General features: G+C 41.7%; 55 protein-coding genes, 1 long non-coding RNA gene, 18 other non-coding genes and 1 pseudogene across 109 annotated transcripts in view; 37 read left to right on the top strand and 38 right to left on the bottom strand.

Moving 5' to 3' along the window:
* The window catches only part of LOC108140559 (homeobox protein prospero), a 50,892-nt gene extending 10,701 nt beyond the window's left edge, over positions 1 to 40,191 (bottom strand). Inside the window, exons 1-4 of one of the 3 annotated variants that reach the window (XM_041709613.1) lie at positions 40,070 to 40,191; positions 36,002 to 36,050; positions 3,489 to 3,533; positions 1 to 2,495 (exon numbers count right to left, since the gene is read on the bottom strand). The exon at positions 1 to 2,495 is cut by the window's left edge and continues 3,700 nt beyond it. In XM_041709613.1, the coding sequence (XP_041565547.1) occupies positions 1 to 1,541 (1,541 nt within the window). In that variant the 5' untranslated portion in view covers positions 1,542 to 2,495; positions 3,489 to 3,533; positions 36,002 to 36,050; positions 40,070 to 40,191. The remainder of the gene's footprint in view (positions 2,496 to 3,488; positions 3,534 to 36,001; positions 36,051 to 40,069) is intronic. The other 2 variants (XM_017263421.2, XM_041709614.1) reach the window with 2 other exon arrangements.
* Positions 22,006 to 26,901, top strand: LOC108140560 (MAP/microtubule affinity-regulating kinase 4-like). Of its 2 annotated transcripts, none has more exons than XM_041709616.1 (2): positions 22,006 to 22,209; positions 24,255 to 26,901. In XM_041709616.1, the coding sequence occupies exon 2, from the start codon at positions 24,787 to 24,789 to the stop codon at positions 26,899 to 26,901; it is 2,115 nt and encodes a 704-aa protein (XP_041565550.1). In that variant the 5' UTR covers positions 22,006 to 22,209; positions 24,255 to 24,786. The 2 variants fall into 2 exon arrangements, with proteins under 2 accessions (XP_041565550.1, XP_041565549.1); XM_041709615.1 differs by having other exon boundaries at positions 22,006 to 22,213.
* LOC108140562 (MAP/microtubule affinity-regulating kinase 3-like) lies at positions 27,077 to 29,117 on the top strand. The gene has a single exon (XM_041709617.1). It carries the CDS (start codon positions 27,077 to 27,079, stop codon positions 28,838 to 28,840), a length of 1,764 nt encoding a protein of 587 aa, XP_041565551.1. The 3' UTR covers positions 28,841 to 29,117.
* A 31,363-nt stretch (positions 40,192 to 71,554) lies between the features above and the next one.
* LOC121467600 lies at positions 71,555 to 109,018 on the top strand. 2 transcript variants are annotated; one of them, XR_005977661.1, is made up of 4 exons: positions 71,560 to 71,617; positions 82,031 to 82,054; positions 91,510 to 91,823; positions 108,687 to 109,018. It is a non-coding gene; the product is annotated as an uncharacterized LOC121467600 (long non-coding RNA). The 2 variants fall into 2 exon arrangements; XR_005977660.1 differs by lacking the exon at positions 82,031 to 82,054 and having other exon boundaries at positions 71,555 to 71,617.
* Positions 109,019 to 127,737: 18,719 nt separating this feature from the next.
* Positions 127,738 to 129,755, top strand: LOC108140363 (annotated as a pseudogene).
* Positions 129,756 to 135,242: 5,487 nt separating this feature from the next.
* Positions 135,243 to 138,053, bottom strand: LOC108140778 (dihydrolipoyllysine-residue succinyltransferase component of 2-oxoglutarate dehydrogenase complex, mitochondrial). Its single transcript, XM_017263765.2, has 7 exons — positions 137,816 to 138,053; positions 137,449 to 137,552; positions 137,293 to 137,394; positions 136,677 to 137,219; positions 136,222 to 136,366; positions 135,715 to 136,020; positions 135,243 to 135,652 (listed from the first exon to the last, which is right to left on the bottom strand). The coding sequence occupies exons 1-7, from the start codon at positions 137,888 to 137,890 to the stop codon at positions 135,518 to 135,520; spliced, it is 1,410 nt and encodes a 469-aa protein (XP_017119254.1). The 5' UTR covers positions 137,891 to 138,053; the 3' UTR covers positions 135,243 to 135,517.
* A 467-nt stretch (positions 138,054 to 138,520) lies between these two features.
* On the top strand, positions 138,521 to 140,495 carry LOC108140722 (HIG1 domain family member 1A, mitochondrial). The gene is made up of 3 exons (XM_017263689.2): positions 138,521 to 138,686; positions 139,607 to 139,796; positions 140,137 to 140,495. The coding sequence occupies exons 1-3, from the start codon at positions 138,593 to 138,595 to the stop codon at positions 140,156 to 140,158; spliced, it is 306 nt and encodes a 101-aa protein (XP_017119178.1). The 5' UTR covers positions 138,521 to 138,592; the 3' UTR covers positions 140,159 to 140,495.
* A 90-nt stretch (positions 140,496 to 140,585) lies between these two features.
* LOC108140720 (antigen 5 like allergen Cul n 1) lies at positions 140,586 to 141,614 on the bottom strand. Its single transcript, XM_017263687.2, has 2 exons — positions 141,459 to 141,614; positions 140,586 to 141,359 (listed from the first exon to the last, which is right to left on the bottom strand). The coding sequence occupies exons 1-2, from the start codon at positions 141,576 to 141,578 to the stop codon at positions 140,685 to 140,687; spliced, it is 795 nt and encodes a 264-aa protein (XP_017119176.1). The 5' UTR covers positions 141,579 to 141,614; the 3' UTR covers positions 140,586 to 140,684.
* A 181-nt stretch (positions 141,615 to 141,795) lies between these two features.
* On the top strand, positions 141,796 to 142,776 carry LOC108140721 (antigen 5 like allergen Cul n 1-like). Its single transcript, XM_017263688.2, has 2 exons — positions 141,796 to 141,933; positions 141,988 to 142,776. The coding sequence occupies exons 1-2, from the start codon at positions 141,820 to 141,822 to the stop codon at positions 142,660 to 142,662; spliced, it is 789 nt and encodes a 262-aa protein (XP_017119177.1). The 5' UTR covers positions 141,796 to 141,819; the 3' UTR covers positions 142,663 to 142,776.
* LOC108140719 (zinc finger protein 354A) lies at positions 142,694 to 144,916 on the bottom strand. 5 transcript variants are annotated; one of them, XM_017263683.2, is made up of 5 exons: positions 144,720 to 144,916; positions 144,091 to 144,656; positions 143,350 to 143,757; positions 143,168 to 143,284; positions 142,694 to 142,917 (listed from the first exon to the last, which is right to left on the bottom strand). In XM_017263683.2, the coding sequence occupies exons 1-5, from the start codon at positions 144,834 to 144,836 to the stop codon at positions 142,809 to 142,811; spliced, it is 1,317 nt and encodes a 438-aa protein (XP_017119172.1). In that variant the 5' UTR covers positions 144,837 to 144,916; the 3' UTR covers positions 142,694 to 142,808. The 5 variants fall into 5 exon arrangements, 4 of the variants coding, with proteins under 4 accessions (XP_017119172.1, XP_017119175.1, XP_017119173.1 ...); XM_017263686.2 differs by lacking the exon at positions 144,720 to 144,916 and adding an exon at positions 143,811 to 143,922 and having other exon boundaries at positions 144,091 to 144,180; XR_001774195.2 differs by lacking the exons at positions 142,694 to 142,917; positions 143,168 to 143,284 and adding an exon at positions 143,811 to 143,881 and having other exon boundaries at positions 143,667 to 143,757.
* A 118-nt stretch (positions 144,917 to 145,034) lies between these two features.
* On the bottom strand, positions 145,035 to 146,553 carry LOC108140423 (transcription factor Ouib). Of its 3 annotated transcripts, none has more exons than XM_017263145.2 (3): positions 146,371 to 146,553; positions 145,508 to 146,298; positions 145,035 to 145,297 (listed from the first exon to the last, which is right to left on the bottom strand). In XM_017263145.2, the coding sequence occupies exons 1-3, from the start codon at positions 146,494 to 146,496 to the stop codon at positions 145,189 to 145,191; spliced, it is 1,026 nt and encodes a 341-aa protein (XP_017118634.1). In that variant the 5' UTR covers positions 146,497 to 146,553; the 3' UTR covers positions 145,035 to 145,188. The 3 variants fall into 3 exon arrangements, with proteins under 3 accessions (XP_017118634.1, XP_017118635.1, XP_017118637.1); XM_017263146.2 differs by having other exon boundaries at positions 145,508 to 146,244; XM_017263148.1 differs by having other exon boundaries at positions 145,508 to 146,294; positions 146,371 to 146,466.
* A 238-nt stretch (positions 146,554 to 146,791) lies between these two features.
* Positions 146,792 to 148,501, top strand: LOC108140405 (zinc finger protein 2). The gene is made up of 4 exons (XM_017263120.2): positions 146,792 to 147,007; positions 147,063 to 147,757; positions 147,821 to 147,940; positions 148,010 to 148,501. Exons 1-4 carry the CDS (start codon positions 146,891 to 146,893, stop codon positions 148,329 to 148,331), a joined length of 1,254 nt encoding a protein of 417 aa, XP_017118609.1. The 5' UTR covers positions 146,792 to 146,890; the 3' UTR covers positions 148,332 to 148,501.
* Positions 148,502 to 148,771: 270 nt separating this feature from the next.
* On the top strand, positions 148,772 to 150,462 carry LOC108140364 (zinc finger protein 675). Its single transcript, XM_017263058.2, has 3 exons — positions 148,772 to 148,946; positions 149,002 to 150,296; positions 150,348 to 150,462. The coding sequence occupies exons 1-3, from the start codon at positions 148,839 to 148,841 to the stop codon at positions 150,460 to 150,462; spliced, it is 1,518 nt and encodes a 505-aa protein (XP_017118547.2). The 5' UTR covers positions 148,772 to 148,838.
* A 1,414-nt stretch (positions 150,463 to 151,876) lies between these two features.
* LOC108140734 (transcription factor Ouib-like) lies at positions 151,877 to 153,564 on the top strand. Its single transcript, XM_017263710.2, has 3 exons — positions 151,877 to 152,090; positions 152,152 to 153,155; positions 153,208 to 153,564. The coding sequence occupies exons 1-3, from the start codon at positions 151,980 to 151,982 to the stop codon at positions 153,362 to 153,364; spliced, it is 1,272 nt and encodes a 423-aa protein (XP_017119199.1). The 5' UTR covers positions 151,877 to 151,979; the 3' UTR covers positions 153,365 to 153,564.
* A 90-nt stretch (positions 153,565 to 153,654) lies between these two features.
* LOC108140735 (zinc finger protein 620-like) lies at positions 153,655 to 155,784 on the top strand. Of its 2 annotated transcripts, XM_017263711.2 has the most exons (3): positions 153,655 to 153,946; positions 154,013 to 155,454; positions 155,516 to 155,784. In XM_017263711.2, exons 1-3 carry the CDS (start codon positions 153,836 to 153,838, stop codon positions 155,649 to 155,651), a joined length of 1,689 nt encoding a protein of 562 aa, XP_017119200.2. In that variant the 5' UTR covers positions 153,655 to 153,835; the 3' UTR covers positions 155,652 to 155,784. The 2 variants fall into 2 exon arrangements, with proteins under 2 accessions (XP_017119200.2, XP_041565330.1); XM_041709396.1 differs by having other exon boundaries at positions 153,655 to 155,454.
* Positions 155,785 to 156,144: 360 nt separating this feature from the next.
* Positions 156,145 to 158,931, top strand: LOC108140733 (zinc finger protein 679). The gene is made up of 5 exons (XM_017263709.2): positions 156,145 to 156,423; positions 156,512 to 156,853; positions 157,130 to 157,992; positions 158,057 to 158,374; positions 158,435 to 158,931. The coding sequence occupies exons 1-5, from the start codon at positions 156,388 to 156,390 to the stop codon at positions 158,580 to 158,582; spliced, it is 1,707 nt and encodes a 568-aa protein (XP_017119198.1). The 5' UTR covers positions 156,145 to 156,387; the 3' UTR covers positions 158,583 to 158,931.
* An 812-nt stretch (positions 158,932 to 159,743) lies between these two features.
* Positions 159,744 to 161,720, top strand: LOC108140763 (inhibitor of growth protein 2). The gene is made up of 3 exons (XM_017263750.2): positions 159,744 to 160,097; positions 160,174 to 161,141; positions 161,202 to 161,720. The coding sequence occupies exons 1-3, from the start codon at positions 159,956 to 159,958 to the stop codon at positions 161,406 to 161,408; spliced, it is 1,317 nt and encodes a 438-aa protein (XP_017119239.1). The 5' UTR covers positions 159,744 to 159,955; the 3' UTR covers positions 161,409 to 161,720.
* Positions 161,721 to 161,768: 48 nt separating this feature from the next.
* Positions 161,769 to 163,163, bottom strand: LOC108140765. Its single transcript, XM_017263751.1, has 5 exons — positions 163,074 to 163,163; positions 162,575 to 162,853; positions 162,412 to 162,511; positions 162,298 to 162,348; positions 161,769 to 162,083 (listed from the first exon to the last, which is right to left on the bottom strand). The coding sequence occupies exons 2-5, from the start codon at positions 162,847 to 162,849 to the stop codon at positions 162,000 to 162,002; spliced, it is 510 nt and encodes a 169-aa protein (XP_017119240.1). The 5' UTR covers positions 162,850 to 162,853; positions 163,074 to 163,163; the 3' UTR covers positions 161,769 to 161,999.
* Positions 163,164 to 163,920: 757 nt separating this feature from the next.
* Positions 163,921 to 190,740, top strand: LOC108140603 (rho guanine nucleotide exchange factor 17). Of its 3 annotated transcripts, XM_017263512.2 has the most exons (18): positions 163,921 to 164,180; positions 173,980 to 174,244; positions 174,668 to 174,837; positions 174,891 to 176,608; positions 178,221 to 180,442; positions 180,551 to 181,136; positions 185,188 to 185,448; positions 185,572 to 185,762; positions 185,828 to 186,273; positions 186,334 to 186,556; positions 186,811 to 186,902; positions 186,967 to 187,616; positions 187,677 to 187,828; positions 187,905 to 187,972; positions 188,034 to 188,176; positions 188,241 to 188,362; positions 188,426 to 188,773; positions 188,835 to 190,740. In XM_017263512.2, exons 2-18 carry the CDS (start codon positions 174,129 to 174,131, stop codon positions 188,992 to 188,994), a joined length of 7,668 nt encoding a protein of 2,555 aa, XP_017119001.1. In that variant the 5' UTR covers positions 163,921 to 164,180; positions 173,980 to 174,128; the 3' UTR covers positions 188,995 to 190,740. The 3 variants fall into 3 exon arrangements, with proteins under 3 accessions (XP_017119001.1, XP_017119002.1, XP_017119003.1); XM_017263513.2 differs by lacking the exon at positions 173,980 to 174,244; XM_017263514.2 differs by lacking the exons at positions 163,921 to 164,180; positions 173,980 to 174,244; positions 174,668 to 174,837; ... (1 more) ...; positions 178,221 to 180,442; positions 180,551 to 181,136 and adding an exon at positions 184,314 to 185,095.
* A 5,499-nt stretch (positions 190,741 to 196,239) lies between these two features.
* LOC108140731 (5-hydroxytryptamine receptor 1A-alpha) lies at positions 196,240 to 209,012 on the top strand. Of its 2 annotated transcripts, none has more exons than XM_017263705.2 (6): positions 196,240 to 196,702; positions 200,792 to 201,459; positions 203,733 to 203,835; positions 203,923 to 204,048; positions 204,817 to 205,000; positions 206,038 to 209,012. In XM_017263705.2, exons 2-6 carry the CDS (start codon positions 200,946 to 200,948, stop codon positions 207,022 to 207,024), a joined length of 1,914 nt encoding a protein of 637 aa, XP_017119194.1. In that variant the 5' UTR covers positions 196,240 to 196,702; positions 200,792 to 200,945; the 3' UTR covers positions 207,025 to 209,012. The 2 variants fall into 2 exon arrangements, with proteins under 2 accessions (XP_017119194.1, XP_017119195.1); XM_017263706.2 differs by lacking the exon at positions 196,240 to 196,702 and adding an exon at positions 199,554 to 199,904.
* Positions 209,013 to 211,554: 2,542 nt separating this feature from the next.
* Positions 211,555 to 222,610, bottom strand: LOC108140753 (probable G-protein coupled receptor No18). Of its 2 annotated transcripts, XM_017263732.2 has the most exons (6): positions 222,518 to 222,610; positions 219,025 to 219,488; positions 218,135 to 218,237; positions 217,427 to 217,552; positions 214,985 to 215,162; positions 211,555 to 214,168 (listed from the first exon to the last, which is right to left on the bottom strand). In XM_017263732.2, the coding sequence occupies exons 2-6, from the start codon at positions 219,416 to 219,418 to the stop codon at positions 213,257 to 213,259; spliced, it is 1,713 nt and encodes a 570-aa protein (XP_017119221.1). In that variant the 5' UTR covers positions 219,419 to 219,488; positions 222,518 to 222,610; the 3' UTR covers positions 211,555 to 213,256. The 2 variants fall into 2 exon arrangements, with proteins under 2 accessions (XP_017119221.1, XP_017119222.1); XM_017263733.2 differs by lacking the exon at positions 222,518 to 222,610 and having other exon boundaries at positions 219,025 to 221,167.
* A 2,100-nt stretch (positions 222,611 to 224,710) lies between these two features.
* LOC108140451 lies at positions 224,711 to 225,342 on the bottom strand. Its single transcript, XM_017263183.2, has 2 exons — positions 225,162 to 225,342; positions 224,711 to 225,102 (listed from the first exon to the last, which is right to left on the bottom strand). The coding sequence occupies exons 1-2, from the start codon at positions 225,315 to 225,317 to the stop codon at positions 224,893 to 224,895; spliced, it is 366 nt and encodes a 121-aa protein (XP_017118672.1). The 5' UTR covers positions 225,318 to 225,342; the 3' UTR covers positions 224,711 to 224,892.
* Positions 225,343 to 225,641: 299 nt separating this feature from the next.
* LOC108140780 (lutropin-choriogonadotropic hormone receptor) lies at positions 225,642 to 233,280 on the bottom strand. Its single transcript, XM_017263769.2, has 17 exons — positions 233,090 to 233,280; positions 230,347 to 230,810; positions 229,698 to 229,852; positions 229,562 to 229,636; positions 229,401 to 229,478; positions 228,804 to 228,878; positions 228,657 to 228,722; positions 228,534 to 228,602; positions 228,398 to 228,472; positions 228,218 to 228,335; positions 227,798 to 228,156; positions 227,582 to 227,734; positions 227,238 to 227,383; positions 226,949 to 227,177; positions 226,695 to 226,890; positions 226,226 to 226,422; positions 225,642 to 226,164 (listed from the first exon to the last, which is right to left on the bottom strand). Exons 2-17 carry the CDS (start codon positions 230,674 to 230,676, stop codon positions 225,987 to 225,989), a joined length of 2,499 nt encoding a protein of 832 aa, XP_017119258.1. The 5' UTR covers positions 230,677 to 230,810; positions 233,090 to 233,280; the 3' UTR covers positions 225,642 to 225,986.
* Positions 233,281 to 233,726: 446 nt separating this feature from the next.
* On the top strand, positions 233,727 to 234,241 carry LOC108140429 (gamma-aminobutyric acid receptor-associated protein). The gene has a single exon (XM_017263154.2). The coding sequence runs from the start codon at positions 233,879 to 233,881 to the stop codon at positions 234,239 to 234,241; it is 363 nt and encodes a 120-aa protein (XP_017118643.1). The 5' UTR covers positions 233,727 to 233,878.
* A 1,435-nt stretch (positions 234,242 to 235,676) lies between these two features.
* Positions 235,677 to 239,177, bottom strand: LOC108140805 (chorion peroxidase). The gene is made up of 8 exons (XM_017263804.2): positions 238,970 to 239,177; positions 237,848 to 238,635; positions 237,211 to 237,637; positions 236,823 to 237,150; positions 236,591 to 236,765; positions 236,372 to 236,530; positions 235,953 to 236,272; positions 235,677 to 235,892 (listed from the first exon to the last, which is right to left on the bottom strand). Exons 1-8 carry the CDS (start codon positions 239,133 to 239,135, stop codon positions 235,826 to 235,828), a joined length of 2,430 nt encoding a protein of 809 aa, XP_017119293.1. The 5' UTR covers positions 239,136 to 239,177; the 3' UTR covers positions 235,677 to 235,825.
* A 525-nt stretch (positions 239,178 to 239,702) lies between these two features.
* On the top strand, positions 239,703 to 270,310 carry LOC108140542 (trithorax group protein osa). Of its 12 annotated transcripts, none has more exons than XM_041709474.1 (16): positions 239,703 to 240,062; positions 241,015 to 242,064; positions 249,289 to 249,600; positions 249,666 to 249,884; positions 257,712 to 257,868; positions 257,940 to 258,332; positions 258,583 to 259,323; positions 259,390 to 259,574; positions 259,642 to 259,890; positions 260,935 to 261,150; positions 261,383 to 261,611; positions 262,350 to 262,826; positions 263,414 to 263,573; positions 263,784 to 263,982; positions 264,460 to 264,541; positions 264,618 to 270,310. In XM_041709474.1, exons 2-16 carry the CDS (start codon positions 241,156 to 241,158, stop codon positions 268,301 to 268,303), a joined length of 8,214 nt encoding a protein of 2,737 aa, XP_041565408.1. In that variant the 5' UTR covers positions 239,703 to 240,062; positions 241,015 to 241,155; the 3' UTR covers positions 268,304 to 270,310. The 12 variants fall into 12 exon arrangements, with proteins under 12 accessions (XP_041565408.1, XP_041565406.1, XP_041565407.1 ...); XM_041709472.1 differs by having other exon boundaries at positions 259,642 to 259,899; XM_041709473.1 differs by having other exon boundaries at positions 259,639 to 259,890.
* A 324-nt stretch (positions 270,311 to 270,634) lies between these two features.
* On the top strand, positions 270,635 to 271,673 carry LOC121467604 (accessory gland protein Acp29AB-like). Its single transcript, XM_041709479.1, has one exon. It carries the CDS (start codon positions 270,707 to 270,709, stop codon positions 271,412 to 271,414), a length of 708 nt encoding a protein of 235 aa, XP_041565413.1. The 5' UTR covers positions 270,635 to 270,706; the 3' UTR covers positions 271,415 to 271,673.
* A 168-nt stretch (positions 271,674 to 271,841) lies between these two features.
* LOC108140806 (RNA transcription, translation and transport factor protein) lies at positions 271,842 to 273,553 on the top strand. Its single transcript, XM_017263805.2, has 3 exons — positions 271,842 to 272,011; positions 272,074 to 272,400; positions 272,724 to 273,553. The coding sequence occupies exons 1-3, from the start codon at positions 271,951 to 271,953 to the stop codon at positions 273,077 to 273,079; spliced, it is 744 nt and encodes a 247-aa protein (XP_017119294.1). The 5' UTR covers positions 271,842 to 271,950; the 3' UTR covers positions 273,080 to 273,553.
* On the bottom strand, positions 273,430 to 273,990 carry LOC108140807. Its single transcript, XM_017263806.2, has 2 exons — positions 273,740 to 273,990; positions 273,430 to 273,680 (listed from the first exon to the last, which is right to left on the bottom strand). Exons 1-2 carry the CDS (start codon positions 273,912 to 273,914, stop codon positions 273,550 to 273,552), a joined length of 306 nt encoding a protein of 101 aa, XP_017119295.1. The 5' UTR covers positions 273,915 to 273,990; the 3' UTR covers positions 273,430 to 273,549.
* A 284-nt stretch (positions 273,991 to 274,274) lies between these two features.
* On the top strand, positions 274,275 to 275,556 carry LOC108140586 (nudC domain-containing protein 3). Its single transcript, XM_017263472.2, has 3 exons — positions 274,275 to 274,425; positions 274,489 to 275,027; positions 275,090 to 275,556. The coding sequence occupies exons 1-3, from the start codon at positions 274,325 to 274,327 to the stop codon at positions 275,374 to 275,376; spliced, it is 927 nt and encodes a 308-aa protein (XP_017118961.1). The 5' UTR covers positions 274,275 to 274,324; the 3' UTR covers positions 275,377 to 275,556.
* A 16-nt stretch (positions 275,557 to 275,572) lies between these two features.
* LOC108140587 (nurim homolog) lies at positions 275,573 to 276,584 on the bottom strand. The gene is made up of 2 exons (XM_017263473.2): positions 276,156 to 276,584; positions 275,573 to 276,096 (listed from the first exon to the last, which is right to left on the bottom strand). Exons 1-2 carry the CDS (start codon positions 276,489 to 276,491, stop codon positions 275,662 to 275,664), a joined length of 771 nt encoding a protein of 256 aa, XP_017118962.1. The 5' UTR covers positions 276,492 to 276,584; the 3' UTR covers positions 275,573 to 275,661.
* Positions 276,585 to 276,682: 98 nt separating this feature from the next.
* Positions 276,683 to 286,325, top strand: LOC108140584 (putative uncharacterized protein DDB_G0271606). 4 transcript variants are annotated; one of them, XM_017263466.2, is made up of 7 exons: positions 276,683 to 276,760; positions 281,331 to 282,663; positions 282,915 to 283,577; positions 284,148 to 284,255; positions 284,351 to 284,809; positions 284,921 to 285,043; positions 285,237 to 286,325. In XM_017263466.2, the coding sequence occupies exons 2-7, from the start codon at positions 281,389 to 281,391 to the stop codon at positions 285,243 to 285,245; spliced, it is 2,637 nt and encodes an 878-aa protein (XP_017118955.1). In that variant the 5' UTR covers positions 276,683 to 276,760; positions 281,331 to 281,388; the 3' UTR covers positions 285,246 to 286,325. The 4 variants fall into 4 exon arrangements, with proteins under 4 accessions (XP_017118955.1, XP_017118959.1, XP_017118956.1 ...); XM_017263467.2 differs by lacking the exon at positions 276,683 to 276,760 and adding an exon at positions 276,774 to 276,791; XM_041709742.1 differs by lacking the exon at positions 276,683 to 276,760 and adding an exon at positions 280,160 to 280,252.
* LOC108140585 (probable serine/threonine-protein kinase mps1) lies at positions 286,261 to 289,174 on the bottom strand. Its single transcript, XM_017263471.2, has 4 exons — positions 288,877 to 289,174; positions 287,423 to 288,394; positions 286,731 to 287,286; positions 286,261 to 286,505 (listed from the first exon to the last, which is right to left on the bottom strand). The coding sequence occupies exons 1-4, from the start codon at positions 289,086 to 289,088 to the stop codon at positions 286,374 to 286,376; spliced, it is 1,872 nt and encodes a 623-aa protein (XP_017118960.1). The 5' UTR covers positions 289,089 to 289,174; the 3' UTR covers positions 286,261 to 286,373.
* Positions 289,175 to 289,488: 314 nt separating this feature from the next.
* On the top strand, positions 289,489 to 291,375 carry LOC108140630 (transmembrane protein 192). Its single transcript, XM_017263549.2, has 4 exons — positions 289,489 to 289,714; positions 289,848 to 289,980; positions 290,036 to 290,312; positions 290,876 to 291,375. Exons 1-4 carry the CDS (start codon positions 289,572 to 289,574, stop codon positions 291,103 to 291,105), a joined length of 783 nt encoding a protein of 260 aa, XP_017119038.1. The 5' UTR covers positions 289,489 to 289,571; the 3' UTR covers positions 291,106 to 291,375.
* LOC108140629 lies at positions 291,136 to 313,871 on the bottom strand. Of its 3 annotated transcripts, XM_017263546.2 has the most exons (8): positions 313,443 to 313,871; positions 309,883 to 309,942; positions 300,383 to 300,404; positions 296,310 to 300,326; positions 296,129 to 296,248; positions 291,772 to 292,029; positions 291,518 to 291,709; positions 291,136 to 291,458 (listed from the first exon to the last, which is right to left on the bottom strand). In XM_017263546.2, the coding sequence occupies exons 1-8, from the start codon at positions 313,580 to 313,582 to the stop codon at positions 291,387 to 291,389; spliced, it is 4,881 nt and encodes a 1,626-aa protein (XP_017119035.1). In that variant the 5' UTR covers positions 313,583 to 313,871; the 3' UTR covers positions 291,136 to 291,386. The 3 variants fall into 3 exon arrangements, with proteins under 3 accessions (XP_017119035.1, XP_017119036.1, XP_017119037.1); XM_017263547.2 differs by lacking the exon at positions 309,883 to 309,942; XM_017263548.2 differs by lacking the exons at positions 309,883 to 309,942; positions 313,443 to 313,871 and adding an exon at positions 306,757 to 307,037.
* On the bottom strand, positions 292,311 to 292,383 carry Trnaa-agc. The gene has a single exon. It is a non-coding gene; the product is annotated as a tRNA-Ala (tRNA).
* LOC121467557 lies at positions 292,896 to 293,119 on the bottom strand. Its single transcript, XM_041709166.1, has one exon. The coding sequence runs from the start codon at positions 293,088 to 293,090 to the stop codon at positions 292,962 to 292,964; it is 129 nt and encodes a 42-aa protein (XP_041565100.1). The 5' UTR covers positions 293,091 to 293,119; the 3' UTR covers positions 292,896 to 292,961.
* Positions 302,731 to 302,803, top strand: Trnaa-agc. The gene has a single exon. It is a non-coding gene; the product is annotated as a tRNA-Ala (tRNA).
* On the bottom strand, positions 303,955 to 304,027 carry Trnaa-agc. The gene has a single exon. It is a non-coding gene; the product is annotated as a tRNA-Ala (tRNA).
* Positions 313,872 to 314,851: 980 nt separating the features above from the next.
* Positions 314,852 to 314,924, top strand: Trnaa-agc. Its single transcript has one exon. It is a non-coding gene; the product is annotated as a tRNA-Ala (tRNA).
* Positions 314,925 to 315,276: 352 nt separating this feature from the next.
* Trnaa-agc lies at positions 315,277 to 315,349 on the bottom strand. The gene has a single exon. It is a non-coding gene; the product is annotated as a tRNA-Ala (tRNA).
* Positions 315,350 to 315,843: 494 nt separating this feature from the next.
* On the bottom strand, positions 315,844 to 315,915 carry Trnap-ugg. Its single transcript has one exon. It is a non-coding gene; the product is annotated as a tRNA-Pro (tRNA).
* A 242-nt stretch (positions 315,916 to 316,157) lies between these two features.
* On the top strand, positions 316,158 to 316,230 carry Trnaa-agc. Its single transcript has one exon. It is a non-coding gene; the product is annotated as a tRNA-Ala (tRNA).
* Positions 316,231 to 317,521: 1,291 nt separating this feature from the next.
* LOC108140452 lies at positions 317,522 to 318,086 on the bottom strand. Its single transcript, XM_017263184.2, has 3 exons — positions 317,855 to 318,086; positions 317,662 to 317,790; positions 317,522 to 317,602 (listed from the first exon to the last, which is right to left on the bottom strand). Exons 1-3 carry the CDS (start codon positions 318,053 to 318,055, stop codon positions 317,570 to 317,572), a joined length of 363 nt encoding a protein of 120 aa, XP_017118673.1. The 5' UTR covers positions 318,056 to 318,086; the 3' UTR covers positions 317,522 to 317,569.
* A 13,050-nt stretch (positions 318,087 to 331,136) lies between these two features.
* Trnap-ugg lies at positions 331,137 to 331,208 on the bottom strand. Its single transcript has one exon. It is a non-coding gene; the product is annotated as a tRNA-Pro (tRNA).
* A 641-nt stretch (positions 331,209 to 331,849) lies between these two features.
* Positions 331,850 to 331,922, top strand: Trnaa-agc. Its single transcript has one exon. It is a non-coding gene; the product is annotated as a tRNA-Ala (tRNA).
* A 2,019-nt stretch (positions 331,923 to 333,941) lies between these two features.
* On the top strand, positions 333,942 to 334,014 carry Trnav-aac. The gene has a single exon. It is a non-coding gene; the product is annotated as a tRNA-Val (tRNA).
* A 111-nt stretch (positions 334,015 to 334,125) lies between these two features.
* Positions 334,126 to 336,313, bottom strand: LOC108140454. Its single transcript, XM_017263186.2, has 6 exons — positions 336,091 to 336,313; positions 335,428 to 335,781; positions 334,995 to 335,172; positions 334,734 to 334,930; positions 334,415 to 334,665; positions 334,126 to 334,362 (listed from the first exon to the last, which is right to left on the bottom strand). The coding sequence occupies exons 1-6, from the start codon at positions 336,296 to 336,298 to the stop codon at positions 334,168 to 334,170; spliced, it is 1,383 nt and encodes a 460-aa protein (XP_017118675.1). The 5' UTR covers positions 336,299 to 336,313; the 3' UTR covers positions 334,126 to 334,167.
* Positions 336,314 to 337,589: 1,276 nt separating this feature from the next.
* Positions 337,590 to 338,347, bottom strand: LOC108140446 (attacin-A). The gene is made up of 2 exons (XM_017263177.2): positions 338,146 to 338,347; positions 337,590 to 338,040 (listed from the first exon to the last, which is right to left on the bottom strand). The coding sequence occupies exons 1-2, from the start codon at positions 338,304 to 338,306 to the stop codon at positions 337,656 to 337,658; spliced, it is 546 nt and encodes a 181-aa protein (XP_017118666.1). The 5' UTR covers positions 338,307 to 338,347; the 3' UTR covers positions 337,590 to 337,655.
* Positions 338,348 to 338,951: 604 nt separating this feature from the next.
* Trnat-agu lies at positions 338,952 to 339,025 on the top strand. Its single transcript has one exon. It is a non-coding gene; the product is annotated as a tRNA-Thr (tRNA).
* Positions 339,026 to 339,224: 199 nt separating this feature from the next.
* Positions 339,225 to 339,298, top strand: Trnat-agu. Its single transcript has one exon. It is a non-coding gene; the product is annotated as a tRNA-Thr (tRNA).
* Positions 339,299 to 341,388: 2,090 nt separating this feature from the next.
* Trnaa-agc lies at positions 341,389 to 341,461 on the bottom strand. Its single transcript has one exon. It is a non-coding gene; the product is annotated as a tRNA-Ala (tRNA).
* Positions 341,462 to 341,943: 482 nt separating this feature from the next.
* On the top strand, positions 341,944 to 342,787 carry LOC108140462. The gene has a single exon (XM_017263195.1). It carries the CDS (start codon positions 341,999 to 342,001, stop codon positions 342,587 to 342,589), a length of 591 nt encoding a protein of 196 aa, XP_017118684.1. The 5' UTR covers positions 341,944 to 341,998; the 3' UTR covers positions 342,590 to 342,787.
* A 1,083-nt stretch (positions 342,788 to 343,870) lies between these two features.
* On the top strand, positions 343,871 to 343,943 carry Trnaa-agc. Its single transcript has one exon. It is a non-coding gene; the product is annotated as a tRNA-Ala (tRNA).
* A 109-nt stretch (positions 343,944 to 344,052) lies between these two features.
* Trnap-ugg lies at positions 344,053 to 344,124 on the bottom strand. The gene has a single exon. It is a non-coding gene; the product is annotated as a tRNA-Pro (tRNA).
* A 168-nt stretch (positions 344,125 to 344,292) lies between these two features.
* On the bottom strand, positions 344,293 to 344,365 carry Trnaa-agc. The gene has a single exon. It is a non-coding gene; the product is annotated as a tRNA-Ala (tRNA).
* Positions 344,366 to 344,406: 41 nt separating this feature from the next.
* Positions 344,407 to 345,064, bottom strand: LOC108140818 (acanthoscurrin-1). The gene is made up of 2 exons (XM_017263824.2): positions 344,976 to 345,064; positions 344,407 to 344,909 (listed from the first exon to the last, which is right to left on the bottom strand). Exons 1-2 carry the CDS (start codon positions 344,994 to 344,996, stop codon positions 344,517 to 344,519), a joined length of 414 nt encoding a protein of 137 aa, XP_017119313.1. The 5' UTR covers positions 344,997 to 345,064; the 3' UTR covers positions 344,407 to 344,516.
* Positions 345,065 to 345,313: 249 nt separating this feature from the next.
* Positions 345,314 to 345,858, top strand: LOC108140817 (prismalin-14). Its single transcript, XM_017263823.2, has 2 exons — positions 345,314 to 345,363; positions 345,421 to 345,858. Exons 1-2 carry the CDS (start codon positions 345,349 to 345,351, stop codon positions 345,808 to 345,810), a joined length of 405 nt encoding a protein of 134 aa, XP_017119312.1. The 5' UTR covers positions 345,314 to 345,348; the 3' UTR covers positions 345,811 to 345,858.
* A 126-nt stretch (positions 345,859 to 345,984) lies between these two features.
* Positions 345,985 to 346,056, top strand: Trnap-ugg. The gene has a single exon. It is a non-coding gene; the product is annotated as a tRNA-Pro (tRNA).
* Positions 346,057 to 346,183: 127 nt separating this feature from the next.
* On the bottom strand, positions 346,184 to 347,669 carry LOC108140816 (glycine-rich cell wall structural protein). Its single transcript, XM_017263822.2, has 2 exons — positions 347,469 to 347,669; positions 346,184 to 347,099 (listed from the first exon to the last, which is right to left on the bottom strand). The coding sequence occupies exons 1-2, from the start codon at positions 347,478 to 347,480 to the stop codon at positions 346,650 to 346,652; spliced, it is 462 nt and encodes a 153-aa protein (XP_017119311.1). The 5' UTR covers positions 347,481 to 347,669; the 3' UTR covers positions 346,184 to 346,649.
* On the bottom strand, positions 346,187 to 346,259 carry Trnav-cac. Its single transcript has one exon. It is a non-coding gene; the product is annotated as a tRNA-Val (tRNA).
* A 403-nt stretch (positions 347,670 to 348,072) lies between the features above and the next one.
* On the bottom strand, positions 348,073 to 348,591 carry LOC108140460 (keratin-associated protein 19-2). Its single transcript, XM_017263192.1, has 2 exons — positions 348,572 to 348,591; positions 348,073 to 348,504 (listed from the first exon to the last, which is right to left on the bottom strand). Exons 1-2 carry the CDS (start codon positions 348,575 to 348,577, stop codon positions 348,184 to 348,186), a joined length of 327 nt encoding a protein of 108 aa, XP_017118681.1. The 5' UTR covers positions 348,578 to 348,591; the 3' UTR covers positions 348,073 to 348,183.
* Positions 348,592 to 350,025: 1,434 nt separating this feature from the next.
* Positions 350,026 to 350,725, top strand: LOC108140458 (pupal cuticle protein Edg-91). The gene is made up of 2 exons (XM_017263190.2): positions 350,026 to 350,117; positions 350,181 to 350,725. The coding sequence occupies exons 1-2, from the start codon at positions 350,094 to 350,096 to the stop codon at positions 350,634 to 350,636; spliced, it is 480 nt and encodes a 159-aa protein (XP_017118679.1). The 5' UTR covers positions 350,026 to 350,093; the 3' UTR covers positions 350,637 to 350,725.
* A 468-nt stretch (positions 350,726 to 351,193) lies between these two features.
* Positions 351,194 to 353,185, bottom strand: LOC108140718. The gene is made up of 2 exons (XM_017263680.2): positions 351,685 to 353,185; positions 351,194 to 351,449 (listed from the first exon to the last, which is right to left on the bottom strand). The coding sequence occupies exons 1-2, from the start codon at positions 352,585 to 352,587 to the stop codon at positions 351,294 to 351,296; spliced, it is 1,059 nt and encodes a 352-aa protein (XP_017119169.1). The 5' UTR covers positions 352,588 to 353,185; the 3' UTR covers positions 351,194 to 351,293.
* Positions 351,385 to 355,853, bottom strand: LOC108140717 (adenosine 3'-phospho 5'-phosphosulfate transporter 1). 2 transcript variants are annotated; one of them, XM_017263679.2, is made up of 5 exons: positions 355,392 to 355,853; positions 354,275 to 355,328; positions 353,912 to 354,037; positions 353,674 to 353,848; positions 351,385 to 351,449 (listed from the first exon to the last, which is right to left on the bottom strand). In XM_017263679.2, exons 1-4 carry the CDS (start codon positions 355,433 to 355,435, stop codon positions 353,678 to 353,680), a joined length of 1,395 nt encoding a protein of 464 aa, XP_017119168.1. In that variant the 5' UTR covers positions 355,436 to 355,853; the 3' UTR covers positions 351,385 to 351,449; positions 353,674 to 353,677. The 2 variants fall into 2 exon arrangements, with proteins under 2 accessions (XP_017119168.1, XP_017119167.1); XM_017263678.2 differs by lacking the exon at positions 351,385 to 351,449 and having other exon boundaries at positions 353,430 to 353,848.
* A 10,930-nt stretch (positions 355,854 to 366,783) lies between these two features.
* Positions 366,784 to 367,204, bottom strand: LOC108140365 (chorion class high-cysteine HCB protein 13). The gene is made up of 2 exons (XM_041709289.1): positions 366,945 to 367,204; positions 366,784 to 366,888 (listed from the first exon to the last, which is right to left on the bottom strand). Exon 1 carries the CDS (start codon positions 367,153 to 367,155, stop codon positions 366,958 to 366,960), a length of 198 nt encoding a protein of 65 aa, XP_041565223.1. The 5' UTR covers positions 367,156 to 367,204; the 3' UTR covers positions 366,784 to 366,888; positions 366,945 to 366,957.
* A 732-nt stretch (positions 367,205 to 367,936) lies between these two features.
* Positions 367,937 to 368,835, bottom strand: LOC108140366 (salivary glue protein Sgs-5-like). The gene is made up of 3 exons (XM_017263060.2): positions 368,366 to 368,835; positions 368,123 to 368,311; positions 367,937 to 368,058 (listed from the first exon to the last, which is right to left on the bottom strand). Exons 1-3 carry the CDS (start codon positions 368,820 to 368,822, stop codon positions 368,024 to 368,026), a joined length of 681 nt encoding a protein of 226 aa, XP_017118549.2. The 5' UTR covers positions 368,823 to 368,835; the 3' UTR covers positions 367,937 to 368,023.
* Positions 368,836 to 387,633: 18,798 nt separating this feature from the next.
* On the bottom strand, positions 387,634 to 388,576 carry LOC108140813. The gene has a single exon (XM_017263818.2). The coding sequence runs from the start codon at positions 388,574 to 388,576 to the stop codon at positions 388,256 to 388,258; it is 321 nt and encodes a 106-aa protein (XP_017119307.1). The 3' UTR covers positions 387,634 to 388,255.
* Positions 388,577 to 388,600: 24 nt separating this feature from the next.
* On the bottom strand, positions 388,601 to 397,829 carry LOC108140812 (homeobox protein Hmx). Its single transcript, XM_017263817.2, has 3 exons — positions 396,573 to 397,829; positions 390,882 to 390,991; positions 388,601 to 389,427 (listed from the first exon to the last, which is right to left on the bottom strand). The coding sequence occupies exons 1-3, from the start codon at positions 397,418 to 397,420 to the stop codon at positions 388,601 to 388,603; spliced, it is 1,785 nt and encodes a 594-aa protein (XP_017119306.1). The 5' UTR covers positions 397,421 to 397,829.
* A 12,985-nt stretch (positions 397,830 to 410,814) lies between these two features.
* Positions 410,815 to 412,456, top strand: LOC108140404 (peroxiredoxin-2). The gene is made up of 4 exons (XM_017263119.2): positions 410,815 to 410,965; positions 411,076 to 411,142; positions 411,707 to 411,848; positions 411,910 to 412,456. Exons 1-4 carry the CDS (start codon positions 410,933 to 410,935, stop codon positions 412,370 to 412,372), a joined length of 705 nt encoding a protein of 234 aa, XP_017118608.1. The 5' UTR covers positions 410,815 to 410,932; the 3' UTR covers positions 412,373 to 412,456.
* Positions 412,457 to 412,749: 293 nt separating this feature from the next.
* LOC108140703 (splicing factor 1) lies at positions 412,750 to 417,595 on the bottom strand. 2 transcript variants are annotated; one of them, XM_017263657.2, is made up of 6 exons: positions 417,266 to 417,595; positions 416,450 to 417,090; positions 416,259 to 416,393; positions 415,550 to 415,625; positions 414,237 to 414,389; positions 412,750 to 414,173 (listed from the first exon to the last, which is right to left on the bottom strand). In XM_017263657.2, the coding sequence occupies exons 1-6, from the start codon at positions 417,439 to 417,441 to the stop codon at positions 412,964 to 412,966; spliced, it is 2,391 nt and encodes a 796-aa protein (XP_017119146.1). In that variant the 5' UTR covers positions 417,442 to 417,595; the 3' UTR covers positions 412,750 to 412,963. The 2 variants fall into 2 exon arrangements, with proteins under 2 accessions (XP_017119146.1, XP_017119147.1); XM_017263658.2 differs by lacking the exons at positions 412,750 to 414,173; positions 415,550 to 415,625 and having other exon boundaries at positions 414,243 to 414,389.
* A 318-nt stretch (positions 417,596 to 417,913) lies between these two features.
* Positions 417,914 to 420,785, top strand: LOC108140679 (nucleolar protein 14 homolog). The gene is made up of 3 exons (XM_017263625.2): positions 417,914 to 418,518; positions 418,577 to 420,515; positions 420,576 to 420,785. The coding sequence occupies exons 1-3, from the start codon at positions 418,008 to 418,010 to the stop codon at positions 420,679 to 420,681; spliced, it is 2,556 nt and encodes an 851-aa protein (XP_017119114.1). The 5' UTR covers positions 417,914 to 418,007; the 3' UTR covers positions 420,682 to 420,785.
* Positions 420,786 to 421,067: 282 nt separating this feature from the next.
* On the bottom strand, positions 421,068 to 422,331 carry LOC108140680 (pyrroline-5-carboxylate reductase 3). The gene is made up of 3 exons (XM_017263626.2): positions 422,167 to 422,331; positions 421,323 to 421,988; positions 421,068 to 421,250 (listed from the first exon to the last, which is right to left on the bottom strand). The coding sequence occupies exons 1-3, from the start codon at positions 422,243 to 422,245 to the stop codon at positions 421,174 to 421,176; spliced, it is 822 nt and encodes a 273-aa protein (XP_017119115.1). The 5' UTR covers positions 422,246 to 422,331; the 3' UTR covers positions 421,068 to 421,173.
* A 986-nt stretch (positions 422,332 to 423,317) lies between these two features.
* LOC108140788 (ubiquitin-conjugating enzyme E2 J2) lies at positions 423,318 to 426,213 on the top strand. Its single transcript, XM_017263780.2, has 4 exons — positions 423,318 to 423,781; positions 423,846 to 424,278; positions 425,206 to 425,276; positions 425,336 to 426,213. The coding sequence occupies exons 2-4, from the start codon at positions 423,978 to 423,980 to the stop codon at positions 425,822 to 425,824; spliced, it is 861 nt and encodes a 286-aa protein (XP_017119269.1). The 5' UTR covers positions 423,318 to 423,781; positions 423,846 to 423,977; the 3' UTR covers positions 425,825 to 426,213.
* Positions 426,214 to 445,272: 19,059 nt separating this feature from the next.
* LOC108140681 (Down syndrome cell adhesion molecule-like protein Dscam2) lies at positions 445,273 to 478,924 on the top strand. 3 transcript variants are annotated; one of them, XM_017263628.2, is made up of 35 exons: positions 445,273 to 445,345; positions 446,947 to 447,090; positions 452,604 to 452,864; positions 453,553 to 453,772; positions 457,169 to 457,311; positions 459,138 to 459,299; positions 459,547 to 459,696; positions 459,930 to 460,050; positions 461,400 to 461,517; positions 461,905 to 462,128; positions 463,788 to 463,915; positions 464,006 to 464,106; positions 464,520 to 464,724; positions 466,752 to 466,883; positions 466,957 to 467,106; positions 467,205 to 467,350; positions 467,662 to 467,797; positions 468,113 to 468,232; positions 468,473 to 468,625; positions 468,681 to 469,203; positions 469,542 to 469,752; positions 470,169 to 470,424; positions 470,506 to 470,649; positions 471,444 to 471,752; positions 471,828 to 471,983; positions 472,306 to 472,485; positions 472,731 to 473,105; positions 473,453 to 473,578; positions 474,342 to 474,657; positions 475,191 to 475,354; positions 475,686 to 475,934; positions 476,312 to 476,503; positions 476,854 to 477,154; positions 477,467 to 477,724; positions 477,877 to 478,924. In XM_017263628.2, exons 3-35 carry the CDS (start codon positions 452,825 to 452,827, stop codon positions 477,926 to 477,928), a joined length of 6,261 nt encoding a protein of 2,086 aa, XP_017119117.1. In that variant the 5' UTR covers positions 445,273 to 445,345; positions 446,947 to 447,090; positions 452,604 to 452,824; the 3' UTR covers positions 477,929 to 478,924. The 3 variants fall into 3 exon arrangements, with proteins under 3 accessions (XP_017119117.1, XP_017119116.1, XP_017119118.1); XM_017263627.2 differs by having other exon boundaries at positions 476,276 to 476,503; XM_017263629.2 differs by having other exon boundaries at positions 476,276 to 476,503; positions 477,800 to 478,924.
* Positions 478,925 to 491,069: the final 12,145 nt, after the last annotated feature.

The raw sequence follows: 491,069 nt of genomic DNA, 5'->3' as shown, positions 1-491,069 counted from the left end.
CGTGGCGGCGAGCCACCGGCAACATCTGCTGCTGCCGCCTCCAAGGAGCGATCACTGCAGGCCGACACCCGGCGACTGCCCTTCGGCGAAACGCCCTGGTGTGAGTGACTTGAGCTGTGGGCCGATCCCGGCGAGATCGAGGCGTTCGTGCCATTGCTCAGCGGCGTGTTGTTTGCAGGCGCAATGCTGTTGTTGTTCACATGCTGCTGCTGCTGCTGTTGCTGCTGTTGCTGCTGTTGCTGCTGTTGCTGCTGCTGCTGCAGCAACTTGGACGTGGAATTGAGGCTGCCGATCAGCAGCTCGGCACTGGTGGCCGTCTCCATGGCGGCGGCCAGCATGGCGTTGTCCAAACTCTGGGGCAGGCCACTCGTTGCGTCCTGGGCCTGCTTCATCTGGCGGCCGAAGAGCTCGTTCAGCATCTTGGCCGAGGAGCCACCGAACAGGTTGCCAAAGGCGGCCGTCAACAAGGACGAGGCCGAGCTGGCGCCCGAAACCGGTGAGTTGCTCGTGGGCGAGTGGCTAGATACGACTGTAGCCGGTGTGTTTGTGCTCGAACTATTATTGTTGTTATTAATATTATTATTACTGGCCGTGCTGTTGACCGATTGTGGTTGGAACAGGGCTCCTCCACCAGCGGCACCCGCAGCAGCCGCGGCAGCGCTACTCATGAAGCCAGCAGCGGTTGCCGTTGCTCCGCCGTTGCTGCTATTGCTGTTGCTGTTGCTGTTGCTAATACTATGACTGATCGATTGCTGATTGCTTATGTCTTTGCTCAAGGATCTTTGACGCGAACGACGATTCACTTTACTATTCGCGTTTCCGTTTCCGTTTCCCGTACCGCTACCGTTTGAATTCACGTTCAAATTCTTGGCTGTTGGCGTGGGCGCTAATGTTGCTGTTGGTTTTTTAGCCGCGCACGTTGTTGTCTTGCCGACGGCCGTTGACTGACTGATTTGCCGACTACTGCGGGCGCTGCGATGACTGCGACTGCCGACACTGCGATTACAATGGTTCGCCGTCGTCGTCGTCGTAGTTGCCGTTGTCGTTGTCGTTGCCGTTGCCGCCGCCTTGTGGTTGTTGCTGCTAGCGTTGCTGCTGTTGCTGTTGCTGCTGCTGCTGGCGTTGCCTTCGCAGCCTTCGAGCACGACAACGACGTCGTCGTCGGAATCGTCGGACTCGGCCTCGTCGTCGTTTGTTTTCTCCTTCGCCTTCTCTCTCTCTTGCTCCTTGTCTGCGTCTGTATTGGTGTTGCTGTTGTCGCTGTTGCCGCTGTTGCCGCTGTTGCTGCTTGTATTGGTATTAGTCTTGGTACTCTCGCCGCAATTCGCCGCGTTGGCGTCGCCGTTGATTTGTAAGGGTATTGGTGACGTGTGACCGTTGCTGCTCGGCGGTGGTTGCTGATGTTGCTGCTGTTGATGTTGCTGATGATGTTGCTGCTTGGTGGCCGCTGTTGTCTCCGGCTCGGTTGCCTTCAGCAGCACGTTGTTCTCATCGCTGTACAAACCAAAACAGTCCGCCTCGTACTCCTCTGATGACATCATAAGATGATGCCCACCAGCAGCAGCAGCAGCACTCTCGCCTGCTTTACCTGCTTTCTCCGCTTTCTCCGCTTTCCCCTCAGCAACCCCTCGGGCAATCTCTACGCTTCTTCGGATTGGCTGGCTTTTCCCCTGCGCGGCGGCAAAGAGAGAGAGCGAGATTTCGCCGCGGCGTATGCGTGATTTCAAGTTTAAGTCCTGGTCGCGGTCCTTTGGTCCTTTGGCCGCTTTCTAAGCCAAAGTGTTTGTTTGGTATCCTTCTGTCCGTTCTTTTTTGTTTTTTTTTTTGAGTCCTAGTCCGAGTCCGTGTGAGACGAAGGGGCTGTGGCTATCGATGTGTGTTGCTGCTGCGCTTTCAAAACCGCTTGCTCCTGCAATCCTGGCTGCCTGGCCGGGATGTCCTTGCTGCTGTTGCTGCTGCTGTGTTGTAGTGCGCCAAACGTTGAAATTTTGCTGTCTCCCAACTTTTTGGTCGAAATGTTCCAGTTCAAAATTCTTCCCGCTGTTGACAGTTGGTTGCTGTTGTTGCTGCTGTTGCTGCTGTTGCTGTTGGCACTCTTGATTTTGTGTCTGCGTTTTCTACGTTTTTTCCTGCGTTTTCTAATTGTGAATTTTGTTTTGAATTTTCTTTCCACCACCACACACATGCGAATGTCCTTTGCATTTAATTTTATTTAGATTTGATTTGTATTTCCCTTCGTTTGACTCCCGTTCTCGTTCTCCAAGTAATGCTGGTGCTACTCCTTTCCAGTTTGTTTACGTTTTCGCTTTGATTTGATTCTCAAAAGTGTGCTTTCGATGCTTTGCCCGAAAACTTGCGAATGGATTCTTGAGATTTCTTTTTCGTTTTTCGTTTTTGTCGATTTTTTGTCGATTTTTGTCGTTTTGGTTTTTAGTTGGTTTGGTTTGGCTTGGTTTTTCGTTTTAATAATCCTTGCTTGCGCTCAAAAATTCTTTCTGCAAAATTAATGGGAGGCGTAAGTTGGAATATCTGCTGTGGAAACATTGGGACTGAGAATGGGCGAGTGTTTAAATGGAAAGTAAAAGTGGCTGGCCCGAATCTTTTGGTTTGGTTTGGGTGGCCACTTGATTGGTGCTCGGTTTTGGGGCTGTCCAGGGGATGGCTGTTAGATCCTGAGAGGGTGAGCTGGTGGATGGGCATTCAGGGTGCTGTCCTTAATTCAGCACAACCCAACAACCCTTCCACCCTCCCACATCAGACTGGTTTTTATCTAATTTCTCCACTTGAGCTTATTCTCTGCCCTCTGCCTGTCTCTGTGCGAGTGGGGGAGTGAGTCGGTGTGTGTAGCCGCCCCTTTCTGTACCCCTTTGTACAAAATAAAGATAAGTCACTTGGTTTTCGCTGATAAACAAGTTTGACTTACTTTCCTCTGCCACAGATACAGATACAGATACAGAGACAGATACAGACACAGACACGTAGATACTTTGCATATGGCCACGGGTCGAATGCGTAAGCACTCGAAATAATCAATACGGGGACTTTGGAGCTCGCCAAATGCGTCAAAGCATCGAATATCGATCACACTTGGTGTATATATACTATGTACTACATAGTTGAATCGTTACAGTGTCTAGGGGCCATATGCATTTCCCAAGAATCCTCCCCTTTCGGGCCCTTCGATTTCAATTGCGAGTGCAATGGAATGCAGGCCGTAGGCCCAAGTCAATGTCAACGGAAGCCACCCCTCCGTTGCTCGAACCTTTTTTGGGCAACTGTACCTCCTCGGGCCTGCAGCTTGCAAGGACAACCCAGAGGGAAAGAGGGTGAGGAGGCAACGGGCCAAGGGACAGAAGCAGGAGCAGGAGCAGGAACAGAAACTGAAACAGCCACCCCTATGCAGGACTTATTAAGTTGAGGTCGGTTTAGAGGAGAGCCAGGGCATTCCTGTGCACAGCAGATCGGGATATTGGAATTGTCAAAATTACCACAAACAAAGCGTTATTTTTCTCTGTCGTCCATCATAGATCCTCCTGCAATGGAAAAAGAATTTCAAGTTCGTTAGTTGCTTAAAGAAAGAAAATACTAAGAAGCACTTAGGTACGTAGGTAATGTATCAAATAACATCTTATTGTTCTAAAGCTTACAATTAAATGTTACATATTTTATAGAAAATGCAAGAGACCAATTTCCTAATATGAATAGTTGAACTTTCAATATTGTTTTAAGTTTTATTCTTAACTGAAATTTCAATTGATTTTACCAATGAATTTTTATTAATGGCTTTTGATAAATCTTTTAATGATTTTAGAGAACGTTGTTGTTTAAGACTGCCATTAAAGAGCATTTTTTTCCTAGTTCCTTACAAATTTCTTACTGCAAGTATAGGACTCTATTATGTTTCAGAAATCTGATAGGTAGATGAGACCCACGTGCCCCTATACTTAAATCGAAGAAAACTACTTAATTGTCCAGTTGTGTGTGCAACCTTTTTTTGAGGAACGCTTTCCTTAGACACTCTTGTACTGCTGCGATAGACAGTTGGCAATCCCAAGTTCAATGCACCTTCGGGACGAGGGTTTGGGCTGGCCTGGTCTAGGAGCGCTATCAATGGGCCTAGGCCCTTCTGACTTCAACCCCGCGAGGAGCGCATAGAGGGCAACATCAACATATGGCGCTGGCCAAGGAAAAGAAAGGAGAACAAGGAGCAAAGAAAGTTGCCAGCTGAGGCGAACTTCCACCTACTCACGGCAGCGCAGATAATTACGACCTTAACACATTTTCCGTTCATGTTGCGATGAAAAACGCTGGCTTCGGATACTTTGCATGCGCTGGAAATGAGGGAGGCGCCTGCTTTTCGGAGGGGGAGGGGGTAGGGGGTTCAGTGTATCTCAAAGTGTGCTTTGGAATGTGCCTTCACAGATCGCGGCACACGGTAATGTATTCGTCGCACAAACGACCGAAGTGTGGCACGGCCATGTGCTCTGTTCTGTATGCTCAGTATGTTCTGTACGTTGTGTACATCCCTCTGCTTCTCGTGGTCGGGTGTCATCATTAAAATATGCTTTGGCTCATAAAAAGAGCTCACGGGGGGAGGTGGAATTGAGTTACGGTCAAGTGACTCTAAAATCCGTTAAAACAAAAAACTGTCCCAAAACCGAACTAGTGGCAATTAGGCCTTATGACTCCGCTTCAAAGATCCATTTGCCAGATTAAACAGCAATCTGGCGAGCTGAGATTCGCTGCAAATGGGAAATGCGCAAATGGTGGGGGAAATCTCGAAGAGCAATGCGAAACCGGGACGGAATCTGCAGCCCCTATGCCAATACGGATGCGGAAGGAAACGATCGCCGCAGCCAACAGCTGATGATCGCAAACGATTGCTTGGAAGCAAGGGGAGTTCTGATACACTGAGGATTATAATCGAATTTTTATTTTTAAAAATACCAAATTTAAGAAGGATGCAATTCTGTCTTTTTTTTTTTAGCCGTTAAAACTTATAAATGTTTTAAAACACCTTTATACGTTTTTATAAACTTTATTTAAATTTATTGATAATATTTTGTAATAAAAGAATTTTTTATTTTACATAATTCATTTCAGAATAAAAGATAATTTATCTAATCATAATTTTTACAATATATACATTTTTAACAAGAAAACTAAATGATTTCAAATTTGATAACAATGAGATCCCTATTTGCGACTTAACATGGTTTTGCCCTTCTATGAACCTAGTCCCAATACAAATTTCTAAACAAGGTAAGCTTGCTGGGTTTTGTCTTTTTCTTCGAGTGTTCAGGTTATGGTTATGGCACGTACTTGGCAGCCACGAGCGAAGAACGATGATCGGAGCACACCTGGACTCGCTGTCTATGCCTCAATGCGCGTGCGCACAAGCTGGCGATCGCCGGAGGAAGGAGGTGGAGATCGGGGGTGGGGGATGAGGGTGAGGATACGAGCGTATGAGGATGAGGAGCAGGGGCAGAAGGAGTCGAGGAGGCAAAGAAGCGAAGAGGCAAAGCCAGGCAGACGGAACCAAAGGGAAAGGGGCGTGCTTGGTGGTGGCAGTTGACATTTATGGAGTCGGGAACCGATTTTTACCTGATCCCAGTGCTATTTGCCTAACGGGTGGTGCGGAAGTCGTCCGAAGTCGACAACATCAATAAAGTTCCGAAACACCTTTCAACTCGCTTTGGCTTTGGCATTCATTGCCAATGCAGTTGCAGTTGCCAGCTCTAATCCTGGTACAAGCACATTAAAATTATGTTGCCGCAAAGTTTGCTGGCAGTCGTTTCCACCAGAATTGGCAGCAACTTTGTGAAGTGAATTGTGCTAAAAGAAAATGTCCTTCTCAGCCTTCTCTGCCTTCTCCAGCTCCGGCTGTCTCAAACCGGCATTTTATGCGAAAAGTTTGCTCTGAACTTGCCAAAAGGTCTCTGTGGCGGGATTGCAATGCAGTAAACTCGAATTATTATGATGTCAGCCCAGCCTCAGTTATTGTTATGGCCACTGTTGGGTTTCGGGGGCGCCTTTGGTTGGTTTTCGGAGGATGAGGTGCACGCTCCTTGGCTAAGCCCCCGACTGCCAGATAAGATACTCGCACAGATACTCGTACATGGAAACACTCTCACAGATATCGCCGTTCGGTCGCCATATGGCGGCCCATAGATACGACATCCGTGCGATACTTTCGAGTGGAGCCGGGCAAGGTTTTCCCGCTGCACTTAGCCAGCGAGAAGTAGGTTGCCTGGCATCCTCTGTGAATTTCTAAAAGGGGTATTTGCAGTGCAGAGGAGGGTGCGGCCAGACAGAAGTTATTCAAAATATTGGATGTGAAAATAATATTGCTACAATTGTTGCACAAGCCAAAAAAGTTTCAATTTAGAGTGTACTATAAGAAATATTTGGCTAACTAAATAATAAATATTAAAATACCCAGATGGTTAAAAACAAAACTTTTTAAAGAGTATTAATGAAATTAAATTCTGTGATCTTAAGAGCAAGTTGTACAAATAATTTGAGATTTTATGAGTGTTTTTTCTGCATTATTCAGTTTAGCCTTTCCTTCGACCGAATGTGGTTTCAAATTGACAGATTCAGAATTGCTAATCTTAAATTAGCGGAAGCTTAAATCTTTTATTCCAGGGTATCCGTTTGACTTCAACGCAATTTGATGGTCTTGTCCTGCTGTTGTGTTCAGACATAAGCACATTTTGTGGTCGCTGTTTGTCGTGGCTGCGTTGTTGGCTTTTATTGTCTTTCAGCGCTTGATTAGATAGCACACACACATACACACACACAGCCTGGGATACTACGGACACCCATACACGGGCAGGAGCACGGCGAGATACAGATACGGATACGTATACGGGCCAGGCACGCAATGGCAGCCAGAAAATGGCCATGTGTGGCCAAGTCGGCTCCCACTGCTCATTTTTCCGACTTTTGTTTGGACAGTGGTCGCCGGTCGCCGGTCGCCGTTCGCCGTTCGCGTTCGACTTTGAGGCTTTTCCACCTCCTTCTGCCCTCCGTTGGGCTTTTGTCCGTCCTGTAAGCCTGCACCTGCACCTGCACCTAATACCCCACCTTCGTGTCTAGTGCTTATCGCGCTTTTGATATCGAAACAAAAAAAAATAATAAAAAAAAATAAAGAAAGAAAGGGGGGCAAAATGCATGCCTAACGTGTGTCCTTTTGCTTCGCCTATCTATGCAGATATCTTTCTCTGTCTCTGTATGTGTGTGGGTGTGCAAGGTGGGTGGTGAGGGTGGCAAGAGGGGAGCTGGCAGCTCGGGCATTAAAAACATTTTCATTGTAATCAAGCGTACTTTCTTTTATTATTATTATTTTGCCTCTCTTTCCGGCACTAACGACGCAAATTACTCAAATGTATCTGGCAGATACTTTTTGTTTTCCGCCTCGATGTCGTTCGTGTATCTATCTGTCGCTACCCGTCTCTGTCTAGAGCAGCTCGTATATTATTTATTGATCGCGATAAGCGTCACGAAGCCAATTTCAAGCGTTAGTCAAATGATACTTGCCTCCCCCCAATCCCATCCCAACTCTTAATCGTAAGTGCTTTTTGCACTCGCTTCCAACTAGCCAACTAATTTGAGTACAGTCCCGTCAGGCTATGGACGTTCCAGAACTTCCAGAATTTCAGTATGAAGTCCCACTGATTTCCCCCTAACATCCGCTTTGGTGCGTGGCAGTAACCCTCTTTCGGTGCATTGTTAACGTTGCAATCCGAGGTGCAGCTGGCAGCATAAGTCACCCCCTCTAAGCGTCTTGAAGACGCTCTGGGAAACCAACTGTCGTCGATCGTCGGCCGTTACATTTTCCTAGGGTGTGGGCCATGGGTCTTGGGCTGTGTCCTGCAGTCTGGCGTGTGCTGCTCGGGCACGGAGCGTAAACGGAGTCTCGAAGTCACCCAGTGGAACTTTAAGGCACTCCATAGCTCACTAAATCTACACCCAAAAAAACAAATTGCCATAGGAACTCAACTATTGTTAAATTAATTTTAAAGTGTTGGGTATGAAAAATGTCTTAATAAGATGAGAAAGTATAAAAATAAAACATATTTTACATAAATTTTAATCTATTGGGTATTATAAATTTCTCATAAAGATGAGTATTAAATTATTACCACGAAAGTATCAAACTTATGTGGTTTAAAAATAAGGCTAAAGAGTATAAGGGTATTAGTATAAGTACACTTTATTACTGTCTGTAGTTTATTTTCAAGACACTTTTATTAGAACAATACTTTTATTTTTTTTTGTTTTATGTGTACGGTTTTCCACATTTTAGGCCGGCTGTCTTTGTCCATTGTAACGTATTTCTTAGCCTTATTTTCAAGTTGAAGGAGTGGGAGTGGAAGTTTCAGCGAGCTGAGGAGGTGGAGGAAAACTTTGACACGCAACTTTGGCCGTTTGGTGGCTCCAAATGCTTAATAAATTCAATTTTTCGTGTGTCCAGTGCGTAATGTGTCCATTTAGCCGGGGTCATTACGAGACGCACATGAGCAGGCATAAACACTTCTTTCCTTTTCCACTGTCCACCCACCTGAAGGGGGCATAGTAAGTTCCTTAACAAAACGCCTCCTCCTCGGAGACCAGCTGCGACTTTTTGTCGTAGGCGGGTGGGCGGTGACGGTGGTTGACTTATTTTTATGACAAATGCGAGATATGTTAATGCGATAGGCTGGCGGTTATTAAGGAAATTACCCACACATGGCGGGCTCCTGCCACCGAGTCCTTGAGCCGCGTACAAATATTTGAAGTTTCAATTTCAGCGTGAGCGCCGCCATTAATGGGGGGCGCACGGAGAAATGACTTCATGTCATGGCTTGAGATAATTAGAGGTTGTGCATGGGACAGCTACCTTTGCTTTTAGCCTATCTTGTGCTCCTCATTTACTTGCTTCACTTGTTTTTTTGCCATAGGTGGCTCTGATTGCATGTCCAGAGCCTTGGCCGGCACTTGGGTGTCGTTTGCCCCGCCGGAGTGACTAACCTGGGACCCGGGTCCCTGGGCTCTGGACAGCAATGCGGCTGAGTCATGTTTTGCCGCACACACGGGCTAAATTTGTTTAAATTCATCTGCGTATCAACAAATTGATTGTATTTAATTCAATTGAACCCAGGCAAAGAATGGGGCAAAGTTTTCGAGGCATCTCCGAGGCAAATTGACTTGAATAATGAAATTTGCTGCTAATAAAGGCGGACTGCGATTCGTTTTCATTGGGGAGCTGGCAATTGAACTGAGGCGTCGAGTCAGAAAGTCGCAATAAAATCTTGTAAAGCATAAAATTCAATTGCCATTGTTCACGTTGGCTCCTCCTCCTCCTCCTCGTTGTGTTTGGATTAAATGGAAAAGATTTTCTTGGTCAAACAATGGCCGTGTCTGCAGCGGCAGAGACAATAGTTGATTTATGCATCGGAGATGAAATTCTTGGAAAACTTTTGAAGCGATTTGTGGCTGTGCTGCATTTAATTCCTTTCGTAATTGCAATGAAAACTACTTCAGCTGAGGTTTCTTGTGCCTGTCCGCCCTCTCGGCTTGTACTGTGCTTTCCCCTCGACAAGTGACATTTTCAATTAAAAAATGGTTAGGAGCAGAGTCATCGCTTAACCCGCCTCGGACCGAGTTGAGTTGCCAGTGGGGCAAACAAAACTCAAGTAGTTGCGAGATTCATTATGATAATTTAGTTGCTGGAGAATCCTGCGCTGCCTCCGCTTGACATTTGAAGAACTTTGAAGGGTCGCTGGAGGAGCGCAGTCAGTGAAAGGAGAGCCAAAGGATGAGCTAACGACGCTGCTGCTGCTCCTGCTGCTGCTGCTGCTGCGACATAAATGGAATTAAATTTGTGGAAAATGGTTTTCGCAGGGAAGTTAAGTAGTAGCAGCAGCCCCTACCCATCAGAGTGGCCCCTGGTCAGATGGAGAAGCAGAAGCAGTTGCAGATGCAGATGCAGATCAAAGGGTAAGAGCTGGGAGGGGAGCACGTGCTGCCCGCCGATTTCCGAACCGAGCCGTGAATCAGACTTAACAACCACTTGCCGTCCAGTGGGCAGTAACCCCATTCCAGTCGAACCAACCAATCCAAGCAATCCAAGCAATCCAAGCAATCCAACCTCCTCGTTGGATGACTGCGACTATGACTCTTCTGACAGCTCGTCAGCTGGCATCATAACTCAGCCCAGCTCTGTTCGCATTTGTGTCCAGTTATTCGGTTCCTCGGGTGCGCAAGTCAAAGGCTGCAGCACTTAATGAGTGCATCCGGTGGATGCACTACCCCCTGGCCTTGCATTGCTTCATTGCACTTTACATTAAAGTCGCGACATTACACAATACGAACATTAATGTTCATTAGTGTCGTCCACTGGCCAGCCTTCCATCCGTCCATCTTAGGGGGTTGCCCCTGTCCAGACCCTGTCCAGCCCCTGTCCAGCCGCTATATCCATTTCGATGTCAATACTGATGCAATACTGATGGCGCTGTCGAAGTCCGTGTCCGTGTCATAAAGGTGTCAAAGTATTGCAGCGCTTCACGCTCAATTAAGGGAGGTCACTCACACATCTCTCACAGCGAAGTGAAATCTTGGGTCGCAGTAATTGAAACCCAGCGTCGTCTTTTCCTTACATTTGTTGTTAGCCTTCTGTTCTGTGCCGTTCTGTTTCTTGCCAGGAAGTGCAGGCAACCGCCGTGACGTCTTCTCTTTTTTGTGTGGGGCCCACCTTTGTTTGCCTTTGGGTTTTGGGCTTGAAGGTCCAAGTCCAAGGCCTTTGTTTTCGCTGATGATGGTCTTGTCTTCGACCTTTTGTCCGGCTGCGGTTCATTAAGGCAACTCGAAACCCTTTATTTGTTATCGTCTTCCTCCTGAGAGGCCTGAGAACTTTTTGAGTCGAGCTCAGAGATTTGTTTTTGGGGAGCAGGGGGAATCTATATAGCTATTTGTTTGAGCAGAACTCAAGCCGAACCGAAGCGACTCCAGAATTAGTTGATTTATGAATTATGACAATGTGGACCAGGGCAGACAGCCTGTCTGCGGCGGCCTAAGCTGCCGGATATTCTAATAAAGCGGCCTCCAGCTGCAATTGCAGCGAGTGCAGATTTAACACTTCTTGTCAGAAGTTGATTGAAGCAACCCCCAGCAGACCAGTTGAGGTCTCAACTTGGAAGGAAGGCAATTGTGCCATGCGGAACTATGAAACTAGTCCGCCATGGGAACTATTTGGTCTTCAACTGCTGCTGCTGCAGCAGTCAAATTAGTGCAATCAAGTTATCTTGTGCGTATCTGTACTGTTCTACAGCCACTTGCTGGCAATTGGATCTTTGCATCTAACACTTCAATTGTCCACTGCTGCTGCTGCTGCTGCTGCGGTGGGAATTTGTTTGCCAAAGGAAAAACTATTTAAACAAAGGAAATTATTAAAAATTATGGCCGACCCTTGGGTCTTTTGCTCTGCGCGAACGAGAAACAGAAACCGTGTGAAAAGCGCACCCTCGCCGTTTTCTCCGGGTTCCGTGATCTGCGATCTGAGATCCGGGATCACGGGCATGCAAATGGAAGTGGAAATTGGTTCTGCTTCAAGGCGCTTTTCTTTCCGGCATAGCTCTACATGATTCGGCAGGTTCTGGTTCCCAGCTGGCCCGCTTTTCCTCCCCCTCGCAAGGTCCTTATACCCTTCTACCCTTCCGGCCTGCTGGCCTCCTGGCAAGCAAAGCGTGAAGTTCTCCTCGCCCAAGTCCGGTTTATTTCGGTTCGGGGTAGTCCTTTTCGCCGGCGAGTCTTGCAAGTAATTTTCGGAATACTTTGCCTTGACATGTCAACGCCCTAACATTGCGGTGGGAGGGGGCGGTGGGGCGAATGCAGGCAAGTTCATTGTCGCCACCCTCGGGCCGAATTCATTACGCGAGTGTATCTCTCAGATGCAACCCCAAAAGCCGCCCCGAAATGTGGCCAAGGCGGAAGGCGGGCGAAAAGTCTTGAAAGGCATTGCACAAGAACAAGGAGACGGAATCCGAATCCGAATCGGAGTCGGAGGGAGACGTGGGTGGGATGCTCGCAGATCTCGAGCAGCAACTTGTGGCAATGCAACCAGAAGACAACCCACACCGCCGCCTTTGAGAGCCCAGAAGGGTGGTTCTGCCAAGGACATTTGAGTCCTGACTGCAGCAGCATTACCCAGTCCTAAGAGTTCTTCATTAAATACCCTTTATGGTAAGGGGTATTGCTAAGCAGCTGTCGAATAAGTGAGTGAGAAACACCCTTTAGTCCTCAGAGTTACTAATAGTTATATTTCATTATAGTTAATATATAATTAACAAAATTAATAAATTCAATAAGGGAAAAATTATTTGTTTAAAAGTTATACATTTAAACTAATGGATACAATTTTCGTATTTGCTTTTAAAGCTAAAATATCAACTTATAATGATCACACATGTTTTTAATCTAATTGGTTCTTTTTTAATTCATTCTATGTGTGAGTTACTAATAGTTTTTCTATTCGATATTTGAAAACCTGATTAATATATATAATATATAATATTTGTGAACACTTGATTAACTCTATTTTAAAACTTTAATCAGATATAAGCCATTTTGGTTAATATTATAATATATATAGTTTTTATTGCAATATTATAATTTGGTCAAATTTCAATTTTATACTTGGAAAGCGAAAAGCGAAAAGAGTATTTTCGATTCGACAAAATGGAAGGCATTCCCCTTCTATTTTACTGGCAAGGCAAAACGCATTTCATTTTGGGCTGTCGGTCTGGAGAGTCTCAAGCCCCGAGAAAGCAGACAAAAAAATTAAAAAGTGCATAATATGAATCTATAATACATAATAATAAAGCTTAAAAGCAGCAAGGCATCGCGGGGTGAGCCATCGGCATCCTTGGCAGGCTGGCAAATAAAAAAGGGTTGGTCCTGCCAACGTCCTGGGCGAACAACAAGAAGTGCAAACAGAAAATAAAATTTTCGTTGAAAAGAAATTAAAAATCTGCAAGATTTGCATTTCGACTCAGACCCCCGGCCAGATGTAATATATGTATAATATTTTGCTAGCTAGCCCCCCCTTGGAAAATCTGCCCCCTCATTCGTGGCGCAAAAACTTTTGAGTGTTCACCTCAAAGTGCAGTGGCGTGGACAGTGAGAGAACTCTGGGCAGGAGGATTAAGGATTAAGGATTGGGGATTGTGGATCGGGGATTGAGGATTCAGCTGGTTAAGCTGGCCAGGCTCTAATGATGCTGCTGGCGCTTTGACGGCTGAGCTTTCTCAGGCTCAGTTCTTGCCTCCGTTTGGTTCAATTTTAATTAATGAGCACACAATTCGCCGCATAATTTGCATTTCATATCTGCTAGCGAGTCTTCGTCCCCCTTCCACCCCCCCCAGTGGCCCCTTTTCAGCTCGGCCTTGCCATTATCTAGGCATAATGCCAACGGACTGCGACTTGGACCCGCTTAATTAAGGGCTGCCTCCTCGTCCGCCTGCGACTTCCACCTGGCTTCGAGCTCTTTATCTCCGCGGGCATAGAATAAACACAATATGCAAAGTTTTTCCACTGCCATTGAGGCGCGGCCCATTGAAACGCGGCGCCAGAAGAAGAAAATTCCAGCAAAGGAAAAGTGCAATTCATTTATTTGCGTTTCCTTCTCCAGTTCTCCAGCTCACCAGCTCACCAGTTCTTCACTCCGGGCTCTTTGGACCGGTTTCAGTCCATCTTTCTTTATTTTTTTGGCCAGTTCATGGCAAGGAGTACATCGTCCTGCCTTCATTCATATTTATGCGCTTTGTGGAAGGCAGCTCCTGCTCCTGCGACTTTCTCTGCTTGTCTCAGTCCCCTACCCAATCCTCGTCCTTCGTCCTGTTCCTGATTCCTGATTCCTGACTCCCGACTACTTCCCCCTTGCTCCTGTGTGCAATGCACTTGTCAAAGCTTAATTGAAGGCAAGATTGCAGTCTGACTCGCTGACTCTGGGCCACTGTTCCTCTGAGAGTGTGTGCGAGCGGGCCTGCGTGTGTGTGAATGCGGCATATTTTCCCAGCGACTTGGCAAAAGTCGCTGCAACGTTGCTCAAACAAAGTGAAAGCCAAAGAAAAGAAATTACGTCTGCCCTGTGCCAGGTGCTGCCAGAGGGGCATATAAGACCTTCGAGCACCGAAAAAAGTTGTCAAAGTTTGCTTAATTTTTTTAGCTGTCTGTATTTAGGCGATAGTGGCTAGGTTTTAGGTTAAACTTATATGATATATTCATAAATAAATGTAAGTACTTTAAAAATAAAAATATACATATTTTTATATGATTTTTATATCATATATATATAAGTCTGTTCTATACCTTGTTTACTTGATTTTGTAATGTAAAATAAAGTAAATAAAAGAAAGCATTGGAAACATTTAGAAACTTACAAAATGTTTTAATAGAAAATCAATCAAATAAAAGCTAAAATAACAATCTAAAATGGAGTACAAATTATTCGATCAATTAGGTGTTGGCTTGATTCCTGGAAGTGCCTGCCAGCTGCCCTCCACTCACCTTTCCGCCCCTTTCTGCTCCCTCCCTGATGCCCGCTTAGGCCGCAATTTGCAACAAAAAGAAACCAAAATTAGACAAAGACGTGCCAATGGGAATGGGAATGAGTCTGGATTCGAGACGGGTTGCCCTACTCCGAGGAACACACACACACACCACACACACACACACACGGGGGCAAATAAGGAAAGCCAACGATGACGACGACGACGACGACGACGACGACGACGGAGACGTCAAAAGAATGCAGTTAAGCACACAATTGACATTTGAAACGTCAACTTGGGAAACCACTCGAGCTGAAGAAGTTGCATAAAAAAGTGCCTCCGTTAGGGGTTTCCTCTGCGGCTCCCTCTCAGTCCCTCCACCTCCACCTCTGTGCTCTCTACTTTCCTTAGGGATGAAGTGGGGCCAAGAATTGTGGGCCAGCTTCAGACTTCTTGCACACGGGAGGCTGCAGTTTATTTGCTCGGCAAATAAATTTCCATGCAATGGGGAAAGTGCACGGTTGTGCGGCCAACGGGGCGTATGGGTTATCTTTCTTGCCGTGCTCTCCATTCTAAGATAATCAACAAACGGCGGCTGATGCTGAAGACTAACGATGTGCGCATATCTGATTGCAGTTTACTGTTGCATGCATCATTAAAATGTGTCTGCAGCGGCAACGGTCCTCTGCGATTTCCCCCCTTTTTTTTTTTTTTTTTTGGCCCTGCAGCAGCGTTTTTGCTGCATTTTCTTTTTATCCTACTTTGCTCAAGGTGGAGGGCTGTCTATTTGCATGGGGCGGTGGGGATGCAAAAGTCAGAGATTGAAAGACGTGCCCGCACTCCTTTTGAGGCCTTTGAACGTGTCGCTGAACTGTCGCCCAAACTGTCGGATTCTTTCAGCTCGACCTTAAAGCTCACACCGAAAAAAATACCATATATTGATTGGGCTGCCATAATCGATTTAAATTGATTTCGATTTCTTAGAGATAAAACATTCAATGGCAAAAGGATGTGAACCACTTTTTGCTAAAGAATTCGCTGCTTAAAAAAGTCACAAAATGTTTATAAATGAATGTGGAATTTTGGGGCACTCCTTTGTGTGAAATTTACTTCATTTTTTTTACCGTGCAAAAACGAATGCAGTCTATTGCCCGGCCATGTGAGCGGGCTGTTGCCTATTAAGTAACCCGTGGAGACCACTTTGCTGCCAACTGCACCCACTCGCACCCATGCGGATATTTCATTAAGAGCCATGGCAAACCGGTGAAGAAATAACTTTTGCAACATTTTCCAGCGCCCAAAAAAAAAATATGTAAAAATACTGAGGAGGCCTGCTGAATGAGAGCTGTAAGGGTTTTCCAACCCCACTCACCTTGCCAAGCAAAGTTTTTCAACTGCGGCAACTACCTCAGAAATACACACTCACACACACACACACACAGATACACACGCACACAAGCTCACACATCGCAGTTATGCCTGAAAAGAGGTGACTGCATATCCAGCCTGGCAACTCCTCGCTTTTCCTCGCATTTCCTCGCTTTTCCTTGCACATTTCCCCAGAATTTCCCCCCTGAGTACTAACAAAAATTCATCCAGCGGCAGCTAAGAGCGCAAAAATTATGTTGCATACACATTACGGCGTGCACACAAAAACAAAAGAAACTGCAGCAGCAACTTTCTGCAGCAGCGATTTTCTTCAACCCACCGCCGCCCACTTGAAGCCGCTTTTCCCTCACTGCAGTTCCCTGCTACTTCTGAGTAAATTAACTGCATTTCTTCACTGCCACACTGCCACACGGCGGCTATGCCGTTTCGCTGCATATTTTGAGGCGCCACAGCCAGGTGGCATGAGATGTTGGCTGCCAGTGGGTGGCATTGGGTGGTAATGGGTGGCTAAGGGTGGTTGGGTGGCTGGGTGGAGCCTGCGCCCAAAAGGGTTGCCAGCGAGAGTTGCAAAACAAGTTTTCCTTGTAGAAATTGTACTTTGCATTCGCATTAATTAATTAAAAATAAAATATATAGAGTGGGGCTGGCAGTTGGAGTTTTTCGGTGCTGGTGGGTTTGGTGGCAAAGTCCTCGTAGGGTGGCTCCTTCGCCGTCTGCCAGCCACTGCAGCGGATGCGGAGTGGAGTGGACTAGAGAGTGGAGCCCGGCAAGATGGACGGATGCAACGGATGCGAAGACATGCCAAAGAAGCATGGGCAGCCGGAAGCCAGCCAGCGGAGGAATGGGGGATGAGGGATGGGTGCTCCAGCCCGGAGGGGGAGGCCAAAACTTGATGACTGCAAAACTGGACTTTGAGGGGGCGTGTGCACAAAAGCAGCAGCCAGAACAAAGCCAACAAAAACTCGCGAGCAGCAGCAGTGGCAAACAACAAAAAAAAAATTGAAAAAAATAAAGAAAAAGGGAGAAAAGTAGCAGAGACGAAAGGGGGTCGGACCGGCGATTTCATTTTGTTTGATTGTTTGATTTCTGCTCCGCCTCGTGACCAGCGTCCAGTGCATTTTGGCGCAGTCGGTTGAAGGGTCTCCGGCGTAGCCTCAAGACTTTCAGTGCGCCACGACCTAAACGGAAATCTGATTTCGAGGAATGGGCACTGGACTGGAGTGGATTGGGGGGGACGTCCTGGTTGATGATGAAAAACGCACTCGAATTAAAAGGTTTCGCTGGAAACGGGGACCGGACATCAACCTGATCAGGGGCGGGGCTGCAGCGCTTTGGGGGGTTGAACTACGAGTGGTTGCAAATGAATCAAATTAAAATATTTATGGGGATAATCTGTCACTTGAACAAGTGAATTTTTGCCAGGACCACAAGGAAAAATTGTATTTGAAAAAAAATCAATTGCATTGTAGGCTGTTGTTTCAAGAAAAATGTCTGGAAAAATATTAAATAAAAACGTTATTAAAAAAAAAGGGCAAAACAAATAACAATATTCTTGTGTATATAATTATTTCATAACTTTAAGAAAAGAAATTTTTTCTAACAACTTTAATTATTTCAATAAAAACGCAAGTCTTAAAAATATTATCATAAAAAACAAATAATATTATTCAGCCAGCTTATCCCTTTAATATCAAGATATTAAATAAAACAAAACAAATCACCAAAAAGAAATAAATAATTTGTCAGGCCAAACCTCAAATAAAGAACAAAAAGGAAAATATATTAGCTATTTGCCAAAACAAAATGTTCAAAACGTTTTAAATTAAAAATAAAAAGGCATGCACTGTCATTTAAAGATGGGAATTAGCCAAGGCAAAGCTTTTAGAAATTAACCCCAAAATAGGAATGTCCTGGAATAAACCGATTGCACTTCCACTGCAGTCTAACTGCAATTATCCTGCGGGTGTGGAGGGGGCGTTGGATGAGGGGGGAGGGGTCTCCGAAGGACCAGGACGAGACGAGTTGGGCCAGGCAGCCAGCATATTGCAATTTTGCAAATCAAACAAAAGGCAGCCGCAGAAAAAAACGCTACTCCGTGGGCAGGGGCAAAGGCGCTCGACCAAAAGGACAATGCACAGGCCGAGGATGGCACAGGATTCAGGGATTCAGGGATTCGGCAGGACTCAGAACTCAGAACACAACTCGGCTAATATGCATTGCACATGCAGCGAGTCTTACGCGGAGCAGGAGAAGCCAGAGTTTGGGGGCTTTCAACTTTTTTCATGACTCTTGTTTCGGCAGTTTGTTTGCCCAGCAAATGCATCCAATGCAATTTTTCGGGCCGCAATGTAGACGCAAGTCCTTGCTGCAATCAACTTTGCCAGCAAGCCGGAAAACACACCATTCCGCCCGCTGGTGTGAGCTATGTGGAGCAGCAGCGATGGTTAAGCGGACGCTTCGCAAGTCAATCAGTCACAAAAAAAAAAACACACACACACAAAAATATAAACAACTGAAAAACAAAAAAAAAGTGCCAAGCCGGCTAAAGTCCTTATTATCCTTGCATGTGGCCGGAGAAAAAAAATGCAATATCGAATGCATTTGGAGCTGCAGCCACGCCCCTTGCCCGCCCCCCCTCTATCAACTAAACGCACTGCAGCCGCAAAGAAATTGTGAAAATGGAAACAACAAAAAAAAAAAGAAGGGAAATTGGGAAATGGGAAGCGCGAGAGAGAGATTTTCAATTAAAAGGAATTGCTGCTCTATGTGGATTTTTGTGCTTATTAGCCAGCCTCCCCCCTTCCCTTCGCCCTGGCCTAAAACCACTCGAAAGCCGTGCACATTTGGTAATCAATTTCTGTTGTTGCTGCTGTTGTTGTTTGGCGGCTGACTGACAATCTTTGCTAATAAGCAGCCCCCCAGGCGCCTCCTCTACATCTGCACCAGCTATAATTGCACTTGGCTAAAAACTAGGCGGAAAACTATTTGTCACTAACAAAATAAAATTCAGAGCTTTAAAACTATAAGCAAATAAATAAGTTTATATATAAAATATTACAAAAATGTGTTCAGAAATGTAACCCTTTTTTAGAAGGGTGAAAAACTTTATATTTTACTTGAAAATTGTATTGAAAAGCAAATAAGTTTAAAGTAAACATTTGTTATTGAAATATGCTAATAAAGAAATTGCTAGAATATAGAATTATTTTTGCCTCTCAAAATAATACAATAGCTCAATCCCAAGTGTGTCATAATACTTCTATTTACTTTTCAAATTCAAAAGGTATTTCTCTGCGTGCATCTGCACAGGGCACAGATGAGATGATGCACTTGCATTATGCAGATTTCAGATTTCTGAATTGCGACGCCGAAATGCATTTTTCTGAGCCTGTCCCTCTCGTTGCCGCCGCTTTTCAATTAGGCCAATCCAAGCCAAACCAAGCCAAGCCAAGCCATCGCGATTCTGGTGAGAGGCAAAGGATTAGTGCCGTCATTATCTATTCCGTTTGCAGTATGTGGTATGTGGGCAGAAGTGTCGCATTTGGAGGATACGCAGGGCAAACTGCCGCATGGGCAAAATATTATTGACTATTCTTCTGGGCCGAGGTCGCAACAATGGAGTGCGGAATGCAAATCCTTCAGTCAGCTAATATTGTTTATCCCTAAGCAGTGTTCTGCGCGTTTTCGGTTCCCGGTAAGGAACAAAGCCGAAAACTATGCAAAAATATAACAAAAAGCGAGGAGACCAAATCGAAAGGAAAACTCTTTTTTGACAATGGCAGGTAGTGAGGGTATAGAGGGCATGGGGATGAATGAATGGACGATGCGATGCAAACTAAGTGCAAAGGATTTGCCGCGACCAAAGGGCTGAAGTGGCCGACAAATGATTGACGAAAATGCCTCGGGAAAACTGTGAGAAAATCAGCCGTTTTCTTGATGAAAATCGGAGATTTTACCCCCTCCTTTGACAGCTGAAAATTGTGATTCTTCTTTTATTGTCTCGCATATATATATAGGAATATATATATGCATTCCATTTTCCCTCATTTGGCTGACCATTGTTTGGTCCTTGATCGGAGGCCGAATTTGACACTTTCCAAGAAGGCATTGTTTGAACGGGTTAATTTGTGTATTTAGCATAGAGCCAGCCAGCTGTTATTGAATATCGACGGTGAGACGTAAACCCAATTAAAGACCTAAGTCGCCGCACACATTTTGCGGCACGTTCGTCCTTCATTTTGCACCTTTCGCGATGCGGCAAGAAGGACGCAAAAATGCAGATCACGGCCCAAGAAGTCGAAATCGATATGCACCCGCATTTTGTGTGTCTGTCTGTCTGTCTGTCTGTGAAGATGCTGCCTTCCAAAGGCCATGGATCTGATCTGGAGTCCATAACTCATCGGGGCAATGTGCAAAAGTGGCCGTATCGCATATCCTGTGGCTGCTTTGTTTGCCGGAGGCTCCTTTGTCCCCGGCGAAGTCAGCTGCAGTTGCAATCTGTTTTTTCCGCATTCAGCACGATCAAATATTGCCGAAGAAAGAGCTCTAACTCTCCCCTCTCCCCTCCCCCCGTACATATTGCATCCCGATCAGGTGGCGCGTGTCCGCTGGTGGCCAACTGTGATTTGTCGGTCTGAGCCATAATGAGATTCTCCTCTTTTTGGAGCGTCAGCTGGTGTGTGTGCCACGTGTATCTGGCAGATACTTTTGCCAGAGCCAGCCGCCTTATCGACTGCATTCTGAATTACCCGCTTAGCCGCTCATTAACATGTCACTTTGGCCTACTTGTCTTGGCTTCTTTGGTTCGTCGAAATGCAAATTGCTCTACCAAAACTCCCACCACTTTCAATTCCGAGCCTCAAAGTCAAGCTCAAAAAATAAAGTATTAAAAGAACACTATAAAAAACAGTTCTATAAAGAAAGTTACTTGCTCTATCGTAAATTGCAATTACTTATATTTAAACCATAAACATTAGGAAAGTCATCGAAAGTTGTCTTACCTAAAATACAGTTATTTCTAAAATTAATTTTTCCTTGGCTTCAAAAGGAATGAAATTAGACTGGGAAATTCGCAGAAGGGTAAATGTTTTTCCAAGTGAATGGCCAAAAGCTTTTTAATTAAGCCCCTGCCTTCAAGGAGGGGACCTCGAATCGGGAATCGAGGCAAAATCACAGAAAACGAAAACTGTTATTATAATCATCGTCTACGTCTGCAAGCGGCCCCACCCACTCCAACCCCTTCTTGTCGCCTACTTTGTCATTATAATTTTTCCTTTCAGCCGGCCAAAGCGATGGCCAAATGAAAGAAATATTTGCGGGCCAAAAGAAATGCATTTTATTATTATTATTTGTTGTGGTGACTTTTTAATCATTTCCCTACCAAACAAAGCGCCTGAAGGGGCGGGAGGGGGGATAGGGTTGTTGCTGTTCAAGAAGTGGAACCACTGGCCGATTCTTATTGGTGCACCAATACCACTGGGACCACTCAGACAGACATGGCCATTCGGCTACTCCCACTCCCACACCGATGACGACACAGGCGAATGGGAAGTCTCAAAAGTAAGAAAACCACCACTGTAAGAAAACCCACACCAATAACAAAACTTGGCCGAAGACCACTACAATGCAAAAAAACAAATTCGCCGCAAAGACGAGCCAAGCACGAGCACGAACACTGGAAAGCCGAAGAACGAAGAAGACGAAGTGCCTCCCCTTCGCAGCCGTGACGTCACAGCTCAAGAAAACGCTCAAGGAAACGAAACGACCTTCAAAGTAGCCCTCAGCGAATGAGTGAGAAAGGGGCGAAGTTGCGAAGTGAGCAAAGGAAGAGCAGGTAATGAAGGAAGAGCAGTGAGCGTAAGAAGACGCTCTCCGCTCTTTTAGGCTCTCTGCTGAGAGCAAGGCAGCCCGTCTCAGACGTTCAAGACCTGTCTTTCGCTTAGCATTCACTACGCTCTCTCTCTCATTCTCTCTTAGGAAAACGACGATTTCTTTATGTTAAGAGAGGAGAAATTGTAAAACCTGATCTAAGGCTTATTTTCAGACGTTTTTCGTTTTTAAGATTATTTCAGCGTTCGCGTCGGTTGTAGTTGGTCGTTCTTACTCGCAAATTGTATGGACTCAAACAAATGCTATATACAATTTGTATAAGCTACTCGAATCTCAAATATGCAACGCCTTGTATCTAAAAGTTCGCTCTCGCTCAACGGATACGGATACATCTGCGGCGGACTGGACTGGGATTAACGCTAATTCGATTTTGATTGCCGCCAGGGGGCATCGATGCGTAAGTAAGTGTGTAATTAACCAAGCACGCGGTCGTGGACTCCTCTTTCTGCTCGTAACCAAATCCATGGTTCGATAAGCCAGATCAGTTCCATGGGGACCAATGCTTTATCTTGTGCATGTGTCTTTAGGGGGGCGTTCTTTGTTTTCTCAATAAAAGAGGCGTTTAATTAAGGTCAGCTAATGGATCAACTGTATGTATATCATCGCTTTGTGCGGTAAGTGTGTTAAAGAATGAAAGAGTGGCAGACATGGGGCGCCTGAAGTTCCCCAAAGTCGCCAAGGCGATGACTCAGTGGGCAAGACGGATAAACAACGGGTGAAGACAAAAAAAAGACAAAAAGAAAACGGCCTGAGAGAACCAGAATCAAAATAGAAGAACCAGAAGGAGAGGCATTCGGAAAAAAACAAGCTGAAGATCCCATGGGCAGTGAGAAAAACAAAGGGGAAAACGAGATGGCAGACCCGCACATGTGTTTGTATCTTGGGAAATTCGAGAGGGGTGGCGGTGAAAAGTGGTGGGGTAACCCTAGGTGGGGTGCATTGAACTTGGTGGCAAAAGGGGAGCGATTAAGAAACCCACCAAGAGATCACAGATCACCAGTTCCCAGAATTAAAACCAAGCCAAGCCAAATACTTGTTGTTGTTATGGTAAATTTCCACATCTCGGTTGTTGTTATTGCGAAAAAGAGGAAAGAAGAAGATAGAGGGGAAACAAAATAAGAAGAGCAGGCAAAAATAATAAATACAGAGACCCGAAAGTGGCAGCTGCAACTCAAATATTTCACAAAAACTCAAAAACACAGAGAGAAAATGGGACACACATACGTACATACATACATATGTACACTCAGGCAAGCAAAGGAGCAGAAAAAGGAAGCGAAGAGCTAGAGCAAAAGGAGTCCAGACAAAAGGCATTGCAGGGATGACGATTAAAGGTTGCAGGCAAAACAAGTCAGCAGGATCAAGGACGCACAGGCACACACACACATACTCAAAAAGGAGCAGGCAGAGAAAACCTGAAATCGTCACACAAGCCCAAAGCCAAAGAGAGAAATGCAAGCGAACGAGCAAGGGAAAAGAAAAGGCAGATTAAGGACCCGTTCCTTTGTAATGGTTTTTTTGCTACAATACATCCATAGGTAGGTAAAACCCATTAGGGTAGTTCCCTCATAGGTAACAGAGTGTGTGTGTATAGGTAGAGATCGCCAGGACATGCAAAAAATAGAAAGAACTGAGCACTGAAGAAAATGCTGTATCACAATGGGAAAGATTAGTTTTTTCGGGTCGATTGAAAATCCATTGTTAGGGGACAGAGTAAATTACTTATTGCACAGTGGTTCAAGGTCTACGAAAATAAACATGATTAATCGTTATTTGATCGTTTGTGGAATACAGAGAATGCACAAAATAGTTAATGATAGCACCACTAGAAACTTTCTTACTAATGAAATATTTTTTTTAACGCGGAATAATAGAAGATTTTGAAAAAAGATTGCACATGTAAGCGAAAAATGTTGTAAAATATTTAAATAAATTCTAAAAAATTTAATGATTTGAAATGCGCAGACTCGTTTTTATAGTTCTCAAACTTGAGTGTAATATTAGGAGAAAAGTAACTAAAATAATGCAAACATATATGGATCAAATAGTCAACTGTGAAAATGTCATATATATATCCGGACATTTTTTATTTAATTTAAATTATATAAAATATCAGTGGATTGCTAGATTACTTTTATAAACACTCTTCTTTAATAAGTAAATTGCTTTGATTTCTTAATAAAAATTGAATTAATAAATTAATTAAATAATATATATATTACAAAATATTGTCACGAAGGATAAGTCTTTAACATATACTTTTAAACTAATTTCCAGATGGTATTCAATAGAAATGATCAATAAGAGTTATAAATATTTAACCGTATGCCTTTTTTCCTAATCGAATTGACTTGGTGAAAGTATCGTTTCTACTATGACCCCACCATTAAGTTCCCTATTCCAATAACAACATCTCATCATATTTTGATTTCTATCCAACAGAAGGCAGCTGCTACTCCTCTCCGACGAAGGAAACCGAATACCACCAGCTGTGTCGTATCCTCGCCAGTCGCAAACAAGAACAACAGGGGCACACGATCGCATCGGAGGATCACAAAAGGCTCGTGCCATATGAACCAGGGGGTTGGTGATAGCGCCTCCTGAAAGAAGTACCGACTCATGCTCATACCCGTGCGGTCGGGCGTCGAGACAAAGTGATCCTGCCGCAAGGAGCAGGACGAGCCGCTTATCAGCCATGCATGGAAATCGGGGTGGCTGAGGGTTGCAAACACGCGTTCTTATCTTAAAGCTCGGGCTGTCGGCTCGAGAGGGTGACGAAATAGAGCAGATGTGCAAACAACGGCCCCGATGACTGATGACTGACGAAACCCAGCAATTACACCTTGACGGGAGGCGATAGTTTCCAACGAACGACGCGTGCTCGGCACACTTGGGGAACCTGGACAGGAGCCACTCTCGCCAGGCCACTCAGATTCCGGCTCCGACTCAAAGGTTCCAAATTCCCAGTATTACAATGTCGGTGGACAACAGCTTAGGAATCCTCGACTTCAGTTTGGCTAAGGAGAGTGAGAAAACAGCAATGACAGCAGCAAGCGTATACAAAACGTCAGACAAGGAAAATGACCCGGATCCCCACCTAACGGGCATAGTCACCACCGGAGCCATGGCCCAGCCAGCCACGCCCACTTCCGCGATTGCAGCGGCACTGCCGCCGACGCCCACTCCAGCAGCAGGTCAGGATGTGGCCGACGGCGGGAGCACGGACCTCAAGTTCCAGTCGTACGTGAATGGCAATGGCAATGGGGTGTACAAGATCATCAAGACCCTGGGCAAGGGTAACTTCGCCAAGGTCAAGCTGGCGATCCACGTGCCCACCGGTCGGGAGGTGGCCATCAAGGTGATCGACAAGACTCAACTGAACACCAGTGCCCGGCAGAAGCTGTACCGCGAGGTGAAGATCATGAAGCTGCTGAACCACCCCAATATCGTGCGCCTCTTCCAAGTGATTGAGTCGGAAAGGACGCTCTACCTGGTAATGGAGTACGCCAGTCGGGGCGAGCTGTTCGATCACCTGGTGAAGAACGGAAGGATGCGGGAGCGAGATGCCCGGGTCATTTTCCGGCAGTTGGTGTCCGCCATCCAGTACTGCCACAGCAAGTTTGTGGTCCACCGCGATCTGAAGGCGGAGAACCTGCTGCTGGACCAGCACATGAACATTAAAATCGCTGACTTTGGTTTCGGCAACACCTTCGATCCCAATGCTCAGCTAGAGACCTTCTGCGGAAGTCCACCGTACGCAGCCCCCGAACTGTTCATGGGCCGAAAGTACGCCGGACCAGAGGTGGATGCCTGGTCGCTGGGAGTGGTGCTGTACACCCTGGTTAGTGGATCTCTCCCCTTCGATGGTGGCACCCTGAAGGAGCTGCGTGAACGCGTCCTTCGCGGAAAGTATCGTGTGCCCTACTACATCTCCATGGACTGCGAGAACCTGATGAGGAAGTTCCTGGTCCTGAATCCCGCCAAGCGCACTTCCTTATCGGCTGTCATGTCGGACAAGTGGATAAACTTGGGCCACGACGAGGGCGACAAACTGCGGCCGTTTCGGGAGAAGCCCATGGAGCTGCAGGATGCCCCTCGCTTCGACTTGCTGGTGAGCATGGGCCACAAGCGCCGGGATGTGGAACAGTCGGTGAAGGGGCAGCAGTTCGACGACATCTACTGCACCTACATGCTGCTGGGCGTGGCCAAGCCGCGCTCCTCGAACCGCAGCGCCAAATTGGAGGCAGTGGCATCAGCAGGGGACATAGCTACTCCACCAGTCAGCATCCCGCTCACGAATATCACCACACCCACTGTTACCATAGCTCAAGTGACGCTCGCTCTGGACAAGAATCCGACCACCCACTCTGCGTCCGTTTCGAGTCGCCCCGTAGCTCCTCGTTTGGCAAGTGTCCCCATTACGCCCACTTCGACACCGCCCTCGGGACCGCCAGCCAAGCCCACCCGCCGCACTCCGGCCAGGACACCAGCCCGCAAGGCCACCAACCAAGGACGACCCGAGCCATCGAGCCTGCCTCACACGCCGCAGTCCAAGAGGGCCAGTGCCAACATGGACGTGAAGCCGACCCTGCTGAGTGCCCAGCGACAGTTGGCCCAGACCCAGAAGCTGGCCAGCACGCCGCCCCGGCTTCAATACCCCGGTGCTGCTACTCCAAATCCAGCTCAGGGATCCTCGAGAAGGCCCACGACGCTCTACGAGAAGGCAGAGCCGGCGGTCACGCCCCTTTTGGTGCCCAAGTCGCCGGCCATGGGAGGACGGCTGATGGAACGGATTCCAGCAGCGGCTGCGGTGGAACGGGCTTCTGAAAAACCCTTCACTCGACACAACGTGGCGCGGGCCACCTTTCACTTCGGCCAGGCACGGAGTGGGAAACGGGGTGGAGGAGGGTCAGGAGGTGGTGCTGGCGGCGAGGAGGACAGCTACCAGACGCCACCCCTGTCCGCCGATGACACCAAGCCCGCCTCGCGCGTGGGATTCTTCTCCAAGCTGACCGCTCGCTTCGGCAGACGGGTGATCCACCTGAACGAGAAGGATGTCACCGAGCAGCGCAAGAACCTCACCAAATAGCCAGGTGTCCGGCGGTTTGGGGCATCAAGCAGCAAGAAGCCGAAGGTACAGTGATACAGCAAGTGATATAGCAGTCCTTGTCCGAACATTCTATCGACCTTGTGTGTGGATAGTAGTTCTAGAACTCAGTTTGCCTAACGCTTCGCTGCTATTTGAGAAAATAGATCGACCCGAAATGACAGCATCAAACACATCCAAAAATTCCGACGGGGAGAAAAATCCGGATCCCCAACAGTCGGGTTATACTGTCACCACCGAAACCACGGACCAGTCAGTCAGGTCCACTGCCGCCATGCCCACTTACGCAGCTGGCCAGGATGTGGGACACGTTGGCAGCAGTCGCAGCAAACCCGATCTCAAGTTCCAGTCCTATGTGAATGGCAACGGCAATGGGGTGTACAAGATCATCAAGACCCTGGGCAAGGGCAACTTCGCCAAGGTCAAGCTGGCGATCCATGTGCCCACCGGTCGGGAGGTGGCCATCAAGGTGATCGACAAAACTCAACTGAACACAGGCAACATGGAGAGGCTCTATCGAGAGGTGGAGATCATGAAGCTGCTGAACCACCCCAATATCGTGCGCCTCTTCCACGTAATTGAGTCGGAACGGACCCTCTATCTGGTGATGGAGTACGCCAGTCGGGGCGAGCTGTTCGATCACCTGGTCAAGAAGGGAAGGTTGCAGGAGGCGGATGCCCGGGTGCTATTCCGCCAGTTGGTGTCCGCCATCCAGTACTGCCACAGCAAGCGTATTGTCCACCGCGACCTGAAGGCGGAGAACCTGCTGCTGGACCAGGACATGAACATAAAGATCGCCGACTTTGGCTTCAGCAACCGCTTCGAGCCGAATGCCCAGCTAGAGACGTTCTGCGGAAGTCCACCCTATGCAGCCCCCGAACTCTTCAAGGGCAGAAAGTACTGCGGTCCGGAGGTGGACTCGTGGTCACTGGGAGTGGTGCTGTACGCCCTGGTCAGTGGCACCTTACCCTTCGATGGCGCTACTCTGAACGAGCTGCGGGTTCGCGTTCTGCGTGGCAAGTATCGTGTGCCCTACTACATTTCGCTGGACTGCGAGAACCTGATTAAGAAGTTCTTGGTTTCGACTCCATCCAAGCGTACCACCCTATCGGCAGTCATGTCGGACAAGTGGATTAATCTGGATCACAAGGAGTGCGACAGACTGCGGCCGTTTGAGGAGAAACCCATGGAGCTGCAGGATGCCGCCCGTTTCGACTTGTTGGTAGCTATGGGCCACCAGCTTCGGGATGTGGAGCAGTCGCTGAAGGGGCAGCAGTTCGATGACATATACTGCACCTACATGCTCTTAGGCGTGCCCAAACCGCGATCTTCTGACCGCAGCCCGAAATCAGTGGCTTCCACGACCTATACCCCAGTCAGCAGTCGGATTACTACTCCCACAGTTACCATAGCTCAAGCAAAGCTCCCTCTGGACAGGAATCCCATAGCTGCCCGTTTGACAAATGCCCTCATCTCGCCCATGTACATGCCTCCTTCGGGTCAGTCGGACAAGTTCATCCGCCAGTCCCATAACCCTTCAAACCCAACAGCTCAAGGACGTTCCGAAGCTCCGAGTCGGCAAACAGCGCGACCCAAAAGAGAAGCTAGTGCCTTTGTGGAAGTGAAGCCCACGCTACTGAGTGCCCAGCGACGTTTGGCCCAAGTCCAGAAAATGGCCAGCTCCCAACAACGCATTCAAGACACCGGAACACATACTGCCGTCAAGCAATCGCACACCACCGGAGGACCCTCGATCCTATTCGAGAAGGCAGCATCTCCTGCTATGGGGCTCAAGCCCCCAACGACCCCAACTAAATCTGCTGAAGTCAAAAAACCGGGATTCTTCTCCAAATTGTCCGAACGCTTTGGTCGACGGGTGTCGTACGCTGTCACTGAGCAGAGCAAGAACTTCATCAAATAGCGAAAACAATGCAAGTGATGTAGCTGAATCTGCCCGAACAAACTATTGACCTACTAGTAGTTGGTATTTTAAATGAAAACGACTCAAATTTAGTATGACAAATAAATGTTGATTTAATTAATATGTGTTACGAGCTGAGGTGATCGTTCTGAACTGATCTTGAAACTTGACTGTCAAAAACCATTAAAATAAATAAGACGATCGCTTTATCCCATTACGAAATACCTATTATAATATATTAGAATAAAATATGTCAATAAATTGTGATTAGAATGAATGCGCTACCGACTTTCAATGGCCGACAAGCTGTAAAGTGTGGGAACGATCACTTAAAACTAAAGGAACAAGTAACATTTACCAATTGGCTGGAACACAAAAAGGGTGCACACAAAACAGCGGCAGCAACAATTTTAGTTTGCGTGTCGCTCGGACATTAAATGGAGCGGTGCGAGCGATTTGGAGGGGGTTGGGAGTGAACACGAAACCGCAATCATTTTGCACTTTTCGAGGCAACAACAGCCGTGCTTGGGGTGGGGGGGTGGCAATGCGAAGGCGTCGAGCGGCGGAAGGAAAAGGCGTTCACAGCCGAACATAACAATATCCGGAAAGAAACCAATAAACGTGAAATTCCGCAGAAGGGCCGCCGACTACTCTATATCTGTTTGGTGGGAACCGAGTTGGGAAAAGGATAGCAGAAGGGGTGGGTTACCTGGTGGAATAAGGCATAAGTGTAAGGGTGTTTCGGGACTGATTGGACCCATTGGGAGCGGAAGCAGAGCGTTTAATACGTTAACCGGCGGAAGAAGGTGACTGCGAGCAAGTAACAGGTCGCACATAAATTAGACGCCTGGCTAGTGCATTAATGTGCATGCCCACTCCTGGAAAATTTCTCCCACAATGACACCACCCCGGCAATTAGCCCCTTTCCACCTATCCTGCCGCCTGATAAGATTGGGCCCAAACCGAAATGCAAACAAAAGTAGTCGCGGTCTATTTGCATGGGACTAGAACGGAGCAGAGCTTCGATTGTTTGCTTTAAGGGTAAACCGCACTCGCATTTATAGATACGGATAGAGATATATGCATATAGATGGTGCTGATAAATCGAAATAGTACTTGAAGCAAATAAAAGTGCCTGTGCAAACAGGTCGAGTCAATAATTTAACTAAAAGCGCGCGCCATTCGATTAGATAGTTGGATAGTCGGCGTCGGTCGGTGCTTATCGCGGACTGGATCCGATAAGATAGCCACTCCGCAGACAGTCCGCACCATCCTTCCGCCTTAACTCCCATCAGAACGCCCTGAAAGTATGCTGCAAAAGTTTGGCCCGGAAGTGCCAATAAGAAAGCCATCTAGGACTAATCAGCAGTGTCTTGCAGAACAAAGGACCTGGCTAATTTGCGGCAACAACTCGTAACGAGCATGTAAATGAAAGTTGAACTGTAACTGCAAGTTAAGCCCATTTATCCAGTGGGCTGGGCTGCTAAATTGGCCAAGTGAAAGCCAAGGCTCTTGACATCTAATTGAGGGTGGATTCGCTTTCGTCTTCGTTTCTTGGGGGGGCCACAGTACCGCCTTTAAGTGTCTGCCTGCAACGCCTTGAGTGTGACTTGGGTCCTGAGCCCCAGAGTCCTGAGTCCTGAGTCCTGGGCCACTGCCACCCACAATTATGTCAATAGCCAAGTTTTCAGGGCCGAGCCGAGATTTGGTAGTGACAAAAGGTTCGACCCCCCAAAGTGGCTTGTGTATTGTTTACGCTGGGTAAATATTTTGCCGCCCAAGAAGTGCCGCAAGAAACTGTAAGCGAGTCCTGCGCTAAGGTGCTTAACCTGCTGAAATGTCAAGTGGGGCCGTCGCTTCTTTTGATTTTTCACATTTTTTCGTTTCGCCCGCCCTTTGCGGTCGCTTAAGAAACATTTTCCACGCTTTTCATCTTTTCCTGCTCGGTTTTTTCTTTGGCATTGTTCTGTTCGCGCTTGCCAATTAGTCCAATGCCATTTCGAATGTCCTTTTTGGTGAAGCAGCTGCCCTCCCCCACTCCAAGGATTGGTTTTTTCTTATGCCGCAACCCTTAATTAATGGCTCGCATATTCCTTGGCTTTGGTCTCAGTCTGAACTCAGTTTGCCAACTATTTTGTCTCATTTTCTGCCTGACTTAAGCGCTTAATAGTTTTCAGTTTTTATGGGCTATAGTTTTGTAGCCCCTGCTCCGATCCTTATTGGAGTATCTTCTTTGGCTTGCACTTTTCTTGCTCAAGTCGAAACTTTTTCTTATTGGAAAGGGTTCGGAACTCTGCTTGTGCGAGCTCTGGTTTTTTGTGGTCGCCCGGCAGTTAATCAATTTTTTGTCCTTTTTCCCATGGATTGTGTAAAAAGTTTGGTCTGCAAGTATGTTCCCAAAGGAGGGGGACGGTTTCGACAAGTCTTTTTGTGGTCGGGTGTAAGGGAAAACTTTTAATTAAGAAAACCTTGAAGTGATTTATTGATTAGAACTCGGCCTGGTCAAACTTTCTGTGGTCGCAGACATACCTCTCAACTTTCTGACTTTTCCTTAGCTGGAGGAGGTGCTTCTTTCTCATTTTTAGATCCACACAGCCAATGAAGCTCTATCTATGTTTTTTATAAGAGACAATTGAGCCGGTGTAGGGGCACAATTCCCCAACTAAATCAAAGAGACTGAGTCAAGTCAACAAATGCGAAGCGCGGCGAAATCAATTCTCTGTCTCCCTCTTCCGCTGGCGACTATATATGTAGTAGAAAAATACCGATTCGCTGCTTACGGAAGCGCAAAGAAATACACCCACTTCCCCGGCCCCTTGCCAAACAATATCCAACCATACCAATCCAAACTTATATTCAGTCTGCTCAACTGGCAGAACGAAACTTTGGACCCAGCCCTTGGAAACTTTGGACATTATTATTACTGGCCAATACGCAGTAAGAAATAAAGTCGAGGAAACAACAAACAAAATGGTGAGCACTTCCGCCCGGCCCGAAAGTAATTACCCAAAGTCGGGAGTTGGCAATCGGGAGCCCAGTGAGGCTTCAACTTGGTCTGTGCCGCTCATTTTACGCCTCCACTCCTCCACCTCCACCTCCACCTCCACCGCCACCCTTTAAAAACCGTCATTGTTTTAATTGTACACAATATGAAGATAATCAGAGGGCCGAAATCAGTGCGTGGATGGGGAGAAACTGCAGTTCTTGGTGACACATGCCCACCTCCACCAACTCTCTCTTTCCACACAGAGTAAACAAGCAAAGCCCGCCAGCGGAAGTGTCGCCGTGACTGCGGGCACAACAAAAAAGCGGAACTACTCTTGAAAGATTTGCGTTGGACAGGCAGGTAAAGGTGCCTTCACCTCGCCTGCTGCCTTTGCTGCCTTTGCTGCCTTTGCTGTTGCTCTGGCTCTGTCTGCGGCTTTTCATCGCACCCGGCAACTTTCGCGGCTGAGGCTGTCATGAGCTGCTGGCCTGGCCCTCGCATATTATTAACGTTTTAATACGTATTTGTGCTGGCTCTCCCCTGCTTTCGGCCACTTTGGTGCGTGCTGCATGGCGGGGGGAAATGGTAGTTGGAAATGGCAGTGGAAATGGTCATGGGATGGGGGTGGAAGTTTGGGACAGAGGGTGTGTCTCGACCACTTGTTGTGGACCGGAGCACGTGGGAAAGTGGAAAGCGGCTATCGATGCGAGTGGGACCATTGAGCTTCCGCCTGGGCCCACACTTGCCAAATTGTTATTAATTCGAAACAAAGAAAGTGGAAATGTTAAACCAATTAAATTAAGATAAAGGAAATATTTGAAAGAGATAGTAAATTACACTTGTCACAAAAAAAGTGAAATATTATAGCGAAAATAGGATGTTACAATTGAATTAATACAAAGGAAATATAATAATATACCAATTATAATTTATGGCAATTCAAATATGATAAAGCAAATATTTAAAAGTGTTAGTTAATAGAGGATGGAATATAATAAAATGTAATATATTAAAAAAAAAATATAATACAATAACAAGTCTTGTTGCAAATTATATATTAATTAGCAATGCCAGTAATTCATTTTTTGAATTTCTTTAATTTGTTTATTTTTAACAGATCATTAAAAAATGATATTAGCATTTTAATTAATTGAAGTATCATATAATGTCGAGGTAACACAATAAATATTTGAAGAACAAATTATAAAACTAAAACTATTGAATAAAAAATCAATAATTGAGTGGTATTTTTAAAGCGCCTCAATAGCAGGGAAGTTATCAGTTTAATTTGTGGACAATTCAATATTTTTAGTGTAGTTTGAGCCTTGGCATGACCAGTGCAGTGCAGTCGAGCGATCGAGATAGCGCCGAATAAAGCTAGATCCGACTAGAACACAGACACAGTGCAGCCAGATGGGATGCTTGAATGATTCCGCCATATGAGACACCCAGATCGACTCAGATCGCCTCACGCCAAGTGCTCGTGCATCCGGTCTAGTTTTGGGGGTTGGGCTGAGGCTTGATTCGCCTGCTTGTTTATGTAAGTCCATCGCAAATGGGTGTCTCCTCGTGTGTGTGTGTGTGTGTGTGAGTGTGTGAGTGTGTGAGTGTTGTGTGCTTCTCTCTAGATACCAAACACCAGATACTCGTTCTAGCGACTAGATGGCATCGCACAGATGCTCGTAGTCGCACTTGTCGTGGTGAACTCGTACTCATGCATGGCGCGCACCAAATACGAAATAAATTACACTTGATTATCTTGTTGCTCGCCTGGCTGCTGCTCGACCGCTGATCTATTGCAATAGTTTGTCCATGTCCGAAATAGGCTAACAAAAAACAAGAAAGATCGAGTGTCGTCAGCACTGCGATGTTTGGATGCCCTCCCCTTGGTTTGTCCTCCCCTCCACAAGATTTTAAGTTCAGTGTTAAATTAATAATTCGTTTTTATAAAAGTGGATTTTCTATCAAAATAACCTAATTGTCAAGTGGTGCTAAGTGTCAATCATATATATATTTCGAATGTTTTGAATTAAAAATGCAACTAAATGATTGAAATAAAATCTGAGTTAATTAAATATTGGAAATGATATTATATTGCAATTGGCAGTATATTAAGTTCGTTGATAAATGCTAATTGCTTTTATCACTTGTCTTATTTTTTGAATAGTTCCAAATGTAGGAGTTGTTTTTTATGGTCTTTATTATTAGGGTCTAGCGCTTTTGTTTGTTAGCTTTGGTAAATTAGATGTACCCCTTATTAGTATAGGGTATCGCAGACTAAACCCTGGACATGTGTTGATATTCTACAAGTCATTTGCTGACTTAATTTCCAGCGCTCGAAACGGAATAGAACGGAACCGAGCAGACTGTTGTAGTTTCCAGTGGGTGGAGGGTGGTCCCTGGGCGACTGGGTGGGTTGAAAAGTGGCTGGGGGAGGTGGATGGGGATGGGGATGGGGAAGGGCAACTAGAGCCGCGACATTTGCTCAGCGAGGCGTGCAACTTTGGCCGGCGCTCAAGTGAGCTCTGCCATTGGCCGGCGCAAGTTAGATATTTTGCTCGGACTCGGAATAGGAATCGGAATCGGAATCGGGCTATACTATATGCGACGAGTGTGGGCTTTATTTAATTCCAGATAATCATTGCGACTTGTTGCCGCGTTGGCTCTGTCTCTGCCTCTGTCTCTGTCTCTTTCTGCTTCTGTGGCGCGTTTTAGGGTAATTTTCTTTTCGCAATTGAATGAATTTGCGTTTCGGTCTGCCTCTGGCACTGGCTCTACACTAGTCAGCCAGCCAGCCCCCTTGTTCGACCGCCCCCCCACCACCACACTACACTTTTTATATTGTTCGGTCTCAATAAGAGATTATTCGAGGGCCGTGTATAGATGTATATTTAGATGGTTGCGCTCAGCTGCATGGTAGAAATTTTCACTTCCGTTCTTAAAACGATTTCCGGCCGACCATCAGAGCAGTTGGCCGTGCATGGCGAAAGGGCCGAAACTTTCTACATGACATTTCCACCTGGATGCTGGCCAAAGTTGCAAAGTTTCGTACAATGTGCTAAACATTTCGTGTGGGGGTCGCAGAGCAACTTTCTTGCCAGCGAACGAAACAAAACAGGCAACTTGGCCGGGACTTGGGCAGGAAACTTGGCCAAAAGAGCGGAGAATGGGCATGGGCATTGTGCGCCTGAAAGTCAACTTTAATTTAGCATTTTTCATAAGTAGCCTTAGGTGCACTTACTTATGCACTGAAAAGAAATTGTGGAGGGTTGGGGTGGCCACCAACACATGAGCAACGCAACTCAAGCCGCAGGGCCAATGTTCCTACGACAAGTGGGCTTAAACGAGAAAAACAAAACGTAACGAAACGAAACAGACCAGACCAGGCAGCTCTGAAGTTGGCAATAACAAGTGGAAAGAGCAGCCAACTCAGCCAAACACACGGCATCGAGCTGCAAAATAACGAGGCTGGGAAATGGGAAATGCTTAAGACTTGCTTCCTTCTATTTTGTCGCTTAAGCTGAAAATAATTGCAGCCTGCTTGTAAATCCAACAACGCAGCAACTAGCGGCGTCTGCTGTCAGCAAAAGGATAACACGGCGCCTCATTACACACACACACACACACAGACACAGGGTTACATGGCACACACATGCAACTTCAGCAATTTCCGTTTCCGCTGTTGCACTGCACTCCCTACACTAGCCTTCTTCTAGCCCAGACGCGTCTGTTTGTTTTCCCTTTTTATTTTCTCCCCGAGCTGGCGGGTTGGCGGGTTGGCGGGTTGGCGGGCGGTAAGTCAAAGAAAATGTCTGCGTGTTGAGCTGAGTTGGTAGGAGAAATTGAAACGGACACGGGGCAGTCTCCCTTCACTGCACTCCTGCTTAGCCAACAACCATCTCTGTCAGTTTTCTTTGCCATTTCATCTTAAGTAGCACACAAATAAACAAAGGCAAACAAGCGAGGATTGCAGAGTCCTGCAGCTCACAAAGGCGCCTCTCCATATGGCAGCACTTTTCGATTAAGGATACTCTGCCCCTCTATGTGTGTGTGTGTGTGGGTGTGTGTGTTGACTTTCTAATTAAAAAATGAAGTCCACTCGAGCACAAAGGCGTTTCATTAGACCAAGACTGGGCGTGGACTTAAAGTTGGAGGATAAACTGAAGTAGACTTACCAAAATTTAAGCGGCTTTCTCATTGGATAACTTCTCGATATGGTGTAACCTGCAAGTAAAAAGCAGACGATGGCACAGGGCGCAACGCAAAATGTGAGATTAGTAATCTGGTCAATTTGTTCAGATGGTAAGCTGAAATGTTTGTGGAAAATGCAAAGGGGAAGTTCACAAGCCCTGTTTCTTAAAGTTTCTACCCTTCAACGAAACGTAATGCTAACTTTACTACATTTTTTGTAAGTGCGAGCTATTTGTCGTATTTATAGGGTTAATATTTATAGTTGGTATAAGGGTTTGCAAGTCACAAGCTGCAAGCAATAATAAAATTTAAACAACAACGTTTTCTTGAATTGATAAAATAAATAAAAATTTCTATACAACAAAAAGGGGTTTTTGGCCCCGATATTTGAATTATTTTAAATACTATATGTTTTTATCAGGTTTACACTTTAAATATCATTTCCATAATTGTACTCCCATTGCCAATAAATGTATTTCATTATTTTTATACAAACATAAATTAAGAAAATTCATCAAAATTATATCTTTCTGTGTAGTTACTGAAACCAATAAATTTTAAAAACCAAAAACAACTTGCAGCCTCTCCATATTTTATCTTAGCTCTTAATTTCCTAAACTCAATTTTGGAATTATTCTACACAAAATATGAACTGATTTTTTGTTTGGGGTAAAATGTTCTATATATTGTTTGTGGTTTGTTTTCAGGTTTTTCATTGTTTTGTTCTTTTTTTTTTGCACCAATACCATTTGCGATATTTTACCCTTAATTTAAGTTACAGTGCCAGTGGCGAGTGCGAATCGAGCCGCTTCAGAGGATCGGACCGCTTCATGGCGGCCGTGTGTTCAGCGTGGGCAGCTGCCAGCAGGAGCGGCGGCAGCGACAGTCGCTCCCGAGGAGCGGGACTGTACCGCTGCCGGGAGCGGGCGGGAAGGGTCCGCGGACCGCTCCGGTCCCTGGTGTTGCGGATCGGAATTCGGATGAGGACGGCTCATTTCTCTGGCCGAGTCGTTGTGCACGGATTTTATCGGGGGGGTCGCTTTCGCTTGGGACTTGGGATGGCGAACACAATTCACTCTAGCGCTGCGGTCAACGGGGGCCGGGACTGGGGTCATCAGGGGTCACTAACTGCACATATTCTTTTTTCGTATATTTTTCATAAGCGGATGGGAAAATGATTTATTTATTTAAGGCACCGCCGCACGGCTTACTACTTTTCTTGTCACTTAGTTGCGAGGCACACCGAAAATTATGCCACACTTTTCACTGTTTCAGATCATTTCCGGTTACTTGGACTTAGTTGACTTTATTTAGATTAGTTATTTTATACGGTTTCATTCGGAAAGAGTTTCCAGAAGTTTGTTGCCGCAGCGCTTTTGATTTTACAAGTTTAATTTAGAATTTCGAGCATTTTCGCTTTGTTATATATTTTGTCAGACTTTATTTCATGTGGCATTCATTTGTTTCTATTTTGGCTAAATTTGAAAATTGTATTCATGAAAAAAGTTATTATTTTATATGACTGCTATAAGTTAACAATCAAAAGTTCAAAATAAAACTTTCAAAGTAATAATCACAACACAAACAAATTATTATTATTATTATTTTTAGCTAGCTCTATCGAAAGATTAAATTATGAATTTATATTTTTGCTCCGTTAAAATACAAAGTGTTAGTTGTTTATTTAAAACAACCCAAAAATGTTTTACTTTACAAAAACAAAATCTGAAGCTCAAATTGTGGAAAAGTAAAAGGCTAAATAAAGATAGAAAACAAATTTTTAAAAAATATTTCTTTTATTTTTTTTTTTTTTTGATATTTTTAACACTGATTATTCACAACATTTATTAACTGAGTTGATGAATTTTTGTTATTTTTCACAGTTGTGTTTTATTCTCACTTTGTCACAGTTTTGGGGAATTATTATTTAGTTCATTTACATTAACAGTATATTGAACATTTTTGAGATGCTCTAATCATCCCCCACCCTGGCACGTACCATCATCGAAGTGTGGACTTATGGGACTAACGGGCAACTGATTACTGATTACTGCTGACTGGCTGCGCTGTTGTTGTTCCCTAGCTGAGTGACCAACTGACTAAGGATTGAACCCTCTAACTGGCCGCTGCTGCGGCGCTGCTGTCGCTGCAAGCCAAGACGATCAAATGTCTCCCAAGAAACGAAGCCCCTCAGCTTTTATATTCGGCTCCCAGTGTGCCAGGGTCTGTGTGAGAGTATTTATATAAAATTAGACACGACCCGCTGTATCTCAACTATATAAGTATGGCCTGCTGCTGGTGTTTGTGTGCAAGTGTGTGTGTGTGTGTGTGTGAATGTGTTGCTGACAAAGTTGAGCGGGGCTGCGGCGAATCTGAGGCTCTAGCTGCCTTGAGCGCTTTAGATAATTTCCTGCCAAGTTTTTCCCCATCAAAGACAAGACGCGGCGCCTGCCAATGCGCAGGCAGGATAATTGCGGGCTAACATGTCGTATGCGCAATGTGGCCACCAATGCCGCATCAACAGCAGCAAGTGGCGCTCGATTGCGTGTGTGTGGGTGTGTTCAATGGTTTCCTTGTGTTAGTATTTTTTTTATTCTTTCATTTTGTTGGCGTGTGTGTTTGTGGCCCTTTGGTTGGCTAATCGCGAAAGAAGGCAAGCGAATAAAGGCGCCGCAAGTTGCACGTACCACAAGACAGCGACACTTGAACTAATTGAGGAGGATCTGTGACTGGGTTCGATTGGCGAGACGATTGAGCTGGCTGAACTAGGCTTTAGTTGGTTATTTCTAATTTATTTGATATTAAAATTTATTTATTATTCCGTTTATTTAAATTTATTTTATTAAAAAGAATTTGTTTAATTTATTTGATTGATTCAACTCAGACACACAGCTTATGCACGCTATACAATTTAGTTGTTTGTTTTTTTTTTTTTGTGGGTTAATATTTTATTATTATTATTTTATTTTAATAATTTATTTGGAGTGATTTGAATTTTTACACAAGTGGAGGCGGCGTTCGTCGGCGTCGTCGAAAGAAGACATACGCAAGCAAAACTTCTGCCAGCGCGCGTGACTGGAAACGTACTGAATTTTGTACTCTAGCCTGCGAAAGTAAAGTGCCAGAAGACCAAGGCGCTGCCTCAGTCGAAGTCGAAGTCGAGGATTCGGTCTCCGTTTCCGTTTCCGTCTCAGCTGCCGCTGCTACTACTGCTGCTGCTGCTGCTTCAGTCAGCCCCTGCCCACATAAGTGTGCTACACTTTCTTGCAAGCAGGCGGTCCTTCCCACACGCCGCACGCCCTGGCATCCCTTATCCCGGCATCTGCGATAACGAGCTGCCTTTTCTATATACACGACGTCGTCGTCGCTTTTAAATATATGTATATCCCATATAATAATATATATTATTTATATATGTATTAGGCGACGCCGGCCGCGGCAGAGGCAGCAGATAATTTCCTACACGCAGTAAGTGCAAGTAAGTGTGCGCCTGCTCTCACACACAACCGCACGCATACCTGCACGAAGAAGGCGCTCCAAGGAGGAGCCGATTGCCGACTGCCAAAACGAGCGGCCACGAGCGATGGTCGAGCGGGCGGGGTGGGCGGTAGGTCGGGCGGTACGACCGTACGCGCGCGTAGCTTAAGAAGAACTAGAAGAGAAGAAGCAGGCAGGCAGCGGCCGCAGCAAGCTGAGCTCCTTGCCGAGTCGTCATCGGAGCGGATTCGGAAGTCGGAAGCCGAAGCTGCTGCGTAGGTGTAGTTGTAGGTGTAGTCGCAGCCTCAGGATAATGTAATGCACTCACACACACACACACGCACACAGACGCCGACAGAGAGAGGACGCAATTAGAAAGCAGCAGGACACGAAGCAGCCGAAATTCAGGCACGAAGGCACGAAGACCCGAAGCCTGCGGCTGGCAGTCTTCGTATTGCCGGTTCAGACACTTCTCAAAACGGAGCCCTCTCTCTCAGACTCACTCTCTCCCCCAATAGCCCTTCTCTGTCCCTCTGTCAGCGTCTTCTTCTCAAGAGAACACAATATTTGCTTACCCGTCGGAGGATTCGGAGCATCACATGAGCAATTCTGCGTATCAAAATTGAGTTTTGGACTCTGTAGTTCCGAGTTCGTATAAAAAATATATACAAATCATAATAATACGTATATATACTTATAAAAATGTTGCCAACAATCTTTTTGCTTTGTACTTTTGATTTTACATTTGAATTTTGTAACTTGTGTCTTTGTTCATTTCGTGTCTTTTATTCAATTTGTTCGCGACTTTTACGTAATTTTCTTGTTCTTTTTTTGTCTTTAAATATAGTTCGTTACTTTTTTGGTATTACGTTAACAAACAAAATGGACTGATGAGTTTTTGTGTTGTGGGAGGGCAAACAAGTTCAAACAAATAACAAACTGAGAATCGTCGAGAGTTCCTGCCGGTTGAGAGTTTAGTCGAGACTTTTGGAGAGACGGCGAAAAAACACTTGAGAATCGTTCTTTGGAAGCCGGTAAAAGTGGTTCGATTCCTTTTGGTCTGAATGAGTTACTTTTTGATTCGATGCTTGGACACACGATCTATCAACTGTTTTCTGGGTAAGAATTTCCTTATGATTTTGTTCGAGTTTTAGTTGCTGATTTTGGTTGCTTTTTGTTTCCTTTTTGGTTTTTTGTTTTTTAGTTTTGTTTTGTTTTTGAGTGCACGCAAACTTAATACTTAAAAATAAATGAAAACGTAATTGAAAAATCCGAAAATAAAAATTTGTTTGTACGACGACGTTGATGTGAAGCTTTGTACTAAAAATGCGAAAAATTATTTCGCCGCGAATAGGCCGAGGACGACCGCTGACGGTGTCGTTGTCGTTGCGTTGTCGTTGTCGTTGCCGCGACTCTCTGCCCCAGCCAATCTGTGCATGTGTGAGTGTGCATTGGGGCTGGTATGTGTATTGGCAGCAAAAAATGTTTGCCCGCCGCAGCCGCGAAAAAATACGCGAATGTCCGGGGGGAGGACACGGTATAATTCCAGGGAGGTATTGCAAAGCCAAAGGCAACGGCAAACACACAGTGGGGCTTTGCAAATAAAATCAGCGGCAGCGCAGCCAGGACATCCTGCCCACCCACCCGACACAGGATACTCTCCCACTCACGCACACACACTGCCACATCGGAGGGGAGCTCACACAGACACATAAGCTCTTTGAGCTAGAGCTAGTGCGCATTTCAAATACTTTTCGTACATGGAGGGGCAAGCGTCGGCGTTGGCAGCGCTGTCGACGTCGACGTCGCTGCCAGTTGGGGCAGCCCAACAAAATGGAGAATGAGTATGCATGTATGTGTGTGTGTGTGTGTCTGGTTAGGCAAGTGTTACTGTTAGTGAGGGGGAGAACTGCAGGAAGAGCATCCTGCGAAGGTGGGCAAGACTTTCTCGGGACATTCTCCTCTTCTCAAGATTCCCCAATGTTCGACATACATTCCACAAGATACTCGAAAATCTGAGCCCTGCTTTGAGATTGCTGACAAGGACCCACTCAGAGTTGCCGTCGGCACTTGCGTTGGGGAAATAACTTTATTGTGCCCTGCGAATTGCTAAGGATTTTCTCAATTTTTTCATTTTTTTTGGGGGAGCAAACACGTGCTATCGTTTGCGAGGTACTCAAATGAAGCTAACAAGTAGTTATAGAAATGAAAGCTTGTAGAAATAAAAATACAAAATACAAAAAAATACGGGCATACAGACAAAATTCATCTTGAAAGAAAAAAAGAAAATATTCTTAAATGAATTTAAAATTATATAAAAAAATTGTATTATTTTTTACTTTAAAAGCCTTACCAACCAATTATTTGTCCATTTATAAATATAATAAAATAATTTAAGTGGGGAAAAAAAATATTTAAAGGTTCTAAGGGTCATCCTACCTATGTTGCTTGTAATACTTGAGTAAGTTATTTAACATATGATACCTTTGTGTTACTACCTATTTCGTAATTCAAAAATATATTAAATATAGAAAACTTCCCAAAGACTTAATATAATGACGGGCGAGTGCATTTTGGGGGTCTTAACATGGAGCATATTCGACATTGGTTCGATCACGTACAGGACAATTTACTGATGTTATTTATCCATGGCGATGTTCAGTTTCTCTCTCGTGTGCACGGCTACGGCCTGGGCGATCCCAGGGATCCTTATCCTGGTGGCTCTTGTGAGGCAGTTCGTGGGCCACTCTGGCATATTTGTCTGCGTCGCCGTCGCCGGGAACGCGGAGCGGTGCGAGCGGTCCAGCTGGATGAGCTGAGCCAGCCGCTCCAGAGGATCGCGATGCAGCTCTGGCGGCTTTTCAATCGGTTGCAGTGCCTGGCAAAATCTGTCGGATTGCACCAGAGCCAGAGTGTGTGCAAACATGAGAGGTCAGTCAGTGGCCTTTTGTGGATTTCCCGTTTAATATTTATAGCTTAATGGCATCTTGCTTACGGGAGAAATTAGTTTTCTCAGGGCTGGCCATCTTGGGGTATTCCAAATTCTAAATTGCAAATTCCAAAGTATACGACAGCAGACGACGACGCAGACGAGTGGACGCCGTTGACTGGTCTGTTTTGATCGAGGGCCGGATCTTCGGGTTCAAGATGTCAGGAATTCGTTTTGGTTTAATCGAGCGTTTTAAATGTTGGTCTTCACGGGGGCAGCGTTGGAGTGTTTAGTAATCAATTGGAAGTGTCAAAAAAATCAGTTGATTGCATTCGAATTTCGTTGTTTGCCTTCAATCGAAGTTGTTATTGTAACACACACCCGCCGACGCACACACACACACACGCACACGAAAGGACAATCGCGGCCGAATACATATATTTAGATATATATATTTGTATATATTTTATTTCATTTATTGTATATAAATAGTATTTGACGGCACTCGAACTGCAACTGAAGCCTCAGCCCCTAAGCGGTATGGGGGGCGTGGGCGGTTGACTTTGGGGTTGGCAAACGCGCGCGCACTTTGCACCCATTTATATATATATATATATATATCTATATTCTATACCGTATATATATATGCAATATATATATTTTATATATAATAATGCGGCCCACTCCACTCCACTTCACTCCACTGCACGGCGTGTGTGTGTGCTGGATGCTGGTTGCTGGATTTTTTAGAAAATAAGCAAGTCCGAAACTGAACCGAACCGTCGACGACTTGGACCAACTCTGCGGCTCCTCGCTGGAGCGGCAGCTATCGTTACGTGGCGTTGGCGTTGGCGTTTGCGTTACTTCTTTTGCTCGGTGCGGTGCGTCGAGCCGAGAATATAAAAAAGCAATGTTCTACTCAAAAGACGTCCAAAAGCCGTATGCCAACTGCGGTGCCCGGCCGATGCCTTCCGATGCCGATAGATGCGTTGCGTTGCGTTGCGTTGCGATGCCGTGCATTGCGTTCCGTTCAGTTCGTTCGGCGTTCCGTCATCGCGACACGGACACGGACTTTGGCAAACGACGACGCGTACATGGCCACCACCAGCAATCCCCCCTCCCATAGATGGCCGCCAAAAAAAGCTACAGACGCGCAAAATGCAGCGAGCCCAGACCAACTACCCTCCCCCCCCAACCCCAATTCGTATGTAAAAGCATCTCTGTTTAAGTTTTTTTCCTTTGGCACAAAGTTCGCGCGCGCAAAAAGCGCACACACACATGGGTCGGGTGTCTATGTACTTTGACCACTCGATGTGCGAATGAAGCGCGGCCTGAAAAACGGGTGATGGGGTGATGGGCTGCCCACCAAGAAATAGAAAAAACTTGGCTCCAGCTCTACGCAATGTCTACGCGCCCACACTTAGCCCATCCACCCATCCATTCGATCAGACCCCATGCTATGCCATGCCATGCCATGCCATGCCATGATATGCCATTCCATCCCGCCGACCCTTTTTCGAGCCGACCAACCACGCACGGCGATGCTGGCAAAGAAATGCAGCTGCACCACCGCCACCTCTGCCCCGTTTTTGGGCGCCAGATCATTATGAGTTTCATCATCGTCCTGCTGGCAAACGCACAAATCACGCAGTCAGGTGGGTGGTTGGGTGGTTGGGTGGTTGGGTGGTTGGGTGGCTGGGTGGCTGAAGGGCAGTTGCTTGCTGCACGTGCTGGGGCTCCAGGAACAGCTGCTGTTGCTACTGCTACTGCTACTGCTACTGCTTCTGCTACTGGTACTGCAACCCCCTCTTCGGCTGCCATGTAAATTTCCGAGGCCTGGTCAAGTAAATAAACTGCAGCCTAGGGGGCGGATGGGGGATGGGGGATGGGGAGATGGGGGGTGCTGGAAAGGTCTTCTAAAAATAAGCCGAAAAGAGACAACAAAACCAAAAAAGAAGCAACCGCCTCAGTCTAATTGTGTGTGTGTGTGAGAGTCCTGGAGTGCAATTGCCTTGCAGCGTTGCATCCTTTCGGCTGCACTCGCAGCTCTCGTTGCGCAGCCTTCTCTCTCTCTCTCTCTCTCTCTTTCTTTCCCCACTCTCTCTCTTTCTCTGTCCTTCTCTCTCTCTTTCTCTGTCTCTCCGTCTCTCTGTCTCTTTGGAGTTTTCCTTTTTTCCCATCTAAACTGTGGCAAGTTGACGTCGACTGCGATGCTGACGCCGGCTTCGCTGCCATCTGCTATTTACTAGTGCAGCTGGTGGTAAATGAAGCAGCCCCCAAACCACTTAGCACCCAGAGTCACCCCACCACCCACAACCCACTGCCCCTTTAGCTGGTGGCGCTGCTATCTTCTAGTTGGCAATTGCATTGCCTGCAATGCACTTCTCCGGTTTCGGGAAGCGGGGAATGCTATGAGGATGCACTGCGCATGCCCTTGTTTACATTATGTGCATGGCTCCAAAACTTCGCCTGCCTGCCTGCCAGCCTGCCTGTCTGTGTGAGGATGTAGAAAAGCAAAAAGTCTACAACTACAACTAAACCTGCTGCTGCTGCTGCTGCTGGGGAGAGTGGCACGCACACCAGCAACACGATGCTGTTGCTGTTGCATGTTGCTACTGCAGCTGAACGCCGCCACCCGACGACAGGACACGAAGTCCTTGGGAACAGGAGCCGAGCTCAAGCTGGGCTAAAGCCTTCTGCGATCTTCAGACCCACTGAACTAAGGAACTCAAGGAAGCCTTTTTCTCAGAAACTAATTTGAGTTAATAATGGGAAAATTGTGTATGAATTATATTGGAAATTTAAATTTTTTTCAATTTACAAACTGAAGTTATTTTATATTAAATATACAATTTATTGGTTTTGCTACAAAATGTAATTCAAAATTGATCTGAGCACCCAAAAATCTAAATAAAACCTTAAGACAATTTTATAAGTATTAAAAGCAAATTTATGAAACCTTTAAATTTAAGGAAAACAAAAGTTTGATTAGGGAAAAAGCTTAAAAGCATTCTTAGAAAACTTGTTAAATTGCATTTTAACAAGAGTTTGCTTTCTATTATTCTTATAGATTTTAAAATGGATAAGGATATATATTTATGATAATTTTTTTTATCAGTGAGTTTATATATTTCGAAAAAATATATAAGTCGACAGAAATTAATATTCATAAAATACTATAGAATACTAATTTTTGGTGTACTCTTTTTGAAATGGGAAAATATTAGCAAATACTTTTGAACTGAGAAATCTGAAAGCATAAAGAAACAGCAAATAATAGGTAAATAAAATCCTAGTAAATAAAATAACATGATTAAAAAAGCAGTGAGAATCTATATAGGATTGGTGGACTTTAAACTTATTGTAATTTTATACAATCTTCAGATAAACGGTAGCCTTGGATAATACATTATCTCAACAATTTAAATTTAATAGACTTAATAAAAAAACCCCTTGGGCTTTTGCCAGAATGAGGTTAAATTAAATTGTTGAGTCGCCGAGGACATCAAGGTGTTTGATATAATAATAAAAGACTGTTTGTTTTTTCAAAGTTAAGAGCTAAAATATTTAAAAAACTTCTAAACTTACCCTCAAATAAAAGTACATCGAAAAAATATCACATCACAACAATTTTTGATATTCCGTTTGCATTTAATGTTCTCTCTAAATTTTGATTAATTTTCACTATAGTTCCGTTTTTTTCTTTGTATGCTTTAGAGTCGTCTCTTTTTTATTATTTTTTAAAATTTATTTATTTTTTTTTGATAAATTATTATAAGAAAATTTTGCACTTGTAAAATTTAGAGTGTTTAATTTCTGTTGCATTCATAGACTTTTTGGTTGTTTAAAAATTTTCAGGTAATTTCGTAGTTTTTCGATTTCGAGTGTTGACTTCTGCTCTTCTTCTCTTGCTTTTTTACTTCCCTTGGATGTGTTCCAAATAGTTATTGCCGAAATGCACAATACAAAAGGTGAATTAACTAAGGATCTACGTCTGAATTTGTAGAAACTGAGAGTGTGTCGGGACGATGACGAACCTGTGGCCGAGACTTGAAGACGGAACGGGCCAGACGATATCGAAATCAAATTCAGACGCTTTAATTTTGGCTCAAATCGGAATCGGTGCGGAACTGAAACTGGAGTTACTCAATCTTATTACTTATTTTTCGTGTTTCTGCTGACTTTACGGACTGACTGGTACTGCCTGCTTATTTGGTTGCTTCTTGGCTTTGACTTGCTTTGTTCTGCTGTTGGCTAGTTGTTGTTGGTTGCTTGCTTGTTGTTGCTTACGAACGAAATGCTGCGTTTGACTGGCGCTGATTATCAAGTGATTAATATTATCGATATTGGTAAAAATGTAACTTTGTCTATTTTGTTATTTGTTGTTGGCTGGCTGGTTTTGTTAGTTAGTTTTGGGAAATGAGGAAAAAACTGCGCTACATTCTAGGGCCGGCGTTTACATTGTCTTTGGCGTAAGCCGGTTTGTTTTTTTTTGGTTTTTTTGGCGGGTTACGATTCACTCAAGATGGCATGGCCAGCGATGGCTGCTCGAGCCCCAGCCCGAGTCTTAGTTCGAAGGGCTGGCGGGCCAACGGGGCGTATGAGTGCCTGGGCCGCATTACGTATACGTAAGGGGGGGCCGGGCTGGTTAATGGAGGTGGTATGTAGGTGTCTAGTCTTGCACTTCAAGTCATTTTGTACACACTTTCACTTTTCACATTCACTTGGCACTTTTTTCCATGTCTCTTCTCTGTTTCTTTTCTATTTGTTTGTTTTTCTATTTTGCTTGTAGAGTTTTTTCTTGGGGTGGAAAACTGCTTCTGCTTCTGCTTCTGCTACTGCTACTGCCTCTGGGTTTGATTTATGCAGATGCGAAGAAGTCTGCGAGAAGTGGCGACCTGCCTGCCGACTGCCTGCCTGCCTGCCTTGCACTGCCTACTGATGTGCCTGTACCTTGCCTGCTGCCTGCTGCCTGATCCCGTCAGCACGGCTCAGTTCGGTTTGGTTTGGTTCAGTTCAGCTCAGTTCGATTCAGGACAGGCCAGGACAGGGAGACGTGAACCCGAGGAGCAGAAAAAAGCGCCGCAACTTGTTTCGCGTTTAGCAGTTTTCTGTTGCAATGTCCTGGCAAAATTCACTAACGATGACGGGCCCCAGAGTCACAGAGCCGCTGTCGATGTCGATGGCGATGGCGTCGTCGCTGCAGCGCGTTGATTATGAGGGACGCGCCAGCCCCTCGGTCGCCTGATGGAGTAGGATGATGCAGATGTGGATGTGGATACTGATGAAAGTGGCCGCTGGCTGGGCGCGAAACGCGCAAAAAAATTCCGCGGCTACGTCGCAGGCAGCGGCAGCAGCGCCAACCGAATTGTCCTCGTCCTTTTTGGTTTGGCTTTGGCGCAAAAAATTGCTGCGACTGCGACGTCAGCGTTGCTTCTGCTAATGTACATATACATGCAACACCACCACACAAACACACACACACACACACTCGAACAGTGGGCGCACATATGCAATGCTGGACAAATCCAAAAACACAGAGAGAAACAGACAGCAACGTGCGCTCAGTCGCGAAAAATCAAAACAAAGCGCGACGACAGCGGCACGGCCAGAGAAGGACATGGACAATGCACATACCACTAACAAACACACACTCACACATGGCTAACACCCTCCCTCCCCTCTTGCCCTCCTCCCACACACACACACACACACACACACACACACTCCAATCAAGAGCAAAACGCATTTTGCTGCGCCTAAAAATCAAACAACGCCAAAAAGTATGCAACACCCAAGCCCCCGAGTGGCTGATGAGGTGGTTTTGGGACTGGGGATTGGAGTGGTTCAGTGGTTGGGGCGCTGGTCGACTGGGCAGCGAAAAACTGCAGCTATCGAGCCTAAGTGTACCTAAAACCGAGCCCCTTCCCGGCCAGATTGACCATACCATGCCGCAGATACAGATACAGATACATCTACAGCGAGGGAGTGTGGCAGCTGTGGGAGCTGTTGCTCCTGGCTCGGCATTGTTGCTGCGGCGCCCCCAAACCCATCAAGCCACCAACACTCCACCACCACCCAAAGCCCACAGGACCCGCCATGTGGCCATGTTTTGTTTTGATTTCGTGCTTCTCACACACATCACATATGCGAGGGAAAATGCAATTTTTTCGTTTTCATTTGCAGTGGCAAAGAAACAGAAAACAAATCGAAAAAAAGGAAAGCTGAAAGCAACAAATAAAACAAAAACCTAAGCGAAACGTAAAAGTTTTCTATGTTGCCCCTGCGCGTATGCAACACTTTTTTGTATTTTTATTTCGCCGCCATTTATGGGTGTTGGTTATTGGCACTGGTATTGGTAAATCGTCGGAGTTGGCATTAAAATATCCAGCAAAGAAAATTTGCTGCTGGAAAAAATATAGAGCGACATCCGTACTCAAACCCAGCAAAAGGGTTCGCGGAGCAACAAGAGCAACAACAATGGAGCCAGCATAAATTCCCACTAACTCATGCACATCCTGTGAAAGGAGAGGAGGCCGAGGGGTGGTGGTCCTGGAGGAAAAGCGCATCAAAAAAGCGGAGAAAAATTGGTAGGCGAATGCAGCGGCAGCCACTGCAATTCTCTATGTATGTGCTCAAAGATAAATGTGTGCATATTCATACATAGGGATATATAGACGGGGAGAGACAGATCGAAACTAGGCAGAGCCTGCATTTAATCCTACGCATCGCGCTCGTTACTCATACGCCGCGTATTCCCGGAAACGGCCTGAACGAGAGGATGAGGCTCGCGCATTTTAGGCCGGATAGAAACAGCACCCACAATCCCCACCCAGTACATGAAGTTTATGGCTTTATCGATGGCATTGGCTATTGACTTTGCCGCTGTGCCCGTTCTGCTTTTACTTCGGGCTCGGTATGGTTTTGGTTTGGCTTGGTTTGGTTGAGTTTGGCTTGTCCTGGTCCGATACGGGAAAGCTGATCATAAAGAGATGGCCAGAGAGCTTATGGATTCATAAGTTGTTATGCACAAATGCAAAGGTTATGGAGAGCCACCTGCTGCGGTCTGCCACCCGCGACCCTTTGTGAACCCCTTTTGTCCCGACCAGGCATCATTAATTAATGAGCTCGCGGGCCGCAACAAGCAGCGGCTCATCCGTTGCATGACCATACCGGGAAATCGCATTAAATATCGAACAGACCCGAGAATGCAAGCCGCACAAAATTATCTACCTTACTTCTGGGTTTTACTTAAAATACATATTTCAAATAAGTAAAATCCACGTTAAAAAGGTACGCCTAAAACATTTTGGTATGCTCCACTCCGTATCATTTTAGCAAAAAAATTACCATATACACACAATTTTTAAAATAACTTGAAACGAAAGTCGGTGCTTTACAAATAATTTTTACTTTGTGGGACCATCTAAAACTATCAGGCAATCTGTTCATGAAATGAAGAAAAAAAAACTATAACAAATATTTTAAAATTGTAATAATAATAATAATGCTAATCAAGAAGAATATTGTAATAAAAATAAAAATTAATATTTTTTCTAGTACCGATGATGGTAGCTTTTTGGGTCAGAAAGTGAAAATCACTGCTAAAATTTTAAATTTAGACAAAATACCGTTATGTTTGAATGGAATTAGAAACAAAATAATTATTCGATCAAAATGCTTATTATCTCTCCCTTCGCCCTTCTAAACCAACAGCGATCTTCATTAAACTCGCATTATGCTGCTGTTCAATTAGTTGAGAGCAATTCGATAGCAAATTAATGGCCGTACAAAGCTGGTTGCATCCCGAAAAGCATCAATTATGCGCTTGCAGGGGATAGGAAGGGAGGCTATCCCCACCCAAAGGGATGCCCACATAAAGCATTTCTAGTTTGAGCCTTTTGTTGCTGCAGCTGCAGTTGCTGCTGATGGCTGATTTGCATATTCCCCAAAGCGATGCTGCAGTTGCAGTTGCATTTGCATGCGCTGACCGTTGTCTAAAAGCGTGGTCCGTGTCCAGAGCTTTATATAACGAAAATATCGCCTGGCAGGCAGCAGGCAGGCAGCAGGCACCCAGGATGGAAAAAACCCCCGAAAATGACAAAAGCAGCGCGGAAAATTGCGCGAAAAACTAAACAAGCAGGGAGCTGCGACAGTGAGAGCGGGATACAAGGTGGCCATGCATCGCGACAGCTGCATTTTGGCCGACAACAAAAGTCCATTCGAATGCCAGGACATTGCAGCAGTGCAGCAGTGCAGCAGTTGCAACACCAGCGGCCCCTTTCCTCTCGGGAAGCAAGGCAAACAAAACAAAACGAAAAATGTTGCAGCAAATGCAATCAGCGATGTCGCTGAAAGGAAGGAGCGGACTGCAGCAGAATGAGCAGGAGCGGGGTGGCCGTTTAGGCCTTTGTTGGCCTGCCCGAGAAGGTCCTGCCAAGTGTCAAGCGGTACAGTTGCCTCATTCTCATGTCCGCGAATCGAGTGACCAGCTTTGCTACCCATAAGGACCTGCATAATTCATACCCACGCGTTCACTTTTTTACCCACCGGTCAGGCCAGGCCTGCATCCGGTTATCCCCCAAGGAACTGTTGCTGGCCATAAACATATTTTGCTTTTAATTAATCAAGCGGATCCGAGGGCCAGCTCAAAGGACATGCAAACGGATGCCCTACAACCGAACTTTGAACTTTCGATGTGTAATATTTTTAACAGCGATTCCACACACACAGAAATGCATCATCCGTGGAGGGAGGGGGTTTCGGGGCAAAAACAAAATACTAAGCCCGGATAAAACTGATTCACAAGCTCTCTCTCTCTCTCTCTCTCTCTCTCTCTCACTCTCACTCTCGCCTCGCAGGCCTTCTCGCTCTTACCTGCACTGTGTGCGTTGTTGTAGCTGTTGTTGCATTAAAAATGCGCGCTTGCGTTTGAAAAACAAAGTGCAAAAAATACAAAAATGCCCCGCCTACTACTGGTTGGGGGGGGATGGTGACGCTGACGTCTGTCAGCCATCGTTGCAATGGCAAAAATTCAATGCAACTGCGACAGTCGCCGAAGCGGCTCTGTTTCCTTTACGACCCTCCAATTCACCCTCTCCTATAAACCCTCAACACCCCTAGAAAAACCCATGCTCACCACCCTCCAATGCGTTGCTCATACGCCCCGTTCGACATTCAACAAAATGCACTTTTCGCGACAACAGCGGCAGCCTCGTAGGAAATGGGTTGTGCAAAGGGCTGGGAAAGGGGGGACTTTAACGGACAGGCAACATGACTGGGTTTTTACGCTGCAGCTGCTTTGTCAATCCGCGGACTTGTCCATATATATCAATTTGTTGTCCGATGCCATTGTTGCTGTTGTTGTCGTCTATGCGACAGCGGCAGTTGCTTTTAGCCGCAATTTGCAAGCGAACTTCGTTTCCGTTGGCCCAACCCCCCAACTCCCCCGCTGATTGACAAATAATTGCCATTGCCTCCGCTCTACTAAACTGGTTCAAGGCGGTTTCTTCTTTTCTCTTTCGCGACAAGGCGACTCGATAAAGACATTAGCGGAACAGGACTTCATTTCAATTAAGCTGGCCAGCCGCCTTCTCCCGCTGTAATTATCTACAAGGTCCTGGCAGGACACACTCCGACCAACGACGTCACCTTCGAGGGCTCTAAACTAGGCACAAACCGCAGCGACGACAACGAAGGACAAACATGCAAATAGTTAAGTTGCTCAACCGCCGTTAAGGATAAGCACACAGGAGTGCCACTCACACCAGCCCACCAGGCACACACACGCATAATGAAATATCTCAAGAGACAATGAAGCAACCGAAATAGCAACAGCCGCTAGAACAACAAATACCCTGTATAAAGTCAAGAAAAAGATTTCAAGAATTTAAAAAAATTTAATTCTTTGAGTCCCCACTTCTGTTTGCATACAGATTAATAGAAACTTAAAAATTGTGACTTAACTGTCTTAAAATCTATATTTCCAACATGGCTTGTAATTTCTGATCGATTTTTTGATATTTCGATGATGTAACCCCTTTCTTAATTTCCACAAAATGGCTTTGCTGAAAAGTGACCAAAACCCTTCAGTTCTTAACCCATAACTTTTCTTTCAGAAGTCCGATTGTGAAGTGGTATATTTTAAAAGTCTTGTGGCTTAAGTCTCTAAAAACCTGCGTTTAAAATTGGTTTATAAGGTAGGGTCGCTGTTTTTGTTATATTTATATGGAAGGAAAGTATTTATATTTGCAGGAAAGTAACCACAAAACTGCACTTTTATGTTCTGAACTTGTCTTACAGAAATACGATTTTAAAGTTGTATATCGTTAAAGTCTTGTGACTTTAGTTTTTAAAAATTGGTTTGTAAAATTGTTCAAGTCCCAAGCACGACTTCAGTACGCCCAGAAAATACCTCGCATCGAAGGCGGTTCTTTATAATTAAAGTTGAACCGAGCAGGACTTAAAGGACATTACTCGACAGAAAGGCGACGTCCTAACGTCCCAGCCCACACACATGCATCCATTCATCGCCTTCGGGTCGCCACTGGAGCCGTAATATCTTTTGCCGCTATTGCCCTTTTGTGTGGTGCGAAAAAATTCCGCTTGTCATGTGATAAGGATAATGAAATCCTTGCGACTGAAAATATTTACTTTGCATGGAGGCACACACACGGAGCAAGAGAACGAGCTCGAGCACGAGCACGAGCACTATTTACCGACTGGCCACATGTGGGTAAGCAAAGGTGCGACCAAAGTTGTCGTCGCCGTCTTCGAAGCCTTTGGGACCGGTCCTTGGGGGCGGAGTGGGGTGGTTGGTGGAGGTTTTAGTGTCAATTTGGTTACAAGTGTCGCCGCTCCGAGCACACAGACACACAGCCAAGTCATCTGGGCGCACCCTTCGCGGAATGGCTTGCTTTTGGGGTCAAGAAGTGGCGTCATGACTGCGCGACTCGCCCAACTGGCGCCCGCCCACCTTCCGCCAAAACAAATTCCCAACTCTTTCGCATTACTTTAATCTTAAAGGCAATTTCGGAATGCAATTTACGAAAACTTTTCGCCCAAATAACGCAGCCCGAAACAAAGTTGCACGAAATTGCACACATGTCGGCAGAAGAAAGCGGTGCATTGCATTGCCATTGCTGGAGTTTTGTTTGGGCATTGGGTAATTGCGTTCCGCTTGCCGTGCGTCCGAGGGCAGGATAATAGTACTAGACAAGTTGCAGGCCGGCTAACAACCCCTTGGGCCGAAAACGATGCAAAGTGCATATTATGCAGGCCGAAACTGCAGTTTGCTTGCCGCCCAAACGGAGCTGAATCGAAGGCAAAGGCGAAGTCGTTGGCCGGGGTTGTGAAGCAAATTAAAAACTTCCATTGATGGCAAACAAACAATGCCGGGTGATTCTTGGTTGTAATTTTCCTGATTTCACTGGTGTGGGAGTGTCTGATGGGGGCTAACTACCCTATTAAAAGTTGATTTCTGCAATTCACTCCTTTTGGCCACGTGCCGAAGACTTCAATTCTGACATGAGTTCAGGGTAAAATATTTTATATTTAAGTTGTCATATTGTGAAAAATAAGCTTAAGTTTTCCTTAGTTAATGCTGTTCTAATTCTACAAATTCAGTTCCGATTTTATTATTTATAATTGATAATATCAATAAAACGATATTTACTTCAGCTTAAAAGTTCAGTTTTATATAAATTTTAAATTTAATAATATTCCCATGCAAGTCCAGTTGTAACTTTTACCCTTCGAAGGACTGAACTTTAAACAAAAGAAAACTAGCGAAAAACTTCACGTTTATTCTACTGGGTCATATGCATATATGTATAATGAGCATGGCTGGTATCATATTGCAATTTAAATATTTCCACGTGATTTTTACAGGCCGGTACAAGCTGCACAACAAACATCCTTTCGATTCGAGCATGCAACACATGGTTGGGTTTCCTCTTTCCCATGAGGTGTTTAAGCTGATTTTGCGAGGAAAGTCGCCTTACACCTGATTTTACGCCAGTGCACTGGTGAGAAGGACAATAAAAGCTCAGCGGGAATTATGGGAGACCAGAAAGGAATGCCAAAACTTAATGGACACATATGAATAGGCATACATCTCCGGTTAAATTCCAGCTATTTCTGTTCAGTAAACTGAGGAAATTTCTATAGTACTTTAGTGTCAGATCTAGTCACCACCCAGGCTCCAATTTGCACACCCACCTTTACGGCCACCACATTGGGCTTTTTATATTTTCGACACTTTGCCATGCTTTTTTTTTCCTTCGGCCATTTGGACCGTTCTCTGCTGACGTTGCAACACCGCAGCAACAGTTTTACTGTTCATTGGCCGCCACACCGCCAAAAATGCGCTGTGGGAGCCAGGACATCCATGTGGGCTCGTCCTGCTCCTGCTTCTGCTCCTACTCCTGTTATTGCTCTTGCTCCGTCCGCTGACCGGCGTTGTTTGGCCTGCTTTTTGTTGTGCTCCCTTTTTCGGCTGCCTTTTTTTGTTTATTTTTTTCATTTCGTCCTCGTTGATTTCTGCTGTGTGCTGCATGTTCGCGCTCTTTTTCATAATTTTTTTGTTGCGCTTTTTATGCGAATAAAAAATAAATTAAAAAACGATCAAAAATAAATTGTAGCCAGCAACGATGCTGTGGGCGAAGAGAGGGTGTGGTGAGGGGATGGTCTGTTAATGTGAAAATCAGGCTGTTTGCCACGCCCCCACCGCCCAAACAGGCGCTGGCCTTTATCTGTTTTTATGCCATTGATTTTTAATTATGTTGCATACTTTCGGGCACGCGATTTTTTCCCTCCTTGTTTTTGGCTTTTTATTTTTTGGGCAATAATTTACACAATGAGTGGGCGCCGGGGGAGGGGGCGGTGAATTGCATTAAATGCAAATTAAAGAAAACGAGTGACAAAAACGAATGCGAAGCATGGACGCGGTTGGCCAAAAAAAAGGCGTAAAAGGCCAAAAAAAGAGGAGCGAAACCGAAACCGGGAAAAAACGAAATGCGAAACAAATAATTTTCATTATCAACGATTATGGTTTGACCTTCAGCGGCCTTGGGTGTTACAGCTGTTTGTTGGTGTTGCACGGAGCTGCTTGTTGTTATTATGACATGCAGTAATGAATTGCAATGGTGTGAGAGAGCGGAAAAACGAAATAAAAATGCCGGCACAGGTCCTTGACGCAGTCCGATGACCTGTGGGGAGGTTGGTGGAAAAGTGGGTGGTGAAGTGGGCGGCGTAGTGGACCGAAGGACATACTTATATGCGTAAACGCACGTGTGTGAGTATGCGAATGCCGGTTAATGAACACGCACCCCTTTGGAATGGGGTCACGGGCAGAGGTTGTCGGCCCGCCATTCCGCCCTCCCCTCCCCTTCCCAGCTCACCCCACCCCTTCCCTTCTCGTCCCCATCCCCAACGACCTCGACAACAATGTCCTGCCTCGTCCTCCCCGTACATATACGTATACGTACATATTTATGCGCCTGTACGAGTAGTTCGCGGATTTTATTTTATTTTATTTTATTTTGTTTTCGGTTAATTTTAATTGATTACCCAATATGCGAAAATAATTCATTTTTCCACACCGCTTTTTTCGCCTTTTTTCGTTATTGTTATTATTTTTCCACACGCTTTCACTTTTGTTGGGGGCTCTCCTCGTTCTTTCTTTTTCGGGAATCACTTTTACGCCATTTCATTCATGATTTCGCCATTAACGAAAAATCGTTGTAAGGTCAGTTCATTGACTGGCTGCAGCGCAGAATAACTGGTGCCACTTTGGCCATAACTCAGCAAGAAATCGGTGCGATGTTAATCTTGAAGACACAATGAGTCTCGGAAACAAAAGGCCCCAAAATGGGAAACCCCTTTTCCTCTATTTGCCATCACGTAGCGCAAATTAAGAAACGGCTGAGAAGGATAAACGACCTTCGTCCTTTTGTTTCGTGGACATCCCCATACGGGGTGGGTCATTACAACTAGCCAAAGTGTTTATGAATTTAGTGCCGTAATACAGTCATCTATGCATAAGATAACCCACCAATCGGCAGCAAAAAACTTTAGCGAGTATCGATATTAAAAGTAAAGTTGTGCTGCACTTATTTACGGAAATAGGACTGTACTACATATTAATACTTTTTCTAAAATCAATTTACAGTATTTATATCAAATATTACAGTATTTATATTTTGAAGGAATCTCACATATGCATGCATTAAACTATTTTGTTTATGACACATTACAATATATAATATATGATATTATTATTTGCTTTTTATTTTAGACAAACTGTAATATTGCTTGCTTTTAAATGCCTTAAAAGTCCCACTGTAGTTGCGTGTCCTTTGGGTTATGTGAACGTAATGAGCAGCCGAGGAAAACGCATATTAGGCTTATCGCCTCTCCTGCATCTCGCAACCCCTGAAAGGCATTCAAAGGACTTCGATAAGCAACCGGTTTGGAAAGGTGTACCGTACATGTAGTTATTCCCATCGGTTTTTGGGATTTTAAGTCAACTTTTGTCTCACTTAACGCGAAGACAATGGCGGGGTATTGGGGGACATGAAAAGCAACGATAGTTTCCGGGGATCTTGAGGGGACCAGTGCCCGAAAACTTTTGCATTGTCATCGTTAAGATTGAGATCTTTATGAAGGTCGCCGGTTTCGCCCGTTTGAGTTATCGAAACTTTGTGGCCATAAACTGCGGCGGTAAGGGCACATCCAGGGCATACATAAGCTAGTAAATACGTGAGATCCCGAGTTTGGCCAAGCCCCAGTTCTTCGACCCACTTGCGAGTCGTAAGCCTCGGGTTTTATTTCGGGCTTCCGCCCGACTTTTCTTGTCGCTCTTGCGGGCTGAATTTATGACACAAGTAATTTGCGTACGGTCAAGCAGGCAAGCGGTTAGAGTCAGTCAGCCACAGATACAGACACAGATACAAATACAGGATACGAAAGCAGTTACAGATACCAGAGTGTGGCTCCACAACCGCACATGTGTGTCTAATGTCCTGGCATGTGTCTAATTAGTTGTGCGTCTTCTGCTCGTCAGAAACGGGGTCAGATCGTATGGGAAGGACGTTTCATGGAATTGAAATTGTCTTGTGCTGGCCATCGCTTAAGGTGCGTCCCGGGTTAATTGAAATGCCCGTAGCAGGGTCTCAATGAGGAATTAATCCGGGCGTGGTCGAGCTCCCTTGGCTGACCCATTGTCAGAGTCAACTAATTGAAACTAATATGCAAAATCTTCCTCTGAAGTCACTGACCAAGAGGCATAACGAATTTCCTGAGAAATGTAATAGCTTTTTATTTAAGCTTTAGTTTAACCAGTTGGTTATTGCTTTGACATAGAAACCAGCATTCTTAGCGCAACCCAGGTATCGAAACAGAGAAAGAACACCCATCTATATCGACTTTTATGATCTGAGCACTTAACCTTTGTTAAACTTAACAAGTCCCAGGTTGAAAAACTCTTAGGCGGGCAAAGGGATTTAGCATGGGGCCGCCTTGTTGACAGAAATTATGCAAATTTAAGGCAATTAAAACACTTGCTAATTGACTTGCAGGCCGCCCAGTCCACGGAGTCGCATTGACAAACATTCGAAAGGATTCGCACACATTGGCAGGACGACAAGGAGCCGCGTCGATAGGGGCGGGCAATGGAAATGGAACTCGAATCGGGACTGGGACTGGTACTGCTTCTGGTAGCGGCACACACATGAGGCGTCTGGCGTGTTGATGGGCCCAGAAGGACGAAGGACGAAGGCGACTAATTAAATTAAACAGCGACTGGAGCGTCCATCGAGGTGGACTGGCACGGAGCAGGCGTCGAGTATTAACTTATTTTTCGTGCAATTAACTTTTTAGTGATGATGACGGACGGACCCGGCGCAAACAGCCGAACCGAACAAAAAATCAAACCAAAGAATTCCCATTTCCACACGCGGACAAGAGGCAGTCGCACAAAGAGCGCAAAGTAGCTGGGCCCACGCCGCCCCCCTTCGGACACCCTTTGACCTCCACCACCCAATTAACGCCCACCCCCCGTGGCATTCAGCCAGCATTATGCTCGGCCAGAGTACGCAAGTGCTTGTGGGCAAAAGTTCCTTTCTGGCGAGCGGTCTTTTTGTTCCGCTCAGCTATTTACACTGACTTTGCATGCAAATGCATATGCATATGCAAATGGATGTGTGGATATAAATATGAATTCATCCTGCTTAGGCAGCCATCAATCATTAGCATCGTCCTGCCCTCGGATGCAACAGAACTTTTGAGCGCGCCTGAATGCAAGGCTGTCAAGACTTGATTTACCCTTTATTTCGTTATAATGTTCATGAAAAATATCGATATAAAAGTATTTTAAAAAACATATCAACTTATTTGAATGCAGACTGGCGTTTTACCATGCGATATATGTAAACCATCAATATAAAACAGGTAAACAGGAATCCCTTAAATTACTTATTTATTTTATTACGATTAAACATTAATCTTATCGTTTTATAATATACAATAATGATTTCCTAAAATGTTGTATATAAGAAATAACTGTGTTTAAATTTATAGTATTAATAACCTTTCCTACATTTTTATATGTTACTATATAACTTAAAAATCGGGCTTTACTAGAATAACAGAGAACTAAAAAGTAAATATATAATAAGCTTCACATGATAAATGGATATTTAACAGTATTTGTTTCTGTGTGTCTGGCTTCCAGACTTTCACATCGCCAATGCAGCTCACATCTTCGGTCCTGCCCCCGGGTCAAAGGTTGAATGGGCTGGCCAGCCGGTCAGCTAGCCCTAATTAAGATTTTCATTTGCCGCCACTTGGCTGGACTGAACGACTCCTCGTCGTTCTTACAATCCAGCAATAATTTGAAATTAACACATTTTAAAGTCCCTCGGCGAACGCGGTGGATGAATGGACGTCGAACGCGGAATGGGTTGGCGTTGGCTCGATAATCAAGGAAAAGTCAGCGGAAATGCAGGGGTGGCCGCTGGTCAAGTCGAAGTTTTGAAGTTCAGTTGGTCATTGCCGGCGTTCCGTTTGTTTCCGCCGTAAGACAGAGCACAAAGGATGCTCTGGTGCCCGGATGCCGGAGTCTCAAGCTGCTGGAATCAACTCGTCTCGTCTCCAGCGCACATGTAATCAAAGAAATTAGCGTCACATTGGTGGATGTTTAGATGGACAACTGGATGGCTGGATGGATGGATGGATGGATGGATGGATGGCTGGACATCGGGCAAGGGTTGCGATGCTACATTCGCAGCCAGCGCAGCCAGCGCAGCATGAGCCTACCCTTGTCAATCTCCGGCTCAAAGTGTGTTTGTATATTGTCTTAAACAGTTTGACTTTCAATTTGCAGCCAAGTTTAATAACAAAGCCCGAAGCAGGGCCAGTTTTTAATTACGCAACGAGTGGGTATCTTGCGGATGCCTAAGCCCAAGCGGATCTCGGCGGGCGGCTTAAAGGATCTCCATCTCCTACACGTACTCCATCTCCTGCAATTAACCCCACGCGTCGAAGTGTAAAATATTTATTAATAAATAAGCACACACGCCGACTAATTGTCACAAAGGTGACGACGGGCGAGATGGAGTTGCTCCCGCTGCGAGATGGCAGACAGGATCTGGCCGAGGTCCTGCGGCCTAAGTTCAAAGTGAGGGCCGTCCACATGCGTGGGCCTCGCTTCGCTACTCTTAACCTTTTCCCCCGTTTTTTCCTCCTTTTTTTGCGCTTTGCTTGCCTCGAAGTGTTAATGGAAAATCAATAATTACGCATCTTGGAATTATTAATAGGAGGCCAGGCCAGGCCGGTCGGCATATCGGCATAGAAGGTACTCGTCCGGCAATGTGTGTGTAATGGCAATTGCCGGCAAGGAGGTCCTGCCCCCCAACCCCCTTGCCCTGCTCGCTCAAAGGTAGTCCGGCCACGAGTTTCCGCTTTCATTGGACCCTGTGTGTGTGTGTTGTCTGTAATTGGCAACATAAAAAGCATTTCGCGCAATTGTTTCTGTTTTGAGCCTTTTGATTTTTTTTTTCATTTGGCATCTTTTGTGCTCCTCTCTTTTTGAGCGCTGCACAGCAAAATAATTGCATTGAAACATATTGCCACACAGAAAGAAATCATTTTTTTCTAACTTAAAGATTTAAGGAAAATACCTGATATAATGCAATCACTTATTTAAAGTAAATTTATAAAAATATTTATGGAAATAGCATACATGTGCCATAAATTGTTTGCTGCTTTAAATTGTTATTTCAACTTAAACTGAAAGAATAGTAGATTGCTTTCTTGTAGAACGTGTCCTTTTCCAACTCTGTATAACATAGCATTCGCTCGAAAGTAAATGTCAAATCATTTTTTGCTGTGCAGCAGATACTTTTGTGCGTGGTTCGGCTTTGGTTAGTGCCGCCTGAATGCATCGCTGCATTTGGCATCCAGTCTGCAGCCTGGCTAATTGACAATTGGCCACCGCCGCACGCACTTAACGCGGCAAAGACTCTCTGCCAAAATCGCGGACCAAGAGCTAAGTTCCGAGTGGTCGTCGCGGCCAAAGGCAAATAATTTTAATTAAATGAAAAAGAAATGCGGCGAGGAAAGGCCGGATGCAGTGGCACTTAAGCGCACTGGTTTAATCCCACATGCCACTTGGTCGTCAGCGAACCAAGGGACGCACAAAAATGCAATGGCAGTTAGCCCCCAAGCCCCCACTGACCCTTCTATTCACCCCCTTTTCACCCCCTTTTCAACCCGCCACCCATGGCAATGCAGTCGAGTGTGAGTGCATGTGCATGTGTATGGGACCGTGTCCTTTGTAAGAATTCATTTGCACAGCGAAACTTTTTTCTCCCAATTTCTAACGCCACACACTCAAAGTCGCCCAAAAGGGGTGGGCAGTAGGCGGTGGGTGGTTAGCTGGACAGTCTGGCGGGGCGGCGAGGGGCGTGGCAGGGGGCAAAGCAAATACACAGAACTGCCAAAGAGGTAAACTGCACTTTTAGCTGCAGCTGACCGAAAATGCATTCAGCACCCCAAGGCGGGAAATTTCGAGGGGCGGCAGTGAGAGAGGAGGGGGAGGGGGGCGTGGCAGGGGCAGCGACGTTTATAGGCAAAAAGATAAAGAGCCAAGTGCCATACGCACTCACACAACCGCACACTGTTTGTTTTATGCGCTCATGTGCGCCGCGAGAGTTTGGCGAGTTAACCAAAATGCTGCCGAGTGCAATCCCCTGAAGTTTGCAGCTCGCCAGTTGTCGTTGTTGTTGTTGCTGTTGTTGTTGTTGTTGCTGTTTTTGCCGTCAAGAGCCTGAGCGATTTTGATTGAAAACGCGCTCACACCAACGACATCAGGGCCATCAGGCTCCGACTCTTTTCGAAAAGGATGCGTTGCGTTGCCACCGCCAACTGCGAATGCGACTGGCACACGGGCTCTGCACTTTTTAGACGACTGCACTTGAGGCAAATAAAATAAAAAAAAATGCTGCTAAATCAACTTGCAATTTGTGCGTTTCGTTGTTGATGCTGCAGCAATCTCTACACACCGCCAACGTCTCGTATGAGCGATGCATGGATTAAAACCCAACACCAGTGCTGCCATTTTGAACATTATTCCAGATTCGTTTCTTTTGTAACAGGTCTAGGGCCAGAAAAACTGTTAACATACCATTCATTTCGCACAAAAACATTACAAAACATAGCCAAAATTACAAATTCATTCTAAAACACTAATTTGTCTAAATTAAAGAGCAAAACAAGAATTTCCTGCCACATTCTTTTTTTTTAGCCATAAGAATGCGAATAACAGACCAAATATAATAGTTTATTCAAAGTTGACGAAAAAATGATTACTTAAATCAGACTATAAATGCGAATCAAAAGCTTTGGTTCTTAAATGTATTCCGTTTAGGTCTGGATCCCATTTTGGCCAAATTAGAGAACAAAAAAATTGGAAAACCATGGTAAAAATATTAATATTAATATTAATAACAATACGTATTTAACCAGTATGTATTATGAATGTTAAGAACAACAAATAAACAATAATCATTTCTAATATGCGACTTAAGAACAACAAATCTAGAGATCATTACAGATTATCTGATAATTGGTAAATGTCCTATCTTTCTTCCCTAACTGTCATTGCTATTTTCCTACACTCCAAGTATTTTTTACTGCTAATCATCAACTTATGTTTCCCACCGCCTTGCATCTGCTGAAAAATAAACTCAAAGTCGCCGGATCAGCGGCAATTTTCATAGATTCATGGCCAGCAGTTAAATGGCAGTCACGCCAAACCAATAAAACGCCAAACACATTCGTCATTGTGTGGAAACTTGCAAGAAAACACAACGTGAAACAAATATGAAAAAAGTTTAATTGGGTAATTTACCATCATCTTTGTCGTAAAAAGAGAAACGGCCGAAAATTGTCATCGCCTCCGCACGAATTAATGTAAGTGTCAACTGCTGTGCGCGAGATTTAAGATTGCTGCTTGTAAGATCGAAAGATGAGCAAATCGACCATCAAAAAGAGGCAATTAACTGGGTCCGCGGATGAGCCATAAATCTGAGTTGTTAAAAAAACATAAGTATGCCAGGAGGTGGGTGGGGGTGGAAACGAGCCAAGCACATGCCGCAAAGTTTTTTTTTTGTTTTGGTGGTTGTTTTCCGCTGCAGGACAAAGGAGCCGGGGTCGATCCTTGGGCATCGTTGAGCAGGTCAGTAGCAGCCGAAAAGTGGCCACTCAAAACATAAAAATGTGCCAAAATGCAGCCATGAAAAAAAGCTATAATTCCGTTTCTTTTTCGGCCTTTCCGCCCACCTAAAATCAATTAATGCCGGCAATTTGCGCAGCCGAACGTAACCTCAATTATGTGCGCCAAAGTGGCTTCCATAGTCGTGGATTAATCGCATAAAACAACAGCAAATTGACTAGCAAAAGCAAGAGGACAAAAAAGCCCATCGCCAGGTGAACTGCGATTGTCCAAAACTCCGGCTCGACATTATACAAAGCAGACAGACAACTGGGATGCGAATTATAACAAAAAGCAAACATATTGCCGGAGGTTGAGGGGCTAATCGAAAAAAATGTCGAAAGTCAAACACAAAAACAAACACAGTGACAAGGTAAATAGCAAAACAGAGCAAAAAATAACACAAAAAGAACAGAGAAAATTACAAAATATTGCCAATGCAAATCAATTGACCTGCCAAAGGAAAGGGTAACTGCTTTGGCTGCATTGATCAATAAAATGGAATCATGATTATATGTAAAAACTTTAAACTTTTAATTTGTTAAAATAGCTTAGCTTGTTGTCATATATATTTATAATAAATGGCTGCTAGTCCTCGCTGAAGCTTTAGTTTGTAAATTTGTACAATTTGTAAATAAATAAAAAATATTTTTGTATTTATAATAACATACCAGTGTACAACAATAATCTCGTTCAACCAAATTTCAATCGATTTTTTATTTTCTTCAATTTTTAGCAATTTAATGCTAATCAATCGAACATAGTCTACATATTTATTTATTTATTTATTCCTATATCTAACTATATCTATTTATAACTTGCATTCTTGGGTAAATTTAATATAAATGCACACAAAAACTGCCTCTTCCTTAAATCAAATGTTATATTGCTTTTTTCTTTTGTTTTAAATCATATCATCAAAACTTTATTTTATTTATCTTAATAGCAAATATTTAATAATGTTCCATTTAATCACCTTTACAGAAGGAATTTATAATTAATTTCCCCCGAAGATAATTTCCCAAAAACTATTAGCTTCCCCTTCGCTGAGCATTTGAAAAACCAACCCCATACATTTCACGGACTTCATCTAAGCATAATTTACCCTAAGTCCTTAGAAAGGCGCCCCCTGTTGCTGGGTGGCTAGAAGCTAGGACTTGAAGCTAAGAGAAATAGGAAGCGGATAAACGAAGAGAAGCTAGTCATGTCTTTGGACTTAAGAGCTGCCCACCCGAAAGAGGCTGCCAACTCAGCCCGAAGTGGTGGGCCGATGGGGTGGAAATGCCATTTCAGGGCGAAATTCAGGCAGGCGTGGGCAGCTGCGTTGCGACTGAACGCCATGGCTGACGCGGGTTAAATGGAAACCATGGCCCCGGATGGCCGAAGCTTTGTTAGATACATAGATACATAGATGCACGCCGACGAACTGCGCATGTCCAGGCCATGGAATCGCCAGCAAAATGAAGCTGCAGCTGCCGACGGCACAGCAACTCCTAGCCATAATCATAAATTGCTAAACTTTGGGTAATGGGCAGCAGGATGCACTGGATGGACGGCAGACAAAAGCTGCACCCACAGACGCAATCGATCAGTAATTAATCATTTTTGTGGATTATTTATGCATTTGCCTGACTTGCACTAATTACCATATCAGCCATATTCACCGAAAGTTCAATCACCCCGAGAAGAAAAAAAGGAATCTAGCCACACGCCAAACATCCTCAAATGGGACTTAATAGAGTCCCGAGCTGGAAGCGTGTCGAAGGCAATGAAAACCTCAACAAAGCGGAAAAGCAAGCAGGAAAATGTCTGAGCAAAGGCGCAAAAAAACCAGACCAAAACCGGACTAGACTTAGGCCAGACGCAACCCTTCATCTTCTTGTCTTCTCCTTTGCACTATTTTTTGTTTACTGGCCTGTTTTTGATCCATCCAGCCCCAGTGTTTGTCTGGTTTGGCTGGCTTTGCTCCTTTCCCTCTTGTCGGCGCTTCCTTCGCCCTCCGCTTTTCCTTTCTTGAGTTCACTCGACCGTCTGAGGTAATATTTGCGGTGCACACATTAGCCCGAGAAAAGGGTTAATCCACGCACTCTAGAGCGGGTTGAAGCCGAAGTAGAAGCAAATTTTCCCAGAAACTCGAAGTTTTAAGTCTCAGTTTGCACAAGATCATCAGGCAGAGGAGTGGTCACTGAACTGAGAGAACACTCAAGGAATATATGGGTTCTTGAAATCTGTCAAACGGATTAAATTAAAGTTCGATTTAAAGCTCTAGCCTTAAACAAAAATCTATCAATAATATAGTCCTAATTAAACGTTAACAAAGCTTTTAGTCATTCGACATCCTTGGTGTCGCATCCCACCGTATAAATATTTTATTGCCTGTTCCTTAACAATTTCTAAGTGCACTATAGTTAATACATTTTAGAAAACAATTTCAGTTGTCCAGAGATATTTTAGATTAAAGGAACTTAGCCTAACCATATTGTAACTCTCAGAAGGTTTATTACGAAACTGTTTTGTAAACTGATGCGATCTTTAATTAGAAATAAATATTTAAACTTTACCAGACGGGGTGCCTCTTTCCCACAATTTTAATAACTCATTCCCAGGGCGGAGGTTTGGCCAAGACACACGAAACCCTTGACTAATTCAATAACTCATTTCCCCAACCCCATTGAGATCCAGGCAAATATTTGTAACTAGCAGTAAAATGCAAATTGAATTCAGCCGCCCGTTCTTTATCCTCCTGCTCCGATGGAAAACTCCAATCTAATATGGCGTCTTTGGTGTGGCCAAAAAGTCGCAATTTCCTCGGGGATGAGAAGGGATTGGGATTGGGTGAAATGGGCGCAGGACCAAGGACGTAGGATGTGAGGAGGCGGGCCCGCATGCCGACTTGGGATAGTTGTGACTTCCGTCTGCGCAGCCATCCCAGAAAGGACCAATGTGGGCTTGGCTTCTGCCAGGGGGTGGTAATAAAACTTACTTCCCCGGGTCCTTGGGCAAATTGAATTCGTCGCCTGGGCCCAGGAAATTGAATAGTTTCAGATGCCAGTTGGCAAATAATTCGCAGTCAACTTTTCAATTTTCTCGCTTATGTTGATTTGTCGGGCCATTGTTTGCATCGCTCAAACTTCGAGCTGCTTTTGTCCGTCAAAGTAATTAGGAAAGCGGTCCGGAGTACTTGCCCATTTGCGAATGAGTACTGAGAACTGAGAACTCCGGTTCCAACTTGTGTGTGTTCATTATGTGAACATGCAGCTTATTTGATTTCTGCATGCAAATTAGTCGACTAAGGACATTTGCTGAATAAATTTAAGGCAGGGCGTTGAGTTTAGCAGAGAAGAAGCCGAAAAACGGAAAGCTATTTACAAAACCCGGGAAAACAAAGTACCACAGCGTTAAGAGCTGGGCCGATGGCGCCCTCGAGTCCTCCAAGCAAAGCGTGTAAAACGAGCGCATGTCCTTAAATAAACGCAACACGGCGAAGGAGCAGGGCGGAGGAGCTCCGGAGCAGGATGGCGCCGTGGCGCAGATTATAATTTCAAAAGCGACGAGCGGACAGGACAGAACAGAACAGAAACGGTTGAGTTGAGCTCAGTTCGCTTGGGGGGAACGGCAGCGGAGGGCAGCTGTGGAGCGGGACGTGGTCGAGCGCAGGACGAAGGACAGCAACCTTCATTATGAAAGTTGCTGTTTTCATTATTTTCCTCGACAAGGTGGAGAGGATGTCAGGATGCGAGGATGTCAGGAGGCCAGCACCCACCACAACAACAACTAATCTACATTTAAAACGCGGCTGCGGGCTTCAAAAAGGGGATTGGGGTTGCACAGACAAAAAAACAAATAAATAAATATATACAAAATGTGGCATATTTAAACAATCTTTTCTATGTATAAATATTTAAAGCCTTTAGTTTCCAAATGCACATTTTTCCTTACATATTCAACAATAGTTTATATTTTTATTTAATTTTTTCATTATGAAACTTACCAGATACACTATCAGATCTTTATACAGTCCAGATATTTAAGACAAACTCAATCAAACTATGTAATATGCTGTACTTACACTAATTTCATTGCAAATGGGTAAACACTTTTATTTGCTTAAGAAAATTGGTAAAGTCTTCAAAAAAAGTATTTTCCAAACTAATTTGGCTTTTAGCGTTTCAACTAAAAACTCTTTCTTTTTGTAAAAATATTTTTAATGTTACCTAGAATTAGCTTGTTTTTTCTCAGTGCCAAAATTGGGAGGACAGAGTGTATTTAGAGTGGGCGAGGGGCTTACGGTTGGCATGTTTTATTTTTGCACCCTGAAGGCATTTGCCGAAAGGATTCATCTTACGACATTAGTGACCTCGGCAACTGCGCACAAACATGCGGCAGCGGAAGGATAATCAGCCGGAGGAAGGAGGAAGGAGTGGGTGGTCCTGGGCGTTGGGGGAGGGGTCATGTGCTTTGTTGTGCTCTCCTAGTGCAAATATAAGTTTACCCATAATGGCTGCCAACGGCAGCAGCAAAGTAATGTAGCGAGGTGGGGGCAGCACTTGCCTTATACCTTGGGGTACAATCTGCCACAAATACTAGCTGGCAACCACCCGGGCTTTGCCCCTTTTCCCCCGCTTTTCTCCGCTCTTCTCCGCTTTTCCCCGCTTACCCATTTCCCATTTTCGTCCGCCTTTGTGGGGTGTCAAAGTTGCGGGCATCTTCTGCTGACTGCGTCACGTAGCTGGGCTTCCGATGCCGTAGTCTCCTCATTTATTTTACTTAATTGTCAAGTCGGAATTTTGAAAGGGTTGTCAGCACACTTGCCACCCCCGGATTCCCCATTCAACCTTACTTGAGTTGAAATTTTCGTTACGCTTTTGCTTCACTGCCTTTTGTCGGGATTTGGTTGGTATGAGAAACAAAAAGCAGGAAGTACGGGAATAAGTACTTTAAATGCTGCCATACACGAACTGGGAGTTCCATTAGAAACTTTAATTTCTTTATCAATTTGGGCATCCTTTGTGGCACATTCCATGCCATTTCATTTCATTTCATTTTCAAAAACCACTCTGCGAAAGTTCGCCAACCAAAATCAGTGCACTCGCCCACTTCTGGTAGCTAGAAGCAACTGTGCTGTATGTTTTGGCCCAAAAACTGATGGCGCCCAAACCAGCAATCCACAGTTACCGCGAACTACCATGCGAAACACTATCTGAATGGAGCCAAAGCCAAAGCCAACACCAACCTGAACAGCCAGCATAGGGAGATAGACAAAGTTTTGGAACAGCTGCCCGATGTACAATATAAATGTGGTTTTCATATTTTTGTGGCTCACTTCAGTGGGAGCTGGTCCGAACTGGCTCCTACTGCGTCCATAATGAAAGCCATTCATAAAACTTTGGCTAAATACGAACATTCATTATAAAATAATTTCGACGAAATACGTGGGCGTGGGGCAGCCCACACAGGGGCAACGTTGGCAGAACTCTGGTCTGTGGCATAAAATTTACATGCAGAGTGAAAAAGTTATGCACTGAACTAAAAGATAATAACCAATCCATGGTCTGTGTGCCGTGCTGCTTCATTAAACTTCTGTATGTATTGCGAGCGGTTTCGCTGCCAAAAAAAAGGACACCACCATATCCTTATTTCACCCGACATTTTGGGTGTCCAGATTGAATTTCGAGTAAAATTAGGTTATTTCTCCTACTGTTTCTAAAATAAATTCCATTTATAAAAAATAACAAAATACTATAACAAAATAAATTAACTAAACTAAAATGAAATTAATGTAAATATTTACAAGGCATTAAGAATGTCTTGAAATTTTTTGAGACTTTCAAATAGTCCGCCAAACCGAGTCTATAAAATAGTAAACTATATAAACCTCGTAAATTTCTGTATTTTTGAAAGTAAACGATAATAGCATAAGTTTTATATCGCCCGAAAAATGTAGGAAACTGGAGATTTCAGGACGACGTCTAAGTATTTAATTTTAAGAACAGCCTTGACTAGAATTTGTATGGACTGAGTGCCACATTTGCATAACATTATTTCAAGAAAGCATCTCCATAAATCTTTAGCCCCCAGAGAGAGAGAAAGAGTGATGGGCTTGGCCAGATCCTGGAGTGATTTCGCACTCACCCTGACCTTAGAAGCACTACGTGACTGGCCGTAATGAACAGCTTCCTTTCGCCGGCACTAATCCATTACTAAATTAAACATAACACTAAATATAAATAAATAGCTAGACAGCGTGACAGCAAACAGACCGAGAGGAAGTAAAAGTGCTCAGGACTCGAGGGGGATGTGGCAGCTGGTGGTGGTGCTGGTGCTTTGAAAAGGAGACTCGACTCCCCAGCTGCTGGAGACAGCGGCTACGGCTAAGAACCCTTTCTAATTTGCCTAAAACACAAACAGGCTGGAGCCGGACCTCAAACTTGTGCCTGTCAAACAATAAATCATCAGGACCTCTGGCCCCGGCTTCGGTCTCTGATGGAGACCTTTAATTATATGCCCTGCGTAGGCTCAAGTGTGTTTTGAAACTAAATCTGCCACCCGGGCCAACCTCATTGGCGCCCAAAACAATTAAACCCTTTTCCGTAACGTTCCGTTTTCCTTTGTTCACCTCCCCCCCAACGTCCCGCTTCATTTGGTGGCGATTCCTTGATGGCCTGCCATTTTTATGCGGCCAGGGTCAGGGCATTTGCATTCCAAGTAAGCTTAAAAAATTAATGACATTAAGAAGTTGGGTCCTTGGGGGTCTGAAATGGGCTCGCCTGAGCCGGGCTGCCATTTCATTGCCGGATCAAATTGCTAAACCAACTAAAAGGACGAGGGCGAAGCGCCTTTCTTATTAATGTTCTTTGTTTGACTTGGCTTGTGTTAACCCCTTGACAACGCCCGGATCGATGTCGTACGGAAATTTACCCGAATGATTCAAAAATTTAAAATTTAAAACATGACCAGGGTGCTGGAGTGCAGCCGCATCCGCAGCTAAAATCTCTGTTCGTACAACATTTCAAATTGCACTAATTGCAAACAAATTTTCTAGTAAATTACCTCCTGCAAAATGGCAGCCAAAGAGCCGAAAAGGATGTGGAAGCCAGACCAGAAATTATATATTTTTAGAATTTTAATAACACGGGAACCAAGCTGGAGGGCATGGATGAAAGTGGAGTCGCTCGGGAAACACAATCTTTTCCGAGTGGCAGGGATTCTGGGAGGGAAAGTTGGCAGGGAGGACGAACGCTGCTGATATTAGTCCAGAAACATTTTCATAATTATTATTTTTGAAAGCGTAATCTAAAACTTTCCTCCTGCTGTAAGTTGAGCTCCTCACGAGCACCCCATCCTGCGGATAAAGTTTCACCTCGTGAGTAAGGCAAAGCAATTTGGGAAAATATTTCGCAAGGGATTGCAGTTTATATTGTGTACGCTAAATGTTTATAAACAAACCAACAAATGCATAGGAGAGCATATATAATAAAGTTTGAAATGCACCGTTCTTCGGGGATCAAGCCAAAGACCAATTCTTTTATTAAATGTGAATACAAATTTTTAAAATGTTTATTAATTAATAAAAGGTTCTTTAAAAAATATTGCATTAACAAGTTTAAATGATATGTTAAGGCTAAAGTATATATTTATTTATTTTCAGTTTCTTTATTTGGATTTAAGGTATAAAATATTTTCATAAAATTCTTATCTGTTACAAGAAAGCATTTAACCCTACTCTAAGTGCGGGTCCCATTTTGGAATGTCCAGGTCGAAAAGCGCACGCGTGCTGGTCACACTTAAGGGATGATGCCTGTCCCGGATGCAGATAACCCATCCCATTTCGGGGTGGAGATCAATTAACCCTTGACTCCTGACTCCTGACTCTTGAGGCCGTGTCCCGCATCGGAATGAGACACCCCAATTAGCGAGGTTGCCAAATAATCTCCAAGAGTTGTCTGTTTTGCATAGCTTTGAGGATCTGTAGATATTTTCCGTTGTCCTTGGTGTCTGGACTAATGCTTCTCATAGGCTAGCAAACCCGTTTGACAGGCTTTTTAGTTCCCAGGCAAATGACAACCTCTCCCTTTCCGAGGCACCCTTGTCAAGGTTATTAACCGAAATTGTTTTGGGAAAAGTCTGAAAGGGTGAACCGGGTGAGAAAGGTGAGGCGCTGCTTGATGGTCAGAAACTAGTTTGAAGACAACGCGAAGATCTTCCGTCATCAATTGTTGTCCGAACAAAAGAAAATCTCTGGCTGAAAAATGAATATTTTCACCCAAATCCGCAGATTGAAACTGGTTCTGAAATAAGGATCTCCGTTGGGTCCGAGCTTTTTGGCCAACCTCCGGGCAGATCAGTTGGAATTTAGCTGCGAACGCGATGTGATCGAAGCGGAACTGAACGCGAGATTTCCTCAACTGCTGCTTGATCCTGGTAAGTCTCGGCCGGAAGTGGGGAATGCCCCGTGAAAAAACAGAAACTATCAAATTTAATGGGAAACTGCGGGCGGATGTCGCTTAAAGGACACACTTTCGTCAGACCGCAGGAGAAAGGAGAATGGTGAGAGCGAGAAAAGGGTTACAAGGTTACTCAAACGACCTTCGCCTTCGCCTAAAAAAAAACCCAAGCTAGACCAGAACAGAGCAAAACAAAACACGAAACGCAGCAGCATAGAAAAAATTGTTGCCGCTTTCCTTTTCCTTCCTGGCGCGTCCACATATCACATATTTTTTGCCGCTTCTACTTTTCAGCACCCGCTTTTCTCCTCTCTCCGCTTTCCTCTTCCCGTGTCGTAAATTTCGCAAAAAATATATTTTCTAACAACCCAAACAAACAAATGGCAGCATGCAAAAAATACAAATCCCGACCCCCGCACAAAAGTCGCGCGAAAAAATCAGCAAAAGCCACCAGAACATGTGTATGTGTGTGTTTCAGTGTGGGCGAGAGGATATAGAAAAAATATATTATAAATGTGAATAAGCTGAGCGACTCATCTGTGGGCGCTTTTTTTTAATATTCTTTTTTTAGAACTCATTGTAGGTCTGAGTCTAGGTTGGTCGCTTTATATTTGTTTGATTAGAATCCAGGGGTCGATTACCGGCAGGAGTTTTAATTCGTTATTAATTGGTGCCGATCCGATTTGTTTCCAATGCGGTTGTCTCCATTTACCCTTGATTTTTTTTTAATTCTAGTCAGCGGGCAAAAAAAAAAGTGTAGAAGGAGGCTGGGGACAAAAGTTCACTGATCTGATAGGATTAGACCTCGTCTTTATATTTATTTAGAGAGGAAGACCCTTTGCAAAGGACTTTAAAATATTTCATTCTTAAGAAATGTGACGAATTTCTAAAGCAACGGGGTAAAAATCCAAGTATTTATTAAAACAAAATCAAACAAAAAATGCTCTATTTTTAATTGGTTGAAACTTTTGCTTTTTTGATTTCATTGTCAAAATATAAGATTCACCGAGTGAAAATCACTATATCTATATAAAAAATCTGAAAAATGGGACTAGATTAAAGCACTTAACACGAAATGTGAAATCTATTCAACTTTGGTATTGATAATCTTTACTATATTGTAATTATCTAGGATTATATGATTTGCATCTTATATGTCAACTGCGAGCTTATAATAGAATCTAAAAATAAGTTGAATATCATAGGTTCACAAGCATCTAATCTAATTAAAGTCTTTAGATCCTTATGATCTCTACGAAACTACAGCTTTAAATGCAAAGACTCAAATTGCAATCTGTATCAAGTCAACGCTCTTATTTAGGGCTTATAAGATAAAATGTCTTAACGACAGATTCAATTACTCCAAAATGCTTTCACATCATCGTTTGCTGATTGAAGATTGAGGCTTCCAAATATTTTTGGCTTGGGAAAAGTTAAAGAGCGCAAAACTAAGGACCAATTGGGCCGGTGCGTCTATTGCCTGAGCTCGAGGTCCCGAAAAGGGGCTTGAGTTGGCGTCCCGATCCAAGGGGGTTCCAAGGTGGGGGGTGTGAGAAAAAGTAAGCAGCACAAAACTGCAGCAGGCACCCGATTGGCTTTGGCCACGCACACAAAATGTGCATATAGAGTGCAACTTTTAGCACCAACCGAATGCAGTTCCACACACACGCACACGCACAGGCACAGACACACACACACCGGCAAGTCCATGTATGCATGCATGTATATATACATAGAGAAAAAAGAGTGGCAAGTGAATATTTGTTGTACATGGCCAGCCGAGGCGAAGGGAAATCAAAAACAGAAACAGGGACGATAATAAAAAAAACCAAATAAAAACACAGCAAAAATGCCCAAAACTGTCGTAGAAAAATGCACTTTTTCTGGGTGTGGCAAACTGGAAAAATAGCAGCGACGTCGACGCGGGCAGAGGTGCATTAGAGTCGAGGAGTTTTGAGCTGCTGCAGCTACATGATGGCTGCCTAAAATGGCAGCATGCAGTTTTACACCCACCCACCCATTCACACCCACCCCACCCGCTTCTCGACACTTTTTTTGCCTTGCGCATTTTTAGTTGGTGCAGGCGGAATGCACTTTTACTCCCTTTTTGCAACGGTATATAAAGGTCCTGCGTCTGTGTCGGTGCGTATCCCTATTTGGTATCCTAAAAAAGTACACAAAATTTTGCTGCGCCGGCATCGCAGTCGACAGCGGCGTCGGCCGCACAAACACGCCCATGTTTTATGTACAAGACGAGGGGGTAGGAGAGGGATATCCCTTTACATGCGCAGCCCTGTTGTGTGTGCGTGTATGTGTGAGCCGTGCAAAAAGGAAGGAAAAAAGCGAGAGGCAAAACACTAAAACTAATGCGCGAGAAAGAGAAACAGTCATTAGAAAAACGCGCTGCGCATTGGTGTTGGTGAGCTGTCATCGTTGCGCAGCGAGAGAGCGAGAGAGCCAGCGTACGAGCGAGAGATATTGGCTGCAGCAGGACGAAGGACGAAGGACGAAATGGGTGGCTGAAGGCTTTTTAGAGGAAGTGGGCGGCTTATGCTACTTGTAATCGATTTGAAAAATGGATTTGCAATAGATCGCTGGACTAAAACTTAATACGACTAATTTTCTTGATTATCGTTTTAGAGACAATTTTTAGCGTGTCTTAGAAATATTTCTATATTCTGTTCGAAAATCTTTTTGGTCTTCTTCAACTGCATCCTTTTTTTCTATATACCCAGCCAAACAAAACCCGAGCTGCAATCGGATTCGGACTCGAGTCCTCGACATTAGCCGCACACACAAAAATGCCAGAAAACGCTCTCCTTTTTCACTCGCATTTTTCCACATGCATGTGTGTGGGTGTGTGTTTGTATTAGCATATGTACAATCACACAAACGCAGGGATAAAATTTAAACGGCTTTTCTCTCCTTTTTCACTTGCCCGGATGCGTGTGTTTGGTCTTGGTTTTATGTTGGGCATCCTTAGAAGTTAATGGTGCGTATGCGTGATTGAGTTGGGAGTGTAACACGATAAGACTAAGGAACAGGGAAATAGCTGGAATGGAAATTCTGGGGTTCATATTGCAAAGCTACTGTACTGATCGTTTTTAATCTTCTGAAGGATATTAAATTTATCTGAATCAGCAATGCTAAATAAATTACACAGATATAATTTCATCTTTCAATAAATATTTCAGAACTAACAGAAGATATTTAGTTTAAAAAAAGACACCTAGGGATATATTTGCAGCACCAGAAAAAGATATAAATTTTAAGAATTTACATATGTTTTCAAGCTACATAATCTATTATTTCTATATAATAAATATAGAAACTTTAATTACAACCGATAGTCCCACACAAAAGTAGCCATTTTAAATAACTTGAAAATTCCATGGCTTGCGGCTGTTTCATCCCGCCATGATCTATAGGCCTAGCTGAATGGGGAGCACAAGAGCGGGCAATTTAATTTCAAATAAATTAAAGACTATTCACATGGCCAGATTAAAACACACACAAAACACCAACACGGCCAGGGCAAAATGACCGGCATTGTTTTTGCCTCGGGAACTCAACCCCGGCTCCATAATAAACGTAACTATAATACAAAATAAACACATAACCGAAACAATCTAAATATGGCGAGAATTTATGTATTGATTTTCATTAATAATTTTCGTCCGATGCTGCTGCTGTTGCCGGGGCTCAGTATCCTCTATCGCTGCTTTAGTCCTGGCCGTGGCATTTTTCCAATTTGGGCTCCGCTGGACGCCGGCAAATTGAAAATTTTCCAAAAACAAAACAAAACAAAGCAGCTGGCGGAGTAAGAAAGGTGGCGGCGGGGGGGTTGGCGGTGTCAGTCGGGCAAGTGCATCATTTTTCATCAAAAATTTTTGGGGACGCAATGGGCAAACAAACGAAAATCATTTCGACCATGGCCAGGGGCCAGCATCGGCTGCAGCTGCAATGGCAGTAGTAGTAGCTCTGGGTGATGCATCATAACTATATGTGGCAGGGGCTCGACTAGGCTGCATAAATCTATGGATTGCAGCAGGAGCAGCTTTATGGACACCCACCCCCTGCTGATTCCGATCCTGCTCCTGATGCACCTTTGATATGCAATTTATGCATGTCATCTGCGCTGTGTCTGCGTCCATTGTCCTCCGAGTGGCAGGAGGGATGGGACGGGATCCTAAGCACAACACCCACGCACCCAAATCCTTTTTTGCAGCCAATTTATAGGCCTCCACCCAGTGCAATGTTATTTCTGGAGCCTTCGTGTATGTGTGTGCATTGCGTTTTTCCGGCTTTCCTATTTGCATTGTCGACCAGGCTATGGCGATGGCAATGGGAAAGGCTGCAATGTTTGCCCTTTGGTTTTGCCCTGGCGTACAGTCCTCCCACTCTGCTGGCGGGCCAGAAATCATGTTTTTGCCAAAATGCATTTTCATACGCCACGTAAGCCCGGGCACATTCCATGTACGGCATGCATGCATGCTGGTCCTGCACATAGAAGCCTCCTTCACCCTACTTCACTCCAAGCCACCCACACTTCGAACCCATCCACTATGTACTAGGAGCAATGCACTCCTATCTAATCAAAGTTTGGGCAACAACGCAGGTTTGGGTTGAACACTGCACACTGCACATTGCACGTTGCTGATGCGGCAGCTTTAAATTTAATTGATGCATTTTCCGGACCAATCACCCACCCAAAGCACACTCATTATGATGGCCATGTTATTGTCCAAATCCTGCTGCAGACTGTCAAGTTTTGTAATTTATCTAAGCGTTGTCCGACGGCAGATTGATTGCCATTGATCCTGGCAGGAGGTGTCCGGAGCAACTTGGCAGCCGTGTTGGAATGATTACCCCAAAGATATCATTTCACAATACTGACATAATCATGTTAATAATCTTAAGCGTACAGAGACATATCAAAAACCATTCTGAATTTCGAATTCATTTAGTCAAATTTAAAAATATGATAAAATTTATCAACCTTAGTATTCGAAATTATGACGTTCAAATTTATGTTAAAACTTTAAATATTGTTTATCAGATAGTGGAAAAGAAATGGATTACAAATATCTGTTTTCCCAAGCAAATCAATCATCAAATCTAAAACTTTTTTAAGCATACTAAATGGGCTTAAATACAAAATTTGTATATGTTTTACCAAAGCATAGCGTAAATTAAAAAGACCAAATCGTACCCGAAATTCTGAATGGCCTTTGAGCAGGCACAAATCCGGGCCATGGCATGTGCTGCTAACGAACTGCGAGCAGGATCGGTATCACATTTTTTCACAAAGCTTTCGTGGATGCAGTTTTTGTCCTCCAGCCAGAAACTAATAAAGTCGAATGCCATGCCTGCGGGGGTGGCTCTGATGGATGAGGGGGTGGGCTTTGGTTGGAGGTGCGCTCAGCTGGGAGCAGTCTTCTTCAATTTATCGATTGCAGGCGACTTTCCCTTCCCCTTTCCCCTCGAAAAAAGAGCAGGAAAAGAATTCGCACAGCTAGCTGCAGATGCAGATGCAGTTATCCACCCGGCACCACCCATCCCCTACAGTCCACCCCCCATATGTACAACTGCATTCCTTGCCGGTGCCCATCCCCACCCTTTTGTTGCACCGGCAGCTGAAAGCAAAACAGGACAAAAACAGAGCAAAACCCAAAGAGCAAACAGCGATGGCAGCCATGGCAACAAAACTGAAACATAAGCAATGCAAAGAAAAACCCAAAAATGCATGGCCTGGCCACCATTTTGAATAACAAGTGCGCAGGGGTAGCCCCCACTCCCTGTGCACCCCTTCTGGAAAATAAAGAAAAGAAAGCCACAGAGAAATGCATTGGGCGAGTGCAGTTGGCAAGAAAAAAATGCATTTGCAGGATGGGAAAGGATGTGGGCAGGATGTGCAGTGCGGGCCAGCGAAAAGCGACAAAATCAAATGCCGAGAAATAAAATTCCGTGCACAACAAAAGCGAAACGAGACAAGTTGAAGGTTTTTGCTGAAGGCCCCCCCGCACATCCGCCATGGAGAGTTTTTTCCTTGCCAAAGTCCTGCGAAAAGAACGGGAGGAGATGTCCTGCTCTCTCTGTCTGCAGCATAGGAAAAGCCTATTTCAAAAAATTGAAAATGCAAAATTTCATTTGTGCAACGTGTTGCACTTCTTTTTGCCATGGATTCGCCCCTGGCCAAAGGCAAATGCACTGGTCCTGGTCCACCCACTCCAGTACTTCACTGCTCCAACTCCTGATCCTGCTCCTGCTCCAGCTCCTTCTCCAACTCCAACTCCAGCTTTTGCTGTTGTTTTGTATGAGGACCGACGACGTTGCCGGGCCGACAAAGCAATTCTTCAGAAATGAAATGTCCTGGCCCAGCCACCCTCCGCCACTCCCCCTTTTGGATCACCCACTCCCGCCTGCAATGCATTTCAAAATGGCAACGCGGCTGCAGGGGAGCTGGGCTGGGATCCTGTGGACCAGCAGCAATGGCGACAACTGTCAGCATCATAAGACTGCACATGAGCCTAGCAGGCGGCAAAATCTGGGGGACGAGGACGAGGAAGAGTTCGGGTATGGGACAAAACGTAAACAACAAGTTTGCTTTTTGGCACTGCAGTTGGGCCCCAAAGTGTTCCACACACACACACACACACACACACAAAAGAGAGACACGGAGCCGCAGGGTGAAAATCTGCAGGGGAGGGGGTTGCAGCGGCATGGGGTAGACAAAGCAAATGCAATCAGCAATGTGTTTTGCTTTTGCTGCCTCTGAGCCGCTGTACTGGGGCTAAAATCAGGACCTGTTCGACTGGACTAAGCCTGGCAGTGCACTAGGAATGCTACTCTCTAAAACGGAAAACGGGATCCCTCATAGGAACCAACAGGGGGTTGAACTTTCATAACTTGGACTCCCATTCCCCCAGATCGCAAGCAAATAAAGTTTCAGGAGCATAACAAATATATAGCATGAAATAATTGAATAACTTATATTTATATATGAAACTTTGCATTTAAAGTAAAGACTCTGAAAATGATTTAAATAAAAAATTATATTTTTTTAAATCCAATTACCTCATATTTGAGTAGTCTGAAAAACCGTTTTAAGGTTTTTAAAAATCTTTACACCACATTGAGTCCTTTACTTTTTGTTTCAAAAATGTTTAAAAGGAGTTATAACTCTTAAGTTCTAAGAGATACCAAGATCCACAGTCTTTTATCACTCAGTGTAGTCTCCACGGTACACAATAATGCGAAAAACTTTGCAGCTGCAAAATAGAAAGACGCGAGCAAAAAATGTTGCTATTTGCCTACTGCTGCAGAACAGCATCGAAAAAAAGTATGCAACGTGCACGAGAGTGTTGCATGACGCCAAAGGGGCGGACAAGTACCACCCATTCCCCGTCCACCGACCCAATCGAAGCTCAGTGCAGCTCAGTCCAAGGAAAAAGCAGGGCCGGAGTTGGGTGGCCGAAAAAGTGAAATCAAAAACTGCATGGGACAATGGGTGGGTATCTCTACTTCAGTTCAAGTGAAGGCAGCAAGAAAAAATGCAAGCCAAAGGCTGCAGTAAAAATGGCACAAAACAAGCAGCGCGCTGCGACTCACTCCCAAAACCCAAGCCCAAACCCAAACCTGAACCCAAACCCAAACCCAAACAAAGCAAACCGAATAAGGAGAACAACGACGAACCAGTGGTAGCAGTCCAAGGACCCAGCCCCCTCCCAGTCGGATGCACATTGTTAGGCCCAGCCAGTGGAATTGGATTGGACACGGGATATGGCCACGGTGCTGCACGATGCACGATGCCAAATCAACGGACTCGTCGTCGAGACGCCTCAGCTGCCCCGGATGAGGGGGTTTGAGGTGCCATTGGGTGCACAGAGAGCAAATATCACCGCAATTGCATTTTTCTTGTCAAAATGAGCCCTCTTTTTCGGGCACCTTGCTTCTGTTTCTGTTTGGAAACTTGCCTAAATCGATTCTGAAGAACTTGAATTAAATTATTACCTATAATACATGTATTTAATTCACCTACTTAAGGATAATTTTTTCAATTACGTAAATGTCTTTCAACTTATTGTAAACTTTTCATAACATTAATTTTACAGAGAACACTAGACATTTTTGGTCAGACTACATAACTAAGACTTCCAAAACATTGCATTAAAGCGAAATGTTGGTAATATTATATATCCTACTTTGCGACCACATAAAAGTGATTTTAAAACTCTCAAAATCTACTGATTCTGCTTTTGGATAACTTAATTAACTTATTATATTATCAAAAATCATAAAGATAATATACTATCAAAAAGTATATAGATAAAACATTTCAAGGAATAACACAGATAGGCTTTGTGATTGCATTTATGCAATTTTGGCTTTCTGAGAGTAAGAAATTTATCTAAAAACACAGCACTGTACTTTTGTCTCAGTGTGATATTTGGTGCTGGCTGTAAGGGTTGGCAATGCAATTCATATAGTGCAAAAAATGCGTGGGGGTAAATGGGTGAGTGGGCGCCTTGAAGATGTGCCTGGGCTGGCATTTCTGCATTTTGTATTTATTGCTCGGGGGGATTGGGGCTGAGGATTCTGGCTGGGCTTTATGCAAAAGGAAAGCTGCATTTGCCGACTGTGGGCTAGTTCAGGACATTGGGACAAGGCGACTTCGGCACGTACGCGACTCCACTCGGTTGGAAGGGGGGAAAATGGGGAAAAATGGAAAATCCAGAAACGCGGACTGTTAAGCTTGGCCATTTTTTGAAGCGTCTGGCGGGGAAGTGGGCGGCCAGGGAGGGGGCGTGGCACAGGCCTTAATACTGTGGCATTTGTCTTGGAGCTGAAACAACAGACGTTACCAATGCAGACGCTGAAAAAATGCATAAAACGTTGCAACAAAAGTAGGACCCATAAGGGGTTTGGGGGCAGGTGCAAGGGGGTGGGAAAAGGGAGGAGGTGGGGGGTTTGGAGACTGCGAGACGCAGCTGCTGCAACGTTGATTTGATGAACATTTCGCTGGGGCAGCTAACGTGACGATGTCTAGTGCGTAATATGCAAAAAGTGCACACTCAGACGTCTGCCTTGAGGGATTTGAGACTTGAGCCCCATCTCCACCACTTTCGGTGTCTATCTTTCTGACTCTGCCACCAGGCAATGCAATTTTTCTTCATTGTAATTTGGCCAGGACTTTGGCCACCAATGTTGCGACTGCCTTGCCACTGCACTGATTCGCAGAGTGTTACATTCACAAAGAAGGAGAGAACTGTGGATATCACTGTGAAAAATTCCCGAAATTAAATAAGTGTACATTCACAGCACACACAAGAAAAGTTTTAATTTTGGCTATAGCCTGTTGAAGAAACACTAATTAATTAGGATGTTTTCGATTTTTTGGTTGTGAAAAGTATTTGTAATCTTAAAATAAAAAAAATTCAGTCAGGAAATATTTTTATTTGACTTTTTATACAATGCAATCACATAAAACGACATGTAGAGCTTTTTAAAAGTTTTATGTTTTCTCAAAAATCGAAGAAAATCTTCTGGTTTCGTATATTTTTATTAGCTTATACCGATTCAATAAAAATAAAAGTTGAGCGACGGATTCTTTTGGACTCAAAACCTATTAGATTACCCCCTTTTTGCTTGGATCTGCAACCATTTACTCTGCATTATTGTAACATACTCTTGGCCCTATAGCTTTTTCTCAGTGTAAGGTTCCGCGGGGGCAAGGTCCGCGGAATGGGCGGCAGTTATGCGGCTCGCGCATACAAATTATGCGGAAGAGGAGCGGCAGGAAAGGGCAACAGATGAAATGAACGAATCCATGGACTCCCGACCGGGGCCATTTCCCGTGCCCGGGTCCATTGTAAATTTGCAATTTTTGCCGAGTGCTGCCCCATGCTTTGTTTTGTGATTGGTTTTGCCAAAAGGGATGGGAAGTCTCGTCGCGGAACCGTTTTTAGCCAAAATGCATTTTGATGTAGTCGGTGGCGGCGTCGGGTAAAAGAAAAGAAATTTGAAAAAATCGCCGCGTGCTTTTTGGCACTGCTCCATAGATTCTAGTGAAGGCAATTGCTCGATGGGGGGCGCAGATTCATGGAATATCTTTTTTCCGTGGAAAGGGCTACCTAATCTGACTGAATGCACTCTCCGTGGAGACAGCTGGGGGGGAGGGAAGGGTGGCTGGGGAAATGGCAGGAACTCGCATGGCAAATTTTCCATTATGCTCACTCAATCAAAACTGCAACAAAACAAAAGTTATGACTAACTTTTTCTCCACCCACTCTCTGTGAGGATTTACTTAAGCCATATTTTATCACTCTTCTCGTGTGGCAGCTGCAACTTATTCAATTATTTTAATGGAAAATTTTGCCATTGTTTGCAGATATAACGGAGCCTTCATCATTGGGTAAGTTTGGCTCTTAATTGGAATGCAAATTGAAATAGTTCGGAGTGCTTGGATGGAAGAAAGTACCAGCCACCATTAACTCTTTCCCGCGATCAATATCGATTTGCATTGATTGACCGGCCTTAAACGCTCTTCAAACTGAATTCGTGACTGGGTGTGGTTAATCGAACTAACGCCAAGGTAAACATGTCGAAATCACCTCTTCCCAGCCGAAATTCAGTGTCATTAGACAGTGCATTTGGTCTGACGATTCGCTTTGGCCAAATGCAAAATTGTCAAATATTTACTCAGGCAATTTAGCATGCGGCAGGCGGGCAAATAATTACAAAAACGTTCGGAAAACAAATAACTAATAGAAATGGATGGATGTGCGGGTTCTGGAAACAGTCCTCTGGCCACTTTCCTCTCAAAACAAACAGCCAGCGAAAAGGAAGTGAAAACATAAAAGGGAAAACAGAGAGCGAATCGCGGAAATGGGGATACCCCGCCATAACAAAACAATTGAAACACGCAATCGAAATAAACTTTCAAAAAAAACAGTATAAAACCTAGAAATATATACCGAAAATTTTGCAATTGCAGCGACTTGCTTGTAATAAATTAATTAAATTCCTGTCTGCAAAGTTGATGATTAAAGGTTGCTCTGATCAATTTTTTGTTTACAATTTTAAAAGATGAAAATTAATGTGGGTTATCTTTAGAGACTAGACATTTTGAAACAATTATGTTAATGTACAGAAGCTTTTTAGACACCGACACCCAAAGATATTAAAGGCAACAAATTCTGGTAAATCTAAAATCAAAGGTGCATCACTGGGACTTATTGTTGCCTGAACAAATATTTTTTTATAATTTCAAAGTACACATTGATTCTTTGCAATCAGAAACTCTTAAACGAAACTGTGGAATACTATAATCAAAAATGTATCCATGAAATACAAGCACTTTTTTGTGGCAGGATCCAATAGATCGGCTTAAGACCACTGCTCAGTTTGATGTCGCAAACCACTAACAATTCTTTTAGGAGAAATCTGAGCAAAGTCATTAGCATGCCAGTTTGTTTCGGGAGCTGCCCCCTCTCTAATGTATTCCTTCATTTTTGGGAGTGTTTCTCCGACCTGCGTACGGATACAAAAGCAACAAACACGACTCCCGAGATGCATTTGCATCAGAATGGGCGAAATGGACATAAAGCAGGGGATTCTTTTCGAGGAGGGACTTCCTCGCTCTGCTCCAGCAGCCATGCGTGTCACTCACACAACCAGGAGCCATCCTGGGCCATCTATCGTCACAGCATCCTGAACCTGAACCAAAGCGAACCTACCCCCGGTGCACCCTCCCCGCCTCCGCCCCGACCCACCATGTCACCCATCTATTCATCTGAAATGCAATTTCAAAATTTTTTCAACAACTCCTTCTGCAATTCCCATCTCTCTTGGCCCCTTGGCCCGGCACCCGTTGCATGCCAAAACTGCATTTTAGGCTCCGGCTGTGGCTCCGACTCCGGGTTATGTGGCTCCGGATCTGTCTACCAGGACTCGGGCTCGACAAATGCATTGGTTCGTCCTGCTGATGGAGCCCAGGATTCGGGGCCAGCACAAAAACACACACACAAGCAAGCTAGGGTGGACCTTGGTCATGTGCAATACAATTTACAATATTTGCAATATTACAAACTGCAAATACTTTACATCATACAAAAATTTTTAAGTTAATAAAATATCAAATGTGTGTAGCTGCAATGTTGCAAAGCTGCAAAGTTTATGAATTTTTTATAAAAAAGTTTTTTGCACCAATTTTTGGCTACGATAAAATTATCGCAAATTTGTAAATTGTTAAGTTATTGTTTAGCTTTACAGTTAATTTATGTTTATTTTATCTCAAACAATTTTAAAACCTGTTGAAAAAAGTTAAAATTTGACAAAAATGAACTACAGATTTCCAAATTTCAACCACTGGCGATTCACTCTAAAACACAGGACTCGCACGTTTGATGTACAATATTTGTAGTGCTCCGTATGGTTTCGGGATAGGGGTTTCGGGCTTTTTGCAGTTTCAATTGGGCTGCAAAAAATTGCAATCTAGGCAAAAATGCAACAAAGGCAAAGAGCTGGGCGTGCATATTCACATGTGCCCCTCATTGCCCCCTCAAACGCCCCAACTCCTTTAATGTGTGTGTGTGTGTGTGAATTTTTTCTGAGTGCATCTATGTGCATGCATGTGCATTCATTTGGGCCAGCTCGCTTGGGCAAAAATGCAAATTTTTTAGCCAACGCCATCTGAAAATAGGATAGCAAAAATTTCTGCATTTTGCAATTTCAAAGCCTGGAAATTTCGTTTTGGGAAAATGCATTCGGGACCGTTGGCCAGCGTGCAGACCGCCCATTTTCCTGGCTGATGGATTGGCATGGATTACAAAGGGGGCAGTGGCTGGCTCTGACGGATTCTAACTCGCAACTTTAAGCGCTTTAAACGGCCACCAGTAATATCCACAATTAATTGACCGGAACAATTTCATAAAACTAAAAATTCGCAAATCCCCAAACGATAAATTACGCCGAAAGGACAGTGATGTCACGTTTCCAGCTGGAACCCAAGCCTAAACCCTTTAAAACGTCAAAAAGGGTCGTCGTTGAATTAGAAGTTATGGCAGGATTGGGGGCGGCGGATTGCCCAGGGGCCACGTAAATTTCCAAGAGAAATTAATGACGTTTAAGAAAAGAAACGGGAGAGTGAGGAGGAGAAGTGCCGAACAACCCTTTGGCAAAATCTTTCTAATTAAGAAATATCCCAAGCGAACGGCCTCAGCAGCCATTTGCCAAAAGTCTGATCCCGGCAACAGAGAGGCAGCTGCCTTTGCTATTGCCTTTGCCTTTGACTTTGCCTTTGCCTCATGCCAGGCCAGGCCACATCTTGTGGTCCTTGGACGTCGTCCTTACTGGCCTTCTGCCATTGTGTGCTTTGAAATAAAATAATAGTAAAAAGTTAAAATTCTATTCAAATTGTTTGCCAGCTGAAAACAATGTAATTTCATTTTATTTGAATATAAAAGCACCCTCCTGCTGCACCGACCACTGCCATGTTCTCCATCTTATGCCGTCGCAACTGGGCAAAGTCGTCTTTTGTCTGCCGGCCAGAAAGAGACGGGCAAGGACAGAGGGACAGAGAAAGAAGCTATGTGCCACAGTGGTCATCTAACCAGAGCAAGGTTTGTATGATTACGTTAGCAACTTTACCGCAGTTCCTCAACAGAACCCAAACTCAGTTCAGATAGTTTGCAAACGCTGCAGGTTGACTGACCACCCACACTACCTCGTCCACTTCCCCTCTCAAACCATGTTACGACTGCGGTCACTGTGGGTGTTGTGTATTGGCCATGGCCAGAACTGGGGGCTGGCCACCCGACTAAGCCCGACTCGGTGCTTGGATTTTATTGAAACTTTTCTTTGCCGCAAACGTAGCAAGGAATATTTGAAATTTCTCTCAAAGTCCCCCTTGCTTTCCCCTTCCAAACTTGAGTCTGCAGATCTGGGGTTTCTCTTTGCCAACTGGCATAATGCATAGGGGCCAGGGGTCAGGGCGGGAAGGAAACACACTTATATGCCACATATACACATGAGCTGGTGAAATTAAATAATTGATGGCTTCAAGATTGAAAACGATGTTCCATTCTGGCATGTACATGTATGTATGAATTTCGTATTTGTGAAACAAAATTCGTTTTAATCTTGTAATTTCATTTGGGTAATGGTTTAAATGACGTACGCGTATCGAATGTTATGTGCCTGTTATAATATGTATTGCAAATAATTGTTCAATGTTACAATTGGTTAAAACTAGCATTGGGAGTTTTGTTTAATTTTGAAGTGTATCAAACTGCTATTTCGCAGACTTGCCTAAATGAATCCAAAGTATTTTAAGCAATTGACCTAGCATTACGAATAAATTCAATAACTAATCCATTCGGGCATTACTTAAACTTAACAGATGGACAAGTTTTTGAAATCCTTTCATTATTATAGCCCTCAAAAATCAAAACAATGTATTTAATAAAAAATTTCTTGCTTTTTTAGAAAATTATTATACCCTTGCAGAGGGTATTATAATTTCAGTCAGAAGTTTGCAACGCAGTGAAGGAGACATCTCCGACCCTATAAAGTATATATATTCTTGATCAGCATCACTAGGCGAGTCGATCTAGCCATGTCCGTCTGTCCGTCTGTCCGTCTGTCCGTCCGTTTATATGCAAACTAGTCTCTCAGTTTTAAAGCTATCTGCATGAAACTTTCCCAAAAGCTGTCTTTCTATTGCAGGTAGTATATAAGTCGGAACGAGCCGGATCGGACGACTATAGCATATAGCTCCCATAGGAACAATCGGAAAAATAAATGAAAAAAAATTATAACTTTGCTGTTTTTTAATTTTTTGTTTAGTTCTTCGACATTTAGTAATGGTTAAATATTTCCGATTTACGGTTTAAATTTCATCAAAATCGGACGACTATAGCATATAGCTCCCATAGGAACAATCGGAAAAATAAATGAAAAAAAATTATAACTTTGCTGTTTTTTAATTTTTCGTTTAGTTCTTCGACATATGGCAATGTTTAATTATTTCAGAATTATGGTTTAAATTTTATCAAAATCGGACGTCTATATCATATAGCTCCCATAGAACTAATAAAAATATATAAAATAACTATCTAATAATTGAGCTGCAAATCATCATAGCTTCACTGTTTTTCAGTATATACTCAAGTAAATCATAATTTAAATGTTTTCAAAAGTATTTAATTCATGCAATAGCTGCAAGGGTATATGAACTTCGGCTTGCCGAAGTTTGCTTTCTTTCTTGTTATAATTGAAATTGATTTCTGTTAGATAAAAGTCAGTCCACTTAGTTAATTTTGCTTTATGAAGATTACAAAAAAAAACCAAAATCGAAAAAGTGTTTCCTTGTACTAGACTATTTATCGGGTACCATGTTCATTTTGTTACCATTCAATTCCGCATCACCTGCATTTTCTTTCGGGCTTTAACGAAAGACAGTGGCTGGCATCGCTGAGAAATCAACCCTTTTGGATGATCCGCCCTTTCTATGACCTATCCCCGCACCTCATTCAAAGAGTGCGCCAACGTGCCGCAGCGAACGCAAATTGCACTCCAAACATTTTACGTTTAATGGACGAGAAGGCATCCACAGCATGCATGTTATTATGCAAGGGACAGAGTCACAGACATATACTCACACAGACACACCCACACTCACACTGACTCACATACGCACACGCAGACCAACGCACAAGTGCACAAAGGAAGTGCACGTCCCTTGCAGAAAGGACGAAATGCCATTGGAAGTGGGCAGGAAGTATGAAGTCGTTTGAATTTGAATTCAAAATTTTCTAATAACATTTCAGCTGAAACAATCTAATAACACAGACACAAACACACACACACACACACACAAGCGAGCAAGAAGCAATGTCCAAAAAGGACGAAAACGAAAGGAGCCACCCACAGGAGAGACGAGACAACGTCCGTGGTTGCAACTCCCATTTCCACCCCCTCCTCTCGAAATAATGCAAAAGCAAAAGTGTTGTTGGTGCTAGACGTTGCCCCTGCCTCCTCAGCCCTTTGGTCCTTCTAGTCCTTCTAGTCCTGCAGTGACACAAAGGGGGAACGGGGATGGGGATGTGAGAGGTTTGAGTGGACTGAAGTCGACGCAGAGTCCCCGCTCGTATCTTGGCAATAAAATAATGACTCAACTGAACTGAAAACTAGAAATGTGAAATGTAAATGGCGCACAGGACACCATTACACACTCACACAGAGTTACAAGGACATTTTGCTGCTTGTTCCTTGCACGTAGCACGGCTTCCTACGTGCCCTGCCACGCCCCTTTCTCGCCTCGCCCACACCGTCTTTTGTCTGCGTTTTAAATTGTGCAATTTTATATTTGCAAGTTTCTACGTGTCCACCCCCTTCCGATTACCATTGCCCATCACCCCACCAACCCATCCCCGTTCTCAGCCACAACCCTTGGCTTTGTAATTGCTGCATGCCTGCGACTGGCCTTGTCCGGCCACCCCCTTCCGCCCTTTTTCGATCTCCTTTCTCCAGTCCGCTTTTCCCCAGCACAAACCTTCTCCATCAGCCCTCTAACTCTGCGTAAGTTTCTCCACCGCTTTAGTTTTAACTGCCCCAGCGGTGGATTCCATTTACTTAGTGATACATGCATATAAGTAAAACACATTCTGGGTTTCCATTTCCATCACAAATTAAAGAAACCACTAATTAGGCAATACCGTGTATATATTCATTTGAATTTAACAAATAAATTTAATTTCAACTTAAATGTTTGATTTCAAATAAATAGTTAATTATTAACAAATTTAAATCGATTAAAAACTTGAAACAATATTAAATAAAAAATAATAATAATAAGTAATAATAAATTTAACAAATAAACCATTTTAATTTAACAAAAATAAATGTAGTTCCAGTCAATTTATTATATTTGAAGAGCTTTTGAAATATACTACAAATGTATTTGTATATATTTTACGTTATGCTTATATTTCTTTGGAGGCCTAAGTATTTTCTCGGGAAATTTTATTTAAGAACTGCTCCGTTTTTGTGCTCGACATTTGGAACTGCAGCTACCGCAAGTACAACAGTTCCGACTATAAAATGATATATAGTGCGACTTGTTTGGAGGTGGAAAGGGAACCGAGGGAAAGTCCTTCTTGTCAGCAAAAGGAAAGGCTGTCATATGCATTTATTATGGCTCTTGGCATAAGTTCTCAGTTTTCAGTTGGCTTGGCTTCCACTTCGCTTAAATTTGGACAAGAGCTTAACGGACAGATCGGTGTGGCAATCCTGGCAGGAGTGGACTATATATAGAGAAAGAAACATTGTATAGTATAGAGCGGCACCCACACCTGCCTTTCGGCTCTTAATAAGCAAATTAATGAATGCGTGGAAGTGCAAATTTGTTTGTGAAAAGGATGAAAAGTACTCGTAGTCGGCGGCACAAAGCCAGCCAAAAACTGGGGATGAGTTGAGGCAAAGGCGACATCAATGGTCGCAAGGGATGGGAGAAAACCGGGGACTCTGGAGTGGCGCACCGGGTAAATTGCTTGTAAAATGTAAGCAGCGTCTAAATTAACTTTTGTTTGCCTTCCATAAATGCCAAAATGCTGCCAGCGTGAGTGGGGTGCAAAATAATTACGTAGCTCTGTCTTGTTTTAATAATTTTCAACCACGCACTGTCCAAGAGATTCTCCAACAAAAAATCTCACCAACAAAAAACCGCGCCGAGTCCTTCTAATAAATATGCAAATGGCGCATTTAAATACGCAACGAGCGGAGGGATCGAGGGGGGTTGTGAAGAGATTTGGGTCTTGCCCGGGGGCAATGCTCGCTTTTTAATGTCATTTCTTAATAGCTTCGAATACATAAAATCTGAGGGAGTCCTTCCCGAGAAGATGTCGTCCTGCTGATAACGCGCATACGCCGCGTAAGCCACTCCAAGCAGCGCTGGACACGCCGCCTGGGAGCTGGTCACGTAGTCATTAAAACACACAAAAAGGACTCCTGCCACGCCCCCTTGGCCCAGCTTCCGTTTTACGGCCAGTGGCGCCAGGAGGCCAAAACCCGAATTAGATGTAGGTGCACCGAGAAAAACCTTAACAGAATTGTCTTAAAATTTTCCATCTATGAGTTTATATTGCAAAATCTCTATTAGTTGAATGAAATATATGTCTAGTGATTCTTATTAAGAAGCATTTCGTGTAAAAGTGTGCCTGAAACTCGAAATAAAATACAACAAATTTGATTTAATCTGCTGTTTTATAACTTATTCCCTTATTTAATATTGGAAAAAAAAAAATTGTTCATTTTGGTTGATAACTTTATTTAGTGCTTTATAAACACTCTAGAGGTTCTAATAATAATGGCTTAATCCAAGCATTTTTACAGAATATAAAATTTGCACCAATTTCTTTCAAACGACTTTAATGAATAAATTAGTTACGCCTTAAAAAGTATTGAATATTTGAAAACAGTGGTTAATAAATGCAGCTAGGAGTTTCTTAGGAACAGTAGGCACCGAATAAAAGATATTTTCTTACCGTGTTACTTCCTGCCGTAAAATGCCCCGCACAAGGTGCAAATCCTTGAGATCCTTGTCTGCCCCTCCGAAATTCCCTGCCCCTCCCCCACCACTCCCCTCTCATTTGCGGCGCGTGTGCGTCCGTGTTGGCCCTCGGTAAATATGAAAATAAATAAATCCTAAGCGTAAGCCAAAGTTTTGATGTATGCCCCAAGCAGTTAAAACGAGGGAGGGATGGTTTTGTGGGGAGGGGGCGTGGCATACTAAATCCTAGCAGAAGTACGTGTGGGTTTCTATCTGTGTGTGTGTGGGTGGGAGGTCAGTCAAAGTTATTTTAGGGCCACATTTTAAGCTCTTTGCCACCGTGTCCTGCGCATCCTGGCCAAGCCAACGGGCTCCAGCTACGCCTTATCTGCCGCTCCTCCGGTCACTCAGGAAAGCCCCCACCGGGGCGTGGGCTTACAGGGGGTGTTTTAATATTTTAGGTGCTCTAAAGTTACATAACGCGGGGATGGACAGCACAGCTCTAACTCCTTTCTATGACCTGCCTTATATGTGTGGCGCATTATTTATCAGCAAACAGGAAATTAGCAAGCTGCTGGCTAAAGCGAAAGGTGGTCGACTATGAGTTACTTATTGAAGTGATTGTTGTTTTGTTGGTATGAAATGCTGGGGGGATTAATTTTAATTTAAACTAAAAGATAAAATATTTGATTGCCTTATTGATCGAACCACAATTAAGGTCCAGCATGTGAAACGTTATTGAGAAAACAAAAAAGCCAACCAGCCCTGTTCATCCCAAGGAAACTGAAACTTTTTGCTTATCTTGCTGCTTAGACAGAATAGAAAGCTGGACGATGCGATGTCCGCGCAAAAGCGAATTTAATTAATTAGACAGACGCTGGCCAGCAGATCCGAGCAGGAGCCATGGGTTGGCCATATACCCCATTATCCATCCCCAACCTCAATCCCAAGCCCAAAACAACCACCCACATACGAGGCCACCTCCTTTGTTGCTGCGGTCGTTTCCTAAAAAGTTCTACATGTGTTGTGTGCTGAGTAGAGGTCCCTTATCAAATCCACCGCAGCGGCAAAGTTAAAAACTATTAACTAAAATTTTCTATTAAAACTTTTCGCTGAAGCGAAAACTTTGCCATGTTGCCAATGTTGTTGCCGTTGCTTTAGTGCCCACAAGCAAGTTTAATTTGTTGTAAACTCCTGCGTTGGGGCGCATTGAAAGGAAGGCGGAGATGTCCATTCCGGGTCGTCTCCTGTGGCTTTTTTGTCTCCAGAAACAAAATGTACAACTTGTTTAATGTCTCTCCTTCTTTCTATCTTTGCAGATTGCTCCAAGGACCTGGCCACAAAATTGCATTCAGCTCCAGCTTAACTAGAGGCCCACTAACCGAACTAGTTGATAAGAAATGCTTAGTAACGCTAGATGTTATTTTATATTTGTATGTAGTTTGGCTTTTAGTTAATCTATGATATGCTCGTGCTTATTAATATTATAATCGTAATTTGAATAAAAAATGCTTTGATTTTATTGCCAATTTTGATTTACGCTTTTTAATATTTGCGCTTATTAAACACTCATGAGGCGGATCAGCAGAAGACGCCGAAAACTGGATCGATTTATGGAACTTCTCCAAAGCAGGTTGGCTATACTCTTTACATAAGTCATTATCATAATCCTAAGTTCGTCCTTAACATGCCAACTTACTAGAGGCGCCATCTATAGTTGTGTGCTTGTATCTCCAGCGAAATCCCAGCTCATCAAAAGGGGTTGCAAGTGGAATGCTTTCTAAAATTTCAAATCAGAAAGCTTTGGTGCTGAGCTTTCACTCGCACAACTTGAATATGCAAATTAGAATATGACTTAAGGGGAGGGTATCTTTTTGAGGAATGTAAACGGGTTGTTCCAAGTTTGAATATCGCTCTAAAATATGCTCAACAATATTTATTTTAATAATAATTTTTTATTGTGATTTTGCCACTACGATGATTTATTTTGTAATAAGCTTTATAACTGGCCTATATAAATTAGCATTTTAGCTGGATCACTTTTTTTATTTAAAGCTACCTCCAAAAACCAATTTTGATAATTCGCCAAATAAAAAACAAGGAATAATTTTCCAAAAACTGATGTCAGACACCATTGTTTCTGTATGTGTATACTTTGTAAAAATAAGAAGCTGAAAACTCTGCGATCATTCCAATTTACAGGCTGTAAAAAAGGGTTTAAAGCCAATAAAAGGTAGAAACAAGTAGACTAATTTATACGGATTTTCTTAAAGCTTAGCCGAATATTTAATTAAAAATCTTTTAGGCCTTAAATTTCTCCACTTTGGCCTTAACAGGATACCAAGCACTTACGCTTGAGTGAATCCAAGCGAGCATGTCCTGCCCATCCCACAACCTTGCAGCCTCCTTTTGCATAAACAGTAACCATTACCAGCCATACTCGCCAAATGGCTGGCTTAAAAAAATCGGTAGACAAGCATTTTTGGACCTTATCAACGACAATGCCAGGTCGTTAGGCTTGCATTCAGAATCTGCTGCAGACGAGGTCGTGGAAGGTGGGATCGCACTGGGATGGAGTGGGTGACTGGACAGGTGAAGTACAAGAAGTCCTGCGGCCGGGGAATAGAGGGCTGCTTTCAAAGGCAATCTGGCAGGAACAGAAACGGGAACGGATCCAGGACCACCAGTCCGCACCCTAAGAGTCGGCGTTGGTTTTAATTTTATGACTCGCCAGGGTTAAAAACTTGTGCACATAAAATGGGGAGACATGCAAATAAAATGAAACGGCACAACAATTTTCGCATACTCCAAGCAGCCTACACAACAAGAAATTTATTCTTAGAAAACACAATATCATTTGGATGAACATGTATTTAAAATAATTTGTATCAATGTCTTAACTATGGAATGCCAGTCCATTTAGAAACCAATATACTTGACGCTGCATTTTGTATATAAAAAAGAAATACTACGAATCTGCAGAAGTAAATTATTTTTAGATTTTTCAAGGTTTTTTTTTAATTACAACTTAAATTTAAATTTGTTTTTGATTTATGCATTACCTTGTTTTTATTCGTGTTTTTTATATTTGCTTCAGATTAAAATTAAAATTTAGATCATACGTTTGTGGGTTAATTTATTGTTCGAATTTAAGAAGATAAGAATGACAATAATGAAAAAACTACTTAGGCTTTTAGGTTTGATTATTCTATGTTACTTGACCGCAAGAGATCTGTGTAAAATTCCTGAATTAGCAGTGAAAAAGGTTCTTATAAAAACTATGAATTGGCTTAAAATTCTTTTTAATATTTTTTTCTGTGTTAAAATCAGAGTCAGAGTCCCAGGTCTTCGATGCCTTTAGGCCAAGGCACAGACCATGATTTGTTACAGATTTCCTCTGTCGACTGGACTTGGCAATTGAACACGGCTTACGGCTCAATTCTCGCAGGTAGCCGAGCTGTCAGAACAAGTTCCTATGGCACCGTCTCAAACAATGCCTGAAAAATAGACAAAAAATCGGGAACAAAGACTGCCTGCACCTGAGGCACACATTTGCGAAAGAATATTAATGGATCTGTGCCATAAAGACGACAGCTGGCAGACACGCAACGAGAACAAAACAATGACAGTCGCCCCGCATTAAGTCGAGCAGAATAAAATATGTGCAGTCCATGTGAGATGGGGTGCAGAGGGTTATGGGGTTACGGAAATTTGTTGCCAAAAGTATGCGACAACAAAGGCAAAAGTTCATCATGACAGTTGAAAAACAATAGAAAACTTTTTGGCTTGCAACAAAAGGAAAAGGAAACATGGCAGCCATTGTGGAAAACCGAACATAAAGGCAAAAAATAAAACCGCCCCGAAGAAGGGTTGTTTGCCTTGCGAGGGTTGGTTGTCTCCATGGTCCTTGCATACTTTTAGGCTTGCGCCTTGAATATTCGTGGAAACCAACCTTTCTCCCCGCTTGGCCTTTGAAATGAATTTTAATTTCTTGTCTGCGGTGCCCGGGCACACAGCCATTCACAGCCACATCCACACTCCCCCAAAACGAAAAGAACCCCACATGCAAACAGAAGGATCAAAACAAAAAGGAAGAAAGCAAAATCAAGTTGAATTAATTTCGAAAATCATGGCCGCCATGTTCGAGCTGCTCCTGATGCTCCTGCTGCCACTGACAGCAAGGACATTCCCCCTTTTCGGTACGTGAGCGTTAATCTGGTCGCAGACGTTCCACGCGATGCGTGTATCCTGCTTGAGGATGGATGGAAAGGATGCGGGGAGACCAGGAGGTCCTGACTGGACAGGACTCATCATCATCGCCAGGCGACAACCGCAAAAGGGGGCCAGGACTCGTGTCACGTAGACGAAAGTAAATCCACTTTCACCCTTGCTTTTCCCGGCTTTTCCTCCATTTCTCCTTCTTCACAACCGAAATGGCTTCCATAATTCCTCACTTTCACTCCTGCCAAATGCTCTTTTTCATTTCCCATTTTGGACAGGATACGCCGGAAGCTTTTCACAATTTATAAAATTACATCTAGGCTCATTAATTTTACTTATTGCAGCGCTATTTTGTTTTTCCCGAATTTGTTTTGCCTCCAAAATGGTTTCTAGCGTGTTTTCCACATCTCCGGCTGATAAATGACCGGGGTCAGATAATGACTGACAAATGGCAGAAAGCTGATGCGATGTCGGTAGGGTTAACGCTTATTAATTACCCCAGAACCAGGAACATCTCCTGGCTGCCGGCTAAGAAGTTGGGCCTGTTTAATTATCGGCATTTACAAATAGTCCAATATAACATAAGCAACCCACAGAGGTTGCTTTACTGAGTCTCGCACATAAATCACAATTAATGGATATTGAAAAGGTTCATACATTATTAATGCGTTTTCCATGAAGTTCTTATACAAACACAACGATTGTTTGGAAAGAAGTTTAAATGCACACGGATTTAAGACTTTAACATCAAAAATTCTTTTATGAAAAGACCTGGAAATGAAACGAACACGCAACCACAACGAAATTTTAATTATAAATATTTTATTTGTCTAATTGTCCACAAAATAAGTAAACTCTCTCAATTTGTTACATCACAGACAATCAATTTATCTTTTCAATTTTGCTGATCCAATAAGACGACTTGGCCCCAAGACACAATTGTCTTGCAAGAAATGAAATCCCAGCACTCTAAAGCTTATTGTATTTAATTAACTCAGCTCAGCTCCATGAAAATTTTCTTTTAATTTGTGAAAACACAATTTAAAATTCTGTGCAGCGGCATGAGAAAAGATATCAGCTCTCAACCAATATTAAATTTATCTAACTGACCCTGCTGGACATTGGGAAAATAATGTAATGCTGGCCACTTATTAAATGGACAGTTTTTGGGAACCGCAGCCATAATCCCCCACCCCAGCCCCTTGGAAAACGGCAAACGAATTGGTGTGCGACGGCGGCCACTCGCACTAATTAAACAAATATTTAATTATAAAATATTTAACTGCAAAATGCAAGCAGACGCATAAAATTTATAGCTAAACTATTATGCGACACACACTCCCAAACTCATTTGCCTGCCCCGATTCCCCGAGTGCCACCCAAAAAAATGCGCATGCACAATATTTTCCAACTAAAAGCGCGCAAAAGTTTTTAAATTTAATTAAATTAGAAGCAATTAGCGGGAAAGCTAATAAAAGTTGGCCGAAAACTGCGACAGCCAGGGAATCGGGCGGAAATTTCGCAAACTTTCAGATTACATTTGCATGGGGAGGTGGATAAGGGTAGCGGAGCACTCACGACCAGGAAAACGGAAGAGGCCTCGTTAAGTAATTGAGCAAGGAGCCGCAGTGATAATTGAGTATCACTAAGTGTCATTAAGTGCTCCACTCGATGTTCTTCGGTGCGTGCAAGAGGCCTTGCCTTAGTTTGCCCCTCATCCTTTTACGGCCTTTCCGTTTGTCGGATCGCCGCTTGGCAAATAACTAAATGTGTTTACTAAACCACTTACTAAACACTCAACAACTACCGACCAGAAGAGCCAGGGCCGCATTGTTGCTGCCAGGATGCGAGTGCAACGTGACCAAGCGACTAAAGTTGGGCTATTGCAAAAGGAATAGGATCCCAAACATACAGAGAGAAAATATTTGTTTTTCATGATTTTGAATTCAAGTGTAACTAGATATAAGAAACTTTAATAATTATATTTACTAGAACGGGGGACATAGTCAACAAAATAACATAAGATATGATTAAATTTAACATTTAATTATTTGCCTTGATTTTGGTTTCAGTGATTACAATTCTTATCACTAGTTTAATTTTCGTTCAAATTAAATTATGTTTACATTTTAAAAGTTTAAGCTTTTTTAAACGATTTTTATTATGATTGCTACAACAAAATGGAAAACAAAGCCCAAAAATATCTAATGAATTTTAAGCTACAAACATGATTTTCGAAATGAACCCAATGGTTTTTTAGGAATTTTAAAGAACTTTCCTTAGGAAAACCGAATGATGACACTTATAGTAACATCTTTAAATCATTTTTTCCTTCGGTGCATCACAGGGTTTGGGGAAAAATTGAGGAGACGCACCACAGACGCGTCTAGTCGGATGAGGAAAAAGCGCTGCAAAGGGAAATCGTTTTCATTTTTCATAATGCTGTTAACTATAGTATATGTGCATGTGTGTGTATGTGTATGTCCCGCCCACCCCCTTTCCTGGTCTCCTTTGAAGCCTGTTCATAAAACACGCACGCCAAATATAAATGTTAAAAATAAAATGTGAAAAAGCAAACAACACAGAATCAAAGGCGGCAGGCAGGTGTGTGTGTGTGTGTGTGCTTGGGGTTTTTGTGTGTGCCGAGTTAGCCTTTTTTCCCCCTTTTAGCCAGTTTTGGTTGCTGCTGCTGCTGCAGCTGCGGCTGCTGCCTGCCGCTTTTCCGCTTTTCGCAGTCGGTGGAAGCAGCAGCCAATGGCAGGCCAGCAAGTAGGTGGAGCTTAAAAAAAGACAAAAAATTTCCCCAGCGAAAAAAGCAAAAACTGGGGGCGGCAGGTGGGTGGCCTGGACTTTTTGCTACGTTTTTCTATATGAAGCCGAGCCTTTTGTGACTGAGCGTGTGTGTGTGTGTGGGAAGGAAACTTCCGGTGGGAGGCTTTCAGGGTGGTGAAATGTGGAGGTTGTGGGGCCAGAATGGCGAGAAAGCCTTGCTTTTCTTGCTCCATGCATATTATTTGATTTTATTTTATTCAAACTTTTCTGCTTCTTCAGTCCCTCTGCCAGAGAGAAATCCTTCGGCTGACTCTCTCTCACAGGATTCTCTCTTTTTCGTTCGTTTTGGTTTTTATGGGCGGTGGGGTGAGGAAAGTGCAATGGCAGATTGCGTAAATTGTTTGCATCCTGGCCACAAGGAAGGCAAAGATGCAGAGACATCTCGAAAAGAGAAGAAAAACACAAAGAGAATGGAAAAAATAGAGATGAAAAACGAGAGACTCAAAATGGGAAAGAGCAACAAATTCTGTTGGAATCAATTAAAACTAAATACAGCTTATATTTATTAATTTAAATACCAATTTTTAAAAATCAAACAAAAATTATAAAAATATTTTAATCTTTAGAAATTTTAATCCATAACATTAAATATAACTATAATTTATATATATAAGAAAAGTCTTAAGTAAAAACAAATATGTTAGTAAAAACATGGTAGAGAAATGAAGGCACAGTAAATATTTTAAATATAAAGCGATATGCTTCTCCGTTAGCTTTACAAGGCAATAAATTCTATTATATCGAATATTAGATTTGTATATATTGCTATTGCGATTGTTGAGTTTTATAAGAATGCAATTTATTTTATATAAATGGCAAATGCCATATAAAAACAACCAGGAAGTGATATATGATTTCAATAATTATTTATAACAACAATAAGCTAATATTTTCAAAATAAATTTTTAAGTGAACATTTACCAACACCATTTTTTGATAAATTTAAATTTATATAATTTGAAAATTAATACTCACAAATTAATAAGCACAAAAAAAAAATAATGCGTTTTATTTCGAAATGCAACTAGCTCATTACTTTATTTAAAATGTTTTACGCCACAGCATTTTGTTTGTAAGACTTTAATAACTTGGCTCAAGGCTTAAAAAGGTCCAACAACCAGCTTAAAATAGGCTTAAGTAGACTAACAATTTAACCTTGGCACACTCCTTGCAAGGACCTGCATTTTCTCAAACCAAGTTACATTGCGGCGGAGAGATACCTCCGCAAACCACCTCAAAATGCGTAAACTCGCAGCAAACGCAAAGTAAATATCGCTTTTTGTCGCAACTGTACTGTTTTATCCTTTTTTGTTGTGCACGCAGCTTTTTCTCTTTTTTCGTTAATTTTGTGTACACATTTCGCATCCTTTTCGCCGAACGGCAGCGACAGCGCCTAGGGAAATGGCAAGGAGAATGGCGGCCAACTCCAAGTCATCCTTAAATGTTAATTTTGAATTACGAAATTTTTCCATGTCAGGCCCCGCTCTCGAAAAAAGTACCCCCATATGAAGCCGGAAAGGGGAAAATGGAGGCTGGGCAGCGTGAATAATTTAGGGTCTTTGAGCGTTTTCCCAAAAAAACAAAACACAAAAACAGATAAACAAGGAGCAGGCAGCAAAAAACCCTTTCGCAAAGGACCCAAGCGAAAACCCTTAATGCCCAAATAGAGCTTAAGGTCTGACAGGGGGTGGTGTCAGTGGGTGGGTGTGGGTGGGTGTGGGTGGTCCGTTTCGGTGGGGGACTGCAAAATAAATGAGCCAAGGGGAGCATCACATTTTCTGTATGCAGCAATTTCGATTTTTGTTGTTGCTGCCACTGCCTTTGTATGTTGCGGCATTTTATTTTCTATATGCGAGTGAAACGGGCGAAAATGAGAAAATAAGTGGAAAAAACAAAATGGCGGCACTTTTTCCTCTTTTTATGCGTACTAAAAAGCGCCCCAGAGTCCGTCGTCGAAAGAAAAATGCGAAAAACAAAATGCAGCAAGCGAAAGAGCGAGTGAGCAACAGAAACACACTGAGAGAAAATCGAGTGGGGCGGACAAGGGGACGAGTGACGGCGGGCGGGAAACAAAAGCATGAAAAATGCCGTGGAGGAAAAGCTCATGATTTATGATTTAAATTTCGAACGCGTGGTGTGAAGACCAAGCATCCAAGCCAGCCACTCACCCACATCCCGTGCTGCCTGCTCAGCACTTTTCACGTCAAATCCAGCCTTTTTTCGTATTTATTTTGACTTTCACACAGTTCTACGCAAAGATTTTCTAGTCTCAGGATACTGAAAAAACTTCTGGACAGAACAGACAAAGCATTGATATTGAACCGATAAACTAAACAATTTACAAACCTTAAGTGCTTATATCATTAAATATAAGATTTTATATGAAATATGTTTTAACATGCTTATAAATAAATCGAATTCGGTAACACTGAAGATTTTTGTAATCAAAAAATTTACTTGAACTTCTATTCCGTTGTGAAATTAATCTGAGGTATAATCAACCTAATATTTTATTCAAAACTTAATTTTACAAAAATCATTTGTTTTTGGTCGTGTTTTCATCATGATTTTTGAGGTGAAGAGTTTTAACGTTTTTTTTATTCTCTTTTTATATTTGTGAATAATTTTTAAAATTTAATTATGGTTTATCATTATTTATATTTAATTATTTTAAAATTGTCATTATAAGCATCAAAACTATTATTTAAGAATCAACATTTTACTTAAAGTAATTATATTAACTTCTTTTAAATGCGATGTTAAAAACAAAAATCGTCGAATACTTTGCCAAATATTTAGTTTTTTATTGGTTAAAAAATAATTGTTCTTTTTCGAAGACCTGGCAACACTGCCCACATCCCTAGCTTAAAGAGATAGCTGTGTGTGCTGCCGCTGCTTTTGATGTGTGTCGCCTGCAGACGCGGTACAAGGGCAGTCACATACTCCTTTAATTGCCGACCGCCCAACGCCCACTGCCACAGCCACGCCCCCACCGCCATCCGGGCTGTCGTGTCTCAATTGAAGCTGTTTGTTTTAATTAATTACATTAATAAGTTTTCCTTGTTTGTGCCGGCTCACATTGTCATCATTATCGCGCTTGCTTCATCAGGTAATCGGCTCTACCTTGAGAGATAACAGCAGACACAAATAGTCATGGAATTGATATGTGGAAATCCTATTAACAGCGATTCCGAAAACGTTGGGACGAAAAAAAAAACTAATTTCGAACAATTTTAAATTAACATTTAATTTATTATTTTGATTATTATTATTATGATCTTTGATTAGTAGCAGATTAATTCTGAAGAGATATACACTGTAATTAATTTTGTTCGTGCCGAAAGAAAGGCAAAGATTGTTGCTTTTGTATCTGTATCTAACGGATACTCAGCGGCTGCGAAAAGCGCAGCCAATGTGCTTCCTTTTTCCCCAATTTAATCGGTTGCATCTGCACAGAGTCCCTGTACCGGTTTTTGCGAAATAAAATTGAATTGGATTTAAAGTGAAAACTGAGGTTTAACCTTTTTGCAACTTTGTGCTGTGCGCTGTTGTGCTGTGAATCCAAAATGGCCGACCGGACAACTTACCCTCTTTTTGGTTAGCTTAAGGGTTTGTTTAGCCTGCGCCGACCATTCCACCCCTTTTGTTAAGAAAGCGAGGGTTGGGTTTATTTGACTAAAAAGCAGCTGCGAGTTGCAAATATTTCGCGTTAAATAATAGAAAGCGCCGATCCTCGAAAGCAGCTGCCGATCATCGGTGGGGACTTGAGGCTAAAAATAAATAATAATAATTGATTAAGGCTTTGCTCTCCCTCCACCAGATACTTAAATACAAAAGTTGGTGTTTTGGCATACGCACGGATTACCCATCTCTTTGCACATATATCAAAGTGTGTGGCAATACGTATATATTTTCATTTTAAATGCAGGCTGCGTACGCCAACGTCAAATTACGGACGACATTACATAAAATGCCCGCAAAACCCTTACACACACACCCATCAGAATGCAGAGTCCTGTCAGTGTCCGTCTCTCCAGCTTCATCTCCATCTGCAGCTGTGTGCGTGCGTCGTTAATTTAAAATTTTACCATTTTTAGTTTAAGCCGACAGGCAAAAAGTTGGGGGAAAACTTCAAGCTGACAGCCAAAACGAATCCGGAAAGTCCTTTACGAAGCTGAACCAAGCTTACAGCTCGTGTACTACGCTTTTGTAATTATAAAATGGGGGTTGCTCCAATTAAACAGTCTTTATTTACAATAATTACATTTCTACTTTCACACATTTAAACTTACTAAGCCAGAGACTGCAAATAACAGCTACAACTTTGGAAAAATCAGATAGTCTTTCATTTTCTGATTTTTTTTAGTTATTAAATAACTCTTGTGATTAAACATAAAGCATTTACACGCTCTCTATGTAAACTCATGTTCATCAAATTAATGCCGATTATTTCCCGAACATATTGAAAAATAAACCCTTATTTTAAACCAAAAAATGCTCGGTACAACTAATTTAAAAATTGCTATGAGAAAAACGAAATTTTGAAAAGAAAATCAATTTCTCAAAATTATAAAATTCCGAAAGAGTAAAGAAAATCAGTTTATCAATTATCAATTTTTTGTTTTTATTTAAACTTGTTTGTAAATGGACTTTTTTAATTTTAGCAAACCCCAATAAAAGAAACTAATTAACTATTTTCTATTACCGCATCAAACCAAAAACATTCTATCAAAAAACTTTATAAACTTTTTGTTGGGCATTGACCAGAATTAATACAGTTAGTAAATTTATTAGCAAAGAAGTATTGCTTTTAGTAATAAAATCAATAATTTAAGAATCAACAATTAGCCAATTGAATAATATTAATACAATAAATATTGTAATGAATATCAGAGCACGGAAATGTATGTCTTTGTACAACCAAAAGGCACTAACTTTAAAGTGTAGAGTACGGCTGGTCCCAATAGATATCCTGAAAAATGCCCCAAACGCACACGCACACGCACACACACCAGCACTTGCTGGCAAATAGCCAGGATGATAAAGGTTAGAGGAAGGTACTTCAGCTGCGGAGTGGGCCTGGCCCCGATCATGATCCTGGAATGGCGCTGGCACTGGCACTGGGACTGGGACAGATACAGATGGCCGCAGTGGAAAAAAGGCGACAACCCAAAAACCAGTTGAGTAAATTATGTACACCAACAACAACAGGAACGGCCAAAGCGGTAATGTAAGCCCTCCACGCAGAAACACACTCTCACAGGAACACATTTTCCGACATGCCAGCTTATATATGGGGAATAAAGGTCTATGTACAGTAAATTATATTATATGCGGCGTTGTGTGCACTAAATAAGGTAATTTGCGTGTGCGGTCGCCCAGCGGCGACCTGAAACAACAGCAACAACGACCGCCAATAACGTCAACAACACCAGTGCGACAACAACACAAATTCATTAAAATGAAAAATGAAATTCAACATTTTTGAAGTGTGATGGAAATTTGTTGTTTTTGTTTGAGGGGCCACACAACCCCGGGAGGCCTTGTCCCTCCAGCTGGTTAAAGTTTTCAGATTTTCACTGAAACGTTAAATTCTGTTTTTGCATCAGTTTCTAATGACATATCATTCTGCTTGGCAGACTTTTAATTTCGCCGATAGCCAACAGTGTTGATTTGTCAGAATCACTCAGGAATATGTCAACTTTTAATTACATTTAAAAAAAAAATATTTCATTAAACTAAAGGGCGTCACAAAAATCTTTTGTAAATATAACTCCATTTAAAAGATGAAACAAATTATTGGTAAATTCCTTAAAAAGTTCACAAAGGGCATTTTAAAGACAAATTATATCCCTTGTGTTTATAAGTTTACGATAAATTTACGATAAACTTAAATTTTAAGCTATATGGCTAGATAGTTTTAAAAATTGTTCATTTTATTGTGAGAATAATCAAAGAGCTTTTCTTTTAAAACTTGAAAATCTATAGAAGTTGGTTTGACTTCATTATTTTACTCTTGCCTTAAACAATGCAATGGTTTAATCCATCTAAGTTTCTTTTTATTGGTTTATTTATCTTTCGCATCATTCGATGACAATCTGATACATTACCCGAAAATGAATTGACGGCCCCCAAAATGTAGCTGCTGAAATGTATGCAGTAATCATCGATTAAACGTCAATTAAACTGCAGACAACAGCTGATTTTCGACCTCCCTTCGAACCAAAGAGGACAAAACGAAAACATTGGGACACACCACACATACACACATGTCCCGCCCGTGACGTCATAATGTAAACATCATAAAAGTGTTAAAAAAAAAATGGGGAAAAAGGCTTAAAATTCGACTCTGTAAAAGTGGCACGCGCCAACAAAAAAAAACAAATTGCAATTAAATAAAATAAAATAAAAATGAAAATATAAATGCGCTGCAAAGAGCTCAAAAATAAAAATTAAAAAACAAACGAAAAAATGGGAAAAGAGCAAATGAGGAAAAAACGACGACTACTCAAATGGCAACAATGACATTGACAATGTCAATGAACGGCCAAAAAGAGGATAAAAAATCCAGCACATATGTGAAAAACAAACAGCCGAAAAAAAAAAAAAACCAAAGGGGGTGGGAAGGGTGGCTGGGGTCAGACACGTGCCAGAAAACGCAGTGCAACCGGCAATTATCATAAGCAGCAGATGCAACAGCCTCCCAAATGTATACGTATACTGTACTTGTTCATCTGTGTGTGTGCCAGCCGAAAAAAGGATAAACTAAAAGTGTCCTGGAGAAGAGAAACGAATGCCAGACTGCGGCTGGTCATTCATTTTTTTCACACCAGACGGAAAATTGGGGGGCGGTCTGGGGCAGGCGTTTAATTTAATGCCAATTACGTGTATGAGCCGCATTAACCAACAACCCACACACAAACAGCGCACTCACACACATACTTTCGCCGGAGCGAATTGACAAAAAAAGAACAGCAAGAGCTACAAAAAATTCGTCGCATCCGAAAAGTATGCAGCGGAAATTCGCAGAGAATTGTCAACAGTAAGGACTTGTATATTGATAGTCCTTATTTGTTTTGCCTTAATATTAATAATTTAATTTTCTCAATTATTTTGTTTATTCAGAATTTCTTTCTTTAATATTTACTTTCTGTTTATACAGCCTAAAGAATTTATTTTGTTGTCTGTACTCCTTGTGTATTTCTTGACTGTTTAATTTTTTTACATTGACTTTTAGTTTTACCTTGTTAAATTGATTCAAGTCAACAAAAATGATTAAAAAAAGTAATTTTTGAATTTAATTTTTAGTTTCTGCTATTAATTCTTTAATTCTAACCATAGTTAACCAAAACCACTTCTTTTTTCTGTGAAACATTTACATAATTAGATTAAAAAGACATTTAAAAATTTGAATACATATACCTCAAAGACAAGAAAAAGTTTAAATAAAAAGCAAGAGCAACTTGATAATGAAATGAAGTGGAAAGTTGAGTTCCCAACTACTGATTTAATAAATACCCCACCAATTATTAAGCGATTTTCGCCAAACAATTGCAGTGCCAATTGGGTCCTTCGGCGTGGGAGTTAATTTCTGTTTTCCCTTGCACAGTTTATTGCACTTAATGAGTGAGGCGAGGAACGGAGAGGGGGGATGGCGGAATGGTGTCTGCCGCTCGTCTGCCAGCTGTGATGATGCATGCGGAAACGCCGGACTCCGGCTACCCCGGCTACCACCACAATCCACTATCCCACCCATCGCTTAACATACAATGGGAATGAGGAAAGGCGAGAAAAATGAGAGAGCATCGCACATACGCCCCGTCGGGCGAGGAGGAGGAGAATGCACCCGCCGGCTGGCCAGTGTCCTCGTCCTTCACCCAGAATTATTTTTGTACACTTTTTTGCTGCTGCCCCACCGGCAACAATAACAATAACAACACGAGAAACAGCAACAGCAATGCCACAACATGAGCAACGGCAGACGCCGCTCTTTACATAATATGCAATTTTTATTTGGGTTTCTCCCAAAAAAAAAAAAAAAAAAAAAAAAGAAATCAGGACGAAAAACAAAAAATCTGAAAAAAGTGCCCCCGCTTGCATTACGCATGTGTCCGTGAGTGTGGGTCAGCTGGACTGGTGTGCGTATTCCATCAATGCACGCATTAATAAGCCGGACTGTCCCGGATCCTCGCATCCTGCCCCGGCTCACGCATTCGAAACTGAAAGTGAGGGCTGCCGAAAAGAAATAAAACCAAAAAATGCAGAGGAAGCCGGCTGAAATGAGAGAAAGGTTGGGGAACCCGAAAAATAAATATAATTGCAGGTCGCAAAAAAATGCAGGCACGAGAGAGAAGGGGAGAAAAAGGCGAAATCGAATGCGAGAAGAGCCGTCGACATTAATCGACTCGAAATTGGTTTAATTCATATTTAAATGGAGCGAACAGTGGAGAATCACGGGGGTCAGAAGCAACAGTTGCGTGCCTCCCGCTCGTTTGTGTTTTCCGTTCAATAATTCAATTAAGCTTTATTTATGGCAAATCAAAATTGACCGTTCAACTGTTGCCCTCGCCACGCGACTAATTCCCACCACCCTGTTTTCTGTTTTCCGTGTTCACCCTGACCCACTGCGACTGCGGCTACCATCAAGTGTCCTGCCTGGAAATTATTGTTCGCAATTGGCCAAATAATTGACCAGACAGGGTCAGCCCTTCAGCTCCCCTTCACTCCGCTTCATTTATGATTTACGCTTTTAATACTACACTAATTGTTGCACCATTGTCGAGTTGAAATGTTTTCTCTCTAACATATTTTCGGTTTCTATTTCGTTTCAGGCCAATGATGTATTTATTTGGATTTATTTACGTAATTACCTTTGACACAGTTCAACAGAACGAATTAGAAAATACAGGAAATTTTTCGCTTTCCGTTAACTTATGTGCTGAACTGACAGAGCAGTCTTAGATATTTACTATTCACATAAAATAAATATTATAACATTATTACCTAGAATAACATAATATAATTAAAATATATAAATAAACCAACTTCATAATCCTTATATTTTTGAGCTTAATCAATAAGATTAATTTATTTATACACTTTTAAAAACTTCGATTCTAAACTTTGCAAATTTATATTTATAAGCACAGATGAAAGCCTTGACCGAAAATTATTCCTAATTTAATAGCACATATCCCAAATCGTTTTCTTTTATGTCAATTAAATAAATCCGACATTGATTATATACCTAGTAAAATACCCATGAATATCTTTAAGCTTGAATAAATAGCAGAATTTTCTTTGCATTTCATTTTAACTTTTTCGCATATTATTTCATTAAGAGCTGTCCTTGTTTTACTTTGCCTTCTCCGCTCCTCTGTTCGCTTGCTGCGCAATTTTAATCAGCAAAAGGCATTCATCTTGTTCGCCAAACTAATTTTTTATCTTGCCAGCCAGGCAGTCTGGCAGGAGCCAGTGAGTGGGAGCGAGAGGGCAACGAAACGAGTCCTGGCCATGGTCCTGGCACGTCTTTCAGCCAGCGAGACAAGGCAATGCTCTCCGTCCGGTTCCCCAAAGAAATGCAGGCAAAACAAAAAAAAAACAAACAAGAACTGGCAGGACGAACAGGATGCGGCACAAGTAAATGGTGGAAACTTTTAACGCCCTCGTCCTGGGCCCTGAATGCTGAATGCCGAATGCTGGACTCTGGATCCTGGGTCCTGCGGTGCCAGCTGCTGCTGCTGCTGCTTCGCATTCGCATTTATTTAACTAACAGTAAAAAATTACTTTTGCCCAGGACGTTTCTCTCCCAGGAACTGTCCGACCAACTATGTTGGCCAAAAGTGGCAGTGGGAGTGGCAGTGCTAGTGGCAGTGGTCCCTGCCCAGGACATTCGTTATGCTTAAGCAGAAGAATACGAAACTGTACTTGACACCGCCCACATCCACATTCACATCCACATACCACAACCAACCCTGCAGCTCTTGCTAAACTAATAGCAAAAGGGATCCCTTGGGCTTCTACTATATATACACGGAGAAATATAAAAATAAATGAAAAAGCTGCAAAAAGTAATGGCCACACGGCGCACGGAGACCTTCGTCTTGGGGGTAGAGCAGGGATGTGTCCGCCTGTGTCTGTCTGTGTGTATCCTGCAAGTCCTGGTCCTTGCTCGTTGGTCCTCAGCTCGGGGTTGTTTGCTGAATGCTCTCGGGGCGAAAGGAAAATGGCGTCGCCTTAATTTATTTTAAGTGGTTGATGGTTTTAACTTCGAGCCAAGGATGCTGGACAAAGGAGCAGAGCCCTTAAAGCCACTCGTTTCCTGTTTTAGAACGAACGGGATATAGACCACAACAAAACCGAGAAAGAAAAATCAACCCAAGCTGGATGCCATTGTGCCGTGTCCTTTGTGCGGAGTACGAGAACGAGTCGAACCCGAGTTGGCTGAGCCCAATCCCGATCCCAAGCCCGGGCTTTGTCTTTTCTATAAACCATTATGCAAATAGCCTCGGTGGGTGCCCCATAAAGCCCCAAACTGCAAGAACAAGTCAAATTTATGGGCGACTTAACAATTTGCCGGACCCAAGCAAAAGTCCGCAGAGGACGAAGACCCCAAGCAGCAGGGGAAAATCACGAAAAATTGCAAAAACGATTTAATATAGGCAGGCAACAACATCCTGCAAGCCCTGCAAACGAAAGCAAACGAATGCAAATTAAAATCTTCCCCTTAAGTCGACTGCTTCAGGACCCCCATGCCCCCATTCTCGTCCTTGTCTGTCCTCGATGGCGTCATAAAAAGTATGTGCTCGTTCACACAGGCGTTCCACTTGCCAGGACTTCCTCATCCTCATCCTTATCCTTCTCCTGCAACCCGAATCCTGCTGCATTGGGCATTTTATGCATAGGGGAGTCATTATATTGAATTGAACGTTAAAGCGCTGATAAAATGTGCAACAAAAGGACCAAAGACCGACCAGCGGTCCGAGGCAAGTAACGTGAACGATTTGGAGTCCATTGACTCACCGGCTTCGTTGCCTAGCCCAGCCATCGGCCACCGGCCATCAGACATCCTTTCCACAGTCCTTCGCCATCATTGTCGTCATCATCGCCATCGTTTCTCTGGGCAGTCGAAAAGCCAGTAAAGCAATTGAGGCCTCAGACACTTAAAATGTAAGCCAAAGGCCGACCGTCTGCCACTGTGTCGGTGTGTTTACACCGAAAAAAAAAGCTTTACGCATTTACATTTCGGTATACAACTTTATTTTCTATTTTAAATAATATTGATTGATTTCTCCTCTTTCATTTCATTATATTATATTTCATTATATTAATAGAAAACTATTATAGTAAATCTAACACTCCTGTTTTTATTTTTAAGATAAGTATTGAAACAAAACTAAACTTATATTATAAAATTAAAAGCTCATTTCATGTCTATTTTCAGTGTATTTGTGGTTGCTATCCGACGGTGTTCGTAGCTGTCAGCCATAAGATATTTCCATAGACACGCAGGCAGCCAAGGAGCAGGAGAAGAAGGAGAAGCAAGAGGACCAGGATACCCGTATAGCAGCAGCCACGATTGAGTTGCAAGGCTTGCCAGACACCAGTCCAGACTTTGAGGGAAACAAGGAGAGTAAATGCCACTGGCTCAGGAAACTCGAAAGTAGGCTGTGTTTTCACAAGGGTGTCTCGAGAAAAACCCAACTGAAATCACACAAAAATGTATAAATAGCCAAAGGAATTTTTTAATTGTTTTTTTAGAAAACAAAAATGAATTTTCTTATCTCAGAAACACATTCTTTTTCATTTTTTATTTAAATATTAATAGAAAAGTATTTATTTGTATCTACTGTAACATATAACTTTAATCTTTTAAAATAATTATTAAACAAAATATTTATGTTTTATATTTAACTTGCTTTACACAATTATATTTTATAGTAGGATCTACCTATATTAAAGCCTTATTATATTCAGGAGCTAATAATAATTTTAAGGAAAAACGCCTGTCTTATTAAATAACTTCAAACAGAATGATTTGCAATGCTTTATTTTTTGAATTTAATTCGTTATTTGATGTGCTATTACTAGTTTTTGTCTATATTAACCAGCATGAGCGCCCATCCAATTGGAGATTTCTCCTTACCCCTCGAATGGTTTACACCCCGCTCCAGTCGTATCGAAGTAACTGCCTACTTCCTCGATGTCCTCGAATGCCTTCCAGCGGCCCAAATAACTTCCCCGCCCCGGCGTCCTTTGCTTCATATCCTGTCAGGAGCTGACTTTTTCCTGTTGCCTCTGCTTCCTTCCTTTCTTCCTTTCTTCTGGCTCTTATCTTCGTTTAACTTTCTACCATGTTATGGCCCGTTATCTGTATGACCGTGTACGTGTACGTGAACGTGTCCTTCGTGTCTGTGTTTCAGCGAGTGTGTGTGCTTGTGTGTGTGTGAGTGTGCTCCTCGTCTCTGTTTGCATTTTTGAGCAAATCAAGTGAAATTACATTTTTCTATGCGATGCTCTTAATGTTATTTGCATACGTATCCTGCAGGCTACAATATTTACAAATGAATGCAGTCCGGAGTCGGGCGTTGGGTCCTTGGTCCTCGGGGGCTTGGTCTGGTTCTTTGGAGAATCAGAGTAGCGGCTGTTAAACAACCCCAGCTGCCAAACTGCCCAACCGAACTAACTACGTTTGCGAAAATTCTTTCATATCCTTTTCAACCGTCGTTACGTGCCCTCAAAGTGCCATTTTGTCACTGGGTCCTTTTTCTGCTCCTTCCCTGTCTTCTCCCCCAGCTGTCATTTGCATTTGCCTTCCACCGCCATAGCCATCTCCGACTACGTCTCCCCTTAACTGGCATTAATATTTGTTTTCGTTTGATAATTTTCTTTTGCTGCCTTTTATACTTTTAAGTGCACGTCCTGCCATTTCCAGGACCCCTCCCTCCGATTTTCCCAGTTAGTTTCTATCTTCGTCTCTGTCGCTCGCCTCCTTGCCTTCGCCTCGTCTTATTGGACTGCAGAGTAAGTGGCAGCAGCCAAGTGAAAAAAGGACGACAAGGACGAAGAGGAATGCACGAAAAAAAGCCACATTTAAATGTGATCCGCCCCTTTTCTATTTTAAAAATGCAAATCATTTACTCCTTGCTCCTTGTCCAGGTCCTTTTCTCCTACTCTTCCTGGCTTCGTCCTGCTGCTGGCTCTTCGTGGAGTTGGAGTTGGCTTACGTGAGAGACGGAGAAAATGGTTAGGTCAGATTGCCACCGGCTATTAATTAATTGTTACTAAAAAACCAAATTGTTTCATGCTTAGAACTTTGATTCAATTAAGTTAAGGAAATTCAAAAGATTATTTTATTAATTAACAATACACATATTCAAATCTATTTTAACACATATTTTCATAACCTTACATTATGAAAATAAATAATACAATTAACTTTAGTTTTGTTAAATTAAGAAAAAATAAATTACACTTTGATTTGAATTCGGATAATATTCACAATAAGTATGATATGCAATAAGTTCATAAATTATAGACCGAGTTGTTCAAAAATAATTTAAATTTTACTTAGGAAATGTTTAAAAAATTAAACCAAATTTCCCCACAAAAATAATTTACCAAACAAAAAGGAAGTTTTATTTCTTTCTCGCTCTCTTAAATGCTCTCCATTCAGAACATTTTATTTATCCGAAGAGAGCGCCACCTGGTGGTTAGAAGCCACAACTTTAAGGGTTTTATCCGAGGTGCACATTTGTTGGACTTTGTTTGGGAAACCAAACAACAGAGCGCGCTATTATTTTTGTACGAATAATTGCAATAACATGAATTAGTGCGTAAGAAAACACGATTTTAAAGCATTTTATTTTTACAATAAGTACTGCGTGTTTTCTATTTTTTTTCTCAATAATTTCTTAAGAACTTATACAATTAATTTAAACAAAGATATCAGACACACAAAAAATGTATATGGATTTGGATTACACACTGTTTATTTAATGAAAAACTTTGTTTAAAAATCTTAAATTGTTGAAATACAAATCTTGTTTAAATCTAGTATTTTTACTAACAAGATATACATGTTGTTGCGTGAATTAAAAATAAAGACACCTCTGACAGAACGGACCTTGAAACCACCCTTAGATGCCCGCCGTCGACAATCCTTTGACCAGTTTCAGAGGAAGAAAATCATGGGAAAATCTCAGGAATCTGTGCAGCATCTTCGGACGTTTTCACCCTTTTTTTGGACACCGAACTGGCGGTTGGGCCAAAGGTTACTGACCATCGAGACCAGGCAGGACCTGTTTCGCAGCCGCTTCCAACCAGTTGCAAGATGCAGAGCGACGAACCGAAATGCTGGGCCTGGGAAACTTCCCGGTTGAGGACTGGGATGCTGATCCGAGGTCTCGACAGGAACAACTCGTAGACCAATTAAATGGAATGCCAACAAAGAATGCTTTTTCCCTTTTTACTTGATTTACTTTGCGCTATAAATAAATGCATGCATTGCCTGCTCACTAGTCCCATTCAATTGCTTTCTATCTTTTTTGTCCTTTTCGATGCCATCTCTCTAGCTGCGCAAAGTTTTTGGGCAGGCAGGCAACTTCTGCAGAAAATATTCTAATGAGCTACAAAGTTCCTTCCTTCCTGCCTTCCAAATAACGTTGGGGAACGAGCAGAGACATGGCTGAGTTTCCTGCCGGGACTGATACAGCTTCCGCTGCAAAATCAAATGAAATTTTAAGTGGGTTTAGTATTTGGACTGAAACGAAGTATTTTGAAAAAATTAACCAATTTTTGTGTAGAAAGATTTTAAGACTTTATTAAGGTTTTAAAAAATAAAGATGCATAACTTTGATATTCGTTAGATAACCGATGCACGTACAGCACTCTTTTCAAAACTAGTCTGTTAAGAGGGTTTTCGCGAACACTAAAAAGCCCCAAGCTATGTAAAGGCCTAAAGACTTACAAATTTAAAATAATGCCAAATAAAAGCCGTACTTTTAGCAATGTTGAGGACATCTACGGTTGAGCCAAAGACAAGTTGGCTGCAATTAGTCATTAATATTAAAATGAGTTTCACGACTTCAGCCAGTCCCAAACCAGCATCATCAGTTCACGTGTCTTCGCTGGAGGACCTCTTCGCTTTGGCCGTTACAGGACACCATGCGATGGGACTTGGGCGACGCGGCTAATTAGTTTTGGGGCTCCGCTCCGAATCGACCCACTCCATCTCTACCCGGCTCCAGTCAAAGTTTGTTATGCAAAATACGGCGCGTATCTGGGCAAGCAAATGAAGCTCATTCAGCCACGCTTTGGATATCCTGGAAGGATGTGGCCAAGGCTGCGCTGGAGATGATGGCCAATTGCCAGCCAGGAATATTTGATCAGTTGCAGCAGCAGCAGCCGACGAACCAGGTCCAGTGCATAAAGTATCATATTTAATATTTATGGCCGTCCCTCCTCACGACCTCCACGTCCTCTTCGTCCTGCTCGTCCTTCCGCAGGAAGGCGTTTGCCTAACTGCAAAATTTGTTGAGAGCCCTGACCACTAATATCGAACTCGGCGCCAGCCAAGCCAATAAATCGAGCTGGCAAACCCCAAACGAACCTCCAACCTGGACCGACTTTACACTGAGAAACCATTTTAGTTGAAAATGCATTGAAAAAGCATTTTCAAACACAATGTATAATTATTTTAAAAATTATATTGTTAAGCGGATGTCCCAACAAATTAATTAATTCCTATCAAGTTACTTAATTCAAAGATAATACAGATACAAGTAAATAAATCAAATCAGAAATTAAATGTAGAAGACCCTGTGTTTTTAATTGTCACCATTATTACATGAACTCGAGCAGGCTTACAAAAAATTATTAGCAAGTGAAAAGATTGCTTAAAAATCATCATTAGATTAAAATGTTTACACTGAATTTTTATAACTTGTAAACAAAGTAAAGAAAGCAAAATGGATAGTAAATTTTAATCTTAGTGTACCATCCTGAAAATGCTCGACTAGCCGTTGTTGGTAATTATAATTCGCCCAACTCGTGAGCAAAATAAATTAAGAAAAGCAAAGTTCTGCATCAGAGTTTGGCCAGGACTCTGTTTTGCTTTGCCGCGCTCGAGGCGAGCGGCATGCTCCACTTTTATGCAATTTGCTGGGGGGTAAAATTCTTGCCTTAGGTGCAGCAACACCAAGGAGGCTGAATACGGAAAAGTCATGTCCTGGAAATTGCATTTTCGCCAGCCAGCCAGCAAATAAAATTGCAACAAGGACGAGAGCGTCGAAACTTTTATTGAACTTGCGAGTTGAAAATTCGAGCTGCTCCTGCAAGTCCTTCTAATTCTCCCCAACCCTTGGCCTGCTACTCCATGGCAGCGTAGTTCTGCTCAAATGTTACCAAGGCACAACATTTTTCCATGCTGGTAAAAGTTAACTATGAAAACCAAAGGAAGTTAACTGTTAAAATTAGTAAAAATGCAGAAAAGTTGATACATTTTCTGGGGGACAAGGACCGGATTTTTCAAACAGCAGACATTTAAAGTAAGAGAACTTTAATAGAAGAAAGAAATTTGTAGCTTTTTATATCAGTGAAACTTTTTCGATTATAACGATCTACAAACCATAGAAACTGCATTTTAAATAATGTCCAACTTTGGACAACAAAACTTCTACTTTCTTAAACAACAATTATTTATTTAGATTCATGTTTTTTTTTTTTAAATAGCTCCGGACCTGAACTGGCCACAAAATGCAGCCAGGCTTGGATGGTTGGGCTTGAATTTGGAGCTATGGAGAAGCTGGCCAAGGCAGGCACCCCATTGACATTTTGCCCAAGTTGATGTTGATGTTGAAAATTTTCATCAAGTTGCATAAAAATAACAACGAAAAACAAAATGTTCTTTCTTGGTGTTTTTTTGTTCGTGTGTGTGTGTGGGTATGTGTGTGGGTTGTTGCAAACAAACTGTGAGGAAAACTCATCTAAAATGCATAAAATTTGAGTTGATGAACTGGCAGAAGAGTGGAGGAGCTGTGGAGGCGGTGGAGCAATCAACAGCAAGCTGCTACCAACGGAAAGAAGGAGGCAGCTTCCGATGACTTATGGCCAGGACATACAGGATGTGGGCGGCGGCGGGCAGCGGGAAGTGGGCCAAGTTATTGGCTAATGCGAGGCTGCCAATTGAAGCGAAACGAAGGGCTGGTACAAATTTGTGAATAATTCAGAAATCAATTTCAAATGGGCCCCAGACAAAAGATGAACAAGAATCGCAGACACTGGCTAACAAAAGCGTAAGGACAAGACGGAGATGGGGCTCCAAAATGGAACTTGAGCACTGGCCATGTCCGGACAATGGCCAAGAATGGCAAACAATTGAACCGAACATGGCAGCTACATGGCAGGCCAACAAGAAGCAGTTAGAGATGCAGACCAGCTCCGAGCTGGCTTGGCTTTATAAATAAATAAGAGCGCTGGAAATAAATGCAAAAGGATCTGGCTGACAGGCAGAAGGACATGTGCATATATTTGAACAATGCAGCCGTAGCAGCGGCAGCAGCCATGAAATGAAGAAACAAGAAATCAAGAGCAAGAAACGAGGATGCACAAGGACCGATTTCGAAGCGTGCGAAGGACAACATCCAACAGACACACAGCTCAGAGGAGTGATGCTGTCTGGCCATAAGTAAATACACTCTCGCACACCGAGCTGAATTTCTTGTTTTATTTCAGTATTTTATTGTCGGCAAATTCCTCGCCTCAGCCAGCCTCAGATCCTTCGCTCCTTTGCACAAGATGTAGCCAAGGGCAATGACAACGTCAACGACAACGGCAGCGACAAAATAAACCTAAACCTCAACCAAGATGCAGAATCCAGAGTCCAGACTCCAGACTCCAGTTTCCCCTGCAGTCCAGCAGCCCAGCAGCCCAACAGCTTTTCCATGCGAACTTCGTTGTGTTGCCAAATTAAAGTTTTCAATTAAAATTTGGCCATTGTTGTCATTTGGTTGCCTGCCCTCCTCAATCTTCCCAGCTTCTTGTTCTCATAGGATGGATCCGAAAGCAGCCAAGGGGCGTGAACTGGGCAGGAGGACTGGCTAGCTATGTATTTCTGCCTGCGCCTGCGAAGGCAATCAAGAACAAGTTAAAAACTTCCGAAATCTGATTTGATTACTGACACTTCACTTAGCAAAAATTGTTATTTGATATATAAAACAAGCTACATTTTCAATCATAATAAATTTGTATGTTTTTTTAATCATAAAATAAAGATTAATTAAAAAATTGTTCATTTCAGTCGCACATAGTATAGTAAGATTATACTTCTATAATTGAATTAAAATAATATGATATTTCATTTTATCGTTGAAGGAAACATTTGAATTTTACAAGCAATAAAAATAAAGTAATTTAAATATTTTAATTACTTGTAATATATATTGCTTTCAAAAATGTACAAACTTTATATTGCTCCTTAACAAAATTTCCTATTTTGCTACCTTCACTAAGCAATTCAATGGTACGTTTAGCAAGAAATTAATGTTAATTTCGGTATAGGAAACTAAACAGAGTTTAGTGTCTAAAACCAAATTTTGCTCCCAGTTATGTAGCAGGCGGTAGTCGTCTAACTCGACTGATTAGTCAGCGAAAAGCCCACGCACAAAAGCCCGTCATTAATATCCATAAATGCCGGGACGACTTCTCCCCAGATGGATGTCAGTAAATCAGAGGGACAATGGCTGCATTAGCTTCGTTTGACGGGTCGGCGTTTCGTTAATTAGCGGCTCATTCATCAATTTTAATAAAATTTCAAATTTCCAACGGGTGGCAACCGCGACAGGCTATGGAAATGGGGGCCGAAAAAGATGCCGCATACGCACGGGGATATTAAGCGTAGTTCTTTACAGTTGAACAAGCTGGCCACTGGTCACTGGCCACTGGCCACTGGTCACTGGTACGTGGATAGGATAGGCCTTTGGAGGTGGGGCTTTTGGGGAGCAGTGGGAGTTATGATAACATTCATTTGCCTGTAAATTTCCCAAAAGGCATGTAACAAACTTTGGGGCGCTGCTCGAACTATCCTCAAAGAGGGAGGTTTGGGCTAAAAACACGCATGGGCAAACATAAGATGTGTGTGTGAAGGGGAGAGGGGACAAGGGGGCGAGGGGGCGAGGATTCGAGGGTCGGGTGTATTTCTGTACAAAGGATTATTTCGTCTCGACCAAACATGCAATTAATTATAAGCTTAAGGCCTTGGGTCCCGTCCCTTTACGGCTCGCTAGCTGTTGTTGTTGCTCCTGTTGTGGCACTTCCACATGGGGCTTGAAAACTTGAAAGATAATAACCTTAGCTTACAGCCAGACTGAAACAAGGACATCGGGCCTGCGGGGTGAAACCGAGTAATAGAAAGAGATGGAGATGGAGAGAAGAGGGAGAAAGGACGGCGGGAACTACAACTATTATTTATTCCCAAAAGTTTAAGGCAACATCATTATCTTTTATGCACAACAGCATATCCTCCTGACAATGTCCAGCAAGGATGTGCCCTTCCAACCCCTTATTTCGGCCTGGGCTCCTTCAAGAAAACCTTTCAGGGGAGGCTGTGTGTGTTTGTGTAAAGTGTACACTCTTTCATTAAAACCCACTCGCATACACCCGCACAAAAGTTGCTGCGGCCATATTCCTGGCCAACAACCCCCGAACTATATATCCTTTCTGGGGGGATTCTGTGTTTAGTTTCACAAAAACTTTTCAACACCATCAGCTCAAGACATAAAAACTTATCGCCTGCCAGCCTACCCACCCTTTAAGCCTTTTTCTCCCACACTCCACTGGAGTTTGCGTAGAATCCAACCCCCAATTTTCTAAATTTACGAAATGAAAAGCTCTTGGAGCTGGGCATTGTGGTTGTTGCTTGAATTTTGTATAAGGTAACCGAATAACAAACTTACTCTGGTATTGAGAAACGAAACAAAGAACCCTAAGATATCTTGATAGAGGTATCTTCGCTTTGGGGCTCGAGGAATCCGATTACAACAATATTTAAACAAAGGAAAATTCAATAAATAGCTGAAAATAAACCTTTTTTCCATTTGCTCTGAAATTCCTAAACAAACATTAAAACATTACAAAATGTTCTTTATTAATTTTAATTTCAACATACTTGATATTATTTGAAATTAAAATTTTTATTAATTTCCTTCAGTTAAGAAGTTATTAAGTCATGTTCCGCCAAATTCTAAAAAAAATCAATTTTCAATAGTTGACAAGTATATCTGTTGCTCTTTAGCTGTAGACAACAATTAAAATTTTAAAAATATTTAAAATCAAAAATCTGAATTTCTATAAAAAACTTTAAATTAAAAGTCACAAATGATTCGGAATTAAATATGTTTCCAAAACACAGAATCTAACCTGGGATCGAGAAACTTCCAGCAAGATACCCCGGGTTAGACAGCATCTTCGTCTTTGCTTTCAACCCCTTCTGAGATCTTCTCTGCTGGCCGGTCAGAGGTCAATCTGGCCAAGATTTTCTCACACAGTTTTGGGCAACTTTTCAACTCTTTTCGCCGGCAACCGGACAGGCTGGTTTTCGTCTGTGGGAACGGATGCTGTCCAGTTGTGGAATCACCTTCGTGTGGGAAAGAGCATCTTCGAGTAGAGCTGCCGTTTTATTACATAGTGGTGTGGAGCGCTCCAAGACAAGCTGTGAGTAATGGCGGGGTCAAACCTTATCTAATAGTCTGGGCCAAAACGGATTGCAGTGGCAAAAAGGGGGCGTCCGCCCACACTTTTGCAGTTGCAGAAGAACTATTCAAACTTTCGGTCATGGCATAATACCTCCAACAGTTGGACAATCCAGCAATCCAGCAATCCAACAATCCGGCAGTTGCCAGGACGAGGCACGTAGCAGGATTTAATGTCCCGCAGTGGTACTTGAGAAAAAGTAGTTGGCACATTTGGTAAATGGCCATGGGGATGGGCGGAAATTGGGGTGGCGGTGCAGCTAAGAACTTTTACTTTGCAGCTGAAAAGTAATGGGAGATCCTGAATGGGTCCTCTCCGTCTCGCTCTATTCGCAAGAAACTTTTGCCAAAGCAAAAAGTTTACTCAGCAAAAAGAACCTATATATACCTATATACATATTTATATATATAGATGTGTACATACGAATCGTATATAATGTAATGCAATAAAACGAAAACAGTTTCTGGCCTCTCGCACCCAAACCAAAACCAAAAACTCAAACGGAGGGCCTTTGCAAGAAAACTTTCTCGTGCAGAGGGAGGCAAAATTTAATAGAAAATGTTCTTGTTGGAATTTTCATTTATAAATATTTCAGGGGGTAGAGGAAGGGGAACGGCAGGACGAGATTCCAACTATTTGCAGCAGCAAATTCCAAGAAGTTTTAGCCTAGCTCCGGTGGCAGAAGTGGACGGAATGGGAATGAATGGGGGTAAAGGACCGAAGTCGCATTGAGCATGGCTTCTAAATACATTCATGTACATAACATTTTGTCGACTGCTTTTTTGTGACTCTTTGCTTATGATTTATCGCAACCATCAAGAAGATGCCCCCAGCCTCAATTACGCCTAAGTTGAAGGCTAAAACGGGAGGACACTGAGAAAAACGTGCCACCCGATTCAATCGTAATTGGGATTTTAAAGACTAATGGAACTGACATAAGAGAAACATTATGAATATTACATTATTATGAATTATAAATAGTTATTAGTGTCAGTGGAAATAAAAAATTGATTAACTAGATACCTTGTCCTAAAGGATAAAGTCATAAAAGTACATATTAGCCATATATTATTTACAGATTCTTGTTTATCACCAAGAAAGAAGAGCCAAATTTAACTGAGGTTCAACATTACAAAGGTGGCTTTTATTTTTGAACACTTTGTTGTATTCGTTATTTATGATAGACTTATTTTACTTCTTCCGATTGTTTTAAAAGGAAGACACCTTTAAAATGCCTTTTTTCATAAAATACCTAAAAACTAAAAGTATAAGCTTTGTTATACTTTAAATTATTTTTTTAACACGGCGCAATCAAGCTGATATTTTAGTAGCCATTGTTTCCAGTGTTTAGTGGGGCGATTCGGTGGGACACACGCAATTTGCATGCTGCTTGGGGGAATGGATGGGTGGTTATGGGCGCACATACTCCACGGCCGAGTGCTTTTCATGTTCCACTTTTGATGTTCGACCGCACGCATTACGGATCTGCCTTGGACGGAGCAACTATTTCAGCAGCTCTCCGCCGCCTTGTCCGGAAACTTTCCCCTCGTCAAAGTCAGCTTAATTAATGAACCAGCCTCCCACCACCCGAAAAGTGGGGCGGTGGGAGTGGTGGAAAATCAATATTCAAACGCCTGGATGCGAAATACTTTCTGTACCCTTTGTGGCGACATCAATTAGAGCACGTCATCTTGGCCGCCTTCCGAAACTTTCGTCCAAACAACGATGGTACAGTACACACCCATGCTGAAACACAAGAAAAGGCGTGGCATGAGAGTCTGAGAACTGGTTTTAGGTTGTGGGTTTGCGATGCGAGAACTCACCCCCGGAACAAAGGAAGATGCTGCCGGCTGAAACCCTCCGCCCCTTCGCTAATAATTCTAATAAGAAAGCGGCGCCATTTTGAATTTGAGAACAACCCCTGGTTTTGTAGGAGGAGAATAACCGAATCCGTAAGTACGGACCGAGTAAGCGTGCTTCTTATTTATGACATTTTTATGCTAATGGAATTCGTCGGCGTGTGTGTGTGTGTGTATATGTCAGACCCGCAGGGATTAAGGCCTCTGATAAGAAAATACAGCGAATCCTTAATATACTCGTACGGCTGTATGCATGTGTTGACTGTTGCAGATGTCGGCAAAATAAGGGACATTTTATGGCGGGTATTAAAAGATTCATTATGGAATATGGAGCAGTAGGGAAACACAATCAAGAAAATAATTATATAAATTATCCATGAGAGCTCTACTAAGAGGAAACCATTTCAGAGTGAATTTTCTTGTCCAGCAAAATATGGCAATCGTTTCTTCCCCAGAAAGTACCATATAAAGTTTCTGGTGTAATTATCGGGTACATATCTACTTTCCTTATACGTTTTGCAATTTAAAACATATTTTTAGCAAGAAAATTTAAAAAAGCTAAAACAAAGCTTTACCATTATTAGAATACTTAGAAATGTAAATTTATATATATTTTATACAGCAGGCTTCGCAGGCTTAAAGGAGAAGCCCACATTAATCCTTAAATTTGTTTTTTTTTCCTCCGTCCTTCATTAATATTTTTATTAGTTGGAAGGGTAAATTTAAGCTCTCAAAGCAAAACAAACTCCAACCCACAGCGTCGAGGGGACAAAACCATTAGGCACTTGTGTCTTTATGGCGCTGATAAACTCTTTTGTAGGAGAAATACTTGCAGCTGACATAATTATAAAAGGAAACAAATGTGGCACAAACGAACACACTCACGCAAAAAATACACCTACACTTGCCAAAGGGACTCTCACAGGACCCACAGAAACACCAACAGAAACAGCAACAGAAAGAGAAGCAGAAGCAGAAGCAGAGACACATATCTGAAGGGTTCAAGCTGAAACAAAAGGATTCTTCTTTGGCATACAAAATCGTTAATGATAAAAATACAAAAATGGGTAACACACATGTTTAATGCCAAATGTGGCAGCCACACAAACTCCTGAACATTCCGCTTAGCCAGAGGACGAAAAAGGACACAAACACAGACAAATACGGCAGGGACGAAAAAAGTCAAAACTAGAGGACCAGCCACAAGTTAAGGATGTTAACTAGAATCATTTTTGAACTCGCTATATATATATTTTATATATATATATATATATTTTATTTGGTCGAAAAAACCAAAATAACTAATAGGATAAGATAAGTAATAAGTAGGTATTAAATTAAATTGAATTCGTCACTTGATGAGTTATGAAAATGTAAATGCCAATGGGCTGCTAATATTTATAATTCAAAGTTTCGGATGCCAGATAATCATCTTTGCATTCGGTTACAAGTTTTTACTCTCATCCTGCTGAAATGATTGCATCCATAAATTCCAACCACAACCTAGCAACGCCTCCATTTAAAGGCGACTCGATCTCCAGGCCAGACACAACCGGATGCCATTTCCTTCGTCAGACTAAATCAGCCAAAAACTCCCAATTAATTTGCACATAAATTTTCAGGCGTAAATAGAAACTGACTGCCCCTCAAGGCCCCCTTACCAACTGAAATTGCCTTGCGAAGCATCAATAATGGCATAAAAATTGATTACATTTGCTGGGGACAGCAGCCAGAAGCCCAGTAGTAATAGTTGAGATGCAAAACTGTTGGCTGGTCAGGAAATGGTCTAGAAGAAGGTCGGGCTTAGCCCATTCCAGCCGATTGGACCCAAGCTTTCCTTCCCCTATTTTCTTGCACTAACCCCAACTATTAAGGGGGAGGAAATATCCTTGAGGCCGATGCCTGTCCAAGTATTTGTGTATCTATGGGTGAAAATGGGTCTCACTCATATATACTGAGAAAAAAGTATACAAGAAAAATAGTTCTTGATTTGAGGAACTTATGATATGGAAATATTTGATTTTGTATATTTTCTTTAATAACAATAAAGCAAGTTCTTTGGTAATTTAAAGTTTGGTAATTTATTTAAAGAAAAAAAATGTTTGAATGCTTTCATGGAATCCATATTTTTTCTTTCTAACATAAATTTATTAACATTTATCTATAAAAGCATATTTCTGATATCAATCCTTCATAAAATCGTTATTTCTTTGTCTGTAAAGCCACTCTGGAGATAGTTGCCATAGAAGAGGCAACATCATTTAAACTTGCACTGATGAGGGTGAATACAAAATTCAAAATACAAAGTAAAAAAATGATTCCGTTTCTTGTTGTCCTGTTTTGATGACTCTCTCTCTGTCTGCCTGTGGGTGTATAAGTGCTTTGTGTGTTGGTGTGTGTGAGTGTGTGTCTGGGCCAACTAATAAATATGAACGAAATGAAACTGCCCAAAAATTTCCACACAATCACACATTATGCACACCCCCGCACACTCACATGCCCACACTCACATTAGCTATATAGTTTTGCCTGTTGGCTTTCAAGTTGACTGCGAAATCCGCAAAAGAACGCCACACGCATACACCCACATAAATGCCCCCCTTCAAGGATATCTGTGTGAGTGTGTATGTGTGTGTGCGCATGCCAACTTTCGCTTCATAAGTGGTTGCCTCACATGTCCCTGCTGGTGTGTGTGCGTGTGTGTGTGGGTGCTGAAAAATGAACCCATCATGGCCGAAAAACTACAGCCGGAAATTCGGTTAGCAAGTGTTGGCTCCCTGTTTCCAGTGTGGGTCCCCTGCATGTGTGTGTTTAATGAGTGTCCTTGTTCTCATACCCTGCTGATAGAAGACTCTATTCCGATCAATGCCATCCAATGCATCAATGCAAAACTTACATTTTTAATTCCCTGACTAATATTGACATTTTACCGCTTAACAAATTCTCTTATTTTAAGTTAAATACAAAACGGCAATGCAACAGTCCAATAAATGTAATAAGCCTTTAAAAATTATTAAAAAAAAGGAATAAAAATTAAAATAAAATAAAATACCTTTTTCTTAATAGTTTTTATAAAATGTAATAAAAATTTAATGCTTTTGCTTTTATTTTATAAAACTAGTAATTTATATCGATGATTTATCATGAGCCTTAAATCTATTAAAGTATTTTATACCATAATAAAATGTAATTTTATTTAGAAACTTTAACTTGTCCTCTTGATAATCTGAAATTAGGTTTTTAACTGGCGAAGTTAATTAAAATAAAAGCCAAAAAGTTGTTGATCTTAAAATACAAATATAGATCAATTATTATTACTTTATTATTTCGCCTTCATTGGTTAATAATTGAAAGCTGTTGGAAAATGCTGAAATTGTATTTAAAATTGGTAATTGCCCATCAAAGATTTTCTGCCAAAGCTAGCTAACTCACAAAGAACACGGCTGATTGGCAAAGAGAGTATTCCATATATCCTTGTCCGCAGTTTAACTTGTTTCACTCTGTGTTATTTTTTTCTTGAAGTCAAATTATGGTAACATAAATGTGGGCGGCAGGCGCGACAACAGCATGGAAAAGGATAAGGATGAACAAAAAAAATGGTTGGCCAACCAAAAATGAGGGTCGTCGGAGCTGGGGCAGAGATAGGAACTTGTGCGAGTATTTTTAGGCGCCTTTTTGAGCCAAACAATGCCAGCCGACTCCCCCAGTCTAACCCCCTTCTTCTTGAAGGCCAGCATTTTCTCTGGAAAAGCCGTTTGTTGAATTTATTTTACCCATATATGTACATGTGGGTTGCGGAGTGGAGCGTAGCGGAATGTGTTTGTGTGCTTCTGCTTGTGTTTGTGTGTATCTTCTGCTGACTTTTCAGGCACTCAGACACTCGGCCTGGATACACACGGTCAGGAAACTTTCACAGGATAAACTGGCACGCACAATCCTTCTTGGCAAGGGCCTCCTTTGTGTAGGCCCTGTCTGTGTGAAAGTGTGTGTGAGATTGTGATGGCGAGTGTGTGTGTGTGTGTGGTTGTTGTCCTTCTTGTGCCCGTTGTCCTTAGCAGGCTGCCCATCCTTGGTCGCATCCCCAAATCCATTTTCCCTCTTTCGGTTTTTACTTGTATTTTATATGAAAACTTTACAACACACAAATTTGCATGTATAGAAGTCCCCTCGTCCCTGTATAGTGTGTGTGTGTGTGTGAGATTGTGTCAGTGTGTGTGTGAGCGAGGAAAATGTATGCAAATTTCAAGTGTTTCCTCTTCGTTATGAACCCAACTTCAATGCAAAATTAACAGAAATATGTAAATTTTCTTTCGTCCAGGCCCCCCCTTTTCCACACATTTTAGATTGCCGAAGGACCCGAGCCTAACGGCAGGCTCCATCTAAAGTTTGGGCATTTTGTACACAACTGTACCACCAAGTTTTGGGCAAGAAAATATTTGGAATTAAACTCTTGGGGCTTTGAAATTGTTATAAATTGGCAAGGAGATTCCAAGCAAATTGCGAACATTGTTTGTGGCTTCTGAACGGGAATAAATCGGAATTACAAATATTTTATTTTTGTAAAAACGAGGCACAGACATGTTTTTAAGCCGGCACTCAATTTTAATTTATTAAACTTGAAGTAAATCGATAAGAAATTAGGTCAAAATGTTCCACCGTTTAATAGCTACTATTTAGAGATTTTAATTCTTTTGAAAACAATTTGCAACTCTTTTTTAATTCACCCTAAAAAAGTGCAGTCCGCATCAAGCAAATTATAGCAACGCTTAGGCATTTTTCGTGTATCTGGAAAACTATGCGTTCTTAAACATAATCTATAACTTTCAAAGTCTTTAAATAGATTAACAATTTTAATAACTTGAAGAATTTTCCAACTGCACATCATGTAAATGTATATCTGGATAACTAATCATTCTCAAACATAATCTAGGCACTATTATTATTGGTTTGAAGTATCTTCATATAAATTAATATTTGTATATTTATTAAACGAAAATCCTATTTTTGGAGAACATGATTTATGTTAAGGAAGTTGGACTGTATTTCCTGAATTCAATTTGCACACGGGGCGTATCATTAACGACAGCCAAACGGCTCATTCACAATGGACGAGCTCTCCGGTGCCGTGCGCCTAATGTCCCATTTCGGAATGCTCTCTCACACTCACGGCCATGCATGGATGTCGTGACCCCACCTCTAACCCAATGACCGGGACCAACCCAGGCCAAACAAGGGTTAACAGCAATTTAAATAATAAAAGTGTTCGGCTCTGGGATTCGGGGAAACGGAAAATGCTAAAAAAAAAGAAAAAAAAACCGGCGCAACCCTTAACTTGTTGCTATGCTCGAAAGATGGCAACCAAAATGAAACTAGCAAAGATGCGAAAAAAAATAACGGACGAAAAGGAGCAAGGATTCACCGCCGGCTGGCGGCCAAGGAAAAGGTTGACCCACAAGCGGAAAACTGCGTCTGATGTGGGTGATGGATTGCGGATGGATGGGGGGCTGGGGCGACGTCCCTCTCAAATGGATTACATGGGGAAACATGGCAATCTGGGTTAGAAGAGCCAGCCTTTAGCTTAAGCCTCCATCGACCTGTGCTGACCATAAATTTAAAGCTGACAAATTTCGCTTGCTCAAGAAACATGTTTCCGCGGGTAAAGCGAGACGCAACGGAGCGGAGTGTGGAAAAACAAGTTCAAATGGGGAATTTTTCCCATCATCAGGGCCAGACAATTGCAGTTCAAATGGTCAAGGATACGCGAGGATGTAGCTAACAAACCCTCGGACCCTTGGACCCTCAAAACCAGTTTGGTCCAGCGGCTGCTGCAGCTTTTTCAGCTCGCCAGGTGTGCCCACTGCTGCTGATGCTGCGTTCCATAGATCCCGCTCCCGATCCCGATCCTTATACCTACTCCTATAACCACCCCGCGATCCCAGACCCACCACCAAGGGAAACGCGAGCGTTTTCCGATCTTTTGAGCGTCGCTTTTTCTATAATAAACTTGCCCAACGGGTTTTCATTGTTGCCAACGGCGTCCTTTGTCCACATCCTGCCAGACAATGGACAAAGCTCTAGCATCCTGATTGCGATCGGATCGCTTGGCGTCGCTTCGCCCGATCTGGCGGGTATATAAACTGCGGCTGCTGCGCAGAATCAATCAGTTTCATTTCAATCTTCAAACGCTGAGGATCAACAGCAGCAGCAGCAGAAGCAGGAGCAGGAGCCGCACAGGAGCAACAGAAGCAACAGAAGCACCAGGATCGAGGACTCCTTGGAGCGCCATGACCAGGCGACGCTAAGGAGGCTGTTGCAGCATCTAAACACCGAACGACCGTCACAAAAATCAACCAAATCCACCGCAGCAAGCACAACAAAATTCAGTCGAAAAGTTGCAAAAATTCAACCGCCGAATGTCAGATTAATTAGTATAAAACCCCAGTACCAAACATTTAATCTCCAAACGAACAATTTGCGAAAATAGTTACTGTTAAGTTCACATTTAACACATTTTCGTGAGATGGTTAAAGTATAACAAAAAAAAAACAATACAAAAAAAACCAAAAGCCTAAATTAAAGCAAAAGTTAAAACAAATTCAAAAACACTTCAAAAAAAAAACAGTTATGGAAATAACTCAGCAAAATACCTTATTCAAACAAAGAAAAATTCTGGAATACAAACCATAATATATTTCCAAAAAAAAACTAAATTCAAAAGAAAAAACTAAAATTAAGGAAAGCTGAAAAAAAATCGTAACCAAACGGAACCAATTGGAAAGTTCTCATCACATCTGGCCAAACAGCACGAGATGAAGCATCTTTAGAAAAGAGAGATAATAATATCGTTTTTATATCTTACAGGTAAATATCTTTTTTATATTTGAAACTATTAATTAATACTTCCAGTTTTGCCTACAAAAACCTAATACATTTCTTAAATATTTATAATACTTATTTTAAAAAAGGAACCCAAAGAAGCTGAAGAAAGGAAAGCTATTATGGATCGAGCAGTTATCACACATCTTGCATCTGGATCAGGCTCACATCCCCACCAACGAAATTGTTATGAAACTCAAGAAAATTCTTAAGTGTTTACTGCTCATAATTCTCTACTGCAATGACAATCTCGCCAAGAACGAAATTCAAAATCCCAACTGCTATCAAAATCGAACCAAAATTGACAACCAGCCAAACTGCCCAGGTCTTAAGCAACTGCCACGCCCCACCGCCACCGCCGCCCACCGAAAAGTCCGGTGTCCCAAGCAACAAATCCGGCCAGCAAATCACACCGAAACCCGACAGAAACTGCAAGGAAGGAAACCGAAATTCAAGTCCAGGCAAAATCCAAAAATCCAAGTACACTTTTGCTGGGGCCCAAGTCCAAAGCCGATGATGATGAACTCGATTGCGTTGAGGAGGAGGATCGAGCATTTGACGGCGAAAGGAGCAGAAGGACGAAGAGGAGGAGCAGCGACGCCAGCGCAGGCAGAAGCAGCAGATAACAAGAAAGGAGAAAGCTGCCCCGCCGTAGATACCCTGCTGAATATCTTAGCAGGGGCAGTGACTTACCCCAAGCAGCGAAAGCCACCCATCGACACAGGAAGCACACACACACACACACACACACATACAGCCCACATCCTGCGGCGAATTCACACACAAGCACAAACCGAGACACAGAGAGAGAGAGAGAGAGAGAGAGCCGAAGCAGCAGCAGAGAGCGAGAGAAGAGCGCCCACCTTATGCTCTCCGAATTTCGCAAGTATGTTTTGACTTCTGTTTAGAACCTAATTTCCAAAACAGTTTACAAAACCCCTTTTGAAACCTCATTAGAAAAAATTCAAAAAAATAACAAAGTTCTAATTAAAGACAAAGAAATAACCAAATTCAAAACCCAAAATCGAGCCAAAGGTGAGCCTCCTTCCACTCTCCATAGCAGCCCAAAAACCAAATTTCAAAATCCCGCCGTTACAACTCAAAATCCCAAAACGAACTCTTCTTCTACGGCATCGCAGAAGGCTTCATTTCCAGAAAGCAAAACCAAGAATCCATGATTTTTTTTTTTTTTTCATCAATCATAGAGTTAGCCCCTGCCTCTCCAAATTCCACACACACAATGCAATAGTTTATCATTTTGTGTCCCAAAACGCAAATCGAAAGAAATTCCAAATTCGCGTTTCGTCCTTAAGAATCTTTAGTTTAACCACAATCTTAATGCAAAAATGCAAATGCTAAAAGACCGTTTCGCATGCCCTAGAGCTTTAGGCGCAAATCAACCACCCAGCCACACTCACACTCACACACACACACACACAACACACACACACACACTTTAGAAAACACACACATACACGCAGGGGTACGCTCACCAACACACCCAAACACTCACACCCCTTTGGCAATAAAATGGCTGCAAAGGAAGCTGCTTCTACGATTCCCAAGAAGAAAAGAAATAGATAGCCCGACCCCAAAAGTTCGATAGAAAAATAAAAGAAAAGCGAGTTATAGGCAAACTAAAAACGTAAAAAAAAACTATAGCCAAGCCGAACTCAAGTTTATTTCAAGCATTTCTCAGCGCTTTCAATATTTCGTTGACATTTTCATCAAGGATAGCAAAGGCGTTGCGGCAATTTTTAATCACACGTTTTTGAAAATTTCAAAGAAATATTTAATGCGCAAGAAATGTTGATGGAAATTTGTACAGCAAACAAATCAGTACAAATCTCCCAGGAAGTCATCAATTCCACCCTCAACCCTTAAGAATACGAAAATGTCCCTTGGTCATTGACTCAGCAACAAATTTGACCGACAAAACTACGATTCATACAGAGAAATCATTGCGATTAAATCAGCCAAATTAGAAACAAGAAAATGCCATGCAAATTCAAAAGACTTAAAATAAAATCTTAATTCAGTTTAGGTCGGAACAATTTAAGCCGCAAAATTGCCATCCAAATTCAATATTTTAAAAATACATTTTTATATTTAATTGAAAGTTATTCTGCTCAAAACTTCATGAAATTCGGCCAACAATTACAACTCGGAGACCAAAATCATTACCTTTAGATCTGCGAAATTAAGATACAAGGCACGAAACTTTTAATACATTTTTTAAATTCTTCAGAAAAAAAATAAATAAAAAAATGGGCTGTCCAAAATTAAGAGTCTAAAAATACATTTTAAATATTAAGTATCTTTAACAAATTAGGAGTACGAAAAACTTCAATTTAGGCAGCTAAATTACATTAATTTGATGACCAAAAATGCAATTCAAAAAATCGCCACCAAAATTCAAATCACAAAAAGCCATATTAAATTTTATAAATAATTTCTGCCTACACCCAAATTTAAAAATTTTTAAATTCAGAAATCTACAAACAAAACTTAAAAAATCGAGCAAAATTTAAAAATATTTTATGCCAGAGATCCTAAAGTCAATAGTCCATTCGAATTCAAAAGATTAAATACAAAATTAAAATTTTTGTTCCAAATAAAATAACATATTTTTCCGATTTTACTTATAAATGCAAGACCCATTAATTCCAAATCCGATTTCAAAGAAGTTAAGTTTTAAATTGTTTAAACAAAAAAAATACATTTTACTACCAAAACTCCAAAAACTGAAAGGCACTCGTTCAAATTCAAAACACAACAAAAAAAGACACAATCCAAATTATAAAAATAAAAAACTTTTTTAAAGCTTTTAAATAGAATTCAAATTCACAAAAAAAAAATAGATCAGTACCACATTTAAAATCTCATAAGTTGTAATTTGTTAACAATATTGAATATCAGAATCTAAATTAAAAGTGGGGAGCTAAGTTTTTATACCATCCAAAAGCTTCATACTTATTTCACGCAACAAAATTAATAAAAATGAAAGAACAGTATTTAAACATACAAAATCACAACGTTATACAAAATTATTCAAAACTTCAAATGCTTAAACTTAAATATCAATATATAAACCCAAAGCATTAAGAATACTTTTCCCAAATTCAAAATCCCAAAAAAGCGTGCATACATACAAAATTGTTCAAAAAATCAAATGCTCAAAATTAAATATCAATATTTAAACTCAAAGCATAAAAAATACTTTACCTAAATTCAAAATTCAAAAAAAAAAACAAACACCGTAATAGACACAAAATTCAAAATTTCAAATTACTACAAAATTCATAACTACGAATGCACTAAAGAAGCCAAATTTATTTTTAAGATCAAAGTTTGATTTTATTTCATAAATTTTCGTTTATCAAAAACGTAAGCCTGAAAAATTTACTTTATTATTCAAAAACACATCAAACAAAAAAAAAACCAAATTCTAAAAGCACCTTTCAAAGATAACATACTTGAAATTAAACTAATTAAAAAAATATATGCGATACATTTTAAATTTTTTAAAGAGCTTACGATTTATAACTACAAAATTATTAACTAACAAACACTGTCATTCCTAAAAAATATTTCATCATCTACATAAATAATCAAAATTTACACACTATTACAAAAAGAGAACATTATTCAGGTGACTCAAATCATCCAAGCCGAACAAAAATATTAAAATCAAAAAAATTATATATGAATTTATTTTTACGCAAGAAATTTTTTTCACTCACGAAAATCTTTTTTTAGAAATCAATATTAACCGAAAACACAAATGCGTTCAAAAACCAAATCCGAATCCAAATTCAATCTAAAATTTTAATTTTAAAATATTATTTCATATTCAATCAAATTCAATTTTAAATCTTCTGACAAAACAATCTGCTAAAATATGAAATTATTTCTGACGAAGCAATCTGATAAAATTTAAAAATACAATTAGCAATTTTATATAATTTGAAAATCAAAAATACTAGTCCGGAAAAAATTGGTTTTAAAAACTTTTCAACTTCTGATAAAACAAATTTATAAACAAAAAATTCAACTGGAAAACTTCAACTTGTAATTTAAGGTCCAAATCAACCATTCCCTTAAAAAATTTTGGGACATTTCTGATTCATTCTAAATCTAACTTCATTAAAATTCTCGTTCACAAATTAACAAATTATTATTTGAAAGGCAATGAAAATATCAATATTCTTCAATAATTAGATTTAAAGTTTGGTAACTTCCTGCACAGAATTTAAACGGATAAATGAGATTTAAGTTCGAACTTCAAATAGTCAAAATTAGTGTCCAGCTCATAAATATACCCACATTGTAATACAACGATATGAAAATCATTTTTATAAAGGCCATCAACAAATTTAAACACATGTACACACCCACTAAAATCATTTCAAGTTGTTTAAAAAATTTTTAGCTAAATTCATTAAAATTTGTAAAATGATTTCCAAATTTTGAATTTTTTCTTAAGCTTTTATTCCAATTCAACCATAAAGACATATTAGTATCAAATACAGGTCTGGAATACCAAAATTAACCGATTCGTATCTCAAAAATAATCTTAATGGCTTACCATAAATTCACATTAGTACATATATTCAACAAAAGCAATCCAACTAAATATATAAGGAATATTTTAGAATGTTCAAAAATGCAAATTCTATACATATATAAAATTTTATACAGCTAAAAGGTCTCCCTATTTAATACCAAAAATAATATTTCTTTATCTAAATTATTTTATTTTAGAACCAGCCAAAATCCAAAATTCCAATTTCAACTTTCGACTCTTCTGGCAATCATCAAAATTTTAAACTGAAACCAAAATTATAAGCAAAATTCAACCACTGACCGGCCACAAAATTCCAAAACCATTCTAAAATTTAAATTTTAAGCATTTTAAGCAGCCAGGTAAACCTAATTCTAATCAAAATCCAAAATCTGCAAAAGAAAAACCCAAATAATGATCTAAATGACAATAAGGAAAATACAAAAATCGAACCAAAGCCCTGCCAAATTAAATAATCGAGAAATAAAACAAATTAAGCTAAGAAGTCGCAGCATTCGAGGAACCTTCGGTGCATAATTATTACCACATTAAGATGATTAAGTATTCGCAGCTCACCCATTAAGTTCAGAAACAAAGCAAAGCCAAAATTCAAAAATAAGTGAAAAAACTGCAGCTAAATTTCAAAAAGGCAGTATTATAAATTACAAGAAACTGCGGAAGTTTTAATGCGACAAATGTCAGGAGCAAAAACGGAGCCCGCCGAAAAGCAAAAAAGCACCAAAGCACCAAAGCACCCAAAATTCCGAGCTGGAGCTGGCGAAGAAGACGCGACAGGAACAGGAACATGGTTAGGGAAACTCCTGGCAACTTTCTGGCCAAAATCTTACAAATGGCGGCCGAGGGCGAGTCGGTCGGCAGGCGGCAGATAAATCACAGCGAAACAAAACAATTCCCAGCTCTCGTGAAATTCCAAATCCACAAGAACAAAAACTGAAGCTGAAGCTGAAACTGAATATGAAACTGAAACCGAAACAGAAACACAAGCAGAATCTCCAACTGAAACAAAGGCACGCGATTTCAAAGAACACTCACCCATAGAAGAGGGGTTGAAAAACCAGAAAGCAAAAGCAGTTGAGCCCGCAAAATCATTCCCAGGCAGCATCATCCATCCTCAAAAGATTCTTCGGCGATGACCACTTTGATCCGCCCCAGGAGAGGCCTAAAGCCCATTACTTTCGCCCCAAGGCCGCCGCACAAAAAAATGCAAAAGTCGAAGACACAACACTACTACAACTTAACCCAAATCCAATTCGAAATCAAAATTATAATCAAAATCAAAATCTCAAACAAAATGAAGGCATGTGAAGCGCCAGCAGAACCGCAACTTTAAGTAATATTCGAGACGAGTGTCACAAGCACAGGCGAAAAACAAAAACTCCAACTCAAACTCAAGCCCAGACGCCCTTTCAAATTGTGGTCAGAGTCGGTTTCTTTGGCAGAAGTTCGAACCATCATCATCTAGCGTCATGCAGCTGAAAGCACATCAAACAAAACTCCAAATTTATATAAACTACTGGCAATAGCCGAGGTCGAGGCATAATTGCCATCAATAAATAAAATATGGCTGGCATGAGGAGCCCAAGCAGCACAGACCCTCTGCCAAGACGAGTCACCCAATCCGACAAGCCCTTCCCACCCAGCCTATCCAGTCAATGGCCACTAGACAGACAGCCGAACGTTTTGATTTATAAATTCATGGTAAAAGTTGCCCGGCCAAGTGGCAGCCGACTCCACGATGACGACACAGGACACAGCACACACAACACACAGCACACAGCACACACAACACAGAACACAGAACACCACCCAGAGAGACTTGGCAAACAAGAAAATGCAAAAACCGTCTTATGAAATTACACATTTCCGACTTGTACTAGCAAAACGAACCGTAAAAACACACCCAAGCCGAAGCCCAAAAAAAGCCCAAATTCAAGCCACTCAGACCCCCGAATTTAGTTATGAATTTTATTTAAACACAACCCATCTTCAGAGAGCAGCATCCTAAACCTTTGGCTACTAGGACAAAATCAAAAATGTAAGAAGAACCAAGGAATATTCGGGCAATTTGGAAATTTGCAAAATCATTGAGACAGACGCGAGAAGAACCCACGAAGAGTAGCAAATGGAATCTTGTACAATAGTTCTATTGAAAGCCATTTAAAAAAAAAAAATAAGAAAGAAAGAAAAAGCATATCCTTCCCGACCAAGATCTACGCAAAGAGAGAGACAGATAGAGATAGATAGAGAGAGAGACACAAGTCACCCGAAAGGATTGAGAATATATAGATATTCTATAGCCAGAACAGGAGAAAAAGGAAAAAAGAGTTAAGAAAACATTTCGGACACAAGGTTGGGGATACCTAGTGTAATTGCTTAGACTTAAGAGCGTTGCACTTTGCCAAGTGCAGTGCCGACTGACCCCGCCCACAACGCCCTAGACCCCTGACCCCTGACCCCTGACCCCCAACCCCACCCCTATATAATGGAAATTCCCCATCGGGCAGATCAAAACGATATACGATTAGCTTCACCTTAGGCCTCTTTAGACCCAAAAACGCAGCATCATCAGGAACTACGAATAAGCGCGAATTGTACCACGTAACTACACTCTGTATCCCCTTAGTTAAGCTAAAAATTAATACGAGAAAAAACACAAAATGCAAAAGAAAAGAAAACTAATGTAGATAATGCCAATCCTTTTGCCTAAAATGTCAATTCTTCGAAATTTCGCAGTCGAATTGCGAAATGTTTTAGACGAAACGATTGTCGCATTTTTTATGTGATTTTATACACTCATTTATACACATATATATTTTATTTCGATATTCTCCCTTCTATCATTATCGTCGTCAGATTCAGTTCTTATTTATTTCGACACATGTGATAAGCAAAAATGTTAAGAAAAGCACTCAGGTAAACATAAATTCAGGAAAGTTACAAAACTAAATCAAAACTGTGTTAATCAATCTTTGATAGATCTACGAAAAAAAAACATTTTAAATAATTATTTTTAAAAACAAAATTCGTGTAACCAAAAACATAATTTGGCACAAAGTTCTAAAATCACATTTAATCCATTGTAAGAAGATATATTTTAAATTGTTAATTAAGCCACACAACCTCGAAATATTGTAAACACTATAAATAGTGTGAGTATTATTATCAAACAAAAATCAATAAAATTGTACAAGCCAATTTGCTCTAATAACAAAACAATAAAAACCGAGTTTTATTTACGTATACCAATTGGTCAACATTGAAAAATGTTGTATTTATAAATATTCCATTTTGTTTAATATTCTTTTTTTCAGTTGTAATCGGGATCCAAAATCGTGTTAAGCAATCATTTTTGTCTGAGCGATTTTATGGAACCTTGTAAGTGTCCTTCTGAAATCGATTGTTAATAAATTTTCTAAAATCCCTATGCTCTGTTATCCAAGGCTACTCTTAAAAAAAGAAAATAATTCAAATTCGTCTTCGCAAATTGTATTAAAAGGTTTAAAAACTAAAGGATTATTATTAAATTAATTAAATCAACAAAATTATAACTTCGCTGGTTCCAAATTTTTGTTGTAACTTTTGTTTTATAAATAAGAATTACTGTTTTAATTTTATTAAAATTTTAAATTTTAATTTAGCAATAGCTGCTGTTTCTTTTTTTAAATAAGCTTTCACAAAATGGCTTACGATAAGAAAGAATAAGCCCCTCGATCCAATTAAGACATCTCACATGATAAACCAAATGATAAGACTGTTTACAGTACGTTTTAGATATGCAAATTATTAAAGATAAGGTAAACAATTAGAGGCGCTCCGCTCTTCACTTCCTTAACTGGCGCCATTACACAATTTGCGTCTATACAAATAGCACATTAATCACATATTTAGATAGTGCAGGTAGCTTAAGTTGCAACGCTCAAAATCGCATGCATTGGGGTTGGTCAATAATCGTCATTGTTTATTGTGACATTGCATCGCAGCGTCTTTAAATAACATTAACATTCAGTGCACAGTTTATGTTTAGGAAAAGATCCACGTGATATTTATTAAGACTACTTCCGCTGTTTCGAGTATAGTAAAGTTTGTTTGCTCTTTTTCTTTTTTTTCGTGACGCTCGCAATATAAAATAAATATTGAAAAATTAAGTTCAAATTAAGGAGGCTAATATCAACTGAAGGCCGTGGACGCATTTTAAGACAATTCACTCTACAAGCCGGCTACAATAATCGCTGGGTTCTCCACGGCAGCCTTGACTTTGCGCAGAAACAGGACCGCCTCGCGTCCATCGATGATTCGGTGATCGTAGGTCAGGGCGACATACATCATGGGGCGAACCTTGACCTGGTTTTGCAATACAATCATTAATAGAGCTCGCAATTATGATTATACGTTGGGTAACCCACCTCTCCCTTGACAGCAATTGGCCGCTCAAAGATACCGTGCATGCCGAGAATGGCACTCTGTGGCGGATTGATGATGGGCGTGCCCATCAAGGAACCGAACACTCCGCCATTGCTGATGGTGAAGGTGCCGCCGTCCATGTCCTCCACGGTGATGGCATCCCGCTTCGCCTTGTCGGCCAGACCGGCCAGGGCGATCTCGATGTCGGCGTAGTTCATGCCCTCCACGTTACGGATGACGGGCACCACCAGGCCACGGGGCGTGGCCACGGCCACCGAGATATCCACATAGTCGCGGTACACGATGTCCTGCAAAATCGAAGCAATGAGCGCTTGGCAACACAGCAAATTCAACATTCGTCATATCGCCAGGGGAAATTGCATAAACAAAAGCGACATAAAAAGCTTACTTGTAGCCCGATAAGAGCACTTTAAACAATATGTCTTATCAAGCTACGTCACGGGCGATAAGCAAGTGATAAGCGGAGGGCGGGGCAGGGGCCTGTTTACCGTGCCATCGATGACGGCGTTCACCACGGGCTGGTCCTGCAGCGCGTAGGCACTGGCCTTCGAGAAGATGGACATGAAGCCGAACTTGATGCCGTACTTCTTGACGAATGCCTCCAGATTCTGCTTGCGGAAGTCCATGGCGTAGCTGAAAAAGAAGAATGGTTTAGCCATTGTATGCTGATTAAATGGAAATAATAAAACTCTATAAAACATAAATTAAATATTTATAACAATAAAATTTGATTAAACATCAAAATAAAATATGTATAAAAACCTATTAAACCTTTACAATGATTTTAATCATGACATACGAGTTTGATTTGTAAAGCATCTTTTATGATAACCAACAAGATTAAAATTACGAAATTCTCCACAATTTTAAAATTTGAAATTTTTATATTAATATGAAAATAATGAAACAGGTATTATTTTCGAATGTCAAGTAGATAACTCACCTCATATCGATCTCGTTGAAAGTGGTGAGCATAGCACATGTGTTCTGAGCATCCTTCAAGCGAGCGGCGATCTTCTGACGCATGCGGTTCATCTTGACGCGCTGCTCGGACCGCGTGCCCAGGATCTGGCGCGATCCGTCTGCTGGCGGCACCTTCACTTGGGCGACGGCCGGCTTGAGGGCGGCCACTGGAGCGGCAGGTGGCGGACGAGCCGCTGCCTTTGGTGGCGGTGGTGGCGGCTTGGCAGCGGCGGGGGCAGCTGGAGCGGGAGCCGCCTTAGGAGCGGCGGCAGCGGGAGCTGGGGCAGCCTTCGGAGCGGCAGGAGCGGGCGCAGCCGCCGCTGGAGCAGCTGCCTTGGCGGGCGCCGCACCTGGTTTTATCTTGAACAGAGCCTGACCGGGCTTGACGGTGTCGCCATCCTTGACCAGGATGTCGGTCAGGGAGCCGGCGAAGGGAGCTGGCACAGCCACCGTTGTCTTGTCGGTCTCGATTTCCATGACGGCCTCGTCGGCGGCGAACGAGTCACCCACCTTGCAGGTGAACCTGTTTGGGGGGGAATGGTCATTAATGAGTTAGGAACCTGTTGCTTGACGCCATTTATTTAGCCAGCTCTTACTTGATATCACCCTCGGCGATGGAGTCCGCGAAAGGGGGCACGTTCACGGTCTGCTCCGACCACATGCTCGACGTGGTGTGGATGCCCTGCCAGGTGAGCAGCCTAGAGACAGATAATCCTGAATTAAGAGTCATAAGCGGACAGGGCAGAACTCACCTGGTGGCCTCCTGGCAGCGATTAGAGACATCTTGGCGGAGCAGTTGCTGCTGCTGGGCGGCACAGACGACTAGCCTGGAATACTGACGGATGCAGCGCTTCAACTGGTGGATGGATGTTAAAATTAGTGATTGCACAATCAGGAACGGATGGCGGCTGTCGGATCACGTGCGCTGGGCGTCCAAAACAATAGTTTTTCCCCATTTTTCAGCCCCGCACGCACACACACCCATACAATTACATAATCGCAGAGTGCCAGGCGGGCAGCGAAAGTGAATGAATGGATATAAAAATATCGTTGGATAATGTATCCACACCTGGGCCGTCCCCCCCACCCGGGAATCCCCCCGTGCGTCCAGAAATTTACCTCATTACTCCGCAGGGCTCGCATTCCCAAAGTTTGGGGCAGCCGCCTCGTTACGATAGAAATTATTCCCGTCATTGCTGCGACTCTGTTTCGCGAATTTCGGGTCGACGGTTCTTTCACTTGTCAATTTATTCCAAAACACACAAATTTAAAACAGAGTTAGCGACCAAAGCAAAGCTACGTCGATTTCTGTTGTCCGCCCCGTTCCCTTTAAAAATACCAATTTCTTATGTCATGACAGGAATTGCGAAAGCGTCATCTGGCGGAAAAGCGCCGAAAGCGCCACGAACAGCTGATTGTGGTATTTGGTATTTTTTGGGGAGTGTGACCGAGGCAACGAAACTATCGTATTTAACTTGCCGCTATCGCTGGTACATGAAAGTATTAATAAGAATAAAATGCCTACTAAAAAAAAAATGATTAACTAACTGGTTTTATCATCATTTTCGTAAGACTATTTGTTCCATAAATAAACAAGCTTAATGTTTGGGAGCAAATATTCTAAGGCATAAAGTCGTCCGTTGTTTTCCAATAGTTTGCAATAGTGACAGTGAGCATTGCAGGTGTTTTTAATTGCAATTAAATAATTTTTTTAGGATTATCAGCAAGTTAAAATTCTTGGGAAGCCACCAACTAATTACACCAACGATAGTGCCATCGCTAGTTCTTTTGCTTGCTGGAATCAGATATTTTTTGAATCCGGCCACACTGATCTTTGCTAAAAGTTTCGCGAACGTTGCAAAACGAGAAATCCAAGCTAATCCACCCGCGTTCAAAATGAGCTCCAAGTCCTTATTCGACAGCGAGGAAGATGCCGCCCAGGCCAACAAATTGTCCAGGAAAGCCAAGGAATCACCCTTCATGCTAGTGGGTAAGTTTTTGCAAGTTTCCAAACAGCGGAAGTTTGCCCGCCGTGACGTCACATGGAAACTTTTGGCTGCATACTGTTTAAATATATATATAATGCGTGTGCGCGAAAGTCGGCTAATCTTGACCTTGGCCATGGCAATCAATTGATGAGGTTAACGGCAATTCGGGGACATTTAAAAACTGGGTGACATAACGGTAATGCTGCGTAATCTACAATTTTTCTGGAAGGCGCATGATATAACGGAACTATTTCGCAATTCCACAAGTTGTTCGTGAGAAATGCAACGGGGAATTAGGATTATCACATCCGTGACGTCACGTTGCCATCTGATCTTGGCGCGTGTTCGAATGTTCAACTATCTCGCTTTTCTGCGTGTGTGACAATTAACAGCTGACGCTAAAATGTGATGCTAATTTAACTCGATTTTTCGATTTAGCTATTATTGAATTTATTTGGTGAGCTGCAATTCGCAATGTTAAAAAAAAATCGTTTTGCCTAATATCTTAAAGAATTTAAACGCCTCAGCATTTGAAAACTGTTTTTTTTAGAATTTCCGTACAAGTTCTGTAAACTTTATGTTATATCATTTTTGTTTGACTTTGTAAAATACAAATCTTAAAATAATCCTAATCTTATAATACAAATGCAAAATGCTGTATAAGTTAAAGTTTATTAGAACAACCAAATAAATTGTGCCAAACTATTAAAATAAGTTAACGAAATAACTACATTATAGCCTATATTGTGCTTGTTAGTGGGCAGCACTATTCCCATACGGTCTTGAATTTTCTATTTTATTTTTTTGCCTTCGTCTGGATTTTATCAGCTGTTGCACATGAGCAGTTAGCAACAACAAACCTGCGACCATAACAACCAATTCAATAGTCAGACTAATCAGTGATTTTTACTTTTACTTATAGGTATTGGCGGATTCTTAGCAGCTGGACTGATTGGTGCGTACAAGTACCGGACCCGTGGAACGATGAGCACCAGTGTGTTTCTGATGCAGTTGCGTGTGGCCGCCCAGGGAACCGTAGTCGGATGTCTGACTATCGGATTGGCCTACAGCATGGCCAAGGAGTACCTATTCGACAAGGCGCCCAAGGAAAAGTAATACCCAGTTCCTACATAGTTAATGCTAGCTGTACTTATAGTTGTTGTCTCTCGTACACAAGAAACCTCGAATCCCAATCATAATCCCTTGAATAATTGTTAATTGTATTTCCGATATCAAGACTATCTTGTCTATTTTGTAACTTATTAAGTTTTGTTGAAGACCTTTTAGATATCAACTTTCACAAACTTGGTAACCTAATTAATTTTATGATTTCAAAATCATATCCTTACCGAATTATTTTCAATTTATTTTGAGCCTAAAAAGATTTTTTATTATATAACCCATATTGGCTTATTTTACTTATTTCTCCTTTTAATTTCTTCATCATTTTAGTGCAAAATCACTGACTAACTGAAGATCATCTGGTTGCATTGCCTCCCTCTCTGAAAATCATCCACCAACACAAATCGGGATTATATCGGCTAGCCCACTTACATCTAAGCAATTATAACTCTATTTATTGCATTATCAAAGATTCATACCGATCAAGAGGGTAAACAACCCAGGAGGGCTGGACTCGAAGGGTCCTAGGAATTAGATAAAAGTTTTGTATACCTGCGTAAGATTGTGATATTGTGTTTGTTTAATTGTACAAGTTGGACATCCAAAAAAAGCTGTTAAAAAGCGGACGACAAGATAATGAATACCTCTCGCATGATATGATATATATAAATAAAACAATTTAGACTAAAGCGAAATCAAAACAATCGATAATTTGCGGAGTGGGTTGGAAGGTTTCTAAGCCAAATCCTTTTTCTCTAGAAATGATTACAGGGTACAAGTGAAATTGTTAGCTCTTTTAGCTATTTATTTGCATGCTTGATTAATAATAGTGATAAAGTGCGCCTTCGAAGGTGATCGTACGAATGCAAAAAGCGGATTTAGAACGTCCTGGCGTTTTCAATGATCTTCTCGTTGTCGTAGATCTCCTTGGCGTAGCACAAACTGGGGTAGTCGTAGGCGGCACCATATCGGTTCCTGCATCCAGTGGCGGCCTTCTCTCCCGGAGTATAGACGGGCTGACCCACGATATTCGAGGTGGCGAAGTTGCAGGTCAGCACGAAGTGGTTGTAAAAGTCCCGGGAGAAGCGCACGGCGGCACATCCCACGTGGGTGTTCTTCTCCGCAACGGCAACGGTGAACTTGGCCACAGCCCTGTTGGGCAGCTCCTCCGGGAAGCTGGCCAGGATCTCGGGAGAGGCATTCAGGCGCTCGGCGAACCAGTTCTCGATCTGCTCCTTCAGAATCTCCGCATCGGTGTACTCCGACTCGGCCCCACTGTAGCTAAAGATTGCGTTGTTCTGTCCGGCGTAGGCGAATCTCTCCGTGCTGCGGCACTTGTCCGGCAGGGATTCACAGGTGTGCACGTTGAGCAGTGCCAGGTGGGCAAGCTCCTCGCACCAGGACATCTTGGCCATGCGCACGGCCTTGGGCAGGCCTTCCACTTTTCCTCCAGCCACGTTGTTGCGGAGTTCGTTGAAGAGGGTCAGGATCAGTTTGTGATGCGGTTCGATCTTCACTTCACGCACATCCTTGGGGCAGTTTTCGCTGAAGTTCTGGGTAAGATTAGAGCAATATACATCAGAAGATATTTTTTAAAGACTTTCCTATGATTTAATGTGGTTACTATATACATGTATAGATTATATTCTTACTCCCTTGTTGTTGCAGGCTATATGCTTATCCAGACAGGTGGGTAGAGCACAGTAGTCCACGGCATAGGACATCCCTACCACAGCTAAGAGGACCACTTGGATTGCAATGATGGAAGTCATGTTGTTGGTTCTTGGCTACTGGATTGCAACTGAGGAACCTTGGTAGAGTGGTCTGCTTTTATACGGCATCAGATGAACTAAATTCCATAACTCCAGCCAGACATTCGTTGAAACCCAGCTGGAAAAATACAGCGGCACAGTCACCAACTGCGTTTGGATTACTACGAAAAACCGACTCTGAGTTGTCCTATAAAAAGAGACTTCTAGCAGTCCAAGCTTCAGTGCAAAAACAGCAGCTGAAATGGCCATTAAGTCTCTGATTCTGCTTAGTGCCTTGGTGGGATTCACCCTGGCGGTGGACTACTGTGCCCTGCCCACTTGTCTGGACAAGCACATCGCCTGCAACAACAAAGGGGTAAGATCGCCTACAAGGCTGAAATAATCCTCACTTACCATATCTCCGAAATAGAACTTCAGCGAAAACTGCCCCAAGGATGTGCGTGAAGTGAAGATTGAACCGCACCACAAACTGATCCTGACCCTCTTCAACGAACTCCGCAACAACGTGGCTGGAGGAAGAGTGGAAGGCCTACCGAAGGCTGTTCGCATGGCCAAGATGTCCTGGTGCGAGGAGCTTGCCCACCTGGCACTGCTCAACGTGCACACCTGTGAATCCCTGCCGGACAAGTGCCGCAGCACGGAGAGATTCGCCTACGCCGGACAGAACAACGCAATCTTTAGCTACAGTGGGGCCGAGTCGGAGTACACCGATGCGGAGATTCTGAAGGAGCAGATCGAGAACTGGTTCGCCGAGCGCCTGAATGCCTCTCCCGAGATCCTGGCCAGCTTCCCGGAGGAGCTGCCCAACAGGGCTGTGGCCAAGTTCACCGTTGCCGTTGCGGAGAAGAACACCCACGTGGGATGTGCCGCCGTGCGCTTCTCCCGGGACTTTTACAACCACTTCGTGCTGACCTGCAACTTCGCCACCTCGAATATCGTGGGTCAGCCCGTCTATACTCCGGGAGAGAAGGCCGCCACTGGATGCAGGAACCGATATGGTGCCGCCTACGACTACCCCAGTTTGTGCTACGCCAAGGAGATCTACGACAACGAGAAGATCATTGAAAACGCCAGAGTTTTCTAGGTTGACCAAGAAATAGGAATATCCACATGACTACGGAACGGAAGCTTTATTAATATCATAGATTACATATGTACTTAAATGCGGCTGACAATAATGATTTCAATTCGATTTCAATTTAGATACTATTAATGATGGGTTGGGGGGATTCAACGCTTGGTGGCTGTGGCACGAGCCTCGAGGGTCTTGTGTGCATTTGATTTTAGATGGGATTTGTAGTGCTTGACAGTCTTGAAGCTTATCCGACAAGTGTCGCAACTGGAAATGTAAGGGGAGGGAAATTGTCTTCATCAGTTGACATACATTATAATAATAACATTTGCATATAAATTTCATTTTATTTTTTCATACATATTATTAAGTTTATGCTAATTTTGTAAGAGTAAGGATTCTTTAAATTAAAGATGACGCAAGTAAAGCAATAATAACAACAATCTGTTTTTAATGCTTTTTCTTGGTAATCCATTTTTGATTTCAATCCACCTTTATTTGTAATAGTTTTACTTACCTGTGATCCCTGGTCAAGTTGTGATATTTCTGGTGGGTCCTGCAGTCGCTCGCGGTGACATAGGACTTGGGGCAGTATTCGCATTGGTAGATACGTTTGCTGGCGTCCATGTGAATTCTTTGGTGTACAATAGTTCAAGTGAGTATGGGTTAACAAATGAGAAGGCTTTGGATTAGTTCTACCTTTCATGCATGCTGCGGGCGCTGCAAAAGCGGAAGGTTTTCCCGCAGTCGTAGCGACAGGCGTAGGGACGCTCCGAGGTGTGGGTTTTCCGGTGCGAACTAAGTTCTGCGGCGGTGGAGAAGGAGGCATCGCACTGGTGACATTTGTGGGGTCGAGTGCCTGCATGGCGCACCAGATGGTTCTTCAGGTTGAAGGCTGTGGTCAGCCGCTTGCCGCAAATGTGGCACACATGTAGGGCCTCTGATGGCTTCTGGCATCGCTCCTCGTGGGTCTCCAGCAGTATCTGGTTGTGAAATTTCAAACTGCACTTGGTGCATGCGTGCGTCGCTGGAAAATCAAGCATATTGCAGTGCCTCGTGAGTGCGGCTGCTGATCGGAAGCCCTCGCTGCAATGGTCACAAACGAATCTGAAGAACAAATGGCATTACTTGGTGTTCTTGAATAGACTGCATCTCCATACTGTGATTTGGATAGGGTTTGAGGAGTTCTAGTAATCTGGTGTATACAAAAATCCATCTCTAAAGGAAACGTCTTTGATTTCCGAGAATTAAAAAACAATTAAAGAATTCGTTCTAAAATAAAAATTAAAACAGAAATAATATTAATAATATAATACAATCTTTAAAACAAGGAGAATCTTTAAAATAAAGATTTTTATCAAATAACTTTCATTGCTAGCATTAAATTTTGAATAGCCCAAGTGGATGGGAGTTTGTGTATATATGGAAGATGATGATTACTTGGAATTCAGAGGTACGTCGTGCAGATGGTATTTGTGTGTCCTAAGTTCGTCCAGATCGTCAAAATCAAGGCCACATTTGCTGCACGTGTGACTGGAGGAGTCCGGATCGTCAATGGCTTCACTCTCTGGAAGTTCAGCCTCTGGCGAGAGCAAAAGGTCGAAGTTCTCTTCGGACAACTGGCTATCCGCAGAGAATTCTGGAAGCACATGCGGACTATCCTCAGGCAGGAATTTTTCCTTGCAGACTGTTGTATTCAGAAGCTCCATTGAGGCAATAGACATTGTTTCTAGTGCATCTTCATCCTGTGTTACGTGCCCGATGAGGGTCTTATCTTCTTCCTTGTCTTGCGGGTCCGACCGTAAGTCGGGGAACTCCTCCGGGCAGTCATCCAGCCATTGCTCCGCCAGACTCTCAAGGGCCTCCTCCTCCTTTTCCACCTGCTTCAGCTGCAGCTCGAGGAGCTCCTGGGCCTCGATGCAAACTCTGCGGAAGTCGATGGCGATTTGCAGATCACGCTGGCACTCCTGACACATAAACCTGGGCAACTTGTCGTCCTTTTTTAGCTGAAAAGTAATTATAGAAAACTTAGTTTGCCTTGGCCAGCTTTCGAAAGCCCCCACACTCACCTGCAAATTTGTCAGTGTCTCAATTTGCTGCAAAACGGAAGCACTCGATGGCTCAAAAATGTTCTTGGCTGCCGCAGGATCGGCCATTCGCGAACAGGTTCTGCAAATGTACCTCATTGTTTAAAAATAAATCCACACAGATCGATTGGAAGTATTTGATGTAGTTATTGTTTTCAAGGAAGAACAAGAAGTGTCATTCAGAGTATGCAACCCCCGGAATAATGTCATTCTCTGTCCGTTACCCCCAAAATAGGCATTCGCCCCGCAACGCCGACTCTTCACTAAAATTCAAAAATATGTTTATCCTTTGTTTTTAGTCAGTCGTTCCACCGTTAAATTAAGTTTATTCTCTTTTTAACCAAGCAATGCAACTCAATGCATTTTCTTATGTTAGACAGTCAATGCAAATTAAAATTATGCTTAAATATATTTTTTTAATACGTCGAAGCTCCTTAAAGTTATGTATATCTTATTTTGGGATAGTCGAAGCACTTTCAACTCTTCGCTGATGCAGTATTGTTTTTTGGTGTAAGGTCAAGTGGGCAAGGCGCAGGAACCATTGGTCACAGGTCTCGCAGCTGCAAAAGAAATAAATTTCAAGTTATTTGAGATAGGAACATACGATTATCCTTTGAAACAAATATTTTATTAACATCTTTTGGAATTTTCTATTCGAAATGCTACAGACATTTCTGCCAATTAAATTAGTTTGAACTTGGATTGAAAGCGATACTTACTAGAAGGGTATTGTGCCCAAGATACGGTTTATAATGGTAATGCCTACTTACTGGTATTTCCGCTGGTTGGTGTGCAGCATCTCGTGCCTTTGGCGCGTGGACGTCGAAGTGAAGGCTTTGTCGCAATGCTGGCACTGGAAGGGCCGCTCGTTCGTGTGAGTCCGCTCGTGGACGACCTTGCTGCTGCATCCCCGGAAGGTTTTGCCGCAAAAGCGACATGCGTACGGCCTGGCATCCGAGTGCAGGATCCTGTGGCGGCGCATCTCGTTCTCTGTGTAGTACTTCGCCTGACAGATGTCGCATTCGAAGGGCTTGTGGCCAGTGTGGCGCTGCATGTGCAGCTTCAGGTAGGTGGAGCACTTGAACACTCCTCCGCACTGGTCACAGATCCACGTCTTGGCATTGCGTCTCTCCCGCCTCGACCTGTTGGCTGTAGTTCTCTTGCGGATCCTGGGAATCTGGTTGAAATTCACCAAGTCCTCCTCCTCCTCTTGAACCTGTTCTTCCAGATTCTCCTCCTTTTGTTGCTCCGTCACCTTTTGTATATTTTCCTCCTGATATTCCTCTTCCTGCGCTGCATCCTCCTGATCCTCCAGGAGATCCTCCTCTTCTACATAGTTTTCCAGATACTCTAGATGGTTTTCTTTTTCCTTAAGCTCCCTCAGCAGAGTTCCCTCTTGCAATTCCTCAACAGTTACTGCTTTTCGTTGTAAAAACTTCTTTTTGATGGCCAAAAAGGATTGATGGACCTCCAAGCACCTGCTGCGAAATGTTGAAATCCTGTCCAGCTGAAGTTTGCACGAATTACAAATGAGAACCGGCATGTAACTATCAAGCTCTAACTAGTCAAAAGTTAAAACAATTAATAAATTAATGTAACAAGTTATCAAAATAGATTTATTTTAGAGGCTTACAAACATGTCAGTAATGTTTTCCACCAAACTAATTAAATGATAGTTGGATTTTTGGAAGAGTTTGGTGGCCACCGAACTCTCAACATTTTTACCACAAGTTCTACAGACTGATCGCAGTTCTGACATTTTAAATGAACGGAACAAAATCAAATTTTGTATAAATATGTAACATTACTGCACTGTATTTTCAAGTGAATGTCGGAGAAAGAAGAAGAACCAATACAGCTGATTTTTGTTGTTGCTGTGCCATTTGAAATGTGTAGAAAACCAAGGAATTTTAAAAAGAAAATAGTTCTAGCAAAAAGAATAAATACAACCTTTTTATTTTCCTGTCCTTTTGTTTATTAAAGGCAAAAACTTAAACAAATCTAATTCGATTTATCAAAACAGTTCCTTCCCGCCAATGGGTATTTTGGCTGCAGTAAGCAACGGTCACACTTGAATCAAAACCTTTCTGCCGGCGCATAAAAAGTTGGCTACCGATTTTAATAAAATTAATTATAAACATTTTTCTGCAAGCATGGCTAGCGAGTGCCGCATCTGTGGCGAGCGAATCTTCACGCCGCACCCGAAAAACATCTTCGAAAAGCGTAACCATCGCATCCGGACTGCCATTGAGCAAATCACAGGCTTGGAGGTGGCGTCCCTTTCGATTGGTGCCTCGATCTATTCATAAACTTATCCTTTCCCAGATTGTTTTGGAGAAGCTGTTGCCGCAGCACATCTGCTCCTGCTGCCTCCTGGACCTGAGCCATGCAATTGCTTTCCGGCAGCGGTGCCTGCAAACGCACGAGAACCTGCACCAGAGGACATCGTCATCCCCCACCAATAAGGGTGTCTCAAAGGGGAGCGTGGTGGCCCTGGAGTCGGACGGCGATCCGCTGTTGAAACGGGAGGCCCAGGATGATATGAGCGACATGGAGGACATTAAGGAGTCCATGGATGTGAAACCCGTTATAAAGTCGCCACCGGCCAAGAAACTAATACGGGCGGTTCCAAAGCTGCCCAATAGTCAATCTCCACGCGTGATGGTAAAGCGCCTTCGTGTGCCGGAGGTGGGTAGAGCTGCTACGCCACCAACGTCACCGCCTCAGAAGCCAATCCGCAAGCCCAGAAAGCGGCGTCCCCGCCCAAAGGTCGATCGTTCAATAAAGCGATACGTGTGCGACCAATGCGGCTGGTCCTTCAATGACCATAGCAACATGAAAGACCACAAGCTGCGCCATTTCGAGGAGCAGTACTCGTGCGACGAGTGCGGTCGCAAGTTTTACACCAAGTCGCTGCTCCGACTGCACGACCGGGTTCACCACAAGGGCGAAAAACCGTATGTCTGCAAATTCTGCGGCATGGGATTTGCCAATAGTCCCAGCCGATGTCGGCATGAGCGGTAAGTTATGGTCCTTCTTCTAAATAGTCCTCATATCACATCAAAATCTCTGTCTTTTCACAGCCAAATGCATCCAAACGAGCTGTCCTTTCCCTGCGGCGTCTGCGGAAAACGTTTCAATAGCGACAAGGGTCGAAACAAACATCAAGAGGGTCACAAAAACAACCAGCCGGATATCCACATGTAAGAAATCTTTTGAAACTAGTTGAAAGTTATTTCAATAACCACTTTTATATTTGTTTCGGTTTGAAGATGCCTTACCTGCAACAAGGAGTTTAAGGAGGCACAATTTTTGAATCGGCACTATTCCACCAAGTATCATCGTAAGCGGATGAACTTGCTGGCAGAGGATCCAAAAGAGGAATTCCAGTCAGATGCCGAAAACGAGGAGAGTCCTGGTTACATGGAAGAAGGTCAGGCGGATATGGAGGAGAGTCAGGCCGAAATGGATGCTCTTTTGGAGGATATAGACGAAGATCACTATGAGGACCACGAAGAGCTTATGGACGAGGAAGAGCCGTTTGAGGATTTCGAGTATGACGAGACCATCATGGAGGAGGAACTGTACACTTAACTTCTAACTCAAATCATAAGACGCAATTGGCGCCAAACATTCACAAATGCCAGGGATGCAGGCTGTCGAAAATCGAAGTTTATTCGGGTCGGTGGTTCAAGGAAAGTTTTTTGAACCATCAACCGTGTTCCAAGCATTATTTAAGAAAAATAGAATTTGTTATGAAAATATGCAAAATACAATTTTTTAATAAAAGTATATTAATTTTAAAACCAACAAGATTTGGTTCATTTGGTAATTTATATAAGAACGCACTAAAAAACAAACTGGTTCTATTTGTATCCCTGGTTTCTTAGCTAAAAAGAACAGTTATTCGAATGATATTGATCTGGCAACGCCAAGGCAAAACTTTGCCGCCGTGCGCTTCCAAGTGGTTTTAATTCAATTTTCGGGATCAAATTTACACTAATCAGATCTTCTCACACAATAAAAACCTGGAGTTATACACATTGGCTATGTGGGCATAAGGATTATATTCGCGCGATTGATCAAAGTCTTTACATCGAAATGGCTGTTCAATGTCGGCTGTGCTGTCATTATTTCCGCCAAGAGAATCCTATGATCATCTTCAACCGGGATGTTCTCGCCAAGGTCAAAGATCTCACTGGACTATCGGTGCGTTGGTGCTTCCCATTTCTCAATGAAAATGCACTAACTACTCCATTTACAGTTACGAGAAGAGAAGCACCTACCGCGTCACATTTGCCCATCTTGTCTGAAAGACTTGAATACGTCAATAAAGTTAAGGGATCGCATTGGGCGGAACCACATGAAACTGATGTCAAGAAAGGGAACCGAAAGTGACTCTGATCTGGAAACTCAGGTGACAAATGAAGATTTGGATGGGGCTTTCCCCTGTGAACTGGACATGTCAGAAATTATAGAAAATATTTCAAAAGCAAGTGAAAGTGATGTCGAATCACAGGAGTTCTATACTAAACTAAATATGGACAATCAAAACAGTTCACAGGATATCATAGAATTTAGTTCAGATATCTCTGAGTCTCCTGATCTTGACTATCTTCACAAACTGAAAAATCAAGAAAAAGAGAGTGATCAAGAGGACGACGACGATCGTCGTGAAACATACGAGCTCCAGTCTATTTTAGACATTGACAATCAAGCATGGAAACCAGAATCTCCCAACCTTTATCGTTTCCGTAAATATCAGGCAAATGAAAGTGATCAAGTATCGGAGGATAACGAAGCATGGTTTAATGAGAATAGTCCAAATTACCAAATTCTCTTTGAAGATTCTTACTGTAAGGAAGCTGAAGAATGCGAAAGTCGTCTATCTCTAGACCAAAATCTTATGATCCAGGCAATAGATAGTGATCAAGAATCCGACGCTAATGCAGATTCTCCATATTTTAAAAGACTTAAAGAACCTCAACAGGGATATCGAAACGAAGTATTGCTTTCGGCAAAAGAATCTAAAATATCAAAATACCAATATCAAAAAACCAAGGCGTTTGAAATTGATACATTTGAGGACTTTAAAAATTTTGAACTTTCTAATTTAGCTAAACATGGCAATCAAATTCCAAAAAATGGTAAAATACCTCAGGTTAAGACTTTGATAGCAGCAGGAAATGCAATTTCAAATGCTGAAATAAGAGCCCCCAAAGAAAATATCCATAAAACAGAAAAGGTCATTAAGAAGGTAACGTTTTCAGAGGAAAATGAGAACATTCCGCCTGACAGAAAAATGAAGACGCGGAAAACTCGATCTCGAGAGTGCACCGAATGTGGGAAGGTCTTGAAGAGCCTCAACAACCTAAAGTTGCATATGTTGCGCCACACTGGTAAAAAGGATTTCATCTGCAACTTGTGCGACAGACGGTTTGTCTCCATACACCTGCTAAACCTGCACAAGAGAGTTCGCCATTTGGGCGAACAGCCGTTTAAGTGCAGGTTTTGCCAGAAATCGTTTTCTACCAGCACGGCCAAGAGCCGACACGAGGTGTAAGTCATATCTCTAATAGTTGATTTATTATTACTGTTTAATTACCGCAGAATGAAACACGTCAGAGATGGGAGCTACATGTGCGATGAGTGCGGCAGGCAATTTCATACACAGACCTGTTTAAACAACCACAAGGTCCTGCACGCCGGCAATAAACCTTTTTAGTAAGTAATCTCATCCATATGTTTATATTTAAATCAATGTGAATCGACTGTATCCTCTTCAAGCTGTGACATATGTCATATTTACTTTTCACGGAGGAAAAGTATGAAAAGGCATTTCCAATCGCAGGCACACCAGAAAAAAGCAACCACAATCCTGGACATTGAACTGGGCTTAGACCTTGACGAAGCACAAATCGCCGTAAGCTCAATCTTACCAGATGAGCAAGAGTTTTTCAATTAAGATTGGATTAACCAATTTTTAAATCAGAAATAATTTGTTTTGTTTAAACTTAATATGTATAGGGCTTAAGAAAAATGTTTATAGTCTTTAAATGTTTTTTGTTTTGGCACTGGATTGCCTTTCGTTAAGTTTAAAAACTTTTTACTTATATTGGACTTGAGAAACCTGCAAATTAATTCTCATAACTTGTCCAAATTATTTAGTTATAATTTTCTGTGAATTACCATTTATAACTCTAATTTTCATCGTAACCGACCAATTCCCTTTTCTTTAAAACAAAAACCCTTAGCATATAAGTTATAGTCTACGAGTTGGTCAAATTTCTTAGGAATAAGTGAATTTGTTATACGAAACTAATCTTTTCATCGATAACGGCCTATATATGTATCTTCTAAAAATAAGTTCAGTAGTGATCCGAGAGGATTTCAAATTCTGCCGCCAACAATTATTCGCCTATAAACAGAACATAAAGAAAACGATTAACAAATTGACATTCGAACAATGTTCTGCAAAGCCGAAAGGCCCACTTTACCTTTAAACTACAAAAAAAGAAATCAAAGATAGAAAAAAAAAGAAAGAAGCTGAAATCCAGCCCTTATTTCAATAAAGTATTATTAATTTGTCGCTTAGTGTGGAATTTGTCATTCACCCAGCGTTTGTCAATCGCCGCGAAGCTCTTCACCACCATTGTAAACAAACTAACAACTCTGTATAAGTATATTTGCAACATCAATTCAAACTAGTTTCAAAATTAATGACAGGAAAGGGAAAAAAGAGAGCTCGCCTAATGTTGCACATGCGGTTTGGTTTCGGAGCATGGCAGAAAACTTTTCGAAGAGGACGGCGCGGTCTTTCCTTAACCTGGTAGGTTTTGCAGTCTTTTCGATAAAATTCATTCATTATTCTTGGTCCTGTTCCATTCCAGTTAACCAACAAACCCGGAGTGCCCACTAAGATGTGTTTGTACTGAAAATAAACAGTTCTCTGTTATTAAATTTAAGGCTTTTCCCTAATATATATTTAAAAAATATTGTTGATAAAATAAACCCAAGGCAAAACAAATATATAATTAATTTTATGCTTCTAGATACTGAATTAAAACTAAACATAAATAAAGAACTGCGCTGTTGTTGCGCAGTGTTAATTTGTCATTCACAAGGCATACACAAGTAATATATTTTGCTATTCAGTCGGAAGCGGTCACCTCTTGGTAAAACGAAACCGATTCTATTTAAGACAACTAAGTTTAAATTCCAAAGAGAGGGGAGACCAGCAAAATGACCACGCTGTGTCGCACGTGTGGTCAGGAGGCGGAGCATGGCAGGTCCCTCTTCGACAAGGAAGGCAGCGACGTCCAGCACAACATTCTCAGGCTGACGGGGATTCTGGTAGTGCATCATAACAACAGGTGTAAATTCCTAATAATAACAGTGCGATGATCAATTTCAGCTAAGTGACGAGCCCGGCGTGCCGACGATGATCTGTTTGTCCTGCCTGCTGGACCTGAATGAAGCCATTGCCTTTCGGGAGCGCTGCATCAAAACCAACAACTCTTGGTTCAAGGTTCAGGACCAAGAGGAGGATTTGCATGTTTTAACTGAGGAAGTCGTTGGCCCAGAAGAACCTTTCCCAGTGCTGGGGAAAATTCCACCAAAACGCAGTAGAACACCGGACGAGATTCAATATAAAGCCACTGATGCCCCTACGACATCTCGGGACGTGCCTTCTGCAGGTTTCGTGGATCCCCTGAACTGCGACTACATTATCCATGTGAAGAACGAACCCCTGATTTCAGATGAGGAACCTGAGAAATCAGGAAACCAAGAAGTCATAGAAGAGTTATCCGGAAACCAAGATGTCGTGGAAGAGAAATCCAGAAACCACGAAAGCTTGGAGGAACAACCATCTCCCGAAAGAAAAAAACGAGGACGAACACCCAAGACACGTCAGGCAAAGTCCAAAGAGTGCTCAAAAGATAAGCCTAACGAGAAAAATGTCGATTATCCCCCCGTTAAAAGAAAAAAGACCAAAGAAGAGAAATATGCCACGCGAAATAAATGGGCGGCGGAGAAAAGAGCTATCGCAAAGGAAAAGAAACTCTACTTCTGCGATCAATGCGGAAAAACCTTCAGCGAAAAGGGCAACTTCAATGTCCATCTCACGCGGCACAAGGGCACCAAGGAGTTCCAGTGCAAGGAATGCGACCGCAGGGAGTTCACACAACATTTGCTCAATTTGCACGTGCGGGTCAAGCACCGTGGAGAACTGCCCTATGTGTGCAAGTTCTGTGGCCAGCGATTCGACAACTGCCTCAAGCGGTTGTTCCACGAGCGGAAACACGAGGAGGACCCCAACCACAGACCGTACGTGTGTTCCATCTGCAACAAGGGCTTCAAAAAGAAGGAGGTTCTCAAGAACCACAGCGTGACTCACACAGGCGAACAGCCATTCCAGTGAGTTAAGATCATACTGTCTGGATCCCATCTAATTTTCTTCCCCTTTCAGCTGCGAGCTCTGCCAGGCTCACTTCAATCGCAGGAACAGCCTGGCAACCCATTTTAAGTCTAAGCAGCACCAAAAGAAAGTCCTGGAGCAGTCCAAGGTACAGGGTGGCGGGGACAAAACTGAGCTGAAGGAAGAGTATAGCATGGTTTCCATTTAAAGTTAAGTAAGATTCGATAAAAGTCAAAAATGTTTGTAAAACGAAAATGGACTTCCAAACAACTCTACTTTAGAAAACACTTTCCTTAATTTAGAACCTATATTTCCTTTTTAAGCGTGATTTGGGGAAATTAATGTACATACATACATTCGGTGATATAACAGGTTAGCTTTATAATAATAAAAGTAATATTTAAGTAACAACAAGCTAGTTATGTCAGTTATATGATAACAGATATCTCTTTAAATACTATTATTATTTTCTATTTATTACCTTCACTGTCGATTTACAATCTGAAAGTACAACTTATTTGCAGCGCAGTGTTAAAATTGACACTCACAACGCGTCGCCTGCAATATTTTAGCCATTTACTGAGAAGCGTTATTCTTTTCTGGTAAACAGAAGTGCTCTCTTCAAATAATAACAAATATTAAATTTAAGGAAAGAAAGAAAGGACCTTGGAAAAGAAAAATGAGCGCGCTGTGCCGCACTTGTTGCCAGGAGGCGGAGCATGCCAAGATGCTATTCCACAAGGAACGCAGCTACGTCCTGCATAACATACTGAAGCTAACTGGGATTTGGGTGAACTATTTTACCAAGCTTTTTGAAATCTTAATGATCACAGGGCCATATTCCACTCCTTTCCAGTTAAGTGAGAAGCCCGGAGTGCCCTCAAGGATTTGTTTGACCTGTCTTCTAGACCTTCACAAAGCCATGGCCTTTCGGGAGCGCTGCATTAAGGCAAATGAATCCTGGTCCGAGCAGAAGGACACACAAGCGGATTTAGAACCTCAATTGAAGGACGACATTGATCAAGTAGGGATTCGAGTGCAACTAGTGCCGTTGAACTCCTTGCATAAACCAAAAATGGCTGTGCTCCGGAAGATTTCACCACAACGCAGCAGGAATCCGGATGAAACTCCGTCAGACCCCATAGAAAGGCCTTTAAATTTTTGTTCTGGTTCTAAACTCTCTTTTGTTAGTCTCGTGGATCCCCTACATTGCGAGGCCAGTATCCAGGTGAAGAAACCCTTAACGGCTGTGCTAGAAAAGAAAGCGCAAGAGCTCACAAGAGAACTGGGTGAGGCTTTGCCAAAGACCCAAGGCAATCTTGTACATTTTTTTTCCGACCCTGAAGTCCCTTCTGTTAAAGTCGTGGAGCCCCTAGGGCGCGAGGACATTATCCAGTTGACGAAACAAAAAATCAGTGTAAGGAAGATTTCATCAAAACGCACAAAGAGCATTGGGAACCTTTCAAATGGCTTTTCTGGCACTGAAGTTCCTTCTATTGATATCCAGGTGAAGATCGAACCATCCAGTACTTCACAAGAACAAAAAGAGATTATGTCAGCGAGGATTCCACAACCAAGCAACAGCAAACTGTATAAGACTCGGTTTAAGATTACAGACAACTGCATTTATCATTGGGCTAGCCCTGTGTCCCCTTCTGTTGAACTGGATCCTTTAAGATGCGAAGACAACATTCAAGTGATGAACGAGCCCCTTCTTTCGGATGATGAGCCTGTGGAATCAGTAAACCAAGAAATCATGAAAGAGGAACCCGGAATCCAACACGACGTAGAAGTAAAATCCACAAACGAGCAAATCATAGATGTACGACCGTCTTCCAATAACAAAACCAAAAGAACAATTAGAAAAAAGAGCAAAGAAGAAAAATATGCCGCACGAAAAAGGTGGGCGGCGGTGCAAAGAGCTCTTGCAAAGGAGCAGAGACCCTATTTTTGCGATCAATGCGGAAAAACCTTCAGCGAACAGGGCAATTTCAATCTGCACCTCAAGCGGCACAAGGGCGTCAGGGAGTTCCAGTGCAAGGAGTGCGACCGCAGGTTTTTCAGCCAGCATCTCCTCAGTCTGCATGTGCGGATCAAGCATCGCGGTGAAAAGCCCTATAAGTGCAAGTACTGTGGCCAGCGCTTCCACAACTGCCTTAGGCGGTTGGACCACGAGCGGAACCACAAGGAGTGCCCCGACCATAGACCGTACGTGTGCCCCATCTGCAACAAGGCATTCAAGAAAAACAGGATGCTAAAGTTCCACGGCGTGGTGCACACGGGCGAACAGCCCTACCAGTTAGTAGTGGAATACCTTCCTATTCTGTTTTGATGCTTACTAAATATGTTTTCACTTCAGGTGCGAGATCTGCAAGACACACTTCAATCGGATGAGCAGCCTGAGAACCCACTTCAAATCCAAGCAGCATCGATTGAGAGTCGAAAAGCAGGAGAAAACGAAAACACTGGATGATGGAGATGAAACTTTGCCATAGGATGAGTGAAGCATTTGTTTCCAGTTCAAGATTGTTATAAAGTTCTACTTGGCCTACAAAGATGTATTTGTTTTATGTTAAATTTTTTATGCTTTAATATACAGATTATTTAATACACATTTTGTTTCAAAAAGCACCGCTTTTCCTATATTTGAATTGAAAAACACACATTTATAATTCGTAAGCTAATTAATATATTTTTTTTACTAGTTAACGAAATACAACATGCGCTTAAAAAAATCAAAGGGTCAAATTGGATATTCAAATGTTCGCGCCATGTGAACAAACTGGTTCTTTCAGAACAACAGAGGGCGTACCAAACGAAAAATCGTAATTTAAATAAAAACATATTTATTTAAACTCAATGACTTTATAACTTAAAAAAAAACACCAATCCAAGATTATTTGTTATAATATAATCCCCCTAAAAAGTGAGTCCGGCTACGCACATGTCCGCAGCCCTGGTTGCATCCCCTAGTTCAAGGCTGTGCAGCCCTGCAAACCCGGCTTGCTGTTTTGCAGAAATTTCGCAGTTTGCCGGCAAAGGATGAAGTGCGCAGTCCCCAGCTGCGGCATCAGTTCCGTATACTAGACCGTGGCAAAAGATTCCGGTAAAAACATCGCTGTTTTCTGGACTTTTCCAAGTACCCGGTAAACTTTCCACCGGAAAAGCGACGCAGCCCTGCCAAACAGAACGAGAGGAGGAATCCCATTATCTGCGGCGAACTTTTCAAACATGCGGTCTTCAAGGGCAGCCGGCTATTCAAAATGGGTGTGTCCCTCAAACTCCTCTTGTGCATCATTAACATTCTAATCACGTATGTGTGTATACATATGTACACATCTTTTTGTGCTTAAAGGGGAACCTGCTACTCGAAAACAAAGACCATGTGGAAAGGGCGCGCAAAGTGAGCTCCTCGAGACTGATGAACAAAAAGCGGCTGGAGCTGCTCTTGGCAGATCCGGAGGATAGTGAAGCTACTCCCACTGTTTCCACCATTGCCACTCCCACTCCAGACAGTGCGTTCTTCGATAGCCACTCCGACGAGGTAGACTCTGTAAGCCAGGATTCGGATGCAATCTCACAAAGAAAGTGCCGCACCTGCTTTGAAATCTTATCACTGGATACCAATGTCAAGGACCTCTATGACAAGAAAAACAGTGGACTTCGCTACGACTTGGAATCCCTCACCGGGGTGTGGGTAGGTGTTCAAAGGGTGGGTCGATTTATGATACTCAAAAATTGCGTAGAAATCGCATTTAAACCAAAACCATCCCTTAGCCAAAAGTGATTTTTTAAATATTTTCACTAGAAAATGTTGACAATATAATACAAAAGTATATAAAACTAAAATTATGTTTATCCCAAAAAATGTTCAGTCAAGTAAACATTTAAAAATGGATTTTTTAAAAATCGACCCACTCTTAACAATAAAACATATTTCACTTTTTTATTCATAAACTTTATCTCTACGCAGATACAAAGAGGAGTGAAAAGTTTACCCCATCACATCTGTAAAACTTGCCAGGATGATCTGAAGAAATCCATTGAATTCCGTGATAAATGCATTCAGATAGATAAAAAACTTAACCAAACTACAGAAACTGGCTCAATGTACGGTCTCCAACATTGTGACGATGAAATCGAATCGGAACTGGAGAATGTCCTCTACGAACAGTCCGCCCAGCAAACCAATGAAGCCTCGGGAGTAAATTTAAAACTAGACTTTTTGTCGGACAGTGAGTGTGCTCTAGATGATCTGGACTTCCCACTAGAAGAAGAGTTCGTTAATGAAGATATTGATCTCCCTCTAAAAGAAGTTGATTTGGAAGAAAAGAAATCATCGAGAAAACCAAAGCATGCTTGCAACGAGATTGTAAGCATTAAAAAATGTGAAACCAAGGAAGAGATTGGAAAGGTGGCTCCCGGAGATCAGGTCTATAAGGTAGTGTTAAGTGAATGCAATCGCAATGAAGAAACTACGTCCTCCGAACCGAAAAAGAAACAGCACAAGCTCTCTCTGCCAGTGCCAAAATACAAACCAAGATTGAGCGACGAGGAGAAAAGAAAAAGGCGCCGCGAAAGGGTTCAAGCTCAGCCATTCAAGCACGTCTGCGAACAGTGCGGCCACTCCTTCCGCCAAGTCTGCCATCTTCAGATGCACCTGCTTCGGCACAATAGCTCCAAGAACTTCGATTGTCCAGAGTGCCCGAAGAAGTTCTACGACTCCTATTCCCGCAACATTCACCTAAAGGTGCGACACAAGGGCGAAAATCCGTTTCCCTGTAATCATTGCAGCGAGTCGTTCGCAAGCGGAAGCACTCGTCACAAGCACGAGAGGTATATATATATTGTAGGAATTATGATAAAAACCTAATTATTTAAATGATATTATTCATTTCAGGGAAGTTCATGGTGCAGGACCCCGTATTCTTGCGCGACAGAGTGTAAAGAAACACGTCGGTCGACATTTTTGCACCAAGTGCACAAAGAGTTACAAATCCAAGAAGGCTTTAAGCTACCATATGAACTCACACGACGGAACCAAGCCCTTTGAGTGCAAGGTTTGTGGGCGAGGATTTACGGACCCATCTGCTTTAAAGCGTCATCAAGCGCTACACGATAAGTTTCCGTTCTACTGTGAATTTTGCCTCAAGGGGTTCCTACTGCGTTGCAAACTAAACGAACACCAGAAGATACACACTGGCGAACGTCCTTACTGGTAAGTTCCAAAATAGTTCCTGAATTTTACCCATTTACTTATACATTATTTTTTTGGCAGCTGTGAAATCTGCGATGCTTACTATCGTTATAGGTACAATCTAAACAAACACTACAAAACCAAAACGCACCACAATAATGTTCTAAAAGCTCAGGAAAATGAATGTAATGGACTGGAGAAAACGCTTCACGATTTTTTGAACTACTGAAGATAAATTACCATATTAAACAATCATTTGGTTTAAAGAATCTCAAAAAACACATCACTTATTTAGGATTAAGCCAAATGCACAACTCAGGAAGAGCAGAAAATAACATCTTTTTTTAAATAATTTATACACATAAACTTAAACGGCAAATTACTTAATAAACTTTAATGAAAGTGTCAAAAGCTCAATGAAAGCAAAAATTGAAGTCATAAACATAAATTCTGTAAAAATATAAAATATTTACTCAAATTATTACATCCCACAATCAAGAGTATTGTGCATTTAATAACTGTAAACATTTCTATGCTGATTGAAGAGACTTGAAAATTTAAATACTTGTACACATATGTATGTCTAAAATAAAGGATGTTAATAATTATTAAACTTAAATACAAATTTAAATTAATACATTATTAATTAATGTGTGGAACACATTTATTCTAAGTCTTAAACAAATGGTGTAAAGGATACAATCAAGCGATATACATAAAAGTTACTTATAAAATATTTTTAATATTAAACCCGTTTATCGTAGAGTAAAAGGATATTGTGAGTTCGTCGAAAAGTATGTAACAGGTAGAAGAAGGCATTTTAGATCCTAAAGTACATATTCTTGATCAAGCTCAAGAACCATTTGTCCGTATGAGCCGCGAGATCTCGGAAACTATAATTGCTCGAGATTTTAGTTATACTCATGCAGCGCTAGTTTATTTCAAACTGGGAACACTCCCAATCTAGACATGGCAGAGATCAGTTAGAATATATTTAGTTTTCTTCGGTCAATATCTATCGACTCTCACAAACATTTTAAAATTTGGACGATGGCTCCAGTTTTTTTTTTAAGTTAACGTTGTTTGGCGCGCAGTCAAACACCTAACTTATTGCAAAAGTGTTATCCAACACTTAATATTTGCCCGGTAGTAAAATGCATTTTTAAAATTAACAAATATATAAATTAAAAATTCATTACTTTAAAAATAAAGTATTTAATTGCTAACCACTTTTTTGGTATAAAATGAGAGTATTTCATAAAATATGTAAACTAAATAATTGATGTCGAAACCAAAAACGGCAGTGCCGTAAACCACCCTGAGTTCAGTGCTGCAAATCACCAGACGGCCAGTGTTGCAAAGCTACACCCATTGTATACATACATATATCTGCAATAATACCTACGCACACATACACGCACACACGAGTACAGTCGCAATTTGGGACTCGCAACGCCATACAAAAAGTTGGATCTGAGTGGAATTGGCCATATATTCATCCAGCCGATCCCTTCCAGAGCTCCGGACGAGCAGCTCCCAGCCGATTCCACGTCCCCGAGCCGATGTCACGGCGGGAATAGAGCGAATCGCAGCCCAAACAACATGATAAACCCCATTGCATCCGAATCGGAGGCCATCAATTCGGCCAACTATGTGGACAACTACATCGATTCCGTGGAGAATCTGCCGGACGATGTGCAGCGCCAGTTGTCCCGCATCCGCGACATAGACGTGCAGTACAGAGGTGAGTTCTGGCGAAGATTGCCCCGGGCAAAGAGCGGGCAAAACCTAACCTCCTCCGGATCCCTTCGTTTTGGCAGGCCTCATCCGCGACGTGGACCACTACTACGACCTGTATCTGTCCCTGCAGAACTCCCCGGATGCCGCGCGAAGATCACGCAGCATGACGCGAATGCATCAGAGCCTCATCCAGGCCCAGGAGCTGGGCGACGAGAAGATGCAGATCGTCAACCACATGCAGGAGATCATCGACGGCAAGCTGCGCCAGCTGGACACCGACCAGCAGAACCTGGACCTGAAGGAGGAGCGCGACCGGTATGCGACGCTCCTGGAGGACGGCCAGCCCTCGAAGCTGCAGCGCCTGCAGAGCCCGATGCGGGAGCAGGGCAACCTAGCGGGCACTGGCAATAGTGGTCTGAACGGGAATGGCCTGCTCTCGGCCAAGGATCACTATGTCTTGGGCGGTTATCCAGGCGGCGTTGTGCCCGGTTCAAGTGCCATGCCATCCGGCAACGGGGGCAGCTCCACACCCAACTCGGAGCGCTCCAGCCATGTCAGCAACGGCGGCAACAGCGGCTCCAATGGCAACGTCAGCGGCGGTGCTGGCGGAGATCTGCAGCGCACGGGCAGCAAGCGCTCGCGGAGGCGAAACGAAAGCCTGGTCAATAATGGCAGCTCCCTCGAGATGGGCGGCAATGAGTCCAACTCGGCTAATGAAGCCAGTGGCAGCGGCGGCGGAGGCAGTGGAGAGCGCAAGTCCTCGTTGGGCGGCGGCAACGGAGCGGGACTGGGACGCAAGGCCAGCCTACAAGCGGCGGCCAGCAGTTTGGCCAGCGGTTCGGCGGCCACGAGCAGTGGGGCAGCAGGAGGCGGCGGTGCCAGCGGCAGTGGAGCAGGAGTTGTTGGAGGAGGCAACAATTCCGGCAAGAAAAAGAAACGCAAAGTACGTGGATCTGGGGCTTCAAATGCCAATGCCAGCACGCGTGAGGAGACGCCGCCGCCGGAGACCATTGATCCGGACGAGCCGACCTACTGTGTCTGCAATCAAGTGAGTTCAAAACTGTTATGATCCCCAGAAATTATTTTACCAACTGAATTTCTCTACCAGATCTCCTTTGGCGAAATGATCTTGTGCGACAACGACCTGTGTCCCATCGAGTGGTTCCACTTCTCGTGCGTCTCTCTGGTGCTGAAGCCGAAGGGCAAGTGGTTCTGCCCCAACTGCCGTGGAGAACGGCCCAACGTGATGAAGCCCAAGGCGCAGTTCCTTAAGGAACTGGAGCGCTACAATAAGGAGAAGGAGGAGAAGACCTAGTGGACTCCTCCGGCGAAATCAGCCCATTGCTCTGTGTCAAACACCAGGCTCTGTAAATTATTCGATCCTAAGATTTAAAGATTTACCTTAATGTATATTTAGTGACCCGCGCGCATACCCGTTCCCTCTCCGGTCTCCCGTACTTTCATCCAGTTTTGATCCCCTGCTTCAGTGGTTAAAGGTCGTCAGCTTTCATTTAACGTTTCTGTACAAATAATAACTTTCTCGATGTAAACACACACACACACACAAACTCGTATAATTAGAGTACACCTTAACTTAATTTACGGTAATAAACGTTGATATTCAAAACCCACAATGATTTCTTGGCCCCAAGGACCCAGTATATACACCGATCTATTAGTTTTACGAATCTATTTGTTTAATTGTCGTTTAGCAGACTAAGGCATTCGATTTTATACATTAGTATAGTTGATCGTGTATAATGGTGTGTAAAATATATCAATTTATATAAAACTATTTGGTAGGCATCTGTGGAAATGTATGGAATTCTTATTGTAAAAAATGCGCTTGGACGGCTATTATGTTGCGTATCGAGTCAAAAGTATTCTATGGTTGGAAGGATTGCCATCATGGCATCAGCAGCTCAATGTTTGGGTTTTGGATTTTTAAAAATATCTGGTATTGCGAGAACACTACAAGCCAGCAGTAAACCTGAAAGGACGAAAAACGGGTTTATTAAATTTCACTCGTATTTTTGGAACTAGATCAAAGAAGCCTGTAAATCAAAGATTCGGGCTTAAGAGTTCAATTCAATTTCAATTATTCTTAGGTGCAATTAAAAACAGAGAAATTAAAGTTAAGAAAGCTTAGACATCCAGTTTTTAAAGAATGTTCGCTCTAGACAAATATTACTTTTATAACTCACATTATAGGCACACCAAACGAAGTTTAAAAGAGCCGAGAAGGTTTGTTCCAGCTGAAGGATAAATTAAATTTGATTCATTAGTTTAAGTTAATGAGAAGAGCAAGCATTACTTACATAAATGTAGTAGCCGCCAATAAGCCACAGACTCCAGCAAAACTGGAAGAGAATGGCCAGTCCGATGAGACCTAACCAAGGGAGCAGCCATCCTCGTGTGCTAAGAATAAAAGGCAGAACTATTACAAAAGGCCCTGCCGTCCAGGATTTAAGCTATACAAACCTGATCCTTATGCCGTAGTAGACAAAGTAGGAGGCCAGGATAATCAGCAGGAAGTAGATGATGAAGAATCCCCCTGCCACGGGCATCGATGACCGGATGTCCGTTTCAAAAAGCGGTGAGTATAGCTGCGCAGACTCCCCGCCCGCCAGCATGTAAGCAATCAACGTGATCAGCACAGCGGACAGCGCAGCCGTATAGGCGGCTACGGCGTAACTTCCCGTCCGGACATTATCAGACCAGATGATGGGTGACCAGCAGGAGCTCAGCACGACCATGGTTCTGTATAGATATAACAGCAAATATAAATAAACAATATATAATCTCTCAATTATTTGGTCTGCGTGACACCGTCAACGCCCAAATATTATGATAGGTGAAAATACAGTTCAAACACAGGATTTTCTTAAGCTTTCCAATTACTAGTTACTTCTCAGGGTTATCCAGTGTTATTTTCTTTAAATTTAATCAGCTTGTTTTGTTTTATAGGGCGTGGGCGTACCTTTTTTAAATAATATTGGCTTAATTAAAAGAACAACAACGGCTTAAGTAACAGGGTTGTCACATGTACACAAATCAATAAAAGTATCGATATTTCTTATAATACAAATATCAAGGAGTTTTGTTTGTTTAATTTTTAACTTAAAACAAAAGAATTTACAAAATCCACATTCTTAAATATTAAATTTACTACGTTTTTTTATTAAAAAGAAATTAACTAGGTTTGATATGTTGAAACAACGATTGTGTAATAATAAGGATATGCAAGATTTTGTTTAAATATTCATTTTGTTTTTAGATTTTTGGTAATTATAATCAAATAACGTAAATACATTAATTTTATTGCATTATTAATTATTTTTTTTTTCAAATTCTCCTCTAAAAATTTATCGATTACCTGACATAGCGGTCAATTGCCATACGCAATTATGAGCACTTATTATTCCCTAGTGCCTTTTATACAGTGGGATTGTTTACTAAAAACCCGTTATTTATTGATGGCTTAATATTTACGCTAAATGTGTTGGTGTTGAATTTAAGAAAAAGAAAACTTATTGATTTAATTTCATTTATTTAATTTAAAAATTTACAAAATCAAATAAAAATTATTAAAAAGATTTGAAATTCTATTCAATACTATATAGTTGAAAAACAATTTTAAAGAAAATGTTAGGTGAATTTAATAAACTTTGATTTTAAATTTCGTAAAAGTTATAGTTGGCAATGCTGCCGATCGCTTCCACTGTGCGGCCGAGCAGCTGAGCAGACCGAATATTCGGCAGCAGAAGCAGCAACAACAACCGCATAGCGGAGCACAGGGCCGGTTGTTGGAGTGATCTTCATTTGGCAATTACATTTGGCCGTGTTCGGAGGTGTCCGCGGATAAAAAGCGTCAAAAAAGAAAAAAACGTGAACGTTGCTACGTGAATTAGTTATCAGTGGGATAACCACGATTCGGGCGGGATTCCAACCGATCCAGTGCGTCGCAGTTCGGAGTGCTCGTCGTAACGGTAAAAAGGTGAAAAATCAGCCAAGGGCGAGGTTTCGTACCTACACTCCGTGGGCAAGGTCAGCTCCAAAGGCCTAATACGAAGCATAAAGATCCATAGTACGTACATCAGGCCTCATTAGGCTCTGCTTTTATTTTCGATTAACCCAGTTGTGTGAAAGTTCTTTGGACTTATAAATACGAATGCATGGATGTGCAGTTCGTCGCGGTCTCATGTTCCAATTGGAACGATCTTTCGTGCCGAATTGCGGCTCATTTCGCATATACGTACATATTTTTGGGCCAATTTCTCGCCCCAATGAGATGTGGGCTTAAAGTGCACTACCAAAAAAACACAAAAAAAAAAAAAAAAACAAACAAAAAAACACGGCAAAAGAAAAGGTTAATAATTCGTGCCAATAATGCTCTCCAAATTTTGCTCGCATCTCTTGTTGGAAGTGTGTTTCGAGATCAGGAGTTTTTTTTCGGCTTTTCGAAGGGGTTTTTTGCTTTTAGGGGGAGTGGAAGTGGGCGATGGATGGGACACTGGCTCGAAAACGGAATCGGAATCAGACTGCGCGCCGACGACCCATATTTCGATTTCATTTCATTTACAAAAATAAAAATAAAATCATAAAAAACAAAAAAAAAATAAAACAAAACAGAAACAGAAACAGACAAATCGAAAATAAAAAGAGGAAAAATCTGAAAAAGCAGCTTTGGCCGCGCAGACGGAACGCCGCGATACTTAAGTGCGGGCAAATAAGTAAAAGATATGCCATAAAAAGACAGCATAAGTGTATTTTGAAGATACTTTTTCGTGTTGTGTTTTTCTTGCCCTCCCCTTTGTGTTGTGTTTTGTTTTTATTTTGAACTTTTATTGCTATTGCTATTGGTATTGTTATTGTTGGTGTTGACTGCTGCCGACGGTTAATGTTAACTTGTTTAGTGTGGGCAGCACAGTTGGTAGTTGGTTGTTGGTAGTTGGTAGCTGGCTTTGTTGTTTCCATATTATATTGTTACCCCGGCCTTAACGGTAAAGGACACTTGGTATTCATATGTAAATGGCCCGTCTGCCACTCAATTGAATTGTGTAAAGATGCCTTTTACCCACTGTCACTCCTCTGTAGCTCCGTGCCTCCTCCCCCCTCCAAAAAAAAAAAAAAAAACGATCTGCAGCTGCACCTTTATCGGGACAACTTGATCTAGGAACTGGCAATGGGACAATCCCGAGACGTCTCGCGGATATTTTTAACTCTGGCGCGACTTAATTCCTTCTGCATTTGCAGTGGCCGCAGCTTATTTAATGTCTACAAATAATCCAAATTGGGGCTTAGCCTCAGTTGTGAAAAGAGCGAGCGAGAGGGGTGCCCAGTTGGAGAGGGACGGAGATGAGGATGGGGTTGGTCAGCGCCGGCACTTGTGCATTCGATCATTGGAGCTCTGAGGCCAGAGCAATTCGCTACTAGCACTAAAACCACCATTTATTACACTCATTATCATTCCACCTTAAATTAGGTATCTTAAATCAGTTTTTTTTTTTAATTAGTTTTAATTGAAAGGTATAATACTGTATAATAATAATTATGCCTGGATTGATTCCTGATCTGAACCCTTGATATTCTTCATTTCCCAATACATTTGAATTGGCTATTGCCATTTTTCCAAGAGTGTGTACAGTCATTAGGGTTATAGCTAGTTTAAACTCATTTATAAACATTATTTTTAATTATAACAAAACACTTTTATTGAAACTTACGTTTTAAGATTATTCAAAGAAAAGTTACAGCTAAATAATAATACATTCCATTACATAAACAAAAGCACATTTCTGCATTTTCCAAAGGTTGTTTAACATTATCAACTTACTTTCCAAACATCTTAACCCAGATAAGAGTTTAAATTTTTATTGTTGAACACATTTTCGCTATAAATCTCCCTACTTGACTTTTTTTTATTTAGAGTGTAGGTTGCACTTTTCCAAGACTGCGTCTGCCAAAGTTCGGGCAACAACGGTGAATAGAGGATGAGGCAGAATGCCGCGGGGGATGCGTCGGTAAATTGGGGAATGAAGTGCCATTTGCTCAGTGGGACAAGTTGTGGCCAAATAATGACTATATTAAATAACAGTTAGCAAACATTATTGCATTGGCCGAAGGCTGTGTAGCATAGATCTGGCCAAAAGGCATAGGAACGGGCACGGCACGGCACGGCACTGGTACGGGCACGGGCACAGAAACCCGCCTCGAAATGCTGGAGAAGATGCAGCCAGTCTTTGGACATTTGAACGCTGTTGGAAATGGCAGTAATGTGACCATTTAAGACCTCTTTCTGAGTGAAAACGTCCTGCTGTGTGAAAACAAATTATAGGCATGTAATGTTGCATGTTACGTCGCGACTCTCGAGCATCAATGGGGCGAGGCGAGTTGAGGGGAGGGGAAGAGGCGAAGATCCGGGGATCTCGAGGAGATCTGGGGAGCCGGGCCAGCTAAGCTCAGTCAGTGCTGCAACACTCAAAAGTTAGCCCGGTCGGGCCAGTTGGGGATTTTGACTTGACGCTGGCTTTATGCTGATGCTGATGCTGATGCTGGCTTTCAGACCCAGACCCCCAGACTCTTTCGGGCCCAGACTCATTGGATGTGTTTCTCCGTTTGTCTGGTGGTTGCCTGGTTTGTTTGCTGGCCCGGTTGAGAGTGTGTGCTGGCTGGCTGGCTGACTGGCTGGTTGCTCTAATGCTCTCTAACTGCTTATCAGATTTGTGAGGATTGCGCAAAAACGATTTCTGTTTTCCTTCTCACACCGCCAGCTCTTGTTCCTACCGATTTTCCTTCTAAGACCTCCACATACTCTTTGTCAGAGTTTTTGTCCCATTTGTGTCCTCGAAAATTTATCTTAATGGCTCATATAACTTTGAAAGTAAACTGTATACTTTATTCTGTATTACACAAAGTTGATAACAAAAAAACATTTATTTTATTGATAGATAACACAAAAACATACTACATTTCAACAATTTTCTTCACTGTTGTGTTAAACAGAAATATAGAGATTCCAAATTTAAGTAACATCACCCAAAGTTTAGTATAATTAAGTGCATTTTCGTTGTAAGAATTATTTTGTACTTTTTTATTTAGATTATTTTATTAAATAGAGCATACACATTAATGGGAGTTTAATGTCATTTCATTCAGCTTAGTTATTGATTTCGTATTACTATTGCAATCCCATATCCCATTGATACTTACCCAAGTCTGTTCAACTCATAACAGCGTACCAGCTTTAATAAACATATACGAGCTCAAATCTTTTGAGTTGTATCATCGAAAAAAGTATCAAATGTCAAATAAGCAGGTGTCGGCTAAATTAGTTAGTTTTTGTTTATTGGGAAACAGAATTTATTGATTTACATTTAAACAGAAATGATAAGAAAGTGTTTGAAAAACGTTCATTGCTAACTCCAGTTCAATCAATGAACTTCACCGTTTCGAATTGGATCACTAGAGTAAAGATTGAAATCGAAGTAAATGATTAATATTAAGAACAGGTAAATTTTATTTTATCTACATTCCGATCTTGCCCAAAAGGGTGTGGCCCATTTATTTGCTTCATCTTATATGTTGTATTTAGTTACTAATTTAGAGATGCGAAATAATACCAGATTAGCCAATTTTTATAAAGGGCATCAGTGATTCGTTGGGCCTTAGATAACCTTTAGAGTAATATACTTATTTCTTGTTTTCTTTCTGTCTGTCTATTTTGGATTTTCAAACAACAAATGCGATTGCGACGCCGCATTTAAACGAGCACTGCCAGTCCGCAGCTTTCCCGCTCGCCGGTTGCTGTTGTTGGTGGCATTGCTGTTATTGGCAAGACAGATTCAGATTGAGCCCAGACTCGAAAATAAAGTAATGAAAAGCTAAGCCCAACTGCAGAGCTTCCATTGCCGGCCCCTCATGTGGGCTGTCTGTCCCTGCGGTGAACTTTTATTGCCTGGTCGGGAATTGCTAACTCCTTGCCCACATCCCCATCCTATCCCAGTTCCCAGTGCCCAGTGCCCAGTTCCCAGCCGCATCCCGATCCTCCTTTGCCTCCTGGGCGAGGTGAGAAAGTGGCAAACTGTCGCTGGGGACAAGTGGTCCCTCCAAGCTCATACTCGTATATGTGCCTCAGCTCGGCCCATTACGGAACCCCATATATAACGACGTCGTCTCTGCCAAAAGAGTTCAGCGCTGAACGGCCACGCCTCTCAACCGGCTAAACTAACAGCTTCAGTGCGGCAACAACAACGACTTTAACTCCGGTGTCAGTCAGATTTATAGGGTGGACCTATTGGTTTTTCTTGACCTTTTATGACTAATATTATATTATATTAAAATCAATATTGGTTTATTTAACCGAATTGGTTAAAGTTACAAAAGGGGTCTTGTGTTCATTTTACACTATCTTGTGTATTTGTGTTTTAATGTCAATGGATAAGAGTTCTAAAAAAACAAATGGAAGAATAATATTATATAGTATACAAAATTCAATTACTATTCAAAAAAGTATTGCACTTATAGTCAAGTTAAAAAAGCACAAACACACAAGAAAAATGTTTGAAAAATCGATTTATTAAATTAGATGGGTTTAAAAAAATATTAATGATTGAGGTTTAAAAAAAGGATGGAAAGATTATATTAAAAAATTAATTTTGTGTTTATCCTGTCAAATGCAATCACAAAATGTAAGTTATCCTAGGTTCAAAGAATTGAACCATGTCTGCTAGTAATCAATATGTTTTTTGGAACAACAATATAGTTTCTTGTGCTTAAACCACCTCGTAAATGCCTTACCCCTTAGAAGAGTCTCGCTTTCACTTTGCCAGATTGTTTTATATGGGCACCCATATAGCGTAATATATCATTAATATCGGGAGACCACCCCAATGCTCACATGTTACCATTTACTGTTTCGGCTTCGGTCGCTGTCCGATGATGAATGCGGCAAGGCAATTTGAGTGATACTCACGACCTCGTCAGTAGTTAGCTGCGACCACGCCTCCACCGCCCAAAACGCTATCCATCTGCATCTCGGCATGCATTTAGCATTTAGGCGGCTGCCCCGGCAGCGAAATCTCGGAGCCCGGAACCCGAAAATTAGGAAAAGACGACGATCGAACTTTGATGGGACTACACCTCCTCCTGCGGGTCGCTTTCCTCCGACCCTGGTGCATATATCAATGAGAAAACGGAGTTTACATAATTGAAATGCATCAAAAGCGCCTGAGAATTACTTTCATATCAGGCAGCTAATCAAGCATCCGGGAAGTCGTGTGGGTTATGCAACTTGGCAAATGTATAATTGGGGATTTAAATATCTAAAGCGAATACCTGTAGATCCCCTTTCATTTAAATGCTCATCTTTTCTGCAGAATTATCTGGGAAAACAAGATTTTCACGTCAGGTCTTAGTTTCTATTTGATTAGATAAGAAACTCTGCGGTGGAATTCTTGGGAATTTAAGCGATCAAGATGTGTCTTGCTAAAATTGTTAAGAAAGGAATAATTCCAACTCTAAATAACTGTAAAAGTTAAGACCATTTATTTATTTATTTACACCCATTTTCAAAAAGCCTGTCTAAAAAATGCAACAACGCAATAAGATATCATATCTTATTTATATAATGTTCAAAAGATTCAATCCAAACGCGGAAATAACCTACATATTTGGTGACCATAAATACACCTCAACTTAGTCACTGATGAGATAAAGAACACTTCAATGAACCACACTTTATGAAAGTGATTTTCCCGTTTTCGCCGAATCTGATCTGCGGTTGATTGCCGAAGACTTATCACCCAAATCGATGTAACAATCAATGGCCAGAGATTTTCGGGCCATGTTGCTGTTCAACTTTGACTCTTGACTGGCACCGGGATCGGATTGGGAGTCGGAGTTGGAGTCGAAGTCGAGGTCTTCCTGCACTGCATCTGCAGTGCACTTTCATAACACAATTTATCGCTGTCTGCTGATACAAGGCAGCAGATACAAACTACAAAATACCGCTCATAAAAACTTAAATCGAGTTAAGTTCCGCTTCATTGTTCGGACTGGCCAAAAAGAAAAAAAAAAGTTAAGAGAAACCAACAACAACGGGCAAACAAATTTAATATGTACTAATTGAATGTTGTGCAGCTCGAGCTAAAGCCCCCCAACCACAGCTTAAGCTTCAACTCCAACTCCCTCTCCATTTACCATTCGCATTCCCATTTGTATCTGCATCGCTTCTACATCGAGTCGGGTTCAGTCGGGTTGAACTTTAGGGTCACTCCGCCAGAAACTCGGCTCGTGAAAGTACGAAATCGAAAATCAAAAGTGAAATGTCGAACCCTGGCCCAGACAGTTTGACTTTAGCTGACTAACCGACTGACTGACATAATTCAAGTCTGGCCAGCCAGATTTTGGGTTGTCCCTAAGTCGATACCCGAATACAGAATGCCCAATGCCCAATGCCCAATGCATCTGGTATTACGCGCCTCGCCCCGAGAGCCAATTTTTTTCTCCGCCTTTGCCTCGAGGTGTTGGTTACGAACTTGTGGTTTCTACGGGTAGTCGATCGATGGGTAAGTCACTGGAGAAAAGTGCTCCTTAGAACCATATTCAGCAAGAATTCGAATTCAAAGAAAAGTGTATACGATCCTCTCTTTTGGAAACAGTTAATAAAATTTAATTGATAAAGTTTGCTCATAAAGTAAGAAGAAAACTTAATAGTTTTATATCAGATTTAGTGAATTTTAAACTAGAACTATTTACTTCTCAGTGTAAGCAGTACAATATTTGAACTGCTGTATAGAGTCTAAGCATTCCCTAACTATGTTTAGAATACGAATGTGGGGGTGTCGGGTATCCCGCAGTCTTATTCTAATGCTTGCATCTTGCTCGCTCCGAACCAAACCGAGCTGAACTTGAACCGAAAGATACGATTTCAAGCTCACACTGGCGAAGCTCCAACATTAATGTGGGGGTACGACTGGGAGAATCGTTTGATTTGCAATGCAAAAGAGACTGGCAAGGTCTGTGGGCCACGCCACTCTTGATTTCAATTCAAGTCCAAGTTCAGGTGAGCGATGGATATGAAAGGTGCGCTGTTGTCGCCTGCGGCTTGGGATCGGGATCTGAATTGGGATCGGGAATAGCTTCCTTTGGCAATGTGCATATATGCATAGCATATATAGTTTGTGGTATTGAAAGGGATCTGCTTGTTGCGCTCCTCCTAATCCCATCACGCACCTCGAGTGCTGGAGGTGTTGCTGATATGCTGCTGAAAAGCTGTGCAGATTAATCATAAAGTCCATAACAAAGAAGTTTTGCATGCCGGCGGTGGATGTGGAGATGTGGCGATGTGGCGATGTGGCCATGTGGGATGTGCAGCAGGGGGCATCATCTGGCACGGATCACGGATCCCGCTGTCACGTGTCAGTCAAAACGACTCTGGCGGAGGGCAGGCCTATGAAATAGTTACGAAAAAGAGCGAAAAAATAGGTGTTACCCGGGGGGCGAAGTGCTGGCTTAATTGTTATTATTGTTCGGAGATGGAAGCCAAGAGATGGGACCGCTTCTGCAGCTGACAGCGAAATGTTCGCAACATGTCAAAACTTTTATGGTTTTTTAATGGTTCTCCATATAGAATCGGTCAGAGTGTGATTTTAATTGAATTTTTGTTTATTTATGACTGGCGGCAAACTATTTATAATGTATCTTCACTCTCAAATGGGTTTATTTATTTCGTTTTCTTTTTTGTTGTATTTGTTAGGGAAATGGTGGGGTTCTTACATCTTGTTTATCTCTGACTTCTGATTGCTGACGCTCGTTTTGCCTTGTCGCCAGATCTGATACTGATATCTGTATGGGGTTTATCTGGTCAGGTATTCCATAGACAAACACTCAAAAAACTTGTATATTTATCAAGAAGCTAGCGTACACCCAAAAGAATTCACAATAAACTCACGGATTTCTCGGGGACAGTTATGTGCTAAAGTTGTTTTGGATGTTTTGAGCTCTCGCCAAGCAGATAAGTTAAATCAGCTGCTCGCAGTTAGATCTCATTATTCCGGCGACCTTGAGGCGCTTCTAATTGTGCGATACAGATGCGATACAGATGCATCTGTATCTTGTGCTTTGACAAGTGCAAGTCCAGCTGCTGATAAGCGGGCTTTGGCCAGCCAGTCGGAGCTGGCCGGGTATTTATAGACCCGGCCGCAAAGATCTATGCATCTGCATTCCTGAGTGATTACGCTGCGAAAGATACATTTGTGGCCGATGGACTAACACCCCAGAAATCTCGGCTAAAAAATGCCTTACACAAAATTCTATGTACACACGAGCACGGACACCCGTATGTACATATATCTGTGGGTACAGAAAGTTTCATAATTATTGGATGAGTAAGAGTTGAAATAATAAACACATTTCTGTCTCTGACAGCTTTTTAAATACATTTGCTTATGGCTTCCATTTTATTCTTTTATAGAGGTTCGATCGGTGAAGCAGCAATGCGGGATGAGTACGAAAGCGTTTATGTCTCAGTCGTATGATTTTGTTCCGCACTGTCTCTACACGACACTGCAATTGTTTCGCCATGAGCATCTTTCACTCAAAGTATCTTCGGTGTTCTGTGCCTGCTGGTGGAAAAGATATTTTTGGTTTGCTGGCGGAATGATTTTTTGGGGACAAATGTGTGACTCCCAACCAGCGTGATATTTACACCTCGTAAAGTGTTAGCTTTTGACACTGTTTTTTTTTTAGTTTTTTATTAATTTAGATTGTTTCTGATGTTTTCACTCATGCTTACACTTTTAAATGGTTTTTTGTATTGTCTCTGTTTTAATTTGTAAGTTTATAAATAAGTAGTTTTCTATGATAGGTATTGATATGAAAAAGCTGTTAATTCCCTTTAAGTGGTAATCTAACATAATTTCTAACCAAATCCTATTATTTTACAAATCTATAACCCTCCCAAACAAAGCTATTTACGCTTTGTCGTTTTCTTTTCAAACTTTTCCCGTCAATTACAGAAATATTTTCTGATTAAAACCGTTTGTTTAAAATTTTAAAGATAACAGAGAAGCTCATGCAAATCTCTCCTTAAACATTGTTCAGCCGATGGTAAACTCTTGCAGGCGATTTTTGTGGCCCGAGCAAAAAAGTGGAGACGTCTCCGGCTTGTGCAACATGCTCTGCTGTTTGTTCAACATCAATTAAGATTATAGGAAAGCCACTTGTTCAGTAAAAACAACAGCAGCCAGGCAAAGAAAAAGTCTTCCACTGAAACAAAAGCCTGGCCAACTCGGGTAACCAATCCCCGAAAGACAATGGACACGCCACTGGATGCAACAAAAACGGGGGAAACCAACTAAACATATTTAATGACAACTAACGGATAGTGCCAGTGCCAGTGCCAGTGGCGGTGGCGATGGCGATGGGCGGAAAAGGGGGGTGGTGGCATGGGTGTGGGTAAGGGAAGGGGCATGTCATGGTCATGGCTTGGCTGGCAGCTCTGTGCTAAAAATTCGCATGCGTAACACCCGAGTGTTCCGCTGGTGGAAATCGAAAGGTGGCAAATCGCGCTGAGGCCAAAATGGTGATTATTTGCCGTTCGGGTCGGGGCTTTTCAATGTTTTGATAGATACCGTAGGTAATTAAAAAATAACTTCAAAAACTATGCATATTAATTATGTGATAGAAACAGGAAACCAGTTAATACATGTTTAAAGATTTATAAGAAGTTTATGAGTTCGAAAAGTTCATATAAATATTTTAAAATAAATATATTCTGTTTATTTTTAATGTTCTAATTAAATTTTCCTGGACTTCAATTTATGATCTCCATAGTTTTTAAATTCATAATTTATTTTAAATTAAAATATTGGATCTTACTGTAGCCTCGATCGCATTGGGAATGAAATATGCGCTGCACCAGACCAAAATAGATCAGCGGTGTGCTTTAATTCTGAGGCACTGAACTTTACCGCGAATACACTCGACCGAATCGGTATTGTCAACAGCTATTATATCCCAAAAATCAGAAAAAATGCCGGAGGCGCGTCAGGGATGCATTACATATGATATGCCTTCTCGAACAAAATATGAAGGTCTCCCGATGAAGGTTTTCTTCGTGGGCACTGAGAATGGAAACACTTGGAGGAGGTATAGAATTGAAACAATGTCCAAGCATGCTAATCTGCATGAAAGTTCGAAGTTCAGTGCTTGTGGCATGCTTTTGGGCGAACATTTGCCATATCCTATAAGCGAATTAACCATGTGGGGTATATTAGTCGTTTGCATCAAGAGCACATTCCTAAGCTTATTTAGTTGATTTTTTTTTACTGACTTTCCTTAAAGTTTGCATGATTATTAGGTGGTAAACTTAACTTGTTTTTTTCCTTTCCCCGCACGTTGTTAACTTTTATGTCATTTACTACATAAGTTATCTTTTATAGTGTTAAAGCATGTATGCTTTTGCTTATCAACATTTGTAAAATTAAGCCAAGGCTTAATATAACTAAGGCAGTAACAGTATGCATGTGATTGTTTTAAATAACAACCTAAATAATATTTATTTCTCTACAGGGAGAACAGTGATCTTGGAAGAATCTCTAAGTCACCTCAGCACGTAGAAGTAGACCAATCGGTCAGGAGAAGGATCAAGAACAGTCGTCTTATCTCCTGTTGCTGCATGCGCCACTCCACGCGGACAGTCGACAGCGAAGCTATCCAGCTCGAAGGCGAGGCAATCGTTGGTAAGATCTGGGATATATGGTTCGAAACGAGTGCATTCACTACCTCCCAATAGCCGATCAGCAGGTGCCAGAGCACCATTTACCACGGAAGCTGTCCAGCTCACTGCCAACTACACCGCAATTGGGCCAACGGGTGGTGCGAGGACGTGGCTACAAGAAGCTCTCATGGAATGAGGAGCTGCCGCACCGGCAGCCAGGCGAGTCATCAATGATTGCCCAGGGCCAGGAGGCCAGGGCCAATCCGCCGCTCACCTATCAGCAGCTCACCCACAACAACAACAACAACAACAACAACAATAATAATAACAATAATAACAACAACAACGATGAGGAGTACGATCCCATTGCCAAATACTTTGCCAACACGCAGCATCGAAAGCTATCTCCTGGCATCGCTGCGAAAAGCTCACGGATTCTCTGCGAGAATTGCTGTGGGGAGAGGCAGCAACAAGTTGGCAGCTCTATGGACCGCCAAAAGCAACAGCAGCAGCAGCAGCAGCAGCAACGGCAGCAACAGCAGCAACATCATCAGCAGCAGCAGCAGAAGCAACAGCTGCCATTTGGGGACTACGATTCAGTGTCCGATTTGTCGTCGTTTCGCTTTGTCTTCGATGGGGAGGAAGTCGATTCCACGAGGCGCGTATTTGTCGATGCTCATTATGAGGATGCCGCTGACGACGACGATGACGTTGCGCGGCCGCCGGTTATAGAAATAGAAAAGCGGCAGCCGAATACATCAACAACGAAAACGGAAAAATCAACAGAGGCGGAAACAACAACAACAACAACAGGAGCAGTGGGAGTCGCGTCATCGCCAGTGTTGTCCCTGTCATCTGAAATCAGCGACGAGTCACCAGCAATTTGTTGTTATACAATTGACAAAAAACTGTCACAGCAGCAGCATCTACAACAGCAATCGCAACAAGCGCATCAGCAACTTCTCACCCAGCAGCCGAAGCAGAAGCAGCAACAGCAGCAACAGCAGCAACAGCAGCAACAGCAGCAACAGCAGCAACAGCAACAGCAGCACCAACAGCAGCAGCAACAGCAGCAGCAACAACATCTGCAACACTACAATTCCTGTGCCACCGTTAGCTATCGAAGCTATCGTCATCCGCCACCAGTTCCTCCAAAACCGCGTGCCTGTGCGGATTCTTCAGTATCCGATGAACCAGCTCTGAAGACACGCCGTTTGGTCTGCCAGCAACACCAGCCACCTGCCATCGCCTCGCACTATCCGCCTCGAGTTTATCCCGCGAACAGCTGTTGCATCCCCAAGGATTATCACCCGAATGCCTTCGAGGCGAACTTCAGCAACAACATCAACTACAATTGCCGTTTCGGATCGAGTGGGGATTGCACTTGGGGATTGGTGAGGGGACCGCGATCCCTATGCTACGATCGACACGGACGCCTCACCTTTGACTCGGACCCGGAAGTGCTGACAGAAAAGAGCAACGGAGTGCTCAAGTCGCTCAGTGAATCGCGTTTGCAAGTACAATATCACGAAGAGCCCAAATTTCCGTACGATCCGTACACCGACTTGTCGCGTGTGACCGCCAATGTTATAAACGAAGAAAGAAGCGACCGGGATAGTTCGTTTTCTCTACCGCTGCAGCACAATCGTGGCTGCAATGCGCTGGCCCAAGTGAATCCCATAAACCAAACGAATAAAAACCATTTAACACAAGCTAAGCGAAATAATATTCTCCTGCCCTGCCATTGCGATTTACATGTGGATGCTCCCTTCGAACTTAACAAGGAGAACGGGGTAAGTTTTTAGAGAAAAAATACGATGAGTTAGAATTTAGAGAGACACAAAAAAGTAAAGACAAGAAAGATTAAATTAGGTCAACATGTCATCAGATCAAATGTGATAAAATAGGCAGACACAGCGTAATAAAATAAATATTTTCATAATCCCAAAAACCATAGATAGTATAGCACCCAAAATGGAATATCAGAGAAAGAGAAAATCAACCTTAGGCAGATATAGATAAATGTATATTTGTACTTTCCGAATCTCGATGGCCGCCATTCATCACCGAACTGTCAGGGAGTGCAATTTTCAGCCATAAACCTTTTGTTTTGATCGATTTTATTGATCCCATATATCATATAGTTACTCGTATGTTTGTTTTCCATTCAATAGGCCAGAAAAGATCTCTCGGAGATTGTAGTTGGGGCCAGAGAATAGGAATAAGTACGGTTGGATGGATGGCCACCACCTGAACGGCACGTTTCGTCGCTCAATCGGAGAGATCGGGAGAATGTGGGATTTTCGCCTTTGATTTGTGTTGGTAGCGGGAAATCTGCTCAGCAGAGATCTCTATGCTAGTATTGCTCTACTTTTGTGTTATTTGTATGATTCTTTTAATGCGTGCACTGGGAGAAAAGGCGTCGAAAGTTTCTAAGAAATTAACTTGGTTAAAGAAAGGGTTATTAAAGAAATCTCACAGGTTGTTAATCCTTTCCAGTCTAAAAAACATTTCCTTGGTTTACTATTAAAAAATTGTATGGTGGCCTTTAAAAATTAAATAAGTACTCCAAAGTTATTTAGAAAATGAAATATTTATTGAGGCATAATGCAGCTCACCAGATTAACTGACAAAGATTCTTTAAGTACTTATTGTGCTTGCGTGTTGATACCAATTCAATGATTAGTCACATTTTTCTAGCAGTGTATTGTAAGTTGGCCTGCTCGCTCATTCATTCCCAGTCATAGCCAAAGATCTCTTGTATTTTCTGTATATTCCACCTACATATATATATCTATATGTATTTGGATTTAAATACGTACTGTTATATATGCGGCTGAGATCTGTTGTTTATACTAAAAATATCACTGTGTGCGTATGTATACACGAATCGGCTTTATATATAGAGCACCGTTGGCTTGCTTTACATTGTGTTCTCTCCGACACCTCCTCTCCTCCTTGGATTGGTTGGTATGTGTGTCATTGTGCAGTGACTATAATGACTCTGGGAACGATGAGGCGCCTAATATAATCATGTTGGCCGGGTTCCGGAAATTGGAATACATAATGCTCATGCTCATTTCAATTAGCATGTCGTATATCTCCAACGATCCTGCGGGAAAGCGAAAGCTGGTTGGTTCCCCTCATGATATTACACATACGCCGTGTGGACGTTGACTCAATGTTTGCTGCCGTTTCAGTGTATCGAATTGAATTGCCAGCGATTTGTTTGTTTTTATTTTGTGAGCGGGGTGGGCTGGGTGTATGGGTTCGCAAGTACGCCCACATCTAGTCCATAAAAAGACATAGGCTTCGAGGCGGGGGGCGGAATAATGGGAATCTGCCGATGAATAAGAATTGTTTAACTTGAATTATCCCTCCCGATCATCCGCATCTCACTTTTAGCACACAATGGAGAAACGACGTAATACCCTGGACCGCTTTCAGCGCCTCGGTTTCGGGCGTAAATCATCGCCAGCGGCCGCCGCCTCCGCCTCCACATCCACTTCCACGTCCTCTTCTTCGCCATCCACTTCCGGTCCGGAGAAGCAGCGCAAGACGTCGGATCGTTCGGAGCGCCTGCGCGAGCTGACGGAACTTTTGCGGGGCGGCGGCGGTGGCAGCAGTTCGCGCGCCTCTTCCACGCCCACTCCGCCACCGCCTCCTCCGCCGCCGGTGCCACCGCCCCGCAAACCCCGCACCTCGCAGCCACTGGAGCGCCAGGACACGGGCGCCAGTCAAACGTCGGAGTCCGAGGCGGGAAGCATTCACCTGCGGGGGCCCAGCGAAGAAGCCAGCACACGTCTCAGCGGCGGAGGTGGTGGTGGCGGCACCATCAGCACCGCTGCCCGTCTGTTTGCCTCCCTTCGGCCAAACACGAGTCTCTCCAACTTGGAGGCCTTCATGTTGAGCAACCGCGAGAAGTCCAAGTCCCCGCCCCCACCTGCGCAGCAGAATCAGAATCAGAATCAGCATCAGCATCTGAATCTTCGACCTGCGGGCAGCAGATGCGTAGATGCGTCGTCGGCCACTGGCAGTGCCAGTTTCGAGAGCACGGCGCTAGCATCACGGTCAGACTCACGCAGCGCACACAAATCGGCCCCATTTCGATCGGTCTCGTTCTCGCAGATCGACTGCAAGTCCACGCTGAGCGCTCTGCGGGATCGGCTGAAGCGTGACAAGGCCATCGAGGCGCCCAGCCCCAGTCCCACGCCCTCGAAGGACGATTTGGACCTCCACCCAGATCCCGGCTGGGTGCGCATTCCCCTGAAAAAGACCGAGCTGAGCATCAACCTGAATTACGGGCAGGAGAAGTCGCTGGACCACGACGCCATCCAGGAGGAGGACATCTTTAGCAACGAGTTGGCGGCCAGTGGCAGCTCGGGCATCCTCTTCCCGGTGGCCACCGCCAGCAGTGTGATAGCCGCTCACGCCACCATGGAATCGCTAACGGACACCATTCAATCGGAGACCGATTGTCTGATCAAGGAGGAGGTGCAGCCGCAAGTACCACCCGCACTGGAGATTACACCGCCCACCTCATCTGCCAGTGGCAGTGCCCCCAATCTGGCCACCCTGATGGAGGAGCAGCTGCCACTGGAGGCACCGCCGGACAACTTCCTGCAAACAGCCACCACCTGCGAGATCCCAGTGCCGGTCTATGAGTGTGCCGCCCAGGAATGGCTGGAGACTCCGGCCCAGGAATGGGTGGAGGTGGCGCCCGAGGAGTTTGGCATTGTGCCGGAGACCATACAGCCACCCATCCCGCATGCGGCCTGCAAAATCTCCCAAACGCCGTCCACTCTGACCACAGCTGTGAGGAGTGACCTGGTGCCCACCATATCCGTAAGTCGGTCCTCCGAGGAGGGCGACGAACTGGCCAAGATCGAGGATGTGCCGCAAGTGGAGGTGGCCACTACGGCCAGGAATACGCCAATAGAGCAGCACTGCAAGCAGTACAGCCACGATGATCTAGATTTGACCAATGTGGATCTAAGGAGCTCCCTGGAGGCAATAGCTACTCCTCGACACAGTACGGATGAGCGGCAGCGAAGGCACCTGGATAAAACCACCAAAAGGAAAGGAATGTACATAGACAATGCGGACTGGCAAGCTCCCACGGAGGCACCGAATCGTGGCCTAGCACTGGACATCAGAGTGGCCAATATGAATGCCATCAAGCCCGAATCGCCAGATGCCAGCGCCTCCGGTGCATCCCACATGTACATCAGTAGCCCACAGAGCTCTTACTCCTTCGAATTGAATACCCCCGAGCTGGAGAAGGGTTCGCCGTCGTGGGGCAGCGGAGGATTGGGACGCGACAAGGCCCAGCTACTGAGCAACTTCAGCTGCCACAGCAGCGAGGAGAAGGACGACGCGTCCAGTCGGAGCTTGAGCTTCCTACGCACCGATTCCACCTCGGACAACGAGTGCGATCGGGCGGCCAGGGAGCGGGAAAGGGAGCGGATCACCTCGAGTCCCACGCCCAGCAGCGGCGACTACGATTACAAGCGCTTCTCTAAACGCCCGCTCAGGGGTCCCTACGGCCAAATGCTGGAAGCGGAGATGAAGAAACCCAACCGGATGCACTTCGAGGAGATCCTTGAGGAGCTGCGAGAGACGGACAGGTGAGCACCATAAACTAACTAAGAATTTTAATCATTTATTTTGAAATTTTATAAGTTTTTGAACGTTTTACAAATCTTCCTATTTGACCCACGTTTCTTTGATTTCAGCTTACACCTGCGTGGATCTGCTCCTGGCGGAGCAGTTGGTGGAACAGGTGGTCCCTCCCGCAATTTGCCGCAATACTCCAACTCGATGCGGGTGCGGAAGTCGAACACCTATCTGCCGGTGCCTTCTCATGCTCGTGCGGCTTCCACGCCTTCGCAGCTGGAACACGGCAGCAAAGCCATTTCCGCGGCCACCGCCCAGATCTCCGTGTCCGCAAAGAATCTAAGCGAGGCGGAGTTGGATGACCAGGTGCACCACATGAAGCGCGCTGCCTCCGAGGCTCCTGCCCCCAAATCGCACCACAGTAAGCGCAGCCAGTCGATGAGCACCGAACGTCCAAGTCACCATCACCATGGTCACAGTCACGGCCACAGTCACAGTCACACCCATCACCATGCTGCCAAGCGAAGCTTGGATGCGGGGTCTAGTGATAAGGCTTCCAAGCTGACTACATCAGCTGGTTCTCCAGGACCAGGATCAGGAGGAGGCGCCAAGGGAAGCCTGAAACCAACGCCTGCTTTGTTGGCTGAGCTGCTGAAAGGTTCCAGCGAGAACATGATCTCCGAGCAGCGGAAGAAGACGATAGCGGTAAGTCTAGTTTTATGAAATTTGTTTAAAATATTTATACTAGTAACATTTGAAAAAAAAAAAAGAAAACTTCTTACAAAAAATTTTCAAATTATTTGATGTGCAAGCTAAGAAGAATTTAAACTAAAATCACAAACTTTAAATTTAAATTCAACTGGGTTTAAAAAAACGAGCTCTGAAGTATGCTACGGTACATTGTCTTTAAGCGGGGTTCCTAAACAGTGATTTTTTTCAACTGTTCTCCCAAATATTTTCAAGTTCCAGCTGAGAGCGCATTTTCTGCGGCTGCGATCGTTAGCTTTCCTTTCTTTCCCTGTTGTTCTTGTTTTCCCCCTTTTTTTCTAGCTGATTTGTTGTATACACCCTAACATATACACACGCCAACTTTCTCACGGTTTTTGTTTTGCTTACTAAGTAGAAGTGCATGTTGCGGGTGTGGGCAGCGCTGCCCCTGCCGGCAGTGGCAGAGACGCCATGTGAATTCCGAGGCGCATGCTCCAATCGAAAAGAAAGACAACGGTGCGCATTGGAAATGTGTGTTAGTGTGCTAGTCCCGTTCCCTACCATTCGTTTCGCTTTGGTCCCTTTGTTCCATTCCAATCCGTTACAGGCACAGTGGTTGCAGGGTACTATTTATACACCGCCAGCAAACGGTGTTTGCCCGATTACTGATTCTTTGTAGGGGATTCTATGGCTTAACACTATGAATGCGTACTTAATACTATTGTGTTATTCATTTTGTAACATAAGTTTCTGCTTTCCCTAAACTGGCAAACAAATTTGTTTTTTTTTTCTTAGCCAATTCATTGAACTTTGTTGCCTTCCCTTTTCTTGGGTATTAATTGAAATAATGATGAACCTGCCATATTTTGTATTTTATTAACCTGGTAAAAATACTAATTTCATTTCATTTTAAGGTATTGCCCTTAAATTGGTTAAAGGGAAAATAGCATTCATTAGTTATTTCTATTTTGTAGGGACGATTGATTTAACCCTTTCCCTGACTTGTTCAATGTTTCCCTTTCGGACACTTGTCGCATGCAAATCGAATGGAAAAGCCACAATCTCTGGCCCTTTCTCTTTTTGCTTTTCCCGCTCTCTTAGTGCGGCGCATGGCATTCCAACGGATTTAAACAGCTGAGAGACGCTCTACACAAAGTTTTGAGTATGTTTATGATCTGTTTTTGGTTCACATGGATAATTGATGTTTTGCCACTAAACAGATAAACCCAAAATCTAAAAAATACTGTATATCGACTAGAATGAGTGTGCTTTGTTTAAATCATGACGCTCTCCGGCTCTCTGTCCTCTCTCTAGCTCTCTTCACTTAGAGCGGGTTGCGGGTGCTTTTTAGAGTGGGAGTGGGGGTGGTAGGGTGGTTTTTTCACTACTGTTGGAATATGAAAAATGGAAATGAAGTGTGTATATGGCACAATGGAATGTGTTCGCTGAGTCTAGTGGCGGAATCGCATGTTCCTGTTGTAGCCTCTGGATTTTGGGATGTGCCACTGTGGCCGCTCTCGCGCGCAGCAGCAGCAGTGGTCGCAGCAGCAGCAGTAGCCGCAGCAGCAGACGCAGCAGCGATTGCGACTGAGCAGCGAAAAGCTAAAAGATACCACTGTGCGCGTTTCAATTCTTATTTGCTTTTCCTACGACCATTGTGTGGCGGAATTGTTCATGTTTCGTTCGCTCGTTCGTTTGTTATTTATTTTTTGTGGAGCGTGGAATCCGTAACGGCGTGTAAAAGCAACAAACAACATACAAAAAATAACTAAAACAAATCGTAAATTGCCAACAAAAACGAAACCAATATAGAAAAATAATCTATCGCTGGAGTATTTGTGCGTGTGTGTGTGTGTGTATTTTGCATAGGTGGAATGCATGGTTATGTGCGTGGGAAATGTCTCAAAAGGCGGAGAAGAAAATCACTTTTCATTTTATTCGAATTAAATTTTTCTTCTCATCTCGACGTATGTGTGTGTGTATGAATATGTGTACCTGAGTGCACAAGGCCAACCTCTTGTTGCGCCGCGTTACGCCAATAATATACATAGAGTGCAAATATAAACTCTCAACTTAACCGAAACAAGTGCGAGTGAGATGGCAGGCTGAAGAGGAGCGGAGAGAGCAAATCAATTACCTGTCAGCCCTCGGCCATGTGTTTGTGTGTGTGTCTATGGTTGTGAAATGTAAAATGGAATTGTGGCTTTTGCAGGCTGCACTGCTCTAGCCTTCACATACACCCACTTACGTATAACGGTAACTGCAACGGCTATCTAAACTGCGCACAAATGTATGCTGCAAATATGGCCACATAACTAACTGTGCAACAAGCTCACCACCCTCACACGAACGGACACATTTGTAAGGTCACAAGTGTGTGCGTGATAACATGTTGCTTGCCTGGCTTTTGTTGTTGGCCTTATCGGGCAATTAAAAACGCAACAGCAACACAGCTGAACAGCAGTTAGTCGTGATTCAATGCGAAAACAAGAAAACAGAACCGCAACTGGTTTTGTTTTTGTCGTAAATGTATTTTTCCTGCACCCCAACCCACGCTTGTTTCATTTGTTTTTCCCTTGCGCCTTATTGGCCTTCAGTCAGCAAAGACAAACAACAACATGGTCAGTGTCATTATCAAATCACACACAGACACAGCCACGCACACAAATACATGCAATGCAGGCGGAGGATGATTCGCTTAGGGTGGGGGGTCCTCAAGGCTGTCCCTGTGAGTGAGTGAGTGACTCGTGACTCTCAGTCGTTACACACACTCGCAAAAAGGATTCATTTATTTTGGAAATGTTCTACCATTAAAAATGTAGTAGGAAATCTTTGAAAAACATTAAAAAAAAATTTAAAATAATTTTTAACCAACAAACTACAGCTGTTTAATGAAATATGACCGACTCCTTTTTTTACATCTAGTTATTAACATTCAATTTTGACATTATTAAACACTAAGCTTCCGTCCATATAACCCATTTTCATGAAGACGAATTATTTTGTTAACTACTGTTCTTATGAACAAAAGGTTTCAAAATTATATACTTTTTTTTAAGGAGCCATAGTCATCTTCTTCTTATTTTCAAAAACTTTGCAAAGAATCTGTAAAATTTTTTTAGAGCAACATCTCGCTGTTGTTTTCTTTTGAGTGTATGTGCAGGGCATGTGGAACGTGGGCAAGTGGTTCTCCCACATGCCGACTACGCAGGCTGTTCTTCAAGTGAATGTGAGTGCGTGTGTCTGAATTGTGGACGTGCAACATCCTAGGCCAGCTGCAATTTGCTTCTTACCAGTCGCTTGTTGCACTTTCAGTCTATTCGGGTGTTTTAACTAGACCAGACGTGTGCTTTTGTCCTAAACAAAAATACAGAATGCATCAGCGCTGCTACAGAGTTTCGAAGGCGTTGAAGCAGTGAAATAAAAAGTTCCTCGAACTAGTGGCAAAGTAAAAGAAAGAAAACGCGTTAACACACATTCCGAGCATGTCGCACAATCGCGAGAATCTGCGGCTCAGCCTGTTGGACCTGCAGACCACCCTGACGGCGCCCTCCCAAACCGTTGCCGCCGCCCTGCTCCCCCAAGCACCTGCCCACCTGCAACAGTTGCCGAGTGGCAGCAGCAACATCAGTGCTGGCAGCAACATCAGCGGCAACAGCAGCAGCAGCAACACCCACTCGCACAGCAGCAGCAACATCAGCGGCAACAGCAGCAGCATCAACAGCAGTGTCTCGCAGGCGGTTTCGATGGCCACCACAACGGTGGCGCGGCTCAGCAAGGCGGGATTCGGGGCGGCTGCCGGTTCAGGGGGCGGGGCTGGGAGTGGCTATCAGAACGACAAGTGCGACAGGCTGAAAAAAATGACTTCGATCACCTGCTCCGACTCGGAGGATGACTCCGAGCGGCGGGCGCAGTTCGATATTAGTAGTAAATGGAATCTAGGCGGCTATGAAGGTGTAAGTCTGGTCAAAATTATCGCCCAACTAATTCCAAAGTGTTCGAAGATAAAATCCCTAATAATTGCCTCCTTACAATCTCTTTTTTTTAGGACACACGCACATATGTGGTGCAGGAGATCTACCGCAACGAGCAGTCTTACGTGGAGTCCCTGCAGACCGTGGTCGTCAAGTATCTGAAGGTGCTCAAAGCCCCCGAGCATGCTGGCATGATAGACACACGCACCGTGGATGAGATCTTTTTCATGGTACCCGACATCCTCGAGATACACGAGAAGTTCTTGGGCGACCTGAAGAACCGCTTGGACGACTGGGATGTGCAGCAGAAAGTGGGCGATGCATTCATGGACACGGTAATGTCATCTTAATAAACTAATTAATTGAAATAAACTAATTATGTGTGTAAAGTAATTTAAAGTCACTTGCAATCTCAGTATGAAATTAATATCCTCTAATATCGGTATTCGACTTCTCAGTTCTCAAAACTAGAGGTTCTAGAGGTCTACACATCCTTTGTGAACAACTGCAATCGGGCCAAGAATGCCATACGCTCCATGAAGCACCAACGACCTTCCTTTTCAAAGTTCCTTGAGTCGACGGCTCGAGAGCACAAGGGCAAACTTACGCTGGACAATCTACTCATCAAGCCGGTGCAGAAGTTTCCCAAGTGAGTTTTAATCAAATTTTCAATTAAAGAGTTCCTTGACAATAAAGTTTTCTTATCATCCCCAGCTACGAGCTGCTTTTCCAGCGATTGATAAAACACACCGATCACGATCATCCGGACACAAAGCACTTGCAGGACGTGCTTAAGCTGGTGCACGATATTCTGGTCCACATCAATTGCAAAGAGCGCGAGATCATGGAGAACGGACAGCGGGAAGCCACGCTCCGTGAACTGGAGGGCGTTATCGAGGGAATCACCGATCTTATAGCTCCCGAAAGGCAGTTCCTGCTCTTCGACCTGGTCTCCATGCCATCGGGCCAAGGGGCGCGCAAGGATCGTGGCTTCTTCCTGTTCAACGATCTGCTCGTCCTCACGAGCATCAAGAAACGAAGCGGCACCATCCGCAAGCCCAACAGCAGCATCTGTCCGGGCACTGTGGCCACCACTCTGGACACCAACAAGTACAAGTTCCTCACCAAGATCTCGCTGGACTGCCTGGAAATTGTCAAATGTGAGTGTATGGCCCTTCTAAAATTAAGGTCTACAATGATTTCTGTTTTCTGAACCGTAGCCAAAGACGAGAACATCAAGCGTATTGTTAGCGAAATCGAGACTTTGGCCGAAGACTGCAACAAGCTGCAGCAAATCACCGACGTAACCGCCACCCTGAAGTACCCGCACCAGTATCTGGAGGATGTTATCCGCGATCTCCATCGCGAAGTCCAGCGCCAGCTCTCCGAGCGTCAGACAAATGACACTCAGCTGAATATGCTTGAGCTGACAGTCAGTTCACCGTAAGTGGAACCTAATATTATCTTGTAGAGGAGTTACCATAATTGACATTAAGCTAAGATCAAATATATAAAAAGTTAGAAAGTTTGGACACTCTAACTACCAGAGTATTCGATTTTAAGCTCTAAACCATATAAATTTTCGGGATAATCTTACATTGGAACTAATGTATTTTTCGAAATTCAACAACCGAAATTGCAGAACAGAAAAAATGTATTTATTTTATCTCTTACCCATAATTATCTTATTGTTGAAGGAACGGCAACCAGAAGTTGACAGTGGTCTTTAGCAAGACGGAGAAACGTACGCAGTGGGAGGAGAGCTTCAACGAGGCCAAGCAGAAGCTGGGTGAGTCTTCTAAGACTCCTTGAAACTCTTTGAACGTGTAATTTTTATATGTTTCGTCCAATAGCTGCCACCCTGGAGCGACATCCCATACCGGAGTTCCTCACCTCAATACCCATCCGCAAGACCCGAGCTGGCCTCCAGTTCACCTGTGCGGCAGCCACGCTGAGTGACAACCGGGATGTTTGGGTTTGCAACAGCGACGGCTATGTGGGTCAGGTGTGCATCATGTCGCTGCATCCGGAACCGAATGTCACCAGCTGCAACGGCGTCTGTAATGCCCGCATCCTGTGTGTGGCCTCCGTGCCGGCGTACAGCTCGGCGGCCTCCAGTCGGAACAGCAGCGGCGAGCAGCCAACAGGTGGTGGCCAGGAAGAGAAGGACAAGCGGGGCACTCCCCAGAGCTACACACAGCAGTTGCGTGACTACCGCAAGAGCATATCGCCCAGCTTCCAGAGTGCCTCGACCTCGGCAACGGCTACGCCCGAAAAGAAGAAGCTGACGCCCACGCCCACGCCAGTCGCAAGTGGTGATCCTGCGGATGCGGCGGCCACAGGCAGCAGTGATACTCAGCTGGAGCTGAACCTAAGCTCCAGCGACGACGAAACGGATGCCGCCGCCGCCTCGCTGAACGTCGCCGGAAGCACTGGTGCGGGATCTGGTGCAACTCTGACGGAGCGTGTACCTAGCCCAGCGCCCTCATATCATGGACATCAGGTGAGCTTTACTTACCAATTGCGCTGGAGCGCTTGGGACTCACATTTCTTTTTCCCACAGGACTCCAATCCCGAGGAGGGCGAGAGCAATCAATCAACCATGTGGATTGGCACTGAAGACGGCTGCATCCACGTCTACAATAGCACTGACAATATTCGCATTAAGAAGAATCGCATCAAGATCGAACACCATTCAGCCGTCTATTCCATTTTGTAAGCAATAACAAATGTTCTTTCTATATAATATAATATATTAACTTAATATATAAATTTGAATTTTTTAACTTAGGTACCTGGACAATCGTGTGTTTGTATCATTAGCAAATGGTGATATCTGTGTTTACCTGAGAGATGGTGGTAAGTGAGAATTGTTTTAAAACAACTCCTCAATACGAATCAGTATTGGTTTCTCTTTTAGCCACCTCCTGGAATACTTGCTCATCGCATTGCCTGTCCATTGGCACGGTAACCAGTCCGGTGAACAAGCTCTTAAACGTCAACGGCCGACTTTGGTGTTCCATTCAGGGAATTATCAAAGTGCTGGATGTGGAGACTTTGACGGTAAGAAAAGTTTTTTTTTAAATAACTACAAAAGAGATACTTTAATCAGTCCCTTGTCGACCAGGTCATAAATCAAATACAGATTTCATCGGACTCGAAGCCAATCACAAACATGACAGTCTCAAACAATCATGTTTGGATATCCATACAGAACTCAGCACACATTAAATGTTTCCATTCCAATACGTGAGTATGAATTGCTTATATCCTGTGTTCCTTTATATATTCGTTGAGCTCCCTTACCCACAGCCACCAACTGGTTACCGAGGTAAATCTTGCCCCCGCCGTAAACAAGATGCTCTCCAATTGCGATGAGATCATCCGGCAGCACAAGGCCGCCTGTCTGCGGGTCACCTCGCTGCTGTGCTGCAAGGATCTCATCTGGATAGGCACTAGTGCGGGCGTTCTGCTGACCATCCCGGCGCAGGGTTACGAGAAGGGTGCCATTAACATAGTGCCCACAGGCATTCCCCATGGCCACACCGGCCACGTGCGGTTCCTGACCTTTGTGGAAACTACGGGACTCGAGGGAACTGCACCAAATGCCGGAGGGCGGGACACAGGAGGCTCCACGAGCGATGAGTATACCAAACAGGGGTGAGTGAGATGCTTATGATTTCTAGAGAATGATAGAGTCAACTAACTCCATTGGTTACAGCTCCATCAAGCACTCAAAATCCAAGTCCGAGACGAACAACACGCTGATCATCTCCGGTGGCGATGGCTACGAGGATTTCCGCAACTCCGGAGCCAACTCGCTGAGCGAGATCGCTGGCCGCGAGGACAGCACCAACCATCTTTTGATATGGCAAATTTGAAGCAGAAGGCGTAAAAACCGCTGGAGGCTCCTGCTCTCGCGCTGGAAGAACAACAACTGAGATCGCCTCAGTGGATGTCCGAGGCCAGCGTTCGAGTGGAGGCAACCGCGGTTTTTATGGGCCGAGCAATAGTGTTAATCGAGATCCCCCAAGATCTGCAGCAGCTGCTAAGCTGGAAATTAGTAGGATTAGCTGACGGACCTAACGGACTGAGGGACGAACCGGACGGATGTACAGTTGAATTTTGATTGCTCGCAGATTGACTTGTGAATATTCAACGTTTGGCATTTTATGTATTTTGCGAGTCTTTTCTAGTGCCAAACATAAAACACAAATACAAAACACACACGACTCCTGCGCCAAAGCGATTTGGGAAACACTTTCAATGTACATACAGATCGCACCGCTCGAGGAGGACAGCTCGATTCCACGGCAATGTACGATAGATATTTTTGTATTGCTTAGCAGGCAGACTAATTGTAAATGTAAACCCTATTCAAGTGTTAAGAGTTCGAGTCTAAGTTTGTTTGAATTGAATACAGGTCTAACATACAAATCACACAGTTATACCGACTAACCCAGTGTACGAGTTCATCCATCTGAGGTTCGATCCCCGCTCCGCAATCCAAGCGCATTAATCGAATTTATAATCTACAATCCACTCAAGGGTCATGTCACTTAAGTTCGCGTATGGCTCCAACAATGAGTACGCATACCCAGGATAGGCTTGTAAAAATCGTAGTCTAAGCGACTCCCTATTTTTATTGTATACATACGCGCGTAATATATACATATACATATATATTAATTACTATATCGATAACTGATTAAATGGCGTTTATAAAGTTTATTGTAAAACCTATTTCATGCAAGAGAATTGAATTTGAAAATTGCAAATTTTAACATAAATACGAGTGATATTCAAGTTTTTGCTAAAGTTTTTTGGGCATGTACAAAACGTTAAACCTACACAAAACACTTAACACTCACACACCCCTCCCCCGATCACCACCTACTTAAAAATACATATATTTTTTCTAATTGAATACTATTTGTAAGTTGTGCGCACCGGAAATGAAGCAACTCAAGCGACCCATTAATTTGCGGTCGCCGTCTCAAGCTCGATCGTCTGTCTAAGGTAGCGAATTGTAGTTATTTAAGTATGAATATTTATATGTTATAGTCTGGTTGGTTATTAACATTAATCATTGTTCAGTGCAGTATTTCAAGTGTATGCTAAGCTCTTTGACCACCTACCATCTACCATCTACCACCACCCTAAGCCACTAAACCACACAACACCGAACCACCGAAAGCGGTTTCATCTGTTATTTGGGTGGACAACGCATCCTATGAAATGTATGAAATGCATTTTCTCATATTCAGTGAACATCTGACAATTGTTATCCTACCTCTGCGAATACCAAGGTGTTAAAAATATACTTATATACATTATGCTCGAGGTGTTGCTCTCGCCCGACATAGAATGATCCGAAAATGGGTTAGGAGTGTAGGCCGGAACAAAAATAGGAGCACAAGCTGGCGCAAAACTCCCTAAACGAGCTGTAATAATAGAATCTAAAACAATAATTCCCCCTTTGCCAAGCTGCATTGTAAGGTTCAATAATAAATTGTAAATGTGTTAAAAAAATAAATATATTTACTTATATGGAGGCGTAAGCATGTATTATGATTATGTTTGTATCATCTACTATATTAAATGGAATCTTTAAGCCCAACTAAAAAGCGATTGTTTTGGAAATGGAAGTTTGCGGATGGGAAATGTTCATCTTTTTTATTGCCTTCCATTTAAAATTTTATCTTAGAGTCCACTTAATCTCCCCCCACTTAAACTGCCAACTAATGGACACATTTTTAAGAGGTTTGAGCGAATCGATTAAATTCTCTGGGGATTCTAAAAGAGGATGCGCTCTCAAGGCAGACACATATGCACCATGAATTATTTATAATTCATCACATAATTGCTTTGCCGGCCATTAAGTTTGGATGATCAACGTTTTGTTGCTGGTAATGCGGGCATATTAAATTATTACATTCATTTGTAAGAATTAATTATAAATGGATTTATGCTGTAGCTATCTGTGTCTAACCGAGTGCATCCCAACTGACGTGGACATCGGGCAGTTTAATTGGTTTGCCCAAATCGCTGCATCTCCTCCCAGCGTTCCCCTTAAATAATTCATTTTAATTAGTGTTGTCAAAACCGAGGATTTTGCTGCGCATTGCACTATCGATTCCAATCCGATTTGGATTATGATAATCCCGGCCAGCAGATACATTAGGTGAGGCGCAACGAGACTATTGATTGGTTTGTTTACCTCTGTGGGGGACCGCACACGAGGCAGTTTTTCTGCAGGGGATCAGGACGGATGCCTCGCCAAGTAAAATAAAATAAAGCAAATTATGCGTAAAACTCAATTATTCGGGACTTTTAAAACAGCCGAACAACAACAAAGGGGAAAAACTTTTGCCCTAAGGCATTTACGTAAGTGCTTGGCCCTGGAGTTGTGGGATCCGGGGAAAAGGGATGACGATGCCGTTGCCGATGCCGATGCGGAACAGGTCGTTCGGACGGAAGAGCCGGGCCTTTATGCTCGCCCCTCAGTCATCCCGATTCGCTTGGCCACATGTGTGGCAACATGCTGCGTAAATTACGCTGCCATAATACCCTTCCATATGGTCAACTGTTCCGCCTCGCCACATCCATTGCTCCGGCAGCCGAGCGGCAAACTTTTGTCGAGCAAAAGTTTGCAACTTTCGCACAAGTTGCAGCCAACTTAGGGACTTTCCGATTTGCAAGAGTATCTGCACTTCCACTCTCCTTGGCCTCCGTGATTTCTGCCGACCGTGTTTACACTGGCATTGGCTTGCCGCCCGAGGGTCGTCGCTGGTCTTCGGTGTTTTAACTCCGCATAAGTTCTTAATAAATTTCATTATTGCATTTTAAACTTCATGTGGCATTATTTATGGCTGCCACCGCAGTCGGGCGGAATTTCAGCCACCAGCCACGGACAGTCAAGTACATCGCTCGGATGTTCAGGCCTGCACAATTCCCCGATCTGGTTGGCCTTCGCTTCCAAAGGACTTTACTTTAAAACGAACCGTGTATTAAATATTTGACACATTTCCACCGGAAGAGCTTATACTTATAAGGTCACAAGCTTGCCTGATTATCACTGCGCATATGGCTCTCATAACACACAAATCCTTCAGTTGCAATCCGATTTCACTGGCACTTGTTATTACCCAGGGATTAAAAACCGTTTATCATTTAATTTATTGCTACTTCTACTTTACAAATGGTTCTCAAAACGATTATATGAATTTAAAAACTATTGGTAAAGTTATTTTAAAGTCTTTTGCATATATAATATGTATATACAATTTTTTGTTCATATTTTCTAAATTTTGTAGGGATACCAACTTATTAATAAAATTTAGTGAATACAAAATTCATAAGTTTAAGAAAAATATATGCTATACAGACAGCCACTGCAACATAAGCCACTAATAAATAATTGAATTTGCATTTTTTTATGATTCTTTTTAAATCATTGATGATTTTCATGCAATGCCTAAACCTATAGCACTCTCACTCCGCTCAAACGAAATCAGAATTTCTATGGAAAATTAAATTTTTCATAATTTACAAATAGATTATCTCAGTTCATATGCGCATAAATCACTCTGGCCACTTGGGCCCTCCCCCTAGTGAGCTTCCTGTGCATCTGCCCCATAATTCCCAATAATGTTTTCTGTTTTCGGCGCTCTGGTTTTTCCGTGGTCAACGCATTTAGTGTTTGTGCGGCTTTTGCGGTTGCTCTGCGTGGCACAAAACAGTTTGGGTATGGGTCTGGGTCTGGGTCATTTGTTCCTGGGGCTTCCGCACATTTATGGCCACAGCCGAAATTGCCATTTTCACCAGTGGATATTTGGCAGTTGTAAACTTGATTAACCAATTAATGCCTGGCTGGTCGATCGGGGGGTGGGTCTATCATCAATCGTATTTTTGCACTATTTGCATGCTAGGGTGCCACGCCCCCTCATCCGTTGGCTAAGCCGCCCTCAAAGGCCGGTACCAGGTCCTTTGTGAACTTCTACCAATTTTCCACCAGCACGCAATGTAAGCTGGAAATCTGCTTAACGGACAATACCGGAACGGCATGGGTGGGAAAGTCCTGGCCGGAATGACCGGCCCGAAGGCCACTCGAAGGGGAACAATAAATTGAAAAGAAGATGACAAAAGTCGAGGGTGCTCGAGAATCAAATTTAAAGAATATATATATTTGCGAGGGCCTGGTAACCGTAATCGGAGTATATAGTCTCTGTCTGCTGGCCCCCATCCAATTGTCCTTGCATCCAGTTTCTGTCCTGTTCTGTTCTGATTCCGCTGATCCAGTTGACGCGAATAATATTACACTTATTGATTGAAAATTATTAATAGCTTCTGGCCTTAGCCGTCTCTAAGCGGCCACGCCTTACATTAGGGACCCAGTGGGTTCGTTCACCTATCAATTAAAAGCAACTTTAACAGGCTTTGCACAAGGAAAAAAATTACTGAAATTGGTCATCTAATCCAAATGTTTTGTTTCGCCAGCTTCAGTTACACATTCAATTGACATTTGAAAAAAAGACGTGCTTTCCCAATTTATATAAATTAATTAAGTAAAAGAGAGCATGAGATGTAGCTAGGGTTTTTTTCTGAAGAGCTACATTTGAAAGCCCAAATTATTTTTTAAGCGCTATATTAAATATGTAGTTAATAAAATTTAACTTTCAGTTAAAACGCGCAAAAATGTTAAGTCAATTAATAAATTTTAAATACTGTTATAGACAAAATATGTAGGTCGAAAAATAGAACCCTGGGATAAAGGGAAAACTGCCTAAATAAAAAGAAAACAGACTATTTAAATATTCCGACAATATCATTACATTTTCACACTTTCATCATCAATAACATTTGACTTCTGATTACAATAATTGATTCCCCTGCAAGGAGTGTATAAAATGAATACTTTTAATAATAAAAAATACATTTTGTAATTTTTTTACTGTGTGCAAATGGTACTTACTGAGTTCCGGGAAAGCGATAGAAGCTGGGATAGGGCTTCCTTCCGCCAATTCCCCAGACTAATTATGCTGGCGAAATTAAAACTTTATGACGCTGTAATACACATGGTGCCAGGACATTAGGCGGCAAATTGTGTCCTGCGAGTTCCACCCAATGCCCTGTACAAGTGCACTGGTGGGAAACGGGAGAGCGTGAGTGTCATGCACCACAACAAGTGGGGAAGCGATTTGTCAGGCAATAACTGAAACCATTGCAAGTGCCACTAAGACAAATTGTTAAACTCAATTTAGCATTGCCATTGCCAAGTCTGGTGCATAGAAATGGAAAGTTTTTTCGCCAGAACTTGGGTTGGGGAAAAACTTTCAGCCAGCCTTGAAGTTGGCCGGGAAATGGGAAAGGAAGCGGGTGACGACCTTCTTGACACTGCAAACTCACTTATGTACGTGCAGTTGATAATTAAATGATGTTGCGAAACTTTGTCCACGACCAGAAGTTATTTTTCGGTGCCTGCTACTCCCTGACCTTTAGCCTTTCGGGATCATCGCCTTCGCATAGACACCAATTAGGTGCAGCCATTCCGCAGAGTCACGTACCCGAACCGCACAGATTGCCCGCTTTTAATCAATCTAAGTGATGTCCAGTGCTAACCACTGGCCGTTGGTCAGAGCTCAATCCGTTGAGAATTTTCCAGTTGGCCAAGGTTAGTTTTTGACCAATGCTCAAATATGCTTTGAAAAACAGCCCGAATGTATGCAGTGCTTTTGGATCTGATTTAGGGATTACCAACAGCGCCGCAAGCTGGGCAACAAGCCTTTGAGAACAATTAAATACATTAAATGCTCTTGAAACTTGAACTTAATACAGAAAAAATTTATAAAAATGGAAGCTGCACATTTAAATGTATTTTTACAGCAACTCCTTGCAGTTCGTTACTATAATAACATTTCATTTATAATTTTTAAAAACAATGAGGGGAATTTAACATATAAAAATTAAATTGCTAATATATACTTAATGAATTTATTGTCCCATTCTCGTTAGATAACATTGCTTTTACAATAATTATTATAATAATTACTATAATAATTGACTATGATTCCAAGGAGTCATGAGCCCCTCGGGCTATGACTTAAAAAACATAAGTGGATCATGAAGGGCTCTACTATGTATGTTACTTGAAGCATGAGCAAAGTTTCTTATGTTATAGAAATTCCAAAAGAAAAAATTTTAAAAATAAATCATAGGTAGATTTGAAATGTGTTATTGGCGCTAGAATCCAATGGATCTCTCGGACCTCATTGTTTCAATTCCGCTAGTTCCACCGGCCCTCTGTCCTGGGACCCACTTTTCATTTTCGCGGCGTGCCATTGCCACTGTTTCGTTGAATTGCAGACGATGAAGAGCGCATGCCTTTGTTTACCTTCCATATCGGGCAGCTTACCGCCAACCGTGGGTGGAACGCATTTACATTGAACAATGAACCTGTGGAACGCCATCGAATACAACCGAATTTAACCACTACTCATTATGAGTGTGTAGTAAGAGCATTTGCGAAATCCGCGTGGAGACGCATCTGCAAGTTATAAAATGTACAAACAAAGGCCCCGCAGACCGATATAGGAATATACTATATATATGGATAGATAGAGCCGGACCGCACACCCGACCAGATTGTGCACGCTTCGCTATATCTTTGCCTATGTCTATAAGGCTACCATAAAAGTCTTAATTTAGATTTCCTGAGTACCCGCGAAATCGTTTATGTTTTCATTATGAAATTCTCGTAAAACTCGTCTGCTGGACCCCCACAGAACGCAGTGCTCTTATCAACGAAAAGGCGTTAGTTACGGCTTAATTAAACATTGTTCTTGGAATTAACTGGGCTTCGCTCTGGTGCGAGAGGCATTTGAATATTCAAATTTCGAGTTTTTGGACAATTGTTTAAATACGAGGAGGCAGGAGCACAGAGGCAGCAGCACAGGATTATTTTGAAAGTCGCGTGTTTGCATGCATGCCCGCCAACTTGCGATCCACAGTACAGTTCACTGGAATCGTAGTGACGACTTCGGTCGACTCTCCGTTCGTCGTCAGTTTTCAGCTTTTCAGCTTTTCGGTTTTCTGTTTTCTGTTTTCAGTTTTCCTCAAGCGCTCAACCGAGGCGGTCGTCCATCGCAATCGCATTTGGAATCGCAAGGGCCATCGGTCCGCCGGAGTCCAGAACCGCGTGGGGGTCTTCAATCATCCGAATCCAAAATTCCGAATCCGAGAATCCGATTGATCAGCCGGCGGCTTACCTTAACCGATAACGTTAATTTGAATGCAAGCGCGAATCGTTCGTCACGCGGGCAAAAATACAAATAAACAAATGCAAAAGTTTCAAATTTGAAATACGAAAATACAATGAAAATGTGAACGAGTGGTCGCAGCCGCTTCTCCGTCAATTGCAGTTGTAGTGCACTTATAAAGTATCCAATTAAATAGGACTCCTCATATAAAACAACAATCATAAAAAATACCAACCTGGCAATAAAAATAATAACAGCTTTGTGTCAATAAAACAATGCGGAATGTTTTGATATGAAAGCGGAGGACTGCGCAGGAAAGCGATTGCATTAAGTAAGTAAACAGCGCAATGAAGGTCCTTCTGCAGGACCCTTCTGTAGGACTGTAGGACTGTGGGACTCTTTTGCGCTGCTGCCCCTTCAACTTCACCCAGTTGAGGTGTGCAAAGTGAGCGGAGAGCTGGGTTTGGTGACATTTGCATTGCCATATATCGGAGGAGACCAAGGACCGGGTAATGGATAAATGCTTTCCGCTAAACACTCCGATGGCACTGCCAAATAAAAAGAACAAATAAGTGTCTGACAGTCTCAATAAATAGTGCCTTCAATTGGCTGACTGGGTGCTTGACGTCAGCGGGGGTCCTTTTGCCTGTGGCTGAATGGCGCCCCTACTTCGCCTTCCGTTCTCCGCCTTTTGCTCTCCGCCCTTTATTTGTCGAATGCAAATGAAATATTATTTCACATGCACATTACACATACGCCATGTTAGCCGTAAATTGCAACAAATGTTCAACGGAAGTGCGATGCTGGATGTGTGGGTGGGTCAAATAAATTTTTTGAGGGAACTCAGCAGTTTTTCTTATGTCACACAAAATTACATTCCACACATTCCGAAAAAATCAGAAATTATTTCTTGCCAAAGTCAATTTAACTGGCCTTGCAAGTGTCCCAAGTGCCCTTCTGGCATTTCTAAAAAATATATCTCTTAATAACGCGAATGAAATGATGCTTGGTCAATTAAAGCGAAATAAGGTGAAGGACGCCAGCTGGCAAATGCTGGAAAATCTCTATATAATAAGCAACGATGAGCCAGCATAAATAAGTAAATATGTATGGCAGCGCAGCCAAAATATTCGCTTTCCGGTCAGATCTGTCCTTTTTAATAATTGGCTGCAGACAAAATAATTTTTAAAACTCCTTTGAACGGCAATATATTTTTTCTATTAATTTAAGATTTATATAACTGATTTCAGAAGCTATCTCAGTCATAATAAAAATCAACATGAGATAAATAAGTGTGCAATGACTTAAAAAATAAGATTTGTAATTGAAAGATAATTCTATTTTTTTAAAGGTAGATAGAAACTTATCATAAGAAACTGCTTAATATTACAAATTATATTTTCTCTGCGGATCTGTCTTGAAACATATTGTCGACACAGTTCTGATGTATACAAAGAGCACTTTGGCCCCTTGTTTACTGGGTTGAACTTTTAGTGTGAAATAAATCTTCCATGGACACCAACATCAATGATACAGCTTTATCTAATGCCGGAGATGAGTGCCGTTCTGATTGATGACCCGGCCAATGGCAGCGGAAACTTTTGCCTTGATCTTTCAAGTTGAGCTGGCCAAAGGATGAGCTCGGCATCAATTAGAAATTCATAAGTTTGTTCTTTACAGCAAAATAATTGGATTTTGGTAACTCAGTTTGCAGCCTTTGAGGAAATAGTTTGGCCTCAGCCCCACTGCACTAGAGGGTGAACTCAGGGCTGATTGCTGCCATTGTCATGGAAATGACAGTGAAAACGGGACTCGGAACGGACCAAGAGCCCCGATTAGGGGGCTCTGCTCGTGCAAACTTGGCAATTGAGTTGCGAATTAGATTATCAATCAAAGTGGTCATAAAAACGCCATTGCTTATCGCGGTCAACTGCTGATGGGCTGCCGCCAAAGGCCGTTCCAGAACCCTGATCGTAGGTCTTCTGGCCGGAATCCCGACCACCTTTTGCCCACTGAGCTCACACATCTATTTTGGGACTAAAGCCCCCTCAAAATACACTTGATTTCCAGCGGGGGTTCGGTGGCAATGGCACACTCGAGATTCCCTGTGTGAGTGATTGGAATTTCATAAGCCATATGTAGATATCGGGTGAACTCAATTACGGCCGAAAATACGAAAGAAAGAATGAACGTTATCTTTCGGGGATGACACATACCTTTGCGTTCCATTCGGTTCGATCGATACCTTGGCCATGACAGACAACCGTGGGCTCTGCTCTGCATCGCATCGCATCGTATCTAATTAATCAGTTTCACCTTTGAGTACGTCACTAGGCTGGTCAAATATTTACCCATAAGCCGCAGCATAAAATAGTAAAAGTTCCCCTCCTGGCACCTCGTCCCCAGCCAGATTGCTATCATGTGAGCGATAAGCTCTTTTATGGCTATTCCGCGTCAACGTTCAAAGCCTCTGAAAAAAAGGGGTGAAAAAGGGTGAACGAATTGAACTATGCTCTTTCAAAAATCAAGCCTACAAAGCCATTCAAACGTTTTAAAACTTTAAGCTATTAGATATAAAGGCGTCATTGGAAATTGATTTTTTTTTTAACTTTAAAAAACCAATTTAAAAACAAAATAAAAACTACAAAATCAAATACAAATTTGAACATTTTACGTCATTTTCAGTGGTTGTTATAATGAAATTTGTTATTTCCCTTTCCACTTCCTTGAGTTACGAGCAACCTTTCTTGTGTTATGGTTAAGAAGAAATCTTGAATATTTCTACCAACTCCCACACACATTTGAATATGCAATGTTAAAGATGTGTTTTTATTGAGCTAAAGAGTCTTAAGTCAATATTTTTGCCATCATCCCACACACATTGAATACGAAAATTGTTCTGCTGAATTATTCCCTTTTTGCGGGAAATTCGTTGGCCATCGGCATGTCTCCGATTTTGCCCATTTCCCGCCTCCGCCTTTGGAACCACCGCCACCTAGTCTATGGCGATATCAGTTTTAATTTGGTTATCGCACCCACACAATCCAAGCCCGCAGCCGCTCACAAGGAGTCGCAATCAACGCACACTATCGGCCGCTGAATAAATAACGCTTAATGCCAAATTATTGTCAACAGAAGTGGCAAGAAGTGTCGAACTGCCAGCCCTTGCCAGTGGGTCTGGGGTCTGGTTTCTGGGGTTTGGGGTCTGCACTCAGTCAACAGTCATCCGCGCTCGCGACGGGCAACGTTTATTCCGGCTGTATTCCAATATAATTCCGGCGGTATATAGCAATAGCTATAGCCGTACATAATTTGAGCGGAAATCCAATAAAGCTCTCGTCGAGTATCAATCTTATCACCCAAGTGCACGTGGAGGGTGCGGGTGTGGTGGAAAGTGGAAATAGTGAATGTTGGAAAAGTTTCGTTGATGAATTGCTCAATCCGGCGAACGAGTGACAATCTAGATGGGATCGGTTACCCCCGAGTGTGTAAATAAACTGTAAACTTTCTGGAAAAATAGTCAAAACACTGAGGTAACACCTCCAAATAAAGTTTGTAAAACTATTCTTAGTTTTCTTTTTAAACTTAACGCAAAGAAATACCTTCACTGAGGTACTTCACCGCTCTAAACCTCTAAACGCAAATATTTTTCTAGGTTTACGTATAATAAAAATATATGACTGAGTTGAGTGCCTGATAAATTTTTAAATTTCACAAAATATTCCATTTTATAACAATTATTGGTGGAAATTTATTATTTATAAATTGCGATGTAGTTCACGGTTCTGTTACTTTGTAAGAAATTTATTACATTTGCGGCTTGGATTTTTTTTATTATTGGATTTACAACTACATGAATTGCCAATTGTTTTTCTGCAGAAATTGTTATAACAATTTAATTCAAACATTTCGTTAATTGGTACCTCGCTCCATGAATTATTTTTTATTACCAAAGTGCGTTTTTGTTTCCAATGCAAAATTTGCTAAAATAGTTGTATAACTTTATAGAATATATATACTTTGATTAATTGCTGACTATAAGTTTGAATGTATTATTTAATAAACAAAAAGGGACTCTGTTGAGGATGGCAACTCAAAGTAACGATTTTCTATAAATTAAATTGACTTTGACTAGTTTCCAGCTGTATTGCAAAAAACTAGTAAAACGCCGACGCTTAACTGGAAATAAATTAAATTGATGATTTCGATGATTGCAATTGAATACGAAATTATATTGAATTCAGTAAAATCAATTTGATTACGGAAATTGTCAGATGAGAAATGAAACAGACAATGCATGGCAAATTAAAATAAAAATAAATAAACTGGGCATTAAAAATGTCTGTTTTTTCACTCCTTCGACTCCCTTTGATTACCATTTTAACAGCATACTAACTGTAGCACTTTCTCTTGATTGCAGTTGATACAATGACAACAGTTTGCTTTTACCAGAGGCCCACAAGCTCCAGTTCCTGCTGCTGCTCCTGCGCCTGCTCCTGCTTCTGGGAAATGGAAGGATATGGAAGGGCTTAGGCAGGCTGTTGCCAGGGATAGTACTACTCGATAGCGGACTCATGGCTGTCAACCTGCAGCTGAATAACTTAAGCGCCATATATCCATCGCTCATGTATGTGGCCGCCTCCTCCCTGCGGGGATTGGCACTGGGATCGGGATCGGGATTGGGGTCGGGGCAGCCGGAGAACATATCCATCGTGTACGAGGATGCCAGAGCGAATGCCAATGTGAATTCGATCAATGAGACAGCTGGCGGCGCGGATGCAGTAGCTCTCACCGAACCCGGACCGACAGCACCAGCGACCACATTCAATTACTACAACGAGTCGGCGGCGGCGACCGAGTGGGAGCACTTCTACGACCTGGTGCTGTCTTGGCAGGGCATCATCCTGATTGCCGTCTTCGCCACCTTCATCGTGGTGACCGTCATCGGGAATACGCTGGTCATACTGGCCATATTGACCACGCGCCGGCTACGCACCATCACCAACTGCTTTGTGATGAGTCTGGCCGTGGCCGATCTGCTCGTGGGCATCTTCGTGATGCCCCCCGCCGTCGCCGTCCATCTCACAGGTGAGTGTGTGGGTAGGTGGGTGGTTGTGTAGGTAGGTGGGTGGTTGTGTGGATGAGTGAGTATGTAAGTTTGTGGGTGAGTGTGTGGCGATGCCATTAAGGCATTAGGGTCCTTCCGCGAATGGAGGCGCCGCTTGCTGGGCTTTTCGCGTGATTACCAGATGAAGATGCCATTCCGGCAAATCCCTCAAAAAATTGCTAACAAAAGCTTTTCGCCCGGAACCGCTGCAGGCTACACTTTGAGAAAAACGCATCGCAATTAGGAACATTGTACTTCAGTGAGGTAAAACCAGCGATTTATAAAAGCAAAAGGGGTATTCTTAAAAAGTATTGCTCAAAAATTCATTTTATTAATGGGACCATCACGAGAAACGTACAGAATTTAAGAATGTTTTAAGGAGGGCTTCCCAGAAATAATTATTTATCAATGAAGACTTTTTTCAACCTATAAACAAGTTATCTTTCTAAGGAAAGTTTTTTTTATTAACGAATTTCCTAAATTTAAACAAGTTGTTTATCACGAACAATAACTTTTTCGCGAATTAATAAACATGTTTATAAAAATAAAATTTTAGTAATATGGCTGTGCCGTTTTGGTTTACTCTCTTCTCTAAAGAAAAAAACATTTAATTTGTAATGTAATATTTTTTAGTTCCTTTTTATTAAATTAAACTATTGTTTTCGAAATTTTAAGCGTTTGTTTTACAAGTTAACGAAATTTACATGGATTAAAAATAATTTTTACTTGAGACAACTTGGATTTTGCAAGAGTGAACAAATTTTATGTGTTTTTCTTTGTACACTTCTGTTAACAACGTGAAAAAAGTTTTGTTTGCAAAATTCATAATAAAAATGTACAGTATACTTTAAAAATAAAAGCAGGACCTTTCTGTTGTAAAAAATATAAGGTTCTGAGTGTAACCTAACAAGGTGGCACGAACAGAAATAGGAGCACGGACACGGTAAGAAAAAAGGCGGAGAAGTAGGAGTGTCAGGAAGGGGCGGGGCAAACGCCCCGCATATTTATGTAAATGCTTCTAGGTGGAATATGCGAGTATGTATCTCTCTCGCCTTATGGATTTGTATTCTTTGAACCGAAAGAATTTCTTTCATTTTTGCCCTCGCCCTCGTGCAATTTCCGCAGCTGAAAAAAAGCGAGCAGTCGAAAAAGGGGAAAATTCCCGAGCCCAACTTTGTGGAATTCCTTAAAGGCAACACGGCATGCCGAAAGTTTGTCATAATCATCCGGACCACTGATAATCCGAAAATGGAATAAAACGTCCTTTTCAGAAAATAGTTGCCCTTTGTTGGATAATTCATAGAGATAAATGCAAATTATGGCAATTGGATAATCTATGAATAAATCATTATTTATGTATGCTCAACTAACTTCGGTCAGCGTTTTATTTTTTTTTTAAACTTTGAAATTATTTCGCGTATTTACCTTACAAGTTTTTCCTGGGAAAATTCCTTTTAAATCTCAGTAATAATTATTTATGCCCGGAGGTAATTTTAAGGTAAACCATATTTCAACATTATTATATTTTTGCAATGTTATGATAATGAATTAAAGTCGAAGTTAAACGTTTATTTTTCAAGCTTAAGTAAATACAAGCTGGTGACAATCATATTGTATTTGCAACCTGAGGGTATATTCCAGTTGTTTTTTTAAAAGGAAGATTTTAATTACTGTGAACTTCATTTGTTTGAGTAATACCATAGACTTTTAGTTTACTACATATTGTGTGCCTTTTCTTGATTAATTTTAAGTCCTTGTGACTTAAACTTTGGTAAAACTGCATCCTTACGTTGAGCCAAACCAAGTGTGCTGCCCACTGCCCATATCGGTCTAATGAGCTAGCTCCTTTGTGGTTCTTACTCCCGGGTTTTTGGCAAAAACAACTTTTCATTTGCTGCGCGGAGACCATTGAAGGGGCACTTGATTAAAAAATTAATCGGTCGACCAGCCACTGCTCAAAGTGGCCACAAATTCAATGCCTGTGTGGAGTAGCCAAGTAGCCGAGCAGTCAAGTGGTCGAGATCTTGGAGTAGATGTAAACCACTAACGGGGCCTGTGTGCACGGGTTCAAGGGGACCTGGAGCCGAAATGTTGCCAAAATTTGCCGAGCTGACCGTTTTAATTGGCCTTAGGTGAGGCATTTGCTGAAAGCCCGGCAAAATGTTGCTAATCAAATTGACTTTGGACAGGAATTTTAAGTTGCCGCTACCCGCTCTGGCTGGCGAAAGTTTTTAATTTGGAATCTTGATTGCAGGCTCGTGGCAACTGGGCTGGGTGCTCTGCGACATTTGGATCTCCCTCGACGTGCTCCTCTGCACGGCCTCCATTCTCAGCTTGTGCGCCATCAGCGTGGACAGGTGAGCAGCCGCCGGGACGCGCCCCTATATACATATTCCCCCGACTCGTAAATCGTAAGTCTTTGCATCTTTCCATCCATCTGACAGATATTTGGCCGTGACCAGGCCGCTCACGTACTCCCGTAAACGGCGCTCGAAAAGATTGGCGCTAATCATGATCCTTATCGTCTGGCTACTGGCACTGGCCATCACCTGTCCCCCCATCCTGGGTTGGTAAGTACACTGAGAAAATTTTATTTATTGTCACTTAGTTATCAACTGCTAAAGAACATTATGAGAAACATTTTCAAGTTGCTATAAGTTTGAACTATTTTAAAAATAATGGTTAATCCACTTAAGGTTTCAGTTTATCAAACAATTTAAAACTTGTTTTTAAAAGAAATACAAGTTTTAACATCTTTTGAAACAGTTTCATACATTTTTGTATTATATATTTATTATACATACTTTCAAGCAATTTTTTATATTTTTATTTGGCCAAAGTAATTTTGTTCTGTGCTAGCGACCCTTGTCGTCGGACTCTAACTTGTCTAACTACATAAACAAATATAATTAAAAGTCTTTTGTATATATTTAAGTCCTTTAACCTATTACAAAGTTTTATTACAAAAGGTCTTAAAATTTCATTTACAATTCTTGGCAGCAACACAACTCTTAGGTCCCAAATAAACAAACAAAAATAATTAGAAGACGCTTTGTATTTGTTTATGTCTATTAAAGCATTATAAAATTAAGAGCATACAGCTGGAAATGTCATAAAATTCAGTCTACAATACTTTGACTTTAACAGTGTAAAATTGGTTGAGTGCAAGTACATTTATTAAAAGAAGGATTCACTCCTGCCTGAACAAACGCATATAATTAGGTGAAAATTATCTGGCCTTGTGACTTCGCTGCGGATGCAAATAATTGAGAACTTCCTGTATCCCTGCATTAGTGGACTCTGTCGCCCATTAATTGTATCATGCTCATTTCCTGCAGGTACGAGCCGGGACGAAGGGACCTGCGGGAGTGCCGGTACAACCAAAACGAGGGCTACGTCATCTTCTCGGCCATGGGCTCCTTCTTCATACCCATGGCGGTCATGATTTATGTGTATGCAAGAATTTCCTGTGTCATTGCATCCCGGCACGACAATATGACCGACATAAGTGTTCACAACAAGGTAAGTTTCGCAGCCATCCAAAACACCCGCTTCATCCCCATACCCCACACGATTCCCCTCTTCCACGCCAAAGCCAACAAAATGCACAAATACACGGAGTTGGGAAACCACAGCGGCTGTGGAAGAACAACAACAGCTGCCCAGCCCCCAAAGTCATCTACATTGCAACCCATTCCGGCTCGAAAGGCCACTCCACGTACCTCACAAACTGCGGCACGTTTGCTTCATAATTCCCAAGCGCCAGGAGCTTACACAGATTTAAATACCATACCCTGGTATTTCCGGGTATGCGCACAGCTTCCGTTGGTCCGGCTTAGTGGCCGCTATAAAGCAAGTTTTTCACTTGAACTTAGGCCACCCATGAAGCGAACTTAATGAGTTTTAAGCTACCCTTTCATTAAAATGGGAAATAGTTACAAAATCCTTTGTAAACTTTCCATCCTGGCCTATTTCGAAAATGTTAAACCTTAAACCTTCTAGTATTCTCGATAATTAGAACAATTATATATAAATTATTTTAATGTTTATAGTAGTTAGTGAAATTATAAATATTATAGAAAAAATAAAAAGGTAATCGCAACTTCGACTTCAAAGTCTTTTACATTTATCCCTAAATAGCTAAGTCTGCTTCGAAAATTGCATGTACATGTGTCTGTTGTGTGCAATTTCAAATTGGCTTAAAATTCACTTCCACTGAATTAAAGGTGTGCTACATTTCCCATTAAATCTAGCCCTATGTTACATATCCTTAAATTACAGAGATTATCGCATCATACAGACAGCTTATATAACAATGCTGGTGGGATATTTATGTGTGTGCAGCCTTAAAGGAGCTTAGAACTCAGTGCTAAGCCACATGTCTCCTTGAAGAGACAAGAGTGCTTAAAGCTTCGGCTTTTCCTCGCGTGACATCCGGTTTTCCCCCCTACCCCTCCCGCTCATCTCTTACCGCTTACTGCTTTTACCGCCCATTGACTTCACTTTAGTTATTTATCATCCGCATTGACTTAACCGCCTTGTGCACTTTGCGTGTCTAGAAATTCAAGCGCTACACGGCGGCGGACGTGGAGAACGAGCTATCGGAGGTGGAGCAGGGCAACTCCATGGGCCAGGGACAGGGACAGGGACCGGGACCGGGACAGCGCCAGAGGCAGGCCAACTCGCGTACCTTCTCCAATCAGACGATAGCCAAGGAGCTGCACGACATGATGCTGAGCGACAGCGACAATTGTGCTCCGGGAGGAGCTAGTGCCACCATTACCACCACCATCGCTGGAGGGACCCAAACACACACCCACACCCATACCCACTGTCAATCTCTGCTTGCTTTGCCCTCCGGCGGAGAAGGAACTGGCGGAGCTGATCCAACGGGTTGTGCCAAGAGTGGGTGTTACGAACTCACAAGGCCCTCCTCGCTGAAGCGCACTTCCACGACCTCGTCGACCATCACCAGCATGACCAGTGGCATGGGGCCGGTCAGCAGTCTCCTGGACGCCCAGTGGCAGTCCCAGCAGCCGGGTCATAGTCAATCCCTGTTACAGCCGCCGCGTCCACACAGCTTTCGGTATTCACACAGGGAAAGGGAGCGGGATCGCTTGAGCAGCAGCCATCACCACCATCCTCATTATCATCACCAGGCGAGCGTGACCGCCACCAGTGGCAACCAGACCAGTGGCAGTGCCAACACCAACAGCAAGTCCCTGTCCAATCGGATTACGTCGCTGAAGAAGGAGAACAAGACGACGCAGACACTGAGCATTGTGGTGGGCGGCTTCATCGCCTGCTGGCTGCCCTTCTTCGTCAACTACCTGATCACACCGTTTCTGGCCGAGCACCAGGCCAGCCAAATGCTGGCCAAGGCTTTGACGTGGCTGGGCTGGTTCAACAGTGCCATCAACCCGTTCATCTACGCCTTCTATAGTGTCGACTTCCGGGCGGCCTTCTGGCGCCTCACCTGCAAGCGCTTCTTCAGCGCCGGCCAGAAGCCGCAGTTCCCCACGAACACGATGTCCATCAGGCGATAGGGGAACCCCCTCATCATCCATCCTCACCCCCCTTTCCAGCCCTGAACAAATTGCCCGCGCATAACGTATCATTAACGTATTCATTAACTTAAGTCAAGGTGTGGTTCGTACGCAATTGCACCGCCAGACCACACGTCCACCCAATTGTTCTCTAGTTTCTCGCATATATTTAATTTCAACGTGAGGGTTTGCTTCCGATTCTGTATCAATTTGCCACATAAGGGACTACATTCGCCCACCACGAATTCCACTGGTTTCAGTTGACCTCTACAGACCACAGTTGAACTTCTTTAAGCCCAACACTTGCAATCATTTACAAATTGTATCTTTTTTAAAGGAGAAAATAATTTAATGGCTTGAGTATCTCAGGCTCTAAATTTTACTTAAGACAGCTAAGGATTTTTGCTATTAAAGCTATGGTAATAATTTAGGCTGACCGACTACAATTATTTAGATGACTAATCTTATTAAATTGATAAACTAATTAATTGCTTAAAACATCTCAGGTTATTATTACACTATATAATTACCCTAAGACTTGAAAAAGATTAATTTATTTAGTTAGTTAAATCTATAATACATACCCATACTTAAGACAAAAAGTGATTAAGTTCATAATCGAAAAGTTATCATAGATATATGTAAGAAGAAAAACCTCAACTATTGAGTTATGAAGAGTTCACTTCCGTTACATAAAATTGACTTAGAGAAGTTAGACTCACGGAAGTTCAACTGTATAAAAATCGCAATACGACGACTCAAGGTATTTTTGCAGCCGGAATTTTGCATGCGAAGCCCGTGGAAAATCTGATATGCGGCAGCACGTATCGATTTAGTAATTTCCGCGCGACTTTTCCGCTCAGCGGGCGGCGCCTTTAAACTGGCAACATTGCCTTGGATGTTGGCTTTTTGCTGGGGCGCCAGAACAACCCGACTTGGCCAGTGGCACAGACAGCTCAGATGGATGAGAAAACTTGTTTATATGGCTGGCCGAAAGTGCGCACATTGCTCATACGCTGAAATTCAGCCGTGTGCTTGTGGTGGGCGGTTACCTTTCGGTCCGCTCGAGTTCTGCATTCCCTTTGCCAATTTGCGATGCAGCTGGTCCCTATCGCACTTAAATTTAGTGCTTTATGATATCTATATCATATAGTTGATATCAGGGCATCATAAACTCCGAAAATACTAGTTGATTGATTTACATTTACTTAACATAGGTACTGAAATCAGTGGAAACCTTTGGGTGGATCAAGTCGAGAATTAGCTATAATCAGCTTTCGGAATGCCAGTCAAAAACAGTTACTGTGATTTAGTTTATAGTTGAAGTTGGCTGGAACTTCAAGAGTTTTCCCTTAGCTTTAGTACCGTGTGCGAGTGTGTGTGTGTGTGTGACGAAGTGAAAGCGTATGTGCAAATGAGGTTTAATACCGTATATAATTTAAGGCATAATTTATTCAGGTCATCAACAGCATAGCTAACCCAAGTAGGAATAAATGTCGTGTTGTACCAAGCAATCTACTTTTAACTCCATCCATTGCCGGCGGTGTGTGAAGTCATAAACGCAATCAACCAATGCTACGACATAGAGATTAAGTCAGACGAACGCTCATCAGCATGCGAACACGTATACGCACTGTAGCTCATCCCAGTTCATCCTTTTTGCGAGAGGCTTTCAATCGGTGGCGTCAATCCTTCTGAATTTCTGCCCACATGTCAGGCATAGCAAGTCAAACAGATACAGATACAGATACAGATACAAATGCTTCGGGTGAGAAGTCTTCCGACCCGTCGGAAAAGCAAATACGGCGGATGGAGCTCATCATCGCACGCCCGTCTATCAACTCTCAACTCTCATTACTTAACTCTCTACTCTCAAACCAACTGATATCACATACATAATCCGTATAATCTGCATATATATTAATAGTTGTGTGTACGAACGGAATATTTTTTGGAACCGAACAAATAAATAGACAATTCGAAAAGTCGGAGATTGTTTTTTATTCAAGCCCCCCCAGCACTTTAAGGTGTCAGATGAGAAGGACTAGGAGAGCGGTAGCCAGGAACAATGGTTAGTGCGGGGAACGTGAATTATTGATCAGACTCAAAATTGAATTCGCAACTGCAGATACAGTGTACTGAACAGTGTACTGTTCCCAACTCCCCCGCGTCGTCCGCATGTGTGTTCCTCTGTTCTTGTGTTCTTTTGTTCTTGTGTGTATTTATATTTAACCAGAAGCCAGCCAGTCGACGAATTGGAGGGGAAAACCCCGGAAAAACAGAAGCCCCAAGCTGCAGAGGAGTTCGGTTGGAGAGTAAAGTTGTGTTTGGTGCGCAAAATAACCATAAATACGTGGAGCTAACCCCCCTCCAATCCAGCCATGAATATTTCATGTTAGCCGCTGCCACATCCCAAAGCCCCTCTATTTCTTTACCCCTGTATCAAAATCACCATAATATACCCCTGTACCAAAATCCATCCCGCGTGGGTGCTTCAGCCGAACATCTTCTAAATGGAGTTTTAAGACTCTAATTGAGCCCGAGCCCAAGTTGGATAACATTAATTGATCGGCTGAGCAGGAAACCAGGTCCCTGAATTTCAATTTCCATGCAGAGTGGGCGGCACTTGAGCAGACTCATTATTTGCCCAACAGAACAAAACTTGGCGAAGTAAAACCAAAGTTCATTCGAAAAACATTTGCGGGGCATTTGTCATGAGAGTTGGGCTTGCGAAAACTTTTCCTGTCCCGAGCACTTGTTAAATGCTCCCCAAAAAATATCGATGTATTTTGTTGTTGTTTTTGGTGTTGGTGCTCATAAGCCACAACTGCTGCCATGACATAACCGAAAATCTTTGGCCAACAAACAAAATTAGCCTAAGCACCCTGTCAACAGGCAGCGGAAAACCGGATGACAGGCTGGCAGTCAACTCTTCTCCCGTCTTTGGTACCTTGGTCCTTTGGTCCTTCGGCTTTTCTCACCTGAAACCGCGGCCATTTAATTAAACACATTATACGATATCAGCCAACAAAGCGGCAGAAAGGTAGAGGTCCAAGCGAAATAAGCTACAACGAGATGTGTGCAGGTTTCGCATGAGATGTACCCTATACACAGAACCAAATTACAAAAAATGGTGTTAAATCAAATTTGTTTAAATTTAGTATTATATTTATATATTATATTATTTATTATATTAATTTTATAACCTTATTTGATTTCTTCTAAGCCAGAACTTATTTAGCGTAAAAATATAATTTTACAACATGCATCGCTGCATTAAATAATTTGTAAAATGTGGGTAAGACACTAGGTTTTATTAAATAATAATCTTAGACAAGTTTTTGTTTTACTAATTTTGTTTATATATTTTGTTTTCAACACACGCACATGATGATATGGATATAATATATCCATTTACTCAAGTGGATTACAGGTCCATCGATCATTTAACATAATTAACTAGTAGGTATCTACCAAATGGGACCCCAAATACTTCCTTTTTGCACAACATACCCCTGTTTTCGACGAGTACCGGCTATAAAAAGCCAAATTTACGAAACGGCGCACTGAGTTTTCAGGCGGAGTTTCCAGCCCGTTGACAGGGGGCATTAAGGGAGACCGTTTCCGCTGAGCTCGACTCGAAAGTGAAATGTGACAGCGCAATGTGTTGCAATTCATTAGAGAGTCCTGCCCCGCCCCCCGCCTGTCAGCCTTTTGTATTAGTCACATATGTGGGCGGTCGTGGACATTGTGAGGGTGGAGGTTGGGCCTGGGTATATGTAATTATGATGACCGCATATTTTTTCACGCCTTATTTCCAGTTAAATTAATGTAATGCTACCGCAGTCCCCAGCTGGAACCCGGAGTCAAAGCCGTAGTCCGTAGACCGTAGTCCGTAGTCCGTAGTCCGTAGCCGTATCCGTACTCAGAGCTCGCTGATTCAGCGTTTCTTTTGCTTCCGTCCTCTTTGCCGTAAACAACTTAGTGGCGGCCACCGGGTTACCACTTCCAATAATAAATCACAAAAAAATGAAGTCAAGGCTGCGCTGGAAAGTGCGCTACTCCCTCCAACCCCACCCCTTTTTGACCAACAAATAAAGACTTTTCCGGGGCTACGGCTAAGCTTTTATCACCCGAACTACGGACTGCAGTTCAGACATTGAAATACTTAAAGATACTTATCAAAGGGGGGGCAGTCAGCTTTTTTTTTAATTTTCTTGCACGAGAATATTTGGCAAATCCCTAAGCTGTAAGTGAACACAATTCGTTGACTGTCTTATTTTTGCAATAACTTTAAGAACTAGTAAAAGCAAAGTCAAATAAAATGGGAATATTAGTTCTACATATTTGAAAATTTTCATTCACTGACTACCTTTATTTTTATCGAAAAATATGGTTCACAAAATTGTCTATAAAACTTTTATGTGACAATTTATAGCTGAATGCCCAAAGGGTGAGCATATTTTATGTATTTGGCATAGTAACCTCCCAGCTTTCCCCCATTTCATGCTTAGTAAAACTAGCTTCGAATTTAACTTAAAGTTTATTTCGACAGAACTCTTTCGGCAGGCCGATAGGTCCTTTACAGAGATCCATTTCAAGTGAACATTTATAAAGTACATACACAGTGGGGTACAAGTATGATATATGTATAATACAACTATACAAATTAGTTGGACTAAAATGCTTAACGAGCCTAGTGAGTGTGTGGACATAGGAGGTCGGAAAGGAGGGTGGAGAGGATGGGGTCTGGGTGTGGAGATAGGCTCAAGTGCAGCTCTAAAGCCAGCCCGTCCGGTTTTAGTTACAGTTTCACTTTCGCTTTCGCTTGTGCGCCGAGCGCCGTGCGATTGCTAAAACATTAAATGGGTTGGCCGGACACTGTGTACGTGTACCGTGCCTGCGGGGTTAGGCCGCTCTTGACCGGACTTGGCCAACAAAGGATACGCCAGAAATGTCGTTGGCAGCTCCTGCACACTTCCTACTACAAACTGCACACTGCACACTACACACAAACTAGACGCACACAACAAAGGCGGATGAGGCGACAGGAGCCTAGCCTCGTCAGCATCATCAGCATCGTCCACATCCTGCTCATCCTGATGGTCAACAGTTGCCGTCAGGCAACAAAGACTCGCAAATACTATAATTTGTCTTTTGTATCGTTTCGTTCTTTGCACAATCAAAGCTCAGGCACGAACATACTAAATAGGATTGGGAATGGAGATGGTCTGGTCTAGGAGAGAATCTCGACTTCCGGCCAAGTCCACTAGGTTTAAAAAGATACTGCTACTGCTACTGCTACTGCCATGAAGTGGCTTTAAAGATACTGCTCAGCAAAAGGCTTTCGAAGCCTCAAAGGGTATCTTCTCGTCCTAACAAGGCTGTCTTCTCCAAATCAATATTGACCGTAGGTATCTTAGTTTTAGGAGCTGCCTTTGTCGTGGAAATGGTGTAACGGAAAGCTTAAGTCTTTGAAAAATATGCTCAATTCATGAGATAATAGCCAACATTTCGTTCAAAGCTCACTGAATTGCCTTAATCTGCTCAAATACCACTTTCATTCTAACAAACTTATGATTTTTTGTTAATAATAATGCTTCTGATAGTTAATTCTTTCTGTGAAAATAAAATCAGTCAGGCGCTTAACAGCACATACCAATAATGGAATTTCAGTTTCAACAAAAAAAAAAAACAATAATTCATTCTCAAATATGGAATTTAATTACCATTACTTTTTCAACAGAATTTGCCATTTCAGATAATAAAGAAATGGAAATTAAATGTGATCTTTTATAAAATTGACTTTAAAATTGTATTTTATTGGCATTGTTACCAATCTGACATTTCAATAAAAAGGAAATGGAAATGTAATGTTATTATTTTTATAAAATGTACTTTAAAATTGTATTTAATTGACATTACTTTAGTTGTACACATGAGCAACGCCTTTTATTAATTAAGTAAATTGACGTGTTCTCTTTAATTGATTGTGATGTGATTATCATGAGAATTTCTGGCCAATTTCTAACTTTCCTCTTTGTTTTGTGAGCAGAGGAGCTGAAAGTTGTTGAAGCAGCAAAAAGAAAGGGGTGAAAGATAAGTCTGAGATAACTCCTGTAAGTAGCCACCAAACCAAACCCACCCAACCTGAGCTCCTATAGTGCGACTAGTGACTGTGACTGTGGCCCAAATGACTCCCATGTCTTCCCTGATCTCCGGCTGCTGGAAACTAGCCACGGAACATGGCCAGGTGGTTGGGCGGACGCTTCTGCTTGCAGATGGGCCGGCAGGTGAGACGCCAGAAGGCAGTGCGAAAGTCCGGATTGTAGAAGGCGTAGATGAAGGGGTTGATGGCGCAGTTGACCCAGCCAATCCAGGTGAAGCCGAACATGAGGTCCTCGAGGACGGCGGGCCGGGGCAGGAACGGTATCAGTAGGTAATAGACGAAGAAGGGCAGCCAGCAAGCAATTAGGCCGCCCATCACAATTGTCAGGGTCTTGGCGGTCTTGCTATCACGTTTCGTGGTCGAAACTCGCATCGGCATGCGATGATGATGGTTGTGATGGCTCTGGGAGCCATGATTATGATGATGATGATGGCCATGTGGGTGGTGCTGCTGTTGCTCCTGCTGCTTCTGCTTCTGCTGGGAGTGGGCGTGTGCGTGGGCGTGGGCGTGAGATTCCGCCTCCAGTTTCTCGCTGACCTCCAATGCGGAGGCACTGGCACCCAGGCAGGTGTCCGAGAAGGAACCACCATCCGTGCCCACGTAGTGCAGGCCAGAGGGCGTGGAGTGCATGCAGGGTCCGCCGTATTTGCAGCTAATTGCCGAGCAGTGAATGAGCGAGGAGAGACGCGACACCTCGACCAGCTCGTAGAAGGTGGGCTGGTGCTTGAACGTCAGCGTTTTGTCGGCCACCGCCGCCGCTGGAACTGCTACTCCGGTTGCCGGCGTCGAGCACTTGGGGCACTTGACGGATGACTGCTGCCCCTTGGTCATGTTCGCAGGTGGGTCGTGAAGCGAGCTGAACCTCCAGCGGGACTTCCTGTTCGGCAGCCACTTGGTTGGCGTGCAGTGATAGTGCTCCGACTCCGAAATGAAGTTGTCCCCGTCCACATCGTAGTCCGCCGTGCGCTCGGAGTTCTGGTTGAATGGCATAAAAAGTAGGGAAAAGAAATGTGAGAGCACTGGCAAAAAAGTAAGCAATAATTTAGATTGCATGTCTGGGAATAGGGTTTTTTGGCATTCATTACATATTTCCAATTTTTCTCATTTCACATCAGTCTTCAGCGGATTTAATGAGCAATGCCTTCAAGTCCAATTTTTATAGTTTCTTAAATAATAATAAAATGTGTTTTTTAAAATATTTTTTAAGGCATTGAAATTTTACTCAATTTGGTTTTTTTTGATTTCTTAAATAATAATAAAATGTGTCTTTTTAAATACTTTTTTAAGGCATTGAAATTTTACTCAATATACTTTTTGCGATGGTTATTCATAAAACAAAGCTCTGATTATAATAAACCAAGATAGAATTTCTTTAGAAAACCGAAACAATGAAAAAATATAAAATTTCTTTACCATCATTTAGTTTTAAACAAATAGGCTTTTTTATCAGAGCTGAAAGCTTATGATATCGATTTCAATTCACAGCGATAAGAACTTTAAATTGAAGGGTATACTCTTGATAAAAAAAATGGTTCCAAAAATTAATGCCCATTTAAAGGAGAGTATTACATTTAAATAAGTGTTTAATTCTACATGAAGATATACATTTAAAGACGTAAAAAATCTTGGATAAAGAACTTGGTTTCTTGCTGACAGATAAAGATATTTTGCCCAGTGCTTGACAAGTTAGTCGGGTGGTTAGTTGGTTGGATGTGGTTTGACATGATAAATTTCAGGGGACATTGCATTCGTCGAAGGGGTTGGGTAATAGAGAACAGTGATGGAGCTTACCGCATCGCGCACAATGCGCTGTCGCCGTGATGTGAGCACATAACCAATCTTAACGTAGACGTACAGCATCACCGTGAGGGGAATGAAGAATGATCCCATTGCCGAAAAGACCACGTAGCCCTTGTTTTGGTTGTAGCGGCAGTCCACGAACTCCGCCTGATGTCTGCCCGCCTCGTACCTGTGAATGGCAAATTGAATTCCAGTTCGAATTGCCTGTGGTTCTTGCTCGGAGGATGTGGGATGTGGGATGTGGGATGTTAGATGGTGGTTTGGTGGTTTGGTGGATCGGTGGCTTTTGCGGTTTTGATTGCGGATGGGGCTGCGTCTAGGGTCCTGGGACTTTGACAATGACAACTGGCTCAGTTAAGCAGGGCGAAATTCGAATTCAAATCCTAAGCTAAAGCCAAAGCCAAAGCCAGTCAGAGTCCCTTCTGCAAGCCTTTTATTTATGCACGTCTCCTCGTGATGGTCATTCAACCAACGCAAATCGAAGCTGACTTTAAATCAATACACCGGAGAAACAGTGTTCAAAATAACGAAATCTTGATTTACCAACTATATGGGCACTTTGGCTATGCGCACTACCAATAGATAAAAGTTGCTCACAATGTAAATATTCTATACTATAGTACTATTATCGCAGCAATGAATTATCCGTTGTGACCGTAAATGTGTGTTACCAATAAAATATTGTGCCACGCTAATTATATGTACCGATACGAAATTATCCTGACAAAAATAGAAACAGTTTTTTTTCCATTGTTATGCAGGCATGTATATAAAAAAGCACGAATGGAATGCAGTAATTACTTTAAAAACAATTTCCATTTAAATGTGGTTGTGGTGAGTGGAGTTAATATTGTGCACTGTAAGCAGGTAGTTTAAATAGCTTAAATAACTCTTAAAACTATTTAACAACTTTAAAGCAAAACAGCAACGTTTAATCACTTTGCATAAATTGAAAAAGTTTTTACATACAAATAAATTTGTTTGGCAAGCAAACAAACCAATTTTGTTTTAAGTTGGGATTTTCTTTGTTACAAGATATAAAACAATTGAGTGCCAAACTTTTGTGAAATGAGAGAAAATTAAAAAGGTGGTACAGATGAGTTATTATTTGTATCCGGATTTCATGCACCCAAAAAGCTGCATTTGTGGAACTTTATTTTACTTAACTATTTCGCTTTAAGAATTGAAATGTGGCAAGCGGCAGCATCTGCTGCTCGTTATAATTGCGATTTTCCCCCAGCGCAAATTTTCGAAAATTTTGCAATGACCTGCAGCTGTGGCTATAATTCGGCCTCAGTCAGTTCTAATGTGCCCTCTAAGATATGTTTAGGGGGCCACAACTAAGCCATGGCCAAAGGCATTCAGGACATGCTGACTTTGTGGTGTGTGTGTGTGAGAGAGAGTCTGCGTGTGAGTCAGTGCTGGTTAATTTGGGCGCCTGGAAGTATGCAACAGTCAAGAGTGCGGCTTTCGGTTGCGAGTGTGACTGTGCGACTGTGTGCGTAGGTGAGAACAAAGCAATTGCGCCGCGGCAAAAAAAGACATTAACAACTCATTAAAACTTCAATGTAATGGGTGCAGGGAATCACAACAACAACAACTATAAAAACAGCTCGCGCAATTACGTAATGTTTTTTTAGGCGCAGCTGAAGGCACAAATACAAATAAACGTATGTGTTTCGGGACCTTTCGTAACACATTATCTGTTCTGGGCCACACAGCCATTAGCACCAAAAAGAAAACCAAAAAGGAATAAAACAAAAGCTACAAAAAGCCACGAAATATTTGTCACGCCTCCGGAAGAGAAAAATAGTGAAAAGGATAGCGGTACACTGAAAAAAAAACATTCATTTCAATGAACATGAACTGATAAAATCGTATTCGCAGTATGTAAAGTGCGATGTGCTTAGCTGTTCCAAAGAAAAGTTACCCTATTACCCTATTTGTTTATAATAAAACAAAAAAAAAGAAATAAACTTTGAAACAAAACTTTCTTTCAACAAATAAGTGTTTATTACTAATTATCTTTAAATATTCCATTGGCTATTTACTTTTTAAATAGTTTGTCGGTAACACTTAACTTCATGCAAACTTTGCTTTACTTATTTAATGTTACTTGTTATTTTCCTATTCGAGTTTCTTGATTCCTAATTTCTTTTTTTTTCGAAAACCGATTAAAATATTTGAACTTTATTTTATTTACTGTAAGATTTCTTAAGCAGTATAAAAAGTTATGAAAGATTTCTTAGACTCAACTGAAAGTGAAATTTCGAGCTGATTTTATACATTTTCGGCTATCAATGTCCTTCCTTATATCGTATCTTGCTAATTTTGTTTTAAGGTGGTTTTATACTTGGCAAAAAGAGGTCTTATATGGGTATATGAATGATTTGGAATAATAGTTGTTTGCTGTGCAGCTGGAGCCTCACTTACCAGCCCAAGTAGGGCGGACATGTGATTGACAGAGCCGTTATCCACACGACGAGTATCATGAGCAGGGCCAGCCGTTTGGAGCGCCGCTTCTTGGAGTACGTCAATGGTTGTGTGACGGCCAGATACCTGCGAAATAAATAAGCCGGGCCAATAAACGCAACAGAAACGACCAGAGAAATACTGAAAAAACAAAAGCCAAGCGGACGTATTGTACGCAAAGCCGCCGGCTGTTTTCTGCCCGGAACCAGAAAGGCAAACACAACGCGGTTGGTGTCGGTGTAGGTTCAGGTCCATGGTCCCCTGTCCCCGGTCTGGGGCTCAGCTGGATCAGCTCAACTCGGTGTGTTGGAGCCGGAGCCAGAGACAGAGCCAGGGCCACAACACAAAACTTGGAAATGCCATTAAAATGTAATTGAAACTTGCAACAAAAGCATGGGGAACGGGAATGGAAATGGAAACCCAGCCCAAACCAATCCTAGCCATTGTGCCGTCGGACACTCAAAGGGTATGTACTGGCAATGGCCACGACAACGGTCATAGAGCAATAAAAACGTCAACAAATAAATTATTTTGCACTGTTTTTGCACCTTGCCTTGGCTTTGGCTTTGGCTAAGTTCTGAGGACTCAGGATTTAGGAGCACGGACTATGAGGACATAGCTATGACATCAACGACAAATTAAGAAATTAGTTGGCGTCGGCCAACTCACCTGTCCAGACTGATGGCGCACAGGCTGAGGATGGAGCCGGTGCAGAGCAGGATGTCCAGCGAGATCCAAATGTCGCACAGAATCCAGCCGAAGCGCCAAGTGCCTGCGGAAAGAAAATATTTGTGGCCATGCTTCACCGGACTCGGTTTGTGCACCTCCGTCTGGCACCTGGATTAAGGCGGCATTATCCTGGCAGTTTCTTCAAGTACTATTACTCCAACTTATTTCCTAGATTGTTTTCAGTTAATGCCACTCATTTTTGGCTGCTGACTTAAAGACTTGACTTGTTTTATTACATGTTTTTCATTTTGTCGATTAGACTTATCCTTTTTTATAAAAAAAAAAAACTGATGCCTGAATTGAAGGACTACCAAATGTAATCGGAATCAATAATTCATTTATAACTAATGTTAGTAAGTAAGCAATTTATTATTTATTATTATTATCCTGAGCGCAAGCTCTTAAGATCAAGATTAGTTAACCATATAATATAAAAATACAAAAAAACGTATCTTTTAAAAGTTTAATGTTTAAAAAGACCTTCGCTTTATTTGAGTATATGAGCTTTCTAACCAACTATTTTTTCTTAAAAATGAATTGGATTTTTCACAGACTTTCTCGGGAAATAAATAGAATAAAAACCTGCACCAGTCGCAAGATGTTTGCAAGCGAAAATTGTTATAATTTTTTGCAAAGGTAAAATTGTATAATATTTAATGGGGTTATTTGGAATTGGAATTGCACGAATGGGCTGCCCGTTGATTTTGGTAAATGTTTACTAAACGAGCTTCCAACGGAGAGGTGCGTGTAGTAAACACTTGCCTTGATGCCTACTGCCTTCTGCCACAAGAGCCATAAATCTTCAGCCGTCGATGAGGCTGTGTGCTCACCTGTTATGTAGAGAACCACCGATGGGGGCATCACGCACGTTCCCACCAGCCAGTCGGTGATGGCCAGGTTCATCACGAAACAGTTGGTGACAGTTCGCAATCGGCGTGTGGTCAAAACGGCAAGGATGACGAGTGTATTGCCGACCACGGTGACAAGAATGATGACCAGGAAGACGACCACCGCTAGCGATTTGGGCCACGCCATGCTCGCCAGATAGGAGTTCATCGAGGGCACACCCACCTTGAGTCCATTAGTGGTTGTCTCACCAGTTGGGGCCGCCGTGGTTTGGATGGAGTTGTTCGCAGTAGCCACAGTCAGCGCTGTGGACAGGAACTTGGAGTACAGCAGCATGGCACTGGCATCCGCATGTTGCAGGCCGCCTTCCAACGCCATTCCGGCGGATAGCACAGGCTCTAAGAGTGGAGCTTACCTTCGCACCGCACTCGACATCTGCAAATTGATCCTGCGTGTATAGGGTATAAGGTATAAGGTATAAGGTCACTTAATCAAATGGCTACACAAACTGGGCTGGGTTGCCGGCGCGGTGGCGTCATTAGAAAAAACGCCAGAGACCAGAGAACGGAGACCCGAGAACGAAGACCGGAGACCAGAACTGCATACAAATAATGGAATTGCCTGCGACCTTACACAATTTCCAATTACGGCCGGACTGCGGCCACATAAATTGCAATAAGTAAGCGTAATTGGCCTTGGACAGCATACGAAATACAACTGGGCGAAAGTAATTAGCGCCCATAAATTATGCCGCCGAACATGCATAGACCGAGAGAAAAAAAATTTAAATGATTTCCAATTAATATTGCCATTTACAATTCAATTTCGGACCAGCTGGCAAATAGTCTCCGGCGAGCAGCGTATTTTCAGTTGTTTTCATATTGCTCTGTTTGGATCGCTCGAAAGTTTGGCAATAAATAAATCAGGCACATGTTCCCCCAAAAGAATTCCTACGGCTGAACAATCGGAATCGGAATGGGAATCTCAGTGCTGGGCGACCTTCGATCGGATGAAACTACAGCCAGTCTCCATCCATCTCCCCAGCTGAAGTCGTCTACTCGTCCACACCCGTAAGACAAACAGCTTGAGCACACAATCTAACATCGACAATACGAGTACTCAAAACTGCATCTCTCGGATACAAGTATCTCTCACGGTGCACGGCAAAAAATGTATGTATAAGATTTATAAGAAACTATCTTCACTATTTCCTAAACCAATACAATGATTATATCGCACTGATTTTAAAAATAGATAAAAAGCCATAACCCAATGAGATTAACATTTTATGTCAAATTAAAATAGATATTTCTAGATAACTCATAAAATAACTCATTTTGCGGTCTGAAATAACACTTTAATGGTTCTTTAGCCTTGACATAAATGGTAAATGATTAAACGCAGATTAAGGAATACCTCAAATAAGTAATAGCATAACATGCTTGATAGACATAGTATCACATAATAATAATAATACTAATAATTATAATAAGCAACTTGGGCTTATTTTAAAGCAAAGTCTATTAACTCGTGTTTTGTTTTTGAAATTTATAACTTTTATAATTTATTCTTGCCTTTTTACTTTCAAAGTATTATACATGTAACTTTGTCTATTAATATCACTTTGACTTTAAACAGTCCAAAGGTTGTTAAATTTGTTATAAAATATTCTTTAAACAATTTGGGCATTTCCTTGTAAGCTTGACCCTTCTGTTAAGCACAAATTTTGATTTCACTTTAGAAGCCACCCCTGATTGCACTCCGCAAATTAAAGAACATTTAATTCACTTTGTTTCTGTGTTCACTGTGCATGTGCGTTGGTTTATAAATAGTTAAGTGATTAGTCTCCGGCTTTGGCACAATGGGTTTTCGTCAGCAATGTAATGCTGCCATTTGTTATCCATCGATGGGCTAAAGGTCACGGCATAGAACTGGATTCCGGGGTGAGGAGAGTTCGAAAGGTTGAGAAGTTGATAGGTTGAGAGGTTGATGGCCCGAAAAGTTTCTTATGCACACGCACAGCTGCCGCCGCTGCTGTTGGCACGCGTTGATTACAAACTGACAGTTGGCTGTCGTTTGTCGGCCCGTCCAACCTGAGATGCTGATGCTGTAGCGCCCACCTTCACCCACCCCCCATCTCCCATCCATAACGCCACCCACTCTCCCCCTCCCTCCCACTCCCCCATCTACTACCTCATCTACTCCCCCATCTACTCCCCCAGCACCCGACGCTCTACGCGGAGCAGAATAGTCAACGTAGCGTATGCGCGATACTTTTTCTCAACTTTTTGTTGCTGTTCTTCTTTTGTGTTGTCGATTAAAGTACACAAATGTCGGCAGGGCGAGAATTTTTTCAATGCTTTACATTTTTTTTCTTTCTGTTCATACTTTTCGGATTTATTATTTGTTATACCCTGCTGGAGGGTGTGATAAATGCAGACAATGCACACACACAGATCTTCCAGCAAAGCTTTCCCAAACACACGTTATCTTATAGATAATTTGTCGGAGTTCAACCATTTTAACCAACGATTTGTCCAAATGTAAAATACTTTGTTTTTAAATAAAGCAAGGAACAGTTTCACCCTTCATGAATGCTGGAGTTTATATTTCACCGATTTTAATTGAAGAATTGGCGTTTTATTGTTTTTCATTTCTATTGGGTTTACTATAGTTTCTATAGTCTACTAATAAAGAATACAAGATTCGTTTTAGATTTTTTATATATACAAAAGGTTACTCAGTTAAACAATGTCATTCTCTAATCCTTAAAATATAGTTTACCAGGGTATTCCCGATTCGGCACTCGGATCTAGTCTTTTGCCTATGTTTTTTTAAATATTTATTTTGTTGCTATTGTTTATCACGCCGCACACATATTTGCCGGATTTGCTTGGATAACATTTAGAAAATTCTGATATAAAATTAAAAAGGCATTTGGCTGAAGGCGGGGGGCTGAACTGACTAATCGAAGTGCTAAGCCCGCGGATTAAGTGCAAACATAAACGCAACCGAGGATATTAGATTCTAGCACGACTGTCTATGATTCATCAAAATGTTGGCGATGCCATCCAGACAACGGGGCCCAAAGTAATGGGTCATAAAAAAAACAGAAAGGTGAATTGCGCCGAGGTAACAGCTGCCAGTGAACTCTGCAATGGATGTTGGGCGGTGGTCTGCAGGAGGTGGGTGGCTCGTGGGCGGAGTTACTGCCTGCCGCTCATTAATATGCATTTCCCAATTAACCGGCGTATTTATTTGATTAGTTCGCGACGGGTGAACAGAACAGGCCAATGTCAGATCGCAGACTTGTTGCACACACACACACACAGCGACACAAATGCGGCAATCTCATTAGTTTGGCTTTTGGCTGATAGCAGCAAGTTAATTGACAAATTTATCAGTTGATTACGGCCAGATGTTGGCTACCAACAGATCAGCAATGAACTATAAATGTTTTAAAATAAAAGTACACACTTTTCACACATTTAACGTTATGAATTTCACTTTCGGTCAGTCCACTGGGCTCTTGGCCTTTGGTTTTTCAGAGTTTGCGGCCAAACGCCAGGACGTTCCGTGAGCGACTGAAATGCTTGTGGGCCAAATAACGCATTTGGCTAATTTGCCAAACGCTTGCCACTCGCCCACCGTCTGGCTTTCTGGCTTTCGCTTTCGTGTGCGTGCGACGGCAGCGCATTTGTTTGTGTACGAAGAGGTTCCACTGTACAAGTCGTTCGCGTTAATTTCGCTTCTCGTTTTTTTATCACTCTTTGCAAATGTATTAATTATGAATTTGCTTAGTGCTTGCCAGGAGGATTCTAAAGGCTGCGCGACACTCGACTGAATTAGCAGCCAGAAATTAGATGAGATGAACTGAACTCAGTGCGGAATTAGCTTTTTTGGAGGACCATACAGCATTGTTTTGCATATATGCAGATGGATACAAATATAATTGATAGGAACAGGGCTTGCGTGTGTGTGCACTGTGTTGGAAATTAATATTATCAGTTCCATATTGTCAACTTGGTACACAGAGAAGATTTACCGTTTATTAGCTTACAGATGATCCTAGTTTAAAAATATGGTAGTGATTTAGTTGTTTTTGGTGTAGTTTTAAGGTTACTTTGCAGAAGAACCTGTAATCCCAACTATAGTTTAAGTATTAAAAACAATTACTTGAGTATAAAAATGAGTTGGTAAATTGATAGAAACTACATTTAAGAATATTTTTTTTTAATATTATTCGATATTCAGAACAAAATATTTAAGCATTAGAATAATGTTAGATTTTTTAAGTTTTTACCATGCAAATAATGAGCCTTTGTTTTTTAAGGTAATGGTAAAATAACCTATAAAAATGCAATTGTATGAAATCTAATTGAAATCAAATAAATTGAGTACAACAGTGGGGTGAAATCATTAGAAAAATAAATATCTACCGGACATTCAATGTTAAACTTTGGTTTGGATGTGGTAAATTATCGTTTTTTTTTTTAAACCATCAGTTAAAAAAAAAAAAAATTTATCCAATTTTGATGTCCTTTTCTCTTTGTGTGGGTGTGTGTGTGGACATTGATGTTCGCTTGTGCTGTGTTAGCACACAGAAATCGATCGTGCCCATTTTGGAGCTGTCACTCAAATTAAGCACATTAAAAATCCATAGGGATTTCAACACCCACATGTAGTAGTCGCCCTTTACGCCCTACAACCCCCTCGCCACGCCCCCTCCATGTGCGTATTACACACGCACCGCCAAGCGACATACTGTAGTTTGTATGCTCGTCAAACAAACACACACTCGCTTAGACCATGGCTAATAAATTTTCGTTTTATGAGCATTTGGCTTTTAATTACCGAACTAAACTTAAACGCCGCACTAGCACAAATAAGCGTGCTTGTGTGCGTATCATTGGGCGTGTGTGTGTGTGGGGTGGTGGGTGGTTGAGTAGTTTAGTTATACAACGCGCTTGATTTGGCTTGATTGATCTACGAATACTAGGAGCTTAATATATCGGAGGGAGTCAACTGGAATTGTTGTTGTTGTCATAGGCGCAAATGTCGTAAAGTAAAATTATATTTTCCTTCGGAAATTGCCGCAGTAACTGTTTGAACACTACAATTTCCCTGCTTCACTTGTTCCGCGTACATGCAATTGAATATATTGCTTTCCAATCAAACATTTCGGGTGAAGTCGATTCGACTGACTAAGTGGCGGGAGCACTTATTTATGGCCGTGGGATGGATCGAAATACTTTGTCTTTACTTGTTTTGTTTTGCTTACAATAGTAATGAAAAATCTACATTTTATCTGTGTCTGATCACAAAGGTCAAGTTCGGTAAATTTGCATATTAATATTAAATAAAAAATGTTAATTCATAAAATCAAGTTATGAATGTAAAATATATTCATTTTTGATTTCTTCTCATAATGCAAACAGTAAACAAAACCGTATAAGTAATAAAAAATATATAATATTTTCATTATTGTCATTAATGAGTGGTTTGTTGAAACAGTCTTTGCTCAGATACACTATTTTTTTTTTTGTGAATATGGGTCTAATATAGGTCTAATCCTTACTTCAAAAAATTAGAGTTCTCCATTTAATATTAGTGAAAAAGTTTATTTTTAAATTTGGCTTTAAAATAAATGACCACAGAAAGATCGCAGATGCAGCTCCAACGTATATTTTGTTTAATATTTCTTTTAATTCTTTACAAATAAGGCATAAGCCAGCTAAAAGCTGCCATCAAAGGTCCTTTAAATGCAAGTCCTTTATCTGAATTTAATAAGTAATCCCAGTGAGTTCCAACCATTTGATGATGAAGCACTCCTTGAACAACTGGGGTCGCTGCTACATGCGCTGGATTACGCATCCTTTGAAGGAGTTGAGCCTGGCATCAATTTCGCCCTCCTCCAGCTCGTTGAAGGCGTAGATGTCCTTGTAACAGGATGGCGAAATGCACTGCCGTATGCAGTTGATCTTGGCCACGCCCACGGGACCGATGTTCATGCACTGCGCGTGCTGGTCACAAGTCACCTCCAGTTCGTGGTACGTAATTTCCTGTTTTATTTTAAGAAAGCGATTAAAAGAAAGAAAAATCAATATATTCGTAAACTCACATTCTTGCTGGTCTCCTTATAGGCGTACTCGGGAAAATTAAAAGTCGCTGCTTTTGGAAATAGCTTTCCATTCAGTCCGTGCATCTCCTTATAGCCATAGGCGAATTTAAAAATAATTATTGAGCAGACAGTCAAGAAAATTACAGGACGCGGCATTTTCCCGTTACTTGTTTGGTTCTTTCTGAAGTCAGCTGTTCGCCAGGGATGAAAACAGTTCCTGGCACTTTTCACTTGAACAAATGGACATTTTCAATGGTAGTGAACCAGATCTAGATGGCGCCACAAAATCAGTGTAAAATCGCTTGTAAAAAAAATGTAGAATTGTGTTCAGGTCTCAACACAAAACATTCTTAATCAAAGTTAAATGAATGGAACAAAAAATAAAATAAAATTAAATACACTTTTACATTTTCATTATTTATTAACATCGACATAAAGCATTTTATTCAAACATTTAAACTGTAGTTGAAAAAAGACAATACATTTATCTAAACATTTCAAACATTCACATCTAAAATCGTATACATATATGTATGTCAAGTAGAAACCAACTATTTTACATTTATATATACTTTGACTGGGACAAGCTCTTTTCTTTTCAATTAGCAATACTATTTTTAGGTACAACTGTGTAGATTAGACTAAAAGGCTTAAGTATGACAAGAAAACAACGAAAAACAAACCTAAATATTTAAAATATCATTAATCAGAGGATACTAACAATACTGGAACTGACGGTGTTACATAGAAGAGAGCGTACATTAATAGTATATGTATATATCACAACAGGGGGAAGAAGTGTATGCGGAATACCCAAGCTTCAGTTTAAACATAATCCTCGCCGTTCTTCAGCATTTTTTGTGTCTCTGCGCCCACTACCGTCTGCATTTTGCAGGTTAGCGAGGCATGCCTCTGAATGGATCCATTAATGGTGTATCGGGTGGTGCCACGGGTGGATGAGCCGTCCTTGTCTTTCAAAGCGCTCTGTCGGCACAAGCCCAACCTAAATAGATATAGTTTTTATCAATAAGATTACCGGTTTTTTGACAATCTGAGCCACTTACTTCGACAACAAGGTAAACAGATCCTGCCGATACTGAGACGTTAGTATGGCATATAAGTAGGGATCCGCACACGAGTTCAATGGGTAGAAGAATACTAGCAATATTTTCGACTTGGTCACATTGATCAGAGGGAATCCAGCCAACGCCGTGAGTCCAAAGAATGCGATAGGAGACCAACAGGCAAAGTTTGTAAAGACCTGAAAGGAGTTTTACATTAAATTACAAGGTTGTAGCGCACATAAAAATCAAAAGCACATAGTCAAATGTTGGCCTTAGAAGGAAATATTTAATTATTGCCATTTCCAATGAGATTCTCCTTTATTGATATAAAAACTTTTGACTTAAATTAAACTACTGTATGCAATGGTATACAAATTGTAAGTTGCTGGACTTACTTGAATTGAAACGTGTTTATATCTTGGGACTAGTAAGACCATTAATAACTTAATCTAAACAGGATTTTACTTACCAGAAGCGCCATCTTCTTGGCTACACTCAACTCTCCCGGACTATTTTGTCGCGCCTGTCGCGTTTCGCGACCCAAAGATAGATATATCTGCGCATAGCACACAGCTATGATGGTGAAGGCCACGCCGTTGCACGCCAGGATGGCAATCAGATACGCCGTGTCGAATCCATCACGGATTTCCATCGGAAGACAGATGCTGCAATAAACAAGGCGTCAGTTTGCAGCGGCTTGAAAAAGCATCCTAGTTTGCTCACCTCGTCGACGAATAATTGCTGATACCAAACAAAGGCAGCGAGGACATGAGCACGGAGTAAATCCAGCCGCCCAGCATAATGATTGAAGCCTGGCGCAACTTGATGCGATGGGTCAAATACATGGCCTGCGTAATCGCAAGCCATCGCTCGATGGTAATCACGGTCAACGTGAACACCGACAAATGGCTTGCAAACACGGTGAGGAAACCAGCAACTTTGCAGCCGAGCCCTGGTGAAAATACAGTCACAGTTTAATGCATGCATCAGCATAACCAATAGGTCAACCCACCATATTGCCAGTCGTAGGCGAAGTTGAAATACTCCCCCATGGAATGGGCATCGATGGAGGCCACAAAGAGCAGATAGACTCCCAAACAGAGATCGGCGAAGGCCAGATGGCACATCAGAAATCGCGGCACTGGCGTTGATTCGGGTCTGTAATAGACAGTGATTATTAGCAGTCAAAAAAATGTTTGTCATTAACATATTAATATAAAATATGCAAGAAGTTCTGGTGATGAAATTTATATAAACTTGATATAAAAACAACATTTCTAAAATAGGGGTAACTTTTAAGATTTATTTTAATGTCCATTGTTATTCGACAGAGCAACCTGCAATTGAACGACTTACCTAATCGATAGAATTACAGTCAGCACTGCCACATTGCCAACCACGGCCAGAGCTACCACAATCCAAACGGATATACGAAGCCATTGGTAGCCCATGACATCCTCGCAAGGATTAAGATCATTGGGCATGGGATAACATTCTATATTTGGTTTTCTATAACAATTTGGTCCTTTTTTTAAAACATTCAGCAAAGGGTTTTTTTAAGTAACCACTCACCTGAATGTAAAATTACCGCAGAGTTCGTCTATGTCGTCCTCTGGATTAAGGGTGATCTTTTCATGAAAAGTTCCCTTGTTCATTGTGTCATCAGACATGTAATCGAATGAAGCGTATGTCATGGAGGTCATGTCCGTTGCTGATTGATCGGTGCTACCGAAACTTCCAAACTCCTCGGGCATACTGTTAAGATTATCCACAGTGGACCTCTCTTTTCGGGACACGTGGTCACTTTTGCATTGCTCCCGCCACTTTTGAATCTCCAGCATTCGCTGAGCATGGCGTTGGGGATCGTGTCGCGATGGGAACTGAAAGGCGCAACAGTGAAAGGAGTGCGTAAGGTAGGCCCTCTGCAGATTCTACAGAATGAAACCCCAGATATTTAGTATATAACTTTATAAAAACTTCTCTTTTACTCACCCGAAAATTGTAGATCGAAGGAATAGTTTTCAGAGTGTGTGTGTTTTGTATGTACAATGCTTCGATGGTCTGCAGTCCGACTGAAGGCATTCCAACTAGCGAAGTGCTGGAGAGATCACTGGAGAAATACAAACATGATGGATCACAATGAATCTATAAGGAGTACTATCCAAATCTCACAGTTCAGTTATGTCTATGATGCCATCAAATGCGTTTGGATGCAGCTCTTTGAGCTTTGGATTGTCCTTTAGCGAGCTAAAACGCAACAATTACTCATTAATCTGTTTTATAGAGCTCTTCTACTTTAAATACTCACAGTTTGGCTATCTTGGAGCCGAAAAATGCCGAGTCATCGACGTAGCTTATGTCATTGTTGGCCAAAATTCTATAAAGATTAGCATTCTTTAGAGATTACTCGGTGCAAACATTTTATACATACAATTGAGCAGTCTTCACTTTTATGGATTTAGTATCTATTCGAGTGATTTGATTATTATCGAGATCTCTGAAATGAAGAACAAAATTTAAAGTAAACACGGAACACGCTTTCTTGAGGTTTTTAATGGTTGTCATATTTAGAACTCACATCATTTGCAAAATATTATGCGGTGGAAGGTGGCCCAGATCCGGTACTCTGGTAAGTCCGCTATTTATAATGCGTCTGTCGGAATAAAATGCAATGTTATTTTTAGACACTTACACGTTCACCACTACAGAATATATTAACTACACGCACATTTCTCCTGAACTCTTGCGCTATACGAGCAAAAACTGCGTTATTTGTTTGCTGTCTGCTACAGCGAAACATATAATAGAATTCATACAATATAAAACAAATAAATATTTCGACCATTTTTTTTTTATATTTTTTTTATTAGCAAATATGAGTTAAAATGCTTTCCTATTTTTACCAGGAAAAACGAGAGTTGTAACTTTAATTGTAATCCTGCTGCTGCTGCAAAAATTTCTGTTTGCCAACAGTTTGAAAACGAGTTCAAACAGCAAAGCAAAAATGTTTTGCTCCCACAAAAATTTATCATCTGTATCCGAGTAGATGGGTGTGGGTACTAATTTTACCGATTATACCACATGAACCCCATCTTCCTGCGGCCTACTTAAAATCACACAGCTGTGTGTGCTTATTGACTTGTCCCATATGGGTTCCCGATGAGAAATGACTTACATAATTTCAACGCTCCCCGAAATGCCAAAGAATACGTCCTTTGAGAGAAAGGTCAGCTTCGGTGCATTGGAGATGTAGCTGTAGGTTTGTAAGACAAACATATTACGAAGGGCTCGCGCAATTGAAACTGCCACTTTGAGGCAATTACAATCAGTACTTACATTGTGCGCAGCAGCGTTAAATTGGCGAAAGCGCCGTCCTGTATCAGTTCCAGCTGCAGGCAGTCAGTGAAGGCCCTGTCAAGCCAAAGGACTATTAGTACATATGTGGGCACGGCCCAAAGCCACCTAAACTCACACATCCAGCAGTGTGGAACCGTAGACCTTCAGTCCTGTGTTACGTAGTCGAGGCAGCCCCGCCGACGCAATGGTCAGTCGCTGGATGGGCCGCTTAAGCGTTTGCGGTACACGGTTTAGTCCGTCGCCCCCACAACGACACTCCACCTCTTCGTTCTGCGAAAAAAAGTGGTATTTAATAGAGTTTGTTTCAGTTCAAAGACTTTTATATATAGTGTAGTGCAATGTGAGGGCTTAGAGCTTCAATAAAAGGTTAAAGTTCAACTCGAATGTGGCTTGTACAGCGTATATTACTATATTATACATACTATAACGTGTAACGTGCTATCATTTTTACCGTAAACATAATTGTATTTAATCAAATGGCTGCAACAATGTAAAATAATATATAATACTAATTAACTTATATTAAAGCCTTTGCAAACTAATATTTATTGAAAATTATTATATAAAATTCCTTGCAATAGAAAGACACATAAGTTTAGTAAATATTATTATCATTTACTTGTTTTGATAAGAACGATTTTTTTAAAAAGCTATTGGCTACTGGCCTTCAAGTCTGGGCCAAACTGACTCTGGCCAATAAATTGCTGCCCTCGCTGACAAACATGTAGAATTAAGTGCAAGGAGTATATCTATCAGTCACTTACTTGATTACTGGCATTCCAGCAGCAACACTTCCATCCGGAGGGCGGCAATGTCAGGGTCAGGGGCGTGTCCGTGGATTGACCCTGCGATACCGCAGTGGGATTGGGGTACACATCGAATCCGTGGTGGATGTCGTGACAGTTGCTTGCGCTCAGCGCCTCGCTGCCGGCCATCGTGGCGTATACGCAATGCGGGCCAGACAACGAGCTTAGCAGCAGATAGTGGAGAAGCAGCCGGAATTGGAAATCGAATGACAGGCACTTTAGACCCTTCGAGCACTTCCTTGAGCGCCGTAGGACATCCTTCCGCGCCAGGATTGCGGGTTTTTCCATTGCTCTCTATCGTTTCCTCCGACCGATCCTAAGTACATAATGGGCGGCTCATTTCCCCGACCAAATATCCGTATTTTCCGGGACTGTTGGTACTCTAGTTAGCTTGGATGCGTTTATGCATCATGTGGGGGAGCCTGTTGGGGACGGAATGGGAATGGGAGATTCAGTGACTGCGTAACGAAGCCATCAAGCTGCCCGTTCAGTTGGCGAATGATAAAGTTAAATAGCATCGCAGGCTGATCCACACATATTTGGCATGCCGTGAATTGGACTGTCACGTTCTGTGGCGCGGACGCGTGTTTGATTGATTTTCAAATTCGTACAAAAGCGAACGACAAATCAAAATCGAAGTCAGCCCTCCCGACCAAGAGTATTTGCGGCAAATTTCTTGAGCAATCAGACCATATAAACAAAAAGACCACAGTTACAGTGAAGCCTGTGGCAGGAAAACAAATCACACTCGACACTCAGTAGGACAGTGACTCGGGAAAAAGACACAGGCAAACAGAATAATAGCAAACATGCGCCAGGAATGGAATCGACTGAGGATTGTTAATTAACATATGCTATCACAGGCATACAACATGCATATTTAACCTATGGCATTATTTTTAGACCCAGTGTGCTCACTGTCCACATATCACGTTTTCAGGCCCTATTTAAATTTATTGTGAATGCCCCCACGAGCCATGACGATTTACGATTCTGTTTGTGCTTAACTTTAGTTCTCACCAGCTAATTGAAATATTCAGTTTCGCGTAATTAGTGGTACCGTAAACCCAGATCGCCTGGGAGCGCATTTTTTGGGGGCTATTTGGGCACCTCAAACTACTTCAATTCTGCTCCGCTTATCTGAGACCTCAAAAGACTGCCGACAGGTGTGCGCCATGTCTCTGCCTTTTAATTAACCAATATTTGTTCTCGCATGTGCTCCAGCTATAGCTTTATTGCCGCGATCTTTCGGCCAGAGGGCACAATCTGACTATCGGATGGCGGCCATCTCCGGCCACTCCGACCTTAGGGAAGGGAAAATAAAAAAATTTAAAAAATTACAAAAATTAATTAGCACCTGCGGCTAGGCGAACTCTGGAGGAATGCGCAAATCGCCGTGAACCTCAGCCTCAGGAATGCGCGCCAATGGTCGACCGTGGACCGAAGAGCAGATTTTCCACAGATAGCAGACTGGCTGACAAAAATCTTCGTGAAAATCGCGTGGAAATGACGCAATTGGTTTACAAAACGATAATAAAATCATTCGTGTATACAAAAATCGCTCATTGTGCCTTCGACAAAGCCAAGAAAATGAGTTATACAAATTATTTACACAATATTTTGTTTGATTGCTAGCTCTGCTCTGGCTGATTGTTTGCGTTCAAATCAAGACCGTAAAGTTAGCAATATTCAATTGAACTAAATCTAGTTTGACGCACAAGCCGAACCAACGAAGTTTTGCATTTCATTAAATATACATACACATATGTACCTCTAATTGGCTTTTCTGCATTTTCGAATGGCGCACACACGATTAGGTGGGAGGCATTCAAAATGATTCTGGCCCAATGAACACGATTATAATGTCTGGGTCCCAGCAAAAGTTCTGGTGTCGTTTCTAACGAATTAATGTTAATTACCGCATTAACAACAGTATAAAACACGTAAGTATGAATTTTTAGAGCCCAGAGGAAAGCGGCGAGTTAGAATGTTCTAGTTGGGTGGCCATCAAATTTTCTATTTATTTAAATTGTATGCTATTCATCATAAGGTATAAAGAACACTTTTAAATTTTTTAATTAAATTGTAAGCTACTCATTCAAAGCTTTAAAGAAATCTTATTGAATCTTGAAATCTATTAATATCAATATATTAGCGGGCACATGGTAATCCCAACATTCAGACGACTGACGAATCATCACAAAATCAGTTTATTTTAATAAAATCTCAGCTCACAGCCCACAAGCTGGAGCAAAGCAAGTAGCAAGACTGCATATTTCGATGCACTCAAGCAACACCATTAAGCCGATTACTTTTCAGATAACGAATTCAATTGGTGATTTTTTCGCACTCGTGAGTTTAATTAGTGATTGCCAAGCACAGACACATAGATTAGCTGTCCATATTTATAGCTTATCGCCACTTAAATCGACAGTGAATTTTGGGCGGAACGAAATTCGATAAAACACAAACACTCAATTTCCCCGGCGAAGAAGGGATCGGAAAAAAAATGGGGTTCAGCCATCACATGGGCGCATAAATAGAAAATTATTATGGTTTTTTCTCAGCGTTGTCAGTAAATTTGGTCAGGCGATTTTTGTTCGGTAATGTTTTGCACACGCACACCCGCGATTATTTTCCGATTTTCTTTTTTATAAACAATTCAATCTACAAAGGCATATTTTTTGACCACTTTGCTCACCGAATGTGTTGATATCTTATATTTTTTATGGTTGTCTTCAGCACCTGTTGCAGTTGAATGTGGAAAAGGTACTAATTCCGACCCCCAACCGGAAGTAAAATAAACCAAGAGACCGAAGTGTGACGACAAGCAGCCGATTCACCGAGCGCGAACAACCGAGCAGCTCCAGCAGCTATGGCGAAATGAGAGCTCAGGAGTCAGGTCGAGCGACGAGCAGGCTGTAACGACGGCACCAATCAAATTTGCTTTAGCTTCGGCGCTGCGTTTACTGCTGTTGCGGTCGGTTAAGGTGAAAGCTTTCGCAATTGAGGTCCTACTTAGGCAACTGTTGGCTGACTTGCGGTCATTTCCAGCATGGCCTTTGATGAAAATGTCGTTATAGCCACAAATGTCATTTTGTGTTCATTTCAACATTTCGGGCTTTAAACTAGTTATTTGGAAGGTCTCTTAAAGTTTTAAGAGTATTTTAAGATCAACATTTGACCTCAGTGTAATATGTTATGTTTACACAGCACATTTTAAATGTTTTAACGTTTTAAAAAAAAAAAACCCCTTTTAATTGATATCTCAAATCTCCTTAGCACAGAATCAAGTCTCCAGTGACATTTTAATTTTCGAAATAACTCAGTGCTTAGAAGGCACTTGCTTATCCGCCAAACTTGACTGAGTGGTGAATAAAAGAAAACCTACTTCCGATCAACAAAAACTGGCAGCAACTATACACTTACCAAATCCAAAACAAAAACCAGTTGTTTCGCTTCGTTTCGACTCGTACACCAGTCTGCCCAAATGGACATGCACTTCCAGTACAAGAAGGATCACGCGTTCGACAAGCGCCGCAATGAGGGCGACAAGATCAGGCGCAAGTATCCGGACCGTGTGCCCGTGATCGTCGAGAAGGCCCCGAAGACCCGCTACGCCGAGCTGGACAAGAAGAAGTACCTGGTGCCGGCCGACTTGACTGTGGGCCAGTTCTATTTCCTCATCCGCAAGCGCATCAATCTCCGTCCCGACGACGCCCTCTTCTTCTTCGTGAACAATGTGATTCCCCCGACATCGGCCACCATGGGAGCACTGTACCAGGAGCACTTCGACAAGGACTACTTCCTCTACATTTCCTATTCCGATGAGAACGTCCATGGACGTCAATAGACTCCAACTCCGACTCCGATTCCGCCTCGGTCTCGGTTTCGGGTTTGTCCCTCTTTATGGTTTTGGTGGTCGGTTGAGTTTCAATTGTCACTTTTCATCATTCGCAAGTTCATCAATAAAATGACTGGTCCTAGCCAGCTAAGCAGCAGCCAACGTCGTCATCATGGCCCACGCTGGGTAAAATAATTATCACAGCATGTGCTTCCCCTTGTTGGAAGGGGTATTGCATTCGCTTATCCCTTGCCGCTGTTCTCGCCGGTCGCTGGAAAAAACAGAAATTAATTGAACTGCTCAAAACACATCTAGTGAACTCACGGCTACGGCTTCATTACAATTCACAAATCGATGGCCCGTCCCATTTAAAGCAGTGACAAATTAAATGGAGGCATTGCTTTTGTTGTTATGATGTGTTTAAGTTCACTAATTGGTGAAAATATGAGAGATAAAACCAGTTTAAATCGTGCAAAAGTGTGCTCTGAAAGCATGCAATTTAAAAATTCGGAGGCACTCGGCCAAGCCAGTTGGCGGCTTGGTTGGTGCATCAAAACAAAGTTGTTTGACAAACTTATTGACACCGTGTCCGTGGATTAGCAAGGGAAACTTTTAAATAAATATAGATAAGAATTGATAGTAGCGGTATTATTCCGCTTACACACCCACAACCTCGCATCTTATTTAAATTTAGATTTTGTTTATAATATTAATCGTAGTCGCAAAAATTCTCCAGACATTGAAGTATAAATTTGGAAAATATACGGCAATAAACAAACAAATTAGGCTCTCTCTAACAACATGAAAAGTTAAATAATCAAAATGATTATATCCCAAGAATTTGTTTAACAAAGATTACAAATGCGTATATTTTCGCTAACTGATTTGTTCACATGACTTACGTAAGGATTGTAAAAATAGAAGCTCAAATAAAGAGTATCTAAGGTTAAACAAGACTTCACAGCTACGTGTCGACACACAACTCACTGTGAAATGGAGCGGAATTGATACAGACATTTAATAATATTCTGTTATACATTTTAACTTGCTTGATATTTGCATATCATGTTGTTTATAAATGCGAACAGCCACTAATTGACGAGATAATCCAAAGCGAACCTACGCCAGTAACAAACACAAACATATAAATATTCACGCACATATATCATAACAGTAACAGAAACAGAAGTGCAAAACAAAATTTGTCAATTGAATTAAGAAATTAGTGAGATGCCGAAAATAAATGACAGCTTCTGGGTTATCTGTTAAAATATTTGTCACCCAATCAACAATGCCATACCCCAAAACAATACAAAAAGGCTCAGAGAGGGTCAAAAAGGAGGCAGAGAGAGCTCATGATTGGGTATATAAAAAATATTCTTCGGGGACAACGAAAATTTGCGTTTAATTAGCAAAGGAAATCAGCTTAATCGATCGGGCGGAGTGTGATCCAATTCAGTGTGGCTTTATTTTGGTTTCTTTGATAAGCCGCAGTTACATAAAACGGGGATAAACAATTCGGCGAAACATTCGCATATATAAAAACAGTTTAAAAGCTCGATAAATAAATTAAAAATGGATTTTAAAATGATTTCAGGTGCGCCATGCCTCCAAGTTAACAGCAGGCAGGCTGGGATCATCACAGCCAATCATTTGGTTGCTATAAAGAAATAAGCAAGGCACTAAAGACATTTCTTAGGTCATTTTACTCTTTACTTACCCGGGATGATCAGCCCGTATGAATGCGGCCAATGGCACTGCCTGAAGTGTGAGGCGATCGGAATTGTCGCACAGCAGGCGGGCCAACGTCACCTTGCGCAGTTCCTGCAATTGCGGTGGGGTAAAGGCACCAGGATTGACCCCCTTATCGTACTCATAGTAGTACCGATCGCCCTGCTTAAAGCGTGCAAATTGATCGGCAATGATTTCGGCAAAGGTCACTCCCACAACGCCACCGTCGACGGCCCTCTCCAGCAGACCGCCCACCCACAGGTCAATGTCATCCGGGGTGCGGTAAACGCGCGAAAGCTTCTGGCCAATCTATAGATATGCAAATCATTTACATACAAAATTATAAATGAGCTTTGGTATACAATTTATACAGTTGTCTTCGTGCGAGCTAGAGATGCTCTAACTCACTTCACTGGGAAACTGCTGGAAGCTCTGCAGTTTGGACGCCCCCATCAATTCCAAGTAGTCATTGTAGCTGCGCAGTCCTTGGTCGCGTCCTCGCTGAATATTTATAGCAGCTAGATCCAGGCCAAAGGGATTGTCTCCGCGGAACAGGAAACGACTAAGCTGTTCGAGGTAAAACCAACTTGAAAACAACTTAACAATATAAAAAAGTACAACCCTTACCCCCTGGCTGATTGAGCTGTCCACCTGCTGCATGGGCTGGCTGTAAAGAGTGCGAAGCATATCGTCGTAGAACTCGCGTTTGCGCATCCGCGATGGATTAAACATCACATCCGGGATATTAACCACTTCATCGATATGTCCATGCTCCTGACGTATTTGAAACTTGCCGTCGACACTTAAAGGATTCGAAATTAAAACCAGAGAATGTTTTGAAATTGTATTATATTCCTACCTGGAATGGCCCATGCGATAGGCAGCGCCTGAGAATTCGTTGGTTATAGCCGGATTCACATTGACATTGTAATCGTGAGCGTAGCCCTGATGCAGTGGTACCAAACGGAAGCGCTTCATCTGCTGCGGCCCAATAATTATTGGCAAAAACTCGTTGTAGGTGATGTGCTGCATCTCGGCAACAACGATGCGTCGAGCCTCCTGGAAAAGCCATTCGTCGCTGGCAGATGGATTAAGTTGGTTCAACGCGTCTGCCACACGGTTGTGCTCGCGGGCCAGCAGAATTTGAAGGGTAATCAAAGATATAATCTGATTAGTGCGTCCGTCTCCTGAAATCCAAGTATAAATTTATAAAAAAAATGCAAGTTACTAATAAGTTCCTGACCTACCCGAGTGGAAACAAGACTTTCCGGCTTCCTCGCTGGGACATGCCTTCTTGTCGTTCGTCAGGGGCAGGAGATCTCGTCCGAAATCATTCATCATTCGCAGACGGCCGCCCCGGAAGGCTCTCAGGCTACGAGATGCCTCATCGCTTGATCCGTAAACCGGCGAAGCGTCCACAAAGTGCGTCACTTTGCTCATCTGTTTGCCATATCCCAGTTGGCAATCTGGACTGGGCACCAGCGACAACCTTACAAAGTTCAAACAACGCACTCCAAAGGCTGCGAAGAACTCATCATCCGGCTCAACGTGTATCGGCATGCAGGCGAAGTGGCTTTGCTGTGGACTCAGAGCGGTCTTTCCCTCGGGGGAACAGCATTGCACCAGGTTTCCATCCTCGAGGCGCACCGAAGAAGTTTGAGAAATGTCATGTGCCTGAAAAATTGTAATGGTTTAGCTTATTCTTTTTTAAGAAAGAAATTTTGTGGAAAATATTAAATAATAAATTCGGTTTGTTTTTATTTGGAATATAATAACTATGTTTGTATCACAAGTTAATAAAATAAAGCATTATTGTACAAAAATGACCGTTTTAGTCTAATTAAAATGTTAAATGTTCCGCCTAGTTTACACATGGTTACCTACCAGGACCTGTCCAAACTGCATCACCAGGAGATTGTACATGGGATGTGGACGATCAACGTCCGTGAGCAAAGTGCGTGAGATCTTGCGGGCGCCTAACAGAGGAGTTCCATCAGAGGAGTGGGCCCGCGGTGTCCAGACGCCATCTTCATAAGCGGGGGGCAGTAGGCGCTCCATGGGCTGACCAGCAGCACCCCATAGCGACCTTTCGGGCAGGGGGTTATTGCAGGTGCCATCGAAACTGCGATATACTGATCGGACGTCCCGGCAAATCGGATTCGACTGACAGTGCTGAGCCAACGGAGTTTCCGTAAACTTGATCGGCACATTGTTGGTAATAAAATCGTCCACGGGAACCTGCTCCTTTTTGCCAAACAACTGAGTGGTCATCACCTGTTCGATGGCACTGTTTGAAATGGCAAAATTGTGCAAATCATCCTTGGCCGTCGAATGGAACACCAGGCCGTGGGCAAAATCGGGAAACCCTCGCCGAACAGGAATCTGTGCCACTCCATGCATCAAGTGCTCGAAATTGCGACGCGCCTCATCCAAAACAGAAGGGGACAAGATGGTGGGAAATCCGGATCGCCTCTCTTTGGATGATGATTCCAAACGTGGACCGGTGTGGTTCTGTCCCGTCTGGCAGCAGTAGCCAAATTTCCCAGCCGGCAGATCGCAAATCTGCGGTTTTTCATGGCTTTCCATGCGAACGTGGGCAGGACACTGGATTTGGGGCACACATTTTATGCCTTCCTTACATTTTTCACATTTTTTCAGTAGACCGCTTGTGGCTGCAGAGAAAGACGAATGCATATAATATAAACATTATATTAGCAATGTTAAATATAATTTTTTAAAAATGTAATAAATGACTTTTCTTAAGATTTTAATCTGTTATTTCATTTATTTAAATAAAAAGACAAAATATATGAATATGTAAAAATGAAAACTTAAATGAAATCGTGATTTTTTCAGTGTAGAGCGAAGCGAACAAACAATAACCGTTAAAAAAGAACACCTAGGCAAAAGAGAAAGATGGCTGCTTAGACGGTACCGTTTATCCAATACATCATTATACAAATTAGGTTAAATAGTATTTTTTCTTTTAGCTTGTTAATTGTTCACCTTTTTCAGATTTCTCAGTAGTTTCCGTGGAACTGGCCTCTGGTGCTGGAGTTTGTAAGTCTGGAACTTCATCGAAGCGGTTTTGGCGAACAGAAAATGCCGCCGCCTGCGATTCGACAAATTGCGTGACAAGTAATAGCAGTGAAATAAATACAATGCGTTTCATATTGATTTTAATTAAACATAGTCTGGCAAACACTTTTTAAAAAACTTAAAGCGTAACCGAAACCTCTTCGTATTAAAAAAAAAACTTGAAATGCCGCCATTTTCCATTCCATTACATGTATATTCGATAACAAACAAATAATGATTTGGCGTGTGCTGTTGTTGCTGTAACAGGGTGCTGTTAAGCGCATGTGTGCAGTGTGCCTTTCCAAGCAAGCAGTGCGCAAGCAATAAATTTCATGTTAAGAGTTACCGGAGATTTACTCACCGTCTAGCGAAGACATGCTCCACAGTAAGCGATGGAAAAACATCGATATTAAACTAGCGTAAAAAGCATCGACATTAATGATTTTAGCATCGATGTTATTCCACCACAATCAAGAAAACTAACAGTTCTGTTGGAAAAAAGTAGCTTTTTCAACTTCTGTTAGGAACCTTTAATTTTGCATATTTCTGTTAGGAAAATCGTGTTTGAACATTTCTGTTTGGTAATCGATTGTCTCATCGATTGTTTGGAACACCGATATATCGATATCCGCACAATGTGGCATCGATGTTTTTCCACCTCTATTTTGTACAGGCTTCGCTTCTTCGTCATGCTGCCAATTTGTTCGAAAATTAAGTGAAATACAGCGCATTAAAAGTGAAAAGTATGTGCAGCCTGTGCAGAGCCCAACTGGCGACCAGCCGCGTGTGATTGTGGCCGCCGCAGCAGCGTTTTGGCAGCGCCCCAGCCTGGCGAAAAACCAAAAAAAAGAACGCCAGGCGCAGACAGACAAGACTTGCATACACTACTACTTGAATCGTTTCATTCGTTCCGTTCGTATACCGAGTTTGCTGCCCTGTCCCTGTCTTCTCACGCGAGTTCGTTTTTAGTATATATAGCCAGTCTGTGGACGGTCGTCAATGCGTGAATATTCTTCTATGTGTAAGTGGTGTGCGTGTATGTAGATTTCTGGTTAAGAAAAGCAAAGCCCCAAATCCAAAGCCCCTCAAAAATATATAGAGTTTTAGCCAACAACAATCTGCCGCCGGACTTTCGCCCGAGGGCGAGTGAAAAATTCAGTTTCTCTCTTCTCGATGCACTTGGAGGCTGTTTGTGTGTGTTCGTGCGTGTGTATACATATGCAAATGATTGGATGTCGGATCCTTGCATCATCATCATCATCAACACTGCGAAAAACCGCAGAAAACGCTAAAAAAAAAAGCCTCCCAAGACGGCGGCGGCAAAGTGTGAACGCGCAACAAACACGGCCAGGCAGGCGGCAATTATTTATAAACCCCAGCGTTCGGCCCCTCCAAAAGTTAAACAATTGCAGCATCTGAGAAATATATATGAATTGTGAGATGCCCCTTGGCCATTCCAGTGCTGTGTAAACGCGAAAAATCGGCATAGAAAATAATTACGAAAAAATCATTACTGTGCTGCCCGTTTCATTCGTTTCACACAGAAACTAATAAAGCGAGAGAGCGAACGAGAGCGACATATGCATGTTGCCTGGCTAACGAGCAAGTGCAAGTGGGACGGAAAGGGATACGGCGTGTGCGTGTATAGCCGCCAAATGTGAAAAGAGAGAGAGAGAGAGCGCGCCAGCGAGAGCGAGTGACTGCGCTCAAGCTACGAGAGCGGCAGCAGCAGGGTTGTCAACGCACTGCGATTTGCCCACCGTACACGGCGGAAAATAAAAGGTTGTTGTGGTATGAGTGAGCATGTGTGTGTGTGTTAGTAGCGGACTTCTCAATACACAACAGGCCATTAACGAATACAAATAATTTATGTTTAACCCACCCGATCTGGGCCCAGTGATGTACATAGAAAGCCCCACTATTTAGTTAGGCCCCTTGCCAATTGCTAATCCCCCGTTTTTGATAACTTGCAGCTAACATAACCTCAAACTCGCCGCTGCAGTCGTCGTCATCATCAGCGTCAGCGTTGTTGTTGTTGGTGGTTACCGGTGCTCCATCAGTAGCCGCCACAAACCTGGAAGATCGGGAGCACAGCCAGCAGCCGATGAGCAGCCATGAATGAGAAAATAAAGTCGCCGCAAACGCAGCAGCAGCAGGGTGGGGGAGCTCCTGCTCCCGCTGCCACGCCCCCATCGGCAGGAGCGACTCCTGGTGGTGCCACGCCGCCCACATCGGGCCCTCCCACGCCCAACAACAACAGCAACAACGGCAGTGATCCTGGCATCCAGCAACAACAAAATGTTGCCCCACATCCATATGGCGGACCACCGCCCCCAGGATCCGCCCCTGGAGGACCACCAGGACCGGATCCCGCTGCAGTCATGCACTATCACCATCTGCACCAACAGCAGCAGCATCCGCCACCACCCCACATGCAGCAGCAGCACCACGGCGGACCGGCACCGCCACCGCCCGGAGGAGCACCTGAGCATGCGCCCGGCGTCAAGGAGGAGTACGCCCACCTGCCGCCGCCGCATCCTCATCCGGCGTACGGTCGCTACCACGCCGATCCCAACATGGATCCATATCGCTATGGCCAACCGCTGCCAGGTGGCAAGCCTCCGCAGCAGCAACAGCCTCATCCGCAACAGCAACCGCCGCAGCAGCAACAACAACCTGGGCCAGGCGGTTCACCCAATCGCCCGCCGCAGCAGCGCTACATACCCGGACAACCGCCGCAGGGACCCACGCCCACGCTGAACTCCCTGCTGCAGTCCTCTAATCCGCCGCCACCGCCGCAGCACCGCTACACCAACACCTACGATCCCCAACAGGCGGCCGCAGCAGCGGCGGCGGCGGCTCAGCAGCAACAGGCTGGCGGACCACCGCCTCCAGGGCACGGACCGCCGCCTCCACAGCATCAGCCAACGCCGTACGGGGCGCAACAAGGTGGCTGGGCACCGCCTCCGAGGCCCTACAGTCCGCAGCTGGGACCGTCGCAGCAGTACAGGACACCTCCACCGGTAAGTGGTCAACTGGGTGTTTATAAGGTTAAGGAGATATTCTCTTATAAATATATGTAGATGTAATTGGTTTCTTGGTATAGCTAGGCGGTTTATGCTAATATTAGATCGTTTATTGATGAAAAAGGGGTTTCACCTGGGTAGGTAGGTAGGTAGGAAGTTGTTATACAAAAATAAAAAATCCAGTGGAACTTTTTTAGTTTATTACTCTGGTTATGAAAATATAAAGTTAATCAGTTTGAAAGTTTAAAACTTTATTAGTAGTTAAGGGCCTTATATTTATATTTTCGACCGGTGCCTTAAATTACGCTCCAATGTTACGTGCAGGTATTTTTTGGTAACACTCGATCCGATGCTAACCATCTTAAGTGTCTTGGAGGATATGAAGGCTGCTGTTCCTAAGTTGAATTGCAACTTTTGGTTTAAAGTAGCAAGCTAACTTTCGTGACCACTAAGACCTTCCTGGGAACTTTAATTTAACAACAGTATTTATCATAGCACAAGTAGAGTTTTACTAAATTTAAAGCGTGTTCCACCAACATACGGATGTTAGCAATCGCTGGAGTTGTTGGCATAATTTAAACCAAAGTGCCTGGAGGCAACCTTCTTCTTTTAGCATAAATTTAAAACTGAATGCCGGGAACGTTATCGCCCGAGGTTTCCTTACATATTCTTTTTAGAGCTGTCTTGACATTGACACTGATTTTGATTCCATCGACCCCACACAACACACACTGAAACATTTCCATGTGCAGGCCTCCTCGGCATGTGTTTCTTGTTGTTGTGATTGTCGCTGGTGGCTTTGTGCTAGCTATCTCCCTACCCCTCCCACCCACTGCCCACTCATTCCACGGAAAGGGGCTCGTCACGTTTTGTGCACATGTATTCGTATGTGCGAGTGTGTGGGAGGCTGCAATATTTACTGTTACTTTTTAGGGTTTCATCTTGGTCGCCTTCATTCAGTTCACTGAAGATTTGCCAAGAGTCCCACTCGAAGGAAAAGGAAAAAAGGCAGAAGCCGTAGACACACTGACACACAAAACGTAAAACATTGTACAGAGATTCCGCGCCTTTTTCGCCTGTCCCCACTCTCTTGCTCCCCTTCTCCCCCTCCTGCATATCCCCCATCCCTTGACATTTCGCTGTTTAAGTGCCGGGTGATGTTGGGTGAAGACTGGTGAGTAAGGGAGACGGACATAAAGAACCGGCACTTGCCGCCGCAAAACAATAACAACAAAAGGCCTCAGCCCAACGGTGAAATCAAGAAGAGGAAGAGGTAGGCCAAGAAAGAGTTTCGTACAAAAAATGTTGAGGCATTCATTCACATATTTAAAGCTTTTTGGGGACTTCTTTTCTCTTCTTGTCAACATTATCGATGGCTGTGGATTGAATCTGATTGGAATAATTTAAAATGTTAATCACTGAAGTGCAAGTAAAGGAAATGTAAATAGAAATGGGTTGACAGAAGTGGTAAAGGGTTTCGGTTGCAATATATTTCTATATTTTCCTTTTAGTTTTACAATTTTTTCAAGCATAATTTATGTTGGTGGTTTTTGCGGAGTCTATATAACTTAGCAACTTATTTATGAAAGCAACATAAAAATTTCCTTATAATTTCTTTGAAAGATACGGTTTTTTAATTTATGTTACTTCCCGTTTGTATCTTTTAAAAAACACACTATGATATTTTAATGAAAAAAAGTTCTTAAATCCAATAGTTTCGAAGTTTTATCTATGGACTTTCTAGTTTATTAAATGGGTTTTTATAACTATCTAATTTTAAGGTGAAAGACCCCAATATTATATCAAACAGCTCTGTGTGTTATTTTAACCCCTTATATCGAGAGTTTGCTATCAGTTTTGTCAAGCGATAATGCGGTTGGGGTTTTGTTGTGTTTAATGTTTCTTTTATTGGCCCCATGAAAGCACGTGATGTGATTTCACGTTTTGATTTAAACGGAAACCGGTTAATTGTTTTATTAGTGGGGTAGTACGGTGGTTGGGGGCTTACCAACTCATATCACTGCGAATCCGTATCTAGTCATCGGTATGCTTTTGCCATATTTGATGTCGCTGCAATAGGATCGATTGTTTTTATTTTCATGAATTGTGTGGCGAGGGGGTGGATGTATGTAGATGAGATGGCTCGGATACGAGTCAACGAACTTTGATGCCGACGATTAGTCAGAGAAATATAAACAAATCTATGTGAGCACACAAATCAAAGCGATCCGCTAGGGTTAGACATGTGCGATGCGGTGCGATGCGACCTTCGAGAGCTTTTGTTTATGGTGAATGTGAATATGTGTGGGTAGTGCGAGATAAAAAAAAAGAAGAGTGTACAAACCGCTACTATCCAATGTCATGTGTTTGATTGTTTGACTCGCTCTGTGAGCTTGTGTGCATAAACAAAGAAATCAAATTGCCGGCTGAGTGTGACTTACGCGTGCATGCAAAAAATACATATACCCGCAGAGTAGTTCATACATCCAAATACATACATACATAGGTACAACCGAAACAACAACAACGGCCAAGTAGGCACCGTAATCAAAGGCAATAACAGAGAAACTTGTTGTTGTCACAGCTGACTCGCCCTCCCTTTCTCTGTTTTGGGGTAGAAGGAGAAGTAGGAGGAGGGGTTAGCCGGCAAGCTGTGGAGGAAGCAGAAACCAAAACAAAATAAAAATGAAAATCAAGTGAAACCGCGCACAGTCAAAAGAGAGGAGGAGGAGGGCTCGACTATGATGATGACATGCCTTGGCTCTCTCGCACTCCCTCGCTACCATATCCATATCCCTCCTTTTCTTTGAGTGCAAGTATGCTGCATCCCGTTATACTTCTCATATATCCTTGACGTTTGATTCTCCTTTGAGGTCAACAGGTGCAAGGCAAACAGTATATATTACAGCCTTCCTTAAAGGCCTATTTTCATTTTGGGGTTTCGGGTGTGTTGTTATTGGGGGAAAGGCAAAAGGCATTGCATTTACCGCTCTTTCAGCTTGTGTCTTTGTTGTTCCTTTTTCGCCTTCTTCCTACTCCGCCTCCTTTCTGTTTTTTTTTTTTTTTTTTTTTTTGAGAGAGAGTTGGTGTCTGTGTGCCGGCTTGTTTATGCTGTTTCTTAGCAAGTATATGTTGCCGTGCTTGTATTGGAGTGCCTTTAAAGTTTGACCTACAAAAAGTGGAGCACACAAAACCGTTGCCATTGCCTTAACTGTTATTGTCCCTAGGTCTTCCTCTTCTTCTGCCTTTACCTCCTTTTCTATGCTTTTTTTACGCTTCCTTTTTTCTTTATCAAGATGCGCCTAATGGAAAATCTGTTCCTTGTTTTAAGACATCAAACCTTTTTGCGAGTCTTTAATTCAACCAGTCAAAGTCATGTATTCAATTTAAATTTAAAAAATTAATAGTGATTTGTCTTATGTTGTATAAAGAAAGTACGTTTTTATTCAATGATAAGAGAAAGATTTATAAGAACTTAACATGATAAAACTAACATTGGTTCTTTGAGCAAAAGCAGTCATATCTAAATAACTTTTCATCATAATTACTTCTGACTTATGAAATAGGTCTAATATCAAATTTATAAAATACACAACAAGGGCTTAGCAATCGCTCAACAATAGCAATATTTAGCGACAGTTGGGCAGCGGGAAATGCATTGGTTTCTTTCAGTTGCCCTGTTTGTCTTTCCGCAACTGCTGTGAATGGGCTTGCGTGAAAAGTGCGACATTGTATTAAAAATTGCGCCCGTTTGAGAGTTGTGCACGTAATTCCACCCATTTGCCGGCAGCAGCAGCCTGCAGATACGTCCTTCCCCTGTCCCATTTACTTATTACCACCCTCATTCACCTCCACGCACACACACAAGCCTAACAACTGCCGCTGACGGCGTTACCTTTACTGCAGCGAAATCGCTTTTACCACGTTTTTCCCCTCGCTCAATTTATATGCAATCGCCCCCCGCCTGTGGGTGTGGGTATCTGTATGTATCTGTGTCTGTTGGTTATGAAATTATAAACCCAGGATCAAGAGAGAGAGAGAGAAAGAAGAGCTGAAGAGAAAGGGAAGGAACGAACAGGACCACTCCCTTGGCTGCTGCGCTTTGTTTTTGTTCCCGCGATATTTTAATACATGTAGCCGGCTTTTAGCTGGAAAACCTACCACCATTGGACCCAGAACCCGAACCACCATCAGGCAGTTGTTCCTGCTCGATTCCCCCGAAGTCCCCTGCTAGAACGTAATTCCGACCGACGTTCCAACCGTCATTCGTTCGTTACTCTCATTGTGTGAGTGTGTGTGTGTTTGTGCCACCGTACGACCCTTGCTGCATTAATTCAAATTCCACTTCAGCTTCTACCCGCCGTTGCCGTTTCTGCTTTTGATTTTCATCCATGATGAGTTTTCCCTTTTTTTTTTTTTTTTAACTTTATTTCTCCTTGCCTCGTTCGTTCGCTCCGCACACAGATACACACGCACACACAACAGAGCACGAAAACCATCCATTCATGTTTCCTGTCACCCTGCAGTGGACCGACCGACCGTCGTCGTTGCCGATGGTTGTAGTTGTTGTCCTCGTTGCCCGAACGACGGTATCTGGCTTTGGCTCTGGTTCTGGCTACGACTATGGCTCTGGCTCCTTTGCCTTGCCTTACCATTCCATTCCTTTAGGACAGCTAACTATGTATGCTCCGTTGGTAGCAGTGTTGTCTTTTTCAGATTGAAATATAGCCTTTTTAATCTTAGCTAATTTGACAAACTATACCAAAAAATAAAAAGAATATATGTTAATGGCTTTAGTCAAACCCTTTTTTTTTAATTTTTATTTATTGTCATAGGTAGATATTGCATAAAAGGTATTGCATATAGGTAGAAATTGACATTACCAAACATATAAGCATAAAATATCCTTAGATCAATTGGTTGTTTATGTTGCATAGGGCAAATTGTTTGCCTGATTCGAACGCTATATTCAAAAACATACTTGTCTATACAGCTTTTAAAAAGTAATTTTACGTACCTGCCATTGGTAACCATGAAAACCCATAGCAGTTTTAAGTGAACCATTCTTTATCTTAAATTTGAAAAGCGCTCTTTACGTAAAAACAATAAAAAATAGTTTAGTATTTTTGACTTCATTGAGTGAGAAATTATTTAACCCATTGTATCCCTCGTTATTTGGTGCAAAATATAGCCAGATTTTCGTGAAAAGTAGCTGAGCTGCCAACACACCCTTGCTGGTTGGAACTCTCGTTCGTTCCCTCATTGCTGTGAGTTTCCATTAGATTTATTGCCACATTTTACTCCGGGCTGTGGCATTCGCAGCGATGTTGTTGCCCAGCTACATTTGTGTGTACGCCGCTGTGGGGTTTTGTGTTTGCGAGGGCGAGATGTAAGTCTGTGTGACTGTAAGTCTTTGCTAGCTTCGCAAGCGCCTCTCCACTTGCCATGTCAGACGGTCGCTGTGCTGTGTGCTATGTGCTGCGACTTGGTCTGCCTTGTCGCACCACGTCAAGTTGAAAATCCTTTCATTAATGGCATCCAAAGCTCTTTCCCACACACAGACACCGCCACATGGCACATGGCATGCCTGTTTTTTGCTCGTCCTGCTCCAGTTGTCTGCTGCACAGGCCACGTTCCGCAGCGAGGTGTCTTCTCCGTCTCGGAGCTCCTTTTCCCTGGTTTTGTTGCAACTTTGTCGTTGCACATGTACATGTGTGTGTGTGTGTGTGTGCGTCTGTAAGTTTCACTTTATATTCCACTCAAGTGGATTTCTTCTTCTGGTACTTTGACGGGTCACGGAGTAGCAGAGGGATCCAGAAACAGGAGCAGGAGCCAAGAGCGTCAGGCAATCGACTGGCCTGGTCTCTGCTCCGTTTTACTCTGTCCCTGCCTCAAGTTATGCGTCCTCCTTCAGGACAGAGCTTCGTAATTTGAACTGATTGGGAAGGACAAGCACAATTCTGGTCGCCATTATAGAGTTTTAGATATTTCTCAAGTTTGTTTGCCAAACCTTTTTGAAAATTCTTGATAATATGTTTTTCTTTTTTTTTTTAATCATTGGACATCTAAAAAAAATTGTTTTTGAACAACTTTCTCAATAAATGTTTGGTTAACATAAAAACCGTAGCATCTAGTTTCAGAAACTAGAATTATTTATTATGATATCATATTTTATATAATATTATATTAAAATAAAATATTTATATTAAAATTATATTTTAAAAAATGGTTTTTCATATACAATCAATCTATTATGTAAGTAATGACTTTCTATACTTTAGAAGGAAAGTCGGTAAAACAACCATTCTGCCCTCAATTGTATTATCTAGCCGTAAATATTTCAACTTTTTATTGCCATCATTTAGGTTCCTCTCGTAGCATATTTTTTGAACTGTCTCTTTTTAATCTGCGCATTTGTGACTGTCAAGTGACAACACACCCGAGGGTGCGTCGATGTCTCTTCTTTTCACCCCACCCCTCTTGGAATGTGAGTGGTGTACACACACGCCACAGTGGGCGCCAAATAATTAGGAGCACTTGTTCAGTCCGGGTCAATTCCAATTATCCTCTAGTTTTCCTTCCCAGCTTCACAATCGAATATTAATTACTGGAAGTTTCCAATGCGAAGAGTCCTAATCCGAGGACATCCACTGTAGTACTACCGCACACACATGTGCACGAGGGTGTGTATTTGTGCGCGCATTTACGGGAATAGGTTGTGGAATATCGATTAAAATGATATATACAATAAAATGAAATGTGCAGTGCTCGCACACAGACGAACAACATCGGCGAAGCCAAACGCAAATAATTGATGAAATTGCAAAGGGGGATAGTGTGGGAGGATATAAATAGAGAGCCGAAGAGAGACAGAGCGAAATGTCTGTAATTAAAAACCCATGTGCCGTCTCTATCGCACCCTCAAATTAACCCTCTGAAGACCCACGTGACATTTTCGCAACTTGATAGGAAACTGTTGGGGAAAATTGTATGAAAAGTTTTGTAAGCTTAAAAGATTTCTTAAAATTTGTTTTTTTTTACTGTTCATATCATTTCTAAATGTTCATAGTCTTCTAAAAATGTATGTTTATAAAGATGATATAAGCACTATCGCTAGAGGACTTCTAAAAAGGCATGCAAAGGGTTAAACATTTGCACTCATTAGGTATTTATGACACCCCTCCGCCTTTTATTGATCCTATTTTGATTTTCCATCCACAGACAAACACTTCCAGGGGTCAGTCACCCTATCCGCCAGCTCACGGTCAAAATTCAGGTTCCTATCCTAGTTCGCCGCAGCAGCAACAACAGCAACAGCAGCAGCAACAACAACAGCAGCAGCAGCAACAACAGGCGGGACAGCAGCCCGGCGGTCCTGTGCCGGGCGGACCACCGCCAGGCGCTGGGCAACAGCCGCCGCAGCAAAACACACCGCCAACATCTCAATATTCGCCGTACCCGCAACGCTATCCGACACCGCCGGGTTTGCCGGCGAGCGGACCCAACCATCGAACTGCCTACTCGACGCACCAGGTGAGGCTTGTTAAGAAAATGGATCTGCTGAAGGCAGGATTAATCGATCGTTTGTATCCTTGCAGTATCCCGAACCAAATCGACCTTGGCCAGGCGGTTCTTCGCCCAGTCCCGGTCCTGGACATCCTTTGCCGCCCGCCTCACCGCACCACGTACCGCCACTGCAGCAGCAGCCGCCACCCCCGCCGCACGTCACCGCCGGCGGACCGCCGCCGAGCAGCAGTCCCGGCCATGCGCCCAGTCCATCGCCACAGCCATCGCAGGCGTCGCCCTCGCCGCACCAGGTAAGCGATTGATTTAAGTCTGATCATAATGAAAAGCTTTCATCTGGAGTACCTAGTCCAGTACTGCAAAACTGATAAAACACAAACAAAACAGACAAGACCCTCAATGACATTGATATTTTCGTACTTTCAAAAGTCATCTTTTAAGTTATGACGTATACTTGAAAGAAGAAGCTTCAATAAATAAGCTCTAATCGGACGTGGTTGTATATAATTACCCATGCTATGTTGTGATAATAACAGCGTTATATGGGCAAGCACATTTGCTATTTGCACATTCAATGGATGTTTAGCCGTGGGACCACCCAGTCCCCCATTCACGGCCCGGGTTGGCAGCTTTTCTAGATAATACACATCGAAAGTGGGTCAATAAACTGTGCTGCGTGAACAGCACGTGAACTTGACTCGTGACGTCACACATACGTCTACGTTGGCGTCGCCACTCTTTACCTGCGATTCCCCCCCTCCCTCCACACAACAAGCGTAGCCCAGTGGTTTCCTCTCCTTACCCAACAAGAGGCAGGCAGTCTACAACAGTTGTTCAGGTCAAATGTTTATGCCTGGCCATGGCACTCGTATTCGTACTCATACTCATACTCATGCTGGTACCCATTCCCTTATCCCCGGTACTCGCACTCATTTTTGGGTTGAGATTACTCTCCTTATGCTTTTCCTGCCTTTCATCCGACACCTTTTAGGGATAATATTTTGTGTGGGTTTACGATTTGATTTTTTTTCTTTTTACTTGTAACTAAACACATCCCGTTTCTCCCTTGAATTTAAACCGCTATCGCATTCGCATCCCATCCGCATGTCACCCCCTTTACCTTAACTATAAAATTTCTTTTAGCCTTATCGTTGCTTTTGTTGTTGTCGTCGACGGACTTGATTTGTTTTTATGAATTTTAATGATTTTTATTTTGTTTTGATTACTATTTCTTTCGTCGGCGGCATTTTCCCCTTTCCCCTTTTGTCTTTTGGTTTATTTTTCGCATCGTCCGACCGTCTGGTCCCCTACCCTTATGTTTTTAAATTCGTTTATGCACGTGTCATCAGCATTTGCGGATTGATTTCTTTGCAATTTTGTGTCAATCATGAATTAAAAAGTATCGCAATGCGCTTATGGGTTTTAATATGACATTTTTTTGTATTTCTGAGTTATGGATACAAGCATGAGCATACATTTTAGACTTTTGTTAATTGCTGAAAACGACCTCTTTAGAATGAGGTCTTTGCTTTTATAAACATAAAAAAATATATTCGAATAAAAAACACATTCACTTTCCTGTTTCGCTCACCTCTGCCAAATCTTTATACAAATATTTGTTATAGTACTTTTTCTTTTAAAAGAATTGAACTTTTATTTTGGCCGCAGCTGTGCCTGTGATGTGCCTGCAGATGTGTGCGTTTGTTTTGTACCCCATTTATTCATTCAGCATGTCCGCGGCCGTCGTGGCTACCCCCTTCTCCGCCACCTCTGCTCCTCCACCCCCAACCCTTGTTCTCGGTCGACAATCCTCCTGTGCCTCATACCAATTCTTTATTTTGTGTTTCGGTTTTTTCCCCCTCATTCCCTTTTTATTTGGTATGTGGCATGTATATGCAACCAACACACTCGCACAACTACACTCAAGATCACACACAAAGCGTCTGTTACCATATATTTGGGTCAATGCCAAGGTCATTCTTGCTTTTCCTCCATCTCCTTTGCATCGTTGTTGTTGTTGGTGTTGCCCATGTTTAGCGGGTTGTTTACATTTTATGTGTACTCTCAATTTGAACTTGCGATTCATCAACTCTTCAGGTCCTCTTTAGTCGCTATCAATCCACCTCTTGCGATTATTTACCTGAGGTTGCAACATATTGCAGACAAAACACAAATTGGACAATCAAACAAACCAAAAAGTTGTTAAATGTATCTGAAAACTTTTCAATTTAAACTCTTCATTTGAAAACGGATCCGATCCGGTGGCTCCTCTTCTTTACTCAGTCTTATGTTTGTATTTTAAAGATAAGTATAGGGATTACACAATACAAATAATACAAATTAATATTTTTTAAAAACAAATTACAGACTGAATTGCAAACAAAAATCAATTAAAAACGTATATTTCAATCCATGGTACTCAAATTACTGTACAAAACTCCAACCAATCGTTTCCCCTAGCATTATAATTGGGTGTGCAAGGTTAAATCCTCAATTCTTGCCAATTCAAACTGAACCGGCTGAAAACGAACCAAACGAAACTAAAACAGTAATCAGCCGCAACCAACATTTAAGCCACTCCAAAGTGGGGGAAGTTCCTCCCGGACCATTGTTGTTTAAGCTGGTCGCTTTCGTATTGCATTTTGTAAGCTGCTTTAAATTCGCCCTGTGCTGCGAGGTAGCAAAAGCTGTGTTGCAGAAGAAAAGCCAACTGGCAGAACTATATATTTAACCGTTTTCCCTGCAGTAAGCACACCATTGAGCGTATTATTAAAGCTACAATGGTCATTTCCATTGATTTTCAAGAGCATATGGATGGTCATAGAAGTGTCCTAGTTTATAAACTTATTTCAAGACTGTTCTGCGTCATATTCTCTCTGTGGGCAATTGGCATGACTATCTTCATGCCTATCAGCATCTGAATTTTTGCGGCCCAGCACAACTGCTGCATTCATTTAATGCCGCCCGAAATTGTGTGTGGTGCAGTGCACACGATTGGGGCTTTGGGCCTCAACTCAAACCAACCGGCATGCGAATGCGAGTGCTAGTGCGAACCCAAAGCCCCCAGAAGAGCCACATGGCCCGGCCTTTCTGTATGCTATGCCCCTCTACCAGTTTGCCTGCCAACTGCCAATGAACAATTTTGCCGGTTTTTCTCCGTCCGTTGTTACTGGGATTTTAGTGCCCCACTCATTGCTGGCGACTCTGCAGCTTTGTCGTTGTCGTTGTCGTTGTTGCTTTTGCTTTTGCTGTTATTGTTGGCAGCAGCGGCGGCGGCATCATCATCGTTTTTCATTTTAACAGGCGGCGCAGCAAGGAAAAAAGGCAAAAATAAAAAACTAAATAAAAAGAACGTTCATTTCAGTTGCCGTTGCTGCACAGAAAGAAATCAAGTATAATTAAGTTAATAATGTTATATTACTTAAAAGTTTTTTTTAGCTTAAACCTTCCTTGATTCCAAGTTATAAAACACCTAAATAAATTAAAATATTTGTATTTATATATTCTATAAATATTTGGTTATTAGCTCATGCAAAAACTTTTCTGTGTACTGCTTCGTTGTGAATTTCTATATAGAGAGTTGTGTGATTGTGCGCTTATTTTTCAGTTCACTCGTTTGGATACACACCACGAACGAAACGAAACGTTGCGAACGAGTCGGTTCGGATTGGATCGGTCCGGAGCTTTGGCTTTTGCCACTGCCATTGCCTTTGCTTTTGCCCTGGCTCTGGCTCTGGCTCTTGCCGGTTCTGTCGACTCTGACTGGCGGCCGATTTCGACTCCGACTCTGGGCCGTGTGTTTTCGGTTGGAGCCCAGTGTGCGATTCATGGGACATTTGTCTGAGCTCTCAAAGTGGTTGACTGCCAGCGTTGGCTGTTGGTGTTTCGCTTTTACTGCTGGCAGTGGCGGACTGTCGGTCGTTCTGTCTGTTTGCCATGTCGTAAGTGGTCAGGGGGACACGAAGGGCTGGGGATTGGAGGCGACTGACTGCTCTGCTGGCAAAACCAGCAAATGAACGAAACGAAACAAAACGAAGCGAACCAAACCAAACCCAACCGAACCGAGCAGCAGATCCAAAGCGACTTCTGCTGCTGGTAAACGAATATACAGTCGAACTACAATAACTCAAACCCTTTTAGTTTTTTGTATGTTGTTCTGATAATGAATTTCGATTTTTTACATTGTACTGATTGCCCCGCCCTTGTTAAAATAATAATAGTATATTTAGTATATAAAATTATTAAAAAAATTTCTTGAACAATTCAAATTCAAATATCTAAATTAGTTCTAGGAGATATTTAATTTTGACTATTTTTAAACTGTTTCACAACGCCGAAAATGTTATAATTTAAATATATAAAGGTTTTTAAATTGATTAAATTTGAACAAATATCGACTTTGTTAAGATCAGCTTAGAGAAGTAAGACTGTATACTCATTTGCGTTCTGTGGAGCTGCCTGAGTTCCCTTGTGCAATGTGCGCCATGCACACTCAACAGAATCGCACAAACTTTCAATTCGCTCATAAAATTTCCAGCAAGCACAAACAGAAATTGCATGAGGATGGACTCGAACGCTTGGATTCAGATTCGTATTCCGACTCAGACCAGACCAAGAAGCAGACGGAGACGAAGACCGCCCTCTCCCACACTTTGAGGATGTCTAATGAGCGACTGACTGTCGCTCAGCTGGGCTGTGTGTTCTTTATATAACTCGTTCCCGTTCCCTGGCTCTGGGGCTAAACCCCATCCGATCTGCCGTACATGCTGTGCAAAATGAAAACCAAAACCATTGCACTTGAGGGGGTGGAGATTCCGAGGACCGACCATGCGGGATGTGGTGAACTATTTTTTTTGTTTGTTTCACATTCTCACTGCTAAAGTTTTTGAGGTTTGTACCCTTGCATGGGGTACTATAATTTTGATTGTGCAGAAATTTTCTTATCATAAGGTTTAGATGGATTAAATTAATTAGATTATATAATTGGATAATTAAAAAATTTAATTTAAAACGTACTAATTAGAATGACCAAGCAATAATTGCCTAAAAATGATAAAGCGTTTCGTTTTCCATAATGAACCCCTCACCAATTATTTGAATAAAGGGCAGTAGTTTAAAGTATAAACTTTATACCTCACCATATTCCTCCTTATTTAAAACTTAATAGTTAGTATGGCAAAACCTTATAGCAAGGGTATTTCAATCAACGATCAAAATGTGTTGTTGGCCCCTCCCTCGTGTCTTCATTTTTATGATATCCCCGAGTTTATTACTTTTTCTCTCCGACTGGCTGGCTGTGTTTATAAATTCCCGGCTGCCCATTCCGTTGTGGGCTGTGTGTGCTGTGTGTGCCGTGTGTGCCGCTCCTTTGTGCATTTAATTCTCTTATTTTTTATCTCTTCGTTCGCCGCATAGCAAGCACATGTATGCCAGTCCTTGTTTTCGGTTTTCGCCGACTTTTTTATTCGTTTGCTTTTTTGCAGCACTCGCTTGCCACATTCATCGCTAAAGGTTTTAAGGTGATAAGCCACAAAGGTCCCACCAGAGCCACCCGAACCGGCGGTACCATCGGCAGCAGCTGACAGCCAGACATAAACATACCTACACCTATGTACCTATACCTACCTACCAACATGTAGGCATGCATATTCTTTATTTAAATGAACGTCCGCAGATGACACGGCATAAAGAGCGGTGAAGTGCGCTTTTGAGGGCCAAAAGTCGAACTTGTGGCCCAATGCTGCTACATCATCATCGCATCTTGAGAACGAAAGATGAGAGATGATGGGTTTTTTTATTTTTTTTTTTTTTTTTCATTTGTTTTTGAAGTGGGGTCCAAGGGCGATTCCCCTTCTCCGAAATCGTGCCCAAAAATCGAACACAACACTTTTGGCGCGCAAATCTTGGCTGAACTTTATTTAGCTGATGAATTGGTGGGATTGGGGACGAAGAGCAGTGGTGTGGGAGTTGTTTCTTTTTTTTATTTGGTATCTGTTCTTTTTTTATTTGTGTTTGCTTCGCATTATTTTCGTTATAAATGATTTCATTGTTGTTGTTTCCGCAGCGCTTGTTTTTCTTCCAAGTAATTTTTCTACGCGACCACAAGCGCACACAAAAATACGGACAACAAACGTGGGCCCCCCCCCATAACAACTAACCCCTCAACGCCCCTTTGCACAAAGCATTCTATCCGGCCTGGCCTTTAGCTTTGCTTCTGCCGCCCGCCTGCTTTTGCTTTTGATTTTGCCAGCTTGCTAGCTTGCTTGCTTGCTTGCTATTCTCGTCATCGTCCCGCAACTCAAGTGGTACCGGTGTACCCCCTTTTGAAAAAGCCCCTCGCTAAAATGCGAATACGAATACGAATGGCCCCTGGTCTCTTGGCAGTGCCGCCGCGCCGTTGCTTATTTCATTTTATTATATTCCAACATTTTGAGTGTACGTGCCTCGGTATGGGTGTGTATCTGTGTGTGCATGTTTCTGTTCCTTATCTACGTCTTTGTCATCGTTGCCGTTGCCTTTCGTTCGCTTTGAGCGCGCCATAACTACCACAGCCACTTGCCCGATCCCCGGGTAGTCGTAGCCTCTGCAACCGTCTCCGTCCCCGTCCGCTACCCACTTCCCTTCGAACCCCCCTCTCCCTTCCCCCTTTGAACGCTTCAAGTTGCAGCCGTCCGTCGCCGTTGTCGCTCGCCCGTTGGTTGCTTGCTCGGTTCGTTCCACATAGCTTTTATGCCCCGCTCCGCTTCGTCTCCGTCTTCGTCTCCACACCCCATCCCATACAACACCATACACCATACTATACCATACCATCCCATGCCGCCGCCTTGTGCCGTCAGTTCGTCGTCGTCGTACATTTCATTTCACTTCACTTAATTTCTCAGATACCAAAACGAACAGCGCTCGTTCGTTCGTTCGTTCGTTGTATTTTTCTTGCTGCTGCCGCTGTGGCTGTTCAGGGGCTTAGTCTGAATATATTTCTAGGGGGGTCAAGACTAGCAGGAAAATTTCAAAACTCTCAGAGACTCATGCTTGGTTTAAATGACTTGGATACTTGGTTACTCACAAAAAGTTTAAGAACTCCACTAAAATAAGTTGCACATTATCGAAGTAACACCAATATCACAATTTAATGTGATAACTATTTGATATTATCAAGTCTTCAAAGTTAAAATTGATTAGATTCGATTTTTTATATCGGTTTAATTGTCATTGTCAAGAAATACTATAGTTGAAGTGCATAGTTACATAAAATATACTTTATGAACTGATGTTTTTAGAAGTGCTGTAGAGGAAACCCCCTTGTAAGCGAGCTCCTGCTGTTGCTGAGCTCTCTCTCCGCTGGGGTTTTTAGCATGGCCCTGTGTGTGAGTGTTTCGAATTGCTGTCGACTTAAGCTTTATGTGAACGTCTGCTGCTGTTGCTGCTGTTGTTGTAGCCGTAGCTGCTGCCATGTGTGTGTGTAAGATTGGGGCTGTTTGTGTGGAGCTTTTTCTTGATTTTCTTATAAGTTATAGGCGGCAAAAAGTTAAAGTCGTGTCGCATCGCACCGAGTTTCTGGTGCCTGCAGACTGTTTCAAGAGTTGTTATTGTTCGATCAGCTTGGCGTTTATGAATTCGGACTCGGATTCCTCCCCCCTGACCGGGTTACAATAATTGTGAGCTACGGGTGAGTGGGAACAGGGGTGAAGAAGTCGCAAATTCCGCTGGCAATGTCAGGAAAGGTCGCGGGACGAGCGGGGCAGAGCCGTTGCTGTCCCGTGCTACTCCTACCCACCGGGATGGTTTGGCAACAACATTTGGCATCAGAATGGGTCCGAACACCCACCCAAAACATCTGATTGCCATAAATATGTTTACCGTGGACGAAAGCGATGGCGACGGCGACGACGAACATACCAACTCAATCTCAGTCATATGCTCGCGTTCATATCTGTGTGCGTTGGCAGTTGCTTAATTGCGGTTGCCGCTTGGCTAATTCATAGTAGCTATCACTTTCATTTAAATAAATAAATACTACAAAAATGCCACCTGCCGGCCGGCATTTGCTGCCATTGCACTTGATTGAATGCTGAATGCACATTCATAGCGGAACTGGTTCCGGTTTTCTTTTGCCATTCCAGGAGCTAATTGGACAGAACAGCAACGACAGCTCCAGCGGTGGGGCGCACAGTGGCATGGGCTCTGGTCCACCAGGCACTCCCAATCCCCAGCAGGTGATGCGACCCACACCCTCGCCCACCGGCTCCTCCGGTTCGCGTTCCATGTCCCCGGCAGTGGGTGAGTACACTCAACATTGATTCATACACTATTTTGAGGAGACGGCTAATTAACCGCTTGTATTGCTGCAGCCCAAAACCATCCAATCTCGCGTCCGGCGAGCAATCAGTCAAGCAGCGGCGGACCAATGCAACAGCCGCCGGTTGGGGCGGGAGGTCCACCGCCGATGCCACCGCATCCGGGAATGCCAGGAGGCCCGCCCCAGCCGCAGCAGCAATCTCAGCAGCAACAGGCATCGAATTCGGCCTCGTCGGCGAGCAACTCGCCGCAGCAGACGCCGCCACCGGCACCGCCGCCCAACCAGGGCGTCAACAACATGGCCACGCCCCCACCACCTCCACAGGGGGCGGGCGGAGGGTACCCGATGCCGCCGCACATGCACGGCGGCTACAAGATGGGCGGTCCAGGCCAGGCACCCGGTGCCCAGGGATATCCGCCGCAGCAGCCACAGCAATATCCACCAGGTACGGATTAAGATCCTTTCTTGTAGTCTGCTTATCCATTGCCCGTCTTTTATTGACTTGTATGGTTTATTAAAAACCAAGATATACGACTTTGAGTAACCTAAAGCAATGTAATTTTATAATGTTTAAACTCAATAAGTTTTAAATTTGTATATTTAGTTCTGTTATTTTTGTGGCAAAACTCGCTTGCTTGTCCAGATTTCTCCTAAATTCTCTGTAGTAGCACTCCTCACCATTGGTTTACTTGCAGGCAATTACCCGCCACGCCCACAGTATCCCCCTGGCGCTTACGCCACCGGACCACCACCACCCCCCACAAGTCAAGCGGGAGCAGGCGGAGCCAACAGCATGCCCTCGGGAGCCCAGGCCGGCGGCTATCCGGGTCGGGCCATGCCCAACCACACTGGCCAATATCCGCAGTATCAGTGGGTGCCGCCGTCGCTACAGCAAGCGGGACCCGGTGGAGCACCCGGTGGCGCGATGGTCGGCAATCATGTGCAGGGCAAGGGCACACCGCCACCGCCGATTGTGGGTGGACCACCGCCACCGCAGGGCAGTGGGTCACCGCGACCTCTGAACTATCTGAAGCAGCATTTACAGCACAAGGGCGGCTACGGAGGAAGTCCAACGCCGCCGCAGGGGCCACAGGGATACGGCAACGGACCGACCGCAATGCATCCGGGCATGCCGATGGGGCCACCCCACCACATGGGACCTCCGCACGGACCCACCAGCATGGGCCCGCCCACCAGCACACCGCCGCAGTCACAGATGCTGCAGGGCGGACAGCCGCAGGGGCAGGGACAGGGACCCGTTGCGGGACCGGAAAGTGGAGGCCCGGAGCATATATCGCAGGACAATGGGATCAGCTCTTCGGGGCCGACGGGAGCCGCGGGCATGCATGCAGTCACCGCGGTGGTCACCACCGGACCGGATGGCGCGCCCATGGACGACGTCAGTCAGCAGAGCACGCTCTCGAATGCATCAGCGGGTAAGTAGAAGCCGGACTGCTGCCCTTAAGACATTTTCGACTGACTTAATTTATGTTTTTACACAGCATCCGGCGAAGATCCACAATGCACCACACCAAAGTCGCGCAAGAATGATCCCTATAGCCAAAGTCACCTAGCCCCGCCGAGTACGTCGCCCCATCCGGTCGTAATGCACCCAGGCGGCGGTGGCCCTGGCGAGGAGTACGACATGAGCTCGCCACCCAATTGGCCACGTCCGACTGGAAGCCCGGTAAACAGAGCATGTTCTTCAAACTGAAGCAATATTATGAACATCTATATTTCTCTTCGAACAGCAGGTGTTTAACCATGTTCCGGTGCCGCAGGAGCCCTTCCGCAGCACCATCACCACGACCAAGAAGTCGGACTCACTGTGCAAGCTGTACGAGATGGACGACAATCCGGAGCGGCGCGGCTGGCTGGACAAGCTGCGGTCGTTCATGGAGGAACGGCGCACTCCGATCACCGCCTGCCCCACCATCTCAAAACAGCCACTCGATTTATATAGGTTATATATTTATGTAAAAGAACGTGGCGGATTCGTCGAGGTATGCAAGGTGCCGTAGTAACTCCTTTTACTAACTTCTTTTTAGATTTACTACTAGCAAAACCAAACCAAATCAACCAAACCAAACCAAAACACCACCAACGTAGTTAACACGAACCAAAACCAAATCCAAATAAAAGAACAATCCGCATACATATATAGATAAAAATCAATATTGTGATTTGGCTACAGTAAACAGCAACCTAAAGTCAAGCCTTCCAGCTACTTTTGTAGCAACCTTTTGACCCAGCTCCAGCCTCTGATCCATGTGTCATGTGTCCAAATTGTAGCTGCATCCTGCGTTTAGTTTAGCTTACCGTGGGGCAAGCCTTCCTTGGGAAAAATCTAAAGCAATCGTTGTAAAGCCTTGGTTTTCCCTTAGATTGAATGCTCTATGCCGAATCCAAGCACAACTTTACCTCTAATTATTTTCATCTCAACTACTGTATATCGCCAGGCATGTCCTCAGATTTGTTTTTTCAAAAGTAATTTTTGTAATACAATATTCAGATACAAAGATACAATTTAAAATTCAAGTAAACATTATCCGTTTTCAGTTGCTTGTACTTTGATAGAGAATGAATCCAAGCTATGGAATCCATTATTATTAAAGTCACTAATTAAAGAGATTTTGTTCTTTTCTTATATGCATCCACTTTGAAAATAATTTCAATACTATTTATTAAATAGTTTAACACATTTATACTTTCAATTTATGCTTTTGTTTTAATTTTTGAATATTTTTTCAGAAGCTAAAATAGAAAATTTTTTTTTTATTTTGGTTGGTTATATTTGGAACTCTTTTTCTCAACTTTAACATACTGTAGTCCCTTTATCCCATCCTCATTTGTCCAAGTTTTGTACGTAGACTATCGTTTAACTTAGAATCTTGGCTCCTTTTTCACTTGCTAAATGCATCCTCTCAAGATCTGTTTGTGCTCGCAACCTTTTGATACTCTTTTTTCGATCGACACTTGCGTCATGAACTTTGGAGTCCCTGTATTGGCTCTCAATTAAAATCGCTGCGATTCTTTCGTTCCGTCAGGTGACCAAAAGCAAGACCTGGAAGGACATTGCCGGACTGCTAGGCATTGGCGCGAGTAGCAGTGCGGCGTACACGCTGCGGAAGCACTACACCAAGAACCTGCTGACCTTCGAGTGCCACTTTGACCGAGGTGACATCGATCCCCTGCCCATTATCCAGCAGGTGGAGGCGGGCAGCAAGAAAAAGACGGCCAAGGCTGCTTCGGTTCCTTCGCCAGGTAAGTGTCTACCAAGTGCAGTGATTGTTTGCTGTCCTGCCCGTTTTATTCGAACAGTCCATGCTTAATTTAAATTTTCTTTTCGTTTTTCTTTCGTTCCGTTTTTGCTTGCACACTTCCCGAAAATTTCCGTTGAAAATGTTTTTCACCACTCTCTCCTCGTCTAATCCTCCAAAATCGTCCAAAAACGACAACGAACAAAACGAATGCACAAACAATTTGCAACCAATCGGTGGTGGACATTTGGATGCTGGAACCACGAATTCCACAGGCTCGTCGAACTCGCAGGATTCGTTCCCGGCCCCGCCAGGCTCCGCCCCGAACGCGGCCATCGACGGCTACCCCGGCTATCCGGGCGGCAGTCCGTATCCGGGAGCCAGCGGACCGCAGCCGGACTATGCGGCTGCGGGCCAGATGCAGCGGCCGCCCTCTCAGAACAACCCGCAGACTCCTCATCCCGGTAAGAATCAGTTCAACTCTTTCATTGCTAAAAACAAAATGATTCATAGAGTGGCAACACGTCGACCACGTATTTGCTAACAACACAGTAGAAATAGCCAAGCTGCCCTGTATTGTTTAAACTTACTCCAGTTTATGTGAAATGGTATTGCCATAGTTTTAAAATTGATAATTTTGAAACACATCCAACTACTGAATACCATATCAGCTAAATACTATAAAAGGGTAGCTCTTTGATTTATACTACTGTTGCCAAGTTTAACGGAGCTTGCCACTCTGATACATAATAGTTTTATTTTATTTTGTGGTAACCACTTTGTGTTATGGTATCTTTGTTTTTAATTATTGCTAAATTGTTATCTGATAGATGATATGCTTCTTCTCGAAACTATTTCGCCTAATACCCAACTTTCTGTATATATATATATATAAGCGTGTATTTAGGTATACGAATTTACATGTTTATGTTGATCAATCATTATTAATTTGATGTGTGTATTTTGTTTATTCATTTTTATGTTTTGTAACGTTTGTGTGGGCGCACTACTAAAATATATAACTCCACAACCACCACCACCACCACCATTACAACAACGATGCTTCCATGTATCTCCACCAACTACCAACTACCAAAAACAACAACAACAAAACCATTCATTTGTGTGATTCATTGACTCATTCATTTCGATTCATTCAAACCACCAAAAATCATCCAAATCGCCGCTTGCCCACCCCTCAGGCGCCGCCGCCGCTGTTGCCGCCGGCGATAATATAAGCGTGAGCAATCCCTTCGAGGATCCCATTGCTGCCGGTGGTCCGGGCTCGAGCTCGGGAGGTGGGCCAGGACCAGGACCAGGTGGTGCTGGTCCCGGTGGTGCTGGAGCTGTTGCTGCTGTGGGCGGCGGTGGCCCACAACCACATCCACCGCCCCCACATTCACCGGCGGCCAGTCAACAGCAGCAGCAGCATCCACAGCACCCACAGCACCACGGTCTGTCCGGGCCACCACCGCCACAGCAGCAACAGCAGCAGCCGGGGCAGCAGCCACCACTACCACTACCAGCCGTGGGCGGTGGTCCACCACCAGCACCACAGCAACATGGGCCTGGTCAGGTGCCGGTGTCGCCGTCGCCTCAGCAGCATGTGCGCCCAGCCGCCGGAGCACCTTATCCGCCGGGTGGCTCCGGCTACCCAACGCCTGTGTCTAGAACGCCAGGTATACTCATCTTTTATTTTGCTCCCTCATCTCTTTCTTTACCTTATTTTCACGTTTTTCCCTTCATGTGCCATCGTTCTTTTGTTCGTCTTTCAGTTGCCTACTATTTTTTCGATTTAGTTTTTGTCTATTGACTGTGATACTAACTAGTTTGTAATGCTTGCATGGCTGTTATAATGCAATTAACACTTCTAATCTAAGCTACTAATACTTACTATTTGGTTATTATGATAACCTAAAGGCCTCTTAGAGAGTTTCAGTTTTTTATTATTAACTTGATTTGTTCATAAACTTGATTGATAATGATTTTACTGTAATTTACAAAATTGAACGTCGTAAAACAGATAACACTTCTTAAATATAAATAAGCTTTGATATACAACATTAACTTTTATACAACTTTTCTTAAACCATCTTTAGATATTGGTATGCGTTTTATTTTAGTAACGTTTTAGTTTCAGACGTATGGGACTCCATTCAATGGTCGTCTCTTCGCAATCGTTTAAATATTTTTGTTACGCAAGCAATATTCAGTTTTTGTGGAATCGTTCTTATCATTGTGTTTTCTTTATGAACTCATTTTACAGGCTCACCCTATCCATCACAGCCCGGGGCTTACGGACAGTACGGCTCGAGCGATCAGTACAACGCCACAGGGCCGCCCGGCCAGCCATTCGGACAGGGTCCAGGACAATATCCGCCCCAGAGCCGCAACATGTACCCTCCCTACGGGCCGGAGGGGGAAGCGTGAGTGCACCCCAATTAACCCACATCAGTCCCCACACACAACGACATCACATCCATCCAGACCCCCATGCACACTCACCACCCTCTGTACTGTACTGTACTGTAGCCACCCGATATGAACTCACTGGACTGAGCTCGCAAGCTGAGATTTATTACTGAGAAAAGCTTCACTAACCTCCGATTTTTTTTGTTTTTTCCACTCTTTTGCAGTCCTCCAACCGGTGCCAATCAGTACGGTCCCTATGGCAACCGACCATACAGCCAGCCACCGCCGGGCGGACCTCAGCCGCCGGCGCAGACGGTTGCGGGTGGACCGCCGGCCAGCGGAGCTCCAGGAGCACCACCCAGCAGCGCCTATCCGACGGGTAGGCCCACCCAGCAGGACTATTATCAACCACCACCAGATCAAGTAAGTCGTTATAATAGATTAATAAAAAGACATTTAATATTCCTCTTACAACATTCATTTAAGAAATGATGATTTTTCAAAGATTACGGAGCCCGTGTGGACCTTAAATTTGTAAAAATTTAATTATATCTATATTTTTAATCTTAATAATTAATTATTTAAATTTTTTACGCAACATGGTTTAGTGCAACTCTTTGCCTTTTGAACAATACATAGTTTAAGGGAGCTTTTAGTGAAAGTATGCGACCATTTAATTTTCGTACAAAATGTTTATAAAGAAATTATTGTAAAATTCTTTCGAAAGATATTTATTTATTGCCTGTTAAAGATTAAAGATAACTTGATAAAGTGCTAAAACCATGGCCAGATTCAAATTCAGCAATCCGAAATCTATTAGAAAAGCATTTGGCTTAACTTAATTAATATAAACTATTTCGAATAGAACTCAATTTTAATTGAAATGTTTACCTTTTGCAGAGTCCACAGCCACGTCGGCATCCCGATTTCATCAAAGACTCACAGCCCTATCCAGGATACAATGCTAGGCCTCAAATTTATGGTAAGTTCTGCCTTAGAACTCTTTGCCTAAACAGTTGGGTAATAATTATCTTCTTTATTTTTTTTTTTGCAACCAGGTGCTTGGCAAGGCGGTACCCAGCAGTATCGGCCTCAATATCCAACCTCGCCTGCCCCGCAAAGCTGGGGAAGTGCTCCGCCTCGCGGTGCAGCACCTCCGCCAGGCGCACCACACGGCCCGCCACTGCAGCAGCCGCCCGGAGTGGGCCAGTGGGATCAGCACCGCTATCCGCCACAGCAGGGTCCGCCGCCGCCTCCTCAGCAGCAGCAGCAGCCACAGCAGCAGCAGCAGCAACCGCCGTACCAGCAGGTGGCCGGACCCCCTGGACAACAGCCGCCACAGGCGCCGCCACAGTGGGCCCAGATGAACGCTGGTCAGGCGGCGCAGCCAGGAATAGCGCCACCCGGATCGCCACTGCGTCCGCCCTCCGGACCAGGACAACAGCAGAGGATGCCCGGAATGCCGCCGCAGCAGCAACAGTCACAGCAACAGGGCGGAGTCCAGCAACCACCGCCACAACAGGCTACTCATGGTGGCGTTCCCTCGCCGGGACCGGGTGGAATGGTGAAGCCACCGTACGCCATGCCCCCGCCACCATCTCAGGGTGTGGGTCAGCAAGTGGGTCAGGTGCCACCCAGCGGCATGATGGTTCAGAAACAGCCGCCGATGCCGGGCCAGGTAATGCAGCAACAGCCACTGCAGCAGCAGCCTCCGCCGCATCAACATCCGCATCCTCACCAGCATCCGCAGCATCCGCAGCACCCGCATCCGCATCAGATGCCGCCCAGTCAGACGGCACCGGGCGGTGGCTACGGTCCGCCCGGAATGCCTGGTGGCGGTGGCCAGCTGGTGAAGAAGGAGTTGATCTTTCCGCACGACAGCGTGGAGTCCACCACGCCGGTGCTGTATCGAAGGAAGCGGCTCACCAAGGCCGATGTGTGCCCCGTGGATCCGTGGCGGATATTTATGGCCATGCGATCCGGTCTGCTGACCGAATGCACCTGGGCGCTGGATGTGCTTAACGTGCTATTGTTCGACGATTCTACGGTGCAGTTCTTTGGCATTTCGAATCTGCCTGGCCTGCTGACTCTTCTGCTAGAGCACTTCCAGAAGAATCTCGCCGAGATGTTCGACGACCGGGAGAACGAGGAGCAAGCCTCGATGCTGGCTGAGGAAGGGGCAGATGACGATGCCGACAGCGGCACTGTGATGTGCGAGAAGTTACGGACCAGCGGACGACAGTCGCGTTGTGTGCACAGCATCAGCAGCTACAACCGCAGGCGGCACTATGAGAACATGGACCGCAGCGGAAAGGGCGGCGCCAGCAACGGCAGCGATTCAGAAGATGCCGACGAGGGAATTGATCTGGGCCAGGTGCGTGTGCAACCCAATCCCGAGGAGCGCTCGCTACTGCTCTCCTTCACGCCCAATTACACGATGGTCACGAGAAAGGGAGTGCCAGTGCGCATCCAGGCCGCCGATCACGACATCTTTGTGGACGAGCGCCAGAAGGCGTGGGACATAGACACGAACCGCCTGTACGAACAGCTGGAGCCCGTGGGCAGCGATGCCTGGACGTACGGATTCACCGAGCCAGATCCCCTCGACGGCATCATAGACGTCTTCAAATCGGAGATTGTTAACATTCCATTTGCACGTTTCGTCCGCTCCGACAAGAAGGGAAAAACGCGGACAGAAGTGGCGAGCACGGCCAGGAAGGCGGAGATAAAGCTGGAGGAGAACAGCTCGGAGGAGCCGGCTTTCAACAAGAAGAGGCGACTGGTCAGCGGCGGCAGCAGCAGCAGTGGAGCCCCCGCCGAGGGCAAGAAGTCGAAGCTGACGAGTGAGGAATTTGCCCAGCCAAACGTTGATGTGAAGAAGGAGCCGGGCTCGGCGGACAGCGATTGTCGCCCCGTCGACATGGATATCGAAGCACCGCAGCAAAGGTTGACTAATGGCCTTGCAGCCTGCCCAGCCTCAACTCCCGCCGTCTTCGATCCCCGGACAACGGCCAAAGATGTGGCGCAGGTGCTGCAGCGGAGGCGTGACTCAAGCTTTGAGGACGAGTGCTACACCAGGGACGAGGCGTCGCTGCACCTGGTCAACGAGAGCCAAGACTCGTTGGCGCGGCGCTGCATCGCCCTTTCCAACATCTTCCGCAACCTGACCTTCGTGCCCGGCAACGAGACGGTGCTGGCCAAGTCCACCAGGTTCTTGGCGGTGCTGGGACGACTGCTTCTGCTGAACCACGAGCACCTGAGGCGCACGCCGAAGACACGTAACTACGACCGTGAGGAGGACACGGACTTCAGTGACTCGTGCAGCTCGCTGCAAGGGGAGCGCGAGTGGTGGTGGGACTACCTAATCACCATTCGGGAGAACATGCTGGTCGCCATGGCCAACATAGCCGGGCACTTGGAGCTCTCGCGCTACGACGAGCTCATTGCCCGCCCCCTGATCGACGGACTGCTGCACTGGGCCGTGTGTCCGAGTGCCCATGGCCAGGATCCGTTCCCGTCGTGCGGACCCAATACGGCGCTCTCGCCGCAGCGCCTGGCCCTTGAGGCGCTCTGCAAGCTGTGCGTGACGGATGCCAACGTCGACCTGGTCATTGCCACTCCCCCGTTCTCGCGACTGGAGAAGCTCTGCGCCGTGCTCACCCGGCATCTGTGCCGCAACGAGGACCAGGTGCTGCGCGAGTTCTCCGTGAACCTGCTGCACTACTTGGCCGCCGCCGATAGCGCCATGGCTCGCACTGTGGCGCTGCAGTCGCCGTGCATCTCCTATCTGGTGGCCTTCATCGAACAGGCCGAACAGACGGCGCTGGGTGTGGCGAACCAGCATGGGATCAACTACCTGCGCGAGAATCCCGACTCGATGGGCACCAGCCTGGACATGCTGCGGCGAGCAGCCGGAACGCTGCTCCATCTGGCCAAGCACCCGGACAACCGGTCGCTGTTCATGCAACAGGAGCAGCGGCTGCTCGGCCTGGTCATGTCGCACATCCTGGACCAGCAGGTGGCTCTGATAATTTCGCGGGTGCTTTACCAAGTGTCGCGCGGAACCGGGCCCATACACTCGGTGGAGTTCCGCCTGCTGCAGCAGCGCCAGCAGCAACAACTGCGTCCCGGCGCGGTGGAGAAACAAGCTGTCAGTTCGGGAGCAAGTGCTTCAGTGAAAGCGGAATCGTCGGCATCAGCGGAAACGAGTTCCGTTGAAGCGAAGCCGGCATCAGCAGCCACGAACGCAGTGGTAAACGATGAGAGCAGCAACAGCAGCCAGCAGTTGCCGCCGGCAGCGACATTCAACGATGTGAGCAACAGCAGCACCAACAGCAACAGCTGCGGCACAGTCAGCAGCAACCAGACGAACAACAGCACCACCAACAGCAGTCACAGCAGCAGTGCGATTAGCAGCCAATCTGCGTTGGCAGTAGCCACATCAGCAGCGGCGTCAGCGGCATCAGCAGGTGCAGCATCCGCAACATCAGCAGCAGCAGCTGTAGTAGCAGCAGCAGCAATGGCCAGTGATCAGCAGCAGGTGAGCAAGGCGGCTGCAGCGGTGGCGGCCGCTGCGGCCCTGAGCAATGCCAGTGCAGCGGCAGCAGCAGCTGCGGCGGCGGCAGCGGCTTCCGTTGTCCCGCCCACCACGTCCTCGACGAGTGTGTCCGCCGGAGCGGCGGTGGCCCAACCAGCGGCGGCACCGCCGCCAACCAATGCAGGAACAACGACAGCCGTTGCGTAGTATACGACAATGATGCCAGCGTCCTACTACTGGCCACGTACCCCCCGAGGGGCAGTCGACTGAGCTGGAGTTGGATGGAGTAACAGCGCGCCGAGGAGCGGCTCCGAGGCGCACGGGCAGCAGATGATCCCTAAACCGATGTAGAGGAGGCATGTAAATTTACTTAATTGGCGCCGACAGGGAAGAAGGCCGTGTCCGAGCTCCGAGGATACGTATAGGGGAACTCAGCAGCAGGTGGATTGGCTCCAACTATCCATCACTGTAACAGTCAATACAATAACAACTGTATATTTTTTCACTCAAATCTAAAAATAGTAAATATTATAACTAAACACTAAGCATTAAGCAATTACAGCAGCAAATTAATGATAATATGAAACGGAAACGAAATCGTAAACGTAAACTGTTCACGGCGAAAACTAGAATAGTTTAACTGATACAGACCGATCGATCGATCCGAGCTGATCCGATCCGATCCGATCGGGGATTATTATTGAGACGAACATAACGCGGAAGATAGCGATGGGGAGAGCGAAATTCAAGCACACAGCATACTTATTGTATTAAATTTAATAAAAATGAAGGGACGAGAAAAGAGGAGTAACTAACACATACATATGCATACGCACGCTATGGTTTATCGTATATTAAATATATATATATATAAATAAATGCATAAATTAACATTTAACAACATGAGAATGAATTGTGTATGTAAAAGGGATGAATGCATACATACGTACATATAGACATCGATATATAAATATATAGAGAATAGTTTTTAAATTCTACAACTTACTAATACCTACATATTACCACAATGTGCAGCATAGGAACTCGTAAACTGAACAAACTGAGCAGCAAAAAAGCATAAGGAAATATTAAACCCAACCAATCCACTGTGCGACCCCAGAATATGCCCAATTGTATTGCAGTTTAATGGATTTATTGTGGACTAGGGCAACGCAGAGAAATGAAGAATGTGAGGTGATTAAAACAATTGTACATACTTAACTATTATGTAAATTTCACTGTATTTTTGTTTTTTTTACGCAATGTTACAAGGCACATGTAAGTGGCAGCACTGCATTTCGTATTATGTTTATGTGTATGTTGTGTGGATGGTCTGCGAAAATTCCAATTTCTTAGTTTTAATCGCGTAACTCGAAAGCGAATCGAAACAAAATAAGGAAAAACAAACAAACCGACAAATGAAGGCAAACAAACAATTTAAATTAAAATCAAATTAGGTGATATAAATATACATAACATATACATACATATATTGCATATATAAAAAAATTGAAAAAGATGAAAAATGGAACACCATAATGCTGTAATTTTTATGTTAACTGTATTATTTGCTGGAAGTGCTGCTGCTTCATTTTATTTTATATTGAACTTACTTAAGGCGTAAATGACAAGATAAATAATTAGGTTTTTATCTTAATCTTAATTTAAAATATTAAATAAATAACACCAAGAAAACAAAACAAAACACAACCATAAAATGCTATAAAACACAAAGCAAAGCAAAGCAAATCGAACTAAAGCTGTAGAGAAGCACGCAAAAACGACTAACAACACACCCATACCCAAAAAGCTTGGCGTTAGGAAAGGAAACCAATAAACCATTAAAGCAAAACCATATATATATGGGTGGGTGCACCAATTTGTATACTAAACTTTCTCACATATAACTAAAGTGCTACATAAGAGAACGAACATGAACTGTCGATCTCCCGATTCTAGCCTCTAGTTCTAGTAATCCTCCCATACTCCGGGGCGATTGCCTAGTTCTAGAGGAACTACAAGAGATTGAGAGATAATAGGAAAGTGCTGCTGTTGATACGTGTATTCGTGTAGTTGTTTGCAAACAAATATTATAACTCAGCATCTCGATATATAACGTGTAGTTATTAGTCTATAATTTGCTAGGATGTAAATGTATGTCCCTCAAACTTAATTTAATTATTTAATTAATATACATACATATATGATATACAATACAGCCTTTGTCTTTGTTGTTTCTTGTCGCGAATGGAGAATGGGAAAATTGGTCTCAGTTCTTTGAATCGGTTTTAATTTAAATCATTTGATTACCCGTTAACTACTAATCGATTTTCCCGGTTCATCGGCGTTTAAAGCAAGTTTCCATTTTTTTTTGTTGAATTTGTTTTTCTTACTTTGCGCAAATTTTTAATTCTACTTAAAACTTTATTCCTAAGCGCAATTTTGGTTCTTTATTTGGGACTTATCAAGGCAGACCGGAAACGTGTTTCCGTTTTTAAAAGTTATCAAACCTATTGTTAATATTGTGAAAAACATTTTTTATCAACTTTTCTGAAGGGTTCTTCGGGTGCAAACTTATAAATCTAGTGTCAGTCCTTTTCAAACATTCGCATGCTGCAGTTCCCCACTTTTAAAATGTTTGAATTTGTTCATTTTTTTTGGTACGCTTTTGTTGCCTGCAACCTGTACGGAATGGCTAGTTCGGAGAACGATGCCTGCTCACGGTGTATATTAACAGACGCTCCTCTGCAATGCGGTGCCTTTGTTCATGCGGCATTGCACCCACTTTACGATGACATTACTAGTATCCTGGCGACACAGAAGGAAATCCTGGCGATACTGGGCAGCACTCAAAAAGGAAAAGTAACCAGTTTTGACGGAACACCGCAGAAGCTGGTTGCGATCGAAAAAGAAACACTGGAGGAGAAAAAAATGCCACCGCCTGGCTTTCAGCAGATCGGGAAAAGATATTTTTATATTGAACATAAAATTGAACTTAATTGGAATGAAGCTGAAAACTTCTGCAAGGAAAAGGGATGCCATTTGGTGGATTTCCAGAGTAAAGAGGAGTTTGTCGGCATCCGCGAGATACTTAAGAACGATACTTTTTACTGGACTGGCATTAACGATCAAGCCAAAACTGGAAAGTTCGTTTCTGTGTCCTCTGGAAAGCCAGTCACATTTTCCAAGTGGTATAAGGAAAACCATCTCCTTTCGCTACAAAGCGGGCTCTGCGTTGCTGTGCGTGGACGCCTTTTATCTAGTTGGCCATGCGATGTTTCAAGATTTCATTTTATTTGTCAGGCAGTTGATTACTAAAACCAAAATATTATTAAATCTTAGTACAATAATGTAATAATATAACGTTAATCACTTGATACTGTCATATTGTTGTATATAAAGATTTTATATATTCATATAATTACATATTTTAAAATGTAAAATAAAAGTGTATTTCTTTTACATCAATTCTAAATAAAAATTAAAAAAATAAAGTTCGAACCAAATTAGGCTAGTAAGTAAACTAAAATATATCAGTTTAAAATTGTTTAGTTTATTAGTGAACAGTACAAAAATATAGATTTAACAAAAAACATATTGTTTCATTCTACTAAATTCAATTTAAAGGCTTATACATTTATAAATGTATATATTATACATTTATAAATAGCCGCATTTTGAAAATTAGCTAGATCGAGTTGGCAGCCCTAAAGCTAAAAATCGATAGCGTTGACGTCCTTGATGTCCCATCACTACCAATCCAAACGGGCAAGAAGAAGCAACACCGGCTGTGCGATTTTGTAGATTTAAACATAGCGAATCGATTTTTGTATTAAAAGCAAAAATCGGAAACCATGCTTAAGTTGAAACTTGAGGCCCTGGGACATCCCACGCCCAGTGATGTGGCGCTGAGCAGTAAGTGCTACATTTTGGCTTGCAAAAAGCGAATTTATGGGCTCATTCCTCTATGCCCGCAGACCGCAAGGAATTCGCCAGCACAGTCCTTTGGGTGGAGGACCAGAAAATCCGACTTTATACCATTGAGGATCGCGAAAAGCTGCGTAACATAGACAACCCAACCATGTGGGAGGAGGGCTACATAAAGTACTGTGCGGATCTCAACATGCCGCCTTTGGAAAGCCAACAGGAGCAGTTGGCCTGGATTCTCAGTCACGCCGTGCGCCTCGAGTTCCTGGACGATCCGGCCCAGTTTGCTGCGATCAACAGCAAGCAGGGTCCACCCCAAAGCAATGGCAAGCAGGCCCACCAGAAGGTCCAGTCTATTTTCGAAGGAAAGATCAATGGTAAGAGTCTCCCCGTTTTTAGTTGATTAAATTACCTTTAACTTCCATAGAATTAGTTTAAGTGAAAAATATATTTATTTAAGTACAATGTTTTCTATAATTAATGATTTCGACCAATAACGAAATTCAATTGATTCCGAACAAGATTTTAATTTATTTCAAAGAATACATATAATATTAGTATTTAAATTTTGAAGCTAGTATAATTCTATTGTAAACAACATTTACAATAAATGAATTATTACGGAGTAAATCAATTAGAAACGTAAAATTTTATGCATAAAATTATACACTAAGTAATCATTCTGTTTTCTTCCACCCAGTTCATGATAAGGCGTTTGTGGATGGTGTGCGCCTGCTGGCCAGCAAACTGAATGTGCCGCACCACCCAAACCACCTACTGCAACTGGAGGCCGTTGCTAGGGTGGTGCATGAACGCCTTTCACCCGCCGCCAAGGGACGGAAGCCGGTTCTGGGCACACCCTTCCCATTCGACAAGGGCAACGATGTGGTCTCGTCCACCGATCCTGCCCTGGACCTACCCATGCGCATCCTGCGCCTTTTACAGATCCAGAGCCTGCGCCAGCTGCAAACGCATATTAACGAAACGATTGTGGCGGTGCAGAATATCACGGCCAATCCAAAGACTGACACCAAGTTGGGCAAGGTGGGATTTTAGGTATTTTTAAAGTGCAGGAAGCCCATCAGCAACAATTAATAGGCCCATGTATCAATTTACATGTAAAACACTTCTGCTGATGGTCAAAAAACTTTAACTCTAAAGAAGTTTTGGGTTTTTATCAATTTCTGTAAAATTATTTCCTAAGTAAATCAATTATACATTTTAAAGAGATAAAAATTATACAAACTTATGGTTATAGGGCCTTAATTATTGATTATTCTTCCCAGGTCCTCAGTCAAAAGGCCTAGATCGCCAGTCATCTTAGGTTATTTGTGAGCATGAACTAAAAATCAATAGGTAACAATATACAGACTTATTAAAATTTCCCAAAAAACCCAAAACCTTTGTTGAGTTTAAATGTTTATGTATAAGAAAGGTGAATTTTGATATTGTAACATTCAGTTGGCATATACCAAAATGCTTATAAATGAGTTTTCTGCGACTACAAATAAAAACAGCTTATTAAACTATCGTCTTGCAAAGAACTGATGATCACTGGTGCTCTGCGAAGTCTTAGGCTCCTGTTCTTTCGGTTCCTCGACTGTTGCTTTCAGGAAATTCGCATCTGCCAGACGGGCCACGCCCAGTAATCCAACGGCTGGGGCGGAAGAGACGGATCAGAAGACCGGATTTTATATGACATATTAAGTGGCTTACCTGCAGCCAGACTTTTCATAGTGTAATTCTCAAGGGGCTTTGGGCGCTTCTTCGCTTGCGCCAAAATATATGCACCGATCCCAAGAAGACCGATTCCACTGATCAAACGACAGGCCACACAATCCACCTCGTTGGAAACGTTTTCTTTGTACCAAAAAGACAGTCTTCCGATCATTTTGTGAGTATTTTAGAGATATTTAATTTGGGAACGGATTTCCAAAGCAACTTCACGGCACGATTGTTATCGATAAATTTGTAATAACGCAGCGCTGACAACTTGATTTTTTTCACAAAAAATAATTTAGCTAGTTTTCATAATTTTCTTTTTAATTTTATCATTTTTATGTCAGATAAGTGTACAAGCCATGGTTTGTACAATTATGGTTTTTAAATAAATAGATAACTATTTTCCTGATACAGTTTCTTGAAGTACAAAAAATATTTTAAGTTACATTTTCATAGTTTGGAATCTTTAATATTTTAGGAAATTTCTGCATAGCTATTTTATAGCTATGTCCACATTTGTTTAATCGATGTACAAAACAGCTGTAAACTGTAAGCCGGTTCAAAATTGTTTGAGATAAAATGGACTTTCAGCGAAACGATGCTATGCTAATGGAAATTCTGCAGGATAGGAAAACAGTTACTGGATTTTTAGACTCTATTTTCGGTTTTCTGCGGCGCAAGTACACATTTTTGTCTCAGAACCTGAAACTCAATTATGTTGAATGTTTTTTGTTTGGATTTAGCACCGATTTTTACCACACAAAGCGTAATGAAGCAGACAAAATAGGCTTTCCCAAAGGCATGAGGGATCAGATTCTATATGGCGCCATGCAGCGCTACGATCCGGATTGCTGGCTCCAAACCATGACAGCCGAAGATGAAGCCGCAGGTGATGATGGCGAGACTGCTCCCCCTGCCATTGATGAAGTGGTCTTGAAAAGTGAAGATGTAGTCCAGAAGGAAGATAAACGTCCCATAAGAAACGGCCCAGAACCAAAATCCAAAGAACAGACCACATTCTCGCCCAGTGACTACAAAAATGGTGATGTATTCAAAACCCATTGCTGGTCGCAGACCCTGAAAGATGTGGAAATTCAGGTTCACCTTCCCAAAGACCTTCAAGCAGCAAAGAAGCTCAGCATTTCAATCAAAGCCCAGCACATAAAAGTAAGCAACAAACAAGTTCCTGAATTAGTAATCCTCGAGGGAGATCTCAGCCAGCGGATCAAACATAACGAGGCTGTATGGACCATTGATCAGAACCGCTTGCTTATGAGTTTTGGTTAGTAACTGCTTCAAATTACCTTTAAATAATGTAACAAACCTCTGCTCATTATGCCCCAGATAAAGCCAAGGAACTCTGGTGGGAACGTCTCTTCGAAGGGGATCCAGAAATCGATGCCAAGAAGATTGAGTGCGAACGCTATATAGATGATTTACCAGAGGACACCCAAGCCACCATTGAAAAGCTTCGTATGCAGCAATTGGAAGCGGATAAGAAGCAAAATGAAATCCAGACCTCAAACCCCGAACAAAATAAAACTCTGGATCGTTTAAGAACTGCTTGGGATGCTGAAGGTTCCCCCTTTAAAGGACAGCCTTTTGATCCTTCTATTGTAAGAATGAGTTAGGTTTTAGTAAGAATGACAAAGTAAGCTTAGATTTGTGGTAAGTGGTAGTAATTTTTAGTGGCCGACCATAAAAAAATTCTGACCCAAAATTACAGATTTACAGATTTTTATAATGTTCAGATTCCAATTGCTTTAGCATTTGCTAACGGAAAAAAGTAGATTAAATAAATAAAAATAAATCAAATAAAACAAATTCTTGAAATCAAAATGTTAGAAAAACCCTTATTTAATACAACTTTTGTCAACTTACAATTAATTATTAGGAGAACATTATGGAGTTTAAGTTTAATGGGCCTTCAGCTCGAGTTTCTTGCGTTGCAGTTGCACCTTCTGATAGGCGACATCCTTGTGATCGGTGGACCAGGCCAGGTACATGTACGTGGTCAGGAGCAGGGCCAGAACCAGGCGATCCACGCTCATTACATTGGTGGCATACAGAATGACCGACAAACCCACAAACGAGGGATGCCTCACATGTGCATACAGATTTCGCAGTTCCCCAGACTTGTAGTTTATGGGCGGACCATAGGTCTTCAGGTCGTAGTAGGCCTGCTTGATGCCCAGTAGCTCTGGAAGATCCATCACCAAACTTCCGCCAAAGATCACCACCCAACACAGTCCGTGGGTTATAACAAAGGTCCACCAAAGAGGAGCACTTTCGTCCACGTCGATTTGCCACAGAACAATCGACTGTGCCGGCAGCCAGTTGAGAATTAAATACTGCAATATCCAAAGACATAGTTAGGAGCTATTTTTGCCCAATTCGTGGGTATACAAACATGTAAACACAGCGATGACGTCAGGCTATAAATAGTACGCTCTGCCCCCGACAAACCCAAGTTGGCCAGCAGTTTCTTGACCAGCGCTGACTTAAGGAAGCTGTGCTGGAAGATGAATCCCATCACGTAGAGGGTGTCGAACACCACGGGCCCATAGGCAGTCTCCAGGCGCGACTTGTTGTCCAGCAAATTGAAAATCCAGGTGTGAGCCTTTGAAATGGAGCGGGGTGTCGAGAGGAACATCATCAGGCGGCCCACCACGTAAAGAGAATACCCAAAGGTGGCCAAGGACACTAGAAGCACTATGGACTTTGAAACCGAAGCCATGTTTGCCATCAAAATCGTGGAAAAACTATTAGTTACAAGGGAAAACAAAAATTTCAGTCAACGTTTGGAAGTAAGATAGTTAGTGTGACCATGATACCATCGACAAAAATATATATTTATCCGAGGTATCAACCCTTCTCTAATGTAAGATGGTTTGTTCCCTCGCTAAACGTCTATCTTTAGTACTATTTGGGAGTTGCTAGATTATTTTAATATATTGGAACGGCCACTCAGTTTGTAAATGTTTCAATTTTCCCACTAAACGCAAACGAAAAAGTGTAAGTCGAAGCCGAAAGGCCAAGGAAAAGTGTAAGCCCTATTTTGCAAGTAAGAAGTGGTTTGTTAAAGCCGCAAAAAGGCCAGAAAACAGTGAAAAACTGCCGACGCGACAACGATGCATCACAGGGACACGACACTCTCTGGCACACACATACACAAATGGCTTGCAAATGGCGGATGCGTTTTCAAGAAAAAAAAAACGGAGGAAAAAGAAAGACTGCAGTAAATGTGAAATGTTGTGAAAATTGTTGACGTTGCAAGTGACTTATTAATCGGGATAACAGCCTTTAGAGAGACAGAGAGAGGCAGAAGGAAATGAAGAGCGGTGCATGAAGGTTTAAGTGCGGTGCGACGCCCTTTTGTCTTCAGAGGCAAAAGGAAGTTATAATTATTTATCGGTGTCCAATTATTCAAGCTGCCAATTAGCGGCCGACATACTTTCACTGTTTCTCATTGCTGATTTATGAGCTAAAGGGACAGGTGACTTGTTTAGTTTGCCAAAAACTCGGGCGCCACCGTCTGGCCTTCTCTTAACCCCCGCTACCCCGCAAACTTTCCTCATTATTTAGCGATTTTATCAAAGAAAAGGCTAGAAATGAGCATAATTGATGCGCTGACCTCACCACTCACACATGCGAGCTTATCAAAGGCAAGAGACAGGGAGAGCTTATAAGAGAACAAAAGAGAGCGGCTTGCAATCCAATAAATCATAGACTTTAAAATGTTCGTCATCGGGAAAACCAATTGATAATCAACAAATGCCGTCGTCTACGTCAGCAATCAATAACCATTAGCCGTCAACTTTAGACAATATCAGTTCGCCTAATAATAGGCTTTATGAGTCACCCGTTTTTAGAGCAACCTTCCATCTGTGGACCAAAAATTAGGGAAGCGAACTTGACGCTCCCACGCAGGAATAATAAGAACACACGCAGATAAATAACGACATGCCATGCTCTCTTTTGCACCGAGAAAAATATAACAGCATTGCATGTTGCATAAATTGTACAGGAAAAAAGAAAAACAGGGAACAGAGCTTTCTAAAATTAAAACTCTTGAGCCGCTGAAAATAGCAGAGGCAAAAAATATGCATTTATGAATAAATATAAGAAAAATAATGAATGAATGCGAGTACGCTCTCGCTAAAAGTGGAAAAGAGAGCAAGAAAATCACTTGCACCGTTATCAGTGCTGCTGCTTTAAAAGGAAGCTATAAAACGTCCAGCTTCTAAATTCGTTAAAATTGTTATTGATAAGATTTCTTTGTTGTACTGAAGTAAAGTTGTTTTTAACCGACAGTGAACAAGACTGAGATATCGATTTTGAATATTGAGATTCTAAAGAATAAGTATCTAAAGATTTCTGGCCCAATGTTATTTATTTTAAAATACCAAAAGTACTTTTTTAAGTTTTGTGCTTGTTTAACATTTTCCAAATCAGGTGCTATTTGTATACAATGACATAATCCTTATATTCCAATCAGAATCCGCCCCAAGACTAAAGACAGCATTATTACATTTTGTTGTGAATTTTGAAATATATTATGTTAAATTAACACTTTGTGAGCTTGAACGCAAGAAATTCGAATTATTTCACAACCAACTAATTTCGATTTATGAAGTCGTCATTAAAAGATGCTACATGGGGCGTATACTTGACCCTCAAACATCCGCCTTTATATAAACTTAAAAAAGTCAGTTTCTCATTTCTGACCGGTGTTCACCGATAGGAGAGAAATTCCATGTGCCAGCGCGCGACTGCGAGTGTGTAAGTGTGCGGTGGCAGGCAGCTAATTGAAGGCGAGGAGGGGAGGGAAAAACGAAACAACGGCACAGAAAGATAGAAGGAAAAACGGGAAAATTAGGCCAACTGTGCAGTTCGATGCCAGTTTGTCGGTCTGTTGTAACGAGGCCGGGCAGCCAGCGTGTTTTGCATGCTGCCCGACCATAATACATAATTATTTATAGATGGCCATAATGATAATTGGCAGCAAGATTTCGACTTTCACACACACAGACACACTTACTCGCCCCCAGCCGCTGACAAGTCACTCACACACGGGCGCTTTTCTTCCGGTTGATGACCTTTACCGGCGTTTTTATTGTGCTTCTCTTTGGCTCTCTTCTGCTGCTTCTTTAGCTACGTTACGCCCGGAATTCGCTGTACGGGCTTACTTACTTTCCGTTAAATGGTATCGATTTGTTTGACGGAAACCCGTTTTTATTGTCATTAAATATTAATTGAACTTTGTAGAGCGCAAATATGTACGTTGGTATTTGGACAGCCCACCCATCCGAAGAAAAGAAACGAAAGAGCGCGAGTCTTAAGCAAATAGGCAAACAAAAAAATTCTATGGGTAAATAATACCCAAGTGGATTTGAAATTTCCTCAAGTAATTACAACAAACTTGTCGAAGTTGCACTGGCTAACAAAGAAGACCCTAGGAACTTTCTTTACCCAGATTTTCTTTGTTCAAAAAAAATACCTTCACTGTTATTTATTTGAAACAGTTCAAGATGTGAATACCGTAATAATTTAAAAGAAGTTGACTAAAAATTTGTAAGCTTCAGCGAGTGGTTTTAAAAACTTAAAATTCATGTGAGTAGATTTAAGCAATTTAAAACCTCTGTGAATAGACCTAAATTTAAATAAATGAACCTACAGTTCTGCTGTTTTTGCGATTCTCTGCAAAATATCACGTAGGTTTAAATGTGGATAAAAAGCCGAAACACAGTCAGAATCTTTTAGCCAGAAACATGACGCGAGCAAGCAAAGCAGAAGGAATAAGAAGTAAAAAAAAGAAATACTCGACCTGCCAGTTGCCAGTTATCGCAAGCGATGAGAGCAACAACCTTGAATTGAAATTTTTGCAATTTGTGAATTCTTCCACTGAGCTCGTGGAGCCAGCGAAATTTCAAGTTCTGTTCTAACTGTTTGTGGTGGGAGAAAAGAGAAAAAGTGGCAGAGAGTCTACAAGCTGAGAAAGAGCGATAACACACAGAAAATAAACTAGTACCAATAAAACTTTCAATTTTTCAAACAATAAATTTTACCAAAATACTCCAAAGTTAAATGTTTAATTCTACATACGAATAAGTGTTTTTTTTTTATAAGAAATTTAAAGGGCCTGCATTTTCGGTTTTTTTTTTGTAATTGTAGTTGGTTGTTTTACAAGATTTTAATTGTGTAATAGTTAAAATAGTCAAAATAGTTTTTGTATAAAGAAACCTATATATATATGGTCAATCAACGTTTTGAAAGTTGCATAACGACATAAAGGGAACATATAAGACGAATCTTTCATCCAATCGATTATAAAATTGGTTGAAGTGTATAAAGTGGGAGAGCCGGAAGATTGCGAATCGCGACCCAGCTCTGCTGTGAATCTTTTCACTCGCCTCTTGCCATTCGCATCGTGTCCGCGGAGTTTTACGGTGAAGATTACCAGTGCTATATTTTTTCCAGTGAGCCAATCGTCAAATTTGCATACGTGTGCGTCAGAATCTGGACTTTTTGCTTTATTTTAAGTTGTTGTTCTTTTTCGATTTGTCTTTTGTACTTTTTAATCTGCGTCAACACCTTCGGGTGCAGAAAATGACTACTAACTTTCGTTCAAGGCTGCACAGCAGCTGCTTCGTAAGCTAATTTTATTCTTTGTCTGCTTCCTACGGGCTACAATTTAAGTCTCTGCTCTGAGGAGAATTCAATAATATCAGCTTGAGTTTCTTATCGCCCATCCCACGTCAAATTAAATTCATGCAAGCGACCTTTTTGACTAAATTTGAAATTCATCCTAATTTGAATCCGAGTTGACCAAGCGGATGTCCACTGTATAAACCGGATTCCAGGAAAATTGAGCCACCCAACAGTGCATTTGTTTATCTCAGCGAATAAAAATAAAATTATCAACCGCGTACCGTTTTATTAATATCATGTCAGGCAAGCACAGGCAACTGCAATAACAACGTTGTCATACAAAAAGAGAGTTTTTGTATGGGTTTTGGTGCCATTCCCCGGCCGGTAAACTGATAAGCACGTACAACGTACTCAAACAATCCGACTATATATAGCATAATTGCTATTGAACATTGTCGTTGATCTGCCGCTCAATGAACATTTCTTGCCACTTTTTTGGTTTTTGAGCCCCACGTCATCACTTGGCACTAGTAAAAGTTCTAAAGCTGATAATGTTTAAGGAACTATAGCCATGTTGAACAATTTTGTTTGATAGCAAATGTGTAGACGAGTGACCCCAAAAAGCATTTCTAACATTTCCACACTTGAGATTATTTTTTGCTTCGTTGGTCGGTTTATTTAGCAACGATTCATAGAAAACGTGGCTGTAATTGTGGGTTTCCCCCTTTTATTGAAGCGCATTATCTTCAAAAATCTGTTTTGCCATAATTTTTTATTTATAAGTGCTGAATGCCTATTAAGTAGAATAGTAAAAAATTAAATTAAATTAATCGCAATAAAATTATATATTGAAAATCGTGCTCAAAAGATTAATTAATATATGTTGATAGTCGTGCTCGAAAAATTAATAAGTGTCCTTTTATTTTATTGACAGCTTTCGCAAAGGAGATCCTTGAGAAAAACCCACGCCTGAACCGGAAAGATATGCAAATATGGACTTCCACATACTGATCGTCATCGGTTGTGTGTTCAGCGCCTCGCTGCTCTCGTTCCTGTTTATCAACAAGATCTTCCGGCGGAAGACTTTCGAGGAGGTGGTGGCCGAGAAGCGTGCTTTGAGTGCCAATCTCTACAAGGCAGCCGGTGGAGCGGCTACCAAGAAGCCCAAGAAGAAGGAACTCAAACGCGAGAAGAAGCAACGTCAGAGGGAACAGCAGCGGGATGTGAACAACGAACCGGAACCTGAAGAGCCCGAGGACTTCTCCGACGGTCAGTCCGAGGGCCAGGGATCGGTTGCTGATGAGGAACCTGGTCTGTCCAAGCAGCATGTTGAGTTCGAACCCGATGCAGAGATCCTGAATGAGCAACGTCGACCCAGTAGCGTTGCCGAAAAAGAGAATCAGCCGTCCGTTGCTGGCAAAAAAGGCAAAAAGGATAAGCGCAACGGCGCTGGCAATAAGACCGCCGGTATCCTGGTTAACAAAAACGAAACTGTGGTCGTCAAAGCTCCAGTCAATTCCGAGGAGACACCCTCTTTGAATAACTTTGAGACCAAGGTACCCAAGGATGTGGTGGAACTTAAGAAACAGGAGCAAAAGGAGCGCAAGGAGGATAACAATAATAAGCAGCAAACCCAGAAGAAGAATGGTGGTGGTAGCGTGGCCAAAAAGGAGAAGCCAGCAGCTGGCGAAGCTGAGGCACCTGTTGTGGCCAAACAGATTCTCAAGCAACAGCAGAATGGTTCGCCCAAAACCCAGCACAACCAGGCCAACAACAAGACCAAGCAACAGCAGCAAAACAAAAAACAAAATCAGAAGGAAACCCTCACAGCCAAGGATTTGGCTCAGGCCTTGGATAAACTGGCCGATCACCAGAACCAGACCATTGGCGTCAATGCTCTGATGAATGTGTTTTCCCGTGCCGAGCTAAATCGGTCTGAGATTCAGATACTCATCGACTATCTGCTGAACAAGCAACAAGATATGCCCTCTTCGCATTCGGAATGGTCGGATGACATCTGCCAGAAGCTCAAGCGGCAACTGGAGGAAAAGGAAAAGTTGCTCGCCGAGGAGCAGGAGGCCTCCATTGGCATCCAGGCCAAGCTGCGCGAGCTGCGTCAGGAGGTCAACACGGAGCGCGCCCAGATGCACGCCCGCATCCAGGCCTACAACGATAAGTTACAGGGCAAAGAGCAGGAGCTGTCTGCCCTTAACCAGGAGTTGTCCAGTCTGAATGACAAGTTGGCGCTCGAGCGACAGCAGTTCCAGGTAGGTGAAAACAAATCGATTTGCGGTTTAATTCAAATTCTTTTAAATTTGGTAAAGTCATTAGGAAAGCAAACTGTTTAGTTACTAAGACTTTCAATTAATTTTAATAACTTTTAGGTTTTAAAATTGCCGTAAGTCCATAACAATATTAACTATCTGGGACTAAGTATACTTAAAACTTAAAATTTGGCATTATAATAGATGATGTTCGGTTGCTAAGATATGAATTAAATGTAACTGTTTTATTTTAGACACTCTTGAGAGAGAAGCAAGCCAACTCGCAGGATCTTGTGCAGTTGCAGCGCCTGCAACAGGACCTTGCTCACAAGGAGAAGTGCCTGGCGGAGATGACCGCGTTCGTCAACGCAGAGACCCAGCAGAAGAACGAGGTGATCCAGCAGCAGGCGCAGCAACTGCAGGCCCTAGAGCTGCAACGCGACGAGCTTGAAGCGCGTCAGAATAACAGCATCTTTGAGCTGGAACAGCGCAAACAGTTGGAGGCAGAGACCGCCGACCTCAAGCAGGAGTTGTGCGCCGTCGCGCAGGCGCAGTCGGAGCTACAGCGCGTCCACGCCGCCGAGTTGCAAGAGCTGCGCCAGCAGGCGTCCACCCTGGAGACCAGTAACCAGGCCCTTAGCCTGCAGCTCACCCAGGCCGCCAGCAGTGCCGTTCAGGCCACGGCCGCCCAGTCGGAGCAGGCCCAGGTCCAGACGGAAGCTCTGGCCCAGAAGCAGCAGGAGCTGATTGCCCTGCGCTCGCAGGTGGGCTCGCTGACGGATGCCCAGGCCCAGCAGCAGAAGCAGGCCGCCGCTTTGCAGTCGCAACTCCAGGAGGCGCAACAGCGGGCCGAGCAGCTGCAGGCCAAGGAGCAGCAGCTGCAGCAGGAGCTCCAGGAGCAGCGGGAGAAGAATAATGTAAGTAGAAACGAAAAGAAACTAGGAGCTGTAATCAACAGCTTTGTATATTTTGTATGTTTGTATTGATGTTTAAATCATTCTGATTCTATCCGTTTCGTTTATTAATTCTCAATTATAATCTTAGTAAAAACTTTCAAATTTGTTTATAAATTATGTTTTTTTTAATGTACACTGAGAGTCAAAATTTATAACTTAAGATGTCAGCCATAGCGGCAAGATCTTTCCCCTCAACTATATTATTTATATGGTTTTTCTTTTCAGTTTGGTTAAGTTAATTTTTTTAGCACCCATAATTATTTTTACATTAAAATAAAATATTTATCATACAAATCTTAAACCAAAATTAAGTGTTTGTCAAGTGACAATGAAATAAAGTACATTTAAGTCTTAAAATAAAAAGATATACCAATTATGAATAATAAGTTGAGAAAGGATTCCAATCTAACTGACTAATGGCTTTACATTCGCATTGTTAGTGTAAAAGTTTCTGTTGTCTTTTGCATCCGCACTTGTTCGCCTTTTTTTACTGCATCCTTTACTAATTGCCACGTATTTGTGTTTCGTCAGGACGTGCGTATGAAAAATTGGAAGTTGATCGAGGCGTTGCAAAATGCCGAAGCATCAACAGCTAAGGCAACGGCTAAGACGAAAACAAATACAGTGCAATCCGTAGGCGTAAGTGCATGATCTCGGCCCGCACCTTCTGCTTTCCTTTATGATTTTATCTGGAAAAACCATGTGACGATAATTGCATTTTTAAATCATTGCAGCAACAACACAAAGAGCTGCAGCAGCAGCAACAAAAGGCAGTGGCCGCCAATGGAGGCGGAAGTGCCAGCTCAGCCAAGAGCGAGCAGCAGAGGATCCGCGACCTCTACCAGCGCCTGTATCCCGATGCAGTGAAAGCGCAGTCGGGCAATGCACTGCAGGCATCCTTTGACCAGTGGCTGGAACAGGTCCTGTCCACCCATGTCAAGCAGCAGCAGGATGTGCTGCGGCAGAAGCTCGAGGCGGAGAAGGCAGAGAAACAGAGCAGCAGTAGTCATAAGTCCACACAATCAAACAACAGTAGCAGTAGCAACCACAATAGCACCCACAACAATATTAGTAGCAATAATAGTAGTTCGAATAGCCAATCCTCCTCCGCCGCCGAGCAGCAGGAGCTGCATAAACAGATCCTGCAGCTGCGCGAGTGCAACGACAAGCTCACCCAGCTGGTCACCAAGACGGTAAGTCGTCCCTAGTGACATGGTCACTAAAATGGATTAGTAGCGACCTTTAGGGCAATCGAAAATCCTTTTTAAATGTGGTTCTAAATTGATTGTCTATTATTTGCACAGACCAACACGCTGATGGACTTGGAGGAGCGTGCTCGCGAGCAGGACGAGCACTGGCGTGGCATCGTCGACCAGAAAGAGCAGCAGATCCTTATGCTGCAGCAGCATGCCTCCAACGGAGAACAGGTAAGATTCTTTTATTTTGTTTTAAAAAATAACTGGGAGATTGGCAGTAGATTGTTGAGATATTAAGTTAACTATTGTGATGGCTATAGAGGCGGTTGTTCTCAAACAGCCACTATCACTACAAAGCCAAGAAAATCTATAAAATCAATATATACTTCCACAAACTTTAATAAACATTTCATAATGCTTTCAGGACATTTAATGTCTTAGAGACAGAAGATGAAAGGAAAGGAGGAAAGGAAGGGAGGCCAACAACGACGATAAACTGACAAGCATCCGCAGAGTTTGTCCAACTTCCATTACAACAGCAACAGTAAAAAACAAACAGTTCTAACAATTTATTAAGTTTAAAGTTAAAGTAACAGGATAAGGGCGAGGAAAATTATGTAAACTTAAAGCATGCCCCACAACAACAACAACAGCAACATTAAACATTTTATAGTAGCGAAAAGCAACAATTATAAGAATGAAGAACTACGGAACGCTTTAAGAAATTATACACACATAACTAAAGCAAGATAATGATAACAATCGAAACTTGTGCAATGTTAAACGAGAAGAAAAGAAGAAGCGCTAGCAAAGGAAAAGTCAGACTCTGTACACAGAAGCAGGCAATTTCCACCCAAGCCCTACCGCAAAAAAAAAACTAAAAGCAACCCGGAAGAACAGTAACAAAATCCATTGCTGCTGCTACTTTATAATTATTATTTATCCAATACTTCGCATGCAGTTATTATTATTTGTGTTACACTTGCATTTAAAAAAGCGCTATAAACAATTGTATATGTATCTTATGTTAAGCAAATGAATTTAAAACCCATCTACTTAAAAGGAGAAACCACAAAAATAAAACAAACTAAATAGTATGAGTGTATGAACACGTATGTTTTGTATGTTTTCCATAATTGTTTTCCGTTTCTATGTACTTTTAATTTTCCGCCGCGGAGCAGCGTAAAGTATTTAAACACAAGAAAAGTAAACGGCAGCAGCAACAATTAATTAAGCGTATATAAACAAGAAAATAACTATTTTTATATAAAACTGAATGAGAAACTATCTTATAAGTAAACGCAAATTAAACTCACGAATGCTAACTAGCAATTAATTGTCGGGAACCTGTTGCATGCGACATACTGAGAAATTAACAAATTAATTAGAAACCAACAAATTCAAGTCCATCAGCGACCACAACAAACACAAAAGAATGAGCTGCATTGTAAGGATTTATGATGTTTAATTTACGATAAATGAGAATTAAATATATACACACACATATGAGAAAGACATTTGACCTTTGACATTTGACTAATAAATAGTTGAGCTTTGATGCTTAATTACTGGTGGCGGCTCTGCTGGGAATTTGCAGATTCTGCAGCGGAATGACCATGTGAAATGGATACTGTAGTAGTTCAGTGCACGACGGCCGCTTCTTGGGATTCAACTGAAGACAGTTCTTGGCCATCTGAAAATAGAGCCGAGATAATTAAACACATCTATTTTAGTCGCATTTTAATAAAATCCCCCGTTTTTAAGAGAAAGTTTTAGACAAAGACTTCAAGGTCCCACCTATTCACGATGTTCAATCAAACATTGTTTTAATCAAATCTTCAATTCTTTTAAATGCTGTTTTAAAATGGATTTTAATGTAAATAGTAGTTTAGAATTATAAAAAGCCCGCCAAACTCACATGAACCAGCATGACGGGATAGTAGGGAGGAATGGGAGGATATTCGATGCTGGTGCCCGGAGTGGCGATTGCACTCATCTTGGCATAGATGTTCCGTATGTGGCCAAAGGGCGTCTTTTGGTAGAGCAGCAGGTACAGGATGCAGCCCAGCGACCACACATCCGACTTGGTCGAAATCTTGATCTTGGGCTGGTTGGCTCCGCGCATCGGACTGTTGCCCGTGGAGGTGTCCGTCAAGGCCTCCGGACTGATGTAGTTGAAAGTACCCGCCTGCGAAAACTTGATGATGCTCGTCGAGTCCACAGATATATTGCTGGCGATGCCAAAATCGATCAGCTTCAGTCTCCCGCTGACCATTAGAAAGTTGGCCGGCTTGAGGTCCGAGTGGATGACACCGTGCTGGTGGATGTAGTTGACCGCCTGCAGCATCTGGTACAGGATGTTCATCAGGCTGTAAAGGGGCAGGTTGGTGGTGTAGCTCTGCAGGATCTTGTTCAGGTCGCAATCGCCCTTCTCCATTACCATGTACAGCTTGGATTCTTCCCGTACTAGTTGACTGTAAAAAAGAGTTTCATTAGAAGATATAAGCTAAGATAGTTTTAGCTAGAGGACAGGTGATCAAAGCAGACAACTATACATACTAATTCAGGTAGCTAAGTTATTAGTTAACATATTAAAACCTTCAAACTCACTAATCGTAAAGCGCAACCACGCAGACGTTTCCTTGAAGTTTAGCCAGGAGCTTGGTTTCGTTAAGATACCCCTGCACCACTTGGGGATCGGCCTGCAGATCCACCACCTTTAGGGCATACTCGTCTCCCGAGTCAGAACGACGTGCTAAATAAACCAAGCTGGATCCGCCGCTGCCAAGCTTTTTGGAAATCGTGTACTCGTGATTCTTGATTTTCAGAATACTAGAGGTGGTTGAAGAGGAAGTGTTAGGCGGATCAGGAGGTACGGCAACGGGAGGAACAGGCACCAATTCATTGGGCTCCACGACCTGAACATTGTCTTTATCTTTATCTGACTCCCGGAATACATTGTCCAGAGACCTTTTGGACTGATGATGACTTTGCGGAGGATCTGCCTTTGGGGGCTCTGGAATGTCGGGACTCTCGCTGATGGTGTCGCAGAGCGAGAAGATTATGCTATCAGAGGCAACGGGAGCAGCACGACTCACGGTCATGGGCGTTTGGAAGAGCACCTTCTGCGCACGGAAGTCGTTGGACACAACACTTCGACTTTTTCCAGCCAGCGAAGAACCCACGGTTCGCACCTGAGGGGTGATAAAGTCCGCATCCTGTTTCGGTTTCGATGAGGAGGAGATCTCATTGCGCAGTGGCGTTTCAGTGGCCTGGAGTGGACGCCTTTCGGACAGAGCTTGAATGGTGGGCACTGGCTTCTTAGCCACCTGCTTCTCGGACTTCGCAGACGGAGAACCCTGACTGTTGCAATTGATGCCCATGTTGTTAAACCTTCCCAGGAACGACAGATTCGAATCGGATTGCTTGAGAGGAACGGCGGGGTTGCTGTTGGTTAACTCTTGGGAGGGACTTAGCACGAAGGAATCGTTTAGGATGGCGCAGTTCAGGTTGTGATTGCTCTTCACGTCCTCCTCCTCGCTGTCAGAATCCATCATGGTCAACTCCGACACGCGGCGGGGTCTAAAAAATATAGAATGCAAAAATGTTGAACAAATCTGGTAAATAAAATTACAAGTTCTTGAAAATAAAGTTGCACTTGGTACATTAAATAAATAAATAAAAATAAAATAAACAAATAAACAAAATACCTATGTATTTTAAGGTACTTATTATATTTTAAGGTACTTATAATTTAAATTTTCTTTAAAAACTATTTTTTTTCAGTGACCATGGAAGTTACCTAGGTAAAATTCTTGATAAATACTGGGTAATTTTTTTTAATCTTTAATGTTTATGATCTTATAATACTTATGAGTAGTTCGACCTTCGGATTTTGGTAATGGAAATCAAATTAAGAATATGGTCACCATTAAAGAAGACTGATCAGTTGCGGGTAAAGCAATGAAATAGAAACCCTTAAAGTGAATTAAGATCCTTGATTGTAATTTACGTAGTAGTGGATAGTGTATACCAAATTTCCCAAATGATAACCCGGTCCTTACAGCATATCCAAGGAGGTAGGTTGTGGATGTGGCTCATTCTCCTTGCCCCTCGCCTGGACTTGGAAAGACGCCACCGGCTGCTGTTTTTGTTCTCCTTCAGCCGCTGACCGCGATCGCAGCGGTCGGTATGGCGTATTGAAGTCGTCCTCAGAGTCGGAAGCCCATCCCAGTGCCACCAAGTCCTTGGTGCGGCGCGGCACAGGCGTGGTCATATTACAATTTCTTTTTTTCTACACGACAAACTTATAAATCCAATAGCCGAATGCTAGGTTTAAATACTTTTGTTTTTTAATTTAAGTGTGACCGGAGCTCAAAGTTTGAAAAAAACAGAGGGCGCTAAAAAATATACTAAAAAAATACATGCAAATTTAAAAATTATTACAAAAAATAACCGTTTCTTTCAAATGTTGTACTAAACAGAAGGCGAGATATCTGGATAAAAATATGTAGAGCAGAATATAAAAAAAACACTTGTTAAATAAAGATATGATTTTTTTTTTTCAAATTGTAACAGTCAGTTTAATGTTAACATTACAGGGCTGTCAAGATACTCAACTACGTCACGCGGTTGCCACCGGGTGAAAATTTGTAAATGTTTTGGTGCTGCCACCTAGGGAAAATATGAGTTGTTTTCCTGCGGCCATAATAAACAAAGCAGCACAAATTTGAAAACTACGCCGTGCAGGAAAGCGCAAATGGAGCAACCGTCAACAGAAAGCGCCGCTGTCCAACCGGGCGTGTCCCCCGCCCACATCCAGGATACGGATCAGCTACTGGACCCCGTACTTTTCTCCAACGACAATTGTAGCTTCAAGCTGAACACAGTGCCCGCATTTAGGTGAGCGAATCGGGGGGAAAGGGTTTTTTTGGTGGGGACAATGGAGACTTCTGCCGGCGGCAGTGAATCATCCATCGCATTTCCAAACTGGCGATAATGCACATAATGAAACCCATTCCTCGCCTTTCCGCAGTCTTCACCTCGTTATCTCCACCGTAATCTCGATTGTGGGCATCGTACTAGCAGCATCGTTTCCAGCGGATCGTCGTTGCGATGCATACTTCATAATGCTCTACCTACGGGCAACCTTCTGGGTCATTACATATGTAAATACTTGTAGCTCTTTCATTCCCGACCTGCCTCAATGTCAATCGTTTTCAGATCTTCGATCACTTTGTAAAGAAACAACACGACAATCTGCGCATGCAGGGCTATCACGACTTCCACCGCGAGACGAACATGCAAAAGGGGATTCCCCTGCAGTTGGTCTCCCTGTGGAACTCCATGCTGCTGGCCGTCCAGGCCCTGATCCACCATTTCTACGCGGAGAACTTCTGGGAGCACTGCGCCGCCGGATGGCTGTCGCCGGTCAGCTATGTGACAGCCTTCACCGTGGCCGAGAATCTGGTGCTGGCCGTCTCCCACAGCGTATATATTGGTAAGGATTGTAACAGTAAAAGTAACATTTGGTCCCTATATACCTTATATACCTCGATTTTTATATTCTATTTTACAAAAATGTTGAACATCAAAATCAACTTGATGCCTAACAACTCCTTTTTCTAACGTTTCAATATTTGCTGCATGGAAACAACTTAGTTCTGCCTTTACCTTATATGAAAGGTGAACAAATTAAGGAAATGTGGTCAGAAATCAATTAATTTAAAAAACCACATCATGTGGCAATTAAACAGTGACTAGTTTTAAGTGTTTTTAAGAACAGGTACTCACTATTCGGTCTAAAAATATCTAAATACCTTGTTTTCGTGTTTGCAACAAATGAGTTATTTCTATAATAAACAATTAAGTTAACTGACAGTTATTACATGTTGGACTGAGATCATCCATTTATACATTAGTTAAAGGTATAATTCAATGTTAGATTAAAAAAAAAAAACAATCCAAACAGGAGCCTAATTAGTATAAGCAAGTACTTCGCAAGGATTTATTTATTCCAGCCTACTCATTCTTACCCGTATCCGTACTCAATACTTATTGCAGACAAGGTGCGTAAATTTAACAACGCCAAGCTATCCCCCGACGTTCTGCGTGGTGCGGATCGAGCCGGTGGTTCTTTGGGCCTCATGCAACCCGGAGGCGATACCGACGAGCTGTTAGAGAAGCAGGCCGACCTTATTGCATATCTACGGGACCACACCCACAAGCTCAACCAGAAGCTGCACCAAATGCAGACAAACGTGCGACCAGTAAGGTCTCCGCAAATTCCTTAAAGACAACTTCACATTATTTTTACGTATTACTTTATGTTTAATGGTGGTTCTCTTTTTATTTTGAAATGATTTGTTCAAGACGAAGAAATATTCTTCAAGGAGATCAATTGCAAAAATGCAATTGGGAGCTAACAAAAAAATAACATATTCAACTGTAAATACAGAAAACGGAATCCTTATTACGCGATCCAGGATAAAGTTCGTTGAATTGTATTATACAAACAAGTGTGTGTGCAAAATTATTAAATTAAAACTGATTTATACAAGTAATGATAAGCGTCTTAATGGCCGTTTACCATGGCTGCGGGCACTTCCAGTATTTCCAGCGAGTTATCTTTCGAAGATGTGACGATCTGTAAAAAACGAATGAGCTATGTAACTAAAGCTTCAAATTTTATATTGATTAAATTACTTTATCGCCTGCTACTGCCAAGGCCAAAACCAACCGGCCAGCTCCCTCAAATCGACCCACTTGAGTTCCTGTTACCTTGTCCAGAACATAAATGAAACCATCGTAGCAGCCCGTCAGCAAATAACGCTTTTTGTAGGCCACTATAGATACAGCACCATTTCCACAGCTTAACTTGTTAATCAAGTTACCAGTCTAAAAGGGAAAAGTGGAAGAATCGTATTTGGAACGACTGTTAATCATCGAAAACAACTTACGGCAAACTCCAACTGATAGATCTCGTTCTTTTGTGTGCCACAGTAAATGTGTTCATCATTTAAAAGCAAACTGTAGACATTTAAGCCTTCTGGAATGCATACGCGACGCAGCAGTAATCCGTTTCCAGCATCATGCATTTGCACAAAGTTTCCCTTGCATCCAAGAACAAGAATCTTTCGTACTCCTTCCTTGGTGGCTTTAATGGCAATAATGGATTGGCCGGTTGAAACTAAAGGCTTATCAATCACCTTGTTGGTCTGAAAATACGGAGAGTAACTTTGTTAAATTTATTTATTTAAAAAAAGTAGATACGTACTAACTGCACTACGCACATATATAAAAAATGTAGTAGTTTTTAATATTTTTTTTTAAATAAATTTGTTGGAGATGTTTCTTAAATCTGTTTTTTGAAAAGACAACATATTGTTTTAAAAGCTGGAACTGAATGGGACATGTAATTCCAATTTTAAGACAATTTGTTTGGCTCCGTTTACGTAAAAAAAAATTTTACGAAATACAAATTAAAATAAATATCCTTTGGAGATGCGGGGCATCGATCCCCGTACCTCTCACATGCTAAGCGAGCGCTCTACCATCTGAGCTACATCCCCGTTGTGAATTCACCTCTTTTAGAGGCACTCACAAGGTGTGGTCACAAATTTACTGACTTTGGTTAAACACCTACCATAGTACGAGCTCATTAAAATTCCCGAAGTGCATTGTCATTAAATTTGTACGTACAAATCGAACAACATGAAACGGTCGAAAGAAAGAAACTTTGTTGTACCTTAAAAATATAAATAGACATGCTGCTTGTGGAAACTATTTTTAATGTATTTGTATATGCATGTGTAGTCATTTATATGCTTACGATTAGATAAGCCATTTATCTATAAGTTCTATTTAGAGGTGAAATTTACATTATACTTTTTGATGGGTGAAATCTATTTACATAACAAAATTGTTTATTGTAATTTTATACAGAACGCTTACCTAATTGTTTTACTTTTTGCTTTATTTTGCTAGAATTCATTTGCCACTCTAAATTTGGAATTTTCAAATGAAAAAATGTTGGGAAATTATTCCTCGAAAAATGGACATCGCCAGTGTTTATAAATATGTATACATTTTTAAACTCATTCTAATTGTTTATTATGTTTCCTTTAGTCGTAAGTTTTTCACAAGTTTCTTAAGCATAAGGGTTAGAATATGGTCTGCGATCGTAATCCCCTGGTCGCTGTCCTTTCCACTCCTCGTGATTCTTGCAAGCAGCGCAGATGATGAGCGCCATCATCACAAAAATTGACAGGAATTTCATGTTGCCTCTCTGTTATTCTGCTTGCGAATCATCGGACGCGCCTATTTATATGCCTTTCTTGCAGCGATAACAATTACAAATAGGAATCCCCATAGGGGAACAACTTGCCTAAGGTAATGATTGCTGGGGATTCACGATGGACCCAGTTAGCTGATAAGCGAAACAAACAATTCAAAAATAGCTTAGAGCAGCAGTTTAAATATATAAAATTATATCAAAACAAAAAAGTTTGAAAAGTTTAGAATACAAATTTACCAACACCAAATTGATAAATCTAAAAACGGTACTAAAGCACATTCCCAAAATCGAGTTTTAAAAAAAAACATTTTTAGGCTTATTTTTTCTTAGCGATTCAAACTCTACTTCCTAATCGAATTCAAAACCTATTGTTTGATTAATCACTGTTTTATGAAACTTTTTATGTTTTGTGTACTTTATTTAAACATTTGAAAAAACGCATATTCTAAGCAAATATAATTTTTAAACAAAGAAAAATACCATTTAAAGCGCCATAAAATAGAAAAGATAGAAACATACATACAGACAAGAAGTACTGAAAATGGAGCAGGATGGAGCGATGTACTGCACTTTTATCTACCGTTATGTCTTTAACCATTCGGCAAGATGGCGTCCAGGCGCAAAGTGCAAGGAATGAAAATACAAATAAATTTCTTTTTTGGGGGCTGAGTGAGGGAGTTTATTTAGTGGTTGCAGCCTGCAGGGGATATTCCACATTGCCACACCCATCCAACTATCCTGTGCAATTTGCCACGACGAACAACAATAGAATAGCTCACATAAACACGAAAAAAGAGTTACAGTCTCTTGGGGAGGGGGCAGGCCACATATAACGGTACAAACAACCAACCCGAGTTGGCCGATTCAGCCAATGGGAGAGCGATACGAGCGTACCAGCAACAACAAGCCATAGACAGGGCGTCAGTTTCCAGAAACACAACACAACAAAACAGGAGCCAACCAGCAAGAAAAGCCCACGGCACAACAACAACAAAAACAGGACCTACGAGGACGAACGAGAGAAAGTAAGAGAAAGAGAGAACAGAAGCAACAGGCACGAAGACAATTCCAATTGCAGCTCCTTGGAAGGCGCTCTCTCCTACTTGCAGCAAAGAGAAAGCAAATGAGAGCGCAGCCCCGTTATTCCTCCGAGTACTGGAAAGAGAGAGCTTCGTAGTGTAATCGTCGGCTTGTATTTTATTTAAAATTGTTGTGGGTAAATAGCATATAAACATTTTATTTGCTGCTGCCAAAAAACTAACGAATGACAGTAACTATATGCAACTAACGGTAAAGTGCAGCGCAAGGACATGCGCAGAAAAAAAGAAATCGAGTGAGAGAGGGAGAGGGAGAGTTGGTGTCGGCAATATATACCGTTAACTAAACAGGCACACATAAAAACTTAAATAAACAACAATAGAGAGCACTAGGGACTGAGAGAGATAGCTAGCAAGGAAGCAACACTTTTCTACCCAATGAGTGTGGGAGCGAGACCGCATGGTAGTGGTGCAGCTTGCTGTTGTTTGTTGCAACTCGGGGCTGGGGGTTGCCCTGGAACTATATACAATTTATATATATAAACTTTGTCTCAGGAGGGACGCTATATACTCGTAGAGCTCGAAATCCTCGGCCAAACAACGTGCAGCAAACACGACACAATAAAACACAAAACACTAGGCAAAGCTAAATATCAAGCAATAGCAGTAAGGCTGGCCAAAACTGCAATACCAGTACCGCCTTCTATGTGCTTCCTGCCGTGTGGGGCGTGGCATCTTGCCATATTTACCAAATAACCAAAGCATCTGACTGCACCTACCAAGGGTTCAAGTACAGTGACCACCATCTACCCTACAGACGGAAGTACAGTTGCTTCCATCTGCAATACTGCTGCAGGTACAGCCACTCACTTTCTGGATTAGTTAAAAACGTAGATGTCCTGCCCCCAGTTCAATAAATAATAGGACACTTGTCTCCGCCCTTTTATGTTTTGAATAGAATATGATAGTCCCCCCCCACATAATTGTTAGTGATTCCCCAATAACATAACTAATAATTGCATTTATTTCCATCTTAGTTTACTTTTTTTTTTCTAAAACTTGGTTTGGGAAAAGTACATTATGCATTCTAAACTGAAGTAACCACATTCTTCCACAGTTCAGTCATACATTTAGTTATTGTTAATATTATCTTCTCATTTCCTTCTTTACTAGCTCAGTTTAAAAAAAATTGTTCCCTTCACAAAAAAATTAAGTACCTCAAACCCTAAAATTATGCACAAAAGAAATAAACGCAGTATAAATTCGAGCCATGACTTATCAGCACGTCGCAGCCATAAATCGAATTTCTGCCAGAATTAAGACTTATAGCTCCACTCTACCCCCAATTTGAAATATTCTAATGAAGTATCAGCTCGGAACCGAACTCCCTTTCCACCCATCTCTTCTCCATACTATCCAATTTGTTAAATTCGCGAGAGTAAAAAAAAGGAAAAATAAATTCGATTTGATTTCCATTGTCTAGACTTTCGTTTTTGGCTCTGCTCATTGCCAATTCGTTAACTTCTGGTGTTGTTGCTGGCACGAAGGCAAGGTGTGGAATCGTCCTGTGTGTGGCTGTCCTTTTGGCAGGACTCGCAAGTCGGAGCTCAATATTTTAATTGAAATTGTTGAAGTGTTTGTTTGACAGATAAATATTTAATGAGTCAAATTAAGTGGGGAAAATATATTGAAAGACGATTGATTGACCTGCACACGATGGAAGGTCCAATGAGTTATGGGTTTCTATGGGAACTTTTATTGAAATGGCATAGGGTATGATTGAAGAGCAAAATGTATAGGAGGAATAAGAATTTCTTAAGAAGAAGGTTACCAAAGTTGCTTAATAGTTGACTTTAAAATGTAGTTCTTTTAAGAATAAATTGTCAAAATACGAATTTAAATAAAAGATAATATGAATTGCAACGAAAATATTTTGTAATCTTTTAAAAAGAGTATTGACATTTAAGTTCTGTTTAAACTCACCACCACATTGAATGTAGAGATAAGTCCCCATCGGCTGCCAATGAAGGCCAATCCCCAACAGATGTCAATCGATTGCAGGGGCTCCTTGAAGTACACCGTTTCTATGACCCGCTCAAGATTCTATAAAAGTTTAATGGTAGTACGTTATTATATGGCTATCTGAAAGAAAACTGTGACCCACCTCCAGCGAAGATTTCTTGAAAAAGCCATCCAGCGATGTGGTGTACAAAACGGACTCCTTCTCGCAGAGAGACATATTCGTAATGGCTTCGCTGTGTTTTGTAATCTTTCGCTCAAGTTTGTGACTGATAAGGTGGAACATATAGATATCCCCATCTTCGGCGGCCGCTATCACGTACTCCCTGTAGATCTTTATTTGGGTGATGGGACTTAAAACTTTGTACAATTTCCCCATGGGTATGAAGCCTACGCTGCTCTTTTCTTGGGAGTTGAGTTCTGTCCAGTTTTGAGGCTCAGACAATAGTTCCGTGGGCAAACTGCGGGACATTTTTTCGGCCATGTTACTGATCGGTTCCGGTGGCGGTGGTGGAGGTGGTAGAGGTGGTATTATTGCCAGTGGTTGATGAGTCGGGTTGGCTGAAACACAGACTTTCGGTTTGTTAGGACGCGATTGCGTGACTTTGGCGGTGGGACTGAATTCGGACTCATCCAATGGCTCTTCCTTGATGTTTGTTTGAATGCTCAGCCCACATTCTTTTTCTTTAAATGGCTCTTTGCTCGCTTTATTAGACTCCTCCTGATCAGCAATTTCTTGACGCAATTGTGATATTAACTCATCTGATTTGTGCTTTCGAAGGACTCGTTTCTGAACCCTGACCTGACGTTTGGGTATTAGTTTTACCACTACAGCTTTTCTTAATCTGCTCCTAGTTCTCCTGGCGATACCTCCTTTGCCAGCATTCTCCTCCTGCGTCGATTCCTGAGCAGTAACACTGGGTGGCGGTGAGTTCCTAGGGTTAACGACAGGCACCGATGACGTCTGACTACGAGAAATCATTGAATTTATCAACAGAAACTTGCGGCTCTGCAGCTCCAGACTGAGCATCTCCAGATCGGACTTCTCCTTCTGAAATTTCATGATCATTTCCTCGAGAATGCTTCGCCGATTTTGGTTCTCCAGCAGGCGGCGATCGATATCAACCAGATTTTGGGCCACCATGTCGCCCAACTGACCTAATGGCTCGGCCTTATCTGTCACACCGCCTAAACGTGCATAAGCAGCGGGAGAAAGGTGGGCTAAAAAGGGCAGCCCAACGGGAAAGGGCTCGGGATTCTGGGGCTTAACCACAGGGGGAGAAATTTCAAGGGGAGGTATTGCAGTTTCACGGGCAGCCACGGGCTGAGCACTTTGGCGGGCAGGAGAAGAATGAGCAATCTGGCGGGAAGGTATGCCTGGGGAGCTCTGGCGAGCGGGAGAGGCTGTTGAACTCTGGCGGCTATCCAAAACTAGCGAACTCCGGCGCACTGGCGGTGATGGTGAGGCTCTAGAGTTTTTCTTAACTGGGGACTCAGCTTTTTTTGGACTCAATTCATTTGCCAACTTCTGCTCCTCTTCCTGTTCCCGACGTCGCTGTTTCTGCAGATTAACCACGTTGACAATCTCCCTTAACAGAAACTCGATGGATTGGCGATTGTCGGCTGCTTTGAGATTCATCTGCATCTTGGCCACCTCGATCTTGCTGAAGCTCTGTGAATTGTGCTCGGCGCTTGTCACCACACAGGAGATGAAGTGTAGTCGACTCTGCAGGCTACCAGAGTGCTGGCGACGATAGCGATCTGTCAGAGCTTCCCGAAGGTGGGGAAGGATCAGCTTCTCAAAACTGTCCACCACGTTTTCAGCATCGTTTTGAAGCTTCAGCTTTCTGCGCCTTTTCGTAGATTCGCTGCTGCACTGGGAGCTGTTAGAATGATCACTATCAACATCGTCCATCTTCGGATCTGGTTCTAGGATTGCATCCGAAACCTGCTCTTTATCCTGCGCCACAATTTCTTCCTCAGTTTCATCCAAATCCATGTCGTCTTCTTCATCAGATGAGCTCAGAAGCTCAATAACCTCCTTTGAAGGTAAAGGATTCACTGTTATTGGGGAGCTGCTTAGTTCTCTTTTGATTTCCGTTTTGATAACGGGTATTATGATCTCAGAAGTATCACCTACAGGTTGATTTGCCTTTTTAGAACTTGTAGCGGACATATTCTTTGAACTTTTTGTTGGTGATTTGCTTGGTTTAAATTCCTCACATTGGATATTCGTGTTCTTTAAGCTATTTGTAATCCTTCCACATGTTGGAGTTGGCAACAAGGGCGCGCGATTCTTAGTAAGTCGCAACTCTTCGTTTGGCTTGACTTTATCGGCTGCCTTTAGCCTTGCCATCAGATCTTTTGATCTCTTCATCGAATCGGAGGGTTCTTCTGTGTGGGCTTCTTGTTCAAGACTGTACTGGTCGACTTCTGTCCTGATATTTTTCTTATTTTGACCCGATTCCGTAATGGAACCTTTGAATTTTTTTCTAGGACTTTTCTTTTTATTATTTTCTTGTAAGATCTCTTTCTTACTTTCCTTTGATTTTATAGTGTGATTTCGATTATCGTTACCATCTTTACAAAACGATTTGCTATTTGTACTAAGCTCTTCGGCTTCTATATTTTGATCACTGCTTTCTTTCTTCTCAATTTTACTTTCTGGCTCTTTGTTTTTACCGTTCTTACCTTTAATGCACTGTTTGCTATCTTTGATAGTCTTTTTAGTCTTTTTACCTTTCGTTGTTATTTCTGTACTGCCCGTTCCACTTTCGGTTGGGACCTCTGGTCTTGTAACGTCTGAACTTGTACAAATTTCCTTTTCTGAGCCCTTGCTGTCTCCTACAGGGCTTTGATTTTTCCCATTGTTTTTACTCTTTGTGGTATCTGGTTTATCAACTTCGGAAGGATTGGCTTTCTGACCCTCTGATACGTCTATGCCGAAACACTTTTCGATCTCCTGCAGCAGAAGCGCAGGCAATTTGATAGCATCCACAATTTCGTCTTCGATCAGTTCTTTTACCGGATTGTCCTTAGGCTGATCCAAATCGATGTTCTTTAGCTGCCGCCGAATCTCGTCGCGTAAACGCCTCCGGGCCTGAAGCTTTAAGTGTTCGTCGTATATAGTGTCGCTATTATTGATTATGTACTTAAGACTCTCCTTGTCCATACTAGCGATGCGATTATTGATGATTGCTTCATTTCCTGCTGCCTGACTAGTATTGGAACTCCCCGCAATATGGTTACAATTGCTCACTGTCCGCCGCCGGCTTTTGAGGGCGGGTTTAAAGGCCTGCCGGCTGGGACTGGCCGATGAAGCGGATGGCTGTGGACTCAGGAAAGGTATTTTGGACAGACGATTCTCTTGGGTGACTGCCAAAATCTCTTGCTTCAGTAGTTGGGTGAGCGGTCTCACTTGGATACGTGGAAATGATTGACTAGGCTCTGCTTCAGATGGCTTTTCACTGGACTTAAACAGATTCAATTCCTCCTTTAGGCATCGATTGACGGTTGGCTGTACTTCTTGGGTTTGATTCGTTTCCTTATCTTCACTAGGTGTTTTTAATGTTGTCTGATTAGCTTCAGAAACTTTTAAAGTTTCACTGTTTGGCTTAATAAGCAAGCTGATTTCATTCAACCCATTGACTTCTGTGGCCTGATCACACTTTGACGTAACTGTACTTTTTTTAATTGAGGCAACCGTTATTTTCTCTGTAGCGTTTCCTTTGCCATATACTAGTTCAAAATCGAATTCTTCAGTTTGCCTACGATGTTTGTCAGTTGAATTATCTTCTATTTGATCAGCTTTAAAAGCGTCACTTTTCGGTTCACAGTTTGTTTCCTTATTTTTGTTAATGTCACTTGTGACTCCGCTTAGATGTGAGCTATCTTCACTATCTTCATTATTATGAGGCGATTTAGAGGAATTATCTTTACTTCTCCGGGGCTGATATCTGTGGTAATGGTCCCTGTTGTGATGATCTTTGTATCTGCCGGAATAGCTTCCATTGGGATATCTGGGGTTTCTCTCCTGAAAATCAGTTCTCTTGGTATAATCTCTCTCCTGGCGTTTTTGATTTGAGTTATGGTTATCAGAGTATTCCCGATTTCCGTAGTTTGATCGCGGGTAGGGTGAATGCCGCTGATTATAACTTGTATACTACAACGTTTTGGTTGGTTAGAATTGAACATTTTTTAAAGTCTTTCCGTACTTACCACTCTATTGTTAAAGGGACCGCTGTAAAAACAAAAAAAAATACATTGTAAGTAGACTATTTTATAATTAATTACAATTAGATGTATTGCAAAAGCATAACTACGCAACCGCGGAGAAAGGTGAAAACTTTAGCAAACAATAAAGGAATAATTAATGTAATCAAGAAACGTGCTCGATGTTTATTCGCAACTTTCTGGCACGTAAGAAAACGAACGGAGAAACGAAAGAAAGCTGCTGCATTAATTTAACTGATTTAAAATTTATAACCACAGCCTCCTGACCCCATCCGCATTTCTCTACACTTCCCATGCAAAAAACTTCCCTGTCGCTATTTGTGTATGCAAAGGTGCGAATTCCGTTGGTCTTTTGTTTTTTTTTTCTCCTCGAAAAATCTCGTTAAGAAATGCTAAAATATACGACCACAAATCTTTGCCGTTGCCTTTTTCGTTAATGTCATTTGTAACATGAACTAATTAAAAATGTAAAAGTAAGAATGTTTTATTCTTGTTAGTCAAAGCGAATCTAAGTAAGAATTTACATTTAAAAACTGAAGCTAAAGGCAATGATTCCCTATGGAAAGGTATCTAAATTATAGTATCAGGTTGTGTTATATCCTTTAATTTTCATTATCTTGTTAAAATGACTATTTGGACAAAAGAAAAAAATTGTTACCATCTAAAATTAGTTACGAAAAATGCAAAGCCTTAAAGACAAATCGAATAAGTTTACAAAAATTCGCATGACAAACCTCATTTCCACAAATATATATATTTCTCTATCGTAAGCTGAAGCTGTATAGGAGCGGGTGTTCTTTCAAAGACCCCATACATTTAACTTGATATGTTTTGGGCTTTAATTAAAACCAAACAAACAACACGCTTCTTGTCAACGCCAAAACAAAGAGTAAAAGTTGAAAATTACCTCAAGCTGTTGCACACGAGAAAAGGAGGCGAACCCTTCAAGTCACCCCACTAATTGTTAAAACTCCTTCACTGAAATCCCGAATCCCCCTTGTTTATCAGGGAAACATTGTGAAAACATGTGGGAAGCGTGGCTGCGCTTAAAAACACATTACAAGTACAAGACAATTAGTTTGTCTCATATAAAACGCGGCAAGGAAGTTTGTTGGGATTCCCCTCGAGCCGAATTTTGTTTTCAGCCAGCAAGAGTTAAACGTTTTCATATTTATGAGCCTCGTAAAACTCAATGATATACAAAATTAATGACACAAACGTAGCAAGTGGCACTTCTTCTTAGCTGGTTCCACTCTCTGGCGAATCGTAAAAGAAATGCTACCTCAAAAACTTTTGTCAGCATTTACCTGCCAGCGGAACGAAAGTGGGGTGGAAATACAGCCAAAGTTATTCAAGCGTCGTGTAATTTTAATTTCAAGACAGTCTGCGACTTTTTAGTTCAAGTATTTCAGCTTAAGGAGCCACTCATTCCATTCTTATTTCTTGCCATGCCTTTTCTGGGCTGTCTATCTCTGGGTGTCACGTACGATATTTGTTCCTTTTTTAATTGACTTTGGACCAGGGAGAAGTTTATTAGTTGAAGGCGACTTCTTGGCTTGATTTGAGCAGTAGGTTCTCGCTTGTCTACCGAGTATTCTTCCTGCTCATTAGAAAGGACTTGTCACATACGCCACCGTGACTTTGTGGACTCTTTCCGCCTCTCTTTCTTGAGAACCGTTTCCGGTTCCGATAAGGGAACGTGTTATTGTTGATTCTGCTGGGGTTGAGTTGGATCCAAACAGAACCAAGAAGCATCCTTTTTCACTCATCGCTGCATAAATTTTCTCAAGTTTATTTTTTCTTTCCGCTATGCGTTATGCATATTAATTTTTTGTCAAATGCCAGTAAAAAAAGAGCAAAATTTTGATTTTTATTTATTCTGTTCCCAAGCGTGAAGGAATATTTTTGGACTTTTGTTTTGACTACTCCTTTTTGGTGGTAACAAATTTTAGATTAAACCATATCTAGTAGAAGTATCTAACAAAGTATATTGAACAGATTAAGTGCCTAAACATAACGAAAAATTTACTATATCTTAATCTTGAGTGTTGCAAACTGATGTAGTTACCCCATTGTATGATATGAATCGACAAGTTTATATTCAATAGAAAGATTTCCGCCACTGTTTTTTAGTTAAAGCGTGAACATGACTTTCAAATGCCACACCCTAACATAAAGCTTTTAAGCCGCAAACCAGTTCATACTTGGCATACGAAACTGTAACCAGGTCATTTGTCGACTTGCATACCAATTGGAGTAAACTACAGGTAATTGTCCACCTTTGAGTGAGCCAAACAGTGGATATTGAACAATTTTTGAGGAATTCACAACACGGGGATGTAGCTCAGATGGTAGAGCGCTCGCTTAGCATGTGAGAGGTACGGGGATCGATACCCCGCATCTCCAAAATACTTTTTTATTGGTGAAATGTAGCTATAAGCTCAGACATACGAAACACTTAAAACAATTAAAAATCTAGAAATATATACATAAATTTTACCAACGACATGTAAACAGAAATGGCTTAACTAGCTTACGAGAAAAACTTTGTCCTTTTGCCTGAAACAGTGAAATGCAAAGCCAGGCTAGGGAAAAATTAAAACAAAAGCATTTGCTCATAAATAGCACATCATGTATCATTTACAACACCAATACCAGCTACCCAGGAGTTTCTAAAGCTACCCGTGGTGTCCTGGGACCGTACTTTTCTCCCTTTGACAATCCCAACTCCTCGACAGCTTCAGTTTCACATCCAGATTCCGACTATGCTGACTGTTTCGACTGCTGCGGCTGTATGGTTAATTGCCGGCAAAGTTCTCTGCGATGCAGGAAAGTAAGCAAACATTGGCATATTGTGCTGATTTATGTGCGACAATGTGTTCGTTCAGCCATCTCTTCAGGCCTTTAGCTACACTTACAAAATAACAAAATACTTCCTAACATGAGTTATAGTAAAATAGTAAAGTCCAACATGTATATTTATTTTTTAAACTTGAAAAATGTATATAATATATATGTTGTGTTTAAATTTAAGGTTGAATTGATGTTTCGGAATCATGACCCTTTCAATAACATGTGTTAGATTTTATGTAATTGAATTGAGTTAATGTTGTTTTAGTAATAGTTGGTAGGTCAGTAAAAAGAAAATTATAAAAAAAAACCCGAATAATTAAAAACTGCATCAAATCAATTTAATTAAAACTCTTTCGCTTAAAAAATCGAATGTCAAAACACAATACCTTCATATGAGCTTGGAAACATATATACACTATTTAAATCAACAATACTTAATTAATCTGAATTCGCTTTGGTTTTAAGTGTAATGATGTGATGAGGGCGCAAATCAAATTACGCGTCTTGATTGTCGACATGGGGGCGGCATATAAGGGATGCGGATATGAGAGTCCACGGATAATGCTCGCTTGGCAGCTACAAAGCAACCTTTGAATATTCATTAGTGGCAACTTCTTCCCCCGACATGTAAGCCCCATAATGCAAAAGACAAAACTGCCGACGTCTGCGTATTTTACTTGGCAAAAAAAGGGAAATAATCCAATTGGAGATGCGGGGTATCGATCCCCGTACCTCTCACATGCTAAGCGAGCGCTCTACCATCTGAGCTACATCCCCACATGCAGTTGTGGCCAAGAGTGTCCAAAAAAGGTGTTCAACTAAAGTGCAAGACAAGCCAAATTAACATTTGGCCAAGGGAAAGGCAACTTGTGGTCAACTTCTGTTCGCTTTGATAGCTGTTTTCTTTTTCGGTTTTGGTGGGAGTTAAATGGAAGTTTCATAAGAAGTACCAACATTTTTTTATATAACATTTTAAATCAGGCAAGTAAAAAAATCGAAATGTATAAGAAAAACATTTTAATGTTCCTTTTCTAAAAATATGTTTATGCTTAAAAATATTCTTTTGATATTAAATTCAATAAAAATGTATCCAGTAGGCTTGAAATGATAAATACTCCAATCTGTTCCCCTACTCTTGGAAGCAAAGTCTTGATCTCAGCTATTTATTGTTCAGTTACCCGAAACCCGAAAAAACAAAACCATTTAAAAATTGCAACTTGCCGAAAAGTTTTTAAAGCTTCCCGCATAATCAACTCAGAGTCTTGGACTTTTTGCAAGGGAAATACTCCATGATACAGCAAAAGTACGAAATAACAAACAAACAATAAAATATTGAGCACATTAATGTTTAGTCAGACGTAAAATTACTTTTAAGTCTACTTCTAGCGGAGGGCCAGGAACTTTTCCTCTGCTCCTTGGCAAAAAACAGAGACAATGCCTGGGGGATTGGGCTATAAAGACGTTAGATAAACGTTAGATGCATATTTATGATTTGACACTCCAGCAGTTTGTCGGGCAGAAAAAAGAAAATGAAGATGAGACACTTGGTCTTGCTGTCGATTTGGTCTCGCGTTCGATAATGAAAAATTGTTTACTTTTGCCACATTGACAACTTCTTAAAATGGGGAAAAATGGAAGCTGATGATGGGCAACAACAATAAAAGTTTATGCAAGTACTCTTGATTTAATTAAGAATAAGAAAAACGCACAAATTTTAAACTTTTCAATTGCCAGATGCGCCAGCGACCGTCTCGTCTAATCGGATTTGCAGAGAATATTTTTATGATTATTTCTGAGCTTTGAAAATTGTTTGCGTTAATTAGAATGGCGCTGTGAATAATGACAGCTAAAGTAACGAAATTCGATGGGCAAATTGTCCGCCACTTGATTGGAAAGTATATGAAATGAGGTAAGATTAAACCAGATGGGCTTTCAAATTTGGCATCTAGCAACTTAAGTTGATGAAAACGTAATACTCTCCAAGCCCAACCTCTAAACCCCATTTATGGTAGTCTATTAGATGCCTGTTTAAATTAATTAAAAAACCAGTTAAAATAAACCAAACTAATGAAGACCGCGTCCGTCTAAGAAATCCCTAAAATAATCTTTGATCACTTAGATAAAATTGGTCTCATAATAACTTTAAGCCAAGGTAAATATCTTGCCCCCCACAGTCATCGAAATAAAACCAAAATCTCAAGTTAATCTTCCAAATCACTTTCCAAATCAGTTCGGAGTCCAATATTTGCGTAATTAACTGACCCTTAAACAACTTGATTGCTGACCGCACAAGCACACACAGAAGTCCAGCAAAGTTAACTCAATCACAATAATTGCATTGGCGTTAAATGGCCTCCTGTTGCGATATTCACACACCACTCAAACTGAAAGTGTCACTTAATTGTTTATGAATTGCTCTCCCTGTTCGTCGGCATGTGCGTGCGAGGGCGAGTGTGTGTGTGTGTGCGCTTGTCGAGTGAAATATAATTCAGCCTGCGTGTTAGGCTATGAATTTTTTGCTGTCAACATCGTGCGGTTGACAGACCGGAAACGGAAGTTGGCATGTTGGTCTCTTTGTTGACGTTCTGCTGTGATTGACTTTTTCTGCGGTTATTGCTTGTTTGTTTTGGAATTATTATTCGATTCGAGAGTTATTGTGGTAGTTAGTTCAGGTACAAATGGCTGTGTTTGGTGCAATGTCAAAATCTATGATTCGTATACTTCATTTTTTTATGGCAGCCTAACATTTACAGTTTTCAACAAATATTTAGATTTTTTAATAAATATTTAGAAATTTAAGTCTAGAAGGCAAAATTAATTTATTTTAAATTGATGTTTGTTATATCGATTTTTATGATTCACAATTTTGAAAACACTTTAGGCTGAATTATTAACGATAAATAAAATTCAAAACCGGAAATTTATAATCATTTTCTTTAGATAAAGTGCTAAAAAAGTAACCAATTCATTTAAATATACATATTAAGTTTAACGGAAGCTTAAGTTTTAATTAAATTATAATTACAAACCCAAAAAATACCTAGATTTTCTTAAATAGGAAATCTTTATATATAATTAGTTTTAACTATAGAATTTAACAGGAACCACATTGAATTAACATTTGATTTTATTTTTTTTGTATTTCTATGTTAGAAGAAGTAGCTAGGGAACTCTCAAAATATTTAAAATAGTTATTTACTTGTATCGGGATTTAATAGTCGCGTTCCCCAGAAATAAATAGATGCTTCGGCGGATCGAGCATTTACCGTTAGGACAACAACACACAACACTACACAACACAATACTGGGCAGTTCCTCTTTGGGGGAAGTGACGTTAAGCCATGGTTTTGGCTTCGGTTATTCTATTTCGTTGTTTTCCTTTTTCAATTGGGGGCGGGCGAAGTTTAGAGAGCACAACACACAGCAATGGCAATATAGCTGCAGCGGCAACGGCAACAACAACAGCAAGTACATAGCCAACTATACAGCGCAACAAAAGGACTCACACACACTTATAGCATCGCATGCAGCGAACGAGCGACGAGCCGACGATCATAACGGTATACATAACACGAAGTCACGGCCCGAGAGCTGCAGCAAAACAAAACACAGCACAAAACAATGCAAAATACAGCAACAACAACAAAAATGTAACTAAATAGGATGCAGCAGTGGTGGAGGGGGAGGGGTTATGACCCACCAGCCCACCCACTCCTCCGCATTCGCTTGCAACGCCGGCAGAGCGAAGGACGAACGAGCGAGCTGGAAAGACCGAGTGCGACTAACGGTAAACAGGCCAAGAAGGAGCAAAGCAATCCTCGTGACAAGAGCTTCGTTAGCTCGCCTCTCACGAAGGACAATCGAGAGAGGGAGGAAGTGGGATAGAGAGATAGAGAGAGAGCAGCGCTGGGGGAAATAAAATAAAATAAAAGCAAAACATCATAAAACCCAACAACAATAGCAATAATAACAACAACTGCAGCACGTGCAATTAATAGATGCTCTCTCTCTGTCTACCTCGCTCTCTCTCTCTCTTTCTCAATTCCCCGAAGTACCGTTGCAATCCGAAATGACTCTCTGGTTGGCTGTTGCATACTTCTCGGCGTCAGGACAGAGTGAGAGTGTGTGTGTTGAGATTTTTGTTTGGTAAACTGCATATACAACAATACAATAAGCAAGACACCGACAGAGGAATGGGGATCTGGGGTCCTTTACATACGGCTCTATATAGCATGAATGAAAATTCGGCGCATGCCATTTGATGGCCTCGCTATAAAAGTCAGTTAGGCCATGTGAACGGGCTCAGTTGGGTCTCAACTACCAGAGTCCCGACTTCGAGTTTTACTCCATCTCCCAAGAAGCCAGCCGCCAAAAAAGAACCAAACAATAAAAAAAATACGGAAAAGTTCAGCCAAGGAATATTTGTATCGCTGCAATTCGAAATTTCTTAATTTCCGCAGCTCCACCAAAGCGACGGCAATTGGGTGAGCCCAACATAACGGACGCGAGTGTGAGCCCCGCGCTTACCAAGGTGAGTAATGAGGCTGATAGGTGGGAAAGTGTGGTGAAAATAGACATAAGGTGGTGAAATTCAACATGGTTTAGAAAGCAATTGAACCTAAATTGCATACTTAATTTAGAATCAAAATTGGAAAATTATTTTAAAGAACTATGTTTTTAAAATGTTGAAATTCACATATGTGTGATCGTGTATAAGATCATGTACGAATTAATGTGACTGAAAAAATTAGTTAATTAGTTATGATATGTGACATGGAATCTTTCCCAAGCAAGTACTATATAATAAAATAAGGTTAACAAGGCGTTGGATATGATAAGATATGATTGGATTAAGAATGCAAATTTGGAAAATGATCAATTTAATAATTATCCAAATTAACATTATTTTTGAAACATTTTTTCAATATTAGATATTAATAGAAGCAGATGTAAAATAAAATAATTTAATAGTTTATTTTAATTAAGTTTAATTTTCTATTTTTCTAGAAATCTCGTTCTACCAGTATTGTGAATCGTAAGCCTCACGGCATCGGCATCAAAGCCGCTCAAACATTTCATCACACCATCAGTCAGTTCGCTTGGGTCGAACCTACTGTAAGTAAAATACCATGGGTTCGCAGATGAGAGCGCAGATTGTACGACCACAAACGCAAGGATACAAAAATGATCTCTTAAAGCGGTACAAATCGTCAAAACCCAGCCCTAAAAGGGCTAAAAATCAAACCATAGATAAATAATGTTATAACCAAGTATTTATAACAACAAAACTATATGTTACCAATCTAGGGCCACTATGTATGCCAATAGCCAATGTATTAGCCATATCTGTCAGAATCTAGAAAAACCTTACTTAAACCATCACGAATTAGAGACAATGCATCTAAATAGGCAATTTAGTTCTAAGATCAATTACAATTAAATAACATTCACTGTAAGACTCCGAATCCGAACAGGTAGGGCTCAAAGAAAGACAACCAATTGAAACCGTTCGTATATAACGTTTAATAAGTCCCGCTCCAAGAGCTAAACATTGGCACAATCCGCTTGATCCGGGGCTTGTAATCCGCTCAAACATTTCGATCCCAACAAAATTATCCGGGAAATCCTTGAGATGGGTGTCCGACCTTGCTGATCGCGTACGCGGATAAATTCACAAAAATGGAGGCCAGGGTCCGGACCCTTGCCGTAATCGGGTTCTACGAGCCGTGCGTTAAGCGGCTGTCGCCCCTCGCGTCGGTTGGGCGGGTGGTGGGTAACGATTTAGCGTTACACGTTGGGAATGCGTTCGCAAAAAAAACCCGCGTATTTGCTGAGACTTACAAACAGTATGGTTTAATGTTTAATATAACTTCCTTAAGAAGGCTGCATGTTGTTGTTGTCTTTAACAAGGTATATGTATCCTCACCTCATCCGATACATGAAACCCTGATAGTTTTATATTTAATCATTAAATTTAGCCTAGCTAGACCCTTGCTTTGTTTAATTTTTAAATTGTACAACTATATTGTCTTAATTTAAGAATATCTTAGTTTTTTATGGTTAACTTTTACCAACAAATTTCATACTGCAACGGTTTTTTTTATTGAATTGCCGTTGACTATAAAATTATTTAAGAAGAAGTCACTTAAAGTGCATTTGCCTTCGTGGAGCAAATACATATACGACTTAATATTCTTAAAAAAACATTTAGATTTTCAACAAGTGCAAGTTTTGTTTATATGTTTTCAACAAAGTTTAGAAAAAGGCTAAGGCATTTTTTTTTAAATATTCAAAGACTTGCTTGGGTGACTGTTGGCAATGCCCAATTTTCCCCTTTCTACCCTGCGGGCAGACCTTGTTAACGCTTCTGGCGCTGTCAACGGCGTCCACCCAAGAAATGCATATTTAGTCAAGTGTTAATAACGCGGCTGCCACCGGGGATCGTCCCGTTGGCAGGATGAGTCGTTATAGCCCGACTTTTGGGTTTGGTATGGCGGGAAAGGTGCAAGCGTGCGTTAAGCCAAGGAACTCACGCAATGCAAACAAATACGGGGAGACACAAACAAATGGCACAAAGGGATAAAAAATACAAAACAAAGGAAAAGTGAAGAAAAATAAAAAGGAAAACTTGCCTGTCCGCACGGCCTCGATGCCAGGGTCGCGAATTATATTTCATTGAGTTGTTCTGTCGCCTGCGGAGGTGGGAGAAAACATAAATAAAAAATTAAAATAAGAATAAGAATAAGGCAAAAAAAAAAGCAAAAGAAATGCATAACTAAGGAAAGGAATAGAGACTGCAAGTTGGGGCTGCTGTTAATTTTGTTATTCAAAAAATGTGCCCTTCCCGGGATTTCAAGAAAGTTGCGACGTTTATTTATTTCCGCATTGCTAAGGCCTTTCTTTACTTTTTCCCTTCACTGTCTTAGGATTTCTTTTGTTATCTGATTCGCGGGAATGGTGAAGTTGATTTTTATGCTTAAGGCCTGCATTTGAGTTGATAATGAAGGCAGACATTATAAATATACCCCTGCCAATATTCTGTACGGATTTTAATTTAGTGGTCTATAATTAAAAGTGATGAGTTGGGGTAATTCAGGTGGCCAATTTGCACACAATAAAAAACGAGAAAAGGAAAGTCACTGTCATTGGCAATCCCGCAGATACAATTTACTTTCCCGCGTCACGTAGTTTCAACGTCAATTGCCCAGCTCAGAGCGTTTTTGGTGGAATGGACTGTGGGGTCCTGAACACTGAATGCACTCACACGGAAATTTCAATGACAGGCATCCCACAATCAGAGTCGTAGGCGAAAAAGGGGGAATTTTAAAATGGAAAATGGAATTTTTTAATACATTTGTTACCAAAGCTTAAAATGTATTTTAATTTTAAATTACGTATTAAATTACGGTCCCTAATCTTATTTTTCCTTCCTTTAATACTATGTATCTGCTTTTGAGTACGCTTATGCTCAAAAATCAGACAGGACTGAAAGTATCTCGTGGATAGCCAGCCGCAGGCCATTGGCCACCCACTTGAAAATTTATGTGTTAATTTGAAGGTGCCCAAAGAGAGGAGCAGTTGGGGAACTTAAGGAGGATTTTTTTGTATTTTGTATTTCTTTTTTCCTTTTTTTTTTGTGTTGGCCAGCATTTTTCAGAAAGTTTTTCCAGGTGCTGCCAGGGTCAGGCGCCTTTGGTGGGTAATAAATGAGCTAATAATAAGTGAAATGTGCTTTTGAGTGACCCTAAACAATTGCCCTGAAGGGAAGTGGTTGTGAAGGCGAAAGTGAGGGAAAAAGGAAGAGCCCGTAGAAATTGCTGTGAAGTTTCGGCTGGGCAGCTGAAAAATGCGCCAAAGTGTCGAGAATTCCGTTGGTGACACGAAAAGATTTGTTTATAATTAATTTTTTCCTTTCCAACAGTTTTTTTTTTCAAGGTACGAAAAAAGTACAGCGGTACATGTGGCGATGAAGCTTATTAATTGCATTAATTCTTTTGGTCAGCCTTCTTTTTTTGTTAAAAAATCAGAAACAGGTATTTACTAGGGATTTTAGCAAGGAATTTTTGACCATAAGAAAAAAGTAGTACAGAACAGAAACTCGAATTTTTAATACCTTAAAATTTGTATATATGTTTAAATTCCTATTGTATTTCTGAATCTTTTTGTCTATCGCTTCCAAACACAAATAAATTATGAATTTAAAATTATAGTGGTATTTTATCTCGATCTATATGCGGTATATGCTTTGCAATTTTTGTTGATATTTAACTTCGCATATCACTTGTCAAAAAGGCAAAAATACACCTTACTTTCGACATTTATGACTGGCTCAATGTGTTGACTGCTTCTGAGGAAAGAATAGAGAACAGCAAGGGATAAATAACAAAAGCCACAAAAGACAAGTGTTGACGTGTCGATGGGAAAAAACCAATGTCTAAAAAAACAGGACGGAGAAAAAACAGTAGCAGAACAATTTGGAAAACAGGGTGGGGAAAAAATTTGTATCCGCTTGTTGCAAATTCCAATCAATTTTTGTTGTTCTTGAGGACGATGAGGGCGACTCATTTGCCGGAAAATTGAGTAGACATGCATATCCGCAGACGAACGGAAATGGTCAAGATGCAGGTTCGAACAGGGCCATCAATTAGACTTTTTTTGCGGCATCTGCTGCTCCTCTGTGGGTCCTTTGTCTTGGGCGATGGAGTCGGCGGCTGTTTGGCCTGTTTGGTTAACAAGATGGAGCTGACAGCGCCGCAGGTTATGGCTAAGGACCAACGCCATTGAGACAAGCTGGTTTGCCTGGCAAACAAACAAACAGACCGAAGCTCTTTCTCCCAAATTTCGTTGTTTGGCAACTTTTGCGGCACAAATGGAATTTTGCGTTTGCCTAACTGGCAAAAAATTGGCCAAGTAGTTGGGTGGTGAGAGAGATGCCTCCGTGTTCTCTATATGCCATGTTTTGATGTGTGGCAAAGTCTGCTGTGAATTGAAAATCGAAGTTAATATGCTTCGCAGACTGTGAAACAAATCATTTTCAAGTTGTTAAAGGAAATCGACACGTTTTTGCCATTTTATATTTATTATGAGCCTTTTTTTCTCTTTTTTCCGTTTGCCAGCAGATGTTGCCAAAAGTGTCAGGGTGCGAGATGGGTGTTAAATGGCAATAAACCTAATATTTTGATGATAATTCATGGGTGTAAGCGGGCTGGACCCGTTCTTCCTTTAAGGGGGAACATAATCATACCCAAATATAACATAGTCAATATCCATTAGGTGAGCATTTCCTTTGTGATTTAAGCCTAATATTATTATATAATAATATGGTTTTAATTATAAAAGTTTATATATTATATAGATGATTTTTTGATTTTAACCATTGTTATTAAATAGCCTTTATCAAATTCCTTATACAATACCAACTTTAGAGCTACAGGACATAGCCACTTAAATATGCAAAACATAGCGACAAAATTCGTTTAGGTAAGCTATTTAACGGGGCGTAGGGCAGGCGGGTAAAAAAATCTCGTACGCAACACATTATATTTATGCGATACTGAAAGAAGCTGGGGGCCTCATAAAATTAGTAAGCACGTGAGTGGCCTGGCCTCATTACCATAACAGAAAATCATGCAAAAAACCGGGAATCTGCGAACGTAGGCGGTTTACTTGCGGATTTTAGCCCCACAAGAACCTTTTAAACTCAAAATACCAAAAAGTAATGGTGTAAAAGATTTACAGGAGTCTTATTCAGATAAGTTTATATGTACATCTAAACACTTTAAATCAAACTTGGAGCAGTCAAAAAAAAAAAAAAATGAACTTTAATTAGGGGTAATTTAATAAAAAAGCTAATTTTGATTAAAGTGACAGAAATATTTTCTTTTGCTATGTGCTATAAGAAAATGGTTCCTAATTTGGGGAATAACGTTTTAAGACTCTTGTAACGCCGACGAGTTTACAAAGTGTTTTCCAACAACCCGATTTCTTAACCTTTAGAGATTTTTGTGAAACGGCTCATATGGAGACAATCATCGCCTGTAAACAACTCTATTTGAAGTGGTTTCTGGATGAAAATGCTTGGCTTACAGAAGTTAGCCTGAAGGGCAACAATATTAATCTGTCCTGACATATCCTGTCTGATTTGTAAAGAAAACTGGGTTTAATATGTTGGGATTATGATAGACTGACATACCAGTTGTTGGGACTTGGGCCACGGTAACCCGAGTGTCCCGGTTCTCCACCGGTGGCATTCCTTCTCGGCGAGTTGACCTTATCCCCGCCAGCGTTTGGGGGAGCTGATCCCGAATCGCCTGGCTGCTGTGGTCCACTCATAGCTGGGAATACTTAGCGATCTAATGGCATTATGACTCCAGTAGAAAAGGTTTATTTTGGTTAAGGCATATGCGAATCACATTTGGCCAGTGGACCGACGCTGTGTTTGTACTGTTTGGTGCTTTAAATCGCCCGAATTTCAATCGATGGACGTCCTGAGAACATAACTGAGTTCCGACTTTGATTTTGGACCGAAAGATTGCGCAGAAACCAAAATAAATAAAATAAAATACGCCAGAACGTTTACAAAATTTCCGAGAGAGCAGCGCAGACAGCTGATTTGTTATCGATTGCCAAGCAAAGGGGGAATCGGGTGGTGGTGTTGCCACCTCGCTTCACAGTCGGGCGGCAATTCAAATTGGCAGGATGTCAATTTTAAGCAGAGTGCAGCAGATGATTACTCTGTACACATTTCAACTTAAGTGTTTACGTATTTATTATGATACGCTCAACACGAATTAAATTTAATAAGTTATGTATTTATAAATATTTTTAATCATAAATTATTATTTTAATTATTTTCTTACCACTGTATTTATTACATTACTTATATATTTATTTACCTTATATAATAAAGCTCAGGATATTTTATTAATATTAATTAAAAAAATGACTTTGAAACTAGATGTATTATTTTAAGTCAATTTCTCCTTATGGAAAACCAATTCTCTTTGATTGTTGAGGATTTAAGGAATCCATCAAATAACCAATAAGTATGTTGGTCTTGCATGTTCGTTTGTACGTTCTTGACTTTATGCTAATGTTTTGACGCTTATTTTTATAAAAATTTTCATTTGCTTTGCAACTTGTATTTACTCTGCGCGTCGATTTTTCATTTCGGTTTGTTTGTGCTTGTCCGGGGTGTTCTGTACGGGGCCCACTTTAAAATTTCCATAATTATATGCATCAGCTGGCAGGTGACTGGATAGAGAAGCGAAAGGACGAGACGCGCCAAAGAATAAATCCTGGGAAACAATGAAAAGAAGGACCGGCGAGAACAATTTGTGTGTGAGTCTGTGCTTTCGTTATTTTTATGGCAGAATAAACCTGCGCCAAAGTGTAAATATTGACAGTTTTTAAATTATAATCAAAGTGAATAAATAATAAAGCGAAGCGAAACAAGAAATAAACAAAGCAACTGCGAAGATAAATTGGGTGGCTGTTATTGCGGGCATCTCTGGTCGTTTCATTCCAGATCGTTTCAGGCAGTGATTTCGATTCCAATTCCGTAAATACGGAAATACCGATCTTGCCCGGCCTCAGTGACCAGGGGATGTAGCTCAGATGGTAGAGCGCTCGCTTAGCATGTGAGAGGTACGGGGATCGATGCCCCGCATCTCCAAGGGATTTGTAGATCTTTTTTATATGTTGAATTTATTAAAAATAAAAATCGTGTATTTAAATTAAAATTGCATACAAAATATTTAGTTTTACTAATTTCAGTAAATAATAAATTTCAAATAAAATGTAAGAGAAAACGATGATCACGACACTTAGAAAATTTTAAATGAATTTTAATAATTAATTAAAAAAAACTTAATTTAACATTTTAGTTTTGCTGGTTATTTATAAGTCTACAGAAAGGTGCACCGAATATTTAAGGATATTTATTATCTCTTAGAGCATTATACATGAAACAATCAAGTGTGATCAAAAATAAAATGTACTGTTCAAAAACAAAAATATGACGTCCTTGGAGATGCGGGGCATCGATCCCCGTACCTCTCACATGCTAAGCGAGCGCTCTACCATCTGAGCTACATCCCCATATAACGGTACTCTATTATTGGTGACTTAAGGACTTACTGGTCAAAACAACGATACTATTCGTGACCACGATAATGGTATTTTGCTTGGTCAACAGATCACGTTGAAAGCATTCAAAGTGTGCGGTGCAATGACACAGATTCGACCGGAATTTAAATTTGTCAACCTCTTGTGAAAGTGGCTTCGAGACTATTATAAAACTAAAGTCAGACGAGTTTAGTAGACGAAACACAAAACTGGTTAAAGATATTGTTTCAAGCCAGATTTATAGGGCGAACTACTTCGACACTATACGGTATCGAGTATCGATCCACATCACAACCAACACTTTCAATAAATGAGCTCCGGCAAAAGAAGATAAAAAATTAGATAACGGAGTGGGAAAAAAAACATTTTTTTTTTATAAAAATATATAAAAATTCATATGTTTATATATATAATAGTACCCCGTTTTGAGTGCATAAAAGTACACAAAACAGTTAAAAATATAATCCGGGCTCAACCGGGATTTGAACCCGGGACCTCTCGCACCCAAAGCGAGAATCATACCCCTAGACCATTGAGCCTCTTAAATTAAATGCGGCCAAATAGCCCAAATAAGCAAAAATTTCCTGCCATAAGCTTAAAATAGAAATAAAATAATCAAATTTTAATTTGTTATTTAGACAAATAGTTTTCAAGCCTTTTGTTATCTGCGAGGCCGTTTTTTTTTACAAGGTGAACTGCATGTTTCAGGCAGTATATCTATGGATACCTCTGCGGCGTGTCGAAATTTTAAAAAGACCTCTTGGCGGGCGGAAGTGCAATTGGGGATGTAGCTCAGATGGTAGAGCGCTCGCTTAGCATGTGAGAGGTACGGGGATCGATGCCCCGCATCTCCAAATATAGTTAATTTTTTTATAGAATATATGTTTTTTGTTAAATTTTTGTTTAACACTGATTAGAACTACAATTTTTAGCTGATCATAATCGATCCGTTTAATATCAATAAAAAAAAACACCCCGTCATTTTTCTTAACGTAAACGGTCCGCTAGTCAGATTTACATAAATGTATCTGCTCCACAAAAAAATGTTTTAAAAGCCATTATTATTGCTAATAAATGTATTATTTCTTAATGTTATTTAAAACTTATTATGATCATATTACCTTGGTAAATTTTCTTCCCTATGCCAAACGCCATCAGGGTAATGAAATAAGGCTCTTTGGACAAAGTTCGAGAGTTGTCGACTCCAGTAACCTGCACAAATATTTAATTATTCATAACTTTAAACAATCACGGCGACTTCAGCATCATCCGTGTAACCCCAGGGTCTAGCCCCTTACCATCCTTCCACTTAGATCCCCTTTACGACACAACAAACACAATACAAACACACGCAAAAACAGGGGACAGGATACAGCGGGAGTTCTCCGACTTCTGCAAACGTTTAGCTGCTGTTCTGGCTGCTACCGCTGATGGTAATAACATTGTCGTAAAATCATGTTTGGCTTATCGTGGGACTCCCGGGACGATGATCCAGGATTTCTGGGGGAAAGTCCCGCGCACTCTGCATTTAAATGCCGCCAACGTCGAGAAACGGCGTGAATTATAGTGGCGTAGGTTAAATGCCGTTAGACAGCCACATAAACTGCAAACCCTTTCTGGCGCACTCAAAAAAAAAATGCAACCAACATTGACAACAGAATACCAAGTTTATATATTTATATTCGGATCTCGCTAATAACTTAATTTATAATTTATTTCGGTTGATTTCTGTGAAAATGCGAGACAAAAGTTTGCTTCGTAGTGGGTTTTTATATTGATTAAAGAGATTAAAGGTTATTTTAGACAAGATAAGAAAAGTCTGTTGTCGACTGAACAAATATGTTTGAGGATTTTTGTAGAAAAATACATACATACATTCGGTTATTTCGAAAAAATTAAATTAAAATTTTACATGTTTTACTTACTTTTTCTTTGTTATTATTGTGACATAAGTAAATATTATATTGACATGGTTGTGGGCTTGTTCATTTTAGAACCTTCTTTATAATATTATCTTCGAATTTTAATAAGTCCTGTCTGTGTTAAGCAAACGCTTTTTTGAGTAGTTTTTCGAATAGGACAATCAGATTCAAAAAGAAATTTACTAGAGTGAGCAACAATTATTTCAAAACAAAAACAGTCTTATGGTTTTTATTATTTACTTGCTTTAATTGCATTTCTTTAATTCATTTTCTATAACGGATCGTTAATGCTCAGATCAATTTTCTACAAATGACAATAAGAAATATTAATAAGGAATAAAGATTATGGATCTGTGATCTTACTTTTGTAGGACGGCAGCAAACAAAATTTGTCGGACAAAATTGTTTCGTAGAGAAGTCTTTATAAGGCGTCTGGCACAAATCATTGGTCAAACATTTGTAGATTCCATTCGGCCCGCAAGTCAGGTTAATCTGGACAGCACAAACGATTTATTGTCAATTCTAAAAAGTTTGGGATAATTAAATTTGCACTTACGCTTTCGTCATGGCAGCAAACTGTACTGAACGGGCATGTGGTAGTTGTTTGAAAAGAATTGCTACGATAAGCAAACTTAGTTACACAATTTTCTGCTTTGACACAATGGGCTTTTCCGTCCGAACCGCACGAAAAATAAGCCTGACTAAGTCCTAGAAGAACTGAGGCACCGAAAAAAGCAGCAAAGATCCGGATTGTCATTGTTTTTGAAACTCTGATAGAGACTGATAATTCTCCTCCCTGTGTGATGGTTTTATAGCGTTCTAAAAACAGAAATCGTGCCTTATCGGTTCGCGTTAGTACAGCCCGAAATAAAATTAAGATTTATTAGTAGCAAATTATATTTAAAAGTGTTTTAAAAACCCTGATTTTATTATAAAGTATTTTAATACATTTTTTAAAAAATAAGTGACAATAGGAGATTTATTATTTGGTTAATTTTTCCGAATGTGAACGTTTCTCAAATCAGTTCTAGAATCTATTATAAAAATATAATTTCTTTACATGAGTACATTAATGCCGATAAGCAGTCACATAAAGAATTACCAACATTGTCTTGTATATTTACAAGACATTTAAAATTTAAAAAAATAAACACACACAAATATTGGAATCTCGACAATGTTGATCTCGTTATCACATAAAAGTATAATATAAATCAAAAGTAATAATAATTCGGGTCTTTCTCGGTTATTAAGAAACGTAATATATATAATTTGTATTAATACCAAAAGATTAAAGGTTATTAAGAGAAAGATAAGGCAATTCAGTTGCCGATTGACTGAATTATATATATAAAATGCTGATACGACCTAAAACTTCGCCAGAAATACAATATGATTTTAATTTTTGTGGAAAATAAGAGGCTTACATAATTATACAATCGGTTTTGAAAGTTTATTTCAATTATTTCCTCTGTAGAGATGACTTTTAATATAAATGAGTCCTAGCTTTGCGCGAGTCCAAAAAGTTTTTGACTTCTGCTATTAATTTTTGTGAAATTATTTGCATTCGCTCGCACACAAAACTAACGCAAAGAAAGTTCCGACAACAAGTGGACCTGGCATCTAGTACCCTAGTACCTCCTGCCAATCCTCCTGGTCCTCGGCTTGTTTTCTTGTAATTATCGCTTTTGTTTGTTAGCTGAACTTTTGCCAGGTTTTGGCCGCCGGCTAACATACAAAATTAGCGCTCCGCTCACCAAAATGACTAAACAATATTTACTATTGCTGGATGCGGGCGGTGGTTTTGGGCCCATCTCAGCCAACGTCTCAAGACGCTGCCAAAGTGGGCAACATATTGTCGTTGTACGCCGAACAACATAATTTTCTAATTGGCCAAAGTTGCTGCCAAGTTTTCGCCCAGGCCAGACCAGACAGACCGAGAAAACATTTGTTCTCTGTTTCGGTTTGCTAATTCAATTTTAATGCTTGATTTCATATTAATTGAAAGTGGCGTTTTGAAAATTTATTTTGGGCGCTGCGATAGGGGGTGGAAAATTTATATTTTATTTTTACGTGGAAAAGGTGATAGTTAGGAAGAATAGAAAAAGAAAACAAAACTACATTGATAACCTTACACTTATAAGTATAATTAAACCAAGAAAAATCGATTACTTGAAGGTTAATTTGTTGGCTAAATTCTTCATTTCACTTCTTATAAGTCTTCATAGTTAAATTTCATCGATGCTTGGAAACCCCCAATAAGCTTCTATTTCCGCAGTCAAACTCATTGAACCTTGCCATCTTTAGTCAGTTCGCATCGACCCCAAGTTGTATTTGCCCAAGGGCTTCTTCTCCAACCATTCGAAGGCGTTCATAACAGATGACCTCATATTTGTGGCACCCACACCCACACCCCATCCCTCAATCCTGGCAAGAAGTTTGATTTCCAAGACGCTTTTTCTTGTCGCCGCTTTTTATGGCATGCACAAAAGCCAAAAGGCAAACACACTCGAGTCATAAAAAGATGCCTGCAGACAAACAAAGCGACACACGAGCATAGAACAAGACCAACATAAAGATCAAATGTCAATACAGGGAATCGGGGGACGCAGATTCGGCTAAATGTGGCCAAAAGGCGGCAGTGGAAAGACAAACAGCAGCGACAGGAAAATGTACAACAAATTTCTAAACGTTGTCATAAAAATGAAATGAAAACAAGCAGAAGGCGGTCAACAAACGGGAAAGGCTAAACTTAAGACATTCAATAAGTTTACTTACGCCAAGCTGAACAACAGCCACAAAAAGAGAGCAGGTCCTGACCTTTCTATCGCTTTAAATATGTGTATGACCAGGTTGGGAGTACTCTACCAACCCCCCCATAAATCTCAAAGGTTTTATGTTTATGTGCACGAAATTGTTTTTAACGACAATGTGTGTCCATGTAAATTATTAGTTTAATAACGTCTCATCTTAGGGCAATTATTATAGCTCTTTTGGGATCTTGCTTTATGGGGCTTGACAGAATATTAACAGAATGGGTTCAGGGAGTAGAAAATTAAAGTATTCAATATATAATCTTAAAAACCAAAGTAATATTCATACGTTTGTACAGATTTCACAAAATACTTATCTAAAAATTTTCACAAATTGTATTTATAACAATTTGTCATAGCCTCTTTCTTAATTTCTTGCTTTGATGAGAAGTGACCAAAACCTGCAGTTAATAGTCCAATACTTTCCTTGCAGACGTCCGACTTCGAAGTGGTATATCATTAAAGTCTTGTGGATTAAGTCTCTAAAAATCTCCATTTAAAACTTGATTTGTAGTTTCCGATCGATTTTTCGTAATTTTTATGATGTTACCCCTTTCATAATTGCGTTTAAATATTGGTTAGTAAACCTGTCAAGTCACGATAAGGAGAGGAAAAATATAAAAAGAGACCATAATGAAAAGATGGATTAACAAATTCGTGTCATAGTAAAACATTTTTAAAGTAGTTTTAGAAACAACTAACCATATAACCCAAATTTTTGTCTGGGCGGGATATTACCTACACGTTAGCAAAGCAAGCCCTCATCGCCTTAATCAAATCACGGCCATAAGGATACCCTCATAAATATGTCAATTAATGGCACGGCCCCGCCCACCGTCCGTCTGCTGTCTTATCTCAATGAAGACATAAACGCTCTGATATCAATTTATGTCAATGTAAATGTTTCTTTGCTGTTCACCCGAAATTGGGTATAATGTATGCGAACCTCGCCACCATTCCCTGGGACATGTGTCGGCGAATCTTAAATGGAGCTTATGAAACTATTAAAAGGCGAGCAGACAAGGCACACATGTCTCACTAACAAACAAACAAACAGGATAGTGTCCTTAGTGAGGGGGAACCACATATCTCGGGGTTGGGGGTAATTAGTTTGCTACACGCTCGAGGCGTGCCTTCAATGCCCTGGTCCTGTTGGTCCTGGGCCGCCATGAATAATTCCAGGCGGTGGCAAAAACTTTGACCAGCTGCTCGAAAAGATTGACAAAACCCCAAGTCAGGCCAACCACAAGACCAAGACGATGCTAATAACGATGATGATGATGGGGATTTTCGAGGACAAGAAGTGACTGAGTAAATTACTCATACGCACGATTGCCCTCGAACATTCATTATTTAGTCAGTCTTTGGCATTTTTTGCGGTTAACGTTAATTGCCTTTGTCTCAGCCACATTTGCATAATGCCGCTCTAAACAATAAAAATCTAATTTGGCCCCGTTTGCATTATAATTTCTTGTTAAATTCATAATTGTTAATTTCTGTTGTGCGTTGCCAACACTGACTGGCATTTTCTTTGGGGCTTAACTTTAATTAAGAGGCAAGTGCCAGGGCTGTTTCCTCCGAATGTCCTGCTGCGCTGGCTGTCCTGCTCACAAGGGTGGAAAGATTGAGGAGAGTCGTGCATGTGAATGGTCAGTCTGGTCACTGAAGACGACTTTATAAAGGGTGAAAGAATTTTGGCTGCTTTTAATGAACTTGGCACTGGCAGAGATTGCTTGCCAGTTAAATTAGCACGAATAAAAAAAAAAGGAATTTTTGTTAGGGAATTACGTTGCACCGAAGATATTATTTCTCAAAGCTGAATAACTGGACAGCATTTAGATTTTAAATTAATAAAAATATTGTGCATAATTTGTTATTTTTAAAACCATTTCAATGTAAACTTATAACCAAAAAAATACTCAATTTAAAATAAATAAATTGTTTACTTGTTAATATATTTCTTTAAATTATTTTGTGGTCAAGTCTCTATAAACTTATTTCTTCTAACATTCTAACATTCTAACTTTGCTTATTTTCCCTCTCCCAATAAAATACATTTTAACAGGACGACTCTTCTAAACGATTTTGTTGTTCCTGCCACAATTAGTTTCCCTTCCCCGCAAACAGCCACAAAATGTGTACCATTAAAAAGCAAAAACTTTAAGCGGCTCACCACCTTAACTTCCCTTCCTCTTTTAGTATTGCCAAGAAACAAAAACCATTAAAACAATTTAATCGCACTCGAGGAAATCTTCGCGAGCCAGAAAGTCGAGCATGAAATGCAAAAGTTTTTATTTTGACGCTTGGCGCCTTCGCTGCTGGCTCCTGATTGTAAATCGTTATCCTCGCGGGGCTCGAATTCGGAGGTGTTTGCTTCGCTGCCACCCTTACAAGTTAATTTTCACATTGGGACATGACTGACACCCCCTCCCGATTTTCCACCTCCCCTCCTTGAGCTGCGGTAATTTCCTCGGCACTTTTGTTTAGTTTTTGATTTGACTTTTACTTTTTGCTGGCTGGTTTTTCGGTTTTGCCGGCTAATTATCATCATTTTGGGCAAATGCCTGAAGCGATTTGCCTCGGCCGAGGTTTTTATGCTCCGAAGTTTGAACGGCATCAAGGGAATTTCTTCGGGGTGTTCGGGCCATTATGAAGCCATCAAAATAACTTGTTGTTGCGGGGGAAACTTTTTGCTGTGATTTTCATAGCCGAAAAACAATCAAAATTTAATGTGCGGCGCCGCGCTTTGATTGAAAAATAAAATACTCGGCATAATCAAATAAATGCCCAAACAACAACAGCTTTTCACAAAAAAAAGTGTGCAAAATAAACTGCTCATCATTTTCCAGGCCTGCAGTTACAGGTCCCTTAACAATCCCCAAAACGAAACCATTCCGAGATGCGATTCCGATTCCACCCGCATTTGCACGATTCGTTAAACAAAGCACACGTTAACAGGAGCAAACCGAAGGACGTTGGGTGGGCGGTGAGCAGTCCAAAGGCAAACAGACATCCCGGACGGTCAGTTTCAGCAGTTGCCCGCCGGCCATCATTTAATGTTAATGTTAATGTGAGTGGGGGCCAAAATATTTGGCAACACATTTGCTTACAAAAAATTGGGCAGTAAAGAAGGCATTTCCAAAATATACAAATATGGTTTTTAATTTTTAAAATTTGTTTTGCCCCTATGTTTGTAAAACATTGATTAACAAGATGAATTGAATTAAATAATTATAGTTGCGGGTTATGTGGGTACTAGCTTGAATTATATACTACTGTACTACTTATTATAATCCACATATGTTATTAACCGTCTAAATTTTGATGTTGCTTTCACAGTGTAATAGTATTTATAAAAGAAAGTCAAAAATTGTTTTTAAATATATTATAAAGAGTATTCAAAATTCTTTAATCCGTTGGTCCATCAAATGCTTTTAACTTTTATTTGTTTAATACATTTTTTGTTCAGGGCTGCGGCAGAGTTGCTGCTGCTTTTGTTTGCTAGCTACAACTGTCGTTTTGGGACAAGATCCAAAAACCAAAAGGTAAAGTCGAAAAAAATATACGAAAAACAAGAAGAAACGTTGCAAAATTGTTGGCAAATATTGAATTTGCAACATATTCGACTCATATGTCACACCGAAACGGTGGAAGCTGTCGCGAGTGAGTAACAAAAGGTTTCTGTTTACCAACATTTGCATTTTAGCTAGGAGAACGGGGGCTTACCTTTTTTTAGAGTAGCTAAAAACGAGACTTGACCAGAAGGATGACGAATAGAGCGGTGAAGTGTGAGGGTAATGGGCTGTCCGAGAAAAATATCAAATGCAGCGCAGCTGTTGTGTAAATAGTGAGACATTAATTTTAATTGTTGTGTCAGGAGGGGAATTTTTAGATGAGAAATGGTTAGGGACTTTGTTTAGTACCTAAAGGGCTCAAAAGAAAAAAAAATGGTTATGTTTTCTTCCTTAACTTAAAACTTTTACACACTTTACACATTTAATTTGAAAATCTTTATGTTTTTTTAAGCTTTTCACCAAAATATTAATCGGAAAAAGCCTCGTACTTATTTAAAAGTTTATTTATATTTTTAAATATTTAATCAACTATGAGAGCCATCCTAGCTTTTAGTAAATAATTTAATGTAAACATATGGAGTAAAATCGTGTACAAAAAATTAACAAATAAATAAAATAAAACAAACGTTTGTGCTTCCATAAAATTAAAAAAAATATGCCACTTAGTAATCCTGTATTCCTTTTCACGGCAATAACTATAACCACATCCTCTAGCCATCTAATTTTCTTATCATATAGTTTTACCTTCATTCCCCTTACTTCTTTGACAGTTTAAAACCCTTCTGAAATACCCTTTTGGCAAAACAATAAAAATGAATATGTATTTAAATAACAGTTGCTATCAACACCGTCACACGCTGTTCCCAGCATTTGCAACTCACTCACAAGCCCCTTAAGCACCTTTGTCCGGCCAAAATATTAGAGAAAAGATGAGAAAAATGGAGAAACTGCGGTCCAAGTAACTATAACATTTAAGCGGCTTTGCGCAAAGTTGTGGGCCATTTGATAGCCTCTGGCTTTAAGGGAGCTGCCTATCCCTTTTACTGTACCTGAATTCTATAAAAGTGTTTTTCATATGTTGGTATACAAATAAAATGTACGAGCATTTTATTTTTATGGCTGACAACTGGCAAGGTTGAGGCCAGAAGGCCTAAATCATGTAAAGGATTTGCGTTTTATCATGTCTCGGGGCAGGCTTTTGGGTTTCTATCGCCATTCGGTATCACTTCACCAGCAGTTGACAGGAAATTGAAAATTTCCACAAAGCGTCATGAGTGCGTTTGCCGGGTTCGAAGTGTCAGCGATGCGATTCCCAAGGAGGCCAATAACATTTACGCTAATTTGATAATCTGTTCACGCACAAGGACCAGACATTTGCATGGGGCTGAAGGATCCTGGACGCCCCTAATTGGCTGCAATGGGACCCCGGGGATCCCAGCCAACTGTTTATGCTCTGTTGCTGTATCTGTGTCTGTATCCAGCGGATGGACCCTTTTTGTGCCCTATCAGCGCGTTATCATCGCATTGCCTTTCACTCTTGAGCAAGCAGAAACACTTTTGGTCCGTGGTCAGCGAGTTTATTATATTGTCCTTTATTTTTATACCCGCTTATCGCTTTATTGTTGGCCAGAAAGCTGTTTCGACCAGCAAAAAAGTCCGTTTTGGTAATCGCTTTTACACGCTTGACTTCAGATGAAATTAGCTGCGGGTTTGGGATTTGTTTCGGTTTTGCTTTAGGTCAGAGGTTAGCCAAATAAATTAGATATATCAGAATGTAATTATTTATGTGTGTTGCAGAAATGCTTAGGCGGCTAAAAATAATTGCTTTTGGGCTGTAAATGTTTTTGATGGACTTATAAAGTCTGGAATGAAATCATTTAATTGGCTTTTTTAAAAAAAAATTAACAAAAATTTTACTTGTAACAAAATATATTTTTTAAAACTTCTCAGCCTAATGATATTATATTTCCTCCCATGAAACTCTTTTAAGTCCAAATTGAGAGTTCGTAAATTTTCTGTCTGCCCCGCATCTCGTTCTCATTAGCTGCCGTCTTCCTCTCTAAAATTGGCTCGCAACAACGGAAATGTCGGGCCAGCCCACACGGCGTATGAGCAATCTGCTTCCCTTCGACATACACAGAAACAAGAAACATACGCCCCGTGGGCATTTCTCTGTGGCATGTGTGTGGGTTGATGTCCTAGTGTGCGACAAGATTTATGTGTGTTTTCTTTTTCTGTCGGCGAACATTTTAACGCCTGCAAATTTGCTAATTAATTAGTTTAAATGCTCAAGGAGAGCTGACTGAAGATATAATTATAATGGAAATCAAGTTGTGTACTGCATATAGATCAAATTCAGTTCCCCTACCAAGAACAAGTCTAGTAATATCCCCAAATTAATGCGTTTATGAGTGACTAACGCAGACGAGGTAAAAAAAAGCTTTAAAAAAGGGCGAGGAAAAACACGCGCGCGTTTTTACACGCATGTAATTTGTGGGAAATTTGTTCAACCCTTTTTCTGCACTTTTCGCATACTTTTGCGGCAAATAAAGGCAAAATTAATTTAACGCATGTTTTTCCTGGGTCCCTGCATAATGGAATTGACTTAAGGTTATTAATATGAGCACTCTGGGCACCAAAAAAAAAAAAAAAAAAAAAAAATAGCATGGAAAAAAGCAAAGAATTCGGGAGATGCCTAAGTAAATGTTTGGTGCTGCTGTTGCTGCTGCGGCTGTTGGTAACCTTTAACGTCAATTTTATGCAAATTATGTTGTTTCGGTTGGAGATTTCCACTGGGGAGGATGGATGTCTCGCTCTGTACGAGGGGGCGTGGCATTTTTAAACGACGGGGCGTCGCTCGAAAGTTTTGGAGTGCTGGGGAGTGTTGTTATTGAAGTTTTCCCGAGGTGGCGTCTGTCGACTGCTCACTGCTGACTTATTCAATAAGCCAAGTTGAAGTATGCTCCATTATATATTTGTTGGTGGCTGTGGTCGGAGCTGCTTAAGCAAATACCGTGTGCTCGTATATGCAAAAAGTGCAAATAATAATAATAAAGAGTACTTATTGTTTGATTTATGCGTCTGTGTATGCACAATGCTGACTGGGCGAAGGATGAGCTATGTTTTTAGTTCTGAGATGGCAAGGAGATCCTTTTCCCAAGCTGGCTTTTGCTCGTTTTAATTGAGTTATAGCTGTAAATATATGGGATATGAAATTTGGGGAGTAGAACTCTCAACCAGTGAGAGAACTTATATTTCAATGGCAAAGAAATTAAATCTACTGATTAATGAATAACAAATTTGTATTAATTGGATTGGATTAATTAACAAATATTATAAAGAAATGAATTTTGTTCATCATTCTCAAACTGAATTATAGTAGCTTTCCATAATTTATCTCTAAACCACTTCAGCTAACACTGCTTAATTTTGAAACTTTCATACCCTCCAACTTTTGCTAGCTAATCCTTCGCCATCACTTTTCCCTTCTAACCATCAACAGCAACAATGAAAAACCCCCGATAAAGTCACCTTTATTTGTCAGTCTTAGGCTCCCCCGAGTCAACTGTCAAGTCCTTCTATACCCAGGCACGTTCCTTTGCCTTTCGCACAATCCTGAAGCGTTAAACCGCACACACCTATCACGATGATGATGACGTTCCTTTTTCCTGCGCTTTTTTTTTTTTTTTTTGGAGCTGTTTTTGTTGTTCCACAGTGCGGATGGCTAAGTGAGCCATTTATCTTCGCTGGAACCTCAAGCGCGACATAACAGCAATAGCAACAACAGGGTCTACAACAATCACTTCCTACAGGCGACATCCAATCCTCAATAACACCGCTTTGGAAATAAAACGATTTATATGGCGCAACAACAAAAATCCAATAGAGGTGCACACAGAACAGAGATCGAAAATGCAGGCAAAGAAAAATTAATTTAATTTCATAAAACAAGATTTATAAGTGCTTAGATGAAAATAATATCCTTACTTTATATACCTACAAAATAAAATTCACAATTAAGGAACTACCATTACCCAAAAGTAAGAATATAGCATACATCTTACTAGGTGTAATCTAGTATCTAATCTAATTTTTCTGGATGTATATTCCAAGAACAAAATACTATATTTTTTAATTAAAGATATAAATGATTTCCCAGTGTAGGCATCAGTATACGGCGAATCCTGTCTTATTTTCGTTTTATTCGGCCTTATCCAGACCAACATCAATCGAACAACCACTACAGCAACAACACGTAGTAAATGAAACCCCTGTAAAAAAAAAGAACCGAAAAGGAAAAACCGAAGTAAAATCGAAGATTGCTATCTTTGACGGCTTGTTTTCCTGCCCATTCTGCCTGGCCGATGGGCGGGGGGCGTGCCAGCTATTATGTATTGGCGTTGAAACAATTTGAACAACAGTAGTCGGCGTCTCCGAAGGAGAGAGCAAAAAAAAAAACAAATGAAAGGAAGTCGTTTAAAAGTACAAACGGACATTATTTATCGCTCAAACCATTTAGCCGCAGAAACTACCCGAGGAAGAGCAAATCCGAATACGAATTCGAATCCGAAAGCGAGTCCTTTGGAACCCCACCCACTTGTCCACCTCGTGTTGTTGTGTCTACTTAGTTGTAACAAATGGAAAAACGCAAAGAACGAAGACTCCTGGCCACAATGCGTTGCATATAATTTCTATTCGAATTTCGGGGGTTGGGATGCAGAGGAAGTGGCTTGAGCCGGTCTAGCAATTGGATTTTAGGATAGCTACTAAGGGCAATCGATTGATTTCTGCTTGCTCAAGCAGTTTTCTCGATAAGTAATTTACAGTTGTCATTAAGTGGGAAAACATTGCGGAGTTGTGGATTGGAAGTGCGTGTGAGAAGTTTCTCGAGATGAGCTTTTGGTGTTTTCAAGTATTTGTTCTTGAAAAACACGTGTGGTTTATGGTAAGTCCAAAAGAGAATTTAAGACCCATTCTCTTACAAACAAAGCACTCTTCTAAAAAGATTATGTTTATTTTTAAATAATAATTGGGGCCATAAAAATGTCAAATTCCAGATTATAAAGACACAAAAAGATTAGCAAATTTACAAAAATTACATAAATTTATTTTAAATAGACAATTTAAAAACTCAAGAAAAATAAAAGCTCACTCAACAAGTATTGAAAGTAAACATAATGTAATGTCACTAACAGACTAAGACAGTATTTAAGATTAATTAGAAGGTATACACTTGCTAAAAAATGTATCTTTGAGATGCAAATCAGAAATTCAAGTTCGTCTATTCCAACACCTTTATATTAGCACATTGCTTCCATCCTGGCCACAACCTCCCCATTCGTTCTCTCCCAACGTGTCATATGGAAAAGCGTAGTAGAATCCTTGTCCAGATCCGCAGCTAACCCCCAAAACGAAAAGTCCTGCAGACAGCCAGAGAAACGGGGATTGAGTGGCAAAGGGGATATGAGATGGGAAGAGTCAGCTAGCCACGGGCATCTTATCGCCCTAAACCACTTTAGTGTCAGTCGTCCCGCTGACAGCGGTCCAGAGTCGACTCGTGAACATTGTCGCCTTTTTGTTTGGCCGCTGGGAGGAGTGGCCGAGTCCACTGGAGTCCACTGTTGTCTCTTTACATGGCCAGTGGTCTTGTCAACATTGCGATAACAAAACACACACACAAAAATGATGGAAAAAAAGGAATTTTACGCTCTTGGCCATAATGAGGGTGATTTTCGTATTTGTGGTAGATTTGTCCACTTAGCAGGAATGACCAGGCCGAGGACCAAAGCTGTTGCAATTTGCTGGCAAATCATTTGTAGATTTCCACAGTGGATTACGGTTGCTGGCGCCCTGACCACCGTATCCCGATTCCTGATGGTAATGCTCATAATTTGTGAGGCCTGCATATATTTTCGGCCACTTTTTTTTTAGGCCATGATATATGCGCCAGCATGCTTCAGCAATGATTTGTGCTAATGAGTGGGCAACGGTTGGGTGGTTGGGTGGTATTTTACGTCTAGGATTTCATGTGAAAATCCGAAAGCAAAGCTTGTCAGATTCTTGCATTTAATTGGCATTTTTAGAGGCGGGGTTGGGGTGAAAGTTTTTTAATAAAGACCCAGGCGAAATAAAACCGAACCTCTCTTCATTCCAATTCAGTTGATTTTCATTTTCATTTTCATTTGCCCATTTAGCCAGCGACCTCAAGTGCGGGTTTCGACCGGCATTCCGGCATTTTGTCTCCCTTGGTGTGTACACAATTGTCTACGGATTTTCAATATTATTTGCTGCGGTCTTCCGATATACAAAAATCCGCACCCAGTCCCTGGCCATCTGCTACCATCATCTTGGGTCCGTTGTGGGTGTGAAATCGTGGAAATTGCGGACGCTGACTGACTGCCACTGTCAACGGGAGCCGAACTCATTGTAACCGCTTTCAATTGGACATTTTATTTTATATTTGAATTTTAAAATTCCTTCCGCTCCGGCGACAGTCGACGGGCCACAGGAAAATGGACAATTTGTGTTTGTGGCAATTGATTGGCAAATATTGTCCGGCCAAATGGTTAAGGCGAAAAGGTTTGCTGATTAATACGCAGTGACGGCAAGTCAGGGTAAAAGGAAATCGACTCTTTGAGAGCTTGGGATGTAAAGGTACCACTTGTAATGGGTTATTTAAAGATGCGATTAATGTAAGGAACTGTATTTCATGTTTTAAAAAAGTACCTTAAGCAGAAGGTTATCATGCAGCGCATATCACACAAGATGATATATATTTTTAGATATAAGTTCTAGTTGCCAGTAAACATTGAGTCATGCGAACCGATCGAACTTTGCACTTAGTGTTCCTTAACTCCTTGTAGCAACTCATCCATAGCCGCACGCTCCATTTGAGCGTCTTAAAGTCGACGATAAAAGAAGAAACTTGCTCAATGCCAACTTGCATGCAAATTACAAGCAATAAAACGTGGCACATTCCAATGCTTAGGCAAACTTCTGCTACAAGGCTCCAGGGCCGGAGGAGATTATTCTTTATTGTTTGGAGAATGGCAGGAACAACGAGCAGGACGAGAGTCCTTGTGGCAATTCGCACATCATGCGTTTGGCATTGAGATTGTGACTTGGTATCGGCCAATTCCCAGGGCTGTCATATGCGGGGACAACAAACACACCCGACTCGAGGGATATGCAAATTTGTCATCCAGTAAACCAAACAGAAAACACATATAAAGGAGTGAAATAATCATAAAAACGTCAGGCTCAGACGGCGGATGGGGTCCACACAATCCTGAATTGAATTTTTATCTATTGTATTGGCAATAAAGTCACATTGTCACAGCATGTATAAAATGATTATTGTTTACTCTAACCCTCCCTATATTTTTGGCCATATTTGCCCTCCCTCCTTATTCTTTCTTTGGGAAGGGAAAGGAGCAAAAAGTTAAGATACGGGCTCAACCGGGATTTGAACCCGGGACCTCTCGCACCCAAAGCGAGAATCATACCCCTAGACCATTGAGCCACCTACGATAAAAGCCTAAATTTTTGGATTTTTAAACTTAAAAAACATTAAATTCACATCACCTTCAGACTATCGAAAGATACATTTTCGGCCATATTCATGGCCTTTAAATTGAGGTCAACCGGTTTCAAACGTTTTTTTCACGCGTGCTGCAGGCATGCATAATTTAATTCAATAAAAATTAACCCATTCGAGCATTTTGTGAAAGCTAAAACTTAATATCAAAAAATCTATTAAAGCATTATAATTTCTTGCAGTAAAAATAATTTATTATTTTGAATTTAAATTTAGGGGTTATCCAAACATTTATTTGACTTAAGAAATAAAATAGAATTGATAATATTAATATGATTTTGAACGACATTAATGCCGTACTCTATTCGTTTCATTTATATATTTTCTTAAGTATTCACATAATTACAGTATAGCTTATATATACTTTTGTATATAACTAAGTAATAATTCCTTTTGTAAATTTTAGCCAATAACAAATATTTAATCCATTATCAGACTAACGATATAAGTATATAAATTGACCTTCTTTAAATGATTTTTGTTTTACATCAAGGGTTAAGCACTGCAAATCTATCGAACCCTCTCTTATTTCTTTTAAGCGCCTCGAAAACGCCCAAATTCAATAAGGGGATGTAGCTCAGATGGTAGAGCGCTCGCTTAGCATGTGAGAGGTACGGGGATCGATGCCCCGCATCTCCAACAGGATTTTTTTCTTTCCTTAGATCCCTATTTTATTTTTATTTAATTAGAGCAATAAGAAAGGCTGTACCTTAACTTACCCTCATCAGCGGATCGCTGATTTATTGACTTTTAAACACTGCAGTTGTCTCCAATTATTTTTCGTAGCACGGCAGCTGACTCATCAAATTTTGTTTTGTCTCCGGCGCTTTCGGTATGCTTTTAATTTAATTTGAAAAGTTTTGCATGCCCATTTGGCACATTTAACCCCTTGCCTTGCTTGGGGGCGAAAGAAAAAAAATAGACGAAAAAATGAAAAGGAATATCATAAATAATGATGATAACTGTCTAAAGTTTTCAGGGCATGCTATGGTACAAATAGCCACTCCCGACGCCCACACCAAATGCAATTAACTGGACAAAGGGCCAAAACCGAGAAGAAAAATATGACAATTAGGCGCAAAACTAATTGATGGTGGCAGGGTCAAATTAAAAGGATTAGAAAGGGAAGAGAAAAAATGTATTTGTATATTTTGAGGATTTAGGGAAAATATTTTTATGTATTTATAAGAGCTTTAAGGGTTTTTCAAAGCATCGAAACAAATGAACACAAACTAATTCTGTATACAAAATTTAATAAAAATTTAATTATGGTACAACTGTTTAAGAGGTGACAAACCAATCATCCTCCCTAATTCATATATCTTATTTGACCAGATGTTTTTCGTAATATTTTTCTACTTTAAAGTGGTAGTAGTACAGTTTTTACCATTACCCTCATTTTTGGCACTTTTCTTTCTTTGGATATTTTATTATTGTTTTGCTGGCCCAAGTTTTTGGCTCGTTATAAATCACAAGTCTGAATCCATTGAAGATTTATGAGCTGCTAAATATGCTGGCGAAACAACAGGCGAGGGTCGTAGCCTGGACATTTTGGCCAAAAAACTTTGTCCACATATCAAACTTTAAAACGCAATTATCATATATGTGTGTATGATAGATGGAGTGATGTGTACCCTGCCACAGAGTCTGTATTCTTCTTCAGTGTTGTTTTTTACTTGCGCAGATAAACAAAACAAGGTCCTAAATAAACAAAATGAGAAAAAGAATAAGCACAAAATGAGTAAAAAGTTGCACCAGACAAAAATACAATTTGATTTTAATTGAAAAATAGCAACAACAATATAAGCAACCCCGAACGTAGAAAATGAAGGTGCAGATGGATGAGAAATGTCTGGATGTGTTAAAGAAAATCCTTTCGGATATGTGGTTAATAAAATAGGGCTTTTAAAGAATGGCAAGAATTTGCTTCATTTTTGTAAAGGGTTATTAAAAAAAAGGCTGTCACCTTTGCCCTGAAAGCTTATGGAAATTAATCCAATTAATGGCAAATACTTTTTGACCACCCTTAAACCCTTTCCGTACCACCGTGTCCTTAACCCAACCGCACTTTAAATGCCATTAACAAAAGCACAAACAATTTTTACACTTTGCGTGCCAAGAAGCAAAGACAAACAACAACAAACTAGCCCTACAAAAATAAGAGCAAGCTAAACAACAAAAACACCCAGTAAAATAGCAACAAACTGAAATTTCTTTTTATTTATTTTTTCAACAACTTTTTACCTTTTTTTCCCAACTCATTTTCAAGTGTTTCCACTTAGTTGGCTGTTGTTGTTGTTGGGCCAGGCCATTAGGATGGGACGATGAGGTCAGGGAGTTGGGTTCTCGGCAATCTTGATGGGGTTAGCATTGTTTTTGTTGACTTAAGTCAACAAGGTCGAGGGTTAATGAAAGTTGGCTTGAAAGCTTCGATGTTGCTTCACGGTGTGCTGCTTAAGTTGTTGCAATACTTTGGGGAGGAAAACAGGAGAAAGGAACGCATAGGCACGTATATATATGAATACTTTTCAATCTTATATTTGTATTTAAAGATTTCTAAATATATATGCTTTTTATCGTTTGGTTTTATCTACGAACAACTATATTTTTTAAATACCATAGCTTAAATTCTCTAAGGAGGACACGAAGTCCATCGGAGTTTCCGTGGTGTAGTGGTTATCACATCCGCCTAACACGCGGAAGGCCCCCGGTTCAATCCCGGGCGGAAACAGTCCATACTTTTTTTTATATTTATGAACCTTTATGCAGAATAAACATAAAACAATTTATAAAATAGTCAGTAGTTTGGTTCTTGTTTCTTTAATATATTATCCTCTTGTTCTTCAGTATGAATAAGTTATCTATAAATATAATTTAAAGATATTTATAGCTGCATCATGGCCTTAAACTTATCGCGTTGCTTTTGCTTCAAGGCCTCATGTTTTTTTCGTTCCACATTTTTGATTAGGAATTCTTGGAATTTCCGACGCAAGTCCAACGGCAGACCTGTATTTCGAAGGTCCAACTTTTCGAGAACTTTATTGCAGCTAATGATCTTCAGTAGATGTTTGCCAAAGTCCTGCAATAAATTTGATTAAAAGAGGATATGGGGAAGATTTGAGAGAGTTCACCTCTCCCAAACAGTTATTTGATAAATCGATGTCCAACAGGGTGGTATGCTGGCAAATTAGCATCATAAACAGCTTTGTAATGGTCTCCGAAATACCACAAGTTCCCAGGTCCAGCTCCTTGATGGGCATGACCTGAAGGGTGTTGAAAATCGCGGCAGCTCCGTCACTTTGGATGGGATTTAAGCGCAGCACCAACTGATTGAGTGGGACATGTCTTAAGGTACGGCTAAGAATGTAGGCACCTTCTTCAGCTTTAAAAGAAATATTACATTAGATATCTCTTCTCAAGAAAGAATATAGAAAAACTAATTTCACTAACTGATCTTGTTATTAGTCAAATCGAGGACGGTGAGTGTGCCGAAGGACTCTCTGCCGCAGGTCTCCAAAAAGCAGCGGATTCCCGCATCGCCCACCGCACAGTGTAGCAAGGACAGCTCGGTCAGGTGGTGACATCCTTTATCCAGGCTGTGGGCCAGGAATCGCAGCTGATACGGCATCAGCTTCGTGTTGTGCAGACTGAAAAGCAAATGAGTTGCAGGAGACGTATTGCAGGAGGCCCTCTAGAGAAGTCAGTCCTTACCAGAACTTCCGCAACTCGTGGCACTGGCTGAGTCCCTTGCTCAAATGCAGAATATCCCTGACAGTCAGTTGGTTGCAGCCCATTTGGTAATTGCAGCCGGCCGTCTTGGTGCTGTAACTCAGTCGCAGTTGGCGTAAATCCGGCAGATTGCTCAGCAGGTAATCAAGCGGAATGTGATCTGCAAATGGGTGGTATAAACTTTAAGTGTATACGACGGAAATGTACCCTTGAAAATATGTTAAAGCACTTTTCATTCAATAACACATTTCAGTTAGAAAAGTTAAAAATAATTAAATGTTAAACATAATTTTCTTTGTAAATTACATTTCAACTACATTTTTAATAAATAAGAAATAACAATGCTTAGGTGTTATGTTAAATCAGTTTTAAAGTAATCCCTAGGTATTCCCAATTTCATTTCCCCCTTACTCACCATTCGCATCGGTTGTGGGCGGGGCGGGCTGAAGAAAACTTATCTCCAACTGATTTATGTACGCCGCACAGATGTCCAGGACGACCTGCACATTGCCCTCCTGCTCGTAGTCGGCCGTCGGCATGCTTTCAATAAACTCCTGCACATGTCGCTCCATGTAGATGTTGATCCAGGGCCGCTCCCTGCCCCGCGCCTGAAGTGGGGCGCTTCTCCAGCGCTGGCCGTAGCAGCGCTGCCAGAAGAAATCCTCGCGGATGTGGGTGCTGAGCAGCTGCAGCGGCAGCTGCGTGTCCAGGTGGCTTAGGAGGTAGTTGCGGTCCTCGCGCCTCCCCAGCTGACGGTACAGCGGCAACTCTGCGGATGAACAATGTCTGCTTATTTTCAATTTCGTAAGATCTATAGACTACAGTCTTGTGTGGTGTAAATAATAGCCAAAACAAATGGTTGAGCAAAAATATATAAATTATACTGTTTAATATTAAATATTTCACCCAAATTAAAAGTCATTAAATAATATTTGCAATATTTAGAGGTTTCTTAATATTAAATATCTTGTTAATTTGAAGATATTCCCTATTTTTTTATCAGTAAATTTACATCGTTTACCAACTAGATTCAATTATTTTGTTACTCTGGTTAGTCAATTTAAAGCCGTATGCTCACCACTCCAATTCTCAACGATGGCATCAAGCACAAGATGTCGCAGACTTTTCGCTTGATTTGCTTGGCCCTCCAGGACATCGCTGGGGATCTGGATGGTGTCCAATGATTTACCGCCGACTTTGGGCAACTTGACATCGGTGGGATTGAAATAGGCCTTGAAGGTGTCAATGGAAACGGTGCTGGGGAACTCACAGTACGTGAAATCCATTTGAATAAATGTAGTTTGTCGAAATATGCAAACTGCAGATAGTTATACAGTTGGTAGATAAATAACGTTTATTAGTCCGGCTTTTTGGCTGCCAGGAAACGGTTGTCAACGAAGACCCTTTATTGATTTTCCAGTGCTGCAAAAAGGTGAGTGGAAATACGGGGACTTTTTATAAAGCAATGTTGGACTCAGCATAATAAAAATTATTATACTAACATTAACGCATTACAAAAAGCAACTGGGGATACAAAAATAAATCAGATTTAAAGCTGACTCCAAGTTTGGACAATATAATTTCTTTAACTTTGAGTAATGTGTATACCGCAGGATATTCTCGGGTTTCTTGGGCATTTGCATAACAAAGTCGTTTTGGGCCGCGAGATAAGGCCTCAAATGGCAAGCCGATTATGACCCTAATTACACGACATTACAAGTCAGCGTTTATCCCACTCACCAACTCACTAACCGTCCCAAGTCGCCCAAGAGTGTATCAAAAATATTGACTTGGCATCTTTCATTGCGGCCAATCAAGGCGGATATCTACCTGGGGATTAGGCCAGCTGACATGACTTGCGGTTGCCACTGCCAGAAAGTCAAAGTCAGAGCTCCTTGAGTGGCTGGTGTAATTTTTACGGCTTAACTAGGACTCCGCCGTGTCTGCGAAAAATGCAAAGTACGAGTATATTCACGCATAAAAAGCGTTATTTATGTCTCGGCCTCGGCGACGCGTCGACCGAGAATTAATAACCAACCCCGCGATGGGTGATGCCATGATGCGCATTATTATGACCAAATTATACACCTTATAAAACAGTTGCGCGTCTTTGCCGAAACCAAATTTTTATGTAAAGCAATTTATTTTGAATTATTTTTATGGCACTTAACGGTTGCGCTGCCTGCACACATTTGATGGGAAAAAAACTGGAAAGCTGACTAGTCAAAAATTGGTTTCTCATGGGTACGTTTGTCTGTGAATGGGGTTTTGAACTCAAAGGGATTTCCCCTGAATGGTTTGGTTATTGTGCGAATTTCGCTTGATGAATTATGGGAAATCGATGCGCTTATTGAGCGGTTGAGTTATATTGCTACCAACTGGAAATCGATTTTATTTGAGAGCAGAAATAAAATAATTTATTTCATAAATAAATGTAAAATGTAATTTTATTTTTGAATAAAATAAAGTCTTGCAATTTGGTTCATTTAAAATTAGTATTTTTGGCTTGGATGAAAACGTCCCCTAGTTTATTTGTATAGAAAATTTCTTGAACAAAAAATGTTATTTGTTGATATCTTTTATTTTATTGACAATTTTTATTAGGCATATATATTGATACTTATAGTCTTACATGATTCTAAATTAGAAATCATATCGCAAGTTCAGTCCAGTGCCGAAATCGGTCTTGCCACGCCTCGGTCCGCTCAAGTGGTGATTGGCACTGCCGGTGGCATTGAGGTTGAGGTTGCCACTGGGTGAGGAGTACAGGTTGGCCCTCCCAGAACCCTGGACGGTGGTCATATCGAACTGCGGCACCCGGGTGACCCCCACAGCCGCCTGGTGACCCACTGTCGTCTGCAGATTGAGTCCTCCCCCAAACTGGTCGTAAGATCGGTTGTGGCTGTGGAAGGCGGTGGCGTTGAGCGAGGTGTTTTGGCTCTGAAGCAGACTGGCCTGAGCTGCGGCGGTGGTGGTGCTGCCCATGCCCTCGATGTGACCATGCTGCAACGAGAGGCCATGTCCATTGCTGTAAGATGAAAAGAAACCGGGTTATTACTTGATGTTCGATAACGAAAAATATTATAATTCTCCGGTTGGAACTTTTCACCATCTGAAAAAAGAGTTGACTTACGCATTCACCGCTCCATAAACTCCCTTGGTGACGGGTCCACCAGTGCCTGGAGTGGAGGCGAATACTCCGGCCCGAGCATTGACCAGATCGTCACCCACCATCACTCCACAACGGGCGGCTGCCTCTCCGGTCTTTGGGTTTCCTGTTGCCTGACAATCCATTTTTATTAATTATTTGGTTTCTTTGACTTTATACTTGGAGAGTGAAATGTGTTTTGAATGATTGCAAATGCCCGCTGGTCGCTTTTATACGCTATAGCCTTTTGTCACAAAAGAACCCCACGCATCTTTGGTACATTCCCTAGAATTTTCTCTTCTCCATCTGTTAATCAGCCCATGATACAGAGCTATATGCATTTGTTTTTCCCCTTCAGCCATTGTGAAATCCGTGGGGACTCCCAAATATATTTACTTTTTGATATCTTTTTATCTTTTTTGATATAGCGCTTTATTAGATCATTTTAAAAACTTAAACAAGAATCAAGATACAGGTTACCAAACACTTATGTATATTTCTTTGATTTTTGTATCTAACATTACCCGTTAAAACAAAATGACCATCAAGAGGTAAACAAATCTAATTTATATTTATATATATTTTTTTAGTTCTTTCCAATATAAGACTTTCAAAGGCAAATAATTTGAAAGAACAAGGTATAAAATACATTTTGAAATTGGCTCCTGTAGATATATTTAAAGGCTAATTTTATGTTCTACTGGGCATGTAGATATTATGACATTATAACAACAATTTAAATTTAAATTGGGCGAAGCAATTATGACACATTTGTCTGCGTAAAATCATATGGCGCCGTGGCTTAGTTGGTTAAAGCGCCTGTCTAGTAAACAGGAGATCGTGAGTTCGAATCTCGCCGGGGCCTACACAAGAAAAATGTTTGTGTCATATTTTTTTTATAAATTTTCTATTAATTGAAGTTGATTCATATTTTATAAATTAAGTTCTAAACTATAAAATCAATATTTGGCATTTCACTATTTATTAATTATTATTTTGGTGACCCTTAAGAATTAAAAAAATCCTACCACTGAAATTTCGAAATTTTTCGGTTCCCCGTAAGTGGCGCCGTGGCTTAGTTGGTTAAAGCGCCTGTCTAGTAAACAGGAGATCGTGAGTTCGAATCTCGCCGGGGCCTTTGAGCACAAAAATGTGTGTGGGAGGTAGTTTTTTTTTTTAATTTTTTTTTTATACACATTCAGTGCATTGCGTTGCAGCTGTCACTTTTTGAGCCTGCGACTTGTTGGAATCGGAAAGGAAAAACTCTCGTTTTTATTTTGTACTTCTGCCCCGATGACAGCTGACAAAAAGTTTGGCTTGCGTAAACAGTGGCCACGGATTCGCCACCCGCTGCACATCCTCCCCGACATCCACCTGTTGTTGTCCTTGCAGCAGCCTTGCATAACGGAAACAGACCGGCGGAAATGTTCGACAGCATGTTGCGATGTTGTCCACCGCAAGGTGAAAAAAAAGTCCGGAGATCCGGGGCTGCCCATATTTGCCTTGCAAATGGAACGAACGGCTTTTCAATTTCCCTCGCTTTTGGAAATAAGGGGGACCGACCGCCTGCAATTAGCCGGCAGCCAGCAGCTTATTTGTTTCAATTTATTTACATGCACTCGCCTCTGGCTTATCTTGCTTTTTTATACCCAAACGCACTCAAGCCCAGCGATAACTCCGGGGCATATAATTATGTCACAATGCAGCAAAAACAAACTTCTGACAAGCTGAACAATGCCATATTATTTTTATGAATTTAATTTCTAGCGTCCTTTTTGTTTGTTACTCGGATACAGCAATGTCCTCTTCAAATTTCCTCCCGAGAATATCTGTTGGTCTGCCGTTGGATTTCACTTATCGAATACAAAAGTTGGTTGGATGGCCCCCTTTTATGATCTCAAAGTTTGGCAATCTCGACAAATATCCCCCCAATATTTGCCCAGACTTGAATAAGCTCAATTCCTGCCCCCAACATGTGTTCAAACATATATCATTTGCAATGCTCGAACGCCCACCCCAAAAAAAAGCTGATCCAGACCTCATCGTCACCACCCGGCGGTTTTTAGCAATTGTCAGCAATTTTCTCAATGGACAGTCCAGAAACTATCGCACAAAACCACTAAGCAAATGTCCCTCGTCCACCCGATGTGTGCTGTGTATTTTTCTGATTACCACGGACGGACAGTCCGGCCGGAGTCGCACACTGTGGGCGTGTACATAGCTTAGGCATTAACATAATTTATGTGGTTCCGCCGGATTTGGCCTTGTCGTAAAAAAGGACACTCCATTGTCCGCTTTGAGCTTCGATAACAAAGGCAAAGTCCGGCCGAGGATTGCGGTTTTTATTGTTTCGATGGCAACAAAGTTTATGGAAAGTTACTCTGGCTCTAATTTCGTTTGTAGTTTTTCTGTTGACTTTGCGCATTTTTTTAATTAAATGAATTTTGGGTTGTAGAAATCAAATGGTAGCCAGCTAATCTATGTGGCCATTACTCAAATTTTGGGAGGGTTTCTGGATGGGATGTATGAAGTTCATGGTCCATAAAAACGTGCGAAATTTTCACGGGCGCGTGAATTTTCACAGCCCTTGTGGGTTCTTGTTTTTGTTTTTCCAGACACGGACGGGCGCCTCCCCTTTTCCACCTCTTACTGATTGTTGTCACCTGTTTTTTGCGCACTTTATTCGCAGGCCTGCAGGTAATCGCTGGGTATGCGGAGTTGACACAAAAGGTGTTGCTTTTTCCTGGTTTGGAAAATTCTTTGACAGCAATGTATTCCAGGGTGTAAAACTGTCACATAACCTGCGATTCCTTAGACTGTTAGTACACCTGGCACGCAGAACTCATAACTCAAAAACGTTTTTGTTGCCCTCACAAAAGCAGGTAATGTGGCAAAATAAAATCAAGCAGCGAATGTTGAAAACTTCAAGTTTTTCTTTACGTTTAATAATGAAAAATTGCTGGCACGTGCGGGTTGGGTAAAAATACTACATTTTTTACGAATGGTATAAGCCTTTTAATGAATCTTGAGGCATTGCGGTTCAACTTCTTGCACATATTGCAGTTATTAAACTAGAGGTTAAACTAATTTGAAAGATTAATTTTATTAAACCATAAAAACAACCGGTGTTGGGGGTGCCTACTTATAAAACTTATGGTAATAAAAAAAATTGTTAAAGCTTTTTACATTTAGTTATATGAGTCTTTAACAAAAAAAAATAAATTCTGTTGGAGATGCGGGGTATCGATCCCCGTACCTCTCACATGCTAAGCGAGCGCTCTACCATCTGAGCTACATCCCCGATGAGGGCAGCGCTGCTTTTTTCACAGCCTACGCCTCATCGGATAGTAATAGTGCATTTAAATCAGATTAATATGGTTTGGTTTTGTTGGCCCTAAATATATAGTTAAACAAAATAATTTAAATATACAAATTTTGTATTTATGTTTAAATTGTCTTAATCTTCCTACAAGCATTTAAAGATTAAACTATTTTTATTTACCTTTTATTGGCTGAGATGTTGCATTTTGATACCTTAATTTTACTCAATAAAAGTTATATGATAACTGTTTATATACTAAAAGAATTAGTAATACACTTAGATATATTCAACTTTGCTCATTAAACTTGATCAGATTTACGTAGGTAACCAGGGCAGCCTTGAAAGCATATACTATTAATAAATTTTCATGGTTTGTTGGCTCTGGCGAAGTTACAGCACTCGAATGCTTATTACAAGGCCCATTAGGCAGCCTGTCTTCATTTGGCTCCCAGAGTTGGATCGCAGATCGGATTCAAAGTAGTTCAACCAGAGTCTTCAATTGATGCAGTTGGAAAAATGTCAGTGCTCCGGTTCGTTTTTCTGCTAGTCCTGGCCAACAGCAATCGAGTTTTAGCTTTGAAGGCCGAAGGCGATTTGCATGAGGATCTTTCAGGACCAGATTCCATCGACGGACGATCTTTCTTCTTTTTGGGCAATTTATTTCGTCGCTGGCGCAATCGCTGGATGGCCTTTCATAGCCCGGATCCGCTGTTTGCAGGTCCCGTCTATCCCATAACTGGTTATTACAACTGCCCCGTATACGGCTGCAATCCGTCGACCATTGGACCTCAACCCGGTTACTATAACACTCCCGGAGGATTCTACACCATGCCACTGAATCAGCAACAGACCCAGGGAAACAGCAATGTCTATATTTACCAGAGCGATCAGAATTCCGCTTCAGCTGCAAGTCCTCTGGGATATGGATATGGTTATGGTGTATCACCACTTAGACCACCAAAGCCCTTGCCTCTGCCGCCTCCTGGAGCCTTGCCTCCCTCCACAGTGGGCACGGCATCGGCCAGTGCCGGCGGCTACTCCGGACCAGAATTAGGACCTGGACAACGGCCAGGACTATTTCCAATACCGTTACCCCAACTGGGATGAACGGGAAAAACGGGAAGTCGTAGGAAACGCTTGCCCAAGTAAACAGTGCAGACAAAGTAAAAGAAAACAATACAATTTTAATTGAAATATGAGCGAAAAAAATTAAGTAAAAAGAGATACGAAAACAGAGACTTCTCCAACCAAACCTTCCTCGTATTATATTGTTAATATTATACAATGTTCTGACCAATTTTAAAATTGTAAACTAAAATCTATATGTAAAGAATGATTAAAATATATATGAAAAAAAATTATAAATTCATTACAACAATAATATAGTAGTTGTTACCAATGTTATACACTTTATTGAACATTTATAATTTGCCCATTATCGTATCAATAAAATTAAAAGGAACCCATTCAGCTGTGCAATTAAAATGATTTTGTTTACATTACAAACTAGATTTCGAAAGTGGCGCTGCTTCCTGAAAAATCCACAAAAAGGGTTACCCACGCACACACTCACACGTCCATTTATCCATTAACGCCAAAGGAAAAACTCCACAAGCAATCTGCATAAACAAACTCATCATCATCCTCGCCAGCCAAAGTTTGGGCTCGAGGTTCCGGACGAGCAGAAGCTGAAGCCACGATGCTCCGGCATTTGTTTTGATTCCATCATAAACCATAAGATAGCTGCAGACGAGGATGGCTGATGAAGTGGTTGCAAGCTGCCCAAGGAGCCGGGGGAGAGATTCAATTGTTTGGCAAATAAATGCCCGGCAGCATAATGGATGGCCATCCAGTGGCTTGGTCAGCTCCGTGTCCGCTCCTGTTATTATTTTTATATAACTTGCGAAAATAATAATAGAGCTTTGCCCATGCCCAAGGGCGTGGCAGAAGCAAACAAACAAGCGACAGTTGAATAAACAGAAGTGTGAAAGTGCAGATAGTAAAGGGATCTGGCCACCGGAGTCTCCTTTTCCATATGTTAAGGCGTTGACTCCTGTCCATATCAGTCCATTTCTCTCCATCTTGATATGCATTTGTCCTGAACTTTATTTGTGTTTGTGCTGGAACAACAAAAACGAACAACATGGCGCTGTACCAGACTCATTTTCCAGGTGTTTTTGCTTAGTTGATAACTTTCGCTGACCGGAAACGGAAATTAAGTGCACAAGTTTGTTCCAAAGACACCCGCTTTGCTCATTTTTTATCTAGTCCAGATATCTTGGCCAAGAAACAAGCTATGTTGGCAATCAGTAAATTAAAATGTCCAAAAGAGAAGCATTCAAATCACAATGACTCACAAGTGGGGCATTTGACACTTGCCCATGCATCGGGGATGTAGCTCAGATGGTAGAGCGCTCGCTTAGCATGTGAGAGGTACGGGGATCGATGCCCCGCATCTCCAGTTGAAAATTTTTGCTGTACTAAATTTTTATTTTTGTATATTTAATTTTTTTAAAGTAAAAAATAAATTATTTACATTAAAATAACAAAAATAAAACAAAAACTATTCCGGGCTCAACCGGGATTTGAACCCGGGACCTCTCGCACCCAAAGCGAGAATCATACCCCTAGACCATTGAGCCGCTTGGACGCAGGGAAGCCATTTGTAGATATAAATTTGTCCCGCTACGCAAACGCTCAAAAAATTTGCGAAAACAAAAATATGTTTGCAAATAAACAAGCAAAACTACTTTAATTAAGAACAAGTTAAGGAGTGGTATTTTTTCTTGGATAACAAAATAATTATCAATTGGAGATGCGGGGCATCGATCCCCGTACCTCTCACATGCTAAGCGAGCGCTCTACCATCTGAGCTACATCCCCTTGTGCCAACAAGTCAGCAAAAATGAGACAATTCGGGGAGGTTTTTGTTCATGAATTTAATTTAATTTAATAGTTAATGTCAACAACTTAAATAATCTAATCTCGAAAACATTTGCAAATAATACTTGGGAGAGTTTAACAACTTATGGTCTTATCCATAATATGCGCCGTAGGGGTTGCCGTAGCCGCCACCAAAGCCGCCAGGAAAGCCACCAGGAAGTCCACCCGTGTAGCCGCCTCCTCCGATTGGGAATCCACCACCATATCCACCTCCGAATCCTCCACCATAGGCGGGAACTGGAACGGGATAGGGCTGTGGCTGGGGACGATTGCCGCCCAAAAGTCCGCCCAACAGGTTGCCAAAGAGGCCGCCACCTCCGCCGCCGCCTCCTCCAAGGAGTCCACCTCCGCCAAGTAGATTTCCTAAGATTCGATTATCCACCGGTCCACCAGTGGGCTGAGCTCCAGTTCCCGGCGAAGGACGCTGCTGTGGATACGCATACTGAGCATAAGAGCAGGCGCAAAGCGACAGGAGCACCACCAGCTAATAAAAAGGAAATAAAATCCATTAGGAAATATTTTAAAATGGAAATGTTCTGCCATCACTCACCGAACAGCTAATCTTGACCATGTTTCTAGTTCGTCTTGAACTTGACTGACTTGGTTAGCCATCGATTGTTTCGGTTTTTATACATGTTCTTAAAAACTTACGCCCACATTGTCCCGGAACACGACAGATAAACGACCTTCAACCCCTTTAAACTTAACCGATTTCAATGTTTTTCTCACGATTTGTTATATTTCGCCTTAGTAGCTGCGACTAAGTTTTGGCACAATAAAAATTGATTGGCTCGAGAACTGGTTGTTGATCAAGTTTTGGGCAGTTCTTTGAACTCGACGAGAATAGGAAGTCCAGGAAGTGCTGGAGGTTGATATAAATACGGTCGTGCTTAACTTGGCAATGCTTAGATCCAACAGAGAACATGCGGCAAAACAAGGTAAGTGGAGTTACATTCATATCTAAACCTTGGGTGACAGTTTTTTTTCATTTGCAGATAATGATTCTGTGTCTGTGCCTGCTGCTTTGCATGGGACTTGCACACTCCCATGGTTTTGGTGGAAAGCTCGGAGGAGGTTATGCAGCTGTCTACAATAACTTTGTTCCCTATCCCGTGGCCCAGCCGATTCCAGTGGCACAGCCTGTCCCAGTTCCCGTGGTAATTCCTCAACCGATTCCAGTGCCAGTGCCCCAGCCCGTAGTGGTTCCCCTAAAGCACGGCTGGAAAGGCGGATTTGGTGGCTTGGGCGGAGGATTTGGGGGTGGTTATGGAGGCGGTTTCGGTGGTTATCAGAACTTCGCCTCTGCCTCCTCCTTCAGTTCTGCCAGTTCATTTGGCGGAGGCTACGGCGGAGGCTTTGGCGGTGGCATTTTTAAGAGACGCTAAATGTTTTGTTTAGGTACATTGTTAAAATATATACATATATTTATTTAAGTTTCACGAATTGATTATTTACTTCGTTTTTTAAGCAGACTTCTGTATATTTTGAACTCTATTTGTGGCAAAATAATTTTGCTTGGGCTGGCTCGAAACTGGCAAACAGCAGCCATCTGAGCATGAGGCTCAATGGTCTAGGGGTATGATTCTCGCTTTGGGTGCGAGAGGTCCCGGGTTCAAATCCCGGTTGAGCCCTGCTCTTTTTTTTAAATGTTTTTATTTCCAATTGTATAAAAAAAAATGTATTAGCACTCACTTTTTCTTTTTAAATTCGATATATTTTAAAATATAAGCAAACGAATTATTCGATAAAAAATAGTCGTTTTGTTCCCGCCCGGGTTCGAACCGGGGACCTTGTGCGTGTGAAGCACACGTGATAACCACTACACTACGGAAACCTCTTGCTTTTAATAATTCAAGAGGGCATCATCAGCCAACATGTAGCGCCATCTATACTTGAATTTTACATGTGACTGTCTCAACATACGTTCGCAAGATGTCGCCCAAAATGTAAATGTACGGAAAGTGTAAAAGTTTATCGAAAGTGAGAAAATTTCAGAATAACACATTTTCAATGTGGCTGCTTTTCCCAAATAAAAAAAAAAAATAACCGAGAGCGACGAGGAACACAAGCTGGCATCCCAGCAAGTGACCCAAGCAGCACATCATGGAATTATAACTACATTTGTTTTACTTATTTTAATGGTCAAATGAATTAAACTAAATAACAAAAATTTGCGATTCTGATGGCAATCATATGGTTTTTAACTTATCCCACTAATCAATACTTATTTTCCCCAAGCACCGCCTCCGATATCGCCGCCCCCGTATCCGGATCCTCCGCTGTAATGTCTTTCTTCGTGATATTCGTGATGCTCATAGCCACTGCTTCGGCCGTATCCTCCTCCATATCCTCCTCCATATCCTCCTCCGAATCCTCCTCCGTATCCTCCGCCGTAACCGCCGCCGTGTCCTCCTCCGTAGCCACCTCCGAAACCACCTCCATGGCTTCCTGCTAATCCAGCGCCCAACTTAGCGCCCACAGCAGCTCCGAGTCCAAATCCGGCAGCGCCACCCACTAATCCGCTCTTTAGACCCAGCAGCTTTGGAGTGCGAACCTTGAGACCCACAAATCCGGCGTGAGGTCCCTTAAAAGCCAACAGTTTAATTTTTCCGGCTGAGGCATTTCGCAGTAGAAACAGAAAGTATACTCCCAGAAACAGGATCAATTGTGAACGCTGAAATTTTAATTAAAGAGTTACATATTGTGCTTCAAATGATTAATTTGTCATTCAGTAAAATTTTATTTAACTGGCTTTAAAACTAAATCATTAGAAATATTTTATGAAATTAAGCAAGGTGTTTAGCGGAATTTAACTTTATATTAAAAACTGTTCCGTACGAAATTTTATAAAATCAACTTATATTCAATTTTATTTTCGTTTTAGTTGCAGATATAAAATAACTTCCATTAAAATCCAATCACAAAACTGTATTTCGGGATAATTGTTTTTTTTTTTACCGTTTTTACTCGTTTCTTAAACACACTTTTAAAAACATATGAATGTTTCTTGTCTAATAAAAATCCATCACAATCAAACACTTACAATGATTTGCATGTTTACTTTTTATACGGATTAAACGCGAGTTTAATTGATTAAGTCTGTTTTGGAAATAAAAACAGGTTTTTATATATTTTTAAAATTACTATGTCTTGTAAAAACTTCAAATTCAACTGTGTGGGCCGATGACGAAGCTTGTCTTTTGGCTTGACTTGGACAACGACGCGTGATCAATTGAAGCTGCTGCGCGGCAGCGGACGCGTTTTTATCTCGCTGACGCGTTTTGTGACCGATTCGAATCGCCCTTATGCAATCAGCCGTTGAAGAGGTCTTGTTTGTCTTCGCTTTTGTTGTTGCTGCCGCTGCTGATGTGAACTTCAGGCTGTGCTATATATTTGCCTTATGCACATGATTTGCCCCTAAAAATTTCAGGTTTTTTGAGAGCAAAAAGTGAAAAATTGGGCTTGAGTAAAGAAATGTAAAAAAAAGGAATGAGCTGAAGACAACAAATGTCAATGGAAAACGTGCCATATATTTTGCTGGGCTAGAAACCTGAAGAAAATTGAAAAAAATCACATTTTCAGAATGTACGCTCAGCATTTTAAATCAACATGCAAATAGAAAAAAAAATTATGCACACTTAGGTGAATCATTTTGGGTATTTACGTTTTATTGACCTCCATCACATTAAAAGCCAAATAAAGAAATCAAACAAAACAGGGGCAGAAATTTCCAGCAGGTACGAGTCGGTTTTTCCAACTCATCTGCCGAATGGGTTGCCATAGCCTCCATAGCCAGAAGATCCGTAGTTGTTGTAGTTGCTGAACTGATTGTACTGCTGTCTATAGCCTCCGCCATATCCCCCGCCGAATCCTCCATAGCCACCGTATCCAGGGTATCCGAATCCTTGGTATCCGCCGGAACTACTGCTCGCCGCCGCACTAGCTGAGGCGTAGCTACCTCCATAGCCTCCGTATCCTCCATAGGGTGAAAATCCATACCCAAATCCGGATCCAGGATACTGGGGGGCACTCAGGGCTCCGGCAATAAGGCAGCACAACAGAGAAGACAGTGTAAAATACTGCAACATTAAAAAAATCCAAATTAGCGATTTAGTCTGAGTAGCTAAGACTTTAATGTACTCCCACCTTCATGGCTGGCAAACAACTCAATGGCAACTGATTAAAGTTTGCCATTCTTATAGTCGCCGAAAACGGAAGTAAAGTTCGCAGTAATTACAATAATGAGATTTAGCATAATTATAGAACAAATGCGAGACTATAACCTACCTTTAGTACAGAGTCACTTAGAGTTTGGATTACAGAACATTGAGTGTTATGAATATAAATAGTGGGTCAATAACCTTAATCATTTGCATGTTTGGCAATCATCATTTAGCTTAAAAGCAATACAAAATTGTGACTTCAACACTTAACAGACAAAGATCGATTTTTATAATTGTACCTTCTACAAAATATCAATCATATTCATTTTTTGGTTTTAATTTTAAGTCCAAAATAAGAATAAGTTCTTCTTATATTGTATATTTATTAAAGTTTTATGCAAAGCTTAAAAATAAACCCATTAAAATTAGCTGAATTCACTCATCTTTTAAAGACGCAATTCTGTTCTTGTTTATCCGCGCTGTCAACGAATCTAACTACAATTTCCTGACTAGCCACAGATGTGGGTTGGTCTCACTTTGGTAACTCCGCTGACGTCAACTCGAGGTGAATAAACTGAAAACGAAAGTGAAGGCGTAACAATTGACCAGAATAAACAAGGGGAGTTAGACACAAACGTATTGTCGAACCATAGTTAGTCATATAGGTAGATCTGCCGGAATAGCAGCAGTAACAAGTGCTAATGAGCCAAACAAATGCGGGCTGGCCATATCGCTCATCCCGACCTGCTTCGCTGCACGTTCTTCGCTGTAGTTTGTTGTCTAAGTCATTTGTTTTGTATGCCCTCACTAAGATCGTCGTTTAGCTTGGTTCGTAAAATAAGAAAAAAAATTATTTACTAATTTATTTTTAAATATTAATATTATTAATTTATTTATAAACTTATCTTGCAAAGCCTCTGATCTGAAAACTTTTCTAAATAAATTTGTTAATCCAAGTCAAATATTAATTATGCTTTGATATACAGCTTTAAGAAAAGCTTGGTTTATTTCAAAAACATCAATTATTTAAAAACTTTTAAAGTTGCAATGTCATTTTGAAATTAGAGTACTCTTTAATCGCCTTTGCTCCGCCATTTTTGGTTGGTCTTGAAAATCGCCGGTTGATTGTAGTGTGCGATCGCTTCAGTGATTATTTTTATTGGGTTTTCCACGATCTTGATCGGCCGGCAACTAAAGGTAACCCTCAAAAAAAAAATGATAATTTAGTTTTGGGGCTGTGGCTTCAAAAATTAACGCGTTCTGGGGCCCAGTGAAGCATCGCCAGTTAAATTGTCTCTTGCTCGACTTGATTCCGAGGGGGATTCCGAGATTTCGTCACAAACTGGTTTCGCTTTCGCCGTGTTTGTTCTGCAATTTGCGTAGAATCACTTGGCAATGCGTACCGCGTACTTGAGGCTTCTTGGCCAGATTGAAGCGGAGGTATAAAAGCGACGGGCCCTTCACAATTGCAATTTAGTTTCGACCAAGAAGCGCTCGTTATCGCAATGGTTGTGGTTCGTGTGAGTTGTGTAAGTGCGGCTGCTATTTCCAAACCGAATCGGACGAACTTAAATGCTTTGGTCACCTTACAGATGCTGGCCCTTTTGCTGATCGCCGGTCAAGGTCAGACGGCGCCCGTCAAGGCCGAAGGTCGTACTTTCGGCCTCCTGGGTGGCGGATTTGGCGGCACTGTGGGCCTGAGTGCCGGGATCGGAGTGGGCGGTGGCCTCTATAGCGGATTTGGAGGAGGAGGCGGCGGCTATCCTGGTGGCTATGCCGGTGGCTATCCCGGCGGTTATGGCGGCTACTCCGGCTACGGAGGCGGTGGCTATGGAGGTGGCTACTATCCAGGCGGAGGCTACTCCGGCTTTGGACACCGGCCACACCATCATGGAGGATTCCATCCGGGCGGTGGATCCTACTACAACCAGGGCGGATCTTATGGCGGCCATTACAGCCAGTCGCAGTATTCGAATGGATATTACAACGGAGGTGGCTACGGAGGCGGTGGCTATGGCGGCGGCGGCGGCGGTTTCTTTGGCAAATAATGCTCCTAAATCTCGCCACCTGTCCATTAAAGTACTTGTGATTCGCACTTTGTAGATTGTAAAATACAAAAAACAACAGAAACCAGAAATAATAAGCCCAATTTAAGTCAATTGAAATCCGGTTTTTTGGTGGGAATATTGTCCTTGGCGCTGCTTTGTTGCTCTTCTCTCACTGATTTTTATGCTGCAGACGCGACGTGCATAAATTTAATGGCCATAGATCCGAGATTTATGCGCTGGCCTGACTAATCCATCGCCTGGAAATGGTTTGGGGAATTCCTTGCTTTAATCTTGCTGGGAGGTAATTCGGCTAGCATTGGAGGAGCAAACATGGGAAAACCAACGTTTTTTAATACGTCTTTACCTGTAGCCAATTTAGAAAAGAACAGATCTTAAAAAAAAAAATTTGAAAACTTACTTTGACCTACCTTATGGCAAAAATAGATTCACCTTTTCAATTTTGATTTATTTGTGTGAAACCAATTAAATTTCTAGTTAATACACTTCGAAAGTAAATACCAATTTTTGATTTGAATATCTCCCATTTATCTACAAAAACTGTTTTAAATAAATTGTATATAAAATCGTTCTTATTATATTTCTTAAATCTATGTACTTTTAAAATATATCGCTACATGAAAATTCGATTAGAGCCGACTACCCGTAGCTGCTTCGCTGATCCCTCGATCGCTGATCCCTTGACCGATAGGCTCCCGTTTGGTACACTGGCTGCACCTGTCCCGTCAATTGCTGAATAATTCCGTTCACGGTTGTCGCCACACCTCCAACTAATTGAGCAGGTGTCACAGGAGGCTAAAATAAAAAGGATAGGTGGTTAGGTAGTACAGAAAATCATCAAATATATTATTTTTTAATCATAAACAAGTGATATTCTTAGCAGATTTTCACCTAAAATAATACAAATTATTCGCAAAACTCAAAACTATTGTAATTTAAAAACCAATTACATATTTTTAACAAAGAAAACCAAACTTAAGATATTTTAATCCAAGTAAATAATCAATTCTTGTAATTTTTTTCAACTTACCGCTCCGGCAGAATCGTAGTAGACACGATTGGGGACCGGTCGTCGCACTGGAGGAGGTGCCGCATAGGCGGGATCCACCTCAGGATCGCTCTGCGGATCCCCAGCCGGACGAACTGGATCCCTTAGTGGATCTCTAAGGGGAACACCGGGCACTGTGGCAGAGTTCAGAATTCCCGGAGCAAAGAGCGACAACCAGGTGGCAAAAGGAGCATACGGACGCACTGGCACTGGAATGGGTTGAACTGGGGGAAGAGGATCTGACAGGAGACCTCCGCCAAGGCCACCGAGGCCACCTCCACCGTAACCACGACATCCGCCGGGATAGACTTTCACCACGTTCACGTCGAACAGAAAGCGTCCCTGCTCATCGGGATCCTTCTGACCAGCCTTGGCATCTCGTCCAAAAGGGCCACAGGGACCACCTCCATATCCACCATATCCGCCATATCCACCGTACCCTCCGTATCCACCATATCCGCCCAAGTATGGTCTCGCCAATCTCTTTAGCTTCTTTTTGAGCAGCAATGTGCGTTCGTCACCGGATTCGTCCAGCTCCTGATTGGAAGCCCCGGCAAACTTGGCATTCTCCTTGTCCGACTTGTTGGTAGTGGCACTTTCCTCCCTGGCTTTCCGGCTGCCTAGCGAGTTGTACAAACTGCCGGAGTTCGTGGCAGAGTAGGACCTTCGACGGGGATACTCGTAACTATAGCTGCGCGGATAGGCCAACGAATAGCCCAAGGCTCCCAGAAGGAGTAGAAGGAACAGTTGCATGTTGGAAACGCGATTCGATTGCCGAAAGACTTCTGCACGCTCGACGGGATGGGCACAAACTAATCCTCTAATGCGGAGTACGCCCCAACTTATCACCTTGCCCGTGTGCCAAAAAACAAAACCAACTCGCATTTGGCAAATTGGTTGCTATTCCCTTAGAAGGCAGGCAGACAGACAGACAGACAGACAGACATACCGGCGATTGCATAATGCCCTTTTTTATTGGCTCGAATTTTTCCAGGGCATTGTTTTGATATGGTAATTCAGGCCGCCCACCCAAACCACCGGCACCGGCATCGGCATCGTCAACCTCATCATCATCAGTATAATCGCCCACATGGCACAACAATAGCGAAGGAAAAAAAACATGTTACACTCGGCGACTCATGTGCATTGACCTGAACCAACGATGGAAACTCTCACCCATTGCTGTTTTTGCCAAAAACACATTTCTGCCAAAAATGTAACCCGAAAGTGGGTCAATGTCGAGTCTACCGACTGCACCGATTGCCGCTAATATGGGAGCCGAGCTAATTAGTTGCCAGGGGTTGCACGGATGCTTTTCACATTAATCAATTCGTTCCTACAACTCGAGGCAGTTTGTTTATAACATATAACCTAACATAACACCTAGTTTAAATACAAAAATGTTTTTAAAATTTCAAAAAAGTATTACTGGAATAAACTATGAATCATTTTCTAACCAATAAACTAATTTGGATGAGTGACTATAAAGGCATTGACATCTTATTTTTAAAAATATGCCATATTAGTCAATATCGTGATAGACACAATAATTGAGCCTAAAAAGGTATAAAAACTTCGAGTTCCAAATTCTTAGAAATATGTATATTACATTTAAAAATTATCGTTGAATGAGTCTACCAAAAAACTACCAGATTAGTGATCGAATTCGGGTCATGTATAACGAAATCGAATGTTAATTGCAAAAATAGTTTGTGAAACTTACATTATTTTTGTAGTATAGGTACATATAAAATGTCTATTTAAGAACAAAAATCGTTTGTTAGGCGTCTACGCCCACGGTTATAAGTATACATTCAACTTAGAACTAGAAAAACAAAACTGTACATTTTTGGGGAGACCAAGCAGCCTCTGTTTGGGCTTTGGAAGTGGATCTACCATGAGCTGCTATCAGTACAAAAAGTAGGCTGAGCTAGGAAGTCTGTGCGTTGTATTCGAGGCGAGTTAGTGTACCTGGTTAGACGGCCATTTTGGGCTTGTTGGCCTCGGCCCGTTTGCGCATTGCTCTCAACCGCTGGGTGCAGTAGACCCTCAGGAAGATGGCCACGAAGACGATGAGAACTCCGAAGATGCCCAGCACCGAAATGCTGTGCTGATAGATGAAGCAAGAGAGCATGATGGCCACGGCCTGCCGAGAATAGAACAGTTGAGTAAATAAGCCCCATTCCACTTGCAAACAGATTGGACTCACCTGTCGCAGCGTCATTATTATAGTAAACACAACTGGGCCGAAGACATCAATTGTGTGATAGATAAACAATTGGCCGACCGCTGAGCAAATGGAAAGCACCACCATATCAAACACGAACTTTGGATGCTAGAAATGAAGAAATAGAATGTGAGGTAGGACCGTTCTGGTGAATTTTATATATTAAGTAATTTATGTGTTAAACAAAAAGGTTGTATTCAGCTTGGGTAAACTTTAGTTTGAAATAGTGTGCATTTTGGGTTACCCAAACAATACTGAATATATTCATTAAATATTTATCTTTGTTAACTAACTTGTTATGAAGTCATGTTGTTGTCTTTCACCGTATCTTCTTTAAACACCCACCTCTGTGGCAAATGCCAACGAGTCCATGAATCCGCCCTGCATCGACAGTGAGGCTCCAGTGAAGATGGATGAGAACAGATTCACGCCGCACATCATTTGCAGCGACGTCATGCCGTAGCTCTTGAAGAGCGATCCCTGCCAGTTAGCGGTGAAGCTGTCGAAGATCATGTACATTGAGAGAAGGAAGATGCCCGTGAGCGTGGTCACACCGCTGGCTTTGCTGCTGTCCGAGGAGCCGCTCATGAAGAAGATCATGCCCAGTGAGATGAGCAGGGCTGTGACGTACTCGTAGCTCTCGTACTTGGCCTTGGACATCAGTTTGCCCATCAGCATTACGGGTATAATCTTGCAGGACTTAGCCAGCACCTGAGTGGGAAAGTTGACGAACTTTAGGGCCTCGTACTGGAACCAAGCGCTCATTATGTTCGAGAAGGAGGCATAGGAGTACTTGTACAGCGGAGCCCGGTGTCGCACTGGTGAGGGCTGCCATTGCAGGTAGGCCAGAGCCACTAAAAAGGCCAACAATCGGTTGGAGAACACCAGGAACTGTGAGTCCTTGAACTTGGCGCTCTCGCCCGCGAAATTGAGATAGTGCTGAGTCATTATTTTCTCCTGCAGCACGCCCCAAGTGAGATAGGAGACCATCAATCCGCCAAAGCACCATAAAAGCTGCACTGCCTCCTGGGAACTTGTGCGTTTGGGGGCCACTGAAGCCGCCGGACGATCCTTATCCGTGGAGCTGCTTCCGGCATCCAGTTGATCGTGCCCAGAGTTTCCCGTGATGCACATATTGATGGCTCTATGCAGGATGGTCTGATTGCCCCTCTCCAAGTAATTTATGCGTCCCACATATTTGTAGATCAAGTAGCCCGGCACAAAGACGCAGCTGTAGCCAAAGCAATTGACCAGGAGCTTCAGCAGCCAGGCGTAGTCCGAGCTCTGGGCCTCCACCAGCTGGGAAAGGGTCACATCCTGGTTGTAGTAGCCTCCAAGCGAGGCTCGCAGCAGATCCGAGAAGAAGTGTATGACCAGCAAGCTGACCACGATAAAGGAGCTGTTTGCGAGATTGAAGACAGGTTTAGTTTAGTTAAATCAGTTGTATTATATATGTACTTACCATATAACCAGCTCTGGAACTCGACCCATCTTGTAGGCATACATGTGGCTTGTTTCGTTGACTTTACCGAATTGAATTCCCAGAGGTGCTGACTCGACCGATTTGCCGATTCTTATTGAACCCGCGGGCGGTTCTCTATTTTCGCCGGCCAGCCAACCAGTCAAGTGTCAAGAGTTCAACAACCGGCGCGCCGCTTCCAAACTAGTTTTTGCATAATAAGCGCACAATTATCATATCTCTCGGGTTTGTTTACACTCCGCTGCCAGATGTGCGTGCGGTTCGTTTGGCGGCGGGAGACACTCTGGACTTCTGTCGGAGTGGGATTCCGGGGGATTCGGGCAGCCGGCGCTCAGGCCAGCTGCTCAAACACGCCGGATCGCTCCATTGTTCACACGTCCAGAAAAACAATAAATAATTGTCGAAATTAAATTTTCTAGAGGTGGACCCTATCGACGGTGATGGGACACAACCGATTGTCATGGTTATCGATGTTTTCTGGCGCTAGTGCATTTTGTTTTTTGAAAAGAATGAAACCGTTAACTTACAAAACTAAAGTGTCTTTTAAAAATAACATCTATTATTCTTATTTTAGGAAACTGAGAAACCTTAGTAGATTAAAAGAATGTTCTTATTTTAGTGAACATTATTCTTATTCTTATTCTTTTTTAAAAAAATAAACTTAGTTTAAAAAAAGTGTCCCTCTTTTTATACTTTTAATATAAATACATTTATCAGAATTAAGAAAAACTTTTACTATGTAAAACCAAAGACAGCTGCTTAAAGTAACAATCGAATTTCCAAGCTTAAAAATTCAAGATCTCTTCCAAAGATTTTTTCTTTTTCAATAATTCCCTGGAGTTTTCAATCAATCAATGTAAGCTCTCATCTTTATTTCTAAAAATAAAGGTTATTTTGTTTATTCCTATATAAAAATTGAACTTGTTTTCACTATGTAACAGTGGCTTTAAATGCTAATGCCAAATGCTAACTCAAATTTTTAACACTTCTAAAATTACAGTCAAACGAAAGGAAATTCCGCTTGAAGTCTAATACCAGGCGCACAGCAATGAGAAAAAGAGATTGGAATGTGTGATTCAGAGGACACCCCCAGAAAAGGAATTGAAAGCGAAAGGACTCGGAAATCTATATGTGTGTGTATGTGCGAGGGGAGTGTCGCTTGACATTGCCACACTTTTTATTAGGGGTGGGTTTCGATGGCAGTGGCGTGTCCTCGGTCTTGCAACCACAAGTTCTGCCGTTTTGGTCTTTTTATGGCAAGTACCAAGCCTTTAAAACATTTGCAATGCTCTTATAATACATTTTATAATAATAAATGATAAGTATATAAATATTTTAGTGAAACTAAGCTTAGAAATGACTCTTACAAGAAAATGTTCCAGAAAGTTTAAGTTAAGTTTAAATGTTAAAAAAAAAGTTTTTGAAGGTGGTGAGGGTTGGTTATATCGTTCCAACTTTCATCACACTTGCACTGGATATACCACAGTCGTCAATATTCTGCTAATGGCTATTGTTTATTGTATATACCCATTAAAATAAATCCAAAACACTGCCAGCACTGACAACCACTGCAGCAGGGACTCCGCGGCAGGGACTACGCCCCTGCCCGCCCAAGTGGGTGGGTCACAGGCACGGGCAACCTCCGCGTACTGCGGAGCGTTTCAATTAGCGAGTGCGGGCATTGGGTGGCGCCCAAAACGAGCGTCGCACCGCCGGACTGGTTCTTTGTGATTTTTGCCAAGAACCCGGCCAAGAACCTCTGTAGCAGCAGCAGCGGCAGCAGCGGCAGCACATTCAAATAGACAGACACGTGTCCATCAGCGGTTTAACCCTTCTTAAGGTAACGCCCAAGGATTACCAGGCGACCAGGAATCCGGGTGGGTGTCCCATCGAATCCGAGGCAGTGCGCATGTCGCCCACTAGGGCGTGATCTACGGGGCGGAGTATAGCTGCCCGCCCACCGACTGGGCCGGGTTATTCACGTCCGTTACCCACTGTCGAGGCCATTACATAACGCTAACATGTGAGAGCAGTGCCGTCGACGGGCCAAACCGGTTAACAGTTACGTCGTAACTAGGAGCAACCTTAGTGCACCAGGCGAACAGAATCGCCAGGCGGAGCGTCCATTACTACGTCTTTACATTGTCGTACCCACCCCGGGTGGTTGTAGCTACAGTAACGGTCATAAATAAAGATTGAAGATTAATTTGCATATTTTCAATATAGTCCTGGCTTTATACATTTATGCAAATATAAGCGCATCCCTCTCAATTTTCAAAGATTTCAGGGGAAAACAATAAATCATAGCATACTTTTGGACACCTTGGTGATAGTTTTCGATATCCTAAGTTTACAAGCTTAAATAAAGTAAGTAAGTTTACTTCGAAAACCGCAAAAATAATAAAATATTTAATATATCGTTTATTTCATTAAAATTATAAATACTCATTTGATGTTAAGTTATGTGCTTTACCCTTAATTAACTAATGTGTTAAGCATAAAAAATAGAAAAAATTACATATGAAACTAATAAAATAAACCGAATAAAAAATCGGAGTATAATTGCTAATTTAATTACTCTAAGCGGATATAAATTCTATGCTCACTTTTTACACCTCTTTGTATTTCTCATTTTGGCCACAACTGTATATGGTTTGGTGGTGATTTAGGGGTTGCTTTTGCAGCATCATTAAGTGCGCTACTCGTGCTCAAGGTCGCGACTCGCACACACCCGCCTAAAGAGAAAGAAGAAGAGAGCCGTGTCCTGTGTCTTTGGCTCCATCCTTGTGTGCGTGGCAGCATCTCGCACACTCGCCCGCTTTCCGCATGTGTATTCCGGCGACACGTGTATTCGTCCGTCACATACTCGTACACATTCTTTCGTGGTAGATTTCATACCAGGCGAGCATAATCCGAAGAAGGCGGAGCAACATGTCAGCATAACTCGACATTCCGAACGCACAGCTGCCCATGTGTGCGTCTATTGGAATCAGTGTGCGTGCGACGAACGCACACACATGCGGGCAAACATGCATAAACATATTCAAGGGGGTTGAGTTTTTGCGTATACGCAATAACTGGAAAAGCTCGAAAAGCTCAGCGAGGCTTACAAATTGGTTTGAGGCACTGATAATGGTTAGAAGAAAAAAATATATACGAAAACAATTAAATGAAATATAATGTACAAAAACAATACATCTTTAAATAATGGTAATTTTCAGTAATTCAGAAGATAGATTTTATTTGTCTAGATGGGAAACATTTCTCAAATTTTAAAAAGTAACTTAAAATACTTAAAATACAAAAAACAAGAAAGAAAGCAAACTTCGGCAAGCCGAAGTTCATATACCCTTGCAGCTATCGCAAGAATTAAATATTTTTGAAAACATTAAAATTATGATTTACTTGCGTATATGTTTAAAAACATTGAAGCTATGACGATTTGCAGCTTAATTATTTGATTGTTCTTTTATATATTTTTATTATTTGTATGGGAGCTATATGATATAGTCGTCCGATTTTGATGAAATTTTAACCATAATTCTGAAATATTTAACCATTGCTATATGTCGAAGAACTAAACAAAAAATTAAAAAACAGCAAAGTTATAATTTTTTTTCTTTTATTTTCCGGTTGTTCCTATGGGAGCTATATGCTATAGTCGTCCGATTTTGATGAAATTTTAACCATAATTCTGAAATATTTAACCATTGCTATATGTCGAAGGACAAAACAAAAAATTAAAAAACAGCAAAGTTATAATTTTTTTCAATTGTTTTTCCGATTGTTCCTATGGGAGCTATATGCTATAGTCGTCCAATTTTGATGAAATTTAAACCATAATTCTGAATTATTTAACCATTGCTATATGTCGAAGAACTAAACAAAAAATTAAAAAACAGCAAAGTTATAATTTTTTTTCAATTATTTTTCCGATTGTTCCTATGGGAGCTATATGCTATAGTCGTCCGATTTTGATGTAATTTAAACCATAATTCTGAATTATTTAACCATTGCTATATGTCGAAGAACTAAACAAAAAATTAAAAAACAGCAAAGTTATAATTTTTTTTCAATTATTTTTCCGATTGTTCCTATGGGAGCTATATGCTATAGTCGTCCGATCCGGCTCTTTCCGACTTATATACTACCTGCAATAGAAAGACAACTTTTGGGAAAGTTTCATGCAGATAGCTTTAAAACTGAGAGACTAGTTTGCATATAAACGGACGGACAGACGGACAGACGGACAGACTGACAGACGGACGGACAGACGGACAGACGGACGGACAGACGGACATGGCTAGATCGACTCTACTAGTGATGCTGATCAATAATATATATACTTTATAGGGTCGGAGATGTCTCCTTCACTGCGTTGCAAACTTCTGACTGAAATTATAATACCCTCTGCAAGGGTATAAATATGTATTACAAAGCTACTTTAGCAATCAACATAAGGTAAAGAATTTTTTATAGTTTCAGTCTAGATGTTTTATAAATATCCTCTTTTTATTATTTTTTGTTTGCTTAATTCAGTGAGTATACTTAATCTACCAATTTTCAATTCTATATATCTCAATTCAATTTAGTGAAACTACATAGTTGGTTCGTTTAGAACCAATAACGTTTGATAATTTCGCTTGCTTTTCCTATCGAACTCAATAATATTAGCCAATAATTTGGGCCATTTGCTAAATTGTTTGCGCGATAAGCGTAGCAACGGCGACTTTTCAATGCCAACAACAAGGACAATGGTGCGCCGGCCGACACTTTAAACAAAGGCAACGGACGAAGACGAAGGGCGAAATCGAGGGGCCAAGGCGATCCCTGGACAATGACTGTGACAATAATGACGAGGACGATAGCACTTGTCATTGTGTGTGCCGCTCGAAATTGCCTTTGAACATACACACACACACGTCTGGATGTATCTGCCGCTGAAAATCGGACAAAGCAGGGGCAGAACAACTTCATAGGTAGCTCGGCAAAGTTGTCATTGCGTGTTGTCAGCAAACTGGCGACAAAGCTTATCTCAGATGGACACACACAAAGCCGCACAGCCGGAGTCAGATGCTTAGATACTCGTACTCGTACTCGCACTCGTACAATGGGGTACAAAAAGGGGTCGGGAAGATGAGATCTCGCAGGGCACTCGAACAGCTGTCCCCCTCAATAGCCATGGTTAAGTACAACTTTCGCAATGCTGCAACCCGGTAATTAAACTAGTCAAGTGGCGCTCAAGTCTCATCTTCAACTGCAGGTCATAAATTTGATTGTCGTTTCCCGGCCGGCTCCCTCTATCACGGCATATTCTCGAGGCCCAACCCATCAGCCGGTCGACTTTGTCGCTTATCTAAAGTCAAAACAATTTTCATATATTTTCCCCCGTAACGGGAGGTTTTTTTCATTGCCGAAGGACATGCCATTTCGCAATTAGCATTGGCGTACACAACTAATTTGCGCTGCGGGATAAGTCCGCCTCCATTTCGGATGTCCTGCCTGCACCCACATGTTAATTAACAGCGCCGACCATCATTTGTGCTTAAGTTGAATTTTATTTTGTGAACAATTATGCTAATTTGTTAAATAAAATAGGCACGCACTGCGATGCGATGCGATGCGATGTAATAGTAGTAATGCCCGCAAAATGGTCGCCGTTCAAGTTAAGTTTTATGGGGACTTTTTTTATTTTACTGCCGACTCCCTCGCACTCAGACAGTCGTTCCAATTAAGTTTGCGTTTGCCATTTAATTACTCTAATATGCCAGTCAGCCAGTCAGCCAACCAAGTGAATCAACCACCTCCTGGTATTTGTGCGCGTGCCGAGCATGAAAATTAGCTTGTACATTTCCCCGGCTTTCCCCCCGCATTTCCCCGCTTTTCCCTGCTTTTCCGACTGAAAGGCCACGCCAACTCCGGACAGGCCACACCTCGAAATTGATGGCGCCATTTGTTTAGAACAGCCATTGCCGGCGAGTTATCAAAGCTCTTTGACACCCACATCCATTTGTCAAGCCGTCGCCCCAATCTGAATCTGTGCCACAGCACAGAAATGTAATGAAAAATAAAGTCCAAGCGTTCGAACAACAAGAACACATTGGCACATTTAATTAGTTTTAACCTTACACATTTGTATGCAAACCAAGGGGCAAAACTCGAGATGAGAAACTTTTTGTTGGATTACTTGAGATGCTGTCCTACTGCCAGTCATAAATAAGGCACTAAGACAAAAATTATGCTTGACTTAAGGGAATTTTATTTTAGAAAAAGCCTTTAACTAAAAATTAATTCTAAATGAGTTCATTTAATTTTTGCCATCATTTTAAAAATATCCATAAAACAATTCTGCAGTCTGGAAGAAAAAAAACTTCAGACAATAAATTATGTGATGGCAGCTAAATTAATATAAAAAAGCTATATAAATTATTTGTTTTTGTAAGTGAAATTTGAAAATAATTAATGCAAATAAATGAATATGCTTTTAAATTTATTAGGCTTAATATACGTTTGATTTTAGAAAACCATCTTTTTTTGCTTAGACTTATACCACTTATTTTAAAATTAAACATATTTATATAGAATTTTTTTGAAAAACTGATTCAAAATGTGTTGCCCCATGTTTCTTCTTCTTTTTTCTTTGAGTGGGATTATGATAATTTGTTTGGCAACGAAAGGAGCCAATCAGAGTTTTTATCAACTGGAATCTTCAGAAATTGACTGACAAACCAAGAGAAATGGAAAAGTGTCCATGTCCTCGACCCGTCCTGAAATCAAAAGCGGCGCAGAAAAAAGACAAAAAAGTTTAAATGAAAAGGAACACACTGCGGTCAGGACGATGCTGACAGGGAAATGTGAAAAGTAGCAAACAGCATCAAAAGTTTTCCGGCTCTTACTTTATAGCCCGCTCCAATTTAGCCCGGCGTCTTTCATCTTTTCAGCGAGGGGAGGAGATGAGGGTCGTCGACCAATTTTTGATTGCAACATTTCGCACCAAAGGCAAAATATGAGCCACTGCACACAAACGAGACATGTTAAAGCTAATTTTAATATTTTCCGTGACATGGCGTTCACTTTGAGTGTGCCACCGCCTTTGTTGTTGTTTGTCCAATTTAAACCCCCACCCATTCATACACATATCTATATATCTATGTAGATGGATAGCTAAATACCCCAGTCCCGTAAGTGCACTGGATCCCGTCCATGTTCTACGTCATTCCCTCCAGGCGACAAGTAATTTTACTTGGCAAAATAAATTGCACAAAGTCATTTTTTTGCGATTTGTCATGCTATCTCTTTTGCTGTCTGCTCCAGCTTTGTGGCAATCATGTGTGTTTTTGGGTGGGTGTGTTTATGGGGATTCTCTTTTAACTGATTGGTCAGCATTTAATTTTTATTTCCTAGGATCTATTTTGTTTGAGAAATATTTATACACATGAACGATAAAAGTTACTTAGTGTGTATTATAACTATTCATTTTGAAAACTTAAAATTAATTTTGAATGCTAACAATATTAGAGAGATTTTTATAATTGATAATTATATTAATATGATTTGTTTCAAATCAAGAAACAATTTTTTTATAAATTACTTTAATATTTTGTGCAGTTTATTTCCAAAGGTTTTCTTTGCTTAACATGCTCTTAATATGCCAATTTTGAAATCCTCTGTGATTTGATAAAGTTTTAATGGATTGCAAACGTTCCTAAAGGTTGAAATGAATGTAGTTACTTCATTCTAAAAACAACTTGACAAATATTTTTAATACTTAAAATTAATACCAAAAAGGAGAAAACACGTTCTTACATTTACTACTAGGACAAGGATTTGATATCTTTGACATCAGATGTAAATTATCATTTGCTTTCACTCCAAGATGAGGTAAGAGAAACATAATTTTAATTTTTTTTAGGAAAGTGCTTCTTTGCATTTCAAATGAGGTGATGGTATGATTCTCGAGAAAGCCCTGAGCTTATTTTCCAAGCCATCAACTGGTCTCCAAGCTGCGTGCAGCGACTGACAAAACAAATAAACTTGCTGCCGCTTCGGATGCGCTCCACCGCCCGGTGGGCGTGGCATGGGCGGTACAGCGGAGTTGTCACACACATTTGGTATGCATAAGCAGTAGTCGCCGCATACCTAGCCGCACATTATCAGGCGAGGAGAAGACATTTTTCCATATTTTACACAACAAAAGCAATGCCAGACGCAACTTTTACCTCAACTTGCTGTGACATTTTCCTTCTTTCTCTCTCCCCCTTTGGGTACATACCTCTCTGTCCTCCAACAACCGACCGCAATTTCAAATTTAATTCGCCATTTTCAGCAGTCAGCCAAGGGAACCACCCCCAGCTTGCCAAAACTCCCAAAACCCACCCAACCACCCACCTAACCCGCCATCCACCCACTCAACGCCATCTTGTGGTTTTTTTTTGCCGCATTTGTAGCCGGTTTCCTTCGGCTTTTTGCTACGTATACGGAAAATGTGGAATTCCTGAAGACATTTTACTTCGCAATTTCCTTACGAGTCGTTAAACATTTCCAGGCCCTGCCAGAGCGACTGCACAACAACGGGCAAAGTTAACAAAACTAATTTAAAAATTCAAATTTGCTTTCCGCTTTTTATATGCATCACAAACTGTGCATTTATATGGCTAAGTAAGTGAACGGTGCGGTGTGTTTTGTTGTGTTGTGTTGTGTACAGCAGCTACGAGTATATTTTTGTATATCCAGGATGTGAGTGGTGGTGTCTGGCTTTTTGTGGCCTGGTAATTTGTATTCCTGCAGCTTTGTTGTTGATCTTCTTGTTACATTTGAGTTTTTCTCTTCTTTTCGGCTTGGCTCGATATTTGAGGATTTTTTCAGTGTCTGTGCAAATTCGTTATAATTTATTTGCATGCCAGCCGAAGGATGTCGTCTGATTGCAAATACACTTCGAATTGTGATTTCCCCGTTGCTAATGGAAAACTCCGGTGCTCCGAAAACTTAATTACGCCTGAAATGTATGCAAACATTTGGCAAACTGACTCGTTTCTAAACAACAACTTCACTAAAACATGTGATCCTCATTGGAATAATGCAAATTTGAGCTCATTAATATCAATCAAATGATTGATGGCACTTAGAGCCACCGTCACCACCGAAAGTGCCGCACCCTTCGCACCATCGCCATCCCCTCAGGGCTGTTAATAAATCCTTTTGACAATTGTTACATTAATGTCAATAAGCTGCACGCATTTACATTTGCGACCCCTTTCCTTGCTGTCACAATATTTGTTCGACTCGTGCCACGATGAGTCTGATAAGGATGCTCGAATCCTGCAGTTATCTCCGGGCAATCTGTCAAAGTTTTAGCTACATTCGGGCTGTCTCATCAATCAATTTCGTTTAGCCAATTGTCACTCAACCATTTTATTTGGCTTATCAAGTTTAGTGCGGCTAATTTCCGGCAGAGAACGACGGGCCAACTCTTTTTGCAATCGGCTGTGCAAATCACACTACAAATACTACTAATAATATATATTAGACAGGCTCGATACAGTTGTAAATGTAATTCGAACATTATGTCGACACTATTGGGCGGCATAATTGGGCCCGCGGCAAATTTGCAACAAATTAAAGGCCAATTAAGCCTTCAGGCTGGCTAACAAGCTGTCGACCGCAAATGCACACACACACGCAATTGCAATTATCAAATTACTGCGGGGCGGGGCGGGGTGGGGCGGTCGCTCAATTGGAGAAACAAACAATAAATTGGACGTGGAAATGCAAAACACTGAGACACTCGCACTATAATTAAGTTGTTGAACCGACCCGAGTTGACCTCAGTTAAACCTGAGATGCGATTGCGATGCACGGACAACTGACAGGCGCATAGGCCTCGAATTAATTAATATGTTTGCATTGCAAGAGCTAGATAGATGCCAGCCAATTATTATGGCCTGGCACGGGTGTGTCTCCATTTCAACTGTCCAATTTTTAAGTCCTCGAAATGCACTTAATTTTCCACTGATATGCGTCCTCCGACCCCAGGATCTATGTAATGTCCGTTGTGGCCTATTAAACACACCCCTGTTCTAGCCAACTTTACCTGAAACTGCACGCGCCACTGAAAATTTCGAAAAAATTTTCAACATACCTCTGCGGTTTTCCGGACGTTTTTATAGTCTTCTCAAATTGCTCTAATTCGTTAAGTTATAAAACTGGCCGCCAAGTTTTCGGAGTCATTTACTTTTATTGCCCAGCGGCGGTCAATGAACCAGAAGTCAGACTACTACCCGAAAAGGACGACACATGCGTGTTAATCTCTAATTTGCTAGACGATCATGGAGATACATATAAATGTGTATAAATATATACACATATAAATATATAAAAACGCATACATATTCAACATCGCAGCGGGTATTTGATAGGAGCTTGTTCCATTCGTATCCTTTTAATTGCCAAAACTCGCCGTGTTTCGAATTTCGGTATCTAAAGTTGTTTTTCCCATTTTAATGGCGCTATTTTCATTAGGCAAATGTATGTTCGTCCGCCTTTTTCCTTTCATTTTATTCCCGAAAAATTCGACTCTTTTATTTTTGTGTGCCGCTCATTAGCATATAAAATGTATGGAACGCGAGGAGCTATCGTTTATTTGAGAGGCAGTGGTTGGGTGCAAGTGTGTTTGTATTCACAATCCACGTTTATTGCATATTCATCATTTTAATTGCTTGTTTTCATACTAAATGACTCGATAAGGCTTTTAGGGTTATTAGGCGAAGATGTCCTGCCGTCTCCACTCTGCGACCAGGTGGGTCTTCTATGTCCGTATATATATATATATGTATATATAGCCAGCAGGCTCTCGGTCAGGTAGAATAATAGGAAATAAAGTTTGGGCCAGGTTACTCTCATTTTAGTAAATTTTATATTTACCGTTTTAAAACGTTCTTGGAACGTATGTTTTGAAAATATAAAATTATGAATGCTTATAAAATCATTTAAAAAAAAATAACAAGTTGATAAAGAGTCAGTACGAAAACGTAATTTGTCATCATTAAGGAGAAGAACATCAGAAGCCAGCAAATGAAATGGAATACTGGAGGAGCGGGCAAAAGGAACAAAAAACAAATTCACGTAGAAAAGTGCAAAGGAGATACACCGGGGGAAAAAGGAAAAGTGCTGGGGTCCGGATATGATTACTTTTCCTTTTGTTCCCCATTGCGGAACTGGGGAAATCAAGAAAGCGTGGCGGAAAGAACAAAGAAATTACTTTGCCAACGAGTGAACGGATATGAATAAAAAAGTGATCAATGCAATGAAAATGATTGTCTGCTCATTGTGGCGCTCCCTTCACAATTGAGCGCACAAAGTGCGAAAAAGATGAAAGTTTGCAAAATGTAACTACACTTTAATGAAAGTTAAAAACAAATAATTTTAAAAACAATGGTTCAATGTGGGCAGAGTCCTTTGTGCCGCTTGCGCATGTCCTGGTCTGGAATTCGGGTGAATTTATTACAAGATCACGTTGATTTTATTTTATAAGCGTACCTGAATTCCTGGTCTAACCCTGGCAGCCACCGCCACCAGATGAGGGACAACGACAAGGTTTGCATCCACATCCACAGGACTTGACGTGTCCACATGAGGAGCACTGGGACTTTCCACATCCGCAATTACCCTGCTCGGGCTCGTCGATGCAACAACTCTGAACCATGGAGATGGTCAGGGCAACCAGGATGATTAGCTTGATATTGAACATTGCGATCGGCCTGGAGGAACTGGATTGCACTCGAAACTGTGGGTCTGGGTAATGATCAACGGGTCTTTATAGGTGCGAAACAGAGAAAACATCTATTTGACCAGTTGATTTTTGGTGCTATTCTTGGCTATCGCTGCTGATCGAGTAAACATATGCACCATATGTGCAATAATATATAATGGCTATATATGATGAGGTGATTCAGGGCAAATGAAACATCCCATTGGAAAAACAAAATGATAAGTATTAATGTTAAATAAAATTGAAATGAATAAAAATATTTCTTAATTTAAGCGATTATAAATGTATTAATATGCAATTCTACACAAGCTTGGTATTTCGAAAACAAAATATAAAATATTATATATGTTTAACCAAGACTTTGTATACTTTTAAGCCAGTAAGATAATACAATTAATGTTGGTAGCAATAAGAGAATAAATTAAATGATTCAACTCAATGATGGAGGTTTTATGGCATTTGGGCACTTTTTGTGTAAAACGCACTGTTGCATTGATTATGGAAACAATGTACAGTCATATCTAAACCCATTACCCCTGATTTTACTGATTTATGAGAAATTAAACAGATAAGCTACTATACCGTCTAATAAATTATAATGCTATTTTCAAGCAATTCTTTAAAATTATTAACATTTTATTTTTATTAAACAGTTATTTTTATTAATTTTTAAAATAATTTTTTTTTTCGTATAATTTAATACAATTTATACAATTTATTTATACTAACACATTTATTTTCTTATATAATATTAAAAGTTTTCCATCTCCCCAGTACATAAATTAAACTTAATTAAATATGAGGATAACAAGCAGTTAACAAATTTTTTTTACTGGTTGCATTCCACTTAGATTGGCCAACAATACGAGTATGTTAAGAATGCTGTGAGTAGAAATAATATATTATTAGAGTATTATTGTGGTATTTTACTTGGATTCGAACTTACGTTTTCTGTTCTCAGAAGAGAATTTTAGCAGGTGACACAGACTGAAAAATCGCTCTGTGGCGATTGTGCCTTGTTTTCGATTGCATCCGCAAGGAGGTGGTATGGGGAACTCAGCAACTACGGGGAATCCCACACAGCACCTGCTTTTAATGAAACTACGGCAAAGTTGCTCGGAAACGGGTACAAGTGCTGGAATATGTTATATCAATCGAAATCGTTTTTTAATGAATTTTATTTACTTACGGGTTTTACCGTCCTTAATGCGTTGATCGTTTTCGTTTTTCATAAGATATTCGTTCTGCAAACAACGGCAGACACCGTCCTGGAGAGCCCATTGGTAATTTCTGTAGTAGATATTGCAATCGTCGGGTGGGATTGTTGTTGTCGTTGACGTTACTATTAGAGGCTCGGGCTCGTGTTCAGGCTCTGGTTCCGTCTCTGGTTCGGCCTCTGGTTCAGGATCAGTTTCGGGTTCAGGCTCAGGTTCCAGTTCAGGCTCTGGGTCAGACTCTGGATCAAACTCTGGTTCAGGCTCTGGATCGGGCTCTGGTTCAGGATCAGGTTCTGACTCAAGTTCCGGGTCTGTTTCAGGCTCAGGGTCAGGGTCTTGCTCTGGTTCCGGTTCAGGTTCGTGGACTACATGGGCATAGGAGAACCTCCAAACAACCAACAACAGCAATAATAATTTAAAATTGAACATTTCTTTAGGGTTACTGAAAGTAAAACTGTTAACAAAAGACAATCATTTCGCTATTTATATTAAATGTACCCCATTGTTTTAGCAGTTGTGGCAAACCAATTGGTTGACTTAGTGCACACAGAGTAAAGATCCCAAAATGTTTGCAGAACGTGCGCTTTAAGCGGCACGAGAATAACCTTGACTGACCGAAATATACAAAAGAATTTTTCCTACTCAATACCTACAGTATAGGTCCTATATATGTTTAAAAAGCTTAATAATTGCAGGCACCTAAAAACAGACTTTTAAAAGTTCAAAATGAAGACTTAAGAAATCTAGAGACAGTGCAACATTTTAGGCGTTTTGAAAACAACATTTTAAGGACAATAATATGTAACATTAAGCTGTATATTTTATTAGCTTAGTAGGCGAGTCAGCAGTATAATAATAGCCATTAATTGCTGTTTAAATGTTTGCTTAATGTGTTGGAAAATTCTGTGGTGCCTTTTAAGGCAACTTAATTTCGCTTACTCTGGCAGCTTTCTTTAATGAATCTGAATAGGTCAGTAACCAGTTAAACTGGCTTTCAAAAAGGCTCATAAAATGTAGCTAAAAAAGGCGACCAAAAGGCATAAATACGTGTTCACCTTTCCGGTTCTGCTGTTGGTAAATAATTACACGCAGTTGTCATTAGCTCATTAGGAGAGTCAAAGGCAAGGCAAAGTGGCGGAAAAGCAGATAAAACAAAGGCAAACAACTCAATTAACCCTTTTCCGCCAAACCCCAAATGGCTGGATTATGATGATGCTGCTATTGTGCTGCTTAGTATATGATAATATAATAAAATAATAAACGAAAAGTGTCGAGAGAGGGGCAAATCCTGACGGATTTCATATGTAATTACTTCAATTAAACCATCTGTGACAATTGCCGCAGCCGAACATGAAATTCAACTTTACTTTTGAAATTCCCAATTGAGTTGAGGCGCATTATCCTGGCAAGCAACCGCATTTATCTCCCTCCCTTTGCCAGGACGACCAGCACAACAACCCCCAGGAGCGCCGCGTATTTTTACCTTTGACTTACCTTTACCTCGGCTGCTCCCCGCTTTTAATGGGGTGACATTTATGGCACTTTATCAACTCAAAAGTCAATAATACCCGCCAAGTATCTTAAATGTGGCTTAAAGCGCGCACACACACACACACACAGACACCCGAAGAAGGAAAGCGTAAGAGGAAATGAAAAGCGGAGCAAAAGAAAATTGCAATGCGATAAAAATAAAATTTTGAAATTTATGCCGCTTATTGTCAATTCCCGGCAACTGTAACTCAAGACTTTCGGGGGAAGCTAATGCTTTTCAGCTTTGTTTAAAGGAAATAAAACGAGGGAGAGTAGCAAAAATACAGTAAGAAAATAGGCATACAAAAAGATTCTTACTTTTAATTAGTTTAAGAACGTCAACATATTCGTTCTTTTTGATGTGTATGTACAACATGAATAAAATTCAATCTGTTTAGATTTGATTTAAGCTATATGTCACTAAAAATTAGGTTCATGAACAATAAATTTAAAATAAAAATAATAAATAAAATACGTTAAGGTTTTAGTTATAAGCTCTATTTGTATTACAACTTCATTATAATTAAATGTATGATAGAATTCGGAAATCGGAAATATTAAAGAATTGATTAACAATGGGTTTTCTTAAATCGAATATTGAAAATGAAATGTAATAACATTAACATATTTAAGATGAATGATTATAGTCCATACATTTATTTCTCCCTGTACAGTATATCTCTATAGAGCGGTTCTGACGATAGTCCCCAAGTTTGTTATGACAACTGAGAGACATTTGAATCGAGAACTTCGAGGGGGGAATTCTAGCAGGGCATTAGTCGAATGGATCCCCCAGGATTAGCCAATGAGAGTGGATTTTCCCCGCCGAAATTACCCGCTTTTCGACGACTTTCCGTATTGTCTTTAGACTGCTGACAGCTTGTGGCCTAGGGAATTTCCGCGCTGAGAAAAGTTTTGCGTAATTAGGAGTATAATTTGCGAGGCAAGTCGGCTTTTTGCCGCTGACAACTTGATTACGTTTCAACAACATTGTAAAAGTTAATTGCCAGCGCAGCCTTAAAGCCTGATGAGCATTTATCACCCCGCCGAGCAGCCATCAGCCATGGTCCTACCAAAACCTGACACACTCCTCGCGTGTTATTATGCAAAGCCCGGGCGAACCAAAAAGACACGGAAAAAGTGAGGCATTCATTAGGCCCGACACGGTGGTGCTGTGCTGTGGTGTGGTGCGGTGCGGTGCTGCTGGTGGAGCGTCTTGTTACCACATTTTTCAATTATAGCACATTTCCTGCCCTCGGCTCACGTGTGTTTGGGTTTGGCATAGGGGAAAGAGCCCCCCTGATGAAGAGTTATTGCATTTTAATTTGCCAGCCGCTGCGAAATGTGCCAAAAAACCACATTGTTTGTTGTTGTAAATGCGCAGGTGGTTCGGCAATCTCCTATCCGCGTTTCTTATCGCGGCATTGCGAGAAAATACAAAGCGACGAATTCCTGCTCTAATGAAGTCAGCGGTTCAGAGGTCAACGTCGATGCAGCTAATTAGCTGCCGTTTCATTAAAATAAGTGCCCAACTAAAAAATACAAGAGCGTAATGTACACAGAGAAAAATGCAACAAAATATTGTTGTGATAGTCTAGATCGAAAATCATCATTTAAAGCATCTTGTAAATTATGAAATTTAAGTACAACCTATTATTAAAATAATTTAAAGTACACATTTTTGATACATTATTGTATTTTTAAAGTCTGTCCTAAAATGTATCATTTTATCATATCTTATTCAAATATTATAGTTCAAATATTATAGTTAGATTATATTTTTTTTCCGTGCAGTGCAGAAGCGCTCGTTGGAAAGGTCATTTAGAGTGGCCAACAAAAATGTATTGTTAAAAGCCGCTAATGAATTATTTACTGCCCATTTGGCCGTCCTCTACGCCGAACTCCTGACAGGTAAGGGCAAAAATGGGGGTTTCAGAAGTCCACGCATAACTCAACCAGTTCACACCCTAAATTAACTACCTGCGTGTTGGTCGAATATTGCGTGTGGCTTTGCGGCGGAAGGAATTGCTTAAACGGAATTATGTTTATTAAGCATTTAAAAAGAAGCGTGACCCCCAAAAAGGAAGGAGCGTGGGCGATGGAAAAATGCCAACAAATATCAGCACATTTCAATTACCATTCCCCCAGATCCCAGTGCAAATCTGTCGATTGTAATCCCTCGCATCCATCAATCAAGTGCATATGAATAACATTTTTAATCACTCCGAATTACGCAGCAGAGCGCACATGATGAATTGCATATTACCAACCACATCCGGAGGGGCAGTCGTATACGAGTACCTATAGTATGCAGTGTTGTGGGAGTACAAACGCATTCACTTGACAATCACTTTTGTTTTATTGCGATTTGCCAGCCCAGACACCAACAACAACGGCAGGCAAAGCGAGCAATTTCCACTTGGGATAACTTGTGAGCAATTGCAATTGCTGCCGGAGCCTGGCTATATGGATTCCCGTATACGGGCGTTTGCGGGCATATCCAAAGACAATGAGCTGTGCCAACCAAATTGTTGTGGTGCAGAAATGCGGCATATGTGCCTGGCAGAGGCAATCGACGCTCAACTACGTTGCAGCACTAGACTCTAGACTCTCGACTCTCGACTCCATCAACAACTGAACGATTTACCAAGAAAATGAAAATTTATTGTCAGTAAATGAAAGAAAGCTCTCATTCTCCCCCAGTTCGGTTCGTTTCAGTTGAGCCCAGTTGTTAGTGTTTGTTGGCAATCAAGGTGCTTCTTTGTTGGCCAAAGGCCCACTATTCGCAGTGCGTCTTCTGGCCCGGCTCAGAAGCAAAAAGTGCAACAATTGCAGTTGTCTATCACCCACTTTCATTGTTTCTCGAATAGCTCTCCAATTGCGGCGCAAAGGGTTTGTGAACCACTTGCACTCGCACAAAAAATTCTAATCAGGCTTTCCGTCTCATTCAAAAACCTTTTTTTCTAAGATTAGTCCATAAATGGCTTGCTATTAAAAATTATAAAAATGTATATGGTTCGGATCACAATTACTTTAACACAAATGCTTTCCGGTTCAAATAAATTATTTGTACATTTAAGTGATATAGGTAATTATTTAAAATGGTTTTTATTGATTGTGTGCTTTGAATCTATTTTTATTATTTGTATTCTCTAAAAATTACTATATCTGAAAATCTATATATATATATATATATATATATATATATATATATATAAATTAAAAAAAGGTTTTATAATGTTGAGGGACGGAAATAATTTGTATGGACAATCCAAGTTGAAATCCCATAATATCCAACTGATTCAGCATATGGCTTAGCACCAGTAGGCTCGGCTAATGGAGATGTTGGCCAGAAATGATAATGGGCAAAACATTTAATGCACGTTATTGCCAAACGAAAATAGCAATTTGAAGCTACGCTCCGCCAGGATTTGGCCAAGCCCTTCGTATCAGGCTAATGCAGTGAAATATTTATTGAAATTGTGTGTTCCCCGGGGGCCAATGCGGCATTGTCTGCCATTAGTCGGGGATCGGGGATGCCAGCATGGTCTTTATCTCGAATCCAGTGAAGGGGATTGGATACTGTGAGGGGGGCTATCTTGGCCGAGGGTTGGAACTCGTGGGAGGTGCTATTTACGAGTCTCTGCTTGGCACTTTCGGCATTATTGCCTAGCCAAATGTTTTTGCCCCGATCCATAAATATCCCAGATCCGAGAGTAGGGCGAAAACTTTTCGCACGCCACTCACTTCCTTATAAATTACGCACATTAGTGCAATTAACAGCAAACAGAGCGGCCCGAAAAGGTCTCGATTATTCACCTGAAAGAGGCCGCGAACTCTTGAACTTCAGGGCTCTCAAACTCTCTCACGGCGGCTGCACTGGAAAAAATAAATACACCCTTGAAATAAAATTAAATCCTTAATTAAAATTAAATTAAATAGAAAATGTAATAGATGTATTTATAGAAAATGTAAGTATTACTACAATTCATTTAATTTCACAAATGTTTAAAAATATTTATTTTTAAGGGTGTGTTGTATTTCAATTAAATGTTGTGTATTCCAGTGCAGTTTTTATTTCGAGTGTGCTTCACTTGAGTGGCACTTGAACCGGCGAAAAGCATATTTACCCTCTTGTTGCAGCCAAATCTGGGTAAATATTTGTAGCAATTATGCAAGCGGAAGTCGATACGGATATGGATACTTGTGGCTATATCCCCGAACCCCTTGATATTTTTTTTCCCAGCCCAGCACGTGCCGCAAATGCATGACAACATAATTATCGCACGCTCGTGGGCGCGTGTATGAAAACGGAGGGGCGGGGCCGGTTGGATATTTTCCACTTGAGTTTTTCCGCTCTGCAACTCTCGGCAGCCCTACAAATTCTGGATTGTTTCAATATAATAAGTGGGCGTGTCGGCAAAGCCCGATGACAGCAAACAACATCGGTAATGGCAACAACATCGCCACGCGTCGGACGCGTCAAAAAGCCGTTGATTATATGGCAGACTTGCTGGCTCCTAATGGCTATATTTTGCCCTTGTCTGGTTTTAAGCTCTTAATGGCCACTTGATGGTTAAGGTAACCCACTTACAGGGGGTAATGGGAATGCTTTCTGCCTTGGCACATCCTATCGAAGACAGACTGTCCGATTGGATTAGCACACTGTTCGTAATGAGTGCAAATGTAAAGGGAGAACTCGTTGGTGTTGAAAAAATTCGGCGGATCAGTTTCTAAATGTGTTCGTTAATTAAAATAGACAAGAAACTAAAACTCATCAAACGAAATAGGTAACCAAAAACTGCAGCAAAAGACAAAGCGTGAAAAGCATGACATCCGGAAAATGTCATTAAAATTGCATGTCAATGGGCCCGTGTATCATTGAACCTTTGTCCTGCACAGAGAAAACAGACCCAACAAAATGTAGAAAAAGAAAGTTAGAACGAACCATTTTGATGCGCATTTTCATTTATTATGAAAACAAATGAGTTTCAACACGGATCAATATAATGTTTAACAAATAATTTAACATTGAGCGAACAACAAAACTATTCAAAAACAAAATAAGTAAAGTAAAACACAATAATGTAATCCAATTTAATGTTTTATTTAACAATGATATATCTACTTCAGTCTGTTTTCTACTTACCTTATTCTTCTGTGTGTACTGGGCTCGAACTGTTGGCATAGAAATGGCTAAAAAGCCGTGCGATGCAAATTATTATTGGTTCGTCAAGCTTACAAAAAATATTTCAAATTTTGAGAACGTCCAACCAGATCTCTTCGTGGACAGGGGCAAAAAAAAGGGGCGAATGTGGTACCAAAATACTATGGAAAAAATGTTTTTATCTGGCTGGGCATGTCAACGAACCGGCAGCCAAATGAATATGGAATGCTCTGTGTGAGTGGCAGATTTCCTAAATAATTTGTGGGCGCTCTCGGTTGGCTAGATTCGGGTGGCATGGAGGATGGACGGGGATGGGGATGGGGATGGGCTTCATCCGTACCTGGAGCTTCTTTATCTTCTTGTAACGTGTATCCATTTCGAGTCTATCAAAAAAGCATTCACCTGGCGTCTGTCCCCAGAACCACACCCATCGCCCCTTGATCCGGCAACTACATAAATCAAATCCATTTCCCGAGCACCAGTTTTGGCCAATTCTTTTGCCTTGGCCGCCGGCACGTATTACGGCATTTGTTGGCCGTTTTTCCGTCTCTCAACCTGCACTCCGATTTCCTTTTCCGTTTTTTTTTTTTAGGGCAAGCTGTCAGCGAAAATGCTGAAAAATGGCAAAATACCATTGATGGAAGCAAGCTGCTTGCTCGTTCAGCAGAAAAAGGCACCGAAAATGAAACCCAACCGTGACGCATTGCAGTGCGCCACCAAAATCTAAGCACAGGCCGCTGGAAAAAAACACAAATCAGGCACGAGTTATTCCGGCTAAAAAAAGGGGAGGCATATTAAGCAACTGGTCGGGGCGTGTCATTCCACAATATGCCAAAGTGAAAAGCTGTGTTAGCGTGTTTTTCCGCCTCTCGCATCTTTTTCTGGGTGCCTTCTGCTGATTAATTGAGGAATGTGCCTCCCAGCTAGATGACAGTCAAAAGCCAGCTGCCCACGAAAATCCATTGAAGCCATTCGAAAAATGTGGAAAAAACGGAAAAACTACGTGCAAACTTTATGCTAATTAAAACTAATACACGGGGCGTATTCGTAATTTTTGTGGTTGAGTCAGCAATAACATTTCCCTCTGAAATGACTAGAAGATCCTTTATTTTAAAAAACGGAGGAGTTGAATGCAATATACGAAGTTGAAAAACATGATGAGATTTATTTAACATTTGTTAAAAAAAAAAGTGTTAAAGGAGCTAAAGTGTATTGTATGTATAAGTGACAGAGCTAAGTTGATTAAGTGGGTAACTGTTTGGATTATTACAAATTTAAAATGGAAAGGCCTTAACGAGATATCTATGAAGGAAATATTTTTAACATTTTTATAACAGGTAACAAAACAATGTTTAAGAAACGAAAGTAGTAATTCATTTTCTTTAATTATTTGATTAAAATTTATTTATTAATAAATTCCTTTAACTCATTGTCTGCCCAAAATGGCCATATATTTGTTTAAACCTTTGGATAGTGTAGGTATAACAACCATAAAACAATTGCCTTGGCCGCAGTCACATGGAGTTCCTGGAAAAATGAATTACCAAAGCGCAGGACAAGAAAATGGCAACAGTAGTCGAGCCAAAGGCTATGGAGGCTGTTCTTTCCCTGTGTTTTCCCCATTTTTTCCATTTTTACTTTCTGTACCGGCTTTTTGCGGGGCTTGTTGTTCGGCATTATGCGGCAACTGCATTGTTTATAGAGACAGCCTCCGGGCTACCTGCCCGACTTTGTGCATTTTTTAATGGATTTCAGTGCAAACAAAAAGCCAGAACATGGCGCATTGAAGTGAAGAATTCGCACTCGCGGTCTTAAACGCATGCGGGAGTCGCCGGCGAAGTGGGTGGGCGTTGGCGGCTGTCAAGGCTGTTATTTGTTGGGCGAAACGTTGTTAGCAGGCAGGACTTCCGCCCCCCACATCAGCGCCTGTTGTCAATTTGGCCAAAGTGGTTTTTCAGTTGCTTTAGCGTGAAAAAAGGCGAACAATTGAGGACTGCGGGGCGGCTGTCTTCGGGGAAGAATGGATGGCGTTGGATGGCTCTGATGGCTCTGCAGATCCTTTGACAAATTGCACTTGTGCGGCATTTTAATCACTTAGGCCAGAACGCCTACATTGGCCCTATCTAGGCGTCTCATTCTATTTACTTAATGACAGCGAAAAGTGGCAACCGACGACGCCTTGAGATTGCCACACGCCTCAGCGCCAAGCAGCAAGTGCTCCTCGCATTTGTCATTTCCACCTGCACTCCTGCACTATCCAAAACACACTCAAAGAAATTCTATAAAAAAAGGTGGTTCGATTTGGATCCGCCTTTTTCAAGCTAGTAATATTAAAACGTTTATTGCTTTGGAGTTTTTAATACAAAAGTTCTTTTTATACTTCGCACTACACACTACACTATAAAATGGAATCAAATCGCATACTAAACATATGCAAAGAAATTATATAAAATAGGGAGGTTCAATTGAGATCTTGCTATTTCTAGCTAGTTTAATTAAATTAAATTAAAACTTACTATTTTACACATTTTGCTAGAGGAAACAAAGTTTCCATGCGCAGCAAATGGAATGATTTAGAAAAAAAGGACTTTAAAAAGTACATAATACCACATTTTATTAATAGTTCATTTTATCTTTTGTTTATTGAAAGAACTTCTTTCCCAATCAAGAAAGATTTTCAACTTTTAAGAATTAAAATGGATGATATATTTTTGGTAGCAAATGTAAAATAAAGATTCAAATAGATACAAATAATTTGGTATGAAATTTCATATATTTACCTTTACAAAGAATGTAGATATTTTAGTTCTTTAACACAAAATTTTATGTTGCTAAATAAAAAAAAACTAACTAACTAACTAATGGAGGAGATAACTGAAAAGTTTAAATTGGTCTCGAATATTATTAAGAATTCCGGCATTATTTTTCGCCGTGTTATTCTTAATCCTGCATCGCTGGCCTTGCTGCCATTGAAGATACTCGTAGTTTCATTAGACTAAAACGCCCGGTGCGTGCGAGAGTGTGAGTGTGCCGAGCTTTTGTTTAACGGATTTGCCTTTTCACTGAAATTTGCATTTGCCAGTGCCATTGAAGCGCGAACAATTGAACGGCTACGGCCCGAAAAATGTATGTCCTGGCCCAGCTGTTCCCTTTTTGCTCTCGTGCCATTGTCCCTTTGTCTAAGCCGTGCGCCAAAAGGCGCGCAAATATCTTTTGATTTCTTTGCCCATTCAACAAAAAAAAAAAGACGCACACTTTTGATAGCTTTCATTTATGATTATGCGGGGGCGTAGACTGGGGACTGGGCGTGGCACTGACTGTCATCAATCAAAAAGTGCGCAAAATCAAAATGTATTGGTATGGGTTGCGGATTCCCAGTCAGGCAGCAAATCCAAAATCAAATCCTTTGACAGACTTCGATATGGATGAGGGATAGCTGCTAGGAACTGAATGTAGAAACCAAGATACAACATGTTTTTAACTCTTTTTGATTTTTTTTTTCAAAAATATCTGCCCATTTTTGATTGGTTTTTGCAGAAAATAACTATTACTAAGTCGCAGGCGATAATTCAAATAAATTTAGATAAACTTTAATTTGAAAAAAAAAATTATGCTGTTAGTCTTAAATTATTATTATATAAACGCTAGACAATTAATATGGACTAAAGAGGAAACCAAATTAATTAAATAAGAATACAATTTATCATATTTCAAATGCCTTTAACTTATAATTTGAATTTTTCTGAAACTTTAAAGTGTTACTTTACGACCGCCCTATGTCTATCTAATTAAAAATATTCATCTAAATGCATTGAATGGCTGTGGAAATTAATCATTCAAAGTCCCTCATTGACAAATACAAGTTAATTACTCTCCAATTTAGAAAGCAAAGCAGGAAGTGTCTCGGATTTATCATAGAGCAATTTAATTGAAAGCAACCCACCCAGTCGAAACTGAATAAGCTATAGCTATAGAAGCAGTGCACTTTAAAATTAAATTTATTGCCGGTGCAACTGCAGGGGTTGAGGAGTCGAGAGACATTGGCAACCGCAGGAATTATACCAATTTTACACGTTATAGCGACATAAGTCAGTCGGCGGATGTGGCAACATATGTCGCTAACTGCCGATTGGGGTGGACCAACACATGGATACGCCGCACCCAATCTCCAACCACCAACAGACCGCCCACGCAATCAAATAATTCTGAATCATTACGTTTTTTACGAAGGGGTGGCTGCCGGGTTCTATTGAGACATTAAGCTCAACTGGATGTTCATTATAATTCCCTCTGAGCATACTCAGGAAACTACACTAGAAAAAATATATATTTTGACTTTTTATTTTATTTCCGATTTTTGTATTTTTAGATTCGGAAAACTATGATATTCATGGGCATATAATGTTCATATTTATGATACCTATAATAAATGAATTTTATTAGTTTAATAAACAAGCTATTTTTTAATATTCTTTTTAAAGAATATTTTTAAGCCATTCTTACTGCGAGAACAACTCTTGGCAAGCCCTAGTAAAATAACATAAATTTAGTTATTTAATTGCGTTTCTTTTATTTTATATGGCTTTACATTGCATTTTTTTCTTTGAGCTAGTTTTGTTTTCTGTGTAATAGCCTCTTGGCTGGCCGCTTCACGTAAGTCCCATTTCCCCAAGGCCACCTGCCCCCGCACCACCCACTGCTCCATTATTAAATGCACTTTTAATCTTGGCTGCCCCGTCCCTTGATCCTCTACCGGCCGATGTTCGCTTTCAATGATTTTTCCATTTTGCACCCTCAAATGGCGAACGATTATCACCCTTAAATGGTACTTTACACACACAAAGAATGCCAGGCATTGAATAGAATTGAACCGGTGCCCGCCGCCCCTTCCCCCGGAGTCCAAAATCAGTTGAACTGCTTGGCAGGACTCGGAACCGGAGAGATTGGTCCTGTGGTCCTGCAGTGGAAACATAGTAGTTGAGGGGACCGACTTCGGGGTGTGTGTGTGTGTGTGTGTGTGTGCGAGTGTGCTTTTATAGTCCTGCTGATATCATACGAAAACATTGGTTTGGGACCTCAAGTCGAGTGTGTATATCCCCGGGATTAGTATGCGATGTTTGTTTAACTTTTCACCGTGATTTCCCATTCCGGTCTGTGGAGCGGTGATGAGCTGGTCAGGCAATAAGCGAGGAATTAGAGAAACGGGTGCGGGAAATGGCTTAATGTAATGAAAATGTAGAGCTGTTCTTAGATTTCAGATGAATGTACACCTGGTGAACCAAGCAGTTTTAATACATTTATTTTTAATCTTTTTCGAACTTTAAAAGTCAATTGGAAACTCCTAACAGTAATAAAAAATAGCAACATGTTTAAATAGTATTTTTCTATTTAAACTTCACTAATAAAATGTACATAAGTCTTTAAAAGATATACCCTTAAAAAATCTTAAGATATTAATATATTTTTTATTTAAACCGGTTTGAGAACATATACAGATATTATATATTTTGTTAACTTTATTTAACATATGAGATATGATAGCCTTTTTACAATTTCGATCAATATTTTAGTTTTAATCTGTCTTTTAAGGAACCTGTCTCTGTCATCTTGTATTGGTCCTGATATGAGAAACTTTTGTCAAGCCATTAAACGGCAAATTACTCACTCGTTGTCTGGTGTCGATTAAATGAACTCAACCCAATCAGGCAACCCCGAACAATGCCTGCCATCCTCTGTGAATCATGAACTCTCGACTTACTATAAATCGCATCCCTGCCGAGCGGCAGTCACAATTACACGCCGCAGACCCTAAAAACAAGTTGGCATAGAAAAATCCTGCCTGATGGCCATACATAGATGAATGGGTGGCTGAACTTTTCGGGGTGGAGGAAGGCACTAGCACTCCCTGCTGTCATATGGATACTGTGGGGTACGGCACTCTTAAAGAGCACATAATTGGTCTGTAATCTATTTTTGACAGATTGAATTTCGCTTTTATCTTGATTTTGTTTTGACTGACTCGGTTGCTGTTGTTTCTGCCGCTGCTGCAGCTTTTTCGGGTACTTCTAATTGGGTTGTGTACCCGTGCTTTGCCACCCCCAGACAATCCAAAAACCAAACACAAACCCAAACCCATCCCAAGCGAGTAGATCCCAATCCATCCGAACCATTTGCAGGTGCCGAGGGTTGTTTGTTGGCCTTGACGTAAAGATTTGCTAAATGGTTGCCGGCTTCTGTCCATAGTTTAATATGATAAGTGGGTTGCTTGTCTTGAACCGGAGTGTTCCTACGACAGCGCTTGGGGAATCGGTTTGGTTTTGGGTTCGCATTCAGACTGAAGCTCATGTTCGGGCTATGATTTGGTTTTGGTTTCGAGTCCAATTGGTTAAATGCCAATTTATGCGCTGGAAAATTGGTAATTTAAGACCGCAAAGATTCAAACGGTCAGATAAACAGCAGAGTGTGGGAATTATTCATGGCATAGTTCAAGTGTTTTGCATTTCTGTTAATAAATTACATAAAATTGTCAGGATCCCCAGGGACTTATCCGAGAACTTTTCATAATTTGACTGTCAACAAGGCAGAAAAAATGAAAACAGCTAAGGATATAAGAAACGATTTGACATGGGCAATCTTCAATTTCATACTTGGACGCCTCCAGCTTGAAATAGGATTTTATCGATTCAAATATTTGTCTTTTATAAAATAAAGGAAAAATAATATTATTTTTCATTTTAATTTTGGGATAAACTGAACGTTTTTTAAATGATATACTAACTTGGGGAATATCTTTTGCCATTGTTGTTTTAAAAGATTCTTTTAAACTAGCTCTTAGCCAAGGTCAAAATTATGAAGCTCAAGCTAAATAATACATTTGTTAAGGAAACATGCAGCTTCAAAATAAAAGTGGAATGGATTGAGCCTGTTGTTGTGTAATTACACTCTGCGTGCGACCCATTTGCAGGACCGCCTCCCAACCCTTTCCAAAGTCAATTCATCGAAATTGTTTACCATGTTGCGTAACCTGTAATTTTCACACCATTTTCACTCTCTCCCCTTTATTTTCCATACGCTTCTGATGTCATTTATTCATTTGCAATTCGGTTTATTCAATGCCCATCTGAAATGGGCGGTAACAGAACGTGTGCTTGCGGCACTTTCGTATAAATATGTAATTCTTTCGCCGATATTTCGAGGGCAGGAGGTCGCTGTGGGGTAGCCATTATAGACGGACTGCCATGATACCCACTTGCCGTTAACCAGAAGCGTCAACAAACAGTAACAACAAGCGGACCAAACAAGCCAGCAGCACAAACTTTGTTCAATTTTTTGCAATTAAAATGATTCTGTTCACATGGGTGTGTGCGAGGGGTGTGTAAGTGTAATCGTAATGAAGCCCTTCCGGTGGCTGTCAAGGCAACAACGGACGGGTTGTGCCAAACTAGAGAAAGGTAGGGTTCGGACAGAAATTTTAGCCAGAATGTCCATGCATGTGGGTACATATGCACCAAGCTGAAAAAAGCAACCATTTAGTATTTCTTTATTTTAATATTTATTTTCCTTTTTTTTTTTGGCCTGTTATGATTTGAAATTGCATTGGTTATAGAATATGTATTTTCTAAATAATATATTTAATATTATATCAATAGTTATATTTTTAAAACAACAATTTTTATTTATCTTGTTTGAAATATTGAAAGCATTAAATTTTATTTAAAAATACTTGGTAATATTAAACCAAAACAAATATAAATTTCTTAGACTTCTTATTGTATTTTACATCATGCCCCTGGATTAAGTTCTTCATTCGAAAATATATATGCAAAATCTCTTATGCTCATTAGTAATTGTTATAACCCATGAATAGTAATTGTTAACAAATATTTTAAACCATTATTGGACAAAATTTGCCCATCTCTTTGACCACCATTTTTTGCTTTATCATAAATTCGAACTGTTGTATTTAATATTTTGTAGCAGTGCAGCCAAGTGGGTTGAAGCGGGCTTCGCTTAGCGCTGATTTTAGCCGCAGGCTAAATGACATTAAATAGCACGACGGCCCTGCGACAATAACAACAGCTGGAGCCAACCAGCGGGTCAGGAGGTGCGATTTGAAAAGCGTTTTACAACCATTTACACACTGTATCCTGCGCACATCCGTTTGCTGTGGATGTGGATATGCACTGCTTCTGGTACGTCATTGTTGGCTTCCTGTTACGCAATGCCGCGCTCGCAATCGTCACGGCCTACATAATTTGTAGGTACACTCCATTCAGGGGCTAACACACACAATGGCCTGGCATCGAATAACCAAACAGCGGAGTACAAATTTTATTGTTATTCAATTGGATTTGAGTTTGGCTGAGAGCGGTTCGTCCTGCGAACGAGTGTTTGCGAGTGTGTGACAGTTGACGCCTCGCAAACAGGACGCTTCCGGTGGCCTCCGTGGATAGGAGCTGTAATTCGAGCGGCAAAGTGCACGTAATTAGCCAGCGACTTGCCGCATTTGCACTTTTCTACTCGATTTGGCCGGGAGTCGGCTGAAATTCGAGGTCGCCGCCATGCGAGCGAGACATTGTTTGTGTTATTGCATTAATTCACAACAATATGGCGCGTAATGAGATGGAATTTGATTATGCTATTGTGAGCGCGATGCGGCGCTGCAATTGGAAACTAATGCCATTCCATCCGTAAGTGCCTGTGTGCCGTAATTACCAGTTAAACGGCTTATCATCTTGCAACGGCGAAATAACGGAGGAGCTGGGAAATTTTTTCGGCTTTGACACTAGGAAAACTCATTTGCCAAATATTTTAAAACTTTTAAATCTACATTAGCTTAAATTAAACCTTAAAGTAAATTAAATTACTCACGAATACGTACTTGTGATTAATATTATTATTATTTTGTAATATTATAATGAAATGAATAACAACCAAACTAACATTTAATATTTAACAAAACCAAGCTTTATAATAATTATCCTCTTTTTTAAATACCTCTAAATAACATATTCATTTATTTAACAATTGGTAAAACAAAAACTAAAAATGTAATGCATCTTGATGCACATAATTTAGTAAGTAAAACGTAATGATTGTTAGGAACTGATATTGTTTATTTAATGTGCCTGCCATTTAGAGCCATAAAATATACGCAGCTACACAACTGTCAGTTGATTAAAGCACCTCAATTGCAAATAAAAGCGGCATTACAATAAAAAATACGCAACGCTGATGAGCCTATTATAGTGACAGGAACTGCGGGAAGGGGAGTCGCCATCACCCCCTCGACAACTACGCACTAAAACACACACTCACACTACACCGGATCACACCGCACAACTGGTAAAAAATAAAGTCCATAAAAAAGGAACATCGCGTTGAGCAAAAATTGCCCACATTTGCGGGCTGACCAGCGGCCGTAACGACTGAAACGGGAACAAGGATAATGCGAGGACACTGGCAGCAACCACAACAGCAGGCGCCGAATGGGAAATAAAAATAAATGTGCTAAATGGATAATAAAGTACAAAGAGCGACAGGCATAATGTCCGAACTGACACTCCAAAGCAAACGGCAAAAAGCAAACCACAAAAATGGCAATCCTTGTATGTGCGAGTCCTTTTTTTAAGCGAAATTTAACTGTTGTGGCCATTGTATTTAATTGAACTGTCAACGAAAATAGATAAACATAATGGCGGGTGAGGCAGAAAACATGTCGAGGGAAACACATTGAGTCCTTAGAGCTGTCAAAACTAAGTTTTCTCTTCAAGGACCTTGTCCATAAAAAGCTATAAGGATTAGTGATGATAAAAAGAGGAAAGGAATAATAAAACTGAGACAAAACAAAAACATAATAATAATAGAAGGTAATATAGTTTAGGGTTTTAAATTTGAAGGTTCTAAATAAATTTTTTATACATTAAATCAAATGTATATATTAATTCCACTCAGGCAGCTTAATAGCAATAATATATTTTTGTATTAATCTATTTGCCATCCCTAAATAGGATTTACGTACTTATATGTAGAAACTGTGCGCTAAGCTGCACCACTTCATGCCCAAAAAGGCTGCAATTAAAATAAGTACCCGGCCGCTTGGCTTCGTCAAATGATGCACCACCACAGCATATTGCCGCATAACCCAGGGCCCACAAAAAGTGTTGCCAAAACTCTAGTATAAAAACACAAAGACCATACTATATAGTATATAAGCACATTGTGCTGGCAAGCTAATTAAGAAATTACTGCAGGCAAAACAGCGTCTGCCAAAAGCGCCAAAACCAGCCCCCGAAATTGGTCAGGCTCATTCCCGTTTTGGGTGGCTGCTGTTTGCAAAAAACCACTTCACATATGAAAACGGAAAATAAAATTAGGAAAAAACCCAAAGTTAGAAAATGAGTTGAGTTGAGTCGAATAAGATTTAACCTACAATAAGCTGGTCTAAAATGTTCATGTCCAAACTAACAGTTTTAGTAAAAATAAAAAAAAGAAGTCGGCTTAACAAAATATATTTCGTTTTTGGAACCATGTTCTGAAATGTGTTTTGCATCATATTTAGACTACTTAATTAAAAAGTTTAAAAACTTAATTTATAAGAGGTATATGATTAAATCAACAAAGGGGTTTGTTTAAGTTTGTGTACTGGTAAAAAACTAAAATCGAATATAGGAACGATAATTTCCAAGAATTGTATATAAAAATTGAAAAATTGTAATATCAAATTTAAACTTTTGAGGTCGGATAACTGATATGACTTGCATAGCATCGTTTCACTACCCGACAAAAAAATAACGATTTCATAATCCAGCCAGCCAGCCAGTCAGCCACTCACTCCGACTCCCCAAATACGGCCAACAATTTACTTTACATATGAGCAAATGTGGCCCAAAAGGACCAGCGAAAAACGAAGTTGCATTCATGGAAAGCAGCCAAAAAGCAGCCAACCAAATTGCTCGTTGTCTGGGGGCAGGCAATTTTTATAATTTCGCTACAATTTTGAGGCATTTTATGAGATGAATTGAAATATTTTTTCGCTCTGCTCCTTTTTCGGGCACATTCGCATTCAGCCAAGGAAAGCCATCAAATCCATTCATGCGCTTAAATAAAATGCTCAAGCACTTGACTGCATCCATACAAAAATGTTGCGGAGAGCATCCGATGGCAGGAGGAATGGCGAATAAAGGTTTGCCTAATTTGTTCAGTTGGTTTGCACAAAAAACGATGCAAACAAAAATAGCAAGGCTGAACCCTTTTTAAGGACTCTTAGCAGAGGGCCAATGGACAATGCCACCGCTCCCATTGTGGTGAAATTCATTTTGAGGACGAAAACGGAAGGCCTTATCCCCGAAAGCATCAGCTTTATCCGATCTCAACCTGCCAACCATTGATTACACAACTCTCAGCAGTAGGCAATCCTTAAAGTACTGGCTAAATCCGGCCTTCGGCCAGTGGTTTACGGGTCGGATGAAATACAAGCCAATAAACAAGCGATTGGTTGCAAAATAAGCGCATCAAACGAGAATATATATTTATTCGTACAATAAAAACATTTTAACGCCCTCCATTTATGCGCAGTCGTGTGAAATGCAACACTCCACACAATCGCCTATAATTATGCACATACTAACAAACATATATGCGTTTGGGCCCATTTATATCAGCTGAATCGCAGTTATGCCAGCGTTTGGTAATTCAAACTCGTTCGCCGATTGCTAGGCATAGCGAAAAAAGCATTTTATGTATTTTTATTGCCATTTATTTGCGGCGCACAATTCGCAATTTATTTTTGCAATTTAACACGCGATGCGAGGCGAAGCGAAACTCGAAACTCGAACCTCGATCCACGAAACGGCCCCAAGGACCCAGAGGGCCAGGACATGGGGGTTCGACGCGACTAAATTGCAACAAACTGCACAATAAATGGCAACTTAAAACGCCTGCAATGCAAGTAAAAACAAAAAAGGCAGCAACATGCATTGCAGCAATTGTGGCAAAAGCTGTTGCCGGCATTGTTATGGCCGGGTCTAACATATATGTGTATATATGTTATGCGATGCATGTACGGGTTTATTTGCGTTGGCAATTAAACGTAAATAAGCGCTTGTCGTCCGTCGCTTTCAGGCGCATGCAAAATGGCCGGGATAAATCCGTGGCAAAACATTTGTATCAAATGCCAGCAAATTGCTATACAACGCATAGATACGAGGATGAAGACTCGATACGGAGACCATATATGTGGACAGATGCTGGCAAAGGTCGACTGCATCCGTATACAAAAAGGGTTGAGATTGCTTTAAACTTTAGTCAAGGAGTAGATACAACAATTTACTATAACAAGCAGCAGTAGTTGAAAATCAAAACCCTTAAAAATGTAATACCAATTGATTTCAATAAAAATTCATTTCCACAAAAATAGCTTAAAGCTCACCAATTAACCGCTTCAAGTATTTAAATAATGACACACATTTTGTTATGGTTTTTCTATATGTTTATATAATTTATTAATACCTTTATATGTATAATTTGTTATTTGTATATTTGTAAGCATTTCATGTCTGTGAAAGTGTGTGTATGTGTACGTTTATGAGTTTGGTTTGGTTTTAAGTTGAAGTTTGGATTATGTCAACATTCGATTAAAAGTATAAATAATTTAACTAATTATTTGGTAATTGCTTGACACACATCTTACGACTTATCGTAAGCACTAAACTAACATCGATTGCCTTGGTCCTCGGGGAGCTCGGCTTAGCATATCGAACTTAACTTACACTTGACCAGCAATTTAAAGATTCAAAAGCCAAACAAAAACGATACGAAAAGTGATGCAACCACCCACACTATCCACTTGTTATCTATGTGTATGTACATGGCGTGGGGTTTTCTAAAGCCTAAACTTATTGAGCAAGAGACATTTAAATTTACAAGGAGCTTGAGTTGTGGGTATTTACAGGGGGTTTTCTAGGAACAAACTATTTTAAAAACTTGAAACCCATTGATGTGGTCTTGCACGGAATGCCATGTTCTTGGAATGTTTACATATTATAACCATCAAATTATTGCCAAATGGATCATGTTCTTTCCAGATTTCCACTCTTATTTCCAAAATGTACTACACAAAGGTACGGCAATTTTTTCTCCGTGCAGCCACTTGGTTGGATCTGGCTCAGTAGGCCTTTTGGTTCGCCGACTTGTCCACGGCGGCAGCGGTGACCTCCTTGTGCTGGCCAGCATGCTCCTTGCTTTCCAGGCAAAGGCTGCCCTTCGGGGGCGTGGCCGAGCGGACTGGCGATGCGGATTCCTGCTCCTCATCCGCCTCCACATCGATGGCGGCATCCTCGTCGTCGAGATGGGTTCGCTCCTGCTCCGAATCGGAGTCCATGTCCGCCTCCATCATGGTGTCGCAGGTCAGGAAGGTGCGTTGCGTGAGCGGCGGCTGGGGCGGATGTGGGTGTGGCATGGCGGTGGGCGGCTTCAGCAGCGACATGGGCGCCGCCAGGCACCCCACGCCCTATACCAGCGACGAGAGGGGCGGTCGCGGGGGGCTGGTGTTGCGTGCCGCCGCATAATACTGCATTGGATGGTGGTGCGGCGGCGGCGGCGGCACAAATCCCGCCGTGGTGCCATCGTGGTAGAGCACCGGCACCCGCACCAGTCGCTGGGCCGCATGGGCCATGTTGGCCATATTGGCTGCCTCCAGTTCGGCGGCCAACTGGCGCTTCCACTTGTTGCGACGATTCTGGAACCAGATCTTCACCTGCGTCTCGGTCAGCCGCAGGGAGGCAGCCAGACCCGCTCGCTCCGAGGAGCTTAGGTACCGCTTCAGGTCAAAGGTCGACTCCAGCTGGAAGACCTGGGCCCGCGAGAACACCGTCCGGGTCTTCTTCTTGCGCTTCGAGTTGCCCTCGCCGTGCGGCGAGGAGCTGTCGGAGGGTCCGTCCGTGCCGTCGTCCTCCTCGATGATCTCCTCACCCTCCTCGTCCGATTCGTTGGAGCTGCTGGGCAGCAAGTAGCCGCCGTGTGAGCCGCCCAAATGCGGATGCGAGTGGTGGGCCAGGCTGCTGCCGCCGCCGCTGCTGCTGCTGCTGGTGGGCGTGGTGGGCTGATGTGGATGCTGCTGCTGCTGCTGTGGATGCTGTTGCTGTTGTGGATGCTGTTGCTGCTGGTGTTGCTGTTGCTGCTGCTGCTGTTGCGGATTGAGGGGGTGGTACAGAGGGTGGAGGGGCGACTTGCTGGCCTGGTTCGAGTTGGCAGTGGTGTTGCTGTTGTTGTTGTTGTTATTCGGGCTCATGGAAGTGGGCGATGGGGGATTCTCGGTCGTGTTCGTGGAGGAACTGTCTGCAAGAAGAGAGAGAGAAAAAGCGGAGAGAAACCATTTAGAAAATGAGAGGGAAACGGGCAGAGAGCTTAAATTGTGTTAGTTGATTTGTCAGTCTCGTTGGGTGGTGTTTCGGTGGGTGGCGGATGGCGGGTGGTGGGTTGTTGTGGGTGGCCTTCGAGGTGGTTGCTCCTAAGGGTTGCTGCTCCAAGATACTGTATCTCTGTACCCGTACACGTATCTGTGTGCAGAGATTTAAGCTGCAACACTTAACCTCACACTTGTCGCCTCAGCGTTTTTATTTTTTGTGTCATTCGTGATTGCTGTGGGTTCCTAAAGCGCAGACGCCGAGAGCATGTACATACGTATATATATACTCATTCTGATGGCATAATATGGCATAGCAATCCCTGCTCTGTCTGCGCATTAAATTACCATTTAAAATGGCTGTCAGTCAGCTTGGCCGATTTTCTTTTTATCGAAGCTTTTAGTTTTGATCTCATTTGAAAAGTTTAAATTGCCGTAATTTGCCTTGAATGGATTTCGAGCAGCAAAAAAAAATAAATCTCTTAATAGCAAGCTGGCTGGAAAACTTTCAATCCGTAAGGATAGATATACATTGGATGCGGTGGTAGTTGGGGTGGCAGAGAAGGTGAAGAACTTAAGGCCAATTTACATGAACAAATGCAATTGCAACGACTCTTAATGCCAATGGGGCCAATTAAACGGGCTTAAACTGCATTCCCCGATGTTGCTTTTGCAGTTGCAGTTGCTATTTTACTCTACTGTGAAGCATGTCAAAGGCTTTGTCCGTAACTCGATACTCGATTACAATTTGCAATTAATTGCCAATGACGATTTAAGCAGTCGTCTCACTTGGCTTCCATTCCATGCCTGTGTGGGTGAGAGCTTAAGACATTTGCGTAGTCTGCTTCTGGGGCGAAATTCTTTGAGGCATTAGTCGCCGCCGTCGACAAAACAACTTAACTTTGAATCGAATGCAACGGAATACCAAAGCACTCACAAAAAATCTTTGAAACTAAATAATTATTTTTGGCAAAACAAAACAAAAAAAAAAAGTTCGCAAGTTAGTTTTAGATAGTAAAACATAAGTATTTCTACCCAAAAAGGTTGTGTTTTAATTCTGTAAATCTGAAAGTAAACATGTAACGCATTTTGGTTGTAATGAGTAGTACCTTTTTAATTTTCAAATCAATCTAAATTGACTTTATCCTTAAACAAAAAAAAAAAACACAAAGAAATTAACTAAGCTGACACATTTAAAAATGTTTTTTTATTTCGTCTAGTGTAGTGTGAGGAATGCCTGACACATCACATTCCTGGCTTAAATAAAAAGGCGGATGCAACGAGTGCTAAGCCGCTGTGGCATGTGCTCAGTATAGTTCAGTTGAGTCGTCTTAATTCGAATGGGGGGAAAGTCGGTAACTCCGTTGGCTGTTTTTAATCAACTTACCATGGGTGGGACTGTGGAAGGGCAGTCGCTGGGGGGCCCAGGGCCATCCGGGCGGACACAGGGCGGCGTAACGACCCGCCAACGCTCCCCACTGCGAGATGAAGCCCAGCCTGCAAGGGGAAAAGAGGGAAAAATAACGCCATCAATTATGCATTTTGATTATTGCCCGAAAATCAAGACGCGAAAAATACCCCATCCTAGATGCGGGCCGAACTTAAGAGGCCATTAGGCATTTGCCATTTTGCCGACGGCCAAAAGTTGTTCAGCCCAAGAAAGTTGAAGCATCAAAGTTCGCCGGAGGGGCAGGAGGCACAAAATCAAGGAGGCTGGAGACCCTTAACAACCCCATAACTGACAACAGCTGTTAAGAATTTGGCCCATTCAACCCTCCCTGCTGAATATATGTACATGTATATACAAATGTGCACTGAAAAAGCAAAGGATCAGGCTCTGAGAAAATTAAAGTAATGCGAGAATTCATAAGAAATGCAACCAATATCGTAATTATATTCAAATTAAAATTCAATTTTATAATAATAATAGTCTTCAATTCAAATGAAAAAAAATTGTTGGGTAACCTAAGTTTCTAGTTGAATTTACATCGAACAAATCATTTATAAATGAAGAATGTAATAAAGATGTAAGCTTGCATTTTTCTCTCTGTGTGCGAGTGTGTAACCTTGTTAACTTACTGGCTTAAAAGCATCTTTTATAAATACATTTGATTTATTTATGCTGGCAAGACGAAACACTTTTCATTATAATGCGTCCTATATTCGCACGGGGAAGTTCAGTTATTTGGGGTGGGTTTAGGCAGGTCTCTTTTTAGTGACATGTCAAAACCGTCCAAATGTAATTGGCCAAAGTTGCTTTTGTCTCTCGATTCTGATTGATTCATTGGTTTTTTTTACTTACCCTTCTTAAGCTTCCCACGCACCCACTGAACTTTTGTGTTAAATGTAAGCCGCACGAAAAGCATTCTCACCGTTCTAAAATGCCAGATCGCAATATACGGCTTGGAATTGTACACTAAAGTGCCTACCCCTTGAGCTCGTTTTGCTTTCGCATTTCGCTTTTACCGGCCAGTTGGGCGGGCTAAGCTTCCCCCACAAACTTTGACCCTTTGGGCAGGTGACCTGTGCTCGGACTGTGATTTCTTTTCGAGGGTGCAACTGCAACCCAAACCCCCCAGACAGACACTGTGTGTTCGTGTGTGTATGTGACATTAACATTTAGTTGACCTCTTTCGCTGCGGCCAAGGGTGCATCAGGTGTGGAAATCAATAGCCAGGTGGGCGAAAGCCACTATCGCTCTCTGCCCCGATCCCCACTTCCATTTCCCACTTGCCAGCAGTAATGATTTTCAATTAAGTTTACTTTCAGCCCGGCCCGGAAAATTATGAGGAGGACTCTTTAGGGGCTTCCCCAAGTTGCCAGCTCAAATCACTTCTAATGGGCTTCATGTTTACAGCGGCAATTGAGAGAAAGCCGCTTTGGCTTTCGACTAGTCCGGAGGCAGCCAGAAGCCAAACCCCAAAAAGCCGCAGAAAGACGAAAATAGGCAGAGCTCCTCTCAAATTACGAACACGCCGGAAAAAATAAGGGCTAAAATCAAGATTTTGGTATTGATTGAAAAAAAAAATTCGTTTTTCTAAAGTCTAAAGTGGATAGTTTAAAAAAATTTTGTAGAAAGCGTATTGGCCATGTAATTATCTGTACATTTAATTTTAAAAATCATGGAAGCAATGTATTGACTTATTGTAACCAAATCACAAAATTGACTTAAAAACAAAGGTCATAAGATCCAACCAAAATATATAAAGTTAATATTATATTATAAGCCAAGAAAAAAACATAAGCTTTCCCCAAAGTGTACGCATCATCACAGCTCCTCGGGCAAGACGTGAAAGGACAAAAGGAATTACCTCAATTACTGGAGCTAATTCTGCACGACGATGGTCGACATGAAAAATCAAAACAAAAGCTTGTAGCTATTTGCTCGACTAATTACGCAAATCAAGAGCTCGGCGCGGATAATGAAATAAGTACAAAACAAATTTGCCCACGGCAAGCCGCGGACAGCTGGGTATTCATTTCCACGCCCATTTTCGTTGGTGTCATTCTGCGGCGGAAGCGGACGGCCATGTTTTAAAAGTGGGTGCGAGCCTGGCCCATTTTGAGACCCTCGTAGAACCGTAGAGCCATGAACCGTGGAACCGTGTAACCGGGCCCCAAATCACCCCCCGCCGGCTGTCAAATGTTTGGGAAATGGGGGGGTTGATGCATTTGTTATTCAGCTTTTAATGAATTGTTTGCGGTTCTCGCTTTGGGCTCCTTTCCCTGGCTCACCCATCATAATTTCTCGTCTTGCGATCCCTTTTGTCCGAGGGATAAAAGTGGGCTATGCAATTGAGTTGTTTAACATGGCGTTCGACATCGGTTACTGGTTGGGTCTGGGTTTTGGGGACTTTGTCTCTGCTTTGATGTCCCCCCGAGCTATGAGTGGGGTTTTCTTTGTGCCGAGATCTAAGCAAAGTTCAAAGTAATGTGACTGAATGGCTGGGGTTAAGTTAAGCAAATTACGGCAATGGCTGGAATTAACCAATTCAAATGGCATTACCCGCACTTTTCTTTCGACAATTGTCGCATTACCGAAATTGATTTAAATAAATATATTTAAATGGGAGACCTAGTGATCTGTGAGCGCTAAAACCGCTTAGGAATCGCTCATGCATAAAAGATTTGCTCACGCTAATTGGTCCATCCCGTGCGGGACTGTCGGGTTGCCCCTCACACCCGGGAGTATGTATATATTTTACATTGTTGACATTTAGCGGTGCGGGTTTTCGAGGGGTTCTCGACCTGGCCGCAAGAGTAGGCAAAATATTAAACACTTGAATGGGCAGAGGCTTTGCTTTGCTTTGCTTTTGTCATTAAACCGGATTATTAGCAATATTTCAGGGCCTGGGGAGCGGCTTAGGATGTGTCCCACAGTTCTGAAATACAGTTCTGAAATAACCAAAAATGGTGACATTTGTGAAGAGCATGATATTAGTTTTTCTCTTCTTTTTTGACGATTTACCACCATGGGAAGCCCCGCCAAATGACACGTGACCACTGAACAGAGAACAGAGGAAAAGTCAAGCCTCAGATTCAGATTGGATGCAACTGATGGTCTGCGGAATATGTTTTGATTAAATTGCGACCATAGAAATTCCCGGCACACCATCGCGATAAGGAAGCAAAGGCATTTCACCACTAAACACTAATCCCCTCAGCGACGGAATCAGATACAGATGGGATTGGTTAGGTCCTCAATTGCGATTGCAATTGGATTGTAATTACTTCTGCGTTTATATAGCTCTCTCGGTGAGTGGTGTGTGTGTGTGTGTGTGTGTGTGTAATTATAATGTCATCGTCTGCTTTTTGCGTCATCCTGGGAGAAAAGGACAATGCAGGAGCACCCTTTCCGTTCGCCGTCCCATTGTTTTCAGTCCACTCACAAGCGTATCGAGTTACACCTTTTGAATGGTTTTTTCCTGCTCTCCAGCGTTTTTTTTTGTCGAAATCCCCTCGACCAACGGAATCGTAATTAAGTACAGACTGAGGAGAAAGCCCAGCGACTAATTAAAAACGTAAGCGCAACTGTCAAAATAAGCCGAGCTCGGGTAGAAAGTTGGCTCAAACTATTAAACGATCACTCAGCAATATTTGTATACCCCGTGGCATTAATCATTCCACCCGATGATCAACTGATAAAGCAGTCACATAGGCAGCCACACGTCAGCTGGGCAAGCGCCAAGCAGCAGGAGGCGACACTTCCCCGAGGACGAGGTCCTTAATTGGGGTAGCCACGCAAGGGGCACGGGACCACTGGCACTCCGAGTAGATAGGGACAGTGGCGACCCTCGGACAACCTGACTAACTTCCCTTATCGAGGCGATCAGCGGTGTGGGCACGCGTAAATGAAATGAAAATGATCATTATTAAAAAAATGCAGAGGTCCAAAACGTCTGGGGGAGTCCACGTTCCCTCTCACAAAATAAAAGTGCAACTTATAAATTCTCTTCGTTGTTTTTTAATTCAACACATGCGTTAATCGAGCTGGCTGGAAATTCGATCGCTCATTCCGTATGCAGCATTTTAAAAGCCGGCTAAGTGGGGTTAATATGCCAACGTGTATGATATGAAATGTACAAAAAACATCATATTCATTTTAATTACAAATAATCTTTGTAGATAACTCATTTCATAATTAATTTTTTAAAGAATCGCAGAATAGTATAAGTTTTAAACTGATTTAAAAAATTGGATATACAATTGATAGCATCTAAATCGTTCAAATTGTAATTAGCTATATGGATTTACTTAAGAAAAAATATTTTTCACCATCATTGCTAAAAGAATATTTAAATATACATATGAATTTAATTTTTTCCCAGTGCATGTATTTTGTATCAATAGGTTGCATTCGCAGGACAAACAGCTGTAAGAACGTTCCTGTTTTATGGGTCAGTTTGGAGGGTCTGAGGGTTCATTCATCGTTTTGCATACGATACTGGAGCATTGTCAGTCCGTCAATCAGGCAGTCAGTCAGTTACTTTCGTTCCCGAAACGGTGCATTGAATTACAACTGGCAAATGTTATGTAACTCGATAGGCTGACCAAATTGCCGGACGAAAAATGATAAGTTCAAGCAGTTAGGCATTTTTCTGCATTATTTCGAGGTCAGCTAGTGCCCAATGCAACTAAACACTGTTCCATCGGCCTTATCTGTCTGGAATCGTTAGGGACAAAGGACCGGTACTTTAGCCATTTGCATCTTCACCCACTTAACGTCTCGTGTAACGTTTGCCCAACAATTTTCGGTCTTATGGACCATCTCCCGGCTACTTTGTCCGTCCCTCTCATCTCTTTGTGTATTTCCTGCGAAGAGATTTGTGTCACCTTCCTTTGTCTTCCCCTAGGACGATTATATAAAATTGGCCCAGCCTGAGAACGAACAAGTGGAATGGCAGCCTCTTTGGGCTCGCTCATTGAGGGAAGGCTTGACTTTTTGGTTTCAGCTTGCCAGCAAACGTTTTAATCTAGGTCGCATACACTGCGCACAAAATGGGTGAGAATGTATTTTCACAAAAGAATGCCTGTTAAGATAGGCCCTTAACATAAACCCTATTATGTTTATGATGTTAAAAGTAACATGGTTATACAAAAACTTTAATTTAAGATTCTTAAAAAGCAAATTAAACTAAGGTAATTAAATCATTAAAATTTTCAAAATGTTCAATAAAAATGAGACGAACAATAAGTTGCATTGGCAGCATCGAGTTTTTTAAAAATAAACAATTATATTTATTCATTGTTTATTGCAGGCAGTTAAGCTTTTTATCCAATGAATACCAAAAAATAATAATTTTCAGAGCACATTACGGTTTTAAAGAAGTAAACACTCTAAGGGATGGGAAAAGTACTAAAATGGCTAAAATAACCTGCAACATAACAAAATAAGTAATTGGAAGCTATAACGATTTCAATAAATATAATATGTCACGAGAGACTGATTTTAGCATTAAATTCTGAATATATTTATATTTCTCAAGTTTAAAATTCATAATAAATGAATAAAAAACCTAGTCTTGATTTAAGTAGTTGCCTTTGCCCCTCTGTGATACCAAGGAACACATTAGCTCACCTGGACAGCATGGCTGCATCCTGTGGTCCGCCGGATCCTGGTTGCGGCAACTGCGGAATGGGTGTTATCAAGCCGGCGGCGCCGTTCTTCTTGGCCGGTTCGCTGCGACTCAGGATGCTGGAGATGGAGAAGCTGGTGAAGCCGTTCGATCCGGTGGTGCCCTTGCCGCCGCCCCCGCTGCTTCCGTTGCTATCGTTGCTGTTGTTGCTCAGGTTGGCCGCCGCCACCGCTGCTGCTGCAGCCGCGGAGGCGCAAGTGTTGTTGTGATTGAGGGCCTTGCTGTTGTTGTTGTTGAGGCTGAGGTGGCCCTGCACCTCTTCGCCGCTATTCCGCTCCGGACTTTTGGGCGGCGGGCTCAGGCGCTCGACGTGCGACTGATGTTGCTGCTGGGCATGCAACTGTTGCTGTTGCTGTTGCTGGTGCTGTTGCTGGTGCTGCTGCTGCTGGCTGGTGGGCGTGAGGGCGTGTTGCAGCAGGGCGGGATGCGTGGCCCCGTGGGCGGGATGCAAGTGGCCAAAGGTGTGGAGCGCATGATGCAGGGTCACCGGATGGCCGCCCAGGGTGCTCAGGTGGTGCTGCAGATGGTGGTGCAGCACCGCCGGCGGCACGGCTCCTCCGCTGGGACTGTGGTGGAAGTGATTGCCGCCCGATGCGGAGGTGGTAGGCGTGCCGGCGGCCGTGTTGGGCGTGTTGGAGCGATGCGTGGGCGTGGCGGGCGGCGAACTGCCGTCGGCGGAGCGGGCCGGCGAGCGGGCCAGCAGCGGACTGTCGCGGACGGCGGCGCCCAAAGGACTCGGCTCCGGACTGGAGACCACACTGATGTCAACTTCGGCCTCGGAGGAAGACATGGCTTATGATTTCCTTTTCTGTTTTTGCTTTGGCAAGTTCTTATATTTATTTCAGCACTTTTGTTCTTTAGTTTTCACTTCTGCGTTTATCTTGTTATTATTCAGTATAAAATTTGTACAACTTTCTTCACTTGATGCGATGCGTGGCATGAAAAACTCGTTAGGGAAAAACGCCGAGCGCTACCGTTGGGAGAAACACGTCTGCACCGTTTGATCAACGTTTCGCATTTAAATTCAAATGCGGATGTTAACAGACGCACAAGTCCTCGCCGGATTGCTGACTGCTGAGTGCCGAATCCTTCGTCCTTTGTGTTTCTGTGTGAGTGTGTGTTTGTGTGTGTGGGAAAGCGATCGTTTAGTGTTTTTATTGTTTCAGTCTCTGGATTTTTAACCCCCGGTCTCGTGTCCGGAGAGCGTGGAACTGAAATTGAGACTGAGGTGGTTGGCTGGCAGCCCTGCAAATTCTTTTGGTCTTTGCGCTAAATGGTTTTCCACACTCTCGAGCTCACACACACACCTACCTCATTTCTACCCCTCTTGGGAGGGTGTGTCCCACTCTCTCCCTTTCTCTCTCGCTCTCTCTTTCTCTCTCTCTGCAGCGATAGTTCTCTCTCTTTCGCCGCCTGGTGTGCCCTCCCTTTCTGGCAGCTCTTTTCCGTTCCATTTGCAGTTTGGAATTTTATTCCGTTTATTTCGACAATTGCACTGCAACCGCACCGACAGACACTTTTCGGATTTTGCTCATTCGTTTTCCTTTTTTTTTGCGGCGGTAGACTAGGGGAGTTTTACATCCCCGGACGGGAAACACTTGGCATTTGGAACTCATCTGAAGTGGGGGCGCACTCACCGCCACTCGGCTCGACTCGCAAAATCGTTTCGAATCGCTTCGCTCGGCTGGTGTCTATTGAAATGCCAATATAAAATCAATCAATTGCCACCTAACAGGGGGTCAAGTGTTGCTCTGTGGCGCCATTGAAATTTAGCAGCCAGCCAGATGCAAACTTTTTCGTACAGAAAACTATTGGTGAAAATGTAGCACTTGATTGCAACTTTGCGGCTAGCAGTCTGTGCGGTTGAAATTTGATGTAAAACCCTTTGGTGAGAAGGTTAAATGGAAACTATATTGAGTTATTACATTTTAAAATGTTACTAAAAATTTAAAAAGGTTTGGTTGAGATGTTAAAACTAAATGTTTTTTAACATAATATAAGGAATATAATATGTAGAACAAACAATATATTTTAGAAATATAAAGAATCTCTGTATAGCTTTAAAAATTTTAAGATCTATGCTAATTATTTAAACAATTTAGTAATTAGTAAAATTGCATATACAATTGAAAAGTATACTTTTTCACACCAACACGATTGTTAAAAATCATAAATGATAATAAATAAAAATATTTCGATTATCTTTAAATGGTTCATAAGGTATTTAATAAATTAAATAAAATTAATTTATATTATGTTCATGGGGTATTTAATAAAAAAAATAAATAAAATGAATTCTTATAACCATCGTCTACCCAGCATAACTCCAAGACTCAAATGTATTTTATTCCCTTTTTTCGTTGCAAACCTTCAGAGTTTTATACCTTATAGATCGTTCCATTCCGCAACGTTCCGCTCCCCAAAGAGAAAACCTCCCCTAAGCACTGGGAACAGGCGGCCATTTTTGCCAAGTTACTCTGCAAACTTTGCAGAGAGAGACAGAGAGAGAGAGAGAGAGGGCAAATTGAATTTTTAAATGCTTTCGCTTTTTATGAGACAACCACGAGGCATTCAAAGAGTGTTGCAAACGATTTGGTCGAAACAAAACAAACATTATGCGAGTCAATTACCCGCCGAGAGAGAGATGGCAAGACCGTTCGAGAGAGACACTCTCTTTGGGGGCGTGGCCAGCGGAGGGCCAATGGGGTGGCCGCTCCTGAAACGCCGGAGAACGAGTTTCAGCAACGGCAGAGACGAGGCAAATAAAAAAACAAACAAATGGGTAACAAACATTTGCAGCTCAGACAGCGACGTCGAAATATGCGTAGAAATTCATGCGCAATTACATTTATCCTGTTTAGAAGATTGCTTTTGCCAAAGTGCGTCGCCAAGTGGTGAGGGCGAGGCACCACCTCCGGCCCCACCATCCCCTGTTTTCCACACACCACCCCCTATTTTTCGCCAGAGGTGTGTAAGTGTGTGTGGAGAGCCATCACCTGCGTCCGTAACACATTTTTCCGTAATTTCCCTCTGTGCATTGCTTGTTTTTGATTCGTTTTCGTGTAAGACTTTAGAGTGGGTTTTGGGGGTATACAAAATCCTTGGGGTTTGGGGCATATTCAAAGCACAATGGAGTGGGGAATTGGGCAAATTGCGGCAACGTAGACGGTTTCAAAAAAAGTGACACTTAGGCGCTGCCCCACTTTCATTCCAATCTCAATTCACAAATGGAAATTGCGTACATACAGCACCTCCAGATGATTTCATTTGCATATCGCCCTGTTTTAGAATAAATTTTAACTCTGATTTGATTTCATTCATTTGGCCAAATGGAAAACGGCAAGAAATGGGTGTACCTTTGGTTATACAAAAAAATTTACTATTATATTTTAAATATGAATTAATACTATTTTTGTTGCTATTGAAGAGTCTATATGTGTTCCAATAGGAGCCTAAAAAGGTCGGCATCGCAGAGATTTGTGGATTAAGATCTTTTTATAAATACATAACAAATATGTAAATTTTTTCTATTTACCACTTTTTAAATAAATATTAACAAAAACTTAATAGTGAGTGTTTTTTTTTACGTGTAATGTAGAATATAGAGGAAATGAGATGGCAAAACCCATTAATCCCAATGCCTGACCGCTGACCAAGGCAAGCCACAAAAATTTGGAAAAGCTCTTTTGCTTGAAACATTTAAAAGAAATAACAAACTGTTCAACTGTCGGACAAAACGATTTCTACAACAAATTGCACTGCAATAAAAGAGCTAAAGCTGCACTGGAAAGAGATGGGAATAGTGGGAGGGGAGGAGAGCGAAGAGGAAAAGCCAAGAGCCTGTGGCAGTGTGTGTGTGTGTGAAAGGAGAAAGCAGAAGAGAGTGGCTGAGAAGGAGGTCTAATTGACGTACGAGCAAAGTGGGAGTTGCAATTTTCATTGACTCCACTTTAGGATGCACATTCACACACACACAGAAGCAAAGTTTGGATGGGAAAGAGAGGGAAATAGGGACAGGGAAAGAGAGGGAGATACAAGCTGGGTTTAGCTTGCTCGACTTAACTGCAATTAATTTGGCAATTGAAGGTGGACGAACAAAAACTAACATTATTCCAGCTAAACTCCCGAGACACACTCCATATCAATTTTGAAATTTACCGAATTTCGATTTTCCAACTCATACACACACAAACACATTAGGCAAATGGGGAAGGCCTTTGTCTGCCTGTTGTAGCATTTTGTATAATAGGCAGAAAGCATGGCAAAACAATAAACGTGGAGAATGGAATGGAATGGTTAAAAGCAAATGGAGTTGTAGTCCCCCGGTTCTCTGTTTAATCCCCCAAGCAAAGCATAGCTATGCTGACCACCCATCACATCATTACCATCCTTTCGGCTATTTGCGGCTATTAGTCAGCCAAAATTTGTGTGACGCGCTTTTCCTTCGCTTTTGGGGGCTTGGCTTTTGTCTTCTTTCTGAATGCAAACAATGGCGGAAATGGAAGTATGAAAGAGCACACGCAAACCCCCAAAACCCATCGATCTACCCTCTCACACCCTCGATTCCCAACCCAAAACGAACCCATCCAACCCCACAGTGCTCGTAAATAACGCTTTAGACTTTGATTTAAATAAATTGTATTGCGAACGGTAATATTTTATGATTTCAACAGTTCAACAGTTTCCGTTTCCGTTTACATTCCGATTTTCTTGTGCGTTTCTTATGTATGATATTTTACCTAACTTCCCACTCCCTATTTCTAACGGCCATATCTTTTTTTGCCTCGTTGATTGAGTGTCATTGGTGGGCGCATAAATTTAACTGGATTGAATTGAGGGGGCTCTGAAATTGCAATTAGATTTTTGAGCTTAGCAAATAAAAATAAAAATCTTTGAAATTTAAGTTATAAAAGATAATTGACGCACATTGATATGAAAAATGTTTTTTTTGAAGGTTTTGCAACACACCAAACTTTCTTCATTATTTAGACTATAATTTTGGGTATTCTCAGACAAAAAATTATATTTTTCGGTAATTTCTTTTTCTACAACATTTGATTAGAGTCGTACTACTATTTAAACAGTTAAATATGATTTCGAGCGGCATGTTTTTAATGGTATAAAATGGAAACAACTCTTAGTGTTTCTACCGATCCCGTTGCTCCTGCTCGAATTAGAAATAAAACCGGCAAGTGCAGACCACAATGGCTGATAGCATTAACGTTTTAATTTCAAACAATTATTTTGGTTTATTTACAATCAAGAGAATGCTATCGAGCAGGACCAACCAAGCGAGCACAGGCACCGCCAACCGTATAAAATTACCAATTTTCAGGAGGAATCGATGCGAAGGGAAGGGAGTTGGGGAATTTGCAGTTAGCATCCTCACAGATGCGGAATGGCAGCCAAATATAGATGAACGATACTGTTTGAGGGGGAGAAGGGAGGATGAAACGAGCCAGCCACGATTGCTGAGCGAATTGAATTCTTCTCGCCGGAAAAATCAATGGCCAAGAAGCGTTGTTAGCCTAAAGGACAGCAGATGAATCTGATACGATTGTGTGGTCAGCGCAGCGTTGCAAAATTGACAGCTTAATTTGGTTTAATTTGTTCTGCCCGAAGGCGGCAATAAAAGAACAAGACAAATTGCCAGAGTTACAGGTACAATATTTGGGAATAAGATAAGTCATTTAAAGTAAATATTGGAAATTCACTCACAAACATGAGGTCACTTTGTTAAAAATCAAGTCTTTGATTTCGTATTTGCAAGAATAGTTCTAGCAATTAAAGAGTTATAATAATATTTATAATTAATAGTTTAACTTACAATAAATAACATATTATATTTTGAATATATAAAATATATATTCTGTCCTCACAGAATTACGCATACGCCACGTACTCTTTAAAATTAACATAAAATATCCATCGTGGCAGCTCTGCCTCTCAAATTCTGACAGTTGATGATCGCAGTGAATGGCGAACCATTCTCCCTACCCTCAGCACCCTTTTGTAATTTCCCAACTGAATGATTCGACGGCAAAAGGATCGCAGAGTATCCACTTGAAAGACGATCGCGGATTAATGCGATTAACTTACAGTTGATTTCAGAGCAGGAGAAATAGAATAATGCCAAACTGGCTGAATGGCGGTGAATGGAAAGTAAAAGTTTCAAATTTAACGGGAGCTGCTTGTGTCGGCGCACAAACAAAGGCGTCGGCAAACATAGCGAAAATCGCGCTAAAGTCCTTAATTTCGCTAGGATGCGCACGCACAACAGATGCACCCGAATAACAGACAAACCGCCGCAGACAAAAGGGACAAATAGAGGCCAAGACTTAATTATTTTATAAGACGGGGCCGAACGCGACGGGCGGTGGACCGCCCAGAGTGCGACTTCTACATGTCCTGGCTGAGCCAGACTAAAAGTCCTTGCCCCCTTTGCGGTTTTGCCACCGTGCGGCTCAATTGGCCCTCAAAGGATACTCCACCCCTTAAAACCCCCACATTCCCACACCCCCACACCTTCCCACTCTGGCGGTCTCTGGTCAAAGGGAAATATCAATTTGTCGCCACATCATAAAAAGCAGTGCAATAAAATTACCTCCCCCACGCCAATACACTCCACCGCAGGGGCGGCCACCCGTCTATCTCTCTGCCAAATCCCACATTCAATTTCGCACTGCTTTGTGCGCAAAATCCCCAAAGGAATCAGCACGGACTTCTGCTGCACTGAGAGAAAACTCGGCAGAGGCTGAATGGAATTCTACTCCAACCTAATTCCAATCATAAGACTATTTTTGGTGTCTCTTCAAGAGATCAAATGTTTATTTGTTAACCAAATTCTTTCTTAAACCGCAGGCAAACACATAGATCTGTACTAAGCAATGTTTGGGCTTAGTAAATTTGTAAATCAAATTTAAAATTCATTTAAAATCAGTTTAATCTTAATAAATATATATAACGGAAATCAATTTAATCATTCAACTAAATTTATTCGATGTCAACAAAGACAATACAATAATATTGTTTTGGTAGCTGATAGTAAGATTTCAATCTTACATTTTTTTTAACCAACAAATATTTGAATTTTATTTCTATCAAAAAATAACTGTATAGCTTACAATTAGAGCAATTTTTTCAGTGTGACAACACCACCCACTTCCGCACCACCCACACAAAGCCTTAACCAAGGAGTACACCAACAAAGAAAGCAAGAGCAAGACAGCAGCAGCAGCACACAACAACAAAAAAAAAACAAAGATAAAACGGGAATCACGTCGTAAATGGCAAATGCAATTCGCGTATTTTATGACGCGCCGATTTGATGGCGCAAAAGTGCTACCCATCAGGAGCCACCTCCTCTGGCAAGTCCTCAGCCGGAGCCACATCCACATCCACATCCTCATCCTTATCCCATGCGCATCCCCCGAGCACCACCGCACCACCGACTTTGCCCCACAGAAACAATGGCTCATAGAGCTGCCGCTGCCCCAAATGATAGTGATGGCGGTGGCTTTGTGCGCGTATGCTGCTGCCAAAGTAAGTTGAACAATAATAAGAGACAAGCAAAATAATAAAATAAATAACGAAGAACAATTCAATTATTTTCGGGCGAATGTTAAAAGCCAGCGCATTCACGGCACAAAGGGCTCCGACTTGGCTAATGATGATGCATTATGGCTGGGATTTGTGTTGGGTTATTGCCGAAGGCAAAACAGGGTCCGCCCTAACTAGATAGGCATTGAAAAGCCTATTCTAATGCAGCGGATATACAGCTTAATATGAATTCAATTTCAGACAAGATCCCAATCCCCTGGTGGCTGTACTGAAACTTAGAACTCAATCATAATATCGAACATATAATTTAATTCTAAACAAAATAACTTTTTAACTCATTTTTAGGTATCTGTACCTGAACTTTAATGTTAAATAACAATGATATGAATTATTTGTAATTAATTTTTAGGCAGGGTTTTAAGAAACGATGTCAAGTTGAAGAACTATTTTTTTAACTGCATCATAATTAGAAATTATATTTGTTTTAGATTCGAAATATTTGTTCGGGTTAGAAGACAAAAAGTAATGGATACTATGTTAATATTATACCCCCCTAATAAATCAGTAATAAGTTACTTACTTGAAATAAAACCAATTTGCGAAACAATTATTATCTGTGATTATATATAGCTATAGGCTGTTTGATTCATCCCTCCCTTTATGCTCTATAAAAGTAACACAATATTTACATCGAATTTTTATTGAAAATTATTGTTGAGCACTGCGAGGCCTAATGATACTGTTTCCCATATGCATTACGATAAAATCCCGATGTCTGTCCTGCACCAATTATCTGACAAATATCGAGCCGAGCACAGCTGGATGCCTCCAGGGTTTCCATATCAAATATGGAAAATATGGCTAGGTTTTAATTGGTATCGGAGAACACAAAGGCGCAGCGCTGCATGTAAATGCAATTTAATTGTAATCCAATTTGTTGCCAACACAACGAGCAACCAAACGGACGGAGGTAGTAGCGAAAAACAGTAGCGGTGATACCTGGGATAACGGCGTTAGATCGGCTTAAGATATGCGCGATTGCTGCACCCTTCCCATTTTCCTTCCCCGATTTTGCCTTCACTTCCCTGATTTTTCCCCTGAGCAACCACACATTTGCATCGCAGGCACTTACACAAAAGAATTATTACTGCAATTAAAATGGTCGAGAACCGGACTCGACTTCCATCCTGAGTCGCATGGCGCCAGTCTGAGCCCAAGGAGCTCATACCGATCGCACAGATTTCGGCAATTATGTGCTCAACTTTAGTTAGCTGCAGATGGATATATAGATATAGCCAGATATAGTCGGTCTCCCCGGCCAAGTGCACAAATAGGGGCGTGCAGCCTGTTGGCCAAACAAATGCCAACTGTTCACTTGGCCAAGGATCAAAAAAATGAAATCAAATGAATATGCTTATGCTTATGTTTATGTTTATGTTTATGCGAAGCGCCAGGCTTATTCTTCATTCCGTCCCCTAATGGCCGCGACCCGTGAGATTTTTATCAATCAGGCCTCAAACTACACGACTTGTAGTCAGGCGTAAAATTAAGGACAAACAACGCGGAAATCAAAGTGGTTGAATGCCTCACGTCACGTGCGCGTACTCCAAATGTCAGGGATACTGGCTATTGCTACTGCTGCTGATTTTCCACTGAGAGAAAATGCAGCGAAAATGTAAACGATAAAAAATTCCATTTAATAAATAAATTGTTCTCATAAATGTAATAACTAAGAAAATACTAGATAGAATGTTTTCATAAAGTTTTTTTATCATAATGGAAATAAAGATAACATTAATCATAGCAATACTTTATTCTGTGCTTAACCTATATTACTATTATTATTAAGTAGTTTATAAATAAGCCTTCCGTTCAGCATAATCTTAATATATTAAATGATAATTTTACCTTTACAATTATTATATCATAATTAAGGTCATAATTATAAAATTAAATTAAAGCATGCGTGAATGCTTTGATTTTTCTCAGTGCAACAGGGGTAAGTAAATAGTTGATACAAGGTATTTACTCACTTTATGGTTTCTGACAGGCCGTGATTCCTGCTGCTCGCTGCCTCGCTACCTCGCATGCAAATAGTCACATGTAACCTCACCTCCATTAAAACGAGCCCCGATCCGGATGCTAGTTTCATTGGGCTCGCGTTGCTCACCCCTTTCCAGGATCTCGTCCTCGTCCTTGTCCTCGTCCTCGTCCTCGACCCGTTAATAAAGTTGCTCAAGTGTAGTCGAGTGGCATATGTTCGTCCGGGGAGTCGGCAAGGGTTTTTGGGCGAAGCTCGAGAGTGCGTGCGTGTCTGGCTTTTGTTACGTCACACAGGATTAGGCATAATGAAGTGTTTTAATGCGTTTAGGCACACAAACACAGGAACACCGAATAACACGGGGAATGGCTGAAATAGCTAAGAGTGTAATTAATTTGTAAGCATTTTACGGTTTGATATACTTCAATTACTATAACCGATTTTTATGGGAGTGGTGAATACTTTCACGACTCTGTTGTAAACGTTTCGATGGGCATATATTTGAACAACATTGAAAATAATTTGTAAAATCCTCTTTAAACATTGCTCGCCAGAAATAGGCTCATTATTTACCTGCTCTTTTATTATTAAAATAAATTATTAACACAATGCCGATACTTTTAGTCCGCTTTTAAATTTTGTCAAAATATAGTGTTACTTTGTGGTATGTAAAAAAGTAAATGATTTGAATTCTGTCCTTATCCAAAACTATCATATTATTCGATTCCCACAATTCTTCTCTTGGGCTGGCGAATTTTCCTGTTGTTTTGCTGGCTGCTCTCTTTCACTTTTTTACACCTTAATGCATTTGAAATTTGATTTTATTTATTTTCGGACACACACGGTTTGAGTTGTGGCGCCAGAGAGTGAGACCCAGCGAAGGGAGTGGGGTTGAGGGAAAAACCATTAAAGAAATTACATGTTTGATGCCGGCAGCTCCTGTCCGCAGGATGGATGGATGGATGAGTGCCGAGGGTGTTGGGATGTGGCCCGGGAACGCAGATGGGCAGATGGGGTAAATGCAATCGCATTGATGTTTAAAAAGCGACGACTATGGCGCTTAAATGTCTGGAAATGGGCGTTAACAATGCTTCAATGCGAGGGGCGTGGCTGGGCAGACGCTCGTTTTGTGGGCTAAAAACATCAAAGTGATTGAATTGTTGCGATTGCTTTGAAAATCAAGAAAAACCTTCGGGGGTCGGTGGAGTGTTTATTTTTGACGAGGGGTTTCACAAATACCATTTGTACATGCAAATCAAATTAAAATTGCCAACGTATGTGACCGCTAATGTGGAAAATGAGTTGATTAAGCTAGTTAGATCGAAGTTGAGTTTTTTCTGAAATAAACTTCATTCAAGTAATTTAAAATTACAAATAAACAAACTACACAGTTTCCAATTTCCCCTGACGTTTTTGTTGCAAATGCATTTTAGCTGTTTGCCACTGCCGCGTCGATTGCGCATTATTCTCCATTGCAATAAATACAAATTAATCGGGTCGAAAGCTCCATCGGCTCCGAGTGCAGACCACTTTCTGTTTACCAACAATTGCCATTAAAATTTAAACCACAGCAATCATTATTAATGGTTCAGCCAGTTCTTTTTATAAATGTATTCAAATTGTTGCAATAACAACGTATCTTATGAGAGTGAAATTCTGTAGCTATAATGTATAAAGTGTAATTCAACGCAGCTGTAATGGCAGTAATTATAACGCCATTTCAATGTATTTCTCTGTGGTGAAAATAATAGTCACGGCTCTGAAAATGCAAAGGGGAATATGAGTTAACAAAGTTCCGATTAAGTGATAAAACGTATTGTATAACGTTAACAATAATAAAATACATTATTTGGATAATATTTTACTTTTTATGGAAAGGGGCAGGTGTTAAAAACTGTCTCTGAACAGAACCTCTTTCTCACGCCTGTAAGGCAAGGCCTTTTGGGTGATTTTCTCCTTGCACACTTTCTTAATTAACTGGCGAACATCTCGAATTTCCAAACACAAAAGTGTTAAAAAAGAACATCAGGGCGGCGAATTGCAAGGCGATGAAGATGGCGATGTCGATGAATATGGAGACGATACGTCTGATACGAATCACATTAGCTAGATTTGCATCGGGATTACGCGTTGCCCCGAACAGGAGCATTCGGCACCTCGGCACCGCATCGCATCCTAAGCCCCGGCATTGTGACAATTGTCACAAATCAAGATCCTCCGGATCTGGGCCAGCAGCACTCGAGATGGCAACAAAGACCTAAGCAGATTTGTGCTAATATGACGGCATCTGTTTGACAATGAGAGCGCGAGGGAGAGATATGTTAGGCCCTAAGGATATATAATACATAAAAATCGGCAAGGCGAGGTGCGTGTGAGTGTCGACAACGCCTTCAGAGAATCCCCGAGAATCCTTCGAATCTGCTCGTCCTGGAGATCCTGCCAGTGCGGCACACGAGCATTGCTTCAAGTGCTCAAGTGTTTGTTTAAATTATGCAAATCTGCGCAAATCCTGCGGGCGGGTCATGGGCACGAATAGCGATTCGAATCCCGATCCGAAATGGTCTGGACCCTTGCAGACAAAGCGACGTGCACGTTTAATTGGTAAAAGTAGTCCAACTGTCTGGGAATTATCTGGCAGGGCCAGAGATTTACTAAGCGCGAGCGGGGAGTTCCTGGAAACCCCTGCTATACACACCATTTTCGGGGCCCCTCAGAATCAGAAGGCTGCCCGTAATTACTTAGCACTGCCTTTTAACGCAAGCCACCCACGACCTCAGTGCAGAGGCCCCAACTCATAAACAAGTTAACGACCAGGTGCACTCAAAGAATTCTTGATTATTTATTTAGCAGCGCCTCAGATTGTTTGGGTTTTATCAACTTTGGTCACTAAACAAAATTACATAATATAACTTTTAAAAAATAAATTTCAAATCAGACCATTATATTTACGTTTACATTTTAAATTCAAAATCTCTAGTTTTTATAGTTTCCGAGATCTAGACTTTCATACGGACAAACGGACATGCTAGATCGACTCGGCTACAGATCCTGTTCAAGAATATGTATACTTTATATATATATATTTTAAAGGTAAATTAAACAGTATTATTTGCCGTGTGCTTTGAGAAGAGAAAAGGGAATATGGCGGGTGGCAACTGGGGGTAGCCACTTGGAGCGCGTAATTTGCGCCAAATTACAGATGAAAAGCAGCGAAAATTGTAAAAAGCAGGCAAACGAGGTGGGAATTTGGGATGTAGGGAAGTACCACCCCTGCCAGGGGGATGCAAAAGTGGGGGAGGCACGAGTGTAATTGCAAACATGGGAATTGACTAATTGCGGGAAAGCAAGGGAGTCGAGCGCCATTGGCGGACCATCGGCAGAGGAGGGCTGGGCCATGATGCCACTCCAGATCAGGAGGAAAATGTATATGGATACGGGATTGTGTTCGGAATTGCAAATGGAAACAAAAACAGAAGCGACCAGAGGCACTAGGTGTGTGGGCGTTTCGTCATCCGTCAGATGTTTTGCCAACTTCAGGCCAAATATGCAAAAATATTTGGCACGCATGTGCCTTTGTTGTCTTTATTGTTCGGTTCCCTATTCGAACGCGGCGTCGGCATCTAGCTGGATACAAAAGTATCTAGATCGGGCATTGTAGAAAACCAGAACCAATCCCTCCTCGAGGGAGAGAATGAGAATCCAAAGCCTGGGGATCTGAGCCGCTTTCGGGCATTTTAGTGGATTAACGAGCGGCGAACAAAACGCATGTATGGTAGATGTAGTGCAAATAGCTGGACGGGTAAGCAGCTCATTACCATTGTGCGGCGTGTGCAGTGCGTGGTAAATATTTTGCTACACTTTCCATTATCCCTGCCCGGTCTTATTCCACCGCGGACAATGAGACTGCCTGGCGGGACAACAAGATGGACCGGAGAAAATACGGCTTCTGAGGGTTATGGGGCGGAGGTTTTTAATAAAATCAGAGCAACACATGTGACGAAGGCGGGGTAATCGTTCTGATCTTTTTTCGTCACAACAAAAAGGAATGATATCCGTTTGCTAAATGAGTAAGTAAAGGTTTAAAATTCGATTTGAAGAAAATATTTTAGGTTTTATTTAAGAATTGGGAGACTTTATTCAAAAATAAAACTCTATTTAATAATTAGGGATTGTTAGGGTCACTATGGCAGTAGCACACTCCTTTTGGTTAAATTTTTTATAATTTCCTTTAAAACCCTGATACAGCTAAGACCATAAATTTTGAATTTTCAAAGAGATAATAAAAAAATCAGAAAACATCTTAATAGCGTTTAATTGAAATAAGTTTATTTAATTAAGAATCAGCAAACTAAAATTTTTGTTAATTGTTTAATGTTGTACCATTTAATGTGCTTGCAAAAAAAAAATAAATAAACCTTTCATTTGTTTGTTTTCTAAGTAAAATCTTTTGTCATATGTTTTAAAACAACTTCTTAATAAGAATTAAAAATATTTAATTGAAATTCGCGCCAAATTGTTATCGATAAGCGAAGTCAAGAGCTGAGTGACCAGCTCATTTAGTATTTTGTGCATTATACGACACTGGTCACACACAGCTGTCAGCTTTGTTTTTACTTTAAAAAACTTGTGCCGGCATCTGGTCGATTTCTGACTTAAAATAAGCTTGTTCAGCGCGTAATTAGTAGGAATTCAAGCAACAAGATGTCTTTCGTGGGACGTACACTGATTCGCAACGTAAGTTGGTGGATGGACCGAGATCTTTTTGAAAACATGCCACAGCGATTACGTAATTGGCTGAACCCGCGTTCCAATATCGAATCAATCTGATTTATTATGTATTGCAGGTGCCGCTGTTTGGCAAAGCTGTTCTGAGTCAGCAGAAACAGTTTGCAGCCCGCCTGCTCCATCAAAGTGAGTTATTTGAACACGTTAGGAGGCTGCTATGTTGGCTAAAAGCTGGCAATTCATTGATCTTTAGGCAGCGTTATCTCCGGCCATGCAAAGTGTACATATATCGCTTACTACATACAGAAATAGTACCCCGGTTTCAAATGTGATAAGTGATTATTGAGGCAGAGTTACTCTCATAAATCAAAACTTCTCTGTCCTCTGGATGTAAACGGTGAAGCGGCAGACTTGCGTTCTCACATTAAGATGATCATGAAGCCGCTTCGTCGTTTATAACCAGCCAGACAATACGAATTGCTTAAACTCAAAGTCTCTTTACCCAACAAGTTAAGGGTTTATGTAAATAGAATTAACTATTTTCAAAATCTACTTAGTGTTGTTTGATATATCTTAAACTTATCATGACTTTAGACTAGAAAATATACAGTGGAAATATATAAATAATCAATCCTTAAAAATTAAGTTTTCTACAAAACAAATGTAGATTGAACACTGCCAATGATATATAATTGCAAGATCGAGTCTCTTCCTATTTGGATCTTGTTTTAATGTATTATTATTTTTCAGCCGCTCCCCTTGCAGCAGTTCGTGTTCAGCAGCCCGCTCCCGATTTCAAGGGTCTGGCGGTGGTGGGTAACAGCTTCCAGGAGGTGAAGCTGGAGGACTACAGGGGCAAGTACCTGGTGCTGTTCTTCTACCCACTGGATTTGTAAGTGTAAATTGCAGTTTCAACTGTCAGTATACTCTAACCTTTGACCCCACACCTACAGCACATTCGTTTGCCCCACGGAAATCGTTGCATTTAGCGAGCGCATCAAGGAGTTCCACGACATCAATGCCGAGGTTTTGGGCGTGTCCGTGGACTCCCACTTCAGCCACCTTACCTGGTGCAATGTGGACCGCAAGAACGGCGGTGTGGGCCAGCTGAGCTACCCGCTCCTCTCCGATTTGACCAAGAAGATCTCCGCCGACTACGATGTGCTGCTGGACAAGGAGGGCATCTCGTTGCGCGGCACCTTCATCATCGATCCCAACGGCATCCTGCGCCAGTACTCCATTAACGACCTGCCCGTGGGTCGATCCGTCGACGAGGTGCTCCGCCTGATCAAGGCCTTCCAGTTCGTCGAGCAGCACGGAGAGGTGTGCCCGGCCAACTGGAACCCCAAGTCGAATCCGGCCACCATCAAGCCCGATGTCGAGGAGTCCAAGAAGTACTTCAGCAAGCACGGCTAGGGAGTCATTTAATAATTAATAGCACACCTGAAACATTCACTACACTGAAAAGACTCGAAGAATAAAGAGGTAAAAGATGGGAAATTCAAGTTTATGAATTGAAATTACAAGGAATATTTCAGCATGGAATTGGTTTTCAGAAATATTTAATTTGCCAAGCCACATTTCTCACCTTTGAAATATATATGTTAAAAGTACTTCTTGATACAGTATTATCCGACAGATCTTGACTATTGGAATCGCCTTAAGTTTACTTTTTTAACGGATGGATAAAAGCCAAAATTTATTTTGATTTGCAACTGTTCCATCCTCAATATTTTTAAAATCATATTCTACCAAGTTAACAACAATATGTGTTTAGTGGTAAAATCAAATAATTTAATATTTAATTCCGTCCTTTATTTGAATCAGCGTAAAATACAAATGTGTTTTGTAGGCTTGTCTGGATTATCGATTATAGTGAAAGCGAATAATGTGGTCGGGGATTAAGATTACGTTGTTAATTGATTGCAGGGACAGTCTCATGCGGTCGAGCACTATCGTCGGATCATCTGAGCGAGATCGGTATCGATCCTATGAAAGTGCGAAAGCTCAGGTGGAGGGCGGTGGAGGTGGCGGCGGCTGCGACAGGCTCAAGGATGGTGGCGGCGGGGCGCAGGGCGGAGGTGGAGGCGGCGCATAGCCACCGCCCCAGCCACTGTAAGCGCCTCCGCCCCACGGCGGCATGGGCGGGGCACTGGTGCCAGGAGGCGGCGGGATGAGCGGCGGCAAGGTGCCCGGTATGGGTGGATTCATCGGCTCCGTCGCCGGTGGCGGCGGTTGCGGTGCGCTCATCCACGGCATCAGCGGCGGCGGCATCGGGGGCGGTGCCTGGGCGCCCGGCGGTGCCGGCACATAGGCCGCCATAGCGTGCTCCATGCCCAGGCTCATGGCGTGATCCATCGCTCCCATGCCGTGACCGTGCTGGTCCAAGCCCATACCGTGCTCCATGCCCATGCCGTGATCGTGCGCCGCCGCTCCCCATCCGCCCAGGTCGCGCTGGTGGTCTCGCGACGAGGAGCTCGGTGGCGACTGGATGGCCTGCATCTGCGAGGGCTTCTTATCGAAGATGCTGTAGCTGGCGCGGTGCAACTGAGGTCCGTTGTTGGCTGGCGGATCCGGCTTGGCAGACGCTGCTGTCGGCGGCGGTCCTTCGCCCAACTCTGCCATCAGACTCATGTACTCCTCGTCGATCTTCGCCTGCGAGTCTTCGCAGGCCATGCCCGGTGCACCGGATCCCGGGCGCTTGTTGCGACAATCCTTGGTCAAATGACCCGTTCCGCCACACGAGGTACACACTATCGTGTTCGTTATGATGGGCTTATCCGGACACTGCCAGGACTTGTGGTCCGTCGAGCCACACGTACAGCGCTGGATGTCGTTCTCGCGCAGCGTTCCGTTCAGTTGAGCCAGCTCGCGCAGCTGCATCCTGCGCAGATCGTTGTGGCCCTCGGGCACCTCGATACCCTGTCGGATGACGTCCTTGATCTTGTCCACTGCCTTGCGCACCGCCTCCGGATTTGGGGCGGTGATGAAGGCATGCAGCGGCTCGTCCTCGCCCGGCAACGGTTGGCCATCCTTGCGCCCCACTTTGCCCTCCTTCACCGATCCCTTGCCGCGAATTATGATCTTGGCGCCCGTATCCTTCTCCATAGCCTTGAGCGTGTTGCCGCGCGGTCCGATCAGCAGGCCTACGAAGTTGATGTCCGGATGCTGCTCCTGCGGAATCAGCACTTTGTCACTGACTCGGGTAACTGGCGGTCTAAAAAAGCAGAAAGATTAGAAAGACATATTTATAAACAACAAGACTGTAAAGCCCACTTACTTGTAGTCCGCCGGTGGCTTGAACTCGGGGTTCACCGTCTGCATCTTGACGATCAGTTGGTGGCGCTGTTCCTCCAAACGTTTCCTGTAGCGGAACTCGCGGGTATTCAACCGCTTGCCATCAGAACTGTAAATGGGCTCCGGCGATGGAGACCTGCGGACGAGAAAAAAAACAGAGAGAAGAGACAACTTTGATGAGATTAGTCTTGAGCTTCTGGGCGGGAGGATGCTATTGGCGCTAGACTTAGTGATCTTAACCTAAGTACTGACTAATAACTTTTATCAATATGCTGTAAGTTGCAAATCAAATTAATTAATCAAGTTTTTCATTAGCATTAGCAGGAAATAATTATTCGCTGGGGAATTGAGAAAAGAAGAATTTTGATTAATTCGTTCGATTCGGTAGCTGTTTCTATTTCGTTTCTGTGTTTGTCGCACCCGTTGGTTTCTTTGCGAGAAACCCCAACTACCGGCACGCTTAGTGGAAGAAAAGAAGAGTTGACGTTAATGAAAATGTAGAATCTATTCTTGTTATTATTTCCAGGCGCTTACATATTCTGTGCCCTTTTGGATGGAATCATTCAATCGATCACTGATTTGATCGCTGTCTCTAGAATCCCTTGAAGAGTATCATTAGTTAAAATAAATATTTTGGTTAACAAATTAGCTACAAAACTCAGGTCATTCGGTTAGGCTCCAACCGCCTTCTCTTACACTTCTGTAAATATTGGACATTATCGCCATTGGGCACTAGTTAAACATAAGTTTAACATTTAGTTATGATTTACACGGGATAGAACAAAACTTTATAAGAGGAGCTTTTGCCTCGCGATGCTCCTTCGATTTTAACGCAAATTCAACATAGATTCTTTTTTCTTGTTAATATTCAATACAGTAAATATCGGTTTGTGAAATACGGATAGATTTAGAACATTTTTGAAAAACTGTTTTTACACACATAAAAACTATAAAAAAAATACTCATCATTTCATTTGTCTGCTAAACCTTTAAAATATCACAAAAGTATTTCTTAGTTTAATTTGTTTAATTATTTTCTCCGCCGATATCTACTGTATTGTTGAACGACTTCAGTGGATCTTAACTGCTAGTAGAGATTTATGTGGGACCCCGCAAATCATTGGCATGCCACAGTGGAACCTGTTGGACTCTTGGTCGAAGAAGCATCCTTCCGGACCGGCCGCCGTTTTGTTCAGGAAGGATATTGCTGCTCGGTGGGTGTCTGGTATTCATTGGCTTCGCACGGGCAACCTTTGATTGAGAGACTCAGTGGGGGGAAAGAGAACTGTTTCAAACCTTTCTTCCGGATTCTGCGTGATGCCCATGTCGCCAGTTCGCAGCTTGCGGCTGATCTCCTCGATTTGGAATTGAACTGAAATTAGAAGGCGTTAGAAAAGAAGGAAGAAAATCGAGCGCAACCTCGACATTAGTAAACGTCACATGCTGGTTTTCTAGAGAATGGGAGAGATATCAATTAAATGGGGGGTCAAATGGTATTGTGGCTATTGAGATTTGTATCGCTTAGTGTGTCCGCTCCTAAACTAACTGAAAATGCTGTGAGCGTTACAATTGAGTTAATTAATTAAATAATTAAGTGGGGTATAATTTGATTAGTTCGACTGCGGATTAATCTCTGCAAAAATAAATATAAGCTGAACAGCCACACAAATGTTCTGTATTCGAGTATTCTAGCCGAATACGTTGGAATGCAACGCATGTCGTATCGTATCGTTTGTGTGCCACGCTGGAATCCCTTCAAAAAGAGAACGAGAGATTATTATATTTTGCTCAATGCCGTTTGTTGTTGGATTCAGATTTTAGATTGGTTTACGATCTCTGCACCAGCTGCTCGTCTCCGGCGTCTGATTCTGAAGTGTGGCTCTGTCCCTTTCTCTGTTTTCATCCTTGATTGTTTGTCATTAGGCTTAGGACTAGTTGCAGTGCTTAAAAGTTAACTTAGTTGCGAGCTCTGCTGCGATCAGCAGCAATTTGAAGTTGCGTTTACCTAGATAGGCTTCCTGTTGTGCTGGGTCCAGGGTGGAGGGCAAAATCGTGGGCATTCCCGGTATAAAGGTCTTGTCGTTTTCACTGCCGCCCCAGCGAGATTTGCGTTTCCTTTTCCGTTCCGCAGCGCTGTCCACTGTAATTAAAATATCAGTTAGTAAAATACTTAATTAAGGGCTCCATTATACCCACTTGAATTTTCAAAAGCTCCATTGCTGTTGGAGTCATTGCTGTTCTGGTTGTTGAAGAACGAGGCGAATCCCTTGCTGCCTCCCGCGCTTCCCATCAGCTCCTGAATGGTCTGAGATAAATCAAACCTCGAGTCCCTTGGCTCCTCCCTGATCGTTTCCAATCCCTGCGGCTGCCGGTCGAAGAGGGAGGGAATCCTGGGCTGGTCATGATCCTGATTCAAGGAGTTGCGACTGTTGGAAGTGTCGAAGGGGTTTACATGTGTACGTTCCCTGCTGCTTCTTTGCGGCGGCTGGTCCCGCTGATCTCTCTGGCTGCCGCGATCGCTACGACGACGCTCGTAGCTTCGACTGCGCGAGCGGCGCCGACGATTCCGGTCGTAATCATCGCCGCGACCGCCACGCGAACTGCTGCGCCTGGAACGGGAATCACGGTCCCGATCCCGCTTGCGATCACGATCCCGGTCCTTGCTGCGCGAACGCTTCCTCCGTCTGTCCTGGTCGTCGTAGTTGCGCGACTTGCTCCGATTCGAGCGGGAATCTCGGTCACCACGATCGCGATCCCGGTCGCGCTCACGATCCCGATCACGGTCGCGATCACGGTCATCCCGTCGGCGGCTGTCCCGGTCCCTGCTGTCCCTGTCCCTGAAAAATCAATTGGAAATAGGTTATTATTCATAAACACATAATTATGCTTCCATTTCAGTATTTGGAATTCTTCTTCTTATTAATTTACCAAACTCACATCGGTATAACGAATTAGATTAGGACACAGAGTCCAAAATCGATTCCCCTTGATTATAACTTGGCCCCAACTCACCTTCTTTTCTTGTCCTTGTCCCGCTCCTTGTCCTTGTCCCTTCCGCGATCCTTGGACCGGGAGCGCTCCTTATCAGCGCCGCTTCTGCCGCTGCCGCCGTTGGCAGAGGCGGCGACTGCGAGTGAGACTTCTCGGGCCACTGCCGAGGAAAGTAAGTCCGGCGGCGTTGCGCTCATGTTTTCCCGACAACTTTTACACCAACAACTCGCTTAGTACAACCAGGCAAAGTCAGAATAACTCCGAGGACTCTTTAAATAGTAAAAACCGATTTTTTCAGTATGCGGCGTTGCGTGTGAAAATTTTTGTGGCAACGGAACGAAACGAAAATGGCGACGTGCTCCAGTGTTGGAAACGGCATGCAATTGGTGGTGAGAGACCGTAGCTGTTACCTGTCACGGAAACGTTTTAAATATTTGATTTAGTTACTTGGATTTTCTTAGGATCGATTTGATTTTTGGGTTAACTATATAAATAAATGTTTTCAACATGTTGATTTTCCCCAATATATTAAAATATTTTTAGTAAGCATAGGTATAAAAAATATATGTTTTGTTAAATATTTAAAGTGGCTTCTATCTGTTCCTACGAATATTAGCCGTGACTATTCCCAGGCTTAGCCAACACTACTTTTGGGATTTTTGAAACGCGATAGTACGTTTTAGGTTGCACGTGTGCGGTATTGTGCAGTTTTGTTTTGCTTCATGAGCTTGATTTAATTTATCCCAAAACTCGAACTAAAACAATGGTGGCCAAGGGCAAAAAGGCCAGTGCCGATGCGGTTTACGCCAAAAAGACGGTGAAATCGGCCAATCCCTTCGACAACTCGTCGGCGCAGACGAGTAAGCGTGGACAGAACCAGAATCCCTTCGATGTGCACGTCAACAAGGAAAAGTTCAAGATTCTGGGCAGGATCTGCAAGCATGACAGGGGAATGCCGGGCGTGTCGCGGGCCAAGGCTCTGCAGAAGCGTGCCCAAACACTGGGTCAGCAGTTCGCCGTGAAGCACAAGACCAACCGGTTTAAGGACAACCGAATTGGCAAGCATTTAAGCGGCGATCAGCTCACGGAATCCGTGATGAACGCCCGCTATCTGGCCGAAAAGATGTCCCAGGTGCGCTCCAACCAGAAGGCGGAGAAGTTCAACCTCAACGACGACGAACTGCTGACCCACAGGGGCCAAACTCTGGAAGAGATCGAGCAGTACAGGGACGAGCGGTCCGATGACGAGGAGCTAGACGACGAAGCCCTAGATGGTGGGTTCTCAGAAAGATTAGACTTTAAAGCCCATGACTAACTAATTGTTCTTCTTAGCCGACTTCACATCTGCTGCTCACTTTGGAGGCGATGGCGACACCGCCCAAGATCGGCAGTCAGCCATCGATGAGATGATCGTCGAGCAGAAACGCCGCAAGAACGAAATCGCAAAGGAGAAGGACGAGGTGTACGATCTCACCGAGAAACTGGATGCCAACTACAAGCTCCTGCTGCCGCTGGTGGCCAAGGCCACCAAAGATGAGCAGGACGCCAAGCCGCCACCAGATGCCTACGACAAACTGCTCAAGGAGATGATCTTCGAGCCGCGCGGCAGTGTCACGGATAAGCTAATCAATCCCGATGAGTTGGCCAAACAGGAGGCGGCTCGTCTGGAGAAGCTGGAAAACGAGCGACTGCGACGCATGCGGGCCGATGGTGAGGAGGATGAGCAGGCCTCCGTTTCACAGCCCAAACATCGTTCAGCGGATGACCTGGACGATGGGTACTTCTTGGCTGGCGACGATGATGCCGAAGATGATACCCTGGCCTACGACTTGGAGGGCAATCTGGGCACACATCTCAATGGGAAAAAAGAAGCCAAGAAGGAGGATGAGGAGGAAGATGGTGAAGAGGGCGACGAAGAGGAGGAGGAGGACTCCGATGAGGAGAGCGATTCGGACGTCGATAATCTGAGTGATCTCAAGGAATCCGAGAGTGAATCCGAGGCAGAGGAAACTCCTCAAATCAGCAAAAAGAAAGCAAAGAAATCGGAACAAACTCCTGCCTCGTTAGATACCAGTATACCTTTCACCATCAAAATGCCCAAGTCTTACGAAGACTTCACTGAACTCCTTGCCAAACACGCTGCTCCCCAGCAGGCCACCATAATCGAAAGGATCATTAAATGCAATCATCCCAAACTGGAAGGCGTGAATCGTGAAAATGTGGTCAAGTTGTACTCGTTCCTGCTCCAGTATATCAAGGATTTGTTTGAGGATGCCAGCGAGCTGGACATACGTGAACATTTTCAACTGCTCTCAAAGTTTATGCCACATTTGTATGAGCTGACGCAATTGAATCCCGAACGAATGTCCAATACATTACTGGAAGTGATCAAAGAGAAGTATGGGGAGTTCAGGAAAAACCACAAGTTGTATCCTTCGCTAGAGATACTGGTTTACTTCAAACTGGTGGCCAACATATACTCCACATCAGATTTCCGTCATCCGGTGGCCACGCCTTGCTTTGTTTTCATGCAGCACATCCTGTCCAGATCGCGAGTGCGAACGCGTCAGGAAATATCAATGGGTCTCTTTCTGGTCACCGTGGTCTTGGAGTTTGTGTCGCAATCCAAAAGAGTTCTCCCAGCTGTTTTTAACTTCCTGCAAGGCATTCTACACATGTCCATACCCAAGCGGGATGTGGAGCAACTCGATATCACGCCACCCTTTGAGCGGGATGGACCTTTGAGCAAACTCCTGGCACTCCCAGCAAATAAGGAATGCCAGAAACTGGAGCCCCAACAGCTTCAGGCTGCGGACTTGGTCACCCAAACAGTCACTCCAGACTTCAAGGTTCGGGCACTGGACACAACTCTCCTGCTGATCAAGGAAGCTCTTCAGCTGGTGGAGGAGCATGTGGGTGCCTGCTACTTGGCCAAGCCCTTCCTGAGGTTACTCGCCCGCCTGCCACTTGACTCGTATCCCGACCATGTGCATCTGCACCACAAGGAAGCAACCCAACTGGCCGAAAGGCTGGCTGAGCAGAAGATGAAACCCCTGGCTCCGGCGGAAAGGAAGCCCAAGGCTCTCAGGCTGCTGGAACCGCGGTTTGAGGCGGTTTACGACGACAAGCGGCGGCCCAAGATGTCCAAGGCCAAGGAAGAGCGGGCCAAGCTGCTGCACAAGATTAAGCGCGAGAAGAAGGGCGCCATCCGTGAGATCCGCAGAGATACTGCCTTCGTTCAGGAGCTCAAGCTCAAGCAGACGCTGCGAAGGTGGGTTGTACATTTAAATGTGGTAATCCTTCTTTCAAACCCATGCTTATTTATTTACAGCGACAAGGAGCGCCACGAGAAAGTCAAACGCATCTACCAGGAGGCATCTATGCAGCAGGGCGAGCTCAACGAGTTGGCCCGTGCCAAAAAGAAGAAGAAGTTCTAGATGTGCTCCAACTAGGTTGATGTTGAATTAGATTTTAGCTAGACTTTACACTAAAACTGAGAGTAAAGAGCAGCGCATTGCAGCTTCTATTTTAATAACACAAAGTCGACCTTCAAAATTGAACGTATTAATGCTAACCTATATTATTCACAAACAACAGGGTGGGTCGATCTCGATTGAAGTGAAGGCTAAAATCAAATAGATTATGTAAATTCGAGAGAGTTAGTTTCTTCAAAATGTACCATTATTTCGTTGCGGACAAATTTAAAGATATTAATATTGATTTACACTGTGATTTGAGCTTGTTAATTTTAAATTTAGGCAAATCAAATGAATTAATTAAATTTGAAAGAATCAGGAGAACAGAATAAAAGTAAAACTTACAATTTTTCTTTAACCAGTATCACTTTTATTTAAGAACTTTTTTAAGCTATGATTAGATTGTTAACCAAATCGACCCACCCTATTGTATGTATATAAAATCCAAAGTGTCTACGCCTTCTTGCCCGAGATTTGCCGGCATCGCAGCGTTGCCTGCTCCACCGCTCCAGCCACTGCTGCCCGAAAACCTGCAATCGACATCAAAGGTTGAGTTGGAGGCGATAAGCGAGTGCGTCATCCGCATCATCACCGCCACTTACCTGACAGCTCCAGTTGTCTGAGTGCCGCCGCCGTCGAGCCCGCCGGACTAGTGACCCCGTCTTTGAGCTGTCCGGGATGCAGTCCACTGTCCCGAACCATGTGACCAGCTCCAAGGACGGTTTGCGATGCCAGGCGGTAGGCCAGATCCCTGGGCATTCCCATATGAACGGCTCCGTCGGCCAAAGCCTCAATCATCACAAACACATAGGCGGGTCCACTGCCACTTAGGGCAGTGACCACATCCAACTGGGACTCATCCACCGCCTCGCAAGTGCCCACGGACTGCAGAAGCTTTTGAGTGACCTCTGCATCTGCATCGGTGGCCTGGGATCCACGAACGAATACCGAGCAGCCTGAACAAACCACTGCCGGCAGATTTGGCATCACGCGGATCACACGAGCTTGCTGGGAAAGACTGGACTCGATGGTGGACAGGGTGATGCCCATGGCCACGGAGAGGAATAGTTTGCCGGAGCTGATTGGTTGAATCTCCGATAGAACCGAGGGCACCACTTGGGGTTTCACGGACACAAAGACCACGTCTGATTGTTGCACAACAGGTGCATTCTTAACCACTGTTTCCACTCCCAGGGCTTGAAAGGATTGCAGGGAGAGCTTATCCGCCGGATGCACACTGGCTATCAGAGTGCTGGGTTTGGCCAAACCTGGAGATTTTGAAGAGCGTTCGATTAAATTGTGAAGTCATGTATTAAAAAGATTAGTAATTTTCTCCAAAGAGAACATTTCCTAGATATTTATCCCTTATACTTTTTCTCACATCGTATATTTTCTTAGGGTTTAAGAATAAGTAAGATATGGAGATTTCTATAACATATATCTCACCGGCTGCCAGGAACCCCTTGGCCAAAGCTTTGGCCATATTGCCACCGCCCAGGAATCCGATCTTTCCGATCGTCGACATTATGTTTTAGCTTTACTTTAATTTCGCGGCTTGAGTACTGCACTTTGTGCTGGCGGAACGGCGACTGTTTGTCCGCTGCCGGCGCTTACCAAAAACAGCCCGCGGGGACTGATAAGAAATCTGGCTCGATCCACCCCCAACCCCCTGCGATGTGCGAACAACAAACCAAGTGATTCGGGCTTATCAGGGGGAGTTCCTGTGTGTTGGTTCCACACACAATTGCGTCCAATTAATAATAACAACTATACAAATAATTATTACTTTTTTTAAACATTATTTTCTTATGATAATATATTGAAATATTAAAAGTTATACTTCATTTCTTTTGTTGATTGGGATATTTTATTATTTTGTCCGCAATTGTATAGCCTTTATCTGCTAGAACTGGCTGCGGAGTGGAATTCATTCACCCATTAGCAGGCATGACGAAGTCCAAATTTATGCGAGGTGCCGATGCCCTGTAATCCCCGCAATCGTACATTGATCCATTTTGATGTTTCGAGTTCTATTCGCGCGAGGCTCATTGGAAATATTTATTTACCAAGTTTCGAAAACACTCTGTACTCTTAAAGATAAGAACGGTTATCAGTTGAATGTGATAACAATAACGGAGAAAAAGGTTTAGTAAAAGAGACCAAAATTGTAGACTTTTTAGTAAATGAAGAATCATTGCCGTTGCAATCTTCTTATACATTTATTTATATAATATGGGAATGAAAAAGCTGCTGAAAGACTACTGCGTTTTCTTTATGTTTTGTGATGTTGGTGTTTATTGACGTTGTAGCTAGACGGGTTTCGCATGAGTCAATTTTTATTTAAGATGGATTGGTATTTGCGGATATAGTTTTGAAAGAAGGGTTGTTTTAATTACATAGGGTTTCTGTTTAGTTTGTCGGCTCGGTAACGCTTTAAATTGAAAAAAAATGTATATATTTAAAAACTGTAATTTGAAAACCGATAACAGAATCCAGCTAGCAATCGTTTCATTCCGCATTCCCGCCAAACATCGATATTTCCTGGCAAACATCGAAAGGCCGATATTTTGAAAACATCGGTGTTATCGATATTGGCATCGAGGCTTCCACCTCTAGAGCGCTCACACGGGAGTAATTTTTACCGTAGAAATTGCAATTTAACGCCTTGCGATAGCCAGAAACTCTTAAAACACTAGCTACCGATTATAACAAAAGAGGGACTGCCAATGGCAACGGATTAAGTACGTGGATATATCCAATTCCAGACCTAATTATCTCCCTTAGCGTGTGTGAGTGCCTGCGTGGGTGTGTGTGTGTCCGTGTGCCCCTGTATGTGTGCCTTGTTTTCTCACACAATTTCGCTGCAATTTAGAAAAAATTAACAAAAGCGCAGTAACAGCAGCAACAACAACAACAACAACAAGGAAACGCATCAATTTCGAGGTTGCTTGAATATACTAGAAAAATAAACATTCAAGTTGGAGGAGAACTGGAAACCGTATACCCAGTGGCTGATTGATAAACAACCCGAAAAACACCCTAGAAATTCTGGAGTAGGACGGTACGTATGATACCTCCAGATCGTATGGCCATGAAAACCTAATTGATTTGCAAATTACCCGCAGGGCCACGTCGCTATCGCTTATCTACTGCACTGAGAGAAAAACAAACGAAGTGTGCCAGTCGTTTTCGATCTTTGCCTTAAAATTCTCTGGCGGTCGTGATTAGTTCCCAAAAATAAACAAACCCAAAAAAACATGTCCTCGTCGTCGGCGTCCGGCGGTCGAAAGCAGCCCACTGCCGTGTCCCGGATGAAGCAGGACTACATGCGGCTCAAGCGGGATCCCCTGCCCTACATCACCGCCGAGCCGCTGCCCAACAACATCCTCGAGTGGCACTACTGCGTCAAGGGTCCGGAGGACTCGCCCTACTACGGCGGCTACTACCACGGCACCCTGCTCTTCCCGCGCGAGTTCCCCTTCAAGCCGCCCTCCATCTACATGCTGACGCCGAACGGACGCTTCAAAACCAACACGAGGCTGTGCTTGAGCATATCAGGTAGATATGGGGGTTCTAGGGGCTTCAAAGCTATGATCTATCGCTAAACACTGGCAGAATCACATCATAGTTTTTGTAAATTATGAAGGTATGCTGTCCTAGAATTGGGTACATCCCTCCTTGAGCCTCATTAGATTTATTTCATCATAATCCCCATAAATAAATCATAAAGACATATAGTGCTTTACGTCAGGTTTGCATATTAGGTTGTTGATATCATCACTACGATTGTTGAACAAGTTAGATGCATGTAGAACTCTTAAAGTTTAAAGTCATTTTTAAATACACATTTTCTAGTGTCTTAAAAATAAATAATGCGGACTTATTTAATCATCATTAATCGATCGAGGAGTAAGGTGTGGGGAAATCAAATCAAATTAAATGAAATTTATTCAGCGCCTCTAATACAATACACTTTTTGTTTATGTCTGTGCTATCCAATCATGTTTTTTAGTTGAATATTTCCGCACCTGGGTGATTTTAATTTTAGTACCTTATTTACAAGAATGTATGCTGGTTAAACAAATTCTATTTATACACTTGTCTCAATTAAACTACAAAAGGCGTGCTACCAACATTTGTCTGTGACCTTTTTCGGAAACACACATTGCTATGATGATAATTTACAAAAAAAAAAATGTTTTATCTTATCTATATTATACTAGAACGCTTTCATATTTCTTGATAATCATTCTTCGCTAATCTGTATTGTGTTACAATTTTATATATTATCATCGAGTTGATTAACATTTTAAAAGTTTAAATTGTAGTCGCTAAAAATACACCAAGTATTACATTAATAAATATTAAACTGCCAGGAAACAATGTTTTGAAAGGAAAGAAAAAATTGTGTGCATTTCTTTAAATGTATAAAAAAATCGAAACTATTAAATTTCCATTTACTTATGCCCTGTTTTTTGTTTTTAGACTTTCATCCGGACACTTGGAACCCCACCTGGTGCGTGGGCACTATTCTTACTGGTCTGCTGAGCTTCATGGTAAGTGCATTGGGCATTCCGGGCATTCATAATTTGATTGATTTGTTTTTATGCCGCAGCTTGAGAGTACACCCACGCTTGGGTCCATCGAGTCGTCGAACTATGACAAGCAAATGTTTGCTCAAAAATCGCTAGCATTTAACCTGCGCAACACCAACTTCTGTGAGCTGTTTCCCGACGTGGTCGATGAGATCAAGCAGCGATTGCAGGGTACCCAGGCGGCGGCTGCGGCGGGCGGTATTGCGTCTACCTCGAGCGGAGCGAAGCGGTCCAACGGGCTGGCCAATGGCGCGTCCTTGGCATCGGCGGATGGCAGTCTGGCGGCGGGTGGCTTGGCCAATCCACAGAATGCAGCGGACGCAATCGATGGTGGTGCGGGGGGTCAGGCGGATTTGGCCAGTGGCGGCGGAGCGTCGGCACTGCAGAACAGTGCACGGAATTCCTATTTAAACTGGCAGTCCGTCTATTCAAACCTGGTGATCATCATCTGCTTTGCGATATTTGCCCTCATTGTTAATTACGTGATCAAGAACCTGAATCAGGAATAGGATTAACGACACAGCCTCTATATTTATATACAAATATAGTTACACATCCGTATGCATGTGCATATTTAATCTAGTTAACTCTAAAGTATAGTAGTCTTCGTGGATTCAGTACCGCTTCAGAAGTATTTACAGACCCCGCTTCAAACCCAAAATAACCGCCACAGGCGCCGCCATCCATTCCCACATTTCCCACGATCTGAAATTATTGGCAATAACAACTAGAAACACAGAAACACATAATTCTAAACTCAATTTGTGAAATCTTTAAATTGTTTTGTTATGTATTCATTACTATTAAAGTCTAGTTTAATGCAAAGTGAATGAAGCCAGGAATATGTTTGTAAATGAATAAAAAAAAAACGGCAACATATGAGCTCGTGTACAAATTAGCTAACTTGTGTGTGAGTTTCCTGCTTATAAAATGGATCTTCATTTTCAGTTACCATAAATTGCCTGATGTTGATTCAACTTGTATAATACGTTGTAATTTGTACTTGGCTTTACGCTGGCTAAGCGGCTTAAATGTGAAGCAAAGTCGCCGACTACTGACCATAATTTTTTCTCATTCTCGGTGGGTAGAGCTAAATCCAATAAAGTGAAGCCTGGGTGACCGACAATGTTTCACATTTAAAGCGCTTAACACACGCCCACAAGTCTCTTTGCGGCAACTTTGTTGGCCATCGTAAGCCGAAATTACTCACATGACGCTTATTACTGGTGAGGTTGGGCAGGAATGACCAAGTTTGTTGGCTTAAACGATTTGTGGCACCCGTTGTTACAGCAAGTTATGTCCTTGCATAAAAAAACTGCAGTCAGAGAGAAATAAAACTTATAATTGTATAAAATGTATAATTTGCTAAGGATATAAGAAAGTATTTTATTTTATTTTATTATTTGTCTATATAGTTTTTAGGTGATTTATTTATATTTTTAAAAATGGACTTTTTGTTTGTAACTCCAATTACCTAATATTTCTGGCATCTTATTCTCCACTCTCCACTTTTATTTTTCAACAGCTACGAAACACGTATGAGAACTTTCTGGATTGTTTTTTTTATGTGCAATAGCCACAACTTCATAAAAGGAAATTCGCTTACTTAGCAGCCGTGGTAAACTCCTTATAAATAAAAGAACGAAGAAGAACTTCATTTTGTGATGAAAGTTTTTTGGCCAGACGCTGAAGCTGATAATTTAAGTAACGTAAATTTCAAGTTCAGGCTGCATGGCAAAGTTTCCGACTGCGGCTGGCACTTGCAACTTTTCAAATTTGGTTGTTTGTTTTATGAACTTGCAACAGTTTAAGCCAATTTCGGCTGCACAAAGAGAGAACAACCACCAGCAGACACACAACATTAAGTGATATCCCGGATGGTGCAGTGGTAGATACACACACACACACACACATACACACAGACCATAACCGAAACATCTCTGGTACTGTCATCAAGTATTTTTATGCGGAGTGAGGATGGGCGGGGATTTGGAAGTCGGTTGTGCTTTTGCTTTTGCTTTTGCTGTTGGTCCAAATTTATTTTGAGTGCCCACCAAGATGGCGACTGGAGTCCAAGTCCGAACTGTCTCCTGCATTTCCGCTTTATCCTTTTGATGCTAGGGGCGGATGTGAAATTTTTGCTCATTTGTTCTTGGCATTTATATGCTTCGGTTGCCCGAAAAGAGGTCAGTGGCGTTGGAATCCAGCGAGTTCATTGTTCGCCGCCGAAGACAAATCCCCAAGTGTGGCCATCGCTGCCGGGCCAGGCTTAAATGCCCAACAAATGGCTACAAGACATTAGTTGGCGGCAATAAATGTCGATGCTCCCGGGCTAAGCCGCTTATCCAGGCAAATATGCGCGAGTAAACCCACAAAAACAAAACATAAATGGAGTGGTCAACGGCCATTCGATGGAATCAAGGGAATGTCGGCCTCCTGAGCCATAAAAATAATGGCCAAAAGAAAAGCGAGTGCCCCACGGCCAAGGCGGCCGGGTAGATAAGCAAATATAAATAAATAAAAATAACAAATGCTATAATCATTAAGTACGTCTCATTGGGGGGCATGTGCCCCCGAGTTCGGTGGCCATATGTAACTGCCCTTATGCCGTGGGTCCTGCACGGCAAACAAAAATTCAAACAGTTCTTAAATACACCATCTGCTTAACAGTTGATTTCAAGCTCGAAAATTACATATTTTGTGATATTTTCAATCATTTTAAATTTAAACTGACTCTTACATTGAGGCCATTGTACATGTTTAGTTTTTATGAAAATTTTTATATTAATACAGGTTTGATCATATCCATATATTTATTTTATCATAATTACTAGATGGCTTAAAATAAATAAAATTTCTGATGTATTTACTTAGAGCATGAGATTTTTTGTAGTGTAGTGTTTCTTGACCACCCAGGGGTCACAAATGTTACACATCCGCACACAGAAAGACCCACACAGACACAGTCACATGCGCATATAAATGAAAATGTTTGTTGAATTATGTGGGCAATATATGTTTATGCCTGTGTCAGTGTGCGCAATAAACGATAAAACATAAACTTAATATGCAAAGGCCACGCGAAAATAGCAACACCCGAAATGTATGCTATATTTGCGTTTATGTGAATGTGCGTCGGGATGTGAACACGCCCTTTATCAATGCATAAACAAATGGACATCAGCTGCGAGTTATAGCAGAAATGGCTAAACGAAAGGGTAAGTGGGTTGAGCCGTTAAAATTGACCTAACAAGTGTTGGCGAATTCAAAAAAAAAAGGTTAACGAAGGTAATAAATACCAAAATGTATGTGGAGTTGTTGCTTTGTTTTTGGCAGTTTGTTAAAATTTTAAACAGCCAATGCATAAAATTTTTTGATAAAAATAATACAACATTTTTTGAAAAATTATAAAGTACATAAAATAAATCTAAGGAAAAAATATATAATCTAGGAACGATAAATATTTTACAATTTTGGTGTTTTCAAGATGCCTATTAGATAAAAAAATTACCAACTTTGAAAACTTTGGCCTGCTGTCCAATCAACGATACAAAAATGTGTTTTATGCTTAAATAAGCCAATGTACAGATATTTATGATGACCAAAAATTAGCATAAATCGATAATGATAATGGGCCTTAAGCGCAGACAAGGACTTTCCATGTAGTCACATATATGCGCATAAAGAAGGAGCATTTGTGCGGTGAGCAGAAACTGGGATGGTCAATTGGATGACTGTACAATCGTTAATTCAACCTGACAACGGTCTGCAGCTCGTTTACTCCCGGATGCCGTGCACTTGGACGCCAATCTATGGCCCCACAATTCGGTATACGGTATACGGTATATGGGCTGCCTTGTCCACTTCATCATCATCAGCCGCATCATTTCTGGGCCCGCTGTGCTGCAAATTGTAAATTGCGAATTTCGCTCCACGTTTCTAATGCGACCTGATGCGTAGATGGCAGTGGAAAAAGTTTAATCACCACTCAGCCGCAGCGCCATAAATTTCAATTAGTGCGGATGCATTTGGGCATTTGCATGCGCCAATTTTGAATTATGAACTCCGAATTTTGCCAACTGACTAATTGCTAATTGAGTTGCGTTTGGGGCTGGTTTGGGCTTTTGGCGGTTTTGTAGATCAACCAATCAATCTCTGATTGTTAGCCCAGTCGACATGCAATTAGGTCACATAGACACAGTTGGTTGAAAATTTGGGGAACAGCAAACTGATGATCCAAGGGAATATACAGAGAGGATATTAATCGTAACCGGTCAATGTTTTTTTTTTGTGTAAAATCTATTCTATACATTCATAAAACTCTGTGAGACGTTTTAAAAAAATAAGAATTAGCCGGGTATAAGTATGCATTATATTATTGTATTACAGCATAATACAATTTTAAGATGAGAGAATTTTACATGTTAAATCATTAGTTTCTTTCTGTGTGTGTGGTCCTCTTTATGGACCGCTGTCAGTGTCGAGTTGTTGCTGTCCTAACTCCAACAAATTATGAGCACAATAAAAAGTGGCAGGAGCAACAAGAACGAGTTCGACTACATGAGCGGCAACAGCAAATGCAGCACGCGACAGTAACACAAGTGGCAGTCACTTCCGGCCAGCAGATGCTCCACTTCCACATCCACACAGTTCTTGTTACTGCCCCACTTCAGTTTCTGTTCCTCTTCCTGCTCCTGCCCCTGGACAGCTTCTACTTGTGCTCCTGGGGGGTTTTTAAGCCTCTTGAGTGCTTACTTGTCCTTTTTATGGCAATGTGTGAGACTTTCGCATTGAATTAACTTGAGTGGCCGGCGAATGAGGGCGTTCGTGTGGTCAGTGGCTGGCATTTATGGATCAGCCTGTCAGGGCTAGCACATTTGTCAACTGTTTTCATTTACTGATGGATCAAGCTGGATAAGCAACTGCCAAAGAACTTTCAGAAAACGCTTTAAGGCTGGCAACTGGTGGTCATACAAAACATACTAACCCAAAGAATTTAATTAATGTAATAGCCTTAAATAAATCGTTAAATGTTTATTAAGTTAATTTTATTATCCCAAGAATGGGTTCATTTACAGTAAATGTCTAATGGAAGTAATTTTCATCAAGACTCTAATTTAATAGTTCAGTTATCAAACCCTCTTCTTAATTAAGCCAAATTATCTGCTATACGCATAAAACTAGTTCAGCAAATTAAATACGTTAAATACGCTTGCTAAAGAAAAAATGTTCAAAGAATAATAGTAGAATAATACGATTGGGGATATTTTTGTTTTAATATTTTTGATAAAATTTCCTTTAAATAATTTGTACATAAATCCACGTTTATAGTTTTTAGCGCAAAAGTTTATTCTCAAAGCGTAAGTCGAGATTTGGAGTTAAAGCCTTATCATTTTCTTTGGCACTCAACTAGTCTCAGAAGTCATTAAAAACAGAGCCCCACTAGAATATGCAACCATAGGAATACCGAGGTTGGGTTAAGGGCAGGACATGTACATATATACCAACTTGTTGCGCCGTTTCTGCAGCACCAGCACGAGCACGAGTTGTTGAGAAAGTAAAATTATTAAAACTTTTTGAATTAACAAAGCGCCGACAACGAGCTAAATGACGTCAACGATGTCCGCGCGCGCAAAAAGTGAATTAAAAGGGGAATAAAAAGCGACAAAGTTAATTTATGCACAACTAGATACAAACAGAGGATGTTGCAAGAGGGGGACAGTACGGCGCAGACACAGCGAATAGTTGAAACTGTCGCTGAACTGTGGAAACGGAAAACTGAACGCCATATTAGATTCAAATGCATTTCCCTGTTGGTCGACACCTCCCGTTTCCGGTTGCGTCAGGGGTCCACCCCCATTTGCTCTCCACCCTCTTTCCGCCCCTAGCTTCCGCACTCGCAACCGGAAATGAAGACCAAACTTTTCAATTGAGTTTTCCGCCTCTGCAGCGCTGGGCCACGATAAAGTTTCGGCATTATTTTTGTTTATTTTCTTGTTGATCCATAAAATACAGCCAAAGCCAGCGACGTACGGAAAGATTTTATCAGGGGTTCTAACATTTTTCACTTTTATCGGCCTCAATTTGACTTGTAGTCATTTATCTCAGCAAGAAACTGCTAAAGACAATAATTTAATGACATTTATAAGGCTACTAAACCTATTTTATAGAATTATAAAACTAATTTTTAATTCAATTAATATTAAAATTTCTTACAATTGATAAAAATGTGTAATACACAAAGTAATGTATCTTAAAAATACTGTTAAAGAATTGAATATATTTTAATATATATATTTTTTTTAATAAAAATAGTTGTGAAGGATTTCTCAACCCCCCGCATACTCCACTGATCCTTAAAACGGCTATTCAAGGCGTGGCCTCCCTAATTGAGCCTAACATTTGCGGTAGTTAAAATAAATTGACAACGAGCCGAAACTAAAACAAGAATAGCAGCGAAGGTTAATTAATTTGCGGATAAATCCTTTGCAACAAAGCCAAAACTACAAGGTTTTGCAAACAATCAAAGCTCATAAATTCCAAACAAATTAAGCAGTCGAAACTTGGTCCCTAATCTCAGCCTCAGCTGGTGTCCAGTCGATGGTAATGATGGGTATTTGCCAGGCAACCGGAAACAGAGAAACAGCAGCAAAACAGCCCCCACACATCAATGGCAATCATGGAAATTGGACGGCTAAGTTTAGGACACCGAACAAAGGAGAAATAGGGAAAAGGGGAGAGAGAAAGGAAAAAACCATGAAAATGTATATGTTTTTAGGGCCTAGGAAAAACGCCGACAAAGCGAACAGAAAATCAACAGAGCCAAGCAGGCAATAAACTGCCTGACAAATGAAAATAAAAGCCCGGCCCGCAATGAGCCAAAAGCGGCAAGAAACAAAATACGAAATTCAACCAACGAGATACAAGCTAGAACATCCTCCAAGGCGGCTAAAGCGGACTGAAGGCGAAAAGAACGAGCAGCAGTTGATGCCTTTCCGCTGGGCGCCAGAGAGCTCCGGGCACATCCGCCGCTGGTCATTTCAATCAATTTACCCGAACACACTCACATGAGCAGCTACAGACGAATGGTTCCATATATGTATGGCGGTGTATGTGCACTGGCAGAAATTACCCCCTCATTTTGTTTTTTTTTTAAATAACAAAATTATATGTTTGTTAGGTCTTTAAAAATTAATAAATATATATCATTAAGATGTTAGTTATTAATTTCTAGGTTTTTATTTATTTGTCTATTTTAAATTTAAAGATCTAAATTTGTTGTTACTAATTTTTGACACCGATTGAAAGATAAGAGCAAATAGTATTGATGGTTTTTATTTTCCCTGTAAGTATATATTTGTAATCAACATTACAGCTAGAATTAATTTATGTTATATTTTACATTATCTGTTTGGTATATCCAATAATTGTACGATAAGTATAGGTGGCCATGGATTGTTCCCTGTGCTGGCTGGATTCGACTTTTTTTAATAAAGGCTTGGTTGGTGAAGCTCTACTGAAATTCGCTAGCCGGAAATGGCAGCCATGACGGAAACGAAGACACATTGTTGCTGCGGCCCCAAAGCGACGAATCTGCGAATGTGTGTTTGTGTGTGTGTGTGTGTGTGTGTGTGTGTGTGTGTGTGCAAATGGTTAGCCGCATGTGAGTGTGTGTATGCGAGTGAGAGAGATGGAGAAGACATACATAAGCAGTTATTTGTCATGTAGCAAACTCTCAAAATGCTTTATTCACTCACACAGTGCCGTGCAGTACAAAGAAATGTTTGCAGCTCAGCAAAACACCGGAAGTCGTAAAAAGTATTTCAATTTAGTGCAAAACGTCCTTGCCACCACCTCTATGACAACATCACCTTCCTGCCCGCTTCCATTCATCACCACCAGCTTCCTCGCTGATTGAAGACTTGGCCAGCAGTATTTTTCCCCTTTTCCGGTGCTGTTTTTATGTGGGCACGTTTTTTTCTCTTGCATATCCAGCGTTCCCAAAAACTGTGAAGCAGCAACTATGTGGTAGCACACAGCAATATGGCGTTAAAGCCATATGATGGGGTTCAAGCTTAAGCAAGAATAAGAATGAATGATAGTTTTTATTTTTTGAATTCTCTAGGAAATTATTTCCTTCATGCGAAATTTGTGTAAGAACTTCTTACACAAATTTGAAGATCAAATATATTTATTCCACAGGATCTGAATATTTTAAGGCAGAAATAATGCTTAGTTTAAAAAACGTACTAAAGTAAAGCCACATTTAGGAATTCTAAGCCGCAGTTTAAAACCCCAGGGGCTTTGTTTTCTTTTTTTCAATTTCATTGTCAATCTCATCTGGATATTTTTCGTTTGGTAATCCCATCTTGGTGGCAGGCGGTTCTGGTAACTATTCGTTGTTTCGCCTCAATTTCAGCTTTAGTAATATATTTCAGAGACACGTCTCCTGCTCCCAAATTCCGAATCCCTTTTTCCCCGCCTTTCGTTTCGGCTTGCTGCTCCGTGACTTTTCGCGTCTGGCGATTCACACGTTCTGGCCGGGTTAGTAAAGCCAATTTCTGGCTTTTCCCCGGGCTAACACCAGATACGACAACACTTTTATGTGGACGCTTTGTTGTCATTGGATTTCGGTGCTGAGGCAACGTGACTATTAGTGCGCCATTTAACGCCTTTAATGTTTCTGTGAGCTGTTCGCTCTTCCCCGGGGCACGTAGTTAGCATTCTGCATCTGCAATCCGTAACAGAAATTAATGATTCTGAGGCAAGCGAGCCATCGACGATGCCAGAACAAACAGAAATGAGAGCTAAAGCTGGACAACAAACAAGCTGCCATGTGTGTCATATTATACGGCAACTTAGCTGAAAATGCTGATGCCTGTTTGCATCTCTGTGTGTCTTCTTCAGACCAAAATGAATTGAGTAGTCCGCAAACAAGATGCACCGGACGAAAATTTGCAACTAAATCCAAGAATTTTTATATAGTATTAGGAAGAAGTTTTTTAATAATTAAAAAGTTATCTAAAATGAGTTCAAAAGAGAAACGTATTTCGGTAAAAAATTAATTAAATATATATTATTATTATATATAATTATAAACTTAATTTTTTGCGTAAAAGGCATTTTCTGTTGTGTAAACTTGGGCATGCATATGTACATATATTAGTTTGTTGTCAAAATATCAAAATATCAAATATGCTTGACGTTATAAGTTATTTTCCGTTGTGATTTATCTCCACCAGTTTCAGGGAATACGGATGTCTGGCCCTGATTTCAATTCTGACCGCAAGGCCATGATTTTAATTAATGCGTAGGATAAAATCAATTTGCAATATGACCGAGCGGCCAGCCCGCCGCAAGCTTCAAATTAATGACTGTGCTTACACTGAAAGCAAGAATTTCTGTTCATTTAGCCGACTGGGCTATAAATAAGCCACCCGCAAATAGCCAGGCGGCCAACGGTGCGTATGTGCGATCCGCAGCATGTCGCGTACAATGAGGGAAACGTGCGACTCGTTTGTCACGTGCGCAGTCAGTAAATTGCAATAAGCGCACACCAAGTTGAAATAAGTGCGAAAGAGGAAAGTGGTTTATTTTTCACGACAAACCAAATAAAAGTGGAAGCACGAGAGTTGTCTCATCAATTTCTGGCATTTTGGTGCTGGCAAAAAAAAAACAATGTTTAGTCATCACTTACATCTGACTTTTTCATACGGTGAGATTAGAGATGGCACCAACAAATTTAAATAAATACTCATCATAAATGTTGAATGTTTGAATATTTACATTTAAATATAATTAATAAATTATTTAGAAGGAAATAAATTGTACGACAACATTTTTGATAGCTCACGCACATTATAAAAAAAGTTTTATTATAATTTTCCAAAAAGAATTTAGTCCTCTTAAACAGGTTAATTTCTGCTTGTGTATAATTTGAGAACTTATGCCTAAAATGTATTTAGTTTTGCTGCATTCATTTAATTAAATTAAATTATACTTTAGAATTCCTAAAGAAGGTCTAAGTACTTTAATAACATTTTTACATCACTAGTTTTGTCAAAAGCACTTCGGATCTCCTGGAGTATAATCTCAATCTTGGCAATATCCATTTTTTTCAGACTAAAAAAAGGTTTCTCGCAGCTCTCGTATATCATTTTGCTTGGCACGACATTCATTTTGGCTGCCTTGACTGTTTGCACGTTTTTTCATTTGTATTTTCGGAGGTGTCTCTGGCTTACATAGAGTTAAGTGCTTTCTGCTTCGGAGGGTGACTGCGGAAATAAAATTGAATTAATCTGCTATCCGAACGATACAATTTAATTATCAAGAGATACGTGATATCGGTTCAGTTTATGTCGGGCCCAGTTAGCTTTTGACCGGTCACTCTTCATTTGATACACATTTGTGGTCAAAACGCTTATAATTGCTATTGAAGACCATTAGCGCGGCCCATGCAAAACATTTTAAATCATGCCACGCAAACGAAAGTGCTTCGTGGAGTGTGTGTTTTTTGCGATCATCGCCGTTCCAATGGCAAACAAAATAGCAAAAAATCCAATTATGCCCAAGCACGTATTTTCCATTAAGCAAACAGCAAATGGCGGCCAGCCGACAGCAGTCAGATAGCCACGAGCACATTATGGGCACAAGGTACCAAACTGTTCCGTTCCAGATTCCAATTCTGATGAATTTCATATAAAAGCGTAGCTTTTATGTGCCTTAAAATTACTTGAATCAAATTACTCGAGTAAAATAGACAGTAATTTTAATGAAAAGTTTTCTAGATATCATTGACATTAAATTAGTTTTACTTATTATGTTGTTAAAATATGTATGAGTAAATAGATAAAAATCTAAGTTTAAACTTTTTTTATTTATTTTTTTAATCCCAAAAATAGGTATTGTAGATTTATGAACAGCAGTTAAACAATAATAAGTAATAGATATTTAATCGAGGGACCGAAAATAATAGTTACTTGGGAGTTTTATAAATTCTATTATGTTAATTGAATTTGGGAACATCGAATTGGAAGCTCGTTGAAGTTGCCCTGGGTTTTCCCTTTTGAAAAGTAGTTGCAAATGGAAACCGAGCTGATAGTCTCAGGCTTTTAATGAATCAGCTCCTGTTGCCACGTCTCTGGGTCTCCGTTTATTTCCAACAATTAAACCCATCAATGGCAGCTTCAGCTGATGCGCTTAAGCCAGCCCCGAGACCATTAAGTCCAGTTTGAATGCCGTGCATGGTGTAGGGAAAACCTGGGAAAAGCAAGGGAAAAACCAGGAGCGGGAGTGCCTCAGCACACATGGCAGTGCACACTTGACATTTCAATTTCCGCATGCACCCCGAGAACTCACAACATCGCGGAGAAACAGGAGCATCAGCAGCTCGAAACACAAAAAAAGAAGAATACTGTAGCCAATTCCATGCGGGCAACGTCGCAAAGTTGCTTTCAATTACCCAGTCAGGACACGCTTGCTGCCTTTTGTTTTTTGCATGCCCGCCACCGCCCACCACCTACTTCTTACTCGCCCTCAACCACGCCCTCCGGCGACAGTTGAACAGTTCTTCAGTCTATTCACATTTTACGCTTTGTTGCTGGCCCGAAACCATCGTTGACTGTCTGCCACTGCTGCTGCACTTTATTGAGCCCGCCGAACTTAAGGTGATATCGCAAATGCCTTTTTAGAGCAATAAGTCATTTAATAAATCTAAAAAAATTTCATGTAAATCTAAGGAACCGTCTTGGCGACAATCAGTTTTGACACCGAGGTCTTAGAGGTAACTTATATTACACAATATAATACAATAATATTTTCACCTGTATTAATATTAAATAAGTTTTTGCAACAACAAGTAATAACAGAAATAAATACAAATTAATTTTACATAATAATAATATAATAATTAAGGTTCCTATTTTTGTTTTACAGAGGTAATAAAGCCCAATCTATTTTGATTTTCTTGAAACTATTTAGAAATATAATGTTTAAAAATACCTTTTTACGAATAAAACACTTTTCCCATGATTAAGTAAGATATGCAGATGTTTGATTTTTAAAATGATGGAAACACGGCTTTAAAATGGCTAAACTGTGGGCTCTGCTGAGAAGTGTAATGCCACCTTTAACTCGAAAAAGTGCGAGGGTAAGAAATAGAGTAAAGAGAATGAGTTGGGGGGGAGTTGCAGGTGACCTGGCTACTTCAGTTTCTTGAAGTGGACAGGGTGAAAAGCTGTCAAGTGGCATTAATAACAAAAGCCATCTCAGAGATACGGGATAAGCACCTGAAAGTATGCGCTTTCTGTCTGCACGGCTTTTACTTATTTTTTTACTTCGCTACGCTTTCGATTCGATTGGCCGGACGACTTTGAATTATGCTAATTTACTTTTATCGCTTCGCCGGCAAAGTCAATTTAATTGTAATTTTCCGACGCGCAACGCATTTTAGTTTTATTTCCGTCCGCGCTCTTTTCAATTTCTGCCCGGCCCGTCTTGCATTTTCATGAGAAATAATTTAATTTGCCTTTTCCACTTCGACGTCCACTTTTCAAACTTTGCTTTTGCTACTTCCTTTGCCAGCTTAGTTGTCCGCCTCCGCTTTTATATATATATATATATATATATATATATATATATATATATATTTGTCTGCGGCTTCTCTTCTCAGCCGTGTATCATTTGGAAATTCAAAGCTCGTACTATTTTTCCTTCATTATTGAAAAGGCGGGAATAGAAAAAGTTGGGGCCAGCACATAAAAGTGCCATGGAAAGTAGCTGCCAGGCGGGCCCTTTGCAATAATGCGATTGGGGGCGCGAACTGCCACGCTTTGCCGGATTCCGGTCCACTCTTTCCGGACTGGTCGGGTCTGAACCCGAGTCGCATCCGCCCCCACCGTCGCTGTCTAAGTGGAAAAAAGGTTTTGTCACGGCTAAGCACTTTTCAAATTCACAAGGGTCGCCGTCGCCCCCAACGCCAACGGCAGCTGCTGTCCTCTGTACACTGTCCGGTGTCCGTTGTCCGGTGTCCGTTGTCCGGAGTCTGTTGTCCAAAGACTAAGGGCCACAGGCCACAAACCGCGAAGCGCCTTTCGTCTCGCCTACTTTTTAATACCTCTTACCCGCAGCATACGAGGTTATATTGTAAGTGCACCCTATTAGCCAAAAATTTTAAAGTCAAAATGATTTTTTAGAAACTGTAAGACTTTCAGATTATTAGATAAATAATTCAAACATTATTCTTTCTCTCGTAAGTTTTTTTTGAGTCCCTTTGACATCCTTATTATTATTTTGCTCTATTTGATTTAAGATCTTAAGACGGCTTACTTGATTTTAAAAGTCACATGTTCAACTAAAAATTAAAATAATAATCGTCGCCAATTCTTATTAAATGTAAAGTATTTCCTTTTATAAATTTATATTTAAAAACAGATTCCGGGATATTTTACAGTCCATTCAGATTAGCGTTATAATTTATTTCATTTAATTTCAATAGGCTATACACAATTTTTATGGCTAAGAACGACACTGGTGGCTGAGCTGTAAAGTTTTATCATTATAATTGCAACAAACTGAGGACTCGAAGGCCATTGAAGCATCTGGTCAAGGGCTAATGATAAAATATTCTTGTGCGATGAAGGAGATAGTCCTCAGCTCTTAAGTGTTTATGGCTTAACAATGATGTCGAATAAGCCTCGCCAAGGAAAATAGAAAACAAGCTAACATTGTATAAACTAGTTAAATGCGGAGACTATTACTAGTACAAATTGCACTTTTGAGTCATGATTTGTTTTATTTCAAAGACATTAGAATCCTTTTTAGGCTGCGAAGAGTCAACAAATAGTAAATGTTAAATTCCAAAAGTTCCATATGTTTTCACAGTTAAATAAATTCGTTTATCTTACCATACGGACACGAACTTAAATTAAGTTGAAAAGATCTCCCTTTAAAAATTGATGGAAAAATGTGATTAACTCCGAAGTTCATTAATTCAGTGCGTAATGACCTTCCGACATTATTGTTTGACTAAGACGCGGCTCGAAATTTGCCACAAATGCCACTTGATCTGCCAGGGGCCATCATCAGCGTATCCCACGCCACTGTCATCGCCAAGGAGTTCCTGCCCTCCCCCTGTTAACCCCTTCTCGGCCCCGCCCTGGAGCATCCTTATCTGGCTCACAACTCGACAAATGAAAGGGTCGCAATGACAACTCAATGAAAAAGTTAGGCATGCAAACTAAGGGCCGGGATGTGGAAAGCAGTGAAAGCAGGAACATGAAGTTTGATATCATTAAAGGCCACTTATGTGTCAAATGCAACACAGCCGCAATGGCAGTGGCAGTGGCTGCGGCAGGATGCGAAGGAAGACGGCACCAAGAAGTCGACGGCACACTTAAATGTCATTGAAATTGAAGCTCACTTGACAAGTAATGCTGGCGCAACACAGGCGGTTCTCCAGCCCACCCCACTTGCCTATATGTGCAGTGCACCCACGCCCCTGGCCAGGGGTTTTACTTAAGTCAACTACACAAAAGCCATGTCAGCAGACGTTGTCAAAGCCGCCCCCAGACCTGACTTGCCTTTACAAAACTCGCTTCTGTGTGCGGCAAAATTTGTTCTAGCTTTTTTACCGGCTAAGCCAGAAGAGATTGACATTATCTGTAGGCCTGAGTGATTTGCCGGCAAGTGAAAACGAAGCTTTTAATACCCTGATTAATCTTTGATGAGCTGAGCCAACATCTAATTCCCTGCTTTCAAATAACAGTTTTTATCGGCAGTGTGCTGCGTGTACGAAAAGGATGACAAACACATATCCATATTAATCTTTTATGAGATTATCCAGCATTTACAACCCTTCTTTCATATAATTTTATTTTTATCGAAATATGTAGTACTGCGGATGCAAAATATAATGTCAACTTCATTCGGGCTGTCAAACATTTTAAAAGCACTTCCATTTTTGTATGTGTGCTTAAAATCGTTAGTCATCTTGAAGTTTAGTGTGTCGATTTAAAAATAACATAATTGAACATTTTCTTAATTGTTGGGGTTGAAAATGTCTTCTTAACTGAGTTTTTCCACTTTATGACAACGTTATAAATCCTCTTTAAAAGCAAAAAAATAGAGAATAGGCAGCGACGCAAAGTGGATTGTCGCATAATTTTCATAATTGCATTGCTACGCATCAACGGAAATTGCGTGACGCCACCAAGTCGATGTCAATAATTGCCTGCCAGTCGATGTCGTCCTGCTTCTCCCCTTCTCCTTCTCCTCCAATCTCGCCCAGCCGCCCTTCATCCATTCAGCATTCACCATCTCCAGCTAGCCAACGTGTCGTATGCGTAACCGCGCTGCATTCATGCTGCGGCCGAGCAATTTAAAAGCCACAAAAATGCATTAAAATCCGAATGTGCGCATAAATTATTGCTGTTTCATTAACAAACACTTTGAGCAGCGTTCTATGCCCGGTAAATGGGCTCCACTCGCTGCTTGTAATTAATCCCATGCCCGACTACTTATATTAAATGTGGGCTTAACTGATTTATGGTTAAAACAATTTGCCACTTACAAATGCGCCCAGGTAAGTGGAATGACCAGTCACAATATTTTCAGTGCCTCAATAAAAGTCAATGAAGCGTGCCAAATAAAGTCAGCTTCAATTTCATACCTCCCAGTTGCTTCCACAGTTTTTGGCGAATTTACCAGCCGAACGGGTCCAGAAAGTCTGTCGAAAAACGATTAATTACGCCAGCCGGAGCTGGGAGGCAAACTTTCGCCATCTAACCTACGCAGGGAAATTATCACAAACTATACCGCCCATTTGTGAGTTTTGAATCGGTAACCCTTTGAAACTTACACAATTAACACATTTGGCTTTTAAGCGTTGGCGGCAGCAACAAGTGCTGCTTCTTTGGTTTCGACAATGAACTTTACCCGCTGACTCACAGCTCGAATGCACTCAAAGAAATTATAGCTTAAAGTGCTAGTATTTGACCAATGAAGACATGTTGTAATTAAAGATAATTTTTGCTTTTGATTGAATCTTGATTTTCAAAAACAGTGAAAATACTTTAATTTTTATATGCAAACTTAATGTATTAAAATATAAAGCAATAGTCAATTATTTTAGTTTGGAATTGAAAAAACGTATTATAATACAACCATAGTTAACTTATAAAATTAACTATACATGGTTAACAATATACTTTTGGTAATCTTTTAAATTATGAGATCAGGAAAACTCTAAAAATTAAAATGAAAAAAATATGGAGTTTTATAGAAATTACCATTCTGTTCATTGGAGAATAATAACTTTAATTGCAGTGCAGTTCATAACCTATTAAATATTAGTGAGACTTCTCTGAGTGTGGATGACTTGGCAGGACTGTTGCTGCTGCGGGTGGTTGTTGCTGCTGTTGTAATGTAATAAAACGCTTATTAAATTTTGCCGCTGTTATAACAAGCTGAGCAAGCACAGCCCACAAAATTGCTGCCCTGGGTCGCCGCAGCGCCACGCTTCCGAATCGTCCTCCATCTGGCAGTTGGCCCTCGGATACTGGCTGCTGGATCCTGCACTATTTCTTGGCTTCATGATAATGATGCGGTTTTGTTATGGCTTTTTGTTGGCACGGACTTGGGAACGGCCACCGGGAAACGGCACTGCCATCATCATCGGCACCACCGCCTCCCAGTTGCGGTCTGCAGCACTCAACAAGGAAAGCAGACTTTCTCACCCACATCCAGCCCACTGCAAAAACTTTTCGTGTACTGGCAAACACTTTTTCCTTACACAACCCCTGAATGCTGTTGTTATTCTTGTTGCATTTGTGGCGGCCAGAAAAAGTTCAGGGCATCCATTGCTGCCGCAATTTGTGGAGGGCCGTGAAAAGTCGAAAGGATAAGCATCCAAGTGGGAGTGGTCTGTATTAGCATTGTGCCAGCCAGCAATAGCAACTTAAATAATTTACTTATTTTCGGGGTTTCTTTATTGTTGTGGCATAATTATGTTTTAATGACACTTTAAGCGCAAATTATGACAGCTCACAGGGGTGAAGTTTGTAGGTTGTAGTTTAAAGGTTGGATAAACTCTAAATTAGTTTGGAAACTTTTCAAAAGCAATGGCTGTGACAAATGCGTTTAGGGTAGTTGCTTGAGCCCTCATAGCTTTTGGCGTAAGAAGCCACAAAATCTACGAAATTTTATCTACATAATAATTAAATATTAAAAATCTTTTATAAGTTTTTGGGCTAAGGTAAGGTTTTAAATGTTATTTTACTTTGAATTCATTTATGTAGGTATTTTTCGAATTTCATTACAAATTCAACCTGTTTTCTGGGAAAATAAATTATTAGAAACTAAAATCTTCGGAAAATGACCTTTATTTTAAGAACGTACTACTAATTGCCACTAAAACTTAATGTTATGCGTAACCCATTTATAAAACCGTCTGCCAACGGATGAAAAATAACGCGCTTTCTAGACATAAAACTCCCGTATGCCAACTTGAGTTTTATTCATTCAAATGCAACAAGACCTCTACGCAAAGGAGCCATAGAGCTCGTAAATCTAAAATTAAATGCCGAGATAAGCGGACTACGTAAGTTATACCATTTGCTAAGAATCGAGTTCGCACCAAACAATTTCCGAGCCGGCAAGGCGCAAAAAGCAACATACCACGCCACATAGCATTATATTAGAGCTTGGCAAAAAGCAACAGGACTGCGGCAAAAACAGCTCCAATGGCTCTATTGTGCGTCCGCATCTTTGGGGCTGTTTCCAATGTGCTGCGCGGCCAAATTATAACAATTTCGTAATTTATCTGAGAGCGGCTCATAAATGGCCAAAGTCATTTGTTTAAGCGAGCGCCCACATACATACATTCGTTTTGGGATAAGCTAACTTGGTGTGCTGGCTCTTGTTTATGGGTGTCAGCTAATAATTCACTTAAGCTTTGTTGCATGAAATGCTTTTAAATTTAATTACAAGGCATTTTACCCACATGGCACACAGGCGTATACTTAATATCCCTGCTAAGCAGTAAGAACGTGCGATAAACATAGACATGCAAGTACTTGGCAGAAATATTAATGACAAGGCAAATATGGTTGCCTGGCAATCAAGTTATCTAACTTCATTCGGCGCACGGCGATGATTTATCGGCCAAAATATGTACTGGGAAAAATAAAATATTTCTAGAGTATAACTCAATTAGAACAAGAAGTTCTGGAAGTTTTAAATTAGTACTTCACTTTCTGGTTATTATTTAGAAATTTGATTTTGTTTTCAGTTGAAAGAAATATTGTATAATCCTATATTCTTAATTTTCTCATTGCGAACCTCGCCTGTGGCAATGATGAAAATTGAGTTGATCCATCGTTTCCAGCCCATCATTATTGTTTTCACCTTCCGTCTATTATGATGTAGCGGGAAAAGCGGAAAAACCTTTCCCATTCGGCATGATATATGAAAATCATAATGCGCTTTGACAGTTCAGCCCTCGAGAGCCTCTCACTCGCACGCATTTGTGTCTAAATAAGTGGCATCCAATGCGCTGGGCTCGTTCGCTTTCCGTTTGCCCTAGGTCAAGTATTTTTTGAAATTTTTTCAAACGCTGCCAGTTGATTCCTCTGCCGGCGTTGACGCCGAAAGAGCGCGCATGCGCACGCGTTTTGTTGACAGCAGAGAGAAACGCAGGAAAGCAACACGTGCTGGCCAATTTTTTGTGGGTGTTTGGCTGGGAAAAATGAAGGGTAAACAAATAAATAAACAACAACAGAATGTGTGAGCGAAAAGCTGAATGACAGTTTACGCTAAAAGTCGCGTAGTAAAATAAAAAGAAGATGAGGCATCGTGGTGTGGGTTTCGGTTGGCATGTGTATCATGCTTTATGTAGCATAACTTTTGGCGCCAAAGTGGCATTCGTGCAGCGGACAGTCGGCGTGATTTATGGTGTCACATGTCGCCGCCGAGGTGATGAAGTGCCCAATGCAGTAGGAATGCAGTAAAAGCGGATTTAACATTGAATGGGAAGGCCGAGAAATAAATACAAATAGAAAACCTGTGCATGATATAGAAGTTAGATTTTGTGTTTATTTCATCCTCACGCAAATGACAGGCCAACAGTGCTAAATCACAGCTGTCAATCCTTATTTTGTTCGTGTAATATTTATTATTTTTTCATAAAGTAATAATTCAAACGTAGCATGGGGACACATGAAAATGGTATTGATTATGATGTGGTTGTTAAACAATAAATAGATCAACACCTTAAAGCACGGAAATATTTACATTATTTTCTTAGCTAATACAATATCTTGATAAAAGTGGATGTTAATTTAATTTTTTAAGACAATAAAAAGTATGATTTAATGTGTTGCTGAGTTCAGATAAATGTTTCTAAATGTTTACCAGAATTGTGATTTTAGTATTATTGCCATTAAACTTTTTTAATTATTTTTTTTCTTTGTGTTAGCTTGATGAATATTTTACAGATAGTATATAAATATTGTCAGCCATTCATAGGAATGTCAGTAATCGCAAGGCAACAACAAGTGAACACCACCCACTTCGCCCTCTCGCTCTGTTCATTTTCTCTTTTGGTCTCCATTATTTTATTTTTCTCTTATTTTTCCCCCAAAGGAAATGGCCAGACAGATAGCGAAGAGAATCGAAATCCTGAGAGAGAAGAGAAACGCCAGTGGAGGCGCTGACGTCGGCTCAGCGTCGACTGCTCAGCTGGCGTCTCAGTCGGCGTCGTTCGATTGTGGGCCACGAGTGGCAACAGTTGCAGTAATGGCCTCAAAAGGGGGAGGCGGTGGGCGGTTTGGGCTGGACTAGGCTAAGGAGTGGGAAGCGATTACGCTGACAGAGATAACCCCAAGCGACAGGACGAGGGCAGCGCTGCGACGCCGACAGCGACGTCGGCGGCGGAGGACGATTTCAGGATTCAGTCATTGCCGGCGTTTCAAACTGTATGGACGTTTCAAGCGGACAAAATCGGAAATCGGGATATCGCAAATACAGTTGTCAGTGTTAGTGCCTTAGTATTAGTTAAGCATCGACACACCCACAAGGATAAACTATCCAGCGTGTGAGCGTGTGTGTTAGGCACTATTTGGGGATTTAATGGAAAACCATTAATGGATGCTGCCTCGGGGAGTGACTATAGTTCCAACGGTGATAGTGGCCAGTGCACGGATGTGTGTGGGCGAATGTGTGTGGGCATAAAGGGATAAGTGCACAGAGAAAAAGCTGATTATTTATCAGAATCTGTTAGGCTAAATATAATGCCAATTATACTAAAAGGTTTATAAAAATCTTATTTGCCTTCAAATCACTTTAAATCCCTTTTTTTTTTAAATTTTTTTAGAGGTCGACAAATAAAATTAACTTTTAAATCATTGTGTAACAGGATTTATTTTAAATATTCTAACAATTTTCGAATTTTGAATGTTGTTTTTACTTTTATTGAAAATGTAAAAATATTTACTTTTTATTTTTAATTTATTAGATAATCGAATTCGATGGCTAGTTTGTTATACAAATTTGCACTAACCTGGTGTTAATTACCGAGTAATATTATGAATAAAGGAAAAATAATGGAAATAAGAAAGCATAACTAATTATATTTGAGAATTTAATGAAACCCTTTTTAAGTTTTTCACATTAAAATTACTTTCATATTTAACAATTTATAATGTGCTTCGATTGGTGTTTTTTAAGTTATCTTTTTCTCAGTGTATACATACATCAATGTTTCGGCGTCTGTGAGAATTTAATGTGTGTGTGTGTGGCGCTGCCTAAAACTATGCAGTGCAATTTTGGAGCTGACATTTTGTTTGTTCGCCCCTATATGTGCGTGTGTTTGCTTGCGAGTGGTGTTTGGTTTTATCGTGGATTTTACTGACTTCACGGGTTATTTGTCCGCACGAATGTGTTCATAAAAAATGTTACAAAAGTGGATTTTCGCTGTGCCTCATGAAACGCTTACGCTATGTGTGCGCCCGGCTCCCTAACATCCTAACGGAACCGGAAACGGAAGCTGCTGGTGCATACAGAACACTCACACCCACACCCAGATACACAAATACAAAAAGGACCCCTGGCAAGTGGATAAAGTAAATTGAATAAAAGGTGAAATAATTTGAGCGCTAAGCAGGCCGAATGTTGGCTAATGGAAAAGTGTGAAAAAGGTTGGGCAAGTGAACCCTGTTTAAAGACGGCTAAAAAAAATGCCCGGAAAAAGCACCAACGAATATTTTCTTTGGGAAAAATGTAAATGTAGCGGTGACTTTTTGCAAGCATTTATGGAGCGGCAAATTGAATCGAATGGCCATCGAGCTGTCGGCGATGTTGTGCCGTGAAACATGTGCCGAGCGATTATCAAAGTGCGATAAAAGTGCGGCAACAATGGCCAAAAGAAAGGCGGAGAAAGTCCCAAAAAGGAAAAAAGAGAATCCAGAATCGCTACCCAGTCACAAGACCATAAAAAGACACCGTCTATGCACTGCGTATAATTTATGGTCGCGATTCGTTCTCTTTTCTCCAACGCCTTCCTTTTTTTTGCGGACCACCTTTTGGCAATTGTTGAATGCAGCCGCAAAATATGCCATGATTTTTGTTCACCATCTAGCATGTGTTAGCTGCCAGACATATGTGTTAGTGTTCCGGGCAAGCTGCCAAAAATAATAAAATCGCAATCCCATGCCAGACGACTCCATATAAGCGGTGGATCCTGCAGCCAGGACGAGGGATTTCGGAACTGCAAGATAACGAGGTAATTTCACTGAATGATTCGCAGTTTTCGGCGCTTGTTTGTTGCTTAGTCTAAGCAAATTGAGTTGCTTGCATGGCCACAAAAAATTGGTTTTCTCGGTTTTGTTTTCCTCCAATTTTAGTTTTTGCTTCTGGAATCCGCAAGCTGTTGAATTATGCATTGCCCGGAGATAAGCTGGAAATGTTGCACAAGGCTGCCAATTTCAGTTCGACTGGCCATCGGAGAGTTGGGCTGCGGGGTGTCTATTAAATTTTAATCTCAGAAAATGTTTGTGTGCAACGGGTGGGGCTGTGAAGCCAATCTTCAAGAGTAACCCCACACAGTGAGCGCACAAAGGAGAAGGAATGTGGTCAAGGGAAAAATTTACATTTTATTGGAAATTCTATTCGATTCGGTTGAGTTTCACAGAAAACCCCACCTTTATTCCATTTTCCTGAGTGCTACTGCATTCTGCTATTCGGTTTGATACCAGTTTGGCTGTGAAAAGTTCTTAAAGCTTATAACCATTCTAAGTGGTACAACATGTGAACATTTTTGTAATAATACGTTTATCATTTCAATAGCAGAATCTGTCATTTGCCTATTTTTGCAGTGTCTGGTCCAAAACTTAAAGGCCTTAAATTTAATAATTTCACTAACTTTTTTTTGTTCACCCTTACAAATGAAACAATTTTCACTTTCCATCCAATCCACTGAACTTCCTAGAAGACATAATTGCCGCTCTCATTAATGCTGTATTTAGCGGTCCCATTACGTTTTTATGTCTTCTACATTCACGCTTAATTACTTCCTCATTTGACACCTCCAACTGCTATCAAGCGGAAAATTTTAAAGAGTTGTGAGCGAGTTGGCTTGCAGCGGTTGTACCAATTAAATTTATTTGTTAGACGAGCCAGTGATGTCACCGCCATGGCCAACGTCCTCGCAATGCACTCAAGTCAACTTTATTCATAATAGCAACAAGAACCCCACGCTGCACGACAGCAACATCAGTGCACAGAAAATAAACTTTTGGTTATAAAAAATTATTACAGTTTGTAGAAGAATTATTTAAATAATAATAACTTAATTGGGAAAACCGCACAAAAAAAAAAGGATATTGATTTCCCTCCTTATTTCCCACTAAAATGAATAAAGTTAAAATCAAAAAAAAGGAACCAATTTTTTGCCGTGCATCAGCAGTGAATAAACAAAGGCACTCGAAAACGCCAGAGGGCCAGGAACAAAGATAGAGCGGCAGCCCAGCAAGCTCGGAGGTTTGTCAATGTGACAATGCAGCATCGCTGAACCGATGGCACTGGAACCCTCGCAGATATATGTATCTGTGTCTGTAGAATCCCGATCCCAATGGGACGGTTGCAACGACAGGCGACGAACAATAGAAAGTTGCCATGGCAGAAAAAAATGCGCGCCCATTACATTTTGTTGCCCTGCCTCATTTTTCTTGTTGCCCTTCTAGACAACCGCTGTTGTGCCCGAATTGATGTAATGCAAAAGGTGGCCAAACATTTGTAGGGACACGCGATATCGGGGAAGGGGGATGGGAGCAGTATGAATGGGTCGGGCAGGGCCAAATGTTATTAGGTGGCTCGTCGCCTTTGCATTTCCGTCGACCCATCCTGGAAACCCCTGCTTTAGTACAGTATAAAAATCTTTAGGAAAATACATAATTTAAAATTTAATATTATTTTTGATTGGATAAGATTTATATTTGTCTGTTTTCCGGAAAGAACGTGCTGATTCGAAACTATAAATTAGTAGTCGGTTAAAAGTATTCCATTCTTGATAATTTATAATAAGATAGGACTTTAAAAATAATTTCTAAATGATTGTTACTGATTTTTTTAAGGTGTTGTCTTACCCTCATTTCAGTTTGGCTCATTCTGAACTATAGTCCAGGTCGGGTGTATATTGTTTCAGTGTCCGTTTTGTTTCGTAGCCATAGCTATAGCTCTGGCCATTTACGAGTACGCGGTGCGCTACGGATGCTCTCTGACTTGGGGCCCAAACCTTTGTTGGCTATAACCAAAGAGTTGCACTTCAGTCTGGGCGAGTGCAAATGGATCCATTGTTCCGGGTATTTTGCATTAGGCCCAAGCGAAGGGACCCAGAAGTGGGTGCTGCCAACAGGAAATTGCTGAATGGCGGGGTACGGGCCTGGCTTAAAGTCGCCTTTAAACTGTTGGCTGACAGGATGTCGGGCATATAAATTGCCAAGCTGTCAACCAGCGCTAAACGCAAACACATCCGCCCCAAAGTGCTGTGAATATGTACTATACAATTCGTGTATGCATCACCTTTTGCATGCAAGAACAAAAAGAAAACAAACATTGCAGGTGACGAGCATTAAAACGATTCAACAGCTCCGTCTCAAAGCAAGAAAAATTATATTGCTTAACGCCTGAACCACTGGCACTACCCATCATCGCCCACCCACTTCTCGCTCCACTCCTTTCACCGGATAAGGGCGTGGCAGCGGCGGATGCATCAACGTTTAACCTCAGCCAGGACATAAGAGAGCCACTGAAAAAAATTACGCAGCATCTCTGTGCAAACCCTCAATGAACCTATTTAAAATGCAATCTATTGCTGTCAGGAATTTAACCAAATTTTATCATATTTTAAAAACAACTTGTAGAAATGTTATAAAAAATATTAACCGTACTATTTAAGTACATTTTTACGTAATATTTTCTTTCAAAACTCAACGATGCAGCAATAGAAATATATAAAATTTCCTAAAATATTTTTATATTATTTATCGTTCTCTCAGTGTTTTTGGGATCAAGGGGTGATTTTCGCTCGACTGGCTCGGCTACACATGAAGGCATGACCATGTTGCCTTTGAATTGTTGCCGTCGCTATTGCTTTTGCTGTTTGTTGTGGCGTTCCGCACTTAAAGCCTTTCACGCCACACAAATCCTGGAGTGGGGCAAAAAAAAAGGTGAGAAATAAAAAAAATGAAAACATCCACTCGTGAGCTCAAGGTGCATGCTGAGCAAAGGACTCCGAAGGAGTATCCGTTGCATTGGATAGCTGCAGCAATGGGAAGTGGCCTGTTTTCGGAATTTCATTGTGCAAGATTGATTGCCCTGCTGCGAATTGTTTCCACGTTGGCGGAGATGAACCTAATGTACGTATTGTATAAAATCATTGGTCGAAGAACAAGGACCTTTTATCACCTAATTGGAGGGGGTAAATAAATATTTCAGCAGCTCACGAGTTAAATTTTATCGATTTGGGAAGTCTACCTTTTTCATAAGAGTGTTATCAAATTCTTAAAATAAAATAAAATTGCTCCGTATTAATAGATATATTTGTCTCTACTTCTGAAAAATAAATTCATTTTTTAGTTTATGTTAGCAATTTAAAACTGATGATTCGAAATATCAGCACTATTGAGCCTAACAAGCCAGGTATACAATTTTATATTCAATGTCAATTAGGGAAATTTTAGTAGCAGCCAGCTGGTCATAAAACAACCGCTGAATTCCCCAACTGGATTATCAAAGCAAATAAACAGTTATTATAATCAACGGCAGACATCACACCAAAATAAATAAACAAGAGCTCACCAGCGCCAGACAGCAACACCCAGACACAAACAACTTATATAATCCAGAGTGACACAACTAAAGCGGCGTCCACATATTTAGTGTCAAATTTGCTGACAGTTAGCAGTTATGACACCCGACACACAAGCCCAAGTAATCGCTTTGCGAGAGCGCAGGACGAGGGGCGCAGGATGCGGCTTGTATCCTGTCAGCTGAAGCTGGCCCACCTCCGCCGGCAAAGGGATCCCGGAGTCAGACAGTTGGACGGGACAAAGGCGTGCAAAATAAAAACTCATTAAAAATGAAAGAGCTAACACCCACACGCAACCTTTCCCCCTCCCGCTATGTGTGTTAGCTGGTAAGGACTAAGGACTAAGGACTCCGAGGACGATGCCGTCCAAGTGCTGAGCAAAGAAACGAATTGCTCGTGGCAAATCGCTCAACAAAAGACGCTGCCAGAATAAACAAATCATTTTAAATTCTCAATTAAATGCAAACAGAGATGCCTCCGCCCATATGTGCCGGCTGAAAAGGTGTCAAGTTGCAAACATTAAAAGAACTCTTCAGTGTGACCCTCACCGCCCACTTTTCTGCCTCTCTGTTCGTCCTTCGCACACAGCAGCCCCAAAAATACAGACAGAAAATTTAAATTTATTATCGAGTCTTTTTTTATATGCCTGACAACAAGAAGTTTTCAAACATCATTGGTCTTTAAAATATCACTTGTTATTTTGGTTCCATTGTTAGACTCAGTTTCGGACACTTTTTTCACATCAACTCTTAATTTTATATTTTAACGAATTTGTAATGTTAGTTCAATAATGTTCAGTACTCAGTAAGAGAATGAAAACAACCATTAAGGCACACGATGTAGAATTCCAATTCCAATCACTTTCATTTTCTTCACTGTACCATCCAATGCCTGTCGATTGTATGTAATGGGTGTCATGATGATGTTTATTTAGTCGCTAAGCTAAGTGCCCGACTGAGCGAGAAAATCGAGATACACGGCAAAGGATTCTGTCGAGCTTTTTCACTCGGCTGTTGAACTCCTGTGTCTCGACCTCAAAACATGTCTATGTCTTCTTCATTGTAGTCGGCAGCTCGTGCGAGGGGAAAACTTGGCCGGGGCCATGCCAAATAAAATTTAATGATGGCAAAAGTCATTCATTTCGTATGCTCGCTCATAAATACTCGTTAAATGTATTTGCCAAGAGCTCTACAGCAATGCAAACGCAGGATTGCTCTCGGTTTCTGTGAGTCCGGAACGTGCCAGTGTGTTCTGTATGCGAAGGTTGTTTCTGTTGGGGGTATTACCAGAATAGAAGCCCCCAATACAGAGAACTTATGTTGATTTCCCGCCTCTGTCGTCATGTGTTGTCGAGTTTCGGCATATTTATATAGCACTTTGTGTTATCTGTATATCGAATTGTTGTAATTGTTCCTTGGATTGTTTACGAAGCTCTGGCAGCAAATCTCTAAATAGTTGAACTGGGCATGCATGAATGGTATGAAATGGGAAATGTGAGAAACATGCTTAAAATTTAATTATATTTCAAACAATCCGTAAGCTTGTGAAGTTAATTTAAATGATTACTTTGTTGAAAATATTCATTATTTTGTGTTGGTACAAAAGATTTATTTGTTTTTATTAACAACGCAATAACTCAAATATTTATTTCTTTTTTGGACAAAAATAACATTGAAATAAAAATCATTTAAAGCCTTAACACACACGTAACAAAGTTATGCATAAAGCATTTTGAACGTATTTATTTTAATTTGACTTTTCCCAATTTACTAGTCCGAGCGGACTTATGAAGAATATAATTGCTAAAGTATATAACTTATTTTGCTTTAAAAATTCTAAATGTTTATTTTTTGCAAGCTAAACAATAGAAAGAAAAACATTTTCACAATTAAATTAAACTGTTGGCTTTCGTCTTCTATGCATTTCAGGTGGCTGAGCGACATCAGAAACGACTGAACCTTTTTCAAATATAAACAAAAATAACAACACCAGCAAGGGGCTTAGCCAAACATAAGCAAAGCCACACAGAAAGAGCAGTACATGTTCATATTGGAAAAACAAACAAGCCAGATAGAAGAAGAAGCTGCTGGAATAAACGAAGGCAAATTTAGTTTTCTACTGGCCACACATTGAATTTTCATGCAACAAAATGAGTTTATTAGAGCCTCCTTGTCTAGTCCTTGGAAAAGGTAAGTTTCAAAGTCTTGATACCTCATTTATTTTGGAGATATTAAATAAAATATTTTATTTCCATTATGTTTTTGTTATGAAATATTGAGAAGAGACTTCGTCATATTTGTCTATATACTTTACTTTTATCATTTTTCTTATTTAATACAATTCTTAAGAAATAAATTATGTTAGCTTTATAAAAATATACATTTGGGATAATACATTTTGTTTTACAGCTTAAAAGAATAAGTTATTATTACAAATTTCCTATTGTTTTCCTAATTAATTTTATTAAAAAATTCGGCTCGTATTTCCCTTGATACCGTTTTTATTATTGTTGCTCCGGATGCTGAAAGAGCTGGCAGCCAGTAGTCTACAGCCAGTCGCAAACAAACAGCAGAGACTGTATAAATATATCAAAAAACTTGGCTGTGGGTTGCAGCCACAAAGCCGCATCCCAAGTGCCTGGGCTCAGCAGTCAAGTGCTGCCTAAATGTGAGTCTGAACCGCTGGCGGCGGGCGAATGAAACCGAATCCAAATTAACCGCATTTATGAGTTGCACTCGAGTTGCACAAAAAATACACACACATTCAGGCTGTGCAAAATGCCGCCAGCTGCGGTGGCATTAAAGTTTTAAACAAACTATATGGCGACGACAATGTTGGTAATTCACCTGCAACATTTATTCTCACCCCCTTTCTTAGCGCTGCTTTTGGGAGCGTTGCTGCTGCTGGTCCTGGCCACTCCCCTTCTGGCCACAAGCGGCTTACGGGTGCCAACATTCCTGCTGGAGCCTGCTCCCCGGCTGCTCTTCGGCAACGACACGGGCGCCCAGGTGAGCTGCACCGCCCACGGCAGTCCGCCGCCCCTCGTCTCATGGGTCCTGCGCGACGGATCGCTCGCCACCCAGGTGCCGGGCCTCAGGTAAGTTCCTGCGGTGTCCGCAACAATCCTGCTGGGTAATAAGCAGATATGCACCGCACACTGGGGGAAAAGTGTCACTTTGTGTATACAAAATATGTTGAGGTGCAGAACTTGGCACATAACCCATATTTTATAGAAAACTTAACTTTACAATCAATAAATATTTCCATTCTCGTGAAATAATACTGTTAACTAAATTTCACAAATACCTTACCTTAAGTGGTTGGGACTGAATATGGAAATAAATATTTTCGGGTCTACAAATTACTCAAGCTCATTCGAGACTTCTTTTAAAATTATGACTTAAATGTTTCGATTTAATATACACAATATATGGTTAAACATTTTTAGATTGGAATAAGAATTTGTATGTTTATTGACAAATAATGTAAAACAATTCCAAAACAATTTATAAGTCTTGATGGTGCACCTTAGCAGACATCCATTAATTAGTTGTGAGAGTTAATTAGCCATATTTGGTCCTAAATCTCTATAATTTGCTCTAAGTGTACCTGTTATTGTTGGTAGTTGGCGGCCTTAAGTATGTGTCGTGTGGCTTCCTGTCGGCGGTTTCGGAAGTCACATTGCTGCGGCTTCAGTTTTGCGGGTTGCATTAAAGTTATTTCCCGAACTGCTTCATTTTAATTGACATTGCGCAAAGACACCGTCGCGAAAAGCTGTGAAAATCAATGTTAACAGACGAAACCAGCTCCTTAAATCCTCTTACCCCCATTCCTCCGCTTTGTGGCCACAATTTCAATGGAAATGCTTGAAAGGCAGAAAGAGAAACGCTGCGGGGGAGGCAGACAAAAGACGCGCTTTTGGTTTTGTAGCCTGAAAAGGGCAAAGAAATTACACAAAAGTAATGCAACCAAGTTGCAGACATAGAACACATATATACAGATGTGGCTAAACTAATAGCACTTCAAATCTTTTTGCTAATTATTACAAAATGTTTTTGTTGAAGAGGTAAATAAAATATAGTTTTTTATGCTTCTGTAACGAAAATTACTCATGAAAAAGTAATGTTATTTTATTTTATCAAAATAATATTGTAAATAAACTAAAGCTAATATTACATTTTAAAATCAAGTTATCTTGGATAAAATATATAAAAAAAACATTGAAAATTGCTGTTAATTTGTCCCCAAGTGTATATCCCTCACGTGGCTTTTTGTATATATTTTGCCTGTGGATGACATGTGTGCCAGCATTTAAAATATTAAAATGCGCAGTCTTTTCCGGCTGATAAGATGAATGCGAATGTACACACACTTTTAAAAGTAATCAAAGCGAGTACATTTGTGGTTCACACAAGTAAGGCCATCATTTGCGGTTATTATGTTGGAATCCATTAGTCAGGGGACTCAACAAAATTAACGCACTTTGCAAACATACTGCAGGTATTTGCATATATGCAAGCGTTTGTTTGGTTTAGAGCTCTGCTAACAAATTGCTGCTGATCCATTGTCTGTGTTGTAAACGGATTATTATATAACGAGAAAAAATAACAACAAACATATGGAAAAAACGGGTAGAATATAAAGCAGATAAATCGTAAAAATAGCGCACTTGTTATAGCATGACCCGAAAATAAATACGGAATAAAAATGTATAAACTCACGGCGCAGTTCACATGAGGCAACAAATTTACTAAGAGAATTTTTATGTTTCGCAAAATGAAATGTCATTCCGAATACGTGATCTCGCACACATACCCACGGCCATAAGCCTGGGAATCCAAGCGACTATACGAGTGTATATATGTCGACGACTGTCAGTCTGGCTGCCCCAAAAAAAAAAAAAACCTAGACAAAACTTAGTTGCGATGGCAGTGCATAGGAATGAAACAAAATTTATTTTAAGCTACTAAAGAGCATGGTTGAGTTCAAGTGACGAGTACATAGGACGTGTACTTATCTACTGCATCAACGGACGGATGGACACCCTCCTTCAAATGGAAAACGGACAGGGAACACGGAGCTCCGAACTCGGAACTCGGAGTCGGCAAGCTCTTTTTTCCCTGCGCTCCATGCGAACGCAACGCAATAGACGTAAACAAATTGCTGGCACTTAAACATTTTTGAAAACAGCGCTTGATGAAGTTTTCTCGTTTTCGGTTGATGTTGGCTCGCTCGTTGTCCTCGGCATCAGCATTCAGTATGCCACATCAGGCCAAGCCAAGCTAAAATCCTGTCTAGTTGCACACAAAAAAATGATGATAGTTTATGATGACCGATTCCACAGAGTTCAAAATGTTACAAATCATGCATTTAAAATTTTTTTAGATTAATGTCTAATTTCTTTTTGGTGAGCTTACTATTTTCGTTTCAGAAAATCACAATGATTTCGAATTCCTTCATTTTTGAAAAATTAAAAGTAAAACGTTTTAAAAACAATAATGATGTTTAAAAAAAATAAATGAAGGACATTCAGAATCATTAACTTCTTTCAGTGCACTCATCTCTGTCATCATAGCTTGTTAGCCTCGACTGAAACTGTAGTTGAGATGATTAGCGGTACTGAGACTGCATCTGCATTTGGAGTGTGAAGGAGGACAGGAATGTGGAGATTCTCTGGCTGCCTCCATGACCTATGTGATGGAAGGCTGATGGGTTTGGGCTGATCCAGACCCACCGAGCTAATTAAATGCAGTAAAAAGCCTGCGGGAGGCTTAAAGTTTCATTCGGCAACGCATGTTAGCTGCCATTGAGATGGAGAAACAAGTTAGAAAACATAGGAGACTACCGTCAGGCAGACTGAATGAGTAATTCCAGAAATTACAGTCAGAATTTGATTTGAAAACAACTGAAACTGATTTGGCAACAAGGATAGAAAATCTGCAAGCTGAAAATGTACTGATTTTAGTTTAATATTTTATTGAAATTTCCCATACCAATGAAATGATATATAAGACAGAATTTGATTTGAAAACGGCTAAAACTAATTTAGAAAATTTCGACCGCTGTGTATTTCCGTGAATAAAAACAATTTTAAGCGTTCTTGAACCAAAAAACACACATAATAATAATAATTTTTTCCCAAAGTTAAGAACATTTTATTGATTATGAAAGGATTATCCATACGTTCCAATTGAAAGCGACGGTAGCTTAGGCTGTTCCACATCATTTGAGATCAACATGCATACACCCGGCATTAAGCTTATTGCATTTTTATGTAAATTCACACTTTGCGCCCCATGTACTTTCTGCTATAAAAATACTCGCCAGCAAATGGCAGCCACTTTGCTGACGCTTTTGTGGAGCAAATTTGTGCGCCACGTTCGCCATCCCCAAATGCAAATAAATAAATAAATATGTAGAAGAAACCCCGAAAGAATGTGCCCACTAAAATATTGCATTTTGCCGTTCGCCGGCGATGCTTTTGTACTTACAGGAAAATATCAGGCAACGGCACACTGCACTTCCCACCATTTCTGGCGCAATATTATCGCACGGATGTGCACGAGGCCACCTACAGATGCCGGGCGAGCAACGAGGCGGGCACCGTCCTGAGTCGCAATGTTCAGGTGCAGGCAGGTGAGTGTAACGTTCTATGGGATAGTAAAGCCAGCTATGGCATAGGTTCTAGTACGGACGAAGCGCCAAAGTAGCTGGCCGCCCATTGGCGTGTAGTTTGGAATGCGCAGCCACCACCAACATTACTTACTAAAGTCTCGTGATGAGAGGAGCAGTGCTGCCAGCTATGGATTACCAAAAAAAAAGTAGCCAAATCAAGCACAAAGATTAATGCAAGGCTAAAGCGCAAAGTGGAAGCTTACTGTTTTGTTACGAGCTTTTATTACAAAATACAAAACCAAACAGATAAATTTGGCAAGTAGCTAGTCTGTCCAAAATTTTTAATTGTTACCTTAATTTATTAGTTAACAAGTAACTTATTTAATTTGAATATCTTATTCTAGACATTTTCGATCTATGAAATTATTAACTAAAATAAATTATATATCGCACAATGTCTTAAAAATAAAACAGTTAATTTAAATGATGGGTTTTCCAAAACCATGCCGACATTTTGTAGGATTATTTGATTTAGAACTTAGTTGAACTTGCTTTTTTTATATTCATTAATTTCCAATAATTGATATAAATACAGTTTTAAATTTTAGTAGTTTTATTAAAAATATACATTTTTTTTTATAAAATGTTGTAAGGAATTTAAAACAATTGCTTAAAGTACAGAGTACTCCAAGGGCCACCGAAATTGAAGTTGTTGTGGGTGTTTATTTAATTTTGTAAGTCCCGACTTGACTGGACTGCAGCCAAGTTGACAACACTGCGAAAGCTAAGAGATAGTGGGCAACATTATGTTGACAACATTTTCAAACTGCTCACGTTCGTTGTGCTGGCATTTTTTACGATTCTGCTTTTTGGCAGCCCCTGGGATGTCACCTGTGCACCAATTTTGCCTCCCCGCCGTCTATTCCACTTCATGTAACATTAATATCTTGTGAATCTCCTGCCAAGTCTCGAGCGGTGATCGATGCGACAAACTTGGTCAGCTGAAAATTTCTAGGGGCACTGAAATTAACTTAATTATTTCATGCACTCGCCGTTTGCACTGCCTCTTAATGCCTGACCTCGAAAGCGGGGCACGTTGGCCGTACTTTGCGCAGCCTGGCCTTAAGCAAACACAATCCCCATCCCCTCGATCCCCCGGCGACCGCCAGAAAGTGCCAACGTTTCATGATAGTCGCTTAAAATCTCATTCAATATTTACACTTTGCATTTTCCATGTGTATCATCTGTGTCACTTCGTTTTGCACTCGTAGTGGCGGTCCTTCCTTCGAGTTTTTTGGCTGCTCTTCAACTTCCGCTTTGCATGTAATTTCAAGCAATTTCATTCATTTAAACGGCAGCCATTCTGCATTGTGCCCGTTTATTGGGCCCAGTTCCATCGGGGCTGCCAGCCACGGATTGTGCTGCCCGAAAGCGTTTTATGCGCTCATCTGTATGCGCAGTTTGCGCCGGCGAGCAGACAGCAGCGTTTGTTGACTTTTTATTCCCCAGTCCTCCACGAACAGCTGCGGTGACAGCAATAGCAGCGAAGTTTCGATTTTGGGATGGTATCACACATTTTACAAATCGATATCACCATGTATAAGCTCTTAATACCAGTACCTTACTTATAAAAAACTAATTGGCTTAAAGTTTTTAAAGAAGGGATTAAGGAACTTAATAGTAACTTTCTAATCATATACTTTCTGTTTTAACTAAATCTAAAATTTTAAAAAGAAAGTGCCTATGCTATTATCACGATTGCTACTGTAATCCCTGGCCGGTCTTTCTCTGATTTCTGTTGCTACTTCTGTAACCGCTTCGTTTTCCTTTTGCCCTCTCATTTTTAGTGGTGCGTCGTCAATTCCATGTGCACGTGGAGAACACTGAAGTCTATTTGGGAAATTCGGCGTTGATTAAGTGCGCCATACCGGAATATGTGCGTCCCTATGTGCGAGTGGCCAGTTGGCATCGGGGCGAGGAGATACTGCTGCCGGATCTGTCGGATGTCGGTGAGTGTTGCCACATTTTAACAGGCGAGGGAGTTTATCGGCAGCTGAAATTTATGTGCCAACGATTCCCTTTTTTTTGGGTTTGGGTTTCTCGCTGGTAATGGAACTGCAGTTTTTCTCTAGCGTTCAGGGGGTGGGCCAACGGGGCGGATGACATTTATTGGCGAATGTTGCGTATACGTAGCGTGCTTTGATTGTCCCATTGCAATTGTCAGTTGTGTGACCTGCGTTTATGATTTCCGAACAGCGGGTCGCTATGTGGTCCTGGCCGCCTCCGGGGATCTCTATGTGCGTTCCGTCCGCGCCGAAGACGGTCTGATGAAGTTCAGCTGCCTGGTGACAAATACTCTGGACGGCGAGCGGCAGCGCAGCGATGCGGTAATGCTGCAAGTTAAAGGTAAGATTAAGAAATTTCATTTTATAGGACTTTAAGCCTTTTTACCTTAACTTATTGTTTGTTGTTTCCTTTTTTATAAATAATATATCTGATTTAAATTTGTGCAACGCCGAACAAAATATAATCAAACCAAGTCAATTTATCGTTTATGCATTGTATTCTCTATCTCATCATTATTATTTATCCTAAAATTAAATGAAAAATAAAAATCTAATTATTTTCCATTTCCACAGAGCTCAGCAAAAATCTGGCGCCACGCACTACCCAAAAACCGGTGTTGGAGATTCACGTGGAGCGTGGCAACGATGTTCATCTGCCGTGCAACATTCAGGGCAATCCATTCCCCATATTCACGTGAGTTAACCGAGTTTCGGGCCTCACAGCCTCACTGTTTTGTTTTGTGTGGGATGGGAGTATCTGTATCTAAGTATCTACGCAGCTGGCAATAAAATAACAGCACAAGATTTGGGGTTAGAGATAGTAGACAGCCCTTAAGTGCATTTGAATGTTTGCCTGGGGATGCTGGCTTTATTGCATATTAAGGAATGATGTTTTAGTGCTAATTAGGTGACTCCACGGACGCAAAGAGGCCATGTGCTAATAGCCCATAAAGAAAACAAAACTAATAAAGGCACAGACTGAAGAGCCAATACACAGACACACATGGCATCCGAGTAACTTAATTATCTTGTTTACCTACTTACAAAGGATCGGCTTACAAAAGTCAACACTTCCCTGGCCAAACAATAAAAAGAAATTTCGGTCGAAGAAAGTTGGGCCAATAAAACATATCAAGTAACCCCCCTAAATTCAGCCCTTCACAGATAATTAGCAAAATAAAACAGTTAGCTGGGCTCCCAATACGGTAGCATAGTTTAACAGTCCGTTTCACTTAGCATAGCTTATTAAAATTTCATGCCGCTCTAAACACTCGAAGCACCCGTCACGAATAAATGAACGTGTATGCATGAAAGAAAACACACATTTGCGACAAGGACGCAGACAGCTTAAAAACAAACACAAGACAAACATGCAAAGAGCAAAGTTCTTGACGGAAAAACATAAACGCTGAGCCAGACGAGAAAAGTGCCAGAAATATTTCAGAAGAGGAGGAAATTTCCCAACTGATTACTATAAACTCTGGAGCAGAGCGATAATTTGGTTTTCAGCATAAGGTAAAGCGTGGCTAGGTTAACAAAATAAGTTTCTTGGTTTTATTGATTTTGTGTGTGATTCTGTAACTGATTGAGATTCTAGCTTGTGTTTGCTGAATTTGAAATCAATAAATAGTTTGTGCCTTATACAGTAAGTTAAGCCAAATAGCCCTTGTTAAAGTAGGTACGATTTTCTTCTTAGCAATCAAGCTTATTCGACACACTTTTGAGATTATTCATAAAAATTAATACAATAAATAAAATAGCTTCAGGGTATTACCTATTAATTATTCAATAATCACATTTATTTGCGAATTTCGATGAAAATTTTCATTCTGTCTGAAACAAGAAAGATAAAATATTAAATTTGCAGTATAAAATGTAGTGGGCTTTATTGATTTTGGTTTGCCAGCATGTGATACAGATACTGATTGCAGTTGACGTTCAGCGAGGAGCAAACCTAAATTAAAATCAATAAAGAGATTGTGCCCTTAACAGAAGGCTTTGCCATCCAGCTTTACATATATATATATGTTCTCTGATTTATAGCTGGTATCGCGTTTCCGACTCGGCAGCCCTCTATCCCATACCCTCGTCACAAAGAGTGATACTTTCGCGCACATTGCTGCTCATCAAAAATGCTGACGAACGCGATGCGGGCAAGTGGGTAAGTAACCGTCAAACTGTCAACCGCTGGAAATCTGTATATTTGGGTATATACAGTATACAGTCGAACTTTCCTGAGTCAAATTGTCACTAACTCGAAAAAGTTCTGAGGGGGTTGCATAATACAGTAATCCTTTTTGAATTTGTATTATTACTTTGCTTAAATGTAATTTATTTACATTTTCATTTGTTTCATGCTAAAAAGTTGTTTAAGCACTATTTTTTTTTAAAGAGAAAAATATGTAAAAAGGTTTATTTTTTATGTAAAATGTCAGATGTATAACCGAAGTAACATGAGTACTGTTCGACTGCAAAGGCAACCTCTTTAGGTGATTTCCTCTGGCGAAAAATAACCAAGTGGCACCAACTGCCCGCACTCTCGTTGCAGATTTGCCAGGCCTCGAATCAGTTTGGGGAGCAGCGCATAGAGATTCGACTCAGTGTCAATTCGTATGTGTCAGTGCATATATTGCCGCAAGTTCAAATTGTCAATTCGGGCGGAACGGCAAATTTCAATTGTACGACAACGGGTTCAGCGATCGATGCCATCGACTGGCTGCACAACGGCAAACCGCTGCAGGCGAATAATGCACTCACCACCGGCAGGGATAAGTAAGTATAGTCGGAGCCCAAAAATGTATCTGGTATTGGTATTGGACGGGCGAATGGGCACTGCGAACTCCCTTGGGGGATTGTGTGAAATAGGAACAACGGCAGACGGCAGAGACAGACAGGCATGCAACATTGTATGGCCGATTTCGATTTTTATCAGTTTCGCCAGTCGTCAGTTGCGAAAAGCCTTCCGATTCCTACCCAACCGAAAACATGAAAAAATTGAAAACAAACAAGAGCGGGAAAAAATCCATGGATTACACTCCGCTGTTGTTAGGGCATTTCGGCTGGAGAAAAGGTTTTATTGTTACTGTTATTACTATTACTATTGATGAACGTGGCTGGCAACGAGCGCGGAATGTTTATATTTTTTTGCGCCCCCGCCCTCTAACCGACATTCATATTTCGGATTTCAGTTCAGTTCATTTCAGTTTAAAAGCTTTGCCCGGTTTGGTCAGAAAACCGAACAAAAATCGGTATAAGGTCAGTGCTCAAAAGACTTTGATTGTTGGCATTGATAATGCAGCTGCATAAATATTTTTGTACGGTTTTGTGTCGATTGGTTCTGCAATTAGTTTATAGCATACCTTGCAGCTGCTGAGGCAATGGCAGATATTATTATTTTTAATTAAGCCGCCCACTGTTTCGCCCCGCCTAATGTATGCAAATCCCGGACTCGCATTGCTTACCTAGGCCTCTGGGAAATCCTTTGTTTTGTGCATATTTTCACCCAAATGGGCAGGACACATCTTGATAATTTAATGCAAATTACATGAAATCAGCATAATACGTTGGTCGCCACCCGGCCAAAGCAAAACCGAAGGCAAACTAAATTCACACGCAAAATTTATACAGCAGCATCTGGCAAACAATCCGGCCTGCAAAAACAAACATCGCATGCTCTCTACGTCTATACATATATATTCTATGTATACCTATTGCTCCGTCTACATATGTAAATATATGGGCATGGCCAGCTGTTGACCAAGGAAAATCGCCCAAAGGATAAGAATGCGAAATGTGAATGGGTAATGGGTAATGGGAGACCAAGCGAATCAGCATTACAAATCAAGCTGAAATTTTTATGCTTATGCTAATAAAATAAATAACAAATTTCGCATGAACGAGCAAAAGGCTACGACAAACACAAAAGCACACAAATATCCTTTGCACTCAACAAAAAATGATTACACTAGTCAAAGAAGATTTAGATATTTTACCTAGGGCAAAACAATTTTTTTTCGTTAAATTAAGTTGGCGAGAAGAATAAATTTATTTAATATATTTAATAGTGTAATCGATTTTTTATTATGGAGAACAAGTTAAGCGCTTTTTAAATGCAAAAATTAGAACAACAGGACTTTTTTCACATTTTTTGTATATTCCTTACAATTCGTTAAATTCACTTGAGGGATAAGTAGTAACAATATTTAAAACTAAAAAATATTAGCCGAGAGTGCAGAGGGCTAGTTTCTCTCAGTGCACACATGTGTCTGCTTTGGAGTGAGTTTATGGCAAATTGTGGGACCCGCTTCCCCATTTGTGCAACGTTGTCAGTTTTCAGCAGTTGAAGTTTACTTGCCAGGCTCGGCATTTTTAACACTTTTTCTTGTTTGCCCTTTCTTAACCCCTACCTTAACCCCTGTTTTCCCCGGGCAGCATACGGTTCCTGTCGAAGAGCTCGCTGCTGGTGCACAATGTTGGACGACGCGACCGCGGCGTCTATCAGTGTCTCGTGGAAAATCAACGCGCCAGTGCCCAAGCGATGGCTGAGTTGAAGTTGGGCGGTAAGTTGACATCGATGTGCATAGTTTATGAGGCGGAGTTTTGGCATTTATCAAGGGCTCTGCGTTCCCCATTTTTTCGTTATTGTGCAGACACTGTGCCGGAATTGATTTACACCTTCATTGAGCAGAATGTGCGTCCTGGGCCATTAATATCGCTTAAGTGTTCTGCCAGCGGCTCACCGCCACCGCAAGTGAGTAGAACCCATTCTCAAATGCTTTATTGGCCTTATTAAAATAGCTCAAAAACACATACTGGTAAAACCATTGGCCTTTTTACGTTTTAATATTTTATTTTACTTTATTGAAGTCTTTTTCATTTAATAAATTTATTTAAAGTTTATAGCTAGAAAACCAAAGTTTCATTTACTTTTACAAAAATTAATGAATATTTTAATTTGCAAAAACTATCAAAACTATTTTGGAGTATTGACTGTTAACTCTTTGTTAACCTCGAAATTAAAAAAAGAAACACTCCATTTGATTTTCTCTGAGTGCAAGCACACACACTTACTGAGACCCCTATTAGGCCCTGAAATTATTGCCTTCTTCTAGGAGGCAGCTCCTCGTGGTGTTATTGATTTTTGTGGTGTCCTTCTCATTGCAGTTCGCCTGGCTGCTGGACTCGCAGCCCATCATGGACGTATCGCTGCATCATCGGTTTGCGATCGGGCAATTTGTCGATATGTCCGGCGATGTGATAAGCCATTTAAATATCTCGCACGTGCGACCCGACGACGGGGGTCTCTACAAGTGCGTGGCCAGCAACTCGATGGGCAGCGTTCTGCACTCGGCAAGGTTGAATGTTTACGGTAAGTTGATAAATTGGCTCGGAAAATCAATTACCCACACCCGGGCGCCTTAATTGTGTCCCACAAATGGGTTTCTGCGTCCGTTTTGTTATCGCGCCGCCGAAAGCCGTCTTTTGTGTGCAGGCCAAACAATGCAAATCACAAAAGACGCTGTCTGTGGCCCGCAAATCTCGCTACCAGAGAAGCTTCAAAATCGGCAATCGAAACGGCAGCTGATTGGAAATAACGTCAAGGCAACAAAACAAAAACATTGAGGTGAAAGGAGTGCAGGATGTGGGGAAAATAACTCCGCTATTCAGCGGAAAAATGCTTGGCTTCGCGTCAAAGAAAATCTCTTGAGGCATCGGAAAAAGCAACCAGAAAGCCGATGACGATGTTGCTTTTTTCCAATCATACCACACGATATGCAGCCCAAAGGAACACTGACGAAAATAGGTTTTTATATCAGTATATTATTGTATTGTTACTGCACTGGAAAATTTTGAAAAATATTCATAGAAATCACTATGGACGGCAGTACATGTAGTGAAGAAGAGCAAGAAGAGCGTATGCATAGCCGCAAAATTGAAAATCTGCTATAATGGTCCGATCGTAACCAGTAATAAACCAATCGAAAGTTATTGCTAAAAGAATAGGGATTAGAAAAATTAATTGGTTCAGAAGAAGGGGCGGTAAAAGTGACATACTAAAATTAAATAATCATTTGACTAAATAAATACACTTTTAAAATGTTCCCATTCGGCACTCTGAGATAATAATTGTCTGTGTAGGCAAAATACCTGGATGAAACGGCCCGAGTTAAGTTAAAGTAAATTTTAAAAATTAATGTTGGGTTGCGATTTTTTCTGAGTGAACTGAAGACGTTGCTAAAAAGATTGAGCGTGTGAATTGTCTGGTAAATGTTTGAGTATCTGGCAGGATAATCACTGTCACATCGGTGTATAAACTGTGCAAATATAAAAATGTCAACCAACGAGATTGCCCCCACTTTTCGTCCTTCGTCTCAAATATCCTCTTGACTGCTGAGCTTTTGAGTATTGTGAGCAGTTCCGAAAGCGTAATCTTAATGTGTTAATAATGCATAAGCGAATGGTTGTGTGACAGATATAAATCATACGCCCTGTATGCCGAATGATTGATGATGCAGCAAAGGCAGCTTGAGTCCTTGTGTGCGTATACTTGATATTTAAGTGGGCGTGCGTATTGATGATAAATGATGATGTTTAAAATGCTGGCCTGCAGCCAGAATCAAATTGAAAATCAAATTAGGTACGGCCAGTCGTTGAAGATGTAGGGAAAATGTGTTTGAGTGAATGAAATCATCGAAGGGTATGGGGTAAATATCCAATTTAACTCTTCAATAGTCCTTTTGGCGCTGGTGGTTTTACTCATCCTTCTTGGTGCATTTAGTCGGGATAATAATGACAAACCGATTTCGATTATGAACAGATCTAGCGAATACACCCATGCCACGCCCACAGCCCACAGCCCGCCACGCCCGACTCACACGCACACAGACAATCTACGGCCTATTGAGGACTGGCGAAGCCGCAGGCTTTGGTTCGCCTGTTTAATTATGAATATTGCAATTTATGCAACGCATTCACCCATGCAACGAGTTGCATTAGCAGCACTAAAAATGCACAGACACACACTCACAACAGTCTTGCGGCCGTATCTGCACTATATGCATTAACGTCGCATGTGTGCCAAACGAATATAATTGGAATTATTCAGCATTCGTACCGTTTTCCCGCCTAATTGCATTTTGTAACTAATTTAATAAATTTCACAATGCCCCTAAATAAGCACACACATGCAAAAACATTTGTGCAAATAATATGTGGGGTCCTTAATCATTAACAAGTTGACTTCATATCTCTTTCTTCATTAGTAAAATATAGAGCAACTTAAAGTCCACTTAATTAGAGATAACTAATTCATGGGATTTATTTGCATATGTCTTGATTGTTGCTATAAATATGGAGGCCAATTATTTTTTTTTCCTCTGCATTCTTTTTTTTTAGGACCTCCGTATGTGAGAGCTATTGGACCGATTAAAGCCGTTGCCGGCGAGAATATAATTGTGCATTGTCCGTTCGCCGGTTATCCCATCGAGCAAATTAGATGGGAGAAGGCGCACCAGGAATTGACAACGAGTAAGACAAATTACAGGAGGAAAAATCCAAAGTCCTGAGGGTCTAACACATTATTGTCCAACCACAAATCCAGGCAACCACTACGAACTGGCTTCGGTGGCCGATGGGGGTCATTTGGTCATCAAGAATGTGGAGCCGGGTCGGGATCAAGGAATATACACGTGCATCGTGAGGAGTCGAGCGGGCGAAGAGGCTCGCAGGGACATGCAGCTGAATGTGAACAGTAAGTAGAGGGGACGGACTTTGTCTTTGTCCCTTTTATTTTGCTTCTTTCGACCGACACTAACGTCTGCCCGCTCCGCCGTCTAATCGCTCATCAAGGTCCGCCCGTCATCGAGCCCTTCAAGTTCCCCAAGAACCTGCAGGAGGGCGGACGGGCCCAAATCACCTGTGCGGTCTCCTCCGGCGACATGCCCATCTACTTCAGCTGGAAGAAGGACGACAGCTCCATCCCGAGCAGTTTGCAGGTAAGACCGTCACTCCAAAGTGCAACGAAAAAGTTTTCTGTATTTTTTTGTCTTTGTCATTCTTACGATACCTATTACTTAAGGCAAAAGGTGTATATTTGGGGCGCAAAGTTTTTAGAGTTTTGAAAAGGTTTTAGGAACGCCTGTTGGATTGCGTTTTGATTGGACTTTATGATTTTATTTTAATGGTATTTATTTATTCTCAGCAATTTTCTTAGTGATTTTCCTAGTAAGACCTCAAATTACCGGGTAACTAAAAGTCAGTCAACTAAATAACGACCGTCTTACTTGTGTTTCTTTCAATTTACAAGATTACCGAGAAGAAAGAGGAGTTCTACTCGCTGCTGGTCTTCAAGGATATCAGTGCGAGGCACAGTGGCAAGTACACCTGCTATGCCAGCAACGCCGCTGCCAAGGTGAACTACACGGCTGAGCTGCAGGTGCGAGGTGAGTGGGCAGGGATTCTGAACTCCAGATGGGATGGAATGCGATGCTATGCAATGGGATTGGATGCTGTGCGTGTGTGTGTGTGTGTGTGTGTGCGAATGTGTCTATTGAAGCGAATCGCTGCTGTTTCAAAATAAATCACACAGGATTTGTGCGCCGTTGGCTGCTGCGAGAAGTTTGCCCTTTTTTTTGGGACTAAAAAACAAAGATACACATGCACACAGGTCGAGAGTTGTTAATTTTGTTGCCGTTTTCGTTGTTCTCCATTCCATTGCCTTCGTTACGCATTCGCCCTGTGGCCCGGTCACGTTTCAGTGGCGCCCCGCTGGAGCTACGAGCCCATGGACACGGCCATTATGCTGGGCAACACAATATCGATAAATTGTGAGGCGGAAGGATATCCGATTCCAGCTATTACCTGGTTCAAAGGGCAGGGTAAGTTTGCCAATCCCAATACCAATCCCAGCCGGTTTGGAATTTCGATGCACAGTTCATTAAAGTACGGGTGGGTTCAAGGGGTTAAGCGAATGTTGTCCTCTACTCACCGGCCCCTTGGACTTATCAGTTAACATTTTGGGACATTGGAAATATTTTGGTTAATAATATCTTTTTATGAAATATTTATTACCTGTATATGTCGACTCCTATTTTGTTAATTTATATTTCTATGTGTAGGCAAAGGTTCAAAGGACTTCAAGCCTCTCAGTATGCGTAATCACTCTCTGCTTTTAAATCTGGCAACGGACAATGATGAGGGGTATTATATGTGTCAGGCCACCAATGAAATCGGGACTGGGCTTAAAAAGACAATTCGAATCAATGTGAATGGTAATGGAATTTGATTCAACTCATAGGATAAATGTAATGAAATCCGTCTACTTAGAACCCGCGCGATTCGAGCAGTCCGCCCGGAATATCAGCTCTCGACGTAACGATCCCGTGACCTTGGACTGTCATGCCAAGGGCGACGAACCCATCACCATTGGTTGGACTCAGAACAACGGGCGCATCGATCTAAATAACTTCCGGTTTAGCATAGCGGAGATGAAAACGGAGAAGGGTGTGGACTCGCAGCTCACTATTGGGCACTCGGATCGCCACGATTCAGGGGTTTACCGATGCATAGCCGAGAATCCCTATGGACGAGCGGAGCAGATCATTTTCCTGGCTGTTCAGGAGCGACCAGATACACCTTCCAATCTCGACCTCTTCGAAGTCGGTTCGCGTACAGTGAAGCTCAGCTGGCGGCGACCCTTCGACGGCAATTCACCGGTGCTCAGCTATCTGGTGCAATATCAGGCACTGAAATACCTCCAATCCCATGGGACATCGGGTGCTGGAGGAGGGGACTGGAACGGACCGAACGTCATCAACGTCAGCCTGCCATCGACGAGCATTAGTCGCAGGTATGTGTTGACATTTATGTTTGTTTTTATGGAGATTTGTACACAGAACAGAATTCTAGGCTCCATATTATCATTCGTTAGTCCTTTCCATCTGTAAAGCAAAACTGCTTAGTAAAATAATATAGTTTTATTTAATATACAGTAATTATTTTACCCTTTATTGCCGTTAAAGAGATTTAAAGATATTTAAAAAATCACTAACTAAAATAATAAATATGAACGTGCTGAAATAAATCACGCAGATGTTATTGAATTTAATTGCACACAAAAGAGAAAGTGAAATATATTGACATTTATATCGATGTTTTTCTCCGTTATCTGTTGGCCTTTTCGGGCAGCTATGACAGCGACCTGCGGGAGAGCGCCATTGTGGCGGGTCTGACCCCAGCGACCACCTTCCTGATTCGCATGCAGGCCATCAACGAGATAGAGCGGAGCGCTTACACCGAGGCCATTGTGCTCAAGACCCAGGAGGAGGCGCCCACCGAGGCACCGTCGAATGTGCAGGTGCAAACGGGCGGCGAAAGCGAACTGATTGTCACCTGGCAGGTGAGTGTCGTTCCAACTTATACACTAAGGAGAAAAAATATATTTAGAAGTAGGGTAATAGAAATTAGATATTTATTTTTATTACGTTTAAACAGAACCAAGATTATAAGCTTTACGACTTTCGCACTCTATATCTTTGGATGACCAACATTAAATAGACTGCTGGTTATCCTCCCAAGTATCCCACATTTATACAAATTCCAAAACAGTATATATATTATATTATTATACAGATACATTTTAAATGTTTTGTTCATTCCTATTTATTTCAAGGTTTTATCCAACTTAACACATGTTTCTTTCCAAATATTAAGATACAATATAAACTGTGAGCGCGAATTTGTGTTAACTAGAAATCTAAATCAAGACATTAATATCTTATGACCTATTTTCTTATGTGTAACTATTAATTGCAGATACCGCCACGCGAGTCGTGGAACGGGGAGCTCATCGGCTATACTGTAAACTGCAGCGAGGAGAAGCAGAACATAAACTTCATCAGCGTGGTGAACAGCTCGCTTAAGTCCACAATTGTGAGCGGCTGGGCGACGACCAAGGCGACTTTGAGGGGCCTTCGGAAATACACCCGCTATGCGGTCACAATCCGGGCGATGAACAGCTTTGGTTCCGGACCTTGGAGTGCGGCCATCTTCGGAACGACGGCCGAGGGAGGTTGGTAGCGCAGCTAATAAGTGCAATTCGCAGACAGGATATCTCGCAATACGCGCCATGTGTATCTCAATCTTTTCGCAGTTCCCGAGGCAGCGCCACAGAACGTCAACTGCACCGCCTTGTCGTCGCAGAGTCTGAAGATTTCGTGGATGGAGCCACCGCTTCAGTTCCACGGCGGCATCATACAGGGCTATAAAATTTTATATCGCCCGATTGTGCATCAAAGTGAGTATAGTATAGTATAGGTTGCACGCACAGATGGGGCCAAGACCATAGCATTATGCTGACTTAAATACTGACTTTTATAAAACAGTCTTCTTAAACTACATTTATTAGTTTTCAAAAAGCAATTTACTAAAAAGATATTTTTAAATAGTTGTAACAAATACTATTTCGAGTTGTGAGTGTTAATATTTTAGCCACCATTGTATACCGCGCCTTGCTCCAACTACGTCAGTTTGCAGTTGGCACTTTATGACGCTGATTTTGTTGATATTGCCAGACCCTGAGAGCGCTGTGCAAACAGCTATAGATATGATACGATATCCAGGCAGCAGGATGTGCCAGGATGAAGTTGTCGGGGGTGAAGGGGCTGAGTGAGTTGCTCAACTTTATTGGTTTTGGCGTAGGGTTCAATGGGTTGGAGCTGTGGGCTATTGATGAGACTTCAAGTTGTTGATTTTGGCACTGGTTTTTCAAATCTCATCAAATCAATAATACCAACTGACTCTGCATCGAAGCGGTGTGTTCGTATAAATTAGGAAAGTTGAAAAGACATTTATATTTCATTATAAGGCTTAAAGGCTTAAGCTAAAATTGGAATTTTGTTAGGTAAAAGTCCAGGCTCTCATTTTAGTGATAATAGGGTTTATAAAGAAAAAGTACAACAGATTTCCACAATGCTTTAGGCCACTAAAATGTATATTAAAGATTTTCAACTTAAATTACATTTTTTTACATAACGGCTAAGAAGTGCTTCCTAATGTGGGTTTGCCTCTCAAATTGAACTATTTTTCCAGTTGATTTCCCCGCAAAACTGGAGATTAAGCGCACCTCGAACCTGGAGACGTATCTGCACACTTTACACAAGGCCACCAACTACTCCATCCGGGTGCTGGCGTACACGGCAACTGGAGATGGCCTGGCCAGTCATCCGCTTTTCTGCCAGACGGACGACGACGTGCCCGATGCACCGGCGTCCATTAAGGCAGCGGCCCTGACGGCAGATTCGATTTTGATTTCCTGGCTCAAACCGAAAAATCGCAACGGGATCATTTCGCACTACACGGTTTACATGAGGGAAGCGGGCCGCAAGGGCCAGGCCAAAAGTGAGTATCAAGGAAATGGCGCCCAACGAAGGGCATTAAAATGTATACGGTCATTTAATTTTTTCTCCGCTTCAGCTCACATGGTGCGTGTCGACGAGAACGGGTATCCGGTGATATTCGAGGCACGCAGCCTGGCCGAGAATCAAATGTACGAGTTCTGGGTCTCGGCGTCCACGTCCGTGGGTGAAGGTGAGCCCACATCTGTGATCGCCCAGGCCACCAATACGCGAGGTAAGCGGCAGTCAGATAAATACAATATTTACACTGTATTTGTACGTACGCACTCGAACAATAGTCTTTTGGTAATAATTAAGTATTGAAGAAAAATTTAAAAAAAAATTAGTTCGAACTTCAACAAATTACAAAAATTTATTCCAGTGTATGTATACAAATAAGTTGGTAAACTGTCGCTTTAATTAAAAATTTGACATTTATTCAGCGTGCTGGCGAAAGCCGCACAAGCCGCAACATTTTAATTTCGCTCACCCAACTAAATGTCCTGCCTTTTTGTTGTCCACTTTGTGTTTTTTGCTCGCCATTTTCCCTGCGCCAGCTCCTGCCCGAATCGCATCCTTTGGTCAGGTTGTGCGCAAGGCTGTGAGCACTGGTTTGGTGCTGGAGTGCCTGGCTGTGGGAAATCCCACGCCCCGCGCCCGCTGGCTGACCCGCGATCGCCCCGTTACCTTCAGTCCCTTCTACGAGGTGACCAACGAGGGAAACCTGAAGATTCACCGTAAGTGAAGAACTAAATTGTCATAAAAAATATATATAAATATTTAATTGTAATTATTATCCATCCAAAATCAGAAAAGATTATTTTGTGATCATATCAAACTTTTAAGGGCTGTCATTGTAATTTTCTTTTTAAGCGAGATAAAAAGATTTTATGGGAAAAAGATAAAATTGATTGGTTGATTTTTTCGTACATTAACATTGGCAAACGATTTTTCCATTTCCTCGTCACCCTTTTTTGCGCAGGAGTCGAAGGCAGTCTGTCCGGAAATTATACGTGCACGGCGAACAATCTGTTCGGCAGTGACGAGATCCAGTACCAGGTGATTGCCATGAAGCCACCGGCCGCACCGCAAATCATCGTGCAGTACGCTTCCGCCGACAGCATTCGCGTGAGCTGGGATGCCCCCGATGATGGTGGTGCTCCGCTGCAGGGGTATTCCATATCGTACCACACGGCCGACGAGAGTTGGTCCCACACCGAGCTGCTGCCCGAAAATAATGCCTTCACGATCTCGGGATTGAAGTGCGGAAATCAGTATATTATAAAAATGTCTGCGCACAATATGGTCGGCTCCGGGGTGGCCAGTGAGGAAATTAATGTCTGGACCAAGGGCAAAGGTAAGTCGGACCTGTGTTGCAATCCCCAGCAGTCCTGTGCTGAATTCAAATGTTGCCTGTTGACCACAAATGTCACTCAGTGAAGTGGTTTGCTGAAGTCTTACAGTCACAGTCAAAATAATATTTCGAAACAGTTTATTACTGAAAGAAACCCAGGAACCCTAAGATATTTTAATTTTTTTATTAAAATCTAAAATTTAAACAAAATTTTTGTGTTGTGATTGAGTTTGTATTTAAAGACCTAAATGTTTTTAGTAGGAGAACTCCTATTACTTTGACCGTGACTGTACGTTTCCCACGGCATTTCCCCCGTTCATTTCGTTTACATTTTCGATTACCATTCGCAGCCTCTCAGGCCCCAAATGGCAACGAACTAATTGCCACAAATGCGACGTGCGTGAATTTGAAGCTGTCATCGTGGCACAACGGCGGCTGCAGCATTCATCATTTCTCCATCGAGCATCGACCACTGGGTGAGTGCATATAAGCAATGAATGCATGGGTGAGCAATTCGAGTTGGGGGCTTCATTTACACACAGATGATTTAAAAGGCACTAATTCCTCGAAAAAAATGATTTACAAGCCGATTAAATTGTGTTGTGTCTGCCATTCAAGCAAAGTTTTTTAGCAACTTTAAATCCAAAACATTGTAAAACAAATTTGTAATGGTTGTCTAGTGTTAAAAATACGTTCCCCTAAAAAAGAAACCTAAAATAAATATAATAAGTTTCATAATTTATTCATAGCCTTAATCTAAAAACATTATTTAATTCAGTTTCATCGGCTATCAAGCGTGGCTAACTCTATGAATTTGATAATTTGTTGATGTTAAATCGATTAAAATTATAAAACGCATTTATTTTTAGCATACATTTGGCTTTTGTTATGCTAGAACACCGGTTTTGACCAATTAAACCTGCTAAAAGATTTTAATTAAAATGTATAATTCCTTAATTAAGAGTATCCAGCTGTCAGCAAGGCACGAAACTTTGTGTTACCCAGTTGCTGACGCTTAATTTGCGTTAAATTAAATACAGTTAATATAATTATTTTTGTTTTCAATTAACTTGCCAATCTACAGCCATTTGTGTTTATAAATATTTATTAAATTTAATCCGTATTCCATGGCGCGTTCAACGTTGCGTATAATAATAATTTCCTTTTTTCCATCCTTCTGTTTTCCGGAATGTGTTTGTGTGTCCTGTGCGTGTGCTTTCCATTGGCTATTGCCCCCAGGCGACATACGGTGGACAGTTGTCACATCGGATATTTCGAACGCAGAGGAAAACCGTGAAAATTTAATATTCTGCGACTTTCTGCCGGCCAAGTGGTATCAGCTGCGAATCTCTGCCACCAATGATGCGGGAAAAACGACGGAGCATTATCATTTCAGCACGACGAACATCGATGGCATCACCATTCCACCGCCATCGGTTTTCCCCTCGGAAAACGATTTGATGAACAATCTGATAAACGCAACAAATCCGACCAGCGGTGATTGGTTCGCGACGCTAATTGTCGTCGTCATCATCACCGTTTCCATCATAACGATGTAAGTGCGTCCTGCATTTTGCGAAATGCGAATGGGGGTGAGTTGGTTTGTCTCTGGATTTTCCCGGGTAAACGGGGAATTGAATTGGGAATTGAGGCCCGTTCAGGACGAAGTCGTTTGCCGTAATGGCTTGCGAATGTTAATTAAGAATTTATTAACCCTCTTGCTGGCGAATGCAAATGTAACGAAGGTGAACTCGGCCAATGAGAATCCCCTTAATCCCCAAACGGATTGAATCATGGATTAAAAAAAAAAAAACTTTTGAGAATATCTTTTGACTTTTATTGGATTTAATGCTGCATCTGCGGCTTAAAATTTTTTAACTTCAAAATCATTTAATACAAACCTTAAGTGCTCTTCAAATTAAAAAAATTAATCCATCAATAAAGAAAAAAAAGAGTATTATTTTAGTTAGTTCAACAAGTTATTCTGCCGCAGCAAATTCCAAGTGATTAACAGCTGAGTCGTACGAGGAAAACTTTTCTTCGAATTGCAATTACTATCATAAAAGTCTTTTTTGCTTTCCTTTCCAGAGCCCTGACCATCAAGCACAGACGCACTTTGTGCGGTCCCATCGCCGAGGGCTACGAGTCCAGGACTTTGCCAGGCGACTACAAGGAGGACCATGAAAATCGGCGCAATCAGCAGGTGTACAGCGCCTCCCCTGTAAAGACAGTGGACAAGGGCAACGAGTCGGGTAAGTAATTTGAGTCTATAAACGCGTAGATGCGAAACGTGTGCATCCTTAAGGGTGGCATTTAAGGATAAGTATTCAAGCTAACAAGAATTCTTATAAAACAAAATTTTTCCATATACAAATTTTTTGTGTGTAAAAATATGGTTTGGAGTTTTTGTTTAAGAAGTTATAGCTAAAATACTATTCACTAATTCTACAAATAATTTCCCTCGTATTAATATTTTATTACTTTCCATTATTTTTAGAACCTTATTCAAGGTGTTGTGTTTTTTATTTTTTCTAATTTTTATGAGGTTTTAACTAAATTTTTTCGTTTGTGTGTCTAAATTAGAAATGTACGAGATTTCGCCTTATGCCACGTTCAGCGTGAATGGCGGACGGACAGGAGCTCCGGCCAAGACTCCCACACGTGCTGTAGCGGCCCAAACGCCTCTTGATTATACCATGCAGTTCAAAACATTCGGGCATCCGGAGGGTGAGAACCTGAACGCCACTGCATATCCCCTGCTGCCCAGTTCAGGATTCGGTCATGTGAAGAGCAAGTCCAGTTGGCATAAGCAGCGTTACTACAACACTGAGGGTGAGTTGCTGAAATTTAGAATATTTATATCGACAAACCAAGAAAGAAAAATAGTTCAAAATTTATAATTTTATAATTTAAATTTAAGTTTTAATTAATTTTAATTGCCGTAGTTTTTGACAATGAAGAAGGACAAGAAACATATGATATTTTTATTGTTTGGAATGTTTTTTTTTGGTATGTAATAACAATTTTAGAACTTTTAAGAACGTTGATTTTTTGCAACGGAAAGAAAAGAACACAACATTTTTGTTAGTACGTTTGTTGACTCGAAAATGTAACCCTAAGACTTAAGTTAATATGTAAAGTAATAAACGCATGACAAAAACATTTGTGTTCAGATGAGTCCACGCTAAGCAAGTCGATGACCATTGTAGCCGGCTCGCAGGCGGGACACTCGAAGAAATCCAATGGAGGCCGGAGTGCCAAGAGCAGCGGAGCCTGCAGCGGGGTGGCGGCCGGTTCGGAATCCGATACGAGCATCAGTCCCAGCACCGAGTTCTCCAACATGCCCACCTACCGAGTGCCCTGCAAGTCATCGCGCAGCAGCGATGGTCGAGCGGTCGTAGGTGCGTATACCTAATAATATTAACAGACAATGGAATACATATAAAGCAATCATGTCCTAAAAATTATATTATAAATATAGCTCTGCAGTCGAAATTTATCTTTAAAATGCAGGTAGGAACCAGGTAGTAGTTTCGATTAATACCAAACGGGCTGGATCGGAAGTCAATATCAAACAGCTTCGGAAAAATAAAATGGATGCCATTGAACAAAATCGACAAATTTAGCAGAAACTATACATGGCTTTAATGTTTTTTTTATAGTCGTTTTTTTGTGAAAGCTGCGAACGTATATATACTTTTGTTGTTGTTCTTAATTAATTAATAATTTGTATACTACTTCAATCTTTCAGATATGTTTCGACCCGATTCGAGCACCGAGTCCAATAATGACCAGGGCTCGCCGGGGCCCGAGCGTCGCCACAACACCCCTCGCCACGTCCTTGGAATGGGCATGGCCATGGGCTTGGGCGGCGGCGGTGGAGGAGGAGGAGGAGGAGGAGGAGGTGGATGTGGAAGTGGGGGAGGTGGAGGTGGAGGAGGTCCAGGCGAGAAGCGGAGCGCCGGACAGCGCAGCCGGAAGCACGGAAGCGCGGCACAACAGCCCAGCAACCAAACGTTGGAGCGGAGAAAGTGCCCTGGTAATAGCAACAGGTAGTTCAGGTACCTAAACCCTAACCAATCCAAATTAAATTAGCAAAAAAAGAAAAACAATCAAAGATAGTAAACAGCAAACAAAAGGTATGACACTTGATTAATATTGAATCTGATTGATTTTAAACAGTAACTTTTAGGATAAAAATGAAAAATAAAGCAATTAATTCTGTTTTTAAATAAAATTTCGTTAGTGTAACTTAGGTGAGTGTCATACTTTCTGAAGACTAGATAAGCTGGCAAAAAGCTGACTCAATCCTAGACTTATAAATGCAAATCTTTTGACAATTTCACCCACCCCCGAATCTTTAGTTTAGACAGTGAGGTCGATGCCGAGACGGCGGCCTCCCTGGCCGCCTCCATTGCCGCGATGGCGGGGGCGGGACTTGACCTGTCCGGCGGATTTCGACCGCCGGCGGGATTCCACGACGGCCGGGAGCCGGGCGACCAGAGCGATTGCGAGCGGGAGCAGCGGGCACTGGACCTGGAGGTGCAGCGCGTGATGGAGAGTACCGGGGATGCTCAGCTGGCCAAGATGGACCGCGAGGAGTTGACCTCACTGTTGGCAAGGTAAGGTATACGACGCCTCGAATTCATAATGCCGCCCAAAAGTGCTTGACCGTAGCTTGTGTTGCATGCCTGTAGCGTCTATCTTCCCCGAACTTGAACTTGATCTTGCACTTGAACCAAAGCCAATACTAACCAGAACTGCGAACCTCTAGGTATCACGAGAAGAAGGAACAGGAGCGGCAAGAGTACACGATACACGTATAATAGTGATCACTGTACGTGGCAGTGACACTCAAAGAAATACACACACGAACTCTGGCATTTAAATGCATTTAGCTTAGATCTTATGTGTTGTTCAATAAGTGTACACAATTACCACGTTTATGGGGCTGCCACTTGCCAAATATAGTTATGTAAATAATTAACTCACTGTTTTAAAGTTTAAATTAATGATCGATTACATTTGCAAGGGTTGCACAATAATTATTTTTTAAAGCCACTACACATTTGCCGGTTATATATTTTATAAGATTTATTGTAAATTTCGAGTTCTTTATAAGTAAAATTCTTTATGACAAATAAAAGCAAAATAGAAACTCATTCGAAATATTAATATCTTGCAAGTAAGAGCGCACATGAACGTGGTATATTAAAAAAAATTAGTTTCTAAGATAGCACCCAAAGTTCTCGCACACTCGATGGAGCAAATTAAAGACTATATCTAGAGACTATATCTATAGAGATCCAACTGACTATTGATTACTGATGCTCCCAACTGATGTTGCTAGCGATTTCTATTGATATTGAAAATGATAATCGTTAAAAAACGAGTTGAACTGTATTTACTAATACTATCAATATGTATACACGAATATATGTAATTCAATTTGTTGTGATAAATTAAACTTTTCTAAAGTACACGTTGATGCGAAAAACATGTCAGGCTAATGAACTGCATAACTCGATTGACACTTTCGGAGCACTAATAATGCTGTTTATTTCATCGATGTCATTTGGTTTTTTCGAGAGACATTTTCATTTATCTGTAAAATTGATATAAATCTGTTACTGCATTTATTGGAAAAGTAATAATTATGGAATTTAATTAAAAGTAGATAATCAACAATTAAATTGTATTACTACCATAGGTAAAATATATACATACACAAATAAACCTAAATTAATATATGTGAGGAGATGAAATGAAATGCGGCAGAAACCGAATGCCAAATACGGCAAATTAATTAAATAAAAGGAGTGTAAAAATAAACAAAATCAAATCGTGGTAATTTCATTAAAACCAAATTTGCCCAATTCCAACCGGCTGTTGGGCTAAAAGTTCCACTTATCTGGTCAGTATTCTATTTCCTCCCCTTCTTTCAAGGCCCCCCTGTCGATTTCCGTTTCCCCCGTTTCGAAGCTGTGTAAATATTTATGCAAGCAAATGAGAGCCAACCAAATCAATCAAATACAGAGCAGTCCAACCACAAGCCAGCGGTCGCCATTCATGCAAACTCCGCCATTCGATTCCATTCCGTCCAAAACTCGAATGGGAGATAGAGTTTATGTGGGAACTCACATCATCTAGGAAATCAGTGGAAGTTGGAGTTGGCGATGTTCGCCACAATGTGGCTTCAATTTCACTAGGTAAACTAAACCACATGATGCCTTTGACACACAGGCACACCACCAGAAAACACAGATGCAGTGAAAAAAAAACATTATATTATTTCAGGGTCAATCGCAAAGATTTTAATTTTTTAAAGCACACTGAAGAAACATTAAGATACCATAATTAAAGAAGGTTTTAAGACTGGTCCTATTTCAGGAATACAGTAAGTATATACATAAATATAAGATAATCTTAATTTTTATAATAATTGTTTTTTAGTTTTTATATGTGTCATCTACATAGCTTTTTCTTTTTCAAGGCATATAAAATACAGGTTTATTAAAATATATTAAAATGTATTTTTTAATAATATTTCTCAAGAGTTTTTTTTTTATTTTAATTAAATTGTTATCGAACTCGAACTTATTGAGAACTGACATTCAGCTTGAAATATAACTGACAATCGGTCTGAGTTTTGATGAAATTTGCTTTCCAATGTACAAAAAAAATTTATTCAGAGAAACATTAAACATGCATGGCATGTTGCTGCACTGTTTACCAGCTGTTTGTTGCCGACTTGAAACTTTGTCAATTTTCACAAATGTTTCCAACTTTTAGAAGTCATGTCAGTAAGGTAACATCCGAGTCCTGTTTGTGCGGAGCATTGTGCCACAGGGTCAGTCAAATCTAATGGGATTACGAAAGAGCTGGGAGCCAAGAACATAAAAGTTAAACATGGAATGTCATGGATTGCGTATACGCAACGATGGCCACTCAGCAAAATAAAAACGTGATTTTGAAATGGACACCATTTAAATTTGATTAAGAAAAGTTTTGTGATAATATCTTTTGATTTAAAAATGCCAAAAGTTTTTATACAAAATTCAAATTGAAGAAAGAGGGAATAATTTTATAAAATATTGATAGAACGAAGTAGAATAAAACATGGCTTACATTTAATAAATAAATCAGCTTACAAAAAAGTTAAATAAAATTATAAAATGTACTGATGCTAAGCTGTTAACCTCAGCTCAAGAATATGCTTATGCTCATGCTACTGATACTAACACTTAACTGGATTTCAGGCTGTTGAATCAAAGCCCAGCGCTAAACTTTTGCTAATTAACATGAAGCCATTTGCAAAGTTTCCAATTCACGTATCGAACTATTTATGGAGTCCACACATTTTGGAGGCGTGTGTATTTGAAGGGGAAAAGTTTTGGGAGTTTTCGCTATTTTACAAGGACTTGCGTAATCAAAACAGTAATTGCCTGCATGTTGTGCCATTGTGCAAGCCTGCTTTTCTGCTCTGCTCTCTTGCTTTTAATTATAACATGCCATGGACTTACGCTCTGTGGTTCCGATTGCCATCTAATTAAGCATGAAAACACAGACCGTAGCCCTAAAGAGTGCACTTAAAAGTAAAACGTTTAAGAACTAAGGAAATTTAAATGTGAAAGAATTAAGTTTATCACTATTACTAAAGGAAAAATATTTTCTTTCCATAAATTTTGTATCAATTAATAAATAAAAAATAAAACTGTTTTCATAAGAAATGTTTTAAATTTGTTGTCAAAAATATGCCTTTAATTACACTTCTCAAGAAGCTTGTGACACGCATATTCGATATTAAAGTATATTTTAAAATGTAGTCTAAACTTGTTAAACGTGTATAAAGCTGATTTTCCTGCCAGCTCAAAGTTGAAGTGCACTTAAGGCACATGCAAGTTTTATTAGGCTTTTGCTTCATTTGCAACCGAATGCGAAAATCACCATAAATCGATTTGGCAACCGCACTCCTGACAGTCACTTTGCCGTATTTGGGCTTAACGCTGACATGATTTTCGATTCTCGTCGAGCGAACTCTGAGACCTTTTGGCCGTGTCCTTTTGCGTCGCTTGCTAAGGACTTGGCCAAAATCGATTTCAATTAGTTAAAGCTGCAAGGCTGGCAAGTCTACAACAAATAAGCACAAAATTGGACAATGGGATAAGTTTGGGCGGCAAACACAATGGCTGGCAATCAGATTCTGGGGGCACCATCACCATCCACAACAACAACAACCAGACCAGATGCAAACCAACCAGCAACAACAAGCACAATAATGCAATTCAAGCAAATTTAAAACCCAAAATTGCAAAAGGTTAGTAGTACAAGCAGCTGCCTTGCTGCCGTGTAGTTGTAATGCACACAGGAAGCACATACTGCAACACAGGACCACTGGAGACGCATACACTACGAAAAAAAGGGATTCTAAAAGTTACCGATAAAATAATTTCATTCAAAATATTTCGTTTATGACATTGAAATCCTTTTTTCATTTTAGTTTGCATTCATTATTACAGAACATTGTAGATATAAGTAACTGATTTTGAAAACATTTTTCAAGGTAGGCTTTTATTTTTTTTGTAATTTTTTTCAGTGTAAAGACAAATGCAGGACATACAAAAGCAGGACGCTAGGCAACCGCACTCCTGATGCACTTGCATTTAATAACGACCTCGATAGCCTGGCCTTCGCTCTGCCTAACACTCAGAGAAACAATATTTTAGAAAAAGTTTAATGTATTTTCTCAATTAAAAATCTCTCTCAAGACTTGGAAAACTAAAATACCGCTTCTCATTGGCTTGAAATTGGTAATAAATATTCGGATTGGGTGTAGTAATTATTTTTTCGAGTGTATCTGCCCGAGATAGTCCAGTTCGGTTGTCCTCCTGGGCGCAGGACATTATCTACAAATGCCGGGCAAATGCAAATGCCTTTTGATGCATTTGCACATGGCACCCAACTGTATGACCGCTTCCAAGAGTCCTTTGAATCGCCAGCCCCCATCGAGTGCGTAGATTGAAATGCAGCCTGCTGCTCCTGCTGTCCAGTGCCTTTAATTAAAATTCTCAAATTACTAAAGGTAAACCCTACGCATGTCTTGTCATGAATTTCTGAAACTGTTTTAGTATGAAATGACAGGACATTTCCAGGCCTTTGGCTTGCCGATGACGTTCTGTTGATTTATTCCCGAAAGAAATTGCAAAATACATTGCCGCATGCAAAGCACTGTCTAAGCATAAATATTATTCGAAATTTGAACATATTTGATGTGTCCTCAGGCTGTTGAAATGAATTCAACTAACCGTAATAAAGGCACTTAAACTGAAGTAATTTTTATCCAATTATTTGTTGAAACTAAATAAATAGAAATAGATTTTCAAGAAATTAAAAATTATTGATTGTAGCTTCTCGATAACTTAGTTTAATAGTTTCTTTAAAAACAGTTGCACTTCTTGAGCAGAATAACAATCCAATCCAACCAATTCAGAAATAATAAAACAATTTAACCGCTCTTATCCAAATAATTCATAAAACATATAGTTCCTTATTAACCCTACCAGCGCTAAAAATCGTGGCTTTCAATTAACTTAAGTTTGCATCCCAAAAATAAATAAAATAATCTAAACTATTTTTTTTTGGTTTTTCAATTTATTGAAAACTGTCTGATTTTTTGTGATTGGCTTAAAGTGATTATTGTTGATTGAAATGTATTGCTTTGTGCTGTAAAAGACTTTTAAAGAGAAAGCCTTGGCAAAGGCAAAGCTAACTTAACATAATGAGCAGACGTGGACCGTGTTATCGGGATATACAGCGGAATGAGAGCCAGAATCACAACCACCACAACCGCCGCCACAGAAATGCCACACAGCTGCTGCCAAAGGCACTTGATGCTGCATTCTGGATGGTGGGGCTGTGTATCCACAGCGATGGATATGGAGTTGGAGATGGAGCTCCATGAACCAAAGAGTTGACTGGCTGTGTGCATCCTATATAAAGACAGGGCATAAAAAATGCAAAGAAGTGTTACAAATACAAACAGTCAGGGGAGCCAGACGGCCAGACAAACATACAGACAGTCGTCGGTTAGAGGGAAGCACAGCCAAGTGCAATTCATGTGGGACTCACTTAAATAAAGTGCTTTTGCATTGCCTGGCTGACTGGCTGACTGGCTGCCGGGATGTGTATGCGAATGCCGGATGCTGCCGCTCCCTGATTATTTGAATTATCACAGGTTTATCCACCCACAGCGAGCAACATGTGCGGTGTTGGATTCATTATAATTCCTGGCACCGTTCAACTATTTAACACAAAAGCCTTTGTCGCACTTGCTTGGTCCTCGTTTAAGCATTGAATGGAATTAAACTGTTTCAAACGGCAAAGAAAAAAAGGCTACGGGTTGCAGAAGCATTTGCAGGGTCGGTTTTCATTGGAGGCTTTAGTTAAAATATATTGGACTTTAAGCCTTTTATTTTAACCCTTATAAATTAAAAAAATTTTATTTGGTTAATGTGCTTTAAAAATGTTTATTGGTGAGCACTGTTATAAAATACATTTATGAATTTTAAATATATTAAGCTTTTTATTAGCTATTCAAGAGATTGTCAAATAACAGTTATCAACATAATATTAATTAAACTTTTTCTAGACCCCACTGCAAATTACTTTAGCACCACTGTTCCGCCCCCAAACTTAGAATTGGTAATTTGTCCCAGCTTTTTTTGATGTCGCTCAACTTTTTCCTCTATGTCGTGCACTTTTCACTCCTCTTAGCTTTTGTTTTTGCTCATTCGAACGTTGATCGGTTTCCAGTTTCCTGTGGGTTCGTCTTGTGTGCTGTTGTCATCGATGATGCCGCATCTGGGAAGTCGTCTCGATTGCCTTGGGTACATGGAAACCGATTCAACTGGAAATAAAGCCAATTGACTGTACAGCGACAAATTCAAATTGAAAACATTTATGCCAGTATCACGAATAGTGGGTTGGTTATTTTTATGAACAGCTGACAGTAATTACATAAGATTGAAGAATAAAAACAAAAGTATGTGTAAAATTACATATTTTAAACGTGAATTAAATTAAAATTTGGAGTTCTTCATGGACAGAAATATCCCAAAAATAGAAAGCACTTCCTCTCGTACTCATATCCTTTTATCCAATCCATTGACTTAAATTCGTCAACGGGCTGGCAAACTATGCTTTTACCTTGCCCTTTAAAATCCCTAATTAATTTCGGTTCGATAAATACAGTGAACAATGGGGGATATTTCGTAAACGGCTACCCTTCCCATATCGACCTTACCCTGCGGCGCTTACGTAATTAATGTTATTATAATATTGCCCTCAAAACTTGTTAAGCAAAAGAATGTCCTGTTTAATTAAAGCGGTGCTAAATTAATAGACGGTTGCAGTAGCACCAAAAAGTGAAGGGAAGGAGACTGATGCCGCAGGGTACGGCTGTGTAATCAGGTCAACAACTGCCCGGTAATTTGAAATGTGCATTAAGTCGCACGCCGGGGAATAAAGAAGCGGAAACACAAAAAGCTGCTAAAGATACGGATACACACGCGGTATCAGATACGAAGCATATCCGCCAGATACTCATTCCATTGAACCTTTCTTAGTTATTTACTTGGCCCCGCACTTCTGGGTTTCAGGTACAGCAACTGCAACATTGAAAACGAATTATATTTTCTTTTAAATTTTAAAAAACTTCATTAAGGAGCAATTTTACAACCTTCTTGAAACTAATAAGAACATTGTTATATTTCACCTTATATACATTAAAAAAGAAATTAACACATGCAATCAAAATTAAAAACAACTTAAATGCAAACTAGAGCTGGCTCTTGCACTGTTTTTGTAACATAAATAAAAGAATTTGTTTGCTAAAATGGCTTAAAATGGCTTTTCGCTGTGAAGGAATTGAACAAGATGGGATAAAGTGATGGATGTATGTTCGCGAGTATAAAAAATTCACGAACGGAAATGAAAATTCATGACAAAACAAATCTAATCAGAAAAAACTACGAAACAAAGGGGACACTTACCCATTCCCAGGGAAAGAGATCCCAAAGGAACGACCATCGAAGGAAAATGGCGCAAGGGAAACAGGAAAATAAGTTGAAAGGCACTTTTTGCGCTTGAGTGTGCTGCTGCAAAGCGTGTCGCAGGCCACCGGAAACGGAAATTCATAGTCGGGCCCAGGACTCCGGCTACTTACTCCGACGGACGAATGGACCCACGGACGGCCGGACGGACACAGTCCCATGTCAATAGACAGCGACTGCCAAAGAAATACAGTTGAGGGAAAAATACTAAAAAAAAAGTGTTGTCAAAGGCAGAAATGCAAATTCTAAGAAATTGAGAACGAGTCGCAATATTTTAAAAGGCAAATTGCATAATGTCTTTGTATAAAATGTGCTTGAAAGGAAAGCCTCTTGCAGGTCCCGATTATCCCTAACGCTGTGTAGATCCTTCATTTCCCATGCATGCTAATAATATGCATAAAATATGTATGCAATTACTCAAGCATTATTTGTATGCCAAGATGGGCCGCACAAAAACGCTTAAGTGGGATGCAAATGCCGGAGGACAATTATTGCGTTAATTGCCAAAGCTCTCCTCCAGAATTTCGCCTTCCAATTTGACAATTTTGTGCTTGCAACCGAAAGGCTCTGGTCCCAACCACATGCTGTCGTTCAAGTCCAGAGACGTTATCTTGATTTGCATAACCGACCTGGCTCCGGCGAACAGAGATTTGCAGGTCAGTGTGACCCAGTTCAGTGCGGACTACAGGTTATTAATGCAGCTTCCCCTGTCGGGTTTTAATTAGTCTAATTAAACGTTCGACTCACCTGGTCGATGGTCGGTTTGAGGTGCAAAGGTGTTCAGGATGCGCAGACAGCTGGAAAATATTGGGTGCTAGCCCTTAATTGAGAATGTAGCAACATTTACACTAAAAGAACAACATAAAATTATTTCTGTAACTTGCTTACAAATAATGTTTAAGAGATTTGTACAGAAGTCTACCAATTATCCTAAGTTTAATTATAAATAATACCATTTATGTTATAAAAAGTTAATTTAAAACAATTTAACATACAATCACGAAATTTAATTTATAATTTAATAATATAATTTGACTCAGCTTGCATTTCCGCCAACATTTTACATAAGAAGCTTTCAAACTTGTTAAACTAATAACCATATAAATTTCATGCCAATCGATGTGAAACTATGTACTATTTTCTGAAAAAGCTTGCATACCTGAGATTATATTTTATCGCAAACTGCTTCCTACTTATTTTACATTTTCAGCGCGCACAAGCAAACTGTCAATTGGCCTCAATCAAATCGGAACATTAAAATCGCGTTAATGGTGCCAGCAAATCTGTGAAGATTGTCAGTCAGTCTGCCATAACGAAACTATTTTTCACGCGACTAACCCAATGGGGCCAAGTGGGTGCAGTGGGGCGTTAACGATAAAATGATTAGCTGCCACAGCACCCACCAGCCACCCCTTTCGCAGCCATCGATGTGGGTCGTTGGTGAAGACAAGTTGTTAAGTAGCACAGCTTCTACTAAAATCCTTCATAATGTAAATCATATAATCGTACCTCGTTATTTTTAATGGCATTATTAAATCAAAATACTTTAAATTTATTGTAAATATAAATAGAAATTCTTTACCAAGCCTTATTAAAATTATGTTGAAAATAGAAGCGATTGTATTATATGTTATAACTTCCAATACGTAACGTTTTAATTTTACGGTAGTTTTGTTCCAGTGCAATTGAAGCAGTCGTAATGGCTGCAATAACCGCAACCGAATAAAATTCAATCTGTGGAATGCTCTGCGCTCTCGCATTTTCTGCTGACAATCTGCAAACATAAGTGCAGCAAAGCAAGCCAGTCGCTTCAGCCTCAGCCTTAGCATCAGCATCACCATCAGCATCAGCCGGGGCATCAAGTTAAAAAGCACTCAGTGCGGGCAGGAGCATCTCGTATGTAACTACTACGGAAATGGCTAAAGACATGGTCCCAGCATCCAGCATCCAGCATCGGCATCTGGGAAACTCCACCACGGAACTTCCAACCCTTAACTCCCATTCCGCAGACAGCATGGAGTTTCCAGCACCATTTGCGCCATGCACTGCATCAACATCAGCATCAGCGCATTATTGGATGATTTATTGACGTCGATATGCTTAGTTGAGCAGTGTGCAGCAGCCATTTTTGGAGTGTATGCGTGCGTATCACAGACACACTCAATAGCACAAACACACGCACAACGAAGGAGGGGAAAATAGGGACTATCAGATGCCTAGTACCCGGTTTTAAGCCTTACTCAAAAACTGGAAGGCTTAAACTTTAAATTAAAAAAAAAAGGAAGCTTTTACAAAAATAAAATATGCTTACATGCTTCAAAACAATAAAGCTATAAATCAAATCTGATGCTGAACAAGAATATATATACTCTATAGGTTTGGAAATGTCTCCTTTATTGCATTACAAAATTTTGACTGAATTTATAATGCCTTCTGCAAGGGATCAAAATCAATTAAAGAACACCTAAATAATCGCAATGTTATTTTTAAGATATGGTAAATAACGTGTTAGCTTTTTGTGCTCTCTGACCATTATTTAAAAATGTTAATACTTGAACATTTTTCGTAGCCTACATTTCAGGGAAACAATAATGGCTGAGTATTTCCTACATTAAGATCAAGAATTTGGCTTATACCCAATGGTACCGTGTACTAAGGAACGCACAAACACGAATCTACATTAGCCTCATTAGGCAAATGCATCGGCGTCACCATCGCATAAAACTACAACGACACAATCTCTCACAGTAACGTCCCTTCTGCTCGTTCCGATCTTTTTGAATTTCATTTTGAATTTTTCGTTTTGTCAACCGGCGAGCATATTGGTTTAATGCTCGATTGGAATACGCCACATTAAAGATTGGGCACGCGCTGCGTCGCAAATTGCATTTCGTTGTGGATGGCAAACCAGCCAACTGTGCATATGCGTGAATATATTTTTTGGCTACTGCCAGCGGGGATGATAACGCTAACTTGCATGTCCTTAGATATATTTATGTATTACTTTCCATACATACATAGTGCATGCTGATGCCGATGCATTTTGCTGGCAGCGCAGACTAATTGCATGTGAGGTTGGATGAGGTTGGGCCTTGGCTGGCGATCAATAAGAGCCAAAGGGCTGGCAGCCGATTGCTTTATGCATGCGGAATGTTTGCGTCTTGTCGGGCTAAATAAAATACATTTTCCAGATGCTCCTGGCCAAAGGAGGACGATCCAGTACGATACACATCCGCCTGCCAAATATTTGCTTCCGTCAAATCAACAAATTCATACATTTTTGATGGCATTGCAAATGGAGCTTTGTGCAGCTCCCTTTCCCCCATAAGTAGGGGTTTGAGTGCCAGTGCTGTCAGCAAATTTTATTTCTTATTGTCAATCGAGGAGTGATATGCTTTTAGCAATAAGCCACGAACGGAAATGCACACTTGCGTTTCTGCAGCGGAAACTGTCGCCGGAACAGAATAAGTGGAAGTGGCTGGGAGCCGTTGAAAATTCGTTGCCATTATTTATGCAACGCCAATTGTGCAGCGGAGTAATGGCCCCGTCTAAATCTGGTCCATATACATTGGATATATTTTCATTTTAGATAGTTTAAGAAGAATTTCTGTTGTGTTTATAACATATATGATCACTAGTATTTCTTTTGACTATAACATTAAAAACACTCAACTTCAGTCTAAAAAGTTAAACGTTATGTCTCTTCTTTTAAATTTACTACTGTAATATATTTTATATTTTCACTTCATTGCTCTAATGAACCAAATCGCATTAGCCGGCACAATGATGGAAATAAATTCATTTTTAACTTATTATTACTATGGAACAAAAGCGATGTGCAGCGAAACAAAGTGCATGCCATTGTTCGCAGAATCCAGTTCGTGTAATTGCCAACCAAATTAAATAACTCAATTTGCTTTTATCTGGTCAATGAATTGGATTTGTATTTTATGTAAATGCTTTGTTGGAAAGCAAGAGCGAGGACCCAATAAGGTAATGGCAACGACAGGCTCCTAGAAAAAATAGGAAAAAGCACTCACGTTGATTGCGTTACTTAAGTTGCCTAGTAGAAAATTTCAAGAAAGTCCGACTGCAAGGACATCTGATTTATCGCCGGGAAGAAACGTGAGATAGTTGCGAGTCAGCATCGACAGAATCTGTATAAAAGTACGAATGCCTGCAGCAAAGACAATCAAAGTAGCACGTGTCGTAAATACGTTTATATACCAAACAAAAACGAACATTAGTATGTGCATATTTATGTGGGCCACCGCTCTTGAATCGGTTCAGTTTCCGGGCAAAGTTTAATTGAAAAAATTGCTCAAGTGCAAATAGAGCAACTCCAAGTACAAGTCTGTACCTTTAAACGCATTTTCTAGTCAGTGGTCCATTTATTTACTTTTATACCAACATAAAATTGTAAAACCGTTATTTTTAAATATTTTAATAGCATATGTTCACTATTGATTTTACTTGTATAATCCCATTTCTCTAACATTTTCAACTGCGCATCTATGCCCTAGAGGAATTTTTAAAAATAAAAATAATGTTTGTGACCCATCATTTCAGTTTCCATTTGGTTTTATTGAAGTTCCCTTCCCTGGGATATTTCGCAATGCCCAGCGGTGTATATCTTTCTAACCTGCATGAAAACAGATGCCTATTCCCACATCGCACCGATTTGTAAAACCAGACACCTTCACACAAAGAGCGTGTCGTTTATGTTCGTGGTTGTTGTGATTGTTGTAGATTTTCCTGGGAAGACAAATAACATTTTCCGCCTTTCAAGATTTCATAACGCTTCAATAAACTCGAATGCCCCGCCACCACCAAAGGTTTTCGTTGGGTTCTCGTTAGCAAATGTCGTGGGTTGCGTGAGTTTTCGGGTCTTGTTAGTTTAATGGCTTGATTCATATGGCGTCTGTTTTGGGAACTCGCATCTCACTCGTTGTCAGTGCAAATAAAACTCCTCAAAGTTGGTCATAATGAGCCACTGAAGTCCCAACACTTCAAGCACAAAAACGCAATTAAACTTAGGGCCAAACGACGCAACCGAAGTAAACTTTCCAGCAAATTGACAGCTAATTAATTTGCCATTGAGCTAAAGGTTATGCCAGGGAGAAGCCAGGGCACCTGCCAAACCAACTGACTTATTTGCAAATTGGGCACTTAAGTGTCCCGGGAGGATGCGCTTTATGACAGCGACAATTGAAGGTAATTAAACGGGATTATGCAGCAAGCTTGTGAAAATGCTTCGCTCGAAAATAAATGGAATTCGTGAGTTGTTTGTCGAGCATAAATTTCAGTATTAACATGCTCATTGCTCAGCGAATGGTAACCGGACACGAACCCGGAATTCGCTCATGGATTTTGGCAGCGGATGGCAATGTTGGATGGGGAGGCATTCTCATCTGCACAATTTACGAGTCGCCTGGAGTAATAAATTAGCCAAACTTGTAAATGCCAATAAAAAATGCGTTGCGAAAAACAGAGGCTAATAAATTATTGACCTTCTCCTTGAATGGCCCCACTCAACTAGGGTTTTTTTTTGAGGCAATTTAAGGAAAATTAAACTTACCCAAGAAAAATATCAGAAAATTGCAACTTAAAGGGCAGTATAACTTATTTTTATTTTTATTATAAACAAACGTCTTTAAAGATAAGATACTTTCAATTTATAGAAATTAAATTCAACTCTAAATTGTGTTTTTAAAAATTAACAAATAGAAAACATTTTTGATCCTCTAATTATTTTTCACTTTAATTAAGAAAAACTAACGTTGTTTTGTACAAATCGTTGTGGAAAATAAAATAGAATTCCGGCCAGCACCACAACCGAGAATCAATCAGTTTAATT

The sequence above is a fragment of the Drosophila elegans genome, unplaced genomic scaffold (assembly GCF_018152505.1).
Source record: "Drosophila elegans isolate 14027-0461.03 unplaced genomic scaffold, ASM1815250v1 contig_476, whole genome shotgun sequence".
Lineage (NCBI taxonomy): Eukaryota > Metazoa > Arthropoda > Insecta > Diptera > Drosophilidae > Drosophila > Drosophila elegans.
Note: the sequence above shows the minus strand (reverse complement) of the source record. Positions and strands in the feature narration are given on the sequence as shown.

Excerpts from the sequence above, each read along its gene's own strand:
- LOC108140560 (XM_041709616.1), top strand. The coding sequence starts at position 24,787 with ATGTCGGTGGACAACAGCTTAGGAATCCTCGACTTCAGTTTGGCTAAG.
- LOC108140562 (XM_041709617.1), top strand. The coding sequence starts at position 27,077 with ATGACAGCATCAAACACATCCAAAAATTCCGACGGGGAGAAAAATCCG.
- LOC108140778 (XM_017263765.2), bottom strand. The coding sequence starts at position 137,890 with ATGACGGGAATAATTTCTATCGTAACGAGGCGGCTGCCCCAAACTTTG. Across the intron at positions 137,553-137,815 it reads GAGCCCTGCGGAGTAATGAG|TTGAAGCGCTGCATCCGTCA; the intron begins GTAAATTTCTGG and ends TCCATCCACCAG. Across the intron at positions 136,021-136,221 it reads ACGCCGTCATCGATGGCACG|GACATCGTGTACCGCGACTA; the intron begins GTAAACAGGCCC and ends TCGATTTTGCAG.
- LOC108140722 (XM_017263689.2), top strand. The coding sequence starts at position 138,593 with ATGAGCTCCAAGTCCTTATTCGACAGCGAGGAAGATGCCGCCCAGGCC. Across the intron at positions 138,687-139,606 it reads ATCACCCTTCATGCTAGTGG|GTATTGGCGGATTCTTAGCA; the intron begins GTAAGTTTTTGC and ends TTTTACTTATAG. Across the intron at positions 139,797-140,136 it reads GACAAGGCGCCCAAGGAAAA|TGCAAAATCACTGACTAACT; the intron begins GTAATACCCAGT and ends TCATCATTTTAG.
- LOC108140720 (XM_017263687.2), bottom strand. The coding sequence starts at position 141,578 with ATGACTTCCATCATTGCAATCCAAGTGGTCCTCTTAGCTGTGGTAGGG. Across the intron at positions 141,360-141,458 it reads TAGCCTGCAACAACAAGGGA|AACTTCAGCGAAAACTGCCC; the intron begins GTAAGAATATAA and ends AATCTTACCCAG.
- LOC108140721 (XM_017263688.2), top strand. The coding sequence starts at position 141,820 with ATGGCCATTAAGTCTCTGATTCTGCTTAGTGCCTTGGTGGGATTCACC. Across the intron at positions 141,934-141,987 it reads TCGCCTGCAACAACAAAGGG|AACTTCAGCGAAAACTGCCC; the intron begins GTAAGATCGCCT and ends TCTCCGAAATAG.
- LOC108140719 (XM_017263683.2), bottom strand. The coding sequence starts at position 144,836 with ATGAGGTACATTTGCAGAACCTGTTCGCGAATGGCCGATCCTGCGGCA. Across the intron at positions 144,657-144,719 it reads AGACACTGACAAATTTGCAG|CTAAAAAAGGACGACAAGTT; the intron begins GTGAGTGTGGGG and ends ATTACTTTTCAG. Across the intron at positions 142,918-143,167 it reads AACTTGACCAGGGATCACAG|TTGCGACACTTGTCGGATAA; the intron begins GTAAGTAAAACT and ends TTACATTTCCAG.
- LOC108140423 (XM_017263145.2), bottom strand. The coding sequence starts at position 146,496 with ATGTCAGAACTGCGATCAGTCTGTAGAACTTGTGGTAAAAATGTTGAG. Across the intron at positions 146,299-146,370 it reads AAAACATTACTGACATGTTT|TTAGAGCTTGATAGTTACAT; the intron begins GTAAGCCTCTAA and ends ACTTTTGACTAG. Across the intron at positions 145,298-145,507 it reads ACCAACCAGCGGAAATACCA|CTGCGAGACCTGTGACCAAT; the intron begins GTAAGTAGGCAT and ends TTTCTTTTGCAG.
- LOC108140405 (XM_017263120.2), top strand. The coding sequence starts at position 146,891 with ATGGCTAGCGAGTGCCGCATCTGTGGCGAGCGAATCTTCACGCCGCAC. Across the intron at positions 147,008-147,062 it reads AGCAAATCACAGGCTTGGAG|ATTGTTTTGGAGAAGCTGTT; the intron begins GTGGCGTCCCTT and ends ATCCTTTCCCAG. Across the intron at positions 147,941-148,009 it reads AACCAGCCGGATATCCACAT|ATGCCTTACCTGCAACAAGG; the intron begins GTAAGAAATCTT and ends TTCGGTTTGAAG.
- LOC108140364 (XM_017263058.2), top strand. The coding sequence starts at position 148,839 with ATGGCTGTTCAATGTCGGCTGTGCTGTCATTATTTCCGCCAAGAGAAT. Across the intron at positions 148,947-149,001 it reads AAGATCTCACTGGACTATCG|TTACGAGAAGAGAAGCACCT; the intron begins GTGCGTTGGTGC and ends CTCCATTTACAG. Across the intron at positions 150,297-150,347 it reads GCCAAGAGCCGACACGAGGT|AATGAAACACGTCAGAGATG; the intron begins GTAAGTCATATC and ends TAATTACCGCAG.
- LOC108140734 (XM_017263710.2), top strand. The coding sequence starts at position 151,980 with ATGACCACGCTGTGTCGCACGTGTGGTCAGGAGGCGGAGCATGGCAGG. Across the intron at positions 152,091-152,151 it reads TCAGGCTGACGGGGATTCTG|CTAAGTGACGAGCCCGGCGT; the intron begins GTAGTGCATCAT and ends GATCAATTTCAG. Across the intron at positions 153,156-153,207 it reads ACAGGCGAACAGCCATTCCA|CTGCGAGCTCTGCCAGGCTC; the intron begins GTGAGTTAAGAT and ends TTCCCCTTTCAG.
- LOC108140735 (XM_041709396.1), top strand. The coding sequence starts at position 153,836 with ATGAGCGCGCTGTGCCGCACTTGTTGCCAGGAGGCGGAGCATGCCAAG. Across the intron at positions 155,455-155,515 it reads ACGGGCGAACAGCCCTACCA|GTGCGAGATCTGCAAGACAC; the intron begins GTTAGTAGTGGA and ends TTTTCACTTCAG.
- LOC108140733 (XM_017263709.2), top strand. The coding sequence starts at position 156,388 with ATGCGGTCTTCAAGGGCAGCCGGCTATTCAAAATGG. Across the intron at positions 157,993-158,056 it reads ACTCGTCACAAGCACGAGAG|GGAAGTTCATGGTGCAGGAC; the intron begins GTATATATATAT and ends TATTCATTTCAG. Across the intron at positions 158,375-158,434 it reads ACTGGCGAACGTCCTTACTG|CTGTGAAATCTGCGATGCTT; the intron begins GTAAGTTCCAAA and ends TTTTTTTGGCAG.
- LOC108140763 (XM_017263750.2), top strand. The coding sequence starts at position 159,956 with ATGATAAACCCCATTGCATCCGAATCGGAGGCCATCAATTCGGCCAAC. Across the intron at positions 160,098-160,173 it reads CATAGACGTGCAGTACAGAG|GCCTCATCCGCGACGTGGAC; the intron begins GTGAGTTCTGGC and ends TCGTTTTGGCAG. Across the intron at positions 161,142-161,201 it reads CCTACTGTGTCTGCAATCAA|ATCTCCTTTGGCGAAATGAT; the intron begins GTGAGTTCAAAA and ends TTTCTCTACCAG.
- LOC108140765 (XM_017263751.1), bottom strand. The coding sequence starts at position 162,849 with ATGGTCGTGCTGAGCTCCTGCTGGTCACCCATCATCTGGTCTGATAAT. Across the intron at positions 162,512-162,574 it reads TACTACGGCATAAGGATCAG|CACACGAGGATGGCTGCTCC; the intron begins GTTTGTATAGCT and ends TTTTATTCTTAG. Across the intron at positions 162,084-162,297 it reads TCGTTTGGTGTGCCTATAAT|GTTTACTGCTGGCTTGTAGT; the intron begins GTGAGTTATAAA and ends TCGTCCTTTCAG.
- LOC108140603 (XM_017263512.2), top strand. The coding sequence starts at position 174,129 with ATGCCGGAGGCGCGTCAGGGATGCATTACATATGATATGCCTTCTCGA. Across the intron at positions 187,617-187,676 it reads CCTCATATCATGGACATCAG|GACTCCAATCCCGAGGAGGG; the intron begins GTGAGCTTTACT and ends TTTTTCCCACAG. Across the intron at positions 187,829-187,904 it reads TCAGCCGTCTATTCCATTTT|GTACCTGGACAATCGTGTGT; the intron begins GTAAGCAATAAC and ends TTTTTAACTTAG.
- LOC108140731 (XM_017263705.2), top strand. The coding sequence starts at position 200,946 with ATGGCTGTCAACCTGCAGCTGAATAACTTAAGCGCCATATATCCATCG. Across the intron at positions 201,460-203,732 it reads CGTCGCCGTCCATCTCACAG|GCTCGTGGCAACTGGGCTGG; the intron begins GTGAGTGTGTGG and ends TCTTGATTGCAG. Across the intron at positions 205,001-206,037 it reads ACATAAGTGTTCACAACAAG|AAATTCAAGCGCTACACGGC; the intron begins GTAAGTTTCGCA and ends TTGCGTGTCTAG.
- LOC108140753 (XM_017263732.2), bottom strand. The coding sequence starts at position 219,418 with ATGGCGTTGGAAGGCGGCCTGCAACATGCGGATGCCAGTGCCATGCTG. Across the intron at positions 217,553-218,134 it reads TGCGCCATCAGTCTGGACAG|GTATCTGGCCGTCACACAAC; the intron begins GTGAGTTGGCCG and ends TTTATTTCGCAG. Across the intron at positions 214,169-214,984 it reads AGCGCATTGTGCGCGATGCG|AACTCCGAGCGCACGGCGGA; the intron begins GTAAGCTCCATC and ends CCATTCAACCAG.
- LOC108140451 (XM_017263183.2), bottom strand. The coding sequence starts at position 225,317 with ATGCCGCGTCCTGTAATTTTCTTGACTGTCTGCTCAATAATTATTTTT. Across the intron at positions 225,103-225,161 it reads ATAAGGAGACCAGCAAGAAT|GAAATTACGTACCACGAACT; the intron begins GTGAGTTTACGA and ends AAAATAAAACAG.
- LOC108140780 (XM_017263769.2), bottom strand. The coding sequence starts at position 230,676 with ATGGAAAAACCCGCAATCCTGGCGCGGAAGGATGTCCTACGGCGCTCA. Across the intron at positions 228,879-229,400 it reads TCGGGGAGCGTTGAAATTAT|ACGCATTATAAATAGCGGAC; the intron begins GTAAGTCATTTC and ends TTATTCCGACAG. Across the intron at positions 226,165-226,225 it reads CTGTTTACCTTGTTGTCGAA|GTTGGGCTTGTGCCGACAGA; the intron begins GTAAGTGGCTCA and ends ATATCTATTTAG.
- LOC108140429 (XM_017263154.2), top strand. The coding sequence starts at position 233,879 with ATGGACATGCACTTCCAGTACAAGAAGGATCACGCGTTCGACAAGCGC.
- LOC108140805 (XM_017263804.2), bottom strand. The coding sequence starts at position 239,135 with ATGAAACGCATTGTATTTATTTCACTGCTATTACTTGTCACGCAATTT. Across the intron at positions 237,638-237,847 it reads TGCAGTTTGGACAGGTCCTG|GCACATGACATTTCTCAAAC; the intron begins GTAGGTAACCAT and ends ACAATTTTTCAG. Across the intron at positions 237,151-237,210 it reads AAAGTCTTGTTTCCACTCGG|GAGACGGACGCACTAATCAG; the intron begins GTAGGTCAGGAA and ends CTTGGATTTCAG.
- LOC108140542 (XM_017263373.2), top strand. The coding sequence starts at position 241,156 with ATGAATGAGAAAATAAAGTCGCCGCAAACGCAGCAGCAGCAGGGTGGG. Across the intron at positions 249,885-257,711 it reads CGTCGCCCTCGCCGCACCAG|GAGCTAATTGGACAGAACAG; the intron begins GTAAGCGATTGA and ends TTGCCATTCCAG. Across the intron at positions 264,542-264,617 it reads TGCTAGGCCTCAAATTTATG|GTGCTTGGCAAGGCGGTACC; the intron begins GTAAGTTCTGCC and ends TTTTGCAACCAG.
- LOC121467604 (XM_041709479.1), top strand. The coding sequence starts at position 270,707 with ATGCTGCAGTTCCCCACTTTTAAAATGTTTGAATTTGTTCATTTTTTT.
- LOC108140806 (XM_017263805.2), top strand. The coding sequence starts at position 271,951 with ATGCTTAAGTTGAAACTTGAGGCCCTGGGACATCCCACGCCCAGTGAT. Across the intron at positions 272,012-272,073 it reads CAGTGATGTGGCGCTGAGCA|ACCGCAAGGAATTCGCCAGC; the intron begins GTAAGTGCTACA and ends CTATGCCCGCAG. Across the intron at positions 272,401-272,723 it reads TTTCGAAGGAAAGATCAATG|TTCATGATAAGGCGTTTGTG; the intron begins GTAAGAGTCTCC and ends TCTTCCACCCAG.
- LOC108140807 (XM_017263806.2), bottom strand. The coding sequence starts at position 273,914 with ATGATCGGAAGACTGTCTTTTTGGTACAAAGAAAACGTTTCCAACGAG. Across the intron at positions 273,681-273,739 it reads TATGAAAAGTCTGGCTGCAG|CCGTTGGATTACTGGGCGTG; the intron begins GTAAGCCACTTA and ends CTTCCGCCCCAG.
- LOC108140586 (XM_017263472.2), top strand. The coding sequence starts at position 274,325 with ATGGACTTTCAGCGAAACGATGCTATGCTAATGGAAATTCTGCAGGAT. Across the intron at positions 274,426-274,488 it reads TTCGGTTTTCTGCGGCGCAA|CACCGATTTTTACCACACAA; the intron begins GTACACATTTTT and ends GTTTGGATTTAG. Across the intron at positions 275,028-275,089 it reads CCGCTTGCTTATGAGTTTTG|ATAAAGCCAAGGAACTCTGG; the intron begins GTTAGTAACTGC and ends ATTATGCCCCAG.
- LOC108140587 (XM_017263473.2), bottom strand. The coding sequence starts at position 276,491 with ATGGCAAACATGGCTTCGGTTTCAAAGTCCATAGTGCTTCTAGTGTCC. Across the intron at positions 276,097-276,155 it reads CGTCATCGCTGTGTTTACAT|TATTTAATTCTCAACTGGCT; the intron begins GTTTGTATACCC and ends TGGATATTGCAG.
- LOC108140584 (XM_017263466.2), top strand. The coding sequence starts at position 281,389 with ATGGACTTCCACATACTGATCGTCATCGGTTGTGTGTTCAGCGCCTCG. Across the intron at positions 282,664-282,914 it reads TCGAGCGACAGCAGTTCCAG|ACACTCTTGAGAGAGAAGCA; the intron begins GTAGGTGAAAAC and ends GTTTTATTTTAG. Across the intron at positions 284,256-284,350 it reads ATACAGTGCAATCCGTAGGC|CAACAACACAAAGAGCTGCA; the intron begins GTAAGTGCATGA and ends AAATCATTGCAG.
- LOC108140585 (XM_017263471.2), bottom strand. The coding sequence starts at position 289,088 with ATGACCACGCCTGTGCCGCGCCGCACCAAGGACTTGGTGGCACTGGGA. Across the intron at positions 288,395-288,876 it reads CCTACCTCCTTGGATATGCT|ACCCCGCCGCGTGTCGGAGT; the intron begins GTAAGGACCGGG and ends TATATTTTTTAG. Across the intron at positions 287,287-287,422 it reads GTGGTTGCGCTTTACGATTA|TCAACTAGTACGGGAAGAAT; the intron begins GTGAGTTTGAAG and ends TCTTTTTTACAG.
- LOC108140630 (XM_017263549.2), top strand. The coding sequence starts at position 289,572 with ATGGAGCAACCGTCAACAGAAAGCGCCGCTGTCCAACCGGGCGTGTCC. Across the intron at positions 289,715-289,847 it reads AACACAGTGCCCGCATTTAG|TCTTCACCTCGTTATCTCCA; the intron begins GTGAGCGAATCG and ends GCCTTTCCGCAG. Across the intron at positions 289,981-290,035 it reads CCTTCTGGGTCATTACATAT|ATCTTCGATCACTTTGTAAA; the intron begins GTAAATACTTGT and ends AATCGTTTTCAG.
- LOC121467557 (XM_041709166.1), bottom strand. The coding sequence starts at position 293,090 with ATGAAATTCCTGTCAATTTTTGTGATGATGGCGCTCATCATCTGCGCT.
- LOC108140629 (XM_017263546.2), bottom strand. The coding sequence starts at position 313,582 with ATGAGTGGACCACAGCAGCCAGGCGATTCGGGATCAGCTCCCCCAAAC. Across the intron at positions 300,327-300,382 it reads GTCCCTTTAACAATAGAGTG|TATACAAGTTATAATCAGCG; the intron begins GTAAGTACGGAA and ends AAAACGTTGTAG. Across the intron at positions 291,459-291,517 it reads TGGCAGTAGCAGGCGATAAA|ATCGTCACATCTTCGAAAGA; the intron begins GTAATTTAATCA and ends CGTTTTTTACAG.
- LOC108140452 (XM_017263184.2), bottom strand. The coding sequence starts at position 318,055 with ATGACAATCCGGATCTTTGCTGCTTTTTTCGGTGCCTCAGTTCTTCTA. Across the intron at positions 317,791-317,854 it reads TTTGCTGCCATGACGAAAGC|ATTAACCTGACTTGCGGGCC; the intron begins GTAAGTGCAAAT and ends TGTGCTGTCCAG. Across the intron at positions 317,603-317,661 it reads TTTGCTGCCGTCCTACAAAA|AAAATTGATCTGAGCATTAA; the intron begins GTAAGATCACAG and ends TGTCATTTGTAG.
- LOC108140454 (XM_017263186.2), bottom strand. The coding sequence starts at position 336,298 with ATGGATTTCACGTACTGTGAGTTCCCCAGCACCGTTTCCATTGACACC. Across the intron at positions 335,173-335,427 it reads GCCCACAACCGATGCGAATG|ATCACATTCCGCTTGATTAC; the intron begins GTGAGTAAGGGG and ends ACCCATTTGCAG. Across the intron at positions 334,363-334,414 it reads CAAATAACTGTTTGGGAGAG|GACTTTGGCAAACATCTACT; the intron begins GTGAACTCTCTC and ends AATTTATTGCAG.
- LOC108140446 (XM_017263177.2), bottom strand. The coding sequence starts at position 338,306 with ATGGATTGTCAGGCAACAGGAAACCCAAAGACCGGAGAGGCAGCCGCC. Across the intron at positions 338,041-338,145 it reads GTTTATGGAGCGGTGAATGC|CAATGGACATGGCCTCTCGT; the intron begins GTAAGTCAACTC and ends TTCATCTTACAG.
- LOC108140462 (XM_017263195.1), top strand. The coding sequence starts at position 341,999 with ATGTCAGTGCTCCGGTTCGTTTTTCTGCTAGTCCTGGCCAACAGCAAT.
- LOC108140818 (XM_017263824.2), bottom strand. The coding sequence starts at position 344,996 with ATGGTCAAGATTAGCTGTTCG. Across the intron at positions 344,910-344,975 it reads TGGTCAAGATTAGCTGTTCG|CTGGTGGTGCTCCTGTCGCT; the intron begins GTGAGTGATGGC and ends CCTTTTTATTAG.
- LOC108140458 (XM_017263190.2), top strand. The coding sequence starts at position 350,094 with ATGGTTGTGGTTCGTGTGAGTTGT. Across the intron at positions 350,118-350,180 it reads TTGTGGTTCGTGTGAGTTGT|ATGCTGGCCCTTTTGCTGAT; the intron begins GTAAGTGCGGCT and ends GTCACCTTACAG.
- LOC108140718 (XM_017263680.2), bottom strand. The coding sequence starts at position 352,587 with ATGCGAGTTGGTTTTGTTTTTTGGCACACGGGCAAGGTGATAAGTTGG. Across the intron at positions 351,450-351,684 it reads ACTACGATTCTGCCGGAGCG|CCTCCTGTGACACCTGCTCA; the intron begins GTAAGTTGAAAA and ends TTTTTATTTTAG.
- LOC108140717 (XM_017263679.2), bottom strand. The coding sequence starts at position 355,435 with ATGTATGCCTACAAGATGGGTCGAGTTCCAGAGCTGGTTATATG. Across the intron at positions 355,329-355,391 it reads GTTCCAGAGCTGGTTATATG|CTCCTTTATCGTGGTCAGCT; the intron begins GTAAGTACATAT and ends TCTCGCAAACAG. Across the intron at positions 353,849-353,911 it reads TAATAATGACGCTGCGACAG|GCCGTGGCCATCATGCTCTC; the intron begins GTGAGTCCAATC and ends TATTCTCGGCAG.
- LOC108140365 (XM_041709289.1), bottom strand. The coding sequence starts at position 367,155 with ATGTTCAATATCAAGCTAATCATCCTGGTTGCCCTGACCATCTCCATG.
- LOC108140366 (XM_017263060.2), bottom strand. The coding sequence starts at position 368,822 with ATGTTCAATTTTAAATTATTATTGCTGTTGTTGGTTGTTTGGAGGTTC. Across the intron at positions 368,312-368,365 it reads CATTAAGGACGGTAAAACCC|CACTTGTACCCGTTTCCGAG; the intron begins GTAAGTAAATAA and ends AACATATTCCAG. Across the intron at positions 368,059-368,122 it reads CTCTTCTGAGAACAGAAAAC|CATTCTTAACATACTCGTAT; the intron begins GTAAGTTCGAAT and ends TTCTACTCACAG.
- LOC108140813 (XM_017263818.2), bottom strand. The coding sequence starts at position 388,576 with ATGTCGCTGCTGAAGCCGCCCACCGCCATGCCACACCCACATCCGCCC.
- LOC108140812 (XM_017263817.2), bottom strand. The coding sequence starts at position 397,420 with ATGTCTTCCTCCGAGGCCGAAGTTGACATCAGTGTGGTCTCCAGTCCG. Across the intron at positions 390,992-396,572 it reads GATGCAGCCATGCTGTCCAG|GCTGGGCTTCATCTCGCAGT; the intron begins GTGAGCTAATGT and ends TTCCCCTTGCAG. Across the intron at positions 389,428-390,881 it reads CTTCCACAGTCCCACCCATG|ACAGTTCCTCCACGAACACG; the intron begins GTAAGTTGATTA and ends CTCTTCTTGCAG.
- LOC108140404 (XM_017263119.2), top strand. The coding sequence starts at position 410,933 with ATGTCTTTCGTGGGACGTACACTGATTCGCAAC. Across the intron at positions 410,966-411,075 it reads GACGTACACTGATTCGCAAC|GTGCCGCTGTTTGGCAAAGC; the intron begins GTAAGTTGGTGG and ends TATGTATTGCAG. Across the intron at positions 411,143-411,706 it reads AGCCCGCCTGCTCCATCAAA|CCGCTCCCCTTGCAGCAGTT; the intron begins GTGAGTTATTTG and ends ATTATTTTTCAG.
- LOC108140703 (XM_017263657.2), bottom strand. The coding sequence starts at position 417,441 with ATGAGCGCAACGCCGCCGGACTTACTTTCCTCGGCAGTGGCCCGAGAA. Across the intron at positions 416,394-416,449 it reads TGGAGCTTTTGAAAATTCAA|TGGACAGCGCTGCGGAACGG; the intron begins GTGGGTATAATG and ends TTTTAATTACAG. Across the intron at positions 415,626-416,258 it reads ACAACAGGAAGCCTATCTAG|TTCAATTCCAAATCGAGGAG; the intron begins GTAAACGCAACT and ends TTCTAATTTCAG.
- LOC108140679 (XM_017263625.2), top strand. The coding sequence starts at position 418,008 with ATGGTGGCCAAGGGCAAAAAGGCCAGTGCCGATGCGGTTTACGCCAAA. Across the intron at positions 418,519-418,576 it reads AGACGACGAAGCCCTAGATG|CCGACTTCACATCTGCTGCT; the intron begins GTGGGTTCTCAG and ends TGTTCTTCTTAG. Across the intron at positions 420,516-420,575 it reads CTCAAGCAGACGCTGCGAAG|CGACAAGGAGCGCCACGAGA; the intron begins GTGGGTTGTACA and ends ATTTATTTACAG.
- LOC108140680 (XM_017263626.2), bottom strand. The coding sequence starts at position 422,245 with ATGTCGACGATCGGAAAGATCGGATTCCTGGGCGGTGGCAATATGGCC. Across the intron at positions 421,989-422,166 it reads CAAGGGGTTCCTGGCAGCCG|GTTTGGCCAAACCCAGCACT; the intron begins GTGAGATATATG and ends CAAAATCTCCAG. Across the intron at positions 421,251-421,322 it reads CAGACAACTGGAGCTGTCAG|GTTTTCGGGCAGCAGTGGCT; the intron begins GTAAGTGGCGGT and ends TGTCGATTGCAG.
- LOC108140788 (XM_017263780.2), top strand. The coding sequence starts at position 423,978 with ATGTCCTCGTCGTCGGCGTCCGGCGGTCGAAAGCAGCCCACTGCCGTG. Across the intron at positions 424,279-425,205 it reads GCTGTGCTTGAGCATATCAG|ACTTTCATCCGGACACTTGG; the intron begins GTAGATATGGGG and ends TTTTGTTTTTAG. Across the intron at positions 425,277-425,335 it reads CTGGTCTGCTGAGCTTCATG|CTTGAGAGTACACCCACGCT; the intron begins GTAAGTGCATTG and ends TTTATGCCGCAG.
- LOC108140681 (XM_017263627.2), top strand. The coding sequence starts at position 452,825 with ATGAGTTTATTAGAGCCTCCTTGTCTAGTCCTTGGAAAAG. Across the intron at positions 464,107-464,519 it reads GCGGCTCACCGCCACCGCAA|TTCGCCTGGCTGCTGGACTC; the intron begins GTGAGTAGAACC and ends TTCTCATTGCAG. Across the intron at positions 466,884-466,956 it reads GCACCAGGAATTGACAACGA|GCAACCACTACGAACTGGCT; the intron begins GTAAGACAAATT and ends CCACAAATCCAG.